General features: G+C 38.6%; 29 protein-coding genes, 1 long non-coding RNA gene and 1 pseudogene across 60 annotated transcripts in view; 16 read left to right on the top strand and 15 right to left on the bottom strand.

Annotated features, from left to right (window-relative positions):
• The first annotated feature begins 4,366 nt into the window (after positions 1 to 4,366).
• slc16a1a (solute carrier family 16 member 1a) lies at positions 4,367 to 12,885 on the top strand. Its single transcript, XM_067505277.1, has 5 exons — positions 4,367 to 4,690; positions 7,783 to 8,046; positions 10,252 to 10,395; positions 10,594 to 11,367; positions 11,481 to 12,885. Exons 2-5 carry the CDS (start codon positions 7,830 to 7,832, stop codon positions 11,711 to 11,713), a joined length of 1,368 nt encoding a protein of 455 aa, XP_067361378.1. The 5' UTR covers positions 4,367 to 4,690; positions 7,783 to 7,829; the 3' UTR covers positions 11,714 to 12,885.
• An 860-nt stretch (positions 12,886 to 13,745) lies between these two features.
• sycp1 (synaptonemal complex protein 1) lies at positions 13,746 to 22,784 on the top strand. Its single transcript, XM_067504266.1, has 34 exons — positions 13,746 to 13,753; positions 14,417 to 14,480; positions 14,795 to 14,882; positions 14,985 to 15,028; positions 15,100 to 15,264; positions 15,362 to 15,429; positions 15,607 to 15,680; positions 15,797 to 15,855; positions 15,998 to 16,064; positions 16,502 to 16,575; positions 16,658 to 16,766; positions 17,508 to 17,602; positions 17,687 to 17,871; positions 17,963 to 18,030; positions 18,110 to 18,171; positions 18,249 to 18,365; positions 18,451 to 18,555; positions 18,725 to 18,828; positions 18,938 to 19,055; positions 19,166 to 19,236; positions 19,322 to 19,406; positions 19,507 to 19,569; positions 19,649 to 19,711; positions 19,795 to 19,857; positions 19,953 to 20,069; positions 20,145 to 20,255; positions 20,930 to 21,022; positions 21,125 to 21,199; positions 21,314 to 21,400; positions 21,488 to 21,631; positions 22,092 to 22,163; positions 22,240 to 22,347; positions 22,460 to 22,522; positions 22,644 to 22,784. Exons 1-34 carry the CDS (start codon positions 13,746 to 13,748, stop codon positions 22,782 to 22,784), a joined length of 3,030 nt encoding a protein of 1,009 aa, XP_067360367.1.
• si:ch211-105j21.9 (sialomucin core protein 24-like) lies at positions 21,207 to 24,408 on the bottom strand. Of its 4 annotated transcripts, XR_010914471.1 has the most exons (6): positions 24,267 to 24,408; positions 23,559 to 24,039; positions 23,292 to 23,444; positions 23,034 to 23,210; positions 22,434 to 22,512; positions 21,207 to 21,319 (listed from the first exon to the last, which is right to left on the bottom strand). XR_010914471.1 is itself a non-coding variant. In XM_067505278.1 (4 exons), the coding sequence occupies exons 2-4, from the start codon at positions 24,025 to 24,027 to the stop codon at positions 23,086 to 23,088; spliced, it is 747 nt and encodes a 248-aa protein (XP_067361379.1). In that variant the 5' UTR covers positions 24,028 to 24,039; positions 24,267 to 24,408; the 3' UTR covers positions 21,207 to 23,085. The 4 variants fall into 4 exon arrangements, 1 of the variants encoding a protein (XP_067361379.1); XR_010914470.1 differs by having other exon boundaries at positions 21,207 to 22,512; XR_010914469.1 differs by having other exon boundaries at positions 22,434 to 23,210.
• A 98-nt stretch (positions 24,409 to 24,506) lies between these two features.
• Positions 24,507 to 35,822, bottom strand: slc5a8l (solute carrier family 5 member 8, like). The gene is made up of 15 exons (XM_067505276.1): positions 35,105 to 35,822; positions 34,703 to 34,768; positions 34,396 to 34,447; positions 29,268 to 29,335; positions 28,656 to 28,810; positions 28,388 to 28,528; positions 28,169 to 28,298; positions 27,992 to 28,080; positions 27,564 to 27,676; positions 26,687 to 26,754; positions 26,490 to 26,576; positions 26,199 to 26,386; positions 25,747 to 25,856; positions 25,538 to 25,623; positions 24,507 to 25,425 (listed from the first exon to the last, which is right to left on the bottom strand). The coding sequence occupies exons 1-15, from the start codon at positions 35,456 to 35,458 to the stop codon at positions 25,312 to 25,314; spliced, it is 1,821 nt and encodes a 606-aa protein (XP_067361377.1). The 5' UTR covers positions 35,459 to 35,822; the 3' UTR covers positions 24,507 to 25,311.
• Positions 35,823 to 37,303: 1,481 nt separating this feature from the next.
• Positions 37,304 to 38,641, top strand: tshba (thyroid stimulating hormone subunit beta a). The gene is made up of 3 exons (XM_067504995.1): positions 37,304 to 37,352; positions 37,464 to 37,646; positions 38,211 to 38,641. The coding sequence occupies exons 2-3, from the start codon at positions 37,485 to 37,487 to the stop codon at positions 38,487 to 38,489; spliced, it is 441 nt and encodes a 146-aa protein (XP_067361096.1). The 5' UTR covers positions 37,304 to 37,352; positions 37,464 to 37,484; the 3' UTR covers positions 38,490 to 38,641.
• Positions 38,642 to 42,655: 4,014 nt separating this feature from the next.
• slc25a55a (solute carrier family 25 member 55a) lies at positions 42,656 to 48,345 on the top strand. Of its 2 annotated transcripts, XM_067504650.1 has the most exons (10): positions 42,656 to 42,811; positions 43,499 to 43,592; positions 43,930 to 44,055; positions 44,398 to 44,453; positions 45,996 to 46,086; positions 46,171 to 46,289; positions 46,420 to 46,615; positions 46,735 to 46,889; positions 46,998 to 47,073; positions 47,170 to 48,345. In XM_067504650.1, exons 2-10 carry the CDS (start codon positions 43,573 to 43,575, stop codon positions 47,327 to 47,329), a joined length of 999 nt encoding a protein of 332 aa, XP_067360751.1. In that variant the 5' UTR covers positions 42,656 to 42,811; positions 43,499 to 43,572; the 3' UTR covers positions 47,330 to 48,345. The 2 variants fall into 2 exon arrangements, with proteins under 2 accessions (XP_067360751.1, XP_067360753.1); XM_067504652.1 differs by lacking the exons at positions 42,656 to 42,811; positions 43,499 to 43,592; positions 43,930 to 44,055; positions 44,398 to 44,453 and adding an exon at positions 44,488 to 45,319.
• A 583-nt stretch (positions 48,346 to 48,928) lies between these two features.
• tspan2a (tetraspanin 2a) lies at positions 48,929 to 57,509 on the bottom strand. The gene is made up of 8 exons (XM_067504653.1): positions 57,215 to 57,509; positions 54,855 to 54,957; positions 51,327 to 51,424; positions 50,669 to 50,743; positions 50,468 to 50,560; positions 50,313 to 50,378; positions 50,093 to 50,176; positions 48,929 to 49,974 (listed from the first exon to the last, which is right to left on the bottom strand). Exons 1-8 carry the CDS (start codon positions 57,281 to 57,283, stop codon positions 49,909 to 49,911), a joined length of 654 nt encoding a protein of 217 aa, XP_067360754.1. The 5' UTR covers positions 57,284 to 57,509; the 3' UTR covers positions 48,929 to 49,908.
• A 4,605-nt stretch (positions 57,510 to 62,114) lies between these two features.
• On the bottom strand, positions 62,115 to 81,812 carry ngfb (nerve growth factor b (beta polypeptide)). The gene is made up of 3 exons (XM_067505949.1): positions 81,645 to 81,812; positions 66,757 to 66,888; positions 62,115 to 64,405 (listed from the first exon to the last, which is right to left on the bottom strand). The coding sequence occupies exon 3, from the start codon at positions 64,392 to 64,394 to the stop codon at positions 63,798 to 63,800; it is 597 nt and encodes a 198-aa protein (XP_067362050.1). The 5' UTR covers positions 64,395 to 64,405; positions 66,757 to 66,888; positions 81,645 to 81,812; the 3' UTR covers positions 62,115 to 63,797.
• A 25,904-nt stretch (positions 81,813 to 107,716) lies between these two features.
• On the top strand, positions 107,717 to 114,486 carry LOC137128153 (potassium voltage-gated channel subfamily A member 3-like). Its single transcript, XM_067505944.1, has one exon. The coding sequence runs from the start codon at positions 108,132 to 108,134 to the stop codon at positions 109,683 to 109,685; it is 1,554 nt and encodes a 517-aa protein (XP_067362045.1). The 5' UTR covers positions 107,717 to 108,131; the 3' UTR covers positions 109,686 to 114,486.
• A 7,127-nt stretch (positions 114,487 to 121,613) lies between these two features.
• Positions 121,614 to 127,415, top strand: LOC137127843 (potassium voltage-gated channel subfamily A member 2). Its single transcript, XM_067505308.1, has one exon. It carries the CDS (start codon positions 121,751 to 121,753, stop codon positions 123,245 to 123,247), a length of 1,497 nt encoding a protein of 498 aa, XP_067361409.1. The 5' UTR covers positions 121,614 to 121,750; the 3' UTR covers positions 123,248 to 127,415.
• A 134-nt stretch (positions 127,416 to 127,549) lies between these two features.
• On the top strand, positions 127,550 to 144,319 carry LOC137127842 (potassium voltage-gated channel subfamily A member 10). Of its 3 annotated transcripts, XM_067505305.1 has the most exons (3): positions 127,550 to 134,719; positions 134,981 to 135,072; positions 140,363 to 144,319. In XM_067505305.1, the coding sequence occupies exon 3, from the start codon at positions 140,529 to 140,531 to the stop codon at positions 142,218 to 142,220; it is 1,692 nt and encodes a 563-aa protein (XP_067361406.1). In that variant the 5' UTR covers positions 127,550 to 134,719; positions 134,981 to 135,072; positions 140,363 to 140,528; the 3' UTR covers positions 142,221 to 144,319. The 3 variants fall into 3 exon arrangements, with proteins under 3 accessions (XP_067361406.1, XP_067361407.1, XP_067361408.1); XM_067505306.1 differs by lacking the exon at positions 127,550 to 134,719 and having other exon boundaries at positions 134,733 to 135,072; XM_067505307.1 differs by lacking the exons at positions 127,550 to 134,719; positions 134,981 to 135,072 and adding an exon at positions 135,084 to 139,431.
• A 5,631-nt stretch (positions 144,320 to 149,950) lies between these two features.
• Positions 149,951 to 153,518, top strand: LOC137128111 (apoptosis facilitator Bcl-2-like protein 14). Its single transcript, XM_067505834.1, has 6 exons — positions 149,951 to 150,112; positions 150,725 to 151,341; positions 151,525 to 151,626; positions 151,894 to 151,955; positions 152,634 to 152,894; positions 153,017 to 153,518. Exons 2-6 carry the CDS (start codon positions 150,735 to 150,737, stop codon positions 153,053 to 153,055), a joined length of 1,071 nt encoding a protein of 356 aa, XP_067361935.1. The 5' UTR covers positions 149,951 to 150,112; positions 150,725 to 150,734; the 3' UTR covers positions 153,056 to 153,518.
• A 2,062-nt stretch (positions 153,519 to 155,580) lies between these two features.
• rplp2 (ribosomal protein, large P2) lies at positions 155,581 to 157,613 on the bottom strand. Its single transcript, XM_067505766.1, has 5 exons — positions 157,460 to 157,613; positions 156,254 to 156,377; positions 156,113 to 156,161; positions 155,936 to 156,034; positions 155,581 to 155,701 (listed from the first exon to the last, which is right to left on the bottom strand). The coding sequence occupies exons 2-5, from the start codon at positions 156,374 to 156,376 to the stop codon at positions 155,625 to 155,627; spliced, it is 348 nt and encodes a 115-aa protein (XP_067361867.1). The 5' UTR covers position 156,377; positions 157,460 to 157,613; the 3' UTR covers positions 155,581 to 155,624.
• A 1,126-nt stretch (positions 157,614 to 158,739) lies between these two features.
• LOC137128077 (adenosine receptor A1) lies at positions 158,740 to 162,913 on the bottom strand. 3 transcript variants are annotated; one of them, XR_010914508.1, is made up of 3 exons: positions 162,223 to 162,913; positions 159,638 to 161,647; positions 158,740 to 159,488 (listed from the first exon to the last, which is right to left on the bottom strand). XR_010914508.1 is itself a non-coding variant. In XM_067505765.1 (2 exons), exons 1-2 carry the CDS (start codon positions 162,576 to 162,578, stop codon positions 161,011 to 161,013), a joined length of 993 nt encoding a protein of 330 aa, XP_067361866.1. In that variant the 5' UTR covers positions 162,579 to 162,913; the 3' UTR covers positions 158,740 to 161,010. The 3 variants fall into 3 exon arrangements, 1 of the variants encoding a protein (XP_067361866.1); XR_010914507.1 differs by having other exon boundaries at positions 158,740 to 159,515; XM_067505765.1 differs by having other exon boundaries at positions 158,740 to 161,647.
• Positions 162,914 to 165,313: 2,400 nt separating this feature from the next.
• LOC137127930 (adenosine receptor A1-like) lies at positions 165,314 to 170,260 on the top strand. Of its 2 annotated transcripts, XM_067505502.1 has the most exons (3): positions 165,314 to 165,512; positions 168,164 to 168,404; positions 168,626 to 170,260. In XM_067505502.1, exons 1-3 carry the CDS (start codon positions 165,407 to 165,409, stop codon positions 169,278 to 169,280), a joined length of 1,002 nt encoding a protein of 333 aa, XP_067361603.1. In that variant the 5' UTR covers positions 165,314 to 165,406; the 3' UTR covers positions 169,281 to 170,260. The 2 variants fall into 2 exon arrangements, with proteins under 2 accessions (XP_067361603.1, XP_067361602.1); XM_067505501.1 differs by lacking the exon at positions 165,314 to 165,512 and having other exon boundaries at positions 165,525 to 168,404.
• A 1,851-nt stretch (positions 170,261 to 172,111) lies between these two features.
• Positions 172,112 to 180,964, bottom strand: LOC137127931 (uncharacterized). The gene is made up of 2 exons (XR_010914484.1): positions 178,683 to 180,964; positions 172,112 to 173,050 (listed from the first exon to the last, which is right to left on the bottom strand). It is a non-coding gene; the product is annotated as an uncharacterized lncRNA (long non-coding RNA).
• Positions 180,965 to 185,821: 4,857 nt separating this feature from the next.
• LOC137127932 (tubby-related protein 1-like) lies at positions 185,822 to 195,440 on the top strand. The gene is made up of 13 exons (XM_067505503.1): positions 185,822 to 186,090; positions 188,468 to 188,600; positions 188,736 to 188,846; positions 188,974 to 189,099; positions 190,898 to 191,017; positions 191,204 to 191,338; positions 191,410 to 191,492; positions 191,625 to 191,789; positions 192,019 to 192,131; positions 192,262 to 192,370; positions 192,492 to 192,590; positions 193,764 to 193,935; positions 194,308 to 195,440. The coding sequence occupies exons 1-13, from the start codon at positions 186,076 to 186,078 to the stop codon at positions 194,439 to 194,441; spliced, it is 1,515 nt and encodes a 504-aa protein (XP_067361604.1). The 5' UTR covers positions 185,822 to 186,075; the 3' UTR covers positions 194,442 to 195,440.
• Positions 195,441 to 198,136: 2,696 nt separating this feature from the next.
• Positions 198,137 to 226,975, top strand: LOC137127622 (transcriptional enhancer factor TEF-5-like). Of its 6 annotated transcripts, XM_067504848.1 has the most exons (15): positions 198,137 to 198,306; positions 198,647 to 198,811; positions 209,659 to 209,902; positions 216,588 to 216,652; positions 217,657 to 217,719; positions 217,862 to 217,924; positions 219,541 to 219,552; positions 220,798 to 220,923; positions 221,068 to 221,111; positions 221,622 to 221,686; positions 221,788 to 221,924; positions 222,228 to 222,401; positions 224,111 to 224,254; positions 224,380 to 224,532; positions 224,839 to 226,975. In XM_067504848.1, exons 3-15 carry the CDS (start codon positions 209,779 to 209,781, stop codon positions 224,950 to 224,952), a joined length of 1,284 nt encoding a protein of 427 aa, XP_067360949.1. In that variant the 5' UTR covers positions 198,137 to 198,306; positions 198,647 to 198,811; positions 209,659 to 209,778; the 3' UTR covers positions 224,953 to 226,975. The 6 variants fall into 6 exon arrangements, with proteins under 6 accessions (XP_067360949.1, XP_067360950.1, XP_067360951.1 ...); XM_067504849.1 differs by lacking the exon at positions 219,541 to 219,552 and having other exon boundaries at positions 198,138 to 198,306; XM_067504850.1 differs by lacking the exon at positions 217,862 to 217,924 and having other exon boundaries at positions 198,138 to 198,306.
• Positions 226,976 to 228,863: 1,888 nt separating this feature from the next.
• smpd2b (sphingomyelin phosphodiesterase 2b) lies at positions 228,864 to 237,850 on the top strand. Of its 2 annotated transcripts, none has more exons than XM_067506028.1 (11): positions 228,864 to 229,425; positions 231,209 to 231,342; positions 231,445 to 231,541; positions 232,286 to 232,362; positions 233,142 to 233,235; positions 233,757 to 233,846; positions 233,941 to 234,023; positions 234,260 to 234,392; positions 234,752 to 234,856; positions 234,981 to 235,155; positions 236,426 to 237,850. In XM_067506028.1, the coding sequence occupies exons 2-11, from the start codon at positions 231,293 to 231,295 to the stop codon at positions 236,830 to 236,832; spliced, it is 1,311 nt and encodes a 436-aa protein (XP_067362129.1). In that variant the 5' UTR covers positions 228,864 to 229,425; positions 231,209 to 231,292; the 3' UTR covers positions 236,833 to 237,850. The 2 variants fall into 2 exon arrangements, with proteins under 2 accessions (XP_067362129.1, XP_067362128.1); XM_067506027.1 differs by having other exon boundaries at positions 228,865 to 229,425; positions 231,206 to 231,342.
• Positions 237,851 to 239,506: 1,656 nt separating this feature from the next.
• pkp1b (plakophilin 1b) lies at positions 239,507 to 248,435 on the top strand. Of its 2 annotated transcripts, none has more exons than XM_067506022.1 (13): positions 239,507 to 239,854; positions 240,903 to 240,997; positions 241,596 to 242,032; positions 242,127 to 242,268; positions 243,070 to 243,277; positions 243,502 to 243,664; positions 244,807 to 244,924; positions 245,715 to 245,891; positions 246,401 to 246,571; positions 246,657 to 246,810; positions 247,098 to 247,284; positions 247,449 to 247,533; positions 247,939 to 248,435. In XM_067506022.1, exons 1-13 carry the CDS (start codon positions 239,668 to 239,670, stop codon positions 248,011 to 248,013), a joined length of 2,199 nt encoding a protein of 732 aa, XP_067362123.1. In that variant the 5' UTR covers positions 239,507 to 239,667; the 3' UTR covers positions 248,014 to 248,435. The 2 variants fall into 2 exon arrangements, with proteins under 2 accessions (XP_067362123.1, XP_067362122.1); XM_067506021.1 differs by having other exon boundaries at positions 239,510 to 239,854; positions 241,593 to 242,032.
• LOC137128208 (troponin T, cardiac muscle isoforms-like) lies at positions 248,238 to 253,871 on the bottom strand. Its single transcript, XM_067506031.1, has 11 exons — positions 253,853 to 253,871; positions 253,125 to 253,148; positions 252,976 to 252,997; positions 252,810 to 252,873; positions 252,598 to 252,714; positions 252,403 to 252,480; positions 252,050 to 252,151; positions 251,838 to 251,947; positions 251,623 to 251,713; positions 251,041 to 251,081; positions 248,238 to 249,556 (listed from the first exon to the last, which is right to left on the bottom strand). The coding sequence occupies exons 5-11, from the start codon at positions 252,694 to 252,696 to the stop codon at positions 249,517 to 249,519; spliced, it is 561 nt and encodes a 186-aa protein (XP_067362132.1). The 5' UTR covers positions 252,697 to 252,714; positions 252,810 to 252,873; positions 252,976 to 252,997; positions 253,125 to 253,148; positions 253,853 to 253,871; the 3' UTR covers positions 248,238 to 249,516.
• A 4,914-nt stretch (positions 253,872 to 258,785) lies between these two features.
• Positions 258,786 to 330,673, bottom strand: LOC137128207 (troponin I, slow skeletal muscle-like). The gene is made up of 6 exons (XM_067506030.1): positions 330,669 to 330,673; positions 260,141 to 260,184; positions 259,927 to 260,058; positions 259,739 to 259,828; positions 259,413 to 259,589; positions 258,786 to 259,047 (listed from the first exon to the last, which is right to left on the bottom strand). The coding sequence occupies exons 2-6, from the start codon at positions 260,147 to 260,149 to the stop codon at positions 258,943 to 258,945; spliced, it is 513 nt and encodes a 170-aa protein (XP_067362131.1). The 5' UTR covers positions 260,150 to 260,184; positions 330,669 to 330,673; the 3' UTR covers positions 258,786 to 258,942.
• Positions 263,817 to 267,198, bottom strand: csrp1b (cysteine and glycine-rich protein 1b). Its single transcript, XM_067506029.1, has 6 exons — positions 267,054 to 267,198; positions 266,081 to 266,190; positions 265,486 to 265,654; positions 265,215 to 265,344; positions 265,013 to 265,106; positions 263,817 to 264,477 (listed from the first exon to the last, which is right to left on the bottom strand). The coding sequence occupies exons 2-6, from the start codon at positions 266,187 to 266,189 to the stop codon at positions 264,401 to 264,403; spliced, it is 579 nt and encodes a 192-aa protein (XP_067362130.1). The 5' UTR covers position 266,190; positions 267,054 to 267,198; the 3' UTR covers positions 263,817 to 264,400.
• On the top strand, positions 272,354 to 333,228 carry nav1b (neuron navigator 1b). Of its 5 annotated transcripts, XM_067506016.1 has the most exons (31): positions 272,354 to 272,598; positions 284,358 to 285,127; positions 285,322 to 285,416; positions 296,328 to 296,430; positions 298,052 to 298,408; positions 312,187 to 312,331; positions 313,463 to 313,763; positions 314,814 to 315,573; positions 316,163 to 316,579; positions 317,637 to 317,678; positions 317,770 to 317,930; positions 318,504 to 318,677; positions 319,782 to 319,834; positions 320,257 to 320,280; positions 320,744 to 320,821; positions 322,547 to 322,630; positions 323,102 to 323,213; positions 323,294 to 323,415; positions 324,467 to 324,645; positions 324,784 to 324,940; positions 325,374 to 325,566; positions 325,913 to 326,010; positions 326,121 to 326,216; positions 326,644 to 326,812; positions 327,639 to 327,874; positions 327,993 to 328,147; positions 328,233 to 328,304; positions 329,094 to 329,290; positions 329,377 to 329,495; positions 329,635 to 329,832; positions 329,950 to 333,228. In XM_067506016.1, exons 2-31 carry the CDS (start codon positions 284,385 to 284,387, stop codon positions 330,031 to 330,033), a joined length of 5,724 nt encoding a protein of 1,907 aa, XP_067362117.1. In that variant the 5' UTR covers positions 272,354 to 272,598; positions 284,358 to 284,384; the 3' UTR covers positions 330,034 to 333,228. The 5 variants fall into 5 exon arrangements, with proteins under 5 accessions (XP_067362117.1, XP_067362118.1, XP_067362119.1 ...); XM_067506017.1 differs by lacking the exon at positions 320,257 to 320,280; XM_067506018.1 differs by lacking the exons at positions 272,354 to 272,598; positions 284,358 to 285,127; positions 285,322 to 285,416 and adding an exon at positions 290,676 to 291,926.
• Positions 333,229 to 333,490: 262 nt separating this feature from the next.
• LOC137128204 (myosin-binding protein H-like) lies at positions 333,491 to 342,417 on the top strand. Of its 3 annotated transcripts, none has more exons than XM_067506025.1 (13): positions 333,491 to 333,793; positions 334,895 to 334,963; positions 335,183 to 335,317; positions 335,976 to 336,143; positions 338,788 to 338,876; positions 338,976 to 339,171; positions 339,270 to 339,409; positions 339,542 to 339,701; positions 340,109 to 340,245; positions 340,993 to 341,179; positions 341,279 to 341,339; positions 341,947 to 341,978; positions 342,066 to 342,417. In XM_067506025.1, exons 1-11 carry the CDS (start codon positions 333,559 to 333,561, stop codon positions 341,308 to 341,310), a joined length of 1,548 nt encoding a protein of 515 aa, XP_067362126.1. In that variant the 5' UTR covers positions 333,491 to 333,558; the 3' UTR covers positions 341,311 to 341,339; positions 341,947 to 341,978; positions 342,066 to 342,417. The 3 variants fall into 3 exon arrangements, with proteins under 3 accessions (XP_067362126.1, XP_067362124.1, XP_067362127.1); XM_067506023.1 differs by having other exon boundaries at positions 341,279 to 341,332; XM_067506026.1 differs by lacking the exon at positions 334,895 to 334,963 and having other exon boundaries at positions 341,279 to 341,332.
• Positions 342,418 to 345,727: 3,310 nt separating this feature from the next.
• LOC137127701 (synaptotagmin-2) lies at positions 345,728 to 379,021 on the top strand. Of its 4 annotated transcripts, XM_067505023.1 has the most exons (10): positions 345,728 to 346,407; positions 347,503 to 347,623; positions 369,583 to 369,811; positions 369,916 to 370,076; positions 372,174 to 372,305; positions 373,455 to 373,622; positions 374,630 to 374,797; positions 375,529 to 375,646; positions 376,024 to 376,157; positions 376,254 to 379,021. In XM_067505023.1, exons 3-10 carry the CDS (start codon positions 369,607 to 369,609, stop codon positions 376,467 to 376,469), a joined length of 1,302 nt encoding a protein of 433 aa, XP_067361124.1. In that variant the 5' UTR covers positions 345,728 to 346,407; positions 347,503 to 347,623; positions 369,583 to 369,606; the 3' UTR covers positions 376,470 to 379,021. The 4 variants fall into 4 exon arrangements, with proteins under 4 accessions (XP_067361124.1, XP_067361122.1, XP_067361125.1 ...); XM_067505021.1 differs by lacking the exon at positions 347,503 to 347,623 and having other exon boundaries at positions 345,732 to 346,407; XM_067505024.1 differs by lacking the exon at positions 347,503 to 347,623 and having other exon boundaries at positions 345,739 to 346,407; positions 372,183 to 372,305.
• A 1,778-nt stretch (positions 379,022 to 380,799) lies between these two features.
• On the bottom strand, positions 380,800 to 388,426 carry LOC137127702 (protein phosphatase 1 regulatory subunit 12B-like). Of its 3 annotated transcripts, XM_067505025.1 has the most exons (7): positions 388,052 to 388,419; positions 384,137 to 384,153; positions 383,894 to 384,032; positions 383,533 to 383,634; positions 383,141 to 383,191; positions 383,014 to 383,064; positions 380,800 to 382,004 (listed from the first exon to the last, which is right to left on the bottom strand). In XM_067505025.1, the coding sequence occupies exons 1-7, from the start codon at positions 388,151 to 388,153 to the stop codon at positions 381,918 to 381,920; spliced, it is 549 nt and encodes a 182-aa protein (XP_067361126.1). In that variant the 5' UTR covers positions 388,154 to 388,419; the 3' UTR covers positions 380,800 to 381,917. The 3 variants fall into 3 exon arrangements, with proteins under 3 accessions (XP_067361126.1, XP_067361128.1, XP_067361127.1); XM_067505027.1 differs by lacking the exon at positions 383,533 to 383,634 and having other exon boundaries at positions 388,052 to 388,426; XM_067505026.1 differs by lacking the exon at positions 383,014 to 383,064 and having other exon boundaries at positions 388,052 to 388,421.
• Positions 388,427 to 390,823: 2,397 nt separating this feature from the next.
• Positions 390,824 to 411,709, bottom strand: LOC137127376 (immunoglobulin-like and fibronectin type III domain-containing protein 1). Its single transcript, XM_067504267.1, has 24 exons — positions 411,703 to 411,709; positions 406,363 to 406,485; positions 406,125 to 406,264; positions 405,736 to 405,835; positions 405,632 to 405,658; positions 405,355 to 405,394; positions 405,081 to 405,276; positions 404,622 to 404,735; positions 404,378 to 404,540; positions 403,979 to 404,247; positions 403,522 to 403,798; positions 402,396 to 402,580; positions 402,108 to 402,249; positions 401,705 to 401,998; positions 401,292 to 401,591; positions 400,230 to 400,406; positions 399,854 to 399,982; positions 397,422 to 397,730; positions 397,067 to 397,152; positions 396,768 to 396,960; positions 395,827 to 396,123; positions 393,513 to 393,839; positions 392,519 to 392,582; positions 390,824 to 390,977 (listed from the first exon to the last, which is right to left on the bottom strand). The coding sequence occupies exons 1-24, from the start codon at positions 411,707 to 411,709 to the stop codon at positions 390,824 to 390,826; spliced, it is 4,113 nt and encodes a 1,370-aa protein (XP_067360368.1).
• Positions 411,710 to 414,877: 3,168 nt separating this feature from the next.
• Positions 414,878 to 434,985, bottom strand: LOC137127382 (immunoglobulin-like and fibronectin type III domain-containing protein 1; annotated as a pseudogene).
• A 3,074-nt stretch (positions 434,986 to 438,059) lies between these two features.
• Positions 438,060 to 463,114, bottom strand: LOC137128052 (immunoglobulin-like and fibronectin type III domain-containing protein 1). Of its 2 annotated transcripts, XM_067505729.1 has the most exons (25): positions 462,952 to 463,114; positions 459,912 to 459,998; positions 453,749 to 453,868; positions 453,317 to 453,459; positions 453,129 to 453,228; positions 452,946 to 452,990; positions 451,192 to 451,225; positions 450,880 to 451,063; positions 450,611 to 450,724; positions 450,363 to 450,531; positions 449,903 to 450,175; positions 448,781 to 449,722; positions 448,147 to 448,251; positions 444,884 to 445,008; positions 444,593 to 444,734; positions 444,161 to 444,454; positions 443,739 to 444,035; positions 443,179 to 443,358; positions 442,959 to 443,087; positions 442,556 to 442,864; positions 441,619 to 441,704; positions 441,329 to 441,521; positions 440,924 to 441,220; positions 439,207 to 439,533; positions 438,060 to 438,179 (listed from the first exon to the last, which is right to left on the bottom strand). In XM_067505729.1, the coding sequence occupies exons 2-25, from the start codon at positions 459,958 to 459,960 to the stop codon at positions 438,175 to 438,177; spliced, it is 4,662 nt and encodes a 1,553-aa protein (XP_067361830.1). In that variant the 5' UTR covers positions 459,961 to 459,998; positions 462,952 to 463,114; the 3' UTR covers positions 438,060 to 438,174. The 2 variants fall into 2 exon arrangements, with proteins under 2 accessions (XP_067361830.1, XP_067361831.1); XM_067505730.1 differs by lacking the exons at positions 459,912 to 459,998; positions 462,952 to 463,114 and adding an exon at positions 458,706 to 458,828.
• Positions 463,115 to 497,350: 34,236 nt separating this feature from the next.
• LOC137128024 (metabotropic glutamate receptor 4-like) overlaps positions 497,351 to 576,716 on the bottom strand; it is a 146,789-nt gene continuing 67,423 nt past the window's right edge. Inside the window, exons 3-12 of one of the 3 annotated variants that reach the window (XR_010914491.1) lie at positions 562,104 to 562,320; positions 531,760 to 531,895; positions 531,421 to 531,575; positions 531,019 to 531,159; positions 522,168 to 522,368; positions 511,317 to 511,453; positions 509,138 to 510,073; positions 501,224 to 501,470; positions 499,460 to 499,580; positions 497,351 to 499,155 (exon numbers count right to left, since the gene is read on the bottom strand). Coding sequence is in view for 2 of the 3 variants with exons in the window: in XM_067505672.1 (XP_067361773.1) it covers positions 499,106 to 499,155; positions 501,224 to 501,470; positions 509,138 to 510,073; positions 511,317 to 511,453; positions 522,168 to 522,368; positions 531,019 to 531,159; positions 531,421 to 531,575; positions 531,760 to 531,895; positions 562,104 to 562,320 (2,220 nt within the window). In the remaining variant the exon portion in view is untranslated. The remainder of the gene's footprint in view (positions 499,156 to 499,459; positions 499,581 to 501,223; positions 501,471 to 509,137; positions 510,074 to 511,316; positions 511,454 to 522,167; positions 522,369 to 531,018; positions 531,160 to 531,420; positions 531,576 to 531,759; positions 531,896 to 562,103; positions 562,321 to 576,716) is intronic. The other 2 variants (XM_067505672.1, XM_067505673.1) reach the window with 2 other exon arrangements.

Genomic DNA, 576,716 nt, shown 5'->3' on the forward strand with positions numbered 1-576,716 from the left:
CCTTTGGGATCCAGTATCTGTATTGAATACTCATGTGATAACTGTATAGCCTCACGTTGTAGAAATTTAATGAGCATTCTCTTTTAGTAAGTCATTAAGGAGGCTAATGTCCCATAGACTTTTTTCATGAGCAAATAATGCATTGCTGTTGAAGCCAGAGCCGGACAGACCTTCAGTCACTTTTTGACTTAAGGCTGTTGCCTGCCATTCCACAGTATAGAACATCTGCCAAAAAGTTTTTTTTCTGTCCTGAGAGAAACCGAGAGAAACACACTGAGTGTATGCGTGTGTGTGTGTGTGTGTTTGACTTTGAGGAGCAGTAGGGACTTTTCATACATTGTACCAAGTGAAAGCTCTCCTGTCACTGCAGCCACTAAATGAAATGGATGCTTTCCTATCTGTATATGTGAGCTAATTGGCTTTTCCAACACTCTGCTGCCCTCACCCTGACCCTTGCTCTCTCTTAGTCCAGCAAGCCTGAATTTTGTCCACTTTCACCTGCACCCCCATGCCCGGGCAAAAGGTAATTGCCACTGACTTTTGACCAGTGTCAATTGTATGGGCCACGGTGCAATTACATTCAGTGCACAGTGTTTATTAGATTCCTGTCTGTGCTGCTGGTGTTGTTCATCTAAAATACACAACTTTATGATACACCCCTTGCAGTTATTAATTGGCAGATATATTTTGGAATATCAGAATAAAAAGAACTTCCACATCTCGATGACGTGGCACATACAATACAGCTAAGCATTGAATTTAAAAACAAGGCAGCTCCTTGGAAAATGAGTCAGGGTAATGAACAAAGAAACACTGCTGGTTCTTGTTGACTGAGAATGTCCTAGTTTGATTGAGAATGTAAAACACTCATACTGCAGCTTAATATATTGTATAGGAGCTGTGTTTCACAGAGCTGAGCTAATCAATTTTAATCCCTCTGGAAATGCTATAAGGTCTTTTTACAGCAGTGGTGCCTAACCATGGGATGCAGGGCAGTACTTGGTCTTGGCAGAGAGGAAATATGATTCATCAAAACAAAGATGAATGCTATTTTATTTAATAACCACTATTGCCCATCACTCCCTGTCATACCCACAAAAGACTAGTTAGTACTGTAGTTAATCAGCCACTTACTGACATTGATTCTGTAAAATGTAGTATACTACAAATGAAATGCTTATTGATTAGCTCGGAAACATCTAACCAACCCACCCCCCACACAATCTCATTACAGAAATGGAGAGAAATACATACATACATAAATACGTACATACAATACATACATAATGTACTGTACAGTACATACATGCTGTTATGCCAAGGCGCTATTAAAGAGCTGGTATGTTGGGAAACAAAAGAAAGAGGTCTACGGGGGATAAAGGCGATGATGCAGTCCCTGTTATTGCTGCAAAAGTACCGAACTCTGATCTCCATGGTGTTTTAACTTGTTTAAAATTTGAAATCACCCCTCTGGAGAACGAGCGCCGTTGAAGCTGCTACCACTGTGATGTCACATTGGGCCATGAAATGAGATATTCAAAAATAAGCCCAGTACCTTCCAGAGCTACTCTGAGCGTACGTAACTTCTTTAAATGAAGTATGCATTGCAGCCAGGTGAGAAGCGGGTGAAATACAGAATGTCTGTGCTAAAGCTAAGCTAGCAGCTTCCAGTAATGTTGGGGGAAAAAACTACCGTTACTTCTTAGGAAACTTGACCTCATCCTATCATTCTGAAACATGCTGTTAAAATTACACGTGCAGGCTGCACGTGTAATTTTAACAGCATTAATTTTAACTTCTCTTTCACATTCAGCAAAAAAAAAAAAAAGTTTACAGAACGCTTCAATTTACTCCATATACAGTGCGTCTCATGCAGTCCCCATTACGTAGCTGCAGCCGTAGTGAAACAGAACATGTATGATTCATTACATTGTGTCATTACACTCATTACATTAGTTATGAATCAGCCTACTTCAAAATTGAGGGGAGTTTGTGCTGTTTGTAATGATGAATTTAGATCAATCAAAAGAATTTGTGGACTGTACTGTGTGGGGAGAAAAAGAGTCAAAGGGTCATAATACCAGCTCCTTATTCTTAACTCTGGTTGTTCCTGCTCTCCCTAGTGCAGCAGCCCTAACTCACACAGTTGTGCTGCATTTGACAGTTAAAACTTAAAACCTTTTGTTATGTGGCTGTTGAAGCAATCTGTAGAATCTACAGTCTGATTATTCAAGTAAACCCCTGGCTAATCATGCCCCCACTGCATGCATAGAAGGTTTTAATTTTCCTGTCTGCTCGTACAATGGGGTTACATCAATTAAGTCTGGTTGTTCTGCAGTCCCCGGTGAAGGGGTTCTAATTCACAGAGTTATGCTGCATCTGACAGTTGAAACTTAAAATCTTTTGTTACGTGGCTGTTTTAGCAATCTGTAGAATCTCCAACCATTATTATTAAAAATAAAACCCGAGATAAGCATGCTCCCACTGCATGGTCAAGAAACCTCTCAGTTTACGGACTTCTCATACAATAGGATTACAGCAATTAATTCCCAGGGCAACAGCAGCTTGAACACGTAGGCCATTCGCACCGAGACATTATAGGATGGCATCGGAGAGAGAATGATGTCATTGTCCCTGAATCTTCGAGCTGAGATTTGTCTTGCTGAGAGTGATAATACTGATAAAAGTGAGCCGACTCTGTACCTCCACTGATCAGTTGCATGACAGAAAACGTTATTACTTCTTCATAGGGATTTTATGGGGAGACGAAGATAGAAACAGAGAGGCAGATTGTACAGACCCTAGTAGTTCTCACAAAAGATACAATCAGAAACACCAGAGAAAGCCCTGCTGTGGTGACTTGGTTTTATCTAACACACACTGGAGTACTTTTCAGTTTGAAAGCTGAAACGGCAACTAACGGTAACAGCATTCATTTACAATACTAAAAGTCTACAGCCATTGTAGCTTCTCTGTTAGGTCTGACAGCGTATTAAAGACACACGAAGAAAGAAAAAAATTAATTTAGAACACAGTTTCTAGAATAAAGTCGAAATAGCTTTTGAAATGCACATTGATGTTCCTAATTAATACCTCACCTGTAGATGAACTAGGGAAACTATACCTCAAAATCTGTTTTAATAATATTAAGAACATTTGTCTTTTAGCACTTAAACAGAGTGTGGTAATGCATATTAGAATTACCAGCAGATTTAGTAGAATGTAACATCATCTGGAAAGCATGAATGTCCAAACACAGGTTTGTGCTAAGCTACTGTGTAGATGACGTGATACTTCATGTTTCAGAAAGTAAAAACTTTGCCACGCTAATGGCGCTGCAAGAAAATCTGAATCAGCAAAGGCAATAGAATTTATCCTCTAAAGATCTAAAGATGCTGAATGTATGGAACAAATTTAATGCCAAGTTATCAGATAGAAGTGGTCAAGATATATCCAATGGAACCAAGTGAGGGGATCGCCAAGATGATTAGGCTTCATCATGCAGAACATTTATTTGTTTATCTGTAGGGGAAACAGTGTGAAGTCTGAAGTAAGGACATTTTGGCCAGTTGTCACTTTCTCAAACCCCTTCAAAAGGCTGTTTGAGAGTTAAGGTGTAATTTTGGGGTTAAGGTTAAGATCAGGTTGTGAGGATTACGGTTAGTGTATGGAGCTAGGAAGTGTCAAACAGGGCTGCACAAACATGTGCTTGACTAAGTGAAAAAATCTGAACGTTTTTGTACCAAACCCATTTCCATGCGTCACACTTGTGAATAAATGCCAGCCCAGGACAAAACGCTGAATTGTAGGTGGTGCTCCACTGCATTCTTAGTATGGAAAGCAATGACAATCCCTATGTCACTGTACAAAAGAGAGAAACAACATAAAGCAACATGACAAAGAACTAATATTTCAAAAATGTCAAGATTCGAGAGGACTTTCAAGCTCAGTACAAGCTCTTTTAGTAACCTCAAGTTCTTCCTTTCCCAAGCCCTTATACACCTTATTAATATCTCCTAGGGGAGTTTAGGAGAAAGGCTCAACCAGGGCTGACCCCTAAAGTGTTCAGACATCTTTCTTTTACATGGTTGGGGTTAACAATGTCTGTTGTTTAAGTACATTGGACTTCTTATAGCTGCAAATTCTAATATTCCATTCAATAGCACTGATAAATCAGCTAATGCAGGAAGTGTCTCAGAAGGCATCTTATCTCTTAGAGAACAGACATTATTCCATATCCTCCTAGGTCACATATGCTATAGGGCTGGGCAGTGAATTACTCCAACCCTTTGAGCACATGACAGGAGGGTGGAGAAAGCATTGTAGGGGCACAGCAGTAAGCCTCCTACAGCCAATAAGAAGTTGACTGACCTCACCATTTAGCACCGTAGTGTCCAGATTGTCCAGCTGTTTGATCTGGGCACTGAATGAAGTCAACTTTTCAACTTTACTTTATTCACTGGAAACAGATGAAATCTGAGGCTGGGGTGCCACTGGCAATTTCTGGGCTGTCACAGTGGATCTAGACTTGGAGATCACTTTGGGAGCATCTGCAGTGATTTTATTTTAAATTTTATTCATACATACTCAAAGGCACCCAGTCCCATTCAGTGATGTTTGCAGTGTGTTAACGGTAGAGTGCGGTTTGTGTGCAGAGCTCGTCTGGCCTTGTTCATTAGCTCCTGCCAAGGTAAGTGTTGTGCTTGACAGCCACTATGTACATTTCACTTTTGCCAGACATCATTTAATAAATAATTACTTGTATAAGTAGACTGTTTTCAGCAGGTTAGTCCTTAAAGGCATTTAACTTTGTCAGTATTACAGCAATGCTCATTGTGTGCGTGTGAATTCTCTCAGCAAATGTTTAAAATACTATTCTCATCTATAATTTAATCAAATTCACTAGATCTAATAAGTGGTATTAAAAACCTGGGGTCATAAAAGGCCCAGAGCATGGCTGCAGGGAGAATAAATGAAAACGGTTTGCTGGCACACACACACACAAAAAAAAACCTAAAATCGTTCATTTTTATTCTATAACTTTGTTGTAAATCTTAACGTACCATTTGTTTCTCTGCTGAGCCCAATCTGCTTCAGGCTGGTATGTGTGTTGTCACGTATCACGCTGCCCACTTTGACGGCTTTATTTAGACTTTTCACTATGAGTAGGGTTAGTGTGGTACCATTTATCTACTGACTTTATTCTCTTGCTTGGCCTAAATGAATTGATTCAAAATGAAGTTTTTAGATCCATGCGATCAATCCTTTGTATGAAATTATCTATTTTATTCATTTTATCTGTCCCTCTGTCTGGAGTCTGTCTGTCTTAGCTCATTTCCCCATTTATCATCTATTGTCAACTCCGGAATTTTTCATCTTTTTTTCCAAATACACTTGCTGCTCTATGCTGCTATTACAGAACATTTCCTCCAGCATACTGTCCTATTTGAGGGGCTGCTTTGTGAATGTGTGATGAATATTTTCAGACAATGAAAAAAATTGAAACAGCTACTGTTGTAATTGTGAAGACCCTTTATTTTCAGTGTGGGAAAAGTGACAGGTGTAGAGTAAAATCTAGAGCATGAAACACTGATGCAACCTTTTTGTGAATGCTAAAACATTTCACCAATATCCAAGAAAAATATGGCTCAGACAATAGCAGAGCATTGTTTTCCTGCTGTAAAGGTTAAGTTTTAGCTTAAAATTCACAGTAACAAATCCTTGCTTTACAAGGTGGTTGCTAACAACCTCACTTAGGCAGATTGCATAATAAAACTATAGATTAATGAAAACAAACATTATCAGCAAAGCATGACTGAGTAAGTCAATATCAATTTCATGTGCATTTAGTTCACAGCTGCACTTTGAGTGTTTAGCCTAGCTTAGCATAAATACTGGAGGCAGGGGGTTGAATTATTAACTCTCCTCAAAAACCACCAAATTTAATTTTTCCCTTTCTGTGTAGGAGTTAAGCTAAAATTTCTCTCAGTTTTTTCGTACCAACACAGAGCTTGTCAGAGATTAATACAAAGCAAATAAACTGTTATTTCATAAAATGGTGAACTATTCATTTTGTGAATAGTCATGTAATTTGGGTAATGTAGATTCGTCAATATCCTAGATATGCATCTATCTATCCGTCTATCGTTCTATTTATTGTACAATATCTATCTATGTAGTTACATTGGTTACACACAAGTGGATACTGTCTTATTATTTCAAGTGACCCATAATGCCTGTAAGAATAAATCGACATAAGTTCCAATTTCTCATTCATTACCTCTAGTTTTTGTAGAATAATGCAGGAGGCACATTTACAGCTGCACAGCAGCATTTGAAATCCCAGCTCAATAACAAAAGTTCTTTAACACATTAAATATTCACTAGTTGCTGCAAACAACTGGTTTTCCAATAAGTTTTCACAGCACTAAACCAATTCATCAACCAAATCAAGTCCTCCTTGGCTGAAAAACACTATATCATCACCCACTCCTGGGCATAGCCCTGAGCTATTGAGCAGTGTAAATTCAACTTATGTTCATGGTCTGATCGATGTTCTTTTTCAATAATCTCCCCTGTGTAAACAATACAGTAAGTTGTTTGACTCTGCAGATACAGTCTTATTCATCACTTCTAAAGTGAGACTGTGGGAGATCAGCGGGTGGGAGCTTAGTGAATACAAGCGGAGAGCAATTCAAAGCAAAGCAATTCCACAAATGGCATCCTTAATCTTAAACTCTGTTATCAAGTTATGGAAATATTTTTTTGACAAATCTCTTTTCAAATACACACAAGGTAGAAAAACAGAGGTATTCAGTAGGTGAGAATACAGAGCAAATACTGTACAGTATGCTGCTCATGTTGATGGTGAAGTTATACAGTGCATCAAGCAAGAGGCCTTCTGCCAAAAGAGAGTTAAAAGGCAAGTTTTGTTGATTGGTACTGGCAATAAGACTCACTTTATAGTCTTTTTCCAAATCTGTCTTAAACCTGTGACCTGTGCTTTCCTCAAGATCAATACTGTCTTACAGAAATCAACAAATATCTTCCAAATGGGGGATACAGTTTTTACAAACATGTGGGAAAAGCTTTCTGGTTAGCAAAATGATTAACAAAAACTTGGTTGTTGCATAATTGAATGCTGAATAGCATTTTTATGTTTTGGTTCTTCTTTCTGACGTCAACATTTTGTCCTCAGACTTGAAACATTTGACACAAACATCTCTTTACTGTGTTGTATCAATGCCTTCTGTTTAAACCAGTGTCTCTGTGACTTCAGCTATAAATTAGATTTTAGGTTATAATTGTTGTAATGTGTAATTACAATTATCGTGTATTCAGTCTCCCCAATTCCTTTTTGTTGTCCAGTTAGATATCAGATAATAAAATCTTCATTTGCAAGACTTGTTACATTGGTATTTGTGATAATGAAACTGTCAGTGACGATTTTCCCTCTCTTAAAAAATGTTCAGAGCAGCTGTTATCATCAGTTTCAAACCTGAGGACAAAACATCGAGTGTGAGTCAAACTGACCATGAGGTTGAACAGTATCACAGAGTACACGGTGTAAAACAAAGTTTTTGTATTTTTTATGGAGCAACATGTTCTTGCTCTTTCAACAATCACCGAACAGTTAACAGTCAATGAATCAGTGAAGTGTTTTCAATTTTAACAGCTTTTTCTGGCTCAATAATTGTTAGGAGAAATTGGAAAAATATCTTTCCTGAAATACGCAGAGCTAATCAAGTAATTTTTCTATGCTGCTGTGTTCTCTTTGAACAGGTCCTCTCTGTAAAACATTTTGAGTTTGAAGAATTTTGTGAACACAAATGGCACCTGTCATTGGAGGTCCTCAAGGCTATACACCACCAGAGGGAGGCTGGGGCTGGATGGTGGTTATTGGGGCCTTCATCTCTATTGGCTTCTCTTATGCATTTCCCAAGTCCATCACTGTCTTCTTTAAAGAGATTGAGGTGATCTTCAATGTGTCCAGCAGTCAAGTGTCCTGGATCTCCTCCATCATGTTAGCTGTCATGTATGGCGGAGGTAAGCTAACTGACACACATTCATTTGTCAAAACTTGACATTTTGCACATAAACAAGATTTATAGATTAAATCAATTTCTGGCTCTTAGCGCAGCAGTAAAAGATTTATTCCTGTGGTGTTCATTTTGTTCAGAAACCATCGTACAATGTAGTCTTTCTTGTCCACAAAGAAATCAGATTCTCATCATTATGTTGTGGCTTAAATCAAACATTTCCTCCCGAGATAAAACAATACTGTAACTCGTCTTATTGAAGTGTTGTTTATCAAAGTGCAACCGTATCTGTGTCTCCACATGAAGGCATTTTAGCCTTGTAGTCCCCCTTATTGTTATCCCTTGTCCTTTGAGAGTGGAAGATCACCAGGGGCTCGGTTGTGTTCCTGCACTGATGAGATGAATGAGTGATGTCACCCAGGTCTGGCCAGTCTTCAGGTGATAATAAGCCTCTATTCATGCACGTGATATTCATGAAAGAGAGAACAGAGTTCAAAAGAGCTCTCTCCTTGTCCCTCCAGACTGTCTTTTCTGGAATAAAACACTGCAGGTCACTCTAATGTGTGATAAACTGCTGAAAAACGGGTGACACAGGTATCTTTTTGTAATCTCACAAAAAAAAGGAAGTTAAACAAACTCTATCACCAAATAAAAATACTTTCTATCTTCTGTTGCTGCATGATATTAAAAATTATTTGTAAGATCTGGACGCAGACTGTGTTTATTATAAGATGTTTGCCAAATTTATTCTGTAATGGCAAGTATTTCATGCCAAAAGTGATCACAACATCACATTCATGTTAAGTCCTCATTACTGGATAAGAGAAGTACCATGTTCCCCACAAATGCTTATTGTTGAGCAACACATTCCCTTGATAAGTAGCTGCAGAGTGACATTTGGCAGTAGAAGCAGTGGCTAAAGGTTACAGAGTTACACTATGAGAATACAGGATATTATGGTTCTTATATTGTCTTTGACTTTACCGAGTCTTATATATTATGTGTAACAACACCTAATGGATTTATGTTTCATAGGATTACCACGTTGTTTTTTGGCTGTAAAGGTGAAATCTGGCCATATCCTGGGGTTTTCATCTCACACCTTAATGTGTAACATGCAAATGTGTAGAATATAGATAGATAGATGAAAGCAAGCATTACATTGTAATTGAAAATAATTGTGGAAATGTTTGTCATTGCTTTGTATATGTTAAGCATTCCGAGCACATCGGCGAGAGAAGTTCATTAACAACCTACTGTGGCGTACCTCCATTACATTCGTAATATTCTACATTGGTTTGTCACCAACCTTTTTACCCTAAGCAACTCTCTCTGCATAGTGGAAGGAAAGAACTCATTGTTAGTTTGAAGACTGCCTGCATTACAATGCATTACAAAACCCTTTGTCTTCCACCGTGCTGGCAAATGAGTCTGGACAACCTCTAAACAAAAACTGTCAGTTTCTATTTGGGTTTATTGGGCAGCGCAGGGATTTGGCAGGGACGCAGAAGTGTCTTCCATGAGAATCCTTATATTCACTCAAGCCAGTTGTTACAAGCTGTAGATGGAGACGGTGTTTTGTGGCTTCAGCCCTCTTTGCATTTTAGTCATTTGTTTACTACTCATTCTAATTTATTTGAATTGATGTTGAATCCAGTGTGTAGGGAATTAATAAGTTGTTCGCAGTCGCCTCATTCAGTCAGGCTTCCTTTGGAACTAATGTGCCAGGTGCAAATATGCCACTGAGATTTCAGTTATTTTAACCCTACAAACAGACCGGTGCTTATATCCCCTCCTCCCCACCATACACACAACTCACACAACACACACAAATACCGCCACCCACTTGTCAGAACTCAGATTCTTCCAATAATAATTTCAAATGTATTAAAAGTTCACTTAGAAAGATATCACAAATTATCCCTCTGTCAATTTTCATGAATCTCTGAACCAAATAAATGATTATATCGTTACAACTTCTATGGTTTTTCTGACAGATCAGATTATTAATGGCACGAGAACACATCTACTGCAGTGCAGCACTGACAAAAATGATTGCAGACGTTGTCTGAATTTGCTGAAGCACAGCTGTGACACCAGAGCTCTCTGGTGGATGAATGCAGAATTGTGCATTGATGATTGAACAAAAATCCCTATCTGTCGGCATCTAATGTGGGTTTGTCTTGTTGTGTGGGGTCTCTTTGTTCTGCAGGTCCAATAAGCAGCATCCTAGTTAATAAATATGGAAGTCGTACAGTTATGATTGCAGGAGGATGTCTGTCTGGAGTGGGCCTTATTTCCGCCTCTTTCTGCAATTCTGTTGAAGCCCTGTACTTTTGTATTGGGGTGATGGGAGGTACCTAATTATAACTTAATATATTTTTAAGTTTTGTCATGACTCAACCCATTTCTTTTTACTGTAAACTGGTGCCATCTAGTGTTCATAAAAAATAAAAATTCTAAGATATACTGTAACTAAATTCAAATATGCTTTTATTCTTAATCTTTATTATTAGCTTTTAAACTCTAACACATTTTGCATCGATTGTTTTAGGTTTAGGACTGGCCTTCAACCTCAACCCTGCCCTTACTATGATTGGAAAGTACTTCTACAAGAGGCGACCTATTGCAAATGGAATTGCTATGGCTGGCAGCCCTGTCTTTCTCTCCACCCTGGCCCCTCTAAACACTTGGTTCTTTGACCAGTTTGGCTGGAGAGGAAGTTTTTTGATCCTTGGTGGCCTGATTTTAAATTGCTGTGTTGCTGGTTCCCTCATGCGGCCCATAGGACCAAAACCCAAACCTGCAGAGAAGCCCACAGGGAGGAGGACTGCATTGCAGACCATTAACAGTTTCATTGATCTCTCCTTGTTCAAGCACCGTGGCTTTTTACTTTATATCATTGGAAATGTTATCATGTTTTTTGGTCTCTTTGCACCACTGGTGTTCCTCAGTAATTATGCAAAAAGTAAGGACATTCCTAAAGAAAAGGCTGCTTTTTTACTGTCCATACTGGCTTTTGTTGACATGTTTGCCCGGCCGTCGATGGGCATTGTAGCTAACACCAAATGGGTTCGGCCCCGAATACAGTACTTCTTTGCTGCCTCTGTGCTGTACAATGGTCTGTGTCATGTTCTTGCTCCAATATCAGTAGACTACACAGGCTTCATCATCTATGCCATCTTCTTTGGGTTTGCGTTTGGCTGGCTGAGCTCAGTGCTGTTTGAGACCTTGATGGACCTGGTGGGAACTCAGCGTTTCTCCAGTGCTGTTGGGTTGGTCACTATTGTGGAGTGCGGTCCTGTATTGTTAGGGCCCCCTTTGCTTGGTGAGTACATCATGACAGAAGAGCATCTTTAATTTTATTCATTTGGTCTTAACAACCACAGAATGATGATTTGCAATACAAGTTCTGAATTTGGATTCTGTTTGTCTTTGCAGGGAAGTTCAAAGACATCTATAATGATTACAAGTACACATACCAGGGTTGTGGGATCTTCCTCATCGTCTCCAGTTTTATTCTGTTTGCAGGGATGGGACTCAACTATCATCTGCTAGACAAAGAGAGAAAAGAGGAGGAGAGGAGAGGGGTGGGAGGTAGAGAACAAAGGTCCAACAGAGACAACGCTGCCAAGGACACAGCAGAGGCTAAGAGCACAGAGGAGACTGTTTAATATTCTTTACCATGTTAAGTTACACTTTTACTCAATTTAAAATCTGTGAGGTGTATATGCATGGAAAGCACAGGCAAACAGTGCTGATCAACACTCAAGACATCTTGATTTGTTTCCCAGGGCTTTCCCTTTCACGAGTACTACAGAAACCATACCCTCACTAGGAATTTGATGTCAAATATTTACACCCCTAATAAAGACGTTTAAACACTAATGACCAATGCACATAAAAAACCTCCATTATTCTTATAGGGACTTGTACATATATTTTGTACAAGTACACGTGTTTAATTTGTTTTACATTTCAGATGGTATTACTATAAATCTTCTATAACAGTACACATTAAAATTTTTGAACCATTTTCATTGCACGATCCCAGTACCAGGGAACATATTCAGTGCAGAACTTATTTTCTTTGAGATACATCATCTGGGAAAACGTTTTATTATTAGTATTTTATTTTTAGTTAGTATTTTTGTTATTAGTATTCACACATTTCCACATATGTATTCACGGTAATTCTTGATTGTTCTTTCAAATATGTTTTCCTGGTTGATTTTTTTGTTTGTCTATCTTTGTGATGGATGACGTAATGAATCATTTTGACAGCATTAAACTTTGGTGGAGAGTTTTGTGTATTCACGATAGGTAAATTTGCCACTGACTATAAGACACTGTTTATTAAATATGTCAGAAAATCAATATATACAAATCAATCAAAATATACAAATGCTTATTTTCCAAACTACACTATTAAGCATATTCCTTTGATTCTGATTTGATTTCTGATAGCAATGATGTAAAGTACATTTAATGACTGTTTGTGCTTGTACTTGGTTTGAATAATTCCATTTAGTTTTTTTTTATTTCACTACAATAAAAAGAGGTTGTATTTTATACTTCACATTTATTTTACAGCTTGAATTACTTTACACATGCACATTCTTAATACAAATTACTATCAACTTTGTTTTGATGTATTATAGAATAATCACTTTTCAGTACATATACTTAAAATTAGCTTGGACTTTATAAGCTTCAACGCATAAATTTAGAAAAAGGTATAATAAATGATTACCTGTACTTTTGGTAAAATTAGCTGTTTTGTGAGAATACAATGTCTCTTTAGACAAAATAAATGTGCAGAAAAGGCCCTTTGTATACTTGGTCCACTCCATTGAAATGTTGCTCAAAGATAAATCTGAACAAGTGTTCTGTACATCACAGCTTGTTCATTCATGCTTTTTCCATCTGAGAAATGTTCCAAATTAGATCTGAAATTATTTCTTATTTTTTAGCGGCTTTTTGAGCGGATTGCATGTTTTCGTTTAATTTTTCCTTACATAATGCATTTCGTATTCATATGCCAAGGAGGATGAATGTGTTTTTCAAAAATTACTTACACCTTTATTGATCAGCTTCTCCTTCTATGGCCTAGCTCATAGTTCATTTGGAAGATATGATCCCTTAATGAACCAGCAAGTCTCACAGAACGTTTTGGTGATGAAAAGACTGGGATAGCAGAGGCAGAATGTTGAAATTTGTATATAATGTTAAATAACATCTGGAGGTAGTATCTCCATTTTCCCCTAGATGACTAAATCATTACATTGAATGTTGCAGGAAGTATTGATGGTCCTAACTTTACTATTTATGTGGCTTGGAAACTTCCCTCTGGAATCAAATTTAACCTGAAATGATACATTATTTATTAGTCGTTTATGCTATTTTTTTTTCTGATACTGAAAATTAACGATCAAATAGCGTAAAACTGGCAATATTTGCCTCTGTATTGTAACTGTATTTAAGTAGGAGTAGTAATCTTACACATAATGTTACAGCTGTAGATTTAATAGAAATATAAGGAATAACAGTTACTCTTTTCTTTCTATTATAAAGTACATCGAAACAAACGTTGTTCTGGTGACCGACGTTAACGTGCGGTGTCCTCGCGCCCTCACACGTCGTCAGACCAAAACTGTCAACGTAACCGTTGTATTATTTTAACGGTCACACTACATGTTCACGACAATGGACAGGTGAGTAATAGTCGGCTAACAGTACTTCTGTAGAAAGTAAAGAAAAACAAACAAACAAGCAAAACGCAGCAACATCGTAAGCGACTGTGTTTTTGGAACAGCGATTTTGTTATTGTTATGTATGAATCATTAAGTGCGGCCAAGTAGCCAGCTAACATAAGTTGCTAATTAACGCTAACATTAACCTAGCGTTATACTCGAGTGACACCAGCTAGCCCAAGGCTAAGCTAGCTTTACCTGACCTAGATTGGGTGAATTGAATTAGTTAATGTTACATAACGATGCATTTTTAAAGTTAATTTAGCTAACCCAAGTGAAGTGAAGTGTTCTTCGATGGTGGAATGTATCTGATAACGTTAATGATACATTAGTATTCCAATTACAGCTTCTCTTAGTGTCAAGTTAACGTTACTACATTACCTTCACATTTCACTTGGAACTGCTTTAACGTTACTTGTGTTTTGGTCATCACATATAACACAATAGAAAATGCCCTAGCTGGGAGTTATTTTCTATGGATACAGTACATTTAGTTTTGATACTAGTAAACCATATCGGCTATTTTTGCACTTTTAGTTAAGTGGGTTTGTGAAAATGCAGATTTAACACTTGCAATGGACAAGTACTTTTGAATAGTTGTTTACACTTGTATGGTCATTACAGGACGGAGAGAGACTGGGGTTTTAACTTCAAATTGTTGGTGCCTCCCAGGGTGAATATGGGACAGGTATCTGCTGTTAGACCTCAGGGGATCGTTGAGAACTGTGGTGAATTAATTAATACATTGCAGCAGGTATGGAACATAGACAGTTAAGTATGTAAAGACATTAACTATGTGGAAATAAATGCCCAAAAAACTGCTACTATAGATGCTAGCTCAGCACCAACATGGTTCTTCAGCCCAATAATTAGCCAAAGCTTTAGCAGCAATAAACAGTTCAATGGGTTGGTATGTACACTTGTGAAAACATTAATGAATGTCTAAGAAGAAGTAAACATTAAACCCTGTGGTGACTAAGTATAATGGCTGTTTTCTGCTAGGATTATAGTAAATGTTTTGACAAGGAGCAAAACATGACTTTCCCCAACACAACTGTGGTTACACCAACTAAACCAAGCCGACAAGGTATTTTGTACTGAACCACATTGACTATGTTATATCATTTCAGCACAAAGAAGTGTCAAAGCTCATGCACAATGTTGTATATTCTTTATTGTCCTTTCTCTTAAGACTTTCCCAAGATGAAAGCTGTGCCACCAATGGAAAAGGATGAGGTATTATTGTCATTCATAAATAGAATTTTGCAACATGCTAAGTACTTTCTATAAATGTGAATATTTTCCAGAATAATAGCAGTCCTGGACAGCTTTATTCCAAACTGTTTGGGGAAGTGGAGAAAATTAAGTCTTGGAAGTTCAAAGTTGACTCTGACATTGTGCAAAAGGAAAGGAAACTCAAAGAAAACAAAACAACAATTGAAACTCAGCGCAAAGCCATTCAAGAATTGCAGGTGTGCTTGCCAATTGCTCTCGTACTAATCACATATGCAGGATTTTTCTATTGTTTTATTATCTAGCGTAATAATTGTGAGTGTTCTGTACTTACAGTTTGGAAATGAAAGTCTCAGTATAAAGCTGGAGGAACAGATAAGTGAAAATGAGGATTTGAGAAATAAGTATGGGATACACAACAAACTCAAACAACAAACAATGCTCTTTGTAGGACAGATAAACCTGATACACAACAGATTATATAGTATAATCTGTATATATCTTAAGTATAAATATAGGTTTAAATTGCTTTGTTTATATAGAATTTTTTTGTGTATATTATATTCCCATTTTGAATATAGAAACGGTGCAACAAGGAACTTGTGTAATATACTCAAAGACACTTTTGAGAGGTCAGCTGAGAAAATGCTTTTGTGTGAGTTAAACATCATCTAAAATTTTCTGCCCATATACATATCAACAATTTTAAATAAAGTCCCAAAATGTAGAAAGCTTGCTGTATAATTTATAACAAATGTGTACATTTTGTAGTTGAATCTGAAAGAGAGGAAACACATCACTTCTTTATACAAAATAGTGAGAAAATGCAGGTAACCACCCTAAAAATCTTTATCCTAATGAATTTTGTTATTTCTTTAATTACATTTTTATCTGTTTGAGGGACATACATTTTTAAATAAGAAATTGAAGATAACATTTGATGATCCTATTATAAGTAAATTTTCTTTTTAGAAACTGATTGCAGCTTTTGAAAGTCTTCGTGTTCAAGTAGAAACTGATCAACAGGAGATGCAGAAAAGTATAATTTTTTTTTGTTTTGTTTTTTTTAATACAGTAATTCTAAATCTTAAGAATCAGTCAGAAAGTATTTAGTGTGTTTGAATGCACTTAAGTAACCAGGTTACAGTCAGCTTTGTCTGAAAAGTGGTTCTTAACCCATGTAAACAGGAAAGCAATGTCTCGTTTTTTAAACCAAAGTCAGACTATACATTTAAAGTCAATGAACCATGCTTGCAAAATAAGTCAGAGGTAAAGAAAAAATTTGATTGAGTGTCTGGTGCGTGTATATGCAGAATTCCAGTAACCAGGTTTTCTAAGTGCATGTAACTTAACCAGGTAACTTAAGCACATCTAAATGCAGTCAATATAAAGTACAAATATATCATCTAGGATGAATTATTGATAAAATAATGTCCACCAGCAATAGATTTAATACGTTTACTCTATATTTCTCAGTTAAAGAGGATTTGCTGCATTTTGAGGAACTAAAGAATAAGTGTCAACAAGAATGTAACATAAAGGAAGAAGAGGTTAGTGAAAATAAAATCTTTCAACTCGGTTTACTTGGAAAGCTAATGGATCGAAAGCTTCGGACTTACACTACATTTACAGTGTGCAGGGCTTAAAAAAATACTAAAGAATAAGGAAGACGAACTTCAGAAAGTCCTTCTTGACCTTTGTGAAACCAAAAAGCATTGCAAGCAACTTCAAGAGGCAACAAGTAAGATCATAATTAGATATTATGATATGGTGCTCATAGGTATTCATGTTAAGAGTCTGAATTTTGCAAAATAATGTCTTGAAGCTTGTTTTAGAAAACAGCTGGGTTTTTATGACGCATGGTTGGGTGGCTAGATAATAAGGAACAAGGTCTCTGGGAAACAATAACTTGATTTAAGGTACGGTAACAGTGTGACAAAGAACATTGGTTCACAGGTTCAGTATTGTCCTATACTACTGTAACAACAGCCTTAGCTTTTTTTAAACATGTGACAGCCTTGAACATGAACATGCATTAACTGGTAACCTGTATATTTTCAGAAGAAACTGCTCAAAAAACAAATTGCATAGGAGAGCCCAAATCCAATCAACTTCAAAGTGCAATATGGTCACATTTATTTAAACAAATGTGCGGTTTAATATTGGCACTAGTTTGGATCTTTAGATCAACAATCTTCAAGGAAATTTTCAAAAATGTTTAAAATATTTTTAAAATATTGAACAAGGATGCCCATTAGAAAATGAGGATCTTAAACATATGAACTATTCTTATTATAAAATAACATTTCTTTTTATTCTGTATTCTGGAATAACAAAAAAAAAAAGGTTTTATTTAAAAGTTTAAGCATTGCAGTGTTTATTTTTTTTTCCTAATATTCAGCTCAACTAAGTTTAATGAGCAATATTAGTACACATTGGGATTTTGAGGAGAATAAAGATTATAAATTTACTGCCTTTGCAGATCAACAATACGAACTTCTAAAATGCTCAAAAACTGAACAGGAAACCCTTCTTCAAAAATTGCAAAGTGCTGAGCAGTGCTGTAAAGAAAGTGAGGTGAGTCCATTGAGATTCATATTTTCTCCGGGCTCTGTTGTGTTTTGTCAATTTTGACTGAAATATTATCTCTCTCTCCCAAAGAAAACTCGGGAAACTATTACTGCAGCCCTGGAACAAAGCAGAGAAGAATATGCACAGATCATCCAAAGCAAAGATTTGAGCTTGCAGGAGCTTAACAGAGTTAAAATTCAACAAGCAGAAAAGCTGGAACAGATTAAAACAACCTGTCAGGAGCTGCAGAATTTACTAGACCTGAAGACTCAAAAGTACAATTAACACCAGAAAATCCACAATCTTTTTTAAGCCAAATACATTTTTTTTCTTGTTTATACCTTCCTGTTTTGAATAATTTTCAAGGGTCAAAGAACTTGAGGGAAACATAATGGCAAACAATGACGAATTTGAAAGAACAAAATTGAGTTTAGGTAACCCTCACTCAGTAAATTATGTATATATTGTTATTTTATTCCCTGTAATACTGAAAGAAAACATTTTGGTCAACAGGAGAGACCATAGAAGATGGTGCAAAGAAAGACCAGCAGATCAAAATCCTTGAACATGAACTGGTAAAGTGTTTTTAATACTCATTGTATTTTAAACAAAACAGAAAATGACTTTAGGACACTCACTCTATTGTTTTAAGGAGACAAAATCAAAATCCTTTGAGTCCATGAAAAAGGATATTGAAGTAAATGATGTCAGAGTGATGGAACTAGCAGCTGAGCTTTCAAGAAAAACTGAAGAAGCCAAGAGATTTAAGGTGATAAAAATCTCAGTTCATTCAGTAATCGTAATACAGATCATTTTATAAAAAGATATGCACTATAAAAAATGTATTGTTACAGGATGAAGCAGAAATGGCCTTTGCCAAACATAACATACTGAAAAAGGCGTGTGAAGCTACTGAAAAAGCCAAAGAAGATTTAAAGGATAAATTCTCTGTGACTGAGGTTTTAACAACTGATGAAAGATTTTCATTTTCTTGCACCACGCGTCATCTCTTACTCACTGTGGAAATAATCTTTAGGAATTTGTTTTTAAAATAAAAAAATATATCCCTAATGTGGTGTCTTATATACAGTACTTAGTTTCACCACATTACATGTTTTCTAACCTCAGGTCAAAGTACAGGAGCTAGAGGCGAAATTGTTTACTGAAATAAAGAAAAACAAAGAATGCAGTTTTGAGATGGAGCATCTGATGAATGACCTCACACAGCATAAGTAAGCTTTTAATTCCAAGCCATTCCACAATATTTTGTGAATAATATGAAAAATACTATTAATGTGAATATAGCATAATATATATGTTGTGCCTATTTTTTTTTTTTAGAGTAAAATATGAAGAGCTAATGTCCAACTTTAATGAGCTTCAGTCTGAGAAACATGCCATTCAACAGCAGTTTGAGAGTGGATCCTCCCATGTTAAAGCTATTAAGGCGAACTTAAAGGTACAAGTTTATCTTACAGATGTGAGAGGCCATTTATTGTGCACACTACCTGTTTACATTAAGTACCAGTTTGTATCTAATGGGTGACAAAAATTATTTTGACTGATCAGGTTAGTGAGGAGAAGGCTGTGAAGCTCAATAGAGCAATTCAAAGACTAGAAGAAGAAAATCAATCTCTAAAGTGAGTTTCCAGATGAGATACCTAAAGATTTGTATATTTTTTCATACCTACAAATTTGAATTTGTGTATTTTCATCATCCAACAGAGAGGAAGTTAACGCCATTAAAACAAAAATCCAAAAGAAATGTAATGAAATAGAGGTGGTGCTACAGAAGAAAACTAAAGAAGATGTAATTATGGCAACTAAACAAATTATCAACAAGGTGTAAAGATCCCTCCTTTGAAATGAAGTAAATTAAAAATTAATTTTTTTGTGCTTTTTGTGGATAGTATGAACGTCTGAAAGAGGAACTAACCATAAAAGAAAAACAGATCAAAGCTGTGGAAACAAAGGTAAGTGAAGAACTGGAAGAAATAAACTGTTATTATTGCTCATTATCTGGAACTGATTTTGACATTTTTTGGTTTTTAGCTTTGCCACGCCACAAAAAAAATTGAAATCAAACTTAAAGGGCAGGATGAATACAAAAAAGAGGTTTGGAATGAGTATAATATTATAGAAATTCAATACTTGTGATGGCTGTGATGGTTAACAGTTGACTTATATACTTATATCAGAATAAACTGTTAAAAAAACAAATGGCAAAGGAGGCTGAAAAATCCAGTCAACTTGAAAATGTGGTATGGTGATGTTTTTTATCTTCCAGTTTGTCACATTGATGAAAAATATTTAAATAAATAAGCTGTTTAATGTTGGCACTTGTTTGGGTCTATAGATTAACAATCTTCAAGAGCAGCTCCAGAATCTTACAAAATCGAACAAGGATGACCATGAGAAATTGATCAAGGATCTTGAGTCCAAATCAACCTTTGCAGCAGAACTTGAGAATGAGGTTCCTTATACAATGTGATGTTGTTAAAACAATTTTTAGCTCTTTGGAATAGAATAAATCTATCTTGTCTTACAGGTACAAAAGCTAAGATTAACAACGGCTGAGGCCGTCAAGAACAAGAAGGATGCAGAACTAAATTGTCAACACAAGATAGCAGATATGGTTGCACTGATGGAAAAGCACAAGGTGAAGTCATAAAATGCAGCCAGTTGGAGGTTAATTATTAAAATAGGTGATATTTAACTGTATAGTCACTATATTCAGAATAGAAGTTGCATTGTATTGTCAAAAACGGGTCACCAATCTTTTTGAAACTGAGAGCTATTTCTTGGGTACCAATTAATGCGAAGGGCTACCAGTTTAATACGCACTTTGGAAATAACAAATTTGCTCAATTTACTGTTAATTATATGTTATTATTAATTAAATTAATGATATTCATCTATGTGAAGACACAGATTATGTTAATGATTTCTCACAATAACTATCAAATGTGATTTTAAAAAAATAAAGCAATAAAAAAATTAGATGCAGCTCATTGGTAAGTGGTGCTATGGTGAGCTATTTTTAGAACAGGCCTGCGCGCTACTCGTGGTCCTTGCGGGCCCACGGGCACCATGTTGGTGACCCCTGGTCTAAAAGGTGTTTTTATTGTTCTGCCCACTGACAAAAAAAAGCAGACATTACCTTTATTAAGATAGGATTTATTGTTAGATTGCTGTGGTGAACTGCATTATTTTTAGATAATGTAGCTGCTACCTGACTGTACAGTATGCTTTGCTTTTTTAAATTGGTCTCGTACGATATTGCGCTCAAACCACATAAATGTTGCATTAAAAGGAACTTGACTTCTCTCTCAGAACCAATATGATCGGATGGTTGAAGAAAAGGATGCAGAGCTTCAAGAGAATAAGAAGAAAGACTCTGAGGCTGTTGCCTACAGGAAATCACTGGTACAAGGCCAGAAAACATAAATTAACCTGCATTGCCATTTAATAACAATTTCACCGTAACTTATATCCTATTATATAACCAAATCAAATAATTAAAATCAGGAGTTGGACATCTCGAAGCATAAGACCGAAAATGACCAGCTGAAGAAACGGCTAAAGAAAGAAACAACCCATAAGGCATGTCCCAGTTTGAAGTATTTACAGTTTATTTTTGGTTTTAAGAGAAACAGGATGTTCTTTGTCTTTAGAGCGACAGCTCACTCTTTGAGAAACAATTTCCATTGCCTTCAGGAAATCCTAGAGAAGGAGATAAGTGATTTAAAGAAAGAACTCTCATCAGTGATAACTACTCAGCTGTCAGAAGCCCCCAAAAAGCAGGTACAATGCCTGTATATTGGTAGTTAGGCTTTTATTGATCATGGAGTGTGTCATCATTTAACTAATACTTCATCTTTAAAATTACAGTCACCTGTATTGAACTATAAACAAGGGAGATGTTCAGGGATTCCAAAGGAGAATTATTCAAAAATACATGTGTTTGACTTTTCCAAGGGCAGGAAAACTCCCTCCTACAACAAAGATGATGGTACTGCAGGTTTAAAAAAAGCTGTAAGTTTGTTACGCTAAAACTTTTGCATATGTGTCAAGCAAATTGTCTTGTTTTGGGGACATTATTGTCTTGGTGAGATTGAAATCAAGTTGACATAACTTATACCTGTAATTATTACTAGGATTCAAAATGGTAAAGTAAAAATACTGTACACATTATGTTTTAACTCACATTATCATACTGAGAGTATAATCCCATTAGGGAGGCTAACTTAAGATATACATTTTAAATACTACTGGCCTTTTTGTTTAGATTGATATTTAAAGGATTATAACATTTTTGTCTTCTGTGGTTAAGGAATCTGGCACTGAATCCATCAGGGCATTATGTGGAACAACACCGAAGGTAGAAAACAGCTTATTACTTCAACTATTTTTACTGACTATGATAATGGAGCTATTTATGTGTTCCTGTTTACTGTAATAATCACAAAAGACTAACTTTAACTTTACGTCACAGGACATTCACACCAAAGACCTGAAAACCCCAAGAAGTGTTCCAATCTGTGTTGGCGGATCATCAAAGATAAGAGTAAGAAAAAATATGAAATGAATAAAAAAATGACTTTAGCTAGACTCGGATATTTACTTTTTGAATTGTCTTACAGTCCTACAGAATAAGGACACCACCTTCTGATGACAAAGTAGCATGCAGGGGGAATAACACCATAGAGCTTGACCCTAAGTCTGACAGCTCTGAACAAAATGATCTCTTGGTGAGCATTGTTTTTACTGGCTGATTGTCTTTTTGTTAGATGTACAGTATATGTAAGTATTTTTTTTTTTGCACAATTTAACATACCTAATTTGGTTTTGTCTTCTTGAAAGGTCTTTGCAAATACGCCCACACTCAATTTTCCTGCTCCCCACCGCAAAGCCATCTTTAAAAAGGTAACATGACAATAGTGGTGTTACTTTACTCGAAAATGACATTTATGCACTTTATGCATATAGACAATCAGAACAGTTCCTGGTATAAAAATAAGAAAACTGGTTTATTTGTATGTTTTAGCTCCAGAGCCCTGTCACTCACAAATCACCATGTAACTCCTTGAAGCTAGCTGCAATGAAAAGAATGAGAGATGCTGGTTGGACTGCTGTTACTGGCTATGACAAGAAAAAGAAGAAGACAAATGAGAAAATATTTGCTTAAGTAAATAGTTTAGTATTAGACGGGTTTAGATGTTTATATTAGTTATATTAATCCTGTTATATGGAATTATTTATCTTCACTCATGTTCCTGTAATCTTAATTATTCTGTTCTATGTTTATTGTTATGCATGTGTTTACCCTATATTCTTTACTCTGTGTTCTTTATTCCATAAGTAAAAGTAATGCTCATATCAATCAGCATTATTAGATATAATATTCACAGGGGTGAATTTAGTATTCAAATTGTACCATTTGTCGAAAGAGGAAAATGATAGTCCATGTGTTGTATGAATGAAATGTGTCAAAGGAACTCCAGTCGAAATTGAGTTTGGTCGTCTGGGGCTGTTGGTACATTGTCATAGATTGGATGGCCATCATAAAGTCCTCCAGAAATGACAAGTGTGTCATCCTCTGCCTCAAATACACCTGTGGAAAATTAATTACTATTACGGCTATAAATAAACAAGTTGTTTGTATTAATAGTAAGATAATTGAAGTGCTCCTTACCCGCGTCAGCAGTGTTGTTGAGAGGTTGATGCAAGTATTGGATTTTATGTTTGCATCTGTGAAACATAACCACAACCAGTGCAACAGTAAACAGTCCCAGTGTGACACTGAAGGCAATAGTCATATTCCTTTCTGAAATGTTTAGTCCCAAACCTGTTAGAATAGGAAAAAGGAAGAAGTTAAAGTAATTAGTAAAATAAAAAGTTAAATAAAAACAGTAATCAGTAGTAAAATGCCCCATATAAGAAGACGGAGCCTGAGGCTTACCTTGTGTAGTTCTGTTCTCTGAATTTAAAGTTGTGTTGACAATGTGAGATGAATTTGCAGTTGTAATGGGTGTAGCATCAGGTGTCATATTGTAACTTGTTGTGGTCTTGATTGCTGGTGTTGTCAGAGCAGTAAACGCTGGAGTATGAGTGCCAGGTGTTACCGTCAGTAAAGGGCTAGTGGCTAAAGGAGTCATTATGGTTGTATGCTGAGTCTGGGTGTGACTGGTGGTTTCGTTTAATGTTTCATTGTCCCGTGTTGTGCCGGTAAATGGAGGTGTGTTCTCCGTCGTGTTTGAGAAAACTGTTGTATTTACAGTGAGGAGGTTGGATGAGGTTACAAATGTAGTCAGATTTAATTCAGATGTTGCTGCTGTAGGCATGGTTGTCAAATTCCTCGTTTCTGTTTGTACCACAGAAAAAGAAATGGCTAGAAGGCAAGACGCCAGAGTAGCAATGATATAATCCATTAGCAGTAATTCCTGTAATGAAAAACAAAATGTAGGCACTTGCAAAACACCAATACAGTGACCTCTGCACTGCTATACCATCACAAATCAGTAGTTTTAACAGTCTGTTCTATATTTAGCAGTGAAAACAAAACTTTCAAGGCTGAGCCTTGTGTAAGTAGGTCATATTCGATACATCTTCAAAGATGACATTAACAGCAAAAGTAAATGACTTATTTAAAGAAAAATATCCAGTTTACCTTGTTTTTGTCACTAAGTTCACAGTCACTTCCGTAGCAGTTTGTCTGCCTCGCCTTTCTACAAACCGCTGAAGGGTTGATTTGCTTGCATAGTGGCAGGTAAAAGTGGGCAGGTCAGTACTTTGTAAACTTCCTCGATTGTATGGTGCCAAGGAGGCGGAGCACCTGCTCACAATCTAGACCAAAGCTCAGTTTCCCTCTCTCTGCCCCACTCACTTCAAATAAACTCCAAAGCAGTAACTACACAGTGAATTTATTTTTCTTGGCTTTACTGTCACGTATTATCTGTCACATACACGCCAGGGTCATTGTGCTGAATTGGTGCTCGTGTATGTGTGTTTATGGTCAACGTGGCTTATCTTTGTAAAATATTTATTAAATATCGAGTTTGTGATTAAATCACACAGGTAGTTTGTACAGTGTCAATGATGTCTAAAAAAAAGTCAATGTGCCTTTATGTTCACATGTCAGCATAAAACAACGTAAAAGTAAAACAATATTGCAACATCAATGCTCAACAGGAAAACGAAGCACAATCAGTGAGGTAAATAATTTTCTAGAAAATACTAAAATAGCGGACATTATTTAAATTTTGCATTTACAATTAAAAAGTTTTACTCTAAAATTACAAAAGTGCCTCAATAGACTTTATAATCTGTACAATACACAGCGCCCCCATCTTTAGACTTGAGTATGAGAGGAAAACCTCCATCCCACAAAATGTAGGAAACATTAGAGAGAGAGCAATAGGAGGTGTTCTACTGTATTTCTTGCTTTTATCTAGTGTTTACAAATCACATTTGTGTCAAAACATCAATTGAGTTTTTGAATTGGAACTATGTGCAGTTTAAGATTTACCAAGTTGCCAAGCTACCTTTTAATGTAATACCTGAGTAATTGTTTATTTAACTAATATCAATATACAACAAATGCACACATACACATTTTTCTTTTATAATTTGTTGCACACTATGGATGTAGTAGCAAAATAATTTTTAAAAATTAAAATGTCTCCCCACCAGTATAGTGTAGTAAGAGAGTAGCTTTACAATTTGGTCACTTTTTCAAGATCTTTGCTCATCACATCAAAGTCTGTAAACGCTGGGTTGTCAGCTCCCATGTCAAAATCCTTTGCAGCCTTTTCTGTGACATCGGACACCTGAAGTGGTTAAAAAAACATTATGCATCATATTACCACATGGCTGACTTTGTGCAGTTTGGTAATACTGTTGTACTTGGCTACTAGTTATCTGAGAAGGTCAAGAACTTACCTTGGATTTATTAAAGCAGCGGAAGCAGATCAGGTCATTCTTCCTCACGAACAGATTAGAATTCATCTTTTCTTGCTTGCATCCACCTAAAAAAAAGGAGGGGTACATTTTCTCCTAGCATTTTATAGTGGACTTTAACATACAGAATATTTAGTGGTAACATTGTTGTGTCTGGAGTGGAAGTAAAGGATAGAAAATGGATGTCTCACCTGTGATCATGCTCACCAGCAGGCCAAACACAATCGTGGTTAATGTGCCCAACAGAGAAAAGTAGAGATAGGATAGAGAGTACCAGGAGTCTGCTAAAGGTGGCCTGACTCTGATGCACAAAGGAGACAGTTAATTCATTTTCTCTTAAGCCACAATTGTTAACATTGGATAAATTGAAATTGAGAATAGGTTTTTGCTTAGAAATGAACTCAGTCTTTATAACCCTTGTGTTTGCAGCTCACTGGCTTTGTCAAATGTTTGCACTGTGCGTACATGGCTTACACGTGAGAAGCACAATGTTCTGGGGCAAGTGTTTACTTTCACTGAGCAGTAAGTGAATGTATTAAGACTTGTAGAACTTTTATACATTGTATTTATTTAGATGGTTAATACACAAATGAAAAACCCTATTAACTATGACCATATGTTTGTCATATGTAACATGACTCACTCAGGCTGCAAGGTGGTAGGTGTAGGACTGGGCCAGGGACCTATTGTTGTGTAGTTTTGATCCCTTGTGCAGCCGACGATGGTAACATTCAGAGGATTTGTCTTTTCAGCTGTTGGTGGGTAAATCTGGCCTCCAATCCCCACCCACAGAGTCAACACTAGACCAATAATCATTCCAACCAGTCCTCCCTGCAAAGTAGATATAATTACAGTTTAAAAAAATGCTATCTTAAAAAAAGATATCTTTGTGTTGTCAAGGGGTGCAGCTGTTAATATAATAGGAAATACTCACTATTGAATTTGATGTGCGGAAAAGCATGCCTAATAGGTAAAGACCAAGAAGAGGCCCACTGATCATGCCAAAGATGGACAGAGCTGCCTGAAAATAGAAAATGAAGCTTTTCTTTTTTAATTCTGAGCTCATGGTGGTGCTGTAGGGCAATAAATGACTGTAGTGTATTGCTGGTGCATGGCTTTGAATAGGTTTACCTGCAGGACACTTCCCATCAGCGAAGCAACTCCAGCCATTCCAATACACAGGCCACCAAAGAATACACCTGGGAGTTATTCATATTAAAATTATTGAAATAGGATAATAAGAAAAAGAATGTTTTTACAACACTGTTACTGCAGATTCCAATTGTTTTTTGATGAAAGTTTTGAGGCAGATAAGCTCAATTTTGTTTTACCACATTTGGCAAAAAAACCTCACCAGTCAACAAATTTTTCTCTGTGTAAAGTTATTTTATATTTATTGTGAGAAGATATGTGCATCTATGAACTAAATGTGTGATTGTTGTGACAGCAAATTGTCAATAGTACAATAATGATGGGTGCATTAATTGCATGCTATGGAGGTATGGTATGGAGGTATGGTATGGAGGTATGGTATGGAGGTATAGGTGCACTGCAGTGAACAGAACCATTATCTGGAGTCTTTAAAAATGGCATTCAGACCCTGCGGCTATGCAGAGCCACACCTTTGATCCCACACTTACAAAAGTAGTTCATTGAACTTGCATGTTGCTACCTGTGCAGCTTTTTCCTGTTTCAAATATCTACATGATGAATTCCTGCATGTTCTTGTGAAATTAACAAGTTTTGCTGCAGTTGCACTTTATTATTCGTAGATTTTAAGCTATACACTGATCAGCCACAACGCTAACACAAACTGAAAATGTAGTGTTTTAGTGGACAGGATTTAGCAAGAGAAAAAACTAAATGCTGGCAATGATCTAGTGGGCTGTGTGGGGGGTAGTAGGAGTAATGATGACTTTGAGGGTTTTTTCTCATATTTTTGCCAGATTTGCCTTTCACTCTACTGTGATACTCAGGATTCCACAAAAGCATTCTTCTCACAACTTACTTAGGCCCATGTTCAACCAGGAAATGTGTTTCTGACTGAGATTTTTGCACAAAGGGAGGATAAAGTCTTCCATCGTCACAGCAACCAGGGCATTTATACTGGAGGACACCGTGCTGGGGAAAAAGCAAAACAAAAAAACAGTCAGTCTACAACAGAACCGTAAGGGTTTTGCTTTTGACAGTCCGGTTAAATCGTGTAAGATTAGACACTGCTGATAGGTAATAATGTGTAATGTTTATAATGTATAAATACAATAATCTGTTGTGTTATGGTCATTGAATTTGAAGAAAAAGAATCAGGTTAATGCAACAGTATACTTTCCTTATTGTCTTTCCACCCCACCTTACCTGGTAGAGTAGTTTCTTATTGGAAGGGCCTTGAGTGTTATGTGCAATACTCAATTTTTCCATGTTAGTCTCAAGTCTCACCTAAGGGTCCCACTGTATGCAGCAGCCACAAACAGGCCAGGGATTCCAGGGTAGACAGCCAGAATATCCATCACAAGGTAGGGAAGCAGCTAATTTACAAACACACATTTTTAACTTTAACCACGCCAAGTGACAGACAGCATGACATCCATAGGAGACAGTTGCAGCTGCAGTTACCTGGTCACTGGTGCTAAGGTCACCATTTGAAAGTGGATCACACTCCTTGTAAATGGAGTACATAGTGAGGCCAGAAAACATAGCCAGACTCACAGTTACCCACAAGCCAACCATGTTCACATACAAAGACCTGAAAGATGAGAGGAGACCTGTCAGTGCATGAAGCCATTTCCACAGAACAACTACATACTGTTTGCATGTCTAAGCAGGAATGCTTACATCTTAGCATGTCCCAGTGTTTTGCAGGAGATATAGCGCTGCACCTGCGACTGGTTGATCGAGTAGATAGACACCCACATCACACTTCCACCAACTATTATGGACCAGAAAGTGTGTCGCTTCAGAGGATCTGGGTCAAAGCTGCGATAAAAAGTTAATGTGTAAGAACATCCGCAAACAAGACACTTATTCAGCTGCTCAGATTCAGGAATCTCTGCTCATCTAGTATCATAATTGACAATTATTATTACTTGCATAAAATACTTACTCAAACGTCTCTAGTCGGCCTCCTTTGTCGGCGTCTTTCCAAATCGCCCCCAGGCCTCCCTGCAGTACAGCTCCTCTAGCTATAACTGCCACAAAGCCTGCCAGCATTATTACCATCTGCACCACATCTGTCCAGATTACTGCTTTCAGGCCACCCTGAAAGAAATGTTATCAGAATTGGCTTAATTTCCAAGGGATTTTGTGCTAATTTAAATTTACAATTACACATTATTATAGAGAATAGTTTTACAAGCAGATCAGATAGTGTCGTTGATCAAAATCTAAAATAAGTGTATGATGATGACTAATTGATTTGTGCAAAATCCCCAATGAATCACACTGTTTTCAGTTTAACTTTTCCAATAAAAATATACTTGGATTCAAGGAGTTCAGGCAATGTACGCTTCTTAAATGATGTTTAGTATTCAAATACTTTATTTGATACAACTAACATATGTAAGATTTTTTTTTGTAATGTCATTTAACCTTTATTTAACTACATTCCACTGAGGTTACTCTTTGTCAAGGGACACCAAGCCAGAGTGGCAGGATGGTGCGACATGTAACCAACAGAAGAAACAAACTAATCCTCTGGTCTATAAAAAGTACTAACCAAAGTGCAGTAGATGATGCACACGATTCCTGTGGCCACCAGCACTCCCCACAGATCAAGTCCTGTGACTGAATAGTCAGATACAAATTTTCCATTATAATTCCCATTACAATGTGGATTTGTTCAGTATTTGTTCATCTTTTTATAACTTGTCCGTAAATAATTGTTTTCCCTTTTTTATCAAGAAAAGATGTTTGTTTGTTTTTCTGCTTTAAAAGGTTACAAAACGGAAAAATAAAATAAAAAAAAACCCTGCAGTATTGTGTTTTCAAATCAAAACAGAAAAAAAAATATTTTTGGTTTTGTTTTTTGGTTTTGTTTTGTTTTTCAGTTTTTCAGTCTTTTTTTTTTTTTGCTTATGGAGAAAGGAGGATATGTGCAGTCCATTTATAATTAAAAGCACTTTCACAATAAAGCACCTGAGAGCATTTGTAGTAACATGGAAGAATGGAAGAAACTGAGTGGTTAACGTTAGTAGACAAAAACTAGATATATTTAAAGAAGCTCGCCCCATTGATGATTGGTGCTGATGTCTTGACCTGTTTGGGGTCTGCAGAGCAAACGAGGAGATCTCCAGTCAGCAGCTGATGTCGTGTGAATACTGCAAATATTTCTGTTAAAGGGTTGTTCTTTTGAACTCATGTCTCTTTTCTCATGTCATACAACCCAGTGTCTGCTGGAGAATAAGCTGTCTTCAACAGCCTTTTAGCATGTTACCACTGGTGTGGAGATTCCAGCGCTGTCACCAGTGAAGACAAGACAGCAGACACATGTTTTCACACATGTCACATCACATGACATCCTGGTTAGGTACAGGTCCTGAGGCAAAGGCTTTCTGACCAGAGGTTCCTTTAAAATAACACAGCAATCTCCAGGAGACGTTGAGAGGAGGAGCACCCGGAGATGAAATCCTTCCTAGACCAGTTTCCCATCACTTATCGTAGGCCACATCCACAGGGTCACCTGTCAGCAACACCTGGGGGGTATTTCAGGAAGCAGCTTTAGCAAACCCTGAGGTTAAACCTGAACTCTGGGTTTGCTCACACTGAGCATGTGCCATCATCGGGGAAGCTCAGAAATACAATTCACCATGGCAACAGAAAATAAAGAGCAAAGCCGCCCTACCGCCAATACATTTTATTCAGCGTGGTTCTATATTTAGTAGACTTAGATTTCCTATATGGACTATAGTGCTTGAGTCAGAGACCTAATTTATCAGTTATAATCTGACAAGGACATATTGTGTATGGCAACAGATTGAATAAGATTAAATTAATTAAAGAATAGAGGCACTGACGAAATTGTTAGTAGTCTCATTTCCTATGATTATTTATAATGTATATATTGTGTCAATATAATGGATAATACACAGGTTTCTGAATTGACCTGTGGCTGTAATACCAGTCTGACTCACTAATAATGTAGAGATGCAAGTACAGCTGAAAAGACGTCGAGGTTAAGAAATGTATGTAAAAATGTCATTTATTTGTAAAATCTTGCTCAACAAGACTGATTCAACGTGTAGGTCTATCAAGGTCAATTTGAACTGAAATGCTGTTAAAACAAGTTCAGATTATTTGTAGCATGTAGTATTCTCAAAATTCCTTTACAGCCACATTTAGTTAAATCTTTAAGTATTTCAAGCTGCAACTACCAGCCTCTTAAAATACACTTAATTTCAAACAAGTCATAATGTTATTATGATAATGATCCATCAGCTTGACCAATTACAACATAAGAAATGACTTTTAGTAGACTGTCATGTTTAAAGCTTCACAGGTGATTACGGTTGGGTGATGTACATAAAATTGTTGGTTGTCCTATTTTCCACAGAGCCACAGCATTTGAAAGATGGATGTGGATACATAGAAGGAATCCACATTGTGAAATTAATTCAAATGTGACAAGTTATGAATGTCTTACACTGATCAAAAAAGTGACAGCAGTAAAGACAAATCTCGGGTAGCAGAACAAAAATGTACTGAACAGGGTTTTTATCTTCGTCTCCCGACATCACGAGATAAAAATTAATGCAGGCCAATCTGCACTTTGAATAAGGAAATGAAACGTGTTCAGACCCTTCAAGTGGGAGGAGACAGAGGGGAAACTCTTCTGCTGATAAACTCATGTCCCTGTACTTCTGTAATGTTAATTGGTTTACGTGTTAGAATAAAGGAAGAGCTGACGTTCTTTCTTTGGGTCAATGTACTGCACCAAAATATCCTGTGGCGTTCAGAACTTTGAAGAGCCTCCAGCTTACCTGAAAACATCGAATTGGCATCATTGATCTAATCAGAATAATGTAACCAAATACTAATACTAATATAAGTATTCGCAAAAACTATTGGTCCAGTACTACCAAAAAAGTGTGCAATCTGTATATCATAGTTATGTTTTTATTCTAATCACATGTCTCTCACATTTTAAGGTTTGGGTTTGGGCCTTAAAGGTTTGTGCTTTGACCTTTGACTAGCCTGGACATACAGGGTTGTTCAAAATAATAGCAGTACAATGTGACTAACCAGAATAATCCAGGTTTTTAGTATATTTTTTATTGCTACAGGGCAAACAAGTTACCAGTAAGTGCGTTAGATTCTCAGAAAAACAACAAAGACCCAGCAGTCAGGGTATGCTGCACGCTCTTCAGGCTGTGCAATTGGGCAATTAGTTGAAAGGGGTGTGTTCAAAAAAATAACAGTCTGGCATTCAATCACTGAGGTCTTCAATTTTGTGAAAATACAGGTGTGAATCAGGTGGCCCCCTATTTAAGGATGAAGCCAGCACTTGTTAAACATGCATTTGCAAGCCTGAGGAAAATGGGTCGTTCAAGACATTGTTCAGAAGAACAGCGTACTTTGATTAAAAAGTTAATTGGAGAAGGGAAAAACTATAAAGAGGTGCAAAACATTATAGGCTGTTCAGCTAAAATGATGTCCAATGCTTTAAAATGAAGAGCAAAACCAGAGAGTCGTGGAAGAAAACGGAAGACAATAATCAAAATGGATGGAAGAATAACCAGAATGGCAAAGGCTCAGCCAATGATCAGCTCCAGGATGATCAGCGACAGTCTGGAGTTATCTGTAAGTACCGTGACAGTTAGAAGACGTCTGTGTGAAGCTAATCTATTTTCAAGAATCCCCCGCAAAGTCCCTCTGTTAAAAAAAGCCATGTGCAGAATAGGTTACAATCTGCCAAAGAACACATCAACTGCCCTAAAGAGAAATGGAGGAACATTTTGTGGATTGATGAGAGTAAAATTGTTCTTTTTGGGTCCAAGGGCCACAGACAGTTTGTGAGACGACCCCCAAACTCTGAATTTAAGCCACAGTACACAGTGAAGCAATGTGGTGCAAGCATCATCATATGGACATGTTTCTCCTACTATGGTGTTGGGCCTATTTATCGCCTACCAAAATACTTGAATAGGTCATGTTGCCTTATGCTGAAGAGGACGTGCCCTTAAAAGGATTGTTTCAACAAGACAATGACCCCAAACACAATAGGAAATTGCACAGCCATAAGAGCGTACATATCATGAATGCTGGGACTGGTAACTTGTTTGCCACGTAGCAATAAAAAATATACTTAAAACCTGGATTACTCTGGTTAGTCACATTGTACTGCTATTATTTTGAACAACCCTGTATTTACTGATTGCTTCCCTCACTGAATTCTTTGCTCACCAATGTTTAGCTAATGAGAAGAACGACCTAAACTTCTATCACTGACCGGGTCGATGCCAAATTATTACTTCTTTAGAAGCACCTTATCAGTAGAATGAGGGATAAGGGAGTAACAGTGCAGTCATCTGCACCACGGCACCAGCTGCACTATAAAAAGCTCTTTGGGAAAGTTTCTCTTTGTCAGCTTGTTTCTGTGTAATCCAAATTATTCATTACCTATATTTATTATACAAATCTTGTTTTCACTTATCTTTTGATAAAGCCCACAAAAGACAAGTGAAGCATCTTATTGGTTTTTCCACAGCATGACACATCCTATTATTCGTGTTCTATAGCAACACATATTTTTGTGCGTCTTTAAGTAGACACACATCTTATTCATTCCTGATATTTGAACCTTTCTGCATCATTGCTAAGTAGTAGAACAGTTTTTTTACTGTGTTGAGTGTTTACATTCTTACCAGATTAACTGACTGTGCTAAAATGTAAAGCAATGGCCTGATGTTCAGGTTTACATGAATGAATTATGTTTATTTCTAGCTGCTAAGACAATGCAAAAATATAGACAGAAACCATAGATTGCAGATATTGTGTAGTTCTGTCGGCTTACTGAATTTTGTTTCTGCGATTTTGAGAAATGTTTGGGTGAGACAATGAATCTGATCACCAAGGGACAGAAGATGGAAACTTGACAAATATTGATCCATGTGGCTACATTTTAACATACACTGCATGAGTCATGTATGTTGGTTCACTTATTGCAAAGTATTCTGTAATCAGCATGGACAATGAGCAAATATTTACAAAAATGACAAATAACCATCATGAGAAATACTGCACCTAGTGCTGTCTTTATTTACAACCAGTAGGAGGGACACATCAGTGACAGCTATTAGAGGACAATTTCTTTCTTTAGGCAATACCGAGGATAGTATGAGACTACAGTTTAAATAGACTGGGAGTGATGTGATGTGTGTTGTGATGGTCTGCTTTAACTTCTTTATCCATTAATCCAGACGCTGACTTGATTTGCCTCCGTCTTTATTTTCACAAAAAAAACACCTTACAGAAGCAACCTGTTTATCAGTACAGTATACTGCATCAACATCATTCACAATATCAGGAGAAGCCTACACTAAAGAGAAAATCTTTAAACTAAACCCCTGCTTTTCATGATGTCAGCGCACAGACACCAGGCTCCAAGACACACAGATCGTTTGTCATGTGTTACTGCAAAACTCTCAGGTACTATATTGTGGAAGTCCCAGTCAATATACTTGACCGCTCATTTTCCTCTATTCCCCATCCTTCCCTGGATTCTCCATAAGCATAATATCATACAAACAAAACTAAAAATAAGAAATTTTAAGAAAACTAAATAGATCAGTTTTTGTTTTTATGAGGTTTTGAAACAGGAATATGAGCTTCTGGGTGTTTTAACTTACTTTGATTTAGTGCAAGAGCTGGAGCATAGATGACCAACCCGGTGTACAAGGCCTGAGAAAAGATGCCACCATTAGCTGATTAGGTAGAAACACTTTAAGCACATGATTCATTTTAATGGCTTCATGTAGCTGGCACCATGAATTAATTTTACATATAGTCAAAATGAAAAAAAAAAAAAAAAATGCCAGGTGCTGTTTACCATTTTAATCATGGTTGCTTGTTCTATTCCTCATGGTTTGTAATAGTTGTCTGAATACAAAGTACTTTAATATTTGCTTTTGTTCAGTTAAAAAAAAGTGTAGTTACCGTCTGTGCAATGTACATTGATGTTCCAATTACCCGAATGAGCCGATTAAAGCGCATCTCCAGGTACTAAAAATGAAAAGGAGACCCAGTCATTTAATCAAGTTATTTTGGTTTCACATAAATCCAAACAACGTGATGTAAAAAAACCCTCATAGCCATGTTTTCATGTTACTTCCACACACTTTTTGGTGGACGTTATAAAGCAGGTGGATAAATTACAACCTTATTTACCTTTGATCAGTTTAAATCAGACATGTTTTCACCCACTGTGCATAAATCATTAGCCACATTAAAATCTTTATGATGACCTCACAGATATTTTATTCTAACGTTATTTCCTGCTGCACCTGTCCACCAGCCTTTGTTGCCATTATAATCATTTAGTCTGTGTTATCTCCTTACCTCATATGCACTGGTGATCCCAAGTCTGTAGAAAAGTGGAACAAAAATCTCAGCAGTTAGAGCAGACATGATGGCATACGAGAAGCCGAAAAGCCAGAAGGCGGTTCCGAAGCGGTAGGCCTCAGCAGGTGTGCCAATGACTGTGATACCAGACATGAAGCTGGCAGTGAGCGACATGGCAACTGGCACAGCTGTCATTTGCCTCCCTCCCAACAAGAACTCAGCACTGCTGGTCTCCTTACGGCCTCGAATGGCCTGGAAAAGGCCGATGCCAGCTGCCGCCAAAATTGTTCCAGCGAACACCACATAATCCCACACAGAGAAAGTGGCCACAGGACCCCCTGTACCAACCATGGTAAACTCAGTGAAAGGAGCCTCCTTTTCCCTATTAAACGTTACCAATGTCTAGGTTCACCAGGATTTCTGTGTTGTAAAATCTTGCTAATGTTTAAAATTCTTCTCTGACTAATATTCTGTGCTCCAGTTATACATAACCAAGCATAACAATACTATACTTTAAAGACAGCAAGAAAATGGCCTTTAAACCATTTTAAGAATCTCCCAACTTTTCAGTCCAATTTAAATCAGCTAAAAACAAGGTAACTGTTTCCCTTCAAACCTTTACCAAAGACTTAGAAAATCCCAAGTTTTTCGAGCTCTCTCTTGTTTCCTGCTTAGCCAGTCTATCAGTCGAGTCTCACCTACAAGAATTCGGCGGACGGAGATTAGATCAGTTTGGTTAATGATCCATCAAGGACACATAGTACAGAAGTCAGCCATAATTTCAGTGATTGTCAAAGTCGATGATCCTCCGGTGTATGTGAGGCTGGGTTGTTCTGATGGCAAATAAGAATTGTTCATTCAAAAGTGTTCATTCCTTCTAAAATAAACTGACCCAGGAGAGGTCTTGATACAGCTCCGGGTTATTTAGTAGTTACTGGTTGTGTTAGGAATTTCAGGAGGCAGAGCTGGTTATCTTTAAGGTCACTACTCCTGCTGTCTCATCTTTTTTTTTTTTTAGGTATTCACACAGTCACAGGTGATTACCATTGTGATTATTTTGCACATTTAGGGATTGGATTATGCATCTAGTGATTCACAGAGGCACATCATGTTAAATTCAACGACACGTCGGAAACATTGTGACAACTGCATCATAAAAAGGTTTAAGGTCGATATTAAGTGTGATTACTTGCGAAATTAGTAACCTAATGGGCAGGGATTTTATGGTTGATTTCATTCACGTCGCTGATACTGAGAGTGTCAGTAAATTCTGAGAAAGTTAATGTAAAATGCTGCATATTGTTAATGTTTGTAAAGCTGAGTTGCAAAGAGGGAATGAGCAGCTCAGACGAACTGAACTTACACTTTTTATGTTGTTATTGTGTTCTAATAATGTTGTGGACTTTATTCCTGGTCACTGATACACTAGAGTGCAAAAACACACGCCAGCCAGTTAGCTGTTAATAAAAGATCAGTTATTAGATAAGGATTTTACAGATGCGTGACAGTGAATGAAATAAATAAAGGGATCACAGGTGTGTGAAGTGTATTTATCAGTAGGCCAATATATGACACATTACAGACAATGTGTGAAACCAGGTTTAACTTAACAAAGTCTAATTAAAAGCAATCCCATGCTTCATTAAACAAAAACAAGTGTGGAAGTGTTGGAAAAATGTAACAAGTGTGTTGTCACTTTTTAAGCCAAGTTAGTGATTTGTGACTTATTCACAGTTAATGCTGAAGTCTATACTGCAGTAGTTTTTACTTCAGTTATTAACGGATTAGATGAAACCTGACATTTTCTACGCTTGTTCATCACAAGTTTGGACATACTTTGTTTACTCAGTTGTACACAGAAGAGCACGGAAATCCTTTGCGATGAATTTTTATGCCAATGAGAAAGATGAGGTTTGTTTTGGAAAAGGAAATAAATGTTAGGATTAAAATTTGGCTTGATGCAACATAAAATGTGCATTCATCTCGACACAGAAAGTAGGTATTTGGATACAGAGCTGCAGGTTCTCAGTTGATAGGATCCACTGTTTCAATTTCTTGGTTACTGCATGAACTCTGAAGGAAATGGATGAAATCATTAATTCATGTCATTAACATAATGGACAAAAAGCTTTTCCTTTTCTAAACAGATAGAAGATAGCAGCTACTTTGGATAAAAGTCGATTAACGTTCGCATAAATAGCGTTCAGCAAAGATATTCAGACTCAGAGCATCGTCTGGTCTGCAGGTACCTGCAACTTATGTGCAGGTGTCTTTCACTTGCAGAGGGGAACAAAGAATACTCCATTTAATGTTGTCTGCGATTCAGTTTGTTTCTCTTTCTTTTCTTCTCATGCAGGTTCCCAATTGATTTCTTAAAATGAAGAGTGCAGTGTTGACCTGCTGGCTTCTTTTTCTGCGGTTCAGCCCAGTTGTTCCTATGTGTTTACCCACTGACTTCACCTTATACGTGGAGAAGCCAGAGTGTGACTTCTGTGTGGCGATCAATACCACTATCTGCATGGGATTTTGCTATTCACGGGTATGTATTGCTTTGTGGGGGATTACCAACAGCGGAAAATGAAGCACGAAGACAGAGAAATGTATAAAAGATTTAAAGGTAGAAAAAGTGTATATTTTTTGTAGAAGATGAAAAGTTTATACATCTTTAAATATCACAATTTAATTGCTCTAAAATGTGAATCAAGCTTTAACTTAAACCTGTATCAATATAATGTATAATATACCTTTTTCAGAAAATAAAGGAGACACTAAATAAGTGATAACATTAAACAGCAGGTTACTTGTAGAGAAAGTGTTAAATTGTTTTATGATGTATTTGAGAGATTATCCAGATTGTAAAACCATAAAATAGATGCAAGAACGATGATTTTTTTTTTAAATGGCGGAACTTTGTTTAAATTATGTTTCAAGTGTGGCTATGAAGTTGAAAGTGGCGACTAAAATCTGATCCAAGTGGGTTTTTTTTTTTTTTTTTTTTTTTAAAAAAGAAATGTATACCTGTCATTATTGGTTGTGGAACTTACATCTTAAGTAACCTGAATCATGAGTGCAGAGTGTTACCCCTGTGTTTGTGTTTTACCAGGACAGCAACATGAGGGATATAATTGGCTCCCGCTTCCTCATCCAGAGAGGCTGCACCTATGACAGGGTTGAGTACCGCACAGCCATACTGCCTGGCTGCCCCGTCGACTCCAACCCTGTCTTCACTTACCCTGTCGCTCTCGGCTGCCACTGTGGTGCATGCAAGACTGAGAGCAATGAGTGCACGCACAGAGCCAGTGTAGACACAGCTAAGTGTACCAAACCAGTCAGACGTATGTACCCATTCCCTGGCCAGAGCAGCTACATTATCCCTTTCTGAGTCTCGTGATGTTTTCATTGTCAGCTGCTTTCTTCTGGAAACCTGAAACTGCATGATCCATGAATGTTTTTGAGGAGACACAAACATCATCCTTTAGTTTGTGATGAATACAATGATATCTGCACTTACAATTAAATATTGTACCAGCCTGATTTCTTGTGCCTTTGTTGGCCAGTTTGTTTGTCCTGCATCTCTTGCTGCTCCGTTTAGGATGGGTCAGCATCAATATTTATTCTCTACACTCATGTGTGACTCCCAGACTTATTATGTTCCCTCTGAAGGGGATAATTCAACTCTCTAAATAGCTTTGTGACTAACATGCTGTGCTGGTCCATAGCTTTGGTTTACTACATAACAAGCACAAGACGGTGACATTCCACAGTGTCACCTCTGGGCAGTATATTTACCTTGACAGTCATCCTTGAAAGGTGTGTCGACACATGACTGTTGACACATCTCTGCTTGTTAACTGGGTTATCAGTGACAAATATCCAGCCACAGTGCACACGGTAACAAACACCAACATTACAGTGTGAGTGGAACTGTTAGTAATGTGGTCTCATCTGAAGTAAGGTTTATTTCTGTAGATTCCAAATCACAAAGGGGATTTTGGACGACAGCTGGAGCCTATTAATAGCTCAGCACTTCATGTGGGTTCCTGTGACATTGCTCTTTCATTACTCCACTACCGAGTAACTGTCACTTCTGTATATTATACTGCTACTAACTGAGCACTATTTGGTTTTCCACTGGTTCTCACGGCTTCTCACACTTTGAATAGTTAAATGGAAAACCTTGCAGCCAGCTGACAAAATGGAGTCTTGCATCCATATTATCCCTATGTCTTTTTCCTCTCCTGTATAAAAAAACTGTACTTTTTATTTAACCTTGACCTTTTATATGTGTTCAAGGTTAAAACATTTAGGGATTTTTATTTGTATTTGTTCACAATACACAAAGGTTTTAGTAAAAATGTAACTATGCAAAGACAGTCATATTTATGTAGTAGAAGAGATTAAAAAACATGTTTTGACTAAAAACAATTTGCATGACTAGCTGTAAATTCTTCTGACTGGAGGATTAGTTAAGCTGAATGTTGTATGTCAACAGAGGACTTGATATGATTCTAATGTCACCGGACTGATACGACAATGGTTTGAATTGCCCAGCTGAAATTCCATGTCTAGTGTTTTTTTGAATACACTAATACCCATATGGATAAAGCAGTAGATGACATGGAATTTGCTTCCATCAGCATTCCAGAGAACCATCTGTGGGGTGCGATCACTCTCTCATTCAGACAAACGCTACAGTTTTGTTTGTGTTGTGTTTATTCAAATAGAAAAAATGTGAGAATTCTTTTTTCAACTGTGCTAGTGCCATGGCTGTAGGGACGGAAATGCCATTCTGTGAATCAGTTGCTCGATTTGTCCACCACTTTGGTTGAGACTGAAATATCTCAACAACTACTGATGGTGGTAATTCCCTCCCCCCACAGGACCTTGTTTTGACAACTTTTGGATGGATTATTACCAAGACAAAATGTGTTTGAATGACACTGGTGATACCCTGACTTTTCCTCTTACACTCTCATCTGGTCAAAAGTTTCACAAAGCCTGTATGATACCTCGCGATTACTTGATGGATTTACATCAGACGTTACAAATCGAACTGCTGTTGACTTGAACGATACTCTGACATGACGTTTCCTTTCCACTGTAAAGTTTACAATTGAGGCTTCATGGTAAAAATTCTTGACATTTATTGGATCGATTGCCATGAAAAATGGTTCATATATTCCTTTTCCCTCTGGTTGCATTGTAATCATTTTTGTGATTCCTTAATATTACCGCAAACATCATCATCAGATCATACTAATATGAAGACCTGTTGGTCAAAATACTTGGTTACTGTTTGAAGACAGCCGTGTTGTGATACTTTGGATTGAACTTCAAAGATTTTTCTGCACCTGTCCTTTTGAGGTTGTGCACCCAATTACATAGGAGATTAAACAAATTATACGAGAAATACTGCTGAAGACATGCTGCGGTGTAAGTAAAAAACCTCCATTAGATCATATAATTTCCAATTTTCGCATGCCTTTAATAAAAAGAAGATAAGCAAACCAGTGATAAGCATACAGAGCTGTGTAGTACAGGTTGTTCAGTATTCAATTATTCTGATGAGCAGAACATAGCGTTACATTATTTTGTGAAAAGCAAACTGAACTCAAGCCCAAGCCCCAAGAAAGAATTTAGGTTACTGGGATCAGCAGGTTTTTGTGATGAATCATAATGAGCTCTCATTGTCTAATTCCTGCTTCCATTTCACCTATTCTAAGAAAACCGGATGACTAGAGGCTTTGCAGCCATTTAAAATATGCACACTTGAGACCTCATCTTGACAGTTCCTATGTACCACCCACCGTTACACAACATTTCTGTCATTCACTAGCAATAAAAGACAGGCTCCTTGGAGTCTGCCTATACATTTAAAGCAAACATCTGACAGAGAAAACAAGAGCACTCATGCCTTTGGCCTCAAGTGTCTAACATTATGCAGCTAATTCTTGGTACCGTGAAAACCTGTTCGGTAGGACAGGTTCCTACTGAAAACTGAACATTTATTTAGGTTATTCAGTAGACTACTTTTTTTCTCGATGTAACCTAGATGACATAAAGGCCATGTTTATCATCACATCTAAAAGGAGGTTTTACCTTTATTTGTGTAAGGGCGTTTTACTGAGCATGAAGTTTCCATTGCAGCAAAACCTTCCTATGCAGCTTGCTGCAGGATACCTTAGGCAGGATCAGCTTCCACAACCATATGTTTAGTAGCATGCAGAAATCAGGACCGAACAACGTTGCATGAGGTGTCCAAATACTTTGCTATAATAAAAGCAGCAACACTATTGTTAATAAATACTGCATTACTGCTAAAAGCCAATCCACTCAAAATATCATTTCGTAAATGTATAGATAATCAAAATGAAATGTTAATTGCTCATCAGTGTGGGCTATTATAGTGTAACTTTTTCTGCATAAACATGTGCATTACTGCTAGAGAATTCATGTGTTATTGCAAAAAGTGCTACATATTTCTGTCTCATATCGTTTTGGTTTTCATAGACTGGAGCTTTCCAGGGCAAACTTTCACTGCCTTGCTGTATTGCTATGCGTGTGTCAGTTAATCTCTTTATTCTCTCGATGTTTGACTGTTTATCAATTCTATTACCAACCTTTATAAACCAGAATATTCTAGAAATCCTAGAAAGTAGTAGAATACAATAGAATGATTTTATCCCGCGGGCGGAGCCAAAAAGAGTTTAGAAGCTTGTGTTGCACAAAAGGGGGCGTTCCCGAATGAAGCCCTTGTATATTGTCACCTCACCAATGAAAAACGAGGCCTCGCCTTCGCTGGAATCACGTGACCGAGTCGTTTCTAAAGACGTAAGTAAAGGCTCCTTTACATAGAAGTCTATCTACTCCTGTCAAAGCATGAGAGGAATGCAAGTGTGAAAAACGATAAAATACCTAACCCAAACTCTCTCTTTTTTATATTTAATAAAAAACAGTAATTACCACCTCATTAGGTACTCAAGCACTGTCACATGTCTAATAAACACAAAAAGTGATCCATCAAATTTAAGTAGACTATAGTTTAATTCTGACATTATTGATCAGTACGGCTTTATAAACCGCTACACTTCCATAATAATTGTGCTGTGCACACTGTGATGTAAGGGTTGTTTTACAATACATCATTTGCCTACTAAAAATCAATGAGGTATAAATTAAGGCTTTGCAAAATGAACATTCTAGTGAAACTACAAATTGGCAACCCTGAACACCTAAATGAGGCCTAACTTTTCAATATTGGCCCAAGATCATCTTAGACTTTAGATCCTTTTAACAAATGGGACAGTGACACTGACTTCACCGACCTTGGGATAAGCTCTCCAAATAAAAAATATATACATGTTAAATGATGTATATCTGCATCAAGAAGAAGTTTAACCCTAATATTTCAAAGAAGTACCCTTTGAACAATGGTTTCCTTTATCTTTGCTGAGTTTGAGTGATAGGTTAGCCTTCCAATAACAAAAGGGGAGGATCACAAATAGCCAATCAAATTTGTGTTTACTACCAATGTTAACCATTATTGGTTGTAGTTCTACGGGAGCGTGGAGTTGGAGGAACAAGCGCCTCCTCCCCGCACAAAACCCAGTGGAATTTTCCAGTCACTCATTCTACTCACAGCTACAGCGCTAGACACTAACGGCAGGTTGAACTTCCCCACGCTAATTCAAAGTCAATCTTTTGGTAAGTAAAAATGATCAATCTAAGTTTAAAGAACAATGTGTGTGTTAGAAAGTCGTCACGCAGTTCTGGTTGGCTAACTTGTACGTATCTTTTTTTTTTTTTACCGGAACTGTTCTGAATGACTGTTAGCCGCCTTCTGACCCAGCCAGCCGTTGCATTGTCGTGAGATTATGTAGGAAACCGAAAGCTGAAGGCTTTTAAAGTTTCTGATAAGGCTGTAACGCTATATATTTTTTTTCGTTTGTTGTAACGATTTGGCAGAGACTTTAACCTTTTGATGCAGGTCCAATTTAAGGTCCAATTTAAGGCGGAATCGAAACGTTTGCATTGACGTAGTCGTCTAATACTAACGTTAATTTACAGTTAAACCGAAGATTATCTTAAATTCACGCCAAAGCTGGCACTTTATCTTTACCGTGACTTGAAAATTCAGAAGCTCCAGATCCGTATCAGAAATGTATGAAAGGCGTGTCTCCCGTATTACAGAGCACGCCCACGCCACGGGCACCGCTCAAATTGCAAGTAGCGGAGCGAGCAGCGCTTTACTGCAGACTAGCACCGCCCTCCTAGTGCCGGCTGCATTGAGCGAAGCCGCATCACCGGTCTCGTGACTGTGACGTGGAAGGGAGGCTAATCTGCATCAGTACACTGAAACCTGCCACTTTCTCACACCTGTCTCTTTTCTAGGTATCTACTCCTCGTTTTGACCCTTGGATCTACATTATCTTTTGACAACTTCAATCACTTATTTCAAAGTCATCATGTCCCAGCAACAGATCAGGTACATCTCAGACTTTCTCCTTCTCCAAATTGTATCAATAGACATGTAATTAGGTTCACAGTATTCAGACTTTTCACTCTGCACTTTGTTACTAATTTTTGTAGCACGAGATATTCAAACCCCAAAGCTATGTGGTTTACAATTAAATTAAACTGAATTTTAAGTAGACAGAACTCCATTGTTGGATTAGTAAAATAGGTTTTTCCAGTTGTTGACTAATCATTCTTGCCATAATTGTGTATTAGTTTTGAGTTTGCCATATCTTTTTTTAAGCAAGATTAGTTTGATTCTAATAATAATATTAAAATGTTGGCATTCCTTTTTTGTCTACTTTCAGCCTCCCAGCCAAGCTCATCAATGGTGGTATTGCTGGCATTGTCGGGGTTACTTGTGTCTTCCCCATCGACTTGGTAAAGACCAGGTTGCAGAATCAGAGACCGGGTCAGCAGGTGTACAAAAGCATGTGAGTATTTTTAGGTACTGTACTCTGTCTTGATTATTTACCGGGCAATACCATACCAAACATCTTGGCATTACACATACTACATCCATGTTAAATCCAGTACTATAGTTGGATAGAATTAAAGAAATTCCTAACTTGGTTAACCTTGAAGACCATTCATTCTTTGAACTTTCTTGAATGAGTGATTCAAAAGACTTGGCATGTCTTAGTATTAATTCTATGGACCCTTACTTTCCAAAACTTGGAAAAAATGGCCTATAATTGTATTTTGGAAAAAAAGCACCTCTCTTAATCTCAATTTACTGGGCCATACTGATGTGTTTTTGTTGCTTTTTTTTGTAGGATGGACTGCCTTGTCAAGACAGTTCGATCAGAAGGCTACTTTGGCATGTACAGAGGTAAGATTTTTGTACATTTAAATATTAACAACCAGTAGACTAGAACATGTAGAAGAGGATTAAATATAGCAGAGGGTAAGCTCTGTCTCCGGTGAGGTTGATATAATTTCTATTAAGTACTTTTACATTTTACTAAAGGTTTAGATATTTTGTCAGTGCTTTGGTTGGTTGATTTAATTGAAAATTAATAAATGGAAGCAGCCAAAGCTGTTCTGAAACAATGTTTCTTTAGTTTTAACTTTTGCTGACTGGAAATTCTCAGTCATGGTTTTCCTAAAGTGCTATTTGATGGCAGCTGGGCTTGTTTGATGTGCCTGAAGACATTTAACTTCTCATCTGAAAGGCTTTTTCATTTCTGACTAGTGTGGTGTCCCAGGCATTTAACCTCTGGAGTTGTGAACACGTAGAGGTCGCATGTGTCACTGACCCACTTGGTCACATGTCTTGTACTCTCATGACACAAATAACCAGGTGGCCTCTAGAGGTTGTTTGGATCTCCCCACAACACTGCTGGAGAATTGAATGAGGCTTTTTGAGGAGAATTGGAATTTCTTGAAGAACATCAATGAGTCTACTTGTCATCAAATTGCACTACTGGAAGTTTAGGCTCTGGTGCTTTAATAACAAACATGCAATCAGTAGGAAATCACATGTCCTCTGTTCATCATATTTATATTTTATGTAGAAAAAGTAAAACCTTGTAGACAGTTTAATAAAGAAAATGAGACCTTCAGTCTGGGTCTCTGCTTTTGTGAGGAAAGCTGTTTGTTTGCATCTGTGTTTTTCATATTACAGACTTGGGTCCCCCTGGGATATTGAAGGCTAGCCGATAAGGCGCAGCCACGCTGGAGGCAAATCATTAAATGGTTCTTACAATATTGCTCTATTTAAACTGTAGGCGTTTTTGTTTTGCCATCTGTTTTTTCTGTAATTTGACTCCCCTGTCAGTAACTGTCTCTCCACTGTCCTGTCAACTTGTTGTGAATCCTCAGTTCTGGACTGTGCATTAGGTCCATTTTGGCTTTGGCTGATCTTGAAAAATGCTTCTGTGGTAGAAAAAAATGAAAAGTTTGAGAGGGTCTCACAGATGGATTTTTTAAGTTTTCCCAAAGTTATGCACTCAATTCATAGTCAAGGATTCAATCTGTCCTTTGATTAACATCCATCCATTTCTCTTTTCATAAACCTACTTACTGTCTTGTCCTTATGTAGACAAAATTCTTTAAACTTTCTTCATACAAAGTGGCCTCTTTGACTCACTGAACTTCTAACTTGATGCTTAAGTCTTGACATTCATCACTCATTTTCATGTCTTGCATTGCTTGTAACATTCTCCTTCTGAAACTCCTTTCTATGTAAATATGTAAACACACTCTTCTATTTTTATTACTGAAAAGTTGAGCATTTGTCTTGTGTGTACATTAGCTATACAATGGACTAATTGTGTTGTAATGATGGTGGGGAAACTGTTTTTTTGTTTTTGTTTTTTTATTAATTTTTTTTTTTGAGTTCTTCAGTGCTAACTAGTTGCTTTTTCCTCAGGTGCTGCTGTAAACCTCACCCTGGTTACTCCTGAGAAGGCAATCAAGCTAGCTGCTAATGACTTCTTCCGCCATCACCTTGCCAAGCATGGGTACATAAACACATCTGTGCTAAATTGTTTAAGGAAAATATAGTTTCCCATCACTTGTTAATTGTTTCTATTATGTGTCAACAGAAAGGGGCTGAATGTGTTCAAAGAGATGCTTGCAGGCTGTGCCGCTGGCATGTGTCAGGTCATTGTTACCACCCCTATGGAAATGCTCAAGATACAGCTACAGGATGCAGGCAGACTTGGTAGGAGGGCTACTAATTTTATATTTCCTTTCATATTTAATATCCGTTTTAGATATTTTGCTCAACTGATGGCCACTTTAACTTCAGTGTCACAGTGTATATTAATATGTATTTTGTCCTTTCTCCAAAGCGGCCCAGCAGCAAAAGCCAGTCATTGTGTCTTCCACAAAGCTTGTGGTCACAAACCCTGTGCTCAGTCGCTCCTACAACTCTGGCATGGTAGTCTCAGCACCACGAGCTGTGTCAGCCACACAAATAGCTAAGGAATTGCTTCAAACCCATGGCATAAAGGGACTCTACAGAGGTCTTGGGGCAACACTGATGAGGTAAAAAAACAAACAAAAAAAGGATTCACTCCTAAATGTAAACAGTTGTAAACTTGTTGGGCCCATTGCTCTGTATGCAGTTTTTAGGCTGAAACACTATTTGGTCTAATTTCTTTCAGGGATGTTCCCTTTTCTATTGTCTACTTCCCATTATTTGCCAACCTGAACCACCTGGGCAAAACAAGCCCAGAGGAATCCTCTCCTTTTTATTGGGCCTTCCTCTCAGGCTGTGTGGCCGGATCTACTGCTGCAGTGGCTGTCAACCCCTGTGATGGTAAGTTTTTTCCTACCATGCCATCCTTGATGTGTTCTCTTAACAACAGCCCTGCAATGTTTCTAGATTGTTTTAATATTTTAAACAACTGGAATTTTTGTTTTCCAGTGGTGAAGACCAGACTCCAGTCACTGAACAAAGGATCCAATGAGGAGACTTACAATGGTGTTGTGGACTGTGTGAGGTAAGAATTCTGAGTTTAAAGTTGTTACATAACCACTTTTCCACTCTTTCCACTGTGCATGTATATAAATAAACCAATTTCTCTGTATTTCAACAGTAAGATATTGCGGAAGGAGGGACCCTCTGCCTTCCTGAAAGGTGCAGGATGCCGGGCTCTTGTCATCGCACCCCTTTTTGGTATTGCACAGGTGATGTACTTTGTGGGTGTTGGAGAATATATTGTGGACAACTCACCCCTTCATCTTCTCTCAGCATGAGACCATATCAACTTGCTGGTTGACCATGCAGGACCTTGATGGACATTTCCACAACTGGCAGCTACGTACTACCAGTGTACGGCCAAATTACCCAAGTGTTTAAGTCAGAAAGGGTTTATTGTGTTAAAACTTTGGAATTCATCTTTGTGATTAGACAGCTGTGTTGCACTGAAACACTTTTGTGACTTCATCATAAGATGTGGCCAATGTTTGCACTTGAAGCTGTTAACCATACTGTGTTATGGGACTTAAAGTTACAGTGTTACTGTCCCAAGACAGTCCAGTTCAGTTTCCCTCTGTGAGGGAGGGAACTATGTCCAGCAAAGAGACAGACATATTTTTGTCTTTTCTTCCATATCATCACTCCATTCACTTTCATGGAAACTCCGTAGCCTCCATAGACTTTCATAATTTTGTGTGGGGTATAAGCTTGTTTGCTGAATGCAATAGTTTGCAGTACTTATGTCTGTTGTATTTATTGCTGCCTTATGTTTTAAAGCCTTCAAGTTGGAACAAGAACTTCCAATAGGGTTTTATAGTGCAGCCCAATGTACACAACATTAGAGATGGTGTTTGTTTTTTTGTTTGTTTGTTTTTTTTACTTAGATTTTCAAAAATGACAGAGTACAATCTGATCACCCTTCCTACTGCTAAACCCTAAACAGTGTCCTGTTTTATACTTGATAGTAGCCCTACAGTTATTATCTGTGAACCATAGTCTTTGTATCTGAATATCTGCAGAAAACTTGATGCATTCATGCACATTTTGTTTGTCCATGTAACTTAGTTTGTAACAATATACAAAGCATACTGTTTTGAAATTACATTTGAGTTATGGATTAATGGGAGGTTGGCGTTTCTCTCTGGAAACTCCAAAAAAGCATTCAATAGTTTCTGTGAATATGTAAAAGTGACTGTTACTATACTTTGTGGTAGCTTTTGTAAATACACTCTTTGTGTGTGTGTGTGTTGGTGGGTGTGTGTGTGTACGTACATTAAAATTAGCAATGCACTTACTCTGTTTCCATGATTGACTGTATTGCCTTGGAGGGACTAAACATGTACAAAAACCTGTATTATCAGCAGGGTAGCTCAAATGCAGCACAGGGGTCATCTTTACTCTGTGTCACTACTTTGTTTAAACGAACGTCAAAAGTAGAGAATGTCTTCAGGTGACAGATTTTGCGTTTACTGTTCATGGAAAACTTAATTGGCAAATTACACATGATGCTGTTAAGCTTTCACCTACATCCAATGTCCTTAATGTAGTTATTAAGTGAGCAACAAGTTAATGGTCTGTGCGCACAGTTTTGTCAAGACTGACTTCCTGGCCCCCGCTCTGTCACCTATGTACCACATCTGTCAAAGAGCAGCTCTTCCTTTCTTGCATTTACTCGCGTTACTGCAGAATTAACTGTTTTTTTACATTGTGCTGCTTGTCAGTACAGTGTGCTGACGTGTCCAGGAACCACCAACCACAGAATTTACATTCAGAAGGGAGCTCTGCTCTGCTGCCTACTACCTCTGACACTTCACACAAAAGCAAACTAGTAGTTCTCACACTTTAAGGGCAGTAAACAGTAATAGGCCAAACATAAATAAAAGCACCCAACATTTGTTTTATTATGGTTAACAGTATGACATAAACTATATTATTCTATAATTCACATCTTATTGGCACACCAACAACATTTACATCCACAATAATTCACACAAAATGCAAACTAGCTCACTGTTACACTTCACACATGCTCCAAAAGAACGTGGTGTTAGTTCATAGCCTTTTAGAAGAATTTTGAGATTTACGGAGTGGCAGTTTATCATCAGACCTTTCTAACCCTTTGGGTTGATACCGTGCCCACACTCCTTCTATTGTGCTTAAAAATAGAAATACTTAAGAATGGTGGCAGGGAGAAAGCAGACTTTGTATATACAGGTTGAAATCACATAGGTAAACAGTACAGCAGCTGAAGGCTTGTCTGCGTGACTAAATAGGCACAAATGGAAATTCACTCTGCAAAGGTAGACTAGTCCTCAAAACATGTAAGCACACAAGTGTGTTTGGCATTAGACCTATGAGTGGGATGAAATGGCTAGAAAGTGCACAGAATAAATAATGTTAACAGCAGATTCATAAAATAGTCTGTATTTACAGCAAATAGTCCTTTGTCACAACATTCCTGTGTCAAAGAAGGCTTGATCTACTGTGTTCGCTATGGTGCAGCACCGACACCTCTACAGAGTGGTGAGAGCGTAACAAAAATGTGTTGAAAACCAGGAAATGTCACGCCAAGAGCAGAGCATGTGTTATAGAAAAAAAATGAAATGAAATGTGTTTTTTTAATGCTGGTGGAGTTAGGGAGGAGATGTATAGATCCAGCGTATCGTGTTGAATGTGGCCAGTGGATAACTGAGACAACAGGGATTTATCATACTTTTACTTTGTGATATTCAGAAAACCTTCCCACCAGATCAGAGACACTGAACAAAACTTAGCTATTTTCCCTTCTTATGCAGGTGGCCTGATTATGAAAGGTTCAGTGAGCTTGTAGTGGTCTTTGTGGGCATCAAGTCACCATTTATATAACCTCCCTGGTGTTCCTGATGGCACAACACAGAACCATACTGAAGATCATTCCTATGATCTGGAATCAGACACATGAGGGGGGGGGGGGGATTAAAACACATTAAAGCATTTATGACAGTTTCAGACACTAGTGTATCAACAACATGACAAATTTTAATATTTAACCAGATTCTCACCATTACTCCCGCAACCCCAATCCCAATAAATCCAATGATATGAAGCTTTCCATTGAAGAATTCTGATATTGCAGTTAGACAGTCCTAAAAGCAAACAGAAACAGCCATGAAGTACACATGTTGTGTCGCCATTATTCAGTGCAGTGTGTTGCCCGCAGAATCAGAGCGATGCTGCCACCATGTGTGTGTGTAGTGTTATAGCATTAAGATCAGGGCTCACCGGCTCTGTAGAATCTGGACAAAGCATGTTAGTTGTTTCAGAAGTGGAACCTCCACAACAGTTCAGCTGTAAATGTAAAAAGCATAATCAAAAAATACAGTTGTATGGCAGGTGCATTAATTACATCAACCTTACTGAAGTCAAGATTTACTCACAGTTTTGTGGTAAATCAAGGTGACTGCGGAGGCATTCACATTGTTGACATCAGAGATGGAGTTACTATAAAACTTTTGGACTTCCTCAACAATCTGTTATTGGTAAAAAAAAACCCCATCAATTATCAATGAGACTTCTTGTAAATATAAAAGAAAACTATCCTGATTTTCCTTCATAAATAAACTATATAAATGTAGTACCTGCTCCTTGTTTAGGAATCCAAACACACCGGCAGCAATTTCTGCTCCAAAGATTATCAGAAGGCAAGCGAAGAACTAGAGAACACAAAAGAAGCTCCTTACTGACATATAGTGAGGACTGTCCTTAATACACATTTACTGTGATTTTGTAGTAATTATAGGGGAAAGACGAGGGAAAGGATCAGTTTATACAGAGGCCCTGCTTCAGAGTACCTCATTTACATAAGCAAAAATAAAAACAACTAATTAAATAAATAAATATCACTAAAGACAACAATTTTAAAACAATAAGAGTGACAGCAATAAAAGCTGAAATACTGTATCCCTTCAAGAAAATAGTAATTAACAGCTGTGATAAGGGTAAAAGATTATGTTGTTATTGAATCAATGCATTTTTTATTGTACATGTTATTCTGTATGTTATTCTTTATGACTCTTGTCACTCTTGGTTACCCTAACAAATCATTTGAATTTATAAACTGCACCCATGAGTTCTCCCTTCAATTAGTAACAACTTATATATTTTTCCCATGAAACATTACATACATTGTTATTGATTATATCATCAATAGTTACATTATTTATGAATCACAGACCTGCAAAAACAGTTGTCTGTGCAACATTTATGCCAATAAAATGCACGAGCACTTTAACCTACCGATGCAAGAAGACACTGAGACTCTCGAACAGCCCCAAAACAACCAAAGAAGCCAACGATCATCATCAACCCTCCTGCACCAAGAAGGATGTACACAGCTGAGGGGAGAAAAAAGCAGATGCTATAAATCGTGTTACTTTAAACACATATAACAAATGAATTACCTCAGGCTGAGAGTCTAACCATGGTGCGTTAGTCCTCTCTGACACTGCAATTCACAGCTTCAACTGAGGATGGCAGCAAGATCCAACTTGCTTTCTTGGTTTTTAGGCAAAGTAAAACTTATAGCAGGATGGTTGTTGTGTTTATATTACCAGCAGGAACATGTGGGTGGAAACTTCTCTAGTAGCCTAAAGCATCTAAATTGCTTCCTACAATTCAGTCCAATCAACAACCTCCTCCTTCAGTGCAGCCACTTTTGATGAAAGAATCCTGAGCGACTGGCACTTAATGTTCGTTTTATAGCTTCTCTGACCACTTTATAATATTTTTTCTTATTTTGTACCCACTTGTTAAATTTAAGATTGGTGTATGAACTGTTATAAACTGAATAGTGAACGAAACAAGACACTGGACTGAGTCCTGGTGCAGTGAAGCTGCAGCATCTATATGTGTCTTGTACTGACTTTGTGCAGTAGAACAATCAGATTTGAAGTCATTAGAAGTAGAAAGTCTATTAGAAAACACTGCTTCTGGTTCAGTCTTTTGATACATTGGTGTTGCTTCCAATTACCCTGACCTTGCGCATCCATTCTCCTGCTGGGCGAAGAACTAAAACAGATGCCACCTGTCTGGTAAAAAGGGAAATGAAATTTTCCAGGAGATTGAATGCCGCAGCCGTAGACTACACCCGCCTCCCCCCACTGTCCTCACCCTCTATGAGCCTGGATGTCATCACCTCCCCAGTCTACTCCCCTGCTCCCAGCCCTCACCACTGATCCCTTCACACTGTAACTATACACCAGAGCAGTCCCTGAGGTCCATGCTAAGGGCCTAATCAGTGACATCGAGTACAACCTCTGCAGCAATTTAATTAATCCACATGGGGGGAGTGCAAGCTGTTGTTTTGCTGCTGTTGAACGAAAGAGGAGGTAAAGACGAGGTGGACAGACAGCTGCACTGAAGTGAGCTGGAAGTGAGAGTCAAGCTACGTCTAAGCAGAGTGTCTGGGTTAGCAATGGAAAATGTAATGGGCCAAGACTTCTTCTCCTGTATATACAAAGTGTTTCACAGAACTGATGTTGGCTGCTGCTGTTTTCCATCACTTAATGACACTCTTTAATATGCAAACTGTAACTGTAACGCTCCTGCACAGTAAAACCACAGGTACAGCAGATAACTGACAACTGTACTTCCTACTTTTATTTTAGTAACTGTTGGCAAGTAGTGCGTAAAAATCTGGTTTTTTTTTTAGGTGGCTGTTGACGCACTGGTGAACAGAGCAACAAAAGTGACAGAATGGAAAGTGAATCACCCACAGGGAGTGCTGCCACTTTGCCTTGTTATGGGTTCGCCCAATTTAGTCACTTTGCTGGAGGTGAAGGTAAGCAGCAAACCCTCCAGCATTCAGCTCAGGAAGCTCATCGTGGTGATTTATCTTGCTGTTAAAGCTGCACTGTAAGATGATCAGTCGTGAGCATCCACATGAAGATAAATTGCTAACTTGTGCTCTGTAATCTACTGCAGTCTGTTGTTGCCTAACAACAAGAGCACCAGGAAAGGCAAACAATGGTGGAAGAAGTATTTAGAGGTTTTCTTTGAAGCAGGAATACAACAAAATACTTAACAAATTAAAAGTACATACACATGCAATCTACTTAAAGTATCCAGCACGCTGTTTACACTGTAGCTGCTCAAAATGGACATTTTTACATATTTTTATTTACAGCAGTGTATCTATATTGACTGTTATGTGTTCACTATGGGAAATCTTTAGTAGTTTGACATCATAAATTATGGTTCATTGTTCTCCTACTAAAAGTTAGATGAACGGAACTCTGATGTCTGCACTGTAATTCTGGAACTAGGACTATGAACCACTTAGCTTGAGCTTAGCATAAAAACCGTAGCTCACTCCAACTATCAGTAACACAAAGCTCACAGCATTAACTCATTTGATGTCATACGTACACAAACTCTAAATGAGTTATATGTTGGACTTTTTCTTGACTGCAGGAAACAGTGACTTTATGTCTCAGGTGATTTGGATACTCAACCACAAGATAGTCCTGTGAATGTTGTAAGGTATGAATTTATAACAATTTCCAACATCTGCAATGTAAAAGAGTATAAGAATACACCAGCAAAAAATAGTTATCGTCAGTAAAGTAAAGGGACAGTATATGTGTCAATACATAGATACAACATAACAGACTTTGGACATTAACAGCGTCTACTATGATATTTGCATGTCAAATTCAACCGGACTGAAAAAGAATTATCTCACCTACTGTACTTTGCATAAACAGATAATGAAACGAGAACATTAGTCTTTTTGAGCTAGAAAATATTTCTCTACTGTGTACTAAGTAGAGTCGACCTAATGCTGTGTCGTAATTGCTTTTAGACTGTGGCGATCCTCAGTTCAGATTAAATAACGTCGATTTGTATCACTCTTCACCTTGTGTACTGTGAAGCATTGTTTGCCCTTTATGACACCGGGACTCGTGTTAGAGGTTGGAGTCCCGTCACCTGCCTCGCCCAGCGTGCTACTCACGTCCTGAGGGAGAAAGCCAATCGCATGAAAGCACAGCAGAGAGCTGATGAAGTGAAGTCACCATTTTAGGTCATGGTCTAAACCGGAGTAACAAGAATAGGCTTCATTCTAATCATCTGCTCCTAGGCCGAGCAAGAGAGAGAGAGAGGCCCTATTGTGTGGAGTTCTGCAGCACTACTGCACACTGAAGGGTGTTTGTCTTGCGCACTGTATGTTTTAATAATCTACTGTGTAAAGGAGCACCTCTTCCTGTATCAATCCAAGTGCTTTGAGACATTTCAAGAATTAAATAGCCATGAATCAGTTTGAGGCTGATTGATCTGTTTGTGTTACATCAGAGGAAGGGAAATCAAATCAGGGCTTGTTAACAAGAGGGATTTTCTCTGTAGCCCATAAACCCGACCTCTAAGACTAATGACACATTCAAATAATCATTTTACATGTCTACTTTTACTTCCCCTCTTCTTATAACACCATCCAACATTCGGGGGGAAAAACCCCTCAAACAGGCCTGATAATTGAGGATATAAGTAATTATTTAAACCACTCAGGAAAGTGAGGTTGCATCACAGTCGCGATGAAATGAAGAAGTGAGAGTGAAATGTGCTGTTAACGGCAGCTTGTCAGATTATTATAGTTCATCACAAACCTGGACAGGTGCAGCCTTGTACATGGAACTACAACTCGCGAGTTTTCTTTTCGTTTTCCATATCTCTGTCTGCTTAATTAACCTTTGCAGTTTCATGCTTGTTACATGTGAGTTAATCAATTCAAATAGTTCTTCCACATGAACACAATGCATAAATACGTACCTATGAAGAAGGTGTCAGGGGCGCCATCGCCTGTCAGCAGCTCCACTGTTCCTGGGTCAAACCGGAGCCATAGTCCCACAGCCAGCACCAACAAACCTGACAGCTGAGGAGCAATAAAATTTAAATTAATATTCATGTCGGAACCAGACACACAACAATTTTACAGCTTTCTTGAACTATTCCTGTTTTTGTTTTTAGGCTTCAGTTGTCATCTTTGCTGCCTGTGGTGTTTTTGCACTGGAGTCAGTTCACAGTGAAATATTGAGGTCCTGTAGTGTTTTGGATCTTCAGGTGATTGAGATTCTGCTAGTGGCGCTCTTGTGTTTGTGTCTGGCTATTGATACTCACAGTCTGGTGTTTCTTATGTTTATTTTAAAAAAACTCGTGCCAGGAATGATAATGTTTCACTTCTTGAGAGACAAGAAAAAAAAGTTGTACATGTTTGGACTAAAAACATCACCAGCTGGACAAATGTGCAGCTACATATTTATATTAGGCCTTTTAAAGTATTTCCAAAAGCCGACTGTTTTTTCTTTTAAGAGTAAAAACTTAATCGTCAAAGGTTGAAGTATAGACTATGCTGAAGAACAGGATATCAGGTGTGATGTTCCCAATGAGCTTGTCACACCATCAAGAGGACATCACGTCCCCTGGGCAACCTTGACCCGAAATAAACCAGTCGACTGCAATGAGAACGCTAAGCTTTTTGACCTTCTACACACACCAACAACTCTTTCAAAGACAGATAAAGAGCTTTAATACTAAACGTGGATCAGCTTGTTTAATCAGTGTCAACTTTTAGCCTTTTCTCAACTTTTATATCATCCAAAACAGTTCTGTTCAGTATTTTTAAAACATAAAACACATGAAAATGAAATAATTACATTTTAAAAGTATCACCACTAGTTTGTTATCTTTGTCCTATTAACACTGTTGTGATCTTGGTGAACAATCTCCTTTGACTAAAAAAAAAAAAAAAAAAAAAAGACTATAAAATCTGTAATTTTTAATTGTTTGTTTGTTTCTTTCTATAGAAATATCTGCTGCCTGTAGCAGCTCATGTTTCCAGATGGACCATCAAAGTATCTAAGCACCAGCATCGGCATCAATGGTCCATCTCCCATGGTGCATTTCAGTCACTGTCTGTGCCAGCCTCACAGTGCCTGGGTGATGTAACACGCACTGGCCATGGCTGCCTGTTTGGCTCTGCACCCCAAAATGAGAGTGTACTGTACGCCCCTTTTGGCTCCGACAACAGCTCTGCTTTCAGTCCCAAAACTGTTAAACAAAGATGCCGCTGTCTGCGGGTGACACAAGTGACTGTCTTCCAAAGATGCACAGATGAGTCAGTTGCAGGAGCTTAAACGCATCTAAACTGTATCATTTAACACTAAAGCATCAGCTGCAGTTGCAGACAACTGTAAGAATCTAAAGCTGAAACAATAAAACAGAAAAAAAAACATTTAGTCGTGGTTTAAGGAGAACTTTCCATGTTCCACATTATCAGTAGTGACCACTTGTTTCCTTTTCTTTGTCTTAGTTAATAGAAACTTTCAAAACTTTTTGGCTCTTTTTCAAATGAAACAAAATGATTAAAAAATCTCACCGTTGGCTTTAGTAAACTGTGACATACATATTTCACTAGGGAATCAAATTTTACCTGGGAGTACAAGAGTCTTTTATTCACTCATCTGTTGAACAAGTTTGTCCACAACTGGGAGACAACCCACGTTGAGGGGACCACAAACATTTAGTAGTTCCAAGCCAAAAAGCTTGCAGACCACTAACAGCAGCCAATCCAAAGTGAAGTAGCCTGTGTTGCCTGCTGGAGACACGGGTAAACCTATCTCAGCAGATCTGGTGTGGCCTACCCAACCAAAACCAAACCATGTGCCCAAAACACATTAAGCTGGTCTGCGAAAAGCAGCCTACACATTCCCAAACATGCAGCAGCAGAGTCACATCACGATGCTGAAGCAGGAGACAGAGTGTGAACAGTGTCGGAAAAGTGTGTGCTGCCTTACAGACAATAGAAATCATTCCAGACTCTTTTCTGAGGTGCTCGTTTAAAGACCGTTTTATACACAGGGTGATCTTTTGAGCTTTATCATGAATTTAAATGTTTAATTTAAATAACAGCATCACCCTCGGGTAAGCAGTCGGGGCAGGTGGATAAAGAAAGTGAAAAAAAAAGTGTACTGAACATGTGAAACCAGGCTGTTAAGGTGGAACACGTACAGGTTTCCTACGTGTAGAGGAGATTGGATGCTCACTTAAACCCATAAATCAAGCCGACAGTTACTCAGTGATGTGAGTTTAAAATACACCGCTGTTTCTACAGAGACTCACAGCATACTCACCCAAAAGATGAAGTTGAAAACGAAGAGCAGATATTTCACGCATTTCATTCCACCCTGCACTTTGCCCATTGTGTCACCTGATTTGTCGGTATTTCCGGTCCAAAGCACGAAGTCGTCCTAACGCTATTATTTTGCAAACCGTCGCTTCTTCCAGTTGAACATCAATCCATGAAATGATGATGGTGAGCTGCACCGCGATACCATCTGAACATGAAAGCATGCGCACAAGCTGCACAGGTTGGCTGCTGCGCGCCGACGTGCGCCGCCCATCTGCGTTCGCGCGCGCCCGCGCCCGCGCGCTGAGGGAACGAAGGTGGGATTCAGAGACGATCTGGGACCGAGTGGGGAGGCGCCAGAAGGTCCCCTAGCAACTTGGAGACAAGGATCATTTCAGAATAAAATATTACGGGCTATGATTCATGAAATGCTACAGAACAATTCTCCAAATCAAAGCCCCGTTTAATTACACGTGGGCCCATTTGTTAAGGAAATGTGTTCGCTGATATGAGTCAATACCAAATTATATAACGAACTGTGGGGGAGTGAGAAGTGAAACCAGTGAGAAAACCATCTGCCATCTTTTTGTGCTACTATTGAGAAAATAAAGTGCATTTTTAACCCTTGGTTTGCTGAGATCTCCCACAGCCCCTAAGGTCTCTGAGAGCCACTGAAAACCATCAGAGCGGCCTGTGATCAACCATTCTCACGTTCACTGCATTGGAAGTTGTCACGTGACGTTTTGGGCTTTATTTGTTAACTGTTGAATTGTAGTCTCTTCAAATTTAACTTTTCAACATGAATATCTGAAAGTTTTTAAGTGTGCCTGCATTATGGTGATGTGTGGGTGGTGTGTACACATAATACTCTGCCCTTCATGCAGGTTTCACATTCAGAATTAGGTGGTTGGTCAATTTCTGGGTATGTAGCCTGTTTATATCTGCAGAGGCAGGTTTACTCTTGTTCGGTCGTCCAAAAGAGATCCACTCCAGAGATTGTTGTAAGACAAACTCTGAACATTTACAGAATTCCACGTTCCACTGTTGAAGGGATAACAAAGTCATTCCACAAAAAACGTTTCTCAACATAAATTGTGAGAAATGTACCACAGTTACACACTCGACTTTCCACTACTACCATGTAGTCCGCGTCCATCCCTTAGCTCCAGTCGCTGTAAACAAAACATTGTTTCCCTGACAACTGACTGGGCAAACTTCAAGGGCAAAGACTTCAAAGGCTGTTATGTGTCATTGATGACATCATCATTGCGTTTATACATACCCTTCTTAATTTAACTAACCTTTCAAGAAAAAGAAATCAGAACCAATGCAGAGAAAACTCCAGTTGGCTCATATAATATCTCTTCAAGTAGAGGGTCTGTGCTGTCCATGATCTTTTCACTCAAAATGCTATTTTTCTTCACTTCTCTCACATGGAATAGATTTGTCATGTTGGCATCTGCTTCGTTGGTGTGTGGGCAGGTTTTCTATTATTGGGACTTGATCCTAGCTGCGTACGCCTGACAAATACTTTTAAAAGATCATAAGGCCTGCAACAGCTTTAGACCTAAATTTTAAATATATTACAACGTCTAAAAAATAAAGATGTTAGGTTCAATTGTCAAATGTTTATTCATATGGTCAAAACAATCAAGCCCATGACCTTTGTCTCCTTAATGGTACAGTCCTGAGCTGAGCTTGAGTTCTATTTTTTACTGTTACAGTGAACATTAACAATATCCTTTCACCTGTACAAATGCTGTAGTACATACTGTATGTACATACAGTTATTAACGTGGTAAATATCTTCATTATTTGTAAAATTTGAATCACATGTGTAGGCAAATCAGACCCTGTGAACGAAGGACGCATATTGGAACGACACCAACGCTCTTCTGTGTCTTCTCTGGAGGCCCAAGGGGGGTCAGCTTGAGTTCACCCACTCTGACAGTCAAGCTTCTCATGTTTGTGCTGCCTTTGTTTGCTGCACTGATGTGGGAGGAAAACAGCGACCCCCTGTTTGTCTGCCAGAGTATCGGTGAGGATCAGCTCGGGTGGATCATGAGACTCCTCACATCACTGCCTACTTCTTCAGATAACAATTCCAGCTGGAGACAACAAGAAACATGGATCAGGCACAACATACAGACCATCTGGTGGTTGTGGGGGGACAGGGGTCAGCATGGGGAAATTAAACTCTGGGTGAGATCGGCAGGTGTCAGATCACAAGTCCACCATGATGCGCTGTGTATGAGGCTGCATAGCTGCTGTCCAGTCAGATGCTGATGCCTGTCCACAACTACTGTAAAAGCCCCATAGGAGTCATTAATGACAAGTTTCCATGTAACTCTTAATACAATCATGGAACTGCATCAATATTAGCCTAATGCCAGTTTGGCCATCCAATACTGACATAAATTCAGAACTGTAATTATCACAGTGGAAATACACAGTAACCAAACTGAAACCATATCCTCAGGGTATAATAGAATTAAAATCCCATTATCCTTCCTCAGCTGCCTTAGAGCTCCTCACCCATCCCTCCAGTGTTTCACATGAAATCTGGTGCAGTAGCCCAGTCTCTTTGAGGCACAACTGTGAATTGTCCATAAAACATTAGAGAAGGCAGACCACCTGGTGATATCCAAATAAGGACTAAACTAAATGTGTGTGTGTGTGGGTGGAGAGGTCAGACCAATGTCCTAATAAGACATACTTGTTAAATTACTTCCAATGTGTTAAAGGACATTGTAGGACACAAGGAAAGCAACAGACAGGACTTTTCCTGAGACACGGTGTAAAAGGGATGAGATAGATGCATAGAGCCACTATATAGATCAGCAGCTTTCGGCTTGTTCCTTCAGGGATCGCCACAGTGGAATGTGGCATTGATTTGGCTTGAGTTTTTTACCTAATTGATGCCCTTCCTGCCACAACCCTCCCATTCTGGGCCACCAGCACCAGGGTGGCCCTTGGTAGCTGGCCAGGACCACAGCTCATGGTGTGGGATTCGATCCTGCAGGATTCAATTCTGCGTCCCAACCCGATGATCCACCCCATCTTGACATAAATTCATCTCCACCTGGTGGACAATTGACAGAGTGCAAACTGTCTGTTTTGCTGTAAAATACTTGTCTTTCAAACAGTGCTTATGAACACTCTTAGTTTATATCTATCTAATCACATAATACAAATTATTATCAATTATTATTAAGCTACAATACTTTTATACTATACAATACTTTTTTATGTATAGCTCTACTATTTTATTTTCATTTTATATGTTTTATGTCCAACTTACAACTTGCTTAAATTATTATTTTTTTGTACTGTGGTTACTGTTTGACAACCTAATCTAAACTCAAGGTTAACTTCACAGCTCCTTCTTAGAGTGCTCAACTGCTTCACTGAGTCTTTCTCAAAATTAATATTCCAGTCACACTAGGAACCCAGTAGGACATACAAGGTCAAGAATAGCATTCAATTAATTATTTCCTGCATGTCTGACTACTGCATAGCCTATGTACAAACACTGGTGAGACAGGAAGAGAATCGTAGCCTCTGTAATGCCTGATAAGTCAGATAAACATTCGTGCTCATGTCAAAACCTCTTTACAATTCCTCTTTACCAGTGTCTTGATTATTTTTCATTGGAAAGGCTTGGTTTTTACTATCGGTTATCTTCACAGACTCATGTTATTCTGAGCTGCAGTGATTGAATCCTGAAAGGAACAATATTTTTGCAGTTAACATGTAGTTATTACCATAACATGTGTGCCCTTGTTATTTAATGTAGTAAACTTTTATCTGATCGGGATGGTTATATTTTTAAGTTATGCATCTTTAAATGAACCGTGAACTAGTTAGGACATATGTGTACCAGCTTCACAAAACCAGATATAAGCCTAAAGAGAAGCTATTGAAAATTATAATTCGTGTCAAAATAAAATATGCAAGACTTTTGCTGTGATGTTGTAAACATAAGGGGAAAACATTTGTCCATGTGCTCCTTTGTCCGAGTAGATAATCTGAACCGTGAACACAACACGACGCATGCGCATGTTACTTCCGGTTTTGACATAGGGAGCAATATCTTCTTTCGCTTAAACAGGTTTTTTATGAAGATGAGATTGAAAAGCTCTTAAAAAAGTGAGAAATTGCTCGTTTAAAATTGCTGCATTAAGTACATTTTTCTGATACATACTGCAACATTTTAACATTTTACTTGTAGCAGAACATCTTTACGCAACAGCATGGACTTTGCTAAATGTTTCCTCACAGTGTCTAGAACAGAGTTGTTTTGGTGGCATTGAAAGCATGTTTCAACGTTTAATCTCTAGAGGGCAGTGTTGGATTTTATTTCAGGCTATTGTAGCGATGCCAGGGTCGCACTGGTTGGGTACACATTTCTCTTAAAATTATAGTTTTAGAATTTTCTTAGCAGCTGCCTTGTGCCTCTGTTTCCACTTTACCTCTAAGCTCACATCATAATATGTCTTAAATGTCAGCTGTGATACTAAATTGAGCTGTGATCCTAAAAAAAAAAAGAATCACCACTGACTGACTGTATGTCTCAAGTACATTTGGGCTGTGCTGATGACACTGAAATGCCACTGACTGAACGAGGATAATTTCAATTATATTATCAGCCCCAGTTAGACGATGAGTCATAGGCAGTGTTGTTTGTATTTCTGTATTCTTTTCTTGGTTTCGTGTCAACTGTAGAATAAAGAGCAGGAGAAAACCACAACGCAAAGCCAAAAGCACCACATTCCTGGCAGTAAAATGAAGCCGAAAGGGGTTTCAGGTCAGTTCAGACTTCATGTAGGCCAAAAACAACATTTTGTTTCCCCATGTCCTTTGCCTGGGAAACAGTAAAGCTACCATTGATACAATAAACTTCATAAAATCCAATGCATGTGTGTAATTGTTTAATAAATAACAATATCAACAACAACATTTTAACAAAAGGTTTGCTTATATCAGACCTGGGTCAAATTGTATTTCTAAGACGTGTGAGTTACATTGGTTTGTTTAGAGTGAGTAAGGTGTAATAGGACATTATAAAGGGTGGCAAAAGAAATACTATAATCATCATGGTTTTATTGTGCTAAACTCTTGGGAGCTAATGCTCTGTTAGTAGTATAGTTGGGATTTATAGTTTAAGTTTCTTATCTCTGAAACACGTTTGCTGAGTTCTCCGAGGCTTCTTGTGGCTGTAATTTATTCTAGATTGGTAAATTGTAAATGGCCGATTATACAGAGCATTTATCCAAAGCGCCTTACAAAGAAGCTTCTCATTCGACCATTCGCACACACACTCACATCAGCAGCGGTGGCTGTCATGCAAGGCGCCCACCTGAGCAGGTGACTGCCTTACCAGCTGAGCTACAGCTGCCCCCTTTTGAGTATGTATATAATAAATGTATTTATTTATTTATCTTAATATATTTTTTTGTCCTTTCGGCTTATCCCGTGAGTTCAGGGTCGCCACAGTTACATGTCATGTAGAAATCACCTAAAATGCCACTAGAGGTCATGATACCTGAGGTTTGAATTAAACTTGCTGCAGAGGTTGAACGGCTGTTTAAGGTCATAAAATTGAGTATGAACCTAAATGAGTTGAAAGTAAAGGCATGGAAGAAAATGTCATGTTTCTTGATTTCCTTCAGATATAAAGACAGATTAAGTGTTAATGTTTAAACTAATGCTGCCGTGTGAGTAACCATAAAGTCGCTTTGTCAGTTAGAACACTTACACTATTTAGTCCTGATGATTTGGTTTACAGCTGTTTTCAAGTGTAACTAGGCTATAAATAATAAGACACACACTTTATTTGGTTCCAGTGGAATTTCTAAATTATTAGAAAATTATAAGAAAATCTTTCACCAATTTACATAATTACAGTGTTTTGTGAGTGTGAATAACCTATGAATGTGTGGGGCACAACATCCATCATAACTGCATCATACTTTTGGTTGAGCTGCAGTTTGGTGGTGGTTCAGTAAAACCTGGGAATGCATTTATTAAACTGCTGAAGGTGACAGTGTGGAAGTTAGAATCAGAGCTATTTAGCATATTTATTGCATCCTGAAAACTAACACATAAAAACACTGTTAAATTCAAGTGAGCTAGAGGGTTGTGTTGCGCTACATCCAAGTAGCTCAGAATGACTGCAGTACAGACAGTAGTGATCAACTTCTGGCATACGGTAAGTTATCGCACAAAATGTGATTAGTCACCGTGGAAAACTCATCAGCGGAATAGATTAAGAATTAAGAATTTCACACAAAGAAAATTAGATTTTGTCAGGTGTTAGGTGACACAGCAACCATTAATAATTGGTAGTCTAAAAATTAAAAAAAGTAAAAAAAAAACTATAGCTACAAACCAACTACAGATACTGTTTGACCCAGGCCTGGTGTATGTACATGCAGTCCTGATACTTTAACATATAATAATAAGTTACTTTGTACACAGGGGGTCTTTGGTGATGTATTATTCAGAGAAAATCACATCCGTCTGCATGTTACTTTGAGTATATCTATGTATGTATTTGATTTTGAGAGGGTGTGAAGTACAAGCCTTCACTGACGCCAAGACTTGCGGCTGAGCACACAAACACAGGCTACGTTGATGCGTATGAGCCTCCACGCCACCAGGTTCTTAAATGAAGTCAGCGCTCGTACAAAAGTGTGTGAGTTGGTGCAATAGGAGTTCCAGTGTCTGGCATCGATTCCCAAACAGCCTGAGCTGCCTGAGTGAGCGCTGTGACACGTCGTTTCAAAGAAGTACTGCTTCTTGTTGACATTGTTGATATTCACATCTGGTAGCACTGTCACCTCATTGCCTGAGATGTCCGTGGCCTTGGTCTTGTTGCCCACCCAGACGCTGATGCTTTCACAAACTGAGTACACCCCACGGTGCTGAGGCTGCCCGGCTCGCCTGCGGGTCCTTCTACTGGTACCCTGTGACCCTGCTGGGTCTGCATCAGGGGGCTGAGAGCTGAAGAGCACCCGGGGTGAGAGGTAGCTGCGCTTGTTAAAAAGTTTGGGGTCAACTGTGGGGATGGTATTGGGTTTGTCCTGCAGGTGCGCTGGGGAGGGGGTGCACGAGTCCCCTTGGAGAGAGGCCACAGCCTGGACACTGAAGAAGAGGAACAGGACCAGCACGGACGACCTCATGAGCACAAAACCTGAAAGTGCCAAAAGCAAAGAAAACAATTCTGTTACTGCAGATAGAAATTATATCACAAAGTTACAAGGCTGTTGACAACTGTATGTGGACAATTCAAGTGTTCGGAACCTGAAATAACAGATTTGGAGACAGTGGAAATAAAAAACAGTGTACACTTTAAAAGTTTCCTTTATAGCTTCATGGTACAACATGTTGAACAGGGAGATCAACCTAATTTAGATGGAAGTATTAACTCTTTAAAAGCAGGAAAACAAACCTGGCCTAACACAAAAGGTCTGGTTATCAATAATGTTCACCGGCTCAGCAGCAATAGTGTTCACAGGCACAGAACATACTGTACAAGGAAACAATGGTGTCGAATGAATATTTGTACGTGTAAACAGGAAGTGGTAGAATGTTTGACGTCTATTTAAATATTGATAGTCAAATTATTAACTTAATTAAATCCACACAGAGGAGAGTGAACTGTGCAGTGCAATGTCCAGCTGCCTGTGATGTCCTGTTGGATCATAAGGATGAAAGACATCAACAGACCGTGGATATTTATTTGTTGAGTATTCAGCTTTGTTTAATAAATACGGATGGTTTTATTAATGAATAAAATGAATACTTTGAAGATGTTTGCTTGTTGATTTCACATCCAACATTTGATACGAGCTCCGAAATTAAAAACAACATGCATTTGTTTTTGGTTAAGCAGAAAGAAATATATATAATTCCTCAGAAAAAAAACTGAATAGCCTTTGTGGAACAGAAAAGAGTGAATAGATCTTGAATATGTGAGTTATTTTTGAAAAATGGTGTCACATTACCCACAGCAATCTAACCACTATTGTTGTGACATGTAATTAGTTTGATTCTATTATGAATACACACAACACACGGACCACAACAGAACATCTGTCTCTGCATAAAGAGACAGGCGGTACACTGCATTTAACACTACAACAGGAATCACTGACGTGTTAACACATGTGATGGTGCTGTAGCAGGCTCCGTCAGGCAGGTTTAGAATATATTATGATTGCCGCAGGTGTAAGGGTGAGTGCTCCTGGATTAAAATAGTTGGCACAACAAATCAAAGGAACCATCACAGTACAAAAGCTGAACTATGATTACACAAAGAAATGCCTGTGAGGTCTGTCTAAGTCAGCCAATGTCTTTCCTCTCATCTTACCACAATCTACTGGGCAACATTTGGGCAAAAGAAAAATCACTACTACATTAATTAGAGGGTGATTAGTATATTTGATTTAAAAAGAGGAGACAGGCCTCTGTTCAATTTCTCTTTTATTATGTTTTTTCCCCAATGGCAACATTTCTTTAACATAAAAAATGGTGTCATCATTTTGCTAAACACAATTTTTACAGATAATGATGCCACATTATCACAATTAAATTTGATGATTACAAATAAATTGTCATCATAGTCAATCTTCACAGCAGACATTTTCATAATATCTCTATCGAGAAAAGCACTTGTGTAATGACAATGGTGGCAAATGGATTCCAGTCAAGTGTTTTAAATCCAGGTCTCTGGTATTACACATGCTGGATCACTGGCATGCTTTACAGAGGCACATAAAATGGAGCAGAGTCTGTGCATTTCCTATTGTAAATCATCTGCAGATGAAGAAAAAACGCCTGTAAAAGAGTTGTTTCCTATGCTAAATGCTCTGCAGACAGAGAAAAAAGCCAGCACAAATCTGGTTTTAGCTTAATGTTAAAGTTCAAACTTGAGTGGGAGATAAAAGAAAACAATTTCTTAACTTTCACATTTTACGTTTCATCATTTGGCAGTTGCTTTTTTCAAAGCCACCTACAAGTGAGGTACAAAGCAAGCAAAACAGCTAAGTCAGGGATAAGACGTTAAAAGAGGGAGAGTGAAAACGTTTTCGTTTAATGAGTAATCTGTGCCAAATATGGAGAAGTAGATTATTTTTAAATCAACGGTTGTGGAAGATTTCTGTTTTTAACTGTGTTTGGAATATTGGGAATGAGGCTGCTGAATGTGCAGAGTTCGATCTATCATCATGGGGCAGCTGAGCTAAACAGGTGATGATTGGGAATGGGATGGGAAAGGGCTGTTAGGGGTTCAGCGTCTTGCCCAGAGACCCTTCGTCATATAGCTGGGACCAGGGATCAAACCACTGACCCTGTGGTCCGTGAACGAGTGCCTTACCAGCTGAGCTACAGCCGCCCCCATTCAAATGCAAGTCTCCGCTAAGCTAAAATTGGTTTAAGCCATCATATAGTGTGACCACTTTAAAAATGGCAAAATGAGCTAGAACCAGATGTTTGATGATTGTGGCTCAACACAAGGTGACTGTGATCCAGCTACCTCTATACCTTTTCAGTGTGTCCACGTGAACTGTTGCACTCGGTGGCTCCTAGAGAATGCGATTAGAGCTCACTGTGTTCTGGGCTCCTGCCATTAGGCCCCTCCGTGACCCCGACCCAGCACACCACTGCTTTTCTGCCCTGTTGAGATACAAGAAGAGAAAGTGTCTCAGCCGTCTCGTAAAGCCACTGTAAACACATTCTTTGTGAGACTGATACGGGAAGAGAAAGTTAATGTTATTCCCGCTCACCAGATCCTCTCATACTGAACATACCAAAATAAAACCAACAGACCTGCATAATGTAGAAAATCTATGTAAAACATGTGGTGCAGTTTAATAATAATGTTGTAAATTCCCTCAGCATTCCTTAATATATGAGATGTGACAGGTTTGTTTAGGCTTAAACAGTCCTGTAACTAAAAATACTATATATAGCAAGACAACTAGTTTAAACAACAAGTTTAAAGAATATTTTGATGGAAACTAGTTCATTTAGGAATTTGCTATTATAAAACCAGTAAAAAGAGGAGTTAGAACATGGGACCATAGTATTTTTTTTAACTGATGTTGCTTCATTACTCTGATTCATTCTTGCAAAGTTATAAAACACAGCCACCTTCCAAGCGACATTATCCATCTCAGTAAACCAGAAGCTGTAATTTTGTTTTGTCATCTCATCCTATTGTTATGTCACCGTGGTTAAATGTGCTTGAGAGTTTTCATATGAGTGGATTACATGTTACTTTACGCTGTAGTTAGTGTCACTCACCTGAAAGAAGAAGACACACAAAGAAAGTCTCCAACAGCTTTAAAGCTAGAAAATAATCTCTAAGCATACAGTATATTGCGTCCCAACTGTAATTGCATTTTGTGATTAGTTGTTTTCAAGCCTTGCTATAAAACCTAGAAACACAGGATATGCCAAGCTTGCAAAATGACAGGAATGTAAGCTAGTGAGATGGGTTGTAAATCTAAATGATGTGTGCTCCTGTAAAGAATCTACACTGGCAGAGGACATCTTTTTGTTTTACACAACCTCAGCAACCGTGGTCTCTGGCTCTCCTGGGACTTAAACCTGTAATCTTTCAACTGTGGGGACGAGCTGTTTAAATAACAAGTCACCCTACTTTTGTGACCTGTACACTGTCTGAAAAAAAGTGAGCGACACTAAACTGCCGACAACAGCGTGCATCTGTTATGAATCCCGTGACATATTCTTCACATTTCCTGCAAAAAGCAAACTAAGTACATTAAGTCCTGGCCTAAATTATCACCAAAGTGCTCTTGGAATAATGTCTAATACTACAGTAGCTGCGTATTTCACAGCAACTATATAGTTAAAATAAAAACAATTTGATCTGGTTTTACATTTAAAAGAATCTACGTTGAAACTTAACTACATTACAGCACAGGAAAAATGCATACACAGCAAATTAAAAACAACCATTCTGTTTGTTCCTCATGTTCTCATTTTACTGCTGTTCAAGAACATCATTATTAAATATATGATGAAAGACAGTGGTTAGATTAATAAAAAACATATGTCTCAGCTTTTTAGAACATCTGATTTTGGCCCATGCCAGCTGTAAGAAAACTACAACTGTGGTTAAGAAACATGCAGTCAGCAGTTTTGTCCTGTGGTGAGAGAAGAATTGCAACATTAACTCACGCTACTAGGTGGGCTACAAATATTCACATAACACCACTGCAAAACATCTGTGTCCACTGGAAAACCTCACATCACAGAAATCATTGAGTACTGAGTATTGAGTATTGAGTATATCACTAGAAGGTGTCACCTGCTCTGATGATGGTGATAGTGCAGCAGTAGAGGAAGTGGGATTTTTTTGGCACCCCTTACGTTCCTATGTGTGTATTAAGTAATGAATGTTTGTCTGGATAATGTGCTGTGTCAAGGAGTAGTTAGTGTGTTGTGTTAGTTTTGATTTAGTTGTCAAAAATGCTCTACCAATTCCCAGACGAAACCCAATAAAACATCATTTCAATTATGTCGAACAGGATGTTTGCAGCACAATGTGCCAATGATAACACTGCAGGGAATGTTGTTAATTCAGATCCTGCTGGAACATTTACAAAATCGTTGGTACTGTAAAACCCTGCTTGGGCTGATTCAATTTGAGGTCATGTTCTCTCTTTTTATTTGGTGAAAACTAGAGAACTATGAAAAAGGTGTTGCTAACGTTGCAGACAGAAGCCACGAACATCCTGAATTCCAAGATCAAGAAAATAGGTGAGACAGTATTCAATATGAACATAAATTGCATCCTTAAAATCAATCAGTAATTTTCTCAATTAACTGTTTTGTGTATAAGGAATATTCAAAAAAGAAAGTCCCAGGTCAGATTTCTAAATCTTGTTTTGTCAAGACTATTTATAATGAGAAAACAGAACAAAGGAAATACTTAAATTTCAAACAACTGAAAGCAAATCTGTTTTGATATATATGAACAATGGCTTAGACAAATCTAAGGGTTGATTATGTAGGTGTAGAAATACTTTCTGTAATTTTGGGATCTTTGGTGTAAATCATAATTCACTCATAGACAATGAGCCCCAGTTTTCTTTTTGTTTTTCTAAAAGCCCCAAAAGTGGAGAACGTAATGTTATCCCATATACTTTTATGTCAAAATCGTAATATGTAGAGGGCGATTACATTACAGCTGCCAGATAAGTGCAGTGAAATAAAACATTTTCCTCTGAAACATACAGTAGTTACGTGGAATTGCAAAGTTGCATAAAATGTAAACTAGGCTACACATTAATTTGATCACTTTTCTGGTCAAAGTTCACACGTGTATATTAAATCACTTTCATATTATTGACATTTTTACGTGACTTTAGCAACAAATTCGCGCTTTATTGCCATTTACACGGTTTTACATTAGTTTATTAGCGCCTGACTGGCTCCATCTCCATGACAACAGCCGCTGAGGCTCATGGGTATTGTAGGATTTAGTCACATTCAAAACTGACATTAATAGATCAGGATTTGTCACGAACTAACAAAGCTGAACTGCATTTATTTATGCATTTGTTTATTTGATGGCCATAACATAAAGATTTAATTCTGTTAAAATATCCGCCCATGTTTCTGAGTTGAGCAACACTGAGGACATTTTTAGAAGAAAACTTTCAAATTAGCATAAAGTGTTATCCAGGCCCAGAGCAGCACTACGAGCTTCACTCCACTACGGCCGTGCCCGACACTGCCCGTGCGTGTCAGGTGCGTTTCAACCTCTTTCACACTTCTGCTGTTGTGAGCGTTGTTAATGTAAAAATAATGATAATAAAATAAAAAATAAGCTGGCTTGTTTTACACCTCGAACGCCACTTTCAGCTGCGGACCTTCTGACGAGCTAATTGCGCAGAAGGTCCGAGGATCAACAGCTCACTTCTTCAAACGAAGTACGTGCTTCTTCTGGTTCTATGTCGATCTGACAGGACGCATCTCGGCTCTGTTCAGTTCGTGCGTGTGTGCTTGGCGTGTAAAGCCTGTTTGCTGCTTAATGGGTCGGTTTTCTGCTCTTGTATAACGTTAGTCTAGGACTATTTGTATCCACTGGACATTACTTTTAATCTGTGGTTCAGCATACTTAGCTTTTCTTTGGGTGTTGTTCATTCTCCGTCATGCTGTTTTATTTGAAATGATATTTAAGAGTCAGTATTCTGGACTCACTTTTGCAGCATTTTCACTTGTTGTTGAGTTTTCTGTCATCGTCACTGATGCTGCTGCTTACTCACCTTAAGCATATCTGCCACAAAAATGCTTCAAAACTTTTTTTTTATTTGCACCACCACTGAGCAAACAACAACAACTGAGTCTTGGATTTGGCAACTTGAAATAAAGACACAATTGCTGTTAGTTACATGTGTTTCCTCTGCTCACACCATCTGTCTGTCGTAAAGTGATCTGTAGCTGTGTGAAGATACTGTATCTATCCCATTTTAGTAGGTAATCTCTCCCCATGTGGAATTGCTGCATGGCAGCTGGTGCAGATCCTCAAGCAGAAGTAGCCTATGGTTTTTCTCTAAAGTGCCTTGCAGAAGGACTATGAGACATATTCCATCTTACCGCACTTTCCCCACAGTAGACTTCACGTAACATTTCTCTGTATCTGTTGAGCTTTTGGTGCTTAATGTTAGCTGTTCAATGCTGCTGTACTGAGTGTAACACGTGCCTGCAAAAAAAAAGTTTTGAGGTCACAACCGAGCCCCCTGATATCCATGTTTTCCTCTGCTAGTTCAGACTCAGGTCGCACTAACACAATTGTACATTTCATTTGTTGTCACTGCAAACTACTGAACACCAGTGATATGTTACATAAGAGCTGAAAATGATGTATTGATCTTTTAACTAGTCATTTAATCTGGAAAAGCATCTCAAATGTGATAATTCACAGCGTTTGTGTTGTATTTGAATTTAAAATAATATCTTTCAGTTCCCATGGATGGGCAGAATAAAACTAGTAGGGAAGTTATAAAGCAACACCACCTAAATTTCCCACGCTGTGGTTAAACTGGGCAGCTTCCAAGTGAAAAATTTTGTAATACATTCACACAGAACAAAATAGATGTAGCCTGTTAGTGAAATTAGCCTGAATAAATACAGGTTAGAAATATTGTTTCAGGCTGTTGGCCTGACAAAAGTGTACAGTATATCTCTGGGAAATTGTAATTGTACTTTTTAGAGTTTTGGACACAAATGTACATGAATACGATCACTTAAATAACAGGCATTTCTTATTTGCTCTGCCCTACGTTGTAATGTTGTGGCTTTTTGCTGATGCTCTTATACCAGCTTCAGACTACAAGATACAGACATAGGGCAAAGAGAGCAAAAATGGTGTTGCAACAGTCGATCGTTTTATTTCGTGGGGTGTTTCATAGTGATGTGCAGCCATGCTCCACCTGGGCTGTCTCACAATGTCCCAACACAAAGACTAGCATGTCAGAATTTTTGTTTTTTAGAGCTGTGAGTAGTCAGGTATTAACATGTAGTTTGTTATATCTGACAACTATGTCAAAGCAAGGATTTTTGACTCATTAACCATCTAATTTGACATTGTTTCCATTTTATCGGACAAAAATACTGTGTATTCTGGACCCACACCTGCATCTAGCTTCCTGTAAGTGGTTGGGGTGGAGGTGGGGGGTGTTATGGCCATTCTCCTTCTCTTTTGTGCTGGGTTTGATGTTTGCAAGTGGAGACTAACGAAGTCCAAGCCTAGACACCTAGTTTTAGGCTGCTGTGTATTCAGGTATAAAGAGAAAGCAGAAGAAAACAGAATCCCTTGTTGGCATGAATTAACTTAATCAGCAAGCCAGTCAGTTATGTGGTTTGTTGGCCCTGAATGGATAGGCCACCCACAACCAATGACCTACAACTCATTAAGTTTAATGGAGTCAGTTTAATGAACCGTGTCTGGGTTGACTGACAAGCCGCCCGATGTGGCACACAATTGAGTCTGCAGGCCAGGAACAATCAGCCTCTCTCTGACAATACATGGCAGTGGCTTTGTTCATATGGTAAAAGTCACACAGTCCCTCTCGTAACCTGATCCATCAAGGCTGGCTCCCATTCAAAGAGTAAGGGAGGTGCAGGTGACTTTATCTGAAAGCCACCAATGGACTTTGAATGAAATGCCACTCATTATGTTGCTGTGCTCATTTGTGCAAATCTGCTTAACATGTTGAAGCATTGCTTTGTGCTGAATTTAAGCTCTTAAAGTCAAAATTCCTACATTGACTGTCACAGTAAAACCTGAGGAGCCTGTGTTTGAAGTATGTAAATACTATGTTTTGTTGTAACTCATAATGATGGTAGAAATTTTAATTAAAAAAAATTTTTTATAGGCTTTTTTAAGCTTTCCTTACTTTCTTTTAAAGCTGCCTTATCTTGAACAAAACATTGTGAATTTTACAGTCTGTGCTTTAATATCTTATACTGTAATTATGGGGCCGTTGTTTTGGGGGTGGTATATTTCAGCATATTTTATAATATTTCATATCAGCCACATGCAAACGTTAATTGATAACAACGTAACTGGTACAAATTCTGTAAGCATAGTCCGATCTGTAGTTACTGTAAGGTATAAAATGTGTCAAAATTCAAGAGCTTTTAACAAACAACTAATTATGACTAAATGTAAATATTTTTTTATGTTTTTTAAAATATGTGCGGTGTAAGCAAAAATAATCACAACATTTTTATAGCTGTCTTAATCCAAACCCTGACCAACTTGTTTTAATGTCAAAACAAAAACACGTGTATTTTCTTTGTGCCTAAACCATTTGACAGTGCACCGCTTCTCATTGCATGATAATAATGAAGTACTGAGCCAATTAGCTTGTGGACCAGGCACCTACTTGCCCATATGATACAACAGATAACAGAAATCAAATAGTGTAACGTCCAAAGTGGGTGATTAAATGATTGTCACCTTCTTGCTTCTTGACTCTACCAAACCTTCCAGCCTTGTAGATGTAGATGTAAACTTGTGTAGACTAAATTGTATTTTTCTGATGTTGGCTCTACTCTATGGCAGTCATTATTTATTAAGTTTTTTAGAAATTTGAATCAACTTTAATGTGAGGTTTATATCTTTTAAATTGATCTCTGAAATGTAACTAAAGTAAACTGGCTCAATTGATATCAAACAGTTTTCCACTATAGTTGGAGGCAAAGCCTTTCAGGCTTTAGAGTTATAATATGTTGTGCACCTTGACCCCCTCACATCTTAATTAATTGATGAAAACACCTCAATTAACCCTGCATGCTGCCTTGCTTTGCTGTTTTCATAGACAGACAAGGAGAGGCAGGAAACCACAGCAATGATAGTGTCTAAACAACACTTAACTTGAAAGGCATTTTCAGTCAAGGGTAAATGGTGCATAATTTTGTTGCTATGGGAACTGTATAGTATATATTTTTTCCTGAGGCTACAAGCCAGACAGGTACAGAGGAAGGGGCGTGGTTAAAATTGAAAAATAAAAAACCTGGAGAGCTGTGGATGTGAGACAGTGGCAAATGCAGCAAATTTGTGTAAAACTACAAAACAAAGTAGGGATCAAAAACGGGGCCTGTTTCTATGGTAAGCAGTGACTTTTCTTTGGGACTGTGGTTCAGCATAAAAAGCAGAATGATAGTTCATTTATCTAACAGTAGCTCCTTTGGAGAAATGGTATTCTTTCAGAATAGAGCTTGCAGCTCTTGCATTACTCCAATCTTAGTCTATTGAAATTGGAGACCTAAACACAACACACTCAGCAGTAGCAGCATTGACTAAAGACTACATGTTTTGAGTGTAGGTGAAAGATAAATTGCCGAGCGGTATTTATAGAGAGATATTGGAGTCTTCAAGTGTGCCGATTGACAAAATAAAAAAACTCAGTGAAGGAAGTAAAAATATATATATTACAGCATTACGAAGTAATAAACTCTTCAACAGCTTTGGTTCAGGATGACGTCAAAGAAAAGAACAAGTTTGGAAATCTTCAGCAAACGTAACCTTCCAAATGACAATGAGATTAATTATTTGCAGATTTCTAGCAATTTTAATAAATATAATCTCTACAGCAGAGCTTTGGACTGACTCAGAGAGTTTGCACAATGTTTATTTTCCACAGTCAAAATTCATTAATGAACTTAGTGCAGGTTGAAAACAGACACATTAATGCTACTATACATAATCACGACCTCCCACAACACGGAAATTGTTTTTTTTTGTTTTGTTTTTTTACATTATTTTTACAAATATTTTTTTAAAGTAGCAAAATGTAATAATTTTTGCTGTGTTTCAATCAGCACTAAACAAATTATCCTAAGCACTGTTGCTATCACCAGCATTAGTATCTAGGAAGCCCGAGCAAGTATCAATTTTAGCAAAAGATAAAATAGAAAATTATGTTTTGACAGGCTGATCCTTTCAGTTTTTTCATTGGGAAATACTAATGATAATATGATGCAAGTACCTAAAAAATGCTAAAAATGAAAATTTAATAACATTCTGACCCTGACTATAGCACAGTAGATGCGTTGGAATCTGATCACTTTTGCATACGTGTGCTATTGGATGTTCAGTGTGAATGTTGCAGTGTTCAAGGACACACATGCAACACATTTAGGGTTGTGCTTTTTTTTTTTTTTTTTATACCTGCCTCAGCTTGTCCATAAGTTTTAAGGTAGTGAAATATCTTTTTTGTCATTGGCAACGTGTCAAAGGAAGAATGCTAAGAAATATAATAGCATGCAATTGAAGGTCGTAATTTCCCATTCCTCCTGTTGGATCTAGTTGAGGTAATTTTCTGTTTTACTGTTATCAGACAACTATGTGGGAAACAGTTTCAAATACAATATGACCTTTTGTTGAGAAATGGGGCCTCTGCTGGCAGTTGGTTTTGATCTAAGGCAGATGTGTGAAAGTCTGACTGGCTCAGGGACCTGATGACCACATTAGGTCCAAACTGAGACCGGACAGAGCCAAGTCAAAGAGCAGATCAGGGAGGGCCAGTCACTCAGCAAACTGCTCAACGACTGGATACTGACTGTTCATCCAAAGCGTTTAGTGATGCAACTTCAGAGTTCAGAGAGCAGATAGTGATTGCAAAATCAGGACGGCAATAGCAACCTCTTGTTTATGTTTCATGTGATAGGATTCACAGTGATCAGAAGTTATAATGTAGCTTTGTGATTTTAGAATTTACAAGCTAAGCAGTTCTCATAAAAATACCTACTTTCTGTTGACCACATCTGTACTTTATACACACACACACACACACCAAACTCTGAACTGTATGACATCAAAGATAAGTGAAAACAGCTACAGAAAGAATGCATCGTAAAATGTACATCATCTTTCTTTCTTTTGTCCAAACCTAACTACATGAAATCTAATCAGTGACTATGACAGAAACAACCACGTGAGGATGGTAAACGGCCGGTTTAACGAGGACAGTTTCATTACTCACTGATGGTTGTGTTTGGTCTTACTGCACTGAGGAAACGCAGCTGACCCCAGTCTCTATACACAACGTGGCTAAACACAACAGAGTCCATGGAGAAACAGGCTCTGCTCAAGTACTGCAAATTAGTTAAATAAACTTTAACAACAATGACTCGAGGGAGTCAGCGTATGTGGTGTTCTCTGTTTTCATCATCCAGTGGCTCACACTCAACAATGCGGCAGACATTTAGTTTGTGCAGTTTGTTCAAACCTTGGCAGACCTTGGTCGCCTGAGATAAACTGTATATTATCATCAAGTATACTTGTGAATTAAGTCCGGCCCAGTTAAAAGCTGAAGTTAAATAAGAGCTTCAGTCAAATAAAGCTCTAAGGTTCTCCTGTTGATTGCATTTTTTTTTTTTTTTTAATTCAGGTTTAAGGCCAGGCCAGTTTTTGGAGAACATTACAATGGCAGATGCCAGATCAGACATGGCTTTCAGCGACAGAATAGCTCCTTTGACTTCTCTGTCCACTGAAGGAAATTGTTTGGCCAGACCTTTACATCCCCCAGTGTCCATACTTGGCTGATGTTTAGTCTGTCATAATAAAAACCACACAGATGCCTTAAAGAGACAGACACAACTCTGACATTTAGGGAGTTGACCGAAAAAGCTTTAACACCCTGTCAATTATTTTGCAGTAGAAATGAGATCAATCTGTTCACATCTTTGTTTATTGCTGTTAGCATCTGTCACTGGTTTGGAGGGCCACTCTCAGATTGCATGTTGGCTTTTCCATTTTCTAAAAATCTTGGTATTGCCAACAGTCCATGTGTTGCCTTTTAAGATACTGAATTGTGGTCTATTGTGTCTCCCTCAACTGTTTTTTAAATATTTTTTTCATTTTCAATAAATGAAAACCAGGATGCAGCAAATGTACCAGATATTGTCTTTTAAATGTTCTTAAGTGCTGACCCTTACTTAGCAAAAAATATTTCCTGTCTGTGTCCAGCAGTTTAAACATGGGACAGTATGAAAGTTGGTCTTAACCATCTCTATAGATTTGCCACCTCAGTTTCTCTGGTTTCCATCTTTGCTTTGAGACCTTGTGGTAAAGTCTTTCCAAACTGATTTATTTTTTTAAATTCTTTGTTTACTAAGCGTGCAATATATCCGCACCTTTTACAGCCAATCAGAAAGCTTCTGACATATAGTATCTTCTGACACCTTTTGTGGCTCTTTAACTGCAGCTTTTGTTTTTGTCAGTGCAGTTTTCCATATCCGTATATTATGGTCATGCCCTCTCAAAATAGATTCACCCCTGCTGTTGTGGAGGGTAAATAAAGTGATGCCACAGAGACAGTGGTGTATATGTCAAAATGGATTTGTGGGGCTGTGTTTGACGTTTTCTGTTAGAAGCAGATTTGACTGTTTATCCACTTACTGTCAGTGGTTGTCTGGGCTTTTGCCTTATTTGTTCTATACCTATAATGACCCAGGCAAATTACAAGGTTGGAAACGTGGAGTTGCCAAATAGAACCGATCAATGCACGAGCCTATTGCCTTCAACAACATCTACAGGACAAATGGTGCAAAACAGTCATCATTCATTGTTTAAACAGAACGATTGCTTAAACTACAAGTAATCATATACAAATTAAAAAACGTTTGATTTTTTAAAGCAGACGTTTTTCTTGTCAGCATGGTGTTATTATACTGTTAATATAAGAGCAGAGGTTTCAAAGGCACACTGTGGATGGGTTACAAGGTTGAGTACTAGTTGGCGTGCTGGAGGAAGAGCATGAGTCACAGTTCACACACTTTGTGTGTGGCCTTATAGCTCTCACTCAGAGATGATGAAGCACTCCTGCTTGCAGGGGCACTTTACTGGAGAGAGGCAACCCAGCTCAGGCACAGGCCTGTTGTATCTCTGCTGCTCATCCCCACAGGTATTCACTTTTCCTTTTATTTTAAATTTTATATTACATTTTAATGTGCTACCATCAGTTATAATGGTGAGCTCAGACCAAAATAATGTTAAATGTATTATCAGAGGGAGGTGTTCCAATTAAGGAGACATTCCCTGCCTGTCATTGCACAGCAGTAGATTTAAAAGTAGCTTTTTATATATATATATATATATATATATATATATATATATATATATATATATATATATATATATATATATATATATTATATTATATAATTTTTATTTTTTTTGTTGTTGTGTAAGGAGGCACCATGTTCCTCTAACCATTTGCCTAGGAATGTAAAAGATGATGAGGCCTGTTTTCAGGGAAGGATTGATGCAGTGGCTGTTACATTTGAAGGGTGGCTTATCAGATTTGATACCAGTGAGTGGAAGGATAACACAAGCTACTGTCATTGTAGCCAATTATAGTCTTGAGGAGAAATTTCAAGATACTCATCCTGTGCATTATGACAGATACACATAGTAAGTAACACTATTCAATAAACAGAAACAAGTCAAGTACACAAATACTCCACAACTGCTCAACAAGGAAAAACACTGTTTTTCATTATCAATATTTATTAGTTTCTTTGTCAACAAGGAATCACAAAGAATTGCTGTTTAATAAAAACGTTGGTGTAGAATTGTATAAAAAAATGCATGGAAATGAAGCCTTACTTTTTTCAGATGTTCTCACTTTTGACATGCCAACTAAAACTAATTTTAAGTTAAATGAATCAAAAGCATCATTTAGATGCACACTGCAGTTTGGCAATAAAGTACAAGGAGGATTCTAACAAAAGACTTAAGACATAAAAGAAACATTTCAGGGCTGCAATGCCAGAAGCTCAAGACATAGTACAAAGCAAAGCCATGCTTCCAATGGAGAGATTCATAGCGGCCAGCAATATGCTTATTTCCAACATTTATTGCGGCCAAGGATTCAACTAAATTGAAAATTAAATTGAAATGTAAACTTTTGAACTCTGATACGCTGTCCCTTTTGATGTTTGTCCATTAGGACAGGACAAGGAAAAGTTGATTATGTGCAGCTCCAGGATACTGCAGAAAATTAAGACCGCGATTGTTTACATTTCCATCTTGGATAGCTCCTTGGAAAATATTTTAGCAATTGTTTATTAAGTCCTATTTTTCTTTCACCTTATTTTCTGACATTGTAATCGAATGCCAGTCATTATCTTGATGGGGTTTGGTGGACTGTTAAAACACCAAAGACAATGAAATAGGTGCAGAATTGTATTCCTCTAACCCTGACAAAATTTTAAATACTGTACTATTGTTGGAAATGTTCTACTTTTGTCCATAAACCTAACCTTGAATGATGATGTTCTTCATTTGCATTACTGTGGACAAATTATAGTTTTTTTGTCTGTTTGGATACATTTGTAAGAGAAATCTTTTTTAAAATTGCATGCATAACAGCTACTGGATGTGGATAGAAAACACACAGATATGCTCCTAATAATGGTTAAATACATCGTCTACAGAAGCTTATTGTTGTTGGCTGACTCTTTAGAACAACAAAGTTAACTACCAAATGTAAATTTAGTAGGTTTTTTTGTTATTTTTTTGTCTTCAGCCCTGTAGCAACTTTTTTTTGTCACTGCTTTACTTGGAAAAATGGCAAGATAGGACTGGACTTCATTACCTTTCCCCGAAGTCACAGCAAAACAAATCTAAAGAGAAACAGTCAGATGTCTTTCTGTTAGATAAATGAAAAGAACAATAGAAATCTAACACAACGCATAATAACAACGACCTAGAATATATGTATATCACGTCACCTTGCACCAACAGACTGTTTCTCTTCTTTTTAGCTACTTTGGAAAAAAGTATCAGTGACCTCTAAATGGATGCATCTTTACATGAACACTTTTCATTGTGCTATGCAAAAGCTACTGCACCCTTGTTCCACTCAGCATCTGTAACCTGTCTAAAAGAGTCTGAACTTTGACTGCCAGTCCCTGTTTATCCACCTGTGAAACAGATTGTTCAGCTCTGAAGAATTACAGCTGGTGTGCTGTAGAGTTTCACTGATGTACATTACTGCTCTGAGGATCAGGAAAAGCTGGAAAAAGGCTGTAAGTGGACAAAAAGAAAACTCTGAAATATTTATTTCAGATCCAAAAAAGAAGAATATTAGCAACATGGAACAAACTACAGTAATAAGTCAAATAGGTCAAAACTTAAAGTTTAAGGTACAATTTTACCAATAGTAAAGTAGTCATGCATAGTCAAGTGTAGATATTTTTTCCTGGACAGCTTCTATGTTATTAGTGGATCAGGGAGAGAAATGTTTGGAGTGGTGATGAAATATTTGGCAATCAACGATTGACATTTTATTTAGATAAGTTTTCTCTGAAACATTCTCTGGTTTCAGTTTGGGATGCTGTTTTTCTCTCTTATATATCAGATCAAATCCCTGGTTGTTGAACAAGCACTTTAAGGGTGTCGCTTTAGGCGCCAGTGATGCAGATTTTCCCTTTTTTGTCTTATGGACTAAAAGATGAATAATTTCTTTGTAAATAATCAAGTGCACAGTGAAAATAACTGCAAGGTGCATGCTTAAATTGAAGACTATAAAAATGGCACATTATTACAACTGAAGATTCAAAAAGACAGGATATGTGACAACAGGCCTAATACTTTAATTACCCCTTTAGTTTGGGAGCCTCAAAGAAACTGAATTTCTCAATGTTTATGTCATGAGCAATGTATATGCTAGTCAGACGCAGGCTGATGCATGTGGATGTGGTTTCGAGGCATGTAGGGTATAGTATTTTATTTTAATCACTTAATTTCAGAAATTGCGTTGCTTCTTCTTACCTGGTATCTGGCAAAAATGAAAATTTGTTAAATCAATCTTTATTTTTCATTAGCAAGAAGTGAGTTCATACATGGGACTTGTCCTGCATTTTAACCAAGGAAAACACGGGGTCATGTAGAGCCGGTGCATGTTTAACCACAGCTACTAAGCATACACTGTGCTCAGCTTCCCACATCAACAAACACGACTCAGCGTCCCCTTTGCAGAAAGCAAGGTGCTTCAACCCCTATGCCTGAAAAGACATTGACCCAATCATAGATACCATGACAGAGACCGTGAGGAAATGTGTAGCAAAATCTGCTTTTACCATAAAAAGCCAACATGCTACCTGCAGCCCACCACTACAGCTCTGATTTCATCACTCTGACTTCATCACTCTCCTTCTCATTGTAAACTGACTAAGGCCGCTATTGTTTCACAGCAGAGACGACTCCCTATTGATGGTTTCATTTACTTTTCACGTCAGTTAATAACTGCCATCTTTTTCTTGTTAAAAAATGTTTTTGTGTGGTTCACTGTTTAAGGAGGAACAGAGCAGCTCAGAGTAGCTGAAATGCTGACCCGCTGTCTGTCAACATACTGTTGAATTAAAAAACTAGTTTATAAGAATATAATCAAATGTTCCTAAAATGAACCATATCTGTATTTAAAAGCCTGCTCGAATATCCAAAATCAAACTATCATAGCAAGTTTTCTTGAGTCTAATCACCTGCCATTATGTCAAGAATGCAATCATTTGCTTCAACTCACTGCAACACATGATTTGAGAAAAGCTACCCTGCAGGTAGCTCCTCGTTTCCAACTCAACATACCATACAAATACAGAAACTGCAGGAATGCTTTGAGACAGGACTTAGCCCAAGGAGATGACAGCAGGTCTGATAGACTCATAAACACTTAATTCCTAAACTTGAAAAAAAAAAGGGCTTGCTCTAATTTGAAAACCACACTTAAAACTATCCACTGCTAAAAAGCTGAAAACTGTAATTTGTCTGTAAACTGATTTAATTCAAAAAATGTTAATCTAAATTATTGCTTTGCATTTTATACATTGTAAGTTGGCGTAGTGCAGATCCATGCAAAGCAGAAAAAGGTAAAATGGTTTTGTACCTTGGCAAAAAGCTCCCTTCTCTCCACTGACGTAAGACTCCAGGGGATTTCTGAAATATATTCCAGTTTGTGTCCAATTCCACAAGATGCCAGGGAAAGAGAGAACAAACTCTTTGCTAATTATCCAAACAGTCCTCTCTGGGTCTTGCACTTGTTTGAAATTTGTTCTGAAAAGTAAGAGAGAAGCCTCGGAGAGGCTGCAAGCTCTGTTGGACTGTGGAGTGCTGCAGGTCCTAGTGCCTGCCTCTCTGAACGAGGGTGAGCCACCAGCAAGCGTTGATAACTCACTTGATTTGACAGTATATTTAAACAAGGTGCTTCATACTTAGAAATGTCCATGACACAACTCAGTACTGTTGCTACTTTATTTTACATTGTACTTTGTCTTAGTCTTTCATTTGTATTCTGTGTTTAGATGCTTTCAACATGTTACACTGTAGCATTAACTCAGCTTTCTTTTTGTTCATAGTTATTGAATCAGGTTGTCACATAAATGCACCTTTCTCTGCATTTCTTTTTTTCACTGCTTATAATTGTAGTTATTACAATAGCCTGTCTACTAGAATAAATAATAGTTATTTTAGATTCAGGTGTTTATTCTTTAGAACCCAAACTCGGTCTACTGTTGTTGACTTGTCTTGTTACTGTTTGGACACAGTAGCTCTACGGGGACAACAAAATCTGTTTGCTGTCAGCTGCTGTAGGACTTTGGTCCAGACTGAACTACTGAATAGATTACCATAATATGTTTTTCAGACATTGATGGTTGCCAGAGGAATCTCAGTAACCATGTAGCTCCATTGACATAACTACACACACCACGCTCACCTGTGAAAATCCCAATGACTTTTAACCTTTGTCTGCAGTTTTCTTTGCTCAATTCCCTATAATTTGCAACATAAGTGGTACCAGCTACATATGGAAATATTTCTGAGCATCTTGGTGCTATCTAAATTGTGTTTTTCAGATTTTAATACATCTCAGTGCTTTCTTTCTGTCTAAGTCGAACACACTCAACAAAAGAAGATATTTTTAGTGTTTACTTAACTATCCAGCTCTGGAAACTCCACAGGTGGTCTTTATCACATTTTGTAGCTGCATAGGAGCCATAAAACCATAACACACTTAACCAGCTCAGTTTTCTGATTTGGATTTTTTTCTTTTGCAGCAGCAGATGTTAAAGATCATCTTCCCTCAGCAATTCCTTTCACAGATTCCAACCTCTCTAAAAGATTGTTGTTGTTTTTTTTTTTTTTTTATTTTATTACAAACTTTCTAATCAGCTTCAAGATGCAGTCAACACTGCTGAACTCTAATGCTGGAAGAGAAGTTTTTTCTATCAACCTGAAAGAGATGTGAAACATCTTACTAAGAAGGAATTGAAAATTACTCCAGATGTTAAATTGGTGCTATATATTGGTGATATATATATATATATATATATATATATATATATATATAATTTTATTTTTTTTTTTTTAACTGACATAATTGTTGACCCTACTAGCTCTCAAACTGGGTAGAGTTACAAAGTCTATTGGTGTTGGAAGGTGTGTGTGTGTGTGTGTGTGTGTGAATAAATAGCCCTAATGATTAGACAAGATTTAGGCTTTGAAACTGCATGAACTAATCCAGGTGTAGAACTAGTACATGTGGCTGTGAAAGTTCTGAATGAATCCTTCCTATATATCCCACACCAGATAAGAAACACAAGGCCATAAGACAAATCTGTCCTTTAAGTTTTTATTTATTTATTTGTTTGTTTTGTTCTTTCAGTTTCTTCGTAAATTCATTCATTTAATTTTAATTTCTTTTAAATAAGGCATTTAGATTAATTATGTCGCTACCACCCAGCATCAAACATTTGGATTTTAATAATAACATTGAGAAACAAAATCTGCTTGCATATTACATGAGTTTTAAACTTTGGCTTTGATTATTCCTCTGAAGTTCATGGCATGGCTGGTATTTTGCAGTGGTCAGGACCGTGTTTTAAAAAACTGGTCTCTGGTTTTCTGGTTAAGAAGAGCCTCTTCTTGGCTATCTGACATAAAGGATTAGACCCAATTTGTCATCTATGAACATTACACTTAACCAGACAGCCACAAGAGACTAGTCATCAGTGGATTCCTCCTGCTTTGACACTACAGGGCTTTAGGGATCTGAAATCTGGCTCCCCACTGAGCTCCTGTAAAACTCATTTGTGAAAACCCATTTAGTCACTCTGGCCAGAATCCTCTATTAATCCAGTTTAGGACACCTTAAGACAGGGGTGAGAATAAATGTAACAGATGAGGAAACCTTGTAACGAAGGACAGATGAGGCACATGAGTCTCGCATGAGTTTCTTTGAGGGGATAGGTAGCATTTAAATGTTTCCACTGTTCAGAAGTGAATGTGTAACTCACTGCCACATTTTATCCTATATTTAACCAGGCAGGTTGCGTGAGAGTAAAAATACCAGCAAGGTCATTTTATTGTTTGTTTGTATCTTGTGTAAGCAGAAAATGGTTTTGAAATTATAATTTGGCAGTTGCACGCAGCCAGTCCTTGACTATGGGAAACTATGTTTTGGGCTTTAGGAGTCTTTCTTACTTCTGTAAACTGTGATGTTGACTGAAGCTCAGGATGGGATTTACTGCACTGTATTACTTTTATCATATAATCAGCAAAATTTGAGAATCTACATTAGTTCTTAGCTGGTGGGGTGTATGTGTGTCTGTTTTGGGAGATAAGCTATTCAGTCTGTGCACTGAAATCAAGGGGTACATGCTGTCATATACTGTACAACGTTTTCTGGTAGAAGAACAAATACAGCTACAGTTGTCTTACCCTTTATGTAATAGACAAGATCTTGATGAAATATAAACCAGAAATAAAAAATATACACATAGTATTCTATTAACACATCGGTTGGAACCGTGAACTAATACAATGTGAACTAACTGTGGCATGAGTGGTATTTCATAGAGAACTACAGATTGGTTCTTTTGTTTGTAAAGCAACACTGTAACTTTCAATTTCTCTAAAGAAAGAAAATGTGGTGATCCGCATCTGGCCTTCATCAGCCACTTCAACCCAGATCGTTTGAAAAAGACAGCTGACTTCATGGAACTGAGCAGGAAGTAAGGGCTTAATCTTCATTCTATGAAACATTCAGATTTGATTACTGCAAAGGCACAGCAGAGCAAGATGTAGCCCAGGTCATCTTTCTCAACCAGCGTTAGTTTTCCTAGGCAGCCGTGGTTGTTAGACATAATTTAAGGCGCTTTCTTTTGCCCCGCTACACTCAGAAAAACACCTTGAAGACAAGGACATACTCTGAGAAGCAGATTATATGGAGCTTTATTTACTTGATCACGATTTACCGCTAGACAAATTGAATCTAAATACAAAAACTGAATGTTTACAGCACCTGCTGCAAATTTAATACAAAGCCAACAAAGACTGTATATGTGATGGGTGAAAAGTTGCCCATTTTCACTATAATTTCTCCATCTGTCCTTCACCCCCCAACCCTTTGAATATAATGAGTAAGACAACAAGTTCTGTTTTACAGGGAGTAATAAAGTAATAGTAATACTTTAAAAAAATGATAATGAGTAATAAATAATACAGTCCATTTTTAATAACAAGCCCAACGGTAGTAGTGATATTGATGGAAGACATGACTGCTCCCCAGACATTAAGCCATCTTAAGCTATGGTTGCAGAACTGCCTATACTCCCCTCCCCCTCTCGATGTCTCTTACATAGATGACTTACAAGGATAACTTTTGTCTCTCCTATTTCTCCTAGGGAATTTTAAGAGAAACTGAACAGAAACATCAGACACAATTTAAGCTAAAGTTAGACTGAAATGAGAATCACATTTTATCTCTAGAAGAGCAAACACTTACTATTTACTGTTGCAAAGAGTTAGACGAGAAGTTTAGTGTCTAACAAAGTGACCCATAATATATCTAACTAGATTTTGAGCAAAGGTTCAGTATTAAATATGCATAAATATAAATTTCCCCCCCAAAAATAAACCCCATATATTTATATTAAGTAAATATTAAGTATTTTAGAAAATAAAATCTCAATGCAGAATACAGAATATAATTTTGTATGTGTTTACTACATACAATATGTCGGTAAAGAAAATTGGCATTTACTAAATATATTTTTATTTTTATTTACTATGTTAAGCACTTACGGCTAGTTACCAACTAAGCGCACCAAGATTCGTCTTACACTTCCTTCTTACCATGCACTGCCAATGCAGCTATGCCACTGCTGGAATTGCAAAGATAAGGAAACCTAACAAGAGCTGAGTTAGTTAACTACAGAGCTAATTTTTATGTATTTATTTATTTTTGTCCTTTCGGTTTATCCCGGAAGTTCAGGGTCGCCACAGCGGATCATTGTCCTCGTGTTGATTTGGCACAGTTTTTACACCGGATGCCCTTCCTGACGCAACCCTCCCCAATTGCTACCGGCCATGGGACCGGCACTGCGCAGCTGGGGATGGGAATGGGCTGTTCGGGGTTCAGTGTCTTGAACGCCGCTAATAATGTATACAATTGAAGTGTTAATAATAATTGTTATCAATGTATTTGTGCATCTTCAGGCAGTAGAGTTGGATATACAGTATGACACATGACACTTCTGATAGGTACTTATTCTTATGAAACTGTGGGCAACCTAGCGCAGTCCAGCTCTAAATGTTTGTGGCAATGCATAAACTCGTACCTGAGATCTTTCATACAGGCAGGATCCAGCGTGGCCAAAACGAAAAGGGTCCAGCTCATCTTGCATCTACGTGTCGAAAATCGAGCAGAAGTGGAAGTTAATTAAAACTAATTAAAGAGTTCAATAAGAGTCTCTTTGTCTTAATTCTTTCATTTTTGTCTAGTTTTCTTTACTTCTACTAAACATAATTGGACAAAAAAGGAATAGAATGCAAGTAACTCTTTATTCAAATCTGATGATGTAAACCCAATGTTATTTCAAACTAGCTGCACTCTTGTGTAAGATTTAGAGATTAAGACTCAGATTTTTTAAAATGACTCTTAGTTAACCTCAATCTCTGTTTTTATAGTGTCTTGGAACCGAATAGCCACAAACACATTTTACACCATGTCTCATGAAAATGGGAAAAAAGCCACATGAGCACAGCCATAGTGTGGTCAAGAATGGCCTCATGGGTTGTGTTTTAAGTACTTCATTCAAGTTGTGTGTTTGAATGTGTTAAAACATGTGGGGAGGTTCTGTTTTACTCTGGGGCTGGATCTCCTAAAACAAATGCACCAGAAAAGAGAAGAGAAGACCTTTGAAAAGCATGTAAGCGCTTTTGTCAGATTATTTCAAGCAAATTGAGCACCTGACCTAAGTAGTGATTTGAAGTTATGTCCTCAGACCACCAGCCAAAACCAGGCTAAGCATGTGCCCTGTGACCTCCACTCCACCCAGCCCAGATTAGCCTGGGGCCACCAGGCAGATAGCCTTTCAGGAAAAGGCTCCCTAACTGTGGGGGACAATGGCGGCATTGTCTATGACAGAAAGGACCATTTCTGCATTGGGTTACAGTGCATCCAGAAAGTATTCACAGCACTTAACTTTTTCCACATTTTGTTATGTTACAGCCTTATTTCAAAATGGATCAAATTCATTATTTTCCTCAAAATCCTACAAACAATACCCCTCTGATGACAATTTGAAAGAGGTTTGTTCTAAATCTTTGCACGTTTATTTAAAAAAAAAAAACCTCCAATTACAGCCTCAAGTCTTTTTGAGTATGATGCTAGAAGCTTGGCACAGGGATTTTTGGGCAGTTTCTCCAGTTCGTCTTTGCAGTACCTCTCAGGCTCTATCAGGTTGGATGGGGAGTGTTGGTGCACACACATTTTCAGATCTTTCCAGAGATGTTCAATGGGGTTCAAGTCTGGACTCTGGCTGGGCCACTCAATGACATTCACAGAGTGAATGTCATCTTGGCTGTGTGCTTAGGGTAGTTGTCCTGTAGAAAGATGAACCGTCGCCCCAGTCTGAGGTCCAGAGTGCTCCAGAACAGGTTTTCATTAAGGACGTCTCGGTATATTCCTGCATGCATCTTTTCCTTGATCCTGACTAGTCTCCCAGTTCCTGCTGCTGAAAAACATCTCCACTGCATGATGCTGCCACCCCCATGCTTTACTGCAGGGATGGTATTGGCCAGGTGGTGAGCGATGCCAGGTTTCCTCCAGACATGAAACTTGGCATTCAGGCTAAAGAGTTCAATCTTTGTTTAATTAGACCAGAGAACTTTGTTTCTCATTGTCTGAGATTCCTTCAGCCGGGCTGTAATGTGCCTTGGTCATACAGGCCTGAATGGTGGAGTGCTGCAGAGATGGTTGTTGTTCTGGAAGGTTCTCCTCTCTCCACTGAGAAGTGCTGGATCTTTTTCAGAGTGACTGTTGGGCTGTTGGTCTGCTCCCTAACTAAGGTCTTTCCCTCTCAGTTTGGCAGACCTGCTCTAGGAAGAGCCCTGGTGGTTTCAAACTTCTTCCATTTACGGATGATGGAGGCTACTGTGCTCATTGGGACCTTCAATGCTGCAGACATTTCTCTGTACCCTTCCCCACATCTGTGCATCAATACAATCCTGTCTCAGAGGCCTACAGACTATTCCTTAGACGTCATGGCTTGGTTTGTGCTCTTACATGCACCGTTAACTGTGGGACATTATACAGACAGGTGTAAGCCTTTCCAAATCATGTCCAATCAACTGAATTCCCCAAGTTGTAATCAAGTTGTAGAAACATCTCATGGGTGATCGGTTTAAACGGAATGCACCAGAGCTTAATTTTGAGCGCCATGGCAAAGGCTGTGAAAACTTATGTACATGTTTTTTTGAATTTGACCATTTTGGAATAAGGCTGTGAAATAAAAAAATGTGGAAAAAGTTAACTGAATACCTTCTGGATGCACTGTAAATTTCTTATAGAGCAGAAAAATTCACAAAATTCATTACACTTAATGTGATTTTATGTCAAACTGTTTGAGTGCTTACTGTCTTGGCAGCCTAACAGTTTTTGAAATCCACATCTAGACCCAATCTGTATAACAGTCACAACAGAAAATTGTTTCTTTGTATGTTTTTTTTTTATAATGCACCAGTCCTTTATTGTGGAATTTCATGTACATGTGAGTACATCATATCCATGTATGTACATACAATATGCTCATGACATACTGTACTTCCTGTTCAGCCCTGTCTGTTTCTGTTACATGACACGGTGCTCAGCACATCTGTGTTTACAGCTGTGTGATGATGATAGAGGGAACTGTTCAGTGTTTGTTTACAGCGGGGTGTGTGTGTGTGTGTGTGTGTGTGTGTGTGTGGTTGGTGGGAGTTTGTGTTGCTCTATGAGAACTGATTACTGACAGATGAGGTCCCATTTACCACAGTGTTGTCCAAACGATGTAGTGATGGTTTTGAACAAGCCAGTATTTTATCAAATTTTTCATTCTCGGTTTCTAAGCCAAATATGGAATGACCACCTTTTCTAACCGGTTAATCCCTAAAATTTAGATTAGTATAACAAAGTCTTATGTCTCTGTCATTTGCTTTTATGGCATTCTTTCCCTTTAGAACAATATACAATTTAAATTTAATTGAATTCATGACCATTGGCTCACTGCTTGTTTATGTCAGTGTATTACTTCAAAGGCTGTGGTGGTTTTGCATGTTTTGACCCATTGTTTGTCACTGTTGTTTTGTTTCCATCAATATGCAGTGCTGAACACTTTACAGACATAGACATTTCAAATTTGGCTGCAAACATTAATTTTGTGATGGTTGCATCCTAAAATGCCTGATTTCACAACAGCCTTTCTAAAAAAAAAAAAAAAAAAAAAAATTAAAAAAATTGTGATTGGATGACGTGGTTGTGATTGCAACATTGTAAATTCCTGGAAAGACCCACAGGATTTTTCGCAGTGTTTCTTCAATTACCATGCACCAACAATGTTGGCTTGTATTTATCAAGGTCTTTTTTTTTTCCCACTGTGATCTATTGGCAATATCAAGCAAGTTGTAGTTATTAAAATAAATCTCTGCAATATTAATCATTTCAACAGTAAAAAAATGACACAAGAATGATTGTGTACTGCTGCTGTGTGTGTGCTTTCATCGTGTACGATACTGTAAGTTCAAGATGGCCATTGTCTACTGTATGATCTCAATGCAAACAGATGTACGTCAGTCGAAGTGGCATTTTGCCACAATCTCTAGAAACCGCTATATATGTGTGGATCACTGCCTGCCGCTAATGCCCCACGGCATTGATTCACGGCCATTGTCTCCCATTTTCGTGCCGAAGGCTGAGTCAGTTGACAGTTTGACAGAGGGGTCTCCTGTCAAATGGTTTTCCATGAATATTTGCCTGTCATTCACTTGGAATGTTTCCCTGTATCAGATGTACAGTACTTGTTGTAAATTGCCTGCACCCTTCAGGGCCATGTCCTCATATGGGTACAGACATCTTTGTTTGTAAAATCTCAAGCACCCGTTTCGTGAGAGCCCCCAGTTTTCCATTTCATCTGAGTACTATTTCTTTTCATAGCTACCTGGGGAAAAAGGCATGTCTAATGATTGTAAAAGTGGTTTTCAACTAATGTGTTGTGTAATAATTCAGTGATACATTTACCTTTACAATTTTCACCTACTTGCATACCACATCTACATTTAGTTGCCCAGATTATAATTGCATTTTACATTACATTACATTTACTATTACATTTATATCCTCCAATTAATTAATATTTCATTAAAGTTTAAATATTAACAAGTCCCTTCAACTTATGAGCAAATGTGTGGGCCAGAGAAAACCTCTGCAAGGACATGTAATGTTCTGTCGTTCCAAGGGTAGGAGAGATTTTACAACATACATATAATTTGACTAATTACTTACAATTAAACAAGACCTTATCCGGAACACCGCAAATGTAACAAGGAGGTTTTTGATCTGTTAGCTCCCATTGACTTTTCTACATTTTCTTTGCCCCATGTCTCCGGTCTAATGAGAGGTCTCTCACAATCACAATCTGTTGCCCTGTCGTTTGTCATACCTGAACATGAAAAGATTGGACCATGAAATCAAATATTGTTGAGGCGGGGCACTTTGTCTATGGGCTATAGAAGCTTTGGTCCCAGATATGGGCTGATGCCTATTATACTACTGCCTGAAGGCTTTGAGGACCCCCACCCCCCACCCCAACTACCGCACTCTCATACACACAAAGGATCAGTTGACCCTCCAACCTTTGTGTATGTGAGTAAGCCTTCCGTCTCTAAGAACACAAGAACTCAGTGTGTTTTTTTTCTCTCATGTTGTATTTTGATGGGATGAACATTAAATGTCTAATATCTTTTCTTTCCAAGGATGTCCTGTGAGAGTTATTATATCAACACGAACACTAAATTAACCCAACTTAGAACCGGTTTCATAAAATTTTAAATGTAACACATTCTCCTTTCTCCTCTGCTACCTTTGTATCCCTTGGATCCTTTACTAGATGTGACTTTCAAGGGATATTTATTTTAGGCAAATAGATATTTATTTTAATTTTTTCATACTTTAAAGTCCATTTAACTCATTGTTTTTAACGTTATTTGTTGCTGGTGTTCCTTTTTTTTTTCAATGACCGTATGAAAAGTGACAGAAAACAAGGCACAACTGTCCCCTAGTGGGAACTGTGTATGTTTCTATCCTGTACTAGACAGTTTAATCCTTAAGCTACAAATAGTACCTATGCATGTGTGTGCGTGTTAACATAAACTACCTTGCAAATCCTGGGGTTCCCTTGCAGCAGTTTTGAATCACCATTAGAAACTGCAACCTTCTTGCAACCTTGCACAATGCCTCTTTGATATTCCTGCACTTTATCCATTATTTTAAAAACAATAGATAAAATTACTTGCATATGTACTGACCCAGGCTGACTGAATTACACACGGTCTCTGTGAGGTACATGTGTGAACAGCAGAAGGTCTTTTAAGGCAGAAACCATCTCATAAAACTAAACAGTCCTAAATAGTGATTCCAATTTAAAGTCTTATTGAAGCATTTTGAACTTGAAGTAAAATTATTGCATGACAGTATGTTTGACAGCTGTGATAATATAAATATTTGTAAACCGGAAATGTTACAGCCACTAATAACTTATCTGAAAATAAGATGGAGTATCTACATGTGCAAAAATGAAGCTTAACAGTTATTTTTATCCAGTATGAAAGTTAACTGTGGTTCTCTCGGCAATCTGTTTCATCAGATAGTCTGTAGCTAACTCATTTCAGCTCAGTCATTTGTAATACTTAAATACTTTGTTGCTTTGTTCATTTTTAAAAAAATGTATGGACAACATTCAATCATAGTTCTTGTTGTACGTTGAAGTGCATTCCACAATCACCTGACCCGATCACACACAGCTACACTTGCAGTAATTAGGGCCACTTGTAGCATGAAAGCTTACACCAACATGTTTCCCAAATATTTGGCAGTCTGGACACCAGATGTGTCCACCTTATATCAACATAATTCTCACCACAGCTGCACTCAACCACAGTCTGATTTATCCTATGCTGCAGATGATTTATGGATAATCATATACTCTGGTACACGATACAGAATTTCTCCCAGACATCACAAATGTAAATTTATATTATTTTTTTCCGCCCATGCTATAACCTGCTTGAAACTAAATGCCATTCAGACAGGTGCTACCACGCACTGAACATTGGTTGAATGTATTGTATAACGGTATGTTCAGCTTGAGACCTTCAGTGGGGATTTTGTGCACCATGTCCACTGCATATTTGTGTCCTTGACTTCTGATCTTGTGAGTTTCAGCTGAAACACCCTGAATCACCCTGAATCCTAATGGTTGGTGGGCCAGTCTGCCACATGAAAGGGCTAAGACAAAAAGAAGAGAAAAAAACAACTACTTAGCCTTTGCTGCCATTTTCAATTAATTCGTCTCGTGTGAGTTTCAGTCCAGCACTGCTGCTGCTGATTGTCCACAGGATTGAATCAAGATGGTTAAAAAAAACATTGACTGTGAGCAGCTTTTGATTAGTAAAATCTATCTGCTGCCCTCCTGTGGATTCATTGTGAAATTTGTTTGTTGAACATGATAGTTCAACAGATTAGTTACAATATAAAGAGGCCTTAATTTAATTAAATCAGGTATCAATTAGTTTTTACATTTTGCATTACATTTACCTGACATTTCACTACTAAATCTATGTATTTTGTTGTGTGCATTAAACTGAAATTATTACATTCTAGTATTGGTTAAAAATGTAATCTTAAGTTTTTTTTTATCTAATGCAAAATACCAATAACATACATTTTATCAGTTAGAAACTAAAACAAATTGTCTCTCTCCTCTGTACCCTGCCAGTAGATGTATAGCAAAACACATCCTGTTTTGATACCTATATCCCCAAAGGAGCACTGACAGGGTATGTATGTCTGTCCAAATGCTCATTAGAAGGAAGTGCAAATGAATCCTCTAAGGGTTCACTTCGCCATGTGAGGCCAAAAACAACAGATGCACAGACTGGCGGCTGGAAAACTCCATCTTATTGGTTAATTAAGGTTTCTTTTTTTTTTGAAGGAAGGTCAGCCCAGATCATATCATGAGGACCCATGGAAGTAGACAAAATGTCAGTAGCAGCAGCAGCATCCGCAGCAGCCTGGCATACTGATTACAGCCCCCAAGGCATGAGTGACTTGATCTTTGTGACAATGCATGCAGACTGGAATGCATTACGGCCAAACTACATGTTGACATGATATTGGTCTGCATCAGATGATGCTTAGGGACCCATTGTTCAGGAATAGACAAAAGCTTTACAGACAACTAGAATCAATGCTTTGTGCATGCTCATCCATAAGGTATTAATGCATAATAATGACTTTATACAGAAAGAAACATGCATTTTATGCGGCAGCCTTGAAGTGGGATCACTGGCATCACCAGTGTAGGATGTAGGATGCAGTGCAGTGAAAACGATGGATTGCGACCAGTTCACTGTCATTGTATCAGTTGTACCATCTTTCTGTACTACTTAAAAAAGATTACCAATGATATACAGCAGAGTGATGAAACCCTTAAAGAAAGTAAAAGTTAAATTTGTACATTAAATGAATACATTGTAATGTAAAAAAAGTGTTGTCTCTTTGTGATAATGCTGTTTTGTCAGCCTGACTTCTGATTACTTAGTTTTTTGTGGAGCAAAGATTGTGTGATCAATAGGGTGCATCACTTTGCAATCAGCTGCACATTCTATGCCAGAGATTATAAGTAGAAAGTTGTTTAAAAATATATATATAGATGGAAATGTTACAAATGTTTGTACCTTACTTGAAAGGTGCTCTAGTGGAACGTGCTTTCTTTTTCCCAGGCCAGAGAAAGCACTGCTAAGTGAAAGCCTTCAGTTACAACACAAGCTGTGGAATACATGCTGACACACGTTGTTCTACTGATAGGGGTCAGTATGTAGGCAAACACCAAATGATTTTGATTATCTAGATTTGTTGTTTGTTTGTTTTTTTCAGAGCAGCAGTTCCCAAACCTGGCCCTGTTGTTGTTTTGTTTTTTCTTACATTTTCCTGCCCTGCCCACTGCTGATTACCTGCATCAGGTGTGTTCAGCCAATCAGAAGCAGGGGGGAAAAATTAAGGGCCAGATTTGGAAACCTATTGCTTAGAGGATTTGTAGTTAAAATGTCTTATAATAGCCACATAAGTTGACACAAAATAACCTACAGAGTCATTTGTAAAATAATCACCACCCATATGTCGTTTTCCAGTATGTAGTCAGGACTTACTGTACTTTAAATACAGTAGAGTCTGATTGGCACTGAATTCATTTCATTCCCCATTTACCTTATTTGTTTTATAGCGTAAAACCTATTAATTGCCAATGCTTTTGTTTTATCTGAGATTTTGAAAAATCAGAACCACGTGTCCCCAGAGCCAAACCTTCACTTCAATACAGTCGAGTAATTAGCAGCGTCACTTGCAGTACTGTATGGTGACCCTGTTTATAAACTACTACCAAAGTGCCTTTTTTGCAGTTTCCCGGTAATGTCATTTAGTATAACATAGTATAGTATACACTAAGCTTATAAGCTAAAATCAGTGAATTACTGTGCATCCATTAAGCTCCACTGATTTTACCATCTAATTACGCCTTGATGATGTAAAATGGAAACAGATTTGTCTAAAAATCTATGTGATGGGGAAATTAGGGTGCTCTTTTGGGAGCTATAGTTGGTTCATCAAAGACAATTGTTATCGATTCTCTCACAGATACAACTATTAAAAAAGAAAATAAAAATCAAGCCCTGATGTTTAGGTTAGCAATGTTTTGTCTGGATGCGACTGCCTTGAGTTATCATGCATATAATTAAATTACACAGATTCCTGAGGCTGAATGTTTATCCGTCATTACAAAGCAGCTGTTTGAAGTTGTATTAAAGATTAGAGTAGAAAGAACTGAGGTTGATTAAGCAAGCACCCAAACGTTTGCCTTGTTATTTTAACCCATTCACCTAATTTCAGCACAACTCTAATTCTGTGTGTGTGATCATAGATCACCTGAAACCAGCGGCAGAGTAGTCTGACCTTCTTTGTGATGAGTCAGAATATTTATATCTTTGCCCCATCTGTGCACAAATTGTTCTCTTTTTCATAAATCAGTGAGCTAAGGCAATTGCACAGACAGGAAGGAGTGAGAACTCCCCTCGCTGTGGCAGCATCATCCACTGTGTCCAATATCTTTTACAGTTCGTTTAGTGAGATGTGCTGAGAGAACGAATGTGAGCGCTATCAAATGTGACACATTTTAAATCTGAACGGATGTTTGTGAATAAATGTGTCACTCTCTGCTGTCTTCATTGTGTGCATGAATTACTGTATCTATGCAAGTGTCTTGCAAGCTCTGCTCACTCCAGTAAATGAGCCCAGCACGCCTCATATTTTAGCACATTTGCACAAATATGTTCGCTCACGATAACAAACAGAACTGAGGACTTCAGAAACTCTCTCTCTGTCTCTGTCTCTATCTCTGTCTCTCTTTCTCTCTCTCTTTCTCTCTCTCTCTTTCTCTCTTTTTTTTCTCTCTCTCTCTGTGTGGAAGTGTTTGTGGAAGTCATGTAACTAATTTCTGTTATTAATATCCTTATATTGCTCATGCTTATATAAAATTTTGATAAGAAGTTTATGTAATTACTCGATCTTAATGTTTGTTAATCATCACAGGGAACAAAATTGAAGTATTCAGAAGTTTACCTGTCAGACTCTATTTAGTTAATATGCCAAACCTCGCTGACGTGCACATGAATCAGTGTACCTCTGTTGGCAAATCCCCTGTGTTGAGGTGGTGGAATCTGTACTGAGAGAATAGAGATTTGTGCATCATTATCTTGAAAGAGGAGACGACGTTTAAAATGTCACATTATATTTTAGAAGTTATGTTCTTTTCTAACAAATGCTGTTTCACCCCTGTGTCAGAATGTTTTGCATCTATATCTTTGCAGGCTGGGCGTGTTTATACAGGATATGGTAATGTAAAGTGGTGACTGTTGGATGCTGGACATGATTCAGGACATGATTCAGATTTTTCAAAATTTCAAATAAAACAAAAGCTTAGGCAAATAGGTTTTAAGCTATAAAACATATATATGGTAAATGGGAAATAAAATTAAAGGGGGGAACTAGACAGTTACTGTTTGATATAATTGGTTATGTAACTGTGATCCCTGAGGTTATGAAATATATTCCAAACACACAAATGAGCTGATTAATTATACATTTATTGGCCTTATTTCTATCACATTTGATTAGTGCAGCCACAATCAATACAAGGCACCAACGCTCTTTAGAGAGCCAATAAACACAGACTTCAAAGAGATTTATGCTCTGACACTGCTCCTCCTGTCACTAGCCTAGTGTCAGGGTGAAACTGGTCAGTGATAGAACACTTTGTCACATGGTTCATATAGGCATTTAAAGGCCAAAAACAATAATTTTACTGTAGCTAATATGTTCATAATTATAGGAACCCCGTTGGGAGAAAAACTAGGGCTTTTAGAGGGATCCATCTGTGATTTTTGCACAGAGGATTGCTGATGTCTCTCAAGTCGTAATATGTCTAATGAGGACTTGTGCTTTGAAGTCTGTCCTCATGAAGCTTTCTGCTTTGTTTGCTTTTGTTTAGATTTTTAGAAAAGAGATGAAAAGATGAATCAAACAGCCATTAACATTAAAAAGATATTAAGGGGAACTTTGCCTCATTGTTGGGATGATTGGATTTGATTGTTAGGGTTTTGGTAATTATTATAACTCTTTTTTTTAAAAATTGCATAGTACGGTTCATGGAGAATGACAGCCCCCTACACAATGTAGTCATTATGCAACACAATAAGATGGAGCTTTGTGAAAAGCACATGCAGCAAATACATTTGCAAATTACTTTCATCTGTTATTATTCGGAATTACATTTTCTTTATGATACTGATTGAATTTGTGCTACACTACACTATTACCCTCTCTCTACACTGTGCCTGTAGAAAAGTTCACACGGGATGCGTTTTGCACTGGGTCTTTTCCCACAGCTGTGACCGTGCTCTCTCATCATCTCCACTGACCTGGATCATTACTTCAGTCAGGCCCTCGCATTGCTATTGGTAAATATTTCAATGCAAACAGATGTTGGGGAGGGTAAATGGTCCTGTAACACAGAGTCATGAAAGGACGCTGTTGGTATCATCACAGATATGTGGTCGTAGTTGCGTATTGTGTCTGTCGACCCATGTGTGGGTGTGTAAATGGGAGCAAGTTATGGGCTATGGAAATGGAAGATGCCATCAGTGGAGCTGAAGATTGTGCATAGTAATGCTAACACTTTATAAAGTAGTTTTTAAAAAACTGGCAAAACTGGTGTATTTTGTGTGTATATTATACTTTATCCCAGAGTCCCAGAGTGTATTCACTGGAAACGTGACTTGTGTTTGATATCCAATTCTCATTTTTCTTTGGCATCAGTTGACTCAGAATAATGAATGGAGCCGAGAAACCTCATTGTTGTTCAACTTTATCCACTTTTAATCCACTTCTCGTTCTGATATAGAGGTGTAGTATTATAAAATATTTTATCACAGGATCTTAAATATTTAAGGTGTTGCAACAGGAATTTAAATCAGAGCTACCTCAGAATTTTAACCAAAACCCCACTGCATTGATAAAATGACAAAAGTATGTACTGAAGGTAAATTCTGTCATTTTCACATATTGCCACTCTGTATTGGGGCACTCTGTTTACTCATCATGAAGAGTCCAGCACAGTTCTGTCAAAACAGTCTTCTGGTTCTTTGAAGGAGCTGATAAATAACACTAATGTCATCAAGGTTGGTTTTTTTTTTTTGTTGTTGATGGGCTTTTTTGTCTTCATTGTGAAAAGAAAATTGATTTCTGGTAAGAAGACAAATGACGGCCTTCTATGCTAGAGTCTATCAGTCCCCTCATCCATCCATCCATTCATCCATCCATTGACTTCATAGCTTCATATTGCTATATCAGTAGATCCCTAATCTGCTGTAGAATCATAAGTACTTTTTAGATTTTCTCACATCTAAAACATGAAGTGAACACACATGAAATGTCAATTGTGTAAATGCAAGCATATCTGTGGGAATAGTACACTGACAGTAATCATGGAGTTGGTGTATAAAGCTTCTAATAGACAGAAATAATTAATCAGTTATTGGTAAAAATGTTAAATTTGACTCTTTTATTTAGCAATTTTGCTGAGTTGCAGGTTTCAACTAATGGATTCAGTAATATTACTGTTACAAACTCAAAACACACATAGTATGATCAATAAGGAAAACCAAAAGGAATGTTCTACATGTTCTCCATCACTATGAGCTTCAATCTATGCAATTCCTACAATTTACAGCATGTGTCAGGTTGGAATAATTGGAGTAATAACAATGTTCCTGTCACCCTGCTGATGCTTAGACAGTGAATCGCAAGTGGCATGAAGATAATAAGAATCTACTCTACCTGCAGCTGCAGAGGAGCATCTAATTTAGAAGCCTCTCAAAAAGACACAGACGTCATTAACTGTAAAGTTCGAGCATGGTGTCCGACTGTTCTGCATGTGTGTGTCTGTTCATGCATGAGAATGTGTCTGTAAACTCTTTTCATTTATGCGCATGACCATATGTTTACCACATATTTTCACTGTATATGCACACTGTTTAATTTTTCCCTGTAGCAGTAAATGAAAGTTGAAAAGCTCTAATCATGCTTTGCATATCTGTGTGTGTGTGTGTGTGTGTGTGTGTGTGTGTGTATACATGCGGGGGTTCATCTGCTTAGGGAGAGCAGTGTGTAATGGGCAGCAGGCTGTGAAATTTAATCTCAATGTGTTTTTTTCTTTCACAGCCTGAAATATGTGCAGGAAGATTCCCATTGCATCACTTAGGTACTGGGATCCCCCTTGTTACTATGGTTACCTGCAGCATGCCAAAATACCATCAAAGCGAGGTCACCATCTGTGTGCCCACTGATATTAGTTTGACATGGTCATAGACAGTACACATACAGTTTGTAAGCTAGCTGAACTAACAGGGCTAATAATACTTTTATATTTTTATTTTATTTTATTCCTCTTCTTTTGCTGTTTCTTCCACACCTCCCTCCTTAATATCCTTCAATTAATGTGTGTGGCACAGGCACAGGCAAACAGGCAACAACAACAACAATAACTTATGTAACTTCACACTCTTCATAGCAGGTACTGTATATAGACTGCTGTGCTCTTCAAATCTCAAAAGAAAGTAAGCAACACAGCTCATTTAGAACATATTTAAATTGGAATAAAACCCTAAACGATTTCTACATTTTCCCATTGGGTCCCATCAGGCTTAGGTCCAGTATTCACCCTTTAAGCATTAGTAACATCAGTGCATCAGTGTAGGAGTTATACAAGTGCACACAGTACATCTCCGGCCGCAAAACCAGTACTTGTTTCCCTTTTTATATAGATTTCCAGATGTGAAAAGTCTAACTCTGAAATATTCGATATGAATATATTTTGCACATAGACACACATTGTGTATTCTTCTCATATAAACATTCCTAGAAAAGGTCAGAGTGCCTCACTGGTACTTTACTCTTGAATACATAATTGCTCACTAAATGACATTTAGCCAATGTTTGATGATAATACAGCGGTTGTATTGGCAAAGTGTCTTTCCTGACATTGTTAAGGCTTAACTAGCATTTTAGTGAGGGTATCTGTTAGTGTGTAACCCTACCCACACTTCTATTAAATATCTTTATGTAAATGACTGAATCATATTTTGCATCAGTAGTCTTGTGCTGAGATACTTGGATACACAGACATCTCGAGGTTTGCAGCAAAACGGTAACAACATCAAATTGTCAGCTACATAAGACGTGAATCAGCAGCTGAGAAGACTAAAATTAAATAAGCATATGTCTGGTGTTGTTTATTGTGATAACCGTTTTAACTGAGTTCTTGCTCCTCTCCATCCTGGCGATTCCTGTTGCAGCCTGCTTCATTCCCAAATGAGCCATTCTGCCATGTCTCACTGTGATTTGGCAGCAAGACACACGCAGCACCAGTCAGGAGTTACATTGCTGAGCCCATCTGCTCCGTACAAACTGTTGTTCGCACTTTAAAAATGTCTCTCACACCAGCTACTGCAGGGAGGTACAAGCCTGACAATTTGCAGAAATAATACAGCAGGGTGCTGTTTCTAAGACATATTCGAGAAAGAAATTGAAGGAAGAGTTGTTTTACTTTCAGCAACAAGTTATTACCTATTGAATCTTACATATTATCACTACTGAATCTTTAGCTGCAGTCTTAAGTCATTTACTTAATACTGTACTGCTTCAGAATGTATGCATATCTCTTTAGCTTTGGCACGTGTTGCAATTTTTAATGAATACAAAATCTATACTTGCCATCACTCTTTACATCCATGTTTATTTTTTACAAAGTTTTGTACATTTATTAAAAATTAAAAACTGAAATCTCTCCTTTGTTCAGACCCTTTCATGTTGCAATCAGAGATGACCAGGAACTGTCACTCTAACCAAACTCCAGACGTTCTCTACACAAATGGGAGTCTGGCCTTAATGGTAGTGCTCATCACATGGCCGATGGCCTTGGCGATGGCAGCATAATGCTATGAGGGTGCAAAAGAGCTGCAACAACACTGGGTCAGAAGTGAAGGATGGACAAATGCGGACTAATACTAAAAATGTTTCAGATTAACTTGCTGTAGAGAGAAGCAGCTGAGGGTGGGGGGGGTCTGTCCTGGGGTGACCCATTCAAAGCCCAGCTAAGTATGAAGAGACCTGATGCTTTCCATCCAGTCAGATGTAGCTTGAGAGGATATGTCAGGAAGAATGGGATAAACAAATGCATGTGTGAGAAGCTTGTCTGCCAAGGCTTCTACAGAGTACTGAATTAAGGGTGTAAATATTTTTCATGAATGAGAGTTTTCTGTTTCTAATTTTTAATTTATTTGAAGTGTTATTGTTTTTGCATTGCAACTAACTAAAAATTTAAAAAAATAAAAAGAAGAGGTGTGAATTGTTTCTCAAGTGACTGTTCATGAGAGTAAACTGGGTGAATAAAACTCATTCATGTTTTATTCTCTTTTACAATTAGTTTCAGATGGAAAAAACAATCAAGGGCCAGAAGCATATAGAAAGAAATCCCAGAGGGTCCACATTCCTCATTGGTTTTCCTCAGTCCGATCTTCCCCCTCCCATTAACCAAAATATACGACCAAACTTAGTCCACAATCAATTGAAGAAGCTTTATTAGCATCCAAGGCCATGCCTGTGCTCTCCCTGCTACTGAAAACGAACTCCTCTCAGATCACACATAAAGCACATGAAGCACTGATCCAATGATCAGGGGGGGTTGTTCCTTGTAGCTTTACCAATTCATTACTGCGACAGCATGTCATGTAAGGGCCAGACAGGCCGCTCTCCACAGGGACCTTTAATCCAGGAGGCTGGATCTTTTCCCCGGCACACGCCTTCCTCCTCCTTGCCCACGACCTTCACATTTCACTGCAGGGATGCTGTTTGGAATAACAACGACACATGTACCATGTCACATGACATAATTGGTGCTTTACTTGCATCTTTCACTTCCTCGGGGATAGAGTTGTTTCTACCCACCAATGTACCCCAAATGCCAATTTGGATCCACCTGGAGTCGAGAGAATCCTGATAAAAATTTATACTCGAAACAAAAGCCTTTCTCAGTCTGTGGTGTCTGTGTTGTTAAAGGTCAGATGATGGTAAACAGAAGTATTATTTATCATTCCAGTGCAATCCTTTGATTGTTGGTTTCCTGTTGACATTTGTGAGAGATTATCTTTAAAAGTTTTTTGTATGGCCTCTGCTTCTGTCTGCTTGTGTGATGTGCAAACATAGCATCTCTCTCTTGCAGTAAGTGGCTTGTCTGTGTTTTATGTGTTTATTTATTTGAAGTGCAGCCATAACATTAGGATACAGACGTTGATGAGCATTTAGTTCCCTTCTTGGCCTCCATGTGTGTCACAGTTATCCAATGCATCGCTGTGGCAGCAGCTGCTCACATTTCCTCGGTGGTCAGACAAACTTAGTGAAGCATTCAGCATGTCGGCATTAACACATGCAGCACAATATTCACATGTAATGTGTTTGCCTAAACTACAGTGTGTCTTCATAGCATCCAAAGCAATGTTTACATTTGTATGATTATATTTAGCTACTTGCCGCTCTGGGTTAAGGTAAGGGAAAGCTGGAGACATAGTTATGAAGCTGGTTGCATCATCAGGTTTTAAGTATAAATTTGGCCTATTTTTAAGAAGTTATTGATAGATGTTAGTATACAGGATGCATCGCCCTAAGTAGTTCTGTATAATTTTACAGTAAATAGTGTGAGATGCTTGAGCTTTTTGTAAACTACATCACTGCTGTAAGATTAATTACATCTGTGATAGCTCCATGAATAAGTTTGTAGAACAGTTTTTGAACACCACAGGCTGAGCAGTGTTTAATGCAGCATGGCTCCCTGTGGTAAAACAATTATGAAACGATACTGTAAGACATTCTAAATATTGGAGAGTGTCAGCAGGCAACTGAGCATAAGCCAAAGCACAGTTGCATTAGTGATCATATGGACTAGGAAGAGTCGCAGGAGGTGCAGTGGTCATCGTTGAGAAAACTTTCTCTAAGAACAATTTGCTTATTGCTAAGGACACAGCTTTACACTGAAAAAGAGAAGCATCCGTGCTTTAGAAGTAGAACAGGACAAATCTGTCGACATTGGTGTTTGAGTGACTGATCAGACTGTGTAAAGGATGTTGCATGAAATCTACCTCTATGGGTGAAGGGAAAAAAATGGCACAAAACTGCATGATTAAACTTTGCCAATGAACATAGAAACTTGATGAATATTGGCAGCACGTTCTTTGATCATATAAAACCAAAATAAATGTTTGTGACAACAGAGGGCTGACTGTTAAACACGGGGGTGGGAGTGTGCTAATAATGTGAATGTGTGCATGTGAACACTCAATTAGTGACTGAAAAAAATTACTCCTAGTCTCAAAGAAATAAACATTTTCTGACATGACGATGCCAAAGACAGTTTTAAAAGGAAAAACATTTACAACTATAGATTAGCAACTGATATTGAACTTGCTTCTTTTGGTTCTAGTTTGAGTAGTAGTAAATTAATGCCATTAAAGTTCCCTCTGATTTCCCTACAGTAAATATCTCCTTGTACTTGTAGCTGAAGAATGCCTCCAGATGACATCATCTGAACTCTAATGATGAAAAAACTCGAGAAATATTTTAATATAGGGAAGTTGGAGGGAAGTTTAAAACCATTAACCTACGTTTACAGTCCTAAACTAAAGCTATAAAAAACAAGTTGAAAATTTCTGAAGTTGGCGAATTAAGCTAAAAGTAAAGAATCATCTGTGAAGAAAATGTCAGAACATCTGTTGACAGATTTGTACAAGACTGGTATCATCCGTTAGAGAGAGAGAGAGAGAAAGAGACAATAAAACTGGACACAAAAATTTAAGCAATGCAACTTCAATACCGAAGGTTGAACTTACATTTGCTGCGGTTGGTTTTTAGGTGTGAAACTTTAATTCTTACATCAGTATTAGAGTAAATGCCCAGGATTTGTAAATGAAATTTTGGTGAGCTTTTTGTTGTATACTGTAAATAAGAGTTCTATCTACATTGCTGAAGAATAGGGAGTCATGTTTTGTTTCTTAACAATGTGACATGACCTTCCTGTTTGCACAGTTTGTTTGTAATTGGGTGTTTCCAAGCGACCATTAACACCTAATTATATTTTAATTACCTATTTTGAATCTTTCTTTATTTACCTCAAGCACACTATTTAACAAATGGTATACTTTTTTCCTAAACAAATCAAGGTGATTTCTTCGTGATGGGGTTCCTTTTTAAATGTCCAATAAATAAAGAGATATGGCCCATTATTTATTACTGGGAGTGGAGTCACAAAGAAATCCTTTACCGGCAGTTTGGCTCCTTTGAATTGTGACAAAAACAACTTATTTCTGACCTTGGGCTTCACCTTGACTCATGATAGCAGTGGACAGTGTGAATGTGTAATGATTCTGCCCTGGCTGGGATCACATCCAATGTATGATTGATCGATAGACGCTGGTCTCTCTTTGCCTTTATTGATCATCTAGTGTGAGCCTGCGAGCCAAACTGCACTGACAGAAAGAAACTGCCCTGCTCCTCATCACTCAGAGGAGTCCAGGCATTGTCACTTTTGATGGAAACCAGTCCTCTCTTCCCTGACACTGACTACATTGCTGAAGGATGAGAAATGCTGATAAGATCTATTGAAAGGGATTATTATATCCCCCTGAAGACCAAGCGAACAATGTCATTTGTAACGTCACTTAAAATTCAATCTTGTGCCTGAGTTAAGAAGTCATTTTCTTAACTTCCCAGACTGATAAAAAGTCTATCTTTAGCTGGCTTCAGCCCCAGAGGTTTGGATACACAATAGGCCTGTTTTGTCCTCAGCAGGCAGCCCACTGAATGGGTTATGAAATGATGAGAATGTGGCCTGAATGACCTTGTGTAACAGAAATGCTATGAAGCATTTATGAATGCATGTGGGATTGGACATAAAGTCAGTAGGGAAACAGTTTGGCAAACAGGTTGTGTTTACAACGACCATTCACCTGCTGTGTACTGACTTAATATCAAACCAGACGTCTTGGCTCTTGCTTTATTGGCATGGGAAGATGCACATGCATTCAGTCTGAAAGCAGTTTAACCAGGAACACGTTTTACTTCACGTAAGAAGTGTCTGCTGCTCAGTTATTGTTTTTCCCGACCCTGATTATTCGGTTTTCTCAGAGCTGTAGAGCAAGTCAAAACAGAATTGCCTTTGAATCTTGAATCAGTCCGTGTTTTCAAGTGTAAATACTGCTTACATGGCCTAGAAGAATTTAAATCAATGTTTTTTCATCTATTTGGTTGGATAGAAAAGTGAATTGACAAAAGAAGAAAGGACAACAGGCAGGGAGCAGGGGGGTGTTATAGCCATGAGCTCTCTTCTGCACAGCATCTAAGCTTAACATCTGACCCTTTTGTTGGGCTGATTCTTGTGCGTTTATAAGTGGGTTTGCAGTCAACACACACGCACAAACACACACACACACAACATTGTAGTTCCTCTTAATTCGGATTCGTAACGTGTTTATTTCTCAGTGGGAATGTGAAAAGTAGTCTCTGGTCTACTTGCTCCTGCACGAGTTGGACCGGAAATTATGCAACTTCTTCAACTTAACTCCTTTTCTCTATTCAAAACGCTTGATGTTTTGTTGCCATGGAGATGAAAACCCAGACAAAACCTCCCATGCTTACTGACATGCAACTACTGGGAGGTTAATAGCAATGTGTTTTTTCTCAGTACAGAGGATTATTTTTTCATGTTTATCCTCTTTATATGGATATATGCTCAACTCTGTCATCTCAGACAGACGAGATAATCAAAACCTGTACTAAAAATCTATCTTTAGTCCCAAGATGAATAGTTTTAAGGTCAGTTTAAAATGCTTGCTTTAAAAATACCTTGTATCACCATGATATTGTAATTATAAGCTGTTTAAACAGCTCTGACCAGAGCAATGTGAATTTCAAAAAAGTAGGATTTAAAACATGTGATTTATGCAAAAGTCAACCAAGAAAAATTCTACAAGACCATTTCTCCGATGAGGTCAGATGTCTCATTTTGTCTGACTAAAAGTTAGAAAAACATATTCCATTTGCAATAAGATGAAACAGGGAAAGAGGCAAAATAATCACACTGAGAAAGCTGGAGGCAGGAAATGGTTGGCAGTCAAGCGTAATGATTACTTAAAAGTTTAATTATCTATGTAGTTGTAGATTCATTTTCTGTCAATTGAGTAAATGATTTATTGCCTCATTGTCTCTGCTCTAAAACCTCAGGTCATTGGAGCCTCTCACTTAAACGGCATCGGGCAAACAGATTTTTAAGTTGTATGTACTTTCTTCAATATTATCATTAATCAAAAATTTCCATCCTGTTTGGGCAAACATGAAGATCTGCAATCTTAATTTGTCCACTGCCGAGAAAAATGTAGAAATAGACTTTTAGCTTAATTGCATTTTCTCATCCTTTTATTGTTTTGGCTGTATGGCAGTGCTTGCCCACTGCTGTTACTGTGTGAATTAGGAAGAGGTAGAGGTTTCAAGCTGTGTGGCAAACAGGAAGAGACTCAGATTTGAAGAAGTGGGAAAAGCCACTTCACCTCTGGGCTGCAGAAAGAAGAGTGACACAAACGTGGAGGACCGAGTCACCAACGATGTGATGTGGAAGTGGCAGTGCACACTTGTGTAGTGAGAGAAATAGAAATGAAAAGTTTCAATTTACTTTAGAATACTTTCAAATGTTTAGGAGGATGTGTGTGTACAGTTGTTTCTCCAGGCTTCAGTGTTTCTAAATTCATGGCATCAGGTCCAACAGGTCTGTGCATTACTTTCAGGTTTTCTTTCTGGTTTGACTACTGTGGTTCTTTATTTAGCATCCAAACAGTTAGATCCCACAATTGTACTCCATTTATTTCTAGCCCTGGTGTTTTTTGTTTTCTTTTAACTTTTTAGACATAAGCTATTAAATGTATGTAATTTAATTTAATAGCTGACTGTCCTGTGCTTTTAGAGGGGTTTCTGATCATGGGTTAAGTACTAGATGTTGCCATATTTGCAGGAGAGACTTTGCTTTAACTTTTCCATGTTTAAAGGAAAACCTCGAATGTCACAGTAAAAATAAAAACAAAGCAAATTGTGCATTAGCCTCGTCTCTCGTGTGATGTTTGGTGCATTTGTACCTGGAAGCGAAGACGGTGACAGACGCTTTGATGAAGCCTGTCAATTTGAATAACAGACGACACTGACGACACTTTCCGTCAGTAATCGCCGCTGTAACAAAGGCTGACAAGCGATTCAATCACCACACGGCGGAAACGAGTTGGTTTTACTTAGAGCTGAAATGAGGTGATTGATCCCGAGGCTTCTGCAGCAACAACATCTGGAAAAGCATCGCGGGCCGTGCACGTGCAAAAACTCTGCTCGACACTCAAGTCATTTGGTCTGGAGAGCGCGCGTTGATTTACAGGCTGGCTCGCGCGCTGTTTTCAGCACCATGGAGAGCAACACCCCCTCACCAAACAAGAGATAACAGACTTGATAGAAAAATGTAGAATTTTGGTTTTGGTATCATGTTTGTGGGGAAAGTATGAACTAATAATTAATGACATTACCTATTTTTTTGTCAAAAGATATAGAGCAGAATGTTACCTCCATGTAATATATTTTTTCTTTTACTTTTGTGTATGAAGTAATTGATCTTTGCCATTTCGGGGTTGAGGAGAAATAACACTCAAACTAGGACAAGAGAGCTGATCTGCTGACACGTGCAGCTCCTAACGACGATGAAAGGATATGAGCCATGAGTGAGTTCACCGAGAGAGATAAAGAGAGAGAGAGAGAATATAAGTTGGTTCTAACAGGTGCAGATCAGCTGGAAGTGTTTTTGTTCCTTCACATTTGAGTGAATGCGCGTGCTCGTCAGTAAGAGTTCATTTCTGATTGGGCGGGTTTGTGTGGACGTATGTCAGACATATCCGCGCCGTGGGCTGGTGTCGACGTGAAATATAAAAAACAAAAAAAATAAAACAATAAAAAAGACAGAGGAGACCGCAGCGCTTCGGTGTGTGGATACGCAGAGATGAGGTGTGTGTGGCGTCGGCCTCAGCTCTCCAAAGCTGCGGGCTTTGGCTGAGAGGCGTGGCACACTCTGCCCCTCCAGACTGAAAAACCACCTGTATGGATCACCAAACGTCCAGCGTGATCCAGCCGCCTTCGCCGCCCAGGCACGGGGGCAGCAACGGGACTGCCGGTCTGGGTTATGCTGAGGCGGAGAAGGACATCATGACGGTGGAAAACATCCTCGAGGAGTCCGCCGTGCTCTCGGCGCCTCACCTGTCGGCGGATCGATATGAGCACAGCCGCCAGGGATGCTGCGAGAGGGTGGTGATCAACATTTCGGGTTTGCGCTTCGAGACGCAACTTAAAACTTTCAACCAGTTTCCAGACACGCTGCTAGGGGACCCCAGGAAAAGGATGCGCTACTTTGACCCGCTGAGGAACGAGTACTTCTTCGACAGGAACAGACCGAGTTTTGATGCCATCCTGTACTACTACCAGTCGGGAGGGCGCATAAGGAGACCTGTTAACGTCCCCATTGATATTTTCTCTGAGGAAATACGGTTTTATCAGTTGGGAGACGAGGCCATGGAGAAATTCCGAGAGGATGAAGGCTTCATAAAAGAAGAGGAGCGCGTACTGCCTCACAACGATTTCCAAAAACAGGTTTGGCTTTTGTTTGAGTATCCTGAAAGCTCTGGACCAGCAAGGGGGATAGCCATCGTTTCCGTGCTCGTTATTTTGATCTCAATTGTTATTTTCTGCATGGAGACTCTGCCGGAATTTCGAGATGAGAGGGATCAAGCCACAGTGTCACCCGCGGTCAATGGCACTGCTCCATACGTGCCAAGCCTGTTCACAGACCCCTTCTTTGTGATTGAGACCCTGTGTATCATATGGTTCTCTTTCGAGTTGCTGGTCAGGTTTTTTGCCTGCCCAAGCAAAACTTCCTTCTCCAAAAACATTATGAATATCATCGACATCGTCGCCATAATCCCCTACTTCATCACTTTGGGGACAGAGCTGGCCGAGAGGCAAACCAACGGCAGCCAACAGGCGATGTCCCTCGCAATTCTAAGAGTGATCCGACTGGTGAGGGTCTTTCGTATTTTCAAGCTGTCACGCCACTCGAAGGGACTTCAGATTTTGGGACAGACCCTAAAAGCCAGCATGAGGGAGCTCGGTTTGCTCATATTTTTCCTTTTCATCGGAGTTATTCTCTTCTCCAGTGCGGTTTACTTTGCTGAAGCAGACGACCCCACGTCCAGCTTCAGCAGCATCCCGGATGCGTTTTGGTGGGCAGTTGTCACTATGACCACAGTCGGATACGGAGACATGCATCCTGTGACCATTGGTGGCAAAATAGTGGGGTCGCTGTGTGCAATAGCAGGCGTGCTGACAATCGCCTTACCCGTGCCAGTGATTGTGTCCAATTTCAACTACTTTTACCACAGGGAGACTGATGGAGAGGAGCACCAGCAGTGCCTGAACGCAGACAGCTGTGAGCACCTCCCCTCTGGGGAGCTGAGGAAGTCGTGCAGCTCCTCTTCTCTCAGCAAGTCCGAGTACGTGGTGTTAGAGGAGGGCATCAACAGTGCGTTCAAACAGCCCAACTTCTCCACCGAAAATAACCAGAACTGCGTGAACGTCAAAAAGATCTTCACAGACGTGTAAATCAACCCAAAGCGGATCATTTATGGAGCATGAAGGATAGTAGCTTTAATATTTTTATATAACCAGTCGTAATGTGTGCGTCCATATCCGTGGATGAACGCTGCGTAAATGTCAGTTTTAACAAGTAATTTATCTTTTTTTAAATTATGAATATACTCGTTTCCAGTATAAACTCGTATGTTTTGAGTATTTCTAAGCGACCAAGAAGTATTAATATGATCTAAAACATTTTGGTCCATGCTGTCGAAGTTGTGACTTGTTAAAACAGAGATTCTCCAGTGTATAGTCTCACACTGCACACGCCTGCATATCTTGATGTTATAATGCGAAAGTCGGTGGTGTTCATGCCTGGGATTCACGTGTAGCATATAGCCACAATACTGCATCTGTCCGTCCATCCAAGACGTCCTGTGCTTTGTGGAACGAAAACCTTCAGTATCCAGTAGTGTAATAAGTACACTATAATTTATAAAGCCAAATGTCTGTTTAGGTCATGAGCTGAGATGCTGGATTCTGACTTTTCATACTAGAATTCAGGTAATCAGTCGCAGAGGGATGTAAGATGGTAACATTTATCATAAATTATAAAGTTGAGCTTTTCGTAAAGTTGTATTTTTATTCAGAGCTGCCTAAAGAGCCTACATTGAATAAAATGGAAGTTAAGTGATTTTGGCTCAGAATGTCATTTTAATCTTTTGAAAAATATTAAATATTATTTAAGAAATTGTCCATTTAGCGCAGGGAGTAAAATAAGTTTTATAAGGTGTGATAAAAATGTGTTTGTGCCGAGTAAAAGGAGGGGGAACGTGCGGCACGTCCCGCCTCCTGTCAACTGGACCCGCCTTGTGATGCAGTCGCCATGACTACGGTGGTTTCCTGGGTAACCCCCTCCAACGTCGTCATGGCACAGTGTCGCATTTTCACAAGACTTTCCAACTTTGCTTTATTTTCGCGCTTGTCCTCGGAGGGGGAATAAAGTGGCAACTGCTGTCGATGCATGAATTTTATCATCGTTAAACAACTGGAGTTTAGTAGCTAAAGAGTTTCCCCGAATGGGATTTTGTGAACGAGAAACAGTCAGTACTGTGAGTTCTGCAGATGAAGTTAACTCCCCGTAGATTCAGGAAATGCATTGGGAGGAGAATGTAGAAATCTGAATATCATAGAAAGGCGGTCACATCAGTGCAGCCTTTGTTTCCTTTCTCTATAAAACCACCTCAGCTGCTGTTTTTTAGATGTGAGCTCCATTCTCTGAGTTGGCATGCCAACTAGGTCTGACGTCAGATACCTTTCATCCCCTCCAGCAGATGCTCACACGTGTGCTTTTAGTACAAAGTCGCTGAGAACTGAAATGATGGGAACAAACAGACGGCAAAACTCAAAGGAGTCTATTGAAAACTAATTACAGGCCTGAACGTCCTCTTCATGTATCACGCCGACTTGCACAATGTACAAGAGCTGCTCAGAATGATCAGAATTACAAATATAGCTTTATTATTTTTGGGAATGCAGCCAACAGTGGTTTGCAGTATTGATGAATATACTTGTTATTTTCTATAGTTGAATGAGTTAAAATGTGTGTTATATTTTTAACGTATTCAGTATGACCAGTGTCTTGTTTTGTCCTATTACAACAGCCCCAAACACAAAGGTGTTTAGTTTATAATGAACCAGAGAAAAGCAATAAAGTTTCATAATGGAGAAGCTGTGATTTGGTGTCTTTGCTTGAAAAACAATTAGAAACAATGAGTTGGTCATTAAAAACAGTTAAATAGTTAATGGTGTTCTGATTGATCTGAAAGATTTATTTTTGTGGAGTAATTAGGGTCCTTTGTTATCTGTGTTCAATTATCAGAAATGTGTGCACCATTCAAACATGAAAAGGAACTTTTTATTGGAGCTTTTTCTTTTATCATTTAATAGCAAAGTTGTGCTTGTAAAGCTGCTAATCTGAATCTGAAGTTTAATCATGCTTGATTTCACGCTGCGGTGGTTGGACCGTCACAGAGGCGCCATCACTGAAAATAGTCCAGTGCTGTCCTCTAGTGGAGCAGCTCAGTTATTACTGCTGGGCCATGAGATCTAACTCCAGCTTAGTCGACGGAAAAGCCATTATTTATTTTAAGCCCCTCCCCCCCCTTTTTTAGCGTTTACTATCTAGTATATAGTTTAAGCCCTGAAATGTTGTTGAAAGCAGATATAAGTGTCTGATATTTTACCTCCTCCTGGTTGCACCAAGTGGAGGCGTCTGTACAAACAGATATTGAATGATACAGATAAATGATAACAAATACAATTAAAATATCCCTTATAAACTGATTAGTAAGTATTTATTCGCTTTTTGTAAACTGATTATCAGTTAAATAGGGGAACTTGGTGTTGCCAATATCAAGTCTGGAAGAGAGGGAATTTATTGGCTTTGAAATGATGTTGGTGGGACGGTACAGAAATTCTACTTTAGTCCATGTTTTGTCCTGATTTCGTACCTTGAACAAGTGGACTTGCTTTAACAACTCAACACACCGCCTAACGTTGTTTTATCAGCTTGGTGTTTCAGCGATTTACTCCTTTCGTTCTGTTCGATGACCTCACCTGTAAATCTTGGTTAAATGCAGTTTGTCCGTTTGGATTCCTTTTTATTTGTTTTAATGGTCAACAGACGTTCAGCTTCTCTGGTGTGGATGACACACAGGGTGCATTCACTTGTTTGGAAATGACATAGTACAGCTCACTCACTGGCCACTTTATTAGGTACAATCTAATATAATTCAAAAAATCTGATTAATGTGCTGTTATGAGATTCATAATAAGATATGCTTTATCATTTTAAAATCATGATTTATGGTCAGAATATTGAAGAGAAATCTGAATATAATGAACAACATCACCACTAACATGAGCTTGTCATAAATGTAAGCTTTATGACTTTACACTTACTGATTGGATTCAGCTGTACAGTTATATCTAAATAAAAAGACCACTGAGTGTATTTGTTTATTCAGTCATAGTGGGCTGCGGTGGGGGTTCGGGGGTGGATGGAGTGAAAGGGTTTAAAGCAATTCCTGTACATCCTTTTCAACTGGGATTTGTCCTGTAGGTCTGGAAACTACCTTAAAATTTTACCTAGAGCCTTTTCTGTGACCCCTAATTTTTATTTTTTGCATCCCATGAGACGAAGGGAATTACAGTTTGTGGGCCAGAGAGAGAAACAATTCTCATTACTTACACAGAAATGGACTTCTTGGCTGGATACCTCAGATGTGTTTAGCAGTAAAGGTACCTTTGTAGCAACACGGAGTTGATCTATACACAAAATAAAGTGGACAATAGGGAAGAAGAATGGTTATCATGTAACCTGCTCTTTATTTTAGAGATTTGTTTTGAAAATAATTTGGCTAAGTTTAGGTATGGCTGCATATTTGTTTGGTCGTAATGACAGTGATTTTAACTGTCAACCTTGATTAAAACTGCCTGTTTGAGTTACATGTGGTCCACATTTGACTTGTGTATACAAAGGCTCATTTCTTCTACAAATTAGATTCCACACAGAAACAAAGCATTTAAGAAAGAGGTAAACATTTGAAGAAGAGAAGCTAAATTATGATTTATGTAAACGGACACATAATATGATCATTCAGACAGCATAATTTCAACCAGAAGAAGTTTTGAAGTGAGTTTCACACGTTTACCTTTTGTCCACATTGCTGAATATTCAGTTTTACATGCAGAGCTACAAAGACCTCACTCCTGCAGCCCACAGCTCCAGGTGCTCTGCCTCAGATCTGCTGAGTTGCTTTGTTCTTTGTGTCTCCTCTACGGGAAATAAAGTCCCTCTCTAATGTATTTTTAACCAGGGGAAAATGAAAACGCCTGCAAGTTATGCGGTGCTGTTAATCAACTCTTCCAGATCTCGACACCTGCAGTTAAACTGATCTTGTTGAGACGTAAGGATCACATTAGAGGTAAACTCGTTAGTCCTGATGAATGTTGCTTTTCTTTAAATTAATAAAACAGCTTATCATATCATAGCTTGTTATTTGTGTGTTTTATTTTAAGGTTTTCAAGAAGCTGATTATGCAAAATGAATCACCAAGAAAACTCTTTTATAGATTTGTGGCTATGTTATGTCTTTTCTATCAATGAAAGTTGATAGCATCATGTATCAGAATCTGGCATTAAACCTGCACCAATAAATATTTTTATTTGTAATACTGCTCTTTCCGATCTTATTTCCAGACTGTTTTCATTGCACAGCCTCTGCCCAGCTCCAAATGACATTCAAAGCTACAGTTTAGCAAAATCTTGTAGCCAAAGAGCCAAATATTTTCCTCAGAGAATTATGGATCCAAACAAGTTAAAAGGAACATTAAATATTGGACTTAATTTCACCAGAAAGTTGTATCTAAATGTAATATGAGGGTTCTTTTTCTGTGCTATAGGTGTCAATAAGCAAATGTTTGTAAGTCTCTAAAGTGAAGTCATTGTTTTGTTTTCACCTTGTTCCACAAACCATATCTGTTATTATATTTTTCATATTTCATATATATTGGTAATTCCTGAATATAGTACGTTTTATTTATTTTTTGATTTTTTTTTATTGACTATTTTGATAAAACTAGACAATTTATTTTGTTTTGTAAATTTTCATTGTTGTTTTAAACAATGTACTGTAAAAATGAATGTTTTCAAAGTAACAATATTTTAACTACCTTATTGACCCCCAATGTATGTAACGCATACATGACTACCAAAGTACTGAAAATGTATATATAAAATGTTACCCAGCTGTAGTTACAGGACACCAGACCTTCTTGTTACTGTAGACTTAAACAGATTCCACATAGAATCCAGCACAGTATTAAAAAAAGCTTCCAAGCAAGATGCTGTAACATGGCTTTCATATGTGTGCATCTGCCCATTTTTAATGTAATATGTAGTCGTTTTGCTGTTGCTGTGCTTGTGTGTATGTGAATGAGCACGCTGCTTAGTGCTCACAGTTGTAAGACGGTCACAGCTGGTATGGCTGAATGCACTCAGCGGAGGGTTTCTGGTCATTGTAAAACAGAAACTACGGGAAAGGATGTACCATGCATTCATGCAAGTCTGAGAGAAGCCATTCACATACATGGCTTTGTGTGCATGATGTACAAATACACACACACACACACACACACACACACACACACACACACACACACACACACACACACACACACACACACACACACACACACACACACACAGGCCTAGAAAAACACAGCTGGTCCTTTCTGACACTGCTTCTGCAGTCAGACATGACGATACAAACCCAGGATCAGGGCTAGAGGAGACCCCGCGCTTCCTCTCGTGTCTCGTCTCCTCGCAGTCCTCATGATGCCAACATTCACCATATGAGAGAAGTGATGCCTCGCAGCAGCCTGTACCTCCAGTAACACCCAGCATGCCAACATGCGGGATGGTCTGCCAGAAGAGGTGCTGCTAGTCATCCCTGAACTTCACCAAATCATGTTCATGACACATTGGTGAATGGAAAAAGAAATGGCAGCCGCTGCATCCGGTGCAACTATTCACGGCACTGCACATTTTTCTTCCTCCTCTGATAATATTTTATGTAGTACAGTATTTGCCCCAAAACTGTAACTCAGTGCTGCCAAAAATAGAAAGCATGAAACATATTGCCATTATTTCTCTGGGTGCCATTCATCCATCTGCTCTTTGGAGAACATGTAATGGCACTCTGGGGGCTATTCATAAAGTTCATTCTTCTGCATCAAGAGCCAGTGTTCTGGGCTTTCAGTGAGACAAAGGAAAGCCAAGAAATCATGTCACAGACTGCACACACACACACAAACACACAGCAGCCAACCATAAAAGCAGTTTCAGACAACAGTACCATATGCAGGAAAACATGTCTTGGGCGTGGAACTGTGAAAACAAGGGAAATAATATTTCACATTTCTGACACTAATTCCTCCTTAATGAATGCAGGTGACTGCAGGTGACTGCAGGAGGATGTAAAGTGCTTAGTAATCGTGCTGCAACTTCACCTGAAATATCCCAGTGGCACCAGCCACACTGTACGCGTGATGTCACTGCCCAGCCTCCTCCCATTGTGGCCCCCAGAGAGTGTCTCCGTAGCAACCAAATGAGTCTGTGCAAAAGAGTCGCGCAACTACAGTGACAGTGCTGACTTTGGACCCTTTCTTTTAAAACATGTGCTTTTAGGCAAATTCTGGAGGCTCTTTATCTTGTCCTTGACAGGCGGGGTTAATATTTTTAGGAAGGCAGTCAGATGTCTGAGGTTGTAGTTTTAAGGCCTTGTGGCCCTGGAAACTGTGTAACCCTGGCTCGTCCCTCAAGAGTCCTGTGAGTCACAATGGTGTCAACTGCAAATATTTTGGTTCTTTGAGTCACTAGGAAACCCAGCATTGCATCATAACAGTGACACAGTAGCTGTCACTGTAAATCCCACACAGTGATTCTGTGCTAAAGGGAAAAAAACTGCAGCTTATTCTTACTGAAATATTGCAAAACACCTGACTGTGTAGCGCTGCTTACACATCATGTCATTCAGTTTCTAACAAGTGCAAATGAAGCAAAACCTGTCTTTTGCTAAAAACATTCGTGGTGGGAGCAACATTCTGCGATAATTCACTGATGCATGCAGTGAATGAGGTAAAAACTTTGCGTTTTAGAAGCTTCTGTGTATACAAAGAGCTCACATCTGAAGACAGTCCTATTTAATTTCGATTCTCTCACCCTTATACAAAAGGCATCTTTGTGTCAAGTATGACCTTGGTGAAACACAACCCTGTGTTCCTGAAGCAAGCGCACTGACTTAAATTTCACTCACTCATGCAGACACATTGTACAGTATAGTGCAGCATAAGGACATCCCTGCAACAGTAACACTGACTGACTCATGGTCCTTCTCTTCAGTGTCAGGAGAGCTCACTGAGCTGAATGCAGCAAAGATTCTTTTCTTTGTCATGTTACTGCTGTCAGTACAAATGACACATGAAGTACAGTGCATCTATATAAAATGTAAAGGTGTTTTGTTTCAGCTAGACAGTGTGTTTTGTAACTTCTGCCGAACATCATGCATTAATGCAGCTAACTGGTACCATTTTGAAAAGGTTTACAAGCGGCAACTAGTTCCCTATAAACCCGTAAGATTTGATTATAAACACATGGAGGGGGAGTGTGTGTGTGTGGATTTTTGTGAGGTTATCCGTCACAGAGAGATGCAGCTTGGCAGGGTACCGCAGTGGGCCAGTGTCCTTGTGTCTCTCCTGGTGTCTGGCTCTTGTCCAGCATCTGTCCTCATCCTGCTGGGCCTCAATCTGACGAGCACGACTCTCTTCTCCACCCTTTTTTCTTCTCTATCTACTGTTTGTGTACAGCACTCTCTCCTCCCTGTCATTCTCCTCTTTATTTTCCTCTCTTTTCGTCTCTGCATCAGGTGTACTGTTCCAGGGACAGAAAAAGGACAATGGTGCTGCATTGCTATATATTTCTGTGCCTAAATGTCTTTTCTTTACTGGTGTTTGCCCATTGTTGTGTGTATAACCTGGCCTCTTTAGCAGGGCAACTCAGTTTCTTTCGCCTGAGCAGTGATGCTGTAATGACTCATCTCCCAGAGGGTTAAATAAATTGAGTCTCAGTGAAGATGCATTGGAAAACAGTGTTTAGCAGTGAGATTTTGGGATTGCTAGATACCCAGAGGAGTGAAAATAAAACACGACAGAAAATAGAAAATTGGCAGAATAAACATTATGAGATTATTTGGTGTAAGATTACATTAAATGTGGTGATAATTTAGCATGAGAGAATTCACTAATGAAGAATCATAAATCAATCATAAAGCTACATGATATGTGGCTTTATGATTCAGCTTTATGACTGAGCTGATGACATAAAGCTACATGAAATGTAGCTTTATGTCATCAGTAAAGCAGTCATTTAGCATTTAGCTTGTGAAGAAGTGCAGTCTTGAAGTTGAGACATGTTGGAATTGTTTACCCTTTTATTGGTAAGGTTACTGAGGTTACTGAGGTTATTGTGTGTGTGTGTGTGTGTGTGTGTGTGTGTGCGTGCATGCTGAGGTACAAATAGACCTCCAGTGTTCATAAAAGAAGCCATGCACTCCAGGGACTAATCTAAAACACACTGGCCACTGACTGGTATTTTTCCAGTAAACAACCATTTAAAACATTGCTAAGTAAATTCTAATATACATTCTACAAATTTTCTCATAGATTTTTAATCCATTCAAATCCAAAAAGCAACTGGCATAAGGAGAGCCTGGGGGTCTGGGACATTTGGTACTAATTGTTGGAAAGCTGGTTTCAACTGTCTAATCAGAAACATTTTTTTTTTATGTTCAAATATTTGTATTTAAGTTTTTTGCAAAACAGAGGCCTTTTAATGGTCTATAGTGTTATAGATCTATAGCATTTATCTCATCACATCTATGATCTTTGTTAAGATGTCATACCATTTTCAGTCTGTGACTTCAAAGTGATATTGATTCAATGCTGTTTTTATGGCAAATTCTGCATTAAAATGTGTTTATATATCTTAAACTAAGGTGCTGTAAAATGTTTTTCTTTCAGTCAGTACCAACTGCTAATCGTAGACTTACTGGTGAAAATCCCCTGGTGCAGCTGATGTTCTGGTAGGACAGGTTGGGTCAGGTCATTTTTTATTGGATTAACACAAGATGATGGCATCCCTCTAACTGCATGTGATGACCATTAACCTCAGAACATAAAAGCAGCAGGAAGGGATTCAACAACAGCGAGGGAAGAAACGACCTGTCAGTTAATATTAATGCCCCTTCCGTTTCTCTGTCCTCAAATTCATCTTCTCTACTTCCTGTTCTGGTGCCAAAACAACATCTGACAGAGAGACGAGGAGACCAGTCGTGAAATCAATACCTCTTGGAAACAAATTCAGCATTCGCACCCTCGTCTGCCAAATTACACAACCACCCATTTTCATACCCTCAAATGATTAAAACACGGACAAGATTTTCGGGCACTGGCATGATTTGCTTTTAATTAAACCACACCAGCTAAAGTGAAGTGAACTAAGCTTTAATGGCTGCATTAACAGTCTTTTGTAACAGGCCTTCAGCTCATAAATAATGGCTGTGCTGTCATGAGGAACCTGGGAAAGCCATTAAGAGATAGTGAGAGGTATCCCCATGTGTGGCAGCAGACTTACAGACAGAAGGGATCCCCCTTCCCCCATTTTGTTCCTGTTCACCTACCTGTCTTCCATGAACAGGGGAGTCCTGCTGACCTTGGGCTTCGCTGGAGGTCACGTCTGACCACCATGCTTTGATTTCCAGTTCCAGTATTGATATTGGGGGAAACTATTGATTGGTTTGTTCTTCATTGTGATTATAGCAGGGCACAGTGATGGAGCTTTTGCTCTATTTTAGGCACCCACCCATGCATTTTTAATGAAGCTTGTTGCCAGAAAAGATTACAATTTGAGCAGCTGTGCACGAACATAAAATGAATTACAAGGTGCGATTGTTGTTGCAGATGTAGATGTTAATAATTTCACAAAAAGCTCAGAAAATAAAGCTGAATGTCTTCTCAAAAAACTTTTCTTGGCACTTGCGTTCCATGTATATGGCCAAAACATTGTAATAGTAGAATTCATGGCAAAGCTGCTGCACTGGATTGCATTAGATTGTACAGGTGTACCTAATGAAGTGGCCAGTGAGTGTGGAATGGAACAGTAAAGCAATCACAGTGTTTGTCTGTCTGAGTACTTCTCATAATGCCGTCTTGAACTGACCAGCTGTAGTCCTGTTGAACAGTGCTGGAGATGTGTGCCCCTTTAAATTGTCCACACTGCAGATAAGGTAAGGAGTGGTAGGCTACAGTGCGGATGGAGAACGCCTTTCCCCCGTCTCTCCTTCTCCTTCACCAGCACGTTTCTTGGTATGCATAGCAATGCCCGACTTCAGGTTGGACTGAGCTTCATGTACCAGCCCAGCAGAAACATTTCACCAACAAATGTTGAAATGTTTCTTTCACTTACCCACCTCTTTCCTAGCTGACACCACGCAGGACCCATAAAGGCCTTTTTCAGATATGTGTGTGTGTGTGTGTGTGTGTGTTGGGGGGGATTCGGTGAAATTGCATAATCTTCTCGCACACCACGTAGGGCGATTCTTTCATGCATGTCGTTTCAAGTCAGTATCTGAAGACACCATGTAGGCTACTGGGCGACTCACAGAAGTGTCTGTGCACCAAACCCTGCCTGAGCAGATCTGCAGCACGGCCACTGGATTATCGTCGAGATGCTGTTTTATGTGGCAGCGCATGCCTCCAAAGAAATAAAACTGGGAATTGACTGGGTAGATTACATTTCTCTGGTTGAACTCAATTCATTACAGATACATCCCCGAACGCGTCTAATTATTAAATTGTAGTAATAAGATTATGTGTTTTCACCACTCCCTCCGTCGTCCTCCTCCTCTCGTCGTTTTTTGCTCTTTGCAGATGTTGCCTCTCTGAGCACCTTATCAGGACCATTTACCTTTTGCGGCTGTATGCAGCCACCGCTCCTTACACACACACACACACTGGAGGCGAGGCAGTGGAGGCAGATCTTTCTGCTGATCCCAGCACCTTTGGTTATTAAGGGAAGCACCAGCACCTCCTTTATCGGTTCCCTCCTCCCTTTTTGCCAATCGCCATCCCACGACAGCCTACCCGGAGGAAAGAAGCCGGGGAGGGGAAAGCGAGGACACACCCGCACATACTGTACCCGGTGTACACGGCGAGGATGCTGCAGACAACATGAGGTGAATTTCATCGCCTGTCCCGAATTGGAAATATTTTTTTTTTGTTTTACCCTATCTGAAGGCAGAATATCTGATCGTTGCACCTGGTTTTTAACCTTCCTGATACGATTGTAACAGCAGGAGCATAAACTCACATCCACATATGAAGATGTCTGCAGGTATGTATGAAATAAAGATAAAATCATCTCACGTTTACTCACCATCTCTGACTTGGATTGAACCTGATTTTAGCCCGTGCCATTTTACAGTTAATGCACTCATTTGCACTTCACCTGAAAACGTGCCCAATGCATATGCAGTTATGAATTTGTTTCATGTTGTTTCATAAGGATGTGATTTGGTGGATGGAGATGATGCAGAGAGCAGATACAGTTTTTTCAGCTGGAACCTATTTCCTTCTACGGATAAATTATTTATAGGTGTTTTTGAATATTTCAGAGACAGGCACCATTTCAGGACTAAATGCTCCAACAAAACTAAACTGAAGTCAGTCAGTATGAAGTGTTTGTGTGCTTGCTGCAGTAAAATGTAAAGGCTCTCTTTACATTTGTGTTGAGACTGCAGTGGTTTTCTATGATATTCTAGACAGGATGCTGCCTGTATGAATTTGGTGCCTACTGCATTGGCATATTCATGCATGGCTTCACTGCACAAGGTAGTCCCATTCATTTTAGTAGATTTTGTCCATTGCTGCCGATCAGTGTCCTAATTCATATGTTTTCCCTATATGTTTCGTATGCAGGTTAGCCCCCAACTTTTACCTGCATTGAATCAATTTATATGCAAGGCGGGTAGCTTATTTGCATATTAATTTGCCAAAGTCAGGAGCAGTAGTGTCAGCCTCAAGTTTCCATTAGCTGATTCATGTTTGCATGGACTGGCTTCTCGCAACAGTGTAAATTTGCATAACTCATATTGAATCTTGTGACACTGCTTCAGAAGGTGGCTTCATTTTGTATCTATTTTGAGTTGTTTGATCTCCAAGCTGAAGAACATCTCTGATCTCTTTGCACCGATTGGAAGCTGTGTTGAGTGCTGAATCATGTCTCAGGTTTGTCTGACCTTGCTGTCTGTCTTTGCTCTATCTGTCCTACCTGCAGTCACATCTTAGGTGACATCCTGTGGCCTTCAGGTCTTTACGGTGTTGAGCCCCCTCCCTCTCCCGGCTCCTGCCTGCAGTGCTCGAAGCTGCAGGACCCAGACTCACTGAAAAGTGCAGGCCTCCTCCCCCTGCAGAATGACTGTGGCCACTGGCGACCCCTCCGATGAGGCGGCTGCACACCCGGGACACCCGCAGGACTACGACCCGGAGGCCGACCATGAGTGTTGTGAGAGGGTAGTCATCAACATCTCAGGGCTGCGCTTTGAGACCCAACTTAAAACCCTCTCGCAGTTCCCAGAAACTCTACTGGGGGACCCCAAAAAGAGGATGCGGTACTTTGACCCACTGAGGAATGAGTACTTTTTCGATAGGAACAGACCCAGCTTCGATGCCATATTGTACTACTACCAATCAGGGGGCCGGCTAAGAAGACCGGTCAATGTCACTCTTGATATTTTCTCAGAGGAGATTCGCTTTTATGAGCTGGGTGAGGAGGCTATCGAGATGTTCAGAGAAGATGAGGGTTTTATCAAGGAGGAAGAGCGTCCTCTTCCTGATAATGAGTTTCAGAGACAGGTGTGGCTGCTGTTCGAGTACCCAGAGAGCTCAGGTCCTGCTAGGATTATTGCCATAATCTCGGTCATGGTCATCCTGATATCTATAGTTAGTTTCTGCTTGGAGACCCTCCCCATTTTTCGCAATGATGAGGATGACATGCACAAGTCTCATGCAAAGGTTTTTTCCCCTGAGACAAACTCCACAATCATCAGCTACACATCCACCTACTTCACTGATCCCTTCTTTATCCTGGAGACGCTTTGCATTATATGGTTCTCCTTTGAGTTTCTGGTGCGCTTCTTCGCCTGCCCCAGCAAAGCAGGATTTTTTGGTAATATAATGAACATTATTGATATTGTTGCCATCATCCCGTACTTCATTACTCTTGGCACAGAGCTGGCAGACAGACCAGAGGATGGTCCACCAGGTCAGCAAGCCATGTCCTTAGCCATTCTCAGGGTCATACGTTTAGTACGAGTCTTCAGAATTTTCAAGCTCTCCCGTCACTCCAAGGGGCTTCAGATTTTGGGTCAGACCCTGAAAGCCAGCATGAGAGAGCTTGGACTGCTCATTTTCTTCCTTTTCATAGGGGTCATCCTCTTCTCCAGCGCTGTCTACTTTGCTGAAGCGGACGAGCCCGAGTCCCAGTTCGAAAGCATCCCAGATGCCTTTTGGTGGGCTGTGGTGTCCATGACAACTGTCGGCTATGGTGATATGGTCCCAACTACAATCGGTGGCAAGATTGTGGGTTCCCTCTGTGCCATTGCAGGTGTGCTGACCATTGCCTTGCCTGTGCCTGTCATTGTGTCCAACTTCAACTACTTCTATCACCGTGAGACAGAGGGTGAAGAACAGGCGCAATATCTGCAGGTCAACGTGCCCAAAGCCGATTCGACCGAGGAGCTGAAGAAGAGCCGGAGCGGCTCCACCATCAGTAAATCGGACTACATGGAGATCCAAGAGGCTGTTAACAACAGCAATGAGGACTTTCAGGAGGAGAACCTCAAGACGGCCAACTGCACGCTGGCCAACACAAACTACGTAAACATCACCAAAATGCTCACAGACGTGTAGTCATCTGCCAGTTTCCTCCTTTTCACAAGTTACTGGGAAATGTGGAGCTGTGCAACATAAAAGGACAGGTGTACGGCCTACCACTGCAAGTGTGCTGGAAAATAAAGGCAATAGAATTCAGGGTGTTAATGACGAGAATAGACAGTGGGAAAAAAAATTAAAAAATCACAAAGCCCATTCACTCACTCCGCGCTCATCCTGTCTTCACTCGTCAGGACTTGCCCTTAAACTCCTGATAACTGTCAAACAGTAATTTCAATTTTTGCATTTCTGCATGAAGTTGGCTTTGTCTGTGCGGCTGTTTAAGAAAATAAGAACTAAACATTTCCTGCTTATAATAGTAGCCAATGGTAGTGCACATAAAGAAAAGGAAAAAGGGAGAAAACAAGATAAAAAATTAATTATTGCTCAAAAAAAAAAAAAAAAGGAAACGATGGCCACACAACACAACCCTGCTTTAGGCCCTTGTCCACTAGCCCCTCATTTTGCAAGGCACACTGCTCTGCCGTGCGATATCTGAAGAGCCCTACGTGTGAACTACATATGCTGCTTCCTGGAGCCAATAAAACAAAACTGTCTTACGCTTACACCATTTAGAGATAGGAGGATGTGTGAGCATGAAGCAAGCCCACTCCAGTGCTGATATGGCCAGTGGGTGACTTGTGACGAGGTTTGGTGGTTAAGTACACCGTGTTACTTCAAGGATGAATGACAGCCGTCAGCGCTAAGCTTATGGTTCGACACCTTTTTTTTCCAGTAGACATCAGTATCTGATGAATGACTGAGAATGGCCTTGACTTTTCACTGCTTTGGTCTTACATTTACTGTATGTATTGCAATGCAAGCTTTCTCCCTTCCAAAACTGGTCTTACTGCAGAGCTTTGAGGACAACTTGAATGTTTCTTCTTGTTTTTGTTTGTTTTTCACAGGTTCACACACACAGTACTTATTCATGTAGATAGGCAGGTTAACCACGACTTAACTGATAGCCGGTAGGTACAGTAAGTAGGTGCTGTTAGTATAAGATGTAGTCAGTAGATTATTGCATGGCATCTTTATCTGAATGACAATTTCCACCTGTTTCTCAACTGCCACTCACTTCATCACACAAATGTATATTTGTCTGTTCACTGCCTTCTACTCTATACAAATCCACACTTTATAAAGGATGCCTGCAGGTAGCTGGGACAAGTACCTATGGCTGTATGTTAGAGGATTTCCTAAGGAATAATCATAAGATCAAATCCTACATTTAACAGGATCTGGTTTCCTCATAAATATCAACATAGCACGTAAGAGTTTAACTTTTGCCACGTCGCTGAAAACATTATTTCAGGCGTAAACTCACACTCTACTTTTGGACGTTAATCTCAGTTACAGATGTGATAATCTCGCATTGCTGCCTCCTTCACAGGTTTATCACATGATCACATCCTCCCGATCAAAATAGGAACTTCTAAGGACTCGTGTATAGAATAATGCTTCCCCTGAACTGCCTTTTATCTGGGTTTACGCTACTATCTTAGTGTTGCATGACCTTAAAATCTTCCTAGAAGCATGCGTTTAAAGTTAAAGAAGAAGCCTCTGACACAAAAAGTCTAATTATTGCAATAGATATATTTATTTCTTCTAAATATATATATGAAAATATATGTATACAGACAGAACACATATATAATACACATTTCACATCTACTTTTATGAAAGTTAGAAACAAAAACTTAAAATAGTAATGTTTAAGAAAAAAATCCAGAGCCTTTCCACAATGCACAAATCTGTGACATGTTTTTAGTTTTAATCGTAATTATCATTTTTCTAAGCAATCTATGTTCCATGTTCTCCTGTTTCAGAGTCGGTCCAGGGTTCCAAAGACTCACTCTTACTAGCCATTTCAAAAGCATTTTCTTTCCTGGTGGGTTTTCCAGCAAATTTGACACACTTCCTGGATTTAAACACTAGAAGCTTGCTTCACTTATTTCAAAACTGCCTTCGGTGAAGAAATCATGGAAAGGCAGGGTTCAAAACTGCATCATCCCTGGGCAAATTTTCACACCAGAAAGCCTTTACTGGCATCAAATTGGTCAGAATATAAATGACTATCCTCTGAGAAAGTGTTTGATGCCAGAAGGGCAATCTGTCTTTAAAAGCTGGCATCAAATCAGTAATCAGGTTCTGATTCTAGGATCGTGTCCAGCTGAGATTTTTCACCGTTTGCTCAACACTGCCAAGGTAACAGTCAAAGGCAGTAACGTCAATATGGGAAGTGATAATTAGCAGCAGTGTAGCAGATATTGGCTAACCTAGGGGTCCTCTAACTTCACTCCTGAGTCTCTTGCCTTTCTCCATCTTTTCACAGATGTCGTGGTAATTAGAAAGGTGATGGAGTGGGAAGAGGTTTGTAGCAGGAACTGTTTAAATGAATTCTGTCATGCCAGGATGTACATTTATTCTTAGTGGTTCATTCTGCTCACTACAGTCTTTAACCTGCAGTAGCAAAATGTTTAAATGCCATCGCTGCCAATATGTGCTCAGGATGCCTCGTCCAACTGCCTGACATGAGGCTTCTGAAGTCGTCTCTCAGTCCTATTCCGTGTTTGCTTTCATGTATCTTGAAATGATTTTTAGTACACAAACTGGAGCAGTTATATTTGTTGCTTTCCCAAGAGTAGCAAAAAGGTGGATTGGAGCATTATAATAGTTAAAATGTTTAGCAATATTCCTACAATGCTTTGGTGGAGGAGTCTGTGTGGAGAACATGTTTGTTTTTTTAAAAAGACATAAACTTTATAGACCTGCACAGTCCAACCAAGATCTTATTGATCTGCAATTGAGTATTGATGTGGATCTGATAATGCACATCTTTGTAGGGTGTGTGTGTGTGTGTGTGTGTGTGTGTGTGTGTGTGTGCGGGTGCGGGTGTGTGTATGAGAGAGAAAGAACCACTGAATGTCAGTGTTTTAGCCTGGTTGTACAGCTGCATTTGTATCTGTATATGTGGAAAAAAACACACAGTCTGACCAAAAATATTTGTCTATGCATGCAAGTGCATTGTTAATGTCTTCATCCAATGTTTTTGGGCAGATATTTACGATAAATGTACAGATACACATGAACATTTATCTGTTATGGGCACATTACTGTACCTCAGCCAAATTCACTGTAGCAACTCATAAACTGTGTAGTTGATGTTTTGTTTTTTTCTTTTTTGTTCAAAGCACAAAGACCAGTAGAATCATTGTCATCTACCTGCAGATCTAATCTGTAAGTTATTTTTATTCTGTGGCAGCAGCCAGTTAAAATGATCTTGTATTGCTTTATAGGGAGCACCACAGCCTCTATATCTCTCACCTACTGAGGGACCCACCAGCAAATCCACTCCATAAGAAGGGTGCCCAACAGTGATTACACTGAGAAATCTATGCAGCGGTTGAATATTAGCTGGTAGTTTTTGGGTGTAAAGAAGGTTGAAGTTCAGAATATTTTTTTTTGCTTTTGTGCTACATGTCGATCCTGAGAGCTGGCGGAGCATTTGAAACAAACCTTCAAGCAAAAGTGAAACACTTTTGCAGTATTTTGCTGCCACACATCAAACACTGACGCATTAGCTGAGCGTGAGCCCTCCTGAGCTTCGGGCTTGTTTGAACTGCAACGTCACCTCTTTGAGACAAGGCTCCAATAACAACAACAACAAAGAATCTCATACATACAGGAAACATGATGATCAATATGCAATCTGTGTGCATGTGTGTGTTTGAGAACCAGTTTTTTTTTTTTTTCTCTTTGTTTCAACCCAGAGCCTGATAGTGTGGCATTCACTGAAACAATATGTACAGTTGTTCACCTCACTTCTTCTTCCTCGCCCTGTGTCATAGAGGCCTGAAAACATCCATTAATGTTGGTGCAGTGGATAGTGGATTTTCTTTCTATGAAAAGAAATGTGAGAGAATAATGTAAATAGTAACCGATGTATGGTGGAGAAAAATCCATGTACTATATACTGTATGTAAAGTTGGGATTTAAAATCGTAGTATTATCTGCACTTTACAAGTCAAAAAGGACAATCTATGGACAAGAAAAATATGTGAAATTAAAAATGCATATAATCCTCTCAAAGATCATAACTCTGAAAAAATAATCAATAATGAAGCCAGTAATAATTCAACTGAAATCATGTTTAGTGTGTTTTTTATGTGTCGTGTCTTTAATCTTGTATTTCTAATATTTGAGAGGTGTTCTTCAAAATGCCACGGCATATTGTTCGCAAGTTATTTGGTCTGCAAATAATTTGAAGAGCTAATTTTAGCCGAACAGCGTCTGTGCTGATACAAAATGTCATGAATCAATCAAAGACCTCTTTGTTGTTATTCTTAGGACATCCAGCATCTTTGTAGCCGTGAGCAATGTGGAGGACATTTTACCTCCTGGTATCTTGAGCTGCTTTTTTTTTTCCCTTTGAGCGCACGGTATAGTTTCCCTGCAGTTTGGAGAGAGAGAGAGAGAGAGAGAGACACAGAGAGAGAGCGAGTGCAGGGTGTTCTATTAATAGCATTTTTTTTGAAGAAAGGAGAGGAGGAGGGAGAAAGAATGCGAGCAGAGGAGGAGACATAGAGAAGAGTGGAAAGGCAGAGGAGGAGAATGGAAATAATTCTCAAGGAAATCGCTCACAGTGGACTTTCATCATGTGTACAAGCCACCATAAGGAAATTGTGACTTAAATTTATTGCATTGTGTTTTTTGGGTGTTTTTTTTTGCTGCTCCATAAATTCTGCTGCTGCACTCTGAGATAAGATGGCTATTCCTGTGTTGCTGAGTTCTTAGATTTTATACTTGAATGAGCATCTTCTCCTCACCTCTCACATCCACGCCTCAGTTTTTAAAATTAGCTGATTTCTGCTGTCCACCTGTGGTTTAACTACAGCTCTGCACTTAGGGCCTCAGTGGTGTAGCTACACCTCTGCTGTAGTCATTAGTCTTGCTTTGATCCAGCAATGCAACACTCGGCAGCTCACTCTGCTGAAACCAGGGCAAACGGCGAGAAGCGTGCAGACACAGGCAGCGGGGACACAGGCATGCTGCAGGTGCCTTCTGCTCCTGCTGCTGCTCTTGTTGTTGTTGTTGTAGTAGTAGTAGTATTAGGAATGTTTGTGCATCTAGTGTTTGTCAGGGATGGTAGGATGCCCACAGGAGCACAGCTGAGCAGTCACACAGGATTGTATTGTTCTTACATGCTCCCAATTAGGAGACGAGCACTGTGGGACTTGCTTGCAGTCCATCAGGGCTGCCCTGACACCAGGCCACACCCCAATAAAAAGAGGGATCAGCCTTACACTCATAAACTCCTCCTGCACTGATGTCTGCCGCTGGAGGTTTCTGTTACTGTTACTCTTCTCACCTAAGAAGCTGTGCAGTTCAGACTATTGAGCTTACATGGTTGTGAAAATGAAAATGATGTAGGTAGATGTCGAGTTTCAGTTGGAACCTTGTTCAGTGTCAGGAAAAATGAAGGAGAAAGCGTCAGTGCCCTCTAGAGGTGTTGTTGAAGAAATAACAGTACGTCAGCTTCTGCTGCTGTGGTGATCACCTTGATACTAATCAAACATTTCTTTTCTGAAGAGACTGGTCTCTTTCAGGATGCCCCCCCCCACCACCCATTTGTAGGGCAGGAGAGGTTACTGAATGGAGTGATGAATAAGATGGGTACCACCACACCTCAGCCCGCTGTCCACTACCACAATCAAAACACCAAATGTGGGAATGTCCTTAGGAAGAATAGTCCTTCATCCCTCAGGTAGAGTTCAAGACATTTGTTAAATCAATTCCAAAGGTAATGGAACCTGTTTGCTCTTCAGCCTGTAAAATATGATACAGTGTTAAACAGAAAGTAGTTTTCATCAATTTGGCTTGTGATAGAACATTTCTGAATTGACCTAAATATTAAAAGTAGTATACTACTAGTTATAATAATGATACATTTACATTTAGTGCTTTTATCAATACTATTAATAATAATTAATGAAAAATATTAAGTAATATAGAAGGCCCAAATGCTTTATCCAGAAGCCAAACTTTGATGATTAATTTAAAAATAAATTAACTAATTTAAAAAATATAATTTAAAAATGTATCTATATAATAAATTCATTTCAAGTGCCATTTTAAAAAATTTTGCAGAAAGATGAAAGTAACAACTTTTCCTTCTGGTAAAGCAAGTTCAAGAATTTGAGGACTCCTTCCAAAATACTATGCAGGTTTTCATTGCTCAAATCAGTAATTCAGTCTCTTGGTGGTGAGATAAGTAACAGTAGTGTAGGATTTCCAGTCACAAAAGGGCATGTCCACCCCTGCTCCTTCCTCCGTCATATGGGGGATCAATGTACTACTGGTGTCATGGCCCTGTTCCATGAGTATAGGAGCAAATACACACTCTCCTCCAACTCTATGGTTGTCACAGACCAGATCATCAACCAACCATGTATCTCATCATGCTGGGGACAGTGAACCTGTCAGAACTCAAGGCACATACACAAAACCAGGAAACTGAATTATTTGTTCTTTTAATTGCACTTTTACAGACAAAGCGGGCTGAATAAGCAAAAGGAGGAGAAGTTAAATAAAACCTAGCGGCCATCAGGCTCAGGACTCAGGAAGCTTTACTGTGTCATTGTGGTGTTTTTTTTCTGTGCAGGACTGGCTTTCTGACCCGAGAGGTGCAGGGAGTAATAAACACCCTTTTCCTCTTGAAGTGAATTAAATCCAAGTAAGTAAATCCAACTGAGAGTGGGTTTGGCAATTGTCTGTCAGCTGAGGTGATGACATGTGGAGTCAACTCGAGCCCATTATCCAAAAGTCCATATTTTATAGCGCTGAAGCTATTTATACTTTCATATCAAGGAGACATCAGCACAAAATAAAATACTGTAAAAATAAGTTAAACTTCCCAAGCTAAAAACATTGGAAAAGCATGAAAACATACATTTTCAAATACGTCATAAATAATAGTGTCAACATTTTATTTACTAATATTTATGCATCTGTCATTAAAGCTGCATTATGGTGTTTAAGTTCGCATTATCATGTGACATCTATTCAGCCTGCTCCATCCAGTCCTCCCTCTCTTTGCCTTGCTCTTCTGTCAGCTACACCCAGTCACTCTCTGCACAGTCTTTCAGGTATTAGTCATTATCAAATTACAATAAATTGAAATGGTGAAGAACTTATCATTCATGGAGACATTATTTACAGTAAATTCTCTGATTGACTAGGAGAGTGAATAGAAATAGAAATAAATGTCTCTGCATCACTACCTGCTGCTCTGTTAATTGTTTGTTTTGGAACATTTTTCTAGTGAAATAATATTTAAAAAATTTGTCTAAACCAAAATCTGTTTATTCCCTACTTATTTACAGAAATATCTAAATATTTCTATGATACGTTAATTGACTTTTCTATTGAAAATTAGAAGAGAGAACCAGGACCACCTAATCTGTATGTTCGGGGCATCGTCGCTGGCAAAGTAACACAATGAAACATCACCTCCCATTAAAGCAAACACTGTTTTTACTTTGGGTTTTATACCTCATGTTAGCTATGGAGATTTTGAACGGCCAGTAGGCAGCTTTTATTGCCATTTTCCCATTCATTCCACTAAGCTAAGCTAACCAGCTGCTGCATCCAGCTTCATTCTGCAGTCCATCAGAGCCAGCCTGCTCTCATTCCCAAGGCGTCAATAGCAACTGCTTTTTCAAGTCCTTTTGCCAAGTCCTGCTCATGCTATTAACATTTACAACTGTGCTGGCAGCTTAGAGTAAAACCCATAAAAAAAAACAAAAAACAAAAAAACAGCCACAGGATCCCTCACAATCTAAAACCAATAATTGGCTCATATTGCTGTATTATAACACATTTATTAATTATAATTATAAGAAATGTCTTTATAGAAAAACATACAAGCACTGACCTTAATGACCTTCATTGTGTGTTAAAATAAATCAGTCCAGGGATCATTCTTGTCGTGATCATTGGAGTAAAAGTGGACTCTGCTGGCTACACACTGTAGACATCTTTTGAAGGACATTTCCAACATGCAAATGCAGGGAAATAATGTCAGAAGCTTTAAATATCCTGTGTGAATTAATATTTTATCCACATTTCATTCCCAAGGCCTTATACCCCATTTACACCCCACTTCCCACTCTGAGCTTGTGCACAGGAATCTAAAATGCCACAACTGCTTTGCATTCAGACCTCCTGCTGCCTCTTACTTTCCTTCATGCAGATCATATATGTGGGGTTTTAATACTCAGTTAACAAATGTCCATGGAGATTTGCATATTTGCCTTATAGAAAATCTTATCGTAACAGATATACAAGATAGTTTTATCACAGCAGTTGGAACAGAGAAGAATCATTTGGAGAAAATTAAATCTTGATGAAACCGGAACATTCAGATGTGCTTAATAAGCAGTCCAATTTACAGTGACAATTGAAGAATTAGCTTGGCAGCAGAAGCAAGAACTCTTCGTGTGTGTGTGTGTGTGTGTGTGTGTGTGTGTGTGTGTGTGTGTGTGTGTGTGTGTGTGTGTGTGTGTGTGTGTGTGTTGTTTGGGCATACGTCCTCCTGCACTTTTACAGTTTATTCGCATTTAGATGCTTCTATCCAAAGCAACTTACAAGTGAGGAACATACACCTGTGATTCAGTGACACCTCAACATGTGCACTGAAGCAGATGGGGATCAAACTGCTGACAACCTCCTCAATCTCCTGATCCACAGACTGCCCTTTACAATCTCCCACACAGGGGCATAATTCTGGTTTATAAGAAGTAAAATTAGACATAATTTTTATAAGATTTGGGATCAAATGTGACAATGTGACAGCTGCACAAGCTGTTAAAACAACACTGACACATTCTAAACTTATGAAACTGTTATGGTGACTAATACAAAGTAAATGGCTGTATTACATAAGAAACTGGAGCTGGTTGTCTGCTGACATAATTGGGTTCCTGGGTGGAGCGTTCACGTCAGGTGCAAGTAGATAGTGCAGGAGGTTTAGCAGCTTGCCTTCATTTATCATTCATGTTTGATCAAAGAGAGTGATCCAGCAGAAACTTCTGGCAGGTGAACTAAGCCTTAATACAAGGGAAGAAATTATTTTTGTCATGTATGTTGTTCCTGCTTCTCCGCACAGTCAGATAAAATGTTCCAAGCACTATAAAACAAAAAGTAGAAAATACGACTCATACAAGAGCACAAGCATCTGTAATCTGTCAGAATATTTCTACACATCTGTAAACTGCCATTATTTATTCTACTACTGGACCCATATTAGCGTGTGAAAACCAGTGCCCTCACTTGAGCAACTTTAAAGATTCATAGCTGCTCTATTCTCTCAAAGCAGCAACCCATGCAGTTACACAATGACAACAACGTTCCACTGTATAAGATATCCCCCAGTGCTTGTTGCGTTGAATACCTGTCAATCTGTCCCCAGTAACATGGCAGCAACTAGAGCTTTTCATCACCTTTGAGACACACACGCAGGATGGGGTATCTCATTCCTGCACATGCCGATACGACGAGGCTACCAGAGCCATTGTGAGGATTCAACACAAGGATTTCGTGCAGAAAGATTTTAGAAGCCAGCAAGAAATGTTGTTCCAGGAGAGGATATTAGCAGAAGGGAATGATGGGTATTGTGGGAGTTTTAAAGCTGCACTCTGGTGATAAGGCTTTTATTGGCCTCAGATGAAAACAGACAGCATCATGTGGGCGGTAGATGCCAAATGTTAATTACCTTTATTAGGAATAAAATGATTATTAGTTTGCTGTAGTATTGACTGTTGGGCAGCAAAAATCATAAACTCGCATTGTAAACAGTTTCACCTGTACAGTTACTTAACATTGGCCCATTATGTTTAGCTTTTGATTTGTGTAATGTTTCTTATATGCGACTTTATTCAAATGTACCAACGACCACAGAAAATACTGCAGCTGTTAAATAAGAAAGCAATAGGCGATCACACTTCTACTGTGGTCACTGAGCAGAGCAAAAGCAGGACTGACAGGACTGACAATACCAGCAGTGCCTTTAGCAAAATGTTAACAAGCATGACCTCCTGTACCAGAGGTGTTGGAGTTCATCCTGACAGGTACGAAATGAATGACAATCCATCCAGATGTTGTTTGAGATTTCACGAAACCACACACGGTCCTTTTGTTTTGTTAATTTCACTAGTGAGTTGCACTAAATGCTAATGCGGTGAGTCTTAGTCTACAGTAGGCGTCGTTGCTGTGGTTACTTCATGTTTAAAAGAGCCCAGTTAACATAAAAACATATTTTTTTTTGTCTACTACTAGGCAATTGTACTTGTTCCCAATTATGAATTGGGAATCAATTTTACATTTACTTTTTAAAATGAATGCACAGATCAATATGCTGGATCAATACTGTTACCAAGACCGACCTTATTAGGAGAATTAGACAGGACCAATCCACACTAAATGTCTTTTTCAATGCCATTAACATTCAGTCTTCCTGCTAGATACAACACATCTTGGTGCATAACTTTGTATCATCATATCCATCTCAATTATATGCAGTCAGGTATCTGTCAGGTAGATTTTGTTTAGCGCAAGAAACAAATTGAATGAAATCAGTTTTAGTATTTTGTTCACGTATGACCTATTTGTTTAACATTTGTTTATTTCTCTGCAAATCACTAGACATGAACGAACCTACCGATGAAGAACAGCAGCTGAACTGTTGAAACAATCTGTTCTACTGATGTATAATATAGGATGAATGTAGCAGCTTCTGACTAAAGATGTTTTTAGTTGCCACAAGATTCAAGGATACAGGCTGTGTTTTTGTTACTCAACACCTCCATTGACTTTCAACAAAGACTAAATGGGCAAGGGTAAGGGGGAACAGAGGTGAGCCCAGTGAGAAAAACTGGCATCTGACCAGTGAATTCTACACTCTAGTGTGAAATATGATAGAAAGCCAGGCAAGAGCAACAGACAGACAGGCTCAGGACTTTACTTGCAATGAGAAAAATGAGCCTCATGCTGCACAAACAGAAGTTAGGCCTAAGTCAAAACTTAAGTCACACTGATAAGGGGCAGATAGATGAGTGAAAAGAATACACTTTTTGTTCACAAGAGTCAAAACATGCACCAGTTTTAAGTGAAATCTACTGACGTCACGTGAAGGGCTTTTAGGTTTAGTTGCAGTTTCTGCATTATTACAATATTTAATGTATTTATAAGTAAAGGGGCCTCATACAATATGTTTCCTGTAAAAAAGAAGAAATGACAACAATGACAACACTAAGCACCATGAGGATTTGTTTACGTGCGTGTTACTGAATGGACCGAAGCTGTGTTCAAAACATCTGCCTGATCAGATATTTAATCCAAGAGGATGCAAGAGTGAGTTAAGACAAGCTCCTCTCACTGCCGGATAATGAGGTAAGTTCAGTTCCATGCTTTTAATATAAGATTAACGTGTTTTTTTTTTTTCACAATGCAGTAATCAACCCTCATAGATGCATTATAAATGTAATAGTGGTCATAGTAAAAGCATTTTGTTCTCTTTTGTTTAATCACAGTTTTGACCACATTGTCGAGTATTACAATGCTGAAATTATTTATCCATCACACTGGAATGTTTATGAAATGTTTTGTCAGGTTCACTAATGAATGTTTCTAATATTGTTTTGTATGATGCAGCAGGCCAAGCGGCAACATGAGGAGGCTCAGTAACCCAGGAGGCTTTGGAAAAGCTTGTCGCGCTCGCAGACATGGGTCTTCCCCAACCAACGGTGAGCAATGTTGCGCTCCAAATAGCAGGTGGTGTGTGGCATTCATTGTACTTGTACGGTTAATGAATTTTTGTGTGTTTGTGTGTTTTGAGGTAATCTACAGTGTGCTGTGAACGTTATGTTGATTTATGTTGTAACAGCGGAAAAAGGAAAAGTGTAAACTATTCACTGAGTCTCTGAGTGACTGGTTTGCTGCCTCCTCCTTTAGCGTAGCAGGTCCAAGAAGTCATCCAAGATTAGCACTTGTCTTTTGATTAGTGAGCCTGGAAATGATCCAGACATTTCAATTAAGTCTGTAGTATTTAGTCCACACTGGTTATCTGTGAGGGTGATTCTCCAAGCTGATCTCATGTGTTGCATAATCTCCTTAGTAGTCCTTGCAGTCAGCACGGGTGTAAGAACCACAGGCCAAATCCTCAGTCTGAACAATGAAGGGAAGCATTCATTTACAGAGGACAGAAAACGGCTTTTAATGGCTGTCAATTTAGTGATGGACTGGTTTAAACTCTTAAATCTATAGACATAGAAGCTTGTTTTCATTTTTAATTTGCATTCAACAAGCCTGGAAGCCAGTTACTGTCCATCATGCAACTTACACAAGTAAAATGCCACATATGCCAAGAATGGACTATTCCTGAACTATTTAGTGGAGAAACATGTCAAGCAGTTCACTTTTAAAATAAAAATATTAACATACTCATAGACAAGAGTGGCCCTGGTGGGGTGGGATTTAAACCCGCGGCCTTCTACAGGTATTGCAATAAGGCCTAAAGATTATAAAGCTTTTAACACTCATGTCATAGCAGTGGATCATTTACAGTAATGTATGTGTGATGTTGGGCAAAACATACATAATGGGTTTGTTAAGCTCAGGAAGCAAGAGACCTTTTTATGACACCATAGTTTTAAGTTTGATGTTGGAATTTTTTTCTCTTTGTTTTTATGCCATTGTCTAATAGTGATAGTAAAGAAAGGATGAGAAGTGAGGGGAGTAGATGTTATAGAACAAAGGCCCAAACTACACGGGATTAAAGCGTGTGGGTTTGTGCTGCTTTAGCTCCATGGAGCCTTCTGCAGTTAGATCTAACAGGGCCAAACTTAGAGTCACTGAAGTATAAGCTGGTGGATTTTACGATCTTGATTTTAAGCTGTTGTTTTAGATTGATTCTTAGTAAATGTATTATTTTCGACAACTGAGCCCTTCAAACAAGTAATTTCTCTCAGATTGTAATTCGAAATGCATTTCTGGTTTTAAGGCACATTTTGTGTTGTCTGAAAGAAACCTTTATCAGAACCAGTTCCAGGGTGGGCAGCCATCTGCCTCAAACATTGGGGGTGAATGGAGAATGGAGAGAAAAAAGGAAAGAAGAGCAACAGGAAGGCACAAACACAACTTTAAGCTGGGAGGCAATGAGCAACTGCCAGGTGCCACCACGAGATATTGTCTTGAAAACACAAGCTCCTCACATAGAAAGGACAGAGAGAGAGGGTGAGGTGAGGCCCACAGCCTGGATGCTCATGTGCTTTGAAAAAATTAAACAGATGATGCAGTAATTTACAGTAAAACTACAGCCTTGACAGAACTGTGTGGACAATACTTTACCTACTGGGTTTACACATTAAGTAAAAAATTTGACACTGAAACCAGGAATTGGCCTGAACCAATCCTGCAATGGTCTGTAAGTAAGTCACTAATTAAAGGTTGGGGCATGTAAACGAGTTTTAAGTTTGGATTCAAAAACCTCTACTTAGTCAGACTGAGTGATGTTCGGAGGGAGATTAATCTAAGGAAAAGGGCTTGATAGGTACCGGCCCTGTAGTCATCTGATTTCTTTTAAAATCTCTGTGAACAAAAAGCAAGAGACAGAATAAACTTAAAGGACATCAGACAAGTATGAGCACTTCCATTTAAGATTGGTGTCTGAGTTATGCCAGTGACCAGCATTTCCGTTTATTGTAATTCAAGAGCAGGAAGTTGTTTTATATCCATTTTTTTCAAAGCACAGAAGCAAGACTGCAATGTAGTAATCTGAGAGGATTGTCTACCTCTACAGGGACGTACAGCATATGAGTATCATTTGCATAGCAAGTATTTTAGCCAGGCAAGGGCAAGTCCTGAGACACCAAGGAATAAGCTATGTGTTAAAAGCTGCACTGAGATCCAATAAGAGAAGAACAGAGGTAGATCTGAAACCATGTAAAAAACAGATTGTTTACAGCTTTAGAGAGTGCAGATGCTTGATAAGTAAGTTTAGCAGCATTCTTATTTGTTGTAGTTTAATAACTATTATTACATATTTTAGAGTGTTATTGTTACATTACTGAAGAATTCAGTGTTGAGAATGTTATTTGTGTTTTGCACAGCAAATGTTGGGTTTCTTGCCAATTGTCCATGGCTCAAAGTGGAGAAACACAAAGCAGCGTCTGAGGTGTTTATGTTCAGTGTCAGTATAACTAATGCACGAGCACGCTGATGGACGAACTGCTTTGTCAACACAGTCTGTTAATGGCTAAGGTGACGGTGTCATTGGGAGTAGGAAGAGGGCTGTGTAGGATAGAGGTACCATGTCAGGAAAAGTGAAAGTGAGGAGGGCTGCAGCCTGTAACTCATCACCTATTTACCTCCGCTTTCCCATTTTTGCGGTCATAAATGCATGTAGTTGTTTTCTTTTTACCCTCTAAGTCCGGTCCCTGCAGCACATGGTGGAGCCCTCTCTGCTTATCTCTGGATTTCTCTTTGCCTGCTTAAGTTGTGCCTTACCTGACCGCATTCTTAATGACATGCTTAGGATGGTGCAGAATCACAAAAGAGAAATATCATGAGTCAGGTAAGTGATGTTTGTGTGTGCCAGTGCTGGTCCCTGCATTGCTGTGCTCTATGCTGGCATTCCTGAATGTATATCTCAGGTAGAGGTGAACGGATGCTCCTGTGAGCACATGTAATAACATTCCTGGAGGTGACAGTATGTGATGAATAGCAAAGCATAGAGTGTAAAGTTTTCTGTGACCTTGAAGCCATGTACCTGCAGTGGTGCTGCTTGCACTGCAGTGTCACAGGGGACAGCCAATTCCTGGCTGCAGCAGGATGGCGGTGAGGTGAGGGAATGATTTCTGACTACAGACATCTGTTTCTCTATCAGGTAACACAATATTCAACCTATGTTGCCAAATTGGCCACAGTTCTAAAAAGGCACAGCATTAACTTTTGATTAAAGTTTTTACTCCTCTAGAGATTTTAGCAAAACTAAGAAGTGTGGAAGTGTAGCCTTTCTGTAATGTGTATTTAACCATTTAATTAGGCTTGGCACAAGCTACAGAGCTACTTAATTAATCTTACAAACCTTCAGTTGCTGGTAGGCACAGGGTGCTGGAGTTGGCAGGGACAGAAATGGAAAAGAAATCACATTTGCAGTATTTTCTTGTAAAAGGACTGTTTTTACTCTCCCATCTCTATCGACTCTTTTTACAAATCTATACTTTACACCTCTGAGGGGAACTGTGGACCTAGAGTGAATTACCTTTGTTAAAAACTGAAGTATGAATCGATAAATCCGATTCTAATGTGCTACCTAATATTTGTTGTCCAAACTGGAACTGGCATCTGTTTACATATTTGCATCAGGAGAGTCAGGGCCGCCTTTTATAAAATGATAACATAGCTGGGGAGGCTCGAAATTATTTGGGAAAAGTTTCAGTGCCAGTACAAATTCATAGCATACTGATGTCAGATGAAAGGCAGCAGGTTTTACTAAGGATGTAAAAAAGACAAAGTCAGGTGCGCGCTCCTGCAGGTATAGAGAGCTATGACAATTATGTAGCAGGGAAAGAATACAGTTTAAGCCCCAATGTGAGGATGGATGGGATGATGTGCATGTGCTTAGTCTGCAGGAAAGGGGGGAAAGAGTGGACTCCCCTTTTCCTTCGCCACATCAAACAGCGATTGGCTCATGCAGAGTAAATCTCCTATCACGGAACTACCTATAACATCCTCACTTATCCCACTGACAGAGGAGGGAGCAGAGAGAACAAAGCGGGGTGACCTCACATTCAAACTACGGTAAAGTGAGTTGTCTGTATGTGTGCGTGTGTGTGTGTGCGTGTGTGTGTGTGTGTGTGTGTGTGTGTGTGTGTGTGTGTGTGCGTGCGCACATGCATGTTTGTGAGACTGTGTGGGTATCTCTGGTCTCCGGTTTCGTATAGGGTATTAAATTACCCAGTGGGAGCTTTAATAGATGTAGAGACTCTCTTGACTGTGAGACTGGATGAGGGAGAGGGTGAAGGTAGACAGGGGGAGCACAGCGGAGCTGCCAGACAAGGTAGTGAGGGCACGACAACTTCTCCAGGACCAGAGGAACACGGGTGAGTGGTGCGGACTTCTGCACACAGCTGGATTTGAACTGTTTGCACGCATTTGCGGGTGATGATGCTTCAATCTTTTAAAGGTGTTTATGTTCCGTGGAGCTGTTGTTTCTATGTCCATGGGGAATAGAAAAGGGAATTGGTAACATTTTGGCAGCAAGACGTTGCATTTAGAAACACATGATAGACTAACTGCGTTTTCTCACTCTTTGCATCTTGCAGCTGTTCTTTGACTTTGCTGACGTTGTAGAATAAATACTTATTTTTTGAATAAGCCCCATCTTAATAAGATTCAATTCTACAGTCTAGATGGTTATCTGTCCCATTCCAAGTGGAAACTGAGCCAGAAGAGTCTTTTTGCAGAGTGTGCACAGCGCTTGGTGTCAAGTGGACACAGAGGTTGCAACTTAACGGCGTGTGTCGGGATTTGGTTACCTGTCTGAACCAGACCAATGGAATGATAAACTGCTACTTAGAGATAAATGTGATGCTGATGGACTTCCCTGAACAGGTTTGGTTTGGATTAATCAAGTGTGTTAGAAACTGCCGTTCAAACAAAAGTAATATAGTGTATGGAATTAATGTTTTTTTGTTTTTGATGAGCCTCTTTTGACTTTCCGTCAAAAGAGAAGGCTCAGATATTTTTCCATAAGGGAATGAAGCATGTTAAGTTTTTAGCACATCATCAGCAATAACACTATCCATAGTCAGTGTAAGCACTTTCACAGCCAAATTAGCTGAGTTTGTGTTTTCAGTTAGGTCATTGGAGAGAATTGGAGGGAAAAAAAATTACCGTACAAGCACAGTATCAGATGGCAGGTTCACTGCTGATGCAAAAAGGAGCTGACAGTAAAATCTCTTTACCAACAAACCTACAATGCACCATTTAACTAAATATAACCCAACTTTGGTTTTCATTCGTCTTTCACAGATTACGCACAGGACTTAAACTAAAAGCAGCATATAGCTGCCTGAATGACGAGGAGGACGGAGGCCCTGCCAAGGTCTTCAGCGTGGCACTGCTGGTGGTGTCTCCTCTGCCTCGTGCACTCCAACCAGACTAAAAGACGGAGCGGCGGGTGGTGACGGGACAGGCAATGGAGGTGCCTCTTGTTAATTTTGAGAACATGGACGATGTCGGCATCAACCTGGGCGACCCGAGTGACTCTGGCTACCCAACTTCACCAACCTCGGATGCCCCTGATCACAACCTGTTAACCCATCCCCTGACTTCTCCTAAGCAGTCGCCACAAAGAGGTCAACCTGGACATTCGTCTGCTCAAGACGGGCTGTCACCGTCCACTCCTGCGACTCTGACCACCAAAGTGAACTCCAGCAGTGGGAGTTTAATCTCTAATCTGAAGCTCCTGATCAACAGTGAGTCACCCACTGACAGCGTCTTTAGTAAAATGGCTAAGGATTGCTATGAGAATGAAGATTTGTTTGAAAAGAATTATGAGGAAGAAAAAGACGAGAAACTTGTCATCAATGTTTCAGGCCTTATGTTTGAAACCCAGCTCAGCACCCTGAGTAAGTTTCCAGAAACACTCCTCGGTGACCCCATGAAGAGGATAAGCTACTTTGATCCAATGAGAAACGAATATTTTTTTGACAGAAACCGTCCATCGTTTGATGGGATTTTGTACTTCTATCAGTCTGGGGGTCGAATCCGCAGACCAGCTAATGTCCCCTTAGATGTTTTTGCAAATGAAATTATTTTCTATGAGTTGGGTCATGAGGCGATGGAGCAGTTCCGTGAAGATGAAGGATTTATTAAAGAGCCAGAGGTCCTTTTGCCCAGCAATGAACTTAAGCGACAGTTCTGGCTGTTGTTTGAATACCCAGAGAGTTCCAGTGCAGCAAAATCTCTAGCTTTGGTTTCTGTGTTTGTCATCGTCATTTCCATCTTCATCTTCTGCTTGGAGACACTGCCAGAGTTCAGGATTGACAGTGAGTTAGTCCCAGGTTTAACACAGGCGTTTAATAACACGCAGGACACTTCTGCCCCTCATCCCGCCACTAAAGATGTGATGGCTTATCTCACGGACCCCTTTTTCATTGTAGAGACCATTTGCATCATTTGGTTCTGCTTTGAGCTCAGTGTCCGCTTTGTGGTGTGCCCCAGCAAAAGTGATTTCTTCAATAACATCATGAATATCATTGACATAGTCTCCATAATTCCCTACTTTGTAACCCTGGGCACAGAGCTGGCTACGACTCCTGATGATGATATGAACTCTGGTCAGAACATGTCTCTGGCTATCCTAAGAATCATCCGTCTAGTGAGAGTTTTCAGAATCTTTAAGCTATCCCGACATTCAAAAGGCCTCCAGATCTTGGGTCAGACCTTGAAAGCCAGTATGCAGGAACTGGGGCTGCTCATCTTTTTCCTTTTTATAGGAGTCATTCTTTTCTCAAGTGCCATCTACTTTGCAGAAGTGGATGAACCCCAGACACAGTTTGTTAGCATCCCTGATGGCTTCTGGTGGGCTGTGGTGACAATGACCACTGTGGGCTATGGGGACATGTGCCCTATCACCATAGGAGGCAAAATGGTGGGCACCCTCTGTGCCATTGCTGGTGTCCTGACCATTGCTTTGCCCGTCCCTGTCATTGTTTCCAACTTTAACTATTTTTACCACCGCGAGACTGAGCAGGAGGAGAAACAGATGATGGATGCTGCAACAGAGGCAGCCCAGAAAATGTCAGCTGCTAACAAGTGTGGAAGCACACCCTCGCTAAACAAAAGTAACGGCACGTGGCAGAATGAAAAGAATGGCATGCACTAAGACAGTAACTAACTAAGGGCAAGAAAAACACGTGGATCAAACCAAACATATTCGTTAGTCAGATACTCTTGGATAAATGTGTCTCACCATTTTTGTTTTCTGAACATGGCACCATTTTCTGCACATTTCTACAGTATTAACAGGCACTGTGTGTTGAGACAGCCTTTACATAAGTCATATGTCCGCTTGTGATTGTGTCAAAGTGCAATTAAAACAAATCGGCACCAGCTATTTCTTTTATCTTTGACGAGACGGAGTTAAAGGTTGTAAATAAAAGGTATAATTATCTTTCATCAAGTGCAATTTAAAGAAAAATCTGATGGCTCATTTGTACTACAGACAAAACTAATGTCAACATGAAAATAGAAATTTGTTTTAGATGTGGAAGGCGCAGTGAGTTTTAAAATATCCTTCTGGTTTGTACCACAGTAATGTAATCCACAGAAGAAAAGAAATCAAAAATAAACATGTTTATGCTGAAAGTGTGCAGCTCATATTACACCACAGTTCCCTGTTAGTCATATTCAGTGAAACCTAGATGAAACTTGGTGTGATTTTCAAGGACAGGGACGATCAGCACACTCAATGTCTTATCAGCAAATCTGTTGTTGTGAAGGCTCAGCCGGCAGCACTTCCCCATATTACACAGTTTAACAATAGGTGTATAATAAATAATTGGCATGTTAGCATGTCTGCTATTAATCTTGTAGATAGGCTACATTAGGCTGCAAAATATAAATCAAATCATGACACTGGTTAACATTCACTGTACTACGGTACACACAGTACCTGCCTGCAGCTGTTTCAGTTATTAAATCATAGCATTTTGTCACTATTATTATTGTTATTGTTATAGTTTGGCATTATTGCACCAGATTATGAACATTTGCCTACTTTTAACTATTTATATTGTGAAGTTACCCTTTAAAATTCATATCAGTGTTTTTTGTACATATTTCTTACAGCACTTTTGGAGCTTTACACCATCAGCTGTTGGCAGGGAACTGTACCTATTAGACTGTATAGAAATGTAGGATTGAATGGACAATCATAATTTGTCCATTTACCTTTGTTCACCTATGTGTATTGCATGGGAACTCTTATTATGAAGTTTGACATATTCATCATAGCAAAATTTATTGTATTATTTTAACTAAATAGGTGGTTATTATATTCCATGTGGTAATGAAATATACTTTAAAGGGTTTTGTGTGGACAAACAGATCAGCATGGGTGTGATAGCAACATGAGAAGCTGAGATTGAAAAGGTGTGGAAGAAGGTAAATGTAGTACCTATGGTAATAGGAACAGTGGGGGCCCAAACTAAAATCTTCTTTGTTCCTAGGTCTCTGTCCATGCATGCCACATGTCAATGTTAAAAATGTACTGTATACTATGTGAGTTTATTATACATAAATAACAGCTTGTATAGAACTGGAAATGGATGTAATTCAAAGCCTTTTCCCTACAATATGTGATAATGATTAAAAATATGTTTTATTTTTTTCATGAAAAAAGCAATAACTATTAAAAATGAAATGCAATTAGGTGACATCATTTACTCCAGTTCGTACTCAGCACTTTATTATGTTTTAAAGCACTTATTATTTGAGGACTGTTACTGTGTATGTCAATGTTGTATAATACAGTGTCATAACGTGCTATGTTTTATTTATCTTATAAAGAGTGCCTTTCATTAAACATGTATTCTACCTGAGCAAAGTTTCCCTTGGATACTTTACAGTTGGGTGCCGAGGTTTGCATCCTGTTACAATAAAATGGCATATAAGGGGATGCAAACTTAACCCTAAACTTAACATCATAATAATGTACATTTAGATACTACAAATGTTCATGTTCATCAGAAGCAACGAAAATGGCCAAGGGGTGTATAAAAAAAGGTTATAGTAAAATGGTAAGTTATTAAAAATGAACTTGTATTCACATTAACTGTTACGTTAGTTTTACTGTGTTTTTCATTTCAAAAAAAGAGGATGGAAAGTTTTGTACCCAACTGTAATTTCTTTTTCAATATCTGTACCTGAGACTTTATGACATCAAGCTACTTTGAAGCAAGTATTAAAAACTTTTTTCTTCCAGTGTTGAACTATAATGGTGTTTAAAGGAGGTGCCAGAGTGTCAGTGTAAAGCTTTTAGCCCTAAAAACTCATTTTCACCTCAAGTTAGCTGCTGTTAACGCGTTCTCAGTGCTGATGTCATGACGGAACCCCCCCCCCCACACTGCAAACCATGACACTATCACGTAAATGCTTATTTATATCAGGTGTCATGGCAGAGTGGAACAGCAGACGTTTCTCGCTGTGTGTTCTCTAACAAGCCTGTTATCTAAGGAAGAAATGACTATAGTACAGCCTGCCTAAAATAGGTGGGAGGATCAGAGTCGCTGATCGAATCATGCAGAAATGGAACAGATGGAAAACCGAAAAACCATGTTGAAGAGTTTTTATTGCACTCTGGGATGTGCATTAAAAATACTTTTCTATCTATTGGCACAACTTCTCACTAGATGGAGAAATTCTAGCTTAACAGTGACTTTGACTATAGTGTCAAAAGCAAAAGCAGCAAATTAAATATGCAGACCCAGATGAATCATTTATAACATTATCTATCTTGGCCTCCAAGGCTCAGAGCTGGCAGTTTCACTTGATGCTTTATTGCCCATACAGTCACATTAAAAGTATGTTCAAACAAACGTTATCTGTGCCCCTTCTGTACACGTAATGGCTGTAATTTAAGATTTTCTGCATCAGCAGGACAAAGCTATTGAAGTTGTTTCGTGCTGGAATGCATTTGCAGTCTCTTCACAGCTTGCTAATCTTATCCCTAGTTAACAGTTGGGTCAGCGGGCTGCCCTGCTGATCACTGATCGTGCAGCGATATCCCAAAGATGAGGACTGATAGCATTTTAGCATTTAACAGACGGGTGGCTCTGGCAAGGTCAATGCCAGTGTGAGACTGTCATGTATAATTCATCAGGTGTTCCACGAAAAGATCAGATCAATCCTGCCTTTGATAAAGGTTCACCCCAGGAAATCCATTCAAAGACAAGCAGATGGTTCAGTCACTGTGACACAGCAGACTGTACTGCAACCCTAATGGATCTAAAAATACCCCTCTGCACAACTCTGTTCTTCCCTTTACTCTCTAAGTTGGTAACGTGCCGCGTCCCACTGCTTCAAGAAAAACAATGGCCAGGCCTCACACGGGAGTTCGTACAGTAAGTCTCACGTCAGTGGATTTAGTTACTGTTTGCTCAGCAGACACTTTATAAGTTATACCCTGTAATCCACGCCCTCCAGAAGGCAAGTTACTGTGCTGCATGCTTTTGAACACAACCCCTCCAAGTTTTCAGTTTCTTCCAGTGACCATTTACCAACTCTTATGGATGCAGAACCGAGCACTGGTGGTATCAGACTGGATCACTGCTGCAGTGACCTTGCCATTACACTTGTGAGAATGCAGGGCTGCAGCTGTAATATTGAGTGTCAAATGAATTCTCATGGGTTTAATATCGATTAAAGTTTTGCTGTGCTCACTTACTGTACATTACTTGAGCCATGGTATCTCTGCCCTGACTTTGCTTAGCAAGAACATACAGACATGGATAATGGTCACAGGGCTAATATGAACAAATACATCAAAAAAGAAATATTCTTCAGAAAAGTGCAAAAAACAACTGAGCAGCATACAGTATTTTTGCAATGAGCTAAATAAAATCTGTGAGGTTTGTCTGCTCTCTCAGCACTGGATAGGATGGAGGACAGGCAGGGGGACACACCCAGCTCAGGCCATGACACCGTGTGACACAATGAGATAATGTTTGCTTTGGCAAGTCTTTCTATTTATTTTTTTTTACTTCTGTTGTCATCACCTGTACTGGAAATGTGTGATGTCACAGAGGCTTCCCATGCATTGTCAAGGGTCAAAGTAACATATAAATAAACTTAAATATATGTTTTATTGAAAGTTAGGGTCAAAGTCAACTTTAAATGAATTGTTTTGCTTTATTTTTTTTTCTTAATTAACAAGGCTGGTGCTAGGTTTTCACTTTTGCCATGAAAAGACCAAAACTATCAATACACTGAACTTACTACCAAGTGATAAAACTTATTTACCTGTGTCATCTCCATTGCCATCAGATACCTACAGGGTCACTGTGGAATATTTTAATTTTACGTCATATACACTGTCACACTGCTAATATGCACTACAGAACCAAATGTCTGTTAATCCACAACTGAAAGTAGTTCCAACAAATGCGTTGTTTACTCCTTATATTTGTGACATGTTTTAAAGGATTTGTGTCTTCTGGTGCGTGGGACTGAGTGGACAAAGATGAGTTAGTGAGAAAGTACTGAGACAAAGACTAAAACATCTTTGAATGATATTTGTTGTGACACAAATATAGAATATTGTTATCTTTATAGTTAAGTGTCAGTTCTTCAAGGAGAACAAATATGGCAGATATGGTTGTGATCTGCATTTGAGATAGAACTACCTACAATCTCTCAATATGTGAAGTTTAGGCAAAATTTAATTTCTACTTTTATGGGCAGTTGTTGCCAGGAGAAAATGTAATTGGTAAATGTTAATAGAGAATATTCCTTTTCACAACAAACAAATGTGATCTTGATTGAGACCTTGGGGCGAAGGACTTAGTTCCTAAAATCTTCAATTATTTAAATGTCATTTTGGTCTACCTTAATAATTTAGAGTGGCTCAAAGAAATGTTTGACGGGGCCTTACTATGCATAAAATAATCCATTATAATGAATGTAATAATAAATCAATTAAGTGTTTAGGGTAATTAATACATTACTGAAGTGTGATAATAGAGCCATAGTTTTCTCCAGTGTCCATTTGAGTTTGTATGCTTTGTTAGCTCTGTTCTGCTCTGCCTGGATGCACTTACTGCCATCTATAATTTTGAGGTCAGAAAATTGGATCTTCAGACAGTGGAGGTAATGATTCAAGGATATAAAGATTTATGACAGGTAACTGCATGGTGACTGCTCCGCTGCAGTGCGTCAGCTCTGGAGGTCAATGACCAGACCTTGTGGGAAGAAATGTGAGTCCCGCATTTGTCCTGCTTAACACCCATGAAAAATGAAGAAGGCGACCAAAAGTATCACCCAGGATCAGATGATAAATGATGACCGCAGGCGTCTGAGACGACCAGAAATATAACAAAGTCGATTTAGAAACAAAATATGTGCAAAGAATAGTATCATCCACCTGCAATGCCTTAATTAGTTTAATCATTCAGACTATAACCAAGAGGAATGCTCCAGATTAAACACAAAAAGAAGAAGCACATGCGAGAGATAATGGATTTGCCAGATAACACATTCTAACTCTCAAATAATATAATAAAACTATTCATTAGAGTCTGTTCACACTAAGGAAATAAATGTATTATATTTGTATACATCAGCCACAACCCTTCTTTCTATATCACGTTGATCTATTATCATTTCTGTGAATAACCTATACATCTTTATGTGCTTTTGCTACTGTCTTTCAGATGCTCTACTGCATTTAATCACTCAATTTATCACTGGATTATTACTAGATTATTATTTACTTTAATACTTTTTGTTTGCACTTAAATACAGTACTTATTGAAGGCTATAGCTATTTTCCACCACTGTCTACATGGAACATACTGTAAGTGACACGTTTTTATAATTTATGGGCACAGAAGAGGATTTGTTTTCTTTTTTGGGCCAAAGGGAAAGCAGGCAGAAGCTGTCTGTAGAGTGTAGCAGGACACCTTGTGGCTTTAACTTAGTACTACAAGAAAACTCTATGGGTTTTATTATAAATCTGTCATATTTTCTGTCAATTGAAGAAAAGTAGATTCCAACAAAGACAAATAAAAAAAGGCTGTTTTCCCATTTTCCCGTTCAGTAGCTTTAAGGTAGGACCGGTTCATGCATGTACAGTGTTTTCTGTTTGTTCCATTATTTTAGACATGGGATTTAACCAATGTTTGGCTGCACACCTGTGCAACAGATGCAATCTTTCAATAAATGAAGGTTACAGGGTTCAATGATAGTTTCAATTCTGTCTGACAATTAGAATGGATTAATGTGGAAATCTGAAAGTATGCATCTTGTTTTGGAGAGTAAATATGATGATTCGATTTAGATGATTTTGATGTGTTATGCACCATAGGAGTCACTTTAAAGCCGATTTCCCTCATAACCGCAAAATGATCACTAATGTAATGAAGACATACAGTACAGTATTTGACCAATTACAACCACAAGGTCACTAAAAAGGCTCAAACAGCTGCTTTAGTTTCAAAAGACAAGAAAGGGCAAACAAAGGAAGCTGCTCTAAAACCTGTTTCCCTAGTGGACAGTTACCATACCAAGCAATGCTGCTTTAGGTTTCAGAAAATGTCTCATGTTTCCAGTAAACAGATAAGTGGTTGCTCATAGATCCACTAGTCATGAAAATAAGCTGACATGGAAATATGCACCTGTAATGACAATGATTGTAAAAACTTCAGACTTTAGACTCTGTCTCACCCGTCCTAAATCATTCATGTCCGTTATCTGCAAGGGAAAATGTAGAGATTGGGAAACTGTTTGAGGCGTGGTCATAAGATCCTAGTCAGCTCGCTGGTGTATTGGGTGTTGTAAATGATTAACCAGACAAACACTATGATGATTGATTTAGGTTAATCTAATGATCTGGAGAAAACCCAAAGCTCTATTCAAAGCCTTTAACCTCTTTGCTTTTAATAGGAAACAATTTCTATAGCATGTGTTATAAGCTACAAAAGCAACCTTTATTTAGAGCAAAAACGATGAACTAATCAACGGAAACTAATAAGTGGGTATTTTGATAAATCAAAGTTGCATAGATAAGGGTACATAAATAATTGCAGCTATAATATTCTTTTTATTGCTACCATTAGTGTTATTATTAAGTGTCCAACAGCCTTGAATTTCAAAATAAAAAACATTTAATCAACACATTGTTGCCTTTTCTCTGCCACCAATGGTCTTGACAAATACATAAAACTATCATGTCTCCCAGCATTTTATATTGCTAATATGCATTTAAATGGTTTCCAGTCTCTTTGCAATGCATCCTATGTATGTGTTGACTTCCTACTTTCATGAAAGCTATAATGTTATATTACTGCTTAAACTAACTGTGGATTTGATTCAGTATTGTTGATTTTATTTTATTTATATATATATATTATATTTATACTTATCTGAATCAGAATTTTAAAGTGTTTTTGAGGTCACGGTGGGTGCTGGAGTCTTGCTGGAGTGCATTGTAATAAGAGGTGCTTGTACTTTTTTGCCCACCCAATTTGAAATGAATGACAGGCCCAAAACATTAGAAGCACCTCTTAATATCATGTGCTAGTTTGAATCCACCACCCACTGTGACCTCAATAATAAACAGAGAGTAGTATTATCACCTTTCTGACAGTTTCAAATTTAAAACTGAGACAATATAACACTGTAATATTCTGTTGCATGGGATTGTACAGGTGTACCTAATAAAGTGGCTAATAGGCGACAACACTGCGCATGATCTAAGACTTCACGCACAGAGTTAACTCGGTTTCCTGAAAACCCCGGTCCCTGAAAGGAAACGGTCCTGCGTCGGGTTCCTGTTAAACGTGGCCAGGCCCATCGTCAATGGGGGAATTCACGGCAGCAACGAGAGCGACGGTGAAACTGTAAACAGCTGACGTCCTCGGGTACCGAAACCAGGAAGACTTTTGATTCGTGCCTTCTCCGCCTACTCGGACTCTGGAAATATGGCGGAGGGAGGGCGCAGGTGCTGAAACGGGGCGCCAAGTTGAGTCGGCATGAGTGTAGGGTGGAGTTTGTGTGCAGGTATGAAGATAAAACGCTAAAACTGAGCGATAAAACTGTCAGAGTCAAACTGCAGACAGATAGAGACAGCGACGCGTTCGGTGACTTAACCGAGTCTTCGGTTAAGTTCAGCGGTGACAGAGTCGCGGTGAGTCTCATCACGACAACCTCATCTAGTACTGGTTCTCTATTTAATGTTGTTCTGTGTTGGTGCTACTGTTTGAAAGTGTTTTAAGGTGCATGTTATCAGCTCGAAAACCCACCGGTGGGGCCACAAGCCACAAATGATCAAATTCAAATTTCGAATCAGATTATTTATGCTTAAATGTAAATATTTTTCTGAAATGGTATTTAACTGACTTGCATTACTAATGTTATTTTAATGCCATTGTTCTCATTTAATCATTACCAAGTCAGATTTTGTGTTGTTGTTGACTCAAAGATATTCAGTTCCTTATTCATATTCAGTTTTTGTAACAGATAAAGCAATAAAAGCTGCTTGGCTTTTCTAAGCAGTTTTGTCATGAAATTGACTGACACAGTCATCACAATTGTAAACACTCCCGACAAAAAGACCATTGTAAAACAGTTTAATAACCGATTGTGTGTGTGATGTTTTCTTATTTTTCTTAGCCATCCAACCATGGAAACACAGACAGCAAAACAAAGGCCTAATAGTGGCCATGTGATTTTAGTGCCTCACAGAGACACTGCTCGCCTGCTGGAGGTGTATGTCAAGCGCAGCCTCAGCCTAAACGATGGGACACTGGGGAACAAACGAGCTGAGAAGAAAGAAAAGTGGGTGTCAAAAAAGTTCAGACGACATTCCAGCGACCCTTCCCTTCACTTGGATGATGCATTAAGCGACGAAGGAATTGCTACGGCTTTTGAGGCCAAACCTCCCAAAGTCCAGCATGAGACGGATCGCACTGAATCTGAGAAAGCCTCCAAAAAGCCAAAGAAGAACAAGAAACCCTCCTTTTGGAAAAGTTTTTTGGGCATTTTCTCCCGCAAGGCCAATGACGACAAAGATGAAGAGCGGGACAGTCCCTCAGAAATGCCCGAAACATTTGAAGAAGATGACATCTCTGATGCTGTGACGACCTGCCTGCCTACAAATCCAGTCACTTTACAGAAGAAGAAGTCACTGAGAAGAAAGTCCATAAAAAGAAGGTTTTCTAAAAAGCATCTTCCTCTGATAAAAGCAAACAAACCAGTTATCACCTCTGCAGACATCACAGGAGTTGAAGGTAAGTGTGAGGATTGAACTAAACTGAAGTATATCAAAATTAAATAATTATTAATGAAATATTGTTATAATATTGTTTTGATGCAGTCAAAATCAAACCCAGAAATCTGAGTTATACTGCTGTTGTAAAAAATACTACTTTATGCGTTTGAAAAATATACTCACTAAAATATATGGCTTGCAGCTGTGGAACCAACATATTCGTACTATGAGAAGATGTCAGAGGAACTGGAAAAAATTGTCCATGAGGTCAAAGAAAAAGAGGAAGTTCAGCCTTTATCAGACGGTAAGAAAAGGTTTCTCTTTCGGTTCATAAAGTGTGAATCTGTCAGTTGCACGGCAGTCTGAAAACAATTTCATAACAGAAATTTTGAGGAATCAAAATTAGAATGCATCATGATCCTGTGTCTTTAGCCTGTATTTAATGTGCATTTATGTATGTTACACATTATTCACGTCGACATTTTGATTTGATCCTGTAACTACTAAAAAAACAGATTCTGGTATCACAAGTCGATGTTTATCTGACTTTTTTCCTCCCTTTTTTCCTCAGAGGAAGTAATCAACAGACTAATTGCTCTGACAAAGGAGCAGGGTGACATCATAGACATCCAGGTTGGTATTCATTGCTGTTTTGGGTTAAATGATGAGTTGCTTAAAGTAAAGGGTAGTTTCCTACTTGTTATTCTTTATGAAGGTCAAGGTTAGGGCTAATGTTTACAGTATTTAACAAGAAAGTGGACAGTTTAACAGGCTTTCTTTAGTTTTATGTAGCTCAATGTACCAATGGCTTTTAAAGAGTCATGGTAAGGCCTTATATCATAGATAATCTTTTATAATGGTACTTTATTATTTTTATGGTACAGAATCATGTCGTCTCCTGTTGCTCTTTACAACTGCACAAGTTAATATTTTCTGTTTCCTGGGAAACATCTTGATGAGCTCTAGAAAGTTTTGCATCAGTGACAACCGTGCAGATAAGAGACACATAGGTTGAGAGATAAGTTAGCAGTGCTGCTGTTGCAAAACACGTGTGAGTCCTGTGACTGTTTAATGTGTTGCTCTTTTATTTATACAGTGGATTTTTGTGGAAGTGTGTAGGACTACAACGATTAGTCAGTTAGTTGACTGAGACTCATGTTTCAAGGGAAAATGCTGCTGGATTTCAAACTGCATTTGACATATGGTTGTTCTGTAGTTTAGCTGTTACTATAAATTTGTATAAGCTATTCAGTCCCTGGTAGGTCTAAGTATACTGTGGTTACTGACTGCCTTTTTCTCCTTATTCCTCAGGTGAAAGATAACCCCACCCTGAACAACTTCTTCCAGCAGATGTCGTACACTTCCTTCCAGAAGATGGCTGATGCTTATCTGGTGAAAGAAGGATCGCCGACCCATAAACCTGTCACTGTCCTACCCACAGCCCCTGAGTTAGTCAAACTGGCCTTTATGCTTGACTTTACAGCCAGGATAGCCGGGCTCTCCAAACAGAATGTAGGCCACATTACTGGCCTGGGACACCGTTACCTACAGGACAGATTCGAGTACAAACAGGTAAGAACCGGGAGAGAAAACCCGAGAGAAACACCACAATGTTAGAAATATATGCACAGCTCTATGCTCCCCAAAAAATGACCACATCTTTTGATTGTAATCTCTTGGGTTATCTTTTGCAGGCATGTACAGATCATCCGTGGTCAGATAATGAGGACTGAGACATAGCTGTGTGAAAGCAGAAGCACTGGTGCAACTTTTATCTGAGGTTATGAGTGTACTGCATGCACAAGTTCCCTTTTGCGGCCCTCTTTTTTTTTTTTTTTTTTTGCTATTTTGCACTAGACACAGAATGGTTTCATTGTCATTTAAATTATTATTATATTTTACATTGGAATACTTATGTAATTCTATTGCACCAAATTGTTTGGGGAAAAGTTGATCTTCACACGGAAGATAAAAAGCCACTTCTGTAGCATGCAGCAATATTTTAGAACTACAAATGGCTGGTTCTACTAGCAACACTATAAATAGGATGCTCTTTTGACAAATCCATCACTCAATCAGTGATTTGTAATCATACTAAAGAGCATTTTCAATAGCTTTTATTGTTTAAAGCACCTCTAAACTGTGACGTGATTGTTATGTTTGTTATTATGAATGCTGGCATTCATATTACATTGTAAATAAAATAATTACATTTTTAAACATGTATTGTTTTGTAATTGTAAAACTATTCTGAAATTATCAACTTAAATCTTGATTAACATTCACCTGCAGTTAATAAAGCAACGCAAGAGCAAGGTTTGCTAAGAGGAGTCACCCTAATGGCGTCACACTATCAGCTGTCAACAAGCCTGGATAGGTTTTTCCAAGAAATCCACTCATCCACCTCCTCTTCTGACAGAAAGAGTAATGTCAACAGCTGCAGGCTGATATGTAGTTCGTTGGACTTGTTTGGGGAATGGTAATGCTAGTGTCTGGCTCTATGTAAGAAACTCCATTAGTGTTTCTCAGCCTGGGGTTGAACACTGGAGAAAAGACTAAATTGTGTTCATTTGCTCTAACTTTTCTTCTAGTCAGCTTTTCTAGTAAATTTCCAATATTATATTACTGGGCTTCTAAACACGCAGTCAAAAGAGAAACCCTCTCTGGTTCGGTGAGACCAAGGCATTGTGTATTTTTTTAAAAGGCATATTCCCGCAAAAACTACGTGAGATAACCATGACATAGTAAACACTGGGCTGATCAGTTGAATGTGTTGTAATAAATAATGTACACACGAGAATGTGAAAAAAAAAAAAAGCTTTCACTGCATTACCAACGTGTACAGAAGAAGATCATAGACATTGTTAGCAGACAAACAGCACACATACATGGTGCTGGGTAATTATAAGGTGAAATGTCTGTCATTTCTGAACGTGGTTCATGGACCTTTTGCACTAACGGGAACACCTGAACAGGCCAGAACAAATGGGCTCGCAAGGGATTTGCAACAGCTCATTGCTATGCAACACATGCACGCACACGCTGTACACCAGATAAAAAAAAAGATAAGTGCTTGGTGAATGCAGCAGTCCTTGTGTCACATGGACTTTATATTGAGCTTTCGTGTACATTGTGACGTCTATTCATACCTAAAGCTCAACTTGCTCAGTGTTTTGACAGAAAGTCAGGTGACTTGGGTAAAAACAAATCGCGATGTGTGGGAAGACAGGTAAATCACATTACTTCCTAGTGTTACCTAACTGATAGTGTTTGGGTGCTTCCATGAAATCAAAGATTAATAAATATTTAAGAAGATGAATTGTGAAGTAACAGGTGACTCACATTTCTGTTATGACGGGCCTAAAAGAATTACAGTGACGTAAGCCTCTATTATGTCTGAGTCTTGGCTCACATCAGGGAAAGCACTGGCATAATTGCCATTAGTGACACGTTACACTGTGCTTCCCTCCATGTACAATGACAGACCTCGGCTTTTGGACAGAAGCCATTTTTGAGCAGGTTTCACCTACCTGTCAAACCAAACGTTTTACTGTGAGAACGTTGAGGCGCATAAGTAGTTACACTGATCTGCCACAACAATGAAACCACCAGACACCTCACAGAAGGTTGTGTTGATTGCTAATCGGTAAAATCCCACAACTGAATATCAATGACCTGACCTAAAATATTTAATGCTCGTAATATCTACTTTTAAATATTGGCATGGCTGGAATATTGTTAAATCTGTAAAATGTCTGACCGCAAAAGGTGTTGTGCCAAATGACATTTTTGTAATTGTGGAAAAATCTAGATCATGTTCCTTTTATGCTCATTACTTAAAATAAGAAGTTTGTTTTACTATTCACAAACCAATGTCAGCCACACTTAAAAAAACAAAAACAAAAATTGGTTAACTTCATGAAACCCAAACTAAAAATTATAGTGAACAAGTTCTAATCCTGTTTTGATTGTTGGTGGTGTCGCTATCTTTGTGTTTGGGTCTTTGCTTCTCCCTTTGAGCCCATTTGTGGTTTCACATATCTTAACCAACAGCTGCAGACTGACCTCATGTGTGTCTGAATTGCCTAATGATGATGGCTTGTCCAGCCTTGACTAATTTTAGCCGCAATACCTGCAAGCCAAACAATTTATGCCTAGAACAATTTATGGCAATTTCTTTGGGAGTAATTACCTGGGGACAGTCAGAATTTGCAAGAGTTATTTAAAAACAAGAAAAAACCACAATATGATTCATGTAAACCTTTTACATTTTTATTGCTTTTTAAAAACAGAGAAAACAGATTAATCAAAGAGTCCAAAGCCCATGTCTTCGTCCGACTCTTCTGATTCCTCTTTTTTCTCTTCCTTTTTCTCTTCCGCTGGAAATGAGAGTGCAACAGACAGATGTCAGCATTATAAAATTTAACAGCACTGATGTTCAAAGTAGTTGAATTGAACAACAGATTCCTTTGAGAAGGCATCATGGTGTTGAATGTCAATATGACACATAATATGAAATACTACTATAATGCAATTTAAAAAGATGAAGTTATCCGACAGACTGTTAACATTGCTTTAATAATTTAAGATAATAATGCGTGGTATATACATACCAGCAGCAGGTGCAGCCCCAGCTACAGCGGCCCCAGCAGCAGCAGCAGCAGGAGCCGCTACAGCACCACCTGCTGGTACGGAGGCCAACTTAGAGAGGCCTATGGAGAGAAAAAGAAACGTAAGTCTTCCATCTTTGACGTCTTAATCTCTTTGTGTGTTTATAGAAGCGCCTTTACCTGAGTTCATGACTTCATTGATGTCTTTTCCATTCAACTCACTAATGACCTTAGAAAAGAAATGTAACATTTAACTTGGACCAAACAAAATCTTCAGTGCAAAACAATTTGAACTGTATAGTAGACGGTTAAATGCCATACCTTGTTTAAGCGTACATCATCGGCCTCAATGCCCACACTGCCCAAGATGGCCTTGATGTCTTTTGCAGAGGGGCTGGTGTTTCCACCAAGCACAGCCAGGAGGTAAGCGGCCACGTAACGCATTCTGTATTAACAGAGAAGTGACCAAGTTAGGCCTAATAATTTCCGTCTACATCCATCAAAGAAAACTGAATTTTAGATTGACTATTGAGTTGAACAAGCAAAGCAAACACAGTGTTAGAACTGAGGGAAATTACAGGCATTTTTCAGTGGTCCAACAATGTCAAAGACAAACACACAGATTAATCAATTGTAAAATAATTGCTAGATACTAACTCATCCTTGTTAGCTGTTGGACTCCATTGTTTTATCAGTTATTCTGTTAATTGCTTTCTCATTTAATGGTCTGGCCTTTAAGATGCAGAAAAATAGCAACATAGTAACACCGTTCTAATTATGGTAACATCAATGAAAGTGGCCAGTAACGTCATGATTTCATACCCAATTATTTCAGATTGCGTAATATAACTGTAGTATAACCGTCATTCAGATATAACTATCCGACGTACATGTGAAACAGTGGAAAAATCTCAAAACCGTAACGTTAACGGATTAAAATATTGTAGTTAAATTGTAAATTGAAGTTATTATACAATAAGCAAATTAGCTTAGCATGTTCAGTTTTTTGAAACAGTCTCCTGTCATATTCACATTTCTTTCCAATATGTAAGCTGATCTTCGTCCCTAAATCTATCCATTATCCAAACTTATTTTTTTGGGGGGGGGGACGTCGGCTTGACGTTAGCTTAACTTTGCTGGCGTTGAATTATTGTTTTTATTAGCTTTAGCCAACGTTAGCTTTTGTTGCGCGAACTCTATTACACCGAAATTAGACAGATCGGTAGAAGGGAATCCAAATGCAGGTTAGTTAGTGTCGTTATACACGTTTAGCCACTCTTCAGATGTTATACCACAGTAGTTATAGTATAACTATGTCAGTTAATATAACGGCAGCTGACAGAGGCAGCATGGCGTCCACGCAAGTGTTTGTCTGTCCACCATTTCTGACAGTAGCTTTTCCTCCAGTAACTCCGCACTTCTCAGTAATCATAAGGAATCCTGGGAAAAATGTCTGGATTTGCAAACCTTGTAAGACATCAACTAATAGCTATACACACGGTGTAATGTACTGAAAATCTGACTTACTTTTAAGTCTAAATAGACACGAAACGTTGGTCACGCTACAGAATCCGGAAGAAGGAAAGGATGCCACTGGAAGTTAGAGAAGATGTGAGTGCCTCGATTTCATTGGTCTATTTTGATGTCAGTCAACACGTCATCAGTTCCGTGTAGAGAATAGCGCCCATGATACAACTATTTCATGCCTCAGAATCAGAAATATTTTATTATTCGTTCAACTAGTATAATTGTTGTGGTTTTTTGTTTATCAGAAATTCATTTATTTTTTGTTAATTTATCAACGGGGGAATGCAACTTATGGGAACTTTTTACTATTTAATAGATATTATTGTTATACTATTTTACATTCACTAACTGTTTTATACACTCTAGCTGAATGTAAATTACTATTATGTGAAGTTTAGGGTTTACATCTTTTAGCTGACTTGGCTCTTATGGTTGCATCCTTGTGGTAGTTGTGTTTTAATTTATATTTGAAGTTTTATTGTCTCTAATATTTTTATTTTTTACATTTTGTAAAGCGCTTTGTGATTTTATCTGTGAAAGGTGCTATATAAATAAATTTTACTTACTTACTTACTTAATTACATTCTCGTTAATTCCATTTTAGTGTAAAGGGACACACTTAAAGTTAACAAATTGGTCAAGAAAGGTATATTAAAAAAGTTTACGTTTGGTGCAAAACCTATCACCCTCTGCATTAAATATTATGTTAAGGAAAAAATCTTTGTTTTTCGCTTTTTTGACAATTCAAAAAAACAGGATGCAAAGCTTTGCACCTAACTTTATGTTGGTAACATCGCAAGCCAGGTAAATTAATTGTGGGCCACTCAGTTCTGTTGTGCTAAGGACCGGGTATAGTTTTTGTTTGTTTGTTTTTCTCCTATTTTATAAAAGGGGTTTACAGTGGTTTTTGTTAAAATTAATAAACTAAAGACATCTGTCACATTTATCCAATTTTTTAATGCAACAATTGCTGGAATGATAATCAAGAGATTATTCTTGACAATAATTCTGATAATTAATTCACATTTCATGTTTCAAACTAAATGTCTGTTTTCACCTGTTCAAATGTAAAATTTTCTTGTTTTTTGTTTTGTTTTATTATGTATTTTACCCTAAGCTGAATGTTTTTTTGAGTTTTCAGCCACATGACATATGACCTTATTCTGGTTCCCAGGAAACCGTGATTAGGATTTTTTTTCCCTGTTTTCTAATATCCAATAAAAATGACAATAAATAATATAGCATAATCTATTTTAATAATATTTCTTAGTTGCAATTTTGTATGATTTACTGCAGGGTTGAATATGTTGCATGTTTTATATGGAAAAGTGTGATCTTCCTCTAAAATTGAGTAAAGCTGTTGCCTGAGCAGAATGTGTTAAGGCCATACAAATGCACAAAGAGAACACAACAACCAGAATCCCGCCTTCTGCTTGTTGTGCTACCAACATTGTATGTAGCACAACGTAGAGCATGAATGACTCAGTTAATTGCACACATTATAAAATCCAGAAATCAATATTACATTACTTTATCGCTAAATGTACCCATAAATGGATTCTGTACTGGCCCCAAGTGCCTAAAATGTAGAAAACAAAGAAGCCAATGATACATGATCCCGTCAGTGTTGCATTTATTAAATGTATTAACAGTAGTTCTATTATCAAGTTACAGTTCAACCAGTTCTTCCTGCCTTTCCTGGGTGAAGAGCCAATCCAACAGAAAAACCACAGAATCTGACAAAAACTCAGCAATATTCTTCACGTTTGCCACATGCCACATTTTAAAGCCAAATTCTCCCAGCAGCATGAAGAAGAAAATCAACAAGAACCCGAGGAAGATGCGATCTATATAGTAGTTTGCCTTCTCTCTGAAGGTCCACTGCTCCCAAGAAAGTGCTTGTTGTGTTTCACTGTGTTTACTGAAGTATAGCAAGGCTTCCTGTTCTTCATCCAGCTCTTCTTCTGGGGCTTCCAGGTCTGGGCCACCATCAGCTCCATCTGTGTCAGCCATATTTTGTGGTCTAGTGCTGCAGGTTAAAGGTTATTTCAGTCACCTGAGAATTTTAAATGATAAATTTAATGCAATTGCTTTTGGACACTAAAGCACAGTATGTTTCTTACATAGCTTCACAGATCTTTGTTGCAGCTGTTTTAGAATGAACATGAAGGGTCTTACCTCAAAGAAGATTCTTTTGAGATGAAGATAAGATGCACAAAGAAAACAACAATTCTTGGCTTTTTGTCTCCACATCCACACAGTTTCCCCTTTTAGGATTCAGGTGGGCCACTGGACACAGGAGCATGTGGTGTGAAGGCAGTAAATGCCAGGTTGGTTATGCAGCACCTACCTCACTAAGATGATGGCTGGGGATTAGACCACAGTCAGCAGTTTCAAATCCCTCAACAAGGATGAAGGGGACAGATGGTAAAATACGTACTGGTTTGTTTGTTGGAAAGGGACAGACAAATAGAGGGTGAGGATGTCAGATAACAGCATGTTCTTCTAGAATGATTCCACGGGATTTACATCAACTGAGTTAAATAATAGCATATTGGAAACAAAAAAGAACTTGGAGTACTTTAGCTGCAGAGACAGAATAAATTACTGCAGTGTAATGTTCTGTTAACTTACTCAAGTACTTTAGAGCCTTTTCAACAGTCTGCCATAACGCATAAAATACAGTAAGACTCATAGCAGCTGAATTAGCTGAAAAGGGGCCTGCATACTATGATAAAGACAAATGGTTGCTTTGTTGCTTTGACGTTGCCAGAGTTTTGTGGCATTTGAGTTATTGGCTTTATTGTAAATTGGCATTCCAGGAAGTATTTTCATTTCACTTTTAGTGAACTACTAAAGTGGGACGAGGCCAAATAATGACAGACCTTAGCTAAAAATCTCTTCAAACATTTTAACGAGTAAGACTTAAGCCTAGATAGTCATGTGATGGGAATCCCATGGCTTCACAACTGTGATGCCATAGAATGTAATGATGTCTAATCAAAGGTCAGTGAAGAAAGGTTTAGTGTAAATGGATATTAAGCAAAAGTAATGTTGACCACATTATCAGAATGGGTTTAGGAAATATTTGTGCAAAAAATATGCTATAATGTTGTTGTCCCACTTTGAAAGTGTTTAATAACGCGATTTATATGTAAAATGGTCAAATATGCATTAACTGTAATAGAATTGTTTTTATGGGGTCCAGTCTGATGAAAGTAAAATGACAAATGAAAGCTTAGCATATTTATGGAAGAATGTATGCATGCTTATGTTGAATATATGTATTAAACTTTAAACGTGTAATTTCATTATTTTATTATTTTAATAATTAAGAAAGCAGTGAGTAAAATTAAATTTTTTCATTGATTGCTGGCTTAGTTTCTTCAGACATGTGTCAAACAATAGCAAATTTATCAGAAATGAAATTCTTCTGAGAATAATTGAAGTGCTTCATTGTTACTCTTGGGATTTTATAATATACCAAATATGTTATTAGTGACCATCACACTGAAGGCAATGTCCTGTATACAGGAAAACTACAGCCCTGGTTACAAGTTTACATCCACTTTCTCTTTCAGGGCCGGTGTGCTGGTGGTGCAAGGGTTGGGCTGTGCCAGTTTACATAACATGCAACGATGAGTGATCTGTATCAGTGTGACACGGAACTGCTTTATCCTGAACGCGTAAACCATAGGATTGAGAGCTGAGTTCACATGGGACATAAAAATCCCCACATATGTGACTAACTTGGGTATGTAACACTCTGGGCAGAAGAAATTAATGCAGTTTATGACGTGTATCGGCAGCCAGCACACAGCAAAGAGAAAGAGCACCAAGGAGAGTGATTTGGCCAGCCTCAGCTCCTTCCGATAGTACCTGGCTCCATCACAAGTGGCTTCAGCGCGCCGGTTAAGCTGCTGCCTGATCACCCTAAAGATCTCCAAATACAGAGTGATCATTATGATGAGTGGTACCACCACCAAGCCAAAGAAATTGAAGTACACCATGTAGTCCAGCCTTATGACAGTGGTGAATTTGCAGATGATCTCATTCGAACTGCTTAGGTTTCCATGGGCATCAAGGTTATTCCAGCCGACCATTGGAACCAGTCCAGTGAGGAAGGAGAGGATCCAGCACAAACAAACTGCAATATATGCCCTCCTCTGGGTCACTATGGTATCGTACCTGATGTTGAAGAAGAAATGAAGAAATAATTGCAATCACCCATATGCATACAACCATAAAATGACAGTATTCTTTGAAAAAACCCGTAGCTCATTCCATAGAAATCAGTGCTAGCTGTGGACATCAAGATCAAACTGATGATGGGTGACTGCCAAACCCCTAAACAAACTCTGCCTATGTCAATTATATGGGTAGACAGAGACATTTTAATTTCTTTAAAAGCCTTGATGGCAGCCCATTAATTTGCCTTAAACCAGGACACAATATATATGCTACCATGTCAGACATCATGATTAGAACCTCCTCCTGATAGACTCTCAGAAGCTCTCAGCTCTCTGATACTTAAAACAATAAAAACGTAAGATCACAGATTATTTGTACTATAACTACAAACATACTAGTAATTCCTAAACTGATACGACTGTGACACTTTTCTAGACCGTTTCATTACAGCTTCAACCAAACAAGATATTCTTCCTGAACCAATCTTTCCTTTCTTTCACAGTGTTATATTGACTTATAACAAAATACCACAATGCAAAGTGTAACCACGTGGTTTAACAGCAGTTCCTCACCTGGTTGGGATCTTCACTCGCAAATATCTATCAATGGCAATAGCCAGCAGCGAAAGGATGGAGCTTTGGGTGATGATCAACAGTAGGCATGAAAGGAAGAGGCAGGTGTAAAACTGGGTTTTTAATCCTAGACTGATGACAATCGCCAGAGGGATGACCAAAACTCCCACAGCAATGTCAGCCACTGCCAGAGATACGATGAAGCTGAAGGTGGTATTGCGGAGAGTCCGGTTCACACATACCACCAACACCACCAGTACATTTCCTACCACAGAGGCCAGGGCAATAGCTGTCTCAATGGAAATGTACACCATGTCCACATGCTCCTGAAGCTTGATACCAGGGGAAGAAGACATTTTCACTATTTACAAATCTTGCTTGCCTTTGTTTAGATTGTAATAAAGTTTAAATGAATTTCTGAAACTTCTGGTCTCCACTTTAGTATTTGCTTCATTATAGAAATATCCATCATGTAAGTTTTCAAATTGAAAAAAGGTAATCCAAACCCACATTTACAAAACGAGTGTCCCTTGAGCTCATGAAAGGATGGCGAATGAAAAATCCTCAGCATGTTGTCCAAGCTCCTTGCAGTCCCAGTGCATCAACACTCTGCATCCTTACCATCTCTCTCTCTCTCTCTTTTACGTTCTAGTCCAGTAAAACAGAGTCATAAAATCGAGGGGAGGGACTCTCTGCAGAACCTTGCAGCAGTACTTTTGCTCACACTGAGTGTTCTTTTTTGTGTGTGTGGTTTTTGAGTGGGACTGTGGTATTTATCTAATAGTTGGCAGAATGTGTTTTAATAGAGTGGTAAGCTCTCAACTGAAGATGGATATGCATTAAATCATATTTTATCTCATTACATGTGCAAGTGCAATGGCAGAAAAGGGTGACAAAAAAAGCCCTTATGTGAGGATAGGCAAACAGTACTGTATTGTTTGTATGTATTGAATATTACCCATCCATTAAATAAATCATGTCATAGCTATAGAAATTGTCCTGTTATGTTTGTTTATGGTACACATTTTTACCATTGTATGACTTATTCTTTATTTTGTTCTGTGCACATCTGGGACTTGATATCTGTAAACTGTAGGTATAGGAATCAGTGCCAAATGTTTAATTACTAACAAAAGCTTAATTTAATTGTCCATCCAAGGATGAAAAGAGTTTGGCAGTAAGCATCACTGAGCAAGCAATCACTCAGATGGTCTTCACTTGCTTATGGTAGCAGATTTAATCTGCCTGTGAATAAATTCAGTCTGGTTATTGAGAGCAATGACTCAGGATGTTGTGAGGGACACTATGATCCCAGTTTCTTTCTTACACATTAAAGTGTTCATCAGCCGACACTCAGTCACTTTTATTGGGTCTTTGTCAACCCACATATCATAATAAGCGCAAGTTGGAGTGTACAATATGTGCATTATCACTGCTATACATGCAAACACTGTAAATGTAAAAAGTATACAGTATTGGTACATTGAACCCCTTAATTTGTAGCACTTATATTTTTCAGTCCATCTGAGTAAAACTTTTTTTCTTATTTTCTTGGATCAAATCAGTAAGCTACAATTCTCCCATGTGGTAGTGGTTTTTAACAATTAATTTGATTTGTTGACCCAGTAGTTCTTACTGAGAAGCTGTTAGTATCTTAGCCAATTAAATTTCTGATACTATACAAACATAAGTCTTAATTTGGTCAATATAATAGGAAATAACCAAATGCATACAGTTATTCCCTAGTTATATTCCCACTGATATTCCTCTGCAGAAGACACACAACACATCATTATTTACTGTATAAGCAGGAGAAGCTGATTTGATTATGGTCTTGCAGGGATCCGGGCGTGCCTGCGCTACAGGGATTATGAGACAATGAAGTATCAATTACCGGCTTCAATTAACCATTGATAAGAAGGGAGTTACTTTGAATATTACTGTACATGTGTGGATCAAATCCCTCTATGATAGTGATTATTTTTAGGGACTGACCCTTATCAGTTAACCTGGTACATTAACATTTATGCAAAAGAAAAAACTGTGCAACAACGACACATGGCTACTCCTCTGTTCATCCTTACATCTTCCATTCACAAAAAGGCAGTTATTATGCAGCAATATGATATTTCAAATCTGTATTTACTATGGATAGAAATAATGACTGGCTGCAAAACTTGAAAATCTGCATAAGGTCAAAAGCCTTCTGTAGCTGCTATGAGGAAGTCTATGTGGAAATGGTGTTGCCTTATTATGGTGTGAAATAAAAATTGCTTTGCAAATTGCATTCATGCCCTTTCATCACACCAGCAACATTTCCTCGACATCCCACGAAACTTGCAACACTTTTCAGAGTTAAGTGTGCTATCTATTAGTGTTCGTTTCAGGACGCTGCATCTTTATCTTGGCCAACACCATCACCTCTCCCTAAGGCCAGGAGGTATGATAGATGGCCTAAATAGGACCACAGATCCAACATCTGGAAAAGGTGATTCAAGGCGGGATTCAACATCTGAAGGAAGGAAGTGCATCTGGCATAAAAATACAAGTTATTTAAAAATCTGTCTTTAAATATTACATATTTAATGTAGAGGATGTACTATTTGTTCATAAATAAGGAACACATAGTTGCTGTAATGAATATGCAGCATATTATTCAAAACATGTCTTGTATTAAATCTGTCGTGTGGGTCATTTATGTGACTGGTTATGTTTTACAGCTAGTTATACTCATTCTTACTGACTGACATAAACTGACAGTGAATGGAAATGGCGTTGGAAATGTTAACGTAATTTCAACCATGTTAGTTTATAAAAGTTCATAAAATTAGCTAACGCTAAGTGTAACCAAACTTAGCATAAGTTTCTTGTCTTTAAGTTTATTTAACTTTCTCAGCCTATAAACATTACTGACTTTTCGTTAAGAACACATTACTCAGGTGTAAGAATGGTTATGGTGATGGCTAGTTATCTTGTACCATCCCACCCATGATCCGATCCTCCAACTCTCTGTTTGAGACACGCCCCCTGTCACTCAACGAGTCCAACGCCACGCCCCTTGGCACTACTGCGCAGAATCTGGTTGAAGAAAAGGAAGATGGCAGTCCCCATTATGGCGGTTAAGTGGTTTCAACTTTAAATAGTGGCATGAGGCGGGGATGCGTCGTCCATCTTTAAACTCATTATGTTACTGCTAGAGGGCAGGCAATATGGTTATAGAAGTGTGGTTTACAGTATGTACCCATCATTCACAAGGCTGGACTTGGCTTTTGAGGACGGCTTTGTAATTGGTAAGTCATTGTTGATATATTAGCCCAAGCTTCTTGGTGTTTTGAGTTTTGCTAACAAGCTTCACTTTGATTTTTAACTAATATGAAAAAAATTGTTCTATCTTTTATCAATTGCTATGTTCCAAAAGCAATTATTTATCCATGCCATTACCATTACAAGGACTGGAAAAACACATAAGAAGCTTAAGGGTGGAAACTTCCCATTCCAGCTAGATAGAGTAAAGCTAACTGCTTGTGTTATGCTAACACATGCTGTATCATGGTGACACAGGCTTCAGCATTAGCTGCAGTCTTGTATCACTATTTCAATCCAAGAAGAAAGTGGCAGGAAATTTAAAGTACACTGTTTCTGGGTTTTGGGGAATTTGCCATGTTGCAATTACTTTAACCTAATTGATAACATCCATCCATCCATCCATCCATTATATTTATCGCTTATCCTGTTCAGGGTCACACAGGGCTGGAGCTTATCCCAGGTATCACTGGGCAAAAAGTAGGGAGAGTATCTCATGGCCAACACAGAGGGGGATACACAGACAGACAATTTGAAGTCACAAATTAGCCTAATGTGCACGTCTTTGAACTGTGGGAGGAAACTGGAGTAGGGGAGAACACAGGGAGGATATGCAAACTCAACACAAAAAGGCCACAGCCAGATTTGAACCAGGGACCTTCTAGCGGCGAGGCAGCAGTGCTAATCACTCCACCACTGTGCTGCCCCCTGTTTGACTATCTTTATATTTGTTTGTTGTCATAGTGTAGAATAAATTTTGGATTGATGTGTGTGGACTTTTTTTATTTAAATTTGATTTATCAGAGCACCTTATCTAAGGACTAACTAGTTACTTATGACTCTGCAATTATCATGGTGGTTAGATTTCTGAAAATAACTGCTTTGCTTGCACATCCTTTTTCCGTTTTTGTGCTAGCTCAGTAAGACCGTGCTAAAAGGGAAAGTGAAAATTGTTACGTGAGCACTATGTAATCACATTTAGTTCTTCTTGATCCCAACTTTGTACGATTGGACCTCTGCAAGGGGACTCTTCCCAGCACACAATCATGTTTTTTACAGAAATCGTTGATATCAACATCGAATAGCCTAATAATAAAAATAGTGAACTTAACTATAAAATTAATGAACAGAAAACTAATTTGATTGAAGCTTAAATTATATTTAGAAAAATATGGGTTACCAACAAGACCAGTTTCTGTTAAACTTTATTTATATATATATGTTCATATGTATTCATTGTATGGATTGTATGTCAGTCTCCATTCATGTAACCTATTTGTGTTACCAAGAATGAATGTCAGCTGAGACCACCAGCAGCACCACACAAATGAGAAAGAAAACTAGTAAACTTGTTAGTGTTTAGATAAGGATTGGGCTTAGAAATGTGGGGGCTATTTCTCGTGTAAAACGAAAACGAAAAAGTGGTCTGCCTATGATTATACTCTGCCATTATAACTACTAGAAAAACATTTGCTTTTTTGATTTTGTTCAGTGCACTGTTAGGATTAACCTATATTTTGATCACTGAGACAATTTCCAGTTATTTTCATGGATTGTATGTCAGTGTCCATTCATGTAACCTATTTGTGTTACCAAGAATGAATGTGAGCTGACACCACCAGCAGCACCACACAAATGAGAAAGAAAATTATCAGTCTTGTGAGGATTAGATAAGGATTAGGCTTAGCAATGTGGGGGTTATTTCTCATGTAAAAACGAAAACGAAAAAGTGGCCTGCCTACGATTATAATCTGCCATTATAAAAACTAGAAAAACATTTGCTTTTTTGTCTGCAAATTGCTCATCAACCTTGTCTCTTTACCGCCTTACATCATAACACCAATGTTACGTCAGAGGTGGATGAATGGTATTATCAACACAATTCAGCAGTGCGTTGTGAAAGTCTCTGTAGCTTCACAGACTAGGGTGGATAATTATTTGGCACCTGTCAACTCAGTCTTGACTAGCTATGTTACAACTTATGTACACTACTCAAAGATTTATTGTGAATGGTTGACCTTCATGTTGATGTGAATGTTGTTGCGGTTTCCCCTGGCCTTTCTAGTGCTGCAGTGGAAATTTCAAACCAGAGACCTTATGGTGACAAATTTCTGTTATAATCACAAATCTGGAAATTTTTGTTGTGCAAAGCTTAATTAAAGCAGCTTATGTAAGTTAACAGGAGAAAGTATTGGCAAATATTTTTATTTAATCCAGTCCCATGTGTTGTCAGAAAACTCAGAAAAGTCTCATTTCCTCCTAATAGAAATAATTAATCCCCATATGATTAACTTTTTGGAACCTATATAATCTTTTGCAGCCTACAAAACAAAAACAAATCTAATGCAGAAAAAAAACATGCATCTGTGGAAACTGCGCTAGCTTAACTAACAGGAAAGTATGATGTGGTGTTATTTTCAAAAAGAAGTGTGTTCAGCACTTCCTCAAATGTTTCACAAGACTGATGAATGATAAATGGAACAGCACATTAGACTTAGGCTGACATTCAGACACCAGTAGGCATCAAATATGGACCTTCTAGAAAGCACAATGGATATAGACGAAGTTATTTACACATTGGTGGAGGTGCTCATTGCTGTTGGTTGCTGTTTGGGTAATGTATTGGTTGTTTTGGCAGTGTGGATTAGTAAAACCATGCAACAGCCCACATTCTCCCTTATTGTTTCTTTGGCTGTGGTGGACTTTATGGTTGGCTGTGTGGCCATACCACTGGCTGTGGTGGTGGATGGACATGTGAGGACATCATTCCACAGCTGTCTATTCATCTGCTGCGTGGTCATCCTATTGACCTTGGTCTCAGTTTTATGTCTCGCAGCTATTGCAATTGACCGCTACCTCCGAGTGTATATCCCACTAAGGTAAGAGTTTTCTGGATGCTTTACATTAATATCTCATCTATGACCACTTTGCGTGGCTTGCACTACAAAACGTTATTGATGTACAGTGCATCACTACAAAGACTAAATCATGACTATATATCAATATAACTTAAATTAATAAAGTTTGTTTTGTTAAATATATATACTTTTTTTTTAAATATAGTATTGATTTTGTCAGTAATTTGAGTTTTTCTTTTAAGGTACAAAAGAACAACAACCCGGAAACATTCATTCCTTGCAGTTGCAGCTTGTTGGATTGTTGCAGTACCACTGAGTTTTGCTCCCATGCTTGGATGGTACAACCACGAAACTTTGTCTACTTCAGTCAACTCCACTATTGTCTGTGTGTTTATAAAAGTGATCCCCATGTCGTACCTGGTTTACTTTAACTTTTTTCTCTGCACCCTGACACCTCTGTTGGTGATGACAGTATTGTACAGCATGGTGTTTTGTACCATTCGAGGAAGCCTTCGAGAAAAACCAGGCAATGGTGCCCAAAAACAGTCTTACAACTACCTAAAGAAAGAGAAACAGCTGGCAGGGTCTCTGGCTCTGGTCTTGGTCCTGTTTGCCGTGTCCTGGCTCCCTCTCCACATCATGAACTGCATCGTCTACTTTGTTGGGTCAGATGTTGTACCACCAACAGCTTTTTATGTTGGCATCCTGCTCTCTCATGCTAATTCAGCTATAAACCCAATTGTGTATGCGTTCAAAATCCAAAAGATCAAGTCTGGATACCTGAAAATCTGGAGACAGTATATTACATGCGGAGAAGAAAATCAGGGATCTCATACAAGCCAGACGACAGACAACAATGACAGTGGTAATGTTAATACTGTGGTCAAAAATGAGTAAAGGCAGATTTCCTTTTGTTTTTTAATAAGTTTGAGTGACCGCTGAGCATAGTGAAACATTGTAAAACATGTTAACATTCTGCTAAGAAAGTCATTTACAGTATTTGAATTGCATTAAGACCCCAGAGCTATCACTTTACTGATAATAAATCCAGCCATTTGTACAGAAAGCTCTATTGTTGTTGTGTTAAGGCATCTGTGTATTTTACATATGTAGGTGAGTCTGTGTCTTTCTATTGTCAAGACTGCCTTGCTAGAGAATAGGGAAACCTCTACATTTTAAAAGCTTTAGTTTATATCAAAAGTTTCATATCACAGTTTTTTTATGTTTCTGTTCAAGTTTCATTTCTCTTATTCAATTAAATCGAAATGCTATTTACAATGGAAATGACCTAAAAAGAGTACAACTTTTACACTAGACTTATATAACGGAGTTCTGCCTACATACTGCAAAATGAAGAATTTTGGTATTAAGTCAACATATTTACCATTTAGACTTTGGGAACATGCATTGTACTATGTGTGTAAAAATAGAAACACATATAGTTTACATGTCGTGTAATCAAACAGAACATGAAGATAAAGGACAACCTCATCAAAATGCTAATTTATTCAATGTTTCACAAACAGTTGAAACAAGACAGTTTAGCAATCTTGTGCTATTATGGGAACATTGGTTATTTAAAAAAAAAAAAAAAATCAAATTTATGCAACATTTTCTTTGCTTTATCAGTATTTCTGCCCTGAGAAGTTTATTGAATATTTAAAGTATATTAACAAGCCATCATTATCTCTCATCATTCCTTTAGTCCACACCACAGTGGCACACTTTCAAGTTATGCTTTATGCATTCAGAGACTTGTGACTGAAAGTGTTTTTTGCAAAGGCTAAAACACCGTTTCCTCTTTCACATGCAAGACTTTAAAACTCTCTGACTGTGGTTGCACTATATCAGAAATCAGACTAAAATAAAGAAATTATAAAGCCTTTAGTCATTTCATAATTATTTTGGATATGATAATGCCATACATGCATGAAAGTGTATTCTTTGAAGAAATTGCTTATTAGCCTGCTCGGGGGTGTACACCTATAGGTTGCTGACATACAGCTTAATAACCTTTATTCACTATATAGTTAAATGTTTTGTATCCTCCATTCAAAATATTTAATACTTTTAACTTATGGCTGTATTCAGACAGGATTTTATCTTAACGCTAAGACTCTTTTTAAATTGTACTAAACTTTCTTAAGAGCAGAGAACTACCAAGCTAAGAGTAGGAGCTGGGTTGACTCAATTCCTTTAACCCTCCTGTTATGTTCGTTTCTGAGGAACAGCCTTGATGTTCCCGGGTCAATTTGACCCGGTGGACACTTAATTATACAAAAGTGTCAGAAACCAAAAAGTCCCAAAAAACATTGTTTATATCTCATCATTAACTCCATTACTAACCATTTCAATCCATATTTAGTTCAATGATGTTCTTTACTGTTCACAGATCATGGTTCAATGAGCATAGGTCACTCATTTATTAAAAAAAGATCATGTTAAAACTTTTTTTAATGTAAACTGAAAAGACTACAATAGTTTTATAAGCAATTTTTAAGAATTCTATTTTATATTTTTAATTTTTTTTTTTGTTTATGGAGTGATGTTGATAAATTGAAATGAGACACCTTCTGTTCAGGGTCAAATTGACCCGTTTTAAAGTTAACAATCTAAAAAAAATACTTAAGAGTATTTTTTAACTTTGAAACTTCTCCTGCTTGGCTTATTTAGTGTAATCAACATATAAAATAAAAATGGTTCAGTTCACATATTTGCAACCCCCCCACCTACATGTTTCTATTACAAAGCTACTGTTCAGGTCAATTTGACCCGGCAGACAAAATGGAAGCTAAAAACAGTCAGAAAGATCTACTATTTGTTTCTTGGCAACTATGAGACATAATACACCCCTGTCTCACACTCTCACTCACAAACATACACACACACTCTCTCTCTCTCACACACACACCGAACACACACATGCATTCTCTTGACCTCGTCTTTAAAGTGTGAGAATGCAGGTGTTGACTTTTGACAGGAACCTTCAAACTCTACCCACATTAAGTGGGCACTCAGATGTGTATTTGGGGACGAAGACCACTGATTTTAAACATTTTTTGATATGAATGTCTTCAAAGACGAGGTCAAGAGAATGCGTGTGTGTGTGGTGTGAGTGTGAGACAGGGGTGTATTATGTCTCATAGTTGCAAAGAAACAAACAGTATTTGATATTTCTGACTGTTTTTAGCTTCTCTTTTGTCTGCTGGGTCAAATTGACCCGAACAGTACCTTTGTAATATAAACATGTAGGGGGGGTTGCAAATATGTGAACTGAACCATTTTTATTTTATATGTTGATTACACTAAATAAGCCAAGAAGGAGAAGTTTCAAAGTGAAAAAATACTTGTAAGTATTTTTTTTTTAGATTGTTAAACTTGTTAAACTAAGCAACATTATTTTTGATGGTTCACTTTACTTTTTCCTTCTCTTCCTTCTATGTCTGCAGCAACTGTTTTGACTGGTTAACAGACTTTAGAGATATTTGTCAATTCCAATAATGAGGTAATTTAATTTATATTAACAGCTTTTTATAGATTGATTCTAGGTAATATATAGCCACAGCTGTTATTGGATAATTTACATTTAGTCATTTAGCAGACGCTTTTATCCAAAGCGACTTACAAGTGAGGTACAAGGCAGCAATACTCTAAGTCAAGGAGAAAACATCAAAGCAAAGTCCTATCAGAAAAGTGTTCACATGTCATGAGATGAAAGTGCGAGGAAGAGCAGAAAGGATTTTTTATTTATTTTTTAATAGATTTAAGTGCATAGAAAGATGCGGAAGAGTTCCGTTTTCAGATAATCACTTAATGACTGTGAAATTAGTTTTTTATGTGTTAACTGCAGTTGTAAATGAGTAAATGAGTAAATGTCTGCCACATTTACACAAATGACATGTTATTGGTTTGATATTGATCCAGTAGTATATAGTTATTGGATTGGTTTGAATTGTTTGCAGGCCAGTGGAATCCTTAATAAATGACTATCTAAATATGGCCATATTTAAAAGTTCAGTGTTATTCAAACAAAACACACATTGAGTCAAATTACTAACAATATACCCATGTGGTGACCCTGAATTTACGGGATAAGCTGAAAGGACAAGAATAAATACACATATGTCGTAATGACAAAGAAGTCTGCTGTATGTCCTCTAACTTTTGCCAGAAGATGGCATCAGAGTGGCTCCTTCAATGTTCTGTCACTGTGAGTGAGCTGCTTCCCAAGCATTTATTGTACCTCTCAAGGAAGGTAATAGGCTGTATAGTTATCACCTGAGTAGGATTTACTCCATCCTCCAAACTATATAACCTACTACCTCACCTTGCTAGGCTCAACTTCAGGCACATCATCCTTAAAACCAACATTCAACATGTTAGACTTGTTGTACTGTTATGTCTGGAAAATATATAAAGTCTATGGTGTGTCTGGAATTTCTGCTCCAGTTGTGATAGCTTAGTAATCTGTTGACTTTATTTATCCATGGGTTCCAATGGTCACTTGGGCTTTGGCATCTCAGAAGATCAATCTGCCTCCTTAGGAAAGACAGTAGATTGTATAGTTATCTCAGAGGGAGGACGCAAGCCCCACAACTATTCAATCTACTACCTCAGCCTTAAGGACAGATGTATGTGTAGGTAGTTGTAGTCACTTGATGGTCAAACTGAGAGACAAAAATAAAAAGAAACATTACTCAAATAAGCAGTTGCATTCATGATAAATTCTAAAATTTGTAGTGTCATTCTAACATTTGTAGGACAGCTGACCATATAAATCAAGACTTGGTTCACGAGGCTTACACCCAGTACTGCAGTGAAATACAGCACCTGAACACGTGCACTGGTCAACGCAAGTGTATTTTAAGCTGTGTTTTAATGTGAAAGACGTAGTGCACATTACCCTAAACTGAACTATCTTTTAATGGGGAGCTATGCTATAGTATTACTCTAGCTTAGGTCTGTAGGTCTTTTCAGGTGTATTTTCCACCAGGCAGAAAAGGGTCAGATTAGAATACCAAGAAAGTAATGGGAAGCAAAGCAGAAGAAAAATGAAAAATAACAGTACCAACATCTGTGGGGCAACCTGTTAACTTCTGCCCCCCCGACAGTTTTTGTACATAGTATATACTTATTATTCTTTTTCAAGTAACAAGTTAACTACCAAGTAATAAGTTTCAAGTTAACTGACTAGAAAGGAATAACTTGCTTCTATCAATTAAGTTTAATTCAATGTAATTATATAGTGCCAAATCCTAACAAAAGTCACTTAAGTGCACATTACATAGTAACGTTGGAACCTCACAGAATCAAAGAGAAGAAGTTTATCACATCAGAGTTGATGTGATAAACTGCTGATTCCCAAATCCTGCTAATGATTTTATTTGTTTTTACGTTTGATTGTATATAATTATTGACTTCAAAAATTGCCCTTCTCGCTTGGTGTTGGCAGTTTAAGTTCATTGCAAAAAGGAGTCTGTTTTTTGTGCCAGACAGAGTTTGGGCTGAGGGGCCTGGCCCCCGACAGAGCCATACTTTGGCTAAGCTGACTCAGCCACAGACATTGTTATGGTAGGTGACGATGGTCGATCCATGCAAAGGCTGGGACGTTTTGCATAAATTAGCATTTAAACTATAGTTGCTGAATATTGGCTGGGCACTTCATTAACATTCGGAATTCCTTTTTGTCCTAATTAATGCAGGCAGTGATTGAAATGTTTTGTCACGCTGTATGGCTGTGGTGCCAGGGTTTGCTCATTGGGGCAGAATGAAAACGCAGCAGGGCATTAGACAGTGGGAGGTCTTGATTGAGATATTCAATTAATTGGACAGTAAATGGCATCAAACTCTTACTGGCTGTGCAAAATACAGTTGATGGTGTAAATGCAAGAATGGATTAAACTTTTATTTAAGAAAAAAAGATTGTGTAGAGAGGACATGAAGTTAGTGGGTGTGAGAGAAGAGCATGCAGAAGACAGGGTTAGATGGAGGCACCTGATTCGCTGTGGCGACCCCTAAAAGGGAACAGCCGAAAGGAAAAGAAGAAGAAGAAGATTGTGTAGACTATGAACATGAATAATTTTTGGGATTTGAGTATTGGTACTGTACATGCATTCAATTTTTGCTTGAGAGGCTACATTTATGTTACAGGCCAATGTCCAGTTCAGAGTTCTTTCGCCAAATCCAGATCCGCAAAATTTTCTTCAACAAATACTTTATTATTGACTTGAGTCTATTATTACCAAAAATGTATGGTCATAAATGTACGTTTTCCACACAGAGGCCAACCTTCTTGGTATTTGAGATACACTGGAAGCAGTACATCATAACCATATAGTACTTTTTAACCAAAAAAGCCTCTAAAATTGTAGATGTACGTACTTGATGTTGGCCCCTAATGTTTGTTTTACTTTTGAAAGTGGGTAAAATCTGTTTGAAAAAAAAAAACTGATTTGTTTTGTCTACACCTTAGGGTGCCTTAAAATACAAAAACAACATTGACTAAATGTATTAACGCCTCATGAACGGGTCTCTCTCATCGCAAAGTCCTGTGTTTTCTCGCGCACACATCAATCCGGACCTCCTCCCTGGAAAAACTTTGTCTAGTATGAAGTACATAACCAAATGTTATTTTGGCACCTGTCATATTTAGTTTGGGTGCTACATGTCCCACATCCTGCTAATAGTAATAACAGCATGCCATGGGCAGAAAATAACTAATAACCTGCTGCTTGCACGAGCAGCGTACGTTTCTAAACAAGTAGATAACTTGCTCTTCAATGGCATGATAGTGTTTTGCACATTTATGAAAAACGATGGGGATGACTGTGAGGGACAAGACTGAAGTTGGTTCTCTTTCCAGTGGTTGGTGCCAAGCAGTGGGCATAGTCAGTGTGCCAAGCTGAATCCCAATGAGACAAAACGGGGGTGATATTGTGGCTGCAACATGGCAGAACCCACCACAGAGAGTGGAGGAGAATAATGGAAACAAGCGATGAAAAGATGCCAGAAAAATGAGGTATGACCAGCATAGTGTGCTGCCAGATGCTCAGTGCGTGTGTGTTTGATGTGAGTTACTGTAGGTGTTTGCATATTTAGAGAAGGGTTCTATAAGCAGACTTTGTCCACATGTTGGACAACTGGTTATGTTTTGTATAACCCTGAAGTTTCAGTTCAACCTCATCATCTGTGACACATCCTGTTTAACAAACTCCGGTCTGCAGACGTTTACATCTATCTGGCTCGCCGCAGTAGTCTGCCATACATTTACATCAGACTTTTTTTGGAGATTCGAGGAATTGCAGTGAACCTTTGTATTAAATTCAGGTCCAAATACTGTCTTATGTCTTCTTTTTTCTTTTTTTTTTTCTTAGTTCTCTTTTTGTTGCATTTATTTATAATGGGTTTATTTTAAACAATAACCAACCTAACCAAATAAAAAAAATGTGGTTACATTTACATTAGCATTTGTTGACTTTCTATATCAGTGTTTCTGATTTTTTCATTTTTTTTTGACCATTAACAAACTAGTATACAGTTTCTTCCCTCCTTTTCACAGGTTGTGTGTTAACTTCAGAGGATTCTTTGATTTAAATCATTTCACCGTTGTGAAGAAATAACAGAATTTGTTAAGCAGATATTAGTTTTTTGATTAATAATATATCTCTTCGTGGGAGTCCAGGACCCAGGCTGCCAGACACTGACTAAACAGCTCAAAAGCTATCAGCTATTAAACAGAAAATACCCTTCCACTTTGTGTCGGGGGGTTATACTGAGTTCACACATTTACTGTGCATATAAAATTCATAGATGTTCAAATAAAAGACCAGTTGAGGTGTCAGAGTGACCACTTTAAAAAAAAAAACAAAACACAAACCTGCTTTTCTTAATGCTTAACCTAATGCTTAACATAAGGGCAATAGCTAAGCATTACTGACGGTGGTCATTTACACCATAAGAAATATGTTTTACTTGTACTAAGTTTTTCCACTGCGTCATATTGCTGGACATGCCGTCATGTCCAAACTCATGGTCTCTCCTGTAGGTGTTTATGGTCAGTGTGCTCTATGAGAGTTGCAATTAGCGATCAATTGCTAAATGCCAAATATTAGTACTAAAATCCTATTGCTATGAATTGACTCACTTTTTTTTTTAAATTGGTTTCTTATATTGCAACGGCAACACCTAATGACAGTTGTAAACCTGGTTATTTAACCATTCTTCTGTTTTCAATAAACAATTTCCCAAAGTCTTAAGGGCAGATTCCTTTGAATTCTAAAATGACATTTTACACCACTGCTAGTATTGTTCGGCCGATGCTGACCACTCTTCATTTTTCCAGATTTTTGTGCAAAGCGTTCAGTTGCGGCATTTTTTTGTGTCCCAATGTTTACTAGAGTGATGAGGCTAGAGGACTGTTGTTTGTGGTGTATATTTTTCTTGCTGGCTGTTGAAGCTTCCTGTCTCTGTATGTCCATATTCTGCTGAACTTACCATGATAGATGAAACTTTACACACACAGTGACATTCTCAAGAGCCCTAGCTGAAAAAAGATTTCTGCTCATGATTTGTTTGGTTTGTTTTAGACGAAGTTAGCTGCTTGATGTTAGTACAATGAGGGCCTGGAGGTTCATAAGATCACAGGAATGTTTGTTTAGTTAACTATTATCATGTGTAGCTGCATCCTGTCTTGGGAAATCTGCCAATCTGATATTTCAGATAGATTAAAACAAATGCTAAGATACAACTGGACCATCCATATGTCATTCTCAATATAGATTTCTCGTGGCAGTGTGCATTCTCTGACACAAGCTGTATCTGTGATATGCCATTAACAGGAGTCAGAGCAAGTTGTTTATAGCGTATGAATCTGTTTTGTCAACAAACAGGAAGAGCTGAATATGTGTATCCAAAATGACCTGATAAAAGCAACAACCAAAAAAAAAAAAAAAGAAAAGACTTTGATCCTGGTAACTAGAGAGCTACTCTAACCATAGGGAGGAGAAAAAATGCAAATAGCGGAAGATATGGCTTTCCAAACAACATGTCATCAAGCAGCATAGCAAGTTCATCTGAGGAGAACTGGGGGGAGGAGGCAATAAGTTCATTTTCTCTGTGTGTCTCTGCCAATCCACCCTGCTCCCTCCTCCTTTTTTTTCTTCATTCACCCTTTCTGTACAGTACACCGTACAGTGTGCCATACTCTGTCATTATCACATGCTCAAAAAACAAACTCATAAGCTGAGTCAACTGTACACAAACAAAACCCTAAACAGCAGCACACCAAGTAGCATATCCCACATATGTTTGCAATAAATCCGGTTCAAATGTAAGTTTAATCTGTAAAGTTTAAAAAAAAATCGGCTGTTTTTGTAAACGTTAATAACGTTAATGATATTGTTATTTAGCATTTTCATGCAATTTGTTTGCTTAAAAAGCAAACTCAGACAAACTGAAAAGGCTTGACCAACAACTGAGACCCTGCAAGGTCACAATACAAGCCCCTTCATGTATAGAACAATGCTTTAAACAGAAGGATCTGGTTCATACTGGTTTTCAAACAGGTCTATCAAACAGCAGCATTCAAGCAGACTTCAAGAATGATGTAGTTTTCCTATATGATATTGAAACAACACACTTTTTAAACACCAACCAGTCTGTTATGCCTTTTCTGTGGTAAATTAGATTGCTAAGTGTGGCCACTTTTGAGCAGAGTGACATTTGTTTTTGCACGAAGTTGCAGATTTCTCACACCTACATAACAAGCACAGAAAACCAACATGTTTGATAAAAACACCAAAAATATTTTATCAACATTGGAGGATTTCCTGTTTGAAACTTAGAGGCAATGTCTTTATGTTTGATGGTGTGAAATCAATCAAGCCATGGAGCTGAAGTGCCTTTAGACTGTAAATTTTATCTCAGTTTTGCTTTTTACTGCATTCTTGTACTTTAAGACGTAATAACACGAAAAACTGAAATAGCTTGTTAATTAGGGCATGTGTTTATCGAACGGCGCCATTTCGACAAACTGCTTATAACAGTATCTATTCACGAACACTTTAGGGATTTCGTAATACATTTAACCTGAGAAACGTGATTTACAACAAAATCCCAATGTGTGTCAATCGAACGAGAATGGTGGAGCTTTAGGGATTGTTTTCGGTGCACGAAAGGAAAAAACACGAGTACAGTGTGGACGGTGGCAGCAAAAGTGCAACAGACACGAATAAAGGGAGATGTCAGTACAAAGAGGAATATTAAGGCCTAAGCAACAGCATAATCAAAAATCGGAAATACCTGGAGGTGATCACATTTTTGTACAGGTCAGGCGAGTGTTCACCCGCAAAGAATTAGGGCATGGTGACGGCGAAAATAAAAAGAGACAAGAATGCATTTCCACATCCCTCTCTTTTGCCTGCAAGATGAAGGAAAAGCTGAGCAGTGTACCAGCAAGCAACGCCACTCAAACAGGGGCTGGGGCTCGTGAGCAGTTTATGGGCCATGCCCTCCTCTCTCCCTGCCCACTTCTGCCCTGCTGCCAAAAGGGAGAGACAGCGAAAAGAAAGGAAGGCAGGAAAAGAAATCATGAAGTCACTAAATTGTGCTGCTACACGCTCAAACTGAAATCCATTTGAAATATGCCAGTAGAGAAGACTCAGCTTGGTTTTGAGGTTAGGTTTCGGATTTGACTGAGCAGAATATGTGAAAAAGGGCAGAGCAGTCACACAAACTGTAGATTGTGTGTCATCAAATGGACATCCCACTTGATGGTAGGATTAGGGGCTGGGAAGGGAGACAGATGGAGAAGTAAGATCGGACAAAGGAATCAGAAGTGAGTACTTACATGCTGTCTTGTTACAAGCCAAAAGGTTTGACAGATTTATCTACAGTTGGCCAAACAACTCAGTGCCAGATATTCCTGAAGCGTTTCAGAGCAAATGAGTTAAAGGTTTCTTTCAGAGCTGTGCAGTAAAGCCTTTTGTCAGCAGTTGGCATGATTCCCAGGTAATACATGCCTCACAGTTCCCATTTTCGGTAGTCACTCCGGACGCCTATAGTTGTTCTGCACCTGCCTGTGTTTTTATTCAGAATGGTTGCACAGCAGATAGAAGAAAACGCTAACCACTGAGGTTCTGCTTCAGTTTGACTGTATTAGTGAATGGAAACCCGTGTTTACAGTCAACATAACAGAGCAAATGAGTGGTCTGGGATGTTTACCACAATACATCCTCTAGTAACAAAGTGAGTCATGGAGCTCTGAAGTGAAAATAAGGGCAAGGGAAGAGCCAACCTTTGGGAACAAGCGAATCCAAAGATAGCGCTTCACATGGATCATCACCAAGAAATGGAAGTGACTGAAATAATCCGATGTTCGCGTCATGAAATAGGCACAACACTATCATTTGTAGTGTGTCCATGCCACACAGTGCTGTAGACACTCATCAGTATCTTTCCTCAGGCAGTATCCAAGACAGCTTTCTGGGTGACGTCACAGAGTCTTCGTTTTTTTAATAAGTAATTATGTCCTTACACGCACAATAAATAATTTATCTCCTCATGCAGTCTTCGCTCCAGATAATGCTTTGCCTTTTCGTGAAGGTTTTAGGGTTTAAATGAACACATTTAAAAAAAAAATATGAATCATTGTGCTCACATCAGGTTGAAGGAGACGAGAAACTGCCTTTTCAAATCTCACTTTGTGTCTTTCTCTTCCTGCTCGCGAACACTGCGCTTGTAAAAGTTTCAGCTGCAAAGGCTTGGGCCAGCCTCCACTGGCACTGTTTCAAAAGAGCACTGCCTGTTTCAGAAAAATGGACCGGACAAGTCTGCAAGAGGCGCGCTGGCTCTCTCTCTCATGCCACACACACACACACACACACACACTCTTTCTCTCTCTCTCTCTCTCTCTCTCTCAGGGACTTCGGGCAGTGACCGTTTTAAGACTTTTACTTTCTTTTGATCTATTAGGCAAATGGCACCTCCTGCCAGCTTAGTCATGAGGGCATCGATTCATAGAGATTCGTAGTAGTCTTCTTAAATTCTGGGGAGAGACTGGTATCTGTCGTAGAAACCCACAAAATAAATTCAAGCTACAGCCCTATTTCCTGAATGCTCCGTCCTCCATTTCAAATGTCTGTCAAGATCTCACGAGACTCTGCACTGCTTGTGTTACAGTTCACACAAGGTTCTGGCTGCTTTGCATTTCTGCTCTGAGTGGCTCAGGGATTCTCATCTGACTTTCCATGTTACTTCCATCTTTTCACTTTATAGCACTCCAGCTGCATCCTGTTTCTATTTACATGTGTTTTCCTGCAACATTTTTGCAAGAGTAATGTACATGATGCCTTAAGCCACACAAAACAGATTTATCCTCACATGTAGAAAACCCTAAGCAGTATTTATCATATTGCAATTTTAGGATCTCTGCTTTAATGGTAAGATTATCTGTGACACTGGTGTTGTGCTGAGGATATATTTCACTGATTGCTATGTGCTGCCAGGGGGATGCAAGGAGATCTGTGTGAAATACCACTTCTATGTTTTTCATTACCCACAAAAATAAAAAAAAAAATAAAAAATGAAAGGACTCACTTTTCAGTATTTTTGCACATACAAACTGAACTCATGTTACAAAGGTTAAAGAACCATTTATACATTTTAAACTCTCCCCCTGCTGAATTAATCTTTGCAGTTTTGTAAACCCCTGACTCAAACCGCATAGCACAGATCACACAACACTATAAGCTCTACTTATGATGAGAAACGAAACATCTCAGAACATGAAAACGTTGGAATTTCCCCCTAGCTCTTTGATAAGCAAAGTGTCTTAACTAGTACATAATTAAATGTCGTAAGTGTATTTAAAAAATCCTCAAAATATAGAGAATTCTTACGCAGATCTCCCACTCTGCAACAAATTGATTTCAGCCACATTTGAAATCACGTGTGTGCAAGTGTACATGTGCACAGCATCCAGCTACACATCTGTATGCAACTGCGTCTATGTTGTTGTGTTTGTGAGGATTGAGTTGACCTTAATAGTCTCCATGGCGCCAGTGTCTCTCCACTGAGATGTCCATTTGAGAGTCTGCTTACAATACAGCAGTGATGTCATTGCCTACTGACTGTGCATTGCACCTATTGTTGTGCATGGTCTGACCTCATTTTTGTTTCTCTCAATGGGTTAATAAGGTCAAGCAATGGACTATGCATTGTATAGCTATAACATGATCCCCTATTACCTAGCTGAGGAAGAGATATCAGAGATGCTTTTTAGTGAAGGAGTGTTCTCAGTTGGCTCCTTATTACGTTTGGCAGATTTCTTCTTGAGCCTTCATGCAGTACTTTTCTTTTAGTGTTGTCTCTCTGGATAATATTGAACTCTGGTCAACTCCAATGAAGACCACATGTGTACAAATAAAGAGATCCCTTTATGCTGAGAGGAATGGAAGCTCCTGAGACAGTCACAGAAATTAAACAGCTGACAGTTTATTTAGCGGATGCATACGAGTGCCCGGGGTATCAATGGGTCTTTAAAAAAAGCCTTCAAACGTATTGAATTCAATTTCTTCATGGAAAGGCCTTTAAATATACGAAAAAGCCATAAACATATACAAAAGTTGGGAATATTTTTCTTGCTTGCAATAAACAGTATGCATGTGGTTGTTGTTGAGAGCTGTACACAACCCTGGAGCAATAATACCACAATTTGATTAAAAGCTGAGTTCCACAAAGGGGTTCACACGAAGGATGTTTTAATTTATTGTAATATTTCTGTCATGGATGCTAAAACCTATTTTAGTAAACATTTTGATGCTAACAAGAACAGTCCTAGGTTTTTTTTAGTTTTTTACAACTGGTCCTATTTATAAACGCTTGCACTTCTACTGCTCCATGTTGTTGCTCAGGAACTAGTGCCAGTTATCCAGAAATCACAGTGGTTCATTGGTGGGTGTGTATATATGTGTGTGTGTGTGTGTGTGTGTGTGTGTGTGTGTGTGTGTGTGTGTGTGTGTGTGTGTGTGTGTATGTGTATGTTGGGGGGGAATGGGTCAATGAGAGGCTCATTCACTTTGTTCATTAAGAAAGAGCTCGATATAAGTGCAGTCCATTTCCCATGATATACACACCCAGCATCAATCCACTACACTATGCTAGTGTGCAATAATATCTTTAATTAACTTTACAGCATCAGTGCCACGTCTGCAACCTTCTTCTGGTCCATATGATTGCATCGCTCCCAGATTTCTCAAAAAGGCTCAATTTAATAAACGGCTGTTTTTATTCCTACATATTAGAAGTTAGCTGTTGTGCAGTCTATACTTTTAAGAACATCTGCAGCCAAATGTGTGAAAAAATGTTTTCCAAAATTAACATTGATTTGAAAAAGGTTTAGAAACAGTTCTTTCATTTTTGAGATGTTTAAATGGGGCTTTCCTGAAAAACACAGCATAGAGACTTTAAATTTCAAAGATACATTTTCAATTTGTTTAAATGCTAATTATATAAAAAGCTTTGTCTACATTGGCAGTATTTTGAAGCTAATGCCAACATATCATGCTAACAACACATTTCAAGAGTCACAAAGGTAAATAAATATGAAGATAAATAGTATGTAATATGCTGAATAGGTTGTATAACGTTTTGAAATTATTCTGTTATCATTATTCTTTTTTCTCTGGAAAATGTTTAAGCAAACAAACATTTTTGCAAATGTCGATGGCAAAAAGAATTTTGAAACTTCATAAAGCTTTAAACCCACTGATTTTACACACACCTTTTTACTATAGTGGTACCTTTTTAAAATCCTGATCATGTGCTGCAAACGATGCTACCAGGCTAATATTGGCGTGTTAATGGCATCAGCTTATCAGCAGTACAATTAATGAATAGTGAGCAAAATCGAACAATGTAGAGCTGAGACAGACACATTTTAGACTGGATGCCAAAAGCTAATGGTCTTTGTGTATTTTTCCACCAGTAATGATAACAATCTAAGAATAGCAAACTTGGGTCCTCATTTTTCATCCATGCAGAGGTTTTATTTTCTGTTTTCTTATGAGCATTGCGGCCTCAAAGGGCCACTGGTGTGTCTATAAACTCAGTGTTTTGATTAGCAATAGTTTATTTAACTTTTTTATACTACCCAGTATGTGTGGTAGGATTTCAATTTTGGAGTATGAAACAGGTAATGTGAATTTTTGAATCATCATTGAGTTCTAGAGCTTCATTTCAACTACAACCCAGGAGACTATTTTTGCTCCTGAATAGCATCTTCACATTTATAAAGAATGGACAAGACCTCCTGCCATTGTCTTTTTTTTTTTTTTTTTTGCCTACCCTTCCACCTTCCTTGAACAATCCCTCCGTTGGGGATAGATTTATTTAACCCAGATTTTCCTGTTTCGTCTTCATTGTTTGTCCTTCCTGAGATATGTGCCCTCTCTGAGTTGATGATTCACCCAGCTTTACAGTGCCACCGGGTTCATGTCCTCAATAACATGCTGTTTCAGCACTAAACACATGGGTGAACGAAAATATTATCAGCCTTACCCCCTCCCCAAACTGAGGTCACTGCCGCTAGACACTCCACCTTTATGTATTTAACATAATTCTTCCTGTCTGAGTGTTTGTACTATGGCAAGAACGGTCCCTGTTTTACCATAACTTTTTATTGATGTGTTATTATTTCATTCAGGCTTGTTGTTACAGTTGTTGGTATAGTAAGATCTGGTTTCACTGCCTGTCTGGTAAACTCTCTCACACTACTTCAACACTGTTTACTATCTTGCTCACATTAATAAAACACAACGCATACGAAAATTAAATAGGTTGAAGAATATGGGAAGAAACACTGCAGTTTCTGTCTCTTTAAGATGTTGATGGCTTCTCGACTGCTCCCTTGAGTTCACTGGCCCTCCTTAGGCTGTCTGCCAGCTGTCGTGTTACTGTCAAGTGTTCGCAGAAATGCCAACAAAGCCATTAGTGTAGACCCTTTTCAACAGTCAGCAGACTGGACAGTGTGAGCAGCACTGGGATTCAGAGAGACAGAGGGTCCAGCCTCACAAAACTACAAAACACATTAATCTTCCTTCTTTATTTCCTATCACGTGTTAAGTTCACTTTCCCGTAGTGAACTCTGAGACTGGAAAGCTTAGAAAGTCACAATTTTGATGAATTACTATGAGCTTGTCATTTTAAAAATATGTATGCATAATTTATACTGCACCTCCATGTGCCCCCTGGTGCCTCTCAGCTGCTTCTTGCAGGGTGTTTGTGTCTCTTGGGGAACAGCAACATCTGGTGGTTGACAGAGAAAATCACACATCTTGGCATTTTAACCGTCTCACGCTTACACTGTATTACATTACACTACACTTTTTCTGTAGCTCATGTTACTTTTTTCTACTCCTAGATTTTCCTAGCTTGTCTTGGACGTCAAACCAGAGGGCCTGCGTTTAGCACTCTCTCCCATTTTCCTTTGACCTGAATGCATTTTACCTTCGCATGAAGTGGATTTGCACATAGGCCACAATGCCCCCTTTTTTTTGGGAACCTCCACAGCTTCTCTATGAAAACCTTAGATATGTTCACAGATGGTGAGTGGCTGATTAGAGTAATCCGAGTTTGAAGGCTCAGGGCATCTAAGTTGTGTGGTAGTCGATGGGGGACCTGTTGCTTTTTTAATAATCCTCTTAGAAGTCAGGTCATGTGAGCTCTGTGTGGAGCTTTGCAGGCATTCACAAACTGGATTGAAGCTAACAATCAGTGCGCCATACGCAAACCACTTTCTAGTTACACATATCAATATATGTATTCATACCATTTCTTTACACATTGGTTTATATGTAGAGGGTTTGGACTGGATGACCTTTAGCCAGTTCACTCGATTTCTCACAATTCTTTAGACCAAAACCTTCTTTGTCCATAAGAACACTGTGAAAGAGGCCTCTACAAATAGGTATGTTTACATTAGTGCTACATGAGAGCTTATGGTTTTCTGAATGGTTATTACTGCTTTACTACACCCACTTTCCACTGGTACAAGCTAAGTGGTGCTAAGCCAATTAGTAGCGAGGGAAAGCTTTACTGGTTTCTGTCAGCCAGACCTGCTTAGACCCAGTTCCCATCGCCTGTGTGACCTATTAATGTAACATTGACATCATGGCTGCTAACAGACAAAATGGACGCTATGTTTAAATATAAATTGTATGCACAACGATAGTTGCTAGTAATATGGACACACACACATACACACACACACACACACACACACACACATAATAAACAGAACCCAAGCTAACTATACCCTATTCCTTTAATTCACAGTTCACTGGAAGCAAGTCTAACCTATTAAATACAACAGGCATAAAGAAAGGAAATGATGACAGCTGTACTGAAGCTGGGCATTAAAACTTACATTTAATCTTAGGTCTCTCAATAGAGGACAGACATTTTAAACAGGTCTTCTCCCTCCTCCGGGGCCTTCCTGTTGGTTTCTCCCGTTGACGTGTATATGTGGAGCAGATGGCTTTACGCATAAATCCTATTAACAACTTTCTGCTGATGAAGATGAGCAGTCAGTACAGGGCTTTCTCACTCTTCCATTAGCTTTACTGAGAAGGCTGCTTTATATAATTTCTTACCTTTAAAAAGAAGTGGTTGTACAGCTGAAGTTGGAGATTTTGAGATGTCTGCAGAGAAGGTAACAGGGTGGAGCTGTGTTTTGTAAATGTATTTTTTATTTTTATTTTTTATTTTTTTTTGACTTTCCAAATAAGATAACTTCTCAGTGTTTATTTAGCTGTATACTAATGGCTTGTAATGATATTTTGAAATGGAGGGATTTACAAAATTGCTTTAATAGGAGTCTGTTAACACTTTTGCAATATTTGCATTTGGACTACCAACGTGTAGTCCAAATGAAGTCAGTTTGGAGTTTGGAGTCTGGCATCAGGTTGTTGTGTATTCATGAGACTTTGAATAGTTTCTGTTTTGCCTTAGATTCCTTATTTTGGTGTAGGATAGTTCAGCATCTTGAACTTCAGATCAAGGACATTTGAATGAATGTGGCTTTAGACACAGCATAAAAATAATCTCTGACCTACATGTGAGGTAAATGGAAGAATGGGAAGTATTTGACTGTAGAAAGACAGGTTATTTAACTTAGAAAATATTCAGACATAGCTGGAAATGATCTCTTTATGCAGCTGCAGTATGAGTTGTCTTCATATCTGTTTTTTCTCAATAAACAATGTCCAACCTTATGGCGTTCATCTGCTGAAAAAGGCAGAAAATTATATTATATTATATATATTATCATTAGGATTTGAAGACAATCTGTAATCCAACCATCCTGTAGAGACATCCAAACCAACACTACCATCATTTGTTTCCTTCTTTAGGGGCTACTCTATTCACTTTGAAAGGTTTTCAGTTTTTTTTCTTACCATGTGTGCTGTACGAACAATAAACTTTATAGTTTAATACTCAAGGAAATTGTGCATCAAAGTATGAGCTATAGGTATAGGTATAAAGTATTTCCATATTATTTGCAGTTAAGGAAATACTCCCAGTATTGTTAACTAGTATGTTTTCCAGCTCTTCCACTATTTACCAAGCAGTATAACTTGTTAGTATGTGACATGAGCAAAATCATTTTAGTAATTTCTATTTTTTTACTTGTGAAAGAAGTGGACTTTTTTAAACAAGACCAGTCAAACTTATTGGTTAGAGCTGTTAGTTTTGTTAAATAAACAGATATATCTAATAGACAATGGGTTTATTAGGATGACCACAGAAATATACTTTACTAAAATAAGTGATGGCAACTTGACAGCTGCTAAACCATCAGTTGGTACTTGTTGTGGATTGCCTGTGGACAAAAAAAACGGCCTCCATCAATGCAGGATCTACATCTAATAGGATTACATCTCAATTACACTGACTTCTTTGTTCAGTGCTTTAGTCTTCACTCATCACACTTCTTTTCTTTACGAAAAGCAAGTAAAAACACAGGAGAATTGTGTTTTGTGTTCATTAAAACACAGCAACACTTCAATATTTTATGTAGTAATTACAGTTTCCAAACTTGTATCATATTAATAAAGAGTGATCAGTGTGTGATATTGTGTGGGAGACATAAGGGTCAGAGTTTAGATCCCCTTTTAGACTGTACCTTAAGCTTGTGTCTGTCCTGATAAAAACCATTTACAGGTGATGATGAAAGAATAGCAAATGGGAAAGTCATCCACAATATGATAGATTTAACAACAGCTCAAGTGGAGCCCATAAGGCATTTTTTGTAAGGGAGTTTTCTATTCCTAGCTCTCAATATCATCTTCTTGGACATCTCAGCAGGCTGTCTATTGTTTAGCTTTTTATTTGTATCTAAAGAGGCAATGCACTTTTTATGCCATGTCCTTTAATACATGGGATGTAAAGTGTGTGGTTTAATGAAACTGTTGTGATTTGTGTTGTGTTTGTTATTACTCAGGAGGTCCAGTTGATACCTCAGCAAATTACATCAAACTGTTACAAAATGTGTTTTTATCTTTTTTTTTTCAGCTACAAAACTTAGCAAAAATAGGAGAGTTTTCATTTCTAGAACTTCTTCATTACGTTTGTAACAGTCCCTCCTCCTTTGGACTAACCCCCTCCCCCTTCAAATTGTGGCGTCATGCATGATTCATGGGGTATTGGTTGAAGTAATTTTTGTGATTCCAACATTGCAAATTCCTTGAGGGAATTGTTTTTACATTTACATGTAGTAAATACAAGTTGATATCTTAATGTTTTATTTACTTTAATTTTTTTACTTTAATTTCACTGTCTTACCGCATTGGCAATTCATGTTAATCTTCCTGTTTCCTCTTTTGTCTCGCTTCTCTTCACATCTGATTTTGTAATGGTGAGTTATCATTTGGAAAGATCTTTAAATGTATAATATTTTCTGAGTCCTCTAACAAATTATTTTGTTTCCAAATTCAAATTTTCTCAAGCCTTTGTTACCTTATTATTTTCTTACTTATTCCACACATCCCACTTCTAATTTGTTTTGTATCTTTTAAGAAAATCCATAGAGGCCAAAAAAGAAGAAAGAGGACGCCAGTGCTACAGCAGAGGCCAAGTCGAATGGAACTGAGGCCAAGCCCAAAAAAACAAAGACCAAGAAAAATGAAGGTGCATCAGAAGAGGACAGCCGAGCCATCGAAAGTGAGGAACCTTGAAGAAAGACACTGATATTTTAAGTATTTGCTTCAAAGAACGCAAATGACAACCTAGTATTTTTTTATGCCGGAGTAAATTAAGTGGATTGGTTACAGTGCTGTTTCCTTTTGGACATTATAGATGGAAAGAAGGTAAAGAAAAAGAAACCAGACAAAGATAAAGAAGAACCAGAAAAGGAAAAAGAGAAAGAGCCAAAAAAGAAACCCAAAAGTGCTCCAAAAAAGAAGAAAGGTAATTACATCATTTTTTTACTTTTCCATCAAAGGAAGTTCAGCAGCACTTTTTACAGCGTTGTGTTTAAATTAGGCTGTGTGACGAATGGGATTGTTAAAAATGTTTGCCATCTCTTGAGGTTCAGACATAGAAGAGGATGATGAGGATGATGGTGATGAAAACACCCCCAAAAAGAAAACAAAGAAAAAGACAACAAGGGACAGCTCTCCATCTGCAAGTTCTGCCAAAGAAAAGAAATCTAAATCTAAAGGTATGGCAAGACACAGGAGAGCACTTTTCTAATGGCATTAACAGTCCACTCAAAACAACAGATTTAAGACCAGACTTAAGTTGTTAAGAGGATTAGATGATTTTATTGTGTAATAGTGAGTGAGTGGAAACACTGAGTTTGAGGCAACACACACTGAGGCAACACTTAGGTGCCTACCTTTCCCATTAGCGATTAACTCTGGAAAATGTAATTAAAGCTAATGCAACCCTGACAATGTTCTTTTCAATTTACGTAATATTCGCAGTTAAAACGGGAAGTCATTGGCCAAGGAGTGTTTGGCTTGATTCATCTTTAGCGTTGTGGAGAACTTTTACTTTACATCAGTTCTGTTTGTTTTCAGTTAGCACCAAATAGCTAACAAGACTTTTAACTCACATAGTTAAAAAAAAGACTGATGACACAATGAACCTTCAGTTGTTTTCTAGCTGCAAGCTGAACTAGAGGGAAGTGTGAGACTGTCTTTTCCGGCTATGGTGTCCTCTACATCAGTTTATAAGACTGATGATGATTTTGCTCACAGAAGACATCAGTAGGAAGTAGGAAGACATCAATGATTACACCTTTGGTAATATGATAAATCCAACAAAAGTTTTGTTAAAGCTAATACAATCAATGCTTATAAACTAAGAATGAGTCGCATGACTACGTTTCTATAAACGGGGCAAACCCAAAGGTTTAAATTGAGTTTGCGGCCTTTCAGCTCACTGTTGTGTTTTTACTTACACTGTAACTGTATGTAACCTGTTCCACACTAAATGGCAGTGCATTTAGCAGACAAAGAGTGAGGTATATTATTTTAAGACAGCCAACAACATCAAAAAACAAACAAAAAGAAAAAAAAACAGAGCTTTAAGTTGTGAATATGTCAGTGTTGTGTTTACAGCTTGTTTTTGTTGTGCCCAAGTGACCAATCCAGGGATTTATCTTGTCTTTATCTCTAAGCAGTGTTTCAAACACTATTAGTAACACTATATAATCATAAAGTGTGACTTTATATATATTAATAATCAGTGAAAGCAATATTTATCAGTGATAACATGTGTTTCGAGGGATTGGTATGTTAAAAATGCTTGCCTTAACTTTGGGATTTCATTATTCCAAAACCTGTACAGGGAGTACAAACAGCTTTGAGCAGCAGTCGGTCAGTGAGTAATGAAGAGATGTAAGAGCATGTTTGGACAGATGTCTAATCAGGCAACACATTTAAAGAGTAAACGCCAATAGTATCGGGACTTTAATGAGGACGTAGGACTTGTGCCGCTAGATGTGAGTGAAGAATTTGGCATCTATTTCCTTGATACCTTCCAAGTAGTTCACTCCCAGTATTGTCAGTTTGCATATACACCGTCAGAGCTGAGCAAATATCTGCAAGTATTGTCAGTTTATTTACCAGTGTACTTTAGAAGCTTTTTTCTTAAGAATAAAACTCTTACAGTTGTAAAATATTTCTTTCTAAGATGGCAAGCAAACATAGGAAAGTCCTGCTGAAGTCTTAATGTCCTCACAGTCTCAGAATCTGACAACACAGGTGGGGAAAACTGTGAGACGAGATTATACAGTGAGAACACACAAAATGAGGATTCCAGTGCTTAAAATGTTTGTTAGTGGTGTCAAACTCTGCTGCGTGATTGATTACAGTTTAGGCTTTGGAGCTCGCTTCACAAGTCCATTTGCCTTCGGAAAACAAAATACATTTCAAATTCTCTCACGATTCTAAACTTTGGCGTCACATTTAAGGATGCATTATATTTTTTTAAGCACTTGTTTTTCATTTCAGAAGACAAAGACTCTGATGGAAAAGAGAAAAAGTCTAAGTCAAAAGAGAAAGATAAGAAGAAAGAACCAGCTTCAATGTTCCAGATAAATGGAGAAAAAGACTCAAAAAGCAAGAAGAAAGGTGACAAAATTTTTTAACTCTGCACTTTTTAACACTGCAGCTCAAACCGTGAACCATAGCTGATTTGATAGCACGACATGTGCCTCGATGCTAAAATGTAGCATTTATTTTAACCACAAACTTAAACAGTGTTTTTCCATTGGTGCAAGCTTTATCTGAAAATATTTGCGCCTGTTCCTTGAGCAGCTGCCAAATCTGACAGTGACGACAGTGAAGAAGAGAAAAAGTCGACCAAATCGAAGAAGAAGTCCTCCGCGTGTTCTTCATCCATGTTCCAAGCATCAGGTGACAAGGACAAAGACAAGAAGACGAAAAAGAAAGGCACGTTTACCAGAACCGTTCCCGTGTTTGAGTCACTGATAATTTAATAACAAATCAGTTGTTTGTTTCAGGCAAGGCAGAGGAGAGTGATGATTCTGACTCAGAACAAGAAGAAAAATCAAAGAAGAAAAAGGGCAAAGGGAAGAAGAAAAAGGTCTTAATCCACCCGCAAATCAAATATTTTTGTGACTTTATATCATGTTACATAGGTGAAAATTTAATTTTACTGTTAGTGTATCATGCAGAAAACATCCATGGGTTAAATCAAATGTTTATTAATATTTAGGCGAGATCTCCATCACCTGAGATTGAGATTGACAACCTGGAGAAGTTTGTGATGCAGCCAGCTCAGCAGGGCATGACCATCAAATGCAGAGTGACTCGAGACCAGAGGGGGATGGATAAGAGCCTCTATCCTCTGTACTACCTTCACCTAGACAATGAAAAAAAGGTGAGGGGTGTGATTTTGTTGCCAAGCATCTCTCTTTTTTTTTTTTTAGAAAATTTTATCAGAAAAATAGGCGAGAATTTGGTATGTTATTTGTCAACAAGGACCTAGATTTAGACCAGAAACATAGTGCTGTAATTGGTTCCACTGATTTGATTATCAGTATACTGTACAGTGTAGCATTACTGCACTCTCTCTTTTACTTCTAATGGGACTGTTTGTTTAATCGTAGACTTTTCTGTTGGCTGGAAGGAAACGAAAGAAAAGCACAACTTCAAATTACCTCATCTCCATCGATGCCACTGTCTTATCGAGAGGTGGAGAGACTTTTGTTGGAAAGCTGAGGTATACCGCCTTTTAAAATGTCTTTAATCTGTTCAAAAAGCAACTTACACAACTTGCGGCATATCAGCATTGTAATGTATAAACATGCTGTAAGATATTAATTCAAAACCGTTTTTTGTACATTGCCCAGGTCAAATTTGATGGGGACTAAATTCACTGTGTTTGACAATGCTCTGAATCCAGACAGAGCTCTTCCAGACATGTCAAATGCAAGGCAGGAGTTAGCAGGCATCATTTATGTAAGTCATTTAAAAGCTCACTGACAATTATCTGCTGTACATTTCATGCGTGACGCTTTAGGGTATATTTGATTTTAACAACAATATTTGAAAATCCTGATTACATTATTTCTGGCACAAGGAAACAAATGTCCTAGGAATGAAAGGACCCAGAAGGATGACGGTCATCATTCCAGGAATGAACAAGGACAACGAACGGGTCCCCCTCCGACCAAGAAATGTAAGATAGTGAAACACAAAGATGACGTAAAAAGAAACGAATGAAGTAATAGAACACCACAGGTCAGCTGGCAGAATACATACAGGTAGAGTGGTCGTCCACCAATCTTGCAGTTGTTGGTTTCATCCCTGGCTTAGTTGCTCCCAGTGAGTGTTGGCCAGCTGCATAGCAGCTCCCACATCGGTGTGTGAAGAGGTGAATGAGAAGCAGTGTGAAGTGCTTTGATTACCAGTAGGTAGAAAAGCGCTATATAATTGCAGATTTACCAATATTCCATATACCAATACCATTTACCAATACTCAAACACTTTTAAAATTCTCCAAATTCTGCTCAGGTGCAACCTGTTTGTTCTAAATATTTTTATATGACTCTAGAACCTAACTGGAATCACCTGTGACAAATTGAATTGATTGGACATAGCTTAGGAAGACACACATCTGTTTACAAGTGGCATAATTCACACTACATGTCAGGACAAAAACCATCAACTCCAGACATGTAGATCTTTGTGCTAAGGAATAAATCAAGAACACCATTTAGAAATATTTGTGGCAGCAAAGTGGCCTCAGTGAAAAAGTCTGGAACCACCAGACTTAGTAACTAGACAAGAACAACTTTGGGAAATTCACAAGTTCTCCTCTTTGGAGATTGGAGAACCTGGTTGAACAAGGGCTTACATTTCAACAATGATCTACATCCAGCCAAGACTACACAGGAGTGGTCCAGACCTGAACTCAATAGAACCTCTTCAGAGAGACCTGAAGGAGGCAGTTCAGATACTTTTCCATCCAATCTGAGGGGAGCTTGAGATGATCTGTCAGGAAGAATGAAACAAGCTGCTGACACCAGGTGTAAGAAGCTTGTAGAAACTTACCCAAAAGATTCAAAGCAGTAATTGCTGCCAAAGGAAGAAAGAACAAAAAAAAAACAAACAAACAAAAAAAAAGAGTTTGAATAATTTCTTAAATATGAAATTTCAACAGTTTGTTTCCACAACCTTTACTTTGCTAATATGAGTTATTGATTGTGGAATTTAGACTTGGGATTCGTGTGCATGAAAGACATGATTCATTAGAAAAATGTCTATTTATTATGAGAGCAACACAAGGCCAGCATGTAAAATCATGTAACTCTTGTTTTTTTATGGACTTCGTTTTGCCAATTTTTTGCAGGAGTGTGACGGCTTGTTGATAAGATACCAGAATAGAAGAATGGAAAATCTGATTGAGCTTCACAACAAGACGCCCGTGTGGAACGAAGAAACAGCATCTCATGTGTTGAACTTTAATGGCAGGGTCACACAGGCCTCAATCAAAAACTTCCAGATTGTCCACACCAAGGACTGTGAGTATCTCTCGGTTGTGCTGACACTTTTGGTAGTGTTGGTCGGATCAAATTATGTTTCCACTGTACAGCACAGGACAAGTCGGATTTAACTTTAGTCTATTTAACATGACAGCCATAGCAGGACCCACTAATTAAATTTCCCACAAGCACAATTTTAATCCAATGAATTTACTGGCTAATAAATTACGACTTCATCAGAAAAGTTTTTAGGACATTCATTGAGGCTTTAAAATCTATGATTGATGCAGCCTTTGAGAGAACAGAAAACACACTTCTTCTTTCATATCAAAACCATAAAATGCTTGACATACCCAGTCCAGTCTGTCTGTTTCTTGCTTTATTGAAACACTCTCTTGGCTTTTCTTCCAGTGGACTACATTGTGATGCAGTTTGGACGGATAGCCGATGACATTTTCACACTGGACTTCAGCTACCCGCTGTGCGCCGTGCAGGCCTTTGCTATCGCTCTCTCTAGCTTCGATGGCAAGATAGCCTGTGAATAACAGAAAGCTCCTCGAATGTCTCGTCACACTGATACTAAAACACACCCACACTCAGGTCAGGCCATCCTAGTCGTCTGGAATTCACTGGAATTGCCATAATGCTTCCTGTCACGGGCAGCAATGACTAATAGTTTGTTTGGTTGTTTTTATAGGTGTGAGTCTCTCTAGGAGTAAAAAACACAGTTATCATCAAATCTGGCAAAGCATGGCACAGGGGAGTCCTGGGTTTGTCTCATTCATTCAGTAGAAATGTCTGAACCACTGTGAATCACAGTAAGACTCCACACCTTGAAAAGACTACAGTGAGCACACTTACAGGTTTTTTGGAGGATGTTAGAACACCTCATTGATAAAGGTGTTTATTTATTGCTCAAATCATTTAAAGATGGTGTTGTGCTGTATTGTTTTGGATGGCGTATCTTTGGATATATTTAAATATCAATAGGTCAAAGAAGTATTATGTCACATATTTATATATTTTTTATTTATTTATTTTTTGTCCTTTCGGCTTATCCCGTGAGTTCAGGGTCACCACAGCGGATCATTGTCCGCATGTTGATTTGTCATATATACCATGCCAAAAATGAAATCATAGTTACCCTTTATGAGTCATCAATCTGCACAAGGGACACGCTGTTAGTCTGATAGCTTAAAAGAGTAAGATTACTCTTGTTTGGAACTTATTAAATCTTATAAAAGCAACCTTTCGCAATTACAGACATTGTAAAAGGAACATACGTAGACATACTTTTAATTCTTTTTAGTTTAGCTACTGTTAACAGGTGATGTGCTCACAAAATATTCAGTATTATTTAGTTTATACTCTCATCTGTCTTTGATGTTTGTACCTGTTTTGACCTCCTTATTTTTATACATGTGTTGTTTTTTTTTCTTTGGGTTCCAGCATTTTGTAAAGTTGCTTTATTTTCCTAAAACTGCCTTTGTTGCTTATCTAGGCCACCATTAATGTAAGGATGTTAAATAAAGCACACAACTTAAGCTGCCTTTAAGTCAGCATTCATTGTAGAACTATTTGTATGTGTCAACCTTTGTTTCTCACTTCCTGTTTGGTGTCCACCGCTTAAGCGTGATAATGTTTAGTAATTGAGCATTACAATGTCATGATAGAAATCCATGGCTTTTGGGCATCCAGTATCCAAGTGGCTAAAATGCATACTGCATATAACATCCCTAATTTCATACCAGCCTGCTAACATTTAAACTACTCTCTCTCTCTCTTGCTCCCCCTGCATGTTCTGTCTCTATGTCAATGATTACTGTCACTCAAGTCAACAAAACAAAGAAATGCATTGATTTTAGGGTAAGTGTGTAACCTCAAACCTTTCTTTAAAGTACTGTACTGTTGGTTTTGGCAAACTCTTATAGAACGTTTTTGACAGTATCATCTCCTTTAAGCATGCAGCTGGCAGATAATCAGAAAGATTTCTACCAGTTGCAGGTTTTAGGAGACACCCACGCCTTTCTCTAGTAGTTACCTGACATGCCGAGAGGATCTTTACTCAGGATGAAAAACCTGTTTGAGCCGAAGGCCTTCAGTGTAAGTGAGAGGTGTGTATTCTGCCTGAACCTGCTCAGGCAGTTGTCCAAACTCGCAGACTAAATGAAGCCTGAAGCTGGGAGCTCTTGTGGACAGATGCTGCAAGGTGAGTTCTTCTGCCTCCTCCCCCATTCTGTTCTGTTACGTGATTTCCAGCTAGACAACTTTCATAATTACTATTGTCATTCTTGCACACTAATATATGAAGAGGTGGTGAGTTTCTCCATCTGCATTAACCCTAGCTCTTAGCTGTATCAGTGCTAAATAATACACATCGTGTACTGTTAAAATATTGCAACCATGTTGCTGACCAACAGAAGGAGCTGTTGCCGGATAAGGATGTGTTCAGGGTACCAAAGGTTAGGCAGTATCAGATTTTGAAAGCTTTTACTCAGTAAATCATTATGCATGACAAAAATACATTTTTTTTTTATGTTTAAAAACCTTGGGATCTTTTTAAAGAATGTGAAAGAAAGTTCCTAAACTGTTTAGCTGCACAGCTGAGAAATATAAAGTCCCAGTAAGTAAAATGAAAGTAGAAATATATCATTATTCTCCCACAAAACTGTGACTTTTCAAGTAATAAATCTCCCACTAAATATTTGCAAAAAAGTACAAATTCATGAGGATTTTTGGAACCTTATTCTAGAGCAAATCTACATGTCCAACGACCCTGCAACCCTTAACAGGATGTATGGTTCAGATTATGGACTGGACTTGTGGCTGTGATTAAGTTGTTTAAAAAATTATTCATTGATCCTTGTAATTATTTCACACAGTGCCTGTCAGCAGGAGGAAAAACTGTCTCCCACTTGTAAATTCAAACATGATGGAAACATAATTTCATGATAATTTTTAAATGAAAAACATAGATTGTTGATTTTACCTATGGGGGCCCATCAGGTTTTTTTTCTGGTCCTGCTAAGGGAGTCTGAGTCCGCCACTGACTGCAACTCATGTTTTCCAACAAGATAAATTGTTGATATGTCATTGGAAGAAGACCCTGCTCTAAGGCTCATTCCTTTTGGAGTCCTCATCAGTAGTATGAAACATATACGTGTTGTTAGGTACACCTCACTAGCACTGGTTTGTACTCTTTTTTGCCCAGTGGTTCTTTAAGGACTCCTGCCCTCCTTGTTTTTCAACCAGCCCTGGGCCACCTTCCAAGCCAAAAATCGAGACTTATCAGACCAGACAACATTTTTCCAAATTCTGTATTATCAATTGTTTCTCTCTTTCAAACAATTATCTGTGAACCCTACAGACGGCTGTGGGTAAAAATTCTGATGCTTGGGGTGAACTTCAGCTGGTTGTCTTGACCATGTCTATATGCCTAAATGCATCAGGTTGCTGCCATGTGATTGGTTGAGTCGATAATTGTGCTAATGATGAGTACATGTAAGTGCAATGAAGGATTCGTGACATTACTGTTACTGGTCTCATTAACGAAAAATTACTCTTTAAATGTTAAGTTTTTCTGCATGAAAGTGTATGAGCGACTAGAATTGTGTTACGGATAGCAAAGTTTATCTGAACAGAAACAAAGTGGTTTGTTTAAAACTCAATTCATGTTTATGCTTGTTAGTTGTTTCACAGGTGCGACTCTATAATTGTCCTGTCAGCCCATGTGGACAGGACACTTATGTGCATGACACAAATAAATCTGGTCTAAACTTTACTTGGATGGATGATTTGTACCAATGTTAGTCCTAAAGTGGAGAATTAGAGAAGGTGCTGGATGTTAGTGTTGCATTTACAACACAATTATTTAATCTGGTTTGAATAATAATCAACTTTATGCCTCTATCATATTTTGTATTGTGATACTGGATAACTAGACACACACAAAATATTCCCTTTTTCCATAATTTCTCAAGAATAGAAATGAAGCGTTTCACTTTCTTTAGATAATTCACGTGTTTGACACCTACTCCTAAATTTGAAATGTATTTTTTTTGTGTTGGCCTACGAGGAACATGATAAGGTGTGTGTGGTTTTTCAGTGCAGGAAACAGCGCTTACAGTTCGGGGATTGGGGGCGGGGCCTTCAGTGAAGTCACTGCCCCCCAAGCCTGTTGATTGACGCGCGCCAGTGGCTCCTCCTTGAAAGTCTTTTTTTTTTTCCTCCCCCTTCGTTTTCCAGTGTAGTGCGTTGATTTCATACCAAAGTCATACTTAACATTCCACTTATACTGTCAAACCTCTGAGAAATATTACGGAAAAGTACTAGGCGCCAAATTATAACAAAGTTACTAAATTGAGCAGCTGCTTTCATTGAACAGAAGAAGGTGACTGCCAGAATTAAAAGGTGAGTTCTCCACAAATGTTCTCTCTCTCTCTGTTTAGAGCCTTTTTCTTGGGGAGTTTTTTCACGCCGCTTGCCTCGTTGAAGTTTTCAGATCATTGTCATTTTTTACATTTTTCCGTGGAGCTCCCTGCGTTGGGAGGGAAGAAAACATTTGCAGATTGATAGTCTATTGTGTTTGACTTTCCCAGTGTGCAGGGATTTTTTTGACACACTCTGTACAATCATATTTCCACCCGTAGACCGCTCATTGACTCAGACTATTAGGGGGTGAAAAAAAAAAGGAGCTTGTCTTTTGACAGCAGAGAAGTGGGCCAATATGTTTGTTTTCTGTCTCGCACAGTTCATACCTGGATCCAACACTTCCAGCCGTGTTCCTCAAGGGGAATCCAGCACTTCTATAGACTACCTACAGAGACAGAGACAGACAAACAAACAAAAAAAACAAACAAAAACGATTTGGAGGAATACACAACTTCAGTCTGGCGTGGACCTCTGCATCCTAAAGGTAAGACAAGCTCTTGGTTTGTCAGCACAGTAAAGTGAAATATCCTGTTTGTCTAGTGACAAAGAAAATTCAAAGCATTTTAACAGGAAAGTAAAGTTCAAATAAATTAATCCACGTTTAGATGAGATTTGATGGTTGTGGATACTTTTTCTCTATTTTGTTTTTGGTGTGTGTGTGTGTGTGTGCTGAATTGGTGAGATTTACATGAATCGCTTTTTACCTCACTTTTAAAGGCAGACATGGATCAACTTGTTTATAAAACTCAATCACATTTCTTAAAACATTTTAGAATTTAAAAAATTATTTATTTATTTTTTGCCAGTGTTTGCATTACAATTTTGAACACCACCACAACAACAATTTTCTAATGTTTCTAATTTTTTGGGATGTACCTTTACAAAAACAAAAAGCAGACAGTAGTAGAGTAGAGCGTGCACACAGAGGTGTACAATAATATGACAAATATAAAATAAATACAGGGTGTAGGCTACACCAGCCCTCACTCTTTTTCTTGTATTAAAAGTGACGGACTTAAGACAAAAAAACAAAATCAATATAAGAAAAAAATTTGTTTTGATTTATTGATCTTTTCTAAAAACATTAATAATACATTTTATTGAAATACTATACTTTTCACATTTATATAGAAATAAATATTGACTAAACAGCATCTATCTGTCTAAGTAAGAGATTTTTTTACTCTTTTCGATCCAGCGAACATGTGATGATACTCTGTAAAGTCCTACTAAGCACATAATTCATAGGTGAGGATCTGAGATGCATGGATATGTATGCAAGCTAATTGTATAATTACACGAGTGCCACCTAAGCTTACACCTGCTCCCGATCTGTGTTGTTGGTTCAGGCTCGGGTAAATTTTCGACTGTGCCAAACGCTTTGGCTGATTAGAGACGATATTTTAGCACCTCCTTCATCCTAAATTTGTACGGTCACATGAGCTGCAGAGATAAATCACTGCTAGTCAACAGGTTTGACTAAACAGCAGAATGCAGTCTGTCAGGTTGGCCACAGTAAGCTGAATAACCTGTTTCTTTTTGGTAACTGTCAGTGTCTGTTTCTGCCGAAGCAACAGTCATTAATGAAATTATATGAAATGGTTTATTTCCCCCGGTTTCTTTCAGCAGCTCTGCAGTGAGCAAAAGGTTTTTAATGCTCTGTCCTCAATCCATATGACTGTACATTTAAATACGACAGGCTTGTGGTGAGGGTCAAAAAGCCAGGAAGTGTCTGTTTGAGCTACAGTCTTTAGTGCAGTGCTGATAGGATGATCAGATATCGTGTGGCAATAATTTTTTTCCAGTTGGTCATGTTAGGTCAAGGTTGAGAGGCAAACTCTACAGTCTGAGCCCTTTTCTATTAACATGTGGAAATGATGTTCTGAAATGAAACAACCGAGCAGTACAACCAAACAATGTGTCCTTGGTAAATGAGACACGCCAAGATGTCTAATAATAGATTTCAATGCTGATGGGTAAGTCTGGAAAGGATTAAGCATTCTGCTGCTCCGACAGATTCCCCTTCATTGTTTTTATGCTGCATGAACGTGCCAGGCCTCCCAACATACAATGTGGTCTTTTTTTTCTTGAAAGTACTTATGTATGTTTCTCAGTCATTGCGGATTTAGCATGTATGCTTGTGTGAGAGTTAAATTCGAGGGGAAAGTTTTACAACTTCACCCATGGTATGGGGTCAATTAGATTACACGGGGTAATATCCCCTTAAAGTGGCTGTTTTCCCTTTTTATTTTTTTTTTAAACCTCCAGCTGTGGTTCTTTAGGCTGTTTGTTGGAGGGAAGAGTTAATGAGCATGTGTTCTTCTCATGAGGGTTAAACAATCTGTAATCCTCTGATGGTTTCGATTTTTTGAAACTTGTTTCTTCACTAACTGTAGAGACACCGTGGGTATTTCAGATATTATGTGGTACTTGGCTGATTCCAGTCCTGAGGTGCATCCTTTTTCTGCATGGTTGAGTGTTTATTTTGGATGCAGGTCTTTTGACAGTTTGTTAGCAGCAGCAGCTTCACCCGCTTGTGTTAAACCCACAGAAGAAAGTCTAATGAGCTTTTGCCCATTTGTTTAGCTTGCTTTTTAGCACCATTCCCTCAAGTCCAAATGGTAGACATGTACCCACCTCTGAACCCAGATATGAACAAATAGTGTGGTGAGTCCACAGAAGGTCTCATTGAAAAACCTGCAGCTCCAAGCAGTAGGCCGAGAATGACAATATGCAGTTTGACCCTTGCTAGCGGAGGTTGGGTTAAAGAGTGCTGATGTTTCAGTGAGGAGTCTATTGAGCTTTGAGTTCTTTATTACTGTGATACAACCAATGCTCTAACACCAACCAAATATAATCAAATATATCTGTAAACATACAACAGTTACTTTAATCTCAATGTCTCATTTTTCAACATTGTATTCACGGTAATGCAGTGCACATGCTTCACATATCCTCCAAACCCTGAGGTTTTTACAGATAAGCTTTTTGGCCTCCTGTTTGGGCCACTCAGGAGAGAAGCCAGGGAGTGGCCTAGAACAGTGTAGTCTTTGTGTCAGTTGTCCCCAAGTTGCTAAACGTTTTAGTTGTTCTTTCTTTGGTGACCGAGTGTTAGGAGTGACGTTCCACATAAATTTGCTCTGGTGGGGAAAAGCCCAGCAAGAAATGTCTGTGTTCAAGTATGTGTGCCAGTGGCTGAGGCCACTCTAGCCTCCATTATAGATAACAAGAGGCTCACTCTCGCACTGGACCCATCTGGTGTTTCAGAGATGCGTGTGTGGCCTGTATGTCGCACTAGAGCTCCAGTGACCCAAGGGCACTCATGTGAAACCTCTTCCCTGTGCACGGAGTGTTTGGGGTTGGGGGATGATCTGCCTCTTAAGCGCAGAGTTATTTATTTTGGTTGTTTGCAATATTAAACAGCACAGGTGTCCAAGTGATTTTGAGCATAATCAGAAGCCCATTGTAAGCCCATGTGCATGCATTAAATGTGTAACAGTGCAACAAATATTAACTTTGGCTTAATTTTATAAATGTCCAATAGTATATTTCCTAGTAAAATTCCCCTCTATACAGTCCTGATCACAGCCGTAGCTGCTTTTAAGGCCTTATTCCACAGTTTATATGGTTAGATGAGTTATTGGCTTGTGCATTCTGCTGCAAAGTTATGCATGTCTTAAAGGTTTCACAGATTATGGCTTCAAACCGCTCCCCTTACCACAAAATGACCAATTCAGGCTAGAATGGCTTCTCAGCTATGTTCCCTGGAAATTTTCCGATTAAACTGCTGATTCAGGCTGTAAAGAGAAGGCACTCTGGCTCACTCCCTTCGCTTTGTGTCAGTCTTTCCCTCCTCCGATGGATTAAGGCTTAATTCTCTAAAAGTGTCACAATTCAAGGTAGACCACATAGCTAGGAGCGATCAATTTTTAAGTAGAACAATGAATGAATAAATTAAACCATATGTTGCTAATCTTGCTCAAGGTGTGATACTCCTTTATTTGCATGAGTCTCATGGTGACTCATGTAGGAAACCAGTAACCTCTTCTTACCTCAGAGTGAGTTAGTCTCTTTCCACGCTGTGTCATTTGTTTACAAGAAAACAAATAAGACTCACATGTGGTCATTTTTATGGTGTAAATGTTTGAAAATTGTACGTCCAAGTCCGATCATTTTGACAAAGAAAACGCAGTGTTCATACAAAACATCACTATGAGCATTGTTGTTTTTCTTGGGCATGCAGTTGGTATCAAACTGCAAATGTTTGTCTTGACAAGGGGTTTGTGTGTGTGTGTGTGTGTGTGTGTGTTTGTCTTAACTTTTTGCTCTTGCCGTGCAAGCTGTTGGCTGTCCAGCCCTCCTCTCACTCTCAGCTCTGATTGTTTCCTGAGTGCCGTGCCAGATAGGAAGTAGGAGGAAGTTATTGGAGGAGCTGGAGAGAATTTATTAGGGCCAAACACAGACACAGGAGGGAAAGGGGAGGGTGGTGACTGTGATTTTTGGGAGATGGGGCTCAAGCTTTCATAAGTTTGAGGAAGGCAGTGGTGTCAGAGGGAAACGTGGTGCAAATGGGCCAACACTTAAGCAGGCTCATCATATTAAATATAGTCTCTTCATTTAAGGAGCTGTAATACTGGTAAACAAGTGTATTTGGTAAATGCACCAGTGTGTTTCAGGGGGAACAAGGCAGGGCTTCCAGTTGTTGTCAGAGAGCAGCTTTGCTGGCCTGGAACCTAAAATGTTTTCTTTATCTGTAATCTGACCTTAGAGAGCAGCTGCTCCTTCTGCCGCCAAGCGCTGTTGTTTCCCCTGTCAAGTTGTGTGTTTGTGTGGTGTGTGTAGGGGGTTTCAGCGAGACAGAGAAGACTCGCCCCATCTGTGAGCACCCTTCACCCTTAACAAGATGTGTGGTTTTCATGTAGAGTTCTTGGCTGTGGATTTGTTACTGTGTATTGGTGAAGGTATGCTAACTCTGAGCGAAGCAGGAGGGCTTTTGACTGCCAGCAAGGGGTTTGTCCTTTGCCAAACACCAGCCACATCCATGTAAGATGGATAAATTAGTTAATTCTTTTTACCATTTTGGCCCTCTGTCCTGACTAAAACAGGACATTTCTCCTCTGAAAATAAAACTAGCAGCAAATTAACACAGTCTGACATTTTAAAGACGGTACAAATCTTGTTATTTACTTAGCAACCAGATGGAGGTATGTATATACATTTTGCAAAGATGGACAGAAGTGCAAACACAACAGACTAGATGGATCAACAGTAGAAGTGACAGATTTGAAGAAAATCTCTTAATAATCTGCTCTGGGACATTAGTCAGTAAAACTGAGTCATGTTAGTTCGTGGACAAATGAAGGAAGCTGAATTGTACAACTTATTAGTGGCATTTACCTTGATAACAATAAATAAAGTAATCAAAAACATTCATATTTTGTTTTTCTTTTTAACCATTAGCTTAAAGCTGCTATATGCCATGCGATGCCAAAAATATGACTCCATATAAAACATAATATTGTTCCATATCTGGTGTAAAAAGCTATTTTTTGCTAAGCATTTTTATTTAAGCAATAGTACACTGTTGCCCATAAAGTTGCAATGAAATATTTTTTATCTCTTCTCATGAAATTATTGTGACTGCTGATTATTATTCTTGATGGATAAAGTGTGTATCTTCTCAAGACTTTATTGATCAATTTCTTCCAAACATATCACGGTGAAAATTAAACCACAATTAACCTTTGCAAGAAAAAAAGAGGAATGTGTCTGAAAACAAAATTATTCCAACCTTATGGGCAACAGGGTATAAACAGCTTGTTGTAGCCCTAAGATAGACTGGCGACCTGACCAGCGTGTCCCACAGCTCAACTGGTATAGGCTTCAGCCCCCCTGAACAGGAAAAGAGGTTAAGATAGTCGACGGATGGATGGAGGATTGGACAGCTTGTTGCACTGCCACAAACTTGTCACATGTCAATTATTGCTTATTTATTTCACTGGTTTTGGTTTTCGTCTGTTGAAGTAACAGTGGAAACATACATTCTCTGTATGTAGATACTGGTTTAGTGAATCTTGTGATTTAAATAAACACCCGTCTATCATCTCTCCAAGACACTACAACTCTACATTATCTAATGGTGAATGGTTTTCACCATTGCTACATACTGTTGCTACAGTATGTAGCAACAATGTTGTGCGGTGGTCTTACCTTAAAAGCCAATAGGCTAACCGTTCAAAGCTAAGACAACTTACACAAGATGTCAGATGACAAACAGATGCACTGTTTTTGAAGCACCTGAACAAACCCTATCTCATAAATAAACGTAATGTTTGTGTAATTGTTTGTTTTATTACCGATGAATCTATAGTGGGCAAGATGCATAATGTCTCTTTGCTTGCTTGTGGTCCCAAAGTACAAAATGCGCTGACCTTTCTGTCTGACATACTGCTTGTTGTGTTGCCGTCTGGAATTTACTGGATTTTAATGAGTAACATCAAAAAGATTGTTTTTATACACCTAGCTCAGGGCATCCTGACATCATTAAAAGAAAAGTTTCTCTGGCTGGTGCTTATGAGAAGAAGCCAGTTTCTATTGCTGAAGTGGGAAAACACTTAAGCAGGACTAAAGAATAAAATGAATAATGTGTGTGTAAAATTAACAGCAAAATAAAAACAGAACTTTCAGCTTACAAATCAACTAGTGTACACAAACTTTGTCTCACTGTTGTTTGACTGTCTTAGGTCAATGGCATTGCTCTCATCGTGTGATGTGAGTCTGTGTTTGAATATATTTCTATGATCCATCCTGTTTGGCCTTAAACGTTGTATGAATGTTATTTTCCCATCAATGGACTAAGGAAGAGACTTGCAAGAGACATGGTAGAGTAATTTTGGTTCAAAGTCTTGCCTCAATCTTTAAATTCCACTTTGTAAGTCAAAACCCATTTGGTTGGTCCATCTAACTGCACCAAAATGATCACATGGTCAGTGAAAGAGCATATATAGGAATTCAAGCTGGCATTGTTGGTCGTCCATTTGTCATTTCTTAAACACAGAGATTTTCTTCCTGTGTTCGTAAGGGATTCCCTACATTCTGTGAAACTCTTAATGTCTGTGATTTAGGTTGTTTTCACAGCTTCCCTGCATGTGACACAGCAGCCTGAGAGTGACTCAGTAGAGTCACTGGGATTCTGTGGTACATTTCACTGCAGAGTCTAGGGAGGAGGAAAAGCGAACTGCAGTATGGGTGCCAAAAACCGAGGCTAGTTTGTAGCAGAGATAAGCCGATTGCTGAAAGCGGACTGCAATGTGATCGCTCCGTTCAGGGCTAGGAAAATGTTAAAACGGATTCTAGTGCATGAATGGCGCCGTTTGAATGAACGTGTGAGGCACACAGCTTTGCAGTGGTATTTACATTCCTGCTACACATTGGAATTCTGTAGCATTTTGGTCTCAGCGTCCCATGGCCTGACTCCCAGAAAGTGGGAGGGGAGGTGTGTCCCTGATTTTTGTGTTAAACGGGAGAGCAGCATGTCATTCAACTGCAAACTGTAATAAACGCTCCCATCTGACACCTGAAGGAGTCTCACACACAGGTTTGTGCATGGAACCAGGCCTGCAGCTGATGATTATTATCACTATCCATTAATAATCAGTTGATCAGTAATTGATCAAAACTCAAAATGACTTCAGATTTCATAGACTGTTTGTAGTTTTCTGTATCTTTATTTTGTCTTTATTTTGTGAGTTTTTGCTACACTGCAGAGTTTCCTACCCTAGCTTGGCTTAAAGGGACACCACAGTGTGTTGGTAACAGCTGTTCTAATATAATCAATATGTTAATTACAACAGCTTTTCTTTTGAAATGATGTGCTGGCAGTAAATTACATTGCAGAACTGCATTCCAACAGTCTACATCTTGAATCCATTTATTGGAACTCTGTGCAATAGTTAAGCTAGTTGTTGCATTAGTGTCCATAAATCTGTCCCTGTAACTTAATGTACCACTCATCATGAAGTCATGACCATTGTCCTGATTTAAATCCTGTGATTCCACTAGAGGATGTATTGAAAAATGGCTCCACTGACAATGCTCTCCCTCTCGTCTGAGCTCTGAATGTCATGAAGCAGGAGCGTGTTCGCTGCTGATGTTGCATTCCAGCTGGAACAATCCCACTGTTTTCCAAACCCGAAAGTGGACGCCTAAATTGGACAACAAACCCGCACCCCCACCCCCCAATAACCCCCTGCCTCTCCTCCCCCCATACACACCCCCTTTATCCCCACTGCTCTCCAACCAACCAACCAACCAACCAACCAGCCCACCACCCACTCCTCCCATACACACATCCCCTGGTCTCCTGTCCTTATTTGGGTAGAGACGTTCTGAGTGCTGGGTGGAGAGGGGGAGGCAGAGCTGAGAGGGCGTTGGGTTGACACAAGGGAGGCAGAAGGAGAAACAGTGAGCACTCGCAGCCCTTTCTTAATAAGGACATGTCTGGAATTCAGGCCCGTCTGTCGGAGAAGAGCCTCTCTTTTTGCAGCACCTCATTGGAGCGCTCTCTTGTTAGCACTCGGAGCTCCATCGAGGTCTTCAGGTCTGTGTGTTACACTGAGCTGCTCTTTACAGCTCGCACTGCAGAGGAGGTTCGCAGTGTTTTCTCTGCTATAATTAGAGATAAACAATAAAGCGGCCACCCCTCCCTCCCTCACTGTGTCACCAGCCTTTTGATTATTTGATATTGCCCCATCTTTACTGTAGTTGCATTAATAAACTACTTTGACCCTCCTTTGTTTCCTTGTAACAATGATTTTTGTAGAGGATTGTGCATTTATTCTGAAATTGACAGGACATAATATGGTTAAGCTAACCCTAGAGTCTAGTGATATGAGGTTGGTGGGGGTCCAGCCGTGTGATCTGTGTTGAGTTTCAGTGTTGAGGGCTAACACCGTAACCCTGTTGCAAAGGGTCTAATATAACCAATACCCTCTCAACTAAAATTAGCAGCTTGCCCTGTGGATATTTGTCAAAGTCTTGTTTGGGTTCAGTGACATCCATAAATTTAAAATCGTGTGTTGCATGTGGTAGAGTGTCACTGCAGGTAGTGTAAACTGTAACTGGTCTACTCGCGTCTGATCTTTTCTAATTCCCTTTAACTGATGATGTGGAGGTAGAGGAAGCATCACTAATCCTCTACCTTTGCCTTTTCAGCAGTTTGCTTCTCAGATGATTTGGGCTGACTGCACAATTACAAAGTCTGAATCATTTGAAGAACTGAGAACAGAGAAGGAAGATTTTATTAAGACCAGGTTTTATTGATTCACATAGCCATTTGCACATTTTTCAACATTATATTTTAAACTCCGGGATAGATATAAACTAAATGTTCTTTAAATCGGATCATTTTAATTTTCCCATAGGAACACTCATTTTGGCGCTCTGCATTTCTCCATGATATTATTTTTGTCAGCATCTGCAGAAATGCTAAAGCAGAAATACAAGCGTCCTCTGAGGATCATGGTTACCTCATAGACTTCAATTTCAGAAACAATACAATGCTGAAAAGGCAGCTTGAAAAATACTTAAGATCTTTGCCTGCAGTCAGCCATAACCCAACCACACTGGGACACAGTTCCCAGACCACAAGAATTTTTGAGGCCAGTGCTGATTAGTGAGGTCTTTAAACTTTGTTTTATGGAATATCTTGAATTCATTTGGCCATTTCAGAGAATAAAATTAAGGAAATTATAATAATAATTACAGTTAGCATTGTTTATTCATGCAAATCTAATGACTGCAATAAAGAAAGGAAGCTAATGCTTTGACATAGATGAATGGTACTATTCAAGTTGTGAATTCTATTTAAATACACTTAATTTATAAAAAAAATTGTACATTAATACAAGTCATCTTCTGTATTTATATATGACTGTTAAGATCTATATATCCCTAGAGTAGATGGGAATTTTGTTAATTTATCACCTTCACTGTATCATAAATTACAATATTATGATGTAAAATCAATGTAAGAACCCCGCTGGCTGTACTGACCTGTCGTCTGCTAGTGATTACAGTCTAATGTGCACACAAAGCAGCTGTGGATCAATTCGGGGGATCACTGGTCTAAGATACATGAAACTTGCTCATCCAACACAAACACCAAGAGGCATTTTAAGGCTTCTGCATATTCGCCCAATTAACTCCACACTTGAAGTTCATGAAAATAATACAGTACCCGTATGTTGATAAGACAAATTGCGGTATAAACTCTATTGTTAGACCCAACCCAAGAGTCAGTATTCATTGAGAGACACGTTTTTATTTTACCAAATTTGTCTACCAGATGGCATCACAGCATTTGCCCTTTGAAGTAAAATTGTCACTTTGGACTTTATACAATAAATGAAACTTACTTTGATTTAAATGGCCTGCAATTCCAGCAGTTGCCTCTACACTAAAATTAATACGACCACTCTACACTTGTATTTTGTTTATTTTATTGTTATTTTATAGTATATTCAGGCCATGAAGATGCATGAAGTTCAGTACATGATTTCTGGCTCCTGGCTTATTTTCTGGACTGGCTTTCTTTGTATTGCAACACCTGTACTATCCGGCAGCTGTACCAACTGGGGCTGAAGCAGATAAGAATTCTTTTTATTAGGGAAAAATATTGAATTAGGTATGATTACAGCCGGCTTTGGACTTGGAGATTGTTTTCCCTTGGGTAAATAATATATTCCTGCAAGGATAAGGATGGTATTATTAGAGATTTATTATATTTTACTACTATTGCACAAACCCAACACAATTTATATTTACCGAGGACAGAAATCCTTAAAATGTCTAAGTAACAATGGTAATGTGAGTAACATACAGTTTGAGTTTTAAAGAAGACTAAAGAACTTCAGAGTGTCACCCGAGCGTAGTAGCGTTAAATGGTGTGAGTATCATTTCTCAAACAGTGGATTTGGCTCGAAATAAATCAAAATGCCTCTGTTCATCAAAATGGATTTCAGTCGTTTTTGAACAACAATAGGGCCTCATGTCACAGAGGAATAAGCTAAAACAGGCCCCGGCTACACAGCCAATACTAATAACTCATTGCTGGTTTTTATCCTTTTATGGGATTAGTCACAATCGCATTATCAACATCAATATCCTCCTCGCTTTAGGGCAAAGACGGCTGGCCTACCTGTGTTTGGCTTCATGAGGTCAGGTTTTATGATGACAGACATATGCTAAAGTTGTAAATTGGGTTGTTGTTTTTTTATTGTTGAATAAAACAGCTAAAAAACTTGAATCATGTTTTCCATATATATTTCCCAGATCCTTTGATATTGGGGCTCGGGGTCGAGCCCAGGGGGAGCCGCCACCATTGCGTCCAACGAGTGGAGCGCCAACGGTAGCCCCGAAGATGGGCTGGACGGGGACAATGAGGACAAGGCCATGGAAGGGGATGCTGAGGGAGTGTGGAGCCCAGATATCGAGCAAAGCTTCCAGGAGGCCCTCGCCATCTACCCTCCCTGTGGCAGAAGAAAAATCATCCTGTCAGATGAGGGGAAAATGTATGGTGAGTGAACTGGGAAACAGCCAGAGGATCAAAGGAACAAGAATTACATGGAAATCGGTTCCATAATGAATGCACACAAAAATGAGAAAACCATCCATTCCACAGAGATTTGTGGCTGAAAGAAAACAAACAGCCACCAACAGTGCTGTAAGAAAAAATGAGCAAAAATCCATTTGTTCTTTTTTGCACTGTCTTCACAGCTTCGACACAGAAGTGGTGAATGTTTTCTTTCCACCAGAACTCTCTGTAACAAGTTTCTACCTGTCATGCTGTGACCCAGGAGCAGGTTCTTCCAGTCGCTCCAGCGCTCTCAGAGCTGGTTATATCTGTTCTGAGAGCATCTCCTCTCCCCCTGATTTACACCTGTCTTTTTCTTCTCTGTTTTCGTTACAACCTGCTTTTTATCTCCACTGTTTTATTGCTTCCTTCTTTCCTCAATACGCTTTCAGTTGCACTTTGTTTTTTATCGTTGAACGTCATGCGCTTGTTTCACACCGGCATTGCTGGAAGAGTTTTGTCCTTAAGTGACTGGTTGAAGCTGGTTTCTAGAGGAGTGTTGCTTTTGATGTCAAAACTTTGCTTGTATTAGCAATAATTAACACAGCGTGAATCGAGACTCAAAACAAAAACATCCCATTAGCATGCTGTTCTGTTGAAGGTTTTAAACATTCACATGCTTTCAGAATAGTTACGCTGTTTCCTGCAGCGGGTTCATTAAATTGCAGGTGTTGAGCCCTTTACGTTCAGAAAAACTCCAGATGGATATATTGGCAAGTCTTTTTGTAGAATCACCAACATCCAGGTGTAAGACATTGAAAGCTTTTGTCTTTCATTACTTTGATCCCACTTCGTCATTCCTGTTGTTAAGAACATGTTTGCTCTCCGAATTAGTTTACGCATTTTCAAGTTTCTTTTTGCTGAACTGTGTTGACTGTTGATGAACAGGAAATGAGCTGATTTCTTTGCTGTTTTTCTCGGTCTTGTCCTTAACAAACCTCTTTTTGGTTTTGCAAAATGATGTTTTCTCCCCATTGTAACCCAGTTCCTTTCAACCAAGCTTTGTACGATGTTCCTGCCCTTTAATTATTGTCCATAGTGTCTGTAACACTTGCGATTGATTCTGACTTCAATGCAACCATAAAAACCATCAGTCATTGCCATTAAAGGCTATGACAGACAGAGGTTTTTTTTTTGTAGCATTAGTGTTTGTTTTTAAAACAGTGTTTTTTGGGTGGCTTTTCTTCGCCTCAAGTCAGATGGGATTCTTTTGCTGTGATTCACCCAAGATGGAAACTCGTCCTTTCATTCGTCATGTACATTTGGATATTCATACCTGAAATAACTCAGCGACTGTAGCACAGACAAACAAATTGTAAACCGGGTGAAACTGTTCAACAAATTACATTTACTCTGTTTACAGTTAGCACTTCTGATGTGATCCCATAAGAAATGCATTTGATTGTGATTACACTCATCAAATTAATTAACCCACCTTTTTTAGTCTGATGTGAATAGCGTATGTTCAGATGTAGAAACATATATTGGTAAATGTTTACAGTTTAAAAAAAATAACATTTAACAAAAGCTTTCATTTTGCTTTTATGTACAGATATTAAGCAAAATCCTGCATCTGTGTTTAAATTAAACCTAAATAACAGTTCAGACCTGTTTAGCAGGGCAGTGTTGTGTCCAAGCTCCATATGCTTGCATGGGAATGTCAACAAAGAGGCAGGCAAAGTATAAACCTGCCCACTTGGCAACAAACTGTCAGGACCCTTTTAAATGCCTGTTTTTTTGAAGAGCACCAAACACACTTTGCACTTATAATGAGTAATTTAGGGCTGTGTTGGCAGAAACAAGGCATGTGTACATTTGATATCCTACATTAATCCCCATGAGGAAATTGTTGTGTGCTACACGTACGGCACTCAGTAGGGTTCAGTATCCTGTTCAGGGACACTTTTACATGTGGCCGGGAGGAACTGGGAGTCAAACCCCTAACTTGTGGGCCGTAGACAACTGCTTAACCAACTGGGCCACAGCTGCTCCAGCCATGCCCTAGAAGAAGCCTTCTCACAAGGTGATTACCTCAGACATCTAAATGCTGCCCTGACGTGAGGTTACGGGAATGTTAACGATGGCACTGTATGTAATACTGTCTACCTTGCAGTCTCAGACTCCCAGTGGCCTCTAAAAGCAGGCAAGTCATCCCTCCCATTGGGAATTCCACTTTTTCTGCCAGGGTTTTTTTTTTCATTGCAGGGAAACCTTTGCACATTTCCATTAGCAAGAGTACTGCTTTACCCAGTACATGTGTGTTCTGTCTAGACTTCCAAGCTGTCATTTGCACAGAGTGACAAAGCGTCGAAAGGAAAATAATACTCAAATTATCACACATGTAAATAGACATTTCAGTTGTTTCTAAACATGGAGAATACTTGAACTAACTGCAGTTTCGGATGTAATCACATTTACTGTGCAACAGAATATCTGTTACTGTACATGTATCTTGAACTCTTAGCATATACTGTAGAGTAAATTGTAATTTTTTTGTCCTTTCGGTGGGTTCAGGGTCACCACAGCAGATCATTGTCCCCATGTTGATGTGGCACAATAGTTTTAGTAAATTTAAAGGTAGTCAAAGCTACCAAAGGCTGAGAAATTCATCTTAACAAAACAAAATTAAATGGATATTAAAAAAGATTTACTTTCAAGCTCCTCCAAACTAATTAACATTTATAGCAAGCTAAATCATGTATTTGCAAACATTTAACTAAAAACAGTGTTGCTTTACTAGATGCTTTACTTATAAGTGAGGTTTGAGATATATTGCGATCGTTGCTGAAGTGAAGCTGTTGGTATGTAGTTTTTGCCTGCTTTAGACAGAGGCAGGCTGGGGGCTTCCCCTTGTTTACAGTCTGTTGTACTGGGTGTATCTTATATTTAATAAACAATCTTTAGACAAAAAACTATATTTGGCATTTCTCAAAAGGTCAAACTTCACGTTGATTATCTCCTCATATTCATTCATTAATCAAGTAAAGGCAAAACATCCAAGGAGCTTTAGTTCAGAAATGGTCTTCATGGTAGAATTACATAGTTGGGACATCATACACTCCAAGTTCAGAGGAAGTATCTTCAGAACATGCATGTGTTTAAAAATGTGACCAGTCTTGTTTTGCTTTAGGGCTGTGCTGACGAGCTGCGTTACAACCTGCGTTTTTCTGGCATTGGCAGGTGTGTCAGACCCCAAGCAACACACCTTGCACTCTCTCGCAGGACCTGCAGCTGTCAGGCCTGCAAATCGCTCTGCATACAAAAAACAAAAAAGATGTCAATGCTAGGGAGGGGCTTTCGTCTGACCATGAAGATCGCTGCATGAATTAGCAGGAGGTTCTGTGCATGTGCAACTATATTGAATCTTTATGTACACTATGGAAAGCTATAAGTGAGGGGACTGAGAGGCCTGTAATGATGACTGAGCAGGCCTGGTGCTTCCCTGTCAGCCCCCTCAATGAGACGTTAGGAATGTTTTCAGTCATGGCTGAGCAGTATGTTAGCAATTTAGGATTACCTCAATGTTATGAGAAGGGAGGAGGGCAAAGAATAAGGGTGGAGATAGGTTGGGGAGAGAGACAGAGCAGGAGACATGAAGGGGAGCAGGGAGCCTGGGGTGGGAGCGGGGGAGCTAGAGAGAGTGAAGAGAGATCACCATTTTGCTCATTATCTTGGCGTGGAAGTGGAAAATTCCACCGGTCATGTAGTAAAAGAAATAGATAGGCGTGCTCTGTCAGGGAAGAGGTTAAGAATGGCAGCCTACAGCGATCTGAGTGGGTGTTGAGCAATCAACTAGGGACTTATAAGCAGCTCAAAAAGAGGGTAGAGAGATTGAAAGACAGTGGGTGTGGGTGAGCAGAGGACAATTGAAGCTGTGTATGTAATTCTACAAGTGTGTGTGTGTCTGTTTCTATGCACCTGTCATGAGCCCGCCGTGTGGGCCAGTCTCTCTAAACCCCCCACCATGTAAAGTCTCAACAGATCTTAGCTGCCACAGCCACAGCCTGACACTCGCACCCTCGCTATTTTAGCTGTTAAGTTGTGAGCGAACATTGTGTCTAAAATATGCTCAACAACTATAATACAGTTAGGTAAAATGGTTTGCACCGCCTTGTTTTGAAATGTCAAAAATAGATAAACAAACATCAAAATAATATTTAATGCACATTTAGTTTACAAATGTTGTTTCAATAATTGTTGTTTTCAAAAATGTATTTATTAAGGGGGTTGGCAACTTTTGCACTTTTTACTCACAATTTTATTATTTTATCTTTTTTATACACTCTCTTTAATTGGTTCCTTAATTTCTTTTGCCTTAACTGAACAATGGACATTTAAATTTTTTTGTCGTTGTCATCCTTCATTATGTTGCAGTTGTACAGCATCGTATTTTTCAACGGAGCGGGAAATGTACTGCTTGATAATGTGACTCGCAGTTCGCTGTTCAGATCATTAAAACATTCAACATCCTACAAGTTTATTTGAAATCACTAGAGTTTTTTGCCAATCATCACAGTGTCCCAATACTTAATGTGGAAAAACAATATAATTTCAGCTCACAACCACAAAATGCCACGGTTCAGCTTTCACCATGCAATGCCAGCCATTACTGGCCTCTGTGTAAAAGAAAATATATGCCAATCAATCAAAGGTGAACACTGGTGTTCTGGAGGAGGCAGACACAGCACACTATGATATGCGTTGTGCTGAGGTGATAAAAGTACACAAACTCAATACTCGCCACCATATTGAGGTGACCGGTCAGCCACAAAATCCAGGATTGTTCGTTAAATTCCCAGCTTCATTTGTCACATGTCAAACTGTCCTGAAGCCCAAATTAGTTGCTCCTGGCAAGCAGGCCGGCTGCATAGCAGCTCCTCTATCAGTCTGTGATTGTGAGTATGAACGGGTTAATAAGCAATGTAAGGTGCTTTGAGTACCGACAACATAGAAAAGCCCTAGTTTGTACAGTTTTACAGTCCACTTCAATATTTTCAGAGAAGTGCTTATCTTAACCTTTAGGACATAGTTTATGTTGTATATCAATATACAGTTCTTTGCAATAAGGTACAGTATCTATAAAATTGAGAGCTGAACTCTGCGGTTGGGACAATGTCTTGTTTCCCCTCTCTGCACCTCAGCTGAAGAGATTGAGGGTGACAGTTGGGCGGGGGTCAAACTGGCATTGTTCTTTCTCTACCCTCCTCTGCTGGGATGGTCAGCGGCAGGTGCTGCTGTCCATTGGGTGCAGGGTCACACAGTGGTGTTGTTTTGGGAAAGGGAGCTGCTTTGCTGCCAGGTGGCAGTTGTTGGCAGAGACAGTTACAGCTTTGTGTTTCCTCCAAGAATTACTGCATCAGCTGCCTCTTTTGCCCCGGTAACCGACGACCCCCACTACTCCGACCCAATGGCCCTTACTCTGGCTCTAACCCCTGCTTCTCCCAGAGCTGGAAGTGCAAATGAGCATGTGTGTGTTCGCCCGAGCTCTGGCTGTGTTCGCAGGCCGAGGCCAATCAGACTGGCTAGCACAGATGTGACAGGCTCAGAGGAATGCTAAGAATGCGGAGGCGCTGGAGCAGGCGTGTCCATCCTTGGCCCGGGGCAGAAGGGGAGGGGCTACCTCAGTATCGGCAGACAGTTAAGCTCTGCTGTGTTGGCCAACCGCTGGGCTCACTGGTTGGAGAGTACGGTGAGTGCTGCAAGGAGATGGCCTGCAGTACTTTTATGGTAATTGCACTAACCAGGGCCTTCTGGAGGCCAACTGCTTGTTTCTCTTGTCATTATGTGTCTGGATACTGAAAGCTGTTAAGCTTTTGACTTCCTAGACACACGGTCTATTGTGTGCCTCTGTGTCTTGAGACAGCACATCTTGATCAGTTTTTCTTGGTGAAAATGTCTGTCAGCATGTTTAGAAGAGTTTAGGTCATTATTCATAATAATGATACAGCACTTCAACCTCTCCCTTTGGCCCATTTTTCAGCCACAGAAACCCAGTAAGCGTGACCTGGCAATGAAAAGAAGTGCAAACACTGATGGACTGATTTTCCCATGAGACAACACAATAATGTTTTTTGCACTTCTCATAGACTAAAAATGAATTTTACGTGATTCCAGTTACGCTTAAAGCACTTGGTAAAGCACATGATTTATATTGAAGGTAAATAAGAACCACGAAAGCCCGGAATAGAACTCCATTCTCTGCACAACCTGTCAGTGCAGAATGTCGAGAGGAGATGTTATGTCATTAAAATCATGGTTTTGTTTTCTAAGTGCTCTCTGTAATTAGGCTACAGAGCCATGTCAGCAGACAGTGAGGAAGTGTGGAACTAGATAATGAAGAAAATCTATATTTATTTTAAATAACACATGAAACATTACTTTGCAGGTCTAATGCTGGAAACAGAGGTGTTATTGTGGTCTGTAAACTATGACAAAATTGTGTTGGGGAGCTTGGAAAAGGTCACACTGCTGTTCTTTTGACATCAGACATGCATTCACTGTATAACTAGAGTGCCACCTTCTGTCTAATTTAAGGTGTTTACAACGCTCTACAGATGTTTCATATTCCTTCGTGGACTTTTCTTGGATTTTTGCTTTTTGTAACCTTGTTTTATGTTTTTGGTTGCAGGTCGCAATGAACTGATAGCAAGGTACATCAAGCTAAGGACAGGCAAGACCCGCACAAGAAAACAGGTAAACTAGTTTGAAGAAAGACTTTGAAGAAAGAATTACAGTCATGATGCATGATTTCGACTTAAGTTACTAATTGTCCAAGGCAACAGCAAAAACATCAGAGAAGATGCAAAACCTAGCAAGTTATGAATAGATTCATAATTCATAATGCCTAAATAATTCCTAAATTAAGTATATTTTAAGGATTCGAGATTCAGGTCTGGTTTAATTATACAGTATATTCCTTAATGTCAGAAAATCCCATTACTCCACTGACCCTGAGAGGCAACTTAAGAAAATAAACGCAAATAGACAAAACACAAGCAAATGAAAAAACTTCCACAAATTTTAAATCACAGGAGCGACATTTACGAAAAAGTGTTTTTTTCTCTGTATGCATCGACTGCCTGTATCTAATTCTGTTTTCTCTTTTTGCCATGTTTTTGTTTTTATGCTGCACTTGTGTCGTGAAATGAGTAATGATTTTTCTCCTAATTTGCTTGTGTTTTTACTATTTGTCTGTGTTTTCTGAAGTTGCAGTGTGACGATCTGTCAGGGCCACCGTACATTACAGATTACTGTAGTGCAGCTGAACAGATTTTGTGAAACGTCTCTAATAAGTGTTAAACTGTGCATTGGTTCCACCTCTGGACTAAAACACATTTGATGCTCTTGTGAATATGTATGACAGCAGGACGGTGTCTGGGAGATTGACTCCAAGCAAACTACAATCCCATGTTCATTGTAATAAAGGACCATATCACTGCTGTGACTCAGTGCAGCGTTTAAATGTTTTTTGGGAGAAAAGTGAAGATTTATGAGATGTAGAAAATGGCTACACATACTCAGTACTTTGTCTTTCAAGGGGATTTGATAATAAGATGTATATAGAATATCTCCAGTCGTACTATAATGAACTAATAATTACTGTTAGCATGTTACACAGAACTTGTCCTTGCATGCCTGTGTGCATGCATTTGAGTGCATGTAATTTTTATGCTCAAAACTGTTTCACACCCCTTTAGGTGTCTAGTCACATACAGGTGTTAGCACGGAAGAAAGTTCGTGAATACCAGGCGGGTATAAAGGTAGGTGAACCCAACCTGCCTCCCAGCAGCACTGACTGGGCGTCTCTTTCCTCTTTGGTTACGGCTTCTCTCTCTCTTCCCTTGTCTTTTCTCTCCCTGTCTTCTTTTCCTCTTCCCTTCTCTTGGCTATTCTTCTGTGCAGGTTTCTAGCCACTTGCAGGTTCTCGCCCGGAGAAAATCTCGCGAGATCCAGTCAAAGCTAAAGGTATGCGCTTCACCATGGGCTCAGCGGGGCTGGTAGAGGCTTGGCTTGGCACTAACCAGTTCATTTTTGCATATTATCTGTCCTCGCTTTGATGCAAGGCCAGTTTCTACTAGATAAGTGGATATACGCTTGGCAAGGGAAATTTGTTGTTTATTGATCAGGAGTGAAGTCTCTGGAAAAGGCAGTCCCTCTTTGTATCATGCATGCTGCCCACAAAGCTTTTTAACCTGCTGTGTTGTACTGTAGGTCTGAGCAGCAATAAGCGTTTAACCTCATGCCTGAAACTAGAGTGTAATCGGTCAGTCTGAATATTTATTTTAAAAGAAATGCTACTCAAGTTGTTATGGCGAGTGAAAAACAAAGTCATTTAGTTGCATGATGCTCCTGCTCTGTACCTGTCATCTGTGCCAACCATGTGTCTGCAGTATACTGTATTTCTCTGAAATTTCTTCTTTCCCTAAAACTCTCTGGACTTTCTTTTAAGTTGCTACCTTTAGTTTCTTCCATGTGTCTTTTTGTAATGTCTTTTGTAAAGCTGATCATTAATTAAGATCTTTGGTTGTTGCCATTAGATTATTCTTTTTGACTTGTCTTGTATTGACTGCTTCTGTTTTTGCTTATATTATACAACATACAGTGCATAATGCAGATGCAAGATAAACTCTGACACAGAGAATTTGCCCCAGCAGTCACCAACATATTAAGCTGTTCATTTCATTTTAAATTAAACCATTTGGTCATACAGGAATATATTAGCCATCTTTGGTGCCATAATTCGTTCATTCCACTTAATGAAAAAGGAAATAGATGCATCAACACCTTTACTGCCCTGCATCACTAAACGTTAACCATAAAAATAATGTGTAATACAGAGTAGGTAGTGTAAGAAGACTCCCCTCCTCAAAAACCTTCCCGTACCTTTAGTAATTATTATGAAAAACATTACAACTTCCCATCACTTGCAGGTTCTGGTACAGTGCACACCTGTACTCAGACACATTTTAAGCAGACACATTTTAATTTAAGCTGCTGATTTTCTATCATGTGTTCATTTTGTTCCTAAACATCAGGTAAAACACTGTAAATGCAGTCGCAGGCTCAAGTGCGTGTTAAGCGTTTGTGAGCCTGGAGTTTATTTGTTATAGAAAAACTCCAAGCTAAGTTTACTGGTCAGATGACTTAATATACAAAATTTTGATATATATATAAGTAAATATGTTACTAGAAACTATCTCTTATTAATTTATTAAAACACAAGCTGGAATTTCCCCATTTTATTGCTGCCCAATGAAATCCGAAGGTTGAATCATGTCAGCTGGTCTTTTTTTCTTCTTGGTTCTAACCAAGTTTGGAAAAACCAAACCTGGATGACTGAGAACCTTCACGGACATATTGCCCAATGAAATAAAGAAAAGAATACATTACTAAACATCAAAAATTTTATTTTTAAAAGTTCCCAAACGATTTGAGTTGTTAAAAATCATTTCCAAATATTAAAAAAAAAATGATTTGGTTTAAAAGTTCTTGTAAATTCCTGACTAAACCAGAATTCTAACTTAATCATATCATTATTTAGAACTGCAAAACACTAATGGTTTCTTTCTCTTTTGATTCAGGCGATGAATTTGGTAAGTGAATTTGACTTGTGCAATATGCTTCCCTCCTCGCCCTTTGTTTGGCAGCATCAATGCACTGTCCCCTCTGCTACGGTCCTATGCTGGCATGGCGTCCCATCACATTGCTATCCTGTAACAAAAACAATGCTTAGGAAATAGCCACAATACTACTACACATCCTGACTGATGTAGTGTAATCCCCTCAGGCTCTGCCAAAAAAAAAAAAAAAACACGTCTCGCTTGCTTTGCACAAGGTGTCACTCTTTGATTTGGGGTCTGGCTTCAGAGGCAACTTTCCTTCAAAGTCATAGCTACAGTAGGTGAACTAAGTTTTGAAACCATGAAAAAAAGGCAAAAAAGCAACATACATATGAACATCTAGGATACATATTTTCTGCTCCTTATTTTATATACATATACCTGGGGCGGCTGTCGCTCAGTTCGTAAGGTTGGTCGTCCACAGACCACAGGTTCAGTGGTTCGATCCCAAGTGCCAGCTATATGTCAAAGTGTCTCTGGGAATGACACTATACCCCCCACAGCCCATTCCCATCCTCAGCTGTGCAGTGTCGGTCCAAGCCTGGTAGAAAGTGGGAAGGGTTGCGTCATGAAGGGCATCCGGCGTAAAAACTGTGCCATATCAACATGCGGACAATGATCCGCTGTGGCGACCTTGAACTCACGGCATAAGCTGAAAGGACAAAAAAAAATTACAAAATTTATATACATATACCTCTTATATCTAGATAGATATGTTTACTATTAGATGCAAAATTGCATTTCAAGCCAATGTGCTTTTGATGTTCTTTTTTCCCTGTGGTGATCCTGATAACACGCTGACTGACCTTCAATTTTTCCTTGACCCAAGCTTAAATATCACTGGGGCGATGCTGCTTCATTTTGTCGCCTGTTCTATTTGCTTCATTCTTTCAAGCTGCTCTTTCAAATTTTATTTCTTCACTAAGTTTTGAGATTATTAAAATAATAATGTTAATATATCATAGTTAATGTTGACTGTTAAGCTTTTTAAAACTTGTAAGTTTTTCTTAGTATTACAAACAAATTATCATAATATTTACTTTTTCAATTTAAATTATCAACGATTATCAATAAATGCAATGTACTGTCATACATAGAATTATGAAAACACAATCAGTTTTGTGATCATTTAAGATCACACGCTGCACTAGATCAATGTTTAGGGTTATGGTGCCCCCTCGTGGTTGACCACCACCATTCCTTTTTGTCAATCTTCAGGATCAGGCATCTAAAGACAAAGCCCTGCAGAACATGGCAGCACTGTCGTCTGCACAGATCGTCTCCCCAAGCATAATTAAGAATCATCTTCCATCACTGCCTCCTGCCCCGTACCAAGCAACCAGAGTGAGACCTCTATTCACTTTATGTGATTTTACAGAACGTAACCATATTTTGTGGTTGTTGCTGAATTACAGCAGTGAAAAATGACATTGAATTCTGCAACATTTAATTTGACACAGCAATTTACTGTTCTTCTTTCCTCTCTAGTTCTGGTCTGGTCCAATTCCAGGACAGCCTGGACCCTCTCAGGAGTAAGTAAACGACTCTACTGATCCCATAAATCTGTGGGCAAACACCAGGATTTGTAAACATACATACTGTTACTAGGGGTGAGTTTATGCTTGAATAATAGAGTAAATCAGGCAGTTAGGTTCAGTGTCAGGCCGCAGCATGTGTAAGTTCCCTATAGCCAAGGTCCAACAATACTCACAAAAGCAGATGATATTCCTCTCTACCATGTTGTACTGAATGTTTCCCACACTGATGCACACCACCACCAAGCAGATTAACTGTTTAAAATTTATATAGACAAGTATATATTTGTGCAGTTTTTAATTAATTCAGCTAACATTGATAAAAAAAATATTTAGTGTAAACATAATATATCAATGCTATTTTGCATCATTAGGAACCAATGAAGCAGGTGGACTTATGTCTAGCCGGTGCAGCAACACACTGGCTACATGTTGGCACTAAAAGAAAGAAACATGTCTGTATGGTTTTTAGGCCATTGTCTCATGATACCATTCATTATCTTTCAGTATCAAACCTTTTGTACAGCCACCATACCCGCCCCTACAAGGTCCAGTACCACAGTCCATACCAAGTGAGTGAAAAGTCAAAATGTGAAAGTTTTTTTTTTAAGATCAAAGTAGAATAGTAAATGCCCTAGAAATTAATGAATATTTGTGTATGTGTCTTGACTAGGCTATGAGCCCTTGGCACCACCTCCTCCACCAACTGCTACTGCAGTGCCAGTATGGCAGGACCGGACTATCGCCTCCTCCAAGCTGCGGATGCTGGAGTACTCAGCCTTCATGGAGGTGCAGAGAAATCCAGACAATGTGAGTTAAAGTTTACAATAAATATATGGGAATCAAACAAACGCTTTAGATAATATTAGTTACAGGAAATTGTTTAAAAGCTGTTTTAATGACAGTCAGCATGTCTGACACTGTGTGGACTGTCCAGATGTGTATGACAACAACAGCCTCTTTATTTCTATCTGATCTTATGTCAAAAAGCTAGACAGAATAATAGTCAGCAGTTTTGTTCTTCTTAAAGTCAGCAGAATGTGTTATGTTTTTTAGCTGATGGATTAATTTAACCGTGTCCAACTTTCTTTCTTCTATCTCTGTCCACTGCAGTACAGCAAACATTTGTTTGTCCACATTGGACAGACCAACCCCTCCTACAGTGACCCACTTCTCGAAGCTGTGGACATCCGGCAGATCTATGACAAGTTCCCTGAGAAAAAGGGGGGACTCAAAGAGCTTTATGAGAAAGGCCCTCAGAATGCTTTCTTCTTAGTTAAATTCTGGGTGAGTTGCCATCATCGTCTGACTTTGTTTTCTCCCGTCCTCAAAGCTTAAGAGCAGCACACCCATACAGATCACTTCCTTTTTTTGATTAGTTCTTATCTTAGGATAAAAGCGAGATATTTCAAAATTCAAATTGCTTTATCATGTTTACTGCAATTTTACTGGGTGTTTCTTCATGTTTGTGCAAGCATTATACTGCTCTTTATAAAGTCAAATGTCAAAACTACTGTCATGAATTCTGTTTTACAGTAATTAAACACCACTGAGTTATCTTAAAATTTAAACTTCATGAACAATATTAGTGCATTTTGAATTTGATGGCAGCAACAAATCTCACAAAAAGTTAGAAGAGGGTCAACACAAGGCTGGAAAAGTAATTGCCACAAATCGGAAACAAATGGAGGATCATTTGACAACTAATTGAGGTAAATGGCAACAGGTCAGTACCATGACTGGGTATAAAGGAGCATTTCAGAGAGGCAGAGCCTATCGAATGTAAAGATGGGCAGAGGTTCACCAATCTGTGAAAAACTGCGCCTAAAAAATTGTGGAACAAATTCAGAAAAAATGTTTTTCAATGTACAATTGTGAAGACTTTGAAGATCCCACCATCTAAAGTATCCAATATCATCAAAAGGTTCTGGGGCAACTGTGGCGCAGCAAGATAGGTTGGTGGACAGAGTTGGTTCAATCCCCGGCTCCTCCAGTCACATGTCGAAGTGTCCTTGAGCAAGACACTGAACCCCAACTTAGTTGCTCCCAGTGATCGTTGGCCAGCTGCATAGCAGCTCCCCCATCGGTGTATGAGTGTGTGTGTGTGTGTGATTGTGAGTGTGAACGGGTGAATAAGAAGAAGTGTAAAGCACTTTGAGTGCCAATAGGTAGAAAAGCGCTATATAAGTGCAGACCATTTACCATTTCTGAGAAGCAGGAGAAATCTCTGTGCACAAGGGACAAGGCCAAATATCAAAACTGGATGCGTATGATCTTCGGGTCCTCAGGCAGTGCTGCATTAAAAACAGGCATCATTCATTACTGGACATCACTGCAAGAGCAACATGTTCTTCTGGCCAAAGCTCATTTAAAATGGTCTGATGCAAAATGAATTTTTTGGAAACCATGGACGCCCTGTTATGTGGAGTAAAGAGTAGAGGAACCATCCCACTTGTTATCAGCTGACATTTCTGATGGTGTGGGGGTGTATTAGTGCCTATGGCGTGGGCAGCTTACACATCTGGAAAGGTAACATCAATGCTGAAAAGTACATAGAGGTCAGAGCAACAAATGCTCCCATCCAGACAACGTCTCTTTCAGGGAAGGTCTTGCATATTTCAGCAAGACAATGCTAAACCACGCACTGCATCCATCACACTACCCAGACATTTACACACAGTTGTTAAAAGAAAAGAGGATGCTACGCAATGGTAAACATCAACCTCTTCCAACTTTTTGAGATGTGTTGCTGCCATTAAATTTAAAATAAGCTAATATTTTCTATGAAATATTAAAATTTCTCAGTTTCAACATCTGATATGTTGTTTATGTTCTATTGATAATAACAATAGAATAACCTTTTTTTATTTACGTTTTACACATCGTCCCAAGTTTAATCTAATTGGTGTTGTACTATAAGGTGTTTTCATTATTGTGGATGGGAAAAAATGTAATAATTATCACTAATGTGAAGAAATGTGCGCTCTCTCTCTCAGGCGGACCTGAACAGCAGCGGCATGCAGGATGGGCCTGGTTCTTTCTACGGTGTGAGCAGCCAGTACATCAGCGCTGAAAACATGACAATCACCGTTTCAACGAAAGTCTGTTCGTTTGGGAAGCAGGTTGTCGAGAAAGTCGAGGTACTGTAAAGCACGTAGTAATGACTGCTCATCCAAGACTCAATAAAAGCAGACCTTTCAGATTTAAGGTGATGCTGCTAACACTTGACTTCTGGGTGTTTTTGTCTCATGTGCACGTGTTGCAGACAGAGTACGCCCGTCCGGAGGGAGGAAAGTGCGTTTACAGGATCCACCGCTCTCCCATGTGCGAGTATATGATCAACTTTATCCACAAACTCAAGCACTTGCCTGAAAAATACATGATGAACAGTGTTCTTGAAAACTTCACTATCCTACAGGTAAAATACAGGCAGTTTTATCAGATTTTTAAAGGGATAGTTCGATTAGCTTTGCATAAAAAATGGAAACGGGGAAATGCTAGTTATTTTATACTGTTGTTGTTTTGTATTAATTATTCAAACAACATATATTGTGTTGATTAGTGAGATTTAGGAGCTCTGGTACACTAGATGGAATTTATAATGTTTGTACGGAGCCAGGTTTACTCGCCTTGAAAAGTCTTTGCCCTAAAATGGTAGCTTCATATTTACAGTAAACATATGAAAGTGGTAATTCTTACTTGACAACTTTCTATTTTCCTTCAGGTGGTGACAAATCGCGATACCCAGGAGACCTTGCTCTGTATAGCGTTTGTTTTTGAGGTTTCCACAAGTGAACACGGAGCTCAGTATCATGTCTACAGACTTGTTAAAGACTAACAGATCTTCAGGGAGGTTTTGGAAAAACCTGATAAAAGCGTGACACAATCTCTCTTCGACCAGCTCAACCACCCAGGAAAAACTACAAAAAAACAAAAAAAGAACAACAAAAAAAAACATTCAAACGATGCTAGACCGAACTAACAAGGACACATTTTAAGCTTTAAAAAAGTATGCAAGGAAGTGAATCTCAATGTGCCGACACGCAGAGAAATTTTGAAGAATTATGGCTTTGTTGAACAAGAAGCTACTTTCCATGTGTTTAAACATGCTTTAGATGAAGTGGATCACTCTTAAGGTAGATGATTGAGCTTGAAATGTGTTATCGAGGGAACGAGAATGTGTTTATTGTTGGAAAGACTTCTATGGTATTCAAGGGAAAGCACTCCAAGCAATCAAAGAAATGCATATAAGATTGAAAAAGTAGAGAAAAGAGGACCGCGGACGGTGAAAACCATGCCAAGATGTGTCCTTAGTAGGTTTGTTAGGAAAGAAAGTGCCTTTTCTCCAAAGATTATATCATTGCCTGCCACTTTGGATTGCCTTTTTTACTACCTCTTGTTTTTAAGTGAACCGAATGAGTACAATAGTCAGACAAGTGTATTCTGTCAAAACAAATTGGAATGAAACCTTTCAGATCTAGCTCTTTTAACAGTTTTTGTATTAGGCCACTCGTTCGAAGTTTTACAGTGTACGGCAAGAAGGTTTATTGTGTTACCATATTACTAAGGTTCTGCTTTTTTATGTTTTATTACACATTTGTTTTTAAAAATCAGGTCTTACAAGCATCTATCAACAGTATAACTGATTTTTGACACTAGGGATGCCTTGTATCATCCAGCCTGGCATACAGCCAGGGATTTGTCATCCTTATGAGATCCCCTGTTATTTCTCTCTGTTTGAAGACGTGTGCTTGGTTGCACTTAAAAGATCAAAAAAAGGGGTGAAGCAACAGCAGTGCTTATTTTCTGCCTTGAGTTATGTAGCCTAATTAAAAAAAATAATTGTTTCTTTACTGTGAGTCAGCAGATGCTAAAGGAATATGTGTTACATAGGAGTATTTTTTCTTGGGGGGGACTTTATGTTAAGTATCTCAGCACAGAGACCATGGTTAAGGTGGAGAGAAGTTAATCACTGTTTCTTTTGTTTAAAAAAGAAATTGTATGCTGTGAAGTCAATTCATTTACTTCACCCTTCTCCGTGTAATGTGTGGAGAAGCATTTTTTTCATGATAAAAGTTCAGTTTTGATATTTAAGACAATTTTTTCACTGACATTACACATAAACTAATTTTGAAAATCCAACTAAATAATTGTCTTGAATGTGAGCTATTGTCTCTGTGCTGTGGAGTGTGACCATTGATTGTTATTTATAGGGTTGGAAAAAATACAGTGGGAGGGCAGGGTGGGGTACTGGAGATGTATTGATCTTTGTTCGTTACAATGGAGATGTTAAAAATTAATGCAGGAGTCATGATAGCAACAGGATTAGCTGTCATCCCGTGGGTCCTGCAAGACAAGTGTCTACTCTGTGTGGTTCACTGGACAACTTTGCTATAAAAGTTCAAATTTAAAATATTGTACGTTGGAATAATTGCACCTGGATTTGAATGTCATATTTCATAAAGTAGACATAATAACACTCCTCCAGTAGCAGGTTTCTCATTTTATCTTTTATACAGACATTTTTTTGCCATTATCAAGATTAATGTTTTGTTTTGATTCCTTTGTCTTTTGACTTTCAGTGTTTGCCATATGCTTCACTGAAAATAATGTGTGATTGTGCTGATAATTGGTAATTAATAATGTGATATCTAATGTATCGTATTCGGAATGGTGTGGGCAGGTTTTTTGGTTTAAGGTGATTTACTATTGTCTTTGTTACAATTGTGCATTGCAATTTTATACTTCAAAGTAGAGGTTGGAACATGTAATCAAACAAATGTATCTAACAATAAAAGACGCATGGTGCCTTTGGGGCCTTTTCCCCCCCAGAAAACGTATTAAACACGTTTGTAAATTTGTTTTGTCCATGGTGGTTCTTTTAGTTCCAATATCACAGGGGGGACATTGCCTTATAGGTCTAGACTTGTTTTCCACAAGTTGGCTACAGGATTTATCTTGAGCTTCCTTTGGTAGAGTGCAGTTTAGGATTTGCTTCCTACGAGGTTCAATGTGCTAACCCCAGGCCTGTAACACATCAAAATCTGTGACCCAGTTAGGACTTTTAACTGTATTTCCAAAGCTGACATTCTATACGGTTAACACCACAACTGTGTGTTCAGTGGTTCAGCTTTGGATACGTGTTTAGATCTGTGTGCAGTTTAACATTTTAACATGTCTACCCTTAGATCTTGTTCATGTAGGGTAGTTAATCCTTAAGAGTCACATGATCTGCAGTTACAATCACCTCTTAGGATTTTCCACAATCCAGGCAATATTGTCTTCAATTTTCTTTTGTCTAAGCAAAAGTCCAAAAACTAAATATACAAAGTTTAAATTCTTTTGTAACAATGGAAAGCAATTGTCATTTTTCAGAGGTATGGACCAAATATTTGGCCTTTTGCCTATCACTTTGAATTTCTCAGCAACACCTTTACATTAATCCCCCTGCAAAATTTGGAACTAACAACCCACAGATATTTACACAAGGGGCTCCAACTATTAACTGCCTATTTTAGTAAAGGGGTCCTATGGCAAAAAGTTAGGAACTATTGGTTTGCAATACATTTTGTAAACTCATCTTTAAAATTTTAAATCTGCAAAGTACACAGTAGGCCATTTTCTCGAAGGTTAGTGGAATATGTATTATTAAACTACACAGCAGTACAAATACCTCATAACTGTGGCCTACTACACTAATTGTATTTATACATTACACTACTATTTTTACTGCCACATCATCATTGCACTTCAGCCTGAAGTTTGGCAAAAAGAGTTTTTTTATAGGGCACAGTGGGTTGATAGGCAATGATTAATTGGCAATGAATTAATTGCAGCCGAAGCATAATCAAACCAGAAAGTAAGTCTTCAAAAATCTAGCACTACAAACACTTATATGTCAACTTTTGCTCTACATAGTGAAGGGAGTTCCTGCTCTTTTTAAAGATTTGGCTGTTTTGGCTTGCCTCCCCTAAAAGAACCTCATTATGCAGTATCACTTGGAGCTTTATATTTCAGCATAATTTTGCAATTATGAATGGTTTGTGTCTGTAAACAATTTGTTATTCCGCACAAAAGTCTTATGTATGAGTCAATGGGGGTTTTGTATGTATTTGTTCTGTTTTGTTTTCTCTGCGGTAGCTGTGTTTTGAAAGGTTAGGTTAGATTAAGAAGTGTAAGTATAAGGTATTGTGACGTCATCAATGACATCAAATAACTGCCTCCCTGTTTGCCTTATAAGTTTTTGGCTTGGAAGTTTGCCTGACGATGTTTATTTAGTCATCGGAGCTAACTGATGGACATGTAGTAAAGAAAAGTTGAGTGTCTAGCTGTGGATGTACATGTTCTATGGAATTATTTTGAGAAACGTTTTGTGTGAAATTACTTTATCTGCTTAACTGGAATGTGGAACTATGAGTTTGTCATACAATGATCTCTGGGCCACCAAGCCTGCCTCTATATCTTATTGTTACGTTTGTTTGTTTTTTTTTTCATTACAAAAAAAACTCTTGCTATTGTTAACATTTAAATCAAACCTTTAAATTAACAACTAAACACAGAACCACAGCAAACTAATCAAATAAATCTTAGCTGAACTCCTAACATTAACCCCCCCCCCCTCTTCTTTCATATAATGGTATGATCCTAAGCTCTCCTTACATGTGATTGGCTGCATGGGGTACCCATCAAAATAAAGTCCCGCCCCTGTCTGCATGCATGCTCGGCGGAGCTCAGTAGGAGTAGCTGAAGTTTCGGGGCTCCACATCTCTACAACAAATCGCCTGTTAGAGGCGGCTCGTTCGCGAACCACACATCGGTATTAGGAGTTTCGACTAACCCAATGTGCCCTATAAATGTGATTAAGGTAACACTGAAACACAGACTTAACTCCAGTACGTGATATATTCTGAGGGGAAATTAAACGGGAAGTCATAACAATTGTTTTTATCCCAGCTGGTGTTCTCGTGAGTTATGCATTTGCCACGGCAAAGTCAATCTAGTGGTAATGTCGAGTGTGACTCCGCCCCTTCGCCTAACCTCAAACGCAGTGCCAGTCAACTTAGCACTCACAAACAATGCAGGTGTCATAACACTGTTAAATAAACATTCGTGTTTGTTGTTTGAGATGTCAATTCAACCAAGCTAACGATCTTCTGCCAGTTAATAATTAACTAGCATTACAGCAACTTAAAAGCTGGCTAGCGCGATAACAGGAAGTGTTTTAGGTTCATTGCCAAAACTCACACTACGACACTGGAACTGCTCATCCAACGGTCCAGTTAACTTCAGGAGACGTCGACAGGTTCATGGGGTAAGTGAGATTAGCACATTAAAAAGCTTTTGGTACCAGAAATCGGTGCCACGTTTATATTTGCTAAGACATAACGTTACCATAAGGCTGGTCAAAGTTGTTTAACGTTAGTAGCTGTAAGGTTAGAACTATTTAGCTAGCGTTGCGTTTAAGCACTAGCTACTTAAATAGCTTAACAGGTAATATCAGTAAAGGTTATTATGTTAGCTAACGCTACAACGGTTTTCTCTGCTAAGCGAATAAATCACCGAGGAAGCTAATACCTTTATGACATATATTAGTTAAACTTTTTCCACTGTGTTTAGTCAACATTACTCCACCTCTGCATTTCCCCTGAACCCGTTAACCGGCATTTTGTGTCACGTGCTTGCTATTGCTGCACAAACGTTTTTCACTGTCAATCTGATAAACCACAAATAAAAAAAAAAAAAAAATGTCATATTATGTTGAAAGCTCTTGCACAAAACAGCTGTTTTGACGAGATCAACTAGTTCCTCTGTTAAGACACAGAGCCTTGCACATATTTAGCAATTGTTTGCGAATGTTTTTGATTGGTATGTTATAAAAACACCAATATCTCGAATAATGTTGTCCATAAAATATTACAAAAAAGTCTGCTAGTATTTCCCAAAGCGCTAGGTGCTGTTTTCAAATGTATTATCAGTCCAAAGTAACTCAGTTTAAAGCCATATACAATAACGTATAATCTTTTAATCCTTCTGTTTGATGTCACAGTGGAATCAGGTCTACGAGATGGTAATTGAAGTAATCCTCAAATTACTGTCTAAATAATGATTCTATAATAATGTTTAGTATAAAACAAAGTTAGGAGTTTGTGTATTTGCAATAATTTGACTGTAAAATACACATAAACACGATATGACATCATGTCATCTTTTTTTAAAAGACCTAAATCAGTGCTTTCAGCTTGATTAGGCACTTTTAGTGTCATTTTAGTGTTGACCTCATGAGGTGATTGTTCATTATTGCTATTTGCTGTCTCTGTATTGACACACAATGAATAGCCAGTATTGCCTATTCAAAAGAAATAATATCTTCGACACTAAAGCCCTTTGATTCTCTTGACTACATTGCTGCTTCGCATTTGTCTCTCCAGACTGAGCAAAGCTATGTCAGCACTGTTTGGGGCTGGTGTATTATTGCTCTCCCAGGAGAAAGAAGGGAATGGAATCGCCTTTTACTTTGGCTACTTTTTAAAAATCAACAACCAGTTCCAAGGTCAGCTCATTCATAACTGATGTGTTAAAGAAAACAACTGAAACTTATAAAAACACTACATATAGACATAACTTAAACCAAGTTTGCACAGTCTGTTGATTTCTAATAGATCATTCCCCCCAAAAAAACAAACAAAAAAAAAAAACAGATGACTTGTTAAAAAAAGGAAAAATTGCTGACACTGAAACAATTTAAAGTCAAAGGACTTGAATTGTAATGATATTGCTGTGTGCTTAGTTTGCACTTTTGGTGCCTGCTGTGCAGTTTTTATTGTTTGTTCTTGTGATTTCCCTTTTTTTCTAGACTCATTACTGTATGACTCTTCATATTACAAATGTATTTTCTATATTCATTTGTATGTCTGCATTTACCCTTTTCCTACAAATTCCAGTGGACCAACTCTCAAAATACTTGCTTAGTTACTCTAATTTTATTACAGTGCTTCATTCAAGTTTGGTGCACCCATGCCACTTTGTGTCCATTTAGGTATAAATAAAAAAAAATCTATTTGTAATTACCACTTTCTTATGCTCCATTACAGTAGGTGCTGTCCCAGTCATCTCACTGGATCTGACTCTCCTGATCTTAAGCTCAATCATCACTTCCTTTGTCCTGCTAAACTGATAGCATGGCTAACACAGATGCCGTTAGTGTCCGGGTCTTCTCTTTGAACTGCTGGTCAGTGACTGTGGTTTATAATGACTCTTGATGTACTGTTTGTTTCTTCTTTTTCTTTCTTGATACATGTTTAAATAAAAAATTACTTCTGTTTCTTTTTAGGGGGATCCACTACCTTAGCAAACATTGTTGTCAGCGCTATGCCATGATTGGAGATATGTTGTGTAAGGAAGAACATGATATTGTCTTACTTCAAGAGGTTAGTAGAAACCTTTACAAAGTTGCAGAGTAATTATGTTGATTTAGGTTAATTTGGTTTGATATATTTTGCAACGGATACAAACCTTAAGCAGTGTTTCCCATATATAGAATACACATGGGCGGCCTGACCAATTCTGTTTACAGCAACCTAAGTATATTTGGCCATACATATTTTTTAATCTGTCTGAGATGATTAAAACATCTTAGATCAATTCCCTTGGACTATCCCCCCTCGCTGTTCTGAGCTAAAGACTACATAATTGATGGTTAAACTGTGGATTGGCTAAAAAATAAACAAATAAAATAAATTCAACACTGCAGTCTGCCACGTATCGTCTATTTTAAGGTACAAGGTATCACTCTGTTACATCTCTGAACAATCAGACTGGATTAGTCCCACAACCTCTTTTGACCACTTTGCTGGTAAAACCACTTTCCTAGAATACAGCTTTTGGCTTGTCCCTTCAGGGGTCGCCATTCCGCATGTTGATTTGGCATAAATTTTACGCCGTATTCCCTTCCTGACACAACCTTCCTTTTTTCTTTTCTTTTAAATCCGGGCTCGCCGCTGGGCGGCGCCGCAGCTGGTGGGGTAGCGTTGGAACCCGCTGCCTTCTGCGTCCCAACCCAATGCTCTACCACTGGGAAACACTGCTTAAGCCATATTTATGTTTATATGTTTGACAATTTTAATTTAGCTGAATTGCCTGGTATTCTACTTCTCAAGTGATGTGTTTTTCAGGTGTGGAGTGAGAAAGACTACATCTTCTTAAAAAAGAAACTTGCCTGTAGTCATCCTCACTCACATTATTTTAAAAGGTAACCTTTTATTCTCATCTTAGGGTTGCTTTGCTATTGTTTCTTAGTGTGTTACTTCAAAAGTCTTTTAGTCTGTAATTCTATGAGAGTTTTTCTTTTTTCAAAATGCTCCCAGTGCTCCAGTGTCAACCAAATATTCTTGCATGGAATTACATTAATCTGCAGAATTTAACTGAAGCATAGCCACAACTTAAGGGATAAACCTTTGCTGATTATTTCTGTCTTGACCTTCATTCCAAAGCGCAAGGCTGAGATTAATCAAGTATGACACCTTTCTAATCTCCTCTGCAACTCAAAAAAGTATATAATAAAATATCTAGAGAGATCTAGTACGTCATTGTAACAACAGCTCTTCATGTAATTTAGAGATGCAATCATGATTTTCTGGTTCAATGACAATTTGTATTTAAAAAGGCCTCTTCATCATCATCTTTATCTTCACATTTTGACATCATGAAACCAAGACAACACCCAATAATTGACACGGACATTTTTTGCTGTGGTTACCCACCACTGTTGGTAGCTTTTATTTCAATAAATAGTTTGAGACGAAGAAATTACCATTGCATGCTTCTACTTAAATGCCCTAATTTCATGATCTAATGTCACTGTAGCATAAACTTTTTACGTTTTCGATAAATTTCACCTGAAAGTCGAATATCCCTAACTTTTTGTGAGTAGTGTATTACTTTAAACAATAACCACAAGCTGCTGGAGCATGTCTGGAGTCTGGAGCATACAACCTCTGCTTATGTCTTTTGTTTTTTCAAATTTTTCAGTGGCGTTATAGGAAGTGGACTGGCCATTTTCTCCAAACATAGAATCCATGATACATTTCTTTATCGATACTCCCTGAATGGTTATCCATATATGGTAAGAGCCTGAGAGTATGGGTTAGTACAGGGGGAGAAGCGTTCAGCTAATTTACATAAAAGTAACAGTGCAGAATTGAACATCTTAAGTATATTATTAACAATTGTGCTTAATGTGCTTTAGGATTTCAGTCAATAATGTATAATAATGTGTGCATCTTATTTTTGTAGCTTGAAAATGTTGACTTTTTAATTTACATATAATTCAACCTCACTGAAGACATTTCTGCCAATAATTAGGCCAAAACATTATTATTTGGAAGTGGAGGAAGTATTTTAACCAAAGTGTCTGTGTCCCAAAACAAGACAGAATATGCCACTAAGTGCTTTACTACAATATAAAAAATTCGAATAAAAGACATTTTTTTAAAAAAACAATTGTGATATTTCTGTTACACAGCAAAATGACCATTACGATGAAGTAGCGTAAAACTGTAAGTGCTAGTATGTGAAAGTATTTTTCATTTGCCTGAGGTGAACTCCATTTCCTCTTGTGTCTTCATTCACATTTTATATTTTTAGGCCCACCATGGAGACTGGTTTGGAGGTAAAGCTGTTGGAATGGCCATCTTAAACATTGGCGGCCTTATTGCAAACGTCTACGTCACTCATGTAAGTTTCCTAACATCAGCTCTCATTTCCTCTTGTGTATCAGAGTATATAGTCTTTTTGATCAGTGTGCTGTTGTCCTGTTTTATGGTTTTAGCTGCATGCCGAGTACTCCAGAGAGAATGACTCTTATCTACCTCACAGAGTAGTTCAGGCCTGGGAGCTGCAGCACTTTGTTCGGTGGGGTGTCTTTGTAATTCTGCACACACAGTAGGAGCTGCTATTTGATTACTCTTGTGTATATATTTGCATATATTTCTTGGGTGAGCTTCACTTGTTACTCTTATATTCTGGGTTTAAATGTAAAAAAACTTTGTCATCTGATTTTCAGTCAGCAAATGTAAAGTTAAAATAACATTTTATCTTGATGTTAACTTCCATCGGTGGTAAATAATGTATTTTTCTGTATCTATTAGCCACACCTCTGGTGGAGCTGACATAGTGATTTTAGGCGGCGACCTAAACATGCATCCTCAGGACCTCGGCAACAGACTACTGAGGTCTTACACTGGACTCCGAGACTCTTATTTAGAGACTGCTAAATTTGATGTGAGTGGGGGTGAAACTAGAGCAATTTTCTTTTTTAAATGTTGGTGACTTTTTCGACTGGTTTTGCCCATACCTCCTATTATTTTTAAGGGTTAAATAATAATGAAATATGGGACACGAAGGCAAGGGTAGAAAGCTCTAACTCTTTGCACACATGACATAAGTACACTTTGCCAGGAAATAGCTGTGTTATTGTGGTGTAGTATTTGAAGAATTGAGCTAGTTAGTAAAATGTCATCAGAACTTGCAGACAGTCAAACAATAGTCATGACTATGGTAATAATGGCCTTCTTATAAAATAAAACAATTTTCCTATTACTTGCTAGATTTATGTAAACCAAGTTATTTTTATATTGCAGGGATGTGAGAATGGCCTGACTCTAATAGCTGAAAATCCTTTTATCAACAAAAAGGAGCTTGTCCCATTTGAGAAGGGAATCCGAATCGACTATATCCTGTTCAAGGTGGGCAAAAGCTTTGTGTCTGTTGTTTTGCCCCTCATGTTCACAGCAAGACATTGAAGTCAGCAGCACATGGCTTTGCTATGTCTTTTAGTTCCTAAAGAATCGTTCTCTTCTGCTATTCCAGGGTTCTTCCAAAGTAGACGTTTCCTGTGTTTCCATGTCCACTACCAAAGGCTTTGTGCCTGACCAACCTTTCCCATACTCTGATCATGAGGCTCTGACTGCTGAACTGAGGATGGAGTCACATGCTCTAACTGAGACTGTACGAGACATGCAATCAAAGCAGGACCCTGCTACAGGTATTTTATCATGTTATTAGGCCAGTTAGTGAAGAGAGTCTATGGAAGGCAGTCAGCTAAGCATTTGGCCTTTCACTTTGCTCCGAATGTGTTGCTTGCTTTGAAACAGACATTTATGACCTAATTTTTTTGTCTAGCTCTTATAATCAGGTTGCTTTTAATTTGTGCAGTATTTTGTTCATGACCAGCTAACATCAAAACTGTTGACATTCCATTCAGCTTCAACTGGTCTTGAATTTAAGGCTAATTATAAAAAGTGATTGCAAAATATGAAGCTTTGAAGCTGGTTCACTAAAGGGCAAAGTTTCTTGAAGCTTCTTTTGCTCTACTAAGCCATCTACTGGACAAAGAAAATGAAACAGGTTAAGCTATTACAACGACATTCATGGTCATTGTAATATAGTTTGTGTATACTTTTTGAACTGAATTGAATAAATCTACATGTTAGTAAATATGCACCCATATTAATATAATGTGTATTCTTATGAGATTTGAACCTTAAGTTTTTGAATTTACAATGGTCACAACGGGGGTTAGACGTAATAAAATAGGAGGTGAGGATAGTGGATGTGCTTTTGTAAGTTAGGGAAAAACTTTTATTAATTTTTGTTCAGAAATAATAATATTTCAACAGTTGTAGGACTTTGTCCTGAACTAGTCACATGGTACGTCGTGCTGGCAAGACTTCAGACATGATCAAAACAAGGTTCGATACGTGCTTTTCAAAGTATTTCCTGGATTACCCAACACACGCTCTGAAGCCTCGGCACAGCAAGTCACATCCCTAATAAAAAGTTATTAAAATAGTGACCATGGAAATGTGAAAGCTGCTAAACATCAGTATGTTTACGCTGCTGTTGTGCACGTTATGATTTAGATCAGAAGAACTGCTATTTCTATCCTCCTCTGACTGAATTTTTAACTCTTAGGAGAGATTGTGTGATAGTCACGTGCTGAACAGAGAATAAAATTTTGCACGTATTGTTTATGTGGGTAGTAGTGTTTGAAAAAAGTTATAAGTTACCCTTTTTTGTTTTGCTTTTGGTTTTGTGCATAGTTGCCGCTTATTCTGCTGTAATTTAAATCCTGTCAGGAGTTATGTGTTTTTGTTTAGTTTTTTCCTCTTTAGCAACTCTGTGAAATGGGACTGTTGGAAATAGAGGGAGTTGAAAAGGTTTTTAACCAATTTAACTAAAGGGGAACATGGTAAATGTGACCAGTATATAGACCAATTTTTGCTCTTCCTCTCTTTTCTCTTCCATATCTTCAGGGAACGTGGCTGAGTTGGTGGACATTGTGACAGAGGCCCGTACTGAAGTCAAAGTGGGCTTGCACTGTGCTGAGAGAATGCGCTACACGGCAACACGTATTGGAGTGATGGGGTTGGCTCTGTTGTGTTTGGAGTTGGCCATTGCTGCAGTGCCCTGGTTAGCCATGGGAACGGAACAACCTTTTCCTCGTACATCCTTCTACTTGCTGGCTGCACTGTGCTTCGCCATCCTGGCAACGACCTTTCTGTTGTACATCTTTTATACCATGGAGCTAAAATCTCTTCAGGGGGCTGAAGACCAGATGAGGCTTGCTGTAGGAAGTCTGCAAGAGAAGCTCAGGGGCTTTCCTCTGGCTCAGCCTAACAATGTTCAGCAGAGGCCCCCTGAGGGTGAGGCAGAGCAATAATTTAAGAGCCAACTGGGCCAAAGTGGCTCAGTGAAATGAAGGCTTTGAAGTTTGCTTTAAGATAACTGTATGAGAGAGTCAGTGGGTTTTATGCTCTTGAGATTTAGATTTGTACTGCAAAATGAAGGAGTTGAACTAAAATGGTAGGAGGCTTTTATTGTAGTGCAGGACACAATCGTGCTTTGACATTTTTATACTTTTTACATCTTCAACCTTTTTATCTTCTAGATTTCTTGCTATTCACCCAACAAAAATGCTTCCCGTTACATAGCCTGTGTTACTGCTGTGCAGTAAATATGATCATTTGTGCTTTTTGAGCTTCAGGTCCAACTTGCATTCCAGCCAACAGTGTTTCATCAGGGCCAGTAGTTTCTATAATTTCTCGTTTCCTTGGCTTAAATGTTCTGCACTACACAGACACTCCAGAAGCTGCAAAGTGGATTTACTGAACATTTAGGTCAGTAAATCTCTTTTCTGCAGAACAGATGACTGAGTTTACAGTAGCACTTAAAGATAAGGATCCTCCTGCACCAGTTCTTCATTTCTCACTGCATTTTACTGTAGAGACTTGTCATGTTTACTTTCTTGCACTGGAAACTGCATATACACTCCTTTTCCTTAAAGTGGGAATGTGCTATATTCCGTAAAATATACTCTTAAGTTTGACCTATTTTGATCACGTGAATCCTTTTTCTAAGAATCTTGTACTGTAGAAAAGAAAACCATGCTTAATGTATCCTTGGTGTTCAATTGAGTAAACAGAAAAACCACTTCTTTTTATGTATGCATTTAATATACTGAATGTTCCAGATCGCTGTTAAAGTGTCATGACACAGCACGATACTAACAATGCAATTATTTTTAAATATTAACCGTCACGTCAATGTTGGAAAAGTACTTAGTAATACTTTATTTCATAGGGATCCATAGAATTTTAAATGATACCACATGTTCATTCCAAGTTGAAATTGTGATGGGCATGATTATTAAAGCAATAAAGACTCTATTTGCATATCTATATATTTCTATTGAGAGAGATTTTTTTTTAAATATTTTTATTTATTGCTGTGTAACTGGATAAAGACTGTGTGTGATCGTTTCTTACCACTGATGTGGTACATCCTGTTTACCTATGTACAGCAGATTCCCACATTCACCACCAGAGAGCAATACAAATGCATGTGGCAGGTTCACATATTAAATAAAAACTCTACCGTCCCTCAGCCAATCACAAATGTCGCTCCTTCAGCAGCAAGTATAATACAAATGCAATGTACCAAGAGAGATGCCATGAAAGCCAAAGTACTCGTGGGTGTGGTAGGTTTTAATTCCCTTTTTTTTTTTTTTTTAAACAGTGCAGGACATTGGACTTTTCAGAATTTACTGAAAAGTATTGGAATGAATTGAATGGTCAAGTAATGTAACAGCTAGAGTCAGAAATGCCCCCCAAGCTCGTAAAGCAATTCCATACAAAGGCCAATGTTATGTACAGACATTTTATAGTGTAAGAAAGTCAGTTACATTTTCTTCTGCCATTATTATAATATGCCAATATTATTATTATTATTATTATTATTATTTAGTTAAGTAATAGCAGGTGTAAGGGAGTTCTTTTTCTCATTCTGTTTAAGCACCATTGCAAATTCCCTTCAAACAATATTTTGTTTTGGCAATGTTTTGTAGTCACGCATCAACTCACGTGGTGGCAGGTAAGGAAGAAAATTTACGGCTCACTGGTGGTGGAGGATACACACATTGATTCATTTTACCTAAATCCATAGATTGTGTAGACATTTAATGTGTTTGACGTTTTTATACATTTCCACCACTTTGTTAGATTTATATTAGTTGAATTCCTTCAAATCAACATGATTTAAAATAAATCAGTGTGGGTGATGAGATTATTGTGATCCTCTGAAGTACTTCATGCAAAGCCAGTTATGGTAAAACACGATAAACTGACTTCATCACACATAAAAGCCAAGAATTTACCTTGGTTCAGTACCTGCGTGCAATTTTGAGGATCTTAGTGTATTCATAACCTGAGTATTTCCAATTTATGCTACTTCACATTTGTACTCCAATATATAACTTTTTACAGCATAGACAGTACATAAAATACATCCAGCTAATTGTAAGAGTAAACTTCAGCCGCATAGTACAGAGCGACATAAAAATCCCTTATAGTAATCGTACAGAACATCAAATACAATACTATGTATACTGTTAATGATTAATGGGTAATTCTCTTTCCTTTTTTTATGATCTCTCACCCTTCAGATTTATCTTTTGAATCTTTAGATGTGTCCCTGCCCCTGGTTTAGTAACCATTATTTATTTAGCCTGTTAATGTCTTACAGAAACATGTATGTGTGTACAGCATTTGTATAAAGCAATACTGGTACTTTAACAATGTATTAAATGTAATGTAAAAAAAAAAAACAACCCAAAAAACAAAACAAAAGGACTAGTTCAATATTTACCCTAGTTGAGGTAACATGTAAATGATTTGATAAAGTTCACCAAAGCCCGCTGTTTACTAAGGGCTGCTTGTGTAAATGAGTTACTTTCATCACTGTCCAGGACTGTTTCCCAGAAACACACGTCCACCGTAAAATCAAGATTTGTCGAGGCAGGAAAGGAAAGTGCAAAGTGAGAGTAAATGCCACGGAGCAGTTCAGTCTCCTGCATCTATTGTGCCTGAATGGGCGCGGTCTAATGTTGCAGGGCAGGGCAAGGTGCGTTTTTAGGACTTGAGACACACCGACGCTCTGCAGCCGACGGGCTCCTTTGGATGTACGTGGGCCACCCAGACAGGTAAACCAAAGGACAGACATGGCGAGTCTGGATCCGCTGAAATCAGTCATTTCCATCCAGAACGTGGACGACACCTCGCTGGCCCTGCCGTCCCTTAACCAGCTCAGATCAGGACAACAGCGCGTCCGGGAACAAGTGCAGAGTGTCAGGAGGACCAAGTCGAGGCAGTCCAGCAGGAGCGGATCCACTTCTCTGTCTCCAACAAGTAAGAACAGGACAGGGAAGGGCTCAGGTGATCTGGGGAGTTTTTGCAACCGGAGAGTTGGTTTGGTTTGGTTGTTTTCGGCTCATTTAAGTTTCTCCATCTTCTCCTTCTTCTCTTCTTTCTCCTTTCTGGCTTTCACACATTATTTAGATTTTAATGAAACGAAATACATGTAACTCACCGACCACTGCAGAGAGCTTGAATTTAAAGGTAGCTGCGTTTCAGCTTTTCCATTTTACGCTGCTGTGGGCTTTTATTGATACTGATACTGATACTGATACATAATAGTGCACTTTTTACTGCACTCCATTTTTCTTGACTCATGTTGTTACTTAATTTTAATTACAGCTGTAAATACACTAACTGTAAAGTGATGACCGTGGCCTCTAATAATATAAATAGCTTTCCAAAAAGGAGTCATTCTGCAAAAAGCCATTTACTTTTGATTCATCATTTGTTGTTGTACTTTTACTTAAGTTGCATTTTGAATGCAGGACCTCAGTGGAGTAAGTCCACACTGAAGTTTGCTGCTAAACAATTTCAGTATAACTGCTGGTTCGAGTAGAAACAAATCTCACCTAAACAAAACTCTGCACTTTAAAGTGTCTAGACATGAAATTACTGACTTACTTTACAGAAAGAAAAAGAAACAAAGGTGTTGTAACCTGAAACATCTAAGATTAATTAATATATTATTTGATTGTAATAATCATGCCTGGAAATCATAATGTAATTATGTAATCATTTAAGTCTTGCTTTTATACATATTTATTGGACATGTGTATAATATGCAGTGTGAACTTTATAGATCTGTATAAGTTTTGTTGACTTTAGCTCATTCACATTACTTCTTGGAGCTTTTGTTCCTTGTTACTAAAGTGTTGGCCGATTTTCAGATTGTTTTAAACTGGTATTTGTCGTTCAGCAAATAATTAACGTTGTCACCAGATAATTATCCGATTGAACTGTTTCAGGCACATTAAATTAAGGATAATGATCTGTAAGGTGCATATGACAACACCTGATAACTCTCCACATTTCTCCTCAGGCCCTTCGTATGAGTCTGTGTTCGGAGATGTTTCTAAGGCCCAGTCCAGCGCATCTAATGGATCTGTCTTCTTTGGGAATGGCATTTCAAAAGCTGTAAGTCACAGATCTGTAGACTGTAACATTTACTCTTCTGCTATGGTCACGTTGTTGTTACAGAGACAATTGTTTTGTGAGTCTGAGGCATGACGTTAAAGACGTGAAGTGTTTGCACTGCATTCTCCAACTTTGCACAAATGACTCTTTTCTGAGAGGCAAATGTTGTGACTGTGGTCATATTTAGAACTCAATGTAAATTGTATTATTTATTTGTTTTACGCCGCAACATGTTTGAAACCCTGTTTAGATTAGGACAGGCACTAAAATCATTATTTTCAGTGTGTCAAGTTTGTTAAAAAAACGAAATGAACAAATTAAACCACTATAGCCTCTTTATTGTCTTTAACTACACAAAGACAATGAAATATTAAAACATGCCAAGACTGTGCTATAAACTGAGGCCCCAGATGTTGTTTCTTTGGCATCTTGGTAAAAATGTCTTCACCAGCCTTTCCCATAACGTCTTATAGAAGGTAATTTGCCTTTGCCAGCTTTGGTGTTAGTCACTCATTTCTTCCCACCGTGATGAAATTAGAGCCATGAGAGACTTTGATCTTTCATTACAAGCGTGATGTGTTCTTTGGCTTTGCAGCAGAACCTGGAGAGAAACAACAGCCGGCAAATAGTCCATGGGAGCTCCATGGGATCCAGTGTGAAAAGGCACACAGCAGCCTCCACCTATCATTATGAGAGGAGTTACGCCCCTGTCAGCTCTAAGGCGGCCGGTCAAACCAACACCAGCCGCAGCGAGCCAGATCTGGGCTGGCTGCGCTCCGTGCCAAAGCACGCCGTTCCTCCGCAGAGGTTTCTCTCTAACCCCTCCAACGCGCTGGGTTCTGCCTACAGAATAGAAAGGACCACCAGTCATTATAAAACGAACACCTCATCTCAGCCACAGCCTGTCTACAATGTGAAGGACTCAAGTAAGGACAAAACAATCAACCAATTCATAAGCAGCCGAACGGACACATTCAAAACCCTTTCAAAGCCTCCAGTCACTGAGCGCACACCCAAGGACAAAGTAGATTCTGGGTGAGTGGGAACAAACTATGTTTATCAAACAGGCTGTGTTTGCATGTTTAAAATGTGTGGAAATAGCATTTAGATTGTAATTTGTTTCTTATAGATTGAATGACATCAGCGCAGTTACAGATATTAGTATGAAGGAGGCTGTGGAGTGTCTTTCCTACGACGATGAGACATATCAGAACTGTGGCGCTTCCTACATACAGCACAACACATTCGTCGACGAGAAGGCGAAAGAGGAGGTGCTATGTTTTCCTATTTTATCACATTGTTAGACTCCTTATTTTCTTTGGATGTAAGAGGACATTCACTGTGTTGAGACATGAGTGTTTTAAAGAAACAAGGTGAAGAACATGTTGTAAATAATTGCCTGCCAAAGTGAATATTTCTACAAACTCAGTCTCATTATCTACCAACCCAATGAAAAAAAATCTTCCACCATTTATAGTGTTTGTATCTCTCACCACGGACTCCTACAGGCGCACACACACCAAACAGTTATCACAACCAAGTAAAGACAGAAAAAAAAAAAATGTCTTTGTTTAACAACACCCATTGTTACCGCGGTAACCAAAAATTGGGTTTAATACCACTACTTGGCAGAAATACAGTGCAGGCATTCAGACACATTTAATATGAAACAACTAAAGAAAAGTTTAGTTTGCTTTACCAGTCACTGTAGTACAATGGTATAGTTTTTTTCTTTTTCTATTTTTCCTGTTGTTTCACATTAAACGTGTTTGTTTGGAGAGTGAACAGGAAATTGTGATACTGAAAGAAATGTCCCATGAGTCCCTCATAGGTAGGTAATAGATCTAATGCAGCCATGGCACATGACACTCCCACTAACAGCGAAACAACAAAAAAGATCTTATGGAAAATGTAAATTTAATCTTATTAAATTTAAATTTAATACCTTTGTACTTGTAAGTGTTGTGGAAAAGCTTCGTTTGGAATCAGTCATTTTTATTAACCAAAATAAATCTCAATCATTTAGCTTGTAGTAAATCACTGTGTTCAAGTGAAGCTGTTTTGTCTCACAGGTCTTAAAGCTGAATGGGGTCCCTCCCCTGGTGAGTTTGCTGCGCAGTCCCAGTCCTCAAGTGAGCCAGACAGCCTCAGCCGCCCTCCGTAACCTGTCCTTTAAAAACGACAATGCCAAGGAGGTGATACATCAGTCCGGTGGCATCACAGAGGCTGTGACTCTGCTCAGAGACACAGAATCTATAGAGATACAGAAACAACTGACAGGTACAATTTAGCTCAGAAATACACAAACCGTCCATCTACATGTAGTGTACACGCACGTAAAGTAAACTGGAAAAATACAGACTGTGATTTAGATACTTGACAGATCAGTAAAATGAACAGAGAAAAATGTGCAGGATTTCTTTAATGATTATACCACAGGTAGTGCATTTATACCTAAGGGATGTGCTGACCAAACTCCTCATGTTTTCCTTTTTCTTTGGCAGGTCTCTTGTGGAATTTGTCCTCTTCAGAGAACCTGAAGCCCGACTTGCTGAAGACTGCTCTGCCTGTCTTAATGGAGTGTGTAATCCTGCCTTACACAACAGGTCCTAACCGGACCAACAGCCAAGACCCTGAGGTCTTCTTTAACACCACCGGATGTCTGAGGTCAGCAAAAATACAGTTGTGCACTAGATATCATTTTTCTCATTGTTTTAACAGTAAACACAGCTGTAGATACAGTACAGGCGTAAATATTAGGCCTACGTGACGTAAATCATCACTACGTGACTTTAATTCAGGAGCCATTTCCACCAGAGATTTGTTTCTTAAAAGACATGCAGTTACCAGTTCACAAACAGGTTAGGAGTTGGCTTTAATGTTTTTGTTTTAAATGGTTTGAACTTGTCATGAGGGGAGTGACCGAGTGGTACAGAAATACTATAATATTATCAGTACTGTGAAAGAGCAGTTTTTCTAATGCTAATATTTGACTTCTGTTATCTGTTATTTTTTTGTGTGTACGTGGTGGTGTGGGTGGTGTATATATGTTTATATCCAGCTCATCATCATAGTCAGAACACAGAGTCAGCTGTCAATCAATTAAAAATGATAAACTTAAACAAAGTACAATATAGCAGCTGCACAACTAAGCCTACCCTTTTAAATTTTAAAGGTTTTAGTTGAAGCCGTTAAATAGGTGTTGATTCAAAGTTCTTGTCATTGTGAAAGTTGTGGTTTGTGGTGTTGCTGAATTCTACTGGACTGCTGAAATGTGTTTCCCAATATTTGACCCGCTTCACCCGGATTATTTTTCTGGTTTCTCAAATGCAACTTGAGCCTTCCGTCTTTCCACACTTGTAATCTTTACTTGCTCATCCACACTAGTAAAGAAGCATTTGTCCTCAGGGGCCCTCATGAGGCCTGTTGAGCCCTTACATAACAGCTGTGAATGTTAATGTATGACATTGCCATCAATCACTGTTACAGGGGGTGGCCGTTACCTTATCTACTGCATCAGCAGAAACTTGGCTGCAACATGAAACGTTTGACTGTCTTCCTGTATCGTTGTGTGAAAGCTGTAGTTGTAGTAGTAGTTGTAGTCGTTTACCTTTAAAGCAAGGTACAATTAATAATAATATAATAATTTGGGTAAAGTGACTAAAAGGACCCTTTATTGCCTACAGCTACTGTAACTGAACATCGTATTTTGCATTTTAAAAATGGATTTTGCATGTTTGCCAATAGTATTGTTGCGTATGCATCAAAACAGTGTTAATATTTAATATTTTATTTTAAATGCTCAACAGGAACCTTAGCAGTGCAAAGCAAAACAACAGACAGGCGCTGAGAAAATGCCGAGGTTTGGTTGACTCTTTGGTTGCTTACGTTAAAGACTGTGTGGACGCGGGGAAACCAGATGAAAGGGTAAGAAAGACCCAAGAAAACAAACAACTGTCTGTCGTGCTTTTTCTTTGAAAGTCATTTTTGTCTGTCACTCGCATGCACACATCGCTCCCTGAAGAACATAAACAAAAAAAAAACTTTAGAACCTATGAGGAGTAGTTTCTGCAGATTTTAGGCTGATTAATTTGCTGATTAGCCAACGATGGTTTGGTGAAGTTCTGCAGCAACAACATAATGTGGGAATGTTTGGTCTCTGGCTGCGCAGAAAACTATCTGCTATATTATCTTCATACAGCCATATACAAACCATATGCATCAGAGGCAGGTTAGTGATGCTCACAGTGGGGGATTATGGATCATCAGTGAAACCTCTTGCTGCTTTGTTTGTTAAAAACCCAGACTTATTTCCCATGGGGCAGCTTTTTATTTTGTTTTTAATTTTATGTGTATGAATTTCATTCAATTTACATTTTTACTAGGATTCCTACCTCTGTTGTCTGTAATGTGCTTTAGTCAACAGCTGTTGATTTTGTGAATTTATTAATCAAGTCATTCAAACAAGCAACACCTCCACAAAATACTGAACTGCGGTCCAACAAAACCCAGTCAAGTTTAATACAATGGAAGTGCAAACACATGAACAAAAACTTTATTTTTTTTTTTCTGTGCATTTCACTGTACAGACATTGGTCTTTCTCTGCCCACCCACTCCGTGTGTTTGCTCTAGTCGAAGGAATCAAATTAAGTTACAAAGCGCACGTGACACAGACCTGTGTACTTATGTTATGTGTTGATCTACCTGTTGAAATAGTCTGTAGAAAACTGCATGTGCATCCTGCACAACCTAACGTTCCAGCTGGAGGCCGAGGCGCCGACTCTGTTCAGCAGGATGACAGCGTTGGCTAAGACTTTCAACAGGAGCCACAGCCTGGGTGACACCGGCCCCATCAGCTGCTTCAGTCAACAGAGCAAATCAGCAGAACATGAGGTGAAACAATGAGGGGTAAAAAGAATTTGTAAAATAGATACCAGATACTATAAACATAGATACCAAAACGTCCGGCTAAATAATACTGCGTCAGTATCGTCAAGCGTGAATAGTGGAGCAGCTCGAGGGTCAGTCTTGAGACCATATTTATAATTTAGTTTAATATTTGCAGATGATTTTTTCAGAAAAGAAAAGCATTTGGATAATGTGCTAGATGAAATGAACAGATAAATACAAACAGTGAAAAAGAGTTTTGATGTCAGTAAATTATTTTGAATCTTGCAAAAACAGAGCATAGAATATTTTGCAACTGAATGATCAATAAGCATGTGAAAATAGCAATAGGTGGTGTTGACTGAGAGCAGATGTAAATGAAAGAGTAAACATTAACAACATTACATATTGAATTAGCACACTTTATTGTATAGTTTGCAAATAAGTCCAAATGCTAAACAAAAGTAAGGATGAACAGATATGTTGAGGACAACTTGTTCTGTTTTCTTGTCCAGTATTGCTTTGACTTCCCGGTTGTTGAAGAACCACAACCGAATGGAGCAGCACTGCTGCTCCACTCCAACACTCTGCAGAGTTACCTGTCTTTGCTGGAATCCAGCCAGCGGGAAGATACACAGGAAGCCTGTTGCGGAGCACTGCAGAACCTCACTGCACACGAAGGCATTGTGAGAAAAGTCCTTTTTGTGTTTGTATATATTTGTAAGCGCAGTTTAGTGCATTAAGGCCTGATCTGATTTTCTGCGTTCACAGGTTTCTGGTGTAATGAGCCAGACCATCGTGCAGAAGTTGAATGGCTTGCAAGTCATCGCTCCCCTTATAAGTTCAAAAAAGGTCAACATGCAGAGAAACATAGTGGCTTTGGTAGGAAACCTGTCCAAGAACCGAAACCTCCAGAGTACCATAGGTGAGAAACGAGACAAACATTGTAGCATGTTGCTTTATCAGAATTTGACTTTGCTTTGCAAATATATAACCCTAACTTGTTTTTAATCACCGGTGTATTTCAAATAGTAATATAATTGAGCTTCTAAAATTCTTAGATATATAAACGAAAAAAAAATCCAACTACAGTACTTTTTGCTTCAGTTTAGATGTCAGATCTAGGCCTTTATAATAAAATGCCTTAAATACAACCAGTTTCACTTTTTTTGCATTAAACGGGCAGTGGTTTTGTTTGCCTTGTTACTGCAGCTCGTAAAGCCCTCCCAGAGCTGCTGGGCGTCATCAGCAAAGGCAGCAATGACGGAAATGAATCGGATGACACTCTGGCCATAGCCTGTCAGAGCGCCAGCTGCCTGCTTATGAAGGAACCTGACCTGGGCAAGAAACTGCTAAACCCGAATCTGATAAATTCACTTACTGTTCTCAGCAAAAACAAGTAAGGTCACAAGTTTGCATCGATACATTGTGCTTTCATACGTGGTGATAAGCATAGATAAGATTGTTCGACATATGGGGAATGCCAGTGTGTTAGATTTCCACGAGTGTTAGATTTCCACAAGTGCAAGCTAACGTTTAACAATTGTTTTCCCTCCTTTGTAGTTATTTACCCAAATCCAGCAAAGCTGCTGCACTGTTTCTCTACAAGCTGTGGTCAGACAAAGATTTACAGAGCTGCCTGAAAAAGGTGAGTTGATGCTTAACCCCGAGTGCCAAGAGATCTGTAAGAGATTGGGTGTGTCCTGTCTGACTTTTACCTCCAAAGTCCACACCTTTCTCAGGTATTTGTGAGAAACAGAGGGAGAAAGGTTGAAGGTTTAGTTCTCAGTATGTGCCCAGTGAAAGTGAATGAGACACCAAGGTGATAAAGCTTAGGAATCTAGTAGCTCGGGTTCGAGGAAACAATCACAGGACTTTGTTTGCACATGTACAGAAGCACACTGGTACCACGCATTCTGACAATTCTGCATGTGTGCACAGATATCAACACAACACAATTTAGTTTATGGCTTTGCCAATGTGTCACTTATTGTAGGTTCATTGTAATTACTGAGGTGGGACACTGATTTCTATTCAACTATTTGTCCCGCAGCAAGGAATGAATAAGTCCTCATTCGTGAATGACATCACCACAGCGGCACACAAGTCGGTTCAAGTTGTTGAATAACCCATCAGCCCAAACGGATCTCTGAAAGTCACTCGTGGAAGCAACTCGCCTGCAAGTTTCTGCAGATGTACCAAGGCTGTGCAGCATCCTTTGTCGTTTCACAAAGACTCCCAGATACTGCATGTATCTCCATATTGTTGCCAGAAACAAAGCCTTGTACCTGTGTATGCTGTAAGGTTACTTTCTCTTTGTGGGAGCAAATGGTGATGTTAGCGACTAGACTGTTTTTTTTTTTTGTTGTTGTTTAGTTTTTATTTGCTTACGTAGTTTTCATTGTGGTAAAATGACTGCATTCTGCAATCTGGTGTCATGAGCTTGCTTTATTAGATTATATAAGATTAAGAACTTCTTTAAGAACCCTGAAATTGCAATTTTAATGCTGTAACTTCCCCAAACCTCAGAAATAAAGGAAAAGGATTTGATCCAGTGTAATGACGTATTGTCTGTGGTTGCTCGGAGAATAATGCATTGTGTTTCCATTTTGTAAAGACGTTTTATTGGTGTATTCTTCTTTTTCATAGGTTTGTGTGTGTTCTTGAAGTGATGTGATTGTGTTGTGCCCAAACGTGCCAGTGAAGCTGACAGAAGTCTCCTGTTCGAGCTGCAGAGTTGACATATTTGTACTCGATGAATCATGACCGAATGTGGGAATTTGACTTCATTAGTCATCAGCTTCATAAAGAGTTTTGTCAAACCTCAGTCCTATTTTGTCACACCCCTGTAGATTTGGCTTTGGAGCATGAAACATTTCTGGCTCGATTAGCAGCGCATCGTTCAAATTCACTGTGCTCCACCCTTGTGATTTATTTTCTGAGGCTTAAGAACAAGTGATTAGAGCCAGACACTGCAGCTGTTGTTGCTCTCTATCCATTATGTAAGTCTTGAACTTTGGTCCTCCACAGTTCAAACCACATTATCCCCCCAACAGCCAACAAGAAATTCGCCGATCATTGTTGATGTTTAGATTAATGAAAGTTCCCCATCATTTCATTTTTAGATAGCTTTGTGTGGTATGTGCTCATCTTAAAGTTACCATGCGTAAAGGCACCAGAGAGTCGGGAGAACACTGGCTACACTGGTTTTGGTTTATTAAATAAAAAGTTTGAATCCAATGTAGCCACACACTGTACACACAACCTTCAGTTAGTTAGTCTCTGCTTCACTTACAGCGTTCTGAAAGTGACTCATTCAGTGATTGGACAAAGATTACATTGAAAATCTTGTCACAGTTGCATGTTTTCCGATACCAAAGCCAGTATAATAGGTTTCACACTAAACAAACAACATCTGCAATAAGAAACAGTTTTTACTGCCAGGTTTCTACAGATGAACTTAGCATGCACCTACTTCCACAGATATCAGACATAAGAAAGTAATAAGAGCATCGTAAAATATTTTTAGAATCGTTTTCAAATCGTTGCATGTTAAAGTATTTCGAAAACACTATGCAGTTTCTATTACCCATATCTAAGGCAGCAGTTTTCCTCCTGTTGGTGCCAGATGTCACTTCCTCAGGCCACGCTTGCTCCCTCTACCTTTTGAACTGAGAATAAGGTGAAAGTGAGCTGAGATCAAAAAAAGTACAGTATATAACCTGCCTAACCTGTAATACACACCGAATGCTGTATATTCTATTCCATGGGAAATGCATTTGTGAATTGAACTATGAATTCTGAGCATTAATAACTTTAAGACTTTATTTGAAATTTATTTTAACCACTTTAGTGAAATACCCGTCTCGGTAAGTAAATTGTGGATGTAACAATTTTCCATTGCATGAGACCACAAATCAACGCACCTGTTAGCGCTTTTGACATTTGGATTCACCTTATGCTTACCTAACCTATTGCATGAAAGAGCTGCAGACTGGCAATGCATTGGCCATGCTGAAACTATTTTTTATAAACTCATTCAATCGTCTTTACAGCAGTTGACTCATTATCACAAAGCTGTGGGTACTGCATGTCAGTGAGTGGTGAGTTCAGTCAAAGAGGGACTTGAGAGACTCTGTGCTACACAAAGCTGCTGCCGCCCTCAGATACAGTAGCTGCTGAAAGCTTTTCATAGCTGTCTGCTGTCAGAAAGGGATTTGCCGCTAAGTAGTTGACTGCTATCTTTATCTGCTGTTGCCACCAATGCATCTGACTGCTGCAGTTTACCAATAAATGTATGAATGTATCTATCTATAGATATAATTCTGTCAGCACTTACATTTTCTAAAAATGAAAATGTTCATAATTTAAAAAAAAAATCCATTATAAACCAATGCCCTGTTTCAAAGGGATATTTGCTGAAAGTGATGAATATTCCTGGTTTGCACATACAGCGCCAGATTTTTGCAGGAAATCTAATATCTGAGCTTGATAAAGTTTTGTTTACATCCTGATCCCTCATTGTAACCAGCCATACTAAAGGTCAGATGAAGGGATTCACATGATTTGCATGGCAGCAGGGGCCCGTCACTGTTTCACTGTGAGCTGCATTAACACAGAGGGTATCACATCACAGCTCTCTCAGCTGCTTTCCCTCCATTACAGCCCAACTCTCCTCAGAGGCTGAGCTCATGCGTGTTGTACAGAGACTGCAGCCTTCCCTTCGTTAAAACATCGTCTGCACGACTTTTGTTTTTCCATTCCTGTTTGATTCAGACAACTGGCACAGACAACTTAGTTACCGGCACTGCCTCAAACAAATGGACGCCATAGTTGTTAGATAAACTGAGTGGAAGTTGAAATAGAAGACGGTGTAAATAAGAGGTCAGTGGAAGAATCAGACCAATACTTGTACCAACAAGAATATGAAGTGTTGCTTACTTGAATGTTACACCTATGTGCTGTGTTTTGAAAGGTCTGCGTTGTTTTCTACAGTACTGTCTGATTACTTTGACAGATTAGTTTTAATAACAGATTCCTTTAAAAAAAACAACTGGTGACTATCTACATTTCATGCAGTGCACACGTTGGAAACTGTTACTCTATGTGCTCTGTGTTTTCGTAACCATGGGCCGTGTGCATGCAGCAAACTTACACTTTCTGATGGTCACTGACGCGGTTTCTCAGCACCGTGATCTGTGAAAAGATAATGTATAAAAGTCAACGGCAAACAACAATGGATGTGTTTGCTTTAAATTGAATCTAACGTCTGGACTTTTATGCCTAGGGAATGATTCCTGTTAAAGTAACGTTGGCGTTAACTAGTTCCATGGTCACCGTAGCTAAAGCTACTTTTTTCCAACCCATCTCCTGGAATGAGAAAAGAAAAGATGTGATGTGCTTAAGCTGCCTATTACACTGTTGAATGTGTTTAATTGTAAAATGTTTCTATGCAACAGAATAACTTTTGTCCATTTTCCCTTAACTTTTTACATTCTTCTTTAAATGTAGACTGCAGTAATCCGATTTCTTCTTCTGTTAAGTTGAGTTTTTGTTTGGCAGTGGCACTCTCTCATCTTTTCATTAACGTTTGGCCGAGTTCCTGTCTTTCCCAGGTAACACATATTGTGTAAGTAAATAAATTGTCTTTGTACATACAGTTGCTCAGAAATCCTGGCGTGTCCATGCAAATGATAAGTGGCTGACATACAATTTTCATTGATGTACTATGTCTTACGTCATACTTCTGCTTCGTGTACTTATACTGGAGTTCAAATTTCTCTGCTTCTAGCTGGCGCAGCGACTCCCAAAGCTCCTTGGCCTTTTCCCTGAATACAGACAACAAAGTGAAAGTATTTCAAATGATGAATTATTCTGACCTGTTGAATTTTACTGAGTAGTTATTGGTAAGTGTGCGAACAGAGAGAGAAATTACTTGTTGTGTTTTTTTACCTGAGTTTGTCCTCTCTCAGGTGATCAATGTTTAACTCTTTGCGTCGATCGTTTAGGATCTTCCTCTTCTTCTCTCTCTCTGTTTGTCTTTTTGTGCCAGGCTCTGTCTGCTGAATTGGAAAAAACAAAAAACAAACACTTGTGGCACCATGTTGTGCAGTAGTTCGTACTTTATGCCTCTGGCTTCCCTTAATGGGGATTCTGATTCTCACCTTGTATCCACTAAAACTCAAGTTGGACAGGATCAGCTTCTTCCTTGCATCCTCGTCAGATTTCTTCTTGGCCTCTTCTTCTTCTTTTCTTGCTTTCTCCTCCTGATTGGAAAATGCAGAACATTTGTTTAGCACCTTTCAGTTTGTTTAAGTTATTTGGATCGGTGACATTGTAGCAACGTGGTAAAATTAAATCTAAAAACTAAAAATCTATAACAGCTACACGTACTGGCCTTGAGAATGTTTCTAATTTCTATCTGGCTGAGGCTTCCTAGACAAATTCCTAGGTGTATGAATTATGTATTTGTGCTATCATCTGTAAAGGTAATTGAAGCTGTAAGAACTTTACTTACAGCCAGTTTGTTCTGCCGCTCTCGATCCCTCTCGGCTCTGATCTTCATTTGTTCTGCTCTCTCTGACCTGCGTTTCTCCTGAGGAAGGACAGTGAGGGAATTTAATACATCAAAACAAATGCCATAAATATAAAATATGACTTATCAGAGACTAATCATGAGACTTTGTAGCACTGAAAACAGATATGAACTTACAATACGATCTGTGAGGTTAAGAAGCTCTTCTTCCTCTATCTTACGCTTCTCAAAATGAGCTTCAATCAGTGTCTGGAGCTCAGTCAAGTCCTTTTCCATCCGTTTTCTATGAATATCCTGAAATTGCAGTAAGACATTGAAATCTGAGCTGCAGCCAAAACACAAAGACCAACTTGCCGGAGTGATTTGGATCTGCCTTCACATTAACTCACATCAAAGTCCACTTTTTCCCCATCTGGGATCTTGGGAGGCGCCAACCCAGGCACAAAACAAGCCCTGATGGAACAATTTCAATCTTTTTGATTTGTATCTCTCACAAACAATAGTATTTTATTTAAAGTTACAAAAACAGTGAAAAAGTTTTCTCTCTTTTCTTACTTTAACTTGCGCTTTGCCTCTTCTGTGTATCAACAAAAAGAAAACAGCAGAAGAAAATCCCTAAAATACAACTGAAAACTCCCGTAGTACCACATTTTTCCTGCGTCGCACACATAAACTTCAAAATACCTAAAGAACCCTGAACATACCTCCTTCACTTTCCTCTGCAGCATCTGCTGAAAGACAAAAGGGTCAGGGTCTGAAACAGGTGCAGAGAAATCATGCTGACTTGGAGCTCATTGAAGCCCCTATGGAGAACCCTAACAATAAACGTGGCTTTCTAATTCAGACTGTCCTTCTGTAAACGAATCAGTCTGACGGGATGTCGGAGAAACACAGCTTCTTACAGCGCACGGATCAGCTGGTATGTGTCATGTGGGTCATATCTAGGGCAATGTTAATTCAGGTAGGACGATCCCCTTGCATCATTACTCGAGAGAATAATATTAATCATCATCTATCAGTTTCCTGTAGAAAATCTTGTTCACTGTAAATGCATTTCTTATGATCCATTTTGTTTTTTTATCCATTTGGACGTCACACACGGAAATGCAAAGAACAACTACATTTTCCACAGATACACAGCTAATTTAAGAATCAAGATAGTCATTTAGCCAACGACACTGTAAACAATTCTTCATCTCTTCTTCATCAATAAACCCTTTAAAAACTCACTGGTTTATTTCCAGCTCATGAAAGTCGATGTTTTGGAATTAAATAGTTTTCATGGGACAGTGACAATATCTGATTTTTATATACTGTTTATATTCATAGTCATTACACTACAATCTTTACAACAGTGTGTTAATAACATATAACATATATAACATATTTATTTATAGGTGGCATGCGAACATATTAGCATAAGCAGTACTACCTTCCTCCTCCTCCTGCTCTGCTAACTCTTCTACCTCCTCTTCTGTGCGAAGCAAACATGCAGAGTTAGCAAGCAAACAATATGATGATCAACATTATTTTGCCAACTGCATGTATTTTTGACAATGCTTCCAAAAACAACATTTTAAAAAGATTTGCATGGCTTTTTTTTTTCCATTCTCAATAGTAATGTTCAAATATTTTTATATTCAACCTTCTTTTGCATTTTAACCTTTTTGTAAACACTTTATCTTATTGATTACTTATTGATTACTGCTGTTTTTGATAAAGCTGTGCATCAGTTATAAGAAGAGGCTCACCTAAATAAAGCCAGACTCATCCTTTTATTCTAATAGTTGCAACAATTTGAACATTCCTGAAGTAAGGAAGTGATTTTCCCTATTTGCAAAGCACTCAGGGAAACGATGACACCAAGCCCTTGTGGCAACAGGTGGAAATGTAACCTTTTTCCTCTAAGAGGAGGGTGAACCAACCTGTGTTTAGCAGACCTCAAAAAGGCACAAAAATGAAAGTGGGCATTGTGTGTGTGACTCTATCTCCCCAAAGGTCCTCTCTTGAGAACATAAGCTGACCTACATTGCTCTCCAGCAGCAACCCTACTCCACACAGAGGGGGACAGGTGCTGCTTGGTTTCAGGGACGGTGGGGCTGCACAGTGGCTTACATGGACAGCCTCACAAAGGAGACAGAAATAGAGGCACAACCCTCTATCTTTGTGATGGTGACCCATTGCACCATTTGAAAGGACAGCTCCACTGGGATGTTTATTCAAAGTGAACTGTCTCCAGCCTCAGACTGAGTGGACTGACTGAGCAGACAAAGGTCAATCTTGCAGAAAAAGGTGAAGGACGGCAGCTGCCTCTACAGTGGCACCAGCATGACAAAAATACAGTATGATGTGTGCTGAAGCCTGCAGCTTAGCAGATGTAGTGTGTTAAGTTACTAAGACTGTTTAAATGCAAGGCTCAATGCATGAAGCAGCTTACAAAGTGACAGAAAATATAGGCAGCGTCTTAAGGTTGATGTATTTAGAAGCAAGAATTTTGCATGGTTTTTAACGATATTGTAAAGTACCAACAATATCCTCCTCTCCTTCACATCGTGCACACATAGAGAGGTAACAATGCATTTCTGACTCACAGCCATGCAGCAGATATACAAAATAACAAAATTCATGCATGTATGTGCAGATGTGTCCTGCCAGTCACAGTTTATCAGACAAACCTGCAGCTGTTTGAGTCTGTAGCACAACTACAATGTATGCAGGTAAAGAGTGTGAGGACTCATACTGCCTGTGTGTGTGTTTGTGTGTGTGTTTGTGTGCAGGTAAACTGACTTACGTTGTCCCCTGAAAGAAAACAGACACCAAAAAAGACATTTGTGATGATTGACTGAATCTGTGCTGTCATTACTTTCTCTCCACTCTACTAAACGGATGCATGTACTCACTCATATGTGGCATCTTCTGTGTCTGACATGTTGAGGATGCAGCACCTGTACAGTACAAACACACACACTGAAATTACATAAAAATGCTCCTTTAAGCTCAGGTGTCTGTAAATGGTTGCACTAAGGTAAAATAACATTAACAAAATATATCATTTTATTATTTAAAAGCTCCAAGAGAAAGGCACAGACTTACCCACACAGTGCTTTGTGTGCTTCAGATGGGACTCAATGGGGAATTGTATACTGTGCCCCTCTCTGTGGGCCATAAGCTTTTAAACCCAGTAGTGGATCACATGGCGGCACACTGCCCATGTCCACAATGGGTGGGCACATACCTGCAAACAGATGGCAGATGGCATTAACAAGAATGGGAAAACATGCATTCTCCACTGACTACACCGAACAGCACAGGATTATTGCTCTCAAAAGGTTTCAGTTTCTCAGGTCTGGCAGATGTGAGAAAGGCTTGAAATAATCTGTGTAAACCCGTTCCTGTTTGGACACATAGGTGCAGCTGAGCCGCCACTGATTTCCAAACAAATATACTCATTATTTGCCGTTGCTACTTGTTAGGATTCTGCTGATTAACAGCACATGAATGTGATGCAAATTTTACACTCCAGTATGTGTTACATAACAACTAAAATTATTCCCTCAACTGGATGAAGAAAAGATTCCCATGCTGCGTTGCTTCACCAGATCCAGAGCCTCGCCTGTCAGTCCAACACATGCGATAACTTGTTCTCAACAACACCTTTGTGACAACGCCAAGCACTTTGATACTCCCAGTGTTTGCAGTTATAATCGGGTCTGACCCCACATTTGGCATTATGACTCATCAGATGTCTCCCGTGTGCCAAAGCCAAAATGTAGCTCTGGTTGTGGGACCGATTTAATGTACTTCCCCTTCCACCCACCCCAATGTCGGCTTTGTTTACACAGGGAATCGATGGTGTTTCTCAGAGTAAGTCCAAATCTCTGGTCACTTGAGCTAAGGGAGGTCTCAAGTCCATAGAAGTTCCTGACAAGTCACATCAATGGAAAGTTGCATGTAAGTCAAGTCGTCAGCAGCAACTTACAAATCAAAAACAAGTTGTTCAGCTCTCTGAAGGGTTTTCATCATGTTTTATTATCTTTGATATTTTATAAGCATGGATTGATTACTGAATGTCCCCAGGGAGCCAAGGGGACACAGAAGTGACTGTTTGTATTTGTTGTTTGAAAAAGCTCAGTTAGAGACACAAAATGACCAAAAAAAGCTCACAAGGAGCTCAGAGGATCAAGATATACAGTACCTATTGTCTACTATAATATATTATATATACTATAATTTTTTTAGTGACGCTTAGGTACATTGGTGCCTCTTTCAGTTTAACACTTGGTTACTGTAACACCAAAGGGAAGACCCAGGAATGTTATACATGTGTATGTATGTGTGTACACTTTCTTATTTAAAGCAGATGTAGTTCCCTGAATTGCTCAGTGATGTAACAGAGTGTAGCTGCAGGCATGAGGTGTGTAGTAGTTGTATACGTCATATAATATGAAAAAAACGACATAATGATAAATATATAAGTCTGGCTCATGACTGAAGTATATGGCTCTCGTTTCAAGATTTATTGTCTGAGAATTGCGTCTGACATTTTTATGTAAAAGATGAGTGTGCTGACACCAAAAGTAATAAAGGTGTTGAGGGTAGTAAAACAAATTGACGTCATATTAACGCAAGACAAAGGCAGCATGTGTACAACAAATATTAACATTGAAATAACTGCCTCTGGGGGGATTTTTTTTCCTCTTGTGTGGAAAGTGAAATGTTGGTCTTCTCCACAAAAAACAATTAACAGAGGGATATGTAATATCTATATTTAGCTCTGTAAAATACTTTAATACATTCACATTTGAGTTTTTGTGGCTTTACTAATGTCCATTCAATTGGGTGCAATAAAGATTTAATTAAGCAAAGCAGATAATCACAGCTATGCACTCCAGGTACTTTTCAATGATTGAATAAACTTCAGCTTCCTGGTTGTATTGTTGAAGCCTCGCCCGTCTGGCATCTGAGACGGCTAAAGCAAACAAAAGAAACTACTTAGAGCTTCTCAACACACTGACACAGCTTCTGTCCTGACAGGACTCAGCCAAAACAAGTCTCAGGAAGCTAAGGGTGCATTATTACTGTACATTTTTCTATACAAAATGTCTCTTTATTTAGACATAAAAAAAAACCAAAAACCTCTGATCCATGTTTTCGTCTGAAGTTGCCTGTTGGAAACTTGACCCAGTCAATGTGAAGCGATGCTGGCACCTTGTGGCCGGAATGATAGACAGAGTGGATTGTGTATATTCATGTTTACTGTGATCTTTATGGAAATAAGTTGAATAAAACCTAATGTTGCTCTAAAATCTAAATCTCAGATACTATAGATTAGAAGTCAAGAAACTATCCACCATTTTGTTACTTAATTAAAATGTTTAATCATTTTCAAAGCAACATCCCAAATATTTGCTGTTTTTATCTTCCCAGTTGTGATGTTGCTTATTCTTATTGCAATTAACTATTGAGAAGAAAATTGTTGAGAGGCTCAATCCAACACACCTCATAACACAACTGTGTTCTGGAGTGAAGCTTTGGAGCTACAACCAGTCACATGACCTGCCCTGCTTGCTGCACCACATATCAAACTCACCCCTGGGAGTGAGGCGGGCTATTTAAGCAGCATTTCCCCCGCGTTCTGTTTCTCCCGGAGCAGGTCACCATGCAGCTTAGCTACAAGCTAAGCTAACAGTCGTGTTGCTTTGGGAAAGCTCCTGACTTCAGGAGGTAGTAACATTAGTTTGCAGCTCATTCAGATCCTCCACAGCCTCAGAGTGGGCTTCAGGTTTCCTGCCCTGCTCCCCTGGCTGCAAACAGACCTTTAGAGAATTTATTCTTTCAGGAGATTCACCAGCCTACAGGTATGTAAGGCCTCCTGCTTATTTGGAACAGCTCTCTTTCCTATTTGCTTGGGATCTTCCAGGCATCTGCTGACATCAGCTCCTAATGCTGCTGCCCATAGTTTCGGATCACTAGCGTATTGGATTTAATATAGGGACGATTAATGGCATGTATATCCATGTACTATCCAAGCTAGAACCAAAAGAAGTAAGTTCAAAATCAATCCTTTAAGTATTTGTACAGGAATAATTTAGATTTGTTGATTTGATGCAGTTGTGTTGTGTGGATTATGGCTTCAGTTGTCCCGGTTATGTCTTTTATTTTGGTAAAATTTGGGCCATTACATTGCATTTTGGCACATTTTGTCATTGCATTGGTGGTATTTCTTGCACATTTGGAATAGCCTGACTTTAGAAGGTGTGTTACATCTTCACTTAAAGTGTTTGTATTCAAAAAGCTGCACATGTACACACAATATTAAATGTATTAGTGTACATCAAAAATGTTCTCCAAAGAAAAACAGCAAGTCAGCCTTTGTCGTTTATTTCAATGACAAAGAAACAAAACAATTTGTGTAAGCAAGAATTCCAAATATAAAATAAAATTCTCAGTGTAAGGGTTTTGTTGTGCGCTTTAGTCAACTCTTGTTGGGCTGCAAGCGGTGGCAGAAACGAGCGGCTTTGTTTACTGGGCGGGGCCTTTGGCGGCATCAAACATCTTCTTGCGGCCCTCCATCCCTGACATGGCTTCCACGTTCTTCCTCCAGTCGCTCACCTCCACGGTCTTCTCCTGCAGAACACAGGACAGAAACTAGGGGTGAGATTTGATTGTGGAGTGTAGTGCGGAGCTCAAGGTGCTATAAAGAAGCTTTGCAGTAGGTTGTGCAAACACATTAAATAATAATCACATTTTTGGTGCAGTTTATCTCATCAGACTAAACGCCTTATTTAACCAGAAATGTTTAATTTATTTGTTATGCTTGTCCAACAGAGTCTTATAGTTCTTATAGTTCAAACATCAGTGAAATGCCTGATGTAAAATGTGCTACATACAAATTATTATCAGGAAAACATCTCTGTAATCCATAGAGATGCATCTTCTCCTTTGTGTGGGTGGGTATATGTGTGTGTGTGTGTGTGTTTGGTGTTACACACCTTTTCAGTGTCGTCCTTCTTGACCGATTTGAGATTAGCTCGCAGATCCATAGAGACCTTGTGTTTGGAGCCCAGTAGGGAGCACAGGATGGCGTCGGCAGAAACCCTCACTCTTCTCAGATTGGGCCTCTTGAACTTCCCCCGCAGGTCCAGCACCTTGATGTTTAGGTCTTTGATCTGTGTGGGAAATAGAGGGGAAGAGGAAGTAATCCATGTGTTAGTCAGTGTGTACTGTATGTACTGTCATTGCTCAGTACTGTGTCTCTTTGCAGTTACAGAAATTATCAATGCTTATGTTATCATCCTCTTAACCAGTGTTCTGTTACCTCTCTGGTGTTGTGCAAGACTTTGGCTTCAATGTCATACCGCTCCTCATCCACCACGTCTATTTTGGCATGCAGCTCCTCACATAATGTCTGTAAAGAGTTTCAGTTTAAATGACCTTTTGCCATATTATATCAGCAGACCTGCAGAATCAACAGAATTTCAATATTCTGCTAAAGTAAACTAATACCTGTAGCTCTGCTAAGGACATGCCGCCTGTCTGTATGGGAGGAGTATTTTCTTCTAGGTATTTTGCCTTTTGTTCCTCTTTCTCTTCCAACTCCTGTTCTAGCTCCTCTTTAGCCTTGGCTACCATTAGGCTCTGAAAGACCACAGAATACTCAGAAGTACGGATCCCATTTGCTGTAAACCTTTCTGTTAATGCAAATGTGCCTCTCACTTACCTTCAGCATAAGCTTGCGAGACGCTGAGATTTTTGACTTCCTCTGCAAAGAAAATAAAGGTTTGTTTTATGGTATATCGGTTTTTATTTTATTAGCCGCATGTGTCAATGTAAAACTTGTGAAATCCTACCTCTGGTCTGTGGGTAGATGGTTATTTGATCATGTATGTAAAAAGAAATTAAAGATACAGAAACATTACCATAATGTCAAACACTGGAGACCAACAATTTTTATGAATTGGAACTTAAATGATCATCTTTAATCTGTGTTACTATTGATTGATTCCAACTGCTGTATGAAACAGAATTACTGAAACACAACACACTTACGCTTTCTCAGGCATCTTGGTTATTTCAATTCCCCCTGGAGGACAAAAATAAACTCTATTACCTATGAAGTGTTGCGGTGGGTTATAACTATGTTTCTATTTTAGCTCCCCTGTAGATTCCACCAGTGGACTGTACAGTGTTGATGGAAATGTAGCATTAATGTGGATTTGTCCATTAATATTTAAATTGGATGTGACGTTTCACATAACCAACATTTTGTGTTTATCAGTCATCGCTGCATTTTATTCACAGGGCTGCACACAATCAAGCAGTCACCTCCCAGTGCTGATAGCTGACTCCCCTGACAGAAGGTGATGGCAGACGGGGAGAAGCATGCGAGACCCCGAACATGGCAGCTCTATATAGATAACATTTCCTGTTTTGACCCCCCCTCTTTTCCACTGGATAAAGACACATATAGACACAAAGGTCCCCAGTTCTCGGAACATAGCTGGTCGTTACTTTACCAGTAAACTGGCCAAGTAAGGTAGAGTAGAAAAGGTTATTGATCATTGATTAACATTGAATCAGACCACTCACATTTAATACCTTAGAGATATTCAGTTTACAATCATATAACACACAGCAACAAGCCCTCCCCACTTTGACACTGGGACAAGGTGCCCCTGTAGTGTGTACATTTTGCATAAATGTAATGAAGTACCTCGTTATCAGTTTTACCCCAATAATGATAAAAATAACAGGCTGCAATGTTGAAATCCGTGATAAGATAGAATTCATACCCTTTATTTTATTGCTCTACAGTTAAATGGTTTGTGAACCTTGAATTAAACACTCAAATAACTGAAGTTAAACAAAGTTAACTGGTAACAACTGTCTCCATAGACTCTGGAAGCTTGTGATGGACATTTTCTGCTGTTCTCTGAGCTGCTGTAGTTTATTAGGTAATGAACATAATTTAGTTAGTTAGTTGCCCCCTTGTCTATTCTACGCTTCAATTCTTATCTAACACCAAGCAAACTTGTGGCCTTACCTTTCTGTGATGATGCTGTGAATGCAGACTGGCCCAAAGTGATGGTGAGAACAAGCACACCAGAATATTTATCTCCTGTTCCCCTTTGCCCCTCCTCTCTATCACAAGGAGACTTAAATAGAAACATTTATTTGTCATTGGGGGGGAGCAGTCTGAGGATAACAAGATTGCCATGCACCCCTTGTGTTGACTGGTCACTATTCTCTTTATTGTGTGTAAACATTGCTAAATGACAGCACAGTACAAACTTTAACTTCACCAGTTTTTTTTTCATGTTAGTCTTTGTGCTGTCATGTCTGGAGGAACTACTTTAAAATGTAGAAGTCAAACATTTTGTCTTGATAGTGAAGATGATTTTCTGACAGTGATGTTTGGAGATGCCCCCCCCCCCCCCCCCCCCCCCCCCCCCCCCCGCCGCCCCTTCAGATGGTCAGATTAGGATAATATCAGCAGACAATGCTAAGCCATGGTTTTAAAGCAGGAATGCAGTTTCCAGTGGACATTTGGCTAAGCTTCACAACTAAACATAGACAAATTGCAGCACCGTGTGATGCTGCCACTCTTTTATACAGGGGCACTGCTTGTCTGCGTGTGCACACTGCGTATTTGGGGATTGTACAAGTGTGTGTGTGTGTGTGCTGACCAAAATTAAAAACACATACCTTACACTAATGTAAGGAAAATCAAGTCTTCTAACAAAACTATTAAATCACTTGTGTCTGGGTTGTTTTTGGCTTACAGATGTAGTCATTTGTACAGCAGTGGCATCAACTTCAAAGTCCAGTTTAAATGAACCTTTATTGACAAAGCAGCATTGACCTTAAGAAAACTGATTCAGTGGCCACATTGACAAAAGATCTCAGCTGTAAAGCTGTTTTACTGGACTTGTGAGTTTGGTGATCGCTAAGCTGATTGCCAAATAACCACATTTAATGTTTGAAGAGCGTTGCTGCTATTCTAAAATTCTCATAAAGTATTAGAAACTATCATACGACATATTGTGTTTGCACAGTCTGTAATCTGACCTGAGTTGATTTATGAAAGTGAGAGCCGGCCTGTTGACTTGTGGCAGCTGATTAGAATTCCACATAATAGATGTGGCAGCAGGATTACCAAAGAGCTTTGTGTGTCTCGTGGAAACTGAAAACAGACTCCTACAGATGCCAGGAGGTCTTACAACAGTTTACAATACAGCAGTTTTCACATGCAACACTTTACTTATGTGTGTTTATTTACGTGCAGGACATTAAATGTAAATGATAAACAGAATTTGGGGTTTGAAGCAGCGGGTCCTTTTTAAAAGTGAGGTAAATGAAACCGGTTTCTTTTATATAGTGCAGTTTATTGTGTGCAAGTCTTGATCCTGCTGCTGTGATGCTGTGATGACTCAATATTACATTTCATAGTAACATCAGAGGTTCCTCATATTGATTAAATGGCCTATTTATTGGGAAGAAATGGAATACGCGAGGAAAAAGGTTTTCCACAACCAAACCTGATGATTAACATTGTTTTTTGTTAATATGGAGACCTAGAAGAGTCTATATAGATGTGGAAGATATTTTTAGAATTTGCGTTTTGTCAAATGATTCTAAAGGTTTGAAAATGCTCACCATTTTCTAGCTTTCAGGATATCTGGAGGGTTCACACAGTGACTCAAATGTATGTAGTACATGAGAGGCACAAGCTGGGCTAAATCAATCTTTGAGAGATTCTGAAAGAGACCATAGGAAAGGAATTTTAAAAATCTTACATCTGGTACAGTGTAACAAAATTCAAACAAATCACACACACACACACACACAACTTTACTATAATGCTGTTATTTTCCATTGAATTGAGCTTCTTCATCATGGACTCTAGATTCAGGCTTCTCTGTTGCCCTCTGGTGGATAAAGAGCTCACAGATTTTCAGTTTTCTTGTCATTTTGTTTTCATATATGCAGCAGGACACTTTTTTTTTTGGGTGGGGGGGGGTTCTAAATCTAATTTGTGGTGTTGAATGTAATACATTAACTTTTGCATGGCTTTCAGACTTAGTTCTGCTATAGTTGTGAATCAGACACATTATTATTGACGCTGAAACAAACAACTGTCTGCTCCACCACCATCACCACGGCCACAGCTGGCTGGCTCCCTCGTCACTGTGCCAAGTCCTCTGTGCCGGCAGAGATGGGGTTGAGCACTACGACTGTTGTTTACCGCGAGATCTGGCATTTCTCTCTGTGTGATGATGATTTGAAGCATACACACACACACACACTTCATCAGATCAGGACCAAAGAAAGAACAATGACAGTTGTGTGGAGCATGCCAAGTTATTCATCATGTAGACGAAAACAGATTACATTGCTGTTGTTGCCTGATATTTATTTTGTGTCTTAGCGATATTGCACATTTTAAGAAGGCATGTGCAACATTTGACATGTAAAGCAGTGAGAGTGGCTTTATTTTGACAGTAACTGAAGCATAAAATGAGGCTGTTTTCCCACAGTTGTTAGTCTCAAACATGTTCCCCATATTTTGTTCTTACTCACAAACTCTTTGAGATGTTGATCAAATTCAAAATGTGCTATTTGTTACTACAATAAGGTCTCCTAGTATTGCAATTCTTTTTCTTTTTAGTCTTTAAACAGCAAGCAGAGTCCTGTTCAAAGCACTATGCACTGGAAGAGTTAGAACTCAGTGTTTTTTTATTATATATTTTTTTATGTAAGACTTAACCTACACAAATATGAACCCTGTTCCTAAGCAGCACACAGAATAGAGCAAAATCTAGGCTACCTGTACTAAAAGCTGTAAGAGTTGTGGGCTGCTTTGATTCCTCGCTGCCTGTAGCTGGAGTGAAAGGGCAAAGGGCAAAATAGGCTAGATATTGACTGAAGGATCCTGGAAGTGGTGCCATCTTCAGTCCCTGGTGGATTTAGGCCTCAGGCTTTACTGGGAATGAGCCAGAGCTCCTGCACCCTGACCAAAGCCAAATCCTTTGGGACCAAAGCTCTTTGCGTAGCAACCTGTGAATGAAATCCCAATGAATTGGAGACAATAGGTTTCACTTAAATATAAATTTCTGAATGCGAAAATATAATTTATTTGGACATAAATTACAGTCCACTGTTTCACTGAATCGAAGAATTTCGAGACATTCTAGATGTCTGTTTTTTTTTGTTTTTTTTTGTATACTGTTTTAAAATGCACTAAATGTCAAATGGTTATTGTGGCTAGTGACCTATGACTCGTCTGTCTGAAATAATTTAGAGGCAATGTTTCTATTGTGCACTGTTTATATCAACAAGGTCTGAAAGGATTCAAGCAAGAAATATACTAGGTCACGAACAACTGCTAGTACTGCAATAGTTACTGCATTGGATAAATGCAAAAGCTGCCTTTTCCCAGTTTGTGTGCGTGTGTGTTCTATGAAAAAGTGCTGCAACTAATGACTGAATATATGAAAATACCAGAAAATGGTGACAAATTGTGTTTCATGAAATGACTTCTGCACATCAACTTCTCAAATTATCATTTCAGCCCTAGTTTACCCCGACATACCCTTACAGTAGATCTCCCCGTCTCGATCAGCGAGCGTCGTAGACTCCAGTCCTTTGCCGCACTTGGCACAACGAAAGCAGCCCTTATGCCAGGACTGACGAGAAGGCAAACAATTAGACTAAGTCAGTAAAAATAAAGGGAGGTGACAAAATCTAGTTTCGTTCTTCAGTTAGAGGACAATATACATATAGCTCTTTCTTACATTGCCTCCTCCGATAACCTTCTCCGCTGCGTAAACTGTCTTCCCACATCGAGGACAAATGTCTGAGCCTCCTGGTTTTTGGGCAAACTTGGAGACGTTGGGGTTATTTGTAGGGCAATGGGGAGCTTGCCTGTTGAGACAAATCTAATCTAATGAAAACAGTCTAACATAGGTTTTTATTGAAACTTTTATTCCAGAGCCTCTAAAAGTTATATACAAACATCAAATGTGTGTTATTGTGACTAACAAGAGGAAGTGGCGTGTTACTCACACTTCAGGCTTTATTCCGAGTCCCTCTCCTGTGTCCATACTCAAAGTGCCGGCTCCACCTCCGAAGCCGTAGCCTTTCGGCCCATATTTCTTGCCGTAGCATGATTTGCAGTAGATCTCATCCACGTGAACGGCCACCGTTGTACTGTCCAAGTTCTTCTTACAGACCACTTGCAACAATTAAAAAGGAGAAAACCATAACGTATTAAATGCACAAATCTCTGGCCATTTCTTTTTCCTATTTTCATTCCTAATTATCAGTGTTCCAGCAAAGAACAGTTTTTTCTGTTTTGTTTTCAGCTGTGTCATTACAAGTGCAAACAAACAGTGTGCTCAACTGGCTCAGATAAATACTTAAGTGTATGAGTATCTTCGTCTGCCATTTAAGGAAGACCAAGCTTTTGTCATGTGTTTCCAGTGGATCCAAATAAGGGCTGAGCTGTCGGAGTGAAAACCTGCACATGCTCACTTTCCTACCCTGATGCCAAATTCTCTGCATTCCTCTCTGGTACTTTTTGTGATTTTGTAGCCGTGGAAGAAGTCTGCGGATGGATAAAGTACATTACCTGAGAACCTGAATACTTTTGAATACTTACTGCACAGAAAGCAGGACTTGTGCCAGCTCTTCCCCTCACACTGCACTTCCTCAGCGAAGTAGACAGTTTTCTGGCAGCAGCCACACTTGTTTCCTCCCCCAAAAGGCATTCTGTGAGCATACAGGAGACCAACTTGTGTACATTTTTCATTCACTGTATATACAATGCTCTCTTGAGTTCGCAACAGTGTTACCCAGCAGACTCGAAACAATCTGTGACCCACGAGGCTATGTAAAATACCTATAAAAGGAGACATCCCAGTTTATGATACAGTGGGTTTTCTTTCCTTTATAATTCCTCTCAATGAGAGGCTGTTTCGTACCAGCTGTAAAATGCAAAGGAGCTGCTAGTGTCACTCAGATAGCATCCAAACCACCTCCTACAGTTAAATGGACACCACACCAGTGCTGGTGCTTAGTCTCTCAAATGTAATGTCTTTTTATGGCAACAATGTCAGACAATGTTTGAGACACTTCCCCCTGGGTTTACGTGTCAATCTGCTAGATCCGTCTGGATGTCCTGCATTTTAGTTTGTAATCACACATAAACTATTCTCACCGAAGCCAACAAACAGGCCGTGATAGAGATCAGATAAGTTTCTCAATGTGGCCAATTTGTTAAATCTTCAGTTTCAGTGTGGGGACAACCGTTTGCCTGAAGGTCAAAGCTCTTTTTGGCAGAGCAGTGCCACCTTTTCAGGGTTGTTTCCTGTCTCATGCCTTTCCTGTTGATGCACAGGACAGATGTTTGCAACATGCTGTATCCGATCCAAGACAATAACAGGATATTTTCCACGTTTAATGTCGGGCCTGTTGACTGCACATTAACCAGCACCACGTTAAAGGGATTCGACTAAGTGCAACTTTGCTCTTTAGGTACAAACACATCTTGTCCTCACATCCCATGGCCAAGTGTAGAGATGGTTGTTTTATAATATGTTTTCTGTATCTTAACAAATGAAAACTTCTCTTACCTGTGCTGAGGTGAAGAGGCTGCTCCTCTGTCGGCTGTTCACTGATACTTAGAAATGACTGAGTAGAGAAGAAACACTTGTCCGATTAGGAGACACAGATGGAGGCTGAATGGACACTTGGCTCAGCTGAGGGAGGAGTCATGACACACAGACACAGAGGGAGAGAGGTGTGGGGAGGAGAAACACGGTGAGTAGTTATTGATGGAGCAGTAGGATGGAAGGGGAAAAAATAATCGCCCACCATTCAAAACTTTTAATAACATCACAAATTCGCCAGCCAGAAAATGCACAGAATTAAATGTTTTAAGCAACAGGTGAACGGTGGCTCATCGTGTCTATGATGTAGCCTGGTGTTCTGCACAATGCTGACCCCAAATGGTAACAAGAGCAAACGAGTTTGAACACACATGTTCATAAAAAAATTGATGTGGCCGTAAATCTTTTATTCATTCAACTTTCTTGTGATTGAGAGAAAAACTATCTTGGTTTAAGTGCTGACCTTCAGAGTTTGAATGTGACTGCATGCACACCAAAACATATTTGCATTAAATAAATTTTAGGGAGGGGGAATTTTTGCAAGTTAATTGAATTTAAAGCTAAATGAGCATTGTCATACTTCAGAACCCACAGAGGATTATCGCCCAACTCTGCAGTTACTCCCAGCTCTGCTTTTCTGAGTTTTTAGCATCTTTCAGCTTATTGATTTTATTTTGCAAACTAGATAATCAGTGTTTTGCTTCATTCTCACTGATCTCATCTGTCAAGATTGTTTCCAGTCACAGCTGGCAGCTGTTGCCCATGAAGAAGCAGCTGCCTGGTGAAAATCGTGGAACATTTAGCAGCTGAAAGGCCAGATGTTGGTGAAGATCAAATCAGAAATAAAAAATGAGCGAATACTGGACTTGCATCCACCAGGTCTGTTAGAAACACCTGCCTATTTACACAACTATCAGCTTAAGAAGCAATGAATGTTGGATTTAAAGTTCATTTCAGATGCCCCTTGGTGGCCAAAAATTGCAGCTAATGCAGGTTTTCATTTGCAAATCCTGGAGCACCATGGACTTGCCAAAGCTTCACTGCAGCTGTCTTTTTAAAATCATCTTAGCCCATGATGTGTGATTGGTATCAATGTCCTGATGAATTAACCTAAAATGTTCAGAGTAAAGGTTTGGCAGAGTGGGGGTATAGTTGACTCGGTGTGGGATTTATTTACAGTGAACCCAAAAACAGCAGCCCAACAAAATTTTTATGAAACCATTACTCATTAACAATCAATTAAGACAATCTATGCGTTCTCTTCTATAGAAAACAATATAAATGTGTTATGTATGTTAACCTAATTCATCCCATATGGGAACATTGAATGTTAGTACGAGTACTTTTACGATTATTTCCCCGTAAAATCATTAAACACCCCTCCATTTCATCTCCGGATGGTACAGCCTAATTCCCCCTGCTATAAAGACTTTCCAGACCTTTCACTTCCTGTTTGATAGTCTGAACGTTGTGACCTGTTGGTAAATGGAGTGGAGCCCAGATGAACATTTGGTAAGTATCACAGTAATAATGGATTTTAGTGTGTGATAACAAACTTGTACCTACTCTCTACAGGGTAGCCCCATGACAGTATGAGGAAAACTGAGATACAGGCCCTACACTGTTCACCAGAGATGGATGCAATCAATTTCAAATACTAAAAAAAAAAAACTTTACCCACAAAGCCCAAATGCTAAACCTATAATGGTGTACAAGGAATTGCAATCATTCAACAAAAATTACACACCATATTTTGTTTAGATGCGGCTTGGTTTCTAGCTTAACACTACTTTAAAACTGATATCTTCTCCAGTGTGCTGGCTGTTGCTTTGCAGACTCATACTGTACTGTATGTACATCCTCATGTACCTGCTGACATTGCGTGTTGGATGTGTGCACTTTCTACTTAGTGCATCTTTTACAATTGTGTAACGCAGCTGTAGATGGTGACACCACCTAAAGAAATCAGTGCTTGGGTCAATTTGAACACACTACCACAAATAACTTGGTGTAGGACTTTATGAAGAATTCAACCAAATAAATCTGTGGATCTGTATGCACAGATATGCACATGCACATTCACGATCATTACCAATAACATGAGTTAAATCCATTCCAGAGGACGGAGGACTTTATGGATTATATTATAGAAAACAAATGTGCCTCATCTGGACTTTATTCTGGCTGGTTTATTATCAAAAATGTTACACAAAGCATAATTATTTGCATCTAAAGCTGCACATGACTCTTTTTAACTTTAAATATCACCATGCAGTTGTTTTTTCTTTTGGTACAGGTATGTGTGTCTTAAAGTCAAAGGGGACCAGCCATTTGTCTGTGCATTAAATAAAGCTACATATACAAATGGTGCTACTGCACTGAGGCTATTGTTGGCATTTAGCTGGTGAGCTTGTGCAGTGTGACATTCAACAATTGTGCAGGCGCAGGCTCACTGTCTTTCACACTTTTCTGTTGCACATCATATGTTTGACCTTTGCAAGAGAATAGGTGGATGCATGGTCTGTGGAATTATTCATCCTGCTGTTGACTAAAGTAAAACTCCAGGACACAATCATTCAGTACATTAGCACTTACAGCATGGCTCTGAAATCTGATGATAGGGAGAATGTAGTCGATACGGATCGGGATGTAAAAGCCAGCAGAGTGATGCTGCATGGTCTGCCTTCCTCCCTCTCCCTAAGCCCTCCAGGCTCTTCACCATCATAGGAAGAGACAATGATGAACTCAAGCAGCCTATTTATAGCCCAGGATTGGTCAACACTGGCCCTCTGTTTTCTGCTTTGTGGTCATTTCCCTTCACTATTTCTGTAGAATGTGTGCATGTGGTTATGCTTATGACAGAAGTAAAGGGGGGAGTGGAGTGACAGAGGCAGTGGATTAAATCCAGAGGAAGAGGAGAGGATAAGAGGCATAGCAAGATAAGAGGCAGGCACGGGGCTGGGCTGTGGTCCATCCATCAGTGTATGGAGTAGTTGTGATTGGATATTGCACACTGGAGTCTCATGGAGGAATTCAGCTCGGTCTTTTTTTAAACGCATTTGTTTTTTTACATTTGACCCGACTTGAAGCCAAGACTCCTTCCCCCTGGTAATGGTTTTATTTTTTTTGCAGCGTTTTTCACAGAAGCTTTGCCAAGTTGTCGGGTGAGGAGGAAAAGCTGGAAGAGGTGAGTACACGTCACACTGGGAATGTGTTTGCTTAGGAACTGTCAGTGCTAAGCAAAGCTTTGTGCCCAGTGTTACTGTAAATCCATTGTGGTTTATGTGCATGTTGTTGTGCTACTTCAGCAAATATTATCTTGTGGCACTTCGTTTTCTAAGTATACGTTTAACTTCACCAGGACATTCACCATTTCCTGGTGATTCTCTCTCTCTCTCTCTCTCTCTCTCTCACTCTCTCTCTCTCTCAATCTCTCTCTCAATCTCTCTCTCTCTCTGTCATTCTCTCTAAATAATTACCTTAGTTCAAGCCAGAGTTTCTTAATTTGAATGTTGTATTATATAGTAAACAATCTATACCCAGATGATTAAATGCCTTTTTTTTCTTCTACAGTGTTTAGGTGTTTCAAATGTAATAAAGTAACTAATATGTCTAAATGTAACTTTAATCTACTCTTTTGTGGGTCCTTGCCAAGTTGTGTGTGTGTGTGTGTGTGAAAACAAAAGCAAGCTGTTCAAACACATGTAACCAAAAGAGCTTCTTTTAATGCCATCGGGCTTAATAAATCTAAAACCATTCATTCCATAATTAGATAAAAAATTTTGGGGGGATAACCATGTTTAAGGCGGAGGAAGTTTGGCAGGATGTCTGAGCTGGATGACTGCAGCAGTTTGGTGTTTGACTGAATTTAATGTGCACTCTGCTGACTCCTGCTCTGCAGCAGGCACCATGGCCATAATAAGAACTGAAGAGATGCAGTTTCATAAATTAGTCAGTAGAGGTCACATGCAGGCAGAGATTATGTTGGAGTGATGCTGAGACACACCCTGATTTCTGTCTCTGAATATGTTTTGGCATCTACTACCGCTGTGCTGATGTGAAAGGTGACAAGGTTTATTATGTGAAGCAGAACGCACGAGCGCTGGAGTGTGACATGCACAGTTAATAAGCTGTGAGAGTAGGGGGATGGCTGAAGGACTTTGCTATCAGCGCAGTTCGCTCGGGCTGTTTGTACCTGCCTTTGAATCCACGGTTTCTTTATCTTGACACCTTTAATTAAACTGTGATTATGTTCAGCTCTGTACAAGGGATCTAATATTGTAGATAGCAATTTGTATCTCTCAAGGTCAGACAGCATATGTACTGTGTGTATGTGTGCAGATTAATTACACATTTGAGTGTTTCTGTGTCCAGCGAGTTCATATCTTTAATGTAATTCTCACTTCTGTCCTGCCTGTGACTCAACACAAAGGACGTAGGGTTTATAATCTCATGGACTTCAGTCATCCTGCAGAGCGATTTAACTTTGATGTGAGGCAATTTGCTAAAATGTGGGAATTAAATGTATCCCACCATCACACCACCAATTGCCTTGTATCATTACACCAGTGTGTGCTGTCTTTGCTCTCGGCACATGCTAAATTTGGTCACGGTCCACCACATGTCCTTGGACTGCACAGATTCTGCCTTGCAAGTTGATCGTTTGAGTCATTATGCAATATCTGGCCACAAACCGCATATAAGCGTTGTCTTAGTCATAGTTTGTAATCCCCACCTTAAGGAGAAAAAAGTGTGTGTGTGTGTGTGTGTGTGTGAACCCATGCTGTCACCAAGTCATTGCTCATGTCAGTCTTTTATTTTTTCCTGAGTTGGCTTCCTCTGGCCCAGATTCCCACTGAGGGTCATGCTGAGGGAGCCTGTGCCCTGTAGGCAGCCAACAACAAACATGCAGTGACAATTCAGATCAGTCCAGTTCACTGGCTTTGGCTGTGACTTGGGACATTGAGCTCTAAGCCGAAAAGATGCATACGCAACTTGCCAAGCAGGGCTTCAACTGCTAAAGAGAGAGAGAAACAGTAAAGTGCAGTGTATCAAGCAGATTTGAGCATTTCACCAGGTATATGGCCTTGTTTTACCGCAGCATTTTGTTCAGAGACTTGGGCTGGAACCATGCCAGGTCCATTTACAAGTCAGGGAGAGAGCGCCTGCTAGCTAAGTAGTCTGATCCACAGGCACCAACTGCAGCAGAGGATCTGTCTAGAGTATTGTTATGCAAGGAGGAAGTGAGCAGTCCCACTTTGATCCAGACATCGGACAGAGGCTGGGATGCTTCAGTCCTCGATGCTGACAGAGCTGCAGGCTGCTGTTTGCTGGCCCATCTGGGAATTTGCATATCAGACTGCAAACTAGCCCAGGACACAGCCTCTCTGCACTTTTGGATCACAGGCAGGATGGAGTGATGGATACCTGAAGATGCTGTGCTCATCACAACATGGACTCTCTCGTGCACTTGTTACCGTCTCACTAAGTTTTGTCAGTCTGCTTTTAGGTAAGTTTGCATTTGTGAATAACTACTGAGGACATATAATGTAAGACTATTTTGTAATAGCATTTACTAGTGAGAGGAATGTCAGCTGCAGTTTGTTTTTCTGGACTAGATTTTTGTAATCATTTTATTGATCTCAACTTTCCACTCTCCCCAGTGACATTGCTGTCCACTTTGTCTCAGATAAACAGCTGTGCTACAAAGTGCAAAACAATGTACAGTAGTATTGAATAGTAAAGAGTCTGCAGATGCTTTTCTTTGCAACACACCATCCTGTGGTTGACTGAGATATTGCTGTTGTCTGAGAGGCCTGAAGGGAAATGGGACACAGTCACGCTGCTGAACTAGTTCCTACAAAGAGTCTGGATGGAGTTTTATTGTCCTGCCTGGGACAGGATTCATATGCCCACTAATCGTCCGGGATGAAGTGCTGTCTCATACCAGTGTCTGCTGCACGCTTCACACTTATCTACATATACGATGACACACCGGCGACTGTAATCACTCAAGCATTAGTCTTTGACATCCTCATTAGAGATCGAATCAATATGAAATGTTGGGGTAGGAATTAATTTTACTAAAATACGAGGCTGCATTAATAGCTTGTTTTATTTTAAGCTGTTTTATTATAATGCAAGGGTAAACACAAATTCAGGCCTGCAGCAGAAGTGGGTATATGAAATGTGTCAAAATTGGTCTGTAGAGGCCTCATATTCAAAGGGCCTGGTGGCTCAGTGGTAGAAAAGAAGGCTGTGGGGTCAAATCCCAGATAAAATGGGACTCTTTCGGCAGGAAGAGCATCCGGCGTGAAAACACTTGCCAAAACAACGTGCAGAACACGTTCCGTTGTGGCCACCGCTGAAGGGACAAGCCGAAAGCCACTGGTTTTATTTTTAGTAAGAATAAAGTACTTTGATATATAAAAAATAAAAAAACAAAAACAAAGAAGCAGACATGTTTCCTATGACAGCTTTATAAAATATGTGCTGTCTTTACAGCTTGATGTGTTGCCCCCAGATGGTCAAAAAAGCAATTACTACAGCTTTAACCAAATGAGACAATATTCTCAACCGTGAAATCGTCTGACACCCAAACAAAAATACAAAACAATGCAAAAAACGTCTTCTAAATTAAAAAACAGGATAAAATCAGCCAAAAAAAAGTTTGTTTGTTTTTGCTTTTTTGATTGTTTTTTTCCAGATCAAAAAAGATCCAGCAACTCTGTAATTAGGCATAAGTGTAGTTTTTGCTAAACTAGTTGTTTAGCAATGTTAAAAATGAAATGGTAATTATCAGTAAAAACCAAATGCAGCCCATAGCGTAGCATCAGCATTATAGTTATTGGGTCAGAAACCAAAGTACAAAGTACATTTTGATTTGAAAGATGAAAATCCAATGGATCACCACTTATTCACCCTCTGGAAGCGACACATTTGCAAACAAAAGTCAATGCTGAAATTTTCCTTAGGCCATTGTTACAGAAGAGCCAGAATGTGACCGGACAGGTTCCCTGTCAGGTTTCAGCACTACATTGCATTGAAGTTACATACTGTACAGTAACAGGCTCTAATGCACACAACACAGATCACAAAATAATTCAATTCTACATAGGGAGTCCATGCATGGCCCTGGGAATACCACTAATGGTGGGTGATGTCAGGGCCAATAAAAGAGATCTATCGTGGGTGTAACTTGCTTCACTTTTGAACAAAGCTAATTTGAATTGCTGCTCTTTGAACTTCAGTGCCACTCTGGATGATTGTATAATGACACAGAAATAGTGTCCTGTGGTGAGACGGCACGTATTACTGTGGTGAAAAAAGCTGCTGAGTGCATAATGTTGTGTCTTCCCAACAGCCTGCATCATGTTCAGAAGGCTTTCAGAGCCCCGGGTACGTGAAGCGGTTGCTCTGTAGCTTTTCTGTTATTATTTAACTGGAAGCATAGTGGCCCCATAAAGCTAGAGCACTGTACAGTCGATCCATAGCCGGCTTCAGATTTAAGCACATTCCTGCACAGTTATGTTTAAGTAGGATGTTTTCAAATACTGGAGAGCAGTAAGTTTAAATGGAGATATATATAAATATTATTTATTTTTTTTGTTTCCTTGTAAAGGCCACGTGTCAGTGTGTCCTGAACCTCTGTGTGTGTGTGTGTGTGTGTGTGTGTGTGTGTGTGTGTGTGTGTGTGTGTGTGTGTGTGTGTGTGTGTGTGTGGTTTGTATGGTTTGGAACATCTAATCCACAGACACGCTCCAGTGGCAGCCATGTTCCACCTTGGCTTACCCAAAATGACATGTGTGCCGGCCTCAGAAAACCTAATACATATTTTATATGTTCCTCACAAAGCTGTCGTGCAGTGTTGCAGAATAACACTTTGTGAGATATCAGATACACCAGGCAAGTAGATCTGTGTAGGGTTGCAGGTCTGGCCCAAGCGTGATTAGGATGCACATTTTGTGAAGCCTGCCAGAGGCAAGGAAGTCAAACACAAATGGTTTTGGGTGAAAAGGTCAGCAGAGACCTTTTAAACTGCTTTGTTACTGGTCCATTTGTCAATTAGAAAGCAAATCCAACAATTTAAATACTTAAAAAAAAAGAAAAAAAAAACCTACAGCACACTTCTGTTCACTTATTTTGTTACTATCTAGTTTTGTTAATAAATGTAGATAAATATACATGGTGCAAATTATTTGACATGACCTAATGAAGTTTTCAAGTTACAATTTACTGTATGTCACTGAATTACCTTTCCCTCCGTTCAACTAAGACATTCAAACAAAACAACAATAAATATGTTTTTGTCCCAAAGATTCAGTAATTGAAAAGATCTCACCCTGAATGTTCAACATCTGGCGACCATAGCGGAGTTCCTCTGCTACTGGCTATGGGGGCGAAACGGCTGACTGTGCTAAGTTAAACAGTCTCACCAGTTTCCCGGAGAGGAGCACTAAAACTGAAACCCAGATGTGAACATTACCGCTCAGATGGGAGACTACAAAAAGCTCCCTTCACCAAGACAGAACATATCTGGCAATTGCACAACTATTTCATGTTTCATGTGAGTTATTTAGCTACGAGTGGGAAAAGTCCAGTTTGTGTACAACAGATGACTTGGGTTTGTAGTTTAAGCTGTAAGGAATCAGTTTAACGTCTACTTTACAGTGGAAGTTGTTTTTTCTCTTCCAGTTTTCTGGGTCACTCGCGCTAAACTCAACAAAAAAGTCGACTTTCATGTGAAAACCCAACGTACTCAAACCGAGAAAGCAGGGGAAATGCTAAGTGAGAGGTTGTTTGAGGAATAACATCACAACATCGCAGCATCTTGGCATAGTCCATTTAATTTTCCACTCTACTGTACACAATGCGACAAGTTTTACTGCTGGATGTTATAATGTGGTCGGTCCTAAACTGGTAGTCTCCTCTATTTTTTTAAGTTTTTTAAAGTTTACTGATATCGGCATGAATCATTCACCAAATAAATCCTTCCTAAACTTACAATGTTACTCACTGATGTTCAGCAATGAACCGTGAGCTCTGCTTATTATTCTGCCTTCAACCACCATGTTGAATAAAATGGATTGACCTCCCTAACTCCCTTGTTTTTAAATCAATAACTTTTGTGGCATTATCTACCATTTGCTTTTGAGCTTCACTGAAATTGTGTGATTGAAAAGTGCAGTCTTTTTTTTTTCTACTTTTGTTTACATTTGAACAAGATCAGATGTGGACATTCGCAAAGATCAGATCACAAGGGAGCCTGTTCCAAGTCCAAGTCCAAATTAAATAAATGCTGACTTAACAAGACTCAATGAGGATTATTCCTCTTCCCAAAAGGACAGCCCAGCTCGGTCTGCATGTGGTCTGATGCTGATAATGCTGACAGATGGACAGGCCCAACATTTCAGCCGATCACTTTTGGTCCTGCAACGTTGGGCATCGAGCTCAGTGGTGCCACTGTGAACCATATGTATGCAGGTTTCAATCCAAAGGGTTTCACTTATGTTTTCAACTTACTTTTAAAACTGTAGAATGTTATGTATATAATGTATATTTAGGTCGTACAGTTTTACTCTCCCGTATTGATTGCATTGTCTTTTGTTAAACGCGTCTCTTGAAAAGGAGACCTTGTCCCTCAATGAGAATAATTTTTCTAACATAAAGAAATAAGTAATTAGTTTTTGTGAGAACTACAATTCAGTTCTCCTCTAAATTAATAAACCAGCATTCACGTCTGCTCACAGCAGAGCATCACAGAGCTTGTATTTTCCAAAAACTGGCACATCCCATTCAACTCAGCTACAGACAAACTGACAGTGGTCCGGACTCAGGAATAAGAACAGCAGATGCTCACTATGTAAATGTAGATTTAAATGTGGCAACTGAATGAAGCACATCTTTTATTCGGGATGTAATATTTTAGAATATGTGTGTGCTGATACAAATGCGTAAAGTGTGCAAGTTTTTTTTTTTTTTTTATAAAGTAACTACGTCCAGTCACATTTTAAAACTGCTGTTAGATGAAAACATATTTTCCTCAGAATTCTGCAAACCATGTTTCACTGTGCGCCCCCCCCAAAAAACACAGAAGCTTCATGTATTGCTAAAAATGAATCTTTCAAGGGGTTTTCACAATCTTTAATACAGTCATGCCCAAAAGTATAATGTGATGATAATAAAGGTGTTATAGTATTTTAAATATTCTTGTACAACTACATGTCTTTTATAAACATGTAATTTGTTTTTACAATCGAATGTAAAACTCAGACAGCTGCAGTCATTTTTTTTATCGTTAGTACACATGAAGTCAGATTTTGAACTTCATCAGGTCTTATTATTTAAAGATTAAATTAAACACATACTATAACAAGTGATTGAGTTATTTTCTTTCATGTGTTTTTGATTACGATCCAGGCAAAAAAGCGAACTTTCTACCCATCTGCACTAGGATGAAAGTGAAAAGATGTGTTATTTTCTTATGCATGAACTGAATCCTTTGTACTATTTTAGGTGCTGCTGCTGTGTACTTTGAGGGGTCATTGAGTGCATTTTTAATGTACATCTTCTGCTTCCTGTTCTAATGACCCAGTTTGCCGTCCACATAAAGACTGATGGGCCACCACAGACAACAGCCCACAGGTTGACTCATCAGTGCTGCAGTAGGCTGTGTAAACTGCTTTTCGGTTCCTCCACGAGCTTCAGTTTACTTCAGAGAACTGTGCCAATTGCATAACTGTGATATAACTGCAGAGGCAGGTTGTTTCTGTCTGTGCATCAGGGACTTTACAACACAACATCCTGAACGGATGATTATCCTTTATCTGATCCTTAAGGGCCAGTGTCTAATTTGGTTTTTAGGTTAAAAGAAACCGTTTGCATCAGAGCTGCAATGTAACCTGGGTTGTTGTGTGGAAAGGTTTCATTTACCCAGTTTAGCTGTAAGTCTGCTGACACTGCAAATTTAAATTGTTCTCTTTAATTAAAAAAGACAAAGCAATGCAACTTTATCTCAGCTTTGTTTCTGTAAAAATTAAATCAGTTCCCTGCATGATTAAAGTGGGGTTATGTTATTGTAGCATTCTGGCAAATGTTTGGATTAAAACTGCAGAAAGCCTGTAGTTCTCTAGAACCTGGTTCCCAGGATGCAGCAGGGTCATTGCACTTTATTTAATCTATGGTAATTAGGTGTAAAATGGTCCCTGAAAGCATACTGGAATAAATACCATAAAGGGTCCGAGTCCAGAGTGTAGCTGCTTCTTAAAACAAAAACTCCTCACTGACAACTTGCTGTGGTACTTCTCAATATTTGTTCATAAATAAAAATTTTATTGCAATTAATTAATCTTGCATTATTATAAACCACTGAGAACAAGAAAATGTTAAGCATCACAAACTCGTTTCTTATCCAGATAAGTCCATTTTTGATCAGAGGACAGACTTGCTAATCTTGGATAACTGAGCTCTTTGGAAAACAACACAAGAAATATTGAGACTGGAGAACTAGCAGCATAGCTGTGTTTTGCAGAATCTTTTGCAGGATCTGGTTTAAAGCATCTTTTATAGTTAATATACATGTAATGATTTATTGTGGTGTTGAATAGAAAACTGCTAAAACCTCCCACTAACCTCAGGGTTTGATCTTTAGCTTAAATAGTAAATGGCCTGCACATTTATAACACCTACCTACCTTCTACCTACTCAAAGCACTTTACACTGCTTCTCATTCACACATTTGCCCTCACAATCACACACTATGCTGCTATCTAGCTGGCCAACACTATCCTTTACTGCAGGTGCGTCAGTTTTATTTAACTGGAAAACTTGATTTGTTAGCAGTTAAAATTCTTGCTATTTGGAATTAGCTGAATTATTAATTGAAAAATCGTGGGAATTGAAATATGAATATTCTAATTTATTCTAAGTTTACAGAACATTTCTAAATTTGAAGAGATGATGAATTTGTTTGGAGGAACTTTATACCAGAAGCCAAACAAAGTCATCATATGTTAAATAAGCAACTGTATCTGAATTCAACACTAGCCCAAATTATTGTTTTTAATTAAACAATTTAATTTAAACAAGCACAATGGGATGACATAATTAAATGTGAATTAAGTTTTCATCAAATAACTAAAAGTAGCAGTCTGGTTGGATAATCTATGCTGGGAAGTCTAAATACAGTACAGCAGTATGCGTATTATACTGTATTCATTTGATATATTTCAATTTAAGACAAAGTCATGTTTGTAAGTTCTGATAGTTTTTAAGTTAAATTATGTTGAAAGCAGGAAAAACCCTAATTAAGGATTTTGATGTTATTGATGTCATGCCACTACTGACCACAATTAATCGCTTAAAGTGACTTAAACAGCGTAAATCCCTGTGATGGGCCCACTTCAGGCTCGCACGCCACAAGAACTACAGTGGGATTTAATTGTTAGGACAATATGTTAGTGAAAGATACATAAGCCCATTAATTACTAATGGTTGGCCACAAACATCAAAAAGCTGAACTGGATAAAGGGACATTTGTAGGCAATGACAAGAAAATCACAGTTAACAGGGCACATGCCTTCATAAGCGAAAACACACTGCTGCTAAGTGCTGTAATTTAGTTAGGATGTGTGCTGGACTGAGGAGGGAGAGCTTGATTTATTATCGATGTTGGAGAGACGATATGATTAGGAAAATTTTAATTCCATACCAGGAAACACACCCTTAGAACATGTTGCTCTACAAACCTTTTTTTCCCCAAGATGTCAGTAAAGGTTCTGAGTCATCCGGGTTTGCTTATTTGGAGGTTAAGTCATGTCAACTGGACTTCTTTCTTCCTGGTTCCAAAACATTTTGCAACTCCTTCAAGTAGCTTCTTCAGCCTAAGGGAAAGTTGACTCGGCCTTTGTTTCCTAACTGTCCTGTTTGGCTTGTTAGGTGGCTAAAAGTGGAGGGGAGGGTCGAGCGGAGTTATAGGAATGTCATGACCACAACTCTTAAAACCATTCAGTGCCATAGCAGGGGATTGTCGGGTGTGGCCTTCTTGTTGGGTGTGTGAAGATGTTTTATTCTTCTTGGGGATTGAAGTTAAAAGTGCAGCATTCTCCATGTAAACAAATGTGGCTTCACGTGTTCCTCTCTCGTGCCATTTCTCCTCTGTTGTGTAGCGTGACAATGAATCCTTTTTAGTCTGGCCATAAATTCTGACATATCTGGTGAATCAAAACATTTCATTAATGTGATGACATCAGCTGTGCAAACACAGTACAGCTACTGCCATAACAGACAAGAAAATTGGTCGATGAAATCTTATTGCAGGTTGACTATTAGTTATAAGTGGAAACACTTTGCAGCAGATTGTCTGAATGTAATCCTGTTCTGTTTCCAATTTAATAACTTCTCCAGAAATATCTTCAAATCCCCATAGTAACTAATAAAATAACACATTTTGTCATGTACCATCAAATGGAAACAGGTTTTATTTTTTTATTGTATTTTTTAAGACAAAAAAACACAAAGAATCATTACCAATTCAACTGTAACTTTGTGTTTCCAACTGTTTTATGTCCAAGTTTCCTGAATGTGGGAAATTGAACATGAAGGAAAACTGAAGCACAGAGTGCAGCTTTCAGCCACTACAATGGCAACAGTAATGTATTTTGAGCTGTGCTTTGTTTCTGTCCGCTTGACTATTCATTGCTGCTTAGTGATAAACATTTTGTGTGCTCATATGTGTATGTACTGTAATTTATGTCTTTGATACTGTGCCATTTAACCTCAGTCCATGTCTGGCCCCCACAGAATTCCCTTTTTAAAAAGGCTGGGACAACTGAGGCAGAACTAAAATCAGGTATCTGGGACTTGGTGCTATATATAAAAATTAGATTAGGCCTCTTGAAAACTAGATGGCGTGACAATCTTGAGAAAATTGAATTTTGATGATGATGAACTCATTCAACTCTACTGCTGCTCAGCTAGAACTGAGAGAAAGTGGAGCACAAAGAGACACAGACTTTGTAAAAAAGCAGGGTAAAAATAAGCTCTGCAAAGAAATTTGAAAATGAAATTAAAGTTTTACCACTTTCACGTGTCCTTTTTTTTTTTCTTTTCTAGATTACATAGGTTTTGTTAACCCTGTAGGAAATTGACTCGTTAGACAGCAGTGTTAGACCCTCTGACAGAGCTGCACTGAGTTTCTGAGCAGTTTAAAAGAGATCCTTTGCCGAAATAGTTTTGGTCTGTACAAGTATCTTTAGATGGGCCCTCAGGCTGATTATAGGTTTGGGGCAGTTTTAGTTCACCGTACCGCTGACTAGATGTTTTGATGATGGCATGTTGAAAGGCTGAGATGCTTGAGACAAGAAGTAAAAAGCTGCTCAAAGTCGCATTGAAAGTGCGACAGAAAAATGAGCCTCGGGGAAAACAAAGCATGAGGTCACTAGACAGGTCGTAAGAGGAGTCACTCACTAATACGCCTGTTCATAATATGTGAATAGACTGTGTATGTGAATGAATGACCTTAGGCAGCACTGCAAAAAGAGCAGAGTGAGAAGCAGTCAGGGATGTGAAGACATGCAGTTTCCCTTCAGCGATCGATTTGCCCGTGTTCACTTTAAAGCGGCACGGGGGTCTAAATTGTATTAGCGTAAACTGGTCTCTACCTCACCACACTGCTGTCTCATTTGTATCCCCATGCCGAAGACAGAATTGTGTTGGACATTCATTTATTCAGGTAAGACTAAACATGCAATTTAGATTATTTTTCTTATTTAGGGTTAAACTGCTTGGGTCCGTCTTGTTTCTTAAAAACAAAATCCTCTTTATGTTAATGGTTCCATAAAATGTTTTCTGGTCAAATGTGATCTGATCTAACAAAAGAACTTTTTTTTTTTTTTTAACTCGTTACTTAATGTGAGTGTGTGTAGTTTTAGTCGGTTTTAATGTCAAGATATTGTTTTCAATCACATGAAACCAAATATGATGCTTCTCTACTTCAGTTCAGTTAGGCTATGTGTTTTGTGTTTATGTGTGTGTGAGTGTGTGTGTGTGTGTGTGTGTGTGTGTGTGTGTCTTCATCCATGTATCTAGTGTTTTATTTCTTAGTTCTGCTAACCACAACAATCATTTAAACCTTTTGCTGAAACTAAACAGTCTTGGGACAGCATGGCCCAACTCCCCTCTCCTCCATATGTCAAAGCATCCCTGGGCAAGACAGTGGATCTCCCCCAAACTGCACAAACGCAGCTGTGTTCACAACTTTAGGTCCTTCAAATTGTAAAAAAAAATTGTTTTTATTATTTGACTTAAGGATCAATTGATAAATTTTTTTTGCAGGTTAAGTATTTGTCAGCTCATGGATGGATCCATTAAGTGTGTATCTGAGTTCCTATTCAGACTTGTGTCTTGTTGGAAATGTTGGGAAAATAATGTCCGGTCCCGCACAATGACACTTACCATAAAAGTTATTTGGACCTTAATCCAAACTTGTAAAAACCTGGTTTCCCTCAGTCCCTGAACCACTTCTGTAAAGATGAGTAATTACTTAGGGTCAGTTTATGGTTCTTTTCGGTTATCAGTATAAAGAATGGATGGAGGTGGTGGAGATGTGGTTCTGTTGAAGCCCCCGCCACTATGTTTCGAGGTGCTGTCTGCAGGCCGTGGCGTGGACAGCCGCTGTTGGCATGGCCTGAAAGGAGCCATTCTCCTGCGTCTCGTGCCAAGTGGTGTCAGTCTGCCACTGGCTTTCATAGCATGTGGGTAAAGGACCAGGAATAAATTAGGCAAATCTGTTGAAACATATGGTGTCTTTAAAGATGCATTTGATTGTTTTATTTTTTTACTGCAATGCTGCTTGAGGTGTTTTTAATCTTTTTTTTAAACACAAGATTAATTTTATTGCTTTTAAGAAACATTTTACTTTCCTTTGATCCTAATTTTCCTTCAATAGGGTTTTTTTTTTCATTGCCTCAGCTGTTTCATTGCCCCACTCAGTAGTGCAAATAGAGGTTGCCTAAAAACATTTGACAGTACAGATTTACTCATGTTCTTGATCTGTTTATCAGGGAATTTAACCTGTGACTAGTCTGCTTCTCAGATTTGACGACTACTTTGATTTAAGTGATACGTAATGGCGCTTTGTAATGGTCTTCCCCTCAAACCATCTTCTCCTGTTTCCTCTTGTTACCCACTCAGTCATGCTCCCATTCAGCCCGTCTGGATTTAGAAACCCTCTCTCTGTGATGCACACATCCTGGAATGCACAGATGTACAATATTTTTTTACAGTAGGAAATTTAATGAAATCTTTTTGTCAATCTTTTTGTTATCATTATACAGCGAGCTTAGAAAAACTAATGCTTTACATACAAACCAAACATATTTGACCTTTCTGCGTCATACACTCAAGTATTTTGTAATAATTACATTTAGGTTTCTTAGTTATGCTGGAATGCTCAATTACATTTTTTGGGAAGTGGCAATAAGTTTGAGATTTACTTGTATTTAATAGGCAACTCCAAAACATAGAGGCTTCAATGTTTAGACTCAAAGGAACAGGTAAACATTTTTCATGAGTTAGTTGCAAACATTTTGATGAACCTGAAAGGACTCTCATCTCTGTACACAAAGTGGAGCTACTGAAGCAACCACTTGACTTTCCTTTACGAAATGAGTGCTACCAGTGGAGGCAACAGTGCATTGACCACCTGGTAAAACAGCCATTTGTCACTTTATTCATATTCTTCACTTTTAGCATGGAATAAATAAATATTATTTTTTGGATAAAATCAGATTAGAGCTAGACCCTCAAAAGCAAACTGCTTTCTAATATTGCTTAAAATGTATTTTTTGCACGCAGACATCAAGATTTTTCACATATTCCCCAAAATGGCACATGATTCTTTCATTTTGTAATCACTGATAGGAGAATAAAAAGGAAATTCCTTTAGTGTAAATAATCCCTATTTAAACATTGAATTCTGATTTCTGCAAATAATGATTTTGCATCGATGCAGGGTGTCCTGTTTGGATGACTGGTTGATCAGCTGAATCGCATTGGGTTCTCACTTTGTACCTGCACTGCATCATACTTTTTTGTCATGTTAACACTGAAATATTGTCTGAGTCTGATAAACTTATGTTATTTATAAGTTATGTTCAGTGCACATTCTGTATGCAAACAGTATGATTTCCCTTTGATTTCCTGATGATGTTGCCAAAGCATAATTGGCACATGAAAAATTGAATGTGAATTTCCTGCTTTCTTTTCCAGATCTCAGCCCTGTGACACTCGCCAACCATGAGTGGAGGAGTGAATATCAAAGTCATACCTCAGAGCCAGAGCGACGCAGGTGTCAGTTCTAGTCTCCCTTCACCGCGAAGAGTAATGCCACTTTCTAAGATGGACCCCAAACAACACAGCGGCCTCCCCAATCCCACAGTACAGTATCAGCACCTCACCAGAGGACGGCTGTCTTATTCTTCCTCGTCTGTCTCTTCGGGTCCTGCAGAGTTTTTGAGTAGTGCGGCTTTAAAGAACCACCTGCTGCAGCAAAAAGCTGGCTTCTACTCCCACAGAAGCCCAGCAGCTACAACACGAACTGATGGAACGTGCTCAGCATACAGCAGCCCTCAGGTTCCGAAAAGGGAAGTCCCACGTTCCAAAGATACACTGGACCTCCGCACCAACACGCTGTCCCAGAAGGCTTTGCGTGACCTTCAGTTAAGACGAAATGTCAACAAGAATTGGACCTTTGGAAAGTGTCGTCTGAGGAGTGTGGACAATGCAGATCAGGAAAGCCAGGGAAGAGGGTGCCTGCTTTACAATAAAGGTGCAAATGGGAATGAGATAGCAGGGGTGTCTACAAGCGGAATGGGAAACTTACAAAAAGATATGAGAAACATTTCCAGTAGAAAGTTGGGAGCCTATGAGGTGCAGGCATCCCGCGACAAATCCAAGTCTTATCAGACATTCAACATGCCACGCAGAGGAAGTGAGCCGGGGAGAGTCAACATGGCCGCTGTCGCTCCCTTCAGGTTCAGGTGAGGGCAGTGTTTCACCTTTTAAGATAAACCACAGCACGGACTCAGAGTTTAACAGTGGGACACACTAGAAATGATGTAGGCTCGGTTTAACTATTTTCTCTTGTAAATAACCATCTTCTAGTAGCATTTCAATATTTATTCAGTTTGTTTGTTGACCTTTGAACTGTGTGTGTTTATCTCATCGGTTGTAGGTTTCATGTCCATGAAGACAAAGACGCTTCACAGATGCTGGATGATCTCAGTGACTGCTCATCGGACTCCATGGAGGTCTGCTGTGATGATATTGGTGAGTCTATTTAAATATACCCCCAGTAACCTTTTCACCTCACGACTATAGATGTACCTGATTCTGTAAACCAGTGATGACTGACTGGAAAAGTCAGCAATAAGCGAGTTCTTGGACCTTCAGGTTTTTTTGTAGTGTTTTCCCATTTCTTGTGAAATATTGTAAAATATTGTTTTTAGGCCGTATCCTACATAAACAGACTTTCTTTCTCAATAATTAGAAGTTAGAATAATTTCTTCACTCTGATTTGAGGCAGACACAGCTCAGTTAGGAAAAACTGATGTCATGCCTCATGCACCGATAAAAAAAAAAATCCAGTACCATTTATCTGGTGACACGGCAGATTATTTGTGCTCATACAGTCTTGACCAACTATAAAGCTCTCAATAAATAAAATTTAAATATGTTTTTCAATATGAAATGATTTGAGCATGTGTTCAGCTTGTATTAGAGTGATGACCATGAATGAGAGCACATCCGGATACATTTGTTACAAGTCAAAGCCTCTCTCTCTTCCTCTAATTTCTTATCCACCCTCTCAAGTTATGGATAAAATACGCAAAATACTAATCAAACAATGAAGTGTTCGGGGCAAAAAGACAAGCACCTTGTGATGAATGGTTGCATGTGCTGTACAAATGCTGGGTCACAAACCTAAGAAGTTGCAGTCCTCTGCTCTCACTAATAAAAAATGGATGATGACCTTCATGTAGAATCAAATGGTCTATAATGTTTTGTCTTTATGCTTTCAAACCTATTAAAAGCTCTTCTCCTCCCTCTAGTATTGTCATTATGCCAGAACATGTTGTTTCTGTTTTTTTCGTCTAAAAACTTTTTAACACATTTCAAAGTTCAGCCAGTTTGTCGCACAAAAGGCTGTTTTCCCCTTAATATTATATTGCACTCTGTAACACCCAAGCTGTAATAATTCTGACACTGCACTCAGCGTGGCAGTTGTTCTCAGTTCCCAGCGCCACTGCCAACTCGCAACGAGAGCCTTCGACTGTACTTACCACCTGTTATGCGCATCAGGATTTCCTGAAGTACTTAACTTTTTCTTTATGTCCATGTGGGAAAATGGTTTCTTGGTAGAGAGCAGTTCTCTTAAAACTCACACCATCGTTATCTCAGCACATTTTCTTAAATGCTTCCGTGTCTCTTGTGGGCCATTGTGGCTATATACATGATTCATGTCAGTTTTGTTTAAAACATTAAGTTAAATGTTGTTTCTGGCGCCTTAAATAACCCAGTGCCTCATACATTGTATTTTAGAGACTGATGGGTGTGTGTGTGTAACTGTGAAGGTACTCGTTATTAGTTACACCTTTTACAATGTAATGCAATCAACACAGCAGGTCTGGCATGAATTCTACTTTTACGAGGTTTTAACTTCTCACTTTAGGTTGAAATTGTCAGAAAGGTGCTAATTATGTGTTTATTATTGAGGTCATAGTGAGTGGTGGAGTCGCACTGGGAGTGCATTATATTGAGGGGTCATTCTAAGGTTTTGCCCTCGGATTCAATGTAATGATGGTGGCCAAAATATTAGAACCACTTCTTATTACATTATAATCATATGCTTTTACAGCAGAACAAAAATATTACTAATTAGTAACCTGCTTTTGTCTCTTTGGTTTAATAGTCTTTAACCTAATTAGAAGATGAATTATTTGTAAAAACAACCGAACACAGAAATGAAGTTTCTGCTGTGTGAATTAGTTCTTCTGTGGCACAAACGATTAGATTGAATCGCTTACACGGTAAGTAATTTTGGACAACATGTCTGATGTATTTATTGTTCCTAATTCCCCAACGTGCACAGACTTTAGAAAATGACCTCATAACAGTGCTGGGCCATTATGAAACCCTCTAACTGGCTTCTTAATTATCCTAATGACTCTGTGGTGTAGGAGCCTCAAGCCAGTCTCCTCAGGGAGAGACCAGACTGAGTGGTCCTCGGCTGAGGGTGGACAGATGCAGGACTGAGAGATTGGGTGGTTTGATGGGAGGATCGGCTTTCACCTCCTGTCTGAGTTTTTCTAATCCCAACTGGATGGACCTGAGGGACATTTAAAATCTGTTTTTGGGCAGGAGAATGCCTCAGTCAGTTGCCGTCCAGCTTTAACTGAAAGTTGGAATAATAAATACAGTTTTTGATTCCACTCCATAGAAACATCTGCAGAAACTGAAGCCTAGTTCAACCTTCTGCTTACAAAGCTTACACTTAAATGACTAAAGTTTTGGAAAACTCTTCTCTCCGTGCTTATTTCACTGTTTAAAACTCGGATATGATTTTACAGCTCATAACTGTTCAGTTCACTTCATCCCTAAGGCTGATCACATTCCAGGCAACACAATGATTCCATTAGATCTTTTAGCCCAGTACTTAAGGCTCATGCAGACTCAAACACCATTCTTTTAACATCTTGTTCTCTAAAGTTTTCCCACTAAGCACATGTGGAGGTCCCCCTGATGTCTCGAATCCCTTTGCATCCTAGCAGCTGAGCAGCCGCAAAATGATTGCATGTGCTATCTAGGGAAAACGGACAGCTGTGTAACTGTCCTGTCATTCCATGAAAAAACACACACATGCCATTACTCAGAAGGCCAGTGAGAATAGGAGCCAGATGTGAAAGAAACCAAATGAATGATACAGCTCCATCCTCCTCTCTGATAAGAAGTAGTAATGGTTTGGGGTTTTTAGACAGAAGTTTTTAGACTGAAGGCCACATTTTAGCATCATGGACACAATAACTTTTAAAAAATATTTTACAATAATTTTTTGTTTGTTTGTTTTTTTAGGTATTGAAAACAAGTTATTACAAAGTTGTTACAGTTCATCTTAGGGGGATGTGAAAGTCTGTACTAAAGTTCATGGCAATTCCTCCAATACTCATGACATTTTAATAAAAAAACAAAAATGTCAACCTGTTGGTGGCTCAACAGGAGAAGTCAGAGGCATCACCAAAAGTATCAATTTCCATCCATCTGGGGCCACATAAATGTCTTGAGAAATGTCAAAAGAAAAAATTATTTTATGCAATGTTTATTCTATGCATTAAAGTTTACAGCAAAGTGGTGGATGGATCAATCGACAGAATGCTATCACAAGACCTCCTGAAATCCTGATGTTGAAATATGAATGTGGGTCCTAAATGGAGGAGTTGGCTTGCTTTCTGTCTGATGCAAACTTTAATGCATAAACATCCCTATAGAAACATGTTACTAGGACTGTGCTTTATGATGTAGTTTATAACACTATATCATGATAATTCTTCTCCATGTAAAGAATTTGTCATATTGCAGTACTGATGGTGTGGGCACCTCATATGTACTTACAAACACAACAACCAACATAACAAGATGAACTTATCAGTCCGCATCACTCATATGATCCTGAATCCATTTTGCAATGTAGAAACAATGGGCCTCGGGCGCATTTCAAACTGTTGATGGCGAGGAATTCAGGCAGGGAATAAGTAATGGACGCTGGATAAAACACAATTCAAGAAGATTCTAGAGCTTTTACATTATGCAAGTGCAACAAAATTAATAAATGTTCCAACCTCCAATGGAAGGTTTGTTAAATGTGTGAAAGCAGTCACACATATTTACAAATATCAATAAAATATTAACCTAAAAAATACAATAAGAAAACAAAATCTGAGATACAGCTAAATGTGCATCAAACTATAGGGTTTAAATATATAGTAAAGGTTTCATTTTGGTTCTTTCTCAACCTACCTGTTTTTTTGTTTGATTGGACAACACTCAATGTGCAGCTCTGTTGCTATATGCTAATGTAAGTAAAAAGATTGTTGAATCGTTCATATTGTTTAAAAAAATTATAAAATACTATAAATACTACCAATGGGAATGTGGCATGTCGGAATTTGTTATCTTATGATTCATTAAGAAAATTCCCACTCTCCTAAACAAATGAGCTATTCACTGCATCATGGGAGTGAGGCCACCATCAGTGAGTTAGCAGGGGAGTCCAGAAACCCGTGATGAGAAGCAACAAGACTTGACATTGTTTTCAGAAACTAATTGCCAGATCACTCAAATCACTCCTCTAGTCCATGAGCTGCCGCAGGTGCATTTAAACCCAAATAAAAAGGGGCAATGGAGTGTGTTGTAAACCCAGTGTGAGACTTAGCTCCAATATGAAGGTAGCACTCTAACAGGTCCTGTGGATTTGCATCATCTATTCAATCATGCTGTGTAATTAAAAAGAACTGTGAACTCGAGTCATTCGTAAAACAAGTAAATAATCTCTTCACGAGCATTAGACTTGCATTAAGTATACGTATTTATCCATCAAAATCATTTCTTTTTGTTTTTTGTAAATAGGTGGGCTGTGTTGCAGTATAGTTATGGGCAACGTATGGGTTTCTTTGGTAGCGCTTGTGTGTGTGCTTGTGTGCGGAGCACTGAGGACTGGTGCAGATGACATGCAAGTGAACAGAGGAGGCGGTTTCCATGGAGCAGCGCTGCATGGGAGTGCTGCAGAGACTCCTCAATCCTCCTGAGAGACGACTGTGTGGAATATCTTGAAGAGAAAAAAAAAAAAAGATTACACTCACATGTCAGCAAAACACCCTGCGGAAAACACAGGCTGGATTTTCAATTTAACCCAATCAAGTATCGACCTGTATGTGTATGTTGGCGTATGTGTAAGACACATTCGCCAACACTGACTTGAAGATACTGACTTGAAGATATTTCCAAAGTGTGGTTTTGGGTGTGTTACTTGCCTACACTGGCACATCTTGTCGCTCGCTCAGTCTGAGTGAAGTCACTCATTTGGCCAATACACTTTTGGGGATTTTATGCCAAGTTTCCTTTTTTTGCCTTCTTTTTTTTTTCAAGCAGTGGACAACAGCTACCAAATTGATGTTGTTTTTTGTTTTGTTTTTTCCAAAAATATTACATTATGCAGACAAATTATATGGAGACAGTTTAAAGCTGGACAGCACACAGCTGATGTTTATTTAGCTCCAAATCTGGAATTGATATTAAAAGGAAGCTCTGACAGTATCAAAGGTAATCTGGATCCTCCAGTGTTGTATTTTGTGTGACAACAGCAGTAATATAGTAATACTTCATGCAGTAGTATGGAATTAAATATCTAAATGTGCATTCATATATAAATACTTTTACTATCATCACAAATCATGCATCACGTGTATTGAACAGTGAACACTGGAGGTGAGGGAGGGGGAGGGGAGGAACAAAAGAATCACAGGAGATGGTGGGAAATTGCGGTCTACAGGAGAATGGAAGCTGGTTTTAAAAGCTACTGATGCTTGTTTCTCACTGCTCTCTTGTATTTCACATATTCTTCTGAGACACAGTAAAGAATCTCTAATTCAGGGGAAAAAAATGAGGGAAAGAACGGAGGATGGGTGGGAAGTCGAAAGCGAGGGAGAGGCAGCAGAAAGCAGGGGGAGGAGGGAGCATTGTTGCGTCTGCCGCTGCTGTCATTCTGCTGCTGCGCGGTTCAGCGGCAAGAGGGTGTGCTGAAGGGAGGAGTGTGGAAAAAACGGAGGAAAGCAGGACGGGAGGGAAGGAGAGAAAGGAGCCCCTGGACAGCACTGCAACAGCTGCAGCTGCGGCAGCCTGTCAGGAGGAAAGGGTGACAGAGGGAAGAAAGACAAGACTGCAGGATTGCCTGGGAGGAAGCATTTTATGTGGGCTTCTTTTCTTGCACCGGAAGAATGAGGAAGCCTGCTTCTCTCTGCTGATGCTTCTCTACATGGGCTCATGCAGGAGGTATGCTTGGAAATAGTGTGAAAGGCAGAGAAGGAGACCTGAAGATGGAAAGGACGGATAGCACAAAGGCATACAGCCAAGCAGAAGCCAAAGGAGTTGGTATGGCAGCTAAGAGGGCTAAGTCTGGAGTGCCCCAGAGCACACAGAGGGGTGAACTGAAGGTTTACCGGGCAGGTAGCTCTGAGGGCAGGATACCAGTGCCCTCCAATCTCCGCAAGCAGAGATCTTTGACAAACCTGGCTGTCCTCACTGATGCTGAGAAGAAGTTGCACCTTTATGAGCCAAAGTGGTGTGATGACATGGCCAAGCCTGGAGCAGGGCAGACCAAGACAGGCAAGCCAAAGACAGCAGAAGGTGGCAGCAGTGCTGGAGGGGGTGCCCCTCTCTCTCGAAACCTATCCAAATCTGAGCATTCCTTGTTCCAGGGCAAACCCAAGCCCTTCAGTCCTCTGGCTGCTCCCTCTGCGCTGAGCAAACAGAGCCGTATACCTCGTGGTCCCTACGCTGAGGTGAAGCCCCTGAGCAAGGCACCTGAGGATGGAAAGTCGGATGATGAGATTCTCTCCAGCAAAGCAAAGGCCATCGCAAAGAAGCAGGGAGCAGGAGCTGGAGTGGAATCTGGTCCCAAAGGCCAGGGCGAGGAAGGGGGAGACAAGCCCTTTCTAAAGGTGGACCCAGAGTTGGTGGTGACCGTGCTGGGCGACCTGGAGCAGCTGCTCTTCAGTCAGATGCTAGGTGAGTTTGGTTACCCCCAGTGCGTGTGGCCGCCATGTGCTACAAAGCAAACGCCCCTCTTGTACGATTTCTCTGTGCCTTTCAAAGTCGGCATCCCGCCCCCATGATACAGCGACCACATGGCACCTGCTTGTTGCTGCAGACCCACGTTTCCCCTGAAGGGATTAAATCTGATCACAGAGTGAGAATGGGGGGGAAAAAACATGAAGACATCCTCGTTGTGTTTGCAAAGCATGCTGGTATTATTTGATTGGATGCTTCCCCAGCTTGGCGTTTAAAGCTGTATGCTTAGCTGCAAAGCAAAGCTATAACCATTCTCTATTGTTCTTACTCCTCCAGCATGTCACTCAGGTGTCGGAGGCTTGGTGGCATTGCTTGTGAGAAATGTGCTTGCTTTCTGTAATACTGCATGAAAAATGCCTCAGGGGTTGGGGCTTATTACCAGCAGACAGATCTCCTTTCTAAAGCCCTTGTTTCCTGCAACATGTGCCGATTACTCGAGGGTGCATCCACTGCCCCATGTATGCTTCCAAAAGCAGAGACGGCAAAGGCGGCATGCCATATTGAATTCATTTCAGGCACACAGACACATATTTAGCCTCCTCCCTGCTCCATTCATCTGTAGAGCACTGACAGATGGTTTATACCATGTGTACTCCAACGGTGCGAGTGGCAGAGAAAATGGCTTTCTCTCTGGAGGTGTGGGTCAGGTTTATCAATAGGACAGGCTCATTGAATCATTTGGGTCTTAACGTGGTGATGTGACTCCATAATTTGTTGTTTGGTTATTTTCCCATGCATCTGTGTTAAACTGCAAGTGCAGCATGTGTCTGTTTACGATCAGTATTTTAGTCACCTGAAGGGAGAACTCCTTGTTATGGATGGAGAACAACCCGAATACGGATCCATCAGACTAGATTTTCTTGGAATGGTTCATACTTTTCATATTGCATTTCCCGATGACACTTTTGAGCTGGAAAGCTACAGATAAACATAAATGCTCACTTGACACTTTGATTTTCATTCATTTTTCTAAAAAAACACACAATACGGTCCAAACATGTGCAACACTATTTCTGCATCATCAGGAGCGCATGCTTACTGTTATCCATGTCATATTATCCTATAATTATCTGTCACTCATGTTAGGCACATTTAAACTCATCAGTGTTGTAAACAGTGCAGGATTTAATGTAAGGAATCATGCACATTGACGTCCAAAATTTCTGTAAGCTCTGTCCATTTCTGCACCACACCCATTTCTGCTTTATGAACCTAATTGCATAAAATTTGCAGCAGGATGCCTCAGGCTGGTGCATCTTTTCCCCTTAATGTTCTGCATTGACCTCCATGAGGTTTCCAAATCAGCTGCTATTATGTATCAAAAGAGAAGGTTATCTTCCTAATGAATTATTTATTATCATTAAACAGGATAATCCCAAGTGGCTTTTGTCATGAGTCAAGTGCTTTGGGCCCATGAATGAATAAACAGCCACCAAAATGAAAACAGAACATGAATATGGAAAAACTGGGAAATGACCACTGACTACTGACTTGCATTGATCAGCACGGTAATGAGGGAATAATTTTAATCAAAGAAATATTTATATTAAGTGTATAGGTCGGCATTATCTGAACACTATTAGCCTGGAACTTCCCTCAGCTTGTCTACCGTACATGTACAGTGGATGTGCTTGTTAACTTTAAATAGATGTTTTTATTCAAAGTCTGCAGTACACTCAATGCTTGTTTAGTGCTGTACTCTGCTTCTACAGCGCATCCCATTATGAGCTCAGTGAAAGGATGCTGTTATTTCTGAACATAGGTTTCTTTATCAATATGACCTCAGGAATGGTCAACTTAGTTAAAAGGCTCATTTATTAAACTTGCTATGTACTGTGTGTTTCTGTCCTACCACACTTCTGTACAATGCACAAGGCAATAACTTTGGATGCATAACATTTTTGTTCTAATTGTTTTATTTTATTTGGTGGAGTTATTAAACATCAGCAGTCTCTACTTAAGTTTTGTTTTTTTTATCACAAGGGGGTTGGGTCACAGTTGAGCCTTTCTGCTGTGCAATAGATGAAAATGTCATCAGCCGCCAGAATGTTTTAAAGTAATGAATGTATTGTGACAAATACACTCCCGGTCACGAGGACCGCAGATTCATATCCATGAAGAAAGCAGAAGATTTGAGCAGTGAAGATGGCTGTACTCATGGAATAAAGCTATTTTCAAGATAACGAGGGGATGAGAGAACCTTATGTCATCAGTTAGATGTGCTCTGTCGTGCCAGATCTGCACAGCCTTGACAATGACTTACAGCTGTCCACAAACAGTGGACAAGGTGTGTGGGTTTGAGCACTGGTTATGGAGCTATGCAGGCATGTAGTTTGATTCTTCAGTGTAGGTATAAGTGACATTTGTAAAAATAGTTTTAAAATATCAAGTATTTTATCATTATGTATTATTTGAATACTACAGTCAGACTTAGGGCAAGATTAACTAAGAGTGGGTTTCAATTTACAGCATTACCTGAACACTGAATATTTTAAGAGTGGGAACTGTTTTCAGGTCACAAAACATTTGTTTCCTTTAGTTTTAACAAAGCTGCAGCGCAATTATCGTGTGTAATTGGCCAAGAAAGCCACTGGTTCGCTGCTGATATTCATAAGCTGAAACAATCCAATGTTTTTGAAAAGTGATTTTTAAAAAAGTGATGGCTGTAAGTAGTGAGGAAGTATGAGGAAAAAGTGATTTTTCACCTCTCCCCATTCCTAATATTAATGTTGCTTTTTATTGAAGCCCGCTGATTATTTTCCACTGGATTTCACTCCCTGTATGTCTCACTTTTATTTGGTAGAACACTGTAGGAACTCTGATGTTGACTTAATAGTGTTTAGGGTTAATAAATAAAAGAACATCTAAATGAATGTTTCTATGCTGAAGTCAGAGTCTGCACTTTGTCAGCAGAAGAAAAGAGCAGTTCCTCTGGTGTCGCATCACTCGTGAGACTTTCCTGCTTCAGATAAGCTTCACGATTCTGTCAGTTTTTCTTCTCTGTTTTGTAGGCATCACTGCAATGCAGGCTGCCAGAAGGCCATCAGTCACTGCACAGCTAACGCATTGTATGTTTAATACAGTCTTTACTCAAAACAGATGTGATTCACATATGTGCTTCCCATCTAGGTCTCCTAAATACATTCACAGGAATTTTTCAAAGTAAATTAGACGTATCAATATTGGGACTGTGATGTGACTGAAAGATTCATACGGATGACGTTCCCTGGAGAGCTCACTAATTTTTAAAACATTACGGAATATACTTTTAGGAAAGGAGAGGATATCGATGTAATAGAAGCACGTTCGCCAGCTGTGATGACATGACTCAAATTTATGAAATCTGACAGGAAGCTCAAACACTCTCATCTAGATCTACAGTTTCTCCTGCTGTACTCCAAGGAACAGCACCTGGTGGTCCCTGCAGTAAAAAACCCCAGGCAACCTTATTTGTTTGCTTTTTTAAAAGTTAATTGCATCAGTAAATAAATGTAAATGTAGAATCAAACTGCTTGACTAAAAGAACTGAGACAACCATTTTAATTGCTTTCAGTATGTAATTGACTGGAACCTTAGTGTTTTCACAGTTGCTGGCAATAACGCTTATCATGAATTAATGAACTTAACGATTTGCCGTCCTAACGAGTTAAGGTTAACTCTATATAATTCTGTCCTCGTCACACAACCTCATAAATTACAGTGCTGGTCAAAATAAACTTACTTTGTATTTTTCTGAGGTACAAAAGTTTCCAGAAGACGGTGAAAGCAACTATTGTATAAAATGTTTGACGGTAAACTAGCCCTCAGTGTTTCGGGAGCACTGCTGATTTAAACAAGTCTGACAAACTCTTGTGTGATGGAGATTTTACCAATTCACCCAACCACCTGAATTAGTTCAACACTCACTTGTGAGAACAGCACATTCTTTGACATGTGTTCCCCTGACATCCTACAAGTTTTAGAATGAAATCTTTGCTGTTTGAAAAGAGACCCTGGTGTGAATGTCAGATTACACCCCCCTAGTGGGCAATTTAAGCCGCTGGCAACCTGTGAGTTTTTCATTTTCAGGATAAACCTTGTCCATGCAGAGGGAGGCAGAACTGTGGTTACCATGGTGAAACAGCCCATGGAGTGAAATTTGTTTGCCTAATGATGTGAACATACGTTGGATGTCTGTTTACAAGGAAGACATCTGTCACATCAGTCCAGGCACAAATAAAGTGTGTGTGTTTGGTTGGGGGGGAACCACTCTTAAAACAGAAATACAGCACTAAAACGGCAGCGAGTTTTATTTTGGCACTTTTTAAATGTTTTATAACCTTCTCTTCTGCATGACAGACCCAGAGTCCCAGAGAAAACGGACCGTGCAGAATGTCCTTGACCTCCGCCAGAATTTGGAGGACACTATGTCCAGTCTGCGGGGCTCCCAGCTCAGCCACAGGTTAGTGCATCTCCACTACCTGATTTCGTGTTGTTGCTATTAATGTCTTACACTTTCGGCTATTGTCATATGTGAACCAGATGCAGTTTACATGGTATTAAAACCTTTGACCAAATAGTTTTTTTGTTTGTTTGAAACAAAACACACAGCTGGATTATTGGATCATTGTATAAGGCAATCGTGTGTAAACAGTTGTGCTGTGGCCACTTGGAGAGTTGCCACCTGGTGCACATCTGGCTTCCATCCATCTTAAGTAGCCTTTCTCCGTTACATTGCAATGACTTCATTCTAGGAATCTCTGTTTGGCTCTTATGTGCAAAAGGCCAAGCAGTTGTGGCAACATTCACAATATAGCAAGGCACTGGTTGGAAGCACGTATATTTTTCGTTAACGTTGGGAACTTTGTTAAATTAAACCTGGTTTCAATACTATGGGAAAACTTCGTTTCTGAAACTCTGCAACTTTCTAGTCTAGCACCCTTGACTCGAAGCTGTTCTAAACAAGCTCTAGAAATAGCAAAAAAGTACTCTTTGAAAAATTTTTTTATAAATCAAGGACCAAGCTAAAACGGCTAGATATCTTTCTTAGCACAAAATCATAGCTACAGATCCAGTAATATAAAAACTTGAATTTATCAAGGGACAGCATTCAATTTCCTATGGTCACTGGTTGTTAACACACACAAGCTGGTGATCTTGTGATGACTGTGTATTTATTCACTTATATTTATTCACATATTGATGTAGACTGTGTTATTAGATACAATATGTCTGTCATCCCTTAATCAACATTATCAATTATTGCATCAGTAAAATCTTCTGTTTGTTTACATTGTCCAATCCATGTTCATGGGTGTTTGAGAAGGTCTCTTGTAATTTTAAACGGTACAGAAGTTACAGTATCTTGATTAACTATTTTCGGACTCAGGCGCCCATTAAACAAGTTAGTACTGTACATTATTCTTTGACAAAGTAGAAATTCTCTTTCTGTCACTTTCAGTACTGGAGAGGCCTCCACATTGATGAATTATCTATCAAAATGGATAAAAATAGTCCCATGGTCATAACCATTGCAATATTTATTTAGGTGAGGGGGTTGATCTACAGTACTTATGTAATCAGCTTACACAGAAGATGCTTCTGGCCATTTGGAGGAAACTTCTAACACTGACTGACTAACAGAATAGAATAGGGAAACTTTCACATACTGAGGTCTACAGCTATATGTTAAACAGTAAACTGGGTGTAGTGAGCACAGTCTCAATGTGAGAATTATACTATATGCTGGTGTGTGTGAATGCACTGCTCAAAGGGACAGATGCCATGCTAACATTTTCTACATCTGTTTCTTTGTCTTTGGGATCCAAGATGCCACATTTCTAGTTTTTGTCCCGGAAGACAATACGGCACAGTTGCTGTATCTAGGTCAACAGCAACTCAGTGCCAATGTAGGTTTCTTTGAAGGACGTCTGACGCAAAGAAAAATCTTTTTCTGGGTGCTCTCATCATTTGCACTATTATTGATATGCTGAGTATGTGTTGTTTTGGAGAAAGATGTCAGATAATTACTTCAGATATACAAATGTCACATGCACTCACCTTCTCCCCTTTTGTCTGTCCAGCTGCCTGGACAGCAGTAATTTGGGCTATGACAGTGACGACACAAATGCTCGCAGCATATCCAGCCTGTCCAACCGCTCTTCACCACTATCCTGGCGCCACGGCCAATCCAGCCCCCGTCTTCAGGCGGGTGACGCCCCATCCTCCACAGGTGGGGGATACCAGGGGAGTAAGATTGGCTCCCAGTATATAGCCCATACAATGCCAGCTCGCTGCTCCAGCCGCCTCAGCAGCACGTCTCGCATTGAGCTCATCGAAGGGCTCGATGCGGACCCCGACCTCAAGTCTGGTTACCTGAGTGACAGTGACCTTCTGGGGAAAAGCCTGCCCGATGACGATGATGACAACCTGGCTAATGGGTAAGAGCATCTTAACATTAGCATGGGTTTGAACCTCTTGTTACCATGACAACACCAATCAATAAGTGACTGCAGACGATGAGAGATTTGCTCTCGATGCCTCCTTGTGACTTTGAAAAGATCAGCTAGAAGTTGTTGTTGTTGTATTGCATTAAAGTTAACAGACCTTTTGCTCTTAAGCGCTACACATTGTACAGTATTGCATACAGTATTTTTTATTCTAAGATTATATCCAATATGAAATGATGGATTCCTGTTTTGTTTTGTGGACCTTCTATAGAGCTTCCATCAGTTAGGAACTCTCGGTTACACAAATAAATGCTGCCTTACCTTTCACTAGTATAAAATCTAAAACTTACAAGCATTGCTGTGGCTCAACAGATGCAACAAATACTGTATTCCATACCTTTCATTTCAATAAGAAAGGCAACTCTTCCAATCCACTATATTTCTTTTTTCTTTTTTGCTCTGGTTCTCGGTCTTTGCCTTCACCTCTTGCTCCAATTCCTTTGTGTGCCTTTATCTAATTCCTTTTCCCAAGTTGTCAGATGACTGTAAGAGTCAGAGAGAGAGGGGGAGAGACAGGGAAGGAATTCAGGACAGTTCTTGTGAGGTTTAGCAGCTTTATCGCTATTGCACATGGAGGGGGATTTAAGCAGAGTTTCTGGAGCATTCACTAGACTCTGCAAGCCAGGTCACGTTCTTACTACAGGGTGCATTAAGGAGAAGAGATGTTTTAGAGCAAAGAAGTATAAACGAAAGTGGGACAATTTAAGTGAAGTGCTGTGTATATATAGAGCTTTGCTGAATCAAAACAAGTTAGAATGAGATTGTTACTGAAATTATTAAACAAATAAATGAAGCAGTTCCACCAATAAAGATTGAGCATTTTTGAAGGAATGAGTGATCAAGATCAGAGAGCAGCACCTTGATGATGATGATGATTACACTGGGTTTATTGTGGGTCCATATATCACAGTAACTTTCATGCACTGAAAATCCATTTAAATCTTCCCTGTGCGTTATCCTGTGTTTTCATGCATCAGCTCCACTGTGGTGATTCAAATGTATGTGAAAGATGAATTTAGGAAACTACCTCTGCTTTATAACCAAGTTTGCTATAGCTTGTTATGTATTTTTGCATAACCTACCATTTTCAGTGCTACCCATGAGTGTTACACCATGATGGGTACAACTGGTCCCTCCATTTACAGTGGACTAAGTGAGTGTGTATTTGGGTATATACTGTCCCTGTTGTGAAGATCTATTTCATATGTGCTATCACCAGAGTAATAATAGAGTATTGCCAAAATGTACCAAAATATGGCCATACCTGATGCTATTTTATCTCTGACCTTGAGTAAGCTTATACTGTGAAACCCCATCTACTCTCTTTGCTTTACTGATCTGTATTTGCATTTGTTTGACTGTAAATGATCTTTGGTTCTCCTGCAGTAAAATTGGAATGCTTGTGCACTATGACAAGTTAATCCTGCTACATAATTATACTCCAGTGCAGATAACTAGCTAATCTGGCTTTTGAAGCAAGTGCAACAGCACATGCTCTGATTTTTATTTTTTTTTCTTACAGTATCTTCTTACAAATTCTTTGATCCATTTGCATTTCCACTGTACATCCCCTGTCACACACTCGGAGTTCAGCTCATTGAGAGCCATTAGCTACCAGCTCTTGAAAATGGATCAGCCTCCTCCTGCGTAACCATAGAAACCAGCTGGAAATTGACTGTAGGGAGAGGTGCAATTTCTGCTCTCTTTCTATAGAAACATTTTTACTTTTCATACATTCAATAGATTTCAAATTAGCCTGGAATTATTAACTACGTCAGAATTGTAGACTTGTGTGCTTAACAATATTACTGTAGTGGTTTTTAATTTATAATACTTGAAAATGTATTAGTAATGCACAAGTATGTCTGCTAATTGGAAAGGGACTGTGGAAAAAAACAAGGTTAATGGCATGTTGTTGATCTTCCTTTTTATGACTTTGGGACGAAATGGAACTACAGCACATCACTGAATGTCTGATGGATATTGATCAACCCACACCAGAGAGCAGTGCCCATCTAAGGCTGCACACTGACGGTAATCACTCCTGGTGTGTGTCTGCAGTGTTAATTATCTGGTACAAAATACACCCAGAACTCCTCACGAGTAACATCTTTCCATCAGTGAATAGAATAGTATTTTCTCTATAGCAACACACAGCTTAAACATAATTAATGATGACCTGCTTTGTCGAAAGAAAGCATGTTTAAGAAGCCAAACCCAAAGGCCAATGACATAAAATTACAAAGGAAATTTTTCTTCTCATAGGATTTGTGCAAATCGCAGTATAAGTGCTGTTAGTTTGACTGACGGTCTGAGATGGTATTTATTGTTGGTTCTCCGGGTACTCTGGTTTCATCCCACAGCCCAAAGACATGTGGGTTAATACGTGACTTATCAGTAGGGTGTGAGTGGAAATAGTTGTCTGTCTTTCTGTGTTGGCCCTGATATAGACTGGGATATATTCAGAGTGTACCCCTCCTCTATTTTAGTGACAGTTTGGATAGGTTCCAGCCGTCCGTGATCCTGAACAGAATAAGTGGTTAGGATGATGGATGGATGGATATATATTCATTCACTATACAACTTTTAACTGTTCACAATTGCAGATGTGAAAATGCAGAGAACTTGCGCTGTACATAATTATGGCAGTTTAATACTAAAATGAAACATCTCCCACAGCAGACTGGGTGTGTACTTGAAATGTTGGCTGGCATTTATAACAGGAGGTTTGCTTTTGTCACACAATTTTACAAGACATAGTACCACTGCTCAATGAGTAACTCCGTTTTATGTCTCATGAGTGTTGAGACGGCTTTTTATTTTGCCTTAACCACATGTGACCACGTAAAGAATCAGAGCTGTTTCCTGTGGTTGCATTTTTCACACCATAATGGCAAAGTTTGACGGTCATTGATATGATGTCGTCCTACTGCAAGCTGTAGTTTAAAATTCTGCTTCATAAGTTGAGCAGTAATCAGATTGCATTGCTGGTGTATGGTTGGGTTTTTTCATATCTGGCAGATGCATTAATATTATAATTACTGTTTAGTTTTTGGTCTGATTTTAGTGGTGTACAGTCAATTATGGTTGATGTTTTACAGGCACTCAGCTGTAGTATATGCAAACAGCTTGGTTCAAATTAACTTTTCATGTCTAATGCAGATGTTCATTGGAAGCAAAGCTTGTTTTTAATGTCATTAGGTTTATAGAAGGATGCGTGTCCAGTGTCTGTAACGCAAGAATTTTACAAGAGACCCATCTGACAGGTAATGATTATTCTGACAGATTCCTACTTTAGCTTGGCATACAAACCGTTTAAGTGGGAAGATCTCAGTGAAAAAGGCAAATATCGTTCAGCATTTGGTTCGACTCCAAACCCTGTGGCTGACTGAGGAAAGTGAAAGACATTTGGCTATAATAAAGACCCACTGCTGATGACTGCACTGCCTCATAGAAGGTTTGAGGTCTGCCTTGATTTTGGGCTAGCATTTGTTCCATAAAATGTCTTTGTGTCTTTCATCGCACTCTTAAAACCAGACACACAAGCTTACAATGATGCATGTAGTAACTGAAATAAATATTCCCATGTGTAAACGCTTCATAAATGAACTGTCAAAAAAAAACTACTGGCTAATATTGCTTTTAAACTATAGCGGAGAAGATGTGCAGTGCTGTTGTTGGGGGATTGTCACTACAAGGGTCTAATATCACATTATGCATTTTTATTTTATCTACTGAACTAGTTTTGATTATAGCATATTTAATGTTAAATAAACAGCAGTAAAGTGGCTAATCATGCTGTAATATAGTAACACTGAAAATAAAATTTGTCAGTATTGGCTTCCAGGCTGCTGTGTCCTCTAGTGCATATAGATGAAATGCTATGGAAGATGACTCCAAAAGGTAACAGAGGATTTGGCTCAAGTATGTGGACATCTGGAGTCTGGACTGTATGATCTTATGTTTCTATATGCTGGAGCAGCATACAGACATCAATGCAGAGCAAGGGAAAAAGGCTGGTTCAGTAGCATCACACCCCTGATCATGCAGCAACACTGCTCGGGATGTGCTGCCATGGCAACCGTCTTCCACTGACCCAGTGATGGGCTGCCTTGTGTGTTGGTGTAATAGCTTCTGATCGTGTGTGCGTGTTGCTTGCTGTTGTTCTGGGGGAGACCGAGACAAAGATGGATGGACAGACTCAGAGAGACTGGTTTAAAAATGGCATGCTAACCACTTAATTAGATTGCCTTGTAATTGTTGATGTGGGGGACGGCTGTCTGCCAATAAAGCTATTGTTTTTAATTTCCTTTGCATTCTGGTGTTGCTAGGATTTATAGTAATGCTGGTTGATGAAAATTATTTCTTTCAAACAATCCAATATTGAATATGCTATTCTGATTTATTCAAAACAGACTAGCACATTGTTTCAACAGAGATTGGATGTTCTAAGGAGAGATATAGTCACAGAAGCATTAATGCATTTCACTGCTTTCTTTTGCTACATTACTGTATACCAGATAAGCCCAATACTTAGTTTGTTCCTCTGGTAATGTCATTTCCATGATAACCATATCGAGGCTTTGCCCATGCAAGTGGGTAGATCTGTTACAGGCTTGGCAATTACAGCATGAAAGTGAGTGTAGTTTTTTAAATATTGGAATACTTTAGAGCCTCAGTCATGGAAACTATGTGCATCAACACATTCTGTAATGCACAAGTAGTTTGCTGTAGTCATCTGATCCTGGATCTGTGCCCCTGGCATTCTGCATTCAATTTCCCTTTAATGCCAGAGTTGGACATCAGTGAGTGCTTCCCCGACCATTTAAGCCTCCCAGGTTTTTTGGACCCATTTAAACCCATCTGCATAAAAAATAAGTTTTGGCCTCTCCTCTCTGCCCTTTCACTGGAGCTGATTGTGTTGCAGTCTAGTGAGGTCAGTTGTTTATGTGCTACAGCTAAAGATGATTTGTGTTTGTACAGACACACACAAATCTATTTTTAAAACGTTTTTCTTTAATAAAAACCTTCTCCATTAGACCCACATGCAAGTAACTGTTACCCAGTTAAAGACGCCTGAAAGTCAGCAGCTAACACACACACTCTCACTGTCTCTCTCTCCTCGGCCACATGAATAATGGACCATTACAGCTGTACCTCAGGGTGTGTGAATCATCCTTGTGTCATGTCTGCATGTGGTCGTCTGGCATTGCACTTTGGATTCCAGCAGTGTATAATGCTCCAGGTGGGAAACAATGCATCGAATGTTTTGACAATATAAAGTGTAAAAATCTGAATCATATAGTCCCTGTTAATTCATCATTTCCTATTCATCACAATGTATGTTGGAGTTGGTACAGACATGTCAGACTGTTTCTGCTCCAAATATGGCTAATGGGGCCTGGTTGGTTTAGATTAGTTTATACTCAGATGGCAAGTTGTCTGAGTTCAGCGTTAAAGTTTCATATTAGTCAAGCTGATACGACTTTATTTCTCTAAGCAAAGCCAAGATAATAACAGAGCACAGAACAGCGCTGTAAAACGTATGAAATTAGAAACTCGTACTGTAAACGTGGCATTGCATATGACAGCAAGAATGGTGCATTAGCTGTATTATGGGCTTCATCTGTGGGGGAAGGTGTCCTGTCTGAGACTGAGAAAGACTTTACATTCACTTTCCAGTTCAATAATCAGACGACAAGTCCATTCTCTGGCGCTTGTGGAGACGGGTCAACCAAAAACAGTTGCTGATGCATGTCAGACCTATTCACTATAATTGTACACCAGTGTTCGCTGATGAAGGCAGCCCAACCCTGTTTGCTTAGCTCTGGTCATGCTTTACAGTTGTGATGGGTAGATGACACCTCACAGTGTATGGCACAGTTTCTTGACTGTGCTGACAGTGTTGACACTGTGTTGGTGTATCGCTTAATAGCGACATCTGCTGGATTACAAAAAACACCACAGGCAACGTGGATAAAGTGTGTGGAGATGGAACTTGGTTCATTCTTTCTGACGTGGATAAATTCTCCTATTTACATGACCAGCTGATAATAAAGTGCTAAGTGAATAAAAGAAATGTATATATTCCAAATAGTTTGAATATAACCAAAATAAAATGTAAAACGCAGAATGTACAAAAGTCTTTTTTGCAATGAAGTATAAGTGAAAAACATAGAATCAAAGTGAAATTTTTGTTAATGTCATTTATAAAAAAAATAAGTGGGAGGAAGGGTTTTGTGTACCTTTGTTTTACACAAGGTACAGAAGCAAGCATTGATGAAGTGCTCCTGTTCATGTAAGACGACATTTTACCTGCAAATAAAATTTAAAAGGTTAATTCATGTGAAAAATTAAATGAGTCCTTCAGAAAGGAATTTGAACACAATGAACTTAAATGAAAACTGAGCAAAGGTGGAAACAGGAAAGAAAAACATTAACCTTATTTTGCGTTGTAAATGTAAAAATGAACCCAGACTGGAGAAATTATCCTTTTTCGCGATGGTTCCATAAATGTCCGTGGCAAACAATGTCTCTTGTCCTCCTTTCACCACAAATACAGTCAAAAGTAGTCCTTGCCAATAAACGCATTTTGGCCTTTCACTGCCTTGCAACACAGCAGCTGTATCTGAATTTTCTCAAAACGATACTCACCTCAATACTGGGTTTCTGTCTTTGTGCTTGATACACGCACCGACGCTTCAGAATTGTTTGTCCCATCACTTCTTTGCAGACTTGGTCCACATGACTGACTGATACTTAAATGCATAAATCATTCAATACATTGTTTACCCGTGAGGTTTCTATCCATCTATGATATATTGTACCATTTTACCAAATTCATTGAGGGAAATGTCTGCTCTTTCTTAGAATCCAAATGTTAAAAAGTCTATTTTGTAATCCTGATTTCCCACTATGCTAAGTGGTTCTTTCATTTATTACTCATTTGTAGAGCCTGTACGCTAAACTGTAGTCAAGAGGCCCAGCTTTAATTCATTCTGCCTCCTGCTGGAAATCCAATTTCATGACATCACATGCGCCTAGTATATACTTATTTACTAGATCATTGTATTTTCCTGTAAGATTTACAGGAGCATGTTACCAGCTTAAAAAGAAAATGTGTTTTAATGTGACCGTCTTGACCAGCACGCAGAGATTTCTGACCTTGAATCAATTGGAGCAGTAATGTTTGAAAGACTGAAAACCTTCTTATCCAACATCAGTACCTGAACTCACTAATGACTTTGTGACTTAATGGGATTAAAATCTTGTCATCGAGTTTCCCATAAGTCAAACAGGGGCTGCACGTGCACATACAGTAGTTTTGTTCTCTTACCGTGTTTGTTTGTTCATCTTCGCTGTTGCTTGTTGTCTCCCAGTAATGTTTTTAGCTGTGACGTATTTGAAAAAGTGAGATTTTTTTTTAATGAGTGCCACAATGATCAGCTTATAATAAGTGTGTCTTTCCTTTCATTGCCTCCATCATTTGTATACTTTTATCCTGCAACACAGTTTATGCACCAGAGGGAGGCAAAATTGACAGATCACAAGTCACAACGGTAAATGTCAGATTATAAAAATGGTTTCCTGTCCGATAACCTCAGTAAAAACAAGTAAAGGTCTTATGGTGCTGTAAAAATGGACTGAATCTCTAAATTATCAGTTTGCCAATACTTCGACTTCTTGCTGGCAACATTACTGAATAACCCTAAGTAAACATAAAAAAGGATGTTTCTGACACAAGCCATTTGGTTATCAGTGTAGGACAGCTGTTGCTATACAGTACAAACATGACTTCAAGGCTTTTCAGATGACAGCTTGTTTAGCAGCTCTGTGGCCTGGCTGAGATAAACAGGAGATGTGAGCAACACAGCTGTTGTTTTTTTTGTACTGTTAAGAATGGATCACAGTCATCATTCTAGGCTAAAATGAGCGTCAATGTTTTGGTTTGTTATTAGAAAATTAAGTCCTGCAGTAACCAAAGGGGATTTGTCTGGCAAAATGTTTTGTTTGTGAGCAAAAAAAAGTGAAGTTCTTTTTAGATGATGATCAGAGTAGCGATTTTTTTAAAAAGGGGGGCAGACATAACAAGCTTTTGTCAAACGGCCATATCCCTCTGTTAGAGATGTTGAGGAATGCCTGTATGTCTGAGACACACACTGACAGCAAAATAGTTGTCTAATTTCAACAAAATGTAAAAACAGTCATCTAAAATTCCAGTTAAGCCGACTTGTGGGAAAAACGGCCTCAATACTCTAAAATCATAGGGGTCAATGGGGTTTGTTTGGAAATGATGAAAATCCTAAAGTGCATTTATTTTCTGCATCTACTTTTTTATTTTGTTATAGCTCTTGCTATTTAGCAACATGCAACCCTCCGTTGTACATTTTGAATAAGAGCCACCCTGAGTCAGACTGGGCTAATTTTAACTGAAGTTGTGGAGTGGGTGTGGGACCCCGTGTGCTCACAGAGGCTTTACCTCCTGCAGTGGTTAATTTACAGACATCTGGTGAAGTCATCACCACAATATTGTTCCACTGCTAATGGGAGGGAGATGCGGACTCTCAAAGTGGGCAACTCATGCCTTACTGGAGGTCCTTGTGTCATCTCTGGGTTTGTGGTTGTACTCCCTGCAATTCAGACTGTACCTCAAACTGAGTTTTTCCAGCTAGAACCCAGGAGGTAATAAATGAAGATAGAACGTGTTTTATTTTTAGGGACATTCATCATGGTAATAATCTTTCTAATGAAGTAGGAGGTCTGATGCTACAAATGTCTATAGCTACAGGGGCTTTGATTCTTTTTCATGTTATAGCTACATTCACAGTGAGTTGGTGTTTAGTCCACAGACAACTGTAAAAAAATAAAGTGGATGCAGCGAGGTGTGGCAGTAGCCATGGGTTTACATTGGAGCCATTCGAAGCCCAAACGTTCTGCTTACTCTCAGCTGCCTTGAAAAAGATTTTCTCAGGAGTCAATTCTGAAATCTCTTTAGTGATCTGGTTCAATGATGGTCTTACACTGTTTACACTGGTCACTCTGATGGATTTTATACAAACAATAGGAACCACTGAGCAATTTTTGACCAATAAGCAACAGACACTCAAAGCAAACTCGCCACAAGGCTGTTTCTTTTAACATCTGCTTCTTATTGCTAAACTGGGGACATTTCCCACATAGCAGATCCAGACAAATTGGAATCCCACTGCAATATTGCTTTAATAGTAAAGCAAAATCCCAGTCTTCAAGAACGCTCACCAATTTACAACAATTTGGCATTTACTGTTTTTACTTTTGGTATTTTCAATAGTTTTCTTAACTTGTTATGTTTGGTCTGGTTATCTTTTTGACCTTTGAGAACAATGTTAAAACAAGCAAAATAGGCAGAGGACGAGAACTTGTAATCCCCCATAACAGAGGGCTCTTACATTTCCATTTCAACAACTAAACAGCATCTTTCATTAGTAGCTCACCGCCTCCCACATGCCCACTTCATTACCTCACACCTGCAGCTTTTTGGCTCTCTAAGACTAAGCCAAGTAAATGCTGACTACACCATAAGTACATTGCAGGCCTACACATTTTTTTTTCCACGTGTACTTCTTTTTATAAATACATTGAAATTGGAGGGTCCTTTAAATGGCTACCTCAACTCTTGCTGTATTCTCTATGGTTGATATTTTGCAAATAACAAAAAAATCTTTGCAATTTGACTAACTGGCGCTCCATTGACTCAGTATGCCTGTAATCGATCAGTGACACTGATCAAATATGCTCAAGCTTCTCCAGGATGAAAAAAGCACTAGTTTCTTTCAACTATTATAACTTGCGTTCTGGGAAATTATGTAATTTAAAAAAAAACAAATGCTAATTGATTAAATGAAAAGAATAACCTGCAGATTGATCAGTAGTAAAGTAATCATTATTTAACTGTATATGCAGCCCTACAACCACTTACGGTCAAGTAAGCAGATTTTTACACGTCCGTTCTTGGTACCTCTACGAAAGCTGAAGAAAACTACAAGCTAGCTAGCATTAGCCTTCATGTAGGTACCAGAAGAATTCTCCTGTGCTTCTGATTTGGCTGTGACCTTCACTTTGACTTTTTGCAGGACTCTGTCACACACCCACTGCCCAGCCCTCACCAGCTGATAAATAGCTTGCATCCCGGGCCATAGTCTACATAACAATTTCGATCATAAAATTAACAAGAACCAATGAGGTAGATGAAGAAAAAAGATTGCATCAATTCTAATTATTGTGATTCTTTTTCTTTGTTGTGTGGTTTTGATTTCTGTCCTGATAGAGCAGAGAGAAGCTACGTAAAAAAAAAGGCAACGTAATTTAGTTGTTGAAGCTTACAAAAACCACGCTGGAAAATTCAAACTAAATGCTTACTCCTCAGCCTCAGGCTTTTTCTGCCTTTTCATGTTTAGTGCTGCTCCTAGTTTTCGGTCCAAATTGGCGGCAGCTGTGCTGTTGCGCCCTCTATTGGCAGTTGTCAAAAAAAAAAAAGCATGTATTGGCATAAGGCATAGCTAGAATTACCTTTAAAAAAATAAAATAAAAAAAAAGGATATGAGCATGTTTTCAAAATCCCCACACAATCTTCTAACTTTAAATGAATCTAGCTTCATGAGATAAAACCTCACACACACAAAAAATGGTAATTTAATAAAGTTATCATAGCTGACTGAACTGAATTCTGATTTCAAATTTGAAAAGCTAAAAAAAAAACATAAATGTAATTAACTAACCCTGCCTCTATACTTTAACCTAGTTACAAGGTAATTATTGGTGTACAGTACAGCACAGCAGTTCGCTAATATTGGGGGGTCTCTCGTTTCATCATCCCTGTCCCTTTTTTTCCCCTCATTCTTTCTTTTTTGGAGGGTGGGGGGGGGATGGGGGTGTTGCCTGGTCAGCAGCAGACTGCTTCCTTCTGCCCGCTGAATGGGAGAGAGACACGGGGTCTCTGCCTGCGGAGGATATGAATTACAATCATTCAAGGAAGCTGTGAAAACGGTCACAAATGAGTGGCCGTGTTTTAATCGGGAAAGTGCCACCTCTGCAGCCGGCGCGAAGGGCTCAAAGGACGGGTCGTTTGACACCAAGGTAACGGGGATTTTTTTTTTCATCACTTTCCCGTAACATTACACACATTGGTCAACGTTTTCGACATTTTCAGACGTGGAAACTTTGTTTAAATGCTACAGTGAACTAAGCTAATAAATTTATCTGTATTATGGCTGTTAGCGTAACATGTTTAGTGATTTGTCAGCTTTGAATTATTCTAAATTTGACCTGGCTTTTCACTGAAGATACTGAAACATTTCGGCTTTAGTACTTTTATAGTAAAAAAAAAAAAAAAGAGTAAAAACTTCAGACAGTAAAGTTGCTGAGTTATACACGTGACGCGTGAACTAAATTGACCTGAAGTTGAAAAGTGAAACAGCTCTACTGTATTTTTTGGCCTAAGCGCTCATAATAATATACTTGGAAACACATTTTATCGTTGGATGACACTTTGCTGCTGTTAACCACAGGTATCTGTATAATAGAGATCTTCACCACACACTCAGCCATAGGCATGTACTCTTCGGAGCCTGTGTTTGCACAAAATATACACACTGCCAAATGCATTCTTCTTTCTTTATGCTGTGTGCTATTTGATCTGGTTTCGTACCAATATAATAAAACAAACTTTTTTTTTTTGAAGCCAATGTCATAGAAACATCTCTTGTTTCTGCTTAAAATGTCATGCATCCATCTTGCACTCTTATCATTGTATTGTTGCCGCACATTGCTAGTCTTGCCATGGTGGCAACCAGTTCTTGCATTCATCTCTGTGGGATTTATAGCGATGCTGTTAGATCCTGGTCCAAGTCTGGACTCTTGAGTGTCATGTCCCCACCCTGCACTGCCTCACTAGCCATCCTTCAGTCTTTATAAACTATAACTATATCACACAAACCCAGCTCAAGTAAAGGCAAAGACACACAAATCAGACTTTGGAATTTTGCCATAGAAAACATAAAGTTAATTGCCATCCTATATATATGAAGTATGCTCTTAGCTGGTGCGCTCCCACCCTTTCCCTGTCTGGATTTCACCTCTCAGTGCAGACAGTTTGGTTTGTAATATCAACATCCCACAGGCCCGCCTGCCTCTTCTAAGACTGACATCCCTTTGGGGTTATTCATGGCCCCTCTGAACAATACCACCTCTGTCATGGCTGATAAACATACTGTGAACATATCCACTCAATGTAAATCTAGATTATTATTTATTATTGATGGTATGCAGGAACATTTTAAAATTCCCAATTCAAACATTATCTCAGTGTTCATTTCCAATGTTGCTTCCAAGGTCATGTATCTGCAGCCACACATCTCAACTAAAACGTTGCCTTTCATGCACCAGAAGGGTAAAAACCTGTGCAAAGTGTCAAGAAAGACTTTGCTTCTGTTTGACAACTGCAACTACAACTCGACTACAGCCATGTGATTAAATCCGATGCTGAAAGTGTACGGGCCATTTTTGTCTCTGTGTTTTTCTTTGCAGTTCCATGTTCCATGCCTCTGCTAATTGCAGACTGCCGACCCACAAAGAACATTTTCAGCTCAGTGGGGAAAGCAAAGGAAAAGGGAAAAGAACTGATTCAGCTCAAGCAGTGACTCAGCTTTAAAGGGTCTTATTAATTTACCTTTTCCACTGTGCCACATTTTTGTGCACCAAGACAAATTTGATTACCATTTGTGGTTGCCAGAATAAATGATGGGGAACATAAATAAACTAAATGCAAGCTGGACATGCATTTAGTTCTGTAACGGTGTCATTTTTCAATTCAACAAGACATTATTGCTCCTCAAAAGCACATAAAAATGTTTGACTCTACAAATGGGGACTCTGTTAGGATTCTCAATGGTTTTCCCCTTTGTTATGTTTTGGTTGACTGAGAAAATATATATCTCTCGTTGTATTTCACACAGTGGTCCACATTGTAAATAAATTCAAACATGAATATATTCAGAGAGATGATGCCCACCTATGTGACTTATATTCATGTGCAATCATTTACTAATATATATTTTACGGCTGCTCTGTCCATCCCTGACTTGTGCAAATAAGGGGCCAATATGGCAGCATCTGTGTCAAGCTAATGCAGGACTTCTTTGCGGGGCGGAGAGAAGGGCTATGAAGGGTTTACTCACCCTGCTTCTTTAAGAGCACACTGGAATGCTTTGTAAATCCTAAGCTGTCAGATTGCCATACTTGTTGCTGAGCATGCTTTATCAGCAGAAGTTGACCTTGAGTATAACAGTATAGACCTTTGTTTAAAACTGCCGGCTTTGCATTTATAAAAAAAATGTATTTGCCCACACTGATAGGTCTATTTTGTGATTTTTAAACAAACCCTGACTGTATGGAAAATTGAAGATATGCATTATACTGAAACTCCAGAGGGCTCATTCGACATGGTGCTTAGAGGTTTGAAGTATTAATTAATTGTTCAAATTACCTACTTGTTTCAGCATGAGGCCCCCATTAGTAGTAACATACTGTGGACAGATGGACATGTCATCTTTGCTGCCAGGCTCTTCTCCCTGCAAAATGCACATTTCTGCATCTACACTGACTGTCCATTTATATTGTTGTGACTACATAAGAGTAACTGCCAAATGATCATCATTCATGTATTGTTTCAGTTGGAATGAGAGCAGCTCCATCAGCAGTGGGCTCAGTGATGGTGATGGCTCCGACAACCTCAGTTCAGAGGAGTTCAACGCAAGCTCCTCCCTTAACTCCCTCCCAAGCACACCCTTGGGATCCCGACGCAACTCTTCTGTTATGGTGAGCTAAAATCCTGTACCCAGCAATCAGCAATGCACCATGTGGCAAAGTTTTGCTTTACTTTATCTTGTTTTGTTTGTAAAAGCCGTGCTAAACATTGCAACGGACACTGGTCCTTGTAGCATTTTCAGTGCTTAACTCTGTGATTTACTTTGGTTTGTGTGGTAAATACAAGTCCTTTGTTTTGCCAGAGGCCACAAAAGACACCAGACTTCACCTCTGTCATTACAATGAAACAAGAAATAAACAGTCGCTCTCAGTGTAATTACTGTTCGTGGAATGTTCTGCGTTCACCTCAAATCTTTAACACATATATATTAAAATGATGTAGTCACAACTGGTTCCCTGATCCAGTCTTGGTCTAATATGGAATTTATACAAGCACACTATGAAAACAAGAAACCTCCATCACACTTAAACTTAAAATGATCCACCCTAGATTATGGAATAGAAGTTAACGAGCATACATGTCAGTTAAGAATTTTTAAGTAGGTGTTTGAACTTTCTATTGTGGATAAACCATAGCAGGCATAAATTGCTGTTCTAATCAGAATGCGTCTTAATGAATGTCTGGAGGAGATCTTCAAAGGTATGATACTGCATCTTACCTTTCTCACAGGTAACTGTATTTTACTTTTCTGTAATTATGAATAAGTGCTTACTTGAAGAAAGCGCCCTGGAGAAGAAACATTAGTGGGCCATCTGTCGCTCTGTCACATTCTTAGTGCCAAGAAGCCAAGAAGCAGCATGCAATTTTGTCCACAGTGCTACCTCCTCATTGCACCACGAGTTTTTCTGTAGGGTTGTAGCAGTGTTTCTTTTTTTGGGGGGGTGGGGGGGTTGTGCTCAACTTTCTTTCGTTTAGGATTTCTTTTCATTCCACAATGTATTGTTTGATCTCAGTGTTAAATCGATCATTTTTTTTTCTTGTTTGCTTTTCCTTCCTTTGTCTTTTTCTGTGGTTGTCTTTAATCCGCTGGGACATATCAGTCTATCTTTCGCTCCTTCCCACTGGAATGCAGCTTAGATGGAGAAAAGATTACAGAGAACAATAATCTCAATAGATAACACAGACCATGCATGATGGTTACCCACACAGTGCCTCTTCCCTTCCTCTCTCTCTCTCTGCAGCTTCGCACTGATGCAGAGAAGCGCTCCCTGGTGGAAAGTGGTCTTTCTTGGTATAGCGAGGATGGCAAAGCCAGCCACAAGCTTGATAGCTGCAGCTATGACACAGGGAGTCTAAAGACAGAGGCCCCAAGCAAGTGGAGAAAGAAGCCTCCAAGCTTTAGTGAAGAGTCGGGGGCCAAAGTAGAAATGAAGAAGCCTCAAAGTTTGGGTCAAACAGGGAGTTTCAAGAAGGGCCGCAATCCTCCTGTGGGTGTGACCTCTCCCATTACCCACACATCTCAGAGCATGCTTAAAGTTGCAGGTAAGACTTTTTATCTGTACTTCACCTTATGTTTGTACTTTCCTCAGGTATTAATCTTACTTGTAATTTTGTTTTTTTTTCCTTCAGCTATGACATCTGTGTCATACATTGCCTCTTGTTTGCTTAATCCAAATGTGAAACAGTCTGTTTATAGAGCTGCCAAGGAGGCTATCTGCTTGGTGTCAATATGAATACAGTGTACCCCTTAAAGTAAGCCAGGGCTTGATTTGCAGTGTAACACAGCACAGTTTTGTGAAGAAAAACGCACCATGAAATCAATTTCTGTTTTCTGGATTCGGTTTATTGCCCAAAGCCATGTTTTTTCTATTGTAGAAATAGACCGATACTGTACATGTCTACAGAGACGCTGTGTCTGCTGTCTAAAACAAATGAATGCCATGATTAAATAATAGGTTGAAAATAAGTTCCAATGCCAACATTCCTTGGTCTTTCATTTTAAATGGCTCAACTTCATTTTAGCTTTAAGTGAGTAAAATTGGATATGATTGGATTTATTTTTTGGCTGCAGTTTAAAGTATAAATCATCTTATAGCTAATTGTATTTCTAAAGCTTCTTTTTATATTTATAGAATGACTGAAGAGGTCAGATAATAACAATATTTAAGGTAGTTTTAGCACTAACATCATATCAAAAAAGTAATATTTATAGTTTTCTTTACGTCTTTTTAACATAGCCTTTAATCTTTATATAACTGTGCATTACTATATGCCCCATGTGCATTACTATATTGATCTATTATCATCTGAATTTGGGTGTTTTTTATCATTCAAATAAGTCAGAATAAAAGCTCTTTAAGTAAATACAGATGTTTCTTGTTTTATCCCTGCTGTAATGGCTGCAATGATGTGTACTTTTTTTCAGTTCTAGAGAAATGATTTGTGTCTGTTTTAGTTTTAGTCAGTTTAGTCGTCATTTGTTAGCCTGCACTAACGGGGTTGATCCCACTCTCTTCGGGGTCATGGTGACTACGTAGCAAACAGCTTAAACATTTTAGATGCCTCTTTTAACCACTTGATCTTTTTACACAGTGCCTAAATGTGAGAAGCCACCGGACAAATCCAAGATTTCCATTAAAACTGCGGGTCTACAACGGTCTCGTTCTGATGCTGGCAGGGATCATCATGGAGAACACCGCAAACCCCCATCAGGTTTAGTTAAACCCACAGCTGGAGCTTCTTTCGGCTATAAGAAACCACCGACAGCCACTGGGACTGCCACCGTTATGACAGCAGGGGGTGCCACCATCTCCAGTGGCTCTGCTACTGTGGGGAAAACCCCCAAGTCATCTGGCATTCCTGTGAAGCCTGTGGGAGGAGGAACACCCACAGGTAGAAAGAACAGTTTTGATGCCAGCAGTGAGCATGGCTTCCTGGGGCCTAATGCCCGAAGCAGCATCCAATACCGCAGCCTGCCTCGGCCGGCCAAATCGAGCACATTCAGCGTTATTGGTCGTCCTGCGGCTCGACCTGTCAGCGGTGCCATTGACCCCAGTCTGTTGAGTTTGAAACCTGTGCCCATTGCCTCCACAGGTCCCAGGGTTAAAGAGCCTAGTAGCTGCAGCAGTAAAATGGCTAACCGGACCAGCACAGGCCCAGTGAACCAGACAGACAGAGAGAAAGAGAAGGAGAGAGCTAAGGCCAAGGCTGTGAGTGCTGAAATAGACTGTGGTTCTCTGAAGAGGGCAGACACTCAGTCTGAGTCTACAGGAGAGTCTGCTGTGAAACTGCACAGCCTGAGACGGACCAGCAGCAGCAAATATCCTGAACTTTCATCACCCACTACACCAAGGTGTTTGTAATTTACTTTCTATAAAAGTAAAATATTTTCTGACTGACCTGTCATGAAATCCAACCATGCGGGTAATTTTTGGTTTTACTCTGTATGCCTGCGATATCTGCTGCCTTCCACTACAATGGAAAGGAATGGGATTTTATTTGTAGCTTACAGAATCTTTTCATAAGTCATGTCTTGTTCCAACAACAGTGTCCCAGTTATTCTAGATAATCAGCAGAGCTTGAAGCCCAGTTTGTCCTGCAACTACTTTCTACAAAGGAAATGGCCCAGAGCAATGGGAACATTGTTTAAATTAATGCTGGTGCTGACTTTTTGAGGCAGAAATCTTAAGAGACTGCTATCTCAGGACCTTGTCAAATATGGCCACAACTATTTGCTTGCTTATATAGTGCTAAAAGTAAGACAGATGTAAAATGTGTTTTCTGTTGAGTGAAAGACTCTTTAAAATCAACAAAAATGAAAGAGGAAAAAAAAAAACACAATACACACTGGTCCAGTCATTCCGGAGTTTTAAATATAATTACTCAGGACTTTACCCTAGTTTGCATGCTTTAAAATCTTTCTTCTTCCCCCTGATTCCTAGAATGCTGAACACAAAGTCTCTGGGTCGTCCACCCAGCCTCGCTCATCTGGACCAGGTCAACCCCAACAGTCTTGACTCCTGTGTGGCCATCCAGGACCTCCCACCTAAAGTTCCCCCGTACTCCAAACTTCAGGATTTGGCTGGTGCCCACACAGCAGTGCGTCTCACCCCAAGCCCAGCTCCTGTCCTCCACATTGATTCCCAGTGTTCCTATACCAGTGAAAGCTTAAGCCTGAGTGGATCACCCCTGCTGTATCCCAAACTGTCGGGTATGCACCGCAGCTTGGAGTCCCTGCCGCTCCAGATGAGTGTACCCTCTAGCACAAGGTTTGTCACAACTGAGACACATGACAAGGAGGAGAGGTGTACAGGAAACTGGGGGGCTGGGAGTAGAACATCCCTCAACCTCTCAGATAGGTAAGTCTCTGTGTAACAACCTATGTAAGCAAAATGTGATTCTACAAAATCTATGTTGTTTGCATTTAACAGTAAAAGTACTGTAGGTGGGGCTTACTTTTTTGTACCCCCATCTTAAGTGCATACTGGCGGTATGAGGTGAGATCACTAACAAGAACAGTGCCTCTCAATCACAAATCAACTAATTATGACTTTAAATAGTACAACTACATATATCACTTTTATGGTGGATTTATTTAACATTTGTTAAAAAACAAATCCAGTTTTTGAACCAGCATTATTATAATTAGCACAAAGAAATGCACATTGGCTAGAAACTAAGCCTAAACCCCCCCCCCCCCCCCCCCCCCCCCATCTTTCATGGTTTTTGTTAACTACAGGTTGAAATTGCCCCCTGAAAATGTTCAAAGGTGGTTTGTTATTGAGTGAAAATGAATGCTATAAAAGTCAGTCTTCTAGTTTCTTGGGAATAACGTGCGTTAGGGAACAGGTCAGGGTGGCCCATAGTGCTGGCGTACTCAGTCGCAGCGGGTCAGGACTAACCTTCCATTTGATCATCTGACGCAATTTCGTTGTACACCTTGTATGTACAATGACAAATAAAGCACTTTACTTTATTTACTTATATTCGTAGTGGGTAAAGAATAATGTCCAGTTAGGCTAACACGTCAAAGTGAAGTTCAACATTGGTCTATAAGTTTCTTGGCAGCTGACATAACCTCCACCCATATTTCATGTCTTTCCTGGGAAAAGAAAATCTGAGCTGTAATTTGGAATATGAAGGGCTGGATCTATCTGACAGTTTCTGTTTGTTAAGATGGGGGTGGTCTGAATTAATTCCTGCCAAAGGAATGTACTTTTACAGCAATCCCACACCACGTGTATTAAAGTGCTCAGTATTTCATGCAGGCTAGATGTACATACCCCTGTGGTGTAATGCAGTTCCCAAAGACAAAACGCAACCTAATCAATGTTTGTGTGAGGCTCTCAGAAACATGCTATATGTGCTTAAAAATGTTCACATTGACATTAACCACGTTTATTCTTTTCTTCACAGCTTACAAACTGATAGGAACACCTTGCCAAAGAAAGGCTTGGAGTATGTCAAAAAAACATTTTTTTTTTAAATCTATTTGAATTCTTCATTTAAGCTTTATGATTTTAAGGTACAATAACCTTGGTTTTTTCAGACGCTATGGCTCAAGCCTGTCAGAGAGTGAAGGAAGCAAACCAGGAAGGCGCCACTCCCACACCATAGTGAGCATGACAGAAAGTGAAAGCCCCCCTCAGCTGCCCTCTCCCACCCGCCCGCTACACCCCTCATTCGGCAAGGCCCCTCTCACCAACATGGGTGAGTCTGCTTGTCCCTTGTGGCTGCCAAGTTCTAAAAAAGCTCCCGGTTTTGAACTTTGCAACTAGTGGGATTTGAGATTTTTGATGAGCCATCAAACCTATTGTTGATTGTTAATGAGGACGGGAGTATTGAGTTCACACTAAGTTTTTAACATTTAAGTAACATTAACACAAGTTGTCAATAATAGATTCTGTCTGTTATTTAGATATAGAATCTATTATTCTATATCTAAATAATGGTGGAGTAGTATAGTACAAGGCTGAAGCATATAAACATGGTTATCTCATATCTAAACCTTTAGACTTTAGTTAAGTTTCAAATACGCAGGAGATGGAGGCAGTGGGGGGTCATGTCAGGCTATATTTATCTCTTTGACTTCAACCATAGTGTTGCCTTTCATCGAGTCATCAGAACAAGAGTCTTACAGCTGGATTTAGGCCTAGTCTGTGCGTCTTTTTCACACTGCATCCTATAGTTCTGTCTTTGTCACTCACTAGCTTACTATCTTCCCAAATGCCTTTGTGTGTGTGTGTGTTTGTGTGTGTGTGTGTGTGTGCGTGTGCGTGAAAGTTGCCCCAGTTTCCAGTGGCAGCCCAAGGATATCACGTTCCAACAGCATAGGCCCCTCTAATGACTCAGCCTGCGATCTTTATGGATCCTCCCCACTGGGCAGCAGCATGTCGCTGGCTGACCGGCCAAAAAGCCTGATGCAGTCCGGGTCATTCCGTGAACCAGGGGATGATGGTGAGCCTTATGATTTGTCCAATGTGGCCTCAAATGAAACAAAACTGTCTGCTGATACTGCACACAAACTGTTTCAAAATAGCCTATGTTTTCATGAATGAGGAAAGTAAGAAGGCATCTTAGTGTGTCTACTATTGATGCAGCTGAAGCTGTAAATCACAGATGCTATCTGTGATTTACATTTCTAATTAATACCACAGTTGTAGTGTGAGTAGAAAACCTTGGTTGGGAACATGAAATACTGTATATGTACAAATGCAGTTGCTTTTAAAGTTCTTGCAGGTTTCAGAGATTCTGATTCTCTTAGATAAACTGTATATTTATACATATATTAAACTGACAGAGATGATAGGTGTGTAAGTGAAAAATGGCAGGTCTAAAAAAAAAAAAAAAAAAAGTTTTTCTAACATGAGTTATAACTGTTATTGTAGATGTCATTGATATTAACAACGAACCACAAATCTCTGTTCAAACATGTACAAAATGTTTGAATATAAAAAGCTGCTGTTTAAATCAGAGATCCCACTTAGAGGAGTCCTGGAGTCTGATTTACGCAGTTTAGGCCCAGAACAAAGGAATGCTTTGAACCAGGACTTTTAATGGAAATGGGATCATTCAAAAGGAGGTTTGTGTGTTTTCAGATGTTGTCCTTTTTTACATTCACCAAAATTCTGTGGGTCAGTCTCTGTGTTTTAAATAAGTCAACTGAGGTATGTCCCAAGTCTTTGTGAAACATATTTTGTTCCTGAGGTCATCACGTGTATAAATAAGATGTGCATGGGTCTGTAACATAAAAGCAAAAAAATGGTATGGGAGAAATGGTTTTGTCCTGGACTCTTGATGAATCTGACTTGTTGACAGGTAAACGCAATGTACTGTTTCCGACGTATTCAGGCCCCTTCATTTTGTGCAGCCTTTATTTTATCAATTGAATTCTACATTTATACAATTTTTACACCCTGGACAGATCACCAGTCTATCTCAGGGCCACAGAGACATGCATAAGACACAATTCATAACTACAGGCAATTTACAGTCTCATTTTGAGCCTAATGTAGATAATGTAACTCTGCAGATATAACTGTGCACCTTTCTTTTTCGCAGTACATGGCTCCGTGCTGTCTTTGGCATCCAATGCTTCATCCAACTATTCCTCAGTAAGTAGATCGAGCCATAAATTTCCTTTTGCTGGGGTTTAGTGTCCTATGCTATCTTCAGAAAAGTGATCATGTAGAAAAGCTATAACAGCATAGAATAATATTAGATTTTCCATTATCGCCACTTGAGGCAATTAGCCTGAATCAGAATGGCTATTGTTGACACGTGCAGACACAAACTTTACATACATTCTGTTAAATCAAATTAAAACCTAGCAGCAAACCTCTGAACATCATCTCAGTGCACACAATGGGTATTTGGTACCTACTGCAAGATTTATTTTACTGTTGTGATATCCATAAAACTTTATTAACATCTCCTTTAATTGTATGAAAGTAGTTTTTATTATTGCCCCCAAAACTAATCCCTCGCTATATTCCCATTTTATTTTTTTTATTTGTATTCATCATGCTTTCTTAAGAATGAGGAGAGGATTCAAGGGGAGGTAAGGCCAATGTGCCATAACTCTTCAACTGAAATTGTGTTTCATCTGCATCTGTGTTGAACCTACTCATCAGGTGGAGTCTGTGCCCACAGATCTCTACTTGCAGAGCCCATATCTGTTTATTTTGGTTAATCTCTAATTCATCTGTGGTTTTCGTCCATAGCAATTTCTAACATTGAAAAACAGGATTTTCAGATCTCCTAAAACTCAGTGCATGAGGAAATTGGTCAAAAAAAAATCACTGTTATCCCATAATGATAACACTCCCAAGTAGTTTGGTGAAACAGGATAGTGTTTGAGACATTTCAGTTTCTCAAGTTTTACTCAATGAAACACATCTAAGGCTTTCCACTCTTGCATTATCATATCAAAACATGTATTAACATACCCAGCACACATGGCTTTTTGTACTTTTTAATAAAGTGTTCATCCTGCTTAGACTGACAGTACAATTTGTCCGCAGCAAATCCGCAAATTGAGGCGAGAGCTGGAATCCTCTCAGGAAAAGGTTGCCAACTTGACCATGCAGCTTTCTGCCAATGTATGTATGTCTTTATAATTACCTTTTGGTGTCTTTTCATAAGCTGATTTCTTCAGGACTTGGATGAGAAACAGATCTCTTATTACAATGTTATCAATCCCCCATGTAAAACAAACACCTTGTAAGTTATTGAGTTTGACAGGTCTATTCAGTATCTTTCCTGCAAGCTTTCATTCTTTGCAAGTTTGATATGGGGAAATTGGTGTATATTGTTGTTTACTGTAGACTAGAGGATACTGATGCATAACTTTGATTTCAGCCCAGTAAACAGGCAGTAAGACCAACCTTTCACAAAATATCCACGACCGCCTGAATGGATCTTCAGGTGTCATTACAAACATGACTTTTCTTTTGCCGTTCTTTTGCTGTCACGTACATCTGTCCACATCTTCTAAAAGCCTTCTTGCCTTGTTTTATTAATAGAAAATGTTTTTTACCTTTATCCTTAATCGACTTTAAAACTTTAACTCTGTTTCACAATCTTTGCACAACAAATGTCCCCTTTGTTATTGCGTTATTGTGCAGCTTGTGATTCTTGATCCTGGCACTTTTAATGGTGACAAAACTTTAACCTAACAAAAAAGTGCAGGTCTTGATATAAAATGATCAGTATGAACTACTGTCACATATTTTACATTTTGTTCATTACCTTTGCTTAATTCAAACTTAAATCAACCAACACAAGAGGTGGACATGATGTGACTACATGATGTGACTACCTGTACTGTTTTGAAAATGTTTTTAAGATGTTTGATCCCACCCCTAATGCCACTGTCCCCTCTCTTTTACGCTCTTGTTTTTGTTGATTGCTGGACTCATTGCTGCCCCCTGCCTGTCACCTACTGACCTGCACCTCTGGATGTTGGTCGTAGCAGCTAGGCCAGGTTTGTTTGTTGCTTCCAGAGGGCTCTGTCCTTTCCACATGACTTCTAAGTGGACATCAAGCTGACCTCTTGCTGTCAGCTCATTTGTGTTGTGCTTGTAGTGTGGCAGAGTCAACTTCAATATCTAGCTTAAATTATACCAACTAGGCCTGCAAGGAAAGCATATTAATATAAAAATGGATATTTTAGTATTAGTTTCGGTTTGTAAAATGACCAAATAAGAGAGAAATGCTCAAATGTACAGTTTTCCAAAGCCCAAGGTGGCATCTTCAAATTTCTTTTGTTTTACCAACAGCCCAGAGATCTTAAATATACAGTTACATACATATTTGTCATGGCTGCTTGATGATGATTGAATTATAATGCTTTTACAGTAGTTCCAATTTTTAGTATACTTTAGTGTTTTCGTGATTGTTAATAAAAAATGTATTACTGAGTGATTTTGTCACCCATGAATTTCCAAAGATCCTTAACACTGTAACACTCCATCATCAGCACCAATAGCAAGATTCACTCTAAAGGCCAAACATAGGTTTATGAGATTTGTCTCCTGGTGCCACACCGCTGCCCTTTCTCAACACCATTTCCCTAACATCTTTTTTCATCTCTGACATCATTCACAGCTGTCTGCTACTCCATACCCTCCTTCCTCTCTCAGCAGTTGGAGAAAGCCATTTGCTTGTTTTGTTATGAGCGTTTCAGATTGCAGACTGATTCGATTCATCTGGTGACTCATACCTGTCTGCTCTCTTAACACATTTCTCTCTCTCTCTCTCTCTCTCTCTCTGTCTCTGTCTCTTTTTCTGTCTCCTTCTCCTGTGTCTGTCCTTTTTTTTTAAAGGCTAATCTGGTAGCAGCATTTGAACAGAGTTTAGCGCTAATGACTGCACGCCTGCAGACCCTCTCAGTCTCCTCAGAACAAAAGGTATCTTGGTTATATCATAATGTATAATAATGAATGAATTTAATTAATAATATAGCATGTATATGTATGACACTTGTGATATTAATTTATAAAATAATAAAAGTCAAATGTCCACACACTAAAGCAGCCATAAAGCAAAGTTATTCTAAACAAATAGTTGTGTTGCACTACCCCACACTGTGCTGTACAAATACACAATGATAGTAATAGTCTTTCATCAGATTATTCAAAGACTTTACTGTATATTAGATCCTGTCACTTTTAGAGAGGCACCTCGGTTATAGTAGTTCTGGTAATGAGAAGTGGGTGAAGGGGTTTGCGTAGTGGGATTTCCATGTTGTCATCAGTCACTTAGCAAAACCTGTCAGCCTTGTTAAAAGGGGATCAACATTCCACAAATCTCAAAAGAACCTTGGTCCACTTACTAGTCTGTAAGTTAACATTGCCACATATTGATGTTTCTCTCTTCAGGACTCTGAGCTCACTGAGCTGAAAGAGACCATTGAAGTTTTAAAGACCAAAAATGCAGAGGCCCAGGAAATCATTCAGGGGGCACTCAATACTCCAGAGATGACACCTAAAGGTAAATGCTGGTAATGTACAGTATGGTTAGGAGTCTTCCCTCTCAATGTGCAACATGTGATCTCTTCTCCTGGCATTTAGAACCGCTGATCAATCGTCAGAACTCCTCAGAAAGCATCTCCAGCCTTACCAGCACTACCAGCCACTCAAGTATGGGTAGTCTCAAAGAGCAGGAGGCCAAAAAGAAGAAGAAGAAGAGCTGGGTGAGGACATACATGCAGCTTAGAACTACTTAGAAATACTTTTCGATTTATATATATCGAGCTTTCATACTAATTAAATTGTCAAATTATTGTTAAGTTAATTAGAACAACGCTTTTGTTTTGTGTGGTGAGACGCACACAGATACAAACTATTCAGCGGTGGTCTGTGAATCAGATGTTGTCTTTAAGTTGATGGAGAAAGGGTTAGAAAGTTGTTATTTTGGATTGTCAGTGTCATTAAACTTTGATCAAATGTGCATATTACCACATCACTTCACTATCGGTTCTCAGTTTTCTGTATTTTTTTGACCTGGAAAAAAAACAGTCAACCTCTGTCCTACTTTGTGATTCTGTGTGTGTGAGATTCTCCTCCTGTCATGTTCCAAATCTGTTAAGAATGACGCTGGTCTCTCCTTCATGCTGCCATGTTTCTATTGTAGGTCTTTGAGGTGAGTGATTTTTGCTGCAGTAAATTAAGGCAGAAGTCCAAAAACCCCATGTTTTTTTTCCAGCCCGCATGCACTTATGTCTTGTCTTTTTAAGCTTGTCATACTGTACACATCATGCCATGATTTGATAATATTAAATTGTAAAATTACACTGTCGATGTATGGTGTTTGTGTAATTCTCATGTCATTCATTTTTCTGTGACATTAGACATCATGAGGTCTAGTGAAAATGCACATTGGTTTAGATGTACAGAAACTGTACATTTGAATCGATTTTTGATTTAATTTTACACCCATCTCACTTATGTATGCTGTACATTTTATTCATTTAAACTTTCTATAACACTTTCTATAACAACCCATTTAAAGTTCTATAACACTCAAACCACTTAGTTTGAGTGTTATAGAAATGTTAAAATATGTAGCAAAAAATATTGTGTACAACACATTTAACAGATAATAAGTGTGGTTCACAACCTGAAATTGTGTGTTCAGTAATGTTTCATTTAATAAAGGCATCTCCGTTGCTTCTATTACAACACAAATTGCTTATTTGAATTTTAGTTTAGTTAATTTATTTATCTAACTTCTTCTCTAATCAGTTACGCAGTTCCTTCAACAAGGCCTTTAGTAAGAAGGGCTCAAAGCCATGTGGGCCATATGCTGATATTGAAGAGATTTCCACCCCAGAGTCCTCTGCACCTTCATCCCCTAAGGTCCACCATGATGGGAGTAACCCTCCATCATCAATGAAATCCTCAACCTCTGCATCCTCATCTGGGTAAACCTCTCTCTGCAATCATCTTTTAAACTGAATACAGAAAATTACCACAGCAAGTATTTAGAATCGCATTTTATAATCTATCTGTCCTTGTTACAGTCGGAGTTCTCTGATTTTGTTAATATAAACTCTCTTTAGACTTTGTGAAGGAGGTGAGGTGGCGGATGATAAGGTTGTATCAGAACTGCGTACGGAACTGTGGGAGAAGGAGCGTAAACTGACTGACATCCGCCTGGAGGCTCTAAGCTCTGCCCATCAGCTGGAGCAGCTGCAGGACGCGATGAACAACATGCAGGTATGTGGTGCATTTTTCATTTCATTCAAAAATGGACTTGGTTTTCTGCAGTTCTTCCTTGGAGTTGGTAAAGGCAATTAGGATGTTGAACATTAGAAGCTTTGTACTGCAGTCATCACTAATGATATGTTTAGTTGAAAAAAGAAAACACATTCACATTATATATCTATCATTTGAGTTTTTATTTCTTTGGTCACTCGTGTATAGTTATACAGTATTACTTGCCAAAGTGCACTGTGCAATTATATATTATAAGCTGTTAGGTGCTGACGTCTATTTTCCTTTGGCCGTCTTTTGTATTGTTTAAAAATTGGTCTTGTTATAACTGAACAATCAATCTTACCTTCACTATTAATGAATTGCAGTATTAATGCAACCATTTTGAAATAGAACTCATTTATGAGCACTGCAACAACACTTATTTTCTCTATAGAGGACAGTGGAAAACCTAAAGGCTGAGAATGACCACCTCAAGACAGGTGGCCCATCCCCCTGTCCATCTCCTGGACCCTCCAGCTCCATCTCACAGTCCTCGGGCCTCACAGCTTTAGGAAGTTTGTCACCTCGGCAGTCCTTGCACATGCCAAAAAGCTACAGCAGAGGGCTCAGTGACGGGAACAACTCAGGTAGAGTTCAGCCCCTAGGCCTGCATCTTACAGTACATTTAACTAAGCAGGGAACCATCTACATAACTGTAAAAAAACACATGATGACTGTGCTTCCATTTAGGACATGATGGTTACATCCAATCACAATATTTACAATAATAAAACACTGCCTTTCCTACATCCAACATGCAAATAAATGTACTACTACTAACTTCTAATCAGTGACTTTCAGCAAACTTTACAACATGTAATTTTTTTTCAACCATGGTGAGATGTTAAATAACTAAAACCATATTCCTTATATCTTGATCCAAATTGTACACATATACTTTTTTTCTGTCCTCTTTTATTTACTTCTTTGCAGATATCCACTCTGCAGAGTCTCTTAGCCTTTCCTCACAGAGAGATGATCACCGCGTTAGGGTTGTGGTTTGTGTTGCAGATTTGCATGTCTTTAAAGATGTAAGTATTTTCTTTTCTTTTTTTTTGTCATTTATGTCTCATACACCTTCAGACCGGTAGCCATCTTTACAAACATCTGTGTCTCCTTGAACTGCATTTTTTGTCTACAGGAGGTTAAGCAGCAGGATTTCTTTGTGGGCAAAGTCAGGGTGAATGGCAGGATGGACTGGACTATGCTGGATTCAGCTGTCAGCCAGGCATTTAAGGTATAGATATCCTCAGCTGACAATTTAGTACAGTGTGTTAAATATGAAATATACATATTTTTTACATTTCTGACTAAAATGCAGATTTAGCCTGTACAGTCACATTAAACTTTGGTTTTAAACACAGTAAAATATGTTTTTTCTTTTTTAATTTACTGGAAGGTGATTTAACAAAACTCTTTTGGTTTTGTTACAGTAGGAATTTGTTTTGTTTTGCATGGGGTCCAATTAAGGTAATGGCTCATGAGGAGCTTGTAATCCTCATTTACAGGTCGTATAACATTTTTTATTAGTATTGAATTTAACTCAGAGCATCACGAGCAGCAGTTATGGTTTTTTGCTATGAGCATATTATTTATCCCATTAGCATGTCTGCCTGCTAAAAAAAGTTATGCTTAAAGTTTTACTCAGTTCTCCTTTTTTCCAGGTTTACATAACTAAAGTGGACCCCACTTCCAGTCTCGGCCTGTCTACTGACTCCATCTATAGTTACAGTATGGGCCACATCAAGAGAGTGTTGGGCGGAGAAGCACCTGAAACACAGCCCTCTCGGTGCATGTCTCGAGGCCCCAGCAGCATCACCGTGGCTCTAAAAGGTCAGTGGAGAAATCTGACATGTACAATAGAATCATCCTGGATATGCATGTAAGACTAAAGATTTGGACATGTCCACACTGGATGTCTAATTTAAAAAATCTTAATCAACTCTTTATTCAACAACATTAAAATTAGTTTTCTGGTAATAGTGTTTATTTGGTTGCATAATTAGCAATACAGCACAGATAGTTATTGTATCATAAACCCTGTTTTTCATTAACAGCAGTGTCGTGATTGTTTTTGTTTATGAGAAGCCCATCTACAGAGCTCACCAGTAATTCTAAACCAGAGCTGTGATAAAAGAGTCATGGTCCTGGTTTGGTAGTAAACCCCTCTGCACCTTTGCATGCAGGAATGCATCAAGCAAAGTGCTAGGAGAGCTGGGAAAATAGCGGCTGCTGAGATGGGGCTTGGTGTAACGTGATATCTGTGCAGCCAGGCCCAGCTGGTCAACCAGTCTCAGACACATGGGCCCCATAGATGTTAGGTAGAACATTACACTTCAGCAGACAGGTGGGGGTTTCACAGACTTGCTGTAATTGATGCTTAGTTATTTTAAGAGCAAAATGCTAGAGCGCAGTGTTGCTTATGGAGGACACACAGTGCTCCAAATCCATTTCCACTAAATCTTCTTCCCAACTCGTTCTTTTTTTTTTTTAAGACATGATTTTTTTTAGTATAGGGATTAACACAACTCTCAACAGGCACTTTTATGAAACTGCAGAATATGACAAATTTCTATTTAAAGTAGCTAGTTCGCATTTAGTCATCAAAATAACAGCCGTGTTGATATTTAGTTATTTACCTGTCCTTCTCTGTGTTCAGGTTTAAAGGAAAAGTGTGTGGACAGTCTTGTATTCGAAACACTCATTCCCAAACCCATGATGCAACACTACATCAGTCTGCTACTCAAACACCGTCGTCTCATCCTATCTGGGCCGAGCGGGACAGGTAAGACCTATCTTGCCTCCAGGCTGGCTGAGTACCTGGTGGACCGCAGCGCCCGCGAAGTCACCGATGGCATCGTGGTCACTTACAACATGCACCGGCAGTCATGCAAGGTGACAAACACTGATGCCCTTTAAGATTCTGTATAGCAAGGTATTATTTTGAATGACATGCTGTCAGCTTCCCTTCATCACGCTCTGATGCCGTGCTTCTCTCTAACTCTCACCTCAGGATCTGCAGCTTTACCTTTCTAACTTGGCTAATCAAATAGACAGAGAAACCAGCACATCAGAAATACCACTGGTAGTTATTCTGGATGACATTCATGATCCTACTTCCATCAGTGAACTTGTCAATGGGGCTCTCACCTGCAAATATCACAAATGGTAAGTTCCACATACACAGAATAAAAATAGCTGCAAAAATAATTATATAAATGTGGGACGTAACCTAAACATTGTTCTGTTTTAGCCCTTACATTATTGGGACAAGCAATCAGCCAGTGAAGATGACTGCGAACAACGGTTTGCATCTCAGTTTCAGGTAGGTTAAAATAGCACCTGTAGAAGTGTTTTATTTTCATAGTTGGTAAGATGGTTTATTGGGTACGTTTATGGAGAGTTTTCCATCAAGATTACACAGAAATGACACTTAAAGATCACTGTAGAATAAAAGAGTCAGTGTAATGAAAGCATCCATGAGCAGGTCAATAGTAACGTAGGAGCTAGTGTGTTTGGGGAGGGTATGATGTTGTATGATTTAATAAAGTTTGATTTTGGTCAGTGTTGTGAATCCCGCTGAGTTTATTTCATATGGCTGAAAGTCGGTGGGGAATTAAATTTATGCAGTAAACATTTGCATGCATGTAAGATTATGTCTAAAAATAAACTCCCTATTGCACTACCTACTACTTCCTACAATTAAGAATTTTTAACAAACATTTTACTTTCTTTTGAAACGGGAAATATTTGATCACCTTAACAAAAACCAAAATCACGTTAACACAAATGTGTATGAGGAAAATATTCCATTAATCTAAGGTAACAGTATTTTGCGTGATTAAGCGAATTATGACACATTGCATTAGCAATATTAGGCAAATTATACTATCACTTTCATGATTTAATTGAGTTTCCATTTAATTAACTTTTTAACCGGTCCCTCTCTATGGGTCTGACTTAAATGGACACTCGGTAGCTGCAAATTGATGTGGATAAAAGGAATGATGACATTGTTAATGCAATATATGGCCAGCAAACAACCCCACGGATTCTTGCACCTACTGTCTTATGCTGTGATACATTTGAGGATTTTTGTATCTGTTTGTCTTAGGATGGTGACGTTCTCAAACAATGTGGAACCAGCCAATGGCTTCCTGGTGCGATATTTGCACAGGAAGTTGATGGAGTCAGAGGATGAGAGGAACGTGACCAATGAGGACTTGATCAAGGTGTTAGACTGGGTGCCTAAACTGTGGTATCATCTACACACTTTCTTGGAGAAGCACAGCACATCTGACTTCCTTATTGGTATGAAACACTCCTGCATAGATTGGGTTATGCTCTGCTTATGATCGGTTGTAAAAATGTTTGTTCTCTTTTCATTGCCGCCTCAGGCCCATGCTTTTTCCTGTCCTGTCCTGTCAAAGTGGATGATTTTCGATCCTGGTTTATTGACCTTTGGAACCACTCTATTATTCCATACCTGCAAGAGGGAGCCAAAGATGGCATTAAGGTGACAAACTATAGGCAGCAAGTTCAGAAAATTGTCTCCATTTAGCATTGGATTCTTCCTCGGTAAATTCCCTTGGCTTCCTTTTCACAGGAAATGTCTCACTCTAACTTTACTGTTTTGGTATGTCATAACTCCTTAGGTCCATGGCCAAAAGGCAGTATGGGAGGACCCAGTGGAGTGGGTGAGGGGCACCCTGCCTTGGCCATCTGCCCAGCAGGACCAGGCAAAGTTGTTCCACCTACCTCCGCCAAGCATTGGCTCCTGCAGCCCTGGTCAGCCCTTTGAGGAGAGGCCTCACAAGGAGACTCCGCCCAGCTCCATGGAATCTGATCCTCTGGTAAGAAAGAACATAATGCTATCTTACAGAATGGTTTCAGAATAATGGGTTTCGTATAAACCTTGAAGTTGAAATTAATTAGGTTTTCTGACTTCTCAACTTTGTCCTTTGTTGTAGATGGCAATGCTTTTGAAACTTCAAGAGGCTGCCAACTACATTGAATCCCCAGAAAAAGAAGACCCTTGCCTGCCTAAGCTTTGAACACAAAGTGCACACTTTAACACTTAGCACTTCAAATTGTATTTTTTAGTTCGCTGAACTGTCACAGTGCACATTCAGGGGAACATATGAATCCTCAGTCATTCCTGCAGCAGGAGGTTGATAGTGTGACCAGCTAAATCCAAGTCATTTTAATACAAACTGTATTTTTTTTTTTAATTACTGTTCACAAGTACTGAATGAAAAGCTATATTCTGTTAACTGTGTATGTGACTGTATGACATTCACTTCAGTCCAGATCTCGCCACAGTACCAACACATTAGCCCTCGGTACGGTTAGATGGGTGCTAATAAACTTGTTATGGAACTCTCAGCACTTAGACTTCAGGTAATGCACACACAGTCCACCCTGTGTTGTGCTAAAGGGCATCATGGAATATGGAGTGCTTGTCAACAGGAACTATTCTTACTTAATGGTGACTAGTATTGGAAAAGAGTATGACAGCATGACAAATGCCACCGTTTATTGCAAAGTTTTTTGGGACATATCTACTGTATAATTCCGCGAAGGCCAAACCTTATACATATGCAATCCCGAACTTTACGACCCGAGCAGGTGAAACGGTTAAAATGCCTTAAGAACAAAGACAATGTCAGCTCTACTTTAGCAGAGAACACTGGTGCTTTCATCAATTTCATCCCAACAAAAACAGTCACAAATTAGTCACATGCTTAGCGATACATTTTAATTATCTTCATTTTTCGGCCCATTGATGATCCAATCAAGTTTGAAAATTGAACTTGCTGTCATACTCTTTTGCATAAAACATAACTTGCATATCGGTGATGTCAGTTCATCGCTTTCTCTCACCATTCATTTATTTCCAATAAATTAACAATTTCACCATATATATCAGGTATGATATGCTTATTACACAGGGATAACATAACAAAGACCCTCTGAGGAAAATGAATCAATCAGTTCTGTTTGACTCAAATTCAGATTTCTTGTCTATTGTCTATTGAATTTCATCCCGGAAAAAATACATTTGCTTCCCCCATAATAAGATTAGACTGTGTATATATTGTGTACATACAAACAGGCTACATCAGTTATTTTATTAACACAGGTTGGTGCAAATATCTAATATAATAAACCAAATACTGTACTTCAATCATACATATTGACTGTCAAGGTAGAGGTTTAAGTTCAGCTATGAATGTATAGAAAACACTTAGAAAACAACCATATAACTTTAACATTCATCTAGTAGGTGCTTTTAAAGGAAGCCTTATTTCACAGCTTCACTGCAAAACACTAAACAGTGGCTGAGTGACTTTAAAGCCTCATATGCCATTTTCTTTTGCAACAGTTCATCCACTGTACAGAGTGAACAGTAAGTCAACATTTAGGTACATATGGTGCTCTGTGACAATGTCCCAGAATGTCTTAGTGTTAATTGAAGATCATGTAGATGTTTGGGGTAGGTTAGCAAAGAGATTAGTGTCCCTTCTCTCAAACGCTAAAGAAATACGAAATTAATCTGAAAAATAATTTCTGAGGTTTTTAGGATGTTTTGTTAATGGAGTATTGAAGATATTCTGTAGAAACCGTGAAGTCATGTGAGACATTGTATAGTGTACGCCTGTGTTGATGTTGTGTGGTATTCATCTTTGAGAACATTTTGGGTACCCAACACAGAAAGAAGCAGGTTAAAATGTTAAAATGGGAAGTATTTGTTTGAAAAAAGGTACATGGCAAAAGAATGAAACTCTGTATTACTTTGTGTAGATTTTTGTAAGAAAACCTAAAAGAGTAAATTAATGTAAAGCGTATGGACGTGCAAGTGATGTCGAGTCATCTGTTTATCCCAAATGGTGTCATTGGTGAAGTGCTCAGACTAAACTTCACGTGTACATAAGTCCTGTAAATGAATGTCAGACCACTTTTATGACAGCTTAATAAGAACGTTTACCTTTTTTTTTTTTTTTTTTTTTTTTGTGTCTGAGCTGCTTTTTGCTGTGTTGTTGCACTGTTTGCGAAAGGCTGCAGACACTTCAAGCTCATAGGCAGCTCTGATTGGTCACCTGTAAGGTAAAAAAAAAAAATGAATGGATCAAAGACTTTACAAATTAAAAGATCCCAAGTCTCACCTGAGCACATGCCGGCTGAGGATAATTGCTGAGATTGTAAATACTTCAGGTATTAGTATTAATTGGCCGTGATCTGTTTCTGCAGGTTAACAAAAGCCATCAGCTCAAGCTTCTTATCTCATTCACTGTTGTTGTGCCTGTTGCTCTGTAGTAGCGGTGATTCGTGTTCGCTTTCTAGTGTATCCAGACTATGCAGCAACTTCTACTGGTGTTGGCAGTCAGCAAATGTCTTCACTAGCAAACTCACTGTGTTTTTCATCTGGTCTGTCTTTGAGTTCCTAATTTGGACCAAACTGCAGCACAGGACAAAAGTGGAGGCTTGTTTGAGCAGGTGATACTGAGCCTTAAGGAGAAGGTAGTTTGCTTGGTGTTGCATAGATGTATTTAAAGAAATTCAGCTTTTGAAGCGGTTTCGTGTGTTTTGTCTATATGAAAGGCAACGAACTGGACTTGTAACTGGTCAAATGACAAACGATTTAAAAATTGAATTATAAGCCTGAAAAAGTTGGCAAGAATCAAGTCCTTTACTTTTGCATAGTTGATTTTAAGTCAAATGAAACCAGATAGTGATAAACCTGTTATCTTAGGCCAATACAGGTTGCTGAATAGTCATATTTTTGCAAAGCTTATTGTGGACTAAAGATTTAAAAACAATGTCATGCGATATCTAATGTCACTGATGTGCAACTGTTAAGGGTTTCTGTGTTGTAAATGCATGTAAACTTGCTGTGTGATGAGAAGACATGTTAAAACAATGTATGGATTAGGAAAATCATTCTAGATAAGGTTTTCTTTTTTAATACTCGAATATTTGATATTTCTTTTTTCTTTTTTCCTTTTTACAAAAAAAATCCTTTGTAAAACTTAATTTCTCTATTTTGTACAGGACATCATTGTAAAGACTGTAAATATGTCAGCAGTCTGGATGCGGCAACAATCATTTAGGTTGGGGGGGGAAATGATCCTTAAGACCAAGGTATATTTCATTAAAGCTGGGTCCAGTACCTGGAGAAGACATGCCTTCAAAGGCTTTCATCCACCCATCACTGTTTGTTGGAATCAATAAAATACATGTTATATTTATCCTGCTTCTTCCTGTGTGTCACTAACAATGTAGCCTCATAGAAGAAACTCCAACACGAGGATCTGTAGTCTGTGTTTTTCCAAAAGTTACTTGTAAGCACTAGGGGCATGAAGTAATGCAGCATTAACAGGGATGCACACTCAGTCCTGGTGAGATCAACACACGTGGTGGTCTAAGTCCTACATGGTGTCCAGTAACTAATGTAAATCTCTGAGGGCGGGTCCTGAAGCTGCTGAGCTCTATATAAGCCTGCGGCCCCCGCGGGAATGATGGCATTGGATACAGTTTTAAGGACTTAACCGACTTGGGAATTACCTGCATCGTCCAACATGAAGCCTAAGCCTGCCCCGATCAAGAAGGACGCTAAGAAAGAAGCGGCCAAGAAGGACGCGAAGGCTCCAGCACCGGCTCCAGCACCGGCTCCAGAGCCCGTCCCTGAAGCCGCTCCTGCCGAGGCCGCCCAGCCTGAAGCTGCCCCCGCTGAGGGTGAACCTGCACCTGCTGAGGAGGCTCCTGCTGCCCCAGCAGCTGAGCCTAAACCCCCCACCCCTCCACCCGCTGATGGTAAATCCCCGAGTTCACCGGCGCGTGACTCACCGTCTGATATACATGTATTGGTGTTTTCCCTTGGAGGAGCCGTGGATTTAATGTTTAACCTTTTTATTAAGCCCAGGTAGTGGGTTCAGCTCACGGTAAGCACGCGGTGACCTTTACGAGCGCTCTCAGGGTCCCTGGCTTTGGACTTGTAGCCTTCCAACTAAAATCCAAACTGCACGGTCCCCTATTGGGCACTGATCCTCTATTTATGAAAGTCATACTAACGTAGATGAGATGCAGCGTCTTCTTTTAGCTCTAAACGGTTCCAAAATGGTGTTTAGGTTTGCTACACCAATTTTAATGCAACATATTAATTATTATTAATTATAATAATTATATTATCGTATTAGGCAGAGATCTAACATCTAGCTGTCCGTTTATTAGGAACACCTAGATGAAACTTATCCTGTCTGATCCAAAAGTCCTGCAATTAATCCTCCCTTCATGAAGGTGATGGTGCAGAGTTGGTGTTGACTCCGTCTGTCTACAGCCGAGTCAGCACCTCTCTGAGCTAGTTTAAAATAACTGAACATTATCACTTTCATGAGGAGTCTTTCTTGCAGGACTCTTGTGCTGGACTTCATCTGTTTCTGAAGGGTGTGCCCACAGTCTCTGAGCCCTCTGAGGCATCAGCTGCTCCCACTCATCTCTGTTACCACCCAACTCGCCCCTTCAGAGCCTTTTAACATTTGCTGTTTGATTTGATGCATTTGAACATTTTGTAAATGTAATGATATTTTCAAAATGTTTCAAACTGATATCCCCTAACTTCTAATATCAGAAAACACTAATATCTAATGCTACTTTCTTCTAATCTCTGATATCAGCTGATTCTAACCTGCAAATTAAAAAAAGTTCATTTTTATTCCTCTCTCTTTTAATATCTGAGAATATTTGGTCATGTGAGATCACTTGAATAAAAAGCTTCTTAGTAGTAGTACAGTAAATCATCTGACCGCTCAGTAAAAGAGAGCTGTGAAATACATAAGTGGATTATATTAAGTGCTGTAGCATTGCTCTGCTCATCACATGCTGCCAATAATAATGCATATGCCTATTTAACATCAGCTGAAGCTGCTGAGCCACCTGCGCCAGAAGAGCCTAAACCGCCCACGCCTCCACCACCTCCACCTAAAGGTAACCTTAAAGTAAAAAAGAGGGAGAAAAGAGTGCTTTATCTCAGAGTCATATGATTTGCACTTTTTTGTTTGTTTTGTTTTATTGCACAGAGCTGCATCATCACATCTTTTCAACTCAAACCTGGAACTCAGTCCTGATTTGCATTTTTGCGCATTTCTGCGGCATGTAAAACATATAAAAGTTAACTGAACGTCTTTGTTTCCATACCATTTGCAGAACCCACAAGTGCACCTGTAGATCTGTTTGTTGAGGACAAGAATGATACTTCAGTTACTATCATTTGGAGCCAGCCAGAGGTCATTGGGCCATCCGGTCTGGATGGATACACAATTGAAATCTGCAAGGATGGAAGTAAGTCCTGCTCTGCCCCATATACTGGCATGTGCACAAAATGGGTCATGTAGCGGTATTAATACATTGAAAAAGGAATGTCAGCCAACCTTTGAACCTTTGAATCACTTTGAACGCCTTTATTTCAGGGGCCGATTTTTATTTTCTTTGACATTATCATAACTCAGACTGCTGCACCATTTAAATGCCTGTTAAATATAATCAGGATCATGCAAAATTGCTGTTTTAATGTGGGTCAGCCATTGCAGCTGTCCCTGAAGTGTCACTTGCAGATTTATATCGTGAGCTACCTAACTTCTCCCTACAAGGAAAGAGGCGTTTCAGGAGCTGCTGTGGTCTCGTTAGAGGTCCTGCTTTTAGACCTACAGCTCCAAGCTTATATCAGCAGCAGTTCAATTTAAGCTTAGCACTCAGTGTATACAGTTAACCCACACGACCAATTTTATGTCTTATACAATAAAATTGTTTCAAACATATTTACTCCACTTCCTTTACAAAGCTGCACAAGTCTCACTTAGTGTCCTTTGTTAATTCTCCTTCTGCACATTGCACATACTGCACATTTTATTAATAGTTCTTTATCCAATAATGAATAGGCAAACAATATTTTTGTACTCTCCCCCAGTCTGTCATCATTGTGCATAATTTTCCCATCCAGCTGAGGACTGGAAAGCAGTCAATGAGCAACTGCAGAAGTCCTGCCGCTTCGCCATCAAGAACCTGACCACAGATGACCGTCTGAAGATCCGTGTTGTAGCTGTGAACGTCGCCGGCCGCAGCCCCCCTGTCACCCTCCCAGAGGCTGTCGTAGTGAAGGACGTCGCTGGTACGTTGCTGCTGTGATGGGTCTGTCAAGTGAATCTACGTACCCTTCTCTCTACAACTACACCACAAAAACAATCACAAATGTCCAGTTGTCCATCTGACCCAGGCAAATTGAAATATAACACTTTGAGCAGTGACCAGAACTCTACATATATTTTTAGTACAATTGGTTCTTATGGGTTTAATACAATAAGAACCAGTATTTAAAAAATTCTGACTGCATTTTTATATGTTTTGTGACTTTCTGCATTATTGCCTTATTCCAGCTGCAAAGAATGCAAAAATGTGGGGCGCACCATTTGACAGGGTTCGTTCTTTAGCTTGGTTAGTTTTGGAGGAAGGGGAGTTGTAAAGTCTGCTCAGCTGTCTGCGTCCTGTTGGCACATTTCTGCACTGTTAATAGTATAAAGGTGGTTTTCACTTTGAGTTGAAACACTGATCTACCTGACCACACTGTGACAGTCATAGACTTGTTAAGTAGATGGTTTTACAGATCTTGTAGGCCTTACAGTGTTAATAACCGAGTACGTCTGAAGGCATTTGCAGTAAAATGATGATGGGACCCCCGAGGGCTTTAAAAAGAGGAGCAGCGTTGCTTTGACTGCCTTACAAATCATCGTTACGCGAAATGGAGAGTTGGACATGGAACTTGATCCCAGCTTGAAATGGCAATGTTTCTATAGGCATGCAGCGTTTGCCGTCATGTTCACTAAAAGCAGGTGGTCTACATATTGAAAGGACCTATGAAAAGTCCTTGACAAAACTACAACACCTCGGAAAAATTGCTGGGATGCCCCCCTCTATTAACACATTTTCTTCTGTGGAGGGTTTGGCGTTGCACTGTGATCCCCGCCAAAATTCATGCTGGGGGGGAGTGTCAGGCTTCTTTTCACAAGATCGATGGTGACAAGTGATCATACTGCAAGCAGTGGGGAGGGGAGTGGGTGGATGGTAAATTCCGGTCTCTAAGTTTAGAGGGGGGCTGGTGGGGGTGGCGGGTCTGGATGTAACTTCTCAGGTGACACCTAAATCTCATGACACTTCCAGAGATTCACTGTTTATTTTGAAACATGCCACAGACTTTACAGTTACAATAGTCCTTAAGCCTAATCGTATCCATATGGAGGGAAAACGCACTTTGACTTTACCGTATTTCTTCAAATACACACGTGCAGCTCAGCTGCTTCTTTTTTCTCTCACGCTAAATCATTTACAATCCAACTCGTATGTTAAATAGCGGATCGTGACTTTCTGTGTCCTGCTTGACTTGAGTATGAGTTGAATGTTTTCTGATGTGTGTGGCAGTAACTGAAGCTCAGATTCATGCGTCATGAGGACACATGATATACATGTACTGAAGTACGGCTGCTTTATTTAGACACCTGACAAATGTTGCCGTGCCGTATTCAGCAGGTGGTGCTTCTCACCAAATCACTTTTAAAAATTAGCTTTGGCAAGACACTGAGGCTTGAGTATCTTTTCAAATGTCCCAGTGGCTAACTACCCAAATGATTTTGCTTTTATGGTTTATGGGTTTTGGCTTTTGGGTTTCTTACATGGTGGATAGAGCTGGGGAGCTCTGTTAAATGCAGGGTCACTTCTATACAGCTCCATGCTAATGAACCACCGGGAAACCTCCGCCATAACCTAAAAACATTTATATCAGTGAGTGACTGAATTTGTAGTTAAAACGTAAACATCAAAACATTTATTTCTATGATGAGCTTTAGTGAATCATGTGTATCTAACAACCAATAGTTATGCTTTATAACACAGATTAAGGCCTATAATGTATTGGGTTGGGGGAGGGGGAGTTATTTTAACCTAGAATAGGGTTCATGAATGCTTGCACTAGATGAGTTTCGCTTATATTAGCAGATGCTATTGGAGCAAGATAAGTGGGGAAAACAGTGGGGGACCGTTGTGGCGTTCAGAAGTTCACTCAAGCCAGTGGGGGCCGCCGTTTACTGTATGAGGCTGGCTGTGTGTCTACTATTGTCTTGGGTAAAGTTCGGAATTACAAGCAGCTTCGAAGCATGTCGGGTCAGTTTGGAGGTATGGCAGGTTAAGGATAGAGAATGGTGTCGCCTGTCACTGGGATCAGCAGCTTAATGATGACATGGTCTGATACTCACTGTGGGACACAGTGATAGGTTAAAGCATCTTTCAACAGCCACGGCGACCATTTTACTGTGTATCAATAATGTCATTGAATATGCAAATGTGTTCTCTGTGTGACATATGTCTACAACATATCTGTGTACAGTATCCTGCTTCTCATTCTATTTACTATTTATTTAAAAAAGAACTACAATTTAAATGAAAGACATGTAGCCCTGAAGGGACAGACACACAGCAGAGGAAATAGTGGGATTTATAATCAATGTGGCTTTTACAACTCTGATGGCACCAGTAGAAATTCTCAGATGGGCTTAAATCAGCTGTGACTTCCTCACTGCTTTGTTGGCCATGAAAGGAAGTGAAATCCTTTTGTTGTTTCCCCAAAATCTTCTTCAAGCTGTTTCTGCCTTCCAATGACAAATACCAGAACTTGAAAATGGCTTTCAGTAAAATGATGTAATCAAAAAAAAAAGAACAACAACAATCACTAATGGTTTTATTCATTGTTTTTTTTTTTTCTGTAGATCGTCCCAAGGTTCGCCTGCCTCGTTACCTCAGACAGAGATTCGTCGCTCACGTTGGAGACAAGATCAATCTTACCGTCCCCTTCACGGTAAACAAACCCATAACCACATCTTCCACTGCAGCACAGTGAACAAATCTGTTCCCTGTCAGGCCTTCAAAACCTTGTCTCTGCCCCCACTACCCCCAGGGTAAACCCAAGCCTGCGGTCAGCTGGACAAAGAATGGAAAGCCCCTGGACCCAAAGAGGGTGAACATCCGCAGCACTGAAAGAGACAGCATCCTGTTCATCCGTGCAGCTGAGAGAGACGACTCAGGAGTGTATGAGATGACCGTGAAGGTGGAGGACTTTGAGGACAAGGCACACTTCACCCTCCAAATTGTCGGTAAGCATTGATATTGCATCACAAAAGAGCAATCTGACGATCCAGTTTATGGTGATGTGGTTTAAAAACTGCCGACGTGGTACTTGATTCGCTCGTAGAGCTGCCAGGGCCTCCTTCCAGTGCGAAGATTGTGGATTCATGGGGCTTCAATGTGGCTTTGGAGTGGACTCCGCCCATCGATAGCGGAAACACAGAGATCACAGGCTACACAATCCAGAAGGCCGACAAAAAGACTGGAGTGAGTCATTGTTGGTGTAGTATTTTAGCGTCAGAGGGCAGCTGACTGCTGGCTCACACTAAATATGTATGGTGATTATTAATATTAGAATCTCTGTAATAAACTACATGGTTTCACTGTGTGTGTCCACAGGACTGGTTCACTGTGTTGGAGCATTACCATAGACTGAACGCCACCATCTCTGACCTTATCATGGGAAACACCTACAAGTTCAGAGTGTTCTCCGAAAACAAGTGCGGGCTGAGCGAGGCCGCCGCCGTGACAAAGCAGGAGGCCAAGATCATGAAGACAGGTACGTCCTTTATTTTACTTCCTCGGCTATCAGGGAAACCGGCTATCAGACTTTATTCGTTTAGTTTGTAATGGATGGAAGTCATTCTAGTTTTTTCTGTTTCCTCTCAGTATTGTGTCATTAGTCGTTCTTTTCTGTGACTTTGTGCGTAACTAAAAAAAACTATAATCAAAATACAATCACAAGGCTGTAAGATGCAGTTAAAAGGTCAGAAAGCTACTACATTTAAATTTGACAAACTATAAGCAAAATTAATCATCTACGTTTATACAGTGGACAGTGTCCTACAAAGAGCTGCATAAGAATGAAAATGCAGCTGGTCTTTGACGCCTGTCAGGAAATCCCTCATAAAACCCCCAAAATGTCACCTTTTCCCTGCTAACCTGTGTTTGTCTTCTACTCTCCAGGCATTGACTTCAAGACTATTGATTACAAGGAGCACGACTTCACCGAGGCACCGAAGTTCACCACCTCTCTCACTGACAGGATCACTACTGTCGGCTACAGCACCAAGCTCCTCTGCTCTGTCAGGGGACTCCCAAAGGTACAATAGCAAGTGTTGCTTCCTTTTTCCCTGACTGACCAGTGTAACGTCGTGTCGTATTGCAATTTTTGGATTGAAAGTACTAATATTTGTAAATACAGGTTCAGTCTGATGGTTCATCTCAGGCAAATCTCTTCAACTTGAGATGTATTGTGTTGGATTAGTCTTTAGCATTATTGGTACTTTGTGGGACGTATTACAGCTTAACATTCATAACAATGTGGTGACAGGGGTTTTAAGCAAAAGTCATCCTCTTTCCCCTTCGCTCGTCCTCTGCTATCAGCGTGTTGACAATATGGAAGATCTTCCCTTTCCTGTGGTAAGCTGCTGTCTGAGCCTTCGCCTCCGCTTTGAGCTCGTAAGCTCACTGGGCCACCAACAGCGCAGCAGCTTAAATGCTATCAATGAGAAGTGGTATTCTTCTCTTTTGAAGCAGGGCAGGAACAGAAAAAGTCATATTGGTAACAGGTCAGCGCAGACATAGGGTCACGTGTAGCATTCCTAATGGGGCCCCATGAGGTCCTCACCATGTTCATGTCATTAAAGCTCCCACACTGGATGTGTGCTGTGAGTCTGCTTCAATCAACAGAGCTTTTCTTGTCAAGTGGCATAAATCTATATAGAAACAACACTGCTGCTTGCTTGTTAATAAGGCGTTACAATGTAATTACCATACAAATCACACTTTAATAATCATATAATATGAAAAAAAAAAAGAAGCAAAAAAAACCACCTGTTTTTCTACAGCCCAAGATTCAGTGGATGAAGAACCAGATGATTATCGGAGACGACCCCAAGTACAGGCAGCTCTGCGTCCAGGGCATCTGCTCTCTGGAGATCCGTAAGCCTGGTAGCTTTGACGGAGGTGTTTACACCTGCAAAGCCAAGAACGACCTCGGAGAAGCAGCTGTCAGCTGCAAGCTGGAAGTCAAACGTAAGTCAATACCTTGATGAAACAACTCTTAAATTGTGTCATTTGCTTCACCAGTAACAACAACTTCACTTTCTAACAACTTGTGTTTTTGTTAAACAGAGCCAACAATTGCTGATGCAGACAAGAAATAGTTCAACATTCTCATATTCACAGGTCAGAAGTGATTAACATTACTTGAATAAACTTACTATCTCTATGTGCTTTAAAAATATATTGATTTTAATTTGACGAGACATGAGAGCTGCTGCTTGGACATTCGTACAACGAATGTCAAAAAAACTGGATGCATTGAATAGGTGAGTCCTGAGGTGACATCTGGTTTCTCGTTGATTTACTTTCCAAACATGGAAGGCACTAAACTTGGAAAAGTTGGCCTCTGGCACTGGGTCCAAGAGGTAGCACCCATAAATTAAATCTGTAATGGCTCCTCCATGTACCAGGTTAGGAGACTTAATCACATTTCATTGACTCAGCAGCAGCAGCAGCAGCAGCAGCAGCCTCCTTTGAGACCCAGATACTCTCTAAACATACTAAATACTAATGTTTGTGGAGCCTTGATTTCTATAATCTTGGTATTTTCTGCTGAATTGAATGAATACATTAAGCCTATTTCTGACTTGTATGTTTAAAAACACTAAAAAAACGTTTGCATAGTTCATATCGTTTCTCTTATTGGATTCTGAATTGTCATTCCTGCAGTTGCAGCTCTGTCTCCTTCTTTAACACCTGTTGTTCTTATTTGTTCGTCTGTTACTAACCTAAATTAGGAGCAGAAGGAAGGAGGCCTTTGCAGCATAAGGTGTGTGACAGTTTTAGTGTTTCTAAATCAGTTCTTTAAAATAATGCAGAGAGTTTCCATTACCTAAATTGTTTTTTATCTCTGCAGAATGGTGCTGAGCTCCTGACAGAACGTGTATATATGGCTGGTGACCGCAAAGCGTTGTGGCTATGACTTTTTGCCAAGTGTTACCCTGCATCCCAATGAACAGTTGTCGCCACTTTATGCCTTTATCTCACATTAGTTTATCCCAAGTCCACATCCATGTCCACAATTAGCTGTTTCCCAACTATAATGTCTATGGTAACTAAACAATCCCATGTTCAAACCTCACTATGTCACCATCATGTCGGCCTAACGAGCTGTACGCCAAGAAATTGACAGAATGAATTTACCGTTCCTCATAGAAGAACTATATGTAACATCTGCGTGTTTATGTCAATAAATAATTTAATTTCTGGTTTTGTTATTTCAATAAATTTCAATATTTCAATAAATGTAACTATACATTCCATAAATCTCTAGTAGAAATAGTGTGAGACTGAGACAGACTGCACTTAGCCCATGTATAAAAAGTACACAGCTTATGTTGAATAACTCTCTACTATGATGATTAAGTCTAATTGTAGGTTGATTTTGTAAAAAATAAATATAATGCATTAATACAGGGACAATTAAAAGTGATCATGCATGTACACTTTACACGAGGTAAATACAGAGACCTACTGAGAAGCATTTTCAGATATTTTCAGAGTCCGAAATTTTGGATTTATTTCATATTTCAAATAATTTATTTAATTATTTATAGTGGTTTTTAGGAAGAGGTGTGGACTTTATTGATAATTTAGGAATAATTTAGGCCATCTTTGGTCATTGTGGAGCAGCTCAGCTGCCAAACTGTGAACTGTGTCCAAAGACAATGCAAACAGGTCAACATGACTGAAGGTTAATATTTGAAATAATTATCAAGTTGTGAATAATTATTTACTTTATACTGAGCCATTCACCATGAGAAAGTCCTGTTTTCCTTATAACTAGTGAAGTTTTTTTTACAAAATAAAAGCATAGTCAGAGTTACGGTGAAGAAAACCTTTTTTCTTTCTGATAGGACAGACCAGAAAGCCAGAATGCTACTGTATCTGCAGATTGATTTAATTACTTCCTACTACAGTTTCAGTCAGCTGTTAAATGCATGAAGACTTTTTGGCAGCAAACCAGTGCAAATCTGGAGACAGCAGCACTATTCATTAGGCTCATATGGGCCTAAGAGTACATCAAAGTGTGCCAGGACTTCCATAATAATAATACCAGTCTATAATACTGATCTTGTAACTATTTGGTCTTGGAGTTACTGGAATAGTGATACAGGGCAGGGTGCCAAATATATCCAGGTTACATAGACGCAGGGGTTCACACAGAGGCTGACAAAATTAGCCTTGGTGCTCCATCTTGCTCAGGTTATTTTGGGCCCAACTGGCTCTACAGGCAAATGTGCTTCTATATTAGCTTTAAAACTCAAAGGGACATGAAAATAAAAGATAAAGATGTCAAACTAAAGGAGGTGTTATCCATATTTAAATGAAATAAATACATTGTTTTCCTCCCTCGCATCCCCATTGTTGGTATATTTAATCAGGTTTTGGGTAACAGATTTTGTACAGTAATCATGTTTCCAAATAGCACAGTCCTTCTCATTACTGTACAGAAACGGTAAGGAAGTGTAGTGCATTTCAGGTTTCCCACCTCTGCAGGCTGGGCCAAAAAGCAGAATCGGACTCTTTAAGTGTGGCATCCTCTAGTGTTACAGTTAAGCAATAACGTGCAGGCCCCCTGAAATGGGAGGATAACATGTAACATATAAACACATAAATTATCACCAGAAAACGCCCCAAAGGAAGATGTACACTTCAAAGACTGAGAAAGATCAGTTGACTGCCTACTTGATGAATGGTGCATCTCTCTGCCATTCTGGGCTGCTTGTACAATTTACGTAGCTAAGCTTCAACCTGTAGGCTAGAAGCCATAATAGGGCTCAGGCCTACTTCTGCTTGGTCCCTGGGTGCTGACATGCTGCAATAGGGCCACGGAGCAAGAGACTTGCTGTCTAATTTAGGTCCTGCACCGAAAAGTGTCTAACCTTCAATGAAAACCAATATTAGGTTTCATCATTCAATTCCGTTTCTCACAGTAACTTTGAAGGTCAGCATGTGTAAAACCATGTTATGTTAATACATTGCACACAACACACACACACGTTTTTCTAATAGTTGGATGAAAGAGGCTTTCATTTTATTCACAAGTCCAGACTTTGCTGTTTTTCCAGTGTTTGGGGTAATTGTAAATGCTTCAATCGGCTAGGAGCGTGGCTGTGTTCTTGTGCTCTGCCTTGTGTCACTACTCCATCTTCATTTTATCTTATTTCATGTTAGACTGAATGGTTCAACCTTTATGAAGCCAGGGCCACACAGCTGCCTCAGGCACATTTTCCACCTCTAATCCTCATGCTGAATTACGTCTGTTTCATCAAATATGATTTATTGCTATAATGTCCTCCACATGAGACAAAAAAACCCTTTGGCTTAATAATTGAATCGTATCAAAACTTTCCTCATACGACTCCCCAAACCTCCAAGTGGTAATAGAGGGATGGAAAGTTCATATTAAGGAAGGAGGCCGTAGTGATGCAGCATCTCTGACTCACGTTGTGTTTCTCTCTAATAGTTGGGGAATGCGCGGAGCGATGCCTGATCACTGCTACGTCAAGGGTAACGCCAAAGGCAATGAAATAGTGTGTCCTTCTTGAAGGGAGCCTGGCTGCTAGTTGCCGCAGAGGTTTTGGCAACGTTCCCGGGAGGTTTAATAAGTGTAATGGGCAAACTGGCACTCACACCACTGCCCTGCCGTTGCTTTTCATTGACAAATGCTGCGCTGCTCCATCAGCGTGCCAGACTGTCTGAGCACACTTTTCATTTGTCTACGACAGGCCAGTTAAGGCGGCATGAGGCGGCAATACTGTGCAGTTCGGTTTGAGGCGGCATTTGGCACTGATTTATAGCCTGTTTGGTGAAAAGGCCTGTATTGTTTTATGCGTCTCAGTAGTGGCGCTGCTAAACAACATTCCTCCCAAACCAGCCACGTCTTGTATAAATTTCCCTGGAGAAACCCGCAGTGACGATGTGATGCAGCGCTCTCCAACTGTCCGCCTCAGAAAGTCTGGTGTCTATTGATTTGAGGCGGCAGAGTAAGACTTTGTTTAGCAAATCAATTCAATTCAATTTGAGGCAGTGAACTGTTAAAGCAGAAGGGAATGAAGAAGAACAACAGAAACTGAATCATCCTTAAATAAATTGCCACAAAACATGTCAAGTGTCAAGGTGTTGAACTCATTCCCCATTAAATGCTGGGCGCACGCTCCTACAGACTGATTCCTGCTTGAGTTTTACAGTTTTTAATGAGTCCAACTCTGACCTCCTCCAGCTCATCCCACCTACTTATTTAAATGATTCACCGCTTACACGTTAGGTGAGCAAGGACGGGAGGAACTAGTGAGTGTGCTGGAGTTTAGTGACAACTGCTGCTGAAAAGAAAAAAAGAACTTCCCATCTGTGCTCTTCCTGCCTCTTTACTGCAGCAAAACCAGCCCAAGCAGACCTGTACCACCACCTCACCCTTCCTCCCTTCTCTTCTCCACCTCCTCCCCTCTCTGGTCCTCACACCTCATTGCACTCCGGTTCCTGCAGAGTTCCTGCAGCAGGGAGGGAACACGACCTAAAATCAAGCTCTGTGAGAGCCACTGCAGGCTGCCGGTTACCATCTTTACTTCTCCTTTCACCGCTCATTGATTTCCTTGCTTTTTGCACCCCCTCGCTCTCCTCTGCCTCCTCTTCCCTCCTGCGTCTAATTCTCAAAGCTCAGCACTCCCTGTCTGCCAGTGCTGGGGGGGAAAAGTGATGGAGCAAGGAAGAAAAGAGGAGGAGCACAGTTGTTAGTGCGCCACCGAAAATCTACCCCCCCACCCCTCCCATACCCAGTTGATGACAAGGAGGGATTTTATTGAGTAGCTCCTCAGCCAATGAGCGAACAGTGCCGGGAAATACAGCAGTGGAACCGCACTGACTCTGATGCTCGTGCTGATTTCAGTGTGTTAGAACAATGTTAATCTGCATGAGAGTTTCCACTCCTCTCTGCCTGACCTGAGTACACCTCAGCAGCATCTTTAGCCCCGAAAAGTCCTATTTGTGAGTGTCAAGGTGGGGGGGGGATCTTGGACGGAAACAACCCAGGTGAATCTGGGACCTGCCAGCCATAAGGGTTTTCTGCAGCGTCTTCTGAGAGTGGGATGAACCAAAGTGCAGATTAAGATTTGTTTTTTTATCCTGTCGAGAGAATATCTGACCCTGTTATCTGCTTCCACACCTTGTTTAGGAAGCAGCACATCTCTTTTTTCAAGGTAAGTGGCATCTTTTTTTTCCTTTCGTTCCAGAGCAGCCTCATCAGTAACTCGGGCTTTGCTGCGTGCCAGGTTGTCACAGAGGCACCTAGCCTCATTACACACATCTTGCCTGAATGTGGGAAAAAAAAAATCTCTGCAGTGAGAGAACGAGAGAATTAATGGCTCAGGGGTAATTAGAGCAGACGGTCTTAGTGTCTTACCAGTCATTGCAATGCAGAGAGTATTTCAGTAATAGCAAATCTGCCTGAATGGAACTTTTTTTTTTTTTTTTTTTGCCGGTAACAGCTCATGCCTGGTGCGTAGCCCCTTGTTGTGCTGCAGTATAATGTTACATAATAAAAATAAATGTGTGCGATGATAGAAAGTGATACAGGCATTTTTTTTTTGCTCTGCAGAGGGAATACCAAAACACTTTTCTTCAGAAGGTTATGATGTAGATGTGTAGAAATTGATTAGAAGTGGGAGATTTGTGAATTCAAAAAAGTTAACATTTCCCACAAAAAGAGAAGTAGATTGAAATTAGGTGTGATTGACCTGGCGTGTAGTTTTCACTCTATTTGTTCACCGAGACATTTTTTTATTGCAATTCATCTTCAGATAGATGATGAGTCTTTTGTTAAGCAGCTAAAGCTCTAAGGGAGAGCTTGCAAGTCGAATCTGCTGAGCCAGCAAGAGTAAAGGGCCCATGCATATGAGAGTCTGCAGAGCTCAGTGCTCAGATGTAACTGTGTTGTCCTGTTAGCTTTTAAACCACTGGGGTATACAATATCTGTTGGTACGTATTATTATTATCATCACTGTCAGTGAGAATGTGCTGATAAGTGGTTGGACAGTGTGCAGCGAAATTTTGCGCATTACGGCCTCTTATGGATGATGATTATCTTTTAAACAGAGCACAGCTGGAATTCCTAACATCTTCTTATCACGTCAGTAGCACATTGCTCCTGTTTGCCCTTAAAGGCATCTCACACACAGGTGTTCCACTGTTTCATTTTATGTGTATTAACAAATATGTTATTTATATCTATTTCTATCTATATTGACACTGTGTGCCAGCAAACTGATTATGATGCAGTGGCTTCTTCTTTTGAGGTGACTGTGGCGCAGGATGTAGAGCGGTCGTCCGCCAGTTGTTGGTTTGATCCCCAGTCCCTCCGTTCACATGTCGAAGTGTCCTGGAGCAAGACACTGTTCCCCAACTTAGTTGCTCCTGGTGAGTTTCGGCCATCGGTGTGTGAGTGTGTGTGTGTGACTGTGAGTGCGAATGGGCGAATGACCTGCAGTGTTAAGCGCTTCGAGTACCAATAGGTAGAAAAGGGCTATAAAAGCCTTCATCGTTTACCATTCAGTCTCCCGGGGTGTTATGAGTACATGACTGTGACAGTCCTGAGTGTGTGTGCCAAATGAGGGCTTCCTTTTGGCATCAGCATTAAAGAGAATCAAGGGAAGTGTAGCCGCAGTGTGCCTGTACTCACTCACACACACACACATGTCCTCATGATGACACACAGAGCTTTTCTAACCTATGATGCCTTCTCTGGTCTTGCTGCATTTACTGGTTAAACGTAACATAGCATCAAATTGGAGATGGTAAAATGAATGCAAACGTGACCTAATGTGTAGTTTATGTCAGTGGACACTCATGATGTTAATATGCTGATCTTTTCCTATCTAGAGCTTTTTTCTTAATTGCTAAGATGGACATGATTAAGTTGCAGATTGTACTAATTAATAGAGCTGAACTTAATTGGAAGAGGGCAAAGAAGTAATAGCTGATCATCAATAGTTTAATAAAATCACAGATGAATGACGATTCAACTATGACAGGATTCAAACTGTATCAATTTCCATCTGAAGTTGTGTTCTCATGCTGATTTTGCATTTAAAAACGGAGAGGGGATTAGTCATGCAGTTTTACAGCCTGTGTCTGGTGATTAGGTCAGCTCTCAGACGTCTCTTAGACGTGAGTAAATTGTAAGAGAACAGAGCATTTTAACATTAACAGTGTGCCTGGGGACTGCAATGGGGGCGGTGCAGGGGGTGCAGTAATTGAAAGATGAGGCAAACTTAACCCTACAGCTACTACAGTAACAATGTACATTCAACTAGTTCATCATCAGAAGTGACAATGGTCAAGGATTTTATAGAAATAAAAGTTATAGTAAAATAATGAAACATTGAAAAGTGCGAAAGTTTGCATCCCCCTTGATCAGTGAATGAAAAAAATAATTGTAGTTCATTTCTGACGTAGCAACATTTGTAATTGTGCATCAAATATTATATGATAAAAATATGTTTTTGCCATTTCCAAAATAAGAGGGTCCTGACTTTTGCACATGACAGCATGATGTTTAGTAACAGGATCCTGGTTGAGCAGTAGTTCTGGTCCACTTATCAGTGGTTTGGTGACAGGAAATGAGTTGATCGAGTGTGAGTATCAGTACGTCATCATTTGACTAATATCTCAACCGAAATCTATTTTGACTCCTTGTTCTGCCTATGAGTGCCTGAAAAATGCCTGTGTTTTTTTTTTCTTTGTCGAAAACAGATGTTGCAGTAGTTAGAACACCTCACTTTAGCCCCTTTGAGGTTCCCTAACATTGCAGCTGGTCCTGGGGAGATGTGTTCTTGCCCAGAGCACTTCTGCTGTTTGATGGTTCATGAAATGGGATTCTGTGCTGTAGCATATAATCCTGTCCTCACTAAACTGAGATCCTTTTTTCGCAGGCTGTCAGGTGCATCAATGTACATGAAACACAGAGGGGATGTTTTACACCCCACACAGGCTGAGTGTAGAAAGTACGGATCAGTAAGGATCAGTACTAGTACTGCAGTACCGTAAGTAAACAACAAAAAAAAAATGTCAGTTTGTATAATGACATTTGATTTCTGTTTAGAGAAAGTTTGACAGTGATCACGGATGGCAGCATCAAAGGAGATGTTTAGTAGCTTCTCATGAAAAAGTTGCTGATGTCTTTGATGGTGCTGCAGTGCATTTTCTGTCAGCACAACACTTTCTGCCTGAGGATACAACTGAATAGATTTGTTCTTTGGCTCGATCTGAGTAGAAAAGAAGTATTTAAATACATAACCCAGGTACTGAACCTCTAAATGATTAAAACAACAGATGTCAATCGTACATATTTGGAGGCCCGTTTTATGGAAAAGGTGCAAAAGATGCAGAGGGTTAACAACAGAGGGAAAAAGAAAATTTAAGAAGAATGCACCAGGCAGACATGTTGAAAGATAAAATATAGGAGCAGAAGTAGATTTTCTGACAAAATATAAACATCTGTTTGACTTTATGAACTGTTTGGCCACAATATGGAAAGTTAGACATGAGGAATCCAGGCTGCAGAGACAGAGGGAGAGACCACTGCCATGGGACAAATCAGTATGATTTAAGGTTAAAGGAGGTTTTGGTTTAAAGATGCAATAATAAATATTTTTATCTTAACAAGGAATTTTGTGAATCAAGCTGACAAAGCAACAGAAACTAATGACAGGGTTCTAAAGTTACCCATAGCCTTTTACTGTCATTACAATCGTTTTATCATCATCATCATCATCATCCACATCAGTGCCATTTTAGTCCATTGTATTGTATTTGCAGCCTGCAACTCTACTGAATTGGTTCACTCCTACTTCTCTCACCAGCTTCCAAACAGTGAAATCACAAACATATATTGGTCTGTCTCTGGTTTTATTTATTCGGTCAAGCATTTCTCCCTGTCCCAGTGAAGACATGACTCTTGTGACTCAAGTGATTGTTTCAGCCTAGCCCATGCAATCTTGTGCGGATAGAGATCAATAGTTTTCAGTGCTTCAAGGAAGAATTAGTACCAGAAAAAAAGTACCAGATTGAGCAGCAAGTAGGTCTGGGTAGGCCACTGTGTAACACTGTGTATATGTGTGTGCGCGCGTGTGCCACTGGCATTAACGTGATGATGCTTATTCACATTTTGGTTTGTGAGGTTCATTGCATGTTGGATCCAGTGGTGGAGCTGGGGCTGCCCGTCTTTTTTGGTTTTGGCAGAGTTATTCTGATTTATGTCACTTCTTGTTCCCATTGACTGTGTTCGTTGTTGCTGTTGTTGTATAAGAGCCTCGGTAACACCAGAACTGCATTTGATTCGCCATTTATTGGAAAAAGAAGAACAAGGTTAAGTTCCTTTTCAGCACTGTACACTCCCCTTCGTATGATTAAAAAACAAGTCACAAAGCAATCATGTGACCACCTATGCGGAAATTACTTGTTTGAAGATTTCATCCCAAGAGTTCATCATAGAGTTCATCATAATACAGAAACAACACTGGAGAAATTCACCAATGATCTTCTCTTAGCTTCTGGAAATGAACTAATTTCTATACTCGTCCTGTTTGATATTAGTGCTGCATTTGAGACCACAGAACAAAATATTTCCTTACAAAGACTAAAAAATGTTATGGGGATTAAATGAGCTGCACTAGACTGGACTAGTTTAATCTTAGCTGTCAAAATGGTCAAATGTTTTCATGTTTCAAGTTAGTCATGGAGTTCCACAGGGCTCTGTTCTAGAACTGCTACCTTTCCCTTTATACACGTCAAACTTCAAGCATGGCCAAACAAGACCTAAAGGCCTGGATGTCCTGTAATTTCCTTTTTCTAAATTCAGACTGAATTTGTTGTGTTTATTCCTAAAAATCCCAGAAATATTCTGTCTAACCAAATAGGCACTTTAGCTTTGTAGGACTACTGGAGGGGTCAAGGGTATATACCCATCCAGTCTACATGTATTTTGTGGACTAGGATGAAGATTATGATGGTGTCCGTCGTGGGTTCTGTGGGGGATATTGCAGGAGCATAGGTAAGCCTGGGCTATTGTTGTGAGTCATCCAGTTCTTGTGTAACCGATGTGAGAGATGTCATCATTTTGCACACGATGTGGTTCAAACGGTGACCTGGGGGGACATCAGCACTTTCCAGGTGTGGCAGGTAGACACTTGGACTCAGGTAGGGGTGGTGGGGACGGGGAGAGGAGCAGCGGCCAATGAATGGAACAGACAAACTGATTAAGAGAGAAATGTGAAGCAGGTGTGGGAAGCTGGCTGCTGCTCATTCTGCTGTTACTGCCTTTGCTTGTGGTTTTAATAAGTTATATTTTACATTTTTGTGTTTTGTATTTTAATGTATGTAGCAAAAGCAGGGGCTTAAATGCCCAGAGGTATTGTTTTACAACAGTCGTGGCACGGACTGTCTTTGTATGGTAATGTCCTACATTATGGTTTTAGTTTCTTAGGTTGTTTTGGATTTGGTTGAGTTTTAATCCTTATTTCTGGCTGGGCCTCCAGCCATGGGTATGGTTGGTATACTGGGAGTTATACTCACTTTTACACTGCATGTTTTATTTTTTATATGATTTTTGGTTTGTTGTGTGGATAATTCAGATTTTGGATACTCCCAGCCCCCTGCCAGTGGCTGGTTGGTCTCCCAGCCATAGTATGACTTCTGCCTTCTTATTTTCCTTTTTAATTTTAGGATTTAATCTTGTTTTATTTTTATTATATATTTATAATATATTTTTATATATTTGTTACGGCAGTTAACCCATGCTGACTGTGGTGGCCTCTTTATTGAAGCTCATGTGGTTAATTTATAGATTTAATCTTGACTGGGTATCTCAGGATACTCAAGGTCACGTACGGACATTTTGAAAGCCTTACACCACGTGCTGCCACCACACCCCAACTCTGAATAAGCAGAAGACAATGGATGATGGATAGAAACTTGAGGTTATTATTGACAAGAACATGTCCTTTAACTCACACATAAAACAACTCTCTAGAACAGCCCCCCACCACCTGAAATGGAAGAAAGTTATATTTCTCTTCATTAGCGTATGTTCATTGGCTTCACTTAAAATCCAGAACAGAATTTAAAACCCTTCTTGTTTATAGTTAGAGCTGCCTCAGTGACTCTGAACTAGCTCTCAGTTTTGCTGCTATAGGATTAGACTGCTACGGGACCCACCTCCAGTCTGCTTTCTCCTGAAGTTGTGCCTCCCCCCTTTCTCTTTCTCTTTCTATACATTTGTGCAGTGTGTTTCCAATGTGCAGTTACTGGTCCAACCAACCCGCTTTTTGTTCTTCTTCTCTTTTCTCTCTCCATTCGCCCAAACCAGTCAAGCCCAATGGCCTCCCTGCCTGAGTCTGGTTCTCAATTTAATTGAGTTTTTCCTCTCCAGTGTTCCCTATGTGCTTGCACCAGGGTGATTTGTTGGGTTTATGTTCAAAATCTATATAGTCCTGACTTTATTATGTAAAGTGCCTTGAGATCATTTTGTGAATTGGTGCTATATAAACAGTATTTAATTTAACTGAATGGTTGTCTGTTTCTCGGTGGCCCTGTAATAGAGGGTGTAACCAGCCTCTTATCCAGTGAAAGCTGAGATCAGCTCCAGTCTATTGTTGATTTTCCAGTCGACAGAATATATATAATGAATCTCAGATTGATGGTTTTTGGATAAAGTGCACTGAACCATGAAACTGCACTGATCACAAAAAGGGTGAAAAAACGTGACGACATCGATTATCAATGACATTCCAATGTCCGCCCTATTGGACATGGACATGTTGCAATTTGTCTCAGCTACAGACTAATAGACAGAGTCAATGCTTTGGACATTTGGATGTTTGTGCACGCGTTTCCTCAGACTTCCACTATAACAAAAATCTGATGATTTTATTTCCATCCATAAAATAGAACATTTAAGTGGTAACTAAACCACACACACACACACACACACACACACACACACACACACACACACACACATATATATATAATTATATTATATTATAATTCCACATTTTGGAAAACAATAACATCTATCGAATCAATTGGAAAAAATGTCAGTTATTCTGTTTTACTAATGAAATAACAGTTTCATCAGACTCTAGGCTTGGACGATGTAAATCTTCACATTGTTTCTCTTTCTTGGTGCTATCCATATGGATCTGTGTCAATCTGTGTAATGTGTGTGGACACTGAGGCTCTTGTAGATTTTAATTCCTGCCTTGCGTATAGAGATGGGTTGAGCACATTGAATAACATGTCAGAAAAGCAGCCATGACAAGTCCAGTCAAGCATTTATAAACAATGTGAAGCAGACGTGACGCAGTTTTAAATTTTTGGTCGCTTCCACCATGCTCTCCCTGCCTTTCTCTTGGTGAGTTGGTGTCCGTGTTTTGACTTTGACATAATTCAGAAAGATGTCTCCTCAGTGAGTGCTGCTGCCACAATAGGTCAGTAGTGGAGTGCGGCTTTACATAAATGGTAAAAGAAATTAATAAGAACGAATAAAGACAAAAGTAAAGAAAGAAATGTATGAGGAACGGGAGTCGGATTAAAGGATGCTGTTGAGAGGAATACAAACCAGGTTTTGTGTTAAAATCTGTTCCTCATCGAGCTGGTTCTCTTTCTGTATCGTGTTTCGTATTAATGTTATGGCTGATCTGTGTGACTGTCAGGCCGATGTGTTTGAGCCCTTTCACACTGAGGTCCACCAGGTGTGAAATGATATTCCTTCTGAAGTGCAACATGGAAATACTGACTCTGACAATTACTTAAAAACTGAACATAAAGCAGTAAAGCAAGTTGTTAATAATACTGTGTACATTAATTTTTGATAGACAGAAGTTGTAAATAACTAAGTACATTTACTGAAGTAGTACCTACAAAATACTTTACAGGAGTGTTTCAATTTTATTTACCTTTACATTACAATTTACAGAGCAATACTGTAATTTGTACTGTAATTTTTACTACTAGTAGCTTTTTGCAGATGCAGATCATATATTTATTTATTCATATATTTATTGAAAGAACAAAGAAATGCTGCTCTGCTGTTATGGATAAACCATGTCAGGTCATAAAGTGGGTAAATTCTGCTCCACTTTTACCAGCTGACCTTTCTGGAGTCTCAGTAGCAACAGAGATGTTTGTCCTTATGTTTTTATTCTAATTTCCTTTGCCATAATTGTACCCTTTTGCATGATAACATGGCATAAACAGTACATTTTACAGAAGTCTCAGTTTTAAGTGTTTCAGTTTTAAGAAACTGAAGTGGTACCTGTACAGAATATGATTAGGCAGGTGCTCCGTGTGCACTGAGCTGGTGTAATTCTACCACCTCTATACACTGAAAAGGCAAAAATGTAAGTTTAGGAATGATGCTCTGTGAAAATAGAATGTATGCACAGTGACCCCTACTGGTCATTATGAGTCCTGCCCCTTCAGCTGAAGATGGACGGATGCAGAGGCTTGATAATAACATTAAAGCAACAACATTTATTAATAATTTCATATATTGGGATTGTAAAGTTTATTTAAATTTACCTATAGGCCCGTGAAGAAGACCTTTCTGTCTACCCATTTGTGAGCATTTGCTGATGAAGCGCTTTCCTAATGATTCCCCTTTTGTCTTCTGCCCCATCACAAAACAATTGGCAGATCTGTAAATTTGCTGGAGCAGAAAGCGGAAATGCCAGTGTCCATGTCAAGATTGAAACATCTGGCTCTCCTATTCACTGTGCTTAGTGAATTTAGTAACACATTCCTGAACATTATTGCTTCCAAACGTAACCGTGTCAATTTCTTTGTGTTTTAACGAGGAACAACAGGTAATCTAGCAGGAACATGACTGCTCCTGAATAAATTACTTAAAGTCTGGGATAAAATGTGAAATAGTCTTGAGGCCAGAAAAAGGAAACGTGGAAGCTTGGTGCAGAATGATCAGATAATTACTTACTGAACCCATGTCCCTTCCGGCTTCTCTTTCCTCAGTACAGTCAGTCATGTTTCCCTAGTATTGTGGTTTCAGGAAGATGTATTCCCTCCCTCTTCTTCTCTACATTCTCTATCTCTGAATGCTGCTCTCTCCTGATTTTCTGCTCAGACTCTAAATGCACCGATATAAAGCACTGGTCAGGCTTTTTTCAGCAATGGAAGGAAGAAAAAAGGAGTGTTTGTAGATGTGTGTGTATATGTATGTATGTATGTATGTATGTATGTATGTATGTATGTATGTATGTATGTATGTATGTATGTATGTATGTATGTATGTATGTATGTATGTAAGTATGTATGTATGTATGTATGTATGTATATGATTTTTATCCTCAGGTTGTGTAGCTGTTTGTTCATCTGTGTTTATGATGTTTTACACAAACCATATTGTTGAAGAAAAAATACTCAATCATTATGAATCTGTTTGCAGGAAAAAAATCTTGTAGAACTATAAATATTAACTATACAGTGAATCTTACAGTTACTTTACTGGTTGTGGATGTGAAGGGTTACATTTGTCCATCTACTTACAATATTGTGCAGTATATCGCTACAAGACATATTATGTTATTTTTGTTGTTATTGTGAAGCATTGAGACATATTGTCATACACTGTTGTCTTGCGGGTGTCATAGTTGCAATATTTCAACTCTGGGCTAAAGACAATTTACACTTACTTTTTTCAGTTTTCTCTCTGTGATTAATAGTGTTTTATGATATTTTGCAGCTGACCTCAGCTCACCTGATCATTCTCAGCTCCCAAGCGAACTGATACAGTAGCTCTCTCTGTAGTTTGTCACTTATCGTGTTTAGCTTTTTCTGGGGGGTAAAATAATTTAACAGTTAGCTGTAACGAGGCAGAATCCCAGGAAAAGAGAGGGTAAGACATGCAACAAAGGTGAATTTCGCAGGACTTCTTCTGCAACCAAAAAGGCGGCCAAGTCAGTCACAGTGTGTGTGTCAATGCCTGACACCTGAGTTTTGTGACTTTTGTGTTTTATGTTATGACATTTGGCTATGAATCAGTCTTACTTCTCAAGAACAACGTTTTCCAGTTAATCAGCGATGATGCATTTTGTTCAGAAGTCTCCACATTACCTCAGCACTCTAAGGACCCCAGAAAGGTAGATTGGTTGTTGGCTTGTTCCCCGTCTCTTCTGGTCACATGTCGAAGTGTCCTTGAGCAAGTCACTGACCCCCAACTTAGTTGCTCCCGGTGAACGTTGGCCAGCAGTATAGCAGCTCCCCCATCGGTGTATGAGTGTGTGTGAGATTGTGAGTGTGAATGGGTGAATGAGAATCAGTGTAAAGTGCTTTGAGTACCAATAGGTCATATAAGTGCAGACCATTTGGCCAAGGAGAAAGTCAGGCCCAATATCTGTAAGTCAACAGCATGTATTGCTTTATAGACATAATGCTAACTCTGTGCAGCGCTGAATAAAAGAACTACAGGGGCACAACAGTATGACTGGGTTCACCTTTTGACGATTCAGACAACTCTGAATCTCTACTAATATTAATTTCAAAGACAGCTTATCAGTCGAACAGACCACATAATCAACTAAGGATTTACCACTCACACGGGTGAGTGGAGTGGATTCAATGGCTTCAAACACTGATGCTGTTAAAGGGCTATATTTCCCCATCTCAGATGAGTCGTTTTTGCAGTTTTTAGATGACAGAGGTTTCAATAAATAATTCTCGAGTAAACCTAAACTACGATTTATGATCAGACTTTTACTGTTGTTGTCTGGAAATGTTCAGCCTTACCCAGGGCCAATCACCTCTATGCATTGTTTCTCAACTCCATCTGATTTAAAAAGTAGAACAGGCGTCATTCCCAAGATGGATATGATCAGAATTTTGGGCAAATACAACAAATGCTGACATAATGTTTCTATCAGAAACTTGGCTTAAGAAAGCTATAATTGATGACTCAATTTTTCTTGATGGCTACAAAGTGTACAGAACTGATAGGGTAGCTAAAGGAGGAGGGGCCACAATGTATATCAATTCAAAGCTCATTAGCTCGGTTTCTTTGTCAGTCCCTAAAGCTAAAGGGTTTGAGACCCTGGCTATTAAAGTGGGTGTGTCAACAGACTCTTATATCACTGTGGCTGGCTGCTGAAAAGATACCTTCAAATCCATATCAGATATTCTACATGACTTAAATGATTCTGAATTCATCTCTTGGACCTCAGATTTTTGTGTGACACTCTAAACCTTGTACAACTCATCAGTCACAAGTCAGAAAATAAATCTAGTTTGTTTCATTTAATTGTAACAAATACATCTCATTAATACTCTTCAGTTGGCATATTGTGTAATGACATCACTGTGCCATCGCCTGTGTCAGAAATACAAAAGTCCCAAAGACATATTTAAATTTTAAACAACATTATCCCAGCTAATTTATTTAAGAATTAAATACTGGGCACAAGCCACAATTTTGAAACTCTGTTGCTGATTGGACTACATTTAGGAACCTTTAGGAAAAAATTTACCTTAACGGCTTTTCTTAAAGTCTGTCACAGAGAATTTTAAATATTCCATCAAAGTTCTGGAAAACAAACAAATCTATATCGAACGCCAATTTTATTCTAAACCTTCCTGAGAACATTCTAGTTGACTCAGTTGAACTAAAGGACAAAGCAGCTTTTGTTAATCAGTTTAATAAACACTTCATTAGTACAAGGTGTATGTCTGACAGCTTGTGTATAAATACCATTTCCATCCGAGTAACTCGACTAGATTTTTTTAAAATTTTAAACCAATCCCAGTTACTGAAGTTTACAAAGCTTTCAAAGACATTGACCACAAAAAATCTGCAGGTCCAGATATCCTGGATCCCCGCCTCTTAAAAATGGCTGCAGATATTATTGCCATTGAGCCCAGCGCATGCATTTTCCATTTAAGTCTTCAATCAAACAATTAAAACTTACAATTTGGAAAGCCACATATATCCTTCCCTCACATAAAGGTGGAGATCCTTCTGAGGGACTATCATTTCAAAACTTTCAGTTTTTGATTCTCAGGTTAATTTGAAACAGTTTATCTGATAATATTTTCTGTAAGTTTCAGTCTGGTTTTAGAAGTGGTCACAGTGCTATCACTGCTGCTATGGCTGTGATGGACAAAAAAAACAGCATTGTGCCACCCAATTTGTAGAGCTTTTAAAAGCGTTCGATTCAGTCTATTATGAAATAGTTCTAGTTAGGCTCAGAAATGCTGGCGTTGGCTCTAATGCTATTAAATGGCTTAAAAATTACCTAACAGGTAGGACTCAGTGTGTCCAGGCAGAGGGCCACAAATCCGACTTTCTTGAGGCAACTAGATTTGTGCCTCAAGGTTCCAGCTAGAGGTCTTATATTATTCTCTATTTTTATAAATTAAATCCAGACATTCAAGCTAAATTGCATCTCTATGCGGATGACACAATTATCTATAAATTTGCACCCTTTAAAGAACAGGCAATAAATGGTCTGCACTTATATAGCGCTTTTCTACCTGTTGGCACTCAGAGCACTATACACTGCTTCTTATTCACCCATTCACACTCACAATCACACACTGCTACGCAGTGGGGGAGCTGCTACGCAGCTGGCCAACTCTCACCAGGAGCAACTAGGTTGGTGTTCAGTGTCTTGCTCGAGGATGCATCGACATGTGACCGGAGAAGCCGGGTATTGAACCAACAACTGCGAGATTGGTGGACAACCGCTCTACCTTCCTGTAGAACCTAAGTCTGCATTTCAGTCATTGCAAAGAGATTTTTTTTAATGCCCAAAAAAAAGTTTATAGTTTTGATAATAGAAATTTTTACATCTCATGGTACAATGATTGAAAGTGTGTCTCCCTAGTGTACTTGGGTATTTGGATTGATGAAAAGCTTTAATTAGATATGAATATTTCCAAATTGGTTGTGAAACTCTAAATGAAGATTGGCTTTTATTGTCTCCGCAAAGATAAAAAGTATTGGAAGCCACTTTTCTGTCTATGATCGATTATGGTGATATACTGTACATCCATTCAGGCCGCAGTCACTTTAAGGAGCCTCGGTTCAGTGTATCATGTTTCTTTACGTTCTATTTCAAATGCAAAATCTCTCACTCACCAATGCATTCTCTATGATTTAGTTGGCTCGACATCACTAAGTATCATCGATAAAGCTTTGCGGGGTAATCTCCCAGAATACCTTAGTACCCCCCTTTCTGTCAGTTCTAGTTGTTATCACCTGCGCGTCTAAGTGGTTGCTTTCTAATGTTCCTCGGGCTTGGACAGACTTTGGCAAAACATTATTTTCCTATTGTGCCCCATGGTCATGGAATAGACTTAAAAAAACACTTTAATCGATACTAATGTTTTTAGTTTATGATTTTGCAGTGAGAGAGAAATGTCAGTGTTTTACTCGAGAGGTCTCTGTGCTTGAATAGCTGTCATTCAGTCTTAGTGTTTTTTTATCTATTTAGTTTTGCATGGTCTCCATTGAAAAGAAACTCCTGATCTCAGTAGGATTTCCTGGTTAAATAAAGGTGAAATAAAAAAAAAAAGACCGAGTTAAACCCCCCCTGCCTGGGGATATGTAGGATGTGCTGCAACCATTTAGCTGCCAGGGCTTTCCCCAGGCCCATTTGTTGTTTACTGAATACATACAAGGTTAAAATGCGGACATGTAAATAACATGCATGTATCCTTTTATTGTTTTTGAAAATACCCAGTAAACTGCTGGGTACTTTAGTTTTTAAAGTAAGTAAATGGTGCATTTGCTGGGGACCATTTTCAGGCAAGGCTTGACACATTTGGTGCTTTAGTGAGCAACAGAATGGCACCAACACTGTAGTATGTGTGGATGGAATCAATTCACCGTGATCTAGTCGAAGATGTCTCACTTGTGTGTCACTTTGAACCTCCATCTCAGGATTGTGTTTGTGTGCACAAGCAGAGCAACGGTAGATTTACATCTCCATCACGTTACTGTCAGGTTTGTTGCACCTTACAGGGCAGGACAAATTAAACTTTTCATCATTCTTGTTAAAATATTGTTGATTATTAATTCCCAGCACAGAACCTCCCAACTACAACCAAAGCGAATGTCTAATAAGTGGGAACACCTGGGCCTTACGACGGAACTGAGCCGTGATCACAGTTATTAGTTTTACATTAAGTCACAGTTTCTGCTGTGAGAAAGATCTATTCCAGTTGTGGAGAAGCAGCTTCTAAATGAAAATAACTAAATACTCCAAAGCTATTTACCGTAAAAATCGTATATTAGCAACTCTGACTGTTTTTGTTTGCTTTCTTTTAGTGTTTTATTCTAGTTTTAAGCAGTTATGCATTTACTGGCCTGATCATTTTGACACTGAATTTCTGAAGTACAATCATGCAAGTAACTCAGTGTATAAAATCATACACACGGATGCCCGCACACATACACACACACACACACACACACACACACACACACTCACCTTGTTGACTCGCTACTTCCATGACATAACATTGAAATACTGCAACTGACATACAAAGTAGCTACAACCATACGGTACTTTCTGTATACTGTTGTCTACACTGCAGTAATGATTGTCCTGTGTGTGTGTGTGTGTGTGTGTGTGTGTGTGTGTGTGTGTGTGTGTGTGTGTGTGTGTGTGTGTGTGTGTGTGTGTGTGTGTGTGTGTGTGTGTGTGTACAATAGGTAGAGTCTAGAGAGAGTAGAGAAACAGAAGTAAGAGGAAAGACGAAAGCAGAAAGTCAGCATGGCGGGAAGTGGGGGAAGAGTGTGAGCAGCTGACTTTTGGACAACCTGCCTTCCAGCTTCGTATTTCTCTGTTACACCCCTGCATTGCAGCACTCCCTGCAGGAGCTGAGAGGGTGCAGTCTTTTCCACATCCTCTCTGCTGCCTCAGAAGACGCAAATCATCTTGATCAAAATGTCCCAGCACAACTTAGCACCAGAACACAGTGGTGCCAGCCGTCCTTTTCATACGTTACTTATCAGGGGCTTTAATTGTGGCTAAGTTGCTCTAATAGACATCCCAGCGCAGCATAGTCCTAAGTCCTGACTCATGTTTTTTGTTTTTAATGTTATTTGAGAGGATGACTCGTAGGGAGCGAGCTAAAGATTTATTCATTCATAGAAGCTCTGAAGGAATGAGAGAGAGCCTTGGATGAGCTAGAGGATCCCACAATGCACTGGGGGCATAAGTGAATCAATCCGGTTCTGGCTGCTGCTGCAGCTGTATTGTGACCTTGTGCTAAACTCTGCTCGGACACCAACGCTGCTTAATCAGAAAGGAAAGTAGTGATTTCTCAGTTTAGTTCATGTGCACGTAGTGATTCCATTGGGTAAGATGTTCAAAAGAATAAAAATCATTATCATCTTCAGATTTCTGTAGTATTTCTTTAACCGTTAAAGAAAATGCAATGTTACAACAATTAAAAGTAGTAGTGATCTTGTTATCTAGGTGCTAGTCATTATTCTTCTGAATTACTGAATTGGCCTTTTCATTCTCTTGCATTAAACATCTTGATAAAGTTCAGGGCTGCTGAAATTCAGCAATGACTTGTCCAGTAGCTACAGAATAACTCGATGAACGTGAGTCCAGCTGCTTCTCTTTTTCTTCTGTTGATTTGTCTTTATTCCTGAGAGACGTATTATTCCCATTACCTGCTAAATGCTGCACTGTTCTTTCCCAGCAGTCAGTATATGTGGCGCCTTTTTGTCATTGCATGTTGAGAGGTAGCAGTGGGTCAGGAACAGTTTGGCCATAAACAGCTGCCTGCTGTGGCAGCATATGACACTATGAGGGCAAAGAGATGAACAAACAGTACAGCTCACTATGTGTGACCCCTTTATCACTGTCATTAGTGTTATTTAAAAAAAATTAGAGAAGACAAAGATCTTAAAAACTTGAACAGTGTCTTTCAGTGCTACAGTAAGACTATATAAATTTTATTGTGATTGTAATTTTTATGGTTTAATGAAGGGAACTTAAGCCATGTCATTGCAACAGACTGCAAACGAACTGAACAGGTTTGTGATTTAGGCTCAGTGAAGGAACTCGTCCAGCTGCTCACTACTTTCCAATGTTTTCCCTGCTACCGCCTGTTTTTCTCGCAGTCACACTGGTTAATGGTCGATTTCTTCTTATTGTAAGAGCTGTAATGGTGGCTGGAAAATATAAAGCTGCGAGTATTCTTTTACCGTATAAGAGAGAGTATTTTCTGAATCTCGACTGACCCGAGCCTCCATCACACACAAACACACAAGAGGCTACAAACACTTTAAAGGAAACACTTATGAATTTTATATTAAAAACAAGAAACCTTTAACTGCAGATATGTACAACCAGCATCTCTCTTCTTGACTCATTCGTCTCAAAACATCCTCGGTGTCTGAGGAATAAGGCTGGTTGAAGAAAAACAAAAATGTCTTTGTTGCATTCATCAAACTGAAATGTCATCTACAGGCCCTGGAGGCCTTACCTGCACAGGCGGATTTTGGACTATCTTCTATTGGTCTCAATGCACTTCTGTTGTGTGGAGCTTATTGGCGGTGGATACACTCTTTTCCTGCGTTAGGTAATTCTTTCTTTGACACTCCATGTTACAATCCCACCATGTGAACCTTGTCAGACCCAGTATTACAGATGGAGTGACCTACGTAACTATAACTTTTATCTAATCCTATCCACTCTGTCATGTCACCTCTTTCGCTCTTCATGCACCACAGATTTGTTCATCGGTATGATCTCATGATTGTTTTTTAGTCCAGGTACCTCTCTTTTTCTCCAGCTGTCTGTGTCTCTACAGCCTCCTTGGTACTTCGTCATCACAGCATGGCACACATACAGTACAAGCACACGGTCAAAGACACATTACATTACATTTTTAAGCTTTAAGCCTACTTTCTTACTGCTACATCTGTAACTGGTTTGAAATTTGTGTCGGTTTTTCTGCATTTGTCACGTTAGCTAACAACAAACGTATTTCCCAGATAAGCCACACAATGCTCCTGAGAGGCTATACTGAAACTCACTGCAGGGTTTTCTGGAATCTTTTAAGCTCTTCACCTGTCTCCAGTTCATTAAGAATGTTGAAGATAAGTGTATTTAGTTTGACAGAAAACATTATTCTTTTTTGTTGGAATATCAGTCCTAATGCTGCTTTGCTTAATTTTCTGCAAAGCAAAGTAAAATTTAATTTCACTTAGATTAATGAGTAACATATCAGATCAACAGTACTATTCATCCATTTTCTCAGCCATAGAAGAGTGAGCGGCTTGGTTTGGCTCTCTGCCATTTATATTTTCTCAAATTGTTCCTATTGTAATTTATTATACAAAGAAGGCTGAGTTCACTGTGAGCTAAGTTTGCTTTTGAGTGAATTAAGAGGATATTGTTGCCAAGTTGGCTCTTTAGTGTGACATAGATTTTCACTGAGTGCTGCTGTATACTTAACATTAAATGGCACTGTACTTTATAATTACTGCCTCTAGGAACTTTCCATTATGACAGCACAATGGACCAGTGAGCTGGAAGCTTGTTCTTTAATTTGCCCTGACCCCTGACGGGGCAGCAAAGCTATGTTCAGTGGACCTAGTTGATTGAAATGATTGGAAATGATTGAAATCACATCTTTACTGTCAAAATGAAAAGCAGCAGGTGGATGGTGAGCTTAGGTTAGTAAAAAGACTGAAACAGCTACTCTGGTTCTGTCCAAGGTTAACAGAATCCACCTACCAGAGCATCTAAAGCTCATTATTAAAAATGTTACTGCACATCTCATTTTTTAATTTGTTCAAAAACTGCAGTGTAAAAAGGTTTTATGGACAATCACAGTCACTTATCACAGAAACCGGAGGTAGATGCAACTACTCTAACAAATTCAACATGTTTGTGAGTTTTAGATGTGATGGTTGACAGCGTTGAGTTGGATGGTTGTCCTCATTTCCAGTTAAGCTGAGTAACCATTTCCTGTCTCCAGCTTTGTTCTGAACAGACGTGAGCGTCACATGAGCATCAGCCTTCTCACAGATAATGTACGTCACGCTGTTTGCCTGTGTGATGCGGCCTTTTTGTTGACGAGTTGGGCTTTCTCTGGTGCTTCTGAAAAGAAATGCCAGATTTTGATCACTTCTGCAGGCAATTGTATGTATTGTAAATCAATAAGTGATGTTTTTTAAGAATACATTTTATATCCATTAAAATATTTGTAGTATTGAATTATTAATTTTGTTATATTCACTATTAGCTTAGCTAATAATCGTTATGGCTGTTAAAATTATGAAACCAAATCATTCCAAACCTTTTCTTGGGTGTGATCTTGGGTGTAACTTTACATTTTCTGGATAGATACTTTATTCATCCCAATGGGAAATGTTTTAAAAAAAGTAAATTTAAATGACCTGTGCATCCATGGATGCATTGTGTACAGTTTGTAGCACAGTTAAGTATAGTGAGGAATGCTCCCCCCACCCCCACCCCCCCCCCCCCCCCCCACCCCCCCCCTCCCCAAGTGGAGTTAAAGAGCTGCTATAAAACCATCTGCAGGGAAGCATATTTCACAAAAGTTCAAATTAGGTCCAAGTTTTCTCTTTACCTTTTGCAAAACATCTTGAACTCCCAAGAAAGACGTCTGGTTGCCATGACTCAAGTCCCTGATCATCTCACCTGGAGGATTGAGAATCTTTGCTGACCTTTTGCTACCGCTTCATAGGAACGAGTAGAGTGCACTTCTTTTATAACTGCTATATGCATTTCAGTAGATGAACACACATTTGGGGAAAACATTGAAGACAAATATCCCAAGGCATAACTTTGCAGTTGGTTGGTGGGGAAAAAATAAAAAATAAAAAATAAAAAAAACGTAATGTGATGCACAAATGCTGCTTCCCTGCCCCCGTCTGGCAGAAGCAGCCTATTACACTGCAACTTCAAGAGAGAGAGGCCACCTCACACCAGCTCCTGACAGCTGCTAGCTGAACATGAGTGCACAGAAAGGGTATGTCCCCAAGGAGCCAAGAGGGGAAAAGGCTTTCAGGAGAAAGCCGAGGAAAAGACTGAATGCTGGTTTTGAAAAAGGCTCAGCCATTATACAGAAGTGACCACGTGAGGGACATTGGGATGCATTGTTGATCTGAAACCAGTTCATCATACAGGATGAAAACAAGGCTTAAACGTTGTACCCCGGTTTTTGTATTCAAGCCGAGTCTGCATATCTCTGCATTCCCATTGATTTTGCTGTTTCATGAGGGAACAGTTTAGATTGAAACTGCAGGCAGCACTTTTGTTCGTATTGTAATTAGAGAAGATTCGTTGCAATCTGCTCTCTTCCATCTCTGACGAGTCTCTTGAGGGATCAGCGGAAGGCAGACAAGGTGACCTAATCAGCCTTGGTTTCAATTGTTCATTGGAATGGGTTTAACAAGCAAGGATCCCTCCAGAGGATTATATCATACTACTGAGATCAATTGTTGGGATCCAATTAATTGTATGAGCTCAGTGTAATACCATTTGTGGAGTTGATGTGGTAAAATGATCTGACCCTTTATCTGAGCTACCTCTACCTAATGCACCTCTGATCTGTGCAAACTGTGTTTCTATCCAAACAGACCCCCCACCCCATCCCAGTGCCTGTGTGTTTGGATCTTTCACAACTCTCCTCCAATACTAGACCAAAGAGTGGCGTGCTGCAATCAGCTGTGTGAGCAGCATCACAAATGAGGTTTGGGGTGAGAGGGAGAAATGGAGAGAAAGAGGTAAAGAGGCTGCGTGCATGAGTACACTGAGGAAGAGACAGAGAGGGAATAGGGAGGTGTGTGACGGGAGGGTGGAAAACGGGGGAGATGGTGTGCATTGGAAGAGGAGGAGGAGGAGGAGGGGTGTAGTGCTGCAGTGGAGAGAAGTGAGAGGAGACTGCAGTCTCCGCTTATGGGAGAGATCAGACTGTTACCACAGCTCTGAGGAACTGTAGCCCAAACAGTAATAGATATTGGATGGGCCGACTCGTGAAAGGGAATACTGCATCTGACTGGTGAGTTTTGCTTTGGAGATCTTTCAAATTAAGGTGCACGTATGTGACATAAATTTAATCCAAATATACTGGAACTAGAACATGGCTAGAGGACCTTTTCTGCATTTTCCAACTAAGTGAGTGACAATAAACTCTTGTTCTCTGACCGTTTTCTCTGCACCTGAAAATCCTTGTGAATGAGGATGTGTCAGTGCTTATCAGGCTTTGATTTCTGCAGCTCATCACTGACCAGCATCACTCTGACAGCTCTGAGTGCTAATGGCACAGACGTAAACACTGGGCTGAAACAATAAGGGTGGGGGGGGATATGGACATGTTGTGGTATTTGTTTTCATCTTCCATCTTCACGAATGCTCCTCTGAATACCAACAGAGAGCATATGCTAACTTATGGAAGTTGGATTACTGAGTTGTGGCTGCGATTGGGAAAGCAGCAGTTTTCTTCACAGGTATGTTTGTTATCGCTGTTGTTTCATCAGAGGTGATCAAAGGTGAGGATTCCTTTTTAATACAGACCTAAAGTGACTGTTTTTGTGGGGGGTGGGGGGCGAGGGACCCCTGATGCAGCTAAAACTTTAATAATAACCATTCTGTATCAGAGCTGAGTGGTAACAGTTGGCATTCACATCATGCTACCACTCAGGCAATATTTGAGACTGGCTGTGAGCCAATTGGTTATTTGATTGGTGGGTCACCTCAGCTATAGGCAGGTTGTGGGCAATACTGGATAGCAGATAGACTCTATGAGGATTGCTTAGCAACAATGATCTGCTGGCACACAGCACACGGGCCTCAACTGTACTCTATGTGGTTGGTGTGCATTTGACCACAAACCCCGACGACCGAGATGAAAAAAAGGATTTAGGTTTACGCTAAAATACACCTGTAGGAATTAAATACTTATTGATTTGTGGTCTGCGAGTCAATGAAGATGAGGTTACAATGTGACAGTGTTTGCCAGATGCTGACAGAGAAGTCTGCTGGTTTCACTTCCATGAAATGATACAGAAATCTTCACATTGGCTGTGGCTGTTAAATTAAAATGTCTCTACAGCCAAAGAATCACTGTCTATCACTCTAATTGGACAAAAACTTATCTCATTGCATCTCCAAAACCCCGCACTCGGTCGCTGTTCGTGCTGGTTTAAACACTGGATATAAATTGTCTGTCTTTTAAACTGAGACAGATCATTTTCTTTTAGTGCTTTTAGCTGGAGATAAATCAAAAATCCTCCAGATAGTCTTGAACATCTGAGCACTGTAATGATACACACACCCAGACACACACTCTCCTGCATGCACACTCTGACACACACACACAATTTGTTTTATCTTTTATTCCTGCTGAGTTTTTCATTTCTTTAGTGTTTCATTTTGTTGTTTTATATTGCATATAGTACCTGCTTAACCACCATTGCACTGATAGAAAGCGACCAAACAATATAAAATATTACGCTCATATAATTCTCACTCTGCTCACTTGCAAATATATAAATTTTAATGACCATCAAAACAGTCTTCACCTTCGGATTCTTCACTCTTAAGCAAAAACAAATACACATGGAGATGCTATAGCTGCAGAACAAATGAACAGGGTTTGTTAAGTTGCCAGTTATTCCTAATGTATGACCGTGTGGGGGAAGAAAGCATAAAGGCTGCGTCTATATGTTCCCTACTGAGATTGGCATTTTCCAGGAATAAAATAAAAATATATTTGCTAACAGATATAAAATAACTCAATTAACACTAAATAAAAGAAAGAAAACTGTCATTCATTGATTCTCATTTATTCCAAAATTAATTTCTGCTACATTTTTTTCATTCTTCCACTTATATGAAGCATTCTTCTGTTTTTTTTTGTTTTGTTTTTTTTTCCTCATTTTGGCCTGAGCATCAGCACTTTTTATGTTCAGCAGTAAACGTGAATAGGATGCTGGTGTTACTCAGGTAAAGAGTGAATTGAGAATATATAATATAATGTTCACTTGAGGCTGGAAGATAAATTGATCTTGTCAGCTGTTTGTGGTGGATTCAATTTTCAGAGCATTGTGAGGAGACACCTTTTATTAATCTCTCATTTTGTGTGAGACTGATTTAGATGGCAGCCTTATTATCTAATTTTAGCATAAGTGTTTAGTTGATTCCACTCGAGAAGCACAAATAGTGTCCTTTTTTTTCTCCATTAATGGATAAATTGTTTCTCTATTAAACGACAGACAGCTGTGAGCTATTAGTTATAAACTGTGTATCGTTAGTTTCCTAAAGCCCAAGGTGACCTTTTAAGAATGAGTCCAAGACCCAAAAGTATTCAATTTACAATCAAATACCTGTTCAATCAAAAACTGATTGTTGCTTGAAAAAAATATAAATAAAAAGAATATTGGATTAGACGAAATCATCTTATTTCAGATGTTTCAGATGTTTTTCCATTTGTTTCATATTAAACATTGCTAACAAACTCACTCTCGCCTTTTTTTTGTTTGGGGGGGAAATACTGTGTATCCCACGATGCACTTATGATGGCAGAAACAGGACTATGACTTAAACACAAGCAGACAAATGTTTGTAAAAACATTCACAAAAATAGACACTCGCACAACTGGCAAACAAAAGAAAAAACAAAATTGTAAAAATGTTATTAGCTTTATACATGTTTCATCTTTGGGGTTATTCAGTTCTGTATTTAGGAACGGAGGGGTATTCACCTCAGTTTCTTTTCATCCTTCACACAGACAGTAAACTCACATAATAGATGTTTAGCCTCAACTTTCCTGTTTTTATAGCAAATTTCTTGCGTATTATTGCTCATTCACATAGCTGGTTTCTGTTTAACGCTTCACCAACAATGCTCATACTTGATTCCATCTTTCACAGGCTGAGTGGCTCCAGCAGCTCTTGATCTCTCAAACAAATGACGTGTTCCTTATCCATTAGCCGTTCATTAAAGTAGCAACTGTATTAAGAAAGAAAGAATTGAGAATTTTACATTTAGAAACTTTTCAGGAGCTTTAAAGCACAACACATGATCTGCATCACTATCATGCACAGTTGCTGAATTTTAAGGAATAATCATCTTCTAAAATAAAAAACCTGTTAACACTAACAGTATGAATCACGGATCCAATGATCTTGCAGCCTTCTAATCACGGTATAAACAACAGTTTAGTGTTTTTCTAATGGACCACGTTGGTCAGACATGTTTATCTCACAGCCGACTTCACTGAATTTATGGAACAGATTTTTTTAGGATGATACTCTTTTGCATTTTGTTCCATATGTTTATGTTATCTACTGTCTGATCTCCATGTGTTTCAGGGACGCTGCGCCTAGTCTTTGACAATGAAGTTCAATCTGTTCAGAAGGCCACAGGCCGTGGCAGCCCCCGAGCCGACTGGTGCCACCACCGTGACCATGGCCCCAAGTCCCGCTGCCATTTCCACCTCTGTGCCAGACATCTCCAGCTCCAACAACACAGAGATCAGCAAAAAGGACATGTTTGAAGAAATCAAGAGCAAATTTTTGAATGAAATTGACAAAATCCCATGTAAGTAGTCTGGCGATGCATTGTCCTGTTTTCAAAATGCTGTTTATTAGACAAGAAGTTACCATTCAGTCTCAATCCTCGCTCTGTTGTTCTAAAACTGACAGTGCCTCCGTGGGCTCTGATAGCCATCGCTGTGGTGGCTGCGTTGCTCGTCCTCACCTGCTGCTTCTGTATAATCAAAAAATGCTGCTGCAAAAAGAAGAAGAACAAGAAAGGGAAGAAGGGAAAGGACGGTTTCAACATGAAGAACATGCAGGGTGGTGAGGTATGATGCCTCGTGCTTCCTACATGATAAAAAGCCAGGGAAACTGGATGTTTTGGGTAGTGATTTGATGATTTTCACCCACTACACCACCGTTGAGTAGTTTATTCAAGTATTTATTATTACTTATGACATTTATTGCTGACTTTTAATTTATTTACTATAAATACATCTCTAGCTAACGTAATTTGATCTTTTACCAGCAGCACTTTAAGCCCAGGCCGTAGAGGACACAAAGAGAGCTCTTTTCTCCTCCTCCATTTATTTGATGTTGTGGTTATGGTTGTTTAAATGTGTGACGTATTCCACTGTGGGCTGGGGAGAAAAATGACACACTTTGTTACGAGGTGGCAATGAATAATGAGTTTTGTGGGCTTTGTTTTGAGTACCGAGCACAAAAAGCTGCACTTTAAATCAAAGGATATGGATGAAGGCACACAGCCTACAGAAATACTTGGATGTAAAGTACATTAAATCAGAGGATAAATGTTAGCTAATGATTAACTTGAGAACTAATCATCTGACATCAGCAAAGATCGCCCGGCGCTGCAGTGACAGTTAATTAAAGCAATCAATTTCTGTCCACAATGTGAATTTATTGTTTCCCAGCCGAAATCAAGTGTGTCATTTCTCACCATAATTGTGATGGTGGTGGTGTGGACTGCCTCTATTTTTGCAGCGCGTTTGGTGTCTTGTGAGTTGAATCTCTTCCTCTCTTTGCTCTCCTCCTTTTTTCCCCACTTTGTGTCTGTCTTGTGTGTGCCTCGTTTTTCTTGACTGTGGTGGACTCCCGCTCTACGGTAGGTGGACAGCTCACGTTGATGATCTCTGGCCCTTGGGGTGGGGGGGTTTCATGGAATGAAAGTCGTAGCTTCCTGTGCTATTTCTTTTCATTTTTCTTTTTAGTCTCGCCCAAATTTTTTGGGTTATGACAGCTTGAGAATGTAACAGAGGAAAGCTATGGTGTGGTCCCTAAACCCCAGAGAGGAGAGTCTAACCATGTAACGCATTGCTTCTGGGACAATGTAATTGTAACTCACACCAATATGGAAAGTATTGGACAAGGAGATTGGACAAGACACTTTTAACACTATTAATCTATGCATGTGATAAAGGGCATGGTTGGTTGTTTGGGAGACATGGACACGGTGATGGTACGACTGCATGACAAGCCGAATAATGTCCATTTTGCTGTAATACTCAAGGAGGAGGTAGAATGTGAACATAGTGGATGGCCTGAAAAACAAAAGGCTGAAATATTTCCCACTCGAGGTCACCTTGGCAATGAGCCTTTATTTTTACTGCAGTAATAACACTGACAAAAAAAGATTTTGCATTATTCAAATAGCTGGCCGTGCCCTTTAATCCTGAACCATTTATTGTAATAATGGTGAGCGGAAACGAGAGGCATTCTTTGGCGCCACATTCATTTAAAGGTGAAATAAGGCATGCGGATTAAAAAAAGTTTGGAATTTTATTACTAGAATACGAAACGTTGGCATGTTGGCTTTCAATCTAGCTACAAGTCTAAGAAGGTTATTCAAAAACCATCTCCTTACCCTGAATATTATGTTGTATTTGCCTTTCATTATTTGATATGCTTTGGCATTTGCTTTTGTGAGCTAGTTCCTTAGGGGTCTTCTTTATTACCACCCATTTGTCCATTCATTTGGAGAAAACAAGCCCTTGGACAAACAAGAGAACTATGCAAATATCTAATTTCATCGTAAAACTGTTGCAATTACCACCCCTTTTAGTGCAACTAGCATGCAATGCCTCCACTGTCTCTGGCTGTCACTGTACTACTCAAGCATGTCAAAGGAATTGCCCAGTGATCCAGAGACACTGAAGATGAGGTGTGCAGAACTGTTAAGCAGCATAAACATGCAATTGGTGTATGTGTTACCAATCACGATTTCTCCCCTTGTAAATTAAAACATCATGGTTATTATCATCAGGTGCTGCGCAGGTAAGCATTGTAAAAACCCCTGGAGCTCCAGTGTCTGTGGCATGCTAGCTGTCGTGGGGATCCCTGTATTCTGATTCCTCAGGCTCTGATTTCTTTACACTGTGTCTCATTTTGTTCTCTTCGCTCCACAGAAACACCAGGACGACGATGATGATGAGGGAGAAACTGGGCTGACAGAGGAGGAGAAAGAGGAAGAGGAGAAAGAGAAGGAGAAGCTGGGGAAGCTGCAATACTCTATAGATTATGACTTTGAGAACACAAAGGTCTGTGGTTCCAACTTCTGAATGTGCGGCAATGTACTGCGAATGTTTTAAAGCTATGGAGAAAATTTATTGGTTTGTTAATGTAACAAGAGACTTTTGGAATGCAAATTCAGATTTTTAATTAAGAATTTAGCGTCATAACACATTGCACATAATAAAAATTCCCTTGCTTGCCATGAGTTACATACGGCGCAAAAACAATCTTGTCTGTACAGAAGCTTAGCTTAGCATAAGACCGGAAGAGGAATCAAACCGGCTCAGTCCAAAGGTAACAAAATCTGTCAACACCTCTAAAACAGATAACATTCACTAATTGCTTAATTTATACTCAGATTGAAGTTTTAAAAGTGCTGGTGGGCAGATTTGGTCCTTAAACTTATTTTAGATAAGGGGCTTCTGGCTTTAGCCTTTCATTTAACAGACACATCCACAGAGTGGCATTGATCTTCTCATCTACCTTTCAGCAATAAAAGCAAATACAAGAAATTCCTGAAATTTCAAACTATTCCTTGAAGACCTAATCTTCTCAGATATACAGACAGCTGTTTTGTAAAACCTCAGTAGACCAAGAGTAGGATCCTTTTCACAGAGACAACCACAAAATGAAGAAAGTACTGCATGAAAGGAATGAGTCAGGCTTAGGGAAAAGAAGAGCACATCTGTCAAACATTTGTCAAACTTTATCATCATTACTGTGATGCTTTCAGGAACATATGGGCAAAGTGGCAGCATAACACATGGATTAATGATGCTTCAGGTACTAAAGTGAGGCCCAACAAAATAGCAAGTCTTCAAAAAATAGCACATAGCACATACTGCGATTTAGGTTGGACATGAAATGTGTCCACATGAAGTAGAAATAGCTGAAAAATGTATATATTCTACAAAATAAGGTTTTAACTTATTTATTTTAGCATTTACCAAGCTGTGACGATTGTGCGACATTGAAGAAACCCCTCTGACATTCAATATGTCTCCAGCCAGGCAAGAAGTTTGTTGTGATAGATTGCAGGGCTTAAATTGTCAGATGATGTTATATAACCAAGTGAGGCAGTGACCCTGACACAAATGAAAAATCGTGTATGCTACAGATTTTCGCCTGAAACATTTCTGTCTTCCTCCACATCCTGCCTTCTCCTCTGCACACAGCTTACGGTTGGCATCCTTCAAGCCGCAGACCTCATGTCCATGGACTCAGGTGGAACCTCGGATCCTTACGTTAAAGTCCTGCTGCTGCCGGACAAGAAGAAAAAGTATGACACCAAAGTGCACAAGAAAACACTGAACCCTGTCTTCAATGAGACGTTTGTATTTAAGGTAAGTTTCTGGAACCAGACACAAAGAGACAGACATAGTGTAATCGTTAATGGGTGACAGTGAGACACCACCCTAATGACCTGCCTGTGTGTCCCTCACACAGTGTAACAGGACTGACTGTGTCTCAGGGTGTGTATACTCACTGGCCTTGCAGCCTACAGTACATGCTGCTCTTCCCTGTTCTGGCTAATAAGGCCCGCAGAGACTTTACAAGTGGCCGTGATCCTTTCTGGAACCTCTACAATACATGCCTGCAAAATGCAGTAGAAAAAATATTCCAATTATTATTTAATTTATTTTACAGAACAACACTGACTCTTCTTACCCAGGGGGGGTGTCTTCAGGGGATGGTAGTGTCAGTCAGCAGGAGCATTTTAACCTTTTTCTTCATGGTTTAGAGGAGAAATAAATTAAATAAATGTGAGTTATTTAAAATAAATTTCCTGTTAATGACAGGACAACTTTTCTCAGATCTTGCAATTTTCTTAATCAGTTGAAAACAGCACAGAAGTTTAGTTCTTTCGCTCACTTACACAATTTAATAATTGTTAATAATCTCTAATGTGTGTAGTATATTTACAGTTCTTTTACTCTGGAGGTTTAATTTATGGTAATGAATGTTGTCGTGCAAGGTTTATGAGGAAATCTGAGAGCTGCAGGAATTCAATTGTTTTTTATTAAACACCAAAGAAAGCAACTATTCCTCCTGTGGTGCTGTGCGTCACTTAGGACTAAATAAAAGCTTTTGGATCATTTACTGATTCCCAAGGATGTTCCTCTCCCATTGAACTGGCTCAAAGCAGAAGCAGCAAATTCACCTGATGAAACTCTTTTTGAACATTTTAAATCTAACAGTCATTCAGCCTCTCAAAACTAATTTCTTCATTATTCTTTTACTGTACCTTTGAAATTAATTTGACAATTTTATTTATTTTATTATTCATATAATCAATAATGCTAAAAGATGTCAAGTTATAAAACAACGCAACTGTGTGTTTGTTGCTCAGGTGCCCTATGAAGAGCTCGGTGGGAAAACCCTGGTCATGTCTGTTTATGACTACGACCGATTTTCCAAACATGACGTCATCGGAGAGGTGAAGATTCCCATGAACACCATTGACCTTGGACGACCAATTGAGGAGTGGAAAGACCTGGAGAGTGCTGATCAAGAGGAGGTGCTGTTATGACAAAAAGCCATTAAAATTACATTTTTAAATGATATGTCTGGTGATATTCTAAAAGTTCTACTTGTTTTCTTTGAGCCAAACCTATGAGGTCCAAGACTAAAAAAATTATTAATCCTGTTATGTATCTATAAGTCTGATATCACTTGTACTTTTTCCCTGTAGACCTAGAAAGCCCACATCACTGGACTGGGTGACATGTTGCTTCTTTGCAATGTAGGATCAATAGTTTATTTTGAGTTGATACAACATAAACCATCCTACTGCCTAAAACACAAAATGTGTATAATATATAATAAGAACATTGTCCAATAAAATGCACTTGTGCATAGGGATTGTCCCCAAACCTACAAGAAAGTTTTTAGATAGTATTTATTGGAGTACTACTATTACAGAAATTGTAAAACATGGTGTGTTTATGAGGTTTAAGGATGCGATATTTCTTAAACCGATTAATTACGCCTATAACTGCCTACAACTGTGCTATGTTTCTTCTTCATTGCAGTGAAAACTATATAGCTAAAATTCTCAGATCTCTTCTGGATCCCATTAAAGTTGAGCAATTCGACGCAAGCATGTTGATAATGTTGCCACGAGCACTGAAACACCTCCACACCGGCATAAGAGCATAATTCAAGATATTCACTGGAGCACATTATAAAATAAGCACCTTGTTGGCATTGCCTGATAAACATGTGTGGTTGTTGTTTCTCACTGCACAGCCTGAGAAACTTGGAGACATCTGCATTTCCCTCCGTTACGTCCCCACAGCAGGAAAACTCACCGTCTGCATCCTGGAGGCAAAGAACCTAAAGAAGATGGACGCCTGTGGATTATCTGGTAGAGAAATCAGTGCAAAGTTGGAAATAGACTTTATACAGTTTATATAGTTGGAAATAGACTTTATATTGTAACATTTTTATTTGGTTTGATGATAAATGGAAGTTTGTATGTCCCGCAGGTTTTTGCCAAGAATTTTTTTTTTCATCACACATAAAAATACATGTCATCTACCTGTCAACTATACTGAGAAAATGCAGTTTACAATTGTAGTTCCGATGATTTAAATGCATAGATGATGAGAAGAAATTAAGACAGAATGCAATAATGAAATCAACATGGAGGAATTGCATTGAATAAACATTAAGAAATCCATAATCTGCATTGCAAAAAGCTCCCCTCATGTCTTGTGCTGATTTTCTCACTGCCCTTTGCAGATCCCTATGTAAAGATCCAGCTGCTACAGGGGGGTAAACGTCTGAAGAAAAAGAAGACTACAGTGAAGAAGAACACCCTAAATCCATATTATAATGAATCTTTCAGTTTTGAAATCCCCCTGGAACAGATGCAGGTACAGTACAAGTCAATGTTTAATTCAGTCTGTACTCACATGTTTTGACAATCTAAAAAAACAGAAATCACAAATTCTATTTTGTTTCCTTCGTAGAAAATCTTGGTGGTAGTCACAGTGTTTGATTATGACAAGATCGGTAAGAACGATGCCATCGGAAAGATCTTCGTGGGCAGCAAGGCGACTGGCTTAGGTCTGAAACACTGGTCTGACATGTTGGCCAATCCACGTCGACCCATTGCCCAGTGGCATCCATTGCAGCCAGAGGAGGATATTGATGGTCAGCTGGCAGCTTTGGCTGCAAAGAAGTAACACGCTCCACCAACCAGCTCATGCACTAACTCAGAAATCCAACCCCGACCCTACTTTGCATGAAACCCATGACTATTTGTCATGAAACCTGCTCAGCAAAAAAGAGACATCTTAGAATATCTGCACATTTATGGTTAAGTCGGAAAAAAACTCTTGAACTTTTGAGCATCACATTTCACATGTTAGTGTATGCTGAGAAGTGTGGCATTGAGTTCCTTTCGTTTGAAGAAACTCACAAACTGATTCATAGGGTGCTGACACTGAATGAAAGTCTTGGTGAAGACAGTGCTGGAAAAAAAAAGCTTTAGTTTAGTTTATAGAGCATGCTTTACTTACCTCCCACTGCTCTGCATACATCACACCCAGTATTGTATCTTGCTAATCAGTGTGCTATGACTTAACAATAGAAAATAGTATTGGGTTACTTCCTGCATACAGTAGAGACATTATAGCAAAAATATTAAATTGAGAATGAATAAGGCCAAAAAATGCAGCAATTCATGTTGCGGTGTATTTCCAAAAGAGAAATCGATCACCATTTATTCCGCTCACATTTTTTGAGAAGGCGCTATACACAGCTGTACTGTACAGTATGGCAGGGATGACACATATATCTGAGCTTTGTTGCTTGTTTTGTGTTGCCATGAAGGCGCTATCTATGCATTTAGGTTCAACCAACATCTCTGTGTCTTCAGACAGATCTAAGATGTGAATAGGTCATGAATACAAGGGTGCCTTTCCTGATATGACACTTGGAGAAATACATAGGCTTCATTGTTTATTATAGAAAGAGGCTTTTTACATAAAAGTGGTCAGGGACACTGTGAATGTGCCATCTTAAATCTGTCTTGAGCTGTGTTGACGACTTGGATGTAAAACCTTACTTGTCCATGGACACGGTCGGGCTACTCGAAAGATAACCAGTGCTGTTCAAAACTATTATGACAATTGTACTTGTGAATTCTGCTGTTGCTTTAAAACACTGCCATTTAGCTCCTTTTGTTTGGATTTTCAGTAACCTGACTATTTGTGTTTTTTTGGGGGGTTTTGGAGTAATTTTGTAGTTTATCCAGCATACGCAAATTCGCTTCAATAGTTTCTTCTGAAACAACTTGGGGGGGTGGGGGTCTGTCAAAGACCAGACATTTTTATGGAGAACTGAATTTAAAACGTAAGATGTAGTTGCACTTTTTAAGAGAGTGTAATTCAAGTACTAAATGCAGGTTTGTAAAATCTCAACACGGCTAATGCTACGTCAGACATATAATACAAAAAACATATCCAGGACCATTTGCTTGAACCAAATAGAGCTGCAGAATTGAGCGTGTATCATGCTTCGCAGTATTTTCATGTTGTTTGGATTGCTCACTCACCAGCCACAAGCTTTGAAAACCTGGAGCCAAAGTGCTGCAACATTGGTGGTGTTATGACTTCATCAGAGATCTGCTGTGTTAGCGTGATGTGCGGAGGTATGGAGGCAAAAATGGCCATAAGCATTTGAGTCTTTCGAGCAACTGAACACCTTAATGTGAAATAAAACAAACTGACATTTAATAAATGAATTTGTCGCATTAATATAATTTATTTGGAGTAGATGAGGTTAGAATTCCTGATCGTTTTCTGCATTTATGGTATTTATGGTACAAAAATTCAAACGGAAAATTCACCTTTATCCAAATGGTGCATTTACAAGTCACTTTTGGATTTGAAACTTGAGTTAGTTAAGTTCATTTACACATCAAAAACCCTTTAGGCTGCCAATTGTAAGCAACTGCTTCTGAATACAATTATCAGTCGTCTACTTCTGCTTCCCCCTGGGGTACTACTGAATTTTTTAATAGTAAAAGAACTTTTGATTTAATAAAAAGAAAATGAATAAATCCCAAGATTGGTGTCCAGGGGTAAAATAAACAATATTTCAATTACGTGTAATGGCAATATTTAAAATATGTATTATCACAAATATCAATCAAATATCTGCTACAGTCAACTGCCTGCACAGGACTATTTTCATTAGTCATTTCTTCATCTCCTATGCAAACTGGGCATTGTGTGACTGAAAATTATGTCTAACCTGATGACAGGACCAGAATCCTAATATTTTGTATCAACAATTGTTACAACAATATGTGCCTCCATAGAACAATTGTTGAATAACATCTAGTTTTAGATCAATAAAACAACAAATGTCAATAAAAGGGTACTTGAACTGTGAGGGTACAGGCTGTTAAACTCCGACCTATAGATTATGATTATGCCACAAAGTGTATGAAAGAGAAATGCAGATTAAGGACTGCAAGCTCAGCATACTTCAATCATTTCTCCGAATTTGTGCAATTACAAACAAAAGCTAGTAGTGGTAAACAATTCGTCTGTCCACAGCAGTTCTATTGTTAACATTATGCATGACACTAATTTTGTTCATAGGCTACAGCATGTATTTATGAGATAATGTAAATAGTAGCATGTTCAAAGAGGAACCATAATTATATTGTGTATGTGTGTTTGTGCTCTGTGTCATTTTTGATAATAAAACTGAGTGAAAACCAGAATGCACCGGCTGCAAAGCGTATGTATTTTTGCTGAATGCTACTGAATGTATGTCTGAATAAGCCATGTTAGGGTTCACGGGCTCCTTGAATGCCTAGAAATAAAGCGGGGTTGCTTCGTGTTCTGTGGGTGAAAATCCACGTAGTCTGTCATATAGTGCATGATTGTCTCATTTTCTGTTAACGTGTGCCTGAGCTACACAACATTGTCGTAGTTCATTTCTGCTTGCACTTGTTATATAGTATGTGTTAGTAGCTGACCTGTAAACTGTATATATATTCAAAGCAGGAGAATATTTGCCAGCTCCTTGATTTTCTATCTCGGCGTACCTTAAGTGTTTCCTTCATTTACAGCTGCCATATGGGTGTCAAGTCTTGGTTTATCAAACATAGATGCAGCATCCTGGACGACTTAATTGACTTGTGGCCCATTTTTCCTTCCACACTTCATTAAAGTGTAGCTTCTCATCTTATTGCTGGTTCAATAAATCTGCTCTCCTGTGTCTGACTACACATATGAAGCAAGTCATATATAATAAACCTTGTGTACTTTTTATTGAGCTACAGAGTTGGTTCTCTGAAATACTGTGACTGCATTTAACTGATACAAACTTCACATGTAGCTGCAGTCCGATCAGAAAAGAGAATTCTTTTAGTCACAAATATCTATTTATTTGTGAACAGACAGTTTAACCAGTGAGTTGCAATGAGATGAGCTGGTGTTGTGTCATTTGTGCATGCTCTTTTTTTTTTTTTAATTAGTCAAGTCATAGACAGGGCAGGGGTGCACTGTGGATCCGTAATGAGGAGACAGGAGTATCTTGCCAGTTTCTCATTTATTACTGACAGTATTTCATGTCCCCAAGCCGTCTCAGTGACATCATCTCATGACTTGGTTTGCAATATATGTCATAACAATGTTAATGTAAAACTCAAATCAAACACAGAAAGGTTAAACAAAAACGGAAGCACATCACCTGAAATGTTCAGTGTGAAGGATGTGCAAACATAGGGAAAACAATTTAGTTTTTAATACTTTGTGTCTTTGCTGTGGGACTAAAAGCATTTGTGTTAATTTGTTTGCGTTCTGTTAATGAAGCGTTTGTCACTTCTCTGCAATGCAGGCAACAAAATCCATGTCTTCCTGGGTCTCACGAGCTGTGTTGAGCACATAACAGACCCAAACTGTGCAGAGCAACATTCAAAATGCAATACTGCCCACATGCTGCTTCAAAAGGCTCCTCTTATTCAAGATATCCATTTCACAGAATATCTGAAGACCTGATTACTATCCTACGCAGTCATGCATTCACTTACTGAGAAACACAGACAAGAGAACTGCTTCAACTTAATTCTTGTTTTTTGTCTCGTTGTACAAGTATGTCAGTACTGTAGTTGTGCCTTTTTTGTGAACTGCATGATTTATTTACTCATAAATGACATGTTTTCCAGCAAAAATCAAAACTTGTAGACATGTATCTCTCTATTGGTACTAAAGGGATCTAAACTATAGGATGTGGTCAGGACATATGTGTGTGTTGTCAACATGCAATCATAGGAAATAAAGGCATTTTAAGTAGCCTTGTCCTGTGTGGTGTATAAATGGAAGTGGAGGATGCCATTCCATGAATGGTCAGTGGGTGGCGTCATAGGCAATGTGACAGAAATAGCCTCTCAGAAAACTGACCTCTGTGATGCATGTCGTTATGAGCCTTAGTGCAGAGAAATGCCAGACATTTTATTCATCTTTTTAAAAATGAATAAACACACCACAGAGACAGTTGTTCAGGCATCAAGTTATTTATGGTGAATATCATTGAAATTAAATATAAACATAATTGAAAACGATCATTTCAGTGAAACAGAATATAAATTACAGCCACGGTGGCATAGATAAAAACATAAACACACAGGTTCAGTCAGTATTAGGATTAAATTAACATGAAATTGCAGTTGAGCTCCACTCATTTCACTGGAATGTTTTGCACTGCAGTACTTAGCAGCACTATAGGTTCAAACTTTATTGCTTCCCTTTATTCTTAATCTGTGTCAGCAGATGTTTGACACAGAAATACACTGTAGATATTGAGAGTTCCATTTTTGGAGACGGTATTTTTTGTTGTTGTTGTTGTTGGTTGATTGACCAAGTTGACATTCCAATTCCTGAATCTGATTCTAATTTTCACCACATCACCAAATATTGATAAAGATCATGTGATATGAACAAAACATCCAAAAGTGCCTCTATAGTAACCTGGAGCTATGATTTAGTTTTGTATCTCTGAAGCCAAAGGCAGACTTGATGACTGATATTTTGCATGCAAGTCTGATTTTGCTTAAATTCTAAATAAACAATACATTTATGAATCATCTTACTCTGAGACCTGTTGTTTTTTATTGGAGCAGGTTAGGAGGAAAAGCCTTTGGCTTGCAACATCATACCTTAAAGGAAAGCTCTTAAATTAGAAAAGAGGCTTCCACCTTCCTGAGAAATGCAGCTCATCCATCTCCCCAGTCTGTTGTAGTTCAGAGCTTTTTCTTATCTTTTCTTTCTTTTGATCTGCATATGGAACGCTGCAAATGTTTCCGTTTCCATGGCGATACCTTCATGGGAATACCTGCAATATTTTGTTCACTTATGTATGAAGGTAAATTCTTGATTGATATGATTATCCAGTTTTATAACTGGTTGCCTTCTTAAGGTCCAACTAAAGAACTGATGGTGTCAGAGTTTATCTTCATGTAGAAATACTTAAGGAATATACAGTACAACATGACAGGGAAACTGTGCATACACTCCTTGGGAGGATATAGCGAATATAGAAAGAATATAAATACAGCATATATTTAAATATGGCTGATGGTATCCTTCCCTCTTCTCTCCTTCCTGTGTCCTGTCTCACTTGGACAGTTTAGTGATGACACGAATTAAAGCTCCATTCTCATCCTTCAGCCTCTGGTTCTCCGTCTTAAGCTCGGCTTTAACCTGAAGAGAGAGCACAACACCAGAAAAGTGGGCACAGAGGTAAAAATACATTTTTGCCATAATAATACTTACTGTGTGGCCTATGTAAGACATGTTCAAATGCTGGCTTGTTTATTGTTTAATGCAATTTCACCTGGTTAGAGAAATTCTTTAAATTGAATCTATGGTGAATATATCACAGGTATTTCTGTGAAGACAGAAGTTTGAACAAGCGTACAAAAGTGAAAACCTGGAGTTATTTGTCTTTTCTGACTTTTCTGTTCCTGTTGCAGACTCTGCTGGAAATTGGCGTCTATTACAGTGCAATCTCACTAAACCTCTAGTGAACTGTACTTTTAGTGATAGAAGACTGATAGAAGGACAAACCCAATACAATTTCCATATTTTAAGATCATTCCTGTTCTGAAAAATCTGTTTTACAATGTGGTGTCAAGGTTAAATTCAGGATTTATAGTAAGGAAGCACCTCATTACATTTTACTTTCCTAACGTCTGTTCCTGCTGTCGGAATACCTGGGCAATTTATTCTAATTTAAAACCTACGTGAGCACTTGCATTCACTGACAAACAGACAAATGCACCCAATTTGCTCGTTTAAATACATGTAACAATGCTTCTGTGTTGTGAACATCTATTTTCAGACCAGCATCCCATGTTTGTTTAGAGCTCGCATTCACAGATAACAAGAGGGTTTTGTTTGTATCCTCTTGGGCATAACACAGTAGACATTTGTGAACATTAGGCTGCAGATGATTACTGATGGCTCACTCACTGCAGCATCAAAGTGCTCACACATCCCCCAACCATCAGAGAATAATGGTGACAAACGATGTCAGCTAAAGCCATCGCTGAGTCCCACAGACAGTTTCCACTGTCTGGATTTTATTCTTTGTTGGTATTTCTCTTGTTAAATAATATGAACCTACGCTCGAGTAAAGGCATCAGTTATTAACATTTTTAATTGTATGAAAGTGACATGAAAGAATGTTGCCGTAAAACACCTAAAGTACCTTCAACTGTTCTTCCATATCTGTTATCCTCTTTTTAAGACTCCAGCTTTCCTATGTAGAATAGAATGTAACAAAAGTAATTAGTAAATAAAAAAAAAGCCATTTATGCAAAGTTATGAGTCTATACCTTTTTTTCTGTCTCAAGCATATTGGAGCCACAGCCTCCCTGTCTTCCTTTCTGCAGAAATGAAAGGTTATTATAAAATAAATTACAACACAAAGTTTTATCATTGTGGATGGGGGCTTTTTCTGCCGGTGAGTGTCTGATATAAAATATCCAATTATACCCGCAGTCACACTCATAGATACTCCAAGGCAGCTGTTATTATTCCTAAAGTCAGACTTAACACCTGATACTGCAGTTTGGCTATGTAACTCACACGTCTTTCATCTAAAAAGTAGAATCTTACATTTCTGGTTTGGAGAAATGTGTCCAATAGCCCCTTTGGAAAACGTTCCCATCTGTCCGGAAACACCTGTCAATCTGAATTCAGGGCATTGGTTTGTGCATCTTTTTACCTGTGCTCTGTGCAGCTGGTCCTGAATCATGGCGAGTTCCTGCTTACTTGTTTCCAGCCTGGACTTGAGTCTTTGATTGGTAGCCAGCGCTTTTTCATACATCTACAAAATATTCACGTTAGGAGTGTTGTGTATTTTACTGCATCTTTGTTTTTAAATGCTTTGTTTACAGTACTGCATATCATTATAAAGTTGATACTTTTATGTTTTCTGACTGTTGATGTCAACAGTTGTTCAGTCATTTCCTATTAGTTATTGTGTTTTTCGAGCACCTAACTCTGTGGTAAAGAAGCTCAGTCTCTCTACAAGTGAACAGTGTTCGGTTGATGTTGTACATTCAGATCCAAGCAGCATCACCCACCTTTTTATAGTCATTCTTCGCTGTCTCTTCTTCTGCCTGCTTCCTTGCAGACAGTCTGTTCTCCCTGCGCAGGAAGTAGGACTCAGCATGGTTTGTTGGTGTGCTGTGAGAGACCTCAGATGTTCCAGATGAGCTCAGTCTGATGAAGTAAGAGAGGTACTACCCATTGAACACACAAGTTTTAGCTCCATTAGCAATAACTGAAGGTCTTTTTGTGTGTATTATTTGTCTGAGGAAGCTTACCTAGCCAGTCTCTCATGCTGAAATAAAAGAAAAATGTGTTAAAACTGGTTATCATCTGAAAAAGTTTAATAAAAATGGCAGAGGTATGTCTTGTATGGACACTTGCTTATCTTCACTTGTATGGCACAAATAGTTCAGCTAAATCAAGACCCATCGATGGTCATTATGACACAAACGATGACATCACACAACTTAACAATGTCATTAGTTTGACATGCTGGTCATGATGTAAAGTTCATTAGGTACAGAACAATGTGGAATCAAATCCACAAATTCATACCATGCTGAATATTTCTTTTGCATAACACACTCACTCATTATTCATACAGGACATATTTTATGTATGTACAGTGTCCACAAGTACATTATCATTATCAGTTTAAAAGTTTGTATTATGTAAAAGGAACTCAAAAAATCCAAGAGGAATTCCTTATGAAAGAGATTTTTTACATTTTGTTCTTTCCAAGAAATTGTTTATGGTAGTTTAGCAAGCAAAGTTAAAGAAGGCAAGAGGAAATGATCCCTTAAATAAACTGACAAGCACAGATAACTAAACACATCCAAAAACGGTAATAGCTTCAGCTCCGAAGTGGCCTTCACAATTTGTTCCTTATTGCCTGTAAAAGTTGGACAGGTTATTCAATAGTTCTGCTGAGAGATTTTGAAGCATTAGAGCAGAATGGGAGACTTAAGTATAATACAACACTGTTTGATTTAGTGTGAGGAACAACAGTTCTTACATCACCACCAGGAGTCATTTTTCATGTTGTTTCTGCAAGTCTCTGCAACTCTACTATAAAGGGATGAACATCACAAAATATTCCCTAATTTGGTGTATTCTTGATGGGGGTGGAGAATGCTGTGCAGCAGATGGGTCCAATACGTCTTAGATGTGTCTAATTTGGTTCATATCTGGGGACAGCAAAGACTGTGGCATGCAGTACACGCTCATCATGCTATTCAGCGACCCCTGGTACTCAGATTGGAGGCATCTCCATCTGTTTTTCCGATCAATTATTCAAATTTATCCTCCACTTCGTCAAAATATGATGGGGCATCAGATCACCCCATATGTGTATTTGTAGAAGACACGGACAAATTTTGTCATTAAATGTGAAGGGCTTAGATATGATGAGAGCAACAGATGTAGGAAAAACTGGAAGTGTATGAAACTGTCAGATAAATTCAGTGCTACAAGTGCTTTGATACTTAGCTTATCAGCAAAGTGGCTCTAAGATGGAAGATCAGACCATCAGAGAACTAACAAAATGATTCGCATACATTTTAACACCAACTTAAACCTTTATGAGGCAGGAATGCTGAATTTAAGCTGACATTATACTGACGCCTGACTTCATGTGAGAGCATCCCGCTCAATTAAACAACTGCAAATACACTCAGTAATAAAAATTAGGCTGTGGATCTTCATGAGAATTGATAAAGACAGTTGGCTCAACTGATGCCATCATCAGGTAAAAATGTAAACGTGTCAGATACCGGTAGCATGTTAGTGTTATTGTCGGTCCTTTTTCTATAGCAGCTGTCAACAACAAGGAAGCTTAAATTGTTTTACACAAAAAAAAATAAAAAGTCATTACGTGATACTTTATAATATGCGACTTAGTCATCCATACTATCAATCATGATGTAAAAGCTTAAGACTTTCTGGACACATTAGAGGAATATACACGGATCTATATAGAGAATGTGTGCATTTCATGTTGCACAAAACATTGTTGTTTTGGATGTAGATACTTGTTGTTACCTTATCCAGAGACACACATATAAACTAAAGCGACAATCTGACTGATGACCAGTGCTTAAACAGTTTTCAAGTCCAACAAAATCATAGAGATTTTAAGTGGATTCTTGTTATTAAGATACAGGGTTTTAAGTTACAGACGCTACGTGTAAACACACTGATATGCTCAGACATTTACAAGAACCCTGGATCTTCACCAGACTCTGATGTCAGCTTCTTTAAACTCTCTCAGGACACTTGGGTATGCCTAGTAAATTGTCATTAATGATACACGGTATGCAAACTTGGAAAAGGCTCTGGTTTAGATTAAGGGACATCCCATATAAACAGCCGCTGATGGAAAAGTAGGCTTTCGAGATTGTGTCCTGTGTATGTGAGTGTCTTCGTCACTAAGCTGTCCTCCAGCCTTTCTACATCGCATGAGGAACCTCTGGTCTGCTGACAAGCTATTCCCAAATGGAAAATGTGAGCCTCCCGTAGGACTAGCAGAGAGATAAACATCCATAAATACTGCGTCTGAGTTCCCACAAGCCAGTCCTAAACACTCTCTCCCTCCTTTTCTCTGTTCTCCGTCTTCCTGTCTTTGGCCCCCTGCTTTCTTTCTCTCACCCTCTCTCCTTCTCTGCTCTTCCTGGCTTCCTCCGTCTCACTCAGTTTCCCAAGTGGATTCTTAGTTTGTATAAACAGACCAGGCTAACAACTTTGTAACTCTACTTTGGGTTCATTTTTAGGTTTTTACAGGAATGTCAGGGATTGCATTGTTTTGGGAAATTCTCCTATGCACTGTACTTTCTCTTAATCACAGCATCATACAAAGAACAACACTGCTACGAGTGTAATGTAAAGATTAGGTTTACACTTTTGCAAGACTGTCTGAAATGAGCACTGTACCTGTACATAGGTGTCCATATGAACTCTGAAATCCATTCCTCATGTGGACGAAAGTCATAATACTTCCTCTGTGCATAAATGTACTGAAAAGTTTGTCTGAAGACGATATATGGCATCCACCTTTTAAATTAGTCACATTAAAGAGCGGGTCTGTATATTAAAAACAATCTGTGTATTAAAAACATATAAACAAAAGACCTTTGGGTGGACTGAGGTGATGTTCTGAGGCCAGTTGTTGCTGTCAAAATATCTCTGTAAGTTATTTAAAATCCTGAATCTCCTGCCCACAAATTTACAGTAGCTGCCCCCATTGAGACTTCACACTGTGGAGGTAAGGCCCCTAAAATGACCCTTAGACACAATCCTACTGTTCCAAAACATCCTTGTTCAGTCTTAGTTTTGTTCTTTTATTGCTATTCTATTTTATTGTAATGTATTCAGAGGTTTACACCAGCTTACAGATAACTATATAACTATAATATTACTCTATTTACACTTCCATCAGCCATGTAGCTGGAGCCACAGTGTAAAAGATATTCTCCATTATACTGTGCTGCCATTGGCTGGGGGCAAACACAAAAGCCACACCCCCAGCCAATTAGAGTAGAGGTGCATAAATAATGCACATTTTTTAATAGCAGCTTCCAAAAGAACTGAGAGAAAACAGAAGGAAATCTGGGCTTTTTAGAGGGGGAATTTAGAGGAAGTGAATATGATGTCAAATAGATGTTGGAAATATACCCAGTATGTATAAAAATAAGTCAAAAAGGACCCTTGTGCCAGCTCTTTAAGCGGATATCTTCTAAAGTTGCAGCCTATTTAGTATAGAAACTTTTTTTGCTATCTTTCAATTGCAACTGAGCAATGTCAATGGAAAAACAACAAAGGAACAATAAACTAAATTATTTTTGAATTCATGAACCGATGTGAAAACCTGTTTCAGTGGTCACATAAATACCTTGATATGTTAAAGTAGTAAACAAAAAAACAAAAACAGAGGGCTTGACTTGATTTCTAATGAAGCTGTAAGGGGCCATTAGTGACTGCACACAATTTTCCATTGGCCATGAAGCTGTAACTCTGCTCAGTGAGTTTACAATGAATAATTTTTGTCCCAAGGTCCTCTGGCAAAAGAAACCCAACACAGAGAAAGCGGTTTTTACAAAATTATTTGACATTGGCTAAACATGCGCTAAACATTGGCTATCATATTTTCTCAGATTAAACAGACAGCGAAAAGGATAAAATCAATCAGACCTTACCCTCAGGCTCTTGGTGGTGGCAGCAGATGAACCTGGAGAGGAGTCGGAGAGCGACTTTGTTATGCGTGGCTCATCTTTGTTATGAGAAAGTAGAGATGACATTTCTGAGGGCTGCTAAAGCTGCCACTGCATGCAGATGTACTGTGGCCCGAAGTACTGAACTTCCCAAAAGTTAAAAAGTTCTCCTTAAACAAAACTCTCCAATGGTGATGAATAAATTCATCATTCGCTAAAATAAAATTATGATGCGGCTGTTTCCTTAGTTAAAGTGAGCAACTCAAGTGTGATCTTCACGCAGCGGTGAGACATTACATTTCTGATGAGAGTGAAAGAACAGCACTAGTGTGAGAGCTACAGTATGAAGGAAGTCGTGGGACTGGGGAGTAGGCGGACCGCTCTGTCTGTGTGTGCCTGTGTGTGTGTGTGTGTGTGTGTGTGTGTGTGTGTGTGTGTGTGTGAGTGTGTGCGCGCACAGTATTTGACGGTGCAGACTCTCGAGACTCAGGGTCACTCGGGTCAAAAATAGAATATAATGAAGCATAATTAATCACATATTAAGTGCTTTTGTGTAGTTTGGATCGACTTAAATGTAAAAACTATTTACACAATTTGAATATTTATGCACATTGCACCAATAAATGTGATTTTGCACAGTCAAAGGGGAATGAAATTGTCAGAAAAGGCAAACTCCTAACTACTCCTAACTACACTGTACATACTGTGACTAATGTACGGGGTCAGATTTGTGGTTTTAGATGTGTGTGTTGATGATGAGCTTACATGCCTTTTCCATGACACAGCTGCTTTCCCTGTGATAGCACAGCTCTTTTGTTTGCCATTCATCTCCTGAGGAGAGTGACGTGCTTTACCTATCTGGCAAAGTTGATATAACAATTATGATGGTGACTGAATTTTTAATGGCTATCCTGCTATGGGGCTTAAGTGATGCACCTATACCTGAAGACCCCTGAAAACTGCAGTTCTTATTAACACACCAGACCTGTCAACTACCCTATTTCTTCTGAGTTTCAACCATATTAACTATACTTTCTACCCTGCTATCGTCTCTTTATGTCTATCAATCATACACTGCTTTACTTTAACAGATCATGTACTGTAATTATTCTGAAAGTGGGTGAGTTACCAGAATAATAGTTTTATCCACACACAGCCCTGTTGTTAAAAATGCTACCTGGCCACCCAGTAGTAATTAAAAATTAAATGAAAAATAAATGAAATGAAAAATTAAATAAATGTATTTGAAGAAGATTGTCCTTCCACAGACATATGGTGAACAAAAAATAATTCAGTGTTACAACAATTATTATTAATGTGCAAAAGATTAAAATGATTTCATTGAAAAAGACCAACATTTTTTGTTTTTTTATATCATTTATATATGCTTTTCTATTGTTGTCAGCTCTGACAGGACGTCACAGAAGAGTGACTGTAGGTTTCCCAACATGACAATGTATTAATATGGATGTAGAACCTTTCAAACGGAATATTTTATTTTTGCTGTTTTACTACTAGAACAAAATTCACTATACACACAGAGATCCCCCCTTGAAAAGTCAACATTGTGGTATCGTGGTTATCACTCAAGTTGTATCCAAGCACCACCTGCTGGTATAAAGTAGTAGTACTCTTTTTTGAGAACAGCATGAATTAATGAAATCACATCCTCAATGTACAGACTACTCTAACTTTACAGTAACCAACTAAACAAACACATTCGAATTTCCTCTAACTATACACTCTTCATTATGTACTCTGTCTTTCCTATCATTGCTATAAAATAAGCAATTCCAAATTATAAGCAATTAAATAAACAAAAAAATGATTTGATTTGACAGCACCAGTGAATTTAAATTGTGAAATTTTGTATTTAATACTTTTCTGTCCCCTGCTGCTTTAATGGTCATACAATATACATAAGCCCAAGTCAAAGTGGTGTGTGTGTGTGTGTGTGTGTGTGTGTGTGTGTGTGTGTGCGTATTTACAAACACGTTTTAGGGTGATGTATTACTCTTCTGACAGATACAGTACATCTAACCCCAACAATGCAGAATAAAAGAAATAGAACAAATAATTTCTGTGAAAGGTAAAACTAGCGCCCATTCATCGATACAAACAATCATTCAGCTCATGACTCACTGTTATGTAACCCACAGTGTTAAGATGATTTATTGGTGTTAAATCTAATGGAGTAGTTCAAATATCACTATTTTTATTCAGCTGACATTTCTCCCGTTTCCAAACACTCGTCCAGGATATTACCTCTCTTTTGTGGTTTCCTCTTCTGCTGTTTCACAAGCATCTTCCTGCTCTTTACTCTGTCAGGTATTTCCTCTTCATGTTCTTTTGTTCTTATTTGTTCCTTCTCTTGAACCTCAGTGATATCCCCCTTCACTCCCTGTCTGTACTCTTTACTCCTCTGCCTGCTTTTCTGCTTCATCTTCAACTACAAATACAGTGTCTTCTCAGCATCTCCAGGACCCTCCTCATTTAACATTAGTTTCATTGGACAAGTAGAACCTTTCACGGAGATAGCAAGATATAAAATTCTTTATCTTTATAATACCTGAAGGAGCAAATATGAAATACATCTTAAATACTGTAAAAAATAAGTGCCACTTCATCAATGTTTTTAAAAGCTGCAGCAAACTGCTGCAAACCGGCAGCTTCTCCCTTCTTCATAAACTTCTCACTCCAGTTCTTAAACATGGCCTGAAGAGCTGTGATGGACAGGAGAACCTGCCTTATCTCAGCTCATCGATTGTTCCTCTCTTCACGAAGAGCCCAAAGCTGTGAGTAGAGGTCAGTGTTCTGTAACATTTCTGATGAGGTCTGGACAACCTCTGCCTTCTGCTGAGAATGTTTCAAGTCTCCTCCAGGGCAAACATCCTTTACTCCACACCCAAACCTGCATCAGTTGAGAAAGCGAATTCAATAATTCAGCTGTGTATTTTAAGTCAATCCAAACATTTGACATCTGGTCATAAATTTATGTCAGCCTGAGCTGTCATATTGCAGTGGAAATATCTTCGGAAAGAATTCGGGGATACAACATTGTGCAGCCTACCAGGAAATTATATCACTTTGTCAGATTTATGTTTTTTTAATACTTGTATATCTGCAGTATACAACATGGATGCAACAACAACTAAAAATGTATTTGTTACTTCTCCATAAAATACTGAATTTTCTATATTATTTTTGCATTTATGTAATAGAATAACTTGGTATCAGATATTTTGTTTGTTGGATTATGCAGTTTGATATTCTTGTTATATACACTCAATTATTGTTGTTGATAATAAAAGACAATTAATTAAGGTCCCAAATGTGATCAATAATTGCTTACTATTTAGATATGCCAAATTACAAAAACAAGTGATTCAGGGCCACTTTAATATCTTGGAGCCTGTTTTCAATAAACCTAATTTACCAAAATGTTCACTTGTATTATCCTATACATTTTATATATTGCAAATGATGTAACATGACATTTTCACAATCTGAATTGATGTTTAAATCTCAAAATCCCAAGACTATTCTTGAGGTCGGAGTCAAAGGAGGTGACTTGGGAGAGGTGTGTGTGTGTGTGTGTGTGTGTGTATGTGGGGGGGGGGGGGGGGGGGGGGGGGTCGGAAACCATCAAATTTATTTTGATTAAAGTTGATTTCATATATTTTGTCACAGGCATTTCTAGCCATAGCCACCAGGCAGATTACCCTGTTTCCCCACAACGCATGAATTTTTACTTCTAGCCAAGTCTTTATTATTATCTGTTTATATATATATATATATATATATATATATATATATATATATATATATATATAGAGAGAGAGAGAGAGAGAGAGAGAGAGAGAGAGAGAGAGAGAGAGAGAGAGAGAGAGAGAGTTTATATTATTATAAGTATAAAATGGCAGAGAACCTTTAGCCTAATAATATACTGTTTTTTTATTTAAAAAACATAGTTTAAATTACAGTTGAAAATTTTAATTCATTTTTATTTATCACAAATTCCAGACTTTGAAAAAAAAAAGACTTTTCCCGAGCTACACAGTTCTGGCTTACAGCGCCGTAGTTTTCGTGACTGGCGGAAGGATAAGTAGTTCCTATAAATCGTGCCTTATTTAGAATATTCGGCTTAGTCATAATACTCTTTTACTGTGTTTAGCCAAATTAAATGAGTTTAGATATTTAGCATTTAATATGACAATCGTTTCTAGAACAGGAAACGTTGAGGTCGGAAGTAAAGTTATTGATATTTCAGGATCATTCCGCACCAACACCAGCTGCTTGGTAAAAAACGCCCAAATTACTTTGGGGCACGAGATGCAGCTACTCTAAAAAATGTAAAAGAAGAATAATGTAATAAAAAGTCAGAAATTGTCTTTTTACGTCCAAGAGACCAGAAGGGACAATAAACGCGGGTGACAAAATAAGATAGCTTACCTTACGTCCGCCATTTCCATCACCTGCTGGAAGTTTCTATTTGTCGCCAACGAAATCGCCGACTCTAAAGGAGATGGTGAAAGAAAAAAAACGAAGCTGGAAAAGAAAATGGGATTTTTTTTCTTGTGCTGGACTGTGCTACTAATGTGTGTAACAAGGTGGAAGTGTCTTCTTGTTGAGGCTTCTTTGACTCGCACCTGGCCGCGACCGCAGAAGAGAGACTGGGGCCTCAAATGTGGCGTCTCTCCTGGGTTTTTCTGAGGCAAGTCTGTCGTTTGCATAAATGTTTAGTCTGTGAAGCTGTAAAAAATGAAAGGAACTCCCCAGATCACAGAGTAATGCTTCTTTTTATGTTATTTTATTCCTGTTTTTTTGTTCCACACACAAAAAAACAAAACAAGTATCCAGTTTACCACAATGAAAAACTGGTGTCACATGTAACTGGTTACCTGTGTGTCACAGTCTATTTGCAATGTAATGCTAGTCATAGACACTTGTACAGAATCATCTAAGCTCTGTCTTTCTCCCTTAACGTTACCAGTCCAAAACCAAAACATTAGTTAAAGCTACAGAAGTGCAAAATTATTAGCACTATATACTTCAAACGGTGATCCGGAGCTCCTAAGTGTTAATAATGACAAAAGATATTTTTAAATGTTAAACGTGTGTGTGTACGGTATATCTAAACTATAATATATACAGAGCAGGATAAAGTAGTCAAACCAAACGTTATTAGGCTAGAATATGTAAATTGTCCAAAAAACAAATGGCAAAATAGTACTGTGTTACACTTTAAGGATATAGATGAAGCTGTCATTAAATGCTGTTGTAACAGCAGGGAATCAGATTCTACTGTCTTCTACTGTCCAACAGGTAGTAGCTGTGGCTCTTGTCAGTCTGTAAAGAAACATAAACACACTCAGCCTTTGTCATAAAATGAGTGTTTTTGCAGAAAATTGCACGTCTTAAAACTTGTGTGTGTATGTGTATATACCTCTGACATTTAGTGTCATTGAGCACTCTGCTAAGCCCAGTTTGTTCTCAATGACAACTTTGTATTCTCCATAGTCTTTGGCTCCCACCCTTAGGATGAGCAAGGAGCAGACCCCGCATACGTTAGTGATGTGGTAGTTGGTGTTTGTGTTCAGGCTGATATTGTTGTGGTACCATGTCACACGTGGAGCTGGATCACCCTTAACTGCACAACTCATGTGGCATTCGTAACCCTGTGGAGCAGTGCGCCTCCTCAGTGGAACAATAAATGATGGAGGTGACTGGAAATCAAAGGGTTTTCTCCGTGGTGTGGTCATGTTGAACTTTGCTGAAACACAAAAACAAAAGTTGAGAGCCAAGTTTGTGATTGTGACTTAATAAGACAAATATCCCTGGGAAATAAAAATACAAAATCAAATATTGCCTGGACTAGCTGTTTTACCTTTGACTTCTGTGTCTCATTATAGTCTTCCACTAACTGATCAACTTGTTTTTAGCATTGTTTATTATAATTTCATAATGGTCATTATGAATGACTGTGCAGCATGTGTCAGAGTGTAAAGAGCTGGTTCAGAGCAGGGCAAGTGGTGGAGCAAATTAAATACACTGAGGAAGAAGAGGGCACTGCAGGATGATACGAGAAAAAGCATTAGTCAAACCTCAAATTGTGAAAATAGTGTGGAAAATTGGTTGGAAATATTTAAATTGAACTGTACATTTTCCATGTCTTAACGGAAGAACACCTAACACCTTTTTTCTCTAATGATGTAATGTTTTCATCTACCATGTTGAAAATTGAAAATCCACATACAGATGTGGCCATTGAAAGTGTCATGGTTTTACTGTGCGGTCCCCTACTGGTGGCGTTCTGTCAGGAATGCAGTGTATTTAATTCTGACATGGGCTCATTAAATTCAGCCACCGGGCATCGCAAAGTGTCGTCTTCTTCTCCACTCTACAGTACTAAATCCTGCTGTCTGTGGTGAAAACTAGTTTAAATCTTATCTATCACACAGCTGCTGTCATAACCCTGTGTTTCCTATTCATTGTGTCTCTCTAAAGGGGGTGTTGATGAGATTACATTACTTTTTCAGAAATGTTAAGTCATAGTGTCTTCTAAAATGTTCCTAAGCAACTAAACTGCCAAACATTTTGCAGGGAACAATTGATATTTGGATTATAGCCCCCCTGCAAAATGTCTTGAATGACTGAACTTGTCCAATGAAAAACCCTAACCAGCGATTGATCAGCTTTTAAGTGTTTTCATTATTTATTAAAATACGTTCTCCTCTCTTCCTATAGTTGTAAGCACAGTTCTACAGTTCACCAGTGTTGGACAAACTGCACAGATGCTTGCAGAGGAAATTCTGCGCACTGGAGCAAATTGTGTGTTAATATTGTTAAATGTTACATGAATAATTTGGATTCGTTTTTATTCATCACTGGCTGCAGTTGTGTTTTACTGTGCATGATTTTGGCATCAGATCAGCTGGAGCAGCTCCTTTGTAGCCTCTCATCACAACACCGACTGTAGTGACTTTTCCACGGAATGACAAATGATTTAAACCAAAATTAGTTACGCATTTATTTTCCCTCTAGCCTAATATTAGAATCCACTTAAAAACCATCTCTCTCTTCTCCTGAGTTGCCTCTAAAAATGAGGTATGACCTGAACATGCAGTGTGTTTTAATTTATCACTTTATCAAAGCTATAAATTATAAATCTTTTAAATGTTTTCAGCTTTGTGAATATAAAATGTTCTCAGCCTTGTGAAATCCGTTCTGCCAGTGGTGATTTCAGTCTACTGCCCCACTAAAGTGCAGGACCCGGTCTGGGTTTGTGTTCATAGCATTTTAAAATGTTATTAAATGTGAAAGATAAAAACTTTGTCTTGGCTATACTATAACAACCACCTCCCACAGTTATCGATGAGCTCAGCGTTATCAGTTTATTTTGATTTTTTTTATTGAACATGATCCAACTTTGAATGTCCTTAAAAAATGTATCACTTTGTGTAGATTTGTTAGATCAGCTGTTAAGAAACCAATCAGCTTTTGTTAAGAGAGAGGCAGGATAAAACTGAAACTAGCACAAAGCGGCCTGTAAGAGTCGAAGTTTTAAAAATTTACAGTTGTACTCTATTACACCATGACTGCGACAACTTACTAAATTATGTTGTAGCACTATTGTAAATGTCGGACATTCTTTATTCTAAAACATAGCTCACAATTTTGACCATGATTAATGTTGTGTATGGGAATGTGCTAGTGTTTAAATATCAGATTGTCATGCCGATTGAGATAGTGGTACAGACCTTTTTCCTTTTTGGTTCCAAATACAGGGGACTCAGATGGTGGTGAAAGACCTACATCATTTTTAGCATACACCCTAAAGTAGTACTCCCGCCCAGGCAAAATGTTGACTATTGTGAACTTATTGTTAAAGATGTTGTCAGCCACTGCCCTCCAAGAGCTTTTGAATGAGTCTCGCTCTGACACCATGTAGTGTAGTCTGTTGTCCCTCTTTTCATCTGGAGATGGAGTCCAGGACAGAGTCACTGTGCCTGGGATGTTCTGATCAATCTCCACTGGACCTGGAGGTTTGGGATCATCTAGAACCAGATTTAAATTAGACACACAGAATTCTAACGTTACAGGCTTAGTTCTCTGATTTTCTATCTGAATCCTACCAAGCTGCTCACAGTACAATATTGTACATAAACATTGGAAAATACATTTAAAAAAATAAATGTTTGAGTTTTCACCAGATCTAATCTTTTGTTTTTATTCTAGTACTACAGTACAGCATGGCTAATGTACAGTATGACTTATTCTAATATAACCTTATGATATGTGGTCTTCCTTTCATACTGCAATTATATACCTCTTCTACTCTGTTTGCTTACCTAAAATAAGGATCTAAGTTACATTACTTCTTTCGGTATGCTACAACACGTGTGTTTTGTACCTGGCAGCCATTTTAATGATATGATGGTACACTGATCAGCCACATTAATGCTGCTAGACCTAATCATGTTATGGAGGACAATCTGTGGCTGCACAACCCGATATGCTGCAAAATGTGATATACATTTACACATTATTGGGCTGAGTATTTACTCTGCAGATACAGTGTTGTCACTATAACGTAAGGATTGTAACTTCTTTAGTTTGTTTCACTGTGAACCAAAAGTTGTCTTAGAATGTAAAGCTACAGCTAGAAATTCTGTGAAGTGAGAATTGTTATAAGAATTACCAGTAACTCTGACTTCAACACTGAAGCTCTCCTGGCCAACTAGATTCTTGACAGTAATGGTGTAGATACCGGTGTCAGACCACTCAGATGTGGGGATTAACAGCTGAGAGCTTTTATCTGAGTTGCTAATTGTTACATGTTTAGGCACTGGCATGCCATCTTTTAGCCAACAAATTTCTGGCATTGGAGAGGCCTATGAATAGAAAAAACATGGTAAATATGTTTAAAAAAATAATAATTAAAAGAATAATTAAAATTCTACAATAACACATTCTTGATCAAAAAAAAAAAAAAAGTACCTCAAAGTTGATGTTGAGGCGAACTGTATTTCCAGATCTCACCACCTCAAAAGTCTTCATGTTGCGGTGTTTGAATTTTGGTCTTACTGTCAGGGTAAAATAAACATTACAATATTTAAAAAAACAAACAAAAAACCCCCAAAAAGCTGTTTTACAGACTATATGTTCTTAGTGCATCTTAGTCCAGAACTACAAAATATTTTTGAAGCATTGATGCATGTGTAGATATGTATTTGGGGAAAAAAATCTAATATTTGCAATAGCTTTTACACAAATACTGAATATAACTTAATGAGGACAGTTTAGATGTAACAGAGAACCATTATGTTCTTGATTTAAATTGTGATCTTTGTACCTGGAGGTGGCATAGCAATGATGTAATTGTCAAAGTCCTGAGGTTCCCCATCACCTCCATAATTGGTGGCAATGATCCTCACCCAGTATGTGGCCATTGCCTTCAAGCCAAGCACAGTGTAGGAAGTTCGAGTAATTGGCATATTATTATAACGGATCCATTCAAGGTTTTCTTGGGGTCTGATCTCAACATAGTACCCCTGGGCTTCATCCTCTACCCCTTTGACTTCTTTAGGTTTAGTCCAAGCCAGTGTAAATGTGGTGTAATTGGAGGAGGTTAATTTCAGGTCTGTGACTTTTCCTGGTGGCTCTGAAATTGCAGTAATGTGAGGTGAAGGTAAAGTGGTACTAATAGTATTATAATTAAACTTAAAGGGCTTGACATTGAGCTTTTTAGACGATTTGCCCTTCTGGTAAGTAGCTCCTAGTTTTGATTCAATCACTGAATTTGTCTTCAGATGTGAGCTTTTGTAGCAATAAGGATTCAATATTGTATCTGTGTTCTTTGTTGGTTGAGAAAGCAGAAATACTACAGTGTTATAGCCAAGCATAAATACTGATCACAGGTCAATTAAAAAAAAAAAAAAAAAAACAGAAAATAACTACTTATTGACATTAACTGACATCTACAGCTGCAGCTGAGTTTGGTCTTTCAGAGAGGAGGTTTAAAGGCTGCCTGTGTGTTTGTCAAGGGAGCAGTTGTTTTAACCAGAAATAACATTGATAAGTGCGAAACGATCATCAAAATGTGAAGCTACTCTATGATTATTTTCTATAATTTAACAACACTAGTAATGTACCACATTCACACTGTATAAATATAACAGGTTCCTGCAGCTGTCTGTAAAAATTGTTGACACCGGATCTGTTGGGGGTGAGCGGTTGTTTGCTTTTGAGTTGGATCGGGACTTGCTGTCGTCTCTGTCATTTGTGATCGGAATTTCCCGACTAACCCTCTTTCAACCCCTTCGAGCTTCAAATCCGTAAGGTTGTAATCATTGAGTCCTTTTACTGTATCTTAATTTACCGACCTCCTGGCTCTGCCCGTTTGTTTCTAGAGGAGTTCTCTAGATGACTTTGACATCATCTATTATTAAACATGAGGGTTTTAATTCTCGGGAATTTCAACCACGTAGCATGGATTTTAACCCTTACTATATCCTTCAATTTTAAGCAGGTCCCACCGATAAGAAAGGCCATACTTTTGACCTAGTTTTCTCTCCTGTGCTAAGGATTGAACAGTTAAGTGTTTGGGATATTCAAATGAGTGACTACTGTTGTGTTTTATTTTGTCAGGCAGTATGGTGCCTTCTACTCACAAAGTGTTGGCTCAAAGATGTATCATCAGAAATCAAACTGCACTTGATGGGATTTCTGCTTCTTTTTACTCCAGCTCCTTTTTTATGAGTGCAGTATTATTTTGAGATTTATTTTAAACTCTGTAGCTCCAGTTGAGCATTTCTCTTGTTTCTCATAAAAATCCGGTACATGGATAAATGAAGCTATTTGTAGTTTCAAGAGAAAAAGCCAGTAAGTTAGAAATGCACAGAGTGCTTCTTCAAAGCATGATTGTGAAGCTAAATTAAATGATAAAGCAGGCTAGATCAGCATACTTCTCTCATCTGGTTCCTTTAAACAAGAAAAATCCCAAAGTTTGTTTGACACTATACAAAGTCTTGTTTCACTTTCAGCTGCCCAAGTGCCTGTGTACACAGAACATGACTAAGTAAAGTGCTAGAGCAGAGCTGTATTAACCCCAGCGCAGAAAGCCTAAATAATGATAGATCATCTGCACCCTCTTGGTCCTCTGTCACTCCTGTTACTCCTCAGAATTTTAAGGTTTTAATAAGTAATATTAAACCATCCACTAGCCCTGTGGACATTTTACCTACATCTGTGATTTTAGTAAAAATGTTAGTTTTTACTTGTTGTAATAAGTCATTGACTCCAGATTGTTTAAAGTGCTGCAGCAAGGCTTTTAACAGGAGCTTCTAGAACAGCCCATGTTACTCCAGTTTTATTTTAACTTCACTGGCTGCCAGTTAAGTCCAGAATTGAATTAAAAATTTCAGTGCTAGCATTTAGAGCAGTACACAGACAGGCTCCTCAGTACATGGCAGACCTATTGACCCCCGTACTCTTCAAAACACGAAGAGCAAAGCATTCCTTAAGTTAAACTGTCCTGATGGTTCCCAAAATACGTTTGAAAACTCGGGGGGGACCTGTCTTTGAAGGCTGTAAGCCCCCAGACTCTGGATTAGCACTTTGTGATTTTATGTGTGAAAAGTGCTATATACAGTAAATAAAGGTTTAATTGCCCTGGAAAAACAAGTATGCGTCAATGTCAAGCCCTGAAACCACATGGGTCACTTTAAACCATGACCTTTATTTGGCTTAAAATACTCCACCAAAATCTAAAATGAAGTGCCTTACTCATTGGATCTCTTGCGATTATTATGTCACATGAAAGACTAGGATCTCCAGCACCAGACAGGTTGACAGCAGACACTCTAAATTCATATGCTGCCCCTTCGAAGACATCTTTTACTGCATACTTTGTATCTGTGAAAAATGAAAGTGATTATCATATCGCTGGAAGTATTGAATGATATAACAATCTGGGATGCAGGAAAACCTTGCTGAGAAGGATTGTGGAAAGCAAAGATAACAATGGGTCCCACTAAATGATCAAGGAGAAAAACTTTGGAGCTTTTTAAATGTCTTGTGCTTTTTTGTTCCTTATACTTGACTGGTCCCCCCCAGACAATCTTTGTTACACTACAGCCATGGCAGCCATGGTGTTGAATACCTGTGATAGGCCCTCCTTGGTTTACAAGACTCCAGTAATTACTGCCTTTCTTTTTCTTTTCCAAGTTGTATCCCAGTATTTTGGTTCCTCCAGTGTCACATGGAGGAAACCATGTTAGACTGATGCAGTCTTTAAAGGTGCTGACCACTTTAGGTGCTCTTGGGGGACCAGGATAACCTATGGGGAAAACAAATGATGATGATGACGACGATGATGATTATTATTATTTTATTTCATATCACTGATTATGCTCTGTGTTCCATTGTTTATTTAATCTACATAATTATCTAAGAAATTAAAAAACTTCTGATTCTCTGAATCTTTTGATGATAGTATAAACTGTAGATGGTGGGATATTCAAAGACTGTACAATTTCACATTGAGAAACAGTTTTCTAAAATCGTTCCACGATTTTTTTTAGTGCAGTATTGCAAATTGGTGAACCTCTGCCCATCTTTACATTCGAAAGGCTCGTTTTTATACACAGTCATTTTGCTGACCTGTTGCCAGTTGACCTAATTAGTTGTCAAATGCTCCATTTGTTTTTGATTTGTGGCAATTACTTTAAATGTGCTGCTGCCATGAAATTCAAAATAAACTAATATTTTCCTTAAAATTCCCAGCTTCAACATCTTATATGTTGTTTATGTTGTATTGTGAATAATATATGGCTTGATGAGGTTTGCAAATCATTTTAATTCCGTTTTTATTTAGGTTTTAACATCCTTCCAACTTTTTTGGAATTGGGGTTGTACTTCAATTAAGGTGGTGCACCCTCTGCTTGGTGTGTTCTCACAGTAAATCTTTGTATTACTTCCAAAGGAGTTGTGTGATGAGCTGCTAATTTTATCTATTTTTATTTACAAACAATGTGCATATATAAATGCAAAAAGATAATAGACCTTGGAAAGGGTGGTCAGCAGGCCAGGTAGAAATGATCTTTAAAACTTACACCTGCCTTTGTTTAATTTTAGAATTTTTAAGACAAATGCAAATGTTCAGTCTGTTTGCCTCTTTCAATCTTTGTTTCTCTTTTTTTAAAAAAAGAAAAAAGGCACTTACGTAATACACCAGCAGGTATGTTTTCTGTTTGCAGATAATCACTGATACCCACTGCATTCTTGGCTCTGATCCGGTAGCAGTATCTCCTTCCAGGGTCCACATCTGTATCTTTGTAACTTGGGTTTTCCCCAGGGATCTCGCCGAGATTGCACCATTTATTACGTCCCACTTGTTGACGTTCTATGATATAGCTTGTGACTGGGCATCCACCACTGTCTTTTGGTGGTTTCCATTTGAACTCGATGGATGTTACACCACTTTCCATAATGTCCACACAGCCTTGTGGTGGTGTGGGTTTGTCTGTTGACGAAATAGAGAGAGATCATAGTGAGCCAAAATCCAAAGGGATTTATCTGTTTACTACAGCACTGTGTGTAATCAGTTGCAAACCTTCAGTCTCTTGAAAAACTCACCTAATACAATAAGTTTGGAAATTGCTTCTGTTGTGCCAAATTCATTTTTAACTTTTATTCTGACTTCTCCACTATCTTTCCTTTGGCACTTAGCCAGGCGTAGTTGGCCCTCACTATCTGATATTGCAATGTTTACATTGAGGCCAGGCGAAAGCTCGTCATCATCCTTGTACCACTGTATATTCACTGGTGCCCCACCTGAGAATGGCAGCTTCCATTCAGCATTTTCACCTGCCTTTACAATTACTGGCTTTGTGAACTTTCCTAGAGCGTCATTGTCAATTTTTGGTGGATCTTGTTAGAGGGAGAGAAAAAATGTTATTTTTCAAAAAACTAAATCCTTTTTAAACCATTCTAAATCAATTGAGTTAAACCTATCAGTTTCACAAATTTAGATTCTGACCTTGAATGTTAAGTTTTGCTTCTGATTTATGTCCTTCAGCTTCAAAGCAGTACACTGCTCCATCATCTTTCTTACAGCAGTCAATAACTAATTTGTGATAGGCTCCCTCTTTGATAATTGTCACCTCATTTTTATTTTTTAGCTTGTCAAATAAAAAAAGATTCAGTTATCAGCAAACATTTCATAAATTAATGTATACAGTGCAGACTTACAATTTTGACTTTTACCTAAGTTTAGAAATGTGTGTATGGCAGTGGTTCTGTACATGTCCTGGAACAGTCAACTTACCAGCTTCCCATTTTTATACCAACATCCTTTTGTGGCCTCACTGCTTAGTTTGCAAGACAGTTCTACTTGTTCACCAATATTAGCAACGGCATCTGACAACCCACTGACAAACTGAACACCTGGACCTGCAACAGTATTTAAAAGGAAAAATTTGAATTGAAGGCAAAGGTAGATCATGCAGAAAGCTTTTTAGCTCTCAGTTTTCCCGCGTTTTAACAAATCGGGGATCTTTCTTGCTTTTCCACTACTTGCTTTCCTGTTTACTTTGTCTCTCGCTCTCTGTTTTTTTCTCATTGCTATCGTCCTCATGAGGGACAATGTTCAGGATTGCCACTCTGAGCAGTGTAGCCAGTGTGTGGCTACACTGCAAGTAAAAATGCAAGTAAAAATACAATTATTGGCCTAAATATATTTTCCACCAGAAGTACCAGGTCAAATCCTTTACTCAAGTGAAAGTGCTAAGTTGATTATGTTCATTTTAATAATGCATCATTTATAGGTTCAGTATATATTGTTTATTGAAAACCGCCTTATATTTTTATATTAAAATCTGCAGGTGGTATAATGTTGTGGCTACTCTCTGTGTAGGAGTGCAGGTATATATTATGCATCCAACTGAGCTAAACTGGAGAATAATTGTGATCATCTGTATTGGATTAAATTTGACCTGGAATAGATTTTTTTTTTTTTTTTTTTTAATAAGTTCTAATTTAATATTTTTGACATTTTGTGTACAGCAGCTATACTATTAACTATTATTACCATTATCAAGTATTATTACTCTGTTTAGATTAGAATGCAGTATTGTAAAGCTGCTTGGTGGGACTAGTGAGTCTTTAACTTGTTGTTTATTATTGTATAGTTACACACCTCAGTGCATATTTTTTTCTTCCCCACTTTGTTGTTACTATTGTTATTACTATTGTTCACATATTTTATTTTTAATTTAAGTCTAGGTTCAGACCAACCTTCTTTTCGTAGTTGGAGATCTAGTGCAGTAGAATGTGAAACACTTAACATATATTTGCTCATATAACTAGTAAAATTGACATACACTATGCAATGGCAAAGATATTTAACGATGTATAACGTTTTTCAGTCTTCAGTTTGAATTTTAAAATTTTACCTTTCGGGCTAGTTTGTAATAGCTTTTTTTTCATTTCATCTGTATCATTCCTATTATCTCCAACTCCCAGGAGATTTTTTTTCTTGATGCCTCCACCTTCATCTCCATCAGCCTTGTCACTAGATCCATCTCTTCTATCTGCTCCTTTCTTTCGTGCAGCTCTAGCTGCTGCATCTGCAACATCCTTTTCATCCTGTGCCAATTTGGCTGCCTCCAGGTAATCGTTCTCTTTTCGTAGTTTGGCCTGCTGTTCCATCTCTAGGTTTATCAGGTCATCCTGGTCACCAGTTTTGGTGACCTTATGGCCATTCGGGTCAGCTGAATAACGGCAGACAGCAGTAATTAGAACAAGTCTTTTGCTTTTCTTAAAAATTACATTTTAAGTTAGCAAATATGTGATATAACAACAAGATTACATTGATATTCATTAAAAAGAAAAATATTTCCCACCTTCCACTTTAAGAGAAGCACTGCTGGAGGTTATTCCAGCAGTGGCATAGTATACTCCATTATCTGCCAGTTTACAGTCTTTAACTTTCAATGTATGAATAAGTTTATCCTCTGAGACTGTGATCTCGTATTTTTCCACATTTTGTTCAAGTGATGAATCCTGATTTGACCAAGTGATTCTGTTGAGAGGTGTTGACAAAACACACTGGAAAATGGCCTCCTCACTTTCAACAACCTTTGTATCCTTGATCTTGGCTATGAACTCCACAGCAGGCACTTAAAGAGAAAAGAAAGTGGATGTAAACAAAGTTTCATGACAGACTGCTTCTTCATAAAGGGGCTTTTATTTGTCTCACAAATCGCCAACTCATTCGGTGTTATTTTATTAGTGCAGTGTTTGTTTTACCTTGAAAGTCAGTTGTAAGGACGTTTGCCTCTTCAACATCAACCTGGTAAAATCCAGCATCCTCTGGCTGAGGATCATTGATGCTGAAAACATACTTCGTCCCAGTTTTCTTAAGACTATGTTTTGAATCTTCATCATCACTGTATTGAACCATTGTCCCATCCTTTTTAGAGAAAAGTAGTCAGATGTTTGGTTATGATTTTTATGTTTTAATTTGGTTATCTTGGGATGCTTTTTCACCCACCTTGTATAAATGAATTGCACTGTTGGGATCCCGTAGTGTCATATCAAAGCTAAATTCAGCTCTCCCATGTGGTTTCACTTCAATGTGTTTCACATTTTTCAGTGTGTCAACAACCTACACAAAGAGAGAATATGTTTGCTCTGAATTTCAATGCTAAAGTCATTAAACTTTTAAAATAAGATGCCTTGAACTAAGCTTTGGATGTGCACATGTTAACATGCAGTGAGGTATTTTAGGCTAGTGCAATGACTCACTACTTCCTTTTAAAGTCAGCCTAAAACTAGCTGTTTTGGGCCACTAGTATTGCTGTTCTAGTTTGAAAACACCAATAAATTTCATTTACACTTTCACAATGTAGGTCTCTCTTTTCTCAACATTTAGCCTTACTAATAATTCATATTAAAAATACATAATCCAGAAATAATGTGCAGTTGTTATAAACAGCATACTGTACAGAACCTTGGCCTGTTCATCTTCCCTTTCTTTTTTCATCTGGTTGAGTCTCTTCAGCATCCAGCGAAAGTCAGTAACCCCGAAGTCCAAACAGATTTTTTCATAGTCCCTCTTTGGTGCACTGATAAGCAGTTCCCAGAGCTTAGGATCGATTTCTCCCTCTTTCTTTGGTGGAAGTTGTTTTTTTCTGGTGGCAACAACACTACAAAGAGACAGTGCTAGTTGGGAGCTTTGCTGTAGTAATAATTTTAAATAAACTTCAGTTTCTATTTGCACTCACGTTTTCTTAAGCATTGATCTGAAATCCTGTGTTGCATTTGCTGAAAAAAAAAAAATTATTGAAAAAGGAAAAACCTAAGATCTGTGTTTCTACAGTGCTTAAAATCTGCAGTTCCCACTGTATTAACCATTTGAAAACAAACCAACCAAGCTAGATCAAATTGAATTCCTGAATTTGTAACAATTTTTTTTTAAACCACAAGTACAGTACACTACCATGTTCAGCACATTGGTGTTGCAACTGAGATCCAAATTTAGAAAAAAAAGTGAATTCATACCTGTCAGGCTTTTCTTTTTGAAGCCAACTAGAAGAAAAAAACCTTAAGTGAAAAAGCAAGCTAATATATTTATAATAAAACGTAAATATAGTAATAAGCTTTACCTTCAATAACCTTGAGAGTTGCAGAACAGCTGGCCTTTCCATAGTCATTGGTGGCAAAGCATTTGTAGATGTCCGCTTGGTCAAGTTTAACATTGAGTATCTATTAACAAAACATCACAGTGATTGCATCGGAAGGTTTTTGTCTCCCATTTACATGACTTTGAATCTTGTGAGCTTGTGAAATGAAAAGAGTATTGTGAAATATTTTGAAAACAAATTACTTTAGTTTACCTAGTTTACAAACTTTAAATACACAGAAAAAAAATCTGTTTTAAAATATCCAGATTTAATGCAGTGCCACAAGTGTGGGAATACATAGATTATTATAGTACTGTACACATTTGTTTTACAAGATTACAAGCACTTTAATTAAACAACAGTTACTTCACCTCAAGAATGTGCTCTTCAGTCATTTCATCATATCTGGTGTTGTACTTTTCTGGGTCATCAATTTCACCCTTGTTACGACCCCATGTGACTATTGGTGCAGGCTCTCCAGTAACCATAACTTTGAAGCATGCTTTTTTACCTGGGGAAAACAATTTACAGCAGACACACAACAGTAACTCCATTTTAGTGCATCATAATGTTTGTGTCAAATGTTTTAGTTTGTGGCCTGTGTTTTACCTTCTTGAACAGTCATGGCTACTGGCTTTTGAGTGAAGTCAGGTGTTGACTTTCCTAAAGGCAACTGCTCAACATACTGGGTGATCAGAACCCCAGGAACTCTGGATCTTTTCTTTATGGCCACTGTCAAGAACAGAAAACAACACTAAAGCTGTAACATTTTGTTTGAGCAAACAGACAAAATAAACCAGAACAAAATATTAGAAAGGGTTTGTTTGTGCTTGCAGAGTTATATTCACTACATTGCTATAAACATGATTGATACGGTTGACAATATAACACTAGTTGATAGTTCATATCGAAATTAATCTTATGATTATTAGTTATTTAACCAAGTTTTTGCACTGCAGTGCAGTGGTTTGCAGTGGTAAGAATTGTAATAAAGGTTTTTATTATAATTTATGTGCATCTATATAATTACTTTTCTAGCAAAAAAATCATAGCAAAGAGTCATTGTCTCTGTAGAGGTACAGATGGTTAAGTTGCAGGTATGCTAGAATTTCAAAAGAGGTCAGTATTTCCTTTCTGTTTGTCATCCATTACAGCTGCTACACATGAACAAGACCTTGTATTCCCTGAAGTCTGATTATTAAGCTGTATGTTGAATTATATAAAATACTTAAGATGTCTACATGTCAAGGCCACCTAAAACTACTTAAAGTTACTAGTACTTAATAGTTTGTCCTTTATTTAAAAATCTACAAATTTGGGCAAGTATATAAAATCTACAACATTTTATTTCTACCTTTTAGCTTTATAATCGCAATGTGATTTACAAAATGTCTGTATGCATTTAATATGTCAAAAAGAACCCTACACTATAAATCGTTATTTTATGCTAATAAAAAAAGTATCCTTTATGAGGCTCTGAACGCTTTCTATGAAACTTTGAAAAAGGCTCTTGCAAAGATGAGGAGCTACAAAATGAAAACCCCATCACTCTCATTTTTATCCCAGACCTGGGAACCATTAACTATTCCTTACTGCAGCAGTGGAACCACCTAAGAAAGATGGGTGATACTTTATTCAGCCTTTTTTCTCTCTTAAATTTAACTGTAGAATGACTCAGTACACAACACTGTCCATCTAACACCTGTTAAACCACAAACTTCAACCTACAGTTCCATCTGTTGTTAATTTTTTCTGCCCAATCAGCAGGCAGTTACTTGGTCATTGTCACCATGGGGCCTACCAACGTATTTACTGCATTGTATAGATATGATAAACAAGTAATTGATATACTGTGTGCACAATCAAATCCACTCCACGATCATTGTACTTGAATAGTTTGAAAACCATATTGAATTTCTGTAGTTATTACGTTCATGATGTTTATATCTGTCAGAGCGAAGTACTGTATACCACCAAAAACTGCATTTCTTTTTCAAATTAATAACTGGTTGGGTGCTGACCATCTACAGTGGGTAGTAGCACGGGCTACACATTTCTTTTCAAAGATTGGTGAGTCAGTTCCCCCACATGAGTCATTTTAAGTAATGAGTTTTTAAGGAAGACTCCATTCTGTTGCTGGGCACATATATTTAAAATTTTTGGTGTTTTAAAAACAAGTTGATTTGGGTACATTTTTTTTAATGAATTTTAAAAGAAATTGAATTTTCAGAAAATTACTTTTCAGTTAAATTATCAGACCGTGACAATCAAAAAAATCATAGCATTTTAATCTTTGTAAAGGGAGAATTTGTGCAGATGTGTGCATACAAAGTGTCCATCTCTGCCGCAGTAATTGGCCACTTTCAGCATTCTAGAGTGTCATTTGTGCCGCAGCATGGCACGTGTTACCGTATAATGTCTGTAGGTGGCGCTCAGCTTGCACTCATGGGTACAGCATCTTCTAGCTATGTAATGTAGACTTAATAGTACTTCAAAACTAAAGACAAAAATGTACGTTCAGGTTTCACTGTAAACTGCCTTCACAGATCTTGAGTGGATTTGGTGTCAGATCTGCTATTTTTATGCACCGTATTTTCTTACCAAAAAAAAAAAAAAAAAGATGCTCTACAGAAACGTTCATGTTAAAGTTTACATTAATTTCTCGACCACAAGACATAATTGTAAACACATTCAATGTTTTTGTATTGAAATGTTTTAGATTTTGCTGGTTCACCTAATGGAGTGGCCACCGACTTTACATTCTGCCAGCAAACCTCTTCTCCTCCATCTTCTGCCTTTATCTTAAAATCATCTACATATAGTCACAATGATAAATGTAACAATGTAAAATATTTATGTTTTCTGTGAAATAGCATAAGAATTGAAATGATTCACTTTGACATTGTAAGAGTTCTTCTGCAAAGTCAAATTTAAAGTAACATCAGTTCCTGGATACTAAGGACACTGTGTAGACTGTTTGCTTATTATTTCACCACTTTATGTGTGTTACTATACTTTTAGATTACGAAGTCATCATCAATTCTCTTCAGCAACCTTAAACCTGTTAAAGGGCATATATTGATTATTCATCAATATGTATCTGTCATCTCTCAAGGGGGTGAATGCTCTAATATCATCTGAATGCAGGCAGGATTCTTGTAACCCTGTTACTCAAGCATTGATTCTCACATAATCCAAGTCTGGTAGGAGAGCAGCCAGTCTTTGCCTCTGCATACCAATCGCTCCTGGAAGAACTAGTGGATTTGAACAGCATCAGACTTGAGGACACATTCAGTGAGGATTTGTTGGCTGTATAAAGCTGATATCCCTTTTATAAACCACTCTGAGCTACCAACAGTAGGCCTCTAGAATGAGTTTGAGTAGTTTTAGACCCTCCTGGATAGTATTTTTTGGCGCTAGAAAATAAAATAGTTCTCATCTATATCATCATCTGTGCTTATAGTATTCTTATGTCAATTTCAGGTGCTAAAGAAGTGGCTTTCTACCCATCAAGTTAAGTTCATGTACTTTGAAGTTGGGGCTTAAGAATCTCATCTTTTTTCCTTCTAATTTTGCAAGCATATTTTATTTGTATATTTGATACAAATTTCCGCACAAAAGTCATAACTCTCAGTGTAAATGGCAAGGTAATATACACCATATACAACCACTCCTCCATCCATATATGACAAACAAAACACCACAAATATGCCTGTCATGTTTTCCAAACATACTTAGGCTTTAGTGGTCTTGTTTGTGTCTGTACACATTGCAGTGTCGTTTGTGGGTCACTATGGTGCTGAGACACAAAGACAGCTCATCTCAGATCTAGGTCACAACCGCTTTATTGCTGGAAAATTAAAATGACCAAATGCATTGTGTCCAGTATGTATTTCCACCATTTTATATTTTTGATTAATTACTTAAATTATTATCTGCAACTATATTTTAACTGCTAGTTTTTTTGACTAATTGTTTCATAATGTTTATAGATTAATTGGAGCTTGGACCATTAACATGTGTACTCAAAGTCACATGGAATAAAATCTCTCAACTCCTAAGAATCTACCAGACATAAACCTGGAGTCATGGGTCCGTAAAGGCTGAGGATCTCTGCCTTGGAGGTTCTTTTATATATCATCTATGTTGCTGTATGACATCAGCCCATCATATGAGAGGATAACTTGACATCTGCGTGACTCATGCAGACAGTTGGCGACATGTTAGGACATTGTAAATGGGGAATGTGAAATCCCACCTAGTGGCTGACTCTGCCCAACTGCATGTGGAGTCAGTTAGCCACAGCTTAATTGCAGATCCAAACATAGACAGGAGCAGAATATATTTGTATCAACTGTTAAGCTTTCTAAAGACCCATCTTAAAATTACATACTGCATTTTGAGTTTTTTAGGGGTATAGTTGTTAGAAGTTTGACTTTACTTTCAATCTTTTGCTGGTTGTTTTGTTTCAGCAGTTATTTAGATTTGTAAGATAAAAATAATTACCTGTTTTATATTAGTAATTTGAAAAAGAGAACTTCTCCAGAGAACGAATTGATACAGAATCTGCTTTAGCCAAAAATGTACAGAGGATATCTGACCTTCAACATTTCAAAGCTTCAAAAAAAATATTATATTAAGGCTTTGATTTATCTCATATTCTGCAATGTCAACTGGTCAAACGTTTCTACTAAATCCCTTATTAGTTACAGACAGGCAGTTGGGAACGTCACATTGCATATGGCTCACTGTTGAGGTATTTAATATTTGTATTACAAAATCATCTTGATGTCCATCCAGTTTTTTCTGTTTACAGGGTGTTACCTTTTCAGAATAATACTACTTTCAGACTTCACCGCATTAATGCCTGTAATATGGCAAAGCAGTAAATTGTCAAGGTGGAGGTACTGTTTTAGACAGCAGACCTGTGACTATGGTGGTAAAAACTATTGTATACACAATATAACTAAAGTATATTGTGGTTATATTATGTCTCTTAGTATTTTACATAGGTTTATAAAAATGTAATGTATCTAAATGTCATAAGATTATCTATATTGTTTCTTTGCCTTTTATTTGTCAGGATTAGTTGAATTCTGCAGGACCACCTTTGAAACCTTTTTAACCAATTCTTTTTATAATTCTTGTAATTGGACATTTTTCATGTTTAATGTTTAAAAAAATGTGTGTGTGTGTGTGTGTGTGTGTGTGTATATATATTATAAAAAACAACAGTATAAAACAAAACAAACTTACTCTCAGCTGTTTGTCTTCTATGTTCAGTTGTCAGTCTTCATCTATGTGCTCTTCTTGTATCTCTCGCTAATATTTCAATGGTGACACCCCTTTTTGTTTGGTGATAAAAGTTTGAAGGCCATACATAGATGAAATGCAGTTGGCAAAAACCCATATTACATGGCAATATAATGGTTGCAGGTTCTTATTACCAACTCCTATGAAAGAGATCACTTTGCAGTTGTCCCTGGAAATACATTATGACTCTTCATTCAGTCTGGTATTAAATATTTTCTGGCAACAATTTTCCAACCTACTGTTGACAATATATAGACCTCAGCAGCATCTTTTACTATACTAATATCAACATTCAAATTCCATCCCATTTAAATTAAACTGAATAATTCTCCAATTACCAATGATATAAATCCCATTTGTGATGGATGTCCTCGTGTATGTTGTTTATGACTAGGGATTCGTGATTTATAGTTCTACAATGGCCATGCACTGTCATTTCCCACATGCAAGAGGCAAAGCATCTAACCAATAGCTTCTGAGTGGCAGCTTTGCGTGGTCTGTAGTAATATGATCATTCTACTATGAACTTTTAGTCAGTAAACATTAATGTGAGACTTTTTATTTGTTAAATGTTCTGTAGTTGATATGAACGAGTTGAGCTGGCTGTTAGAATTGGCCTCCAAAATGGAAATTCACACGGCATGCCTGCGTTATTAAGTAAGTCACATTGGATCTGTGAAGGCATTACAAAAAGATGACTTGATGTACCGAGGAAGGTTTTGGGCTTACATTGTAAAAGGTTAAGCATGCATCAAGTATCCTGTCAGTGCAAATAGTCACCCTGACCTCATATAAGAGACACAACTAAAAAGAAAAGCTCTATGACACCAGTGGGACATAAAAACAAACACCTCTGACCTTGCAGAGGTAATTAACAAGCTCACATTAAGCAAGTAATAGCTGATAACTATTATGAGAAGAACAGCAACATTATTGATAAAGTAAAATCAAATAGAGTTATTTGAGGTTTTCCCTTTTTATTAGATATTCACCATATGAAGTGACTTACTTAAATCAACACAAGCATAGCCAACTGGTTTTAGACGTCACGATTTGTGAAATGCAGTCCCCAGAGTGTTCAGTCATTGTAGTATAAATACACTTTCATTTGGAAGGATCAATTACAGTTGACAAGAATTTTGGTAAGAATTACAACTTGAAAACAAAACCACATCCCAAGCAACTGTGTGAAAAGGTTATTGAAAAACAGATAATAGGAGATATATACAAGAAAATTTAAGGCAAAGAATGTTTCTTAGAGTTTAGTTAAATCCATTCTAAGAAATGGAAAGGAGTATGGCAAATGGGAAAATCTATTTAGAGCAGGCCATCTTAAAAAGCTGAGTGACTATATAAAAGGAGGAGACTAGTAAGGGAGTCCACCAAAACACCCAAGACCTCTCGGAAGCAGTTATGATCTTTAGTGGTAGAGATGGGAGATACTGTAGTGCAAGAGAAACTGTGCATACAAACTTCTTTACCAGTTAAAGCTATATTAAGGAGCAGAGAAAACCAGTGTTGAAAAAAGCTTATTAAATCTCAGCTGAAGTTTGCTTGAAGCCATGTTGTGGATTCTAAAGTCAACTGAAATTGGCTTCTATGGTCAGATAATGTCAATTTTAGCTTTTCAGTAATCATACTAGATTCTGTGTTTGGCGTAAACACCGACATGCTGTCCCCACCATGAATCATGATGGTGGTAGTTACACTTTAAACTATCATAACACAAACTACTGAATACTGCATGCTGGTTTTAATTTACAACTGTGGTTGCAGAACATTCTTATTGTCTGCTGTTTTCTTGGCTGATTAGTGTATGTGGAAATGAAATTAAAATGTGGTCTAGACTGAGAATGGTTTAATGTTCAGAAGTACTGTGATCATGGGTGTGAGCATAGCATTATGGGCTCTGATATTAGAGCTGTTGTAAACATGCTGGAATTTAATAATAATGGCCACTCAGTTTGTTTCTGTCAGTAAATTGATAAAGATTATATAAAGTTATTAATAAATATAGTTTGACTTCAAACCAATTGAAAAAAGCACCACACACAGATAATCAGTTTGCCAACTTATTTTAGTTGAACAGAGCCTGGTTTTACAAATGTTTCTCTCTTATATTGTGTACTGAATAGATTTTTTTTTTCTGAATGAGTTACAATTATAAAAGTAAATCTATTGCTTTTTAAATTCAAAAGTATGTCAGCATTTACACTACTTTAGATGGGTTTACCAGCACTTTGCATTAATAGAATAAGCTTTCAATGCTTTCAATGCTGTAAACAATGTGCAATGTGCTTATTGTACAGAATATGTGAGTAAGAGGTGGAAACTTAATTTTAACAAAATTTTACAACTGTGCAATTTACTTTAATAAACATTTTAAACATAATGTAACTATAAAAAATTATGAAAAATATGACCAGGAACGTTTTTGTTGTCAAAGGCTGAATTCTCCTCAGATTATCCGGAGTTTATATGTAAAACCGCACATTTTTCACCTACAGAGGTGAGCTCTACAGACAAAAACATGGCTGTGCCATGGGTTCCCCAGTGTCACCGATTGTTGCCAATCTATACATGGAGGAAGTGGAGAAGCTAGCACTCAACTCCTTCCTGGTGGACAGCACAGACCCACTCAAATATATATATAGTTGACAGCTGGGTTAAGATCCGGATCCAGGAAGTACAGGTACATAAATGCAGTCATCAGTTCCTGCACCACAGAGCAGCCATTAAAGCCAAAAAGAGGAAGGAAGACATCTCAATGCCCGTGGTTATCCTAAGTGGGCCTTCAATAAGATGGCGTCCAGATACAACAGACAGAGCAGAGACTCAGACCCCAAAACCTGGGCATTCCTTACATGGCTGGAGTGTCAACACCGCATACCTTTTCACTCCAAACCCACTGAGACAGAGACTTGTCCACCTGAAAGACCGAACATCTATACACAAGAGTGTATGCAGTCCAGTGCTGTGAAGAGTGTGAAGAGCTCTACATTGGGGAAGCCTAACAGCCTCTATACAGCAGGATGGCCCAACACAGGAGAAGCAACACCTCAGGACCAGAATCAGCAGTGTACGTACACCTGACAGTCATTTTAAAACAATGATGCACACATTTTGGACAAAGAAGACAAATGGTATGAGAGACGAGTACGTGAAGCCATTTATGTGCACATGAGAAATCCTTTACAGAGGAGGAGGCCTCTGGCACTACCTGTTCCTCATTTTCCATGCTGCCCTTTCATCCATCCCCAGGAACTTTATGACCACTTCACACATCCACCAAGGAGGCCACACACAACGTACCCAACCTAGGTGATTGGAGTCATAACATTACACTCCTGTGACTCCGCCCTGTTCTCACCTCCAATATTATCCACCTAATAAGCCTATTGAGGCCAAGTAAGTGCAAGGCCTACTGTGGAGGATTTAATTGGGCCCCCCAGCCAATTCCCTCACACTGAAGAAGCTGCTTGAGTAAATGGCTAAACATTTCCAACTGAGAAGAAAGACCTCCAGTTGCCATGACTCAACCTCTGCATAACCAAACCTGGATCATTTATAATCTTCACTGACACAAGTTTAATTTATTTGCAAAATCTGGGATTCAGTTTAATTGACTTATGATCTTTAACAATTTCCTACTTTTGATTTTGTATAATAACATTTTTTTTTTTAAATGCAAAATATCATGCCAGGATGCATGGTTACACTTAGTCGATATCAGCAAAAAAATAGTTTATACCAGAAGTTTAAATGCAAAAAGATCTACACTATTTTCAGAAATGTATAGTGTAATATCCTGCTACTTGTCCTCCTTACCTTCTATGTCAAATGAAGCCCCACCAACAGAGTGTTGGCTTTAATTTAGTAGATGGTTAAGTCTGAATGCTTAGTTTAGGGAATAACAAGCTTTCACTCTGTGTTTGTGATATTAGTCCATGCAGAATGTCATCCATCATTCTTTAGCCAAGTAATCTGAGGTTGGGGTTCAACCTGAAATATAAATATCAGATAAATTAGATGAATTGTAAGGCTAATGTTCCACATCTCAATGTTGTGAATATGTCAATCAAAAAAAATGACATTTCTGGAATGGCAAGAAAGAAAATTAGAAATGATTGACAAGAATGACTCTAGGGTTTATACAAGAGAAGGGGGCTCTGTAAACCACATCTTAGTCTTATTTATACCTAATAACAAATTTTGACACAAGCCTAATTCCCTGGTCGGACAACAATGAAGTCCTCTGGGTCTTTTAAACAAGGTCTCGCTAGATGGAAAACAGGCAATAGATGAAATACAGGCAGGAAACAAACAGCACTGTGAGTTGCAAAGTTACATCATTAAAATACAGTACATAGCCAAGGAAGTGACAACTTACTGTTGGGATTCTTTGCACACACCATGGCAGATGGAGGGCTTGGATCTCCTGATCCTGACTCATTAATTGCTGAAACCCTGAACTCATACGCTGCTCCCTCGATGGTATCTTTTACTGCATAGTTTACATCTGAAAGATGAAAGGCAATGATACAGAGAACAAATAGTGTATTACTGTGACTGCCTGCACTGAAAGAAAGCTCTTTGTTTTGACAAACCTTCAATAGCTTCATGAAGCGCATTTAGGCCACTTTATTGATTTGTGTCCGTCTGTCTTTTCTCTACTTGATAACCAATTATTGGCACTCCTCTGGAGATGTACAGTTCAAGTAGGTGCAATTCTTAGAGGCATTCACAACTTTTGGGGCACTAGTTGGACCAGAGAGTCCTAAGGGATTAGAAGGGTATTTAAACAAATATGCTCAGCTTTTTATTAAAAATTAAGAAATACAGTGACATGAAATAAATCTAAGGGAATCTTCACATCATTACTGCAGGATACTGTAAACATTTGAAAGATGGAGCAACTATTACAGTATTGATAAAGGTAGGCTTTGTCCTGTAACTTTTATAAGTGATTTCTGCATTGAAGTTGTCACAAAATATATCCAACAGCTTTATCATTTTTTGCAATCCGTGGGAGAATATGGGATTTGCTGAGAAATGTTAAATGAGATTCTTTCTTTTTTTTCTGTGCTCACTCATTATGCCAGCCATAATGGTATCGGGTGCCTCCAGGGCATTGCTGAGCCCTTCTGGGTTTTCTGCATATATGTGGTAGTTGTATTTCTTTCCATAAGTCACATTTCTGTCTCTGGAAGAGGTCCTGTCAGCAAAGACATCCCCAACTTTTGCCCACAGACTGCTGGCATTCTATAACATAGTAGGTGACAGCTGAGCCACCATCGTTTTTTGGGAAGGTACCATTTGATCTCCATTATAAGTGAAGCGGTTTCAACAGTTTCCGCTGGACCCTCTGGTGGACCTGGACAATCTGTTTTAAATGTAGCAATATAATTGATCTATGCATTGCAGAGTGAGTTGTTTTTTAACATTACTGTTGATAAAAGAACAAATAAATGCTGGGAATTTAATATTTTATCTCTCTGTGGTTCTAATATTTCTGTTTTAGATTCCTCTGTTTTTTCTGCCAAGCACAATAAGCTGAGATGTGGCCTCCACAGCCCAAGATTGGTTTTTGAGTTAGTTCTTTATTTCCCCTGTGTCTGTCTGCAGGCAGTCATTGAGCAACAGCCGGCTGTGATTGGGCTCCCTTACAATTGTAACTCCTCCTCAGTCTTTGATCTTAGTGCCATCCTTAAACCAGCTGGCCATCAAGGATTCCTGAGGAGGGAAGGGCATCTTAAAAGCAGCAGTCTGGCCCACTCTTACTGTCACAGGTTTAGAGAATGTCCAGGTCAAATTCAGGTACACCTATAAAAAAAAATTAGAATAAAGTTTAACTACATGAACTGATGTGTAATCTCATACAAGCTTTGCAATAACATGAGAAGTCAGTTATATCTCCTTCAGTGACCTTTCTTTGTGTACTTTGTGTCTGATCTCTGAAGCTTTGAATTGTCAGCTTGTGAGAAGTTCCATCTTTCATCTAAGTGAGGGATGGAATATAATTGTAATAAATAAAAGAAAAGGTGCTTCTAATGACCACTGTGGAGATATAACACCGTAGTGTATGCATTAATTAGCTTGTCTTACTTTTGCAGTTTTTTTTAGTTTTACTGGAAGTGAAATTAATTCAACATATTTTAACCTCCATATTTTATTTATGGGACTTACCAGCTTTTTATCTTTAAACCATTGACCCTTGCAGTCCATGTTTATCTTCAGTTAATTCATCTAGCTTTCCATGAAGAGTATCTGAGAGTCCAAAAGGTCATTCCAGGGTCTGGGCAACATAAAACAAATGTACTCACATACATATTATTGTGATGCAGCTTTTAGTTTAGGACTACATGCATACTGAATACATGATGCCAATTCATTTATTTTTGTTTACAAGTCTATTCAATTGCTATGCATTAATAAGCTTAAGATGAAGTGGTTAAGCATCAATAGTAAGATAAGTAGTTGTACTTTATATAAAGAACAATGCTAATGTTAGAATATGCTTGGGAAAGTAGGTAAATTAAAATAATGGTTCTTGATGGTTTATAGTTGCAATATGAAAGGGGGAAATGATATTAAAAAGGAGCCTAGTTACAAGCGGTAAGAACAGACCTGGTTCTACTCCACAGAAATCCAGTTCTAAAAATAAATTTTTTACACAGTGGGTGTTTGTCTTTTAGTAATATATGTAAAAATGTTTCTACATGCTAGTTATAGATTAAATCTGTTATTTTACATTTATGTTCCATTTATCATTTACCATAAACCCAGTTTTATTACATTATCACATTAAAAAAAATTCATCCAAATACATTTCATTTTGTGAATAATAAAACTCTTGCTAAAACGTTAGTATTCTTTTTTTATTTTTTGAATGTGAGTTACACTTGATGTAATTTTTTAGTGGAATCAGATTGGATCAACACTGATTGCATCAGCTGTGTGGCATATAACTCGCACCAGCAGAGTTTCAGGCCTCCATCCAGTGCAGTTCTAAGGTCTTGTCATGTTCTAAGACATGTCAAACATGAATATATATCCTTCTGTTTCTGGGCTGAACACTCTTCACCTTTAAGGCTGCTGCTTCCAGCTTTCTCCTTTTTATGGTAACTTTTCCAACATACGTTAAGCACATAGGAATTTGGTGCAACTTGGAAACACCTCCATGTAGGAAGTCTACCATATAGCTGACATCCCCAAAAACATCCTACATAAGTACAATGAGTACATTCTATCATTACAACTACTCTAGACAAAATATAAGCATTAAAATTATTCATACTTGATTTTCCATCACACATAACTGCAAAAGTAGTAAGTGAATGAAAATATATTTTAATTTACTAAATTACTTTAATATATGCGCTCCACTGTCCTTAACACTTTCCAAATCTTCGGCTGCTGCTGTCTTTTGTCTGGGTGACCTGTGAGCAATTAAACAGTATGAAAATTTTATTTAAGACATGACCACTATGACCTATCTTGTGTTAATATGACATCTCCTACATATTTTATTGTCATATTTTAACTCTTCTCTACAATTAGCATGTGACAAAAATTGCCATTTTTTCCCATCTAATGGACAACAGGGAAGCAAAATGCATGTTTATCTTTTTCACATTTATATTTTAAAAGGTTTATGGAAAGCAAATCACCCTGTTGGCTTAATGGGTAGAGCATTGGATTGGGAAGCAGAAGGCAGCAGGATTGAATCCGCGTCCCCAGTCCTGCCCCGCTCAGCCACCAAGGTCCATCTTGGTGCCGGTCCTGAGCCCGGGTAAAAGTGGAAAGGTTGCGAAAGGAAGGGCATCTGGCATAAAAAAACTCATGCGTGTGGAACATGTTTCAATGTGGTGACTCCTGAAAGGACAAGCCAAAAGCCGTTGATCTTGATCATCATGTAAAGCAAATCATCTATATCAGTCATATTTTAAAGATGGCCATTGGTTGCAATTGAGATGGCTTTCTTAAAGTCACATTGTCTGCTTTTATAGTATATTGATTAACTCTAAATTTGACAAATTTGAAAAGTATTTTCAAAATTCAAAGACATTAATTTAATTAATGAGAAAGCATCACTCACATTTGAGGCTAGAAGTAACATGTTAAAATGATAATTGAGTCATCAAAATTGTATTTCTGTCAGTCAACTAATTAAGGTTTTGTTCTAGTAGTTATTTACCATCCCTGTAAAATATTATAAACTAAAAATATTATTTTGACATAATGAAGTCCAACAGTATTGTTGCCGTTTACGAAGAAGGACTTTGCAAAAGATAACTAAAACAATAAATAATTACTCAAATAAATAAATAAATTGTCATCTTAATAACTACAGTTATTGATAAACTTCCACTTTAACTAAATTCAGGACACTGTAGTTGTTCCTTGTTTATGAATTCAGTAACCTGTTGTATCAATTTTGTGTTCCTCATTCTTGGTACACCTGTTAAAACATCTTTGAGGCTGCTTTTGAGCCTTCGCTTGAGCCCTAGCCAGAGGAGCATTAGTGGATAAAGTGTTCAGCCAGAGGTGCAGCTGCTGCAGCTTCTTTAGCAGCTCTAATTTATTTAATTTTTTTTTTGCTATCTTCTGTTTATCTCGGGCAGTCTTCTGCAAGTCAGTTCCTGAAACTCCTGCCCTTGTTGTTTTCGTTGCTGTTTTTCTATTTTATGTCTTAAATCAGCTCTGTTCTTAAAACAAGCAGGGCGAAAAAGCAAATGCACACTTAAGAATTACATAACATGTCACGAAAAGCAGTCATTAAGTGCAAAAAAAGTAGCACTGAATCTTACCTTCAACGATAAGCCATGCAATGCAGAGTTTTATTTCTACAGAGGCAGAATAAATTCCTTTGTCTACAACTATGTAGTCTTTGACCACCAGCCTGTGAATGAGCTTGTCTTCCGAAACCTTAATATCACATTTTTCCCCTTGTTCCAGTAGCACATTCTTGCCAAACCGCAGAAGAAAGGATTAGACAGGACGCACTCAAAAGCAGTATCTTGTCCCTCCTTGGCCTTCACTTCATCCACCATGGGAAAACAGTAAGCATTGTGTTTGGTGTAAAGGAGCCCGTTAAACCCGCATGAATGCAAATTATTAGAAACACTGCTGATTGTGTACCTTTTTTTTTTTTTAATTCAGTGGAAAACATAATCACATGTGATACATCCAAATGGTACACTCCAGCATGCTCCAACAAAAGGTCCCTCATACTAAAAATATACTTTTTACCTACTTGTCGAAGGCTGTGCTTCATTTTATCTCCCAATTCCTTTGCATATGCAATCATTTCACCATCCTGTGGGGGAAAGCATAAAATGTAATTTACATCCCAGATGGTTAAAATTGTTCTTTAAAATGCTCCTTGGGGGATAATAGAACATGCCGCTCATTTGAGTTAAAATTAGAGGAAGCAACATAAGAGGACTTCAAAGCCTTTTAAAACTCAAAGCCATATGGTCTAGTATGCTGAAAATATCTTAGCAAAATGATAAGCTGTCTAAGGGGATGAGGTTACTAGGAGATGACCCAAGGATGGCAAAATCAGCCGTTCTTAAGGGTCACGTTGCTTTTGTATTGCAGAGTATGTATGGTGATTCATTGTCCCCAGATGACCTTGTAAAGGAAGATGGAGCTGCTCTGCTCAAGAATGTCAATCTCAAAGGATGCAATACCATCTGCATTAATGTGAATAGGTCTCAGGTTAGGCAGGCTTTTGACAAACTGCGACAAAAACGGAATGAGAACAGTATAGAGCAGTAAGCTATTTGGCATGATTGCATTTAATCATTCACAAAATGATCATCTATTATGATTATTTTTTTATTTTTTGTTTTTGTTTTAGAAATCATAGAAGCAACATATCAAGCCAATAGAAAGAGTAAAATACATAAAGTGTATGTGCTAGTATAAAAGTACTCTGTCAGAGTAAACACTGTGTAGCCAAAAAAAAGCAAACAGTCCACCTTCCATAACATTCAGAATAACTAACCATGGCTTGTCCATATTCATTTGTGGCAATGCATTTATAGATATCAGCTTGATCTGGCATAGAATTTGGCATCTGGAAGATGGAAGACCATCTGGCTGTCACTCAAGGTACTAACCAATTCTACATTATGCCATCCAGTTTATGTAAGCAGATATTATTCTTGTTGAACTTGGTTTGTTTGTACAGGTTCAGTTCGAATTTGTAGGCCTACTAAATGAAAGTAGGTGTTGGTTAATGGGACACCAGTGTAGTCAAGCTGTTGTAGTTAATTTGTTATTAGGGCAGTAAAGGTAGGATAGATCAGAGGAACCCATACTTCCAATCCTTTTCATGGGCTTTTTTTCCCTTCTCCTAAACACAAAAATGTGAAAACCTTTTTTTCTTTTGCCATCAATTTATTTATTTATTTATTTCAAATGAACTGAGGTACTCCTCAATCTTTAACTCCTGACAACTGCAGATGTACCCTCTAGATTACAAGTACCCCTGGTTGTGTGTCACTGCTATACAGTATTTAACCAGTACATGATGCATCATCTTGATGATGAAATACGCCAGACCAATTATAGCTGCTGCAAATGGCTTGACTGCTTGATGGCTTCATGAAATGTGACTGTATGCCACTTTCATCTCTTAGTGAGTTGGTTTGGCCCATTTTGGCAACTTTTAATGGATGACTCTAAAGTCTGAATGACTTTGATGTTATGAGCTCTGTTTTTTTGTCTTCTTCAGTGTATCCAGTTTTGTACTTTTTTTTTCTAGCACCTTTTTATGTGCATTATGTCATGTAGTATTACTGTAATCTGGTAACATTTATCACTTGCCTGAAATGTATGCTCATTGGGAATCAGGGTTTTCTTTGGCTTGGTGTCTTGATGTATCAGACACATCTCCATTATTTCTGCTGCTTGTTACAGTTGGCTTTGGGTCTCCAGTGACAATGGCTTTGAAAAAAAATTTGCCTAGAAAAAAAATTAATACAATTGTTGGTGGGGTAGGAGGTTGGTCAGTTTATGTCACTTCATATTCTCAAACTCTTTGAAAATGGAACAGAATTGAATGTAAATATTAAATCATTATGTAAGTATGACTGTAATTACATACAAAGCTTCATGTGTAACACCACTTTTATGTTTTTTAAATATAAACCATGGAGAGCTTGCCATAAGCAAAATGGTAAAATCTTTGATTTTGTTTTTAAACTTATCACGTTCAGGTTTTAAATCCCGAAAGTCAATGATTGTTTCATTCTGTCTCACAGTAATTGGGAGTGAAGGTAGTTCATGGCAGGGCTCTGGTCCCCTACATATCATAGATCCAAACAATTATGCTGAATCATGTGACTTCCACCTTGGTATACATTTTTAAAATGGTTGTCATGCTATCAATCCTGCCCTCTTGGATGGTCAAAGCTATCGGCTTGAAATCTGGATGAATCTTTCCCTCTGGCAGTGTCTCGACAAACTGTGTAATCATCACCCCGGGGACCTTAGATTTTTTTTCTTAATCCCCACTGACAGCATTGGAAAATGTCAGTGACAACACATTTGACACTTAAGAGAAAAGAATGGAAATACATGACCATGATCACACCGAACAGAATTAGAATCAGTTATTTTGCAATCAAGTCTGCATTCATATTCATGGTAAATCATTCAGAGCTACAAATAAAATATAAAGCTGCTATATGATTCTGATGTAGGAAATACATTGCAACCCAAGATATGAGAGACATAATGATGCACCCACGGATCCAAACATAATGTATATACAGTCATACCATGTATTCTATATTCCATTGCATATCATTTCTTCATGCCTTTTGTAGGCAATAAAAGCTTCAGGGCCTGATAAACCAAATGCTGAAGAGCATATACAGTACATGCCATGATAGTTTTAGCAATACATGATGGATTAGACTTACAAAATCTGATTAATAAAAAATGCTAGAACAGCAGTTAGTGCTCTGAATTTTCACACCGTTAGAGTGGCAGATAAGACTAAAATCATATCAGTCATATTTTTCTGCTTGGTCAGGCTGCAGCATTATACAACTTTAATGTTTAGGTGTGGAACTGAAAATTTGATTGCTTGGATATTTGTTTGTTGTGCAGGTTTTTAGTTTTAGTGTGTGTATATACTACAGTGGCCCTGCAAATTGAGAAAACACATGCAAATAGACAAAACACGAGCTAAAACTAAACAACTCCAAAACAACAACTTCCTCAATGTGACGTCACAGGAACAACATTAAGAAATGGCCTGCAAAAAGCTACAATACAGCCCAATTTGGTTTTGTTGTAGCTTTTTGCAGCGTGTGCCCATAGGAATTGCCATTCCAATTTAGACTCTTGGTTTCATTTGTTTTATTCCACACTTTTTTAAACTAAAAGTGTGGAATAAAACAAAACAAAAACCCCATAGCTTGACATGGGATGTGCTTCTTAGTGCCTCCTGTACAAAATAACATCACACTTCAGTACCTATCTTCACCAGTGGCTGTCACATCTGTCACCCTTGATTCCTGGATAGACTGCAAGTTTTTCCTAACTGCAATTGGAACGGAGTTAGGTACAGTAACTGCAGCTCTGCTTACATATTCCACACCAATGTAAGAGTTTTCCTTCTTATCAATCAAGGCAGAGTTTATAAAGTGTTTTTTGCTAGTGAACCTGTGAGATCTTTAAAAATTTGTTTAGGTATTCACTTCTAGCAGAAAACATGGCAGAAAGCCTAAATTAATGGCAAGAATGTACCTACCTGTGATGTTATTCGAACTTGGCTGATTCTTGATTTGATTATTTAAGCACTGTTCCATATTATTACATTTTACAGCACTGCACGGATTAGTTACATTTGCGTTAACTGTTATGATTTGGTAAAGCACATGTTCCTGGTGGGTGTGATTGAGTACATGAATTTAAAAGTAAGAAAGTTGCAGCATGTCTAAAAACAGGCACAGCATTAAAAAAATGAAACAAAATAAAAACCTACTATATCAGTTCATAAAGCAATTGTTTTTACATTCAGGTTTTACTTTATTTTTGTGGTTTAATGCATGGTCATGATAAAACTGCAGACTCTTGAGGGCACAATAAAACTATAGTCATGTTGGCTGTGTGCTATTAAGCTGATTTCTGTTGGCTGCGGGTGATTGCCATCCCCAAAAGTAAGATCCTCTTAAAATTAGAGCTAGAGTACAGAATATTATATGAACTTCACAATGTCCTTCTTACCGGGCTTAAAAACTATTGCTAGCCAGGAGCTCAATGCTCACAAAGTTACATGCTTATCATAATTTTTTTTATGATTGGTCAGTTCTATTCTAAGCACTCGATCTTCTAGTAAAATGAAAACTTTCATTACCCACATGATCCCTAGACTTACAGTAGAAGGACAAATGTCATTTTAATTAAGTTGGCTGATAGAATATTAATTGCCGTGGATTCAGTTTTTTGGGGTTTACGGGTAATTAAAAAAATTATGCTTTGTTTAGAGAACTACATGCTAAGCATTGAGGTTATTTGGAATACGCATCAAAACTCTGACACAATCATCTTTAGTACAACATGTCTTGATCATGCTATATTTCTTTTATTTGCTCTTTAAGGAAATTCACTTTTGTCATAACCTTTTGCTTTAGTGTGATTTTTCTATTACTTTGAAGTCATCATATTCTCCATACTCATGTACTCATATAAGTAACATGCATTTGGACGTGTTATTTAACATTGTGAGTTTATCATAATTTTGTCTTTAACTTTCAGAAATTGTCACAGATATTTAAAGGAATACTGTGGACTTCTGATAGCTGCTAGTCCCAAATATCAATTGTTTTTGTTGCCACCCTGGCAAAGATTGATTGGAAATCCAGCGATTAATATTTGCAGACTTCACTGTCAGCAGGCAACAGAGACCAGTAAAGAACTAATGAAGCTTGTGACTGTATGAAATGTGATGGATGACATGTTCCCCCTTTCCACTATTGACTGTCTGTCTGTCTGTCTGTCTTTCTGTTTCTAACCCTTTAGAAAAGTGGTAAAACAAGTAATATAAGTTACTTTTGACAGGGAGTAATAAGCAAAGTAATATTAATTTTGAACAAAATAATAAGTAATGAGTGATAAGAATGAGAAATAACTGTATATTATTTCCATTGTTGGACTCATAATTCAGAAAAATTTAACAAATGGTTAAGGAGTGTATAAAAATGGGTAAAATAATAAGATAAATCATTTCAAAAGTTTGCACCCCCCTTATGAATTGTTCTCAGTAGCATTTGCATTCTTTGTGTAGTTTTAGCCCATTCTTCATGGAAAGGTTCTTCCAAGAGATTTCTTGGTTGTCTGCCATGTACAGCCTTCTTCAAATCTATTCACATGTTTTTCATGATATTGCTCTCTGGAGACAGGGAAGGCCATGGTAAAAAATTAACCTTATTCTTTTTTATTACTATTTTATTACCTTTTTTATACTATTCCTTTGTTAACTTTGCTTTGTGCTTTGAATCATTGCTTTTACATATTGATTAATAGAAGTAGTACATTAAGAAAAAACATATTTTTATTTAGTACAGCAGTAAACCTCCAGAAACTTAAAAGATAGTAGAGGCAGAAAAAGGACAGGATAGTTTTGCCTTAGCTGAATTTAGCTGCAGGAAACTGCCAAAAATCTCATAATTTCCAGGTTGTATGGCTTCACAGAAATTTACATCTTAATGAGACTGCACTTTAGGTGCAATTGGTAGCTTTGTTCAAAAGACGATAACAGACAGGTAACTGCAAAGAAGAAGAAAAGCATTCTTGACACAACTGCAAGATTCCATTATTTCCTGCATCTTTGTCCAAGGTATTTAGTTTAGCAGCTTAGTAGCCTATTTAGTAGCTTGGTGGAGAGAGTCATGTATTCACTACACGGAACTATTAGTTACTTCTATTCTGAACAACATAAAACACACTGTTTATGTCATAAAACATAAACATACTGCATATATGTAATTGTTTGATTTAGAACAGATTAATCCCGAAAGACTAAAACCATACAGAGCGTGTCATTGCAGCCTAGAAATGCTCTTCGTGTGCATTATTGAGATTACTGAGATTGATCTACAGCATTTACCCTAAAAGACTAGGTATATTTCTCCCAGATTATTAGACTGTTTTATTGAAATGTAGCTGTTAAACCTTACATATTGAAAATAGGTGGTTTATGAACATCCACAATATAAATGCACATATATTTTGGTAAGCACTAAAACTTTTACTAACTTTTCTCTTTTGCACAGACCTACTGTAGCATCAACTAATAAAGGCATGAGGATTGATGGTCCACAGCTCTTGGAAGATGAGATGACTACACTGACGTATGATAGGTCACATGCTACAAAAAAACTAAACACCTCAGTTGGAAAATGTTAATATGCTTTTAAATCACTTGACATAATGAATGAGTTGTAAAACAGTAAAACCTGCTCAGTATGGGAAGTTTAATCACTATATATCAAATTATTCTAGTGAGATATGAAAAGAGAGATTAACTGATGTTTTTGTTTCATCTCTCTGAACTGAACTTGCACCTACATTGTTAATCAATGCAGCAACAAATCACTCTAAATTACTACATTAAGTAGTGCTTAATAGATTGTTCTAAATATGCTGTAACTACCCTGAGGATAAATATGATGGGCAATTTTCAGAATTACTACTAATACTACTTTTAGAGCTTCTTATTATTATTATTATTATTATTATTATTATTACTATGCTAACAGCTGTTAATGTAACCACTGCCAAAATACAGCATGGGCAAGTATAAATATAAGTTTAGTCCAACTCTAAGGTTGTAGCGACCTCTCAGTACTTAAAACCTTCATTTAGGACTGGTGCTGTATGTAAGATGAAGCATGAACTTACCTCAATACTCCTGTGATCCTCTTATCTTCACAGTGTGATATGTGAGTGTTGCCTCCCTGATCTACAAGCTATTAAATCCTTACAGCAAAGCCAATGACTCTGCAACAAGCACCAGCATTGTCAAATATGGCGACTGCCAAGAAAGGGGATTGCTTTTTTGATTGTGGCATAAATCAGAAACTCTAGCAAGGGAGAGGAGGGAAGCCAAGGTCAGGTTCATGCCTCGAGGTGAGAGGACCATGGTGTTGGCTTCCTTATACACTCGTGTTCATTTACAGCTTTTGTAGTTTACCATTTCTTCCTAAATTTCCCAAAATGTTATATAATAATGTTTAGTTGCAGTAATGGCAGCAACTGACACCAAAGACTGTTTGCATAATATATGGTTAAAGCTAGAGTCAGGATCCTTCTGAAAAGTGTGAGCTCATAAATTGTCACGTGGCCACCAACTTGTGGAATGTTACGGATTATTTTGTTATCCTTGTAATTAATGTGCTACTTAAACGAGTTGTATTTAGGGAACGTTGAGATATTGTCTGTTTTTTCATAACAAAATATAAACATTAATTTATTAGTCTTCAGCCGTGATAGGTATCCCCTAAAGGTTTATTATTTAAGGTATTTAAAAATTTATTTAACCACTTTTTTACTTGCATTGATAAATTTTAAATCCATAAAAAATATATCTGTATTTTAATGTTGTGTAAGATATTCACCACGTATAGCTGTATTATGGTGAACCTTCACCAGTAACAAAGCAGGAGACGGGAATTATTTCTTATTTCATACTGTTTTTAAAGACTGGGTTTTATATAGAACTAATTTAAATGTAAATTTGCCTCAGCACATGACTGTTTCATATATTTTAGACTCAGTCCAAGACCACTGTTGAAATAAATAATGCATGGAGAAAAACAAAAAAATGTACACACACCTACCATATGCTCTATATCTACAGGTAACACGTTGCACAGACGCTTGTGTTTAATTTAGGCTTTATTAACCACATGACTGTGCAGTCTCAGCTTTATTAGCTCATAACCAGATGTGAAGAAGTATACAGTGTGATAATTATTGTTTAATTATATGGGGAAAATATCATAATGATATGATGAACAATATGTAACCAGTCAGATGTAAAACCAGCCAGAGGTTATTTTTATTTAATTTTTTTATTAGTGACTGGGGAAAAATGTTGACACATCAGTCTATTCAGGAGAGCTCTCCTGATTCTTTTCCTTCCTCTACAATACCTGCTTTTACAAACATTTTTTAAAAAGAAAGTTTGATTCAGCAGTAAGTTCCCCTGAGGAGTTACGTGTTTCTCTTTCCAACAAGTTGATCGCAGGTTGGTTGGATTCACATATAATGTGAAGTATAGTCATTTTAAAATTGACTTGGGCACAGTACAGCATTTAATAGTATTAATTCTGGGACAGATGTTTACTTACAATATGATGAATAAGTTTGTTTAAAGCTATAACAAAAAACAAAGCAGAAAGGAAAGAGTAAAGAATTATGTAAGCAGAATAAAAACATGGAAACATTTATTTATATAATAAGGTAATATGAAATGTCTTGAAATAGTTTGGGAAAAGTGACTATAAGTACAAACATTGAAGTTATGGATCCATGTGGTGATGGTAAAAATAATAATATGGTTATTGTAGTTTATTGTTATCATTAATATATAAATCTGTGAGTTAATTTTTATATTTGCATATTTTTAATTACCATGTATAAAACATGAAATATTAAATATGAGCTTTGAATCTATAATGAATATTGTTTCTAAAGTTAACAACAGCTCAGATATCTAAAATGCTGGAATAATTTGGCAAGAATGATGGTTAGTCCTGAGCCACTTCATTTTACCCAACACAGATGCCTCGCTTACAATGTCTGCGACTCGCCTTTGCCTTAATATTACTGAAAACATTCCACTGATCAATGGCATTCGGCTTGTGGCACGTGGTGGCTGGGCAGGGCCACACCTGGTGGGATGGGATTTGAGCCTGTGGCCTTCTGCATCCCAACCCAATGGTCTACCACTGACTGGCCACCAGGCCCCCCTACTTAAAACATTCAACTAAACAACAAAATTAAGTGTTCGGTCATACGGATTGTGCCCATAGTGGGTTCTTTAATGCGACTGTGGCAAAGGAAGTTAGGGGGTGATGGATGGATGGATGGATAGATAGATTTCCTTAAGTTGATATATAGATTTCCTTAAATTCCTTAAGTTGAAGTACATTACTTTAAGAATTTAAATTTCTCATAAAAATACATTTTAATAATGAGAAATTTGCAGAGTACTTATAACCTTAAGGGTATTTACTTTCAGCACGTCATTTTGATTCATCATGGAGTCTGAAGTTTCCACAGTTTAAATCACAACCTTGTCATTTTGGTCTAAGTAATAATAAAGCTATGCACAGTTTGAGCACGAGTGTGTGTCTGCATGAATATTTCAAGCAGGGTAATAAAAGTGGATGCATAGCCAGGGAACTATGACTGTTCTCACGCATGAGAAGATGACATAATAGCCTTGGTGTTCTTAAAGGAATTTATTGCAAAAGGTCACTAAAGTCAGCAGCTTTGAATCCTGTCTTAGAAAACAATGACTAAACATGCTTACATTGTATAACCCAATGCTGTGCGGACAAAAATAGCCCTATCTGTATGTCGCCAGATTTCTTTCCTTATTTTAATTTTCATCAGGAAAAAATGCAGAAGGCAACCTTTGATTTATTAAACAATAGCCAGAAATTCTTTCTTAACATATCAAAAGAGAGAGTTTTCATATCAGAGAGAGAGTTTTGGCATGTGCCTTTTTAAATGACAAAGGCTACTACTATAAACTTCCAGTAAAGAGTGTGTTTATTACAGAATGGAATAGAATAAAAAGTAGGTCTCAGGACTTTACATATGAAAAAGTTGTTTGCAGGCCTCCAGCTAGAAATAAACATGAAGTGATGTTTGACTGTATTATAGAGGAGGGATGTGGGTGTTTACACAACAGATCATTCAAATTTCTATATTCAACTGGAGGAGGTTTCCTTTTAGTTATTACAAATACTATCTAATACATAGTACTACATAGTAGTAGATGGCAGCAACACATCTCAAACAAGTTGGAACAGGGTGATATTTACAATTGTGTGGAATCCCCTCTTCTTTTAACAACTGTCTGTAAATCTCCTGGAAGTGAGAGAGTTGCTGGAGTTTTAGGAGAGGAATGTTGTCCCATTCTTGTCTGATGCAGGATTCTAGCTGCTCAACAATCCTGGGCCTTTGTCGCTGGATTTTTTGTTTTATGATGTGCCAAACGTTTTCGATTGGTGAAAGGTCTTGACTGCAGGCAGGCCAGTTCAGCATCAGGACTTTTCTCCATTGAAGCCATGCTTTTGTGATGGATGCAGCATGAAGTTTTGGATTTTCTTGCTGAAATATTGTAAATGGTCTGCATTTATATAGCGCTCACAAACACACACACATGGGGGAGCTGCTGTACAGCTAACCTACACTCACCGGGAGCAACTAAGTTGGGGTTCAGTGTCTTGCTCAAGGGCGCTTGGACATGTGACAGAAGGAGCTGCGGGTTGGTGGACAACCGCTCGACAATATGTTGCTCTTAAAGCTCTATGTACTTTTCAGCATTGATGTTGCCTTTCCAGACGTGTAAGCTGCCCACACATAGGCATTAAGGCACCCCACACCATCAGATATGTAGACTTTTTAATTGTCTGCAGATAACAAGCTTGATGGTCCCTCTCCTCTTTAGTCCACAGATAATTTAGATTCATCTGACAGTAGAACAGTTTTCCATTTTACCTCACCCCAATTTAAATGTGCTTTTGGCCCAGAGAACATGGTGGCGTTCCTGCATCGTGTACACATAAGGCTTCTTAGTTTGTCACAGATTGGTGAACCTCTGCCCAGCTTTAAATTCGATAGTCTTGGCCTTTCTGAAATGCTGCTTTTATACCCAGTCATGTTACTGACCTGTTGCCAATTAACCTAATTGGCTGTCAAATGCTGCTCCATATGTTTTTGATTTGTGGCAATTACTTTTCCAGCCTTCTGTTGCCCTGTTCCAACTTTTTTGAGAAGTGTTGCTCCCATCAAATTCAAAATCAGCTATACATGATTATACAAGATGTTTTATTATATGGTGGACTGGAGGGGTTTACTTAACACAAACTGACTGTTTTCCATGATATAGTAACTTTAGAAAAGTTCACACATTTGCTGTGTTAATCATAGAGCAGCAGATGAAGTTAACTATGAACACAATTCAAAGGAAAAAATAGGTCAATAAATGTTTAGGTGCAAGCTTAGCGCAGAGTGGAAATTGTGCTCATTCACTAAGTTGAAACTCTCCTATTTACTATTGCTCTAAAACATTTGTGGGATATTATAACAAGTTTTTATCTGTCTCTGTTTCAGCCTTTGTGTTCTTCTTCAAAGTTTTTATTTTTAATGTGTACATTAATTTACAAATACTGCACAGATAAGCAAAGGTTTAACCTGGGAGGTCCTAGCTATTTAAATGGATCAGGACCACTGCTTCATCCCAATCAGTAGGAGGAAAATAAGGGGGTTGTTAAAACATAAAGCCAGAGAACAAATTTTAAGATCCAATATAAACTCCAAGTTTTTATACCTTTCTAACAGTGACTTTAGTTGTACACTCGGCTCTGCCCAGAAGGTTCTTCTGCGAGTATCTTCATGCAGCAGAGCCCAAATCCATTGGTGGTGAAGTAGTTACTGTTTGTGCTCAGGCTGATGATGTTTCTGTACCAGATAACACTGGGGTTTCCTGTCACTGCACAAGTCATATAGCACTCACACCTCTACGGACTGTTTTGGAATTATAGTGGAGCAGAGAAAGATGAAGGCGTCTTAAAGTTGCAGTCCTTAGAGGCAGGAAGGTTTAAAAGAGAGGAAGAGTAAAACAGTTTGTTACATACTGCAATACATCCTGGTTGAAACAATTTTTCATTGCTGTTGTGTTTTTAGTGTTGGTTATCGATCTAAAATGCTTTGTCTTTTATTGTGTAGTTTTACTTCAGAAATGCTAACCAACGTTGCAGTACAGTGTGCTATATATGAAACACTAGTCTCTACCACAAAACCAACTGATAAACTAATAACCATTGATAAGCTATAAAATCAAAATACATTTAAGAAAATCATATACAGAACACAGCGGCTATTCGCACATGTAACAAGGTTAACCAGCTCTTCTATGTTTGGCTTTTTGTTTTAAAATCAGCATTTTCAATTAAACAGTTATCTGATCCTTGTTGTTTCATGTTTCAAGTATGCAGGCATGTTTTATTTATTTCCGATAAACCATTTGTGGCAATTTAAGTGTTATTATGAATAAGTTGGATGTATTTTCACAGTCCCTGTAATTCTTATTTCAGCAATAGTCTCCTGATCAATGAGGTTGTCGACAATCATTGCACTACGATGCAGGGATGACGCACCTGTGTTGCTCACTGTTACATGCTTAGGAACAAGTAGGTCATCCTAGTAATTATTTGGACAGGCCTGTGAACAAGAAGAAATATAGGGCTAAGATGTGGGTTCATATTTTTTGGTAGAGTGGCAGATGAGCCTTAAACTGTACATTAAATGAAACTGCTTGGTATTTTTAGTTTCACAAATGTTTGAATGGGTGTTATTCTCAAAGTTAAAGATGACTTGAGCAGAGTTCCCAGCTCGTTTTACTACGAAGTCGTTCTTTTTTTTGTCAGTGAATTGGTCTCACTTTGACAATGTGAGATGGGTTTTAGACAGAATTAATCCAATAAATCCAAGGTAACACCATAAGGTGGTGCTTTGCTCAAAAACACATTTACACGTAAACCAGTGCTTGACCTGTAACTGTCACTACTGTGCTACTACTGTACTGTCATTTTTATTAGTTTATACAGGATTATCACAGTTGTTGGAACTTTAAATATTCCACTACCACATACAGTTATAGTACAAAATAAAAATTGATTTGAATTTTCACCTTAACTAATTTATTTCTTACTTATAAAAAACTAAAAAACTGTTTGATGACTTAACAAAGTTTTTAAAAAATGGTAAGTACTTCAGTCGTGCATCTAGGAGAAGTAGTTGAGCAGATAACTGAGCATTCAGCACTACAGCTCACATTTTACTGCAGAAAGAGGGTCTGAGATTATTTAGCACTTTAAACATATAATTTAGTTTTCATCTCATAGTTGCTGAAACTTTAATTTCACTGCTATGCACATATTTTGACAGCATAAACTCTGATTTTTACCCTAAATTTGCATTTCAAATACTTTTAGTTAAATGTGTCTGAAAATTGGCTTTATTGTATATTATAAATTAAAATATTGTACAGTTCAGGGCTGTTGGCACTTTCAGTCAGGACTATCCGAGTTGGGGGTGCTGAGAGATATACTGAATAATGTTTAAACCATCACCCCCACAGGAGCAGTTCTCTTCCTGTGCATGCAAATAATCCTTGATCACTTTAAATTTGATTGGAAACTGTCTACTTATTTTATTTAAATAAATAACTTCAGTGTTCACATTTTCTGATTACACATTCCATAAATTATGACAGGATTTTGCCGACTATTGTTTTTTTTTTAAACTATTCTGTTATAATTATTAAATATAAATACACCAATTAAATTAGTTTCTTTCCTGATCTCACCTGAATCGCACGGAGCGATGCTGCCTCGTGTTTTAATCAGTCCAAATGAATGATATGCACATCATCTGGTAACAGCAACATGAAAACTCAAAACACATATTAAGAGAAGTTTAGGTTAGTCTCAATTTCTGAGCTACTACATTGGAGCTATGTATTAACCAGTGGATCATAGGTGATAGAAACTATGTGATGGATGTCTGCATCCCGCTGCTGCAGTCTTTCAGACAGAGAAAGAGAGAGTGGTCGAGCAGGATACAGACTGAATGAAGAGAGGGAGGGGTGTTAATGGTCAGAGCAGTAAATCAGAGAAATAAAACCTTATATTCTGATGGTTTCACTGTGATTACGTTCTAAAGCACAAATAAATACGAGCACACCTCCATCTCTGCTCTGCTGCTGTGTGTAACCTGCAGTCAAACAGACCTGAACCTGGATTCATGTAGTGTTAATGTTAAAAATGCAGATCACTGAGTGCAAATCAAAGAGCTACCCTACACTAAAGGTTTTTGATTGGACAGAAAGTTCAGATCATCACACACTCTGCAGTATCCTCTCACTAATCACTGCTCCACCTGGTGGATCAAAATAGCTTTGCAGCCAGATTTTGATAAAGTGGTTTAGGGGGCTAACAAGACCACAGGGTCAGTGGTTCGATCCCCGGTCCCGGCTATATGTCGATGTGGCTCTGGACAACACACTGAACTTCTAACAGCCCATTCCCATCCCCAGCTGTGCAGTGCTGGTCCATGGCCGGTAGAAATTGGGAGGGTTGCGTCAGGAAGGGCATCTGGCGTTAAAAACTGTGCCAAATCAACATGCGGACAATGAGCCGCTGTGATGAACCCTGAACTCACGGCATAAGCTGAAAGGACAAAAACAACAACAAAAAAAGTGACATCATCGCGGGGAGTTGACATTCAGTGTAAAGTCCTTATGGGATATATGCCCATTATACATTTGACATTTTACTTTGTTTTGCTTGAGTTAAGGCGCCTATAACTGATTCTTATTATAGTACCTTCACCATTTAACACAGCTTCTGTTTTACAACCATCCACTTCCCATCTGTACTTTCCAGCATCATCTTCTTAGCAGTTTTTGATAATTAGATGTTATTACTTAGATTTCAGTGAGTGGGCCAGTTTTTCCTATGGCAATTGCAACATGAATGTACAGCTATGTTAGCATCTTAAAATTAATTGCAACCAAAATTACTGATGGCATTTTTACTTACCTCCTTGAATAGTCATAATCTCTTCTGTTAATGCCGGAAGGTACTTGTTCCACATATTGGGGGATCATTAGTAAAAAAAAAAAAAAAAATGGGTTGCAACACTCTATTTCTTTATTTGGGACAATATGTCGAAGTTTACCCAAAATTATGATTTGCAATTTTGATGATTGAACATTTTACAAATTCTGCAAAAGTGCCTAATGTGACAAACAAAAATAACCATTCTGTAGATTAATCTCAAGTAACCAGAATTATACTGGAAAAACAATTTCACACATTTTATTTATTGGAATCATAGATAATAATTTTTATTTTAAAATGTTCAAATTTGGTAAAAGTATAGCATTTGGACATTAATATGACATAGTATAATTTAAGTCAAATTTCTGTAAATATGTAGGTATTATGATTAAAAGTATAAATTGTAACTACTCTCTCTTTGGTTCTGGGAACCGTCATTTTTATGTGTTCAGTCTGTTTACAGGATCTTTTGTCCTCACATTATTTTTGATAGCCACTTTAACTATTAATGTTAAATTAAATTGGAATTCAATATGCTGATTTGTCACTTGATTAAGTACTTACATCTTTTTCAGTTTTTGCAGTTGGTGCATTTGCTGCAAAGCTGTATTTATCTGAGACAAAAAATAGCTTTATCAAGGATTTTATGAATTAAGTTATTTATGAATAACTGATTACATGTCTAACATGTTTAAGCTGCATTCAAAAGCAGATCATGTACTTTCACTGTACTACCAATCTTCTCTAGTAAAATGCTTTTGCTCTTGTACATTTGGTTCTATGTAAAATGTCTTTTTGTTGTAAGTAAATTGTCTTTTTTTTTTTTTTCAACTACCATCTTAGAGCTTTCATCAACATTGCAGTATTTAGATGAGAATATATGCTTCACAAATTTAGTTGATTTGGTATGAATAACACTAATAATGCTTTTAATGATATTAAAATATAATCAATTTATTTAGAGTAAAACCCAAACTGCTGTTAAATATGCACACAGAACAAATGCACCAAACATATTTCCATGAACTGGCTTTTGAATATAAAGGATTTTGATTTAGTATCCAAACCTATGGTAAGAATGAGGGATGTTGCCCAATTTGTTAATTGTACTTACAGTTTTTTTTAAAGCAAACTGCTGTTCTCTGCTGTCTGTTTCCTGCTGAATCTTGAGTGTGGGCTTTCTGTTTAAGAGGCAGTAAAACTTTTCAGAGATTCTCAGATCGGCCTAACCTGCTGCTGTTTTTCGTTCTGTGGCTCTTAGTGTACTGACAAGGATTTGGCCCTAAAACACTTGGGGACACCCAAGAAATGCAGCGGCGAAGTGTTCTAATCCCTCCTCAAGACAAGAACTTCTGCTGCAGTATCACACGTTTGCTTTCGAAAAAAAGGGAGAAAGGTCTTTTGGGAAGTGATACAGGTGACATGGTCAGAGTTGTGTCTCTTATTTAGCTTAATTGTATGTGTGAGCTGCCTGATCCTTATCAAAGCATTTAACAAGAGTTAATAATGAATTAAATTTTGATTTAGCAAAGTTCCTTAATTTATTTTTGTTCATTGTTCGACATGTCAGAATAAATTAACCATGATATTCAGATACTCCAAGATTATCCCCAAAATTTAAAGAGTCAAGTTTCAGAGAACTTCTTTAATCCCATAGAGTTAATTTGCATGAATGTTCTTATTTACTTTGATATTGCTGTGGCCATGTAAAAGAAAACAACACTCTGAGATGAATGAGCCACTGTAACTTTTAACATTTTGTTTGACTGAATCAAAAAACAAATTAGTACATAATATACTACTGCAAGAAGCATATTACTCTAAAATTGACTGACATTAAGATTTATATTGCACCTTTTCATTATGTTTTTGAGCTTGGTACGACTGTTGGTCGATTCTTCTTAATAGACTCAGAAGTCAGATGTCACAAAAATTTGCTCAGCAAAGGTAATATGAAAAGATATACATTATTAACATAAACCTTTATGGAGGTGAATGAGTGGCATGACATGTGATGCCTGCTTGCTGTTAGGGCTTGACCTCAACATACAGTAAAGATTTGTGAATTCGTTAAATTTTCTTTTTAGCAAAAATGTGACCTAACACCCAAAACTAGACAAAAGGGAAACAAATTAAACAACGTGACAAAAATATGCATATATCCAATTTCACATATTTGTGTATGGCCTGCATTTAATGGTGTGACCCCCTTTAGCAGGAGTATCTTCAGCTTGATAAATGTGGTAGCTGTTCATCAACATTCAAATCAGGTTGAGGTGACTTTAACCTATTCTCCTTTACAGAACAACTTGAACTTAGGGATGCACATTAGCTTTCTTGCATGCCCAATTCCTTAAACAGCAGGTCCTTCAGCAGCTTCTCTTTAGGATTAAGGTCAGAATAAACCTGTTAAGGATGATTATGTTTGGTGGCAACTGTATGCAGTTGTTGCACCTTCATGTATACAAGAACCCTTATATTGGAGTAAAATAAATGAAGGCTTGGCTTGTAGATTGGCCAAGAAATAATGAACCATGTGGATTTTCTTTTGTATTAAGAACAAGAGTGGTGGCATGATGTGATTACAAGTTCTGTGATGTGACTGTTGTGCACTCTGCTGCAGCTCTTCTGCAGCCCTACTGTTGAGCATCAGTAACTGTATCAGTAAGTATTCAACTCCAAGTGTTATTCAGCTCAGATTATAAATTCAACATCACAACAGCAGCATGAAATATTTACATCAAACTTTATTCACCTGCATAAAATGCAAACCAACTGGCAGATCTATTACTATACAAGTGAGGAGAAGGCTAGAAAAATGTTTAGACAAAATACTTTCATATGAATTAGCTAAACACTAAAGTACTAAAAGTATAAAGCTTCTGTAAATATTTTTGTTGTTTAATATGCATCATAATAGAGTATACAAAACTACACATTATTCAAGCATCCCTTTTATTACAATTGGCAAATGGAAAATGCAGCAACACATCTGTCTTATATTTCTTTAACATTTGAATGCCTAAGACATTATTGATGCTGTATATGAAATGGTAAACAGACTATGATGATGGTATCACAGCCAGTAATAAATAGATCAGCCAGTTATAAGTGTAGAATGTAGTACTGAGTGATTAAGTAAATGCTACTATGTCTCAAAATTTCAATGAACTTAGTTTTTTTAATAGTTTTAGAGCAAATATTCCATCTTCGTTGTCTTCATTTATTCTGAAAAAACAAAACAAAGGGAGTTATTTTCAGATTTCTTAGATCAACATATATAAGACATGTAACATGTATAAGTTGTACAAATGTAGTGTTGTTACCCTCCACTTAAAGCATTTTAAGTCCATCCACTAATCCATGAAAAAAATAAAAGTACACGGGTTTTGAACTTTGAGACAACATGATTTCAAATAATAAAGTCGATAAAATGGCATTGACTATATTGTCGTATACCCTTTTGAGGTCACCATAATTCATTGCTTTTTGGAGCTATTAATACGGATTTATTGCTCTTAAACAAACTGCTATAGCTTCTTCTTGTTTGATGGGCGCCTTCAATCTGAGTTTTGAGAGTTTTGACTTTTTTGTTCAACTGTATTAAAATCAGAACTCAAAGCAGGCCACTTTTTCTCATCTGTTCTTACGTAATTGTAGATGTGTGTTTGGAGTCATTGTGCGGGTGAAGGAGACATGACCTGAGACTCAGACGAAGCTCTTTGGTTACAGGGCAATGTGTTTCTGACTTCACTGTACCCTGAACAGGGCACCATGTGCCAAACACAGCAAAGCAACACCATAACTTCACTGAGCCTCCCCCATTTTTCAAACAGGGTATTGTATTATTTTCTTTGAAAGCCTCATTATTTCTTATTTGAAGACTTGTGAAAATGTCACATTTTGTTTAATCTGTCGAAAGGACTTTCTCCCGGGAACATTCTGGCTTATCAAAATGTATTTCATCAGACTTAAGACAGTCTTGTGTTTTTCTTTGAGAAGCGGGTTATTGTTGCTCTTCTTCCACACTTTTCTTTTCACAGTTGACTTTGGTGTGACTGGACGCTGTTGTAATTTGATCTTAGGGGTCAACTTGAAGCTGTAGTTTAATTTGTTCTTTCTCAAACATTACAGTTAACTGTTTTGTTCGGAATGTTGTCATTTCGCCAACATAAAGTGTAAGGGCACCACCAGCACTTTCAGCGCCAAATTCAAACAAGTTTTTAAAAATGCATGTACATTCCGGTAAATTTACCTCTGACGGACAGTTTAGTGGAACACTCTGCCCTCCCCAGAGCGTTTTCCGCTACAACTTTGTACTCTCCCGTGTCTTTAGAACCAACTCTCAAGATGAGCAGAGAGCACACTCCACAGGTGTTGGAGATGAAGTAGTTAGTATTGGTATTCAAGCTGAGGTTGTTGTAGAGCCATGTCACATGAGGTGTTGGATCCCCTTTTAATGCACAGGTCATGAAGCATTCGTACCCTTCGGGAGCAGTGTGCAATTTCAGAGGGACAAGGAATTTGGGAGGACACTGCAGATTGCACATCTTCGATTCTCGCACATTCACAATGAACTTTTCTGGAAGAAATCAGTTAGGCATTGGGTGATATTAGAATTTTGACCAGAAAATATATCAGCATTTGGACTAATGTAGGTTATAAAATTTACAAGTACAATATACTGTAATTTTATCTTAAACTAGTCTTTTATTGAAAAAAAAAAAGCTCACTTCATAGTTCTGTGGTAATAGAAAATGTGATGACCAAATGTTTGGGTAATAAAATTCTGTGGATATCCATACAAACAGATCTTCATCGGCTACTTTTTTTATACTTTTGTTCCATATACAGACCTCTGCACCGCATGCAAAACCACACAGTTTGTTTACAAATGATAGCAAATTGTTTGTGTGGACCTACATGTGAATACACTTCCCATAAGGGCCTAATTTGACAGGACGTGCTTTAAGTTTTGCAAACACTAGGCATGCCATGCTGCTTTTTTATGTTGAAAGGGCCAAATCAGACAGAACCTGTTTTATCTGCTGCTGCTTTTTTTTTTTCCCATTACTAGGTGACCATTGAATTGAATTGAGTTAAACTTTAATTAACTGGATGCGTTCCTAAAAATGTGAGGTGTGTAGAGTAGAGATACTCTTATTAAAAACAATTACAAAAAAGCTGCCCGAGACTGCTAAAATAAGCAAAATGGTGAACTTCTTATCCTTAACTTCCCTAACAACAGCATTATTGATCTATCCACACTGAAAATGCATAAAGCTAAGTTTCTGTAGCTTCATCCTGTCGGCAGTATAAAGGGAGGTATTCATATATGTGGGCATGGTACAAGCGTTCTCCCACAGGGACTTCACTCTATTCATGATTGAAGTACTGCAGTTATTGTACTATGTACATGGATTGAAACTGTGCAACATTTTTAGTTTGTTCTCATCTTTTTTTCAGTCATTCACTCATTTTTCTTCAGTCAGTATGTGATTTGAATACAGTATTTGCAGTATGCTTAGAATGAATAGATTAAGACATCTACATTGCAGTTCTATTGGGATTTCTGTTTTTTTGCCTTGGGGATTCGCTAGTCACATTTCTGAAGTGTCAAAAGCAGCCATCACACTAAACCAGACCTCCTTCCTTTACCAGCTGTTCCTGTCCAGCTGTGGAACACATTAGCAGTTAAGAGAGGAAAGTGGATCAGTCAGCCAGTTAATAATTTTTTTTTATCCACAGCTGTTTTAAACTTTGATACCAATCTCTTTCTGAAGGCCGCAGGGTACAAGTGTTGGTTTGCCGTTGGATTACATAAGTCCATCTACTGTGTTTACCTCAATGAAATCCAATGACAAAATAATGCTAGAAAACAACCACATACTCTACATAACCTGACATACAGTACATCCACCCGCCCACTGGCATTTGTTTTTATTCTCCTTAAAACACTGGTACTTGCATACCTTTTTTAGCAGGAATCCGCCACTTTGGTGATTCGGAGGGTTTGGAGCAGGCCATGTCATTCTTTGCATAAACTCTGTACTGGTATTCGCGGCCTGGTACTATGTTGGCGACAGTGAATCTATTGTTAAAGATGCGATCTCCAACTGTTTGCCATGCTTGTGTATGTGAATCACGCTTAGACACGGTGTAGTACAGCCTGTCATCGCGTTTTTCATCTGGAGATGGGGTCCATGAAATGGTCACAGTACCAGGAACTTTTTCATCAAGCTCCACTGGACCTGGTGGCTTAGGCTCATCTAGTGTTCAAGTACAGTTCAGAATAGAATGTTTTATCATTTTATCTAAAGTATATGCCAAAGGAGTCAGTTATTATGTATGAAGGTATTATATTACATCAAACTCACCTGTGACTCTAATTTCAATGTTGAATGTTTCTTGCCCAACAACATTCTTGACAATGATTGTATAAATTCCACCATCCGAGCGCTCTGCTGAAGGAATTAGAAGCTGGGATGTACCATCTGCAGTGCTTATGGTCACTTTTTTGGACACTGGCATTCCGTCTTTAAGCCAGATGACCTCAGGCCAAGGGGAAGCCTACAAAGAATACAAAAATATTGTTTTTAGAATTGGGAGGAGAAAAAATACATTTTTATATATTATTGTGAATATAGATCTTAAATTCTCATATTACCACAAAGTTAATGTTGAATCGTGCAGCATTGCCTGCTCTCACAATCATAAAGCTCTGTATTTTGGCTTCTGTGAATCGGGGCCTCACTAGGTGAACAGCAGGGTGAAAGTTAGCCATTGTCATTAATTATATTTGACCAGTTGCTTTTTAAGTACACAAAGAAAACTAGGAAAATTGCACAAAAATTGTATCCCTATCATAGCACATTGGTGCACTACAGTAATTTGTTATTTAGTTGACTTAGAATAGGATTTTTATATTGGTCCAAATGTAGCCTCTTAGAGTTATGTTTTAAGCAATTGGATTCTCAGGTTTAATTCTGATTAAAGACATTTTTTCTGACAAAACATATGCTACCCTGTCAATGTTTTTATGATCTTAATGCAGTTACTAGTGATAAAATGGTTAAGCTAAACAGTTGCCATTAGATAAGCCCAGTTGTGTCCCCTGAGGATTTAACCTAATTGCTTGAGTCAAGCTTCTGATATTCTGGGTTTCTGGGGTGGCTGTGGCTCAGGAGGAGCTGGTTATCCATTATCTGCATGGGCACTATGCATCCCTGGCTGATTCAATTCAGTGCAAGTCATCAGAGTAAGGTAATGACAAAAAATGTACAGAGTTGTATTGTGCAATATGAGTTCATGCAGTTATGGCAAGCTACACCAACATATATATATTGTGCATATAAAGAATTCTCAATATATTAATAAATAAATACATGTTTTGTATTTTTATAGTGGGTAGATCATTTTGACTTGGTCATTTTACAAGTAGCTCCACAAGCCAAAATAGTGTGGGCCCCCCTGCAGTAGAGCATTTAGCAAAAGCTAATTTGCAGCCCCTTTCCCTGGCTAGGATTTATCACTTTAGATTAACTTAGGTTTGTTAATATTAAATGCCATTATTTTTAAGTAATCATTTGGAATTAATATCTTACCAGGAGGAGGCATAGCACGGACGTAATTATCCAGCTCTTGTGACGGTCCCTCTCCTCCATCATTAGTAGCAATGACTCTCACCCAGTACATGCCCAATGACTTCATGCCTCTCACTGTATAGAATGTCATAGTTATTGCATTTGAGTTGCAGCGGTCCCACTCTGTGTGTTCTGCAGGCCTCATCTCCACAAAATATCCTTTGGCTTCATCCTGAACCCCCTCAATTTCCTTGGGTTGGGTCCAAGACAGGGACAGGCTTGTGTAGGTAGAGTCAGTCACTTTCAAGTCAATGACTTTACCAGGAGGCTCTGTAGAAAACAAATAGTCGGTGCTCGGAATGTGTAGGCAGTAATAATTATGAATAAAAAAAGATAAATGAAACTTTTCAAAACATCCACCTACTTTTAGGGTCTCTGGCAAACACACACTCAGATGGTGCACTGAATTCACCCGCTCCAGAGGTATTGATTGCTGACACACGGAATTCATACGCAATACCCTCAATCACGTCTTTAAAACTATATCCTTTTTCTGTGTAGGAAACATACAAAGAGAATGTTGCCCACTATACCAACTAACATGATCAAACTAAAATACCGCAAGTTATGAATAACATAGTTACCTCTGATCATCTCATTATGTGGATTGACTGGGCCCCAGAGGTTGCTGCCGCTCTTGCGTTTCTCGAGGTTGTATCCTAGAATACTGCTTCCACCAGTGTCAGAAGGAGGAGACCAAGAGAGTTTGATGCAGTTCCTGAAGGCACTGATCACTTTTGGTGCTGAAGGGGGTCCAGGGTATGCTGAACACACAGGGTTTTATGGTCTGTGATTATGCATTCGTCTAAAAAGGTCAGTTTTTTTGTGCATGCGCGAAATTTTGGTTTAATACAAATTAGCTAGTTCTCAAACCCTTTAGCAGGAGATGTGGGCTAGCAACTTTTATCTCATAAGTGTCTTTCAAATGTGTTGGTCTTCATATTGGTTAAATAAAGCTGAGCATACCTTTAAACAGCATTGTTAGCTTTGACACATTTTAAATACCAGCTTTTTTGTTACATGTTATGTACCCATCACAGTAAGCTTTGACTTATTTTACAACAGTCAAGAAATCATTTTATATTACTAGTGTGACTGCATCTGTACTAAAATGCATCACAACTCAGTTTGATCTGAGTTTTACCTTTTGTGCCAGCTTGAATGTCTTCAGTTTCCATCAGCTCACTGGTTCCCATTTCGGTCTCCACTCTAATGCGATAGCAGTACCTCTTGCCGTGGTCTACATCAGAGTCCTTGTATGTGGGCTCTGGACCAATTGGCCCAATTTTCTTCCAAGTGTTACGACCAATTTGTTGTCGTTCGAGGATATAATTGTCTATCTTACAGCCGCCACTGTCTTTTGGGGGCCTCCATTTGAATTCAATTGCAGATCCAGTTGCCTCAACAATCTCCAGAGGTCCCATTGGAGGAGTGGGTTTATCTGTCAAAAGACAGTAGTATTAGTCTGTGCTGAAAACAGAACATGTAACAAAATGGGAAAAATGGGCACAACTAATGTTACTACTAAATAATGTATGAATAGTGTTTGAATTTACATCTACATACCCAATACAGTAAGCTGGCTTAAGGCTTCAAGAGTCCCAAATTCATTTTTGAGTTTTATCTTCACTTCACCAGCTCCCTTGCGCTGCAGCTTGGTTAAATACAGGCAACTGTAACCCTCATAAAGCTCTATTTTGATATTTGCTTCATCAGACAGCTCTTCACCCTCAAGGTACCACTGAACTTTTATAGGTTCCTTTCCAAAATATGACAATTTGAAGGTAGCTTTTTGCCCTTTTTTCACTTTTACAGGAGTTTTAAATGCTTCCAGGTCCTCAGTTTCAAATTTTGGTGGATCTGAAATGATCAGAATAAAATATATAGATTATTATTTACTTTAAAATAATATGTAATATTTTATGTATGACCATTACCTATCACCGTTATTTAATAAAGAATGCAAGTAAAGGAATTTTGTGAGGATAATGTTTTTACCTTCAACAAGAATCGTGGCTTCTGTCTTCCGTCCATCTGCTTCAAATTTATATTTTCCAGCAGAGTCTTCTGTTACTTTATTAATTTTAAGCCTGTGGAAACCTCCTTCTTTTGAAATGGTTACACCCTCAGATGATTTAATCTGAAAAAAATAATAACTCAACAATAAAATGTAGTTTCATCATATTTTCTAATGTATATGAATGCATAATAATCACTAATTCCTGTTGGTTATATTAACACCGTATTGTCTAGGCCTATTATGCTACATGTAGTAATGACCAGATCTACCTCATTTCCATCTTTGTACCAGGTTCCCACACTCTTCTCACTACTCAGTTTACACTCCAGTTGGGCTGCTTCTCCAATAAGGGCTTTGCAGTCAGAAAGCACGGCTTGAAAATGAACTTCGGGCTCTAAGGATTTATCAACCAGCAAATTAGTGAATGGTTACTTTTTACAACTTACATTTGCATACAAGGTGTTGTTTACTTGTTTGGAATTTTTGCTTATAGATCAACATTTACAAGGAATTCATGCATTATTGTAAAGGTCAATGCATAGTCTATGCACTTTGTCTGTATACACTTACCTCACTTTTTGAGAATACATCATAACTTTGCATCTTGTTTCTGCATTTCTATTGAAATGTATTGTATTGTTTACCAATTAAAAATGTTAAGATGCAGATTTGATGTCAGAACATATATTTGTAAAATGCACATGATCAAAGTTTTAAGGGATGTAGGAGTGGCATATTTTGCATCTATTTGAAACCTGATGAAGAGATCTTCTTGGATAAAGTGTAGCTTGATTGTTTGGGACTTTGACTTCAAAGCTTGCAGATCTTGGCACGCCTCGTGGTAATATCATTGCCCCACTCATTTGTCCCTGTTGATTTTGTAATGCTTGGCACACTCTAAAAATATAAAATATTCCACTCAGGACTAACAGTTCCTTGGTCATTTTAAGAAATTAGCAGTTCTTGATTTGAAATTTGTCTTCATGGTCCAGAAGCTCATTTAGATGGTCGTCCTTTTTATCCTCCGAAGTCAGATCAGATTGTCTTTGATCTTCAAATTATTTGTGTGGCAACATACAAGTATCACAGTTTTTGTATCAAGAAGAAATTTGCTTCTGTAGTTGCTGAATTTCAGTAATTAATCTCAATGCACCGACTCATCCTGAATTAACATTTGAAACAGCAAGCAAGATTAATACGAATGCACACAAAGCACAGATGCATTTAAACATTACTGCCTCACAGAAAGACGCACACAAATATAGCCCATGAGCATAATACATGAAACATAAGAGGACATTTAAATATTAAATAATACATACCTGCTGATTTCTAAACCGTTTGTCATATAAATTGAATTTTCTAGCCAATGCTGTTCGGTTATCTGCAAAACCTAAAACTAAATTTTTTAAATGCCACTGACTACCTAAATAGTATTAGCTTCTGGCCAGGGTGCCCTGTTTTGCAAGATGTATTAAGAACCAGGAGAGGATTAAGGCAGTTATTTAACAAAGAAAGATGGAAAAAAAAGCCGCTTCTGTTGGCGTAAGGTAGCTACAGTAGCTAAAATTTAAGACCAAAGCAGCTTTGTTGCCAGGCACAGATTGTTGCCAGGTCTATGCTGACAGTCTGTGTGATGAATGATATTTTGGCTGTCAGGAAATTAGAAATGGATGGCATATAAGATTCCCATGTGTTAGTATAAATTATATTGTACAATATTCAATATAATAATTACATTTTATTTAAGCCATTTTTAAAAAGCATTTTTCCCTCATTTTCTCCCCAATTTGCTGAGGCCCCCCGCTATGAAAACCATTGGACATTTCATTTCGCTGTTAACTAGTATTTCATTATGACCACTGAAGAAATCATTACACAGACGAAAATTATTAGTGCATCAAGTCAAAATAGCAAGTTTTAAAGGCACTTTGAAGGTTAAAGTTATCCTTGCAAATTTTTTTAATCATTCCAAACAGCAGCTTAAATGGGTCAAATGTAGCATTTTGCTTAGTGGCCACACAATTTTCTTTCTCTTAATCCTTCTACCATTGTAAAGTCATCTGCTCATCAGATGACTTTGTTTAGTGACAGTTCTTCCCATGCAGCAGTTAATGCAGCGCCCATAATCTTACCACTAACTGTCTCCTCGATCAATGGGCCTTGACGTGCATGGCCTGAACAGTTGCCAGCTGCTGCTGGCTCACCGCCATCTGCACGCTCATCATATTCAGCAGATTCATCGCTGCCTGCTGTTGGCCCGTTGCCATTATCACCATCACTTGTTTCTCTTTTTTTTTTTTTTTTTTTTTTTTTTTTTTTTTGCTTTTCAGTTTCAGGGGATATCATTGTAATTCACATCAATCCACTATTTCTTGTGTCTCTGTTGGATATGCCTTACAAATAACATTAATGAAAACAGTAACAATAACAATTAAAATGTCAACATGAAAACAAACAAAAACAACAGAAATAATAAACATTAACATCAGTGCAAAGCAAGAGGATAGTGGAAAAAGTAAAAAGCAGCTTTCTATTAGGGTTATGGTGCATAGTGTCATTGTGTAGTGTCTTGATTAGGGTTATTCTATTTAGAATTAAGACTATTTCGTTAAAAAGTATAATGCACTTAATACATGCATCTGCTCACCTGGGATGTACTATAACAATTAAGTAATGAAGATAATTTTAAATTTAATACAAATTCATATTAAAATTTAGCTTAGGTTGTTTAAATGCCTCTCAATTTGTTACAAATGGTTGTCTTATATTTTGTCAACTTGAAATGTTCTGCTTTTCCATTTTTTTATACACTGCCTAACAAATTTGTGCATGACTTCCATAATATATTAATTTATAGAAAAACATGTCTACAAACATGAAAACATATGTTCTTTGCACAAACAGACATCAGCCGCAACATGAGATCCTGGTGGTTTTAACGTTGTCATGGTGAAGGGTCACCATTGACACTCAGATATGTCTGCAGCTACACTGTGCTGTGATTCTGCAGGTTTTGACACCTATTGATCATGGCCAGTATTAGATTTTCCCATGGTGCCCCCTGTCCACCACAACATTACCATCACTTGTTAGATCTATGTTTATTAACAAAGGGTTATCTGTAGGAAAACTATAGCATTCACATCTATCTATACATCTATAGCATTAATTAGTGTGTGACCTTCTATCTCAGAAGTGATAACTAAACACATAATGACTTAACATTGTGTTTATTTAACCAATATCTGCTGAATTAGGACATGCAGCGCATGTATGGGCTTTAAGTTAATACCTAAAGCAATAGGGTTTCTGCAAGGGTTTCCAAAAATTACTAAACATAACTCGCAACCCATAAAGGGAACCAAAACCCAGGCAACCCCTAGGTACAACAACTATATGAAAAGCAAAGTGGGTTGTGTTTGTTGTTGTTGTTGTTGTTAAGGTTACATCTAAGTTATTAAATCTTTGTCATTCCCAAATGATTTCAACAGTAGTATGTCTGCAACATGCAGCCTTTGACATCTCTTACCAGCAACAGGTTCTTCAACCTCCACATATTTCTTTCTGGGACGCTTTTCATTATTCTCAGTCTTTTCACCTTGTTGATTTCTGATTTTGTCGTCATTATTATCTCCTATTATTAAAAATACATTTTAAGCTCATAGAGAGTTCAACATTCAATTCAGTTACATTATTACATGTATATTGATCTAATGATGATTTGACTCGAACATAAACTTAAACTGTTTACATTTACATTATTTCAGCTGCTAGCCTGAGCACAATCTTATATTCAGAAAATTAATTTTCCAAACATTTAATAAAAATAACTGTTAATATTAGGAATAATATTAAATATATTGACTTAAAAACTGGAAGAGTTTTGGAAAGTCAACAAATAGTATAATACAATAGTTACTTTGAAATCTAAAAGTTAGTCAAATGAAATTAAAGTAATATCAAAATATAAAACAAATAAATTCACTTGTTTAATATAATGCATCTAGTCACCATATTAATAAATAATAATAAATTTTTCTAGAAACATATTAAAGACAAACATTTATAGTGTATTATGTCCTAATATGCATCTAGAAGAATTGTACTTCATTTGAGTAGTTCAAATTATTTGATGTGTATTACAACATGACAGAATTTCTTACCTTTCGCTGCATCTAGAACAAGTGGACGATCTGTCATATGTTTCCTGGGTGTTTCTTCTTTTTCTCCGTCTCCTCCTTCCCCCTCTCCTCCTTCTTTGGTAAATTCTTCATCATCGTCCTCAAATGAATCGTATTCTTCTTCATAGTAGTCTCCCAAACCTTCACCTTCACCACCACCAACTTGATCTCCAGCTCCTCCTCCAGGCACACCAAAACCTTTACCTCCTACTCCTTCAGCTCCACCTTGAACTTTTAGCCCAGCTTCACCTCTAGCATCACTTCGATCTTTTCCTCCACCTTCAGCACCACCAACTTGATCTCCAGCTCCTCCTCCAGGCACACCAGAACCTTTACTTCCTACTCCTACTCCTTCAGCTCCACCTTGAACTTTTAGCCCAGCTTGACCTCTAGCATCACTTCGATCTTTTCCTCCATCTGCACCACCACCAGGCCCAGATTCGAGGCCTTTGTCAGCTTCTGCACTTTTACCCCCATCATTTCCGACTGCACCAGCCTCCCCTGGACCACCAGCACCTGTAGCCCCACTAGCACCATTAGCACTATCCACACTTCTAGCACTGTCTGTAGTGGAACGTGCACCATTGGCAACACTAGTGTCCTTTTTCTTAGTTTTCCTTGGTGCTCGGTCCTTAGCAGCTTCTGCCCTCTTAGACCTTGCAGAAGCCTTAGCTGCTGCCTTATCTGCAGCTTTGGCCTCAGCTGCCAACTTCCTAGCAGCTTCTGCCTCTGCTTGGGCGGCTGCTTCTGCTGCTTCTCTCTCCGCTTGAGCCCTCTTAGCAATTTCAATTTTTTCTTTCATTTCTTTTTCATATCTTTCCTGCTGCTCCTTAGCTATTTTCATCAGCTCTTCATCATTACCCCCTCCAGCAATGGTAGTTTTGCGAGCTGCCTTCTTGCCCTTGTTGGCAGGAGTTTTGTCAGCTAAAAGTCAAATCAAATTAATTTATAATTTTTTACCAAAATTCTGAATTTAACTTATTTAGTGTCAGGGTAAAATATTTGCAATATATTCTTTATTTATGCGTGTAACTTTATTTTTATATTATGTAATGAGAATCTCCAAGGATAAAAATAAAAAGTAGAAAGAGATTAATGTCTCACCTTCAACTACAAGCCAGGCATTGCAGGATTTAATTCCTACCACAGCAGCATAGATACCTGCATCCAAAAGTATACAATCCCGCACAATCAGCTTGTGGACAAGCTTATCTTCAGATACGATAATTTCATGTTTTTCACTATTTGAAAGTGGAGCACTTTTGAAAAACCATTTGATCTCATTCATGGGTGCAGTCAGAACACATTGAAAGAGGGCATCCTCTCGTTCTTGTGCCTTGACCTCTTGTATTTTAACTGCAAAGTCAACTTCAGGTACTGCAGGGTTTCAAAAAGAAAGAGAGGGAGTATTTAATTGATTTCATTAATTCTGTCATTTTCTAAACTGCTTATTCCATTCATGGTCACCGGTGGCTGGTCAGACTTATTGTGTGTATTTAATCACAGTCATAAGTTACTGTTTTAAATGAAAAATTCACTTAATTTCAGTTGATTGATCACTTACCTTTAAAATTCGTGGAGAATACATTAACGCCCTCAACATCCACTGAGTATAGTCCAGCATCTTCTGAGCTTAGGTTTTTAATTATGAACACATATTTCTTGCCAACCTGTTTCAAATTATGCTTCATTCCCTCACATTCTTCTATGGAGAATGGAACCATGACACCATTCTGTAGGATTTAGGAACATGTTTCCCTTTTGATCATTACAAAATCAAAGCAAATAAGTCTGAAATAAATAATGTCTCACCTTGTACAGGTACATTTTGCTGACAGGATCTTTGAGGTCCATGTCCAACTCAATTGTTGCACAGTCATTATCATTGACCTCAATATGTTTCAGTGTCCTGATGTGTGTAACAAACTACAGTAGCAAAAAACAGCATAACGTTAAAATAAAGTGTCTATACAGACATCAAATGCAAAACAGGCTGCTAGAACAAGTGCCGTAATGAATTGTAACAGACAGAGGTTCTTGTAATTTAACAGAAAAAAGAAAGCAATCTGTATGCCACATACCTCTGCAATCTCCTTCTCTCTGTCTTTCTTCATTTCATTGAGCTTCCTCAGCATTCCACGGAAGTCTGTGATATTGTATTCAGCACAGATCTTCTCATAGTCTTTCTTGTCAGCACTAAGGAGAATCTCCCAGACCTTATCATCTGGCTCCATTGGCTTTTGCTCACGTGTTCCATCAGGATTACTGCAGAGGTAAAAATGTTTCACTAATTTACATTGTGATAGTGGCTGCTTGTATAATGTCATAGCAAAGTTACTGTATGAATGATTGAGAAAAAAGTTTAATAATATGAAAGGTTTACAGTATCTTACCGTTTTCTAAGTTTCTTTCTAAAGTCCGCCACATCTAGGGAATCATAAATAAGTCCATTAACAATGCAAGAATGACACGAGGAAGCGCCATGCTGTCATTTTACATAAACATTCTACATGAATTAGAAAAGTCTGTTTGATTACTCATATGTTCACATTTGTTCATAAATGGAACATACAAGCCTTTTAAGAGAATTTGTCATGAATTTACCCCTTAAAATGCATTCATTTTAATAATCTGAACTAATTTTACACTAAGTTTACAGTAAGTTTGATAGTAAAATAGATTAGAAATATAATAAATTCTTATTGTGACTATGCCCTGCAAATGTACTGTTGGCATTTAGAATTTTGTAGTTTTTTTGGCATAGCAGCTTCTAAACAAACAGGCTAGTGGTTAAGTAACAAGAAAAGTAGGAAAATACTCTCCCTCCTGTCGCTGCCTCTGGGTCTTTATTCAGGTCTCCATTCAGTATTATACTTTGTTATAACATCTGACAGTGTAAAATTACCTACTGTAGGCTGTAATTTTCTTTATACTAATAGCTGTGATTATCATTTTCCTCCTCTTGACCACCTTATGTGTTAGTCATGGACCCCTTTGCTTTAGAAAGATGTTTTTTAGTGTCTAACGTCATGCAGCCTGAACCGTTCCCTCTTTATTTTGGTCTCAATGCAGATCAGTTAGGAAGACAATTTCCTGACAAATGCAGTATTAATATTTTTGTTTTTGCAACTATATTGCATCTTATCACGAACCGGTGGTATTCATCACTCTGAAATGCATAATTTATATTTTAGATGCATTTTAAAAGTTGCAGTTAGGAGAGGCTGATAAATCTGACATGAAAAACTTGTATGAACAAGCCTCAGAGAGGAAAGTAGGACAAATTTAGGACAAGAATACAAAAATGTTGTTGTAGACTCATTGCCCCTTTATGTCCAAATAACAATATAGTCTCAGACTTTTAACCGGGCCCAGAGAAACTGAGTTAACTTTGCTCAGGCGCAACAAAGCCCTAATTAATGACGTTCTTTTTGATGATGATATTCTTTGACAAAATGAAACCATGACAGCTTTGAGATGGGATGCAAAACTATATCTAGGTTGTGTAGGGTTCAACTTATTGTGATACTGGTGGCATGCGAAATTTTCAATCAATTTCTAAACGAGCCATTCATGTGTAAACTGCTTGTGCTGTTGTGGCATTAACCTGACATGACAGATGCATTTTGCCCCTAGATTCTTCTCAATAATTGTAATTATAAATAAAATGGCAAGTGGCTTTTAAAATATATGGACTTGATGGTAGAATTAGAAAATCTGAGCTGCTGTATCATTCCTAATATTGATAGCTTAGATGACAACTGACCTCTATCCGTCTTTGTGTGCGTGGTTGGCCAGTTCCTGAGAAATGGCTTTTCTAAAAATGTGATTACTTGCTTGGACTGCATTTATTAAAATGACTTGGCTTTATCTACCAAATACAATATAAAACATTAGAACCACCTCTTCTTATAATCCACTCCAGTATGAATCCGCTATCCACTTTGGCCTCAATAATAAACACATAGTAGAATTAGCAACTTTCTGACATTTTCAGCCCCAAAATTGAGAAACTATAACCTAGGAAAGGTAGAACTGTATTGGATTGCATGTAATTGCATTGGTGTTCATAATATTATGCCTGATCTGTGTATACCACTCTCCTTCTGATAAATCTTTGTGGGTCATGATGTATTTGAAATCTCACCTTCTCCTTGTATCTTTTGAAATTCCTTGGTCATAGAGAATCCAACTGTAAACAAAGAATTCCATTAATTTTAATTGAAAGTTAACCAGAGTTTAGTTAAACTTTGACCTGTTCTTAAGAAGATGCATACTAGCAGACTTGAAGAAAGGTGTAGAGTGATTCAAAGAATGATAAAGAGCCTACCCTCGATAACATTCAAGACAACAGGGCAGACAGCCCTTCCATATTCATTTGTTGCATAACACTTGTAGGTGTCAGCATCCTCTGGAGCAACCTTAGGAAACTTATGAAATGCAAACACATGAATTGACTGCAGTTTTGTTATCCCTGAAAGCAATTTAAGTCTTATCATACCGTACTTTAAAGCTTACCTCCAGGGTATGTTCCTGAGATGCCTCGTCATACTTTTGAAGACACAAATCAGGGTGAAAAAGTATTTCTCCATTTGCTCTGCTCCATGTAACAGTCGGTATTGGAGTGCCCACTACTTTGGCTTTAAAGAATCCAAATTTGCCTTGAAATAGAATCAAATGAGAGTTTTCATATTAGTGTTGGTTTGTTTTTAATAAAATGACTCATCAAAAATACAGTTTCCTCTAAATGTTTTGAAAGGACAAGGCCAGTTCAATTGTTTTTTGTTGCACATTGAAGTCATTTGAGTATAAAATCAAAAAACCTCAGCTTTAATTCTATTGTAATTACACCTAAATACGTTAAACATAAAACATTTAGACTTTCTATAAATTCCACATGTTTGAAGTATTGTAATGAGAAACAATTATCTAAGTAAAATGAAGACTTACCTTCTTGAATAGTCAGAGCAATGGGTTTACGGGTGAAATCTGGAGTTGACACTCCCTCTGGAACTTCCTCCATAAACTGTGTTATCATGACACCTGGCACCTTGGATTTCTTTCTAATGGCTAGTAAAATAAAGAAAATACAAATTAGATACATTATAGATAAATAGCATTCTGAGGCGCTTTGAAGGTAAATTGCTTGCAGCAGGTGCTAACAAGCACAAAGTTCAGCTATTTTTCAGAGTTCTGATAATATTTAAATGGTTTTATTATTGTTAATAAGCTGAACAGTTGTGGGATGAAATGTACATCACTGAAAGCAATATGTTTGCATGGAAGTATTGATCAGCATATTAATGCAGAACAGCAATTAAAACTGAATGTTTAAGCCAGGCATTGATTTCACAGGTCAGTCAGCAAAAAATGTTATGAAGAATAATCTGCATCAATTTAGTAGAAAACAATTCCTAAAGGTTCCTGTTCTCCCTGAGAAGATTAACAAGCATAATATTTCAAATGACTGGTGTGCTTGCTAAATTCTGTTTAAAATACTTTACATGCTGTAAATCATAAAAGATATCTATATTTGCACTAATCACCAACATATTGATCTTTTGGCATCAGTCTGATAGCCATCAAAAAGATAAACATGTACTGTACCAATCACAGGTTTGGACACACCTACAGTCCAATTTTTTTTCTAAACTGCCAATTGATACTGAAGACCACTCAATCTGGAAAGATTTTAAAAAATGAGCCATAATAAAAATTTCAAACAATATGATAAAACTGTCTTGACGCCGACATCGATCAGCTACACCATAATCCAAAGACTGTTCAGACATGTGTGTTTGGATTTCTGTCCGCCACAACGGTAAAACTACCAGCATTAATAGGTGGCTGACTGGCATATCAAAAAGCTATTTGACAAAGAAGGAGAGTGATTTGGCCTCTGTGATACTCCAACTGTGATTGTTTGGAATGAGTTGAACTGCACAGTGAACATAAAGCAGCACATGTGGAAATTTCATTGCTGTGGTCGACCTCGCAAAGCTGATTGATAAAACACAGTGTTCAAAGCTGTTATCAAATCAAAACACCAGAGACACACTAATAAATTCAGTGAAGAAGAAGATGAATCCAAACTTTTCACTGGCACTGTACATGAAATAAAAAGCTTTATATATATGTATATATACATATATACACACACACACACTTATATATACATATATATACACACACACACTTATATATACATATATATACACACACTAGTGTTCAAGTGTATGTATGTATGTGTATATATACACTTATTGAACAACAGCAGCAGCCTTGCACGTTTTAAGGGTTTTTTTTGAGCCACACTTACCCGTCTAACGAGCATTTCAGAAATGTAGTTTTAGTTTTGCTATTGTATTGGGCTTAATGGATTGTTTTTGTTGTAGCTGGACTTCATGATGATGTATAGTTACCAGATTACGGATTCTTTAAAAGCAACAATTTCAGTGGTACAGTTTATTGGAAATGGAAGCAGCGGTCAGAAAGAATTTTCTAAAGGTCTTTTGTCTTTTCTCTGGATACTTATTTCTTCATTCATTTATCATTTTTCTTTTCTTACATCACACATTGTTAACCACAAAATTACTCAAAGCTGGAACAAACCTACAGAGGATGTAACAGTTTTTTAACTCTGGCCTCCTTTAACACTCAACAATGACTACCTACCACATGTACTTTCTACTACTTTACTCTATTTATTGCTCTGTGCTGGCATCCTTTTATGTTCTTTTACTTTCCTAAATGTTTTTCTTCTTGCATTTTTATTGCTTTGTAATGCACATTGAAATGCCTTAATATACTGAAATTGCTTTATAAATACACTTGGCTTGCCAAATAACCAAAGGATAAAAATGAACGAATGAAAAAGGGTGCACTCAGAAAGCTTTTCAAAATCTGCTGATTCTCCAGCATGTTCCCTCTGTTGTTCTGTGGTGTTGTGCCCGTTCTCATCAGTGCAGCTTCAGCCAGTTTGTTAGGACTTCAATTTACAGCTGCAATGCTCATGCTATAACTAATGTGGAACTCTCTTCATTTGTATGTGTCCTAGGAAAATTAGGCTGGTCACTGGTGTAAATTTTCTACATTACATTTATTGCATATTGCCATGTTTGACACTTTAGAGAATTGCATAGTTGTGTTCCTCTAAATGTCTTCAGTGTGTTACCCACTTGTGTCACCGTGATACAGTAAATCAATGGGTATTGAGAGCTGAGTGAGGCTTAAGTACTTCCAGATGTCATGGGTGCCATTCCAGCTGATTACCTCAAGACCTCAGTGTTAAGTGTTAACTTGACAGCACATGGTTCTTGTAGACATGCTTTGAACTGCTAGGATTGTAGAAAGTGCAGTTTTGTATTTTTGACAGTTGTGGTTGTCACAGTGAATCCACAGAGGTCCAGTCATAAAAAGACTGAAAATCTCAAAGAAACAAAGGCTAAGTTAAGGACATGGCCTGGTTTGCCTTAATGTTCATGAAAATTAAGTGCCCTCAACATGGTGATCTTTTTTACTAACCCCAAATTCATGCTATTTGGGGTTCATCATATTAACTTTAAATTTATTTTAAGTTTATTTTTAACTTCTTTTAACTTCTATTTCTCTACTCTGCTTCACATTAACCCTTTCTACTCCAGAAAGCCTTTTTCTTTGTTATACCATGGGTTTTCACCAAATCCCTGTTCTCCACCGCAGACACAGGACATGGCGTCCTATTAGAGGACGACTTGTTTCTCACCTGCGCACAGACCACTTTGTCACCAGCCTCTTTTTCTCTTGCCCTGCAGTTCTCTTGCAGTGAACGTTAGGATCACAGCACTGATTGCAGTTCAGGTGATTGTGATATATCGACCACCGGGCCAACTTGGGAACTTCTGCGATGAACTGGACATGTTGCTGTCCCACTTCCCGGAAGATGGCACTCCTCTCATCGTCATGGGAGACTTGAACATCCACCTGGACAAACCACATGCGGCTGATGTGTGGTCTCTACTCCTTCGACCAACAAAGCTGGCAACAACCTCGACCTCATCCTCGCCCGGAACTGCACCACAGACAACATCTTGGTCACTCCTCTGCATGTATCAGATCATTTCTTCATTCAACTCACAGTCTTTATCCCTATCTCCCACCACAATTTTAACATTCTTGCGTAACCTCAGGTCTCTCAACCCAGATCGATTTTCCTCGCTGGTCTCCACAACTCTGCCCCCAACACAGGACATCTCCATCCTCGATGCAGATGCAGCCACAGACAGCCTTTGCAATACACTTTCATCGTGTCTGGATTGTCTCTGTCCCATGTCTTCGAGACCCGCTTGTCCCTCACCTTCTAATCCGTGGCTCACTGACTGGATCCGTGAACAATGCACCACGCTCAGGAGTGCTGAGAGGAAGTGGCGCAAATCCAAGACTTCATCTGCCCTTGCTGAGTATCATGATCTACTTGGACCTTTTTCTCACAGTGTCACCAGGGCAAAGATTGATTACTACCAGGAGAAGCTCAGCAACACCTCGGACACCAGAAAGCTGTTCTCCACTTTCAAATCACTTTTCCAACCTCTTTCAAGCAGGCCTTGATTACCCCACTGCTCAAGAAGCCTTCTCTTGATCCCTCTGTAGGGGAGAACTACCGACCTGTCTCCCTCCTTCCTTTTCTGGCCAAGACAATGGAACAAACAGTCTTCAACCAACTCTCAGACTTCCTTTCCAAGAACAACTTCCTCGATGTCTACCAGTCTGGCTTCAAGAGGGGTCACTCCACAGAAACGGCACTCCTGACTGTTGTGGAATATCTTCGAGCTGCAAAAGTCACAGGTCAATCGTCTGTCTTCTATCTACTTGATCTATCATCAGCCTTTGACACTGTGAACCATCAGATCCTCTTGTCCACACTCTCTGGCTTAGGCATCTCTGGATCAGCTCTAGAGTGGCTTCGTTCTTACCTATCGGGACGAACCTTCAAGATATCCTGGCGGAGGCATCTTTCTCACTCTCATAGACTCTCTACCGGTGTGCCGCAGGGCTCAGTTCTTGGTCCTCTTCTCTTTTCTGTCTATACTTCATCCCTAGGTGCCATCATTCACTCACACGGTCCTTCCTATCACTGCTACGCTGATGACACAGCTCTTCCTCTCCTTTCCACCGGACGACTCCACTATCTCATCGTGCATTTCTGCCCGTCTCTGACATCTCAGCCTGGATGAGTGAGAGACATCTTCAACTCAACCTCTCCAAGACCGAAGTGTTTGTCTTCCCAGCCAGACCTTCTACACAGCAGCTCGCCTCATTTTTAATCAGCCTAAAAAGACCCATATCACACCACTCTTTAGATCTCTACACTGGTTTCCTGTAGCTGCTCGCAACAGCGCAATGATCCCACGATGGTTGAACGAGCTACCAAACTCTGCTCGCTCAACAGACTCTCTCCCAATAGTCAAAAAACTGCTGAAAACAGAACTCTTCCGCATCTTCCTATGCACTTAATTCTCTTAAATATATGTATTAAAAAAAAAAATTCCCTTCTGCTCTTTCTCGCACTTGCATCTCGCGAACTGTGAACACTTTTCTGATAAGACTTTGCTTTGATGTTTTCTCCTTGACTTCGATTTTTGCTGCCTTGTACCTCACTTGTAAATCGCTTTGGATAAAAGCGTCTGCTAAATGTAAATGTAATAACTTTAAAACCTTTAAAATACCAGATGAAGTAGACACATGGCAATTAAGGCTCCTCCAGCAACAGCCTGAAGTTAGTATCCATGTGCAGGTTGTTTAAAATGTCACAATGAAATGCATTTCTTGTGACACTGAAAGCTGAATCATCCATCTTGGATGACACCTTTCTAGGAGTGAAAAGACAAACATCATACATGCAACTCACACAACAGAGTCATGCACTTACTGAAGGTGACTTGTTTGTGTAATGTCTTTCCTTTTCTTTCCTTTTCTTTTTTGCTCGAATACTTTTGTCTTCTTGGTGAACTTCCTCAGAACTGTCGACTTAACAAGCAACGTGATGGCAGGAAAGGGAACAGGACAGGTAAGTATTAACCCTGACAAAAGCACCAAGGCAACTTGGAACTTTGACAGGATTATGGTCACATAATAAAGACAAAACACCACAGTTTACAGTGCCTAAACCATAAATCCAAAGCACAAACAAAGACACAAACTGGGCAGGACAGCATCACATGAACTCACACACAGAAAATGGTTAGTTTTAGACAAATGGCAATATAGTGCTTACAGCAGCATGTAAATAATTATGCGACTGCTGATTAGACTTCATTTTAAGCTTACTCTGGCATTTCTCCTGAAAATCTCAGGATGATTCCTGTGCGGTGCTTGAGAATAATAATATGCGGATGCTTTGGGGAGAAACAATTTTTTAAATAAGCTTTTATTCTGTTTTTTCTCACAAAGATACCTCATATTCAAACATTTTCTTCAATTGTTGCAGCAGCTAGCGATTGTGTCATGAATCCTTTTTGATTTTGATGATCATCTTGTTGCCATTAGTTGTATGTAATTATAATTTTTCACATTAACCCTGAATGAAGATTCTTAGCTTTGGCATGTTTTGCCAGCAAATGATTCATTTTTAAACTTGCTTTCAGTTATTACACCATGTTTGCACCTTTTCCTGTGACATCTGTGGTGCCTATAGTCAGTCATTCATTCAGACTCATTGCTGCTGGTTCTTCATTTCTAGACAGAACAAAAAAACTGCATCTGTGTCCATATTGACAAAAAAAGTCTTTGGTGTTGTGTTTTCATGACATCTTGGATGATGATATTGTGCAGGGATTCGAAAAATTGTTCTTCCACTTGACAAATAAAAAGCTTTGGTGCTTATCTTCATTTTCTCTCTGCAGAAATGCTCAGATGTCATCATAATACAGCATTATTCAGATATTCCTTCCAAAAAAGAAAAAAGAAATGGTGGACTTTCTAGACAGCATCTTTGATCCAATCTTTTCAGGCCGATTTTCCATCTTGCAGGCAGTTTTTTTTTTCTTCTTCAATGTAATATAACATGAATACTTATTTTGCATCAGGATGAGCTGTGTGAATGAATCAGAGATGGCGTCCATCGTTTTGCACTTACCTGTCTGCCCGGTGGCAGTTTGATCAGTCACCTTTGACCTCTTCAACATCTTGCTATCCTCCTATGCTCTGCTGATTCAGAAGACTCCTTAAAGCAAAAACAAAAAGTGGATAAAAGTGGACATCTTTAGCAGGGCACACATGCATTGCTCAAAAGCAAATCAGTGACATTGACTGACATTCTTCTCTTTAACTTGTAATTGTCTTTTTAATGTCTTATTTTGTTCTTTTGTTTATGGATTTTTGAAATGTTTTGGAGAAATTCTCCATCTTTACACTGTTCAGAGGAAGCACAGTGTTGTTGTGCATCTCTGCAGTTGCTCTAACTATTCAGTAAGAGGCAGCAACCACTTATATGTTGGGAACTGTTCACCTTTATGTGGACAAATGTCTCTTAGGAATACTTTGCAGAGATGTTGTTGAAAGCTTTAAATAAACAGGGTGAAGAGTTTGACTTATAATTAAAATACTGTATACGTCTATTCCTGATTAATATTCGATTTATTATACAATGTGAAAAGGTTAAAACACATTTGAGAAGCAGCCTAAAGATGCCGTGCTAGCGGCCGCCATCCTGGCTGAAAATTCAATAATCACCATTAGTTTTTTGAATAACTTTTTCTTTCTGTTGTCATAGACACATAGTTTTTTACTTTTCAAAGAGGCTGTGCCCTCAAATTGCACCTCTAACGGTCGAATACACCTGAAAATTATATACTTGAAATATTTGTGACTAAGTGAGCAACAGTGGTTAAATTTACGGTGACATTTATGGAAAAAACATCCCTAATATTATGCATTTAAGAATTAAGCAAAACTATGATCATTTAGGACTCCAGTGGTCGTAACAAAAAGCTAATGGAGAAAATATGTTTCAGGACCTGAATAACAAGAATATGGTCTAAAACGTCTTTTTTTTTTTTTTTTTTTTTTTGGACAAAAATTTTTACTAAATACTGAATCTTAAACATTTCATATCACTTGTTAAATATTTACTATCTTTCCTGATGTCCCAGTGAAAACACAACCTGCTGTCTTGGAAAGTAAGTGTTTTATTTTTAGTTGTACACATGCTCCAGCATATGTTCAGAAATGTTCTGGGCTCCAGCAGCGATCTTGGCTCTTGGTGGGTCTTGAAAATGAACCACACAACGCATATGGTAAAAGCAGAACCTCCTGCGACAGGAGATATTTTGGCAGGAGGCCCTTTACATTAAAGGAAACTCACCCCTCTTCCCTCCCACTGAATAGTTTGGCTGTTTTAGCATATTACATTTATAACTTAATGGTTGGCTGAGGCTCTCCTCTGTTTTAATGAAACCTGACTTGTGGGGGTGGAACCATTGTAAACAGAGTAACTGTCAATAGATCCTGAACATCTGCCCCCGTCACAGTCCCAGAGATTTTAAAGATTTGGGCTGCAGGCTGCCTTTCAGTAAACACTTCTCTAGAGCAATGCCTTATACCATCATTACAAATAACCAGCGTGTTGACAGGCTGGCTGTCACTGCAGGCAACACAACAAGTCACCAAGCTTAAAATTAGAGATGGGCTATCTGAAACGTTGGACCACTGTAGCAGAATGAGAACCCACATAAGGTTTTCACCTTCAGTCAACCTATGTTTGCACTGGTACTTACCATGTCGTGCACACACAATTATAAAAGAGGAGAAAGCATTGGTATAAAACATGATAGTTTGTTTTCCAACAGACTATAGTGTTCAACAGTAATTTTAATTACTTTGTTATAAGCATTTGAACTGTTAGTATTTTCGCAGCTTGTGTAATGATTTAATACCGTGTCATATGTGACTGACTTTAACATAATGTTGACCAGTAATTTTATGTGTGTATGTCCATGCATGGTCAAAACCGTGACAGTAATGTCTTTGAATGTGTGTAACACTTAATCCTTTGACCTCACTTAAAGTTTGTCCATTGACATTTTTAAATAACTTAGGAAGATGCCTGTGGATTTATTAAAATGTGTAAAAAAAATAATAAGCCTAACTTGCCAGTAGGACGTGACATGTCAGTGAGTGATTTGGCCTCCCACTGCAGACGACACTAACCACTGACCACACACTCCTGAAATGGAAGCTGACACTAAGTGGCTTCAGCTGTGTAACTCACGCAGAACTGGCTTTGATGACAAGGCCTTTTGGTGTCAAATCGACTTCCCAGTGGACTTGCTCATTTGTTCAGTTGCCATAAGGGAGTTGACAAGTTGATGCACATACAGTGTGTTGTTCAAAGCAAGTAATGTTTCAGCTTTGTCATGTTATGTGTTGTAAGTTGTTTAGTCTGAGTTTATTCTCCTTGGTTATATTTTTAAAATTAATACCGTTCCTCCAGCTCCATGAAGAATTGAAGAAAAAAATACGCTTTGCATGTGCAATGTGAGAAAGCCTGGAGAGAGCAGCTGCAGTGTGTATCAAATACAACCCTGTGTATCTTTATAATGTTAAAAGAATTGCTATTTTCTGCCAAAATACAACCCACTCTCTGCATGCAGCTCTCTAAATCTCAGGCTACACATTGATTTGATGCCTCCATCTAAAGTTATTCACCAGCCAACAACCTCACAGCTCTGACCTCAGTGCTGTGATGCAGCTCCCCATAGTTAAAACCATGAAATTCTAACTGAGAAGCCTGCATCCCTTACCAAAGTAATTTTATGCACCAAATTGGTGTCTTCTACTGTATGTAACTTAAAAGTTATTGTTGTGACGTACATACATAAAATTTGATCGACTGAAACGAGATAAAACATAAAATTCTCTAACCTTAACTCACTTTATTGCTCTTTCAGTATATTGTATTCAGCTCTTTGTGGAGGAGAAAGGAGATGTGTTATTACTGATGCACAAATATAATTTAGGCTATTTGCTGCACCTATTGGTGCAGCTGAAAGCAAAATACTGACATCTTTGATGCAAACAGCATGGACTGACTTCCAATGAACATACAGACTGAAATCCACTTCTTCTCACTGTTCACCACATATTCTCATCTAGCCTTTGATCTGAGGGCCACCTACCTGCTCACACTCCTTCGTGTTCTCTGCTCTCTTCCCTTTCAGGCAGCAGTCTAGTCACACTGTGCCTTCTCCCAGGTTTTTCAGTGTAATAGATCCTTCCAGCAGGGAGCAAGTCTGCTTGATGCTCCTCTACTGCCTAGACCCAGTGACTGCCAAAAGACTTTTTTTGTATTTGTGGTGACTCCAAGCACAGTGGAGGTTGCGGTCAGTGAACCAGGGGGGGTCAAATAAAGGGTGGGTTAAAGAGCAGGTTAAATACCTCTTTTAAAAAAACCTTTTGACATATACATATGTGACAAACATGAATATGACGTTTGTTAAGCAGCCTGTACCCTTGATATATTTTAGTCCACATGTTTGGGATTTGATTAGGCTTGTTATGTATGAGCGTGCTATAAATATTAATGTGATATTTATTCTTGAGTGACTCTTCATGAAAATAAAGACAGGAAGTCTCAGAGTGTAACCATCAATACGTTGTTTTTCCTGGACATATTTAAAAAAAAAACATATTCAGTACATTTTAAATACTGTACAGGATTGATAATCTTGTTATTTCATTAAGATTTTTTTTCAAATACCAGATGTAAAAGGAAAAATGATCTTCACCATCAAAGCCATCAGAATAGTCTGGTGGATAATTTACCTAAAGTCTTTCTAGGGTTTGTGCAGGCATTTGAGTCAGAATGATGTCCAATAAAACTGTAAATCCAAGTGGAAGTAAAACATTCTTGTCATATTATTATTTGCAATTCTTATTAACAAACAAAATGCACTATTTCTAAATTGCAGATATTGATTTGACACATTGAAGTAGAAATAAATGTTGAACTCTTGAAGGTGGAAGCTATGCATTAGTTACAGTGGAAGAATTACAATAGAAATTGATTTATACTATAATAATTAAGAATAGGTAAGTGTTTTTGTATATTTGTCTTTGTATATTTGTCTTTTTATACTGTAACAATCCCAGATAGAAACAACTACATCCAAATCAAGGTTCAAGGCTGCAGTCTTGGAGTGCTTTTTGCCTGGGGTCTTTTTTTACAGCCTGTGGTTGCATGTTATGTCAAGAGTTGTGTTATTTTAGGAGGTGGTAAATGTTGCCAGCCAATAAAGAAGTGATGTGTACAGTACAGTAGGTGTGTCACATTGCTCCTCCATTGGGCTGTTCTGTCGAAAACAAGGGGCAGCTGTTAGACATTTGTTATGTTCCTAATCACGATTATCTTGAACTGTTAATAACAACAAAAACCTCTCTATCAGAAATACTCACGCTATTGATGACGCACGGGGAAATAAAAAGGCATAGTCACATACACATATTATCCAGTTTAGCTATACTACATTATGTCAAACATAGGTTTGGAGGTACTTTTACGAGCACAAAAAATAACCCAAATTTATGATGCAGCTAAATTAAGTGTTAGCTAGACTGGCATGACAGACCTCCCTGAAATGTGTTTTTACATTCCAGACTGTTTTACGGGGACCTTCCACCAAACAATCATAAATATGTCATATGCCTCCAGGTATGGATCATGGTGATAGCTCTGTTACTATTTAGGTCATGTATTATGCATAATAAATGTATACTTTAGGTCACTGCAAATATATTGTTGCTGATTTGCCTTAATGTTTTATTTTGATTGGAATTTTCGGGAAAAACTTTCATGTGGAAAGCTTGATTTTACAAAAAAACTTTTTTTTGCTATTCACTATTATTTAAATTTAATCTTGTTACATTTTTGTAGAAGTCCATATCACTGCAAGAACAACAGAATCATTACAAAGCAGAGATTTATCACAACTGAAAAGAGAACACCCATCCATCAATTTCCTATCATAACTGTTTTAGGTTGAAACTGTCAGAAAGGTGATCATTCGATATAGTGGTTGAGTCGTACTGGGGGGCATTATATTAAGAGGTGGCACTAAAGTTTTGGCCCTATTTAAAATAAATGAGTGGGCCAAGAGTTTAGAATACCACTTAATACTATTGATGTGCCCATACAATACATATTTGTGTAAGTAATTTTATTAATTTAATTAGACACTTAACTCACTATATCAAAAAATCTAGCTAGTACACAAGAGCATGTAGATAGAAAAGTAAACTTATAAAAACCTAATCTATAAAAATCTAGTGATAAGACTCTTTAGAAATTTAGAAATCCGTCTTACATTCTGATTTCAACACATTCTTAAACTTGCCTGCACATCTTTCTAATGATCTGTCTCATAATTCACATTCCTCCTCCTCTGGCTCTCTGTTGACTCCCTTCCACTTCATTTACTGTTGATATCTCCCTATTTCTTGATATTGTAGTCCTTCTTTTGAGTGTGCGCCCTTAAGCGATGTCTTATCTTGTGCTTTCATTTTGATCCATCTCAGTCAGTGTAGGATTAAGCTGCTGCATTACTGACAGACATAGGTAGCTGTGTTTCACTGAGTCTTTGAAGCATTCATTGGTGTATTAGTTTGTACCTTTTTGACATGGAACTTCTCCATAAGTAATAAAATGTAGTTGTTGTGTTTGCTTTTTTAAATGATTGATTATTAACATTTATTTTCCATAGAGAGCAGACTGCTAGGTTTAGGTTTTCTGATTCTCTAGTGCAGACAACCAGTCCCCTTGCTCAGATGGCTGTGGCTGTAAAGAATCAGAAAATAATATTTATCAGCACAGGATAATGTTTTGGAGCTTCAGGGAGTTTACCCTGAAATAAGGAAAGGTAGTGCGCCTGATCCTTGTAAAAGCGAGTGACTGATCACCACATGTTTGATTTCCTGCTCTGCTAGCTTTGCAACTCTGCTACACCTATAAGTCAGAACTCAGCCTTCAGCAGGAAGCATAAATAAGAAGATATTTCTGATATTGTTGGTTCTGAAAGCTGTTACTCTTTTCACCATGCATTTGCTTAGTCCACAGCTTTGCACGAGCCTGTCGGGGAGTTTGCTCTTTCTGAGTCGACTGCATTCATATGCTTTTAGTTGAGTGGTAACAGACACATAAAAATGCTTTTTTTATCTCTAGCTGCACTTGTCAGAAGGCTTTTGAAATTTGGCCTCTACCTGACCTCTGAACCAGGATGTTCAAGCAAAGAAAACCCTTTCACACTTTCCAGCTTCTTAAAGCACATACACATCCGACCAGTGAGCTAGAAGAAGCAGCCAAACTCCTCCCAGTGTAATTGAATGCTTGCTTTTCACACTTCTCTGATTCTGAAGTGGCATTCATCATGTCCTCGTCATGGACTCAACAACGTGGAAAACTCAATTTTGGCAGGATTATACTTTCAAAGGAATACTTGACTGAAAATGAGACCCAGACCCCAGTGAAAGTTTTATCACCCTCAGAAGAGCTGCGTGTGATGTGAATCATGTGAAAGCAACAGACTATGTAGCATTACGGCCACCTGACTTTCAGTAAGACAAACAAGTATAGGGAGTTTCTATTCCAACTTAGTATATCTGAGAGAAGTCAAACCTAAGTTCAGTGTTGGGCCGCAATAATATTCATGTAAAACTGTAATAATAGTAATTTTCCCAGTAAGGACTAGCGTAAACACTTACTAATACATTTTTGTAATATTATACTCACACCCTCCAAAAAACAACTTTATACATTACTTTTGTTGTAACCATGCAAAAATTAATTTGAAATGTGATCTTTAATGTTCATAGTCATTGCTTGCATATTCTGCAGCTGGAAATATTCTCAATGCTTTGATTTTATTGGAACGAAAGGTTGTAATAACATTATTGTAAAATATAAATTGTGTCCATTTGGGTCTGTTTCCACTGTGAAAAACATGACCTCAAATCTCCTTAAACACTTATTAAGACACCCCAACATTGTGAAGCTTGTGGAGAGAAACCCCAACACTGATGAGCTCTCTGTGTCTGCGGAGGTTGGCTGTAGCCTTTAAATGGCCAAACCACCAGAGCTGGATTTTAATTATCGACAGCAGCTACAACAAGCATCAGAGAACTAATGACGTGATGGATGAAGTGTTGCCAATTTCCACAATTGACTCTTCATCTTCAGATCCTGACCCTTCACAGTGATAGTGAAGGGTCAGGGACAGTGACCCTTCAGTGATATAAGGAGTAATGCAAGGAGAGTAATCTGTCAAGTAATACTAATAATTTTGAAACGAATGGGTAATATATAATAAGTAATATACTGTAATATGTTATAAATAATGTTTATGTATGATCGGTTGTACAGTAGATATCGTCATTAGGAATCTAGATATTCATTAAATCATCAATTCATACACGAGTCTTTATTTAAAATCTTTATAATGAATTAAAACTCATTATTGGTGACTTTGGCTCAGCTAGACCAGTCATCCAGCAATCCCAAGGTTGTTGGTTCAATTCAAAGGTCCTGCTGGAGTATGTGGAAGTGTCCTTGAGCAAAGACACTGACCCCCAACTTATTTGCTCACAATGAGTGCAGGCCAGCTACATAGCAGCCCCCCACCGGTGTCTGAGAGTGGGCATGAAAGAGTGAAGGAGAAGCAGTGTAAAGCACTTTGGGTATAAGCAAGTTAGAAAACCGCTATATGCAGACCATTTTACCGTCATGCATCTTTGTAGACTTTAGTAACCGTTCTGATATATGATTATATAAAAATATTTTAAATACACAAAATTTATATATTGACGTTTTCTGTATTTGGTTGCACTATAAAATTGATAGCAATGGAAGTACTCAGATCCTTGATTCAAGTAAAAGTAGAAACTCGTACAGTAGAAACTGTAAAATACTCTGTTACAAATCTGTCTGCTTTTCGTAGTTGTGAATCTTTGTATCGTTCACCCAAATACAGGAGTCATTTACTCTAATGAGGAAACAGGTGTTTGCAGCAGAAACTGAATCCTCAATGGCTGTATGGTCCATACACAGCTCTGGTGCAGCACAGTTAACAGATGGTTGAACAGATGTCTGTATTGCTTCGATATGAGAGATGATGCCATCTTCATACATGTTAATTGACAATTTAGCGGGAATGTGGAATGGTCACATTCTGGCGTGTTGCCATCGTGACAGTGGGAGCTGGTGTCAACCTGTCAACACAGCACATTGAACTAAATTGGTTTTCTCAAAGTTAAAGTTTAAGATGGCCAAAATGAGGCATTCATTAGGTAGGTGGGAGCCATGCTGTGGCAATTGGATGCTCCTTGAAGAGTACAGGTACGCTGAGCTTTACGTTGTTGCAAACACACTTGTAGAAATCATTGTAGCTATTTTGCCTTTGCTCTTTCATCTCTTATGGGATGTATTTGGATGTTTGTGTATTGTAAAAGTGACTCGCTGACCGTGGCAATGGATGTGCGTGTGTCAGACTACTGGACCAGGGTTAATTGAATTTGAAAATCAGCTTGACAAGTCAAGATACGGAAATGGTTAGTGGTTGTGGCCTTATCTATTACAAAACTAAAATCAAAAGCTATTGAACTGTTAGAAGGACGTGATACTTCAGTTGTTTTCAGTCAATGCTGAATAATGTTGGCAGATACGCTGACCTGCTTTATAAGTTTGAGCATTGCAGGGTGTAACATTTCAGAATCATGATCAGTTAGAGATTCTTTGAGTCTCCTGACTGACTTTAGTCACGATCAAGTTATTTTTTTTTTTCTCCTCTTAGAAAAGGTTCAGGTTCAAGTTTAGCATGGCCTCCCTGGAATTTCTGATCATCGTGTGGTTCAGCTGCCACGTGAGGGTTTATGATAGCTGAAATGTCAATAATTCTAGCCAAGCAATGATCTGCTCCATTTATTCACAATGTAATAAAAAGAGAAAGGACTGTCTGAGACTCTCACCACCATCATTTGTGGATTTTCTTTCCCCACATACTCTTTCCCTCTGTATTTCTCACACCTTGCTTAGTAACACTGTCTCATCCACTGACTGTAAACTTGTGTTTCCTCCCCCCACCACTTGACCCTGGCTATAAACCCAAAGCTGTCAGTGTCATGCAACACTCAGGGCACTCATAAAGGCACCACCTGTTGCTGATGCATGCGGGACGCCCAACTTGGACTACTGCGCTACTCTGTCATTTATCCCCACACCCCCGTATCCTTTTACTGGAGACATGTGTCCAATTAATGCTGCTCCTCTACCCCTGCTAACAGAAGGTAGATATAATTCAAAAAATAGCAATGCAGTGGATCAGCACAGAAAACACACTGTATGTCCTACAGCTGCATCTTTCCAACTGCACCATCTTACTCTTTTGTAACAGTATTGTTTCAATACCAAAATAAGTATAGGTATAATAAGTCCACTTTCTTTTGCAATTTTAGCAAACAATGTTTTTTTTTTTTTTTTATCTATCACCTCAAACCAAATTTATTATGAAGATGTCTTTATATACCCGATGAGACAATATTGTTGGAATATAATCTGTGTTCACCTCACAAGGACGTCTAGCACCTGTGAGATTTATGACTTGGAAGTGTTAGGAAAAAGGTCAGAGAAGTGTTAAACAATATAAAGCATCACAAAACCTTGGAAGGAGGTTTTTTTATTTTTTTATCTATTAACACCAAATTAATATTAGTCTTATCTGACAATGACTGCAAACTTTTAACGTGACCACTACTTTTTGACCACAACTATGTAGTTTTTAGCCCTAATCCTTACCGGACTTTTGCTGTAATTATTGTAATATATTGATTGAGATTGAGAAGACCATATCAGAACCAGTTAAGTTAAATAAATTATTTTTTTTTGCTTAGTTATGTATGAGCTAAAATCTGTTCACGGGGCATTTTTCACTCAAAGGTGTGAGGTATTTATGTGGTACAGATTTTATCAGATTATTTCAAACCTCGAACCAGACTCTTTCCATCTATACCCTAATCCTTAAAACCAACAATTTCATGTATGGAGTTTGTTGAAAGATTAGAGTTTATGTCTTTGGTAATGACTCTAATCTAAAAGCTCTGTGTTCTTCCTTTGTGTGAGATTATCTTCCATGTAAACTAACTAACAAGTCCTCCTAGTTGAGCACTCACAGACATTGTTTGCACCTACCCTCTCATACGAATCAATAAGCCTCCTGTTGAACCAGCGGAGCCACGTAAGGAGGCAGGCACCTCTTTGAAGTTGCACCCTTTTTGACATCACACTACAAAATGGCAGATTCTGTTACTTACTATACAAAAATTGTGCCAGTTTCACGCTCCACTTTTTCTCTAAACACTCCAAAACATGGGATTTAAAATGTGCACAAACACAGTAGTTTGGTCAGGGCGAGACAAAAACATTTGGGGTAGGTTTAGGTACTAAATAAAGATGTTAGGGTTAGTAAAAATATCACGGTCTGCCCCAGTAGTATGCTTCCACAATGTCTTATCATGTGACACATGATCTGTAGTTAAGTCTGTTTATCAGCATGAACTGAAGATTGAATTAAATGACACCCAGTAGCTTTGCGTAATGAAAGGACATCCAATCATTTATTTACATGCATGTTGACGATTATCATATTAAGCCATTTGTCAGCCATTTGTCCAACATCCTAAATACAGAACATTAAGCCTGTTCATGTAAGAATGTGCTGGTGGCTTAAATGTCAAAAGGCGCCTCTGTTTGCTGTTGCAAAGGAGTCAGGGTGAAATGGGTCAGATGCTTTGGACCGGTGCGTCATCCATCATCTGCCGTGTAGAGTCGGGCAGCAGGAAACTGGTGACACTTAGGCAATTCCAACTGATGATTAAAAATTATCAAGGTGCCAAAAGATTAATGACTTTATAACTGATTGTTTACTAATTGTAAGCTGGTGGTGAAAAAACTGAACAACTCAACCGTTGCCATAGCAATTAGTTCCAATAGTAGCAAAAACGTTTTGAGGTGGATAAATGTTTTCACCACGTCAACTACATTCTTTAGCATAATCTGCTTAAGTGTTCTCATAATTTCATTATTAGAAATCATTATGAAATCATGAAAATACTAGACATTGAAAACACAAATATTTCTTAAATATCAGATGACAAAGTTCCAATGTGTCATCCAAATAAATAAAAGGCCGTGGTTTTATAACAGCCCTTTAATTGAGTCACAATGTTGGAGTCAGCAATCATTTCCAATCTGACTGGACAGTCTTCATCACAGTCTTAGAAACATACTGTCGCAGCTAAAACTGGATGCTGCTCCTTTCTGCTGCTGTTTGTTTATATCAGTTTTGACATAATGATATTAGAAAAACTATACAAAACGCTTATTTTTCAACTGCATCTTGTTTTTCCCCTCAGAGTATACCGTTTTTTTGTTTGTTTTGTTTTTTGTGAATATATTTGAACTTTTATTTTCAACAAATGTGATTTGGGCTTATGCAGCTGCTTGATTTTTCACTGAAAAAATACACATGATCTTGTGTTGTACTTGGAGACGTATGCAGCCAGCAATTCACTGTTCAAATAACATAATTATTGTAAGTGTTTTAGAACGTCCGTCTCTTAATTCTCTTAATTCTTTTCAGTCTCCATGGCTACTTGGCATACCACACGGATTGTTCTCTCCTCCTCAGACTTAATTAGGCAGATATACAGACAAATGTATAGATAGGTCAACAAAGAGGCAGACGGAAAGATACAGTTGGATCGGCTGTGGGTTTACTGCTTCTTAATTAAACAAGCAGTGTTGTCACTAGATGTATTTGTAGGATTTAGAACAGCAGTGATTAACTAGGAGAGTGTTTCTGTACTTTAATCAGTAATGGGAAATGATCTCTGGATGTTGGTCAGCACATTGGTCAGGAGGAATTGGGGATGACATTTTGAGTCTCCTACGTTGGGGAAATACTAATCTGTGTGGCCTCATCCGTCATGTACTTACATACAGTAAACTAAAATCAAAGCAGTTGTAGTGAATGAATGAAATGACATTTCATCTACTACATTCATTTGTACGCATTTCAAGAAAGCTCATGATTTGACGTCTTAAAAAAAGGGGGTTTATTACTTTTATCATGAGGAAACTCAGTCACTTTAACCAGCAGAGTACCAACCCATGAGCACCACACCAGGGCCAGGGACATGCTCTGGTGTCTATGTCTTACGTGTGGCCAGCAGGGTTTAAAATAGTTCACTGGAAACTGATCACCGGTGCTGAGCAGCAGCAGCAGCAGCAGCAACGTCAATCAGATGTCTGCTCGGTGTACAACAAGCACAACCCAGCATTTTGTCAGCGTTATCAAGCAGTATTGTGGACTAAGTCAGTTACACGAAGAAGACGCATTTCTGTTGCTTCTCACAAAAAGCTCTGGTCTTGATTGTTTCAGATGGGCTACACTCTACTAAATTGTGTCACATGTTGCCACTAGATGGCATTGTCACACTTTATTGTATTGCATCTTCAATCAGTAGACAGACCTCACTCATAGCAGGAGATGAACTTAATAAACTTGTGGAGTCATCTGGAGCACACTGGTCAGAATTTATAGACCCTGAATTACAATGTGGTTTTGAGGCAGGGCTCCTATTGTGTTGATGCAATTGTTCTGACCATGAAATATTGACTGCATTATGAAATTCACTTAGGTGATAAGTGATGTCTTGGAATATGTATATTTATAAACAGAAAGACCTCCATTTCTTAATGGTATCCATTCCTTAGCAGGCAAAGGAGCACTTAGCAGTGCCAAAGGAAAAGAAGTTTTTCACATACGGTTCTAAACCTTCATTGAGGTAAAACAACACAATTGATAATGTCTTAATATCACATTAACTATTTCTCATTTGAATAACTTACTGGAGATGGCACTGAATGACAGCTTATGAAATGTATTTGTATAAAATGAAAAGATGGTAATTACCAGCTGTCACACTTTGCTTAGAATCTAAGCTATACTTGACTAGACAGGACAAAACCGTTTTTGCTGAGATATTAATCAAATCAAGTACTCTGTGCAAGTGTTGTAAGGAGTTCAATATATGATTTACAAACACCCCCTCGCAGTAAGCACTTAAACAACTCTAGTTTTTTATTTTCTAGCACGAATCTTCAAAGCAGGGGGGCATTCAGAGACACGGTAGAGGTGGTTGTGTAGTTTAGTCATGCATTCACCCTTATGTGTCATCACACAATTTGCTGATTCACAGCCACATCCAGAATTACCCAACAGACTATTTTATGAGGATTGTCATATTATTCTTTTCTTAGAAAATAGTTTAAAGCTCAATTCTTTCAACACTTCAAAATTGCTTCTTCTTGACAGTAAGTGTGGAATAGAAATACTATGAAATAGGATGCGTTTCCTCCTCACCAAAGACATCAGCGTAATGATTAGTTATGAATTATAAACCCAATAATGTACTGTACTTTTCTAATCCACTCTGCAATCTGATGTATACAGTCTGCCTTACCACTTACATCACCGCACGACACTGCTTTGTAATATTTCCTTGCTTTGCGGCTAAATATCTTACAGAACAAACATATTCTGAAAAAAATATAATGCTTAAATACATTATAAATACACTATGTGCCACATTTAACACTGCATGTCAATCTATTGCTATTCCTCTTACATATTACATAACAATAAGACATGGCAAAGGCTGCACTATTTATTTGTCAAGTGCTTTGGGTCAAACACTGGCATGTCTTGACTTTGATTAGTGTCCAAGCCAGTCACATTTTCTCACTCCAACTGATGATGATGACGTAACATCACAAAATAGTCAGTATAGGTTTACTTCAGTCAAACTCAGATTTTTTATTAATATATGGAAAACTGCATTAATTGTGCATTAAATGTGCATTAATTGAAACTGGATATTTGGTTTATATTGAAACATTTGAAATGAAACCTGACCACTAATTGGTAATATTCTATAATATTGTTTATTGCAAGTACATCATTTCCTGTAGGTCAGAACAATTGATCTAAAAATATGTACTCAGGCTGCTTATTATGTACTTTGCTGCATGAAAATCTACATATTGTGTGGAAAATGTTTCTCAAATCAACACTGTAGTTTGAAGGATTGTATGTGCTGTATGTAAGGTTTGTATATGTTCTCTGTATTTTGATGACAGGATACTAAAATATTAGCACCATAATCCAAAATCTCAACATTATATTCTGCTTCTCTCACTTATTCTCCTTTATCTGAGCTTGTTGACCTGCCTGATATCCGACTACCCTGACATAGTACCTCAAACAACCTCTGTATCGTGCCACAGCATTTTGATATATGTCACAGCCGACCCTAAGTACCAGCAAATAAGCCCAAGCGAAGCAATCATTCATCATGCGATGCTTGGCTGTTATATATCTCTGTCTCAGTCACCATAACTCTTCCTTATAGTAGCCGTTTGAGCACCGCAGTGTTACCCGGGACAGGAGCGATAACTCTGGTGTAATAATGGTCCTGTGCACAGCCATTATGATAGACGAGCCCCCCTTGTAGGAATATGTTCTTAATAAAAACACACTTTGTTAATAAAGTTCCATTTTGTTAAAAGTCTTGTTGGAGAAAACTCGGGAGATTGACATCCTCACACACCTCCTGTGTATTTCTGAGCTGCCCAGGGTGTTTGTCAGGCTGCCCAATTTGTGGTTCGATTATACCGGAGAAAACTCTGTAAATGTATTTCAATCGTTAGTGGAAGACACTTCTGTATCCTGGAGGGTCAGAGGTCAGCTTTCTGAATCTGACCCATTTAAAGCCATGCTAGCAACTTACAACATGCAATTCCAACACTGTCATTCAACACTGAAATCTCTCAACTATTTGAGGGAAATTGGTCAAGATGCCCATGGTGCCAAATAGATAAATTCTTAAATAGCTTTGGTAGTCTGTTTTTTTTTCTCTCTCAGATCCACATTCAGGTTCACCTTTTGTGGTTCTGAGTGCAAAGTCTCAGCAGAGGGATATTTGGTTCATACATTCATGTTCTACTTAAGATCAGTTATTATCATTTTGGTGATCTAAGATTTCTTCTGAACTCTTAGTAGCCTCTAACATTAGCATGTTTATTTCTTCATTTATTAGGCTATTAGCTTCTGCAAAAAAGTTACTAGCTTTTTAGGTCAACACCTTCAAAATACGCTAGGTATGTGTCCAAACTTTGACCAGTAATACAAATGTAATATAATCCACTGAATTGCAACAAACCATGAATCTCCTAGCAATTTAAAAATGCTCAGTCAAATAATATGAACTCGGAAATTGTCCATTGTGGTAAGACTTTTGTTATTTGAATATTGTCATGTACATATTCTCTAACTACTGTTTTTATTTAACATTCAAGCAGCCATCTTCACTACCACTTAAGTGAGGCCTAGTTCTACTAGTATGTTTTCTAAAGTTTAGTTTTTTCTTTTTGTGTTGTTGCCATTATTTTGTATCTCTCCTACAAACGCCCTTATCCTCTTCAGTGGGAAATAGTGGTCATCATTTAGGCTAATATCTTAAGGTCCCTATCTCAAGCTTTGCTTAGGCTGAACTCCATGAATCTGCCTGTAGCTGATGAGCTGTCTGATAAGCCTCATACTGAGGTCCCTGTGAGATACGTCCTCATCTCTGCCTCTTGCTATGGATCAGGTAGTGAAAATGCCAATTGGAATATGAATGAGAAATCAGATGGCCTTTTGTTATATGACCTGTAACCCTATTGAGCAATTCAGCTGTGTGAATAATGTTTTGGTAGTACCATGGTGCAGGCAGCATAGTTTGAAGCTAAAATATCTATATAGTACAGCAGCTACAGCGCTCTTCAGGAATGAATGTGAAAAGAACAATCTAGTACTGTACCTGCTATAGTACCTATTCAGAACCCAATTTTGGCCATAGTGATTCTGCAAAGGTCTCCCTTTTTTCCTGAAATGTGATGGATTGCCAGTTTAAGAGAACAAAGAATGCTTCTGGAAGAAAGTAGAAAAGAGTAAAAAAAAAAAGGTTTTTATATGTGGACTAGAATTGCTCATTTAATGCTTTCTGCTGTCAGGGCGGTTTCTGACCTTGGAAACAGCCAATAAAGAAGAAAATGTTTTTCGGAGTCTATCACCTTCCATCGTAACAACCATTCATCCTGTAGTCAGGTTGATCAAAGTCTAAATTTCGGCCCATGTATCTAAAGAAAAAAACAGTTGCTAGGAACACAACAGTGAAAACAGAAATAAATCAGCAGTTGGAAAAAAAGATGCGTGAAGAGTATGATTAGCTAAACAACTGAATAAGTACTTTGATCTCACATTTAGACATAATGTATCGCATACATGTCAATTCAGTGTGTGTAAATGAGATTGACAGGTGTAACACCCAAGATCGGAGGGTAAGAAGCAATTACGTTATTGTAGCGAGCAGTCTGGAAACTGGAATAATCTTTCCTGGCTCTCTACTTGTCACACTGTACAAGCAGCTGGGACTTCACTTCTTTTAAGCTCTTCAACATAAAATGAAAAGTAGAAGTGTAAAATGAATGATAAGTCCCTACCGCCAGGATTCCAGTAAAAGGTTTCCCCTCAATAAGTCTGCTTTGACTCGACGTCACACAACTATGATATCGGTGATACCTCTAAGCCTCATTGTCAGCGTACATGTGTAAAGTACGAGGTTAAACTACCTTCAGTGTTCAGCCTTTTACTATTAGATGACTCCTCATGGATTGTATGGCACAGTTCCCTAACTGTGCCAACACAGCGTTGACACTGTGTTGGTGTATCGCTTAATAGGAACATCTACTGGATAACAACAAAAAAAAAAACATTGCAGGCAACGTGGATAAACTGTGTGGAGACTGAACTTAGTTAGAAAGAAAAGTTTATGTATTATAATTATATAAGTAGTTGAATGTGAATATAACCAAAATAATATGACAATGACTAATAGTATGTCAAACGCAGAATGTACGCAAGTCTTTTTGCAAGGAAGTATAAGTGAAAAACATGTGAAATCCAAGAGAAAAGTTTGTTAATGTCTTATGAAAAATAAGTGAAAGTGGAAGTGCTTGTGTACTTATGTGAGGGGAAAAGTCATGGTTTACACATTTTTATTAAGAAAGATTTTTATTAAGTAGCATGTTGGGGCCAAGGCGATTTTGTCTCTTTGAGACCAGTTCTCCTCCTTTAAGATACAGATGAGGCAGGAGTACATAAAAATTTTAAAGCAAGTTTGTAGAGGTGCAATGATGAAGTGCACTTGTTTATGTAAGATGCGATTTTACTTGGAAATAAAATTAGAGGTTAATTCGTGTGAAAATTTAAAAAAGAAAATAAAGAGAATCTATCAGCAAGGAATTTGAACATAATTAACATTAACCTTACTTGATGTTATAAGGGCACAATGATCCCATACTGGAAAAAGCCAAACCAAACAAAGTCTCTTTTACTCCTTCAGAAATATAGTCACTTATTTACAACAAAGTATAAGTAATTCCTCTACAGTACGACAACATACTAAACGTCTTTTTTGCAAACTATTATGTCCTGTTATAAAAAGCACCGTAAAAACAGAATTTAGCTTCATGTTATTTTTTTCTGTTTTACCAATGTCAGTTTTATGGGAAAGAGTAGAGTTGACACTGATGCTAATTTTGAAATTTTGCCAGTGATAGATTTAGTAGATTAATACAGAACACGGATTAAATAAGAGAAAAAAACTCATAGCTGTGCAGACAGATAATCCGTTACATGTACTATCCCTAGTTACAACTGCAGTACATTTGTAGAGATGGCTTTAAAGTTAGTAAATATTCAGTATATTACTATTTTTACTAAGATTTTTAGTCACACAAGAGTGAGGTCTATGTTACTCAAAAAAATGACAAAATGAGGACAATGTAAATACGTGGTTTATGTCTTAGGACTAGTGCAGTTTAAGTTTTTTTTTTTTTTTCATTCAGTTCATGCAATTTCACTATTTGTTTATATGCCTTCTCATCAGATTATTTAGCTTTCTACTTTTATTTTTACAAAATAAACTTTATTCTCTGCACCACTAAGTAAGTACCGTGATTCAGTTCAATTACAATGAATTTATATATATATATTCTATTCCTTTCAGGCACTTGAGAAAAATAAAGCTCAGGAATATACAGACTTATAGAGAAAGTCCAATAATACAGTCACAGAAAAGCAATGGCCCTCTTTGCAGTTTCCTGGTTCTCTAGATAAATTGGTCATGAATAGTGGTCTGGTCTATGCCAAGGTCACAAATATTGGTGTATTTTGGCTTGAGTTCTGGCCACTGACTGTGCCACTCCAGAAGGCAAATTTTCTGTCTCTGAAACCATTTTGTAGTCAATTTACCTCAATGTTTAGGGTTATTGTCCTGCTCCAACATCCAGCCTCTTCTGAGCTTCAGCTTGTGGACATCCACCTTGACATTACACAGCTTGATAAATGGAAACTCCTTTACCACTGGAATGGCAAGTGTTCCAGGTCTAGAAATGAATGCTCTACACTTCTATAGCACCTTTCTACCTTATTGGTACCTGAAGCACTTTACACTGCTTCTCATTCGCATTCCGACCTATTCAAACATGTATAGAGGAGCTGCTATACAGCTGGTCTGCCCTCACCAGGAGAAACTAAGTTGGGATTCAGTGTCTTGCTCAAAGACACTTCAACATATGACAGAGAGAGCTGGGAATCCAACTACCTTTGGATTGATTAACACCTGCTCTACGTCCTGAGCCACAGTTGCCCCAAAGAAGCAACGTAGCCCTGAATCATGATTCTCCTCCTCCACCATACTTTACTGTTGGGGTGATGTTTTCATGATGGTAAACAGTTCTTTTTTTATACCATATGTAGGGCTGTTCTTCCGAAACAAATCTACCTTAGATTCAGACATTTTCCCAGTAGTGTTGTGGAGTTCCTTTCAGGCATGCTGCGACGTTGTTTTGGGAAAGAAATGGCTTCCCCAGTGATGTCCTGCCATGGATACCATGAGTGTTCAGTATTTTTTGTATAGTTGACTCATGAACAGAGATGTTAACCAATTCCAATGAGACTTTCATGTCTTTAGCTGTGACTCATTTTGTATTGTGTCTCTGGATTGATCTCGGCTGGGTGCCCACTTCCATGGAGAGTAGCCCCAGTGCCAAATCTTCATTTATAAATCATAACTCGAACTGTTGACTGATGATCGTGGGATGATCTGCCTTTTATCTCTTTTTTGCAAGGCATGGCTCACATCGGCTGATGCTGCCTCTGAATAGCAAACTGACACTGTTTGAGTGTTTTTAAGAGTAAAGGCAGTTCTGAAATGCACCTCATCTCAATTATCTATTGGACACCAGGTTTGCTAACACCTGACTCCAGTTGAAGTTCAGTGACATCCGAGGCCTAGTTCTGCCATTACGTTTTCCACCGTCACTTTGTTTGGTAAAGACATGAACGACCATGATATTGTCTGTTGATATTTGTGACTTTAGTGAAGATTGGATCATATTTCCTGAGCAGTGTATGCAGGAAAACAGGAAATTTTGGCACACGGTGTACTGTGCCCCCTTCTGAAAAAAATAACCTTAGCGCCTTCATAATTTTGACAGTAATTTCTATGGAGAGGGATGTTATTACTCATTTGCTTCACCCACCTATGTCTGTAGATTATGAATCATAAGTCCATCTGATGATGGTCATTCATTTGACTGCACTACAAAATGAATATGCACCTTCCTCTTGTGCTGTTTGTTTCCTTGTCAGTGTCTTTAGTCATTAGAGCAGGATGAAAGCAGTTTGTCAGCTTCAAGGACTCATGATTGTACTAAAACAAAAGCCGCAGGCAGGCTCTCCAAAGAGCTGACAGGCCGTGCAGTGAATTTTCCAGGCACCTGCAGGTTGTTAACATGATATACTCCACCCAAAACTTACACGATCTTTTGAGTATGAAATACTCAACTCATTAGACCATGGAGATGGTTTTATTTATTTTTTTCAGTTGCTTTTCTGTGGAGAAGAAAGGCTGTGATAAGCCCAACACCACAGTTTCAAAATAAAAACTTTAACACTGCAGCCACATCTCCACTGTCTACCTATGTTCTCAATATGTCTCAAACGCTTACATTTTTATCAAAATATGTTGAAATGCTCACACAAAATCCCGTTGAGCTTGTAAACAGGCATGGGCATTAATATGAACATGGCTGGATTGACATTGCCCTGCAGCAAAATTGAGCTGAGATGTCATGTTTCTTCACTCTTTGCAAAATTTACTGCATGTAACCTGATCCCCTTAACTGACCATCTTGTATCATTTACACAGCAGAAACACAGTAGCTTGATCATATTTTGCAAAGATCACATAACAGAGCTCCATCGCTCAAATACCAGGTTTGCCTTAAATGAACTTGGTTTGTGATGAGGGGGTGAGACAAACCTTATACAGGATTTTTTGGTATATCACAGGGTCATATCAAAACAGGGCCACATAACAACCTAACAACCATAAATGCAAATATGACTTTTCCATACCTGTGGTAACTTAATTAAATTCAGTTCAACTTTATTTATAAAGCGCCAATTCACAACAAAATCATCACAAGGCACTTTACAGAATAAAGTCAAGACTATAAAGATGTATAGAGAGAACCTAACAAATCCCCCTTGAGCAAGCCCTAGGCAACAGTGGAGAGGAAAAACTCTCTTTAACGGAAGAAACCTCCAAGAGAACCAGGCTCAGGGTGGGCAGCCATCTGCCTTGACTGGTTTAGGTAAGTGGAAAGTGAAGAGAGAAAAGAAGAGCAACAAAAGCAACAATTAAACATCGGGCAGGTTGGTAGGACCAGTAGCTACACACTGGAAAACACACAGCTTCAAACCCTGGGACAACTGCAGAAAGGGAGCAGAGAGAGGGGGACAGAAAAGGAGAAAGACAACTATGGGAGAAAACACACATAGTTAATGTCATACAGTGGTGACAATTGTGGGGTGAGAACAAAGTAGAGAGGGATAAGAGGAGGAAAGTAGCTCAGTGCATCGGGGGTGGGGTTCCCCAGCAGTCTAAGCCTATTGCAGCATAACTATAACTAAATATATGCATTATCAAAAAGGAAGGTTTTGAGCCTAGACTTAAAACTAGGGTGTCTGCTTCCCGAATGTGAACTGGGAGCTGGTTCCACAGGAGAGGAGCTTGATAGCTAAAGGCTCTGCCTCCCATTCTACCTTTGGAAATTCTGGGAACCACAAGTAGGCCTCCATTCCGAGATTGAAGTGGTCTACTGGGATGATATGGTGCTATGAGGTCTTCTATATATGATGGAGCCTGACCATTCAGAGCTTTATATGTAAGAAGCAAGGTTTTAAATTCTATTCTAAATTTAATGGGAAGCCAATGGAGAGAAGCTAGTGAAGGTGAAATATGATCTCTCTTGCTAGTTCCAGTCAGCACTCTTGCTGCAGCATTTTGGATTAATTGCAGGCTCTTTAGGGAGTTACTGGGGCATCCTGAAAGTAGGGAATTACAGTAGTCCAACTTAGAGGTAACAAATGCATGGACTAGTTTTTCGGCATCACTTTGAGACAGGATGCTCCTAATTTTTGCAACGTTCCGTTGGTGGAAGAAGGCTGTTCTAGAGATTTGTTTTATATGTGAGTTAAAGGATAAATCCTGCTCAAAAATAACTCTAAGGTTCCCTGCAGTAGTACTGGAGGCCAGACTTATGCCATCTAGAGTACCAATATGGGTGAACATCATATTTATAGAGATTTTTTTACTTGACATAATTGTTTTGTGAATACACTTTTCAAGGATTTTAGAAATAAAGGGGAGATTAGATATTGCTCTGTAATTGGCTAAAACATCTGGATCAAGACAAGGTTTTTAAGAAGTGGTTTAATTACAGCTACCTCATAGTCCTGTGGTAAATAGCCTATTTCTAAAGATAGACTGATGATATCTAATACGAAAATATCTATTAAGGGTTAAGCTTCCTAGACCAGTCTAGTTGGAATAGGGTCTAGCAGACAAGTTGGTTGGTTTAGATGAGATAATAATTGAAGTTAGCTCAGCAAGATCTATGGGTAAAAAGCAGTCTAAGAGGGATTAGGGCCTTATTGATGATTCTAGCACTGTTGTACATGAAGATCTATCTGTAATATTGGGGGGGAGGATCTGGTGAATTCTTTCTCTAATAGCTACAATTTTATTCATAAAGAAAGTCATGATGTCATTGCTGCTCAGAGTTAAGGGAAAACCAGGCTCAACAGAAGTATGTGGTCAGCCTGGCTACAGTGCGGAACAGAAATCAGGGGTTGTTCTTGTTTTGTTCTATTAATGATGAATAATATGTTGTTTTGGCATCACATAGAGCTTTTTTTGTACATTTTTAAACTGTTTTACTACCAATACAGAAAACGATGTGCCTTTCATATAGCAGCACAGAAAGAATAGTAGGACAGATGGAAGTGCAGTGTTTATATGTATGTTTCTCATTTTATTATTGGAATTGATATGAAGGCTGCAACAAACTCCTTTTAAAACCTGTTTAATCACACTATAATTTTCAGATAATTGTGGGAATCGGCTATGACATTCTTAGTTCCCCACCAATAAATTAATCGATAAATTATTTTACCACTAATGCATATTTACAGACTAACTGAAAAACTGTGGAATTAAGGCTTTGGCAACCCCTTAAGTTCTTCGGTCCAAAGATACCAGCTATGCCGATTTTTGGGCTTTTACTTGCTCCACTACTGAGATAGAGTCACAGTAGCTTGTCATGATTTCTTCAGATTTTGTATACATCTAAATGGTTTCTAATCTTCAGACAAAAGAAAGGCAAATTCAGTGGACAGAAAATACTGATTTCTTTTATTAAAGGAAAACATGTTAAGGACCACTTGGTCTTGGACCAACTTGGACCTGTGCAAAGTATTTTTCCTGTAGTCATTTAGTCCACTAATCTACCAAACATCTTTGAGAATTGGGTTCAGCTGCATTAAACACTCAAGCTCTTTACAGCACTCAAACATTTTCAACAAGGTGATGTCTTTAAAAGGTCTAGACAAGCAGTGCACCATGTCATGATCAGAGAAAATTCCAGAATAGATGAGGAAGAAGGTGATTTAAAATACTTCAGTCTGTTAAGGGTGAGAAGGCCATTTTTACCACTCCAGGACAACAGAGAACCTCAGTGAGAGTCATTATCTTCAAATCAAGAACACTTTTCACAGTAGGGAACCTTTGCAGGAGTGACTGACCTTCTGAATTCCCTCCAAAAGCACAATAACAATCCACCCAGGAAGTCACACTAGGGCCAAAGAAAATATCCGTGGTCCTGAAGCCATGTTTCACCTCTGTTCATGATTCTATTAAAAAGACACTTGTCAAAATGCATGCATCCATGGGGAGGGCCAAGTTTAAACTTAACTCAGAAGAATGTGAAGGCTTGATAACCCTTAAAACTTTTGAAAGAATGTTCCATGGACAGATGGGTCAAAATGGCAACCAATTGGAAGAAAATATATATAAAACCAAATGTGGCATTTCACAGTTATGGGCTTTAGTTGTATATCTGTGGTGGCATCATACCGTCAGTCAAGCATGGTGGTGGTAGTGTAATAGAGTGGCCACTCTGTGCCACTTCAGAGCCTTTGCTGACTTACCAATTAAGGGTAACGTTAATTTTGGCTTTCTGTTGCCTCATCGTTTAGGACTTGAAGCTCGCTCACAACTGGATTATGCAGCAAGAAAATGATCCGGCACATAAGAGCACATCCACCTCTGTTGGCTCAAATTAAACAAAATCAAAGTTTTTGTGGTGGTCTAATAAAAGCTCTGAATTAAATCTCAATGCTATAGGGGCATAGGACTTTAAAACTGGCTGTTTGTGCTCAAAAACCCTTCATTGTGGCCCTTAACCCTTATTAGCTTCAATAAATTGTATTAACATTTGTTTTGCTATTACTGGGTTGCCTGGATTTTGTGTTAAAATTTGTCTGGGATCTAAAACCATGTAGTATGAGATGTGTAAAACCTGAAGAACTCGAGAGAGTGGCCAATTGGTTCTTCTGCACCTGTTCAGTACGTCTCTGCTGTACTTGACTTTGTCAGGACTGCTAAATGGTCTCGTAGTGTATGTGTACTTAACTGCAAATTTTCATTGTATGATTTTAAAAAGACAAAAAGGGTGTGTGAGAGGTTATCCAAGAAAAAAGACATGTCCTCATAATTTTGTGAACTCTTTGTAAAAGTAACAATCCTGCTTGTCACTGTTATAGACATCATTATCTTTATTACATTGAACCCGAACAAAGACTTTTTACTTTTAGCTACTGTAACATGACTGACATGCACTTTATCACCTGTCCTTCAATTACTGTATCAGTCAGTGGACCAGACGTCAGATCCCTGGAGATAGAGTATTTTGTACTGAAAGGAAGTGAAGAACTCCTGGAAAACAGGAAAGGAAAACATTAATTTTCTTTGGCTGTAGAAAATACACAACTGTGCCATCTTGACACATACTTCCTGTACCACCTCTTAAGCAGGTCTATAGGAGGTAATATCTATTGGCAGGCAATTTCCAGTCTTGAAACCAGAGAGGGCGCCAGGAAAACGTGTAGGTTGTCACACCTTTTAAGACTGAGTGGAATGTGCTGCAATGATTTTCTATGCTGTCTAAACTTCCATACATATGCAGAGCAGTTCCCTGGACTCATTTCGGTGAGTGCTCTCAATTCTGTCAGATTTGTTTGAGTGGATGTTTTGAATTGCTTCAGAGTCCTCAGACTCCTTTTGCACTGCTTAGGAATTTGACTTTTTTTTTTTTTTTTGGTTTATTTGTTTGCTTTTTTTTGCTAAGTTTGCTATTTTTTAGGCTTATGAATCACTAAACACAATTTGAAATGTAATTGAAATCACAAATTGATGTATTACAGGAATGATACAGAAAATTTACCTTTTTATGATTTTTACTTCTTGTTGGGCCTCATTCCTTTTTCTTTAATACTAAAAGAAACACCCTTTTAAAAATGTCTTTGTGTTATTTCCATGAGTTAGATGAGAAGATCAATACTGCCCTCATAGAGAGATCCACTTGTTAAACATTGCGTGATGTCATCCGTATAACAACTGATTTTGTCATGCTATTAAAATGATTAAAATTAAAAGTTAACCCTAATACATACCAAAAACATATAATTAGTTTTTTTGTGTCACAGTTTGTTGAGGCTTGCAGTCTAGGATTCCCCAAACAAATCATCATAATCCCTCTGACGCTATGCAGATGGTGGTTGATAATTAGAAGGCTGAAATATGTCATTTTTAGTAGCAGTGTTTTTGGCTCTGCTGTAGAAGTGTTGCACAGAGCGTAGAAACCAGACTGCACCCACTTATTCCTCTCACTTAATTGACACATCAGTGAGGACCAGTGTGGTTAAGATGTTGATAAAAGACACAGTGTGGCTAGCAAGAGTATGCCCATTACCTCCACAGTGGTTGTCTTTCTGTGGCTCAGCACCTCAGCTCATAGTCTAATCAGCTGTTTGTATTGGCTTTTGATTGGTTCGGGGTATCTAGTTTCAAAAGCCATTATTCTTCATGCCCCTTTCTTGTTGTGTTTTGTTCACTATGTCTTCCCCTTGTGAGAAGAAATAGAATCATAGATTTTTGTGTCTTTTATTTTTGCATATTTTTTGCCACCATGTTTATAAGATCACAGTGTGGGGCCTTGATGAAACAAGGGAAGTGAGAGAAGGAGGCATTTTTTACCTTTGTACTCATCAAGACTCTAAACTCCATGCTATTAGGTTGGATGAGACGTGATGTAACCCTGCTTTATAACCCTGTACATCAGAGGGACTTCATGACTAATAGCATTTGTCACAGGTTGTTGAACATACATTTAGGTTTGCATTTGAAGACTTTGTTTGGACATAGTGGTGAATTTAAAATTTGCCTGTAGGCAAAAAGCAATAGAGTTATGTTTTGTTTTGTTTTTTTCTGTTGCTGCTCTGGAAAAAAATATAAATTGCTATTCCCTACAGCTATATCAGCTTTTAGGTTTGACACCTGTAATGAAATTATATAAGTGTAGGAAAAGAAAAGCCAAAGCTGTCATTTCATTCAGTGTTTGGTGAAGCTGGTCCATTTGAAATTAAACTGTGGCCCTAAGGGAAGGTCAGGCTGTAGAACCGCAGGCCACCTGTGAATATTGAGGGGGTTGTTTGTTAAATGAAAATCACATACACAGATAAAATAAAAACTAGATTTCATATCTAAAAGGTCAAAGAAAAGATATGAAAGCTATGAGTTTTAGCTATGAGTTGAAAATTAAAAGATGGGCTTTGAATGATGAAGTTTGTGAAAACAGACAGATGCAAATACAAAAGCTTTGGAAAATTCACACATGCTTTTTCTGCTTGGTATGCTAAGATTTCTGACACAGTTTTAACATTGTAAAGATCGAAGTCCCAAACCTGATCCGAAAGATAACGGAACAAAGCCATCTTCCCCACCAATTTTATTCCTAGCAGAAGAGTTTGAGAAGGCTCTGAAATGACTTTCAGACATTTTGGGTTGGAAAATAACATTTCTATTAAAGTATAATTGAATAGTTAGGTAACAAAAATGTTTTGCCCACATCCAAAATTGTTGGGGGTGAGGGATAAACTTTCTCTAAAATCTAGATTATATAGTTACATCCATGCTTTAGGAGGTAAACAAATCACATGTTCTAATTCAACATGTTTGTAGAGTATCTTTTGCACATGCATTGGAATCATGAAATTCTCTGGAGTATATCTCCAGGGGGTGTGTTTGAGAATGAAAAATGTCAGAGTGAGATGCTCCGAAATTACCTGGAATTTATCCTGTGAGCTTCTTAGTACAAAGTTAATATAATGTGCATGATCCTTTGTGTGGAGCAGCCTGCTGTTTACCAAATTGTGGTAAAAAACAATTAAAAGTGAGTGTTGGGGCGTGACCACCATGTCATCATAATGTTGTGCCTCCTCTGCCCGCTGACACCCCACTGAACAAGTTTCTGCCGTAAAGATGCTTCTGACTTGAATGATCTCCCACTGTGTGAAACACAACTCCAACGCTTATACTAGCTTTTTAAACTACATGTGAAACTTTAAAAAGTTAGTTAACTTAATTTGTCGATTTAATTAATGCCGCAAACATTTTATAATATAGTATCAAATGACAATCAGAAAACCATTGACAGTCACTGCTGGATGTGTGCACCACTCTTTAGCTGCCCCCCATGGTTAATAAAATCAGTTAAATAAGTGTGGAGAGTATTCACCTACACTTCGAGAAGAGCTACACACAAAAAAAGAATCAGTTTTTTGACTTGAAGATTTATCATGCAAAGTTATTTTAAGTGGAGCTATATTTATGGTTGCAGCAGGCTCCTGGTCTGCAATATGTGAATTCAATATTAATCCCAATAGAAGGTTTAAGAGCCCAATCAATCCAATGGAATTATAGTTTCTCTGAAAGCAAGTCTCTTCATTATCTGGATGTTTTTTTTTTTTTTTTTGGTTTTGTTGCAACAATACAAAAAGCTCATATTTTTGCTAATTATGCTTTCCTGAGAGACGAACAAATTCATATGCGTATGATCAAGCAAGTTTTGCACAGTGACCGGATTTGTTGACAAGTAAGGGGTCATATAAGGAGAGCCATGCTGACTGTTTGCCTGAACATTAAAAAACATATTAAAAATGAGGATCAATTTCCTTTTTTGCATCTTCTGCTCTCTGTAGATATATTAGTGTATAGACTCCCATCCTCTCTGTAACCAGACACCATCCCTGTTTATAAAAGTAGAATGCTTTTTTTTAGCCTACGCATCAAATTTACCTACAGTGTCATCCACAGTGGTGAGGGTGTTTAAATGGCTTGCAATAAATCATAATTTTTAACAGCTTCAGGGATGTAGTTCACCTCTATCTAGGCTTGACCTGTTTCTTAGCACAGTCCTGACAAACTAAGTTGTTGGAGTGTCCCTCGTGGGAAAGGACAGATTTGGATCATCCCTGAATACTTGTTGTCCACTTTGTTGTATTATTAGTAATACAAATTATGCAGTCAACCCCAATCCAGCCTCCATGACTTATTTACTATTTTGAATCGCAGCCTGCTCCATTACAGTGCTGTGATGCTGGGGGCCCTCGGCCAATAAAGGGTAGTCGTGGGCTGACAAAAGTTAAACTATGTATAGTTTGCAATGACCCCACCAGTCACAGACCTACCTAAGGGGGCCCCCATCTCTCATTTGGTTGCAAGTAGTGGATGATTCAGTGGAGCAGAGCAAACTAATGTGTCCATCTTTCCTGGAGTCACCAGAAGTGAATATGCAAATAATCAGCTAACAGCGGACATTACATTTTCTGCAGTAAACTGATAACTTAGTGTTCATAGCTTGACAGTTAGGAAGATGTGTCCGACTAAGCTATGAGCTATAAGCTATTCAGATGCAATGAAAGTTCAACAAGTGTACTATAAATCTCTATGCTGTATTAGTGTACGTTTTTGTGCTGTGTGCGATGTAGTGTGTATTTTATTGTTATTCCATATCTTAAGCATAGCGGTTTTATAGTGCATACAGTTTTGCTTAGGGCCCCAACAGACTAGGATTGCCACTGTACGTCTGTTTGTTCTGGTACTCACAATCCTAACTGACAGTCTTCCTGCAACATTTGGATACATTGGAATAGTTAACTTGAAGCAATGACAAAGGTAACTGACGATCAGATATCATCAGCCCCAGAAAACCCAACAATATTTTGTCCAAATATGTCTATGTAGGATTGACAGTTCTTTATTACCCCTGGAAACTTTGTTAAACAATTGACAAAAGTAGTTTCACCTCATCCTGTTTTATAGGTGTTCTGGCACTTTTAGTGATTTTTCCATGGCCTTCATCAGCCAAAGAAACTTCCTAGCTGTCAAGGAGATGCAGATTTAAGATAACGGTAAAGCAGGGGAATGTTCAGCTAAATATAAAACTAAAAGAAGCAAATATCTCGGGTAACTCTTGGAGCATCTTACCATATGTTTTAGCCCTTTTTCTTTGTGATAACAAGATTAAAGATCCCCTTCAGGCATGTTTTAATACATATAAAAATGCTGCTCTGAATAATAATTTGTTTACAAATGAGCTCAGGTTTTACAGAGTGGATGGATTTATAGTGAATATTTCTCTCAATTAAATCAGGAACTTTATTCTTACTTAAACTTTTCTAAAACTTTGCAGTTTTTTGTGTCATCACAAACTAATAGGATTGTTACTCAGTACGAATGCTTGAACAATTTCTTCATATGGCGTGTTGGACTTGTTGTACATTAATAATAGCTCCCTTACTGCTGTCAGCTGCTGCTATTTTGTCTTGCTCAGCAGCAGAAAAGAGGTTACAAGGTGCAACAAAAGAATGAGATGTATCCTAAGAAATTTCAGTTACAAAAGCAAAAGTGACATGTTCTTTAGCCAGTCAACAGTATTATCTTTAGTATTTCTTTTTCTTTCTTTATTTCTGTGTCATTTAAATGGTGCTGTAATACAAGAGGACAGTTGTAATGATGTCAATAGTAGCGATCAAAGGACATCAGAAAGAGTTACTTGTCACTTAAGCATAAATGGGTACCCCAATTTAGGTCAGAGGGTACAATATGAATGTTTTACTTCATATTTATGTAACTGTTTCAACTTTTGCTATTTCATTTGAATTCCTTGGACAGACAGGAGCATGTTTTCACACTGATGAGCTTGGTTGAATTTGAAAATGTGTGCATTTGTTGGAGGTATTGACTGCAATACCAAAATCAGGGAGTAAACTGTATATTTCAAATGAATGATTATAACGATTATAAACACAACAGCAGCTATTGTGTCTTTTTTTCTTGCAGCTAATAATGTGTAGTATTAGAATAAATAAATTATTCTTTTTTTTTTTTTTTTACCGTGATTTCTCAGTGGCCAGCTGGTAATATACAGTATGCTACTGTGATGACCTGAAAGAAACACCCACTGCATACATAGACTTTGGGTAGATATGTACAATAGATAAAACAATTGCAGGAGTCCAGACAGGCTACACTTAACATACAGACATCTGACTTGAGGTATCAAGCAGGACTACGAGTTTACAGCTACAATTTTATGATACAACTATGATGTGTAATGCTAACATTTGCAAATTAACTTGCTCACAGTATTGCTAACAGGCGGACATTTAGCATCTTGTGGTAGCTAGCTGAAATTTCAGGAGGAAATCCAGGAAGCTGAGACCAATGGTAATGTAATTATGAAGTGAATGGTTATTCCAAACCAAAAGAGTTCAAAAACTGCCACCTTTCTTTTGCAATAAAATATTAATAAGCCCCCCTAGGAATTTGCAATGTCGCGATAGCAACAATTAATTCTACAAATCCCCCGTGAATTCTGTGGACCCAGCAATTGAAACCATCATGAAAACCTTGCAACATGCATGACAATTTTTTATTTTTTTTTTTAGAAAAGCTAACTCTGCCATTTTAGACCGCAACTATCACAAAAAGATAAGCAAAATCCTGAAGGGCTTGATTAATATTTAAAACCATTAAACATTAACACAATTTGAAATTTCAATTAAAAGAATAACGTATCACTGCTGACACGTTGTATTCTATTGCTGAATCTCCCCTAACAAACATTTATTTGTGATTTTCTGAATAATCTAGATCCAGATACTTAGTGTGAAACAGCACACGTACCAAAAGATATATCTACTATATCCTACATATATATCTACAATATTATAATGTATTTGTGTATTGAAAAGCTTGAAGAAAATAGTACAATGGCGCATAGCAAATGAAAGCATTATTTGCAGTGACTATGCGAGACCCTGGATGCGGTATACTACACTCTGTATTCTTCTGTCACAGTCTTTTGCAGTCCTTGTTATGATGGCCTAGTTTCATTGTAAAGGCTTTGCCCACCTCCTCACACTTGTTTTTTTTTTTCTTTTTTGTAACTCCCTTAAGAAAACATGTTACCCAGCTGTCTCTTTAACCTGGGGATCTATACATACAGCGCTCGCCTGGTCCCTCGCCTTCCCTGGGGCTCAATTAGAAACATCATTCAGTGAACTCCTTAGTTTCGATGATAAGTGCCGGTTTATTGCAGACAGGCAACTATGTTCTCTTTAAAACCAATGACTAATGACATCATCTTCTGTTTTGAATGGCAGCTTGGTTTGTTTCATATTGACAGAAACAGAAAACTTTCTGAAGTGAAGATATCAATGATTATGATTACAGCACAGACAGGAACACAGTATCATAACACAAATCTTGTAGGTACAATAGAAAACACAAAGGTGTAATTTATTCTATTCAGTTAAATTCAGCTTTTATTATATAGCACCAATTTACATCAAAATCATCTCTAGGTATTTCACTCAATAACGTCAAGTCTGTACAGATTTATTGAGAAAGCCCAACTAATCCCTCTTGAGGAAGGTGACAGTGGTGCGAAAAAAACGACCTTTACCAGAAGAAACTTCCATCAGAACCAGGCTCAGAGTGGGTGGTCATCTGCCTTGACCGGTTGGGGGGAGAGGAAAGTGGAGTGAGATAAGAAAAGCAGCAAGAAGCAGCAAACAAAACATTGGGCAGGTTGGTATGGCCAGTAACTGCACATTAGAAACACACACTGCTTCAAAGGCGGGGATACCGGCAAACTGGTAGAGAGAGGAGAAGCACAACGAAAGAAGACACGAAGTTATTGTCATGCAATAGTGACAAATAAAAGGACAGGAGAGAAGGGGAGAGCTTATTATATTGTGGGAGATCCCCCAGCAGTCTAATTCTGAAAACAGCAATATAAGTCACTGAGCCAGCTCTAACCATAAACTGCTTTTAAAAGGAACGTTTTAAGGCTAATCTTGAAAGTACGTAGGGTACTTTCCCCCTGAGTCTGAACTTGAAGCTGCTTCCACTGGAGAGGAGCTTGACAACTAAAGGCTCTGTATCCCAATGTAATTTTGAAAATTTTTGAAACCACAAGTTGACCTTAGAGTAGAACACTCTAACAGTGAAGTGGCCTATTAGGATAATATGAAAATAAGCGAGAAGCTAACAAAGAAGAATTATTGTCTCTTGCTAATTCCAGTCAATTCTCTCACTGCAGTATTTTAGATTCATCGGAGGATTTTTCAGGCAGTTACTGGGACATTCTAATGGCAGTAAAATGCATCACCTAGTTTGTCAATATCAATTTGAGAAAGGATGCAAGATACTGTACAACTTCACAAACAAAGGTGAACCCACAAAATAGTACATGTTGGAAAATAAGTAGACATATCCGTATAACTATGTTAAATGGTTACGTGAGGGACTGAAAATAAATGTTGCTTTAAGCTTACTCTGGTACAACACACCAGAAAGTAGCGTTTAGTATTTAATATTTAATACTTTAATATTTATAAATAATTTATATTACTTTAATCAACAACATATGAAATCAATGCATACCAGTGATGAACAAATGATTCTCCTATAAATTATAAATAAATCTAACTGTATTTCTGCATTTGAAAGGATAACTCTGTGTATATTCATGTTTTTTTGTCCCAGACTATATTCACTTAAAAAAAAAAACAGAACCAATAATGAAAAACGTACTGTCTGTGTAGGCAAAGTCCAAACTATTTAGAACAATCTAGAAGAATTGTTTACTTTGAAAGAAAAAGCTAAAAAACTTAATGCAAAATGTTTTTTTTCTTATGTTAATCTTCAATTATTACCAACGCATACTTTACAAAAGTTGTATTGATAGTGAGGAAACATTGTTTGGTCAAAAAGGTCTTTTTTGCAAATGTATGTAATTTGCAAGATTATCTTTTATCATATCAACATATAACAATCACAACATGACAATCATCTCGTATTAATATTAACATAAATTAGTATAGAATAAATAGGTAATAGACAACAATTAAAAAAAGAGGTGTGAAGTACATTGTATGTGAATAGAAAAACTACTGACGCAGTAGATAAACTATATTGAAATAAAAGGATCCCTTTGTATCTTTGTCCTTTTATTCTCATCTCAGGCAGGTTCGTACAAACATTTAGCTTTTACACAGTCACTGAATGATCAGAAAACTATTCCTTGGATTGCGCAATACCTGCAGTATATTCATGAGGTGCTGTTTCCTAGCAACATAGTTAATGCACTGTATATAAGGTACAGTGCCATATCTCTGATGTGCTGTCACTATCAAAGAGAAGCGGTGAGTGACACTTTAGTCGAATAGTTGAATATTTATTTGAGTGAATGTGAAACTGATTCTGTCAAAATGAGTGTGTGCACTGTTCTGACTTGACTTTTTTTGTATGGAGTTCTACTTTTCTATCCATTTTGTTTTCTTTATAAGCACAGATTAAAAGGGACTTCTTACCATCAAGCTTGCTCTTCTTTCTCTGTTCCTAGTGGCTTGTCTGTAAGTAACACAGCTGCTGGAGTTGCACAACCGGTGCACTGTTAGCAACAGTCCTAGATTTAGAGAAATGGAGGTGGGGGATGAATGGGCAGCCAGTGTAAAATCGGTGCCATATTTAATATGGGGATCAAAAACTGGATTCCCGCTGATGATTATGCACTGTGACGACCCCTAATGGGATCAACCAAAAAAAGGAGAACCAAAAAAAGGAGTGAATTACCTGTAGATTTGCCTTTTTTTACAGCAAAGCAAGCGGCCACTGTCAGTGTTGAGTCTGCTTATGATGAATACAATAGTGTTGCCGCACAGCCGAGAAAGCTCAGTCAAAGGACTGTGACTTCTTAGTCCTGCTGCACATTGGTGCTCAGTTCTAGACAATTGCTCTCCAGTGCTCATTCTGTCACCTGAGGGCAGTTGTATTATATTATCTTGGGGTGCACATGGGAAAACACTATACAGAGTTTATCTGTTTAGCTATTCATACTTGCACAGCATTGCTGCTAAAGATAGCTTTGACTTTTCCCATTTGCTGCAGTCAGATACACTTAAAATGGTTGATGAAATTAAATTCCCTTTTGATCACCAAAGCCAAATTAAATTACTTTTTCTGACACTTCTTGCCAGAAAAGATGGTTAGCGTTTACACTTTGTAGGGACTTTGACATGCTTGAATTGACTTATGAGTGTGTGCCAAGACAATTTTAGGAATATATGAACGGATTAATAATTGCCCTGTGATCCAGTCCTTGTTTGGTGGGTTTTTTGTGCTGTATGCTCATGTCAGTATTTTCTCTATGGGCTATATTGTAATTAATTTACTCCACTAATCTGAAGAAGCTGCCATTGTTTCTGTGATCCTATGGCAATGATGAAGAAAAGTCTATGCTTAGTAAGAATGCTTGTTTTTTTTGTTTTTTTTGTGCAGGGTTTTGGTACTGGCTTTCACATCACCACCTCATCAACAATGTTGTGTAGTATGCTCATAGTGTCATTAGTTTATGTAAGTCATTACCTTGTGTAGATAAATCTCTCAGCCTCTGAGCATTTGTATCTCACTATCTCCAATTACACAGATGATTAGATTGCATTGAACCCCTCAATAGTTGTCATTATGGCTGCACACAGAAATTTGTTTTTGAATGTAGATTGCGATCATGCTGCCGAACTACATCTATAAGTTCTAGTGTCTATTGAAAATTGTTGGCTTTCAGACTCAGAAGCACTGAAGCAAAGAGGGGGCAGCTGTTTGAGAAGAAATACATACGGGCTGTCTTCTCCACAGTTGGAGTTGGAAGTCTTTTAGTTTTAGAAGCTCAGAACACTGCTGACTAGGGCTGATGTGCACAGTGAGACTCCTGTTGGTGCCATAATTTCAAAAAGTTTTTCCTCCTGTTGTTTCGCTTACAGTGATTCAGTATCTCTCTGTCTGTCTTTCTCCCTGTATCTCTTGCTGTCGCGCTATCCTCTAACATCTCTGCTAGAAACTGTTTATTAATAACTTGTTAGAAGATTGTTCCTGATTTGCTTTGCCAATTATGTTGACTGGGTTATGGTTAGAGGCAATTTTTCAATGGATGAATATTTATTAATTACAGTGGGCTTCAAAAAATGAGGCTGAGGTGGTTGGAGGTGCTCCAATACCAGAGACCAGTATATGCTTTACAGTCTGTAGTGATATATGGGCCCAATCTTAATTCTCCCCCTTGGCCCTACCACTTGGCTCCAACCCTTGGTTTTGCACATTCATGTGTAGTGTCCCAATTCATTTCAGCAGCGAGGTTAGGGTGAAGTGTTAGGGCTTTGCAGCCCTTCAAACTCAGCATTTTAGACTCAAAACCCAGAGTTATAAATAAACGTCTGTATTTCTCTTCTATTTCTCTTGTAATTGTTTCTCTTGTAAAAATATTAACCACCAAATTACTTTAGTTTAATGTTGTTTCATGTACATTTCCTGAACAATAATAAAACAAAACATGCTAATATTAGTTCATCCACTGTCAATTAGCCAGTTAAATTTGCCTAACGAAATGTACATTTCATGCAGTATTGCATCACTCCTTTAAAAGTGGTGCAGGCGGGCAGTGTAGGAGAATGGATTGTCATCTACTACTGCTGACATTGGTGTATTGTGATTGCCAGCAGTAAGGTTGGCACGTGTGTATTGGAATTGTGAACAGAGGTGTCCCTGTGTTTTTATAGTATATGGTTTTATTGGGGGTTTTATTGGCTGTCATGACGTATAGGGGTCTGGAGGGGTCGTCTGCTTTGAGGAGAAACTTAAAAATGAGGCAGCACTTGAAAACGAGGAGAAGTGGTAGGAATTGAATTTGGGTCTGTGTCTACAAAAGCATTTTGATTATAGAGAAGGTAACATCATGAATGATATTCACAATGAGTTTAACAATAACTGGTAAGCCACTCACCTGTACAGTATACTAAAACTAATACTAAAAAATACTAGTCACATTACCACAATATGCAAATAATAATAAGCAAACCCGTACTACAATGATGCATATTGTACATTTACAACCATGCAACATCGAATCCCTCACTTGCAATGCAAAGTATTGATTTATGAAACCTGAAATTGACATTTACTGTTCATTGTTACATGTAAGTGAACTACTGTGTATGATGTATACAGTAGGAAGTAATTAATATGTGGAAGAGGAAGAGATTTCAGGCATAACAATAGAATATTGCATTATTTTATTGACATCCAAATGTGGTACCAAACTAACATATTGTATCTCTGTCTTAAAAACAGCAAATGTCTGGTTAATTAGGTTTGTTACTTGCCTCAAGATTTGGATTATAAAAGCACTCTTACACATCCTGTTGGCGCTGATTATGTGGTATTGATGGGGTGTTGAAGCTCAGCTTGTAAAGCAGTTGTCCACAAATCCCAGGGTCCTGGTTCATCATTCTCAAGGCAGAAAAGTGACCAGTCAGTGTACGGGGATATGAGAATGGGTGTGCGGACACAAACAGTACGACTGATGCTTATACATAAAGTAGGACTGTCAGGAATGTTTTGGGAAGGTCCAGAGAAAGTCTCTGAAAAGCACTGGAAAAGCCTTGCATGTGTCTTTTCACAGAGTAGACAGAGAAAAGATGTTGCTTTTTACATTCAACTCACACCTTTTTCCTAGTTAAATGTTTGTTTCACAACATTTTCCTTAAATGGTTGCATTCTTTTTTTAATACTAAGGGTTATTAATTTTGGCATGTTTGGCATGAGATATTTCTACATTTGTTCAAACAAAAGGGAAACACAATCAACAAGAGTCTGTGTCATGCAGAACTATGCGAGTCTCCTGAGGCTATAACACTGCAGACACCCCATTCTGTCTCAGCCTTGTGAAGATGATATATACTCTGCTCTTCACATTGCAGTAATCTAATACTTGTGCATGCATTTAGCACCCTTGCTATGCAACAACTGTTATTTCCAGGCCTTTTGTGTAGTGGGTTCGCAGTATCAGGGAGGCGTGGAGAAGATGATAGATTGTGAGAGCTTGCTGCATGCAGAGGCCTTGGATTCAAGTAGCAGCTAACCATTCATTTTAAATAATTTCATGTTTCTTTCCACCAATTCTCTGTCCTTCCAGTGCTATTATCAGAGCAACTGTGGCAACTTGTTATTCAGAGGATGGCAGCCATTGTCTTTTTGTTTAGGGCTGACAAGCTTGTATATAATCTGTATTATTTCCTTACAACAGGAACAAAACATGCACGCACGCACACACACACGTGCTGCCATTTACAAAGGATAATGTAGGTTTGCTAAAGCATCATTGCATTTTTTTTTTTTTTTTCTTTAACCAAGTGACATACAGAGCAGTAAAAGACATGGTAATGATGGTAATAACGTTTTAGGGGACATTCATCTATTTCAACAAAGAGATCATTTTTATGAAGAAACTAACTCCAACTAATAGTTTTTCTCAAACCACACAAAGCTGAAAACGGACAATGAAGTTTGAAAACATTTTTAATAGAAATAAAATTTTGTATAAAAAAACTAAACATGCTTCACACACTTCATTAGTTTTCATGAGGTTTTACAAATACATAGTCAGATAGCCAGGCACTGTATCTTTTTGTAGATTTTCCCCAATTTAAAGATATGTCAGGACATAAAGCAGACATCATCAATCTATTTAATAACATACATTAACTTGCCATTAATTTGGTCAGCACTCACATATTCTGCAACACAAATGGTGTCGAAAGTAATACAGAGGGAGGCATGAAAAGCAGCATTGAATTCACAGCACAAATGACCCCACAATGTTTTCCCCAAGACATTAGAGGGCTTTTATACTGTGCAAAGCCTACTATTAATCTCTTCAGCAAGCCGAGGGTGATGGATAGAGATACTGTATACTTTTGCAATTAGATTTTTATTTCTTGAAAAGCTTTACAACTTCCTGACACCTCCTGCTTACCATGAGTGTGCCTGAGAAGGACATGTATAGTAATCAATTTTCTCAGTAGCCGGTCCATTATGGATATCAGCTTTAGGGCATTTTGCACAATTCTCTCAATGGCATACTTCATCTTAATTCCCCCCCTAATGGATCTGTACAATTAAGGCTTACCCTTAAACTACATGTGACCAAGAAAGTTGCTTGTGGCAGTGATGAGGAGGGGGCACCCTGGATGATAGCTCACAGTAAGATCTCCTGGCAAAAACATTGCTTTTTTGAACCATGAGCCACTGTTTCAAAGCACATACAGGTAACACGAAGGGCAGTGGCAGCCGTGGGTTAGCTGGTATTACAAGTCATGGCCTCACTTAAGCACAGATAAACAATCACTCACTAGACCTTCACCATTTGAGAACAGTTTTTTTTTTTTAAAACGTACAACAGGCCTCAGCCCAAACAATTGTTAACAACGCTGCAACAGAGTTTAAACGCATTCCAAGATATTATTTTTCTTCATTTTTTTTTTTTTTAACAACACAATACATGATGTCAAAACTGGCATGCTCAAATCGGCAGAGACCATCTTGTTTGTTAAGTCTGTGTTAACTCCGTGGAAACCTGGAGGAAATAAAAGTACACAGAGTCTCGCACAGACGTGTTGCGTTGTTGAGATGATCACCTTTTCCAGTGGCTTGACTCATGAGACTGGAATACATTTATAAATAAAAACCAACACAAGCCCCGCTTAAAAATCCATGGACTGTATTTTCATGCCTTTTTGGTGTTGATTAATACCTTATGAGTCATTGAGGACTTTACCATTAATTATAGTTTGCAGAACTGTCAGACAACATTAACTAATAACACCTGAAGGTATTCTTGATTTTAATTCAGTTTCAGTCAGTGCTGTTCCAGATGACAGTGAAGTCTTTAAAAGAGGGCATAGCTCAAATGTAAACACTAAAGGAAAGCTCAGTCCTTCAGTCTCTAGGCCTCTTCCATGCAAGCATTTGTCATTTTTTGTGGGTAGTTTTATGAGGCAGACAAAAGATGGAACATTACAATTGTACTGTTATCTGTTCTGGTCCCCTGTTTTGTCCATTCCTGCACGTCTCTGTGGTCTCACCTTGCCAGGTCACATCTTTGGGCAATGCTTCTGTGATCGCCACCTGCACAATGACAAAATCTTTTTTTTTTCTGCAGATCCTGTGAAATTCTACTGGGTGTTTTTTTTTTCTTTTCCGTTTTTTCTTTCCATCAGGGTGGAAATTCTGAATCATAACAAGAAACTTTGTCCCTTAGATTGCATGATTGCTGTAGCTGATGTAGGTCTGCTTTGTCGGGAAAGCTGCAAAAGAAAAATGAGATGAGTGTGTTAGAATAGTGTTACGGTTTTTGTAGTTGTAGTTCTTAGGTATAATAGACTAAACATTGGGTGTTTTTATGTGCCCCTTGTTTTCTGATGTAACAACTGAAACACTGAACACTTGTGGTTAGTTGCATACTTGGTTTGGTCCTGCTGTGTAGCAAAAATGCCAATAATGCTTAATTTTCTCGAGCTTTGTGGCCATATTTTGACCTACATATACAGCCTAACAGAGGGTGAGGGTTATATACTGTCCTGTAAAGCCCACTGCCACCTCAACACGTACCTTACTTTTTGCTATCAGGCCTGAGCTTTCCAGTTGTCTGTCTAGACCGTGTTAGCTGAGTTGCTGAGGTGGAGCAGATGTATCCCGACACATCACCACCAGATCTGAACAGTTTGTGGAGCTGTCCCAAAAAGGAATTTTTCAATTTCATCAAGCCTTATATCCACACTGGCGATGACAATGACAAATGTTCCGTATTCAAATAGCCAATGCACTACACAGCCCCTGTAAACAGTAACCCCATCAGGAGAAATTGCAGCTGGCTATCAATCCTGTGTTTTTGCCTTCTTGACACTTATTGTAACAAAAGTCCCTATTAACCCGCAACAGACTCTTAGAGAAAGATAGGGAATAATGTTGCTCTGTGTATTTGCATGGAATTACTCTGGTGATTCTGCAGTGTGTCATTGTTACTACGGTGCATTGTCATTCAGTTTATATTGATTCCTGCTTTTATGTAACAATAAATACAGTGTCAGCCCTTTTTTCTATAAAAGGACACTTTGTAGCTACTCTTGGTATAAACTATAGGGAGTAAATAGAGCTTTAACATGTGTGACAATAGAAAGGTTTGTGTATATTAGTACAGGTCACACAGAGGAAAAGTCTCTGTTCACAGACATGACCGAACAAACCCTTTCTCCACTCCAGGCAAGCTGAGGAAGAGTGTTTTTAGTAATTTTTGCTGACTCAATTGCTGAAGTCATTTTTTACTTCACTTGTAAATCCAGAGTGTGTCACTGATACAGTAGGTAGAACTTTTATTGCCTCTGAGATTAGCAGGGTGCTGAGAGATTCAGTAGCTTCATAAAGGTGACTCCGATGCCCCTTTGTGATTTACTCCGGTTGCAACTAAGGCTCAAACTCTAACAAAATCAAAAGTTAAGTTATTCATCTGTCTGGCAAATTATATATAATGTAATTTAATACCTTATTGAAGGTTTGAAAGTTATTAACAAAAATCAGCAAAATTATATGGCTCAGAATTATCAATCAACAGTAGAACTTTTCTGTAGTCCCCAGTAAAATTCTGTAATATGAATTAGTCATTAAATGTAACCTCAATAGCATTCAATAAATGGATTTTTTTTCTTTTATTAAGGCTGGATTAACCAATTAAATTGTATATTTAAGACCCATACATATTCTACAAGTTAAAGGCTTAGGGAATTTCCATCCAGTTTTTTGCTAAAATGGCAGACCAAAAACATTTATAATTAGCTTTGAACCCTATAATTAGCCTGCCTACAGTGGAGAAAATGTTATTTTTAATGTCTGTGACCTCTTTGCTATAAACTGTAAAATAAACAGCTTTTACCACTTGGGCCTGAAAATACTGTGACCAAATTTATGGCTCCTATTTACAATATTCTGAAGTAATATTTGCATTTTAAACTGCAGAATGTGTTTTGTCAACTATAATCCAGTCATTCTTACTCCCCCATCATCTCTCTCACTTGCTCGCACGCACACACATACACACACAATTAAGAATCCCGCTGATTATCTTGCTTACTCCTGACTCTCAAACAATTTCCAGGCCACTCCACCTCTACCAAATGAACAACAGTGGCACATTTACTGGATTCAATGAAGTATTAAATAACACAATGCGCATCTGTTAATAAGCAATAATTTTTTACTGTTTCCTATTTCTGCATCAATTTGTTTGATTTACAGACAGTGAAGGACAAAACATGCCTGAGGAAGAAAAAAAAAAAAATTTTTAGTCAAAGGCTTCTTCATTAGCATTCATGATCTCACTTTGTGTTTCGAGGCTTTCACACAGCTCAGTCTTGGCTTCTCCATTGGGTCTGAGTCCAGCCTTAGGGTTGAACTTGTTTGACATGGTGGCAGCGGTAACCACGGCCTTGAGGCTGCGTGTGCGCTTGGGCACATTCTGCTCGGGGTGGAAGAGAACTACGTAGACTTTAGGCATGTAGAGCAACCCAAGGGACACTGAAGCGCTCAGACTCACAGAGATGGTCAGTGTGGTTGTTTGGATGTACATCTGGAAAACACAAGCAGATGCACAACACAAAACGTTTAACCCTTTATTGGCCCTGGATGTGACATTTGTCGTGGTTCATTTTAATTAGTGTCTACTGACTTGTTTGTTGGCCACGCTTTTGTTAAAAGTGTTTCTACTTTAACCAGTAAAGGCTTCACAGCTACATAATGCCAGTAATAAAACTTGTTTTAAATCAGCATCTCATCTGCTTTTATGGTGTGTGTGTGTGTGTGTGTGTGTGTGTGCGTGCTGAAACCACTGAGGCCATGTTGTTTGTTTAATTTTCTGCCATGCTTGGTTTATAATGGCCACCACGTCAACCTGAACACAGATTTGATAACGCCAGTCGATTGGGTCCTATCCTGACTCATAACAAGCAGGCCTATTAAAAAAAAGGAACAAGCTCATGAAATCTTTACACATGGTCAAATCATCTGAATCATTGGGGAGGAAAGTAGAGATTATTCTTTTAACTCATTCCATTTCAAATGTTTGCAAACCGTGAGGAAAATAAAGTCATGTTCAGGGGAGCATTCAAGAAGGAAAGCCACTGTTCTATACATTCTCCCACGTTGTGACTGCTTGATTGGTTGTCTGAAAGAATAAACTTTTAATTTGTGTTGGGGAAGTTACAGTTTAATGCATCCTAAAACCCTGGCATTCTCTACAACATGGACCTAACCTTTTGCAGACAAAGGGAGTTGTTGAAATTGACTTTTATTTTGCATCTGCCAAACAAGTGGATATTGAAACACACATTAGGCCTCTTATATTGCCCAACCACTTCAGAAGAATCTCAAGCTTTCTCTAAACTTACTGTTATCTTCTAATGTGATGCTCCGACCAACCTGTATCCCAGCCACCTACTGTAGCTCATAATTGTTTTAGGAGCAGCCCTCAAGTTTGCTCTTCAGCATATGAAAGGCTGGCTCAGGTGGCTTCAGACCAGGTGAGTCACTTGGCCACTCAAGAACTTCTTTGTTGCTTTAGCAGAGTGTCTGGAATCATGCTGAGGAATAAACCACTGACCAATGAGTTTTGAACCTGAGCGCATAAGCTGTGTCTTGAGAACTTTTCTTTATTATCATGAGAATTATTCTGGCATAAGCTGCACAGGTCTTCCTTGGCCTGCCAGTCTCTTTGTGACTTGTAAGCTCACTTATGCTCTTTCTTCTTAATTATAAAATCGCCACTCTGGACAACATTTTTGTCATTTTTGATAAACAACAGCAACAGTTTCCTAAGGCGATCGCATAAAATAGAGGGACAGCCCATTTTCACACTGTGGAAACTAGAACAAGCAGAAAAGTGCCTAAACAATAGATTTGTAGTTGCTGATTAGTTTTCAGATTCAGATTTAATCCTGACACCTGATGTTCCCGCATCTGGCTTTTTAACTACAAACATGAACTACACTGTTTCTCTGTACATTGTTTCTGCCTTAAGCAGAAGCTGGTATTGTTTTTTTTCTCACTATTACAGGCTTTTAATGCGGCATGTTTCTCAAGCCTGTATATTAAACCTATTATAGTACAAAACCCATAGGGCCCAGAGAGTATGTGTCTTATTTTCTGTGTTGGGTAGGACAGAAGAGTTCTGTAGGCAAGAGTGAAACAAGTGAGTGCAGCTTTTCTTAGGCTTCCCTGATTAACATATTTAACATAATTAGACAACTGATGACCAAAGTTTCACAGTATACCATCTAGAAAATCAAAGTATTTCTAGTGGCCATGTTATTAGAATGAGCAAAATCATCCTTCCATTCATTGAATTGTAAATGATTTATATGATTCTGGCACCTTCTGAGTATGTGAGTTTTTATCAAATACTCAGTGACCCTCAGAAGATCCCTTCTGATTTATCATCGAGGGAGACTAACATTTATCTCCCCAAATGTGAGCTCCGCAAGACTACCTTGTTTGATTTTTATGTATCATTTGTGGCTCTGCACCATGCGTTCCCTGCAGACTGGTCGCATTTCATCTCAGCCAGCCTTAGTGCCACGTGGGACTGCTGGCTGGGGAGAAGAATGAAAGAATGGAGGCAGTATGATAGAGGGACAGCTGCAGTGGTCCCCTCCCAGCTGTAGGGAGCGTTAACCGGTGAACTGCTTTTGGTTCAATTCACTGCTGCCTCAGAGACACACTGTTGTACCCAAGCTGTTACTATAGCTGCATTCAAAACCACCAGTGTGGTCATTAGTATACTGTAATTATGCGAGAGAACAGTGACACAATATAGGCACGACATAAGTTTTAAAGGTGTGTGTAAATGTCATTATAAAATGTGTAGACGTTTGGTTCAAAGTTTTTATATATTTGCCCTTCAGCTCTAAAAACATACAGGCAGCAACTAACGTATCAAGTCGTATGATTACTTTCTTAGTTAATTGTCTTGACTGTATAACATCACAGGAATGCTGTCATCACGTTTTTTCCAAGGTGACATTGTCAGCAGTATTTAATTTACAATGATGTAAAACAAAGCAGCTAATTCTCACACTGGATAAGGTGCAGAGTTTGACTAAAAGTATTATTAAAGTAATCATTTAAATTTTGCTTCTCAAAGCAAAAGTTCACCATATGGTCACAATACAATGTACTATTAGGTCCTTGCCCAGTCTTTAATAGAAATCAATAGAATTTGGTGTGGTACTTTTCAGATACTGTAGCACAAAGGACTAACTGGAAGTAAAACCCAACTACCACTGTACTGTCTCTAGGAGCTACCTGGATTTGATTACAAATAAAGTCCTGTCTTCAGTGTCAGACCAAGTCCAGTGTTCAATCCATTAATTTTGTTGCCTCCTGATTGCAGTGCACCTGAGCATGCACCAGCCGCAGCTCATAAAAGCGAGCTGCTGTAAATCTCTTATAGCTATCATCATACTGCCATCAGCAAATCTTGGCTGAGGCAAAACACAACATAGGAGAAGTAGTGTATGGCAGCGTTAGTGACTAGATGAAATAACTTCAAGGATAACAAAGAGGATCTATGACTACCTATATAATGAAAGGAGTTTAAAAACTTTACATCTCTGCCTACAGAGAGTAAAACTCAACTGAGAGAGAGATTGATCTAGAGGTTAATGAATGTAAACACGCAGTACTCTGTTTTTAACCAGGGACCCTGGAGAGTTTCTGCTTCAGGTTTCAAACCTGCAAAGTTAATTTAAACTACATAATTCTCAACTCTACAACAAGCTACTGCGCTATTTCTCAGCATGCAACAGAAACATTCAGCAGAGCAGCTTGCTGCATGAGAATCCACTATAATTGCACTCTAATTAAGCTAATAAACAAATAGAAGCCATAGGGGACACAGCTTCATGAGGGAATGTCATTTCTAAAGATCACAATCCTTTGGCCTTGATCAGCTGTAGGGTCTGTTCACACATTATTGGAGCACCCAGAGGTCAATAGCCAAGACCCAGCGAGCTGTTCTGCTGTAAGCCTAATGAACATAACTCCTCTCTAAAGTCCAGAGCTGGGGGAGCTTGTCCATGTTGCACATCTCTGTCTGCTCTGTGGCATCAATCTTCATTATGCGTTACCAGGCCTAGAAAACATTGTGAATAATGCTGTTTATCTTTGGACTGAAAAGAGACAAAGGAGAAATGGAAAGACCCATGGGGTGTTAACAGAAATCTGGGATGAACATGTAGCACACAGAGTCACAAGCCCGCTCACCAACTGTCTGACATCTGGGTCTTGTTGAACCCACTTGAGCTCCCACTTTTTGTCTAACTAGTGCACTAACAGCAGTTTTTTTTATTATTTGTTGTTGACAGTGCCAATAGTGTGAGGGAGACATTATAGAGAAATAAACAAAGCCACTCAGTCCATTCATGCACTGTAATGGCAGGACCTCTTTGTGTGGGCTGATTGAATCTGAACTAAGCCTATTGTACTGAAGCTTCATTCCCATACAGGCTTTTGTCCGACGCCACTCCCCCTGCCTCTGCCTTTGAGACAGCCACTGATTTAGGCGGTTTCTCTAGGTAAGCAGGTGTCACGTCTCTTTCATCAGCTAGCTTACAACTTGATGCTCACGCTCCAATAGATAAACCAGATGTCTCTGTTTGAAAGAGAGAAAAACTGTCATGGCATTCGTTAACATTTATCCTGGCACCAGATGACAAATATATGACTGTGCTGTAATGCTGTGGCAGAGGCCCACTGTAAAACCAGTGATGAGTGCATAGGCGGCTAGATAAGGTAAATCAAGTCCTGGAGGAAGCGGAGCATTTAATTGCTATGAAAGATGTGTCGATGTGGGCTGTGAGGCTTTGTGGGGCCTGTCATTTACAGTACGATGATTATGAGGTGTGTTTGCTTTGACATGTTAATTTCTTAAATGAGAACATTGTTTATGTAACAGCTCAGATAATCAGTCACAGGGTTTGTTTTTTTCCATATAAAGCATAGAACAGCAATAACAAATAACTATTTGGATATTATATCAATAGTTTGTTCTTTTGCAAGCACACTACCAAATATTTTCTGACTTATACAAGTACAACCCCAATTCAAAAGAAGTTGGGACGATGAGTAAAACGTAAACAAATAAAATGCTATATTTGGAAATCTCATCACCACATATTTTATTCACAGTAGAACATGCAGATGGTAGATTGAAGTCTTCACAACTTTACGTTGAGGTTACGTTTTCCCCCAAATTTTAAGATTCAGTTTGTCACAGATTGGTGAACCTCTGCCCATCTTTAGAGGCTGAAATGCTCCTTTTATGCCTAGTTATGTTACTGACTTGTTGCCAATTAACCTAATTCGTTGTGAAACGCTCCCCATTTTGTTTTATTTCAGCAATTCCCTTTGCAGCCTTTTCCATCCCCAGCTGTGCAGTGCTGGTCCAAGCCCGATAGAAATTGGGGAGGGTTGCGTCAGGAAGGGCATCCTGTGTGAAAACTGTGCCAAATCAACATGTGGACAGTGATCCGCTGTGGCGACCCTGGACTTACAGGATAAGCCGAAAGGACAAAAAAACAAACAAAAAAAAAAAATACTTTTGCAGCCTTTTGTTGCCCCTGTTCCAACTTTCTTGAGATGTTTTGCTGCCATGTTGTTTATGGGTCGATGAACTTTGCAAATCATTGCATTTTTTTTTTCATGTTTTACACATGGTTCCAACTTTTTGAATTGGGGTTGTAATGGGTCCTGACAGACAAGGGTCATGATTTCTGCAGCTACTAGAAACCTTTATCACCTAAAAGCAAACTTTTTTCTTTCTGATAACAGAAACAAGATAAGTCAATGCTACACGGTCTGGCCTGACACCATGATTACTTGAGTACACCATAATAGGGTGAGATCACTTAAAGGCCTTTCTGGTTTTATATCACATTAAATATGATTAGTCTCTCTGAGATGAGGAAGAAATGTAAAAACATTTCCCTAGAGCTAAATTTCCATTTTGTATTGCATGTCTTACCTTAACGTCCCTCAGGGTAATGGTAGAAGTTTTCAAACTGATAAGTAAAACTATCTCCCAGCCATTTCGTGTACTGTTTTCTAGAGGAAATAATAATAATTTATGAGTCACTAATATATTTTGAAACTGGGTGTCTTATATTAAGCCTGGGTGAGAAAAGTTTTTTAGGTTTTGTGAATTAAATTTGTCTGAGGTAGGGAAAAAGAAGAAACAAAAAGTAGGACTTTACTTACCCTCCAAAGATTTTTTTCACTTCTATTTTACTATTCAAAGCCATGCAAGCTAATGGATTACCTCATCCTCGAAAAAAGCTGCTCAGTCTCCTTGTGATTGTATAATTCTCTTTCATCTTCAGAGAGAGGAGATGGAATGATTAAACAAAGAGCACGCTGATATCCACGGCTGCTGTTGACATGCGACTTAAGATGTGCAACACTCTCATTAAAAAATTATGTGAACTCTGCACTTGAGCAGTTTTTGTCTTTGTGTATAATGATCAAGAATATATAGTAACATTTCAATATATTATTTGAACATATTTCGATAAATATTTCTACAGTTTGAGATTAGCAAGTTGTTTCTCAATTTTGGAGTGTTGAAACCAGGGATATTTTGGGGTTAACCATAATAGGGACAGATTGCAGATACTCACAATTTGGGCTTCGTGGGTTCAACACAGCATGCACTATATGAAAATGAGTGCTTGTACTGCTGGTGACATTGTGCATCAATAATGTAATGAAACTGGCTGCAGTCATGCAGATTTGGTGCGATGCTGAAAATGTTTTAGGATGTTGAGGGTGACACAATCCACACACTCTCTCTGAAGAATGTTTTTCCACAAAGGTGACTATCACAGCCCGTTTTCCAGGCCAGTATTTTGATGCATTGTTTTGTTTAATCCCAAATGGAGGAGGTAAGGATTAATTTGTTGCATCTGTCAGACCCATGCTGGCTAGGCTGATAGTGTCCATGCCAGTAGGAGGCTTTTCCCTCACCACTGTCCTCTCTTGTTACGACTGAGCCCCTTTTGTTTCTCTGCCAAAAGACCTCTTTCAATTGGATCTACACATTTCTACTGTGTCATTGTTGTACCCCTTTGGCTCTGTACCCAGACCGTCTCCTCTGAATCTAAGTTCTAAGCCCAGCCTCCATTTTCATTTGCCTTTCAGATCTTCACCTGTAGCCTCCCAATGCTCCCACTGGACGTGATCCAGGTTCACGGTTCATGAGGTCAGGCACATTGATTTGATTTGGGAATAAGTATCAGCTTTCGCTTGTATAAACAGTTCATGGGTCTTTAATGCACTTTGGCATCCACCCATCACATATGAGTCTCAGCTATTAGGACACACTCCTAAAACACTGTCTGCACTTGGTGGTTCACTAGTACAATATTCACTATCAGAGAGTTCCTCATCACATATCTGCTTTTATCAATTGCTTTTTAAACCGATTTGGTAAATATTTTTTAGAAAATAAGAATTCGTGTTCTTTGTGGGTCTCAAGAAATACATTTAAAGATCACTCAATTGCAGTTTATAGTGGTGATTAGTGGAAGAACCGCTTGCAACTTAAAAAATTTAAATGACAGTAAAATTATCTTCTTGCAAGTGCCACATTAAATGTTCACCTAATTAAAGGTACATAACTAAACAGTGTACTGTTAATTAACATTTATGTATTAACTATAATATGCTAATTGAAATGAAGTGGACATGGAGCTACTTTACAACTTATCCTCTTGAGGATTGGGGTCAAATCTGAGGGGTTGTATATTGAGTTATTGGATAGTGAGGCAGGTATAAAAAAAACCACTTATAATTTTAGCAATAATCTTAGTTAAGAAATGTAAAAAATACTGCAATCAATCTACACAGAACAATATTACAAAAATTTCTAAATGTATGTTTTTTGTTTTTTTTTTAGACTAGTAGGATTGCAGAGCAGTATAAAATTAAAATGCTCCAAATTAGTTGGAATACCTGGAAATAAACAAGTACTTGTGTAAATATTCGTTGAACTTCCACCACAAATTTGTTTATCGTGTCCATGTGTGCGTCTGCACACAATATTGCAAATGGTTTCAAACATGCTTGTAAACAAACCAAGACGACAAATTTTCAGAGGAATTATAAGACAGAAAATGTATCTCAAACTGAGAAAAGTGAAGGTGTGAAATAAAAAAGCCTGACTAAAGGATATAAATATAAGCTTACCTTTTCTGTGGACTGTGAAGTGCCAAAGAAGATTGGGATAAATGCAAGCCAAATAATGCAGGTGGTGTACATAGTAAAACCAATTGGTTTGGCCTCATTGAAAGTCTCCGGTACCCCTCTGGTTTTAATTGCGTAGACTGTACAGGTGACCATGAGCAGCATGCTGTAGCCCAGCAAGCAGATCAGAGACAGGTCAGAGATGTCACATTTGAGCACACCACGAGCCAGCACTGGGTTAGATGTCCTCTGGTCCTCATAGTCAATTATGGCCTTGGAGGGATCCACGGCAAACCAGATGCATACACCGAGCAGCTGCACTGAGGCCAGGGTAAATGTGATGACCAGCTGGGAAGCTGGAGAAATGAACCTAGGTGCACTCACAGACATGGTTCCCTGCTCAAAGATGCGGTAAATACGATTGGTTTTGGTGAGCAGGGCAGCATAACTGATGCTCATCCCCAGACCCAAGAAGATCCGGCGCAGGGAGCAGATTCCTACATCAGGGGTAGAGATCATCAGAAACGTTGTGGCGTAACAGAGAAAGATGCCAGTTAGCAAAACATAGCTCAGCTCTCGGCCTGATGCTTTCACAATTGGTGTATCATTGTAGCGGATGAATGTGACCACCACAAACAAAGTGGCCATGATGCCTGCAACTGCAATCAGCACAGGGATGACTGCCCAGGGAGAGCTCCACTCCAGCTTAACAATGGGGATTGGAACGCAGCCGGTGTGATTCTCATTGGGACGCAAATCAAAGCGACACATCTTACACGTGTAGGTGTCCGCCTGGTACTGATAGCCATCGCAGCGTTCGCAGTGCCAACAGCAAGGGATGCCCTTCACAATCTTCTTGCGCTCTCCGGGTTGACAGGGCTGGCTGCAGATTGAGGAAGGGATCTGACGGACTCCACTGGGCCACTGCATTGACCGAACCTGCGAGGGTGGCAGAGGACACAGACACGAATGGAGAGAGAGACAAGGCCAGACAAGAGAAGTGGTGTGCTAAGCGGCGTATTGAAAAATAGTGGCATGTCGAGATGGTGATGCTTTATTGATTCAAAATGATCCCCAGCACCCCTTGAGGTCAAGGACAGTCGAGATGTTTGAGCATTTAAATCTCGGCTGAAGTATCAATCTGTACTATACTATACCTCTCGAGGTTATTTATTTAGTAGGAAAAGGGCGATCTAGGTGTCAAACAAAACATTTTGTTAGATTCAGAAACATTTTCCAGTGGGAAGTCAAATTATCTGAAGGGTAAGGCACGAGTAATGGGAGAACCCACTGTTTGCTCTGCAGGGAACGGACGTTGTGTTTTTGTTTTTGCTTTGGTAAATTGTTGTGTTTTAAAAAACCAATACTTAGCTGTCACTGATCAGAAGAATAAAGGATAAATTCCATTTCAGGACACTGTTTCCCCCGGTGGGGTTTCCCCTCTTATAAACATACTCGTAAAGATAAATTCAATTCATCATTGAGAATAGGCCTGCGCTCTTTAATGTTATGTTATCAATTTTATCCAATTGTGGCTGTTTATTCAAAGCTGGTAAATTGGACTCTAAATGCATTTAATTAAGAACTCAAAGAACACTAATTAAATACAGCTGGCTTTGGAGTCTAAACTGGCATGTTCCACAGTAGGTGCCCACCAAAAACCCCCTTTTTTGCTTTTTTCCACAGCACATGTTGAAAGAACTGAGGAAAACAAAGCCCCTCTCAAGCTGCTTCATGTGTTCAATTGTACTCTCTTTTGCCTGTCCAAGGCCTCCTCATCATTGTGTTAAAACATAATTTGTTTGGTTCTTTAATATGATTTACTGTTATAATACTGTTACTTCATCACATCCCCTGCTGTGGTATTGTTTTTAGAAGTCAGCTACGCCGTCTGGAGAGATGAAATTAAATACGTTTGTCCTTAAGCTCTCAAGGCTTTCTTTTCATCACAGTCTGCCCTGTTAATCATTTAAAGTGCCCTCTGGATATTTACACCTTTGAAGATGCCACTAAATGCTATCAAATGGGTTGGGAGGAGTTAACACACAGCTCCAGAGCTGGAGAAAACAACTTTTTGAAAGGATTTTCTGTGTAAACACTAACAAACCAAAACATCTGAGATCTGCATGCAATCAGTCCATTCCTGTAAACGTGTGTGTATTGACTGGGAAGGTATGCTCACATTAAGATTAAGTTGATCTGTCCAGTGTCCAATGATTTTATATTCGGCCGTTCTGTTTCGGATCTGGTATTGGTAGATCTCATAGCGTCCAGGGGCATCTCCATTTTCGTTGAACAGAACGGGGTTGCCAGCTATGCCTGAATGAGAGAACAATCATCATCATTTACTCCACATCACTGCATCATTTACTCACACATGATTGAGTTTTTTATGACCTAAGCAATATTTTGTGAAAGCAAACTAATGTGTTTGCATTCTTATTGCAGTTATTATCCCCATATATTAAAGGACAACTTCACCAATTGTCAACTTTTTATGGCTTTAGTTTAAATGTTCATTAATGATTTATAATCTTCCTTCGGAGTTCCCTATATTTAAATATTTCTTTGCTTCTAGCTGAAAAACTCCTCCAGATGACATCACCCGGAGGAGTTGTTCATCATTAGGAGTTCAGATGATGTCATCCGAAGGAACTCTGGGAAAGAGTTGATCACAAACTCCATAGTAAGAATAACAAGATAACATAATCTGAACTGAAGGTGCCGCCAAGTGCTGTTATTTGGAGGCATTTTTCAGTTAGAAGCAGAGTAATATCAGAATGTAGTGAATACAGAGGGAAGTTTTATGGATTCATATACATGTACTACAAAGACTAGAACCAAAAGAAGCAAGTTAAACATCAGTGAAAGCATCATTTAAAACACTTTTTTTCTTTTTTGTCTAATTTGACCAGATGGTTAAGAACATATTCCAAGCTACTGTGGTTGCAGCAGAGGTTTCCTTTATGAAAACATATTTTATAGGAATTACAGTCATAATGGACAAGTCTTAAAATATGATTTAAATCCACTCCAGGAAGCACTGTGCCCTTTCTGATGAAAGGCTAAAAGTTTGTGTAGTGCAGAGGTTAGGAGGTTAGGTTAGTCAATAGGCAGGAAACACATCTGATTTACATGTCATGACAGAACAACAATTAATATTTTTTTTTTTTTATGACCCTGGTCTTAACAAGCATGGTTCCACACTTCATTGCCAGCTTCTCTGTTGAGCTGTTCAAATCCATCCAGTATTTTTCTCATTGAATTGTAACTTGATGTTACAAGGCTAAGCTAGAGTGAAACTCTTTGACCTGACTCTGCACAGTGTTGAGGAGTAACAGACATGAAGCGTGCGTCTATTTTTGTGCTGGCATTTATCGCCTGGACGGCAACAGAATAGAGTTTCTAGTGTAATGGTGGGTATCTAATGGGAGGTTTTCCTGATACAAAAGGTAAGAGATAGAAGGATGAAACAATGCCGGTGCTTAAAGTGACACTTAAAAAAAACCTGCCAAAAAACTAAGGTTAAAAACATGCTGAAGAGTGTAGTATGTGGTTTCACAAACAGTGAACATCTCTTCAACAGTAGGCTGTTTCAATACTAACTCTACTAACTCATAATTAACTGGAAGTCATGCAAGCAGCAAACCCTGTGCACCCTCTGGTTTCGGGTGTTTCTTATACATTCATCAACTTTCTATTTAACAGTTTTTAAACATTTGTTGCATTTTTCAGTATTTGAATCTTTTTGAGTCAAAGACGGCTACCAAATGTGTAGTAGCTTCTTTCTACTCAACAAGCAACAACAAGCTTCATTTATGAGAATTGTGGACAAGAAAACAGTCACATAAATTAGCACAACGTAGCTGAATAGATACACATATTAGCAGAGTTTCCTCTTTTTAGCATTGCCTTAACAGTATAGCACAGATGTGGAAATATTACAAAAATTGATAATTATATCTTTTAAATTTTTTCTAAATTTCAGGATTTTAAGATTTTTTGAATATTAATGTTCTGTCTTTTGCAACCATCTTTCTGCTGCTTACACTGAGCAGAGTCCATTTATCTGGGGGACTGTGTGCCAGCAAAGGACATAAAAAACTGTCTTTGAACAGCTGGATTTCCACAGGAGTTCCAGAGTTTGACAAATGACCTGTCCAGACCTCAGGCACACGTTTTCCCCACTGATGCAGTCTACTCAAGGTGTCCTCACTGCCCAAAATGCATTTGTGTGTGCCATTTTAAGACAAGAGTCACAAATTGAGCACACCGAGGAACTCTCTGTATGCGGGAACTAGATTAACCACACTTTCGAGTTTGAAAAAGAAAAGATCCCCCTTTTAGGAGAATACGGAGAACATTGGAACTTCATGTGCTATTGCTTTTACGTCTTTAAACATAGAAGCGGTAAACCTCTGCGTTTGTTCTTTTTCCTGTCACAACAGCTGGTTTATTATGAAGACCCCCAAAACACAGTGAACATCCAAGTTAAGAACAAAACAGCAAATGTGGCCAATTGCTGATTTATTTCTGATGAGTATTTCTTCTTTGCTCTTTGTTTCAGTGCTGGAGGATGCAGCTCCCTAATCCACATCTCGATGAGTCAGCCCCGCTGGATTACAGCATTACTGTTTTACTCCTGCCTTTGTGACAATACCGCCCACATCACAAAGCAGTTAGTGATCATAGGGGGATTACAGTGACTTTATATAAACATATTAAGCACATCAACACTGTTGGTAAGCTGTCATTTTTTTTTCTGCCAAAGATTGTAATCATGCCAAGCAGTTTTTTCCCTTTTTCTCCAATTTCCCAGCTTTTAAAATGGGCTTTGAAGCTGTCTGCCTTCCACGGTCATGGTCGGGGTTATGTGCTCAAGCCTCTAAGTGCTCATATGGACACCACTGTCACTGAAAGAGGAAAATTGGATGGTGGATGCCACACTGGTGGTTTTTGGAGACTAATGCAACACTACCAGCACAACACTGCTGATATGATTATATTTAATGGTTCTTTTGGTCGTGCTTGTTTTTCAAATTAAGACCTATGAGAGATTGACAGCTATCTCTCTGCAGCTTTGTAAGACTTGCTTCTATAGTATGTAGATGTCAAAATTGCTCATTGGTGACAGAACTAATGTGTGCACACAACTGCTTAAATCAAAAAAAAAAAAAAAAGTTAAACATGTTTTATAAAAGCTTTACAAGTAATTCAGTGATTTTTTCTTTGTAATATTTACATAGTAGGAGTAGTTTGACAGGTTGACCTGTGTCTTTTCTTTTTGTTGTTTTATTTGTATGTGTATTAGCCATAACTAAAAATACTTCGAGGCTGATCATCAGGCATTTAAAACAAAACCATAACAATTCACATCAGGGTTTTTAGTTGTTTATCACGTTAGTCTTGGACTAAAAACCTGTTAATCTATTTGGAAGTGACAGCCGTTAGTTTTTAATTTCGATGAGATGGTGACCTTTTTTTACTTTGATTATAACTTGTGCCTTTAACATTCTTATCCACGCTTTTTTAACCTCTCTCTTTTTCTACTTTTCATGTGTTACAGTTTGAAAAAGACCAAGATCATAAAATCATACATAAGGTACTGTACATATTTACATTTCTGACACGAAAACAATCTGGTGTTGCTAAGCAGTAGTCTGCATGTGACAGCAAAATAAGAAGGCCAAACAAATACAGAATTTCCCTGTAATGCAACTGCTTACATGGGAACTTACCAGATGGTATCATGTGCCAGCACAGCACAACGTATCTCTCTGGTGGCATAAGCATAATAGTTAAACAAATGTAAGACAAATCTGGCTTCTTTTTTAGTAATGCACTGACATATTAAGGCACTGCAGGGAAATGCTGCATCGGGTCTCTGTCATTTCTCCTGAGGCATTTGTGTCATCTCTGTTAAGAGAGAAGAGAATGGTACATTTTGGGGCAGTATGGTCAGTGTTTGAGTTGCAGGTGAGGAATTAGTCCTGTCATGTGGCACAAACTGCTTGTCTAAATGATCTGCTCACTATGAGACCCTAATGAGTCCCTCAGAGGCCTCCGCCAACGTTTCATTGTGCTATGCACTAATGTGACAGGGCAGCCTGAGGTCACACACGTGTACCACAGGCTACTCGTTAGGTCATTACGCTGTGTGCTCTCAGAGAAATGTTGGGGTTAATGAAGTGATTGTAAATATATGTAATTTTAAATGATTGTGCTAATACCGCCCTGCCTTCTCCACTACACATACACACCTTAAGAATTATTAAAGTGTGATCATTAATACAATATGTGCCTGTTTCTGCATGGATGCACAACCAGGACACCTTGGTGAATGGCAGCACGGCTTTCCACCCTCTACACCAGTCATTAACTCCTAATGACCTATGCGCAGGCTTGAATGCAGAATTTACCACAGATCCACTCTACTGTGACGTGTGTGAGTCTTGTCTGCTTCTGTCACTGTCTGACATCTTTATGATCGCTCAATCACAGCGCATTAGCTTCTGCTATCTACAAGTGCTCTTATACTGGGGTCCAAGCAATGTATACAAGTGGCATGCTTAGAAAAAACTCGTTTTATTCAGATAACTGTAATGCATTTGGGTTTTGGGAATAAAGTAGAGAATGTGGATACTGCGAAATTCTCACATTTGAATAATGGCTAAGACAAATTACAAAGAAAAGGGCATGTAAAAGGACGTATGAAATTACTGCTGCAAAATGGTTACAATGCCAATTCAGTAAAATCTACATTTCCATAGTCACAACTGCCGAAAAACTTCCTCTTTTTGAATTAGAAATACTGCTTTAATTTAATCCAAATGCATCTCATTTTGGGAGTTTACGTTTAATAGAACTGATGATGATCTTTGAGCCCAGGAAGGCTTTTAATGTGAAGCAACAGTGAAAAAGTGTCAATTTATTGACAGTAACCCAACCCATGCTCCAAAAATCTGCATACTGGAAGTGACTGGAAAATATTAGTGAATGACAATAGTATTTCTATTACAGGAGTGAAACGCACAACTGCAGAGTGTTGAGAGACAAGGTGAGAAGTGGTGTATAAAAGTGTCTCCTGAATTTATCAGCACAACAGGTAATCATAACTGAATCGTTGAAGTGTACCAGTAACACAAGGAGGGATGTTTCAAGAAGTACGCAAAGTGACACAACAAGTAGCAGTAAAATGAGCAACTGTTTGTTTTTATTGCCATTAAATCTTTGACGCTAATAGATTAATTTTTGGGGGTAACGGCATTGTGACGCCCCGTGGCCTAATGGTTAAGGTGCACACATGTAACATTGCTTGTGATGCCTGACATACCTCCTCTCTCCCTTCTATACTTCCCGTTTCTCTCTATAAAATACTAAAATAAAATGTATAAATATTTGAAAACTCTAAATGCTTTTGTAAGATACACATTAATATTCAGGGCTCAACACTAAGTTTTTCCAATACCAGCACTGGTGCTTCTAATCAATACATATTAGGAGCACCAGAAAAAATGTAGGAACAGCACCTAAGTCAACACGCAACGAGATGCAACAAGATATTTAATATGTACTGTGTGTGTACAGCAGGTTGTGCTTTAAGGTGTCAAGAGTACAAAGTACACTCAGTGAGTACCCTTTATATTTAAATGGTCTATTCTAATCGTGTGTGATACAGTCAGATCTTTATGAAAAAAACCAACCGAACAAAGCCATGTCCATGAATCGAGGGGAAAAGTCACTTAGCATTATGCCAAAAATATGTCAACTGTAATCATCTTTTGAGCTACACAACAACGAAGCCTTGGCACATCCTTGAGAGGAGAGAAATAGGTGTGGAAAGACGTAAAACCCTGAGTGCTCGCCTTTATTCCACACTCTGTTGTCCCTGGTGAGAATGATGGTGGAAAGGCCAGTGCTTTTTAGTCTGCAGCAAAGCAAAAACACTTCGTCCTGACGTGATGGCAAGAGACATGAAACACAGGAAGCTTCATTCGATTGTGAACTACTGAAGTCTGAACGTCTCTTCAACACCTCAAATACAAAGCAGGGAACAAGAAAGAAGGAAGACTGTCAAACACTGCATAAAGGTGGACTGAAGGTGTTGATTCATCTGCTTTGTCGTCTGCTGAACGAGCCAAAAATGACCGCGATTTAGAATAGAGCAACAGCTAGAACGTTAGATACATCTCTTTGGGAAATATGACTGCGGAAAATGTAAAGTGTCTTTGGAAAAAACACACTAGTGAAAAAATCCCAGCCAAGAAAATGCTTTAGTCAGATTACTTTTCATCTCCTTCTAAAAGGTTATCTGTCATCAGCTTACTGGGTCCCCTGCTGAGACCCCGACAGTCCACTGAGATATCACACATAAATGGTTTCGTGATTGTGCCAGGAATATAGTCACTATGCACGTCTGTGGTTTTTAAAGAAGCTTTCTGACATTTGACCTTTATCAGCTGAGTCTCATTACATATGCGACCTAACACAGTACCTTTGATACAGTATGGACTGTGTCTTACTGGACTCTTGAGAGCTGTGCAGCACTGCAGAGGAAGACATGCAAATTATTTTTAGCAGATGTCGGCTAAAACTGCTGACAATAAACAGAAACGTGTAACAACAGATTCTTGCTGGCTCGGCCGTAAGAATGATTCATCACAGCAACAAAAAAGTGACCTACTTTTTTAGATGCGTTTCTGTCAATTGCTGTTTTGTTTGTAAGGAAAAAAGTGGGTGGCTGTGAGTTTGTGTGTAACATATTAATATCACAACACAAAGATAAATATTGTCTTTGAAAATATAATCTACAGACCAGCAAGTTTAGTCTCAGCTGTTATCTTTTGTGTATCTGGACAACTTCAATATACTGCTGTGTGCTGATGCAATTAGGTGGAGTGGAGTGTAACCCCAAGGCAACCCCTCTGGTCAGACATTAATACAATTTGCCTGGGTATAACACAATCCAGCTCAAAAGGAGCTACAGTGCTGCTGCATGTCCCTGCTTATAGGCCAAAAACCTTGTTGAATCCACTTCATGAAGAGCACCACTCAGTCCTCGTTGTACAAACACCCAGTTTAAAGTAAACCGTTGCTCTCTATTTTGGATGTTATTATAATTTACACGCTTTATTGAGATGTAATCATTTCTGTTCTTGCATGAAAATTTGGTCCAATCACTCACTTGTAAACTAACTCTGACCCTATTTTTAAAATGTAGATAATCTTAATTCTTTTTTTGGGTTTGTGTACTTCTACCCCCTCGGAACATAGGTGTACTGTATTTTGCTGCATATGGGGCTGTGTAGCTGCAGACTGCTCAGAGTGGCCATTGTGACTCATGTTCTCCATGACATTATAAGACTACGAGTATTAATGTTGTGGCTGGTTGGTGTATATATCAAGAATGAAGTACTCAAAAACTATACTTTGAAAAACTATACTTTCTACTTAGGTAAAAGTAAATTAGTATATGCTGTATAACTTACTTACAGTATAAAAAGTAAAGTACTTGATGTTTTCCTGTCCTTTTTTAGGTGGAAAAGTACTGTTTTGTGTAAGTACATGTAAATCATTGTATTAAATATGTTCTAATATATGTAATACATATACTTTACAGATCATTCTACAGAAGTGAATGTCCAAATGTCCTGGGCAACACATGTCATGTTTTCCCTACTGTCAGCCTGGTTTTAGATTAAAATATTAGTGAACTACTCATTTATTGCATTTATTTACTTGTATACAATGTTTGAAAGTAACTGTACTGTATTTTCTTTTTTTCTTCTATTCACGCTGCTGCCATCAAATTCAAAATGAGCTAATATTTTCCATGAAATGTTAACATTTCTCAGTTTCAACATCTGATATTTTGTTCATGTTCTATTGTGATTCGCAAATCATTGCATTCTGTTTTTATTTATGTTTGACACATCATCCCAACTTTTTGGGAATTGGGGTTGTATTTTGTGTCTCGTTTAGTGTCCCCCCCCCCATTTTTTTTTAATACGCTTTTTTTTTGTCTGCATTATTGTAACTGTTTTAACATTTGCTCTTAGATGTAATGGAGTAAAAATCAAAGTAGAAAAATTTACTTACGTATATTAACAAAGTAGTTGTACTTTTTTTTTTACTTTCCACCGCTGTATAGAGTATTCAGATTAAATATTTGCACATCCTGGGTAGACAAATGTATTACTGTATTCACAAAGATCAGAAGTTGTTTTCTCAGGGGAAAAAAGACAAAAACAAAATCAATTTTACAACAAACCACAAGGACCACTGAACCCAACATACTGCATGATGTGAACAGCAGTTGTTTTTCTTCCACATGCTTCTTAATTCTTAGCAGCTCAGCTGCTGCAGCTGGGGGTTAAGAGCAACCTAATCGGTGTTGCTGAAAGAGATGGTTTACATTTTCCACCTGATTTGTTAGCATGGTATGGAACTCAAAACAGTGATTTCATATTGATAATCTCAAGATGTTAAAGCTGAAGAAATGTTGTGTGCTCTGTCAATGAAATGCTATCTGCTATCCTACAAATACTGCTTTGCTTTCATAGTGAGAACAATACTAGCAGAGATAAAGACATACTTTAGCTTTAAACTTTGTTGTAAGGTCAAAGGACAAGTGTGGCTTTTTAATCTGTTCGTATCTAGCAGAATGCTTAATGTGAAAAGACTTAATGACACTGTGTTAGTGGTAGCTGATTGTGCTTTTTGGATTTGTTCTTGCCTAACCAGTTAGTAATGTGTATCCACCCTGCCTGAGTTGTTACATCTGCAGATGGACAATTTTATTTCGTGAAGTTATGTCAGTGTAACTGTTGATAACTGTTGTTGTAGTATCTTCTCAGTTTTCCCTGAGCTGCTCCAACTTCGCCATACCACTGTGTGGAAATACATTCTCTCGGCTACAAAGATAGCGGTTCCAAATGCAGGAGACTGCTGTCAATAAGCATGGTAACATATCTACAGCATTTAAATCACTGACTTAACTGAAAATGTAATGCGGCCATCTAGATGTGAGCACATTTAGTCCATCACAGCCATTATCTCTATAATGTCTGTCACATGAGATACATGACACATGGTGTCGGGTGGCCCATTCTTGGGGTGCATTTTTATTCACAATAGCATTCTATACTGAAAAATGAGCCAAACATTTAAAGTAGGTGGAGCTGATCAAAGAAAATGAAACACAAATGAGATTATTTTGTTCATGTCTGCAGTGGATAATGCCACATTGGACAGGAGTGCGGTGACTGACATAAGCCAGTTCACGTTTCCCACCACGGAGAATAGCAACATATGCTACAATCGGAGGATTCCTAACATAAAACACAGTCATTAACAGTGGCATCCTGCCTTTCATAACAAAAATGTCCATTTTAAGGGAACTTCCGCTGAATTTACTAAAAAATGAATTAAACATAAAATTGACATTCTGCCAAAGCAACGAGTAGATATTAGAATGACAAATTAGTTTGAAGAGCAGGAGTTCAAATGAATAATTTATCTGTACAAACACTGCATACTCAAGTCTTTATGAAAAAATGTAATTGTTCTTTGCTTTAAAAAGGCAATGTCTGTATAATGAAACTCTGGACCACTGCTCCTCTTCTTGTGAAAGCTGCTAATTATTAATATGCACGTCATGGGTGTGAACTTGACTGATAGAGTATAATGTAAGGCTACATGGAGGAAATAGAAAATGGGTCAGACAGCATAAAAAGTAAAAGAGGTGCTAGGTTAACACCAGTGAGATGTTAAATGGCATCTACGGGAAAAAACGTTTTCACGATTGTCTGGTTGTGCCCAGAACTCTAATGCCTTCACTGTAAAGTACTGTCATTAACATTAATACTTCAAGTCGGTAAAATCACAGACCTCATGTGTTTCCAGGTGTAGGAAAATTATTGTAGCTGTCCCACAATTTAACTCTTAGTAGAATTATAGCACTTGCAGATGCATTTATCTAAAGCAACACACAACTGAGGTACAAGCTTTAGTAAGAATATTTATGTTCCCCTGAAGATAATTCCTAATAAAACAACATTTAGGAAATGGACTGGCTCCCAGTGCGACTCACATATTCATGGCTGTCAGAGGATGAATCCTGCTGTCCTGGGTTTATCCTGACTTTACATCCAGAACTATCGTCAGGTCAGCATTTTAAGTTTTCCAGCTAAATTCCAATCAGCCTTAACTCAACTCTGTGTTTTGTGCTTATTAGCAAGTCTCAGCATGTCAACATGCTGAACTGAGATGGTGAAAACAGCAGAATGTTAGTGTTGTCACCGTAAGACTTCTTGCGTAGCTTGCATTCTTAGTTCTCTTGGCCCATAATTGTAAAAGAGTAAATAACCTGATCATTCACTGTACATTAACTGTGTCAGTGATGTCCTACAGCAAACTGATAGTATTTGTCACTAATGATTCAGTCACATCACAGCTGTGCCCATGTGTGACAACCATTGTCTTAAATCTTCTTTGTGCCTGTGCCTCGGGTTGCAGCTCCTGCTTGCACGGAGGCATTCTGTTTCCGGGTCGCCTGTCCTCTTTTGGTCGTAAAAATCAACGTCACTATGACCTTAGGTCCATCCCAGTCTTTTCCATGCTATAGGGAATGTTTTCACAACTTGCACAAAGGACAAAAAAAAAAACAAAAACAAAACACTACAGTCTACACTATCATTATTTTTTTAGTTGTCAGTAAAAAAAAAAAAAAAAAGCTATATATTTAAGATGTCTTGTAGACATGTAGAAATAAAAAAAACCCAAACTAATTTGTAGCCTAAGCCCATTTGAATGTGGCAGACTTACATCGGGTATTGTATTGTGCGCTGCCATTAGCACAAATTTGTGAACACATTTTAGGTGTGTGCTTTATTAATTTGAATGTACAGTACAATAAGGGCAGAAATGCAGCGATTCTGGAGTCTTTGTGTGGCAGTAAGAAAATAGGTTGGTTTTACAAATGATTGAAAATGCACACTCCAGACGAACAGCATTCCATGATCAGTAAACATACCTTTAAAGTTAAGGCGGCGTATGTGCTTCAGCAGATGGGTACCATTGATGGGATCCATTTTTGCACAGAGGCCCACCTTCCCTGGGCAGAGCTCCTGGTGCATGTTATGCAGAGCATGAGCCATTGCATAAACGGCATCGATAACAAATTGCACCTTCCCCTCCTGCTCATAATGCGAGTCTTTTCCTATGCGCTCCTGATCTGTAAGACACAGACAAATGTATAAATTAGACAATTAGACGCATAAATGAACTGAGGATGAATTTGGGTTTTGTTATGTGCATTTAAATTGAAACAGTATCCTCTGTATCCTCATTTGGCTCATTGTTAAATATGTCAAGTGTGAGTTGGAGTCAGACATTTCGATCCATGTAGTTAAGCAATTGTGGTCGAGACAGAAAAGGATTTCACAAGTGGATTTAAAATACTCAATCAGGAAAATAAGTGTAATTTTACCAACCATTTTCCAATCAAGAAAAATGTGTTCACTTATGGACTCGAGTGGTTTCTGTGAGTAGCTCCAAGTTAAAGAACGGTCTACTTGTGAGTTTGTCCCTGACCCTTGTTTGAAGTAGGCTGACGGTGAAGCAGCGTTTCAGTGCTTGTTCTAGAAAACTAATGTGCATGATGGTCCCAAAAAAGTTGTTTTAAAAGATTCTCTTTGTAATTCAATTATACTGTAGCATAAATTGGAAATACTACTTATGTTTGCCAACAGTGACTATAATCCATCTTTTAACACTTCTCTTCTGTGTCACCACCACTTAGGAGACCAGCTCAGGATGGAGAGGACAGTTTTGTGGAAACCACTTGGTATGAGCTGAACCCTTTAAACCCTTGGAGAGTGTGGCATCAGTCCAGAAAGCATGGCTGAAAATGTATTGCTGCTCACTGGGTCTTATTCTTTCTATACTGAACGGGCCTTGCCTCTTGCAATTAGCTACTAGGTAAATAGCTGGATTGCTGCAGAGGAGCAAATCAATTTCAATAATCTGGAGTGCAAGGTTTTCCCCTCTGGGAAATCTTATCAGTTAAAAACAAAAAGCTTTCTTGTCTCTCCAGCAGGAAAACATGATTTTGCAAACATCACGTCCTGGCCCTATATGTCTATGCTAGTAAGTATTACCTATTAGCACTGTGCCAATTTCCATTAGCAACTTTAAAGAACTGATGCATGTTCCAATGTGAATCTGAGGATCCTGACCCACTTGACTAAGTGTCCAACTGTGAATTTAGTTCATTGCTTGAATGTATTTAGAAGCTAATATAGTGAGGAAAGAGAGATGGAGACGTGCATTCACAGGACAGGGATAATCCGCTCATAGGCTCAATGTAATAACTTGTGATAGGACTTTATTAATCCTCGCCCAGGTTGTTACACTTTTTTTTCCTGATTGTTAATTGCTGAGGAGGGGATGGGGATATAATGTGCCAATCTTAACTTCTCCTTGCACAAGCCTCAAATCTTTAAGCAGTCTCCCTGTAACCCAGGTGTGTTCAGTTTTGATTAACAATTGACTAATTACTAAGGATGCTGCACCATCTCCAGCACACATACTTTCCGTGTCCATGTCTGGGGTTCATTAGAGGCATAAAATGTAAAAATACAAATTTATAAAGTGCACATTTTTCCTATCGTGGGTCTTTATTAGAACAAGACAGTCTTTGCTTGTCCTCATTAAGGACATGTCATTATGAAATTTAGTCCTTGTATTTTAATGCAGAAGTTTGCAGGATCAAATCCCTATTGCGCCACCCGCTGATCTACCAGTACCTTTTAAGCTCTGTGTGAAACGATTTGTTTTCGCTCCTGTCACTTTAAGGGCTCCCTACCTCCGCGACCACTTTGTTCTGGTTGGCCAGCTTGCAAAAGCCTCCTGGTGAAATAGATTGGAGCAGTGAGTCATGGTTGTAATATTAGAGCAAGTAAGCGTGATTGTCTATGCTGTGGATGTAAAATAGTGTTCAGTTTATGGACAGACGAAGTTCATACAAAGGATCGATAGGAACAATTTACGAGGACCCAGAGAGTCTCTTGGAGCTGTTCTTGTGACAGCCTTGAGTTGACAGAGCATTTTGTAAGATTACATCCACATGTTTGGCTCACTTTTTAATACTTTAGTACTGTTTTTGTTATGATGAATACTTTTGATACTTTAAACATTTAATGCAGATGTTGATATTACCGATTTACCTTCTGTGTTTCTGGCCGTGACACACAAACATTTCTAAATTTTAAACAACTATTGAAATGGTGATTATACATGTCATGAAAAAATATTCACTATTTGCTAATTATACAGTCTGTACTGTACTGTAAGTTGTCATCTTTACTACTTGCTTGGATGATATATCCATCCATAACCACACATTTTGTAACACAAGTCATTTATCATGCAACATCTGTCCTTCTAAGGTTCAAGCAATTTTCAATAGGCACTTCAATCTGAAAGAGTGCTAGCACCCAAATCAGCAGAGGTCTCCTTCTGTCAGCCATCTTTCATTTGCTAAATCTCCAGCTCTTCAGTGGAGACCAGAGGCGTTTTAATGTCCCCGATTATATCACGAGTTTTTAAAATTCATGAGTTATTGTTGGAGGTTACGGCTCAGTAATTAAGGGCCACAAGGCCTTGATTGGACAGTGATTGTCAAGTTTGGCTGACATGCTTATGCCACGGGGAATCCTGCGAGCCAGATTGGGTGTGAGAGTGATATTTTTCTTATAGGCTTGGCAGGCCACCCACACTAACTTTCTATTGTCTCTTCTCTATAAGACCATTTAATTTTTTCTCTCACTCTCTCAAGCTCCCTCCTCATTGGCATTTTGGCTTTTACACACACGTACACTTTCCAGTCCGGTGTTTTGTTTTAAGCAAAGCAGAAGAACAGAAGTGTCACACAAGACACTCTGTGGGCTCAAGACCTTTGACTTTAAAAAGAGCTTTTGACTGGCCACAGGCAATCCAATTTCCTACAGTAGCTCTCTCTCTCGATATATCCATAGATATCTGTCAAGAATATTTTGAAGGAACTGCTTATTTATTTTCTATTTATTTTTATTTTCTAAATCCAGGTATTTTGCAATATAGAATTGTGAGGTTTTTTTTTATGGAGACATACACACAGTAATTTTACAGGGTACAGTACAACTCTTGCACTGCCTATGAACCTAAATATCTAAATGGCAGTGTCTCGATGCATCAGATCTGGATGCAAGTTTATATGGCCAAAATTATCCGGTTTAGTTGGAACTGAACATCAGAATGGGGAAGAAAGGCGATTTAAGTCACTTTGAACGTGGAATGGATGTTGGTGACAGACGGGCTATTTCAGAGAACTGCTGCTGTACTGCAATTTATTTCACACAACTATCTAGTTTTTACAGAGAGCAGTCTGAAAAAGAGAGAATATCGAGTGGGCGGCAGTTCTCTGAGCAAATATGCCCTGTTAAGGCCAGAGGTCAAAGGAGAATGGGAGGACTTGTTGGAGCTGATAGAAAGACAACAGTAGCTCAAACACTTATTCATTACAACCAAAGTATGCCAGAGAGCATGACTGAATGCACAACACATCGAACCTTGAAGCAGATGGGCTACAGCAGTAGAAGACCTGTCAGCAAAGAACGGGAAACTGAAGCCACAATTTACAAGGGCTCACCAAAACAATAGACAATAGGATATTGGAAAAAGGCTGCACGGTCTGATAAATCTCAGTTGCTGATGAGTTTCTGCTCCACAATATTTGGATGGTACAGTTAGAATTTAGAGGAAACAACATGAAAACATTGACTGTCTGCCTTGTATCAATGGTTCAGGCTGCTAGTGGCGTAATGGTAATGGCCCACTTTGAGCCCCTTAGTACCTACTGAGCATTATTCAAATACCAGAGCCTATCTGAGTATTGTTGCTGACCATGTCCATCTCTTTATGATCTCCTGATGGCTACTTCCAGCAGGCTTTTTTTTAATTGATATGGAGTTCACTCTCCACAGTCAACCCAACAGAGCACCTTTGGGGTGTAGTAGAAGGGGAGAGGTTTAATGGGTGTGCAGCAGACAAATATGCAGCAACTGTGTGGTGCCGTCATGTCAGCATGGACCAAATGCACATTGGTGCATCTTTGCCACAGAGAATATGGGCAGTTCTGAAAAACAAAAAACTGCTTCAACCAAGTATTAGCAAGGTGAACCTAATGAAGTGGCCAGTGATTGTAAATTCGACTAGGCTCAGTACACACATGACATTCAAGAGATAGCAAACCTCATTTAAATGGGAGGCAAAAACACCACAGATATTTTCCCTGAACTCACTCAACCTCACTTCTCTGTTTTATTTCATTTCATTAAACAACAGAAAATCCCCATGTGACAAGCTCCAGACCTGTCCAAACTATTCCCCACCTCTAACACAATGCATTCTGGGAAAGACTCCAGCCTCCTGCAACCCTGAACAAAGTGGTTTAAATAAAAGGATGCTTGGATGAAAAGGCAAAAGACATGCCTGATTTATCTGCATTGCTGTATTTCCTGCTGCTCCTCTACATCATTAATACGCAGGAGAAATAAGAAGCATATGAGAAGGGTCCCCGCTCTCTCTCCTCTTCACATTAATCAATATCAGTTTTATATCTCCTTCATTCACAGGTAAAAGTGTCACTTCCCCCCCCAGTCACTCATGCCCTTCTTATCCTTTGATCACACCGAGCAGCCTCACCCTCACAGGACACTGATAATTCTGCAGGATGCCCATGTGGCTCTCTCACAGCTGCCTCAGAGACACAAAGAATCTCTCCACCAGTGGAGAGGCAACACGAGTGTCGCACTTTAACCTCAAACAAATGCTGTGAGACTCCCTCTCCCCATGAAGCAGAGCTGATAGTGAAGTTTAACACTAAAATGGCTGTAAATGAGCAAGGCTACTGACCGGAGAGCTACTGACTGCTTTATAAAAATCTCCCTGTCGAATTACCTTCTATTATAGCGAGCTTCTTTATTACATCGATCTGACGATGAGAAAAGTCATGATCCTGCTGCACAATGTGACTGTAAAATAGTAAATTCTGTCAAGTATCTCTACATTTACAGTACACAGAGACATTCAAAGTGCGTAATCACCCTTAAAACCATAATGTAACCAGTCTCTTCTACAGGTGAGTTCTGTTGATAGTCTTTCCTCAGCCAACCCCATTCAAAGCCGAACCAAAACCAAGAAGCCTACTCCAGGTACTGTGCATCATTCCTCTGTGCCATAGAGCTTCAACCAAACCAATAAAAATGCTTAAATGTGCTGCACTGTTGCACTGCATAACATTTGTCATTATGACACACACTGTAGTTTGTTTTTGAGTCAGTCCTGCTGTTGAAAATACTTAGGCAGCTGAAAACAGTCACTAGCTGATGCATTATTTACTACTGTTTAAGTAACATAACACATACCATTAATTTCTGACCCATTTACAGATTTTTAGGTTTTGGCTGTTCAGTAGGATTTGTTGACATTGAGAAACCTTTTTGCCTTTTCTCCTTGTGCACTGCTGGGCTTAAAGAAAACAATACTTAGTTTTGATGCAGCTACTTAAGAATGGCTCTCAAACGAGTCTCAAATCAGGAATTCACTGGCACACGTAATGTGCATACTTTAGTCATAATTGCATTTATTATGACTCCAGGAGCAGATCCATAAAACTCTTCAGGTTCAAGATATTTGTATGCACAACAACAGAAATGCACATGTTAGCGCCTATTTTTAATCATAATCCCTGATGGAGACACAGTATGTAAAGTATTTTACATTTCAGGTTTTTTTTTTTGGTTAATAAATGAGTATTATAAGGATGCTGATCAGATGATGTGCTGCTGGACCACCTGAATGGGGTCCAACAACTATTTTCCAGGGGGATCAATAAACTCAGGGATTTATACTCGTATCAGTATTCTCTTATCCAACCTGAGCGTTTCCCTACAAACAGCTCCCCGTGTTCTCTCTCCAGCATATTTAGTGTTGTTATTTACCGCCTGTGAAGACGACGCCAGCTGTTGGTTTTGCACCCCAGCTCTTGAGTAAAAGTTGCAGTTTGTCTCTACTGCATTTAGTGAATGTGAATTACTATGTCCTAGCAGCAGCACCTATGCATTTTTTATCGAAAGGGGGGCGTGGACAGTATGGAATAACTAGTATGTGTATTATAATCTTTATGTGTAAACAGTAACAATGTCAAATGTATCTATATACTATATACTGAATATACTACTTAATCTTGACCAAAATATTTGATTAATAATATGATCAGAGAGGAACGTTTGCCTGGGAGTCAGCCCAGACCTCATACATCAAGGTTGTTCATCACAATAATAAAAATCTGCCATAAATTTAATATGAGCATTAAGCAGTCCTGCTCAGGGGTGGACTGTTACAATCAGAAGCATAAAACGTATACTGTACCCTCCACATGTCACCCAGCCATAATTCATAGCCATCACTGGTGCATACAGTATAGTGAAACACATTTTCGCAGCACTAATTCCATCAGTAGTCACATTTTATTCACAGAGTTTCTCTTTTTGTACAGTAACAATGTTTTCCAACTAAAATGTATTAGTTTTATCATTGTTATCTTTCTCCTGATCAATATTAAAATATCGTAAACAAAACTCAACACATCGGTGATGTTTTTTCACATTAAGAGTCCACTAACACTAGAAACAGGAGGCTTTTAATGTGAAAAACCTAAGGTGAACCACCTAGGCAGCAACCCACATCCTCTTTGCTGTGAGGCAACAGTGCTAACTGTACATCCTATTATTACTATTTTTACTCTAGATTTTGCATTAAAACATGTTCACAAGACTGCACTTATAGAAAGAGCAAAGTTAATGGACACATTCATAGTTGCTACTTTATATGAAAGCCTGACAAAGTGAAAGATTGGTCCCTCTTTTTTTTTAAAACCACAATACTACAGGACTCGAATCTCCACTGTCCCTAAAGTCTAGATAGTTGCTGTGTTTTGTAAAGCATTTATGCACATACTGTACACGCACTCAGTGTTATGCTTTACTTAAAAAAAAAAAAAAAAAACTCTCTGTATGGAAAGTAGAGTATGAAGATTTTGCATACACAAATCTGCCTCCGGGGCACGATGGTGGTTCGGTGGTTAGCACTGTCATTTTACAGAAAAATGGTCGTTACTCTGATTCTCTGTGTGGTTTGTACCTAACGACACATAATTCACTCAGACAACACACTTGAAACTGCCCTTAAGTATAAATGTGGGAGCGAGTGATTTTCTGACTTTGTGCCTGGTAATGATGTGGTCATCTGTTCTGCTTTTCTGTCCTGCCCTCACCACATTATGTAACCTAATGCAATACTGTTTTCCTTTGTTTGTTTTACATCACTGTGTCCTCACTCTGAGATATGCCATTGTTATATCTTTATTTATGTCTTTCACTGGCTGAGACTCAATAAATAATATTTTCTTTTTAGCTATTATTTTTTATGTGCTGTCTAATGGGATCCTGGCGAATTAAAAAAAAAAAAAAAACGTAATAGAAGTAAGTTTTGTTTGTAAAAAAGATTTTCAAGCAAGATAATACCAATCTTTAGAAATGCAGTATCTAACTTTCAATTATTGAAATGAGCCCTCAGTCCTCAGTTTGCCTCATCACATTGAGAGCACAAACATTAGCAACTGCAGAAAAAAAAGTCTGGTTTCCTAAAATAGTCAAAGGCACAAGACAAACATCTATAATTCCAACAGAGAACTGCTGTAACAGCCTAATTACTGGGCTTCAAATTATTTTATCCCTGCCAGCTACGACTGGGTGAATCTAAGAGGTTCTGGATCCTTTCTGGATCAAATCTGCAATGATTCCAATTGTGTTTCAGAGTAAAGAAGAACTCTGAGTAAACTATGATGCTGATTTGGGTCTTTCCCACCGACATGTTACATTATATAGGAGACTCATGTGTTGGCAAACATTCAGGTTGTCTTAACATATCTTAAATCAATGGCTATGCACACTTTGCTGTGTTGTTGGGAACTAGTTAGTTCCTGTGCCAACTACAAAAGAACTGCACAGACTATACGGTATTTGCATCTTCTTGTTCACAAGTTTTTTATAACCTGTGAAGACAAACACATGAAAAGATGAGCTACTGTACTTGCATGCCAACTTTTTTTTTTTTTTTTGGTCCTTTCGGCTTATCCCGTGAGTTCAGGGTCGCCACAGCGGATCATTGTCGGCATGCCACTAATGTAAAGAAAATAGCATCATGACAACTAAATTATAAATACATGTGCTGCTTATGTTGCTCGAATCATGAATGAGTATCCTCTGCCCTGATCAGTTTTAGTGCTGCAAACAGTAACAGATTCCTTTCAAGTAATTAAATGGAAAATTATTAAGATCTGAAAAAGAGAAAAATCCAAGATAACACCAGCTTTAAATAAATGTTGAGCTGCTTAATTGGTGTTTAATTCTTAATAAAATGTGCAGTGTTTATCCATACATTAGCTGTATAATGCATGGCACTGAGCCTAAAGCTTTAACCACCAGCCCAATAAAGCCATTCACTCGCTAAGCTGGGTGGGTAAAGACGCTGGACTGAGAAGTGTAGTCCAGCAGTGGAATGAGCTGTGAGATGAACTGTGATTTTGAATATTAAATGTGTAGCTGTGTAACTTTTAATAGGTGCCCAGCTATTAAAAGTGGAATGCTGTCAAAACACTTTCACCATGAGCCAAATGTGTCACCTCCCTCAAGACATCAAACAGAATGTTTAGAAGTCCGTTAAAAGTTTGAACCAAAAGAACGGAGTAGCTTTACCCCCCCAGCAGGAAAATGTCTTACTTGTGCATTTTTTGAGTCCGGACCCTTTCTTCACGGCATGACGGCTGAGTTTGCAGTTGAAGTTGTTCTCCCAAAACTCAGCAAACCAGATATTCCTTCTGTTGTTTTCCAGGGTTCGGCTGATGAAGTAACGATCAAACCCTGGACAGATCAAGGACTTTGTTGTTATTGACACATCCAGTGCAAACAATGGTTACAACAGCACAATCTGAGTCAGATCTTTGGTGTATTCCACTGTATAATTGACTAAACATTGAATATGCTCAATTTAATTTTAGAAGACATTTTGTTAGGCATTGAAAAATGGCTCTGTGTCACATGGAAAAAAGAAATTCACAAAAATGTTCACATGGTTTTATGGGACAATCCGGTCAGATGTATGTACAAGGCCCATGTCCCCACCTTTGATGGACTGGCGTTTGGGCAGAATGGTGACCGCTCCCTCCGCCATCTCCTCCTGGTGCACAACTGGAGAGATCTTTGAGCCCCAGCTGTCCGAACCCACCCAGATGAAATGACCTGTCTGGTTTGCCTTTTTAGCTGCATGGAGCAGCCGCCTGAAACAGATGTAGTCATGGATAAGGTCAGCATCCTGACAAGCTTTCCTTTGATTTTGTTTTCCAATTCACTATACCGCAGTCTGGCATGGACTGAAATGGCCGTGTTCAGACCTGCGCCGTCTGCTTGAGTCGTGTTTTCTAATCTACAAAGCACTGTTATGCAGCAGTTGTCAGGTCTTACCTGATATCGTCTTCATTGGCGAAAATTATGACAACTCTTGCGTTTGGGTTTTCTCTGAGTCGGCGGATGACCTTGTCAAACTCCCCCTGCTTCGGCTCCCGGGGAATCTTGACAGACTGGGAGATGCAAACACCACCTAAACACAGAGTTTAATACGTGTCATCTGATGCGTTCAAACTGTGGAGCTGTGAGCAGTGTCTGATAAATCCCAGAAACCAAACATACTGTGGAGGCACAATACATATTTAGTTTTGTGAACTGAATTCAAATGTTATATTTAAGAATAATTGGGGCTGAGGTGATAGTATTGAGCGCTTTGTAGCCACTTTATCTACTTTACATACACTGAAAATGCTTAGAAAACTGACACTTAGGTGTTGAAATGCTGTATTTCCCTGAAGAGTGTGTGACCAGCAAAGTAATAATTGGCTTTGAAAACAACGACTCAACCTTGAACGTTGTTAGAGATAAAAATCTACAGTGTACATGTCCAATTCCACGTCAGGCTACAAGTTTTGTTTAACATGCAATGTTTCAGTGTATAGGCTGCACAAAATAATGAAAAGGACAACTCGGTATAATCAAATGTTCTGTTTTTCATTGGAAGTTTACTACTTGACCTACTCTTTACACCAGAGTGTGTCTTTCAATTCACGAGCTTCAGCTCCTCTTTTTGTAAGGCAGGCAGGTAGAAAGGCATTTTCTTTGCCATCCACTGTTTTTTGGCCATGCATGCGACACTCAATAACTTTTTTAAGTTTGAATTATTTTCGTGTATAGATTTGTAACTAGAAGAGAAGTTTTTGAGGCTAAAGTTTGCTGTTGTGCCCGTGCTGGCTTGAGCGGAGCATTTAGTGCCACTTCATGGTATTACACAGGCACAGAGAATTTACATGATTGCTTTACAACTGCAGGGAGGTTATGCTCCTGCCTGGTGTCTTGCAATAAAATGTCGACAAGCAGTGCTGGTAAGTGTGGTCCTCAACCACTACACAACAGCGAGTTAGTCTCACTACACATGCAAGAGACCATCACTTTGTCCACTCGCACACACACACACACTGAAATGTGTTTTGTGCAGTCCAAGCAAAGTGTCCAGTGCTTCTCAGAAATCCTCAAACAGGATTTCTCTGGCGAGCTTTAGAGAGCCTCAGTTTGGATAGTTTCTGAGCTTCCTGCAGCTTTCAGGACAGTGAAGACACTGTGCCAAAAATGTACACGCTGTACACGGTAGAGGACAGGGACATATCATACAAAGCCCTATTGTAGAGGGAGGCCTCTTTAGAGTCACAGTGGCTTAAAGAAAGTCTTTACCAAAGTAGCTGTGTGTTTAACTTGCTAACTTGTGCTGTGGTTTTCCACCTGTTAGCCAGCTCCAAAAAGGGCCAGTTAAATCTGCCCTGATTTAGCTGTCCAAAAAAAGTTCTGGGTTCTTGGAGTCCTCGTGTTGGATAGTACCGTCCTGTTCTTGCACAGCTGTCACCAAACCTCATTAAGTTTGAGAAGGTCAGACAGACGTCCTGATGCACTCCAAAATGATGCCAGCTAAAAAAGTGCATTGACAGCTCTGAGTACGGCAGCCAGCATCAGCCAATAATGGTTTATGACAACAGAAATCAATGCATCCTGCCTGTGCTCAACCACGGTTTTCTTCAAGCTCCTCGTGTAGCCTAAATTTTCCTTTATTTATCACAATGTGTATAATACATATGTAATATATTTCAAGCCTCGCTTTCTTGTGCTCAAGCAAAATGCTAAAACAAGGTCACAATAGACTCAAGACAGCAGGAAATCTAGGTCTCTCAGGACCAAATCAAAGCAGAAAATATTATAATGTGACCCCCGTCTGAGCCACAACATTTAAATATGTTCAACTAAATAAGAAAGAAGAAGATGGTAACGTGATTTAATTTAAGCTGTGCAGACATGCTTTTTTTTTTTTTTTAAGTGTTGTTTTGTTGACTGAGTTTTGTGTTACTACCTCACATCCTAAAAATTAAATGCTAACTTTGTTGACCTGTATTAGTTTTGTCCTCATACCAAGAGGGAGCCGGCACTGTTGCCTTTTCTTTCATAGTTTTACTCTTTATTTGTCCCATAGACACTAATCAGCCTGCAAAAAGAATTCTGTAGTAGATTTTGTGACATGTTCTACCAGAGTAAAAAACAAACAAACTTTAAATTGTTAAACTGAAATGCCATTTTATTTTTATTCTTTAAGTCAGTCTAATGATTTAAAGTTTAAAGACCTCATTTGCTTCTTTCTGACATTTACTACAGTAGTTTGAGCAGGAAACATGCTGCATGTTTATCCTAGAAGTAAATTGTGATATTCCCCCCAAAAATAAATAAATAAATAAATAAAACTTGAACTGTCTTAATGCCTCAAATCATCTTTTAGTTTATGGTCAATGGCTGCAGGGAGTTTGCGCCTTGACTGGAGTTGTGAGAGCATTTCATCACTTCAGCCATTTGTGTGTGATGACCCACATGTCCAGTTGACTCAAACAAGCTCCATTATCAGCCATTTTTGGGTGTTTACTTAAATGGGTTTAGATAAGTGGGGAGCATGCAAACCACACTATCATCCTGCAATTCCTCACATGCCACAGTACAGCACTATCCTGGGGTTATCGCAACAATGTCTTCAACCCAAATTAATAGAAACTAATAGTGACAAATAGCCGCAGCAGTGTCAGGATGGCCACAGTCATGCAGTCTGTCTTTGCCAAAGTGGTTCAGCTGTTTCTTTTTCATTCAAAGTGAGATGCCTCCCAGATATAAACACACATAGGTTACTGTGTGTGAAATCCACAAAATCGCAAACATGAAACATAAAAAAACAACAACAACAGTGGTTTATTTTAATTTAAATTTTCTGAACACGATTCCACCGCAAATCGGATTATGTCACAGCAGCACAAAGTGGACACAATGCTTTCATGTTTGTCATATGAACAACTAAGCCAAGTAGATTTAGTCTGCAGAAAGAACATGTTTTTAGAGGAGAGGAAACGTGAAAGTGATATGTTTTTAATGGTGCACACGACATCTTTTTGTCTTTACCCAGAATCGTGAATAGATGATTCTATTTTGTGCCCTGTGCTTTTCCTGTACCTCTGCAATGCTTGTGGTTTATTTCAGCTGTAGCTGACCAGGATATAAATGCAGTAAAAATGAAGCAGGTGTATCAAAGCAAATGTTAATGTCGCACCTTGTGGGCTGAATGTGGAAATTGGACAGAATCACAGGAAGTCAAAGAAAATCATTGCACTTGATATTTTGTATTCAATGACTGCTTGAAATATCAACTCACAGACATCAGCAAATGCTAGGATTTTCCCCGATGACACCATCCCAGCCATATTCAGCTCCTACTTGTTGAGGCTGTCTGTGTTTTCAGTCTGGTTTTCAGGAAGTGGGATGCAGCTCGGTTGACATTAGGAGACTAAATCTGGGATGTTCCACATCTGCACCCTGAAAACTTTGTTTGCTGCTTTGGCCATATGATGCCAGATATAGCCAACGCATTCTGATGCAATAGCTAAATGCGAGGAAACAGGATGCGTATCTCTGCATTCTCATATGCAGCCATACATGGCCAAACCATAACAGAACCACTCCCTCGTTTGACAGATGAGGTGGTTTGCTTGGGGAAAGGAGCTGTTCGCTTTTGCTGACTGAAACAGCAAAGTGACAGAGGTTGATCTTTGTTCCCTCTGTCCATAGAACTTTAAGAACGTTACCGGTTTGTTTTTTGTGAAAAGGCATCTTGTGGTGAATCTTCTGAGGTCAACACAAATGGCATCTCTCAAGCAACATGGGACCAAGAGCGAGCTCCATCAGTGCTTCATAACTTTCAAATGTTACTAACTTCACGTACAACTGTTCAAAATGACTTTACTTTATAATTATATATAAGAACTATACTTCTTATATTATAAGAACTGATTTCAAGTTAAAAGTGCTGATGTACACATCCCGGATGCTTAGTGAAAAAGGTAAATTTTGCTGCAATTTCCTGCCTACGTAAGGGCTTGTTAAAATAACAGTTAGCTTACTAACCTTGCTGCAGTCCTATAAAAACAAAATGCTCTTCAGTGCCACTGCAAACTGCAGTTTCTGCTGTATGCTTTAATTTGAATACATTATGCAAAGACCTCAATCATTCTCTAAAGTTATTCCCTGAAAAAAGGACACAGATGCCTTTACGCTGAATACTAGAGCACTAAATCACCAATGATGATCAGTTATTGCAGTATTAATGAGGATGTCTGCCACTAACTCATTTGATCGGGGTTAGAACTGAATGTGATCATACTGTATGTAGGAAGTGCAGTATATAACACTTAAAATGACATGTGAACTAGTCATCATCATAATGTTCTCGGGAGCTGTACTCTAGTTTAACAAATGAAATGTGAACTGCAGGAAAGTCAAAAAAGTTCACGGAGGAGTTTAGGTGCTGAACTGACAACGTATTCAAAGAGGAGAGCTGAATCCTGAGAAACTGTTTGATGCAAGAACTTTTCCTGTGATGGCTTTACCTTCCTGCTGCATTTACAATACAAAGACGAATCTTCTAGGTTTGCAGTCAGGTTGCTTTGCTTCAGGAGGTTGTTTTTATAGATATGTGAGGGGATTTGAAACACTCACTTCTTGCAAATTATTCTCTTTTCTTGCCAAGTGTAACTTTATGTGGGCCTGACATGCTACACAAAATTACCGTCCAATAATAGCACTTGTTGAAAATACGTCAACAATTTTTTCTACTGCAAGCCCCATTGGCATGGCTTGTTGTGTACTTTCATCTGTTATGTTGTGTCCGCGTTCAGCACATGTTCAATTAAACCAAGGAAATACAACAGTATTAAGGTCTGAAAACACAATCTGTTGTCTCTCCACTTCACTGGGTTTTCTAATTGTACAACTTTCCTCTGGTATTTGTTCACTACACGTTACATTTGTGTGTCCGGTCTTTTGATCTGGGAAGTAAATAATTAAGATGTGAAAATAGCATCTTATTTTATTCTTTTTTTCAGTCCCTGAAGAGCTTTTTATTTGTATGCTTTTGAAGCATGCAAAGGTGCTTCACCTTGAAAGAATAGGTCTCATGCAAGAAATAGTTGTGCGAACGGTGTCAAGTCAGGAAATTTCATAGAATTCATTTATGTCAACTTAGAAATGTTCCTACCTGATGTCATGACCACATAGACTGCACTTCCTAAAAGGTTAAACACACTCATTTGACTTAAAATGTATAGTGGCTTCATGTGAAAAACATTACGTTTTAATATGATAGCAAATTTGATTTGATTAAAGGACACAAAGTTAACAGCGCCTTGATGCTCATTTAATATTGTCTCAACATCATTACAGTTTGTCAAGTAAGTCAGGGTGTTTCACGCCTAAACGTCTGAACCAAGCTCCAAACCAAAGTTCATGTTTTTTGTTAAACTGAATACATTTGAACTCAACGTGCCCATGTTGTGCCGTCAGTGTCATATCGCCTATATGGCTTTTTTTATGGCTTCCCCGAGTGGATCCTATCTCTAGGACTCTGGGCATCCCACACATTGATGTAGGCTACTGCTGCCGTAGTTTCATTACTTTTAAGTGGCAGTACTCTTTCTTCCTCTCATAACCCTCTCAGGAAACACTATATACACTGTACTTTCTGCCTCAACTTCCTGTAATTGATACGAAGGTCTGAACCATCAAAAGTGTTTTCACACAGGAACCAAACAATGGTTCTATTTTATCCAGACCAAGACCACATCTTTTGTCGGACCATGGCCTGAGGTACTTTTGACACCTGCTATTATTGTTCAGACAAAAGAAAGTAGGTGTAAAAACACCCAAGGATTTTTTTAGATTAGTACCTTACTGGCAAACTGTTTTTCTCAGCCAAGCACAAACCACAATATGCACTTGCATTTTTGGGGCAAATATAATCAAATGCTTTGTGGTTGTGAGATGTACAACGTTAATGTCTGAATTCTATGGACAATGTCTGGAGTTCACATAAAAAAGAGGCTCAAGTCATTTTCACCTTTGTCAGTGGGGTTGTGTTTCCAGTCTCACACACAGAAATGCAGAGCATTTCAGTGTCTTTAAACTCCATGGTTTTGGGTCAGACACACAAACACGCACGCACACAAACACCCACCCCTCTACCTTACTGCTCTCATCACCCTCATTTCTAAAAGGAAAGAATAACTGGCTTCACAAGCAAATGGAAAGTCAGCAACTAGCTGGTGGTGGAGCATTTAACTGAGTTGGTACAGAACTAAAAAGATATTTAAGAGTGGACTGACATTTATCAGAGCTCCAGGTAAATGTAACTGTAACTGCTGGCTGTCTAAATAAGTAATTATGTGAAGAATAACACTGCTTCAAATACTATATAGTCTACAAAAACATATCTCTGCTCGTCTTTTCAATAGGTCAGACATCTGTTCTATCCACTCTCTCATTCAGTCTGCTCATGTGTACATACCCCACCACAGATTTAGCTCACTGGGGCTTTCAAGTATAGCAGTGTCTAATTGTTCACGCAGATTGAATGATTGTTACTGCAAGTGGGTGCAGGTGTTGTACTTGACTGTGTCAAAATCCAAGAGAAATTTTATAGGAAAACAGGTTGTGTGTTTTAGGGTATTTTGTGGACGTGTATCAAAGTCCATTGTGATGATTTCATATTGTCTCTAGTAAAAATACTGTAAATGCCTTGATCGTCCTGACATGTGTGAACACACGAGGTGCCTAGATTTCATATTCACAGCTGTTTAACCGCTCGGCTTCACAGAGAGGGAACACGAACGGCAGGCACCTGTGAGCTACTTTTTACTTTGTGCTGACATCTGCATATTGCAGATTTCATTTCATTTTATTTTATTTATTTTTGGTTAGAAACATAAAATGTAAATATTTACTAGTAGGGTTCATTTTCAGGAGCACAATGTAGGGAGGACATTCTGCTTCAGGCCTTTTCAAAAATCTGTATGAAAACTGTTGAAGGTTGTAAGCGTAGTTAGATGTTTTTCCATTTTGTGCTTTGTCTCTTATTCAGTGGTTCTGTGCAGCTTAAAAAATCAACACAGAGCTTCTGAAGTTAAAATTTCAAAATGGCAAATAAAAAGATGTAGTGTGTCTGTGTGTGTATATATATATGTATATATATATATATATATATATATATATATATATATATATATATATATATATATATATATATATATATATATATATATATATATATATATATATATATATATATATATATATATATATATATATATACATATATATATATATATATATATATATATATACACACACACACACACACACACACACACACACACAAACATATATATAAAATAGTAGTTCAGCAAAGACTTTCGAAGTCAGAAAAAGTGTAACTCCCTCTTCCCTTTTCACTGTATTTTGACTTTGAGCTGCTTGGGGAAACCTTTTCCACTGGACTTCAGCAAACAATAACATGGTGCACTGCCTCCATTCACAGTGGACATTTTGACAAATATGGCTCTATTTGTTAGTTACTGCACTTAGGGGGAAAAAACTCCTCTGTCTTTTCTGACATTCTCAGAAACAGAAAAATTCGTCAAACATCTGTTGTCTGTTTTTACAGAATAAACAAGAGATCATTAAGGTACTTGGCTTCCCAGCACGGTTGTGAACTAAAATAAACCTCTTCTCATTTATGCCCAATATCCAGCTGTGGTAGAGTCAAAACCTGTCAGCGTTTAAAACGTTGACCTTTAGTTAGTATTGCCTCCATCAAGCTAATTACCTTAATGTTTTTAAACACCAGAACACAGCGCCGCGATGAATCATCGCTCAAAGTTTCAGAAACGTTGGACGGAGGCGGTGCCTGCCACATTGCATTCAAATTTTTAAAAATGAGAAATTAATTACCGAGCCAATAACTCGACTCTTCTGTGGTATCACCAGAGATTTCCCATTAGCAGACAGATTGACACAAGCCCTTTACTGCAATCGCTCTTTCAAAGTGCAAGACCAAAGAAAATAAATAAATAAAACACCACACGGCTGCATAATGTTCTATTTTATTTTTCACCTCTACTCTAAAGCAAGGGCAGTGGTTTCAATAAAACCAATTGACTACTGCGTGACCCCCTTCCTATGACTACAATCCACAAAAGCCTAGGGCAGAGCTAAATCCGCACACTAAGCCCTAAGAATAGCAGTGCTTTAGACTGTAGCCTACCTAATTGACTCTGTAATAGTGTCATAGTTCAGTGCCACTAAATTGACTGAATTTTCAAGCACACTTTGGCAACACTGATAGCCTGAAAAATGACAAAAAGTCTAAGTTTATCACACTTAATACCAAGAGGAGCAACAAAATGCTGCTCTCTACATTTATGATTGGTCACACCAGGCCAGGTGCACAAACACACTCCACTGCGTTTGTCTCATTGTTAATTCATTTGAATGTTTGTGTGCGTGCTGAGTTTAACACCAGACGTCTGTATTCAAATTCATCTGCTGATGGGGGAAACTTTCTCTGTACTCACCAAATCTGCTGACACTGTATACAAACGTGACCATGTAACATCACACATATCTGAAAACATGCACCTCACATGTACAACCCCACTGCAGCAAAATACACCTGTGACCACTGGAATAAAGAAAAATAATAAACGGCTTTGTTACATCTGTGGTTTTTAATTAAGTCTAATCACATGAACAACGTTTTAGCCTGTATTGAGTCTAAAGCAGGTAACAGAGCATAAAGAGTTGGATTGTGATAGTTCATAAAGAACGGGACTAGCTGACAAACATGTTGGATAATCTGCAGCCAAAGAACCAGACTTTCCCTCAGCGTGGACTGTGCTTCCATACACCAGGTAGATAAGAAGCCAAGTCAATGCTTATGTTGCTCTGCTTCATCAGGATGAATAGGTGACTGTGAGACTGTCGGAGGAAATTTGACAGGCATTTTTCACAGGCTTTGTGAAAAGTTTGATGTTTAACTTGTTGTGGAAATATTCCCCCAACTGGCCCAAAATTAATTAATTAATGCTACTTCAACTAATCATAAAGGAATCAGAAAATCAGGTTTTAGATCGCGTGTGTGTTTTCGTTTTAATTTCAGAAGGAATACTCCCCTTAATATAGTCTGGACAGACTGGACCTCATCCAGAGAGAATGTTTTTGACACCTCTGACCTGCTGCAACTGCTGCTTAGCTTCAAAAGGTGTTAATTAAAAGAAGGGAAGTGCCATATGGAGGAAGCTACCTAACAGCAGGTTCCTACTGTTTTGGAATTTCACTTTGCTGCTCTTCTCTGTGGTTCTGTGAGGATGAGGTCACCTGGAGCGACAGGCTGACAATGATTAGCTAATGGGTCTTCACAGGCCGCTGGTGCTTCATAAAGCGACTCAGTTGGATCCGACATGGCTCACTCACAAATTTGACTAGTCTGGTTTGTCTTTTCGGTCTTGTCAAAATGCAAAATGAAATCTGTCTCCACCGAAGTAAAAGCAGTTTGTTGTTTTGTTGGGAACTTGTAGAGTGACTGCAGAGAAAATATTTGGCAGTGTGAATTGTTATTTATTTATTGCTTAATATTTTATTGCTGCCATTGTGAGAGAGATACTCTGAGTGGGAAGAAACCTGCAATAGCTCTGAAAACCTCTTATGAGAAAAAATACTAAGCCTCGAGAAATGATACACAGCTGCTCGGGAGTATTTTTGCACCATAATTGACGTGCCACAAGCATAATTTCCCATCATTAGGGAGACCTGTTGCCTGGGAGTACAGGAGCTACCAAGGAAGAAACTCCAAGCCCTTAAGCTCCTGGGCCTAAGAGCTGCTGATAACAGAGCTGCAGAATCGCAACTGCAGAGATATGGGCAAAATATGCGGACAACAAACAAGTGCATTTTGCCCACTCATTATGCTGGGTTGTATAAATCATATCAAGCATTCAGTTTTACATAATGAATGCAGACCTGGAGGAACATTTTCATAAAGCCTCTGCAAAGAAGTGCAAAATAAGTGTAACCTCAAGACTGATGTGTGAAGTAAAGTGTTTTCAAAATGGCTGAATAATGTGCCTGGCCCCTTTTCTCAAAATCTCTTCAATCCTTATCCCTCTCCTTTCCCTGGAGATGAAGCCCGATTGTGTCTGAACCTCGGCTGCAGTAGATGAATGACCTCTGTCCATTCGTCATCACCTCCTCACCAATTAAGCGCTGACAAAGTGCTGCAGCAGAAGCAGCTACTTTCATCTTCTAATTGACTGATTGATTTGCCTGTTGTTCTGTCTTCCTATAAGATGTCTTTATGATGCAACGCTGACACCATTTCATTTGATTTATAGAATGCAGCTTTAGTGGGCGCAGTGATGTTGAAGACCATTTGTGAATTCATGCTGCATAAAAAAAAAACAAAAACCTGCCTGTCGAGGAAACAAAGCAAAAAGTCAAGGGTTTTGTTTTGCTAATTTCTTGCTGCGCTGGAGTCGGTGCAGAATAGACACAAATATGCACAGAAAAAAATGCAACAGTAAGTCCATTTTCAATACGATTATGAAACTCTGACTGCCCAGCATGGGAGTTGTTTAAAAGACAGTGTTGTTGCTGTCTGGTTCATGGATTGAGAAATGTGTCCAGCCCCAAGGATGAGCTATTGTTTAGGTATTTTGGGAAGCTGTATCCTCCACTGTGTCCTCCGCTGGGAGGTTGGTGTTCATGAAATACATTTTGCTAAGATTATGTTTTCATTAGAAAGCTGTTTCTAATTCTTGGTTATAAAAATAAATGTTTTTGTGAAAGATTTTTCACATTTTAGACTCAAGTTTGACATTGTCAAACAATCATTGTAAGACTTCACCATTTGTATTATGATTGGACTAAGATTGCTGTGTTTTTTAGTTTTCAGTTCCCTTAAAATAATATTTATTGGCTGATGCATTTAGTTTCCCTTTAAATGGCGGCTTTAGCGCAGGCGGTAGAACGGTCGTCCACCAATCCCGCAGTTGTCGGTTCGATCCCTGGCTCCTCCGGTCACATATTGAAATGTCCTTGAGCAAGACACTGAACCCCAACTTAGCTCACTCGATCGGTGTGCGAGTGTAAAATCCTGAAAATAGGCTACTCCCATAAAATCGACCACCTTTGATCACACAAGATCAAAACACATGGAAAATAACAAGTCAGATGTTTTTGAAAATGCAATGAGCCTCTATATGAGAAGTTGTTCGCAAAATTATGATCTAATGTAAAACAAAAGCAAACAAACTAAGACTGGCTGGACAAAATAACAGGAACACAATACAATAAAAATGAAATCACATAAAATGGCATTCCTAAAAAAAGCATTTGTGACGTTTACAACAAAAACCTCAAAATACAAAATGTTTCTGCCAAGTTGGATACAAAACCAATTACATGATGGCTTCAGTGGATTTTTGAGTGATAACCTGCTACTACAGTTTTTCACACTGTCTGATTTTATTATATTCAATCATCAGTTTCCATCCTACAGTTAAATGTTTTCTAACCACCATTTCATTGTTGCAGAAACCAACTCAATGTGTGAAAGTAAGCACAGCTGCAGAAACATGACAAAACGTGGGAGAGAAGAGACACTGGGAGCTTCGGTGATTTACACTTTGGAGATAAACTTGTCGTGTACAATATAAGCTTTGGTGGTTTAGGCAATCAGGCTACGTCAAAAGATCAATAGGTGGCTTTCACTGGTACGTGCCTTTTATGGTGGTTGTCAGTGCTACAGCATAAGTGCGAAAAATATACTGAAGACACGTACTAAGCATATTACCTCAATACTCTGATTTGCAGTATCCAGAATCACGGCATATAAACAAAAACTGTTAATGTTGGAAGCCAGACTCTAATTAACTCCTTTAACCTGATCCACTTTTCACCTCGTCTGTTACAGCATGTTTGGATTTGCACAGTCGCCATGCATGCACACTTGGAAAAGCTATTAAATGTGCCAGCAGGAAAACCAGCAGGACAGGCAGTAGCCGCCCAATGCACACAAAGCACTTTGGCAGCTCCCTCATGCCAACATGAACAGAGCTTCACAGTGATCATGCCAGTAACAAAAAGGAAACACAGGAGTGTTTTACATAGTCAGACTCTCTTTGAATTGTCACAGATATTTTATTCATGGAGCCACCAATTTAGAATCAGGTTTAGTGAAACAACCCTCAGCAAGCAGATGATGGTTTTTAGTCATGCTATGGGTCCACCACAGGGATCCAACTCGAAATAATGTTTAACAGCTACAGCAAGGACTTCACTGACATCTGGTACAGATATCCACCCACGTTCCCCACAAGATAAATCCTAACCAGTGTGCTGACGGACATATACGGTGCAGGTAAACCTGCATGCTCTTCAGGCAGCATAGCAGATGTTGGAGCAACCGATTATTTCTTCTGACAGTTGTAAAGCTCTAAGATGTGAAATATCTCAACTGTTAAGCAACGCTGCTCTACTTGTTAAGGGGTAATTATTAAAAGCTAACACACTAACTAATTTGCGATTTGGTATTTATGGTTAACATGCACTTTTCTTTTTAATTTAATCTTCTGGTATATTCATTGCAAACAAGCCCAAGCACAGATGAACATATTCACTAATCTTTCACGCTGACCATGGCTTTATTGTAGCGTTAAAAACATTCTAATCGCAGCTTTTGTGATTTGAAAATTGCATTCTGGTAAATTGTGCTATTGATTAAAAAGCGATTTATCACCGTGAATCCATTCCAATCATAAGATAACCATGGTGCCCCAGCTGTAGTGTTGGGCCACATTAGGCCAAATTTTACAAGGTGTAAAAAATAATAAAGCCCCTATTGCAGCGGCAGAGTGCATTGAACCCAACCTGGACCAGAACCACGAGAGGCTCTACTAAAGAACTTGCTGTGGTGGTGGATCATTTTGTAACCTGTAATGCTGGGTTTCGGCTTATGACAAACAATTGTCTTTGTGCTATGTTTTGGCAATACAAACTTTAAAACACAATCGATCTCTAACTGAAATTTCCGGGATCATACCTCATTGTCTCTGCAGTACTTGAAACATCACACCCCCACCACCCCCACCTCTCAACCTCCTGTGTTGCTCTACTGCAGGAGGCTGCAATTACCACAGTCTGTCTGAATGTCACATTAGTGTTGTTCTTTCTTAGACAGGTTGGCTTCTGTATACATTGCATATTGTAAATACTATGGAATTCAAGAAAATTCTAGTTGCTCTGTCAGTAGCCTTACTTTAAGAGACTGAAGTCAGGCCTGCTGACAAAAAATGGCAGATGATGGCATCTTATTTGCTATTTATAATAATTGTATTTCTGTTCATAAATGTGTTTGTATCCGTATTTAATTTGGCTTTCTACTAAGTAATATGACATTCAGTCATAATAAATGCATAGCTGACTCATTTACATTCCCCATTGTCTTCACTAGCTGACAGTTTGTCTTCAGATAAAATTATATTTTTTTTAGTTACTGGTATTTTAAGCATGGTTTCTATTGGAAAGTCCATTTACATTGTCTCTACACAAAAACAGTAAAACTGTTTTCGAGGATTTATTTGTGTGTGTTAGTGTGTGTGTGTGTGTGCGCGTGCGGAAGTATTCTACCCGGCCTGTGATGCTGCATGAAACCAATTTTGCATCAAAGAAGCAAGATGAAAAGAATTCAAAGTGACAATGATACAGTTTTCCCTGAAATCTCATGCACCAGCATTTTCTCTGCAAATGCAGCATTCTCGATTTGGAACAATGCAAAGAAGTTTCTGCTCACAAAATATCATTAAATATCAGTGTTGTTTAAAAAAAAAAAAAATCTTTATAATCACTTCGTAAATCTGACCTTCAATTAATAATGAACAATCCTTTGCTAAGTGTTTGCATTAGTCATGTAATGATGGACAGTTTCATTTTCTGCAATACAGGGAACAGTCTCAAATCAGATGAGTTTTATAAGCTACATATTTGTCCCGATACCAATTTTTTAGAGAATGAATACAAAGAACTTCCAGTACATTTGAGTACTTGCCGATGCAGAGTACTGATATTAGTACAAAACTGTTGTACTTCTCGTGTTACTGGATGGACAGTAAAATCCTCATTTATCCACTTCATAGTTAAGCTGATAAAAGACTGACAGCCCCTGCTGGTCCTAATAGTAGTGGGGACACACATGTACGCTAACTAAGACCTTTAAAGGACTGGACAATTTGGACATAAACACTGTTTCCACCATCTGTCGCAGATTTTTAGTCTCTGACAGTCTGGAAGGAGCGTACACCTGACAACTGGATGTTCAGTAGTAGTAAAGTTTTCTGATTACAAGTACAAGGGGCAGTATCAGACCTGATACACAATCTTGATATTCGTACCTGGAAATCCCGAAATATTATCCTATTAAATGACCTCTTCTTTGGACAGTATTAAGATATTCAAATCCCCATCCCAACCCCTGCACCAGAAACCAATCGGAGTGGTGAATCTCAGCCAATTCAACACGCTGAATCTGAGCCACAAACAAATGGTCCGACCGGCACCGAAGGGACAATCCGCAAAAAGCAGTTGACAGATTCACTGAAGGTGCTGGTGTGTCACGTCCCCAACAATATTTGCTGTGTGTGTAAGTTCTAAACTCCAGTCCACTTCTGCATTGTTACAAAATACTCATATTCTAGGCGCACACACACACCCACACTATGCATTTGGGTCCACTATGTCACTACAGCAAAAACTGGCCTTACACTGCCAGTACAAGAGCATGCATACAGTAGATTTTCATTGTAATACTGTCCCTTGCCCAGGAACTTGCCCAAGAACTTGCTTCAGTGCCTTGCTGAGTCTCATGCTGTCATTCGTTACAAAGTCAACTCAGCCCCCCCACAGCCAGCCTCTCCCAGCTCAAGTCAGTCTTTGAACTGGGAAATTTTATCTTACGAGCTGGATTCTTTAACCTCCAGCTGTACCCCACTTAATTTATACATTTTTATGTTTTATTTTTAATGCACACATGCACATTAACTAGTGCCCTCAGCAAGAAACATCTCGCATGGTGTTTTCAGACACAATCCCACTCATTTTATACGCTACAAACAATATGAGCAAAGTCAGAGTGATGAGACTTTAATTTGCTGTTGGCCTCAGGGCTTGCTAGTGGAAGATTCTGATGTTCTCCTGAAGACATAGCATATCAACCACTCAGCCAGCCCAGTTGATTTTCATTTGCTGTTTAGTATGCATGATGTAGTAAATATCCCAAAATTATGACTAAAGGCAAACTGTGGATGAGCATTGTATTTAAAGATAACTGGGATTAGCTAATGTGCAAAATAGATTTGCTGCAGCTTTGTTTAATATGAGGATTTAAATGTGTGTTGCTTAAAATATTAGTTAAACTGGATCTCTACTGGATCTCATTGATGTCTGGCCATAATATTAATGTTACATAAATAGTGCATGTCTAAAAATACATTATCTGCACTCAACAAAAACTATGACTTTATTTGCAATTTGCATTGTATGATTGCTGCAAATGCAAACCAACCCACAAAGCCTCCTTATTTGCATGCAGAGACAGATGTTCTCCTTCCACAATGAAACACCTGAAGATCTGACTATTTGATGCCTCCTTTATCTTTCAAGACCTGTCAAAAATTCTGTTGAGAATTCACAGTGGAGAGCACACATTGTTCATCTCCCACTTGTACACTAAAAGAACACTTGATGGAGGAATACAGGCCAAACATAAAATGAAATAGGACTCCGTGAAATCTTTGTCCCGTTGCAAATAGTGGTTTGTGTGTCTTGATGACACAATTTCTTCAATGTGATGCGTTTTGAAATTAAAAATGTGTTTGTCTTGGTGAATGAATGCAGCACCTACTGCAGTCACCACTGTGCAGAATGTGAAATTATTAACAAACCTTTACAGGGCATCTGCACCCTGCGCCAAATTAAATGGAATGTTTTTAAGAACTTTTTCAAAATGTGTTACCGTTTCCAGAGCAGAGCAAACAGGCATTAGATCAGGGCAATGCTTGGAATCCATTACAATATTATTTTTCCAATATGGATGTGTATCATTTAATGAATATATGCAAAATAACATTTAAAGTAGTCAGTCAATATTTAATGCAATCAACTGTTGCAATGAAAAAAAAAGCAGGATTAAACTTTACATAATATACACATTGCTTTAAACATATTTTCCAAACTCCTCAGACTTCTACATCATTATGCTGCTACAGGTGATGCAAATTCACTTCAGCCTCGTGCTGCAGCATGGTGATGAGAGCAAACGAGGGAGACGGACACAAGGTTCTGCAGAAGATCTTTTCCGCACCCATTCCTGTCAATGAACTTCAGTGCTCTGGGTCCAAATATGGCAATCCTTGATCTGAATCCCCGACCCAAGGTGCTCACTTTATCAAGCAAGGCTGCAATCTCAAGGCTGGGGGGGTCAGCGCACTGGGATGTGTGTTAAAGTGGGCTAATCCCATACCCATGGTAGTGTACCTGGAGGCGTAATGTCTAAAACTGTGTAGAGGCTGAGCAGCAGAGAACCAACAGAAGAAGAATGTGGCTGAGCTTGCAGAGTCAGACACATTCATCAACTGACACTTTCACGGATCATGAGAGGTGATAATCACCCCATCATTCTATTGTTCTGAAATTCCCACATTATTCCATCAAAGCTTTAGGTCCTTGCTTTTGGTCGATAGCTTGTGGATTGAACTACACTGCTTCTAAATAAATTTTTAATCACATCTTTTCCTCTGCACTAATCATAAATCTTATCGTAATTTTTCAGCGACTGCTAAAACAGCAGACCTTTATGTCTTTTTTTTTTTTTTTTTAAGTCATCTATCAGCAAGTGTTCATGTTTTATTTGACGGAAAGAAAAATGGATTTGTTCATTTTCTTTACACTGCTATGATATTTGACTGAACAGAACCCTCCATTCTTCAGCACAGCTGCCACATCCTGTAGAAACAATTCAATTGCCATAAAAAGCACTGTGTCTTTTTTTCCCCGCTGTCTGGTGTAGTACAGTATATGACACGTTCTGTAGTCTCTAAGTAGGGAGGCTTTTTAGCAATGGGAAATTTTCTGACTACCACCAGCATAGGCAGCACCTGTTGCTGGAAACACTCCGAGCCTCATGGCTGTGTGCTGTGTGACTGATGCTGCTGTCATTGGTGAACAGGTGGATATACTTTTTAAAATTCATGAAAACTCTATTGAACTGCAGCAAAGAACAGAGTGGAAGAAAGTGAATTAAACTGGGCTTTTTTTCCCCCCACTAGCCTTTAGACTTTGACCCATTCTGATCCGTCTGTATATCTAGGCAGCCTGGCCACATAATTGATGCCATTCATTACATGATTGAGGGGGGTGTTTTTCTGAGGTGAGTGGAGGTAGCCAGACCATAGCTGAGAGCAACTTACACTGTGATGATTGATAGGAGGAGAGCTGCATAAATGCTGGAGTGCTGGTTGCCTAAATGCAAGTGAGTGTTACTCTCTTTGCCGGCTTGGGGCGAAGCCATTAATAAACCTTGCAAATGATGATAGCTGTTGTATTGATTCTAGTTTGCAGCCTCTATTCCACCGGCCCCTCTTGCTCCAATAGTCTGCCTCAGTAAACACGGGCATTGAAATTGTTGACCCAGGCTGTCTCTGCCATTGATCACCCCGCTGATGTTGGGACGCCACATTCTCTTTGTTTGTGTGGTAGCTTAATCCATTCACAAAGCTTGCTGATGGTACAAAATGGATCAATACACGAGGAAACATGGAAGCATGAGATGAAAAATTATGGATTATTCCCTAAAATGCTGCAATATCCCTCCCTTTGCAAGTGGCTGACCAACACACTGCAAGAACTCAAGAACTGCACGTTGAAGAGAAATCATGTACACGGAAAACAGACCGTGATATAGCGGCTGTTTGTTTTCTGGGAACAAAACAAACAAAAAAAAAAAGGATAGAATGAAGTTTCATTTTGATCAGTTCTTCATCAGAATGACAAAACAACAAATTGGACATGAAATTCCAGAGTTACAGCAGCTCACTCAGCACTGGCTGATCAAACAACTGTTTCTCTGTTTTCTGCAAACATTTCCTTTTGCCTTCTAATCCAATGCTGCTTTGTCTCACCCACACGCCTCTCCCTCGTGCTCCAAATGACTGTTAAACGCCTTGTCATTTGTAATGGGAATGACACATCCTGAGTCAAAGTGACATTATGTCAAAATTTTATCCTGCGATTCCTGCCAGGCTAAATCACTCATGCTCCATTCGTCATTCACAATCAAATAAGAAACGCTCCGCTCTGCAGAGCCTCCATAACTTCAAAAAAAAAAAAAAAAAAAAAAAAAAAAAACAACCCTTCAATACTAGCCACCATCTTTAGTTCAAGCGTGCTGAGAAAGTTACAAACTCGCCTACCTCTCCAGTGAGTCTGCAATGTGCCACAGAAAATAGGGGCATTATGCTCAACTTTTAAATGGCAACAAACAAATGAAAGGCTGTTTGTTTTTCTCTCCTCCACTGAAATGGCTGCCGCCTCTTATACTTGCACAAAGGATAGACTTTTATGGCATTTCCTTAGTCTCCTGCAGTTTGTCTTGCAGACTGATGGGCCACGCCACATTTTTATAAAGCTGCCAAAGGTCTCCCCCCCCCCCCCCCGCCTTTTTTTTAATCTAGGTTACTTCAGGTCTAATGCGTATAAAGGGAATGCAATAAGGAAAGCTAGAGGGAACATTTTTAATATGTTTGAATGCCCAGTTGTTCAGAAATGCAGACCCAACAGACCTTGTTCAAAAAACACATTAATCAGCCTATTGTGGAACATAAATCCCAATAGTATGTGCTTATCCTCAAAGAGGATATTTTCTAACTAAATGCTTTGAGGAAAATCCCCACCCACAATGGATCGATGCATGACAGAAGCACCTTCCTTTTTAGAAAAGCTAATGCTTTTGGTCAAGAATAACTGTAAATCCTCTGACATTCCCTTCAATCAACTCTGGATATTTAGCCTAACCCAAACATTCTCCTGATGAAATCAGGGCTAATGGGACAATTGAAACCTGTTCAGACTATTACCATATGGAAATTTTGTTCAAAACAAAGCATCATTATTTATTTATTTTTTATTTTTTTTTAACTAAATCAAATTCAGTCTCCACTAGCAAGGTTATTTCAGTATACAGTGTATGGAGATTACTTGTTCAATGTTTTCTATCATATATGGCTCTGAAGCCTTGATTCATCTCCCTGCATGACAGTAGTTCCATCTGGCTCACTAACACAAGGGTGCGGTTTCCATCGCTTCCACACTGACCCTTTAAGGTCCTCATGCAGTGAAATGGCTTTTATCCCCCATTAGAGTAAGTATACAATTTAAAAAAAATTGTTGCAGCTCGGTGACAGTGGAGAACAATGTGGGGAAATAAAATTATGAAAACACCACAACATGTGGGTTTTCATTGTTAAACGAGACGACGGGCTTATTTCAGGGTTATTTCAGGGTGTGATAAAATCTCCTTGTGACAGTATTTCTCTTTTTAGTCTTTCAAATTTAAATACACAGAACAGGAACAGATTATTCACATTTGAATGGTAAATCCCTGCTTTGATGAGTTTGATTATTATACAGTACAATAATGACTTATAACCTAATTTCTAGAGGTATATGAAAATGTACAGGTAGAGTGTCTAATAAAATTGAATGACAGATGATAATCATTATTGTTTTTAATCTATTTTGTTCCAAAGCACTTTTAATTAAAGGCCGGCTGCTGCCCTTCTAAAGGTCATTTAATTTGGTAAAATAAAGGCTAATCTTTTTGTGTAAATGGAAAGGAGTGTTTTTTTTTTGTTTTTGTTTTTTATTTGATAAATCTATGGCATATTACTGAGATAGATTGTGACGGAAACAGTGAATAAAAATACACAACATCACTCTGTTTACTTTGAACAACCAGAGCAGTCTTGGATCCATCCCGAGTTCCGATACTCAGCTATAAGACCTCTGAGAGTGTGCGTGTCTGTCTGTGTCTGAGTGTGTGTGTGTGTGTGTGTGTGTGTGTGTGTGTGTGTGTGTGTGTGTGTGTGTGTGTGTCTGTGTGTGTGTGTGTGTCTGTGTGTGTCTGTGTGTGTGTGTCTGTGTCTGTGTGTGTGTGTGTGGTGATGGAGGCTAAACTGTAAACAGTTTATGATGTCATGAACGTGTAGGGTATTCTGTAAAACAATTTGCATTCTGTAAAGTAAAACTAAATTCTATTTAATGGTCTCCGTCAATGTGATGAGGTACATTTTCAAGGCAATAAATCACATTTCCACAGCTACTGTACCATGATAAACTTTCTCCTAGTAGAGTCACACTAGGGGTAGTTCAATGTTTTTTGTTTTTGTGAGAGGGAAAAAAGTACCATAACTTAATTATACATGAAATAAAATTGCTGTAAAACTGTATTTTTCTGAACGGCTAACACAGTAAACTAGCGTGTGGTGTTTTCACATGTACGGTGTCTTGTTAGGTTCTGTATATTGGGAGTTTACTGAGGTCAATATACGGGACACATAAAACAATCCCTAATCCCCAAGTGTTTGTTGCCCAGCGCTGACATGTGCAGCTGCATTAAAAGAAGGGTCTATCATGCCCAAACAGCCTCGAGAAAAAAATACAAATATATAAGCAAATTTAAAAAAAAAAAAATTAAAATTCCACCAACACCTTCTTAAATAAAAGGGTATATAAAACAATACATCTTTGCTGGTGACCACATACTGCACTCGTACACTTAACTAAATAGTTCAATGGTTATAACTGTCACACTATTCTGCACCATTGGTTTATAGTGGAGAAAAACTAAAGCCAGTGTGTTTGAGCGTGGCATTTGTCAGCATGGAGATTCAAGTTAGAGGAGAAGCTGACTAAACATTATTATCTTCCACCTGCTCATTAGCAGGAACCATCTTACAAGAAACAATAGTTCTGAAGGAAAGTGTACTGACAGATGTGTTTGAATTCCTTTTGGACTTTGTCATACTGGCTCCATGCTGTGCCATGCGATACACTAGACAGTTTACAACTGAGTTGTGAAGCAAAGTCTGTTCTAAAATATGTACTGTACATGGCAGAGACTGTGTGCGTATTAAGGAAAACAACATTTTAGTCTTTAACAAGGTCATGAAATATCATTTCACTGCATAACATAAAGTGAGATTTTAGGATGCTGATGCTAACAAAGAGGCTTTTTTTTTTAAAATAAATGTTTAAAAATCTCAGCTTTCTTGTCGACCAAACTTTTACCCATTTGATAACTTGTTGTGTTCTTATATTCTCCCTATCGTTGCCTATGCTAAACCCCCTTAGATTTCCTGCTGAAATTATCTGAATAAAAGGGGGTCAATATCTCCTCTCCGTGACCTACTCTAAAGAATGCGTCCTGGTCCTCTCAGGAAGCATTATAGGCATGAGTTTAGGGACTATTCCAACAAAACAGGTTCGTCAGTCACTTATTTCATCTTGGTTGGCTGTCTGGCAAAAGGAAAGTGATTAATTAATAAGAATTATTTAGACTGAGCAGAAGCAGTTGCCCGAGCAAAGGAGGAAGAAGACATTTTCTGTTAATGTAAAGCACCAACAAGCTGAGGAAAAGGATTTCACAGTTCTATCCACACTGAATAATTCCAAAGTGTAGTGGATAAATACAGCAGCTAAAGATGTGGCTCATGTGAGTAAATAACCACCATACAGCAGATTCAACTTTGCAGCGCCTACTATGAAAGAAACTTGCCATTTTTAAATTTTGGTCTCGCCACAGCAAATTGGGTCATTATCCAAAGCCACTAAAATCAACTTGTTATTTGCTGAATAATGGACAATGGTGCATCAAGTTTAATTGCTCAGGTAGTTGCTCTATCACACTTATGTAATTCATTGAAGATAAATGCATGTCCACATTTTCCTACACATGTGCTATTACACAGCTGAATTGTGTTTGCTGCATGAGTTCCTGCTTCACAAACAAATATGATTTTTTTGCCATTTTTTATCCTAAACACTGATTATTTGTTTTTGTTGGGTGAAACCTGATGCCCAAAGGACCTCATCTAATCTTCTTGTTAAGGCATGTGACACCACAGCAGTCCGCTGATGTAGCATTGACATGTTTAAGGTATTATCCTTCACCATTTAAAATTGTATGTAATTAGTCATATGTTGTATTAATGTAACAGCCACTAACCCCATCTGCACCAATTCACATAGCTTTTTGTGGCTAATTTGTGCAGAATCCCCTGGGTGCTTCAGGATAAATTAAACTGCAGCATCCCCCGTAACCTCCCCCATACCCTAATCTATTGCTTTGGTTTTCTGCTCTCCTGATTGGATCTGCAACCCAATTTCTCTAATTTTCTTTTTCATTTGAATACTAATATACATTTACATTACAAAGTACATGCTCCTATACAGGAAAATGTCACCATGCATTTCTACCTCATTATGTGTCGGCCGCATTAAAAAGCAACATTACCACAGCTCATCTAGTATTTAAGATCAAGGTTCAAAGGGCAGTTGATACTTGAGAAAATTGGCTTTCACTATATCTCTGCATTAGGAAAGAGATATATTAATAGTGTTGTGTCATTGACAGGAAGACCCCAAGTGCGAGAGAGAGAGAGAGAGAGCGAGAGAGAGAAGATGAGTGATTATTATTCTGCCATTCGCCTCGGCCAATTAAGCAAGGACAAATAATTGGTTAAATAAATTGCAATAGGACATATCTTAGGCACCCAGGGGTCATTTGCATGATGTTAAATAATAAATAAAGATATAAGTGGCCAACACGTGACTTATGGGTGTAATGGGTGTTAAAAGTCCATATGGATAGAGGCAGGAAGACTGCTGAGTGTGCTGCGCTCTCTTCCCTGGATGACTGTAGCCATTTAGATTACAGATGTTAACATGTCTCCCTGTTGCTCTGGGTGGAGCCGTGCTTTTATTCTAATCCTATCACCAACATGGGAGTTTGTTCACTAGTTCTCCTTATGAGGTCATTGTTTAAAAGAGATAGCTGGTGTTCTATATTTTACTTATGTCATCAAATCCCATGAAAACACCAAAATCCACACGGAACTGAACTTAATATGAAGTGTAGTCTATGTAGTCTGCAGGTCCAAAGCCTGGTAAACCTTGCATCAAACATAAAAAAAAAAAGCCTCTCTCTAAATGGTAATTGCGCTATTTATTTCATCATCCTACAAAATACAAATAAATTCAACAGCATTTGTGGCATGTGCCAAAGTTTTGGGCATCCTACTAAGTCAATCCATCGTAATCCCCCTTTGGCAAATATCACAGCTTGTGAAGACTTTTGTAGTCAGGAGTCTTTTTACTTTTGATTTAGGAATTTTTCACCCACTCTTCCTGCAGATCACTTCGTGTTCTGAGATATTGTTCATCTAACTGGCACGCAGAGCATGTTTAAGATCTACCCACATATTTTCAGTGAAGTCGGGGAATTGTGAAGGCCGCTCTAAAAGCTTCAGCTTGTCTTTCTTGAAATAGTTCATGGTGGATTTGCTTCTACTCATTGTCCTGTTGTACAGTAGAAGACTGTCTCTTTTCAGCTTCACTTGAGTTTCTGGCAGTTTCTAAAATAATGTGATATTTAGTGGAAAGGACTCCTTTTCTTTCTAGGTTGTGTTTTCTGCAATTGACACAATCTAAAAGAACAACATTTCCACCCACATGCTTAACAGCTGGCAAAGGGGGTGTAAGTACTTACTAGGGTGCAGAAACTATTGCACATGTCACTACTACAACTACTATTTTTAAATCCTTAAAGAAGTAATAGGACATTAGCATTTAAAGATCTCTCAACACATAATACAATAATCACTCCTATTTCAGAAAAGGTTTCTCCAAAATACAGCTCCCTGCTGTTGCTGATGCAACCCCGTCTTCTGAATATTATATTCCTATACAACTGAACTGTAAATGCTAGTTTTATAGGGAAACATAACAACAACCAGACTGCATTTTCCATGAACAACTGAGGATATGCAAAGTAAATCAGTTGCACCTTGTACCTTGATACTGAACTTATCAATAAAATGTTACAACATTTGTTTGTCCTATCCAATCTTGCAATATCCGATCTTATGAGTTTTTCTTGCCTAAATCTAAACAGACAGAGTTCTGGAATTGATCTTGGGTCTGTAGGAGGACAGTCCTGTGCTTTGTACGACAGACACCCACCCACATAGGGCTTCAGTCAATCAAAAGATGTGTTGCATCAGAACATAATCATTTACTCATTTTCCCTTTAAAAACACAATCGAGTTGTATAGCGATGTCATTTTTAAGACACGGGGTTGGCTGGTGACAGCTGTAGCTTGAAGCATCATGTTTTTGGGTTGTTCGTCCATCTGTCTGTCTGTGTATCCCCTTGGGAATGCCATATTTCAGAAATGCCTTGCGGCGCAAATGCCACATCCTCGAGGCCTACTTGAACTCAAATTTCTCCTGCTTGGAGTCCTACTTGGACTCGAGGATGAACTGATCACATTTTGGTGGTCAAAGGCTGAAGTCAGAGTCACTGAACTCACATCCGTCTCATTTTCGTCAACACTAAATTTCCGAAACGCCTGAAAGAACCGCATGTCAAAAGCAACGGCATACAAGTGCAATGCAATTCTTATTTAGAATATTTAGAAGTCTTATTTAGAACCCCTATGGGTTTGGGGAATTAACACAAGATTCATGATAGTGAAGTCAGACTTTATTGAAAAAAATGTAATGACAGTTTGCTAGTTTAGGTCTTTTCACAGGATTTCTTGTCTATACATTTTTTTTTAAAATACTTCTGATAAATTATTCGAAGAAAGAACTTCAGATGAACCCTGAAGATATTTACTAGTCAGGTTTGGTTAATACGGCATAATTAGAGTCTACTTTCTTTTGTTACAGTTTATATTCTTTTATTAGAGTATATACATTTCGGTTACCAGGAATAACCTCAGAGTATGATTTTGCCTGTTCTCTGCATCTACAAATAAATCACCCAAGAGCGATGCAGGCTTGTTTGCGTTACCCTTTTCTTCTTCTTCTTCTTCTTCATTTTGTACATTCCCCACATCCGCTTATTCATCCCAACTCTATGGTTAATGCGTGTAATCCTCCTCGTCAGAGAAGGACTGCAGTTACTCCATTAGCAGGGTTTCTCATGTTGAGGTCAGGCAGGACATTGGTCTGCGAGGGAATCTTGTTAGGGTTCTTATTGACATTGCGTTTCATTAAGTTGATTAATGACATCTATTGGGGCATGCTCCACAGTAATCAACATCTCTGCAGAGAAGCGCTGTCAACAGCCAAAGATAAGACTCTCTGGGCTTCTGTTGCCCAGGAGTCCACACTTAACCAGCTTCTCTGTCTCCTACTTGTTTCCTAAAGGCTGCACTCAAAAAGAATCTTATATTCAAAAATATCTAAGCCGTAAGTAATAAGACACCATGAAGTAGATCCCAGATGACCGTTATGAACTTTCCATTTAAGAAACTATGTACGTGTGTTTCAGGAAATAGGCCCTTTGATGTTAAAGAAATAAAGCAGCTCTTGTCCGTAGCAGCCAGAAACGCAGCTCTTATGATGTTCCTATCCAATAATTTGGTGATGCAAGCACTTATTCTGAAGCTAAGAACTGCAAGATGCTCATTGCCAGGAGAAAGCCTTGTATTAGTGTGGCCTTGAAGAAAAGGTCAAGAAGAGGCTTTTGTTGAACATCAAGGCAGCACTTTACATTACTGCTTAGGAATTGCCAACTTAATGGGGGGAGGTAATATTTCACAACATCACAGTAATAAGAGGTTATTGTTTCAGCAATAGGGGAAGTTATATTCAATAAAATACAAATGGCAGTTTAGCCTAGTACCATAAAAAAGAGCTGCAAAATGCTAAACTAACAATTTCCAAACTACCAGTTTCCAATTCATTTCATGGTAAAAGTTTTAAAATTGCTTAAGTTTGCTTAGGTGGTAAAGCAGACCATTTGTAGTAATAAACACACATGACGTAACCCCTTTATTTCTATTATCGAGCTGTGGTGTACAGAAATCAAATCCTATTCCCAAATTGGAATTTATCAATGTGATAAGTTCTGGTTTACATTTGCACATATTGTCACATCTCATCTTTTCTGCAGTGTGATTTTTTGGTTTTTTTTAGAAAGCAAAGCGATTTTTTTCCCTACATACTGTATGCTTACATCTCTCCCTCTTTTTCTTTTTTTTTGTGGGGGGGGAAGGTCACCTCCTGGATCAGTGCATGGGAGATGAGAAGCTGCTCACCATGAAGAGGAACACTGAAGGCCAGTGATTCCCTGCTCTAGGCACTCTTTGCCAGAGAAGAGAGACACAAAAGCACAGATCAAAAAACCCCACCTGGAATTCATATTTAGCTTTCATCATCTGCTTTTTACTCACATTGTACTCCGTTATATTTGCTAGCTCTCTTGTGGGAGAGACTGGAGAGCTGTACTGGTGCAACTCCAAGCAGGTGGCTGCTGGGCTTCCAGGGTTACTGCTGTGGGAGCTGACTCAGACAATTTGCCTTTTCCGCTTTTTTTTGCTGTATTGAGCTCAAAACAATGCTAACTGGCAACGCAGGAACACAAATGCAGCAGTGAAGCGACAATGTATTTGCAATGTAAATGTAATATCCAAATAAAACCTCTCATGGTTAAGGGACTTTCTAGTGTAAATCATAAGTGCTAATCACTTGTCAGGAAAATGTCTAATGCCCGTTGATTTTTTTTAAGAGTCATTTACTATAATTTAATTTGAAAGTGTTAATTGAAGAGAGAGCTATCGACTCAGAGCAGGAACCAAACTGGAGTGAACCTTATGTCGATGGTGCAGACAAAGCCTAATTGATTTTTTTAAATGTACATTAAAATATTGGAAAGAGGTGCCTACTATATGATGACATGAACAAAACACTGAAACCATATTAAAAAAATGCACGAACATTGGCATATTCTAATTTAAAAGAACAACAATACAAAGCAGCTCATACTGTAAGCCTATCACTGCCTAATGACATTCAGTTTAGTTTCACGCCAAATCTAACTCCTAACCATTTAGATGCTGAAACTAGGCAAACTTTGGCTTTTTTCTACAGTTAACCGAGTATGATGATAGCTGCAAATTATTTCCCACTAGTGGTTCTACTAACTGATAAAATGACTGCTTGTTACAATTCAATTGCAGGTAATTAAACATGTTTGGTAAATGTGGGGCCTAGCCCACACAGCTCAATTAACTATTTAAATGAAGGCTATTAAGGAATAGATGACTGATAATATTCCTATCATGTTCTTAGTGGTGTACAGAAGAGTTCAAAGGTCTGTTCTTTGTATTTGTACTGTATTGGTTAAAGCCTGTGAGCTACTGTATATCTACAGTTTATTCTGCTAAACGGGGATATTTGCTGATAATATGATTACAAAAAAATCATGTTTATATAAATGCATTGGTGGTTTGGACTGTATTCAGGTATTGCCTGTTTTGTTGGGCCCAAAAATATTTAAGTGATGTGCATAAATTTATGATGCCTTTTTTACATACAGGAAATTACTTCAGCGACTTGGAAACTGGGTAAAAAATATTAAAAATAAATTCCCCATGGATTTCTGTCTTGGAGCTCAACTTAATGTAACACATATAGATCAGCTAAGGATTTATAATTTATAGTTATTATAAATTGTATTTGATTGCACTGAAAATAGTCTTTACGGAGCCATTGAATCGTGTAATAGTATGCACGGCCATCTAGGTTTTTCTCAGTGTTTTCATATTTTCCTGTGTGTCACACTGTCAAATAACTGCGCTTTATGGTAAAGTGCAGCGGATGTGATCACTTTGGAAAAAAAAGTCTCAATCGTGACTTCTTCCAAAAAAGGAAACTAATTTGCAGAGACACGACTTTCCTTATAGAAAGCGACAGAAACAATTGATCAGAAACCACAGCCAAGGTGGAACAGTGTCATTGTGTCAGACACAGTTCAAGCTGGAGTCATGACCAGGGCACCTTAAAGTCTCCTTCGTGTAATTACACTCACGCTTGTTGAACCAAAACACTCACTGCTAACAGGTTTTGCGGAGTAATTTGTTGGACAGTAGTAAATGAAAAGGGAAGAGAGTCCAAAGACAGGCTAACTTCTTCTTTTTCTTTCGGCTGTTCCCTTTCAGGGGCCTCCACAGCGAATCATGTGCCTACATCTAACTCTGTCCTCTGCATCCTCTTCTCTCACACCAACTAACTTCATGTCCTCTCTCACTACATCCATAAATCTCCTCTTTGGTCTTCTTCTAGACCTCCTGCCTGGCAGCTCCAACCTCAGCATCCTTCTACCGATACATTCACAGTCTCTCCTCTGAACATGTCTGAACCACCTCAATCTGGCCTCTCTGACTTTATCTCCAAAACACCTACATGAGCTGTCCCTCTGATGTCCTCATTCCTGATCTTATCTGTCCTCGTCACTCCCAAAGAGAACCTCAACATGTTAAGCTCTGCTACCTCCAGCTCTGCCTCCTGCCACTGATTCTAAGCCGTTTTGACTGTTTGACATTGATTAACCTCCAACTGGATGTTGGAATAATCATCCCGTGTTGTGTTCAGGTATCACTTAGAAAAATTTAATTGTGAAAAAACTTAACTGTATAAGTATTAGAAATGTTAATGATTTTATAATCACATTTCCGGTTCATTAAATTTGTTGGGCATATGTTCCATTACATGTGTTATGTTTTTTGTCTGCAACCACTGCATAGACCACCAAAGTGAAACCAGAACTTCTGGTTGCATTTCTAACTTTGCTCATAATCCAGCCTTGGAACATAGTTGTTTACAAGACATGGTAAATGGTCTGCACTTACATAGCGCTTTTCTGCCTATTGACACTCTAGCTATTGACCCATTCACACACACACACACACACACACACACACACACACAGGTGGGGGAGCTGCTATGCAGCTGGCCAACACTCACCGGGAGCAACTAAGTTAGGGTCAGTGTCTTGCTCAAGAACACTTCGACATGTGAGCGGAGAAGCTGGGGGTCGAACCAACAACTTTGAGATTGGTGGATGACCGTTCTACCTTTCCTGAGGCCAAGGCCCCTAGTAGACGTAACAAGTAGACGGGTCCAGGTGACTTTAGAATGCAATAGCAGGAAAAGGAATTGGACGAAACCACGTCACAAGGACACAAATACCCACTCTGCTTTGTTTGTTTGTTTTGTTTTTTTAGATGCCAACGACAAAATGATTCATTAACTTTATTAAATCATGAAGGTTTCTGCTTCTTCTGGCTTGTGTATCTTGTAAAGAATCCTTTGATACACGATTCCTTTTTTCACTACGACTGGCCCCGACCTGATCTTTAACTTCAACTTTTGCTATTGCTGCTCCTTGTATGTTTATCTATGTACAACAGCTGTAACATTAGGAAAGCTAAAACAAGTTCAATACAGAGAAACAATGAATTAATACCTTCCCCATAGATTGTACCATAGTTTTGAATTCAGTCTGACATGCATCCAAAGTGCATTCATTATATATATATATATATATATGAAATATGTGTTTATAAAATATGTAAACATGAAACAATATGTAAATATGAAATATGTAAATACGAAAAATATGTTTTCTGCTTCAATGGCCACAATGGAATATGAGCCAACTTTTCCATAGACAGACATGTTTATTTTTAGATTATGATTTTAGATTATGATTAAAAGGAGGAACAGTGGTCGGCTAACTCTGTTGGAACCAGCACAGTGATGGTTTATTGAAGAGTGAGAGAGTTTGAATACATTTTTTTTTATTTTTGAAAGGGCAAACTAACAGGGTGCTACGTTGCCATTTACCAATGTATTAAAGTCTATTGTTCTGGGTTTTAATTCACATAATTAAATCAGTGCTCTTTCAAACCAAATGTGTAGCTCTCATAGAGAAATTCTGTATTGTGTTTATGCCATAAGCCTCTAACTGTGTGGTGGTGATACATATTCAAGTTTGACTTCTGGCTGTTTCTATGCTGTGGGATTAAATCTAACATTTGACCTCACTAATTGATTTTTGCTTACACGTCTCTAAGCTTCACCGATTTTCTATAATAAAGCACATTCACACGGATAACATCTTCCCACGCCCCAGTGCTTGATAAGCAGTAACAAAATGTGAGGCGGATTGTACTCACCGTCCTCCCGAGACTTCTGAATGAAAGCATCAACGCCACTCTCGCCATAGTTGCCCTCTGAAGCCACAGTGGAGACGTAGTTCCAACGCATGGCCTTAACAATATCCACCATGGCCTGGGCCTGGTAGGTGTCTGGAGGCACCACGCGGGAGAAGAAGTCATAGCGAGTGTTGTCACTGAGCTCTGGAGCTGTGGAGGCGTAGCTCACCTGGGGTATCTGCACAGGAAAGAGTATTGACAATACTGTGAGCGTCGAGTAGCTTCTAGTGAGAATGTGTGGGAAGTGAGAATATAGAGATACAGCAAGAAGCACCTTTCACCAGGGAGGCATTCAAAGTGCTTTACATTAAGGCATTAACGCAATAAATTTAAAAAAGCACAAGAAAATATAATGAGACATATAAATAAGATTTAAAACAGAAATAAAGACAATGTAAAATAAAATAAGACAGATTAAACACAATACAATTTGCACTGCAGCTACAGGGCAGTGGAAGTTATGAATAACTACTCCCAAATTTAATATTTAAATAGCTCTGGCAAACACAAATGTCTCGAACATTTATTTAAACACACTGAAATTGGAGCAGACCTCAGGTTTTCTTGGGAGTTTGCTCCCAGATGATTTGAGGGTCTGGATGGTTCCTAATGTAGCTGCAAATCAGAGCTGTGTAAACCCATCAATGCTTTGGAGATGTAGTGTATTGTCAACTTGGGGAAAACTTTCCTGGACTTCGTAAAGCCTCTTCAGTAGTTTAGCCTGCTCAGGATAAATCCATTTTCTAACTCTATTGAGATGTAAGACATACACACATTTGCTGCTTTTATGATGCTGAGGTCTCAGTGCTCAGTTCACGAGCTGAGAAATCGAGCACGTCAGAGGTAACTTTCTAAACAAAAGCGTCTCTTAGCATTTTTGCATTTATAGTAGAAAGTGTGTTGCTAAGATGCAGCTTTTTACTTTATATAATAACAGTGATGAATGTAAATGCATTTATTTTAATATATTGTTTACATTCGCCATTAGATATTAGCCATCATGGTAGTAAAGCTTTATAAATGTGAAGTTACATCATGTGAGGGTTCTGTGGCTCCCACTGATTTATGGAAGATCCAACACTTTTACTGATGCATGTTTGGAAGACAGAGAAATGTTACATAAGAAACAGAAACACAAATGGGTGAAGTGAAGCTCCAAGCCTTTTTTTATTGATATTTTTACGAAATCTTTTCTAATAATGGTTGTGTTGTTCAACAAAAAGACTATTTTTTAGGGATTGCACCATGCCAATTTTTATATCTAAACTGTGTTTGTGTATATGTAATTTTTTATCCCTATGGCGCACAGCGATTCACCAAATAGAAGGCAGGGGTGTTTCCTGGTAATGGTACACCGTGTGCTTTTTTTTTGTTGAGGATCTGTTGTCATGTTTTTGTGTCCCTTAACAAAATGAGGAGAAGGTGCATTAGGTGAAACATGATCCTAATGAAAAACAGCCTGTTTTCCCTCTAGATGCATCTTTGCCACATGCAGCATTTCATTATCTCAGACAGCAGACCCGTAGGCTGGGAAACACAAAAACACACAGATAACCCTTGATAATAAACATTTGACTCTAAGGCAGCGTCTATCCACCGCAAAGAACAAACTGTGACCTAAGGTACTCACTTATTTACAAAAATAAATATGTAATAAAAATGAAAATGAGTGTCCTCCAAGCTGTCTTTAAAATACCTGTGATTAGGTGCGCAGGAAAAAAAAAAACCTTGTACAAGGTGGTGGAGCTGAACAATATCACTTATAAAATCAACATCGCAATTTAATAGAACACAAATTTTAAGTAGCAAAGCTGCTTTTTATTTGCCTTTTTACATGCTTCTTAATTTGGGACATCCGACAGCATAAACACCTTTTTTAATGAGCTTCACGCGAAACATAGAGGAAGTGAGTGAAAGTGGGTGACAAAGGTTCAAGAAACAAGTATTGGTAAAGAAAGCTGCAACAGCATCAGCAGCCACATTTTTAAGTTGGAATAAGCAATGTTAAAAAAAAATGTGTTCGGCTCGGGTGTGACAATTTCCTGTCCAACCTAAATATCATCAGAACAAAAGAGTGAAACAGGTGACAAAGGTGATAAGGTAAGTCTTGGGGGGGGTCGACAAAGAATAGAACTTTAACATGGGAGACCACTGTTCATTTACTTTTACAAACAATATGGTAAACTGAATGATTAACATTCAGTTTGCCTGCATCCAAGGGCACGATTTCAGGAGATCCTACTGATTAAATCAGAACATAGAACCAATATGGTCATTTTAATTGTAGGACTTGTAAAACAAAATCGTACACAAAAAAAAAAAGTGTATTCATTTAGTGCTGTTGATGCAGTGGACAAAAAGTGGTGAAGCTACTTGCAGCTGAAAAAATATATAATATTGGATGGTGGTAAATCAGCCGCCAAAAGTCTTTTTAATTTTAATTATTTTCTTCTGAAGTTAAATTAACAGGCACTTTACAGAGTTGTAGTTTGATTGACATGCAACATCAACCACACACTGTATTGTTGATAGTTTTGTGCCAATGACTAAATTGATATAGAGTGTTTTTTAGGACAGATTTGCAGACAGCTTGGGCTATTGTTTGTTGTTTGTGACTTTGTGGACAAGTGCATTATGTGCAAATGACAAACTGGCAGATTATTTAAGCAGACCTCATTCAATACAGAATCTAGGGTGAAAAGAGCTGATTTCTTAGATCTGTTGCAAGAAACAAAAACAAAAAAGAAAAAAAAACATGTTTATCCTCTTTCTTTGGTACATGGGGTTTTGTTTGTGGTATTTTCAGTCTCATCCACCGCAGCCTTATTCATGCTTGTCCAATCTACTGTAGCTTGTTTGAAATGTATTCATGAAGACAGGTTAGAGGTCAGATTCGCTGAGGTACTTCACTTCGGCAAGAGGACCTTAAGATGATTCCCTGAGTGAGTTTCAGCATGGGAAAACATTAAATAAAGATATGGAAAAGATAATAATAATGTATTCGTGGACCAGAATTTTTAAAGCTCAGCTAACAAAGTGTAACATGCTACTGATTCAGATTACTTGGGAGGAAAGATGATGAAATGTGTAGTATTTTCACTTCAGCTACTCTCTAGTTAACAGGATTGATGGCATTTCTAATAAGGTGCATTGCTGTAAAAGCCTAAAAAAAAAGAAATGTTTTGTTGCGTAAAATTCTCATCACATGAGGTGTCTGGGTCCCTCTAATTGAAGCTACTGTGTTGTAATTAAAAAACATTCCACTAATTAAGAACTTGTTTCTTTTGCCAGGTGTGTTGCTCTCCTCTTAAACCGCTTCCCTTTTCTCATCTCCTCCCAAATTAGTGATCGCATGGAGACAGACAGAAAGATAAAAGACAGATGGACAGACTGACTCTGACTGCAGGCCCTGCGAAATAAGCACATGGGCTTCACTGCACCAGATGATCAAGGGTTTCTTTAAATTATATTGACAGAAAGAGGCAGAGCAGTCAGCTCAACATGAGATAACTCATGAGTATGCACAACGTGGTGCACTGATTAAAGTCTTCAGCGTTTTGTTATTTGCCTTAAAAAGAACACAAGTTTATTATCTGAAGATCTTCTAATAGAAAATAAACTCTACGTAAGAATGAACAAGTGTGTTCTTGTGGCTGGCATGTGACTTTCTCAGCTGTGACACCCAACATGTTCATTGCTGAGTGCAAAGCTGTTTAATTGTTGTGACTGTTAACAGGTACACTTTTAGGCCAAAAATAGCAGATGTCTGTAACACCATGTCAAGTTTGACAATCTGTCAGTTGCTGTGAAGATGACACGTTGCTGTTTGCTGAAAGAAATTCGCACATTTTCCACAGTGAGGAGAATATTTTACGATTTCACTTAGCAAGCTCTGTTGTGCTCTTGGCAATTAGCACCCGAGTCCATGTATGCAGTGGGAAAACACTTCTTGCTCTAACATTAGACAGTACTTGGCATTGGGGTTTATGTCCATCTCATTTAAGGAAAGAGGAAAAAAAAAAAGCTGCACCTGTCTCAGATTGCATGAAACTTTAGGTTTAGCTTGAATCACAATATAACAGTTATCTGAGATGTGCAGATATTTTTGTTCCAAGTTCCCATCTCCACAAATTGACACCTCACTCTGAAATGCCCCATTTCAAATTCAAATTTTGCCCTGTTGATATCAAGACATTTACCAGTAACATTTTCAAATGTCCTAAGATCACCTTAGGTCCTGAAGTCTTCATTAAAATTAGCTAAAAATTGGCTTTCTCATATCGTATTTTACTCTATTTCTGTATGTTTTACAGCATCATTTAGCACCTTTTAGCGACGGCCAGTTGCTACATTTATTTCACCAGTTGTTTCTTTTGTTTACATCATGTTGAGATACGGTGCAACTTAACGGTGATAATGTTAAGACCTTGAGATGTAGGTGCAGGATATTTGCCGTGGAAATTATGCTGGCATGCAAAATAGCTGACTGTATCTGCATCTGTAATTCACACACCTGACAAATTCTAACAAGCTGCAGTGCTGCCTAAATGCACACCATCTGCTTCAATCAAGTTGCATATGGAAAACATGGATGGGTAAAGTGTGGGAGCTCATTCCACCACAGCAGAATGGTGACTTTCAGCATCACACAAGTGAAGCCAAGCTGTGTCTCTTCATGACAAAGCCATGTGATCAAACACGTTGTGGACGGCACCAGTACATGTTGCTAGTTGGTCAAAAACAATACATTTTCGTACGACAGAATTTTCAAAACAAAACAAATCCCATTACTTACAAGCATGTTAAACATAACATGGCAATTAAAGCTGAAATAGCTAATTAATTGAATGTAACCTAAGGAGTTTTCACTCCTCTACTGGTGTGGAAGTAGCTTTTTAAGTTTTGTTTATGTCTTGGTCAGAAAAAGGTAAAAGTTTCTTAGATGGCACTAAACCCCCAAGCTGGACTTTGGGGATCAAATTGTGCTCATGCACAGTATTGTTGGCAGTCATTTCACTCCAGTCATTTGTCACCTGTCTATATGTAAAGGATGGAATAATGCAATGCATATTCCTGCAGCTGATCTGCGTGCGTGATAATGGTAAATGCTCTGCACTTATTTAGCGCTTTTCTACCTATTGGTACTCAAAGCACGTTACACTGCTGCTCATTCACCCATTCGCACACCGATGGGGGAGCTGCTATGCAGGTGGCCAACACTCACCAGGAGCAACTAATTTGGGGGTCAGTGTCTTTCTCAAGGGGATCGAACAAAGAATTGTGGGTGGACGACAGCGCTACCTCCTCCGCCACAGTCGCCCTAAAAGCCATGTGATTGATGTCTAATGTGTAACAAAATGTCATCAAAGCAGATTTGACAAGTGGTATCAAGTAAACATAGATTTAGATATCGCAGGCTTCAAACTTTCCAAAAACGTTTTTAGGATGAATAAAATGCACAGTGTGTTTGTGAGACCTTAGGTGTGGACACTATGGCAAGTATCACTGAATGTTAGTTTAAGAACAGGAGTCAGACAAGAACCCCCCCCATTTGTCACTGACAAATCTTTCCCTTTTTTGCTCTATAAGCACTGTATGACATCAGATTGAACCGTTCATCATTTGTAGGTTTTTTTAAGCCCATATAAACAATTTGCAACAATTTACTACGGATAGATGAGCACCAGCCTTCTGCAAGGGAAGCAATATCAACCAATTGCCTAGATTTGGGTAGTTTTCTTTTTAGTTGTTGCACGATGGAACGTGTTATGTTTGACTTTAGAGGTAAACACTAATGGATCAGGCTCAGTGGAACCCAGCTGATCTGATTTCACACTTCTTTCATCAGCTCGCTTTTATTATTTTGCCTTTTTTGTTTTTGAAGTAATCCTACAGTAGGTGGGGACACCAGTCGTTGTTGGGGCTGGACTGTACAATGCTGTTGGCCTAGTTTAGCTGATGTTGTGCTTCAAGTGCCTGGAGCCCAGCACTTAAAGCAGAACAGGTAGTGAGGGGCTGGGGTTTCCTATAGATAAAACCCTTTATTCTAAGATGGCTCAGACAGACAGTACTTTTCTCAACCTGCTGGATTTAGTTTCTGCAACTCACTTTGGGTTTTTGCAGCTTTGCTTTGATTCTACTTCAGGTCATACTTCAGTTGTCTTTTATGACCTTTGAGTTGCACTTTCACTTGCTGTTTGAATCTTATGATAATTGTAGTTACCATTATGTCATCTACTTTGAGGTGCTAGTGTTACTTTTAAGGAGGATAAAGATGCATGTCGTCTTGGATTCACTATTTTGACATATGAGAACAGTATGACCTGCACTCGAAAAATACTAATACATTTTAGAGGTCTGGTATCAATACAAGCAGCGTCTGTGGTCTCATTGCAGTTTTTTTTATGTGTCATTTGTATTTAATTGTTTCAGTCCCGTTTTCATGTGCTCCCGATCAATCAGTAGCAGCTGACCCACCTACAAAGCTCCTTTCTCCCAGTCGCCCACTTTCGCACTCAGCCAGCAGACTCTGCTGGAGCAGAGTCGCTCCACAACACATTGTTTTTAAATGTTAAATTCAGTTTACCCAGCTGTGTTTCTTCCTTCATGTTGCTTCCCTCTGAGCCAGAGTTGAAGCAGTGTTTTTAGTTCATGACATCTCTACACGACAAAATAGTTCTGAGGGAGAATTGCACCCCCACCACCTCCACCGCTTTCCACATTGAGATTTATTTTTATAAACTAGCATAGAAACATTTTTGGGACGTTTTTGCCGTCAATGCAGTTTTACAAACATCAATATCCAGCATTTCCGCCGCCTGCTGTCTTAATGTAAAATGTTGAAGAAATGTAAATGTCAACACTAACAGCCTACGATATTATTATGATAAACCTAAACATCTGCCAGGCTCTAAAGTCTAAACAGTTGATGGTCTGTTTTTGACAGTGGGCTTTGGCGTTGTTGTAGCCAGGGAGCTAGTGAGCAGCAAGGCTCGCAGTGCCAAGATCCCCTCGCTCTCACACAGCAGGAGCTTTGTGCGTTAGCTGCATAGAAAACTAAGGCTGCATTGTACCTAAGCGTCGGTGGCCAAAACAGCCACTCTGCTCACTGCTCACTACACACACACACACACACACACACACACACACACACACACACACACACACACACACACACACCAATAATTCCAGATTAAATTTACTGAAATGATACTAAATCTCATTGATGTTTTTTTACAATATAATGAGCACATACTAATGGAATAGAGCTTGCAATGAAAACAGTAACTATATTGTTTTGTTTTAATGCATGCGCAACATCAGCACATACCTTGACAATGGAGACACACATAATTATTTCATTCACATAGCTTCTCAATTCAATTTAAGTCCTGAAAAGATATTTTGGCGTACACGGCGGCTGCAAACGTAAAGATGAGTTGTTTAAATTTTGCAGTGAAGGATGTGGGTGAAGTCTTTGAGTCAAATGCACCACTTCAGTATCCAGGCGTTCTCCTTAATTGCTATCAGCTGCTGTTGACACTGAGGGGAGATTAAAGTTTCACTTTGTTACTGTCAGGGTAAGTGGAGCAGCAAATAGCTGAGCCTCCTGAATAGAAAACCAATTCCTGCATAATGATATAACAAAACAGATTCTCACTGCTCTGGGAATGAACAACAGCGTAGAACTGAATACAATGGGGACATTTAGCTATGATTCAGACTGATGCATTATTACATAAGGCGTCTTTATAGTGGTGGAAATTAATTATCTATTATTTTCTTGGACTTTCACAAAGACCGCACCCCATTTCCTCTGACTGTGTTTATTTTTATAGCGTAATTATATTGAGTTTAGGTCAATAGTCAATTGTGTTTAAATGGTAAACCATGAGTCTAGACACTGCCCACTTCCAGTGCAGGCAGGCAGAGCTATGCAGGGTGGCAATACTGTCCACTATCAGCCCCAAGAGGCAGTTGATCAAATCTCTGTGCATGCTTTAGAACTTTTCATATTATTTCCATCTCTTAGATTTGACCTTTACCATTTTGACATCTGTTTGAATTGAGAGGAAAAGGAAAAGGCAATAACACGGAGCTCATCCTGCTTTGTCTTCCAGGGACTGACACAACCATCATGCAGAGCACTCTGGAGAATCAAAGTCCGTCCACTGCCTACTTTCGATGCATCAATGTGATGGCAACCCTTCCGTAAATCAAAGAGGCCGTGTGAACTGTGAACCTGCTAGTGAGGTGACTGTTGAGGCTGAGGCAGCATGAGGCAAGTCCCCCAAGATGTTATTTTTTGCTCAAACCCAGAAAACTTTTATCTTTCTTACTCCTCCAGCAAAGTCAGACATACCGTACTGTACAGCCCACACAAACACAGGAGAACATAAAAACTCCACACAGAAAGGCCACATCCGGCCGTGGGGTTCAAACTTGGGACAATCTGTAAGGCAGCAGCGCTTACCACTCCACCACCTTGCTAACTGCAGCCAGTAATTGGGCAACAAAAAATATTTTATTACATACTTCATTAAACAATCAAAAGGATTTTCTGTGGGATGATATGGTTTGAGAGTAAACTGAATGCCTTTAGCTTTTAGCTGAACACATGACTTGGGCTTCTTTTATCGCAATGTTTGACATTTTAAAGACTTAATAACTAATATAGATAATAAAAATATGAAACCCTAATTTTGTCTTTGTAGGACCAGTATTGGTCCAGTAAAACCATATCTGTAGATGCTAAAAATGATGAGCAAACACTTCACTATCACACATGAGTAAACCAGGTGATTGAAATGCTACCTCACACATCAAGGTTGTGTGGGTGTTTCTGTGTGGCTGTTTGTGCGTCTACGTTTGTTTTCTGTTGAGACTTTCGAGATATTGATTTTTGTGTCACTTCTGCTCCGGTTAGATCTACAAATTGCCATAGCTATGATTCTGTCTGATGAGACAAATGACCTTACACTTGGTGAGCGGAGCATGTTCAGGTTCCAGCGAAAACACTGACAACCAAAGAAATGCTACTATATGCTTCCATAGGTAATAACAATAATTATATATTTGGTTCAGAAATCAAACTGGCAGCCAATGAAGAGAGGCCAACACTGGAGTTATCTGCCGTCTTTGCTTTGTCTTCGCTAAATTATTGGCTGCAGCATTTTAAACCCTCTGCAGATGAGCTACAGCTTTTCCAGGCGCAAAGGCAGAAATTCAGTTTTCAGCACACTGAAAAGATGAAATATGTCTGATTTAAAGATTTTTCTTATCTGCAAAAAGCATGATTGCACAATCCTCTTGACATGTGGAAACTTTTAGGCTGGAATCAAAAAAATACACCTAAGCTGTTACTGTGCATTGATATTAGTGCCATAAAAAGGTCATAATATCCTGGAGGTTCTTCTGAGTCCCATTAGGGCCTATAATAAGCCCCTGTTTTGTCTTTGGAACATTTTGACACAAAAAGCAAGTTACAGCTTTAATGGCTGTTATTCATTCAGGTTGGTTAAATTGCTAAGATCCTCAGTGGGAGAGCTGAAATAACTGGGCTTCTGGCTACTTGAAGACAGCGGAGACAAGACTGACACATCACCCCTCATTTCTACATGCAACTGTTACAAAGCAGTTATAGTTTGTTTAGTTGCGTTTCCTGTAAACTGATGCATGGACTAGAACATTAGTATTTTTACTGACTCTGTTCTTCCAAGTTAAATATTTGGCTCTTTAGTATGTAAATGTTCCACTACTGTATGTCGACCCCCAATTACTAACCACGAACTCTGCCAGGGACGTGCAGACCCTCAGTAACTTCATCACTACAACTACCCCTTTCAAATTGACATTGTTTTTTCAATTGTTTTTACAGTACATGGTTAAAGTTTATAGGTTAAACAATATAAATAAACATTGTCATTAATATTATCACAGGTTTTGTAAAATAAGAAGTGATGTGATGGTGACACAGGTAGCAGTAATATGTAGCTAAGAATTGTTATGAAATTATTAAAGCAGCATCTATTTTTCTTAATAGGGAAAACTTAATACATTTTGTTTATGCAGTAAGAGATATATGAATACAATAGCAGGTAAGTTGAAAAGCTCCATACATCAAAACAGCTCTTAACTTTTACGTTTATCCATATATATTCAGAGCAAAAACCCCTTTAATCTCAATATTAATATAAAGAAGCACAATGCAAGTAGAGATGATACACGCTGAAAGCACTCGGGTTTTATCAGGTTCCCTTGGATATCTAAGATGCTCCGAGGTTCTTAGAGGCACTTCTCATCTGTGCTAAACATAGCACCCCCCATCTGTTATAGACCTCATGACAGTGTGTGAGGAATCGACTCCCTGCTATCTGGGTCTGTATCTCTCTGCGTGCACCAAAGACAGCACGTCTAGTGACCCTTTACCCAAGCTGCTGAAGTTTCTAGGAACCATAACGGACTCTATCGATGACACATAAAAGAGGACTTACTGCTGTTTTAGTGAGCCAAAAACAAGTTAAGACTCTCAATCTGGTGCAGACAAGGACAGATTTCCCCTCCAGAATCTACAAGCCCCATCTCTATCTGTTATCAGTCATGTGAACATATATTTCTTGAGACAACAGGATAAGAGTATTCCCAATCTGTCCACAGAGCATGTTACTCCAGCAGCCTTTTTGGCAGCTCAGTATGTCAGTCAGTCCTGGTCCAGTCAAACTGATCCATCATTGAAAGCATCCTCACACCATCCATCACAGGCTGATATGGCTCTGCCTCCTGCTGCTTCAAGGGAAGCGTGTCATTCAAACCTCTGAGGGTTATTGAGTGCCGGCTGTGCTGCATCACACACACACACACACACACACACACACACACTATACGAGAGCGAGGAAAAAGGCAAAGAAGATTTCCTCCACCCTGCCAACTTGGACAGCCACAGGTTTGACCCATTTGGTTTACTTAAATCACCTGCCACCATAAGTGTCTCACATGGGCAGACGCTCTTTGCTTTAGATATCAGTGTCAAATGCAGGAGATTACCAACACTTCAAACTTCAAACATTTACATTACTACTCCAGTCTCACCATGTTAAACGTATAACACTGGCTCATTAATTAACTTAAAAGCAGCCGTCACCTTCTGCATATTTATTTTCTTTAAGACAACACAATTTAAAGATGAAATTAAGCGCCTAATTGTGAAATGTAACCACAACTGAGAACTGATAAAATGTACTGCATGTTCCACTGACTTTACAGCACTGGAAAATGTTTGAGTTATAAACCTCAATGACTGTTTGAATTTACATAATTTGAATCCCTCTCCAAATCACAGTGGATCATTTTAAGTTTTGTGTTCTTTTTGCTCACTCACTTGGTCTTTTTTCTTTAGGTGGGGTTCACAAATTTAGACTGAAAAATCCAAAAAAAGGGCACTAAAAGACATGAGAGAAGTTAATGTCAAGATGTTCAAGTGTAAACATTTTATCCTTTACATTTTATATGTTGCACTTTGTTTTCGTCAACCCCCATTTAGCAACCTGACTTTTAGACTTGAATCCAAGTCCTAAAATAAAACCTCTGTGACCATAAATAATTACCAGCTATAGGGACTGAAGAACCAGTAGTTACCTTTATAATGACACATTGATTTTTCATAACAGTAAAAGCACAGGTGGAACTAATAACATTAACGATGCTCAGGTCCATTTAAGTGTCATGTGAAGGCCGACCTAGCAGGTCAATTTCCAGTCATCATTAATGGTATTACACTTGTGCTTCCTCTGCCATAGCATGTCAAATATCTACAATAAAAACCAGCACCGTGATTGACCTGTGAGGTAACTAATAGCCTCAATCGAAAGCTGATGTTAACAGTTATGAAGCGGCCACCTCAAGCAAACAGGAGCCACTACTTAAGTTTATTTGCCAGGATGAAGAAAAAAAAAAAGAAAAACAGCAACTAGACAGGCTTGAATCGCTTCCAGTATTTCGAGTAAAAAAACAAAACAAACCCAAGCAGTCAAGGTAGAAAATCCTGTGTCCTGCTCCACTACACACAGCATATGGGGGAATCCTTTGCTGTGCATGGTTGATCATCTGTCACAAACACTGATGTAACCGGAAAGACATCAACATGGCTCTCTCACATGATGAAAAATAGCCGCTAGCACAAGACAACACCTCACCTCACTCCACAGTCCACTGAGATATGCAGCAGCACAATGCACCACTATTTAAAGCCATATGGTTGCGGAAACACAGGCACACACACACACTCTGCCAAAACCTCCAGCAGGTAGCTAAGGAAGATGTAGTTTGGGGTTGGGTTGGGCCAGATAAAAGATGAACACTCAAAGATGCAGCACAACTTTGAAGATAAATCCTCCAGAGAGAATTTGAGCCACTCTTCTTTTGCTGGTTAAAAAAAAAAACAAAACACCAGCTTCCAGCAAAATGTGAAATCGTGTAGCACCATTACACTCCACACTTAAAAGTAGTGACTGATTTCTCACAACAATTGCCAGTAATGATTAACCATTGTTATAAAATAAAAAGGAGAAAGGTGAAAATATTCCTCTGCCGAATGCTTAAAAAATGCCCCAGGATAAAACCCCACACACCAATAAAATGCCACTTAATAATACAAGTACAGCATGGCCTCAAAGCCTCTGAGATTTCAACAGTACGCAACCTTCAAAATTATTGCCCTGCTGGGGGTGAAGTGACAGGAAGGTGTCATGTTCACAGACCCCTATGAAAGGGGGCCATCGCTCGTATGTCATCCTTTAATCCATGACTTTAGACAGAGTTTGGAGTCGATCTGGAGTCTTATCAGGGCTTGCAGGTTGAGTTCACCTTTTGTGTGGGCTCACATCTGAACATCTCCGGTGTTCACCTTCAACCATCCGCCCAACACATGGGAATATAAATGGAGCAGCTGCATTTGAGAGTTTATTTAAAATTCCGTGTGATTTCCTGTTCTTTCATGTTTATATGTCATGTTGCTGAACAAACATAAAATGCCGCCATTTTCCTTTACTTCAAAAAAAAGGGCAAAGAGTCATGACTCTGGGCTCAAAGCGTCTCTGCTGCATATTCTTATGAAACATGCACGAACATATTTACAAACAGGATATGCTGCAATCTATTAAAACTGCAATTTTGTGAAATAAAAAATACATTAGTTGAGGTGAAATTAATATGAATTTTGCAATTGTATAAATACTTCAGACCAACATCAGTCTTACTTCATTGTTGGTCAATAACTCATTAAGGTCCTTTCATAAAATGACTGGATATGCTCAATTAATCATGAGTTATAACGCTGGCCTCCCATTTCATTTGACTTTTGGAAGTTTTTGAATCGTGCTTTATTCTGAATTTATTGATGAAAGGCCATCAGACATTAAACAAAAGCAAAGTAGGATCAAACAGTGAAGTTTGTTAAGAAATACATGTAGCTGGTCTTCATTAATTCAGAGCTTCTGGGAATGTCAGATGGTAATTGTCAGGTCTAAAGTTGGACCAAATAATTGCAGTCATTGACCCAGAATACTGAATACTATACTCTAATAATAATAAAAACAATAGACAATAGAGTAACAAAAAGAATATTTTCATTATCATTTAATCAGTCAATACATTTCTCAATCAACCTTAAAATTCCACACTAAGAAATGCATTTGCAAAAAAATATTTATTAGTGAAATTCTGCTGCTGCCTTCTTCATTTAGCAATATTTCAAGTTGTATTTGTCAGATTACCAATTTAGGAAGCAGAGATGCAAATCAACCAGCTGGTTGCGCTGCCAATTTAGGCTAATTTGGGTCATTATGTACAAGTCAACCTGCTGGTTGACTTGTCCTGTTAGGGTTATTCTAGGCATGAATGGATTCATTTCTGCAACATTTTTATTTTTCATATAAAAACATCACAGAGATAAAAAAAAAACAAAAAAACACAGATACTTGAGTAGTTGAGTATTTGGTGGTATAGACTGTATTCAGGCATTGCCTGCATCACTTTGAGTCAAAATGAGTATTGCAAAATGTGTATTTTAGCCTATCATCATCAAAATGTTTACACAATTTTACAGATTCATACAGTATAAATACTGAAGGTGTATGATGTTTTTTGAGCTATGATCATTTGTTCAACAACTAAATGAATGGTGCGAATCTGCAATCCACTACTGCATGGGTGGCTTCAGACAGCTCTATCTCAAAAAGTATAAAATCCACAGCTTAGGCATATACACATACGAATCAGGATATGTATGTGTTATGTTTTCAGAAGTAGGCAAACATTTTGATATAATTATGTCAGTGTAGCTTACAAATTGAATGACTAGCAATGGTTTGAAAACGGGTACAAAATAAGAGCTTCACCTGTGTAAAGCTGTTTAAACTGCCTCCTTACAGTGGCAGCTCAAGCAAGCGGTTGACACTGTATTCTGACAAATCATAGATATACATTATATGATCTAATTTATGCAAATCAAATCAAGTAAAATATGATGATATGATGAGTGTCTAGAAATTATATGTGAAAAGATTTTTTTTTTTTAAC

The sequence above is a fragment of the Channa argus genome, chromosome 5 (assembly GCF_033026475.1).
Source record: "Channa argus isolate prfri chromosome 5, Channa argus male v1.0, whole genome shotgun sequence".
Taxonomy (NCBI): domain Eukaryota; kingdom Metazoa; phylum Chordata; class Actinopteri; order Anabantiformes; family Channidae; genus Channa; species Channa argus.

Coding starts and splice junctions, on each gene's coding strand:
- slc16a1a (XM_067505277.1), top strand. CDS start 7,830: ATGGCACCTGTCATTGGAGGTCCTCAAGGCTATACACCACCAGAGGGA. Junction 8,047..10,251: donor AGCTGTCATGTATGGCGGAG/GTAAGCTAACTG, acceptor TTTGTTCTGCAG/GTCCAATAAGCAGCATCCTA. Junction 11,368..11,480: donor GTTAGGGCCCCCTTTGCTTG/GTGAGTACATCA, acceptor TTGTCTTTGCAG/GGAAGTTCAAAGACATCTAT.
- sycp1 (XM_067504266.1), top strand. Junction 18,366..18,450: donor AAGAAGCCAAGAGATTTAAG/GTGATAAAAATC, acceptor GTATTGTTACAG/GATGAAGCAGAAATGGCCTT. Junction 19,570..19,648: donor TCAAAGCTGTGGAAACAAAG/GTAAGTGAAGAA, acceptor TTTGGTTTTTAG/CTTTGCCACGCCACAAAAAA.
- si:ch211-105j21.9 (XM_067505278.1), bottom strand. CDS start 24,027: ATGGATTATATCATTGCTACTCTGGCGTCTTGCCTTCTAGCCATTTCT. Junction 23,445..23,558: donor AGAGAACAGAACTACACAAG/GTAAGCCTCAGG, acceptor CTATTCTAACAG/GTTTGGGACTAAACATTTCA. Junction 23,211..23,291: donor CAACAACACTGCTGACGCGG/GTAAGGAGCACT, acceptor AATTTTCCACAG/GTGTATTTGAGGCAGAGGAT.
- slc5a8l (XM_067505276.1), bottom strand. CDS start 35,458: ATGGTTGGTACAGGGGGTCCTGTGGCCACTTTCTCTGTGTGGGATTAT. Junction 29,336..34,395: donor AGCTCTTGCACTAAATCAAA/GTAAGTTAAAAC, acceptor CTGACTATTCAG/TCACAGGACTTGATCTGTGG. Junction 26,387..26,489: donor TCCGCACATCAAATTCAATA/GTGAGTATTTCC, acceptor TCTACTTTGCAG/GGAGGACTGGTTGGAATGAT.
- tshba (XM_067504995.1), top strand. CDS start 37,485: ATGAAGAGTGCAGTGTTGACCTGCTGGCTTCTTTTTCTGCGGTTCAGC. Junction 37,647..38,210: donor TGGGATTTTGCTATTCACGG/GTATGTATTGCT, acceptor GTGTTTTACCAG/GACAGCAACATGAGGGATAT.
- slc25a55a (XM_067504650.1), top strand. CDS start 43,573: ATGTCCCAGCAACAGATCAG. Junction 46,290..46,419: donor ACAGGATGCAGGCAGACTTG/GTAGGAGGGCTA, acceptor CTTTCTCCAAAG/CGGCCCAGCAGCAAAAGCCA. Junction 46,890..46,997: donor GGCTGTCAACCCCTGTGATG/GTAAGTTTTTTC, acceptor TTTGTTTTCCAG/TGGTGAAGACCAGACTCCAG.
- tspan2a (XM_067504653.1), bottom strand. CDS start 57,283: ATGGGCAAAGTGCAGGGTGGAATGAAATGCGTGAAATATCTGCTCTTC. Junction 50,744..51,326: donor CTCAGTGTCTTCTTGCATCG/GTAGGTTAAAGT, acceptor TGTGTTCTCTAG/TTCTTCGCTTGCCTTCTGAT. Junction 49,975..50,092: donor TTGGGGTTGCGGGAGTAATG/GTGAGAATCTGG, acceptor GTCTGATTCCAG/ATCATAGGAATGATCTTCAG.
- ngfb (XM_067505949.1), bottom strand. CDS start 64,394: ATGAGGTCGTCCGTGCTGGTCCTGTTCCTCTTCTTCAGTGTCCAGGCT.
- LOC137128153 (XM_067505944.1), top strand. CDS start 108,132: ATGGATCACCAAACGTCCAGCGTGATCCAGCCGCCTTCGCCGCCCAGG.
- LOC137127843 (XM_067505308.1), top strand. CDS start 121,751: ATGACTGTGGCCACTGGCGACCCCTCCGATGAGGCGGCTGCACACCCG.
- LOC137127842 (XM_067505305.1), top strand. CDS start 140,529: ATGGAGGTGCCTCTTGTTAATTTTGAGAACATGGACGATGTCGGCATC.
- LOC137128111 (XM_067505834.1), top strand. CDS start 150,735: ATGGAAACACAGACAGCAAAACAAAGGCCTAATAGTGGCCATGTGATT. Junction 151,627..151,893: donor AGTTCAGCCTTTATCAGACG/GTAAGAAAAGGT, acceptor TTTTTTCCTCAG/AGGAAGTAATCAACAGACTA. Junction 151,956..152,633: donor GTGACATCATAGACATCCAG/GTTGGTATTCAT, acceptor CTTATTCCTCAG/GTGAAAGATAACCCCACCCT.
- rplp2 (XM_067505766.1), bottom strand. CDS start 156,376: ATGCGTTACGTGGCCGCTTACCTCCTGGCTGTGCTTGGTGGAAACACC. Junction 156,035..156,112: donor CAATGAAGTCATGAACTCAG/GTAAAGGCGCTT, acceptor TTCTCTCCATAG/GCCTCTCTAAGTTGGCCTCC. Junction 155,702..155,935: donor TGGGGCTGCACCTGCTGCTG/GTATGTATATAC, acceptor TCTCATTTCCAG/CGGAAGAGAAAAAGGAAGAG.
- LOC137128077 (XM_067505765.1), bottom strand. CDS start 162,578: ATGTCTTCTTCCCCTGGTATCAAGCTTCAGGAGCATGTGGACATGGTG. Junction 161,648..162,222: donor CGAGTGAAGATCCCAACCAG/GTGAGGAACTGC, acceptor CTTCAACATCAG/GTACGATACCATAGTGACCC.
- LOC137127930 (XM_067505501.1), top strand. CDS start 168,055: ATGGACCTTCTAGAAAGCACAATGGATATAGACGAAGTTATTTACACA. Junction 168,405..168,625: donor CGAGTGTATATCCCACTAAG/GTAAGAGTTTTC, acceptor TTTTCTTTTAAG/GTACAAAAGAACAACAACCC.
- LOC137127932 (XM_067505503.1), top strand. Junction 192,371..192,491: donor AGTTAGCAGGCATCATTTAT/GTAAGTCATTTA, acceptor TTCTGGCACAAG/GAAACAAATGTCCTAGGAAT. Junction 193,936..194,307: donor GATTGTCCACACCAAGGACT/GTGAGTATCTCT, acceptor CTTTTCTTCCAG/TGGACTACATTGTGATGCAG.
- LOC137127622 (XM_067504848.1), top strand. CDS start 209,779: ATGGAAGGGGATGCTGAGGGAGTGTGGAGCCCAGATATCGAGCAAAGC. Junction 216,653..217,656: donor AGACCCGCACAAGAAAACAG/GTAAACTAGTTT, acceptor ACACCCCTTTAG/GTGTCTAGTCACATACAGGT. Junction 217,720..217,861: donor AATACCAGGCGGGTATAAAG/GTAGGTGAACCC, acceptor TCTTCTGTGCAG/GTTTCTAGCCACTTGCAGGT.
- smpd2b (XM_067506028.1), top strand. CDS start 231,293: ATGGCTAACACAGATGCCGTTAGTGTCCGGGTCTTCTCTTTGAACTGC. Junction 234,393..234,751: donor TAGAGACTGCTAAATTTGAT/GTGAGTGGGGGT, acceptor TTTATATTGCAG/GGATGTGAGAATGGCCTGAC. Junction 234,857..234,980: donor TCGACTATATCCTGTTCAAG/GTGGGCAAAAGC, acceptor CTGCTATTCCAG/GGTTCTTCCAAAGTAGACGT.
- pkp1b (XM_067506021.1), top strand. CDS start 239,668: ATGGCGAGTCTGGATCCGCTGAAATCAGTCATTTCCATCCAGAACGTG. Junction 246,811..247,097: donor AAACCTCCAGAGTACCATAG/GTGAGAAACGAG, acceptor TTGTTACTGCAG/CTCGTAAAGCCCTCCCAGAG. Junction 247,285..247,448: donor ACTGTTCTCAGCAAAAACAA/GTAAGGTCACAA, acceptor CCTCCTTTGTAG/TTATTTACCCAAATCCAGCA.
- LOC137128208 (XM_067506031.1), bottom strand. CDS start 252,696: ATGGAAAAGGACTTGACTGAGCTCCAGACACTGATTGAAGCTCATTTT. Junction 252,481..252,597: donor TTAACCTCACAGATCGTATT/GTAAGTTCATAT, acceptor GTCCTTCCTCAG/GAGAAACGCAGGTCAGAGAG. Junction 251,082..251,622: donor ACACGAAGCAGAAGTATGAC/GTAAGACATAGT, acceptor ATCTTTTCACAG/ATCACGGTGCTGAGAAACCG.
- LOC137128207 (XM_067506030.1), bottom strand. Junction 259,829..259,926: donor TGTCCTTAGCAGAGCTACAG/GTATTAGTTTAC, acceptor AACTCTTTACAG/ACATTATGTGAGGAGCTGCA. Junction 259,048..259,412: donor AGAAGGACGACACTGAAAAG/GTGTGTAACACC, acceptor TGTGTTCTGCAG/GAGAAGACCGTGGAGGTGAG.
- csrp1b (XM_067506029.1), bottom strand. CDS start 266,189: ATGCCTTTTGGGGGAGGAAACAAGTGTGGCTGCTGCCAGAAAACTGTC. Junction 265,345..265,485: donor CTCGGAATAAAGCCTGAAGT/GTGAGTAACACG, acceptor TTGTCTCAACAG/GCAAGCTCCCCATTGCCCTA. Junction 264,478..265,012: donor CGGGGAGATCTACTGTAAGG/GTATGTCGGGGT, acceptor TTTCATTCACAG/GTTGCTACGCAAAGAGCTTT.
- nav1b (XM_067506016.1), top strand. CDS start 284,385: ATGAGTGGAGGAGTGAATATCAAAGTCATACCTCAGAGCCAGAGCGAC. Junction 328,148..328,232: donor ACCTGCAAATATCACAAATG/GTAAGTTCCACA, acceptor GTTCTGTTTTAG/CCCTTACATTATTGGGACAA. Junction 329,496..329,634: donor GAGCCAAAGATGGCATTAAG/GTGACAAACTAT, acceptor ATAACTCCTTAG/GTCCATGGCCAAAAGGCAGT.
- LOC137128204 (XM_067506025.1), top strand. CDS start 333,559: ATGAAGCCTAAGCCTGCCCCGATCAAGAAGGACGCTAAGAAAGAAGCG. Junction 338,877..338,975: donor ATCTTACCGTCCCCTTCACG/GTAAACAAACCC, acceptor CACTACCCCCAG/GGTAAACCCAAGCCTGCGGT. Junction 340,246..340,992: donor CTGTCAGGGGACTCCCAAAG/GTACAATAGCAA, acceptor GTTTTTCTACAG/CCCAAGATTCAGTGGATGAA.
- LOC137127701 (XM_067505023.1), top strand. CDS start 369,607: ATGAAGTTCAATCTGTTCAGAAGGCCACAGGCCGTGGCAGCCCCCGAG. Junction 370,077..372,173: donor AGAACATGCAGGGTGGTGAG/GTATGATGCCTC, acceptor TTCGCTCCACAG/AAACACCAGGACGACGATGA. Junction 373,623..374,629: donor ATGAGACGTTTGTATTTAAG/GTAAGTTTCTGG, acceptor TTTGTTGCTCAG/GTGCCCTATGAAGAGCTCGG.
- LOC137127702 (XM_067505025.1), bottom strand. CDS start 388,153: ATGTCATCTCTACTTTCTCATAACAAAGATGAGCCACGCATAACAAAG. Junction 383,192..383,532: donor ACCAGCTGCACAGAGCACAG/GTAAAAAGATGC, acceptor TCATTTCTGCAG/AAAGGAAGACAGGGAGGCTG. Junction 383,065..383,140: donor TGCTTGAGACAGAAAAAAAG/GTATAGACTCAT, acceptor TATTCTACATAG/GAAAGCTGGAGTCTTAAAAA.
- LOC137127376 (XM_067504267.1), bottom strand. Junction 401,999..402,107: donor AGCAAAACTTAACATTCAAG/GTCAGAATCTAA, acceptor CCCTCTAACAAG/ATCCACCAAAAATTGACAAT. Junction 397,153..397,421: donor CATTGCTATGCCACCTCCAG/GTACAAAGATCA, acceptor TTACCCTGACAG/TAAGACCAAAATTCAAACAC.
- LOC137128052 (XM_067505729.1), bottom strand. CDS start 459,960: ATGTTGAAGAGGTCAAAGGTGACTGATCAAACTGCCACCGGGCAGACA. Junction 444,735..444,883: donor GGTACAAAGATGGAAATGAG/GTAGATCTGGTC, acceptor TATTTTTTTCAG/ATTAAATCATCTGAGGGTGT. Junction 442,865..442,958: donor GTTTGCCAGAGACCCTAAAA/GTAGGTGGATGT, acceptor TGTTTTCTACAG/AGCCTCCTGGTAAAGTCATT.